General features: G+C 47.3%; 2 protein-coding genes across 26 annotated transcripts; both read right to left on the minus strand.

Moving 5' to 3' along the window:
- Window positions 1-508: 508 nt before the first annotated feature.
- PDLIM1 (PDZ and LIM domain 1) lies at window positions 509-88,779 on the minus strand. 3 transcript variants are annotated; one of them, XM_045024160.1, is made up of 8 exons: window positions 88,624-88,779; window positions 56,289-56,440; window positions 33,030-33,114; window positions 17,790-17,860; window positions 15,555-15,860; window positions 8,926-9,074; window positions 5,285-5,402; window positions 509-1,046 (listed from the first exon to the last, which is right to left on the minus strand). In XM_045024160.1, the coding sequence occupies exons 1-8, from the start codon at window positions 88,717-88,719 to the stop codon at window positions 860-862; spliced, it is 1,164 nt and encodes a 387-aa protein (XP_044880095.1). In that variant the 5' UTR covers window positions 88,720-88,779; the 3' UTR covers window positions 509-859. The 3 variants fall into 3 exon arrangements, with proteins under 3 accessions (XP_044880095.1, XP_044880096.1, XP_044880098.1); XM_045024161.1 differs by lacking the exon at window positions 88,624-88,779 and adding an exon at window positions 88,519-88,599; XM_045024163.1 differs by lacking the exons at window positions 15,555-15,860; window positions 17,790-17,860 and adding an exon at window positions 18,117-18,313.
- Window positions 88,780-99,591: 10,812 nt separating this feature from the next.
- SORBS1 (sorbin and SH3 domain containing 1) lies at window positions 99,592-412,870 on the minus strand. 23 transcript variants are annotated; one of them, XM_045024364.1, is made up of 33 exons: window positions 412,620-412,870; window positions 332,027-332,082; window positions 288,295-288,390; window positions 251,586-251,690; window positions 221,208-221,263; window positions 220,292-220,360; window positions 218,346-218,441; window positions 208,720-208,839; window positions 206,771-206,806; window positions 206,522-206,625; window positions 202,269-203,063; window positions 201,322-201,693; window positions 197,090-197,237; window positions 192,780-192,809; window positions 185,784-185,959; window positions 184,734-184,797; window positions 178,761-178,808; window positions 178,523-178,652; window positions 175,732-175,846; window positions 171,555-171,638; window positions 161,871-161,972; window positions 160,532-160,581; window positions 154,735-154,910; window positions 151,112-151,197; window positions 148,630-148,797; window positions 147,010-147,056; window positions 145,650-145,764; window positions 145,416-145,541; window positions 144,110-144,304; window positions 107,540-107,599; window positions 106,777-106,835; window positions 103,698-103,810; window positions 99,592-101,714 (listed from the first exon to the last, which is right to left on the minus strand). In XM_045024364.1, exons 5-33 carry the CDS (start codon window positions 221,215-221,217, stop codon window positions 101,647-101,649), a joined length of 3,762 nt encoding a protein of 1,253 aa, XP_044880299.1. In that variant the 5' UTR covers window positions 221,218-221,263; window positions 251,586-251,690; window positions 288,295-288,390; window positions 332,027-332,082; window positions 412,620-412,870; the 3' UTR covers window positions 99,592-101,646. The 23 variants fall into 23 exon arrangements, with proteins under 23 accessions (XP_044880299.1, XP_044880297.1, XP_044880298.1 ...); XM_045024362.1 differs by lacking the exon at window positions 288,295-288,390; XM_045024363.1 differs by lacking the exons at window positions 288,295-288,390; window positions 332,027-332,082; window positions 412,620-412,870 and adding an exon at window positions 311,667-311,806.
- Between the last annotated feature and the right edge of the window lie 152,419 nt (window positions 412,871-565,289).

Consider the following 565,289-nt stretch of genomic DNA (forward strand, 5'->3'; position numbering starts at 1 on the left):
ACAAGTTACTTCGACAGCAGTTATGTAACAAAAAAAAAAATCTACATTTGTAAGTTGCACTTTCATGATAAAGAGATTGCACTTGTATGAGGTGAATTGAAAAAATACTATTTCTTTTGTTTATCATTTTTACAGTGCATATATTTGTAATAAAAATAATACTATAAAGTGAGTACTGTACACTTTGTATTCTGTGTAGTAATTGAAATCAATATATTTGAAAATGTAGAAAATATCCAAAATTATTTAATAAATTTCAATTGGTATTCTGTTGTTTAACAGAGATTAAAACTGCGATCACAATTTTTTTTGAGTTAATCATGTGAGTTAACTGCGATTAATCGAAAGCCTTCATAAAAATGTAAAAAAATTCTTAACAACAAACATCTACATTACCAAAAGATACAAATTGAATTCTGCCAGCCCTGTTCAGAATGCGAAGTGTTTTTTGGGGGTGGGGGCGGAAGGAGGCCAACATACACAGAACTGGAAGAAATGCAGACAACGGTTTGCCTTGTAGATTCATCACGTTTATTGAACATGAACAGAAGGAAAAACAACTGAGACACAGAGCTTCAGCTTTGGCTTCTGATTTTCATCTGCAATCAACAGTGAAGGGAGAAAGATTGGACAGTACAAAAAAGGGATCCAAACTGATTTGTCAGAGCAGATTTTTAAAAATGCAAGTGTTGAACAATTAGTGGCACCTAAGGCTAACAGATGGAGGGTTACTGTGGCAGCAAAAGAAAAGCCATGCCGAGCATTGCTTATTGCAAGGCAGGTTCAAGGGGGGGGGGGGGGGGGCTGCTTTTTGGAAAACAGTAGTGTAGGACAAATAATACAGAGCCGATGATGTCATTCACTTTGGAAAGACAGTGACCACCTCATAGCCTTCGGGAGGGGTCACTCGCTCTCGGGCATGCGTCTCGCAATAGATGCAATCTTCCACAAAGAAGTGTCCTTTCTGCTTGAGGTTTGTCCCACAGTCGCTGCACACGTAGCACTCTGGATGGCGGTGCTTGTCACGCAGTTTCACGAACACCCCCCTGTGGGAAACAACATAATGGCTCAGCTCTGGGGCTCCTGCAATCCCTCAAGGACTCCCTGGCTGAAATTCCCCATGCTTGCCCACTACTGGTACTGCTCCAGACAGCACAGCCATTCCCCTCGAGTGGGAAGGAGGCAGCTGTTCTGCAGCAGCAACGTGCCAGTGAGAATATCTATGGGGAGCATGGCTCTAGGGAGGCAGAATGTGGATATCCTCACTGGACACAGACTGATGCCCAAGAAAGATTAAAAACTCTCTCCCCCTCACACACAGTGCAGGCCAGGGCCATGCAGGGTTAGAGAGACTATGGGCAAGATCTTCAGTTGGTGTAACCCCAGTGCTCCCTGTGGTGCTACATCAATTTACACCTGATGAGGATCTGGCCCCGTGACTGGCTAGCACTATGCAAAACAAGAACTCTGTTCCCTGAAAGCATTTTTAGAACTGGCCTTCCCACTTTTCCAAGCACAAGCACAAGGAAGTTCCAGGGAAAGTCCCTGGTTAAATTATCTGGTGATATCCCTGGCGAAGTTCCTTCGCTTTCACTCGGCATTGTAACTGATCCCTGTCAGACCCCTTTGCCTGCATCCCCCAGGCAATCTGTCCGGAGACATCCATGCTTCTATGGCTGCGCTGTAACTGTGCTTGCAGAGCCTCTTCTCTCCACAGGCCCAGGAGATCCAATACCTCCCATCTACTCCAGACAGGAGCATGCCCAGTGAGTGGAGCTGGCATGGTTGGCTGTGCTTCTGGGTGTGCTTGCCAAGCTGGGCAACCAGGAAAAGGCATTTTAAAAAAATGTGGGGTGGGAGTTAAAATGGGGAGCAGCTTCTGGTCTCTACGACCCAGAGGCAGTGGAGTTTACAATTGTGAACAGAGCAGTCACGGTCACAGGCAATGGGGCATTGTGGGACAGCTGCTGGAAGACTATTAGGATTGACACAAGTCACACTTGCACTGCGTTGACCTCAATTGGTTGACTATGGCTCAAGGCCGTTCAGGGTGGTGGCATTACTGCATTGGCGTAACAGGGTGCTTATGTCAGTCGGAGACAAATTTGAGTGTAGACATACAGAAATAGGTTGGCGCAAGGTGACTTACATCAACCTAACTTTGTAGTGTAGACACGCCTTAGTCTTAGAGAGGAGCTGGTAAACAGGTGTGTGCAACACTGAGGGTATACCATAAACAGTAGGTTTGAATGGCTCAAAACCAAGTAAAATGAGCCAAAATATAACTCCAGCACAACCAGTTTGGGCAAAGGGCTGCAGAACCAAAGAGCAGCTCTCTGACTTGCAACTTAAAAAAAACCAGATGTTTGTGGGAGAGGCAAAAGGTGCCTGGACCCTGGCTGAATTTCCCGATGCAGCAAATAGTCATTAACTCCTACGCTGTAGTTAGGGTGTCTAATTGTTCCATTGTATTCCATTCCCCTCAGGGAAATACAATGCGAATGCTATTTGCAACTAGCCAAACCAAAATAAGGAAACTACACAGCAGCTTGTTAGCTACCTGACGCAGCTCCCAAACAATTCCCTAGGAGTATAATTTTGCTCTAGCAGCACTCTCTTGAATTCATTAGTCACACTGTTTATAGTACAGAGCTTTCCAGACCTACCCAATTGTTAGAGGAACCGCAGGGTTTCATATTTTAATGCTGATTCTTATTTTACATGACACATATCCCTGGTAACAGAACTCACTGATGTTCTAGTGTTGGTCAGCATTCAGGCTATGGCAGGCTTGTGTGATTCTGGCACGGAGGATGTATGCAGGAGGATGGGAAAGTCTAATGGAGGCTTTGTATGTATGGACTGCAATGGGAAGGTTTTAAACATAATCCTCCAATCTGAGATCTATTTAAAGATCCCGCTTGAACTCCCAGGCTTAGAAAGGCAGAATTCTGCAGAGACAGCAGTTATAAGGAAACCAATGCTAAAAGATAAAAGGAGGACAGAAGATCTCATAGTTAGGCCAGGTCTACACTTACAAGCTTACAGCGGCCCAGCTGTATCGATACAGATGTAAGATGGAAGAGGACTGATGGAAGAGGGCTCTCCCATCGACATAACAAAACCAGCTCAAGGAGCAGCAGTACCTATGTCGGTGTGAGCTGCTGTGCACTCAAGCACTTATGCCAGCAAAATTTATGTTGCTCAGGGTGGTTTTTTTATCCACCCAAGTGACAAAAGTTTTGCTGACATAAGTGCTAGTGTAGACATGGCCTTAAGGTACTGGACTGGCGAGTCAAGAAATCTGGCTCCTGTTCCTGGCTCTGCCACACCCCATGTTACGTATTATTTGCATTGCAGTAGCTCCTAGAGACCCCAGCTGAGATCTTGGCCCCATTGTGCTAGGTGCTGTACATACCCATAATGAAAGAGAGTCTCTGCCTCACAGAGCTTATGATTTAAATAAACAAGACTGACAATGTTTGGGAGGGGAAACAGAGGCACAAGAAGTGATGTGACACTTGTCCAAGTCACACAGCAGAGCTGGGAAGAGAGCCCAGATCTCCAAACTCCCACCCCTACCTGCCTAAGGCTCTGGGAAGGAGTTTGGGTGGGGGGAGGAGGTCTAGGGTGCAAGCCCTGGGCTGGGGTGAGGGATTGGGGTGCAGGATGGGTGAGAGGTTGGGCTCTGAGATGGAGTTTGGGTGTAGGCTCTGGGCTGAGGCAAGGGGTGTGGGTGTAGGTGGGGGTGAGGGGTGCAGGCTCTGGGAGGGAGTTTGGGGGCCGGAGGGGATGTGTGGGAAGGGGTGGGGATGCAGAGTTTGGGGATGGGAGGGGGTGCGGAGGGAGGGGGTGCTGGCTCTGGGGTGGGGGAGGAGTGCAGTGCTTACCTAGAGCTCCTAGGCAGGACGGGCCGGGGGGGTCTCCATGTGCTGTTACCCCCAGGCACTGCCCCCGCAGCTTCCTATTGGCTGAAGGGGCGCTGGGAACAGGACACAGACCCACCCCACCCAAGGGCTGCAGGGAGGCCAGCAGCCATGTGAAGCAAGCAGGCAGGAAGCCACTCAGCTCTGCTGCGCTGCCGGTGGTGAGTGGGGGCCCTGGGCTGTTTTAAATGGGGGGGACGCCTGGGGGCGGAAGGTAGGGCAGAGGGAGAGACCAGTGCTGGAGCCAGGCCCGTGGTGCCTAGGTACTAGGAATATTCCTGGTGCCCAGGCACCACGGGCCCACAGAACTCACCGCCCATGACAGGGAGTCCCTGTGTCTGCATGCGTCCTAGTGACTTGATTTGTTCTCCATCAGTCTGAAATAAACCTGCCACCTACACTGAGAAATACAGGCTGGGCTCTGTGTGTCCAGGAAAACGTAGCCCCTGCCTCAGGAGTAGGGTTGCCAACTTTGTAATATTTAAAAACCAGACACTCCAGCAGCAGTGCTGGAACCTCCTCCACCCTGCCTCTTCCCCGAGGCCCAGCTGGCGGCCCCAGCTGAGATGGGGCTAGCACAGATGATGACCTGGTGCCTCCCTGCCTCCCCACCCCACAGTAACTGGACTTTGGGTGTCTGGTCAGTAGATCTGACTGGACACTGTCAGGTCCCCTTTTCGACCAGACTTTCCGGTTGAAAACTGGACACCTGGACACCCTAGGAGACCTTTGCAGGGTTCACTGGCAGCATTTGTGAAACCTTCTGAAGGTACAGGCACCACGGGCCCTATTTCCAGAGGAGCCAATTGCCCGCAGCTCTCACAGAACAGGAGTCCTAGACAGCAGGCCATATACACACACACTATAGTATGGCAAGCTCCACTCTATGGGCACGTCTACACTGCATGCTTCTTTTGGTAGCATGTAGCGTACATACCAGCACAGCCTTCTAACATGGGTATAAACCACAGTGTAGCTCAGATGCACCTAAAGGGAGTGGGTATATATGCGAGTACATACCCTGCATGGCTCTGTTCTCCCAAACTATGCTTCCCTATCTATGCTGCTATTTTAGCTGCGGCCTCCCCATCGCTGGAGCCCTTCCCTGCCACTGGGAAGACTGCGGGGAGACAGCGGAGAAAGACTCAGCCAGTTCTCTTCTGCTGGAGCCTTCTCCTGCTGCAGGGAAAGACTAGCCCTGCCAGAGCCTTTCACTGCCATGTGTAGCACATACCACAGCGCAGATGCAGCAGACTTTTCACTGCAGCTTGTAGTAGATACCCATACCCTACATGCTGCTACCAGCAGTGTGTAGTGTAGACATCGCCTATAAGCAACTGGGACAGGTCAATACTTACACAATGCCGGATCCACACTTATCACAAATGGGCAGCTTCTGGGCATTTCCGATCGATGAGGCAACTTTTGTCATTGGTGGTTTCACACTTCTAAATCCAGAAGGTTTATTGGGATCGCCTGGGGATAGGAACAGAGCACTTTGGATTATGGGTTGCACAAACTGAAAGAGGAATCTTTAAATCCAGACTGGATGCTTTGCTAGAGATGCTCTAGTTCAATTCAGCTGTTGGACTTGAAGCAGGAATTAATCCAGGGAACTCCTAGGGCCTGTGTTATTCCAATATTCCTAGCCTTACAGTAAAGAAAGTGGATTATGAAAGAGCTTTTAAAATAATGTGGTAGTTAAGGGCTGCAGATCCTCTCAATTTACAGACAGTGGTACATACATTATAGATCAGGATAGGACAGAGGGACTTTATTCCATCTCAAGCAAGACGGGACAGGGCGTGGGGGCAACAGCCTTGGGTGTCTCAAGAGTATGTGACTCAAACCCAAGAGTGAGCTGCATCCAGTGTTTGCCAAAGAAAGGGGATAAAACCCCACAGAAGCAGCCAAAATGGCCGGCAATGTCATAAACGCAAGTTGCTGCAGCCCAGCCCACATGGCACTGATGAAAGAACAAAGGAGGAAGCCTGCGCTATGATTAGGGCCCTACCAAATTCATGGTCCATTTTGGTCAATTTCACGGTCATAGGATTTTTTAAAATTGTAAATGTCATGATTTCAGCTATTTAAATCTGAAATTTCACAGTGTTGTAATTGTAGGGGTCCTGACCCCAAAAAAGGAGTTGGGGGGGGGGTCACAAGGTTATTGTAGGTGGGGAGTTGCAGTACTGCTACCCTTACTTCTGTGCTGCTAACCCTAAGCACCCCACCATCAGCAGCGCAGAAGTAAGGGTGGCAATACCATACCATGCCACTCTTACTTCTGCACTGCTGCTGGCGGTGGCTCTGCCTTCAGAGCTGGGCAGCTGGAGAGCGGCGATTGCTGGCCAGGAGCCCAGCTGTGAAGGCAGAGCCACTGCCAGCGCAGTGCAGAAGTAAGAGTGGCATGATATGGTATTGCCACCCGTACTTCTCAACTGCTGATGGTGGGGTGCTGGCTTCAGAACTCGGCGCCCAGCCAGCAGCCGTTGTTCTCCTGCTACCTAGTTCTGAAGGCAACACAAAAGTAAGGGTGGCAATACCGTGACCTCCTTAAAATAACCTTGTGACCCCCCTGCAACTCCCTTTTGGGCAGGACCCTCAATTTGAGAAACTCTGGTCTCCCTTGTGAAATCTGTATAGTATAGGGTAAAAGCACACACAAAACCAGATTTCATGGGGTGGGGGGGGGATCAGATTTGACAGTCCGTGACGTGTTTTTCATGGCCATGAATTTGGAGGGCCATAGCTATGTTGCAGCTGCCAGCTATAGCTCCTATGATCACAGCAGAGTACAGAGAAAGGCTAGAGCACAGCCAGCCACACACACTACGGATGCTGTTGCCCCATTTGCCTGTTGGGCCAATAGCAAAGCATGTCAAAGCCTGCCTACATCAAGGACATCTGTGCCGTTGTACCTACATCACTGCAGTTACCCTGGGGTGACCCCTGCGGTTGATGCACTGTACCAAGGCAAAGCAGGGTTTGCACTAGTGCAGGCTAAACCACAGAGGTGCAAGTCCCACTTGGCCCCAGTCCAACTCGTCTATGTTTGTGTTTTGCCCACCGTGGGTGTATTGATGTAGTTACACATCTGCAAAGCCCTTTCATCCTGAGTTGCCTCTGAATAGACCAGGAAGGATCCAGCACCACTTCAGAGTCACTGCTGCCCATGATGATGTCCCTCAGTGACATGTGTAACTATTGTTGCTCCATCCAGCCAATCCAATATGATGGACTGTGCAGGGAAGAGGCACAGCAGCGTGCTCATGGTAGCCAACTTTAAAACATCTTTTTAGTTATTTAAAAAACCCTTCCTACCTTATTTTACATGAAATGTGACCTCCCAATAAGAGTTCTAAGGCTGAAAAGCGATTTGAGGCTCACCCCAGAGGGACTGTTATTTCATTGGTTGTTATTCTGAGTTCCAAGATAAAGACCAAAAGATACTGGCCCAGATTCTCAGCTGGTATAAAGCAGTCTAATGATTAGGGGGACCAGATGTCCCAATTTTATAGAGATAGTTCTGATTTTTGAGTCTTTTTCTTCTATAGGCTCCTATTACCTCCCACCCCCTGTCCTGAATTTTCACATTTGCTGTCTGGTCACCCTACTAATGACTGAAGACAGTGGTGTCTCTGCCGACTTCCATCAGCTGGGGATCTGGCTCAGAGTCTTTGAGCATTTGCTGCCTGCGCCTCTGTTTATCACTGTAAACTTTAGCAGCATCACCAAGCATCTGGACTGGAATGCCAGAGCCTTTCTGAGCTGTGTTGAAGGGGAATCAAGTTAAGCAACAAACATTCTTTCAGGGATGCATAACTTTACAGTTCCTGCTCAGTATCAAGAATTATCAGCTCAAAAGGAAACCAAGCAACAGCCCATTTTGGCTCTTTATCAGGCAAGCATATTTCAGTGCTAGAGGTTTCCAGCAATGCTGCAAATCCTTGCAAAGTAGAATAAGAAGCCCCTTTGCCTCTTATTTTCTTCAGTGCTATTGAGAACAGGGCCGACTTTCTCAGTGATTGACAAATGAAATGAGAGTTTCTCACACATGTGCAGAACTCCCATCAGTAGTTGTAAGTTACAAACATGCAACATAAAAAGGGACACTTGAAAATATATGCTTTTATCTTGGATTAAACTAAAAGAATTTTAAGAATCTAATTTGCTTCTCGCTTTGAGGCTGTTTGTTTGCTCTTTGCAAATCACTCAGCTTACACAATGGAATTTGACAGATGTTTCACTTCCAGACTCATACCAGACCACCATGTTATTACAGATGGACTTGAACATACACCTCCCCAGTGCTGTGAACTCAGCCAAAGAAAGGCTTTTAATTGGCCATTCATCAAACACATCTCTTTCCCTATCTAGACCTGTTTGTTAAAGAAAAAAGAGTTAAAAACAAACAAACTTAAGATCTGGGGCTCAACTAAGTTCAACATAGATCCCTTTGATAAGGAGATTGTAGTTGTGCATTGCAAAGTCCACATGTTGACCCAGTGGTGCCAAAAAGAGTGGCACCTTCAGCTACTCGTCCTTACCAGATCCAGTAATTTCCTGGATTTCAGCTGCAGCTGATTTTTCCCCTTTCCTTGTTCAGAAGATGGAAACTGCTAGCTTTAGTGCTCACACCCTCACACACATTGTCCCATACAATACTGAATCTAAACATTCTTTACCCGGTGAAAAGTGAAGCCTGATACTTAGAAAATTTGGGGGAGTTTCTAAAATTTTTTAAAAATGCTTATGCTGTAAGAGTTCAAAGCTATGGGTACATATGGATAACAACTGTAACGAAAGAGTATCCCTGCATATGGAAGTTAATGGAAAAGTGTCTGTCTGTAGGTTTCTGTGGAAATCATCTACAAAGGCCACTTTGAACAATCAGCAGGTGGGGAAGAGGGTTTGCTTTTAAACCAAATATAGACTATAGATCAGATCATAGCAAAAGGAATCTGACAGCCACATGGAGAACACAGTAACTGCTTACCTTCAGATTCTAAAATTTCCTGTAGCACCAGGAATGAAGCAGATTGCCTGGGTGGTTCCTTTGGGTCTTCAGTCTCCTGGAGCATCTTGTAAACCTCAGACTCCTTGTCTATGACAAGGTTATTGGAGGGCTGGTTATGTTGCTCCAAACTGGGGAGAATATTAAAAAAAATGCTTGATAAATGACCTATAATTAAAACAATCCACTGCCACAATCTGTAAATACTATAATCTGAGAACACCCCCATATGCAAACATATAGCATACCATAGTGGCAATAGAGGCTACGTTTGCACAAGGAAAGTGCAATCCTAGTGAGTTGAACACTATGGCTTCCCAATAGAAAACCCTTTTTTTAATGAGGATTTCCACTCTCTCTCCCTTCTCAAGTATCAGAGGGGTAGCCGTGTTAGTCTGGATCTGTAAAAGCAACAAAGAATCCTGTGGCACCTTATAGACTAACAGACGTTTTGCAGCATGAGCTTTCGTGGGTGAATACCCACTTCTTCAGATGCAAGTCTTGCATCTGAAGAAGTGGGTATTCACCCACGAAAGCTCATGCTGCAAAACGTCTGTTAGTCTATAAGGTGCCACAGGATTCTTTGTCCCTTCTCAAGGATACTTTGCAATTCAATGTAAGAAATTTAAAAAGGTACTTTCCAGGAAATAACAATTCTGCTGAAATTAAATAAAAGGTGCATTGTGCCCAGGGCCAGCTTTAGGAAGTGCGGAGCCCAATTTGAACATTTTCCGCGGGGCCCCGGCAGGGATGACTTAAAAAAAAAATGTAAAAAAAAGCCTTTCGTTTCTTAGCCTTTCAGTTCCCTATAAAAAGTTCTGATTTAAGGGATGTGCCATAGTATGTATTTTTTGTACCAATAGGGTTACAATACGTCCGTATTTTCCTCCCGGATGGCGATTTATGAACCAAAAAACCTGACATGTCCGGGAAAATACAGATGTATGTTAACCCTACCTAAAGTTCTTTTTTAAAAAGATGGGCCTGAACTAGAAATGAGCTCCATTTTACATGTGTGGGTGTGCACATGTGTATCCGGTGTGCACATGTGTGGGTCCCAGCTGCTCCCTGCCCCCCTCATTGAAGCAGGTGTGCAGGGTTACTGCCCTGGGAACTGCAGGGCACCAGTGAACATGGGGCTGACTGGAGGTAGGGTCTGGCTGCAGGCAGGGCAAGGAGTGCGGGGCTGGCTGGAGACAGGGGTGTGGGGTGGGCTGACTGGCTTGAGGCAGGGCCGCAGGGGGGTGCAGCAGGGGTTGGCAGGGCTGGAGACAGGAGTGCAGGACTTGCTGGCTTCAGGCAGGGGGGTGCGGCAGGGGTTGGCTGGAAACAGGGCAGGGGGTGCAGGGCTGGTGCAGCAGGGCTGGCTGGAGACGGGCTGACTGCGGGCAGGGGGTGCGGGGCTGGCTGGAGACAGGGCAGGGGGTGCAGGGCTGGTGCAGCAGGGCTGGCTGGAGACGGGCTGACTGCGGGCAGGGGGTGCGGGGCTGGCTGGAGACAGGGCAGGGGGTACGGGGCTGGTAGGATGACCAGTTGACAAAGATGAAATATTGGGATGCGGGGCAGGGCAGGGCGGGGCGGGGGAGCCAGCGGCAGTGGCTGCTCCGTTTCGCCCCGCCTGGGACACTTGCCCCCACAGCCCCAGGCAGCCCCGCCCAGGACACTTGCCCCCACAGCCCCAGGCAGCCCCGCCCCGGGGAGCTCGGGGACTCACCTGGGCAGGGTGCAAACCAGGCAGCCGGGCCCGTCCCCTCCCAGCAGGAGCATGTCCACCCACGTGTGTCTCTGCCCCCAGCCCACCCGGGCCCTGCCCGCTCTGCGCTGCCCCCGGCCCCACCGCGCTGCCCCGTGGGCTGCAGGGCTGGAGCAGCCTCCACGCTGTGCTCCCGGCCCCTGCCCATGTGCAAACCTGGGAGGGAGGAGGAATGCTGCATGCTTGGGGAAGAGGCGGGGCCAGGGTGGGGATTTGGGGAGGGATCCAATGGGGCAGTGAGGGGCTGGGGGCGGGGCCAGAGCAGGGATTTGGGGAGGGATCCAATGGGGGCAGGAGGGGGTGGAGTCAGGGCAGGGGGGCCCCCCAAGAGCCTCTCTGGGCTCTGCCTATGCACCGGAGCAGACGGCAAAATTGCTTGTTTGTCCCGTGTCCCGACCAAACATCAGTCGGGACGCGGGACAAACAAGCAACTATCGGGGCAGTCCCGATAAAATTGGGACGTCTGGTCACCCTAGGGGCTGCTGGCAGGGCAGGGGGTGCGGGGCTGGCTGGAGATGGGCTGGCTGCGGGCAGGGGGTGCAGGACTGGCTGCAGACAGGAGCTGGTGCAGGCAGGGCAGGGGGTGCAGCAGGGGTAGGCTGTGGGCATGGGATGCAGGTACAGGGGGTACAGCCCACCCTGTACTGTGAGTGCCCCCTCCTCCTCCTCCCTCCCCCACCAGGGTAGCAGCAGCAGCCTGGGGCTCAGGGGCTATTTTAAGGGCCCGTGGCTCCCCTGTTTCTACCACCCCGACCCTTTAAATAGCCGTGGGAGCCCTGGGGAAGTGACGGGGCTCCAGCGGCTATTTAAAGGGACAGGGCAGTAGAAGCAGCTGGAGCCCTGGACTTTTTAAATAGCCCCCAGAGCCCCACAGCCCTACCCCAGGGCTCCAGCAGTGGGGCTCTGGTGGCAATTTAAAGGGCCTGGGGCTCCAGTCCCTGCTGGGAGCCCCAGGCCCTTTAAATTCCCCCCTGGGGAAGCCGGGCCACCCTGGTACGGCGCACCAGCTCTTGCCGGTATGCCGAACTGGGCCTTGAGCGTGGGGCCCGATTCAGGGGAATTGGTTGAATTGGCCTAAAGCCGGCCCTGTGCCACAGAGAATGAATTGTGCTGCTCTTGGAGCAGGCCCAGCTCCTATTGTTTAAGAAGAGTGATCTGGCTTGGTTCTTAGCACAACTAGAGCTGGAGACAGAGAGTGTTTAGTGCAGGCCATGGGGAGCAAGTGGGGCTTCGTAATGAAAGCTGAGTTTCAACTTCAGCTGCAGAGAGGTGACTCACTGCTTGTTCCTGCTCTGGGAATGCAGGGAGATCAATGCTACAATTCAGCAAAACACTTAAAAATGTGCTTAACTTGAATAGGGGAATTTGTGTTCCATTCCTAATATTACTTATGCATATCAATATATGGAGATATACCCATCTCACAGAACTGGAAGGGACCTTGAAAGGTCATCAAGTCCAGCCTGCTGCCTTCACTGGCAGGACCAAGTACTGATTTTAGCCCAGATCCCTAAGTGGCCCCCTCAAGGATTGAACTCTCAACTCTGGGTTTAGCAGGCCAATGCTCAAACCACTGAGCTATACCTCCCCCCACTGATTAGCTTCTATTAATAACTCTCTAATTAAAAAAACCCTTTGTAATATAGCAAAACCGGGTCCTGAAGACCTTACTCCTAATAGTGACAGCCACAGTTTCAAACTCAAAGTGCTTTTTAAAAAAATGGGTATCAATATTTCCATTTTACAGATAGGGTAACTGAGGCACAGAGCACTTCAGCAATTTGCCTAAGCTCACAGAGCAGGTCAGTGGCAGAGTCAGGAATATGGTTCCACCTCCTGTCCCCAAGCTGCTGCTTTAAGCACTGGATCTCCATTGCCTACCTAGACATTTTTGTTGTCTTTTGTGGTGTGAGAGTGATTAGCAATCTCAGTTTAATGGTTTTGGTTTTGAAGTGTAAACATAGCACCTCAGAATATAAACCATCTCTCTGTGGATAGATTTGTGCTAGTTGAAGCATCCTAAACGAATGCAGCTGGAAACATTACCCAAGTTGGATTAGGGGCAAATGTCTTCTTTAAAAAATGGGACACTGAGGAATGAGTGTCATCTGCCTACTAGGTTAAATAATATACAATGAGACATAAGTGGTTTGCTAGGTTCAGCCTACAAGAACACCATTGTCGCATACAGGAAGTGCAGGCACTTGTACACAAGCATCCTGAAACTGAGATGAATTTGTAGAGAGAAATCTTTTTGATGATGAAGCAACTGCATATTTTCCGTGCCAATTTGTAATCAAGTTATCTGAGGGTTAGCCTGCACAATAAACACTCCAAGCACCAGAGGTAAATTGATGGCAAATGTTATAATGCATGTTTTCATGAAATAATCTCAAAAAATGTTCCCATCAATGGTAAAATATTCTGGAGTGAAAGCAGTGTACTCTTTCAAGCAATATACACATATATTCAAGTGTCTAGAATATGAATCTCAATGACCTGAAACTCTTAGCAGAAACAGGATTAAGTCCCGATGTCTTTTACATAGGAAATTCCCTGGATTATCCTAAATTAATCCATGTCCCCCATTACAATTTTATATTCTCCCATCACCTTTTCTACTCTCAAAATAATGGGCTGAAGCCCACTGTTAGTCTTTCATTCACAATACTAAGGTTATTTAATCCATGTACATTGAAAAGAAAATGCTAAAAATTGTCTTATGGAGCATTATAAACAGACACACAACATTTCAAACAAATAAGTGTTGTGACAATGTACGTGTCAGATCTTCCACATTTTTAGCACTCAGTGATCCATTTTTTAGAAAATGAGACTGTGAAGACAGACCAAAAAATTAAAAAAAAGAATCTTTCATGAAATTGTGCAATTGCTCATGGCTTGAGGAAGGCGCACATACTAATGTTATTAATACAAAGTGATAGAACTGGCTTAAAAGTAAGAGTCTGTGGGGACAGATATTTGGCAGAAGAGAACTCTGACTTCCTTCAGTGGAGTTAATCATTCCAAAAGGAGAGCAGAAGAACCTTGCTAATTCATAGTAGTGACCAGGAGACCTACTGTTGAATTACTGAGTTTTGCAAATTAGCAAGAAACTAATGCCACAGTAATAAAACCCACAAAGAGACAGCCTCACTTAGTGTATTTTGGCAAGTGTAATTTTGCTTTTATTTTACTGTAGTACATTTTGTGAAGGTAACAAAGGTCTTCGAGATTGGGCGGTAGGGAATTCTGATGCCACAGGCACTGAACTTTTGCTTAGAAGCTGGTGGAGACTCACTTGGGTTCTTTTGCACCATTATCAGGGTCTGGATTAGCAATGAGAAGTAGTGATGTTTTACTGTTCCTGAGGTAAAGCATATCAATTACAAGTTGTAACACTGAAACGCTTTGCTCCTTGTAGTTCACTATCTGCACTGCATTGTTATAAAGTGGTGGCTATCTGGGATTTCGTGGTTGTTATAGTGAAAAACTTGGCCACGTGGATCTCTGCAGTGACTATTGGGTGAAAACTCAGATCCTCCTGCTCCAAAAGCATATGGTCCTTAACACTAGATCTAAAAGGACTGTTAGCAGTATAGGAGCTATGACACAAAGCTCTGCAATTCTAATTTTGTCCAGCAAAGGAGAGTGGGATTCATACACAGTAGCCAGTTCATAGCACTGTAAGATAAAATAGACATAAACTAACTGTAATAATCTAAGAATGTAGCGCTGCAGCTGATTTCCTAACCAGCTCCTGTGAAAGGAACTGGCCTCTTAGCTGTTCTGCAAAGATGCTTGAAGTGGTTTAAGCTTTGCTTTTCTCTGCCCACTCTGATTTTAATGTCATCATCTGAAAATCAATTGTGCTGTTTGAAGCGTGCTGAATGTGGTTGACTCTGATTTCATATAACTCAATACAGATCCTGAGCTGCTGTGCTAGTGCTGGTTAGCCATCAGGGAATCACAGCACTAAACTGCCTATCATCAATACAGGCTAATACAATGCAGAAATATTTATATTGCTTTCCATCTGTAGATCTCAAAGCGCTTTATAAAGGAGGTAAGCATCATTAGCCTTACAGATGGAGAAACTGAGGCACAGGGCAGTGAAGTGACTCATTGAAAGTCACCCAGCAATCCAATGGCACAGCTGGGAATAGAACCCAGGTCTCCTGAATGCCAGTCCAATGCTCCATCTACTAGGTCACCCTGCCTCCAAATTAGGAGGTGTCACCTGCCTGGGAAGTGAACACTGGGGAGGAGGAGCCTGTTCTTGCTGGAAATTGGACTAATTCAGGCTACATAGCCCGATCCTTCAATACACACATACACCTACCAGTGCTATGTGAAATGAAAGCTCACAGGACACTTACCAGCTGGACAGATGGTAGTGCCTTCCAGTCACTACCGAATTGGGGATTCGGGAATGAAATGTTACCAGCCTGGTGCTTTAAAGAGCAACCCCACTCACTCTTTCACTGAACAAGTCAAGTCAGTACAAGACCATTTTTCAAGAAATCAAATCTTGTACGTTTCTGTGTGTGTGTGTGTGTGTGTGTGTGTGTGTGTGTGTGTGTGTGTGTGTGAAAAGCAGCAGAGGAAAGTGGCAGATGATTTGGTACATCTCAGTGCTTTGCATTGTGCACAGCAAAGAAATGCAATGCAGAGAAAGCATCTGTGATGAGAACATCATGCACTAAGTTTTCATTCAGAAAGGTGACACAAAAAACCTTGGATTCTTGGTGACAGATCGACACTGTGAGCAATGGACAAATAACAAGTCACTTGTGGAGATGAAGCCGGGGATGCACATGTGCGCTGAGTAAGCCACGCACGCAGCAGGCAAGGTTACCTGGGAAAAGCAGGGCTAACAGAAGAGATCTGCCCTTGTAAAGTATCCAGGATGTTTCTCTGGGAATAGAGCTGCAAGGGGGAATTAAATTGCACGTGCACCACTTTGAGTCCTGGCACCTCCACTTCCACAGGGCTGTTGGGGCAGATCTGAGCGGCTTGCTTTAGCTGTTCGGGCCCCACTCTCACTTGGCTTGGGATGGAGGAGGTGCTGTGCCTCCTTTGCAATGGAGGCAAGGAGGTGTGCGGCTGGAGAGGACTATAGACCGTTGCAAAAGGTGCCTGGAACCCAGGAGGCGATAAACGGCTAGAGGCAGGAAAGGGTTACAAGGGAGGTTGGGGTTTTTTTTTTTTTTTTTTTTTTAGGGTTGCAGAGTTGAGAGGAAAACACAGAGGGGGGAAGAAAGAAAGGAAGGAAGAAGTTAATGGAGGACTAAACCAAATTCCCAAGCAATTCTGAAATGAGTACTTCAAATCAGGTATTCCTTTTACTAGAAGGATCCACCATATACAGATCAGTTCTATGGTAAAGCTTCTGGCTAATGCTGACATTCTGGCTGAGCACAAAGGGTATGTCTACACTGCAGTCAGGAGGTGTGACTGAGCGCACGGAGGCATGCCTGAGCTAGTTTTAATCTAGTTAGATCAGGTATGCCTACATGAACTGCAGTCCCACCTCCAGACTGCAGTGCAGACCACCCCAAGGATACAGTGTAGCAGGAGGAACTAGATGCTAAGTCCCTCCCCTCACCCACCACCTGTCACCATAAGGCAGTTCTTTTGTAAAGATCTGAAAACCAAATATAGTGGTTGCAGTTTCTCTGGCCAGACTCTGCATCGCTTATGCCAGTGTAAATCTAGAGGAAACGGGCTGGGCTGGACAATTTCAATTATGTTCCTCTGGAATAACACTGGCACACGGATCTGGCCTCTTGAGTTCAGAGAAAGATGCTCTGAATGGGTGCTGGGGGCTGTGCATTATAGATCATGTGATGTTAGATGAACATGGTGCCAGCCCCACTTCGAAGTCTGAACCATTGAAAAACAAGCCACAGAGCATCAGTCACTATTGTCTGGGGTTTGGACAGGTGAAGACCCCATTAAAGCAGCCTTGCAGTAGCTGTTAATTCAATTCTAAAAGGATACCTGTTTGGTAAACAAAATCCTGCTAGGCTTTAGCAGCTACTTACAATCTCTGCCCACCCACTGCCACCTGCCCTCTTTCCAGGGAGGGAAGGGGCTCACTGACACCAGCCTTCTCTCAGGGGAAGCGAAAGGCAAAAATAACCCTTGGGGGCAGGGAAGCCAAAACGCTGAAGGTATTGTCCTGACCTTATCAGGGTGGCTACGAGCTCGCATAAGCACTTATGGAGCCATGTTTTCAGACTAGTATTAGAAGGTCTCAATTTCTGCAGGCACCAACAACTGTGACCACAACTGAAGTTCCTAGACCACTCCCTTTTGACTGCACCTGCAAGTCAGGGATTTAGAGGACTAGCACCTAAAGCACAGGCATAAAACTGCACCTTTGAAAGCAGAGGCCAGTATCTTCAGATTGTGATGGCCTCTGTTCTGTGTTTGTGCAGCACCTAGCACCATGACGTCCTGGTCCATGACTAGTGGTTCTAAGCACTAGGGTAATACAAACAACACCAAAGTGCTCTGACTTCCTGTTATTATCATTATCTCCATTTTACAGATGTGGAAACTGGGACATCGGGAGGCTAAGTGAGCGACTTGCTCCAGGTCAGAGAGGAAGCCAGTGTCAGAGCCAGGAACAGAGCCCAGCAGGTTCCTGGCTCCCAGCCCTGTGCTCACACCATTGGACATACTCGGGTTTGTTTCTAGCACTTCAGCCCAGAAGCAGGCTAGTTTTTTTGGTGAAGTGAGAGTTACTTGGCAAGGGTCAGATGCAAATACAAACCCACCCCCATGGCTGTTCTGCTTGGATTGCTGTTGGGATAGAGTATGTTTTCAGATTTGCAATCTCAACCATGTAACAGGTTGAGCAGAAGAGAAACAACTGCCCAGGGCTCTTTGCAATTCTTTAAAATCCAAAGAAAAGGGCAGTTTAATAAAAACTCCAAGCCTTGACATTGTCCCTGTAAGATTTCAAAGCCTTCTCTGAAAAGGGGCTGCTCTTTCCTCCGTACCACACTGCACCCTTCCAGCACTGCTTGCAAAGCCAGAAGAAAAGACTAATTGTACAAAGTGCTGATAATAAAGCATTGGGCACCTGTTTCGGTCAGAGGGTGATTTTAAGGGCTGGTATGTCATGCTGAACGCACGCTGAAACTGCGCTGGTCTCTGGCAAACAAAAACACACAATTGTTAATTTCACCTTTGCACCTTGCAGAATATTCCCTGCCCCCACAAGCCAAGCCCCCCTGGACCGCATCCAGTCTCACACCTGCTAGCTGCACTCTTTCCACAAGCCTGAAAGAGAATTGTCCCATGTTAAAAAATGGATACGCCTGCAATGAGTTTATGACAAAGTTCACTCCATGACAACAGACATCCCAGCAAGGAGGGGGCAGGGAGAGAGAAGTGGGGAACTACTTACGGCTTGCTGGTGTCCTGGGCATCACCAGATGACTTAGACTCCACAGCACTGTTGAAGGTCTGGATGTTTTCTGAGGAGTAGAGGCCTGCGGGGCTGTTGTACTGGGCAGTGATCACTTTGGGGGCAGTGCTGGAAGCAGTGGCAGTAGTGAATGGCATAGCACTCCGGTTGTGTGCGCTTCCTATGTGCCTTATTTCCTGCATGCAAGGGAGCAAAGGCAACATCAGAAGTGTCTGACATGCAGGTGGGAAGTGCCAGGGCAGCCCGATGAACATGCAGCACAAGGACAGCTCTGCGTAACCAGAGAAGCACTCTCCCAAATCCACCCAGCTGCGACCCTACACAGGGACAGAGCTCTCAGCAGGCCGAAGATCTTCGTGCTATGAGCATCCCTATCCACAGCTGCTCGCTCTGCTTGACAGTGAGAGAGTCCATAATGCAGACATTAGGCTTCAGCGAAGACAGATCACTGGGAAGCAGGGCTGGGGCACACCTAGCAGAGCTATTGCCTTGAGCTGTCAGCAAACTTCACTGGATCCACTGCATTCAGTCCCGAGCTTTTTTATTTTTATTTTTTTATTAATGGAATGGTTTGATTCTGGAGCACAAGTTGGCACAACCGCCCTCTCACTGAGCCCCCTGTAAGCCAGCCCTGGAAGCAGGACTGTTCAGATTTATCATGTGGCTGGGCTTCCATTCAGATCTAATGTAGGCTGACATTTTCAAACGTGACTAGTGGATCGGGGGGAGGGAGGGGTCCAACCTTTCATACCTTCAAGAGGCTGGATTTTCAGAGGATGGGTGCTCAGTACTATCCAAAAGTCAGGCCTGGTTAAGGTATCTCAAGTTGGGCATTGAAAAATTGAGGCATTCAAAAAATTACTAGCCACTTCTGAAAAGATCCCCTCATATTCTCGCTGACATAAAGAGGCGAAATGGAAAGGCATTAAAAATTCTTGCATGTGGTTCCTGAGTAACAAATACCCATAGGTTAGTTATCAAGACAGTGGATTTCACCTGCTACATGATAAATCTGAACAGTCCTGCTTCCAGGGCTGGCTTACAGGGGGCTCAGTGAGAGGGCGGTTGTGCCAATTTGTGCTCCAGAATCAAACCATTCCATTAATAAAAAAATAAAAATAAAAAAGCTCGGGACTTGTCCTGTCACTTACCTCTCTACTCCCCATTTCTGGGCCTGTAGATGAGGTTCAGACTTACCCAGCATTAAATGCTTTGGATGAAAAGTGCTATTGAAAGGCAAGATGACAGTCTTCCAATCTGAGCCTCCCATCTATTTGATCAAAAACTCCGGAACCAAAATTCCTTAGTATTTATTTAATCAAAATAAAGAACGGAAGGTTTTTGGGTTTTTTTAAATATTCCACTGTCATCTTGCCTTTCAATAGCACTTTTCATCCAAAGCACTTAATGCTGGGTAAGTCTGAACCTCATCTACAGGTAAGTGACAGGACAAGAACACAGAGCTAACTGGGGCCAGGCATGCCCATTCCCAGGCCCTCTGGACTAGCCATTAGATTATGCTGCTTCAGGCAGATATTACAGGACAGCTGGAATCACTGGCTATAGAAAGTTGCTATTTAATAAGAAAAGGACCAAATTCTGAAGAAGAGACATGCTCAAGGAAGATTCTTCTGAAGCAGAGACTGCTGCAGCTACAAATGGAATTATTCACATACTGCTCTTGACAGAAACACTGTTAAATGCTGTGCAAGCTGGGACATGACACCAGCTGCGCACGTGAACATTAAGGCCTTGTCTACACTACAAAGTTTTGTCGGCAAAAACAGGGCAGGTGTAAACACTGCAAAGCTACTTTTGGCGGCAAAACTCTCCTGTTTTGCCAACAAAATAAAACCACCTCAACGAGAGGCATAGAGCTTTTTGCAGCAAACTTTAAGCGTCGTAGCATCAGTGTAGACGCTGCTGTTTGTTTTGTTGACATAACTGGCTTCCACCAGTATCCCACAATGCCCGTCATGACCGCTCTGCTCATAGGCGCCGACTTGGGTGCTCTTCCACGTGGGTGCTCGACCCCACCCCACCCCATCCCCATTCCACCTCTTCCATGAGGTCTCCCTCACCCCACCTCTTCCCACCCGTTCACCGCCCCCATTCCAACCCCTTCCCCAAATCCCCACTCCAGCCTCTTCCCTGCCTCCTCCCCTGAGCGCACCATGTTCCCACTCCTCTAATTTTTCCCCGTGGGTGCTCCAGCCTGAGAGCACCCACAGAGTGTGCACCTATGGCTCTGCTCACTGTTTTGATCTCTGCTGCCCTGCAGTCATGCACCTCTCCCCTTTCAAAGCTCTGGGAAGTGTCTGACAGCCAGCTGCTGCTATGCTCCCGGAACAAAGAGCAAATCATTAACATGCAATGCTCCCGTCTGCCCTGCACTAGGAATATAGTGGCAGGCAGACTGCTGCTGTGGGGAGTATGTGTGGGGGGTGGGTGGGGACTGCTGTGCTACTTTGATATTCCTCAGCACAGACTCTCCCACCCCCAGACACACCACTCTCCTCTCCCTCCCCCCCACACTTCAGTTGAAAAGTGGCTGACAATCTAGCAGGATGCCCATGGAACATGGGATTGAGAAACCTGTATCATGTGATACTGTACCTGCCCCATGAGGCATTGCAAACCCTTCCTAAAGCACCCTGCAGCCAATTGCACAGTGAGATAACTACCCACAGTGCACTGCTCTCTGTGTCGATGCAAGAGCTGTTACTGTGGATGCACTCCACCAACACAGGAAGCTACAGCAGTTTAATTAAAGCAACATAACTTTTGTCGACAAAACTCTGTAGTGTAGACAAGGCCTAAAATGAATTACTTGTTTCTGTCAGGGCTTATCTAAATGAACACTCAGTTCACAGTATGCTCGGGTGTAAATCTACCCCACGTTAGTCTGCTCAACACTAAGGCCTGGTCTATGCATAAATGCTCTGTGCGCATACCTATGCTGGTCGGGTGTGTGAAAAAACCAGACCCCGGACTGAACAAGAGACCCTGACAAATACCTGGTGTAGAGAGCTATGTCAACAGAAGGCGGCTTGTCAATGTCTTTCGGAGAGATGATGGTCCCACACTTGCAGAAAAACTCCTTGTTGGTGCAGGCTGTGTCTACACTAGCGGGGTAGCGTGGGTATGCTCTGTAGTGCAGACACAGCCTGTGTGTCCACATGGACCCTGCTGCACACTCACAATTCCCTAGTGCGCTTTGGCCTGCTCCCATTTCAAAGCAGAGCAGATTGAAGTGCACTAGGGAATGGTCAATGTGGGACAGCAGGGCTCACATCGACTGTGCATGGCAAGTGCACTAAGCGTTGGTTTAGACCAGCACTCAGAAGGACAGCATCAGGCTTGAGCACAATATGCAGAGGGTACAGCAGGAGCTCACTAGGGCTGGGAGAATAGTGGGACAAAGTTTTCACAAAAATCCTCCTTTTTCTGTTGAAATTTCAATGCAAACTGCAGTGGAAATGATGAATTTCGACATTTTTCAACCTGCTTTAGCTCTTTCAAATTTGCAATGACCCCTGTTCTATTGTTAAGGGTCTCAGGCCCAAGTGACACAGTATTAACCAGAGGCCTCATCACCACCTTAGCTTCCTGGGTCTACAGTCCCTTACCGCAATTAACACAGCACTCCTTCTGTACATCTCAGAACCCTAACGCAATGCTACCAGTTTGACTGGTACAGAATAAACCACCCATTTCAAAAGGACAAAGAAATTCCTCACAAAATGTTCATTTTAATGTTTGGTAACATTTCTAGATTTCCTTAGCCAGCTGGCTGCTGTCCCCAAACTGACAGAGTCAATCAGAAATGCTCCCATTCATGAGTTTCAAGTCATTAGAAACCAATGAGGTAGCTAGAGCCAGACATGTGTGGGCTAGAAAGAGGAACTTTCACATGTCATCTCCAATTGGAGTGCCTGGGCATTAGACCTGTAGGTTTCCCACACACTGATGAAAGACGGACCCCTACAATAAGAAGTTAACGTCCCATTTACCCAGCAGTGTTCAAGCCTTTTGTTCAAGTCTTATTTCAAGCACAATGACGACACTGCTCTTCTGCCCATATAGTCTTTCCCATGGCAGAGACTGTGGATGGTAGCAAGAAATGAGAGTGACCACTCTGTCAATTACCCAAGGGAAGAATCAATATTCTTACCCCAGCAAAGAACTGGCCCAATGCAATTATTAAAACCCCCCATTAAGAGGATGCAAGTAGAAAACTGTTTCAGACACGTGTATAATAATACTCCTGAGGGGATTCTGCGGGACTGTGTGCCCACAGAAAACACCCCCCACCCCCAGCTTTCCTGTGTTTCCCTGCAGAAAATGGCACCAAAGTAAAGGGAAGACATGCTGGGGGGGGGGGGGGGGAGCATCACCTCCTGGGTCCTAGTGCCAGTCATGCTCCCCTTTTGTGTGCTGAGAGCCCTCCTGTTTTCTATTCTGTGCAACAGTGAGTGCCCGCAGTGGGGCTGGGGGAAATGAGGGAAGGGGGTGAGGGAAAGAGGCAGGGGCGGGGGAAGAAAGGGGAGGTGGGGTGGAATGTGCGAGGGAGGGGAGGGGAGGGGGAGGGGAATGTGTGGGGGAGTGGAGAATGAAAGGGGATAAGGGAGTCATGAGCCTGGCATATGGCATCCCCTCAGCAGCATCTAGGGCTCCTCCATTAAGCAGGCCCATTGAACCCTCACCCTGACAAGCCCTACCCCCTACATCTGTACCCCTCTGACGAGCCCCCCACACCCAGACCCCAGCCCCACTGATTCCCAACCAGCTGCATCTGGACCCCCACCCCACCAAGCCCCACTCCCCCAGCACCCAGACCCTCCCACTGTGTCCCCCACACCCACCCCACACCCCCCCCAAACCCCAACCACCTTCACTTGTAGAGTCCTATTGCCCCTGCACCTGGAATCCCCAATCAGACCCTGTGTATCTAGATCCTCCACTGAGCCACCCACACCCAAACCTCTCACCCCATACCTGGATCCCCCCCACACTAAGCCAATCCACACTTGGATCCCGTTGGGCTGAGCCTGCCTGCCTACACCTGGTACACCAGGAACAGGAAATTCTGAGGAGTTGTGTCACACAGGGAAAATAAAAGGGACTGAGGAGCAGGATTCTTCTTCCCTACAGTCAAAGCTTCCATTCTCCCACCTCCTCCCGTCATCCCACTCTCCTTTCCAAGTAAAGCCAAAAGCTGTACTAGGAGGGGCAAGGGTCCTTGCTACCACTCCTCCTTCAGCAGCATTCAAAGAGATACTGCTGCCTCCCCACTGTGCCCCAAGCAGGGGCGGCTCTAGTAATTTCACCACCCCAAGCAGGGCGGTACACCGCGGGGTGCGCTCTGGCGGTCTCCGGTCCCGCGGCTCCAGTGGACCTCCTGCAGAGGGTCCGGTGGTCTCGCAGCTCTGGTGGACCTCCCGCAGGCATGCCTGCGGATGCTCCACCGAAGCCGCGGGACCAGCGGCCCCTCCACAGGCACGTCTGCGGGAGGTCCACCGGAGCCGCAGGACCAGCGGACCCTCCGCAGGCATGCCTGCGGGAGGTCCACCGGAGCCGCCTGCCGCCCTCCCACGGGACGCCGCCCCAAGCGCGCACTTGGCGCGCTGGGGTCTGGAGCCGGCCCTGGCCCCAAGCAAGGTAGTGCTACAGCACGGAAGCTGCTGAAATCCCATTTCAGGACTCAGTGTTGTCAACTCTCCTGATTTTAGAGTCTTGCGATATTTGGTGCTTCTTACAACCCCAGCTGGTGGCGTCATGGGGCTACATGAGACTCTCTGTTTTTATTTAAAAAGTAAGTTTCTAGCTCTTGTTGTTGGGGAGAAAAGCTTGAAAATCTGACCCCCTCCTCTGCCACAAAGGCTTCAAACTCAGGGGGCAAATGAGAACACAGAATTTTGAAGATCTCCTGGTATTTTTAAACCAATCTCATTATTTTTGAGCATCTGGGGCCAGCCAAACTGGATACTGCCCCTAGATATCTGCTCCAAGAGAAGAATATTAACATTTCTTGGTGTCCATTGTTTATCTGCTCTACACTAGAGATGGGTCTAAGTCCAAATCTCAGCTCCAATGAGCTTTAGGTTTATTGAGAGGAGTTGTTCAGATCTGGAACCAAACTTCTCAGCTCAAACCCATCACACACCATGCTAGCTTTGCATCTCTGCCTTTAAGAGCACAGTTCACAGAAGTATGTTTAAGCCAAAAGATTTAACAACTTTAGAAACAAAGTTATTGCAGCCAACTTTCTCACTGATTCCCAGTGCACAGATCAATCTGTCTGAGCTCCCATCTCTCTCTCGGAGATCCACGGGATGTGTCACGGCTCTTGGGGATTAGGGTGTCTTCACATAACCTTACTCTTTTCTCATCCTTCCAAAAGCTTTTCTCATGTTTTGAAAGCAGAGTTGAAATTTGGAAGATTTTTTTGATGGGGGGGAGGCAAGGGGACAAAGCAGTCTGACCAGCTTCCCGCATCCTCTCTCTCTCTGACTTTCCTAAAGCATTCCATACCCACGTAGTAATGCTGCCTAAACACAGAAAAACAGGAGGTCACCAACAGCCAACAAAGTTCAGCCATCTCCAACTGGAGACGGTTACGTTATAGACAATTGCTTCACACAGACTGCTAGTACACCCACAGCCTTATCAAAGGTCATCTCAACAACACACCCATTCTCTATACTTTGTGGCTTCTAAATCTCCATGGAGACAAATATACAAAATGGAAACAATTACATCACCCCATAGGATGTGAGCAGCGCTGCCTAAGGAAGCCTCGGGAAAGTTGATACATGTGGCTGGCTGTTTCAGCCATCACCTGAATGTTGCTATTCACTCTCAGAAGTAACTAGAACATGTTTCTGCAGGTTATGTCTTATTTAAGACAAAACAAAGATCACTGTTCCGTTAAGTTTACACAATTTTTGGTTAAAAGAGCCTTAAACCTTAATCTTCCACTTAGATTTTTGGGGATGTTCTAATATTTCTGCCTCAAAGTAGGAAGAGAGGATCCTTTGGGAAATGGGCCAGATCACCTGGAAACTACTGCAGCTTAGAACACTCCCGAAGCTGCTCTCACAGCCCATTTTATCTGCTTATTATTATTTGACTATCAACACACCTAAAAGCGCAAACTGAGATCAGAGTCCCACTGTGCTGGCACTTCACAGACATAGTAAGAGACAGACCCTGTCCCAAAGAGCTTGCACTCTAAATAGGCAAGACAGACAAAGGGTGGGAGAAAAGAAGTGTTATTCCCCATTTTATAGATTGGGAAACTGAGGCACACTGCCCAAGGTCATCCATGGAGTCTGTAGCAGGGCCAGGAATTTAACCCAGATCTCCCCGGTTCCAACTCAATACCTTAACCAGCAAGTCATCCTTCCTCTCCTATTGGGATCCCTATGAAACACAGAGGACAGGTGGTTCTAGTGGTTTTGTCCTTTCCATGGGGAGGGCGGGGGGGCATGGGAAAAAGGGTAACTCAAGTGGAAACAGATGCTGAATGTGACACCCTTAAGATTTGGGTAAGAAGCACAAGTGAAATAATTGAGCAAATATGCCAGTCATTTCCTTCCTCCAAAGTTAATAGTCACACCCAACACAGAACTACATCAGCTAGCTGACCCATCACTACTGGAGGGTTACAGGCTTTTTTGGTAAAAGCTGGTTTTATCATCACTCTACAATGTGATACATATGCTACCACAGCCATAACTCTCTAGGACTAAACATCCCACAGTCCTAGCTATTCATTTGAATGATTGAATTTGAATGAGTTTTGGATCAGCCCCTAAATGAACCACATATAGTTGTGTATGTAACATGGGACCAAAACTAGTCATTCTGTTCAGTATACGGTTCCCACACTCATATGAACAAGTACTATGCTTCTGGCAGAGCAAAAAGCCACCCCAAAACACATGCTATCTGTTCTGCAAGTGAATAAATGAAAATTCTATATCTAACTATTCTAAGAATAATTTACTCATTTTTAATTATGAGTAAGCTATAATGATAGTTGCTTTTAAGATTCTGCATGTCCAACAAAAACATCTACTCACCCAACAAAAGTAAAATATAATAACTTGTACAATGATGTTGGTAAAAAGTTAAATCATCATTTTATTAGGCCTATGCTGGTAAAATTCTTGGAAGTTTTGCAAGGCTGGTATAGACAGCATGTTCTGCTCAGGGTATGATGATGGATAAAAAACCCATTTGCAACAGACAAGATTATGAAGTCTAATTTGCTATTCTATACACAGAGCCCCCAAGTTAGCCAACCTGGCATGTTTGCCACATTTCTGGGAGAAATTAGCATTCTCAAGTTGACATTGCAGTCACACAGTGTCTATGCTGCAAAGTATCACTTGCAGCAGTCAGTCATTGAAAGGGATTCAGACAAAACCCCCTAGGGCTTATTAAAAGTGGGTGTTATTCATGTCATTAATCTCTTTTTCTTGGCAGACTGGCTCAAGACATTTAAAGAGGCACTGGCAAAGCTGGCAAGCTCAGTGGGCTCTTCTGATTATGGGCTGGATTGCAGAACTCTTCCCTCACTGTGCCAGTTTGTCCTGCTTGTATACTAAAGGGGAGAGGGCGATTTATCCAGTGCCTCAATTTGTTAAGACTGCTGCAGCTGGCTTCACTTTTAAACAGGCTCTAAGAGGAGAGTGATGACAAACCTGATGTGAAGATTAAGCCTAGAGACACTGGAAGTAACCCTTTAATCCAGGGATGCCCATATGTTGCCAGGACGAATCTAGTGAGGTCCCACAGCTGTCTGTTCTAGATCGGGTACTATTCAATATTTTCATTAATGACTTGGATAATGCAGTGAAGAGTACACTTATAAAACTTGCAGATGACACCAAGCTGGGAGGGGTTGCAAGCACTTTGGAGGACAGGATTAGATTTCAAAGTTACCTTGATAAATTGGAGAATTAATTGGTCTGAAATCAAAAAGATGAAGTTCAATATGGACACATGCAAAATACTTCCCTTAGAGAGGAAAAATCAAATGCACACCTACAAAATGGGGAATAACTGGCTAGGCAGTAGTACCTCTGAAAAAGATCTGGGGGTTAGAGTGAATCAAAAGTTGAATCTGAGCCAAAAATGTAATGCTGTTGCAAAAAAAGACAAATATTCTTGGGTGTTGTCACAGGGTCCTGTGCAGGCTCTCTCACTTTTGTGCCTGCACCCTGTGTTTCGGCTGGTATAATAAAGAGTGTTCACTTCTCCTTTTGTTGGATCATCCCAAGTGTCTTTATTTATAGTGCTCATGCAGTTCCCAGATTCCCCAACAGTTAGTGCCCCCCAGACCCTCCCCAGGGTCTCCTGGCCCTTGAGGCTTCCTTGTCGGCAAGGAGACAGCGATACTGCCCTCCTGTCTCCTCCCAGGCTAGCCTCCCCACTGAGATTTGCCCAGGGCTTTTATAGCCCTCTCCTGCTCCAGACCAGCTGTCCCTACTTAGCTCAGTATGCTCCTCTGAGCCAGCCCTCGTTAGGGCTTGCAGCTGGGCTCCCTGCTGAGTACCTGCATCTCTACACCAGGCCACCTGGCCAGAGAGCAGGCTGCAGCCAGCATTTTGGCAGGGCTTCAAAGGGGGTTTTACCCCTACCCTGTCACAGGTGTATTAACAGGAGTGTTTTATGTAAGACATGGGAGGTAATTGTTCTGCTCTACTCAGCACTTGTGAGGCCTCAAGATGGGAGTATCGTGTCCAATTCTGAGTACCAAACTTCAGCAAAGATGTGGACAAATTTGAGGGAGTCCAGGGAAGAGCAACAAAAATGAATAAAAGTTTAGAAAACCTGACCTGTGAAGAAAGGTTAAAAAAATGTTCATGTTTAATCTTGAGAAGAGAAGACTGAGGGGGGACCTGATCACAGTCTTCAAATATGGTAAGGACTGTCAAAGAGGACAGGAATCAATTGTTCTCAATGTCCACTGAAGGTAGGAAAAGAAGAAAGCAGCAAGAGAGATTTAGGTTGGAACATAGAAAACACCTTCTAACTTTACTATAAGGTTAGTTAAGCTCTGTAACAAGGGAGGTTGTGGAATCCCCATCACTGGAGGTTTTTAGGAACAGGTTACACCTACCACCTGTCAGGGATGGTCTGGTATACTTGGCCCTGCCTCAATGACCTCTCCTGATCCCTTCCAACCCTCCATGTCTCTGAGAGCCGCATCAGCAGGCAGTTGGTAGCTGAGGGCTGACAATCAAAGGGGCACACCCATAATGTTTGCTTTCACTTAGAGCTTTCTTTATAAGCCAATAGAAACTGCTTGCCTGAGTTCTTAAGCAATAAAAACCTGCAGTTGAACTTGAATCAAGTCTTTTGTCCTGTGCTTACGGGAACAAGAGAGCTGAAGGCTGCACCTCAGGACTACACAGTCCCTATTTTGTCTATTCAGGGGTTTATACTGTGCTCATCACCAGAATTCCTGAGAACTCCTTGGTCTGCCCCTGTTTTAAACTGAAAAGAATCCACACCGCTAGGCATTTTTAATGATTTACAAAACAGAGAGAGGTTGGTGGCAAAACTATGCAGGTAAATTCAACAGCCAGTATAAGCTCAGCAATAGTTCTCGCATAGTCTTGGATTTAACTCTTGCTTCATTTAAGAGAGGAAGCATTAGCCAAGCACTGGGGTTATCCTTGCTTTTACAGAAGTGCTGGGGGATTTTTAGTACTTCGAGGGTCATGTCTGCCCACCTCTTCCAAAGGATGGAGTTTATACAATATTCTGTAGTGCTGCAATGCAGTGTCAGAGCATGCTATGAGACTAGCCCTAGCCAAGGTGGCCAAGTCACAAGCTCCAGCTCTGAACTTCTCCAGTGTTTGGAGGTAGAAAAGCGTGAATCCGATGGTTTGAGCCCCAGCTCTCCATAACACTCACAGGCTAGAGACCCACCAGAGAACCCACAGCCATGATGTCCACCTCTGCCTTATCCCCTCCCACCCTAACATTTGTCCTACCAGCTTGTGTGACTTGCTGTAGCTTTACTTGTCTCAGTCACTTGAGGAGTTGACTGGGAGGAGTGCTACAGCAAGTTCTGTACATCAGCTGCTAGCCTACCATGAACACTGATCCCCCCAGCCTGGTATGGGGGGGGGGGGGGTAATCAGTGAAAAAGATGAGATCCAGGATAGCTCCTGGGCAAACAGCTCCAAGTTACTACATCAAGATGGTCTTATTCTATACGAAGGCTCGTTTTGTGGTACAAGTTTACCACACAAATGTAGCAGGACAAATTAGTATTTTCCTGGTTACATAATAAACTATTCTCACATATTCTAATTTTGCTAGGAAAAAAAACCCCAAAACCCTCAAACATGGGAAGTTCTAGGGCCAGATTCTGATCCGTTATACTGGTGCAAATCCAGAGCAACTCGTCTGATTTCACTGCAGTTACTCCACATTTACACAAGTGTAACCATCTGAATTTGGCGCACAAAATTATTTGGGGATTGGACACAAGGAGCTATGTGAAACCGGGCCTCTGCTAACAGAGCCAAATCACAGCCAAAGGCAGAGGCTGAAAATAACATTGGGAAATTTTGTTTTTAAAGCTGTCAACCCCCAAGGTTTATTGGGAGGAGAGGGATAGCTCAGTGGTTAAGCTGTCATGGGATAAAAGGGAAGGTCCTTTCATGGACTGAGAACTGGTTAAAGGACAGGGAACAAAGGGTAGGAATTAATGGTAAATTCTCAGAATGGAGAGGGGTAACTAGTGGTGTTCCCCAAGGGTCAGTCCTAGGACCAATCCTATTCAATTTATTCATAAATGATCTGGAGAAAGGGGTAAACAGTGAGGTGGCAAAGTTTGCAGATGATACTAAACTACTCAAGATAGTTAAGACCAAAGCAGATTGTGAAGAACTTCAAAAAGATCTCACAAAACTAAGTGATTGGGCAACAAAATGGCAAATGAAATTTAATGTGGATAAATGTAAAGTAATGCACATTGGAAAAAATAACCCCAACTATACATACAACATGATGGGGGCTAATTTAGCTACAACGAGTCAGGAAAAAGATCTTGGAGTTATCGTGGATAGTTCTCTGAAGATGTCCACGCAGTGTGCAGAGGCGGTCAAAAAAGCAAACAGGATGTTAGGAATCATTAAAAAGGGGATAGAGAATAAGACTGAGAGTATATTATTGCCCTTATATAAATCCATGGTACGCCCACATCTCGAATACTGTGTACAGATGTGGTCTCCTCACCTCAAAAAAGATATTCTAGCACTAGAAAAGGTTCAGAAAAGAGCAACTAAAATGATTAGGGGTTTAGAGAGGGTCCCATATGAGGAAAGATTAAAGAGGCTAGGACTCTTCAGTTTGGAAAAGAGAAGACTAAGGGGGGACATGATAGAGGTATATAAAATCATGAGTGATGTTGAGAAAGTGGATAAGGAAAAGTTATTTACTTATTCCCATAATACAAGAACTAGGGGTCACCAAATGAAATTAATAGGCAGCAGGTTTAAAACAAATAAAAGGAAGTTCTTCACGCAGCGTACAGTCAACTTGTGGAACTCCTTACCTGAGGAGGTTGTGAAGGCTAGGACTATAACAATGTTTAAAAGGGGACTGGATAAATTCATGGTGGCTAAGTCCATAAATGGCTATTAGCCAGGATGGGTAAGAATGGTGTCCCTAGCCTCTGTTCGTCAGAGGATGGAGATGGATGGCAGGAGAGAGATCACTTGATCATTGCCTGTTAGGTTCACTCCCTCAGGGGCACCTGGCATTGGCCACTGTCGGTAGACAGATACTGGGCTAGATGGACCTTTGGTCTGACCCGGTACGACCTTTCTTATGTTCTTATGTTATGTTCTTATGGTTTGAGCATTGGCCTGCTAAACCCAATCCTTGAGGGGGCCACTTAGGGATTTGGGGATTGGTCCTGCTTTGACAGGGGGTTGGACTAGATGATCTCTTGAGGTCCCTTCCAACCCTAATAATCTATGATTCTATCTCCTGGCATGAAACAAAACAAAACAAAGGCTGCTCCTCCCCATCACAAATGGACGGTGATACAAAATGGGCACATTATCTTTGTATAGGATGGGTTATAAACATTTAGGCCCAGATCCATCAAGACATTTAGGCTTCTAGCTTCCAATGATTTCCACGGAAGTTAGGAGCCAAAATACATTTGAGGATCGAGCCTTCGTGTATTAAGTCTGGCCCCACTTAGGGCACTATGCCACGCTAATAAAGGGGGAAAGGCACTAATGGGAGTTGGCTGTCTACATCCCATTGACTTCCACTGCCTTTGTCCCCTGAAATTGAATTGAAACAGGCCACTAGCATGCTTCAAAACCCGGGACCACAAATGGACTATGCACACCACCAAGGAACTGAAAGGGTGGCACTCCCCCATTTCCAAAGCTTTCCCATTAGTCAGTGTCCCTGAATTTTTAGCATAAATGAGTCATTGTGAGAATGAATCATTTGTCTCCCACCCTGCTTTGGGGCCTCTCTTATCTAGGAAAGCCAACAAGCTTAGCAATGGTTAAGATTAAAGTGCTCAAACTGTAATTTATGGCCTATATTCTGTTGCACCCACTGTGTGATAGGCACTGTCCACATATACACACAGTCCCTGCCCTAAACAGCTCACCCATTGGCAAGTCATTTAGATAAGCTCTTCAGGGCAGTGCCTAGAGCAGGGGTGGGCAAACTTTTTGGCCTAAGGGCCATATCTGGGTATGGAAATTGTATGGGGGGGCCTCCATGAATGCTCACGAAATTGGGGGTTGGGGTGCAGGAGGGGGTGAGGGTTCTGGGGTGGGGCTGGGGATGAAGAGCTGGGGGTGCAGGAGGGTGCTCTTGGCTGGGACCATGGGGTTTGAGGGAAGGAGGGAGATCAGGGCTGGGGCAGGGGTTTGGGGCACAGGAAGGGGTCAGGAGTGCAAGCTCCGAATGGCGCTTTCCTCAAGCAGCTCCCAGAAGCAGCAGCATGTCCCCTATCCAGCTCCTACATGGAGGCGTAGCCAGGCATCTCTGTGCGCTGCCCCATCCACAGGTGCCGCCCTGCAGCTCCCATTGGCTGCGGTTCCTGGCCAATGGGAGTTGCAGGGACTGCGTGCGGAGCCCCCTGGCTGCCCCTACACATAGGAGCCAGGGGGGACATGCTGCTGCTTCCAGGAGCCACGTGGAGCGGGGCAAGCCCTCAATCCTGTTCCCTGGCAGGACCTTGAGGGCCGGGTTAGGGTTAGGGTGCAGCCCCCGGGCCGTAGTTTGCCCACCCCGACCTAGAGCAATTCTAAGGCTATAGAATGATGTCTGGGACATAACGACATTCCAGGCTATGCCATGTTCCAAAGCCAGCCTGAGGCTGCTAGCTCCTTGAGGCAGGGCCTGTCTCTCTCACTAGGCCAGATGAGTGCCTAGCACATCACGGGCAGTACGGCAAAAAATGAGTATGAAGAGAACACAAGGCTCTTTCTAAACCCAGCTCATCATGCACCACATCAAGCCTCATTAAGAGCTCAGCTGGGCCACAACAGAGTTCAGAATAAGGACTAGCTCAGTCTCCCTCACAAAGATCATAGAATATCAGGGTTGGAAGAGATCTCAGGAGGTCATCTAGTCCAACCCCCCTGCTCAAAGCAGGACCAACCCCAACTAAATCATCCCAGCCAGGGCTTTGTCAAGCCGGGCCTTAAAAACCTAGCACTATCACAGCTAGTCTGCTCGCTCTTTGAAGAAGATTTGAGGCCACTGTTCCCACTGAAATCAGCTGGAGCTAGAGGTGCTTAGCACAGCTGAGAATCAGGTCATATGCCACTCTGGGACAGGGCACAGTGAGGAAACAACAAATAGCGCAAGCCCATTATTACTTACCTGGGGTTGAGATGCCAGATTCATCTTGTATGGATTGGGCTTTCCCTCCTCTGTCACCAGAGGGGACCAGACTTTGGATTCCGTTCTGCAATACAGGAATGTTAATGATGGTTAATTTGATAGTTTTCTTTCCTTGGTTCAGTTATGGGGATTCAATTAAATGGTTTTTAAACCATTCAGAAACAGGAATCTCAGCACCACCAGGGAAGGGCAAGGGCTCGAAAATATTCCACACAAAATACTGGAAAAGTCAATCTGCATGAGTGGATTGTGGTGGGGAGGAAGGAGGAAGAAAACTGCAGTGTACTAAAAACTGTTAAAATTACAAGCTCTCCCCTTAAAATCCTAAGGGGGTTTCCTTGTCCTGCTTGCAGGCTAGAGGGCTCTGAAGGAAGCATGCAGTCTGTGTTCTCAGTCAGTCTGCATAGATTCAGCATAGAATGAGGCATGCCTCTGTTTTAGCCAGGGAACAGATTGCTTTGTCTCTCTCTGGTTTTGGCTACAAGTATGTTTTTCCGGATTCTTAGAAGTAACATAGTGTTGTATTGCAACCTTCCAGCTAGAGTATTTTATGTTTTTATTTAAATTATCTGTGTATATACCACAAACATAACAAATTCAAGAACCATTTGCTAGTGAATCCTGTATTAAATGACCAACTCCAAAGACTGACAAAAAAAGGTGGCCTAATAGAGGTGGGCTGAGAACTTTCCTTTAAAACTGGAGTGGAGCCTATAAAAGACTAGGTCTTTTTTACTTGATACCAAACATGTGTTTTTATATTAAAAAACCCAAATATGAAAAAACCTTTGAAATATGGCATTTTAGCATAAGAACATGAAGTGTTACATAGAACTGTGCAAAGTGCAGAAACTCCTGCACACACAGTCTCCTGATTTGATCATATGTCCCGTGGTATTTGGCATTAAAAAAAAAAAAAAAAAAAGAAAAACCAGCTCCTGGATTCAAGTGATTACATGAGGCTCCCAGCTTTTATTAAAATAAAAAGTAAGTTTCTAGCCCTCATGGTTGGGGAGAAAAGCTTGAAAAGGTGACACCACCACCCAAGGCAAATAAATACTACAAATTTATTATTTTTTTTAATTCTCATGTTTTTGGGGGGACAGACGCATGATTTGAGTGCTTGCGGTTGTGAAGCAGTTCTGCCAATCAGCTAGGAGATGTTGCTACTGTGCCTGGGCACAATTCTGGACAGCTGGAGTGAGGGGGAGAGGTTAAACACTGTGAAATGGCTTGGGGACCTAGGTTGGGGTGATCCCTTATTAAGAGGGAGAGGGCTTACAATCACAGGGCTCATGGTACAGACGAGAGGAAGGCACCAGATGGAAGAGTTCTGATCCAGCTCTGCACGTGGTTGCATCAGACCCATTGCTAGCGTGGTCACTGCTAACCGAATGAGCCAGGGATGTGAAGAAGTAGTATTTCTGAAAATAGAAGTTACCAGAACTTCCAATAACGATGGCCCCACATCATTCCAGCAAACGTTCCAGCAACATGTTATAAACAGTAAGGGTACATCTACACTGCAACAACAGACCATTGGCATAGCTGAGCTTAGCCCCACGAGCCTGGGCCAGCCAGTGGGGCTAAAAATTGCAGTGTCGACATTTGGAGTCGGGCTGGGGGAAGTCCCACAAGGGGGTTGGATTTCAGAGACTGGGCTCCATCCCAAACCCTAACGTCTACACTGCAATTTTTAGCCCCACAGCCTGGGCCCCATGAGCCCAAGTCAGTTGACCCCAGGCTCTGAGACCTGTGCCATGGGTTTTTTATTGCAGTGTAGACATACCCCAAGTGCCTGATGGTGTGACCCTTATTCATGGGAGCAGTTCCTTTGACTTCAGTGTGATAACCCACGTGAATAAGGACTGTTTGAGCCATTAGGAATAGCTGAGAGGCAGTACTATTCACGTCTTTTCTTCAGGCACATATTGAATACAGAGGGTATGTGTTATATCCCTATGCTGGCCTGCCCTAAATTCTGATCTTTTTGTATATAAAAGAATGTTATTGTTGATTAAACAGACACCTCTCGAGGGCTTAATAAAATGATTTGTCAGACTCCATCCATGGATAGAGTGAGAACTGCAAGGACCAAGTGCTCCCAGGGAGAAAGGCTGGAGAGTGGTTCCAGCTATAGTATTTCCACTGTGGATTGACCGGATTATTTGCAAATTTCCCCAAACCAGCCTGCAGTGCAAATAAAGATTAGGAATACAGTAACCCCTAGGTTTTAAAAAGATCTTAAACATAGATTAAAGACAAACTAATGATTATGGCTCAGGACATAGCCATCCACAGTCCGGGGCCTGAGAAATCTTAGGCTTGCCACTTAAATTCTCTCTGCCCCAGCCTTCCCATCTTTAAAATGGCATATAATTAAGTGCCCCATCGGGATGTTGTGAGTCTTACATTTGTTAATGTTATATGTGGAATTCTTTTCTGAAAAACTTCCCCAATTTTTTTAAATTGCTGAATACATTTTAAATATTTCTGTCAGTTCAAGAACTGGTTTAAAAAAGGGGGGAAATTGTGGCAATTTCACTGAGATTTTTCCAGTTTTTACTCAAATTTGGAAATTCCACATGGCTGATAAACCTTCAGAAGAGTTTTAAAAGATGTGCCCTGTTCTGACAGGAACCATTTTGCATCTGCAGTGGCAAACTCTACCTTTTAGATACCTAATTGCCCAATGGCACCCACAAATTAGATCCTTGAGTACTGAAATAGGATTTGCATATGCTATTAATAGAGATTAGGAACAAACCTCTTCAAAAATCAGGCCTTTAATCAGGGGTGCAAAGGGGTGGGAACAGAAGAGGGTGACTACAGGGCCACATTCACTGCGGAGGAAATACCATGGACTTACACAAGGGATGAATTTAGCCCATATCATTTAACAAGCCGCTTCCACGGCCATTCAGTTTAAAAAAACTAAAAGAAAACAAAATCTACAAAGCCCACCACTCTTTCTCCTCCCTTAGTGATGGAGAGCTCTCCTGGGTATAGCATCTGCCTCCTGTTAACATCTATTGTACACAGAACATTAAACATTAGAAATCCAATACACTGGAAACGCCTCATATAGAGAAGTAGAAAGTCGGTCTCATGTTGGGCCAGTTTAGTGCAGTATGCAAACTGCAATCCAGGGGTAGAGAACCTCTTTCTACAAGGCAGGATAGTTTAAAAAACAAAACAAAACAAAAAAAATGTTCCATTGCAAGGGTCCATCTGTACCACTAATAAATACATCACCACCTGGTTTATCTGAGACAGTTGGCTTTTAATGGGAGTTTGGGGCACCCAAAAATACAGAATGAAGTTTATTATACAGCCTGACCAAAATACAACCACCTCGGAGATGGAGGTTGGCAGTCAGCCAGTGCACAGTGACTGGGGATGGAGAAGTTTTGGCCAGAAGACAGAACCCCTCCCCTTATAAAGAAATAAGATCATTAAAGATCATATAGACCAGATGGGACCTCCGTTTCCATCTCACCTGAAAAACAAGATACATCACAAATTGCATGGAATTAAAATAACCTACCCAGAATGGATGAAAAGCCAAGCTGATGCTGGCAGAATATGAACCCTAGTTCCAAATCTGTAGGTATTTCAAATGATTCTTGGACTATTAAAGGATATCCTTTAATACCAATTATCACTGGTGCTAAATCCTAATAGGACTGGCTTATTTCCAATACAGACTCCCTTCTCCAAGCTCTCAGTAATAACATGTTCTCCTGCATCAGCTTCAGACTACCAAAATACGGGAGCATTAAGATGCTTTACAAGGCAGATAAAGTTCTCTTCAGCAGAGCTTGGCAAACATTTTTTGGCAAAGAGTAATTTCAATAAAAAGTTCATGGGGGGGCTCTAAAGCTTTGCAAATTTGGGTGGAATTTAACAAAATAGTTTCGGATTTATTTTGTTTAAAGTTTTAGAAAAAAGTCAAACATTTCATTTTGACCATTTCAGAACATTTTGTTTTCATTTTTTATTTCAAAACAGTATTGCATTTTGAAATTTGGCCAAAGTAAAACAAACACACACATGCACGCACACACGCAAGGGTGAAAAACAACAAACAACCAAACTAAAATGAAAGACTTAGGGTACGTCTACACTACAAGACTATTTCGAATCTACTTAACTCGAATTTGTGGAATCGACCTTATGAAGTCGAATTTGTGTATCCACACTAAATACACTAATTCGACTGTCTGAGTCCACAGTAACGGGGCCAGCGTCGACTTTGGAAGCGGTGCACTCTGGGAAGCTATCCCACAGTTCCCGCAGTCCCCGCTGCCCATTGGAATGCTGGGTAGAGCCCCCAATGCCTGCTGGGGGAAAAAATGTGTCGAGGGTGGTTTTGGGTAACTGTCATCATTCAACCGTCACTCCCGCCCTCTCTCCTTGAAAGCGCCGGCGGGAAATCTGTTTGCGCCCTTCTCTGGTCGGTTACAGCTCGGACGCCACAGCACTGCGAGCATGGAGCCCGCTGCGATCATCGCTGCACTTATGGCCGTTGTCAACTCCTCGCACCTTATCGTCCACCTCTTCCACAGTCAGCTGCTGAGAAATCGGGCGAGGAGGCTCCGGCAGCGCGGTGAGGACAGGAAGTCACAGAGTGGCGCAGACCTCTCACAAAGCAGGGTACGCCGCGCAGTGGAGATCATGGTGGCAATGGGTCAAGTTCATGGTGTGGAACGGCGATTCTGGGCCCGGGAAACAAGCACGGACTGGTGGGACCGCATAGTGCTGCAGGTCTGGGATGAATCACAGTGGCTGCGAAACTTCAGGATGCGTAAGGGCACTTTCCTTGAACTCTGTGACTTGCTGTCCCCTGCCCTGAAGCACCAGGACACCCGGATGCGAGCAGCCCTGACTGTGCAGAAGCGAGTGGCTATAGCCCTCTGGAAACTTGCAACGCCAGACAGCTACCGGTCAGTAGCAAACCACTTTGGCGTGGGCAAATCTACTGTAGGGCTTGCTGTGATTCAAGTAGCCCACGCAATCGTTGAGCAACTGCTCTCAAAGGTAGTGACTCTAGGAAACGTCCAGGTCGTCAGAGATGGCTTCGCCACGATGGGATTCCCAAACTGCGGTGGGGCTATAGATGGGACTCACATCCCTATCCTGGGACCAGCCCACCAGGCCAGCCATTACATTAACCGAAAGGGCTACTTTTCTATGGTGCTGCAAGCACTGGTGGACCATAGGGGACGTTTTACCAACATCTATGTCGGGTGGCCGGGCAAGGTTCATGACGTGCGTGTGTTCAGGAACTCTGGTCTGTTTAAACGCCTCCAGGCAGGTAGTTTCTTCCCGGACCACAAAATAATGGTTGGGGATGTGCAGATGCCTACAGTGATCCTCGGGGACCCAGCCTACCCGCTAATGCCCTGGTTCATGAAGCCCTATACAGGCGCCTTGGACAGTGAGAAGGAACTCTTCAACTACCGGCTGAGCAAGTGCAGAATGGTGGTGGAGTGTGCTTTCGGACGTCTCAAGGGGAGATGGCGGAGCTTACTGACTCGCTCGGACCTCAGCGAAAAAGTATCCCCGTTGTTATTGCTGCTTGCTGTGTGCTCCACAATCTCTGTGAGAGCAAGGGGGAGACCTTTATGGCGGGATGGGAGGTTGAGGCAAATCACCTGGCTGCTGATTACGCTCAGCCAGACAGCTGTGCCGATAGAAGATCCCAGCGGGAAGCGCTGTGCATCCGGGAGGCTTTGAAAGCTAGGTTCCTCGGAGAGCAGGGTAACCTATGACTGTCCACTTGATTTACAGAGAAGCTGAACCTGAGCCTGTTTCAGTGACTGTTGACTTCGATCTGCGGTTACATACCCCGTTCTCCAGGTTTCCCCCCTTCCAACACACGTTTTAAAATAAATTTAATGGAACACTGATTATTAACAAAGTTTTCTTTAATTATGAATTCCTGTTCTAGGGTTGAAACATGGACGCAGACTGTGGTGGGTACGGTGTGCACTGATGTACAGACCGCTTCTACACTAGAGGAATGACAGGCTCCTGCTCCTACAGCGGTCTCTGGGGGGAGGACGGTTGCAGGTGGGTGTGCAGGAAGGGGTGGGTTTGCAGGAAGGGGTGAGGGGTGCTGTCTTTGGGACGGAGTTTGGATGCAGGCTCTGGGCTGGGGGTTGGGGCGTAGGAAGGGGTGAGGGGTGTGTGGGAAGGGTGAGTATGTGTCCGTGGATGAGGGCTCTTGCTGGGGCTCAGGGCATCGGAGAGGCTCGTGGCTAGGGTGGAAGGGCATGGTAAGGGCAGCCTGCCTTGCCATTTGTGGATGGCAGGCGCTAGGACCCTGGGGCAGCATACACCTCCCAGACTGACCCTGGTGCCTAGTGACTGCAGTCTGTGTGTGTCCTGCTGTTGATCCTGCCCCCAAGTCTGTACCCTGGTAATGGAGGCTGTCCTATGCAATTAAAAAACCCCTCCCCCCCTTCACACAAAGTCTTCTGACAAGAAAAACGTGACGGGAACAGTGAATAACAACAAACTACTTTTAATACTCAACTACACAGTGGGGGGATGAAACTTGGATTTTGGACTGGGTGATCCAGGAAGGGAAGCACTTCTCAAAATTTATGGCATGAGAGCTGTGTGGTACGTGAGCGCTCTGCTGAGGTGCAGTGACAGATTTCACGGCCCCTAGCGCCCCTCCTTCTTGTTATTTTGGGTGAGGGGGGGACAGGACTTTGTGGCGGGGGATGGCGGTTGCAGATACAGTGCAGGGGGGCTCTCTCCTCCTGCCTGCGGTCCTGCAGAACATCTACAAGGCGCCGGAGCGTGTCCGTTTGCTCCCTCATTAGCCCAAGCAGCGTTTGAGTCGCCTGCTGGTCTTCCTGCCGCCACCTGTCCTCCCGTTCGCTGTGCGAGCGCTGGTGCTGACATAGGGTCTCCCTCCACTGTCTCTGCTCGGCCGCCTCGGCTCTGGAGCAGGCCATCAGTTCCGAGAACATGTCGTCCCTAGTCTTTTTCTTTCGCCGCCTAATCTGCGCCAGCCTCTGTGAGGGGGAAGCCGGGGCAGTTCGTGAAAGAGCCGCAGCTGTGTGATGGGAAAAAGGAAGTGATTTCCTTGAAAAGATACATGTTTGCGAACACTGAACACAGTCTAGTCAGTTTCTGTGAACAAGACCATACAGGGCACCTAGTCTCACGAGCTCTCAGGACAAGTTCGAGATTTCGGAATACGCTTTCATTGGCTGCAGTCTTGCACAGGAGATCGGACAAGCGGGGCGGTACAGCTGAATCCGTGTAGCAGCCAGGCCTGGTAAGCCCTACACTATAGGCTGCTTAACAGTTAATGGATAGCTGTGCCCTCCCGCTGAAGTCAATCTGGAAAGCATAAAGTCTGACCCTGTTCCAGCCCCTCGCGGCTGTGCCCGGGAAAGATCACTGTATGCTTTTCCTCTGCGGCCTCCAACACGTGGCTGTTAAACGAAAGTCATTGCTATGCAAAGTAAAAGTCAAGCATTCACAATAGTAACAGTACACTAATTGCCCTAATTAGATGCAGCAGTCGCCGAACGAGATTACCCTGAGGCGGGTCACTCGGAGAGAGAGAGAGAGGATGCTGCTAGAATCCCTGCACAGACCAGAACCGTATGCTGCCATGCTGGTGGAGGCAATGATTCCGCTGTACGTTAGGATGGCCTGGCGCGGAAGAGTGTGCTTCCACGGAGCACCAAATAAGGCACCTCTCCCCAGGAACCTCCTGCGGAGGCTTTTCGAGCTCCTCTACGAGAGCTTCGTGGAAGTGTCCCAAGAGGATTTCTGTTCCATCCCTATATGTGTGGACCTTCTTTTTATATAGTTTTATATGGAAAAGTTTTTATATAGTTTTTATTCCTGTTTTTTAAAAAATAAATGTTTCCATGTTTATAGCACTTACCGACTGATCCTTCCCCTGATTCTGAGTCCGGGTTAACGGCCGGGGAGGGTTGGTAGGGGATCTCTGTGAGGGTGATGAAGAGATCCTGGCTGTCGGGGAAAGCGGTATTGTAAGCGCTGTCGCCTGCGTCGTCCTCCACAAACCCTTCCTCATCTTCCCCATCGGCGAACATCGCCGAGGAACTGCCCGTCGACACTATCCCATCCTCAGAGTCCACGGTCACTGGTGGGGCAGTGGTGGCAGACCCACCTAGAATGGCATGCAGTGCCTCGTAGAAGCGGCATGTCTGGGGCTGGGCTCCGGAGCGTCCGTTTGCTGCTCTGACTTTTTGGTAGCCTTGTCTCAGGTCCTTGATTTTCACGCGGCACTGCGTTGTATCCCGGCTGTATCCTCTGAGTGCCATGGCTTTGGAGACCTTCTCGTAGGTCTTTGCATTCCGTTTGTTGGAGCGCAGCTCCGAAAGCACAGACTCCTCGCCCCACACAGCAATCAGATCCAGGACTTCCCGGTCTGTCCATGCTGGGGACCTCTTTCTATTCTGGGATTGCATGGACTCCTCTGCTGGAGAGCTCTGCATCGTTGCAGGTGCTGCTGAGCTCGCCCCGATGTCCAACCAGGACATCAGATTCAAAGTGCCCAGACAGGAAAAGGAATTCAAATTTTCCCGGGTCGTTTCCTGTGTGGCTGGTCAGAGAATCCAAGCTTGGACTGCTGTCCAGAGCGTCAACAGAGTGGTGCACTGTGGGATAGCTCCCGGAGCTACTAAGTTCGATTTGCATCCACACATAGCCTAATTCGAGATAGCCATGTCGAATTTAGCGCTACTCCCCTCGTCGGGGTGGAGTACCGAATTCGAACTAAAGAGCCCTCTAGGTCGAATTAAACGGCTTCCTGGTGTGGACGGTTGAGCGGTTAACTCGAATTAACGCTGCTAAATTCGATTTAAAGTCCTAGTGTAGACCAGGCCTTAGGAGGAAACATTGTTTCAAGTCAACCCAAATGTTTCAAGCAACTCGAAACAATTTTTTTTTTAATTTTGAGTTTGAGCTAATGAAAACTTAATTTTTTTTTCCAGTTTGGTCCCTAGACCAAATAATCAATTACTCACTCCAGGGCCACCCACAGAATTCAGGGGGCCTGCGATCTTCGGCGGCAGGGGGTCCTTCCGCTCCGGGACCCACCGCCGAAGTGCCCCGAAGACCCGAGAGTTTTCCAGGGCCCCCAGAGCGAGTGAAGGACCCCACTTCCCCCCCCCCCGGCGGCCCTGGTTCACTCAGCCCTAATCGTCAAGGCAAGTCATATCAACATGAGACAAAATTCTCCCCTCTGAGTCAGCAGATCTGACTGACATTCCACTGTACCTACAACACACAGGACTCCTGGCTCCATGCATGAGATGAGACAGCAGAGAGCCTAGCTCAGGTACACAGACCACAGAAGGTAACTTTGGTGTTAAAGACGTAAACTATTTTATGCAATTATCAGATTTGCCTTCACATTAAAAAGAAAACATTTTGGTTTCCAAGTTTGCAACCATCCCAATTTGTCACTGGATATAAATAGAAACAGCAAGGTCACCCCCAGCTTTACTTTCTATCCAAGTTAAAAGTTATCCAAACAAAAAGGTTAAATAGTCAACATTTTTATCCCCCTGTGGCCTGTGAGGATAAAGTTTCCCTTTGTCTTCGCAACAGCTGCTACAAAATCCTTCAGTCAATCACTCAGTGAGCCATTATGGCACCAGATAAGGTGGGAAGAGGAGAGAATTTAGCACTAACAGGTTTTAAAGAGTGAATTCTTCTAACAGATTTAAGTGAAGGCCCTCTCCAGCTACACACTGACTATAGAAAAGGGGTCGGCCAGGGCTGCCCAGAGGGGGGTAAGGGGGGGCAATTTGCCCCGGCCCGACCCCGCCTCCGCCCCTCTCCCGGAGCCTCAGCGCATCCAGGAGCATCCCTGAACAGCTGCAGCGTGGCTCTGGCAGGGCTCCTGAGCTCTGCCCCGCTCAGAGCCACATGGTAAGGGGGCGGGGCTGCGAGCTCCAGCGGGGCCTGAGCTTCCTCCGCTCAGCCTGGAGCTTGCAGCCCCGCCCATTTACCACGCGGCTCTGAGCGGGGAGGAGCTCAGGAGCCCTGCCAGAGACACACTGTAGCTGTCCAGGGACGCTCCTGGATGCGCTGAGGCTCCGAGCGACGGGGGAGCTGGGGGTAAGGGGCCGGGGGGGGGTTTGGCTAAGGGGCAGGGAGTCCCAGGGACAGTCAGGGGACAGGGAGGGGGCAGAGGTTGGGGGGGGGTCAGGGAATGGGGGGAGTGGATCGTGGGCATTCCGGGGGTCTGTCAGGACTCAGCGGGGGGGGGTGGATAGGGGTTGGGGCAGTCAGGGGACAGGGAGCAGGGGTGGGGTCCCAGGGTGGTGGTGGGGAGGGGGGTGTCAACTGTTGGGAATGGGCCACATCCACCATGATTGAATTGGCCTCGTTAGCACTGACCCCCCACTTGGTAAGGCAACTCCCATCTTTTCATGTGCTGTATATTTATACCTGCCTATTGAATTTTTCACTCCAGGCGTCTGATGAAGTGATTTACGAAAGCTTATGCCCAAATAAATTTGTTAGTCTCTAAGGTGCCACAAGGACTCCTCGTTGTTTTTGCTGTTCCAGACTAACATGGCTACCCCTCTGAAACCTGTTACTAATAAGTGATCAGTTAAATCCAACCCAGATGGTAGCATTTTTTCAAATTTTGCTCAGATAGCAGAGGCTGAACACCCACTGGACAGTTGTTTGGCCACAGGCCACCAACGAACTGGTGGTCTCAAACCAGCTCCTAGGGGAAAGGAATTCAACCCACAAAAAAGTACCATCAGGACTGGCTCTAATCAGCAGTCCCACACACACACAAAGATGTAACATGAGCCAGACTGAATGGTTACAACGGGACTTTTCTGCTCTGACCCTTCTGCTCAGGACAGAGGTATATACATGAGGAACATAGAGAAGACAAGGTTGCTTCCGACAACGTCCCTGTTTGTAGGGCTGTCAAGCCTGCACTTTTCACCAGTGCTAGGGATGGGGTTTTATAAAGGCACCTATGAGAATTAGACACCCAACTCTCATTGAAAGACAATAGGATTTGGACACTAAGGATCTTTTACAGATCCCAGACTAAATTCTCAGAGATTTGTGATTCACAATTTGGTTTACATAGAACTTCCTTTAAACTCAGCCTCACCCAAAACAAAGAGTTTCAATGTCAGGGTGCAGGAGGAAGAGAGGGACTGGGCAAGTTTCCTTCTAGGGCTGACAAAAGCTTATCCAGGCTTTGTGTGCCAGCAGCAAACATGGGTGGGTGGAAAATGCTCCTGTCACATGTTTGCAGCTCAGATTTCTACGCTATGTAGTTCACCACAACAGGGCGAGCACTACAGGCCCAGAGGAAAAGTCACCACTTTGCTGGGGCCCCCATCCCCAGGCAGAGACCAAGACACTGGATCAGAAAAAAATTCTCTCAGCTCCTGAAATATATCTACAAGGAATCGGGGAAGAACTGGTAGGAAGGAGAAGAGGGAAAGCGCATACGAGTTAAGACAGAAGTATGGAGATATATTTCATAAATACAACATTTCACAAAGTTTGCCCTGAACATAATGTTCTGTAAACATAAGAATCTAGATCCCATTTTGCTGTCAGTATTCTGCATACAGAAATGGGCTTGAACGTTGCGAAAGTTCAGAGCTGGACAATGCAGATCTAATTCTGTAATCAGGGATTGTATAAATACATACTGTGAGAGGGGTAGATTTACATTCCCACTTCAAACCCTGGGCTGAAAGCGATCAAGTAAAATCTCAAAGAAATAACCAAAGTGCTAACACAAGAATGTTCCTGGCACAGTACAAGACTTAATACAGCTGTCCTGTCCCTTTCTGGGGTGAGAGCTGAGTGTGTGAGAAAACAGAAGATACCGTCCCCCCATCAAACATTTTTAGAAGGGACGTTTAACAAGCTGTAAAAGGTGCTGGTTTGATGGCTAAGCACAGTCACCTTCAGGGCATGATGTAAGCCTGTTTAACCAGGCTTTCAACTATCATCATAGCAAAATGTGAGCCCCAGGGTACAGATATGAGGCAGTAACTTTTGAGTCATTCATTATATGGCTGACTCACTTTCCCACATAGATGGTATTTAAATACTGTACCCAATCTGTGGCCAGCTAGGACTCCAGGGGCATCATGAAGTTGTGCAATATGGCTGTTTGGAACTTTGTGGAGCAGTGGGGCTAGAACTGTCTTCTTGTTCTAAAAGCACAGGCCTTTACCACATGACTTAAAAGGTACCACTCTGTTAGCTGTTAGCAATCGATTCTAGGGCCCTATAACAGATTTGAGCCGATTCTATTCAGAAAGGCAGCAAGTCACACGCTTGCCATTCATTACAATCCCCAAGTATTAAATACATCTGACTGTTCAGACTGCCATGGTTTTTCCACTGGTCAGCTAGACAGATCACTATTTTCACATGAAGGAAAGAGGCCATGAAACAGGGAAAAACCCCAGACTTGACTGGCAAATGATTTTGACTACAGCAATCATTAGTAAATTTCACACAGGAATGCTGTAGCACAGGGCAAGCCCCTGAAAGCAACAAAGCTCTTCCTGGGCTCCAGAGCTGCATCTGAGGATTAGACAATCTGCATGCCCATATATAGACATGCACTAAGCATGAGTCTTTTCCCAGGGCCAAGAGAATTATTAGTAAGATGACAGGGCTGGAAAATTCCTGTTGGCAAGACAGCACAAGGCAGAGTTAAGAGAGTCAACAGAATTCACAGGGATCTGTTCTTAGAACACACATTCTACTCTATTATGATGTCACAAATCCAGTCCTCACCAGTCCAAACTAATCAGTGCCTCCAGTAGCAAGTGTACCTGCATGACACAGAACAGTTAAATCTTTTCCCCCCGCCCCGTCCTTGGTGATAATACCTGATGGTGTTTGGGTTATTGCATTGTTTACTTTTGTTGTAATATAACCTGGTAGGAGACCATACTTCCCTGTGCTCTTGGCAGCTTAAGAGAACGAATTCACAGCTTCACTTCTTGGCACCAGTTCTGCCCGAGTAACAGACTGTTTTTCAAACTAAAAAGCTGTGATAAGAATTTACATGCTGGTATCAGAGCCATGAAAGAGCAGCTAGAAATTTGATGAAGGAGATGGTGAGAGCAGGAAGAGAGGTTACATAGTTGTATTCCTTTCTGCAAATATTGTCATACTATTGCAACCCACACATGCTTTCATCACTGTGGAGAGAGGATTACTCAGAGAAAAAATTATTTTTCGATAGAGAAATGCAAAATGTTGCCTTTTGGTTGCTCCTGGTTACATACTAGCATGGCACTATGGATCAGAACTTCTTGTTTGCTCAGTCATATTGTGAGAGCCAAGGATATTACAATTAACACCAACTGGAGCTAACCAGTGAAAAAAGCTTTCATCTGGATCATCCAAATCCATTTTATGTGTATCTATACTAGAGCCACACAGAAAACTTGTGTATTTGGCTTGGGTGAAATTCAACAGGTGCATCTGCACTGGAGCTAGCGGAGTTGAGTGATTAATTTGTCTGTATGAGAATTTGGCTGTTTTACTTGGGTTTTCCCTTCCTTGAGTGTTCTGTCTGTTGGTCCTACTGAATCTTTTCCCATCACCAATGGCTCCCAACATAGTCTGAGTTCCCAGTGTCCTGGTGGCGCTTTCCTATCTGCCACTTCTCTCCTGCTTCTCATACCCTTAAAGGAAAAATCACATGCTCATTTTGATCATATACAGCTGGGAAAATATATTTTGCTTTGCTCAAGAATCCCAATTTAAAAAAGAGCAGAAACCCTAATTAAAACAGGACAAGAGTTCAGATCAAAGAGTCCAGTGACAGAGCCAAAACTTCATCTCTCCAAAGAATAGGGCAGGCACAAAACCCTGGTTGTGAAACTCTCAAACTTGGTGATAAGAATTTGGGTGGAGAATCCAAACTTTCCCCAAAAAGTCTGGAAAGGGTCTTTGGTTCAAGCTTTCAGTCCTGATCTGAACCCAGATTTGATCCAGGATTTTGGTTTTGGGGTCATTCTCTTTAATCAATAAAGAGCAGCACCTCTGGATACTGAAATAAATACAGAGCCAGAGGGGGAATTTGGGGAGGGAGGCGATGAGGACTGTACTTGCTTATATATGTAGTAAGATGGAACAGTCTTGAGTGTGCTGGAGTATGCCAGATCAGGGATTTTGTTTTCTTTGTTTTTGACTATGAAAGGAGCATGAGATATGGAGCTTGATTGTCCACCACTGAAGACAGTGGGAGCTTTAGCAGTGACTTAGAAGAGAACTTTACTTTTATACTTGAGAACTGCTTTTTAAAATCCCCTCCCACCTGAACTGGACAAAATTACAGTGAATGAATGAATGGAAATGCTAACAGGCATAAACTCTCGGCTAGTCACACTAACCTAAGTAGGAATTCAGCATGTGTGTCAACATTCTAGAGCTACCACACTCAAATGGCAGAAAACAGAACCATCCAAAGGGTGTTGTCATGTCAATGAGCAAAACAGCAGGCTGTGCATTCAGAAGAGCACACTCAGCAGACCAAATTCATGCTTGGTGTTAACTCCTCAGAAGTTAGTGGACATCCACCAGAGCTGAATTTTCCCTGCTGGGTGAGAGAACAAAACATGCATGTTTTCTTTAGACAGTAATTTGATCCACTCCCACAAGCTGTTATCCTGCCTACAATCTGGTCTGAAATATTTTTTAGCTATTACCATCATTAAGGAAAATACCGAAACAGGAAACATCAGAATGCTGTTGATATTCATAATCAAGTACAGAGCACAAACAGCATTTCCTTTACCAGAACTGCTCATGTCCATCCAACTCTCTACGATTACACTATTTTTAAACAGCCAGAGGCACATGCAAGGCTAGGGGAAATTCAGCCACACAACTCCCATTAAAATAAGTTGGTTGCATGGGTAACCAGAGACACACACTCATTTGTAAGGTTAGGAATAAACTTGCATGATACCTTCATGGCTTTTGGAAGCTTATTAATATCATGAAGATCATGAATCAATGTTTCATTCTGCTGTCCACTTCATAAAATGGAGATCCTCATCTATCTAGTGATGTATGCAGTTCCCATTACCATTAGTATCCGAGTACTTAGCTCTGTAAATTGGATTAAAATCCATGATCTTGATTCAAACCCACAATTGTAAAAGTCACTAACTAGAACATGATTGTAAAAATCACTAATACTAGACCTGAACCATGGGGCAGTTTCCCCTCCCAATCTTGGGTTCTCAATGTTTTGTAGATCTCAGGAACCACACCGGGCTCCAGGTTATCCATTTTAAAATTATTTAGGTCCAAAAATTAAGATCCCTAGATTTTATGCTCTCACAAGGTGCATGTGTTACTGCTCTTGGTACATAGAGAATATGAAGATGCAGCTTGGCACATTGTCCCTGGCCCTGACCTTCTTCCAGCCTCACATGATGTTTTGTATTGTAGCTTAAGCCCTCAAAGACAGACAATCTCAGAAAAGACAGATCATATCAACTTCAAAGCAACTCATTTGCACATGACAGAAATGGTACGAAATAAAGTACTCAGGGCTAAATCCTGAATTCTTTACATGTAACATGGCCACCTGACTACTAGGAACTAGACAAATGATCCTCATTTCATATAGGCCACCAAATAGTTACATGGTTTGCTACCACTGATATGAGCTGGTGACTCACAGGTGAAAGGCTCTATGCTCCATTAACAAAAGGAACCACCCAAGTTGAGATGATTTTTTTGATCACCACTTGTCTCCCCCTGCAGCTGAAGCCAGGAGCCTCACTTCCCCTTCCCCACCCCACTGGGCCCTGGAATTTTTATAGCCTGTTTGGAGGAGTGTGGGGGGACCTCAAAGTAAAATGTAGAGAACCCCTGCTCTACGCCACATTCCATCCTGGTATCTGAGAATGTGGAAAAACAAGCATAAAATTGTTTCCTACCTCTCGTAACTGCTGTTCTTCGAGATGCGTTGCTCATGTCCATTCACGTCAGGGGTGTAGGCTCACCACATGCACCAGCACTAGAAGTTTTTCTCCCCAGTGATATCCGTAGGGCTGGCTCTGGCACCCTCTAGAGTCATGCGTGTATGTGCTGTATAAGGGATGCTACTGGCTCCCCGCATTCAGTTCCTTCTTGCCGGAACTCCAACAGAGGGAAAAGAGGGTGAGTCATGGCATCGACAGGAGCAACACATCTCAAAAAACAACAGTTACAAGAGGCAGGTAACCGTTTTTCTTCTTCGAGTGCTTGCTCATGTCCATTCCACGGCAGGTGACTTACAAGCAGTGCCACTGGAGGTAAGCAGGAGTTCATGAATGCGTCGATTGTAATACTGCTCCGCCGAAGCCAGCATCGTCTTGAGCCTGCTGAGTGATGGTATAGTGGGTCATGAAGGTATGGGCAGACAACCATGTCATGGCCCTGCAGAAATCTTGGATTGGGACGCATGCCAGGAAAGCTGCTGCTAACACCTTTGTTCTTGTTGAATGAGCTGTCACCATCGGTGGAGACACAGCTTTTGCCTGCTCGTAGCAGGTACAGATGTAGACAGTTATCCAGGACAAAACTTCTTGGAGAGGACACCCGAGTCCCTTCATCCTGTCAGCCACTGCAATGAAAAGCTGAGTAGACCCGTGGAAGGGTTTGGTTCACTCAAGGTAGAAGGCCAGGACACATCTGATGTCGAGAGTATGCAGCCGCCTCTCCTCGTTGGAATAGATGTAGGACAGAGCAAGAAGCCAAGGGCTCAAAGTGAGTACCAGTGAGCCTGGAAAAGAACAGGATGATATCTCCTTGAGGGACTGGATCACAGATCTGCAGGAAGAATATTTCAAGACCCTTAAGGAATCTGATTGTCATTTTATGAGAGAAGACTGATCTACCCTGAATGTGAGGGTGGAAAGCTGATATGGCTGCCAGACCTTGGTGCTTTAAATGGAGCAGGTATTCCAGAATGGATGGTAAAGAAGTCTGAGCTGAAGAAAATTTCTGTTCCGACACCCATCAGGCAAAGCACTTCCACTTAGCCAGATCTACAACCCATCCTGGACAATGATCCCACACTTTCACAGGCCTTGGGTGGCAGGCCAGTCCTCGCCCACAGACAACCTGCCAACCTGAAGCATATTCTCACCAGTAACTGCACACCGCACCATAGTAACTCTAGCTCAGGAACCAATCCATGCAACAAACCTCGATGCCAACTCTGCCCACATATCTACACCAGTGACACCATCACAGGACCTAACCAGATCAGCCACACCATCACCGGTTCATTCACCTGCACGTCCACCAATGTAATATATGCCATCATATGCCAGCAATGCCCCTCTGCTATGTACATCGGCCAAACTGGACAGTCTCTAAGGAAAAGGATAAATGGACACAAATCAGATATTAGGAATGGCAATATACAAAAACCTGTAGGAGAACACTTCAACCTCCCTGGCCACACAATAGCAGATCTTAAGGTGGCCATCCTGCAGCAAAAAAACTTCAGAACCAGACTTCAAAGAGAAACTGCTGAGCTCCAGTTCATCTGCAAATTTGACACCATCAGCTCAGGATTAAACAAAGACTGTGAATGGCTTGCCAACTACAGAACCAGTTTCTCCTCCCTTGGTTTTCACTCAACTGCTAGAACAGGGCCTCATCCTCCCTGATTGAACTAACCTCGTTATCTCTAGCTTGCTTCTTGCTTGCATATATAAACCTGCCCCTGGAAATTTCCACTACTTGCATCCGAAGAAGTGGGTATTCACCCACGAAAGCTCATGCTGCAAAACGTCTGTTAGTCTATAAGGTGCCACAGGATTCTTTGCCGCTTTAGTCAGGTAAGTTGCTCTGGTAGAGGGTTTTCTGCTTTCTAATAGGATCTGCTGGACCTGTGCAGATCAGGCCTGTTTCTCAAGGCTTGGCTACACAGCATCCATGCTGTCAGGTGCAGGGAGGCAAGGTTCGGGTGCAGCAACCATCTGTGGTCATATGAGAGCAGGTCTGGGTTGTTGGGGAAGCATCTATGGGGCTCCACCACTAAGTCCATGAGCATGCTGAACCAATACTGGTGAGGCCATGCCAGGGCTATCATAATGACTTGCACTTTGTCCCTCTTGATCTTCAGAAGGACCTTGCTGATAAGTGGGATAGGTGGGAAGGCATACATCAGGGCACCTGCCCATGACAGGAGAAAGGCATCGGATAGTGAACCGCTGTTGAGACCTGTTAGGGAGCAAAATCGGTGGCATTTTCTGTTTTGCCTGGTAGCAAATAGGTCCACTTGAGGAGTTCCCCCACCTGTAGAAGATGGTCCTGATGACCTCTGGGTGGAGGGACCACTCATGGTGAGAGAAGAACCACCTATTGAGGCAATATTATATTATTTGGGCCCAAGGCCCCAGTAAATATTAACCTGCCTCTGTCAGTAATACCCTTGTATAGCCTGCGAGGCATCATGGTAATAGTATAAATTTCAGTTGTGGATCAGCAGGACTAACTGTTAACACTTCATTAGGGCTTATGGAGCTGAACCTAATCCTGAAGATCCTATTTGTTTCCAGAAAAGCATTTTGATATTGGGCTTTTGGTTCTCTGTTTTTGAACAGCTCCCTCCCCACGGAGGAATGTATCTGAGGAATTGTTCCAGTTTTCTGCTCCACGCACCCTATGAATAGCTTTGTAGGCAAGGGCGGTCACTGGCTTTGGTTCGCCTATTTGTCTCACGGCTTGGTGGAATACTTCTGCACACCTGACTGCAGTCACCTTCTTTGCTTGCAGAGAAGCCATCTGGGATTATTAACAGTCTCCTTACCAGCTGTATTATCTGTTTCCATTTCCAATGAGCCCCTGTGGATAGTCTTTAGGGCTTTTGTTTTCTGCTGGTTTATTTGACACTCCAGAAAACGGAGTGAGCGAAGTATCTCTTGCCCCACAAACACCATTCATTTAAGCCATTATGTCAGTTTCTTCCAGAAGCAAAAGCCCATAGAAACACTTACAGGAAGAATTCAGCTTACCACTCTGTTTTCCATCTTCCTTTCTTTTCACTGTGAACAAAGGAACAAACACTCTCTCAACAGATCAGAAGCATGAATGACAGGGACTAGGCACCACAGGTGGAGAAGCCAGGAGCTCCTAAGCTCCATCCCTGCCATCAATTTGCTGACAGAGTTTGGACAAGTCACTTGTGAGCAAGGGACTCCTCTCCCACAGGAAGCCTTCCAGTGGCCAAGCACATTGCATCCACTGTGCTGAGTGTCCTTGATGCTCTGCCCAGCACAGCCGTAGGACTACTGGGTCATCTCAGCCAACAGCGCTATTTAACACAGTGAACAGGCTCATCAACCCATTCTGCTTAGCTCAGGGACCAGACCCAAGCATCAGCTGACGTGAAGAGTTGTCTGCATACTTCATCATTCAGATTAACTGGATACGTATGGAACTAACTGGAAAAGAACATTCCACCCTGGACCAGTTTGCATTACCTCCATCCTCAGCCCCCCCAATCCCCTCTGACTGCATTTGGCCCCTTCACACACGCCAAAGTTCAAGAAAATGATCAAAGGAAACCTGATCTATGAGGAAAGGTTAAAAAACTGGGCATGTTTAGTCTTCAGAAAAGAAGACTGAGGGGGAATCTGATAACAGTCTTCAGATATGTTCGGGGCTGTTATAACAAGGATGGTGATCAATTGTTCTCCATGTACACTGAAGGTAGGACAAGTAGTAATGGGCTTAATCTGCAGCAAGAGAGATTTAGGTTAGAGATTAAGAAAAACTTTCTAACTCTAACAGTAGTTAAACTCTGGAACAGGCTTCCAAGGGAGGTCGTGGAGTCCCCATCACTACAAGCTTTTGAAAACAAGCTGGACAAACACCCATCAGGGATGATCTAGGTTTACTTGGTCCTGCCATAGCACAGGGGACTAGACTTGATGACTTCTTGAGGTCCCCTCCAGACCTACATTTCTATAAGCCCTGAAAAATACTAGAGCACAACCTGTGAAACGGATCCATGTCCTTCTGGCTGGTGAAAGCCAGTGAAGAACAACTATGTCCACTACTAATGGAAACAGTTAATGCCTTCTTTAGAGAAACACACCTAACAAGCTCCTTGGAATATGCAGTAATTTCCCCTATCCTCAAGAAACCAACACTCAACCCAGCCCTGAGGAACCTTTTCCACTACTAGTCTCCAACCTCCCGTCCCTGGGCAAAATAACTGAGAAAGAAGGAAGCAACAAGCTCCAACAACACATGACATCAACCAAAATCCTGGATGCCCCACAATCAGGGCTCAGACCAGGCCAAAGCACAGAGTCAGCTCTAGTGACCCTAAAAGGCAAGCCTCTCCTGGCCATGGGCACAGGTAAGATCTCCATGCTCCACTGCTGGACCTCTCTTCAGCCTTTGACACAGTGGACCACAAGGAACTGTTAATCCATCTACATGACACATGACACACCGGGAGTAGATGGCCCAGCACTACAGCAGCTCCAATCGTTCTTCTCTACTTCTTCCACCTCCAGCTCATTAGGAAACTTCATCCTCTTCTCCCAGAAGAAAACCTGGTCACAGTGATCCATGCATTCATCACCTCCAGGCTGGATTACTGTAGCTGAAGCATGACTCTGAAGATGATGCACAGACTTTATCTGCTCACCTTCTCCATGAACTAGGGCGCCATGAGCACATCATGCCTGGACTCAAATCCCTCCACTGGCTCCCAGGAAGCTTCTGATGCCAGTTTAAGGCCTTGGTCCTGATTTTTAAAGCAACTCATAGATCAAGCCCCAGCTACAAAGACCAAATTTCTTGAACCAGTGTGACAGCTGCGCTCCTCTGGGGCAATGCGGACCACAAACCCCAGGACGAAGCATGGAGCTCGTTTTGGCATACAGCACTCATTTCCTGAGCGCATCAGCACAATAGAAAATGATCCCATTGAGCATTTGGTGATGCTCTGTATGGAGAGCGCACTGCAAAACTAAGTTGATTATGTCCATTCAGAACCACTGCCCAGCTCTGCATGCCTGCCCAGCTGGTTAAAATTATTTTGCTGGGATGCTAATGAAATGTGCAAAGGGCAGCCATAAAATAAATGACTCGCTGATTAATATTAGCACACACATTTAACAGACTAAATGATCTGTAAGGGTGCACTTACCCACAGGCTCTACCAGCTCTGCCCTCCTCAATTGCCGGCCAACCAGACCCACCCAGGGGGAAACAGGCTACTTCAAAGGGGCACACACACTTCCCTACAGGAGGGCTTCCAAGTTATATTCTTCACCGTCCTGATCATGAGAAATGACAGGCCTAACCCAGGCTAGTCACACCACTTTCACTGCACCCAGTCCCAGCTTTCAATTGTCAGCTCCTTTGGGCAGGCAGCACGACCTCTTATTGGACTGGGAAGCGCCTGGTGAACTATTGGAACTAACCAAACAACATTAGAATTCTCAATACTGCGGATCAGCCCTTGGCTGTGGAGCCCCCTTGCCCCCCCAACAAGTCCCCCAGCACCACCTCAGAGACAGCAACTCCAAGGACACTGGCAAAGCAGGCAGTTTGCAGATACCCTCTGGGGAAGGAAGGGAAGATTGAAAGCTTATTGTGGAGGAAAGAGGAGCAACAAAGAAGGCTCCTAAGGACCAAATTTCCAGAAGTGACAAATGAAGTCAATGGGAGCTGCAAGTCCTCGGTACCTCTGAAACATCAGACCCCAGATCTTTAAAAAGCAATGGGCCTAGCAGAAGGAGATCACACTTTCCCCTTCGCTGTGCCTCTGTGTGCATATGGTACAAATGCCAGGCTGGGAGTAGCAGGGGAAACGAGAAGTCTCTCTCCCGAGAGCTCAGAATGGAAGATGAGGCGAGACGTCTGTGCCCTACAATAATGACTCAGGATTGGCTCAGTGGCAGAACTAAAGAAAAACACTTTATGGCTCTTGTAGGTTAAGATGAATCCATGCAATGGTATCTGACACAGATATCTAGGCTTCAGGGGGAACTTCAACTGCTACCCACAATGCTGAAGACTTTATCAAACCATCTGTGGAGCTTACGCAGGGAGATTTAAAGCCAGTTTGAACAGCCTCCATAGGCTACTCACGTCTTTCCTTTAGTCTCAACTAGTGCAGCATTCTATGACTTTACTGCTCCCTCTCTGCTACAAGGGTACTAAACAGATATTTTATCTAACATGTATGCAATGTAGTTGTAGCCATGTCAGTCCCAGGATATTAGAGACAGAAGGTGGGTGAGGTAATATCTCTTATTGGACCAACTGCTGTTGGTGACAGAAGAGGTGTGTGTGGCTCGAAAGCTTGGTCCAATCAATCATTTTATCTAACAGACACAAAGGCCGTGGTTTGCACAGCTGTTCCCTGATTACTGAGGGCATTTCATCCCTAGAACTCAACAGGTGAGTTCACATTCAAATGATGCACTGGCAATTTGCAATGCTATTCTTGCAGTCACCCACATGGCCTGCTGTCGAGCTGCATGCATCCCACTTCAAGTACAGTTCATCATGGGCCACCAAAAGTAATGAAAGGCAGAAGCACTGAGCTACTGAAAGAAATTTGAGTAAAACACTGCAGTATGGGCACCATGTCAGTCTGCATTGTTTGAGTGAGCAACTCCATTAAACTTTAAAAGGTACATCTAATTCTTGCTAGTATCCTTTATGTGGCCAGAACTGGCTGGCTTATGGCTCATAGAGCAGGAAGCCACATAGTGTTAAATTAATTCATCATGAAGATGCATGCTCGTGGTTACTCTTCCACCTTGATTATTAGTTACTACGACGACAGGGGTATCTTAGTGCTTAAAAATAAAACTCAGGGTCTGCTAGAGTGCTATTACTTTGGTCTTACACGTCCACTAGGATGAAAAGATCCCAGCTACTTACCTTCCTTCGGTTTCCTCCTGTCAGGAATCACAGAACAGGCCTAGCAACGTGTCCAACTATCAGCCAATTGGCCACTTGGACTGCTGTTTTCATTGTGCCAAAGAATAGTGAACACATGCAAAACAGCATTAAGTTTAAAGGCTGACCCACAATTCATTGTTGCAATCCAAACCATGCCACTTAACCCAGAAAAGAGGCCAGGACAGATAAGCTAAATCAGATATTATTGCCATCAAAGTACAACACAACAACGGTTGCCCCCAGGATGAGCACATCCTCTCAGTGACTTACCTGCCAACTGTCAGAGTTATCTCATCTATGCAGCTCTTGATTTTGTTCTGCGCTTCTAAGTGTGTCATGTTATCTGTGTTCTCCCCATCAATTGCCATGATGACATCTCCTATACATAAATTGGCTATTGCTGCTTTGCTGCCAGGAGTTACCTACAAGAGAATAAGAAGGTAACAACCCAAGAGAAACTGGATTCTTCAATACAATTTCTAGTCCCTTCAAAGTGACATCCCAGATAAATTTCAGAAACAGTTGACAAAGCCCACAGTGTTGTCTGGTTGATGTCAAGGAGTGGGTAGTGGGGGCGGGGCAAGAGAATTCAATATTAAAGGTATGTTTTAAATAAAAGGGTGGCGGAGTTTAGATCCAGATACCAATTTCCCCCAAATCCCTAAGTATTAGAGTCCACGGTTTTGCTTTGAATCATAGATATGGGGATATCATCTTTTCCCCATATGCAAACTTCAAACATTTATTTCTTCACCTAGATCACTTATTTTAGACTAAGGAAAACGACCAAGAATGAACAAAGTCTAAGAGAGAGAGAGAGAGAGAGAGCGCACGCGAGTGCGCTCAGCAACTCTAACATTCTGCAACTGAACACAACTGCTCTCCACCATGGAGGGCCTCACAATGGGCAATTAGGAAGGCACGCTCCTTAGTAACGGAAACAGGCAATCCACCAAAAACAGTGTGTCAGAAGCATTACAGAGAAACGTACACCACGGAAGGCAGCTACACAAGTTCAGATCTGGATCACGCGCTTACAGATCTGAGCACAGGGGTGAGGTTTGGGCCTGAGATTTTGGTTTAGGCCTCATCTCTAATTTTAATGAGTCAATTAAAACCAAAAATAGTTGCAAGATAATAATTCCCACTTTGAAGTAAGCGACTTGAAGGTAAAAATGGAGCAATTCAAGCAGGATGGGATGTTCTGCATACATAGGCAAAGCATTAGAAATTTAATCCCACATCTAACAGGTGCTGCTGTGAGCACTATAAAATTTAGGGATGGCAGGCAGAGGGCCATGCAGAATATTAACATACCCAGGCACATCGGCGCTTCTATTGGGTTTTGCCTAGCTTATGCAGAACTGTGCCCCACTGTGAGCACTGACATGCACTCAGGCTCCTCTTCCACATTTCCATTTTTTAAACACTAGCAAAATGATTCACTGATGCACTGCAAGACCCACTTCTCTGGACTCCAGAGGAAATGGGAGCTAGATGTCCTCTAATCTGAGCAATGGTTCTGTCTCTGCACCTGCAAGGTTCTGTACCAGCCTGTGCTGTGATCCTGTCCAGGGGCACTGGAACAGAGGGGGGCCAAGGCCCACCCACTTTTCACCACGGGCATGGCCCCCTGCTCTTCTGCTTCCCCCCCAAGGCCATGCCCCCCAGTCAGGCCGGAAGCTGGAGCCCAGCCTGGGTGAGAGTGGCACGGGGAGCCCGGGCAGCTCTGGGGAGCCGCAGACCCTCCACCTGCCAAGGGTGGGAAGGCCAGAGAGCATCCCCTGGCCTGCCCACCCCCAGACCACCCACCCAGGGCAGACAGAGGGTCCGTGGCTCCCCACAGCTGCCCACGCCATTCTTACCATGGCCCCCGAGGCCCCACCCCCAGGCCAGACCAGAAGCCGGAGCCAGGTCGGGGAAAGAGCCACATGGGCAGCTGTGGAGAGCCACGGACCCTCCATCTGCCTGGGTGGGGGCTGCTCTCAGCCCCAACCCTGGGCAGGTGGAGGCCCCCACTCCCTGGCCTGGCTCCGGCTTCTGGGTTGGCTAGGGTCTTGGGGGGAAAGTGCAGAGGCAGGGCCACAGAGGGGGTGGGGCCTCCCCCCTCACTTTTAGGAAGAATCTGTCAGCCCCGATTCTGTCACAAGGCAGCCAGCATGCAGAGGCTTGGGAGACACCTGCACTATAGGCCTGTTTCAAAGCCCACTGAGGTAAACGGAAAGACTCTCATTCAGGTCAATGGGATGTGGCTGAGGTCATAGTGCTGACCTAACCAGCACATCGATGAGGGCACAGCATCTCTGGAGGGCCTCATATTTTAGGTCAGATTAGGGCTGTCGATTAATCCCAGTTACCTCATGTGATTAACTCAAAGAATTTAATTGCGATTAAAAAAATTAATTGTGATTAATCACAGTTTTAAATCGCACTGTTAATAGAATACCAATTGAAATGTATTACATATTTTGAATGTTTTTCTACATTTTCAGATATATTGTATTCTGGGTTGTAACTGAAATCAAAGTGTATATTATTTTTGATTATCATTTTTTCAGTGCAAATATTTATAATCAAAAGAAATAGTATTTTTCAATTCACCTTATCCAAATACTGTAGTGCAATCTCTTTGTCATGAAATGGCAACTTACAAATGTAGAATTTTTTTGTTACATAACTGCACTCAAAAAAACAAAACATAAAACTTCAGAACCTACAAGTCCACTCAGTCTTGCTTCTTGTTCAGCCAATCGCTAAGACAAACAAGTTTGTTTACATTTACGGGAGATAATGCTGCCCGTTTCTTATTTATGATGTCACCAGAAAGTGAGAACTGGCGTTCTCAAAGCACCGTTGTAGCCAGCGTCACAAAACATTTACATGCCAGATGCGCTAAATATTCGTATACCCCTTCATGTTTCAGTCACCATTCTAGAGGACATGCTTGCATGCTGATGACGCTCGTTAAAAAGAAATGCGTTAATTAAATTTGTGACTGAACTCCTTGGGGGAGAACTGTACGTCCCCATCTCTGTTTTACCTGCATTCTGCCATATATTTCATGTTATAGCAGCCTCAAATGATGACCCAGCACGTGTTCATTTTAAGAACACTTTCACTGCAGATTTGACAAAAGGCAAAGGAGGTACCAATGTGAGATTTCTAAGGATAGCTACAGCACTCGACCCAAGGTTTGAGAATCTGAAGTGCCTTCCAAAATCTGAGAGAGACGAGGTGTGGAGCATGCTTTCAGAAGTCTTAGAAGGGCAACAGTCCGATGCGGTAACTACAGAATCCAAACCACCAAAAAAGAAAATCAACCTTCTGCTGGTGGCATCAGACTCAGATAATGAAAATGAACATGAGTCGGTCCACACTGCTTTGGATTGTTATTGAGCAGAACCTGTCATAAGTATGGACACACATCCTCTGGAACGGTGGCTGAAGCATGAAGGGATATATGAATCTTTAGTGCATCTAGCACGTAAATATCTTGTGACACTGGCTACAACAGTGCCATGAGAATGCCTGTTCTCGTTTTCAGGTGACACTGTAAACAAAACGTGGTCAGCATTATCTCCTGCAAATGTAAACAAACTTGTTTGTCTGAGCGATTGGCTGAACAAGAAGTAGGACTGAGTGGACTTGCAGGCTCTAAAATTTTACATTGCTTTGGTTTTGAATGCAGTTGTTTTGTACATAATTCTACATTTGTAAGTTAAACTTTCACGATGAAGAGACTGCACTACAGTACTTGTATTAGGTGAATTGAAAAATACTATTTCTTTCCCTTTTATTTTTTTAACAGTGCAAATACTTGTAATAAAAAATAAATATAGAGCACTGTACACTTTGTATTCTGTGTTGTAATTGAAATGAATATATTTGAAAACGTAGAAAACATCCAAAAATATTTAAATAAATGGTATTCTATTATTGTTTAACAGTGAGATTAATCGCAATTGATTTTTTTTAAATCGCTTGACTGCCCTAGGTCAGATGCTAAACCGAGCTCATTAACACCTGTGGTAATTACAGAGCTTACAGAAGGTGCGGTAAAAGCAGTGACATTCATCATAGCATCCTAGCATAATTCCAATTCAGCTAGTTACAGTCTGTCTCCCTTAAACTCGCTTTGCTCTTTCAGCTCAACACAGTATGCTTGGCTTCTTGTCCTAAGCTGTTGCCCTGTTAAACAGCTCCTGTGCTTTTCCTCAGAGGTGAGTGCATTCAGTGCTGGGTCAAGTGATCCCTGACTAAGCTTACCAGGGATTGCAAGCCTTAATAAGGGCATGGCTACACTTGCAGATGTAGAGCGCTTTGAGTTAAACCAGCCTTCGGAGAGCACAGTAGGGAAAGAGCTGCAGTCTGTTCACACTGACAGCTGCAAGCGCACTGGTGTGGCCACATTAGCAGCTTTTGCAACATCACAAAGAGCAGTGCATTGTGGTAGCTATCCCAGCATTCAAGTGGCTGCAACGTGCTTTTCAAATGCAGGGGGTGGGGTGGAGTGTGACAGGGAGTGTGTTGTGTGTATGTGGGAGGAGAGAGAGAGAGTGAGTGTGGCTTTTTGGGGTGCTGAGTGTGTGCTCTCTTGTCAGTTCAGACCCCCCCTCCCCCACCTCTCTCTCACACACTCACACCAAGCAACATTCCACCCTAATGGCTTGCTTTGTCCCAGAGCAGATAAGCATGTCAGCTGTCAGAAACGGAGCTTTGAAAGGGCATATCCGCATTCCTACAGCCGATTCCAAAACAATGACAAGAGTGGCCACTTGACTTAAGGGGTTATGGGATGTTTCTGGAGGCCGATCAAAGCGCAGTAATGCAACACCTCCTTCACACTGATGCTGGGGTGTTTCAGCCGAGGCGCAACAAGCATTATGCTCTTCATGGAGGTGGAGTACCAGGAGCGCTCCAGTTGCAGAGTCCAGGTGCTCTAAGTGCCTTGCCAGTGTGGACGGGTTGGGAGTTAAGGCGCCCGGGGCTGCTTTAATGCGCTCTAACTCGCAAATGTAGCCATGCCCTAAGTGTGTATACAGCAGTTTGAGATTGTGGGAGGAAAGCCACTACGCAGAAGTACCGCTAGTGCAATATTCATAGAGGAAAACAGAGAAAAGTCTAAAGCTTTACATTTCAGACTGATGAACTAAATTACTCATTTTTTCCACTTTATGTTAAAAGGAGACTTTAGAAACTGAGGCTCATATTCACAAAGGTATCTGCACTTAAAGTGTTGCATGTCTACAATTACAGTGGTACAGCTGTGCCGCTGCAGCACATCTGGTGAAGACACTCTATACTGCCAGGAGAGAGCTCTCATCAGCACAATAAACCACCTTCACGTGTAGGTACTGGAACGAGGGGTGCTGCTACACCCCCTGGTTTGAAGTAGTTTCCATCATATACAGAGTTTACAGTTTTATTCAATGGCTTTCAGCACCTCCACTATACAAATAGTTCCAGCATCTATGCCTCCGCAAGCGGCAGAAGCCATGTGGGTGGGAGAAGCTCTCTCCCACCCACACGGTGGGTGCTGTGCACACCAGCATGGACATAGTGCTGTGCCCACCAGCGCTTCGGTCAGTGTAACTTATGTCACTCAGGGAACGGGGGGGGGGGAGGAAGGGTTAACACCACTGAGACACAGAAGGTGTAGTGAGCCATAGCCCTAGTCACAGGCACCGACTTTTCAAATTGCCGGGGGGTGGTTAACCTCCGGCTCTGCCCCAGCCCTGCCCCCACTCCACCCCTTCTCCAAGGCCCCACGCTTGCCCTAACTCCACCCTGCCTCTTCCTGTCCAGTTCCACTCCCGCCCCCGAGCACACAGCATCCTCACTCCTCCCCCCTCCCTCCCAGCCTCCAGCATGCCGCGGAACATCTGCAGGAGGCGGGCAGGAGGCAGGGGGGATGCACTGCTCCTTGGGGCCCGCTGGTTGGCAGGAGGGGCTGGGGGAGCTGATGGGGGGCTGCCAGTGGGTGCTCAGCAAAACCATTTTTCCCCCGGTAGAGGCTCCAGCCCCGGAGCACCCACGGAGTCTGCGCCTATGGCCCTAGTCACCTAATTCCCCTAGACTCCAATGGGAGTCAGGCACCAAATACCTTTGAGGGTCTGGGTCTCAGGCCCTGTACTGCTGTCAGATCAGAGCAGGTGGATCCCTGCGCCCACACAAAGCTTGACGGACTTTGTCGGGGGGAATGCACAGATCCAACTGCAAGGTCGGGGCCTAACTTAGAACTTGTCTTCACATACAATTCTGCAGCAGCATAACTGCGCCGGTGCAGTGGAACCGCTGTAGCACTTTAAGGAAGATGCTCCTACAGCAACTGGACAGCTGCTCCCATTAGCGTAGTTAATTCACCTCCCCAAAAAGTGGTAGCTATGGCGACCGGAGAAGCTCCCCTGCTGACATACTGGTGTGTGTGTGTGTGTGTGTGTGTGTGTGGTCGATATAACTATGTCACTCAGGGGTGTGGATTTTTCATACCCCTGAGTGATGTAGTTATACAGATACAGGTCTGTACTGTAGACCTGTCCTAAGCAACATTCACTTGCAACGTTGCAACCACCAAGCAAAGTCCTTTAATGGCCCCAGGGGAGGAGGATAATGATCAAACCAGGGCTTAATCAATTATTTAAGAAACTAGCCTAAGGAAATGAGAACACTGGACTGATCTGAAACATAAGCACAGGTTAAACCGTGCCTTGGAGCCAGGACACACCTAGCTTACGAACCTTCTGCAAGGGAACAATTATTTATTCTTTGGACTCACCCTACTTTTCAGCATGCTGGAACAGCTATGAAGTAGTTGAGCAAGCCCAGCTGAGCTGTCAGTTATAAATATACATTGTTTATAAGATTTAGAGAGCTCCTAGTATGGGCTTGCAAGGCAGAGAACTGCCCCGGTGAGAGAGAGAAACTTACACCAACGTGCATCAACCTCAGACAGCCCCTGTCCATTGTGACACAGTTATTGTTTCCCTTGGGCTGCCCCACGTATCCCATCACAGCTGCAGTAGGACACTTTTCCTGCAGATGGAGGAGTGCCAAATAATGAGATATTATTCTCTTCACACCTCTCTTCTATGACTGCATCATGCCCACAGCTTGACCTGGACACTTGACACCAATCCAAAGATCTTCAGATGTGTTAAAAGGAAGTGCTCATGTAACTGCCTCCCATTTTAAATCACTTAAATAGGCAATATATTTCCATAATAGCCTAATGCAGAACTAATGAAAGGGTCTGCCATATGCCAGATACTGAAAATATCCACCTACTAAAATGTAAACCCTATCCCAAATCAAAGCTCTCAAACACCCCTAGCTTTGGGAAATTCAGATCTGGATCTAAACTTTGCAGCTTCGATGCATCACTAAGGCCTGGTCTACACTAGGAGGTTATGTTGAATTTAGCAGCGTTAAATCAAATTAACCCTGCACCCGTCCACACAATGAAGCTATTTAGTTCGACATACAGGTCTCTTTAGTTCGATTTCTGTACTCCTCCCCGACGAGGGGAGTAGCGCTAAATTCGACATGGCCATGTCGAATTAGGGTAGGTGTGGATGGAATTTGACGCTAATAGCTCTGGGAGCTATCCCACAGTGCACCACTCTGTTGACACTCTGGACAGCAGTCCGAGCTCAGATGCTCTGACCAGCCACACAGGAAAAGCCCCGGGAAAATTTGAATTCCTTTTCCTGTCTGGCCAGTTTGAATCTAATTTCCTGTTTGGACATCGTGGCAAGATCAGCAGCACTGGCAACGATGCAGAGCTCTCCAGCAGAGGTGTCCATGCAATCTCAGAATAGAAAGAGGGCCCCTGCATGGACTGATTGGGAAGTCTTGGATCTGATCGCTGTGTGGGGCGATGAGTCTGTGCTTTTGGAGCTGCGCTCCAAAAAACAGAATGCGAAGATCTACGAGAAGATCTCTAAAGCCATGACAGAGAGAGGATACAGCCGGGATGCAACGCAGTGCCGCGTGAAAATCAAGGAGCTGAGACAAGGCTACCAGAAGACCAAAGCGGCAAACGGACGCTTTGGAGCCCAGCCCCAGACATGCCGTTTCCACGAGGCACTGCATTCCATTCTAGGTGCAGCCGCCACCACTACCCCACCACTGACCGTGGACTCTGAGGATGGGATAGTGTCGACGGCCGGTTCCTCGGAAATGTTCGCGGACAGGGAAGATGAGGAAGGAGATGAGGAGGACGAGGCAGTCGACAGCACTTACAGCGCTGATTTCCCCGACAGCCAGGATCTCTTCATCACCCTCACGGAGATCCCCTACCAACCCTCCCCAGCCATTATCCCGGACCCTGAATCAGGGGAAGGATCAGTCGGTAAGTGCTTTAAACATGTAAACATTTATTTTTAACAGAACAGGAATATTAACTATGCGAAAAGAAGGTCAATACATATGGGGATAGAACAGAAATCCTCATGGGAGATCTCCACGAAGCTCTCCTGGAGGTAATTGAAAAGCCTCTGCATGAGGTTCCTGGGGAGAGCGGCCTTATTGCGTCCTCCATGGTGGCACACTTTTCCGCGCCAGGCTATCATCAGGTAGTCTGGTATCATTGCCTCGACGAGCATGGCGGCATAGGGCCCTGGTTTTTGCTGGCTTTCACGCAGCATGCGGGCTTTATCTGTGTCACTGATCCTCATCAGGGTGATCTCACTCATGGTGGCCTGCTTTGAATTAGGGGAATGTTAGTATTGGGACTGCTTGCCTGTTCCTTTACATAACTATAACCGGTGGTTTACAGCCACGTGGTGGAGGCGGGACAGGGGCAGCATACAGGGATCTTTCCCAGGGACAGCCGCGAGGGGGTGGGACAGGGGCAGAGTTCATGCTTTCCGGATTGCCGGCAGCAGGAACTGGCCAACGCTAGGAGCATTGCTTTGACCCTGAAAGGAGGGCACTGCTATAAATTAAGTTTTAAGCAGCCAAAAGTCTACGGCTTACCATGTCTGCCTGCTACACGAATTCTGCTGTCCTGCCCCGCTTGTCTGATCTCCATTGCAAGACCCCAGGCACTGAATGCGAAGGCCGAAAATTCAAACTGGTCCTGAGTGCGCATGAGATAGGTGCTGTGCATGGTCTTGTTTACAGAGACAGACTAGACTATGTTCATTGTTCGCAAAAATGTATCTTTGTAAGGAATTCACTCCCTTTTTCCCCATCACACAGCTGCGATTGTCTCCCGACCTACCCCGGTATCCCCCTCACAGAGGCTGGCGCAGATTAGGCGGCGAAAGAAAAGGACACGGGACGAGATGTTCTCGGAACTTATGGGCTGCTCCCAAGCCGAGGCGGCCCAGCAGACCCAGTGGAGGGAGAACATGTCGCAGTACCAGCGCTCACACAGGGAACGGGAGGACAGGTGGCGGCAGGAAGACCAGCAGGCGACTCAAATGCTGCTTGGACTAATGAGGGAGCAAACGGACACGCTCCGGTGCCTTGTGGATGTTCTGCAGGACCGGAGGCAGGAGGACAAAGCCCCACTGCAGTCTATCTCTAACCGCCCTCCCCCGCCACAAAGTCCCATACCCCCCTCACCCAAAGTACCAAGAAGGAGGGGCGGCAGGGGCCGTGAAAACTGTCACTCCACCCCTGCACAGTGCTCAATTACAGGAAGGCTCTCATTCCCAAAATGTTGATAAGTCCTTTCCTTCCCGCCTCACCCAAGCCCCCGTCCCAGTTCCATCCCCTAACTGTCTAGTTGATAATAAAAAATACTTTTCTGTTAATTACTGTTTCCGTCATGTTCTTTTAGAGGAGACTGTGTTTGAAGGGGGGGAAGGGGGTTGGTAATTGGACAGGACAGTCACCTTTACCAGGGTACAGACACGGGGGCATGTTCAGCAGCAGGTCACACACACAGTGCAGTCACTAGGCACCCTGGTCAGTCTGGGAGGTGGTTTTCATGTTCTGTGTGTGGGGGGCTATGTGACTTTGTGACGGGGGAGGGCGGTTAGAGATCTTATGCAGCGGTCCTTATCCTGGATCACAGAGCCACGCAGCAGGGGATCTGTAACCATCCTCCCCCGCCACAAAGTCACATAGCCCCCACACACAGAGTCCCGAAAAGGAGGGGTGGCAGGCTCCATTGAAACAACCAGTCCGCCACTGCGGACCGCTCTAGGAGCAGGAACCTGTCATTCCTCAAGTTTAGAAGCGGTCTTTAATTCACTACACACCCTACCCACCACAGTCTGCGTCCCAGTTTCAACCCTTTACCGTGAAATCAGTAATAAAGAAAACGGTGTTAATTAACAAAGTTCCATGTATTTTATTTTTAAGCGTGCGTTGGAAGGGGGTGAACGGGGTATGTAACTGCAGAGGATAGTCAACATTAGCTAGGTAATGAAACGGGGGCAGGTTCAGCTTCTCTGTACACAAACTTAATAGTCACAGGTTACCCTGCTCCCTGAGGAACCTAGCTTTCAAAGCCTCCCGGATGCACAGCGCTTCCCGCTGGGCTCTTCTAATCGCACGGCTGTCTGGCTGGGCGTAATCAGCAGCCAGGCTATTTGACTCAACCTCCCATCCCAACATAAAGGTCTCCCCCTTGCTCTCACAGAGATTGTGCAGCACACAGCAAGCTTTAATAACAATGGGGATATTGGTTTCGCTGAGATCTGAGCGAGTCAGTAAGCTTCTCCATCTCCCCTTGGGACGTCCGAAAGCACACTCCACCACTATTCTGCACTTGCTCAGCCAGTAGTTGAAGAGTTCTTTGTCACTGTCCAGGGCGCCTGTATAGGGCTTCATGAGCCAGGGCATTAGCGGGTAGGCTGGGTCCCCGAGGATCACTATAGGCATCTCCACATCCCCAACAGTTATTTTGTGGTCCGGGAAGAAACTACCTTCCTGCAGGCGTCTAAGCAGACCAGAGTTCCTGAAAACACGCGTGTCATGAACCTTGCCCGGCCATCCGACGTTGATGTTGGCAAAACGTCCCCTATGGTCCACCAGTGCTTGCAGCACCATTGAAAAGTAGCCCTTTCGGTTAATATACTGGCTGGTCTGGTGGTCCGGTCCCAGGATAGGGATGTGAGTTCCATCTATAGCCCCACCACAGTTTGGGAATCCCATCACGGCGAAGCCATCTATGATGACCTGAACGTTTCCCAGGGTCACTACCTTTGAGAGCAGTAGCTCAACGATTGCGTTGGCTACTTGCATCACAGCAACCCTCACGGTAGATTTGCCCACGCCAAAGTGGTTCGCTACTGACCAGTAGCTGTCTGGCGTTGCAAGTTTCCAGAGGGCTATAGCCACTCGCTTCTGCACAGTCAGGGCTGCTCGCATCCGGGTGTTCTTGCGCTTCAGGGCAGGGGACAGCAACTCACACAGTTCAAGAAAAGTTCCCTTATGCATCCTAAAGTTTCGCAGCCACTGTGATTCATCCCAGACCTGCAGCACTATGCGGTCCCACCAGTCCGTGCTTGTTTCCCGGGCCCAGAATCGCCGTTCCACAGCATGAACATGACCCATTGCCACCATGATGTCCATGGCGCAGGGTCCCTTGCTTTGTGAGAGGTCTGTGCCACTCTGAGATTTCATGTCCTCACCGCGCTGCCGTAGCCTCCTCGCCCGATTTCTCAGCATCTGACTGTGAAAAAGGTGGACGATAAGGTGCGAGGAGTTGACAATCGCCATAACTGCAGCGATGATCGCAGCGGGCTCCATGCTCGCAGTGCTGTGGCGTCTGCACTGTCACTCACCAGAAAAGTGCACGAACTGATTGCCCGCCGGCGCTTTCAGGGAGGGAGGGATGGGAGTGATGGTTGAATGACGACAGTTACCCAAAACCACCCTTGACACATTTTTTTTCCCCCAGCAGGCATTGGGGGCTCGACCCAGAATTCCAATGGGCAGCGGGGACTGCGGGAACTGTGGGATAGCTGCCCACAGTGCACCGCTTCCAATGTCGACGCTTGCCCCGTTAGTGTGGACTCACAAAGTCGAATTACTGTCCTTAGTGTGGATACACACGTTCGACTTTGTAATATCGGTTCCACAAATTCGATTTAAGTAGAATCGAACTACTCTGGTAGTGTAGACATACCCTAAGGGAACTGTGCTCTGGTGGACTGAACCTTGAGAGACCGGGACCTGGTATCCCTGCCTTGGCCATCAACTTGCTCTGTGACCTCGGGCCACTTTGTGCCTTTGTTTCCCCAGCTATAGAATGGAGATACAGCCTGTTACTCCACTTGGAAAAGGCACCGAGGTCTACAGACATTTTCATTTTTTCTTATTATTCTCTGTAAATCAGATAAAATTCAAAGTGGTTATGAAAAATAATGCACTAGCACTACCAATGCAATACTGCCTTAGACTGAACTAGGCAATTTGCTCTTCCTCCCAGTACAAGCTAAAATTCCTAATAGCCCCCCAAACACTGCTTACATATAAAAGCTTTAACCTATAGAGTCTACAGGCAGCCAAAGGCATTGACACGTGAGCCTGCTGAACAAAGCCTGATGAATCACAACTCCATGGGGCTGAGATAGTGGAGGCTGCAGAAAAACTTATGTTGTGATTACTCTGCCTGCGTAGGGACGGTACGGGCTCACAGCCATTTTGAGGGTGAGGAGGCTGATGCAGACCCCAGCCCAAGACTAACACATCTCACCTAAGCAGAGGTTATAAGGGTGCCTAGTAAAGAGAAAAAAGCAAATTAGAAATAAAAGTCTTTAAAAACCCACTTCTGTCATTCTGTAAATAATGGTTTGCCCTGAAATGTAACCTTCACTAAATCCTTCACCTGGCTGCTTCCAGCCTGCATCTTCTGTGCCTCATACCAAACGTGTCAGCACAAGAGGAGGAGGCTAGCAAAGGGGAACGCCAGCCTCTCCTTCCTGAATGATTAACGAATAGAAATAAAAGTCTCCTCTTCTCCTGCTTGACTCAGCTGGCGTGATCTGTGTCTGGCTCATTTCAAACTAATGCTGCGTTTGAAATTCTCCCTGTTACAAATTAGGTCTGTAAAGCGAAAATCCTTCCAAACTAGAAAGGAACTGCATAGCATTGCAGATAGGAAGATGTACGGTTGCCTCTTTTTCATTTCTGTCCCAGGCTTATCCTCCAGGGAAGATGGGGAGAGATGTGCGCATGTGTGGGAAGCGGCATGGATGAGGGGAAGCAAACTGAAAAACACTACCTCTAAACTGTGGCAATCAGTGTCCAACCTGCAAATCCCAAGGAAAGGGACATCCAAAACTCACTGGAGGCTAACATACAGCTACCACCACTAGCCAATCAGAATTCAGACAGCAAGCTTCTGGGAGCCAGAAAGCCAATGGACTAAGGGGCTCTCCTAACTTGTGAGGGGTTGCCAAATTATGGAACAGTCCCCGTCTCCCTACTCCCAAGCAGAATGTGAGAATATAGGGCCCTGCTCTAACTGTTTTGTCATTTATTGTGCCTCACTAGCTGTGCCTCATCTTAGACCAGACACAGCTTGGGTCATTTCTGAGTAACGTGCCCTGAAAAGATACCCAGCCTCTGTGCCTTGACCACAAGGGACAGGCTGAGCATGAGACACTGACCTGGAGGGGGAGAAGAGAGCAAGCAGTCACCTTGAAAAGTGCAGGTGACATTCTTCTGGCCAGTCATGCCCTCTGAATCCCCTTCCGGCTGTGGGGGGAAGAGGACCAGGGAAAAGGGGATTTGGAGAGAGATTACGAGGATGGGAGACCCCTAAACCTCACTGCTTGAGACCCCCTCTCTAGGGTTGCCAACTTTCTAATCGCACAAAACCGAACATGCCTGCCCTGAGGCCCTCCCCCTCCTCAAGGCCACGCCCATGCCCCACCCCTTCTCTGAGGCCCTGTCCCCCTAAATCATCCCCCCTCCCTCCATCGCTTACTCTCCCCCACCCTCACTCATTTTCACCAGGCTGGGGCAGGGGTGCAGGAGGGGGGTGAGGGCTCCAGGCTGGGGGGTTTGGGGTGCGGGAGAGGGCTCCAGGCTGGGGCAAGGGTGCGGGGGGAGGTGAGGGCTCAGGTGCTGTGGGAGAGGGTGCAGGGTCCCTAAAGGCTAAAATGGTATACCTTGCACAGGAAAACAATATAGGAAAAATCCTGACTTCATTTTGATGCTTTGCTATAGACACAGTAATCCCATACCTATAGGATAGTCGAGAAAGATATACACAGAGGAGAATAATTGAATTACATCCCCCTTCTTCCTCTATCTTTCCTTTCTTTCTCTTCTCCTGAGACTCTTCCTCCACCTTCAGCAATCTACATAAACCTTACCTAAAGAGGGTTTTGACCAGAGCCTGGAGATTTTCAAAGTGAGATCTTCCTGTTCTCTAATCTGAGATCTCTTCCACTGAGCAAAGTCACCTAATACTTTTAACAGCAATTTTTTGGTAAATCCGTATTGTCCTAGCTTCCCTTTGGTCAGCAGTGCATAAAACTTGGACACCTATGGAAACTCTACAAGTATTTATAACCAGATAAATATAATTCTGTCTTGGGCCCCTGAAACCCAAGATCAGAGGAACTATTTTAAATGAGGTCCAGTTCATGTGTCTTACCTGGCCAACATGCAGAAAGGGCCAAACAAACCATAACCCATAAGGCACAGGCTTGATCCTGCACCTTCACTTGGCAAAGTGATCATTGAAATCAATTAGATTTGTGCTTAAGTAACAACTGTCACACTGGGCCCTGTGTTTTAATGGTTCGGGTGTCAGTGTGGACAGGAGAGAATCCTCTGTTAACTACTGCAGTCAAATCACAGGCCATGCAACCCTGACACACTGGCAAGAGAGACTTTAGGCCCAAGCCTGCTGAAGTCACTGGGAGTTTGTCACTGGTTTGAATGACAGCAGAATCAGTCCCTCGGTTCTTATCTCCTCTTTCAGAGTGGGAATCAGGACTGAGACCAAAGGTGACTTAATTGCTTTCATTATCGAGCTGGATATGGGAAGAGTGAGGGCTTGACTACCACATGGGAGTGTCCAGCCTGGGGTCGAGTAATTTAATTTGCATTGCACAAATAAGTTGCTTTTGACTGGAAGTTGAGCAATCCACTGCCTGCCTCCCCAATTCCCAGCCCTCTCTTTGAACAGCAGCACAAAACCCTCCTCTATTAAAAATTTGGCCCCACCATCAGTCCACTGTAGCCAAATCTCACATATGAAAGTGAGCGCTGTCAGGCTATGCCAGCACGTCTGACCTTTGCTGGCTGAAACCACCATCAGCAATTTTCGTAGAGTAGCTCTTGCCAATACCATATGACTCCCCTTATCTGTTGTCCCCAGCTACTTCCTCAATGTAGATACTTAAATATTGTTGCATCCGCCTCGTGTGAAGGACAAGTTACCCAATTAGACTGTGCCAGTGACATTTAATGAGGCTCCTACCTATAGAGAACAGAATTGCGCTTCATGGCATAAAGGGGAAGCTCATTTCTCAGAATTACTGAGAGCAGAGTGGTGCAATGGGGCTCCATCTAAAGCAAGAGACGTGGGAGGACCACCTATTCGATTCATTCTGGCCTACTTCTCCTCAGCCAGGCACCCATCTTGTCCACCTCTTGCCTGCCTCCGTCATCGCATTAGCCCCATGGCCTTGGGTGACCCCTACTCCACATGTGTGATGCTGTATAGAATATGTGGAACACTTTGTGATACCAATATTATAAAATTGCAAGGAATCTGACAAGATATGCCATGTAAGGTATCTGTGAAAATGTTATGATTTGTCAAGTATAATAATCTTGTTTGTATCATCTTTGTATTGTGAGTTATAGACATGTATGGTATATCTGTATTTCAAACTTGTGCTGTGTTTCTGGGTGACATCCCCAGACAGATAGGCATCAGCACTGCCTAGCCTGTTCAACAGCCCATCAAGGGTCATCAACTGTACAATGAACCCATTGAAAGGAACCAGGGAATACACCTTATGGGTCAGTAAGGCACGTGGTATGTCTGTGGATAGAGAACTAAGGCTTTTCCAAAATTCCATGCCGTGTTCTGGGTAGCTTGTGTTTGGGACAAAGGAAGTACAAGCCGCAGGGCAAAAGGACCATAAAAGGCAGCTGCATCATCTCCATGTTGTCTTCAATCCTGCTTCTTACCTCTGGAGGAACTTTTCTACAAATGAAGCTCTGAACAAAGGACTGAATGACCCATCCAAACTTTGGAAGTGTTCCAGAGGGACTTTCAAGCCAGCAAATTCACCAATATTGCTAAGAACATAATATATGGACTTTGAAGTCTCTGTATGTATCTGACTGCTTCACCACTTAATAACTCTCTTCTTGTTCTTTCTTTTTTCCTTATAATAAACCTTTAGTTTTAGATGCTAAAGGATTGGTTGGCAGCGTGGTATTTTGGGTAAGATCCAAACCTATACAGACCTGGTAACATGGCTGACCCTTTGGGGTTAGAAGAACATTTTGTGTATGTGAACAGAATTTTTTAAATAACTTCTCACTGTACTGGACCGAAGTACTGATTGGGATCCAGAGAACTGGAATGCAATAAAGGGGGCTGTGTGATTTCTTTTGTAGTTTCTTGATAACCAGTGTGGGGGATCAGAAACACAGTCTGTGACTGGTTGGGGACTTTAACTTCAGTGTTACTCCCAAAACTGGTGGTTATCTGCTCTCCCTTTTGCAGCCTGCCCTGACCTTGGCATTTTCAGTAAGGGCTACCCCAGGCACACTGGGTCACAACGTACATAAGCTAGCAGAAGGTAATCAAAAAATAAGATAGCAGAGGGAAAACTAACAAACAAAACAAAACAAACAAACAAGGCCTGAGAAGAGATCCAGATAAGCCAGCACCTCAATCAGGAGGAGAGGAATATCTAGTTATATTGTTGCTGATCAGCCAGGTGTATGGCTACATAGGCTAAAGTGGGTTCATACCTATTAGACATATGCCAGTGTTAAGTTTAATTCTTTGCCACCCACCCACATTTATGTTTTGCCATATTCAGCATTTGAAATATTACGTTATGCAGACGTGCTGTCTCCTAGTTCAAAGCCTGTAGATGGTCAACAGAGATCAGAGGCTAAGAGAAAATTGAGGCAAGCAGATTTTCCTCTTCTCTGTGTGTGTGTGTGTGGGGGGGGGGGGGGGAGGAGAGAATAGGGAGACCCAAACAGGCATGCTCCCTTCATATTGTTCCATAAGATTTGGTTTCTCATCAGCTACTGCAACAAGCTATTTATACCTTTACAGTCACCCACTACAGCAGAAGAGAGAATCAGTCTACTAGTGGCCCAACCATACACTGGTGCTAGTAGAAAGCAGTAATAGCTGGCATTCTAGTGCTCTCAAGAGAAGTCTGTTTAACTGCAGGAGCAGGCAGCCTCCCTGAAGTCAGCACTCTGTTGCACAACCACCCCTGGCAATACCCGGAACATTAGCATGTTTTTATTTGCTTTTGAGTTGTATTTACTTAAATGGCTGGGCAAGGGGACAAGAGGTTTGGTTTTTCACATAACCCTTGAAGAGCACTGACACAAACGGGGAAAGGTGGCCATCTGACATGACAAACTCTGACCTGGCCCAGTTCCTTCCCTAGGAATACAATAGTCTCAGGAGGCTGGAAACATGAATGAAGTACCAGCCCTCAGGGTGAGAAATACAGCATCTTCATCTTACAAGGAGAGCAAATTCTGCCCCAGCCTTTATGATAACAGTTAATGCCCAGGTGGAAGTCACCTGGGTACTGGCTCATTTTCAGCAGACTATTGGAAACGCTGAACCAAGAAGGGTTTCTGTCAGCTGGGATTTTTGGTAGGCACAAATCCCTGCCTACCCTGCCTTCACTGCTCCTTGCCACTAACCACCCCTTACCCTGAAGCCTGTGCCAGCGTCTGATTTGTCCATAACACCAGGAAAAACAGGGGAGGCGGGTCAAGCTGGGAATTTGCTGAAACTGACACAGAGTTGGCACCTGTGCAAGCTGCATCAGGACCAGCAGGCCATGAGTCACACTCTAGGAGAACTATCCTGGCCCATACCAGGAAAAAATAGGATCTACCATTCACCACTGGAGCAGCTCCACGTAGGGAAGCAATGGGGGAAGCTGCAGGACAGACAGTGCTTTGGCATTTTTATTCTAAGCAGGATCTACTGATGCTGCAGTAACGGACACCCGGAGCCCCACTACGCTATTGCCTCCATCATCGCTAAAATACAAGTGGAGCTGCACCAGTGGCCACCAGGAGTGAATTACAGGGCCTGTTTTTGCCAGTGTAGTTACAGAAGTCTGATGCATTTAATTAGGAGAAAGGCAAGAGAATGGCAGTGGCCCCTGGCATGCAGGATTGGCCAAGGAAGGAGCTGAGGAGGCAGAATGCTCCTCTTCAGCATTCTATGGGCCAGATTGCATTGGCTGCCTTGACAAATAAAGTACTGAAAAAGTGAAGAATGACATGGTGACTTAAAGAAAGGGATCCCTGCGTACGGTCGTCCTTCATGCCCATTTCACTAGCCAACAGCAAGAAATTATCAGCCTGGGCACATTTGCTACATAGCCAGTGGCCGAGAGGTTATTCTGCTCCAAGCTCGTCTTGTAAAGTGATCCACATTTTGAAACAAAGTTAAATGTTTCTTGCCAGCCCTCAAAACACTACAGAGTGAGCGGTGATCAGGGCTGGCTCCAGGGTTTTTGCCGCCCCAAGCAGCAAAAAAAAAAAAAAAAAGCCGCGATCACGATCTGCAGCTCTACCGCCACCACTTCAGTCTTCGGCGGCAATTCGGCAGCTCGTCCTTTGCTCCAAGAGGGAGTGAGGGACCCGCCGCTGAATTGCCACCGAACAGCCGGACATTGGCCGCCCCAAGCACCTGTTTGCTGGGCTGGTGCCTGGAGCTGTCCCTGGCGGTGCTGCCCAACAATGGACTCTTTCTTGTCTGCCAACTACCATCCATCTTATTTTATTTAAATAATTAAACAAACTACCATCTAAAACAAACTGAGAAGCCCTCCATTTATGCTGCACAAACCTATCCAAACAGTGACCGACATTAGTTAGCATTTGATACAGCACCTTCCATCCCTAAGCACTTTGCAAACTAAGCACATAAGGCACCAGTGATAAAGTCACCAAGTGAGGTGTAAGGTACCAGCAAGCCAGTCCATGGTGCATTGCTCAACAGCTAGAAGAGAGGGGAAATGCAGCAGATGCCTACTCTACTGAAGGGTCAGGCATTCTCCAGTGTCTACACAAATCTTTGTTTTAAAAGGTCTTTTCCCAGATTTGAACGGATAGGTCTCATTCAAATTATTCAAATATTGGGTTTTGCCATTTAGCCTCCCCCACCCCCCACTTCTAAAGGACATCAAAAGCCCATGGGAGACAGGCCAGATGTTACCAAAAGAGATGAAGTTGGTCTCAAGGGAATGTGTGGAGCCAGAACTGGGCACCAAGGGGTTTATTCCCAGTTCCTCCCATCGAGTGGCTCTGGAACCTTGGGCAAATCATTTTACATATGAGGAAACAGATCCAAAAAGGTGAACTGGGGATACCACCTTCCTGCCTCCTAGCAGAGTTGGGTTATTAGTGGAAGGCATCCTATACCTGCAAAGCATTTTGTTCACGTTTTAGAAGATAAAAGGAATGCAAGTTACCACTTCTCGGAGGCAGCGCTAGCTTGCTTAACCAGCATGTTAACAGCGGCTCATCAGGATCTCCTAGGCTTCAGCACCATTACTGCAGAGAGAAACTTGTGCTTCCTACATCTCAAGTGGCTCTCAGGGACAAAAAGGGTTTTCTTCCATATCAAACATACACATCTCCCTTCACTAATCACTCTCTCTTCTAGTGCACATTTATCATGCCAATTGCGAGTGAAAACCCTGAAGGTGTCCCCCAAATGTGTCCCCTGCCATATGGCAGGGTAACAAAGCAGTGCAGGGGCTTGGTGCACACACAGTATTTCTCCCCCACCCCTTGTGTCTCTGTGGCTACTGGTGGTGTTCAGCTTTCAACAGCAATGTGAGGGGAAGGGGAGAGATTTCTTGCCCTCATTTTGGAATGTAACAATTCACCATTCCTTCTCCCACCGTCCTAGAGCATATGAGATGCTACCAAGTGGAAAAGGATGTCCCTATAAATACACTGGGTGATTAACCAGAGGAAGTTCTTCCAACAGCTCCAAAGCAGAACCCCTTGCCTACCCCAGCAACGATGACTGATCTCATGCAATGCAACATCACAAGAAGAGACTACGTCTTGAGCAGTTTTAGCCTATGGACCAGCCACCCCTCCCACAGACGGCTGTAGTTTCCAGTTATACGAAATTAGAGACAGAACTAAACTCACTTTAATGTGAGGAGTACTGTTACAACCCCTTGATTTGCATCAGTGGTATTTATTTCATCCTCAAGTGCAGGATGCTCTCAGACACAAATGTGAGAAGTAGGGGCACACCTCTCTCCACAGGAACAATGGCCACCTGAGAAGCCCAACCCACACCACAACCCCAGCAGCTGGGAAGAGGGAGGGCCCTGGGATTCCTAGCATAGCGCTGCAGTGTCCCTGTATCCTGCACAGAGGTTTCTTAAGGGGTACTGGCTAATAGGAGTCTGATCAGCTGGAAGCCACTTTGGTTGCTGGAGAGGAGGAGGAGATCTTTCCTTCACTGCTTCTTGCATCCTGGCCACTGCATATGGGGAGGCAGCACCACATAGGTCCACCTTTAGTAGATTGCCTTGCAAGTATAACAAAAGCTTAGATTCTGCAGAAATTGCTGGCCTCTGCCCTACCACTCTCACAGAAAAGTTTCCCACTCCTCAGTGGCAGGGAGCCAAGAAGAACATCCAAGGCCTCACACATGTATTTCTTAGACAAGCAATCCCTCTGAAGTCACACTTGGGTATGGGTTACAGGCCCATGCCCCATTACTCGTCTATCCAAGCTTGTACTAAGATACCTGAGACATATTATCGCTATTGAACAGCCCACCCCAGAACCAGCTCCTCCCCCAGCCTCACCCCACCCCAAGGAAGTTCAGTGCTGGCTTTCATCAGTACAGACTCCAGCTAGCATTAAAGCCTCGAGGAGTTAACCTAACAACTTTGGGATGATTAGAAGTCCTGACTTCATTTAAACGATGTGACAGTTGTGCTATTCCTAACCTGAGTCAGCTGCCCAGTGATTAACTGTTTTAATTACTCACCACCTGAATAGCTCTTTCTGCCTGTGCAGACTACTATAAAGCCACAAGATTTGTTGCACCCCATTCTATGGGAGTAACGTACATAAAACAAAAATGACACTAGGACTGGCTGAGAAGAGGGCCAGAATCCTGGTGGTGCAAGGGTGGCATAAAGCTACATTGGTCCTTTCCCTACCACTTCTTCCCCAGCCAGTTCCTCCTGAGGATCCACCTCAGAATTGGGGCCCAGGAGTCTGTCAGAGACACTGAGCAGTCAGAGCTAGGCAGCACCGTGGAGGATCTACAGTTCTCAGTGTAGCTGGAACAATCCACCTCTCCCCACATTACACACACACAGCCTGAAAACCCACAGTCAGCCCAACCCAAAATCCTATTACACTAGCCACACCCACTGTTTCCTTTGGCAGCAGGTGAAGCATTCCAGCTAGTCTCTGGGTGTAAAAACCCTCCCCATACCTAACCTAGACCTCTACTTAAATTTCATACCATGGCTACAGGTTCGTCTTCCTGCACATGGAAAAGGTCCCAGCCCAGATTTTGGTGGGACCCCAACAGGTATTTGTATATTGTGATCAGGTCTCCTCACAGGGTGCAGGGTGAATGTAGCACTAACCCCAGCAGGTTTGTTTCCATGCTTATTTGAGCTGAGCAGTTCAGCACACAAAAAGGATCTTTTTTCCCCCAAATATGTCTTGTAACTAGCTTTTACTCGCCCCCATTGAGCTGCTCTTCTCTTCCTGTATCCAGCTGTTTACTAGGGTTCAGGGGCTAGCTTCAGACTGTTATAAGCAGGTGCAACTGCTCCGAAGTCAAGTGATAATTTACACCAAGGATAATTTTACACTGTTTACATGGATTTTAATGAGACTATTTGTTCCACTGAGTTGGGTAAACAAGATCTGGTCCCAGGTCTGACTTTGAACAATAAAATCCAAGTTGTAACCCCTAAATCAACTTTCAACTAAATCAACAGTTTACAGAAAAGACCTGGATGAACCACTTAGTGGGCTTGGAGGACTGTGTTTAAACTTTATACAGGTATCTGATTACAAAAAACTCGGGCCTTATTTTGCTTTAAATCCTAGTCTCTCTCTCTCTCTCTCTCTCTTTTTAAACGTCATTAATAGACTGTGTCAGACTGAATTCATTGGGGCAAATTCAGGCCATTGTAACTGACACTGTATATTATGCGCATTGTTAATCTCATAGATCTTAATATACACATATAACCAGGCTGACACGTGGCTTCTTTTTCATTAGGGAAAAGATGATGGCACACCAACATGTATTACTATACATTCAACTGCTTTGGGCATTTCACAGACAGCTCCTAAGTTATATGCAGATACATAGCGCAAAGAAGAGATTAATTTTTTTTATTTTATTTTTTTGCTATGACTCATTGTAGAGCCAAATCCCCCTCTGCCTCTTATTTTGTGTCAGTCAATCGCTTTTAAGATCAGCACAACAACTGGCAGGGAACACAAAAAAAAGAGAGATTCAAAATGGGCTTGTGGAGCAATTCCACACAGATCTGTTATTGGCATGATGAGCAGCTCTGTCAGGTCGATCTGCATAAAATGGTAACAGAACAAAGGAAATAGATGTCTACCCCTCCCACCTTAGGAGCTATTGAATGTGGGCTGTTACACACATGCACTTTACAGATAAAGTGGGTCTAAGGGTAGGTCCATACTTACCCGCCAGGTCGACGCGGAGAGTTCGACTTCTCGGAGTTCGAACTATCGCGTCTAATCTAGACACGATAGTTCGAACTCCGGACGCACTCCCGTCGACTCCGGAACTCCACCACCGTGAACGGCGGTGGCGGAGTCGACGGGGGAGCCGCGGACTTCGATCCCGCGGCGTCAGGACGGGTAAGTCAGTCGAACTAAGGTAGTTCGACTTCAGCTACGCTATTCATGTAGCTGAAGTCGCGTACCTTAGTTCGACCCCCCCCCCCCCAGTGTAGACCAGGCCTAACTGTACTTCTCCTTCATTCAACAGTTGCTTAATTCCCTTTCCCAGATCCACTAATCTCATAGGAGTTTAAACTAGGAATAAACCAGCCACAGGACAGCCAACAAAGCCATAAACCTGTAGCATGTCAGTCAGCAGCATGGAGAGGATTTGTGATAAGATCCATCACAACAATCCACAGCACATCATCATTAGAAGAGTAAAGTTATGGGGCCAAGTCCTGTTTGCTGTACTCACGTGAGTAAATCAAGCAGAATTTGATCTGTTGTATATTACACGTCTATACAAAATAGTTTATTTGTAATAAGAACTTGAAAAAATTACCCTATTCCCCTCAAGCCCTACAACCTTAAGTTCTTTTCAAAACAAATCCAAACTCAGCAGTGTCTGCTAAGCATCCCCTTTCAAAGGACAGTTACATTCACATGACAGTGTCAAAGAGAGTGCTTCAGAAATCCTCTCGTTCTGCTCCAACATCATAACAATGGTACAGCTGATTTAGAATCATAGAAGATTAGGGTTAGAAGAGACCTCAGGAGGTCATCCAGTCCAACCCCCTGCTCAAAGCAGGACCAACCCCAACTCAGTCAGCCCAGACAGGGCTTTATCAAGCCAGGCCTTAAAAACCTCTAAGGATGGAGATTCCACCACCTCCATACGGAACCCATTCCATTGCTTCACCACCCTCCTAGTGAAATAGTGTTTCCTAATATCCAACCTAAACCTCCCACACTGCAACTTGAGACCTTGTTCTGTCATCTGCCACCACTGAGAACAGCTGAGCTCCATCCTCTTTGAAACCCCCCTTCAGGTAGTTGAAGACTGCTATCAAATCCCCCCTCACTCTTCTCTTCTGCAGACTAAATAAGCCCAGTTCCCTCAGTCTCTCCTCGTAAGTTATGAGCCTCATACCCCTTATCAATTTCATTGCCCTCCGCTAGACTCTCTCCAATTTGTTCACAACCTTTCTGTGGTGGGGGGGCCCAAAACTGGACGAATTACTCCAGATGTGGCCTCAACAGTGCTAAATAGAGGGGAATAATCACTTCCCTCGATCTGCTGGCAATGCTCCTACTAATGCATCCCACTATGCCGTTAGCCGTCTTGACAACAAGGGCACACTGTTGACGCATATCTACCTTCTTGTCCACTGTAATCCCCAGGTCTTTTTCTGTAGAACTGCTGTTTAGCCAGTTGGTCCCCAGCCTGTAGCAGTGCATGGGATTCTTCCATCCTAAGTGCAGGACTTGTTGAACCTCACTGGATTTCTTTTGGCCCAATCATCCAATTTGTCTAGTTCACTCTGGACCCTATTCCTACCCTCTAGCGTATCTACCTCTCCCCCCAGCTTAGTGTCATCTGCAAACTTGCTGAGATTGCAATCCATCCCATCATCCAGATCATTAATGAAGCTCTGGAACAAAACCAGCTCCAAGAGAGACCCCGGGACACTCCGCTTGATACTGGCAGCCAACTAGACATCGAGCCGTTGATCACCACCCGTTGAGCCCGACAATCTAGCCAGCTTTCTATCCACCTTATAGTCCATTCATCCAGCCCATACTTTTTTAACTTGCTGGCAAGAATACTTGGGAGACTGTATTGAAAGCTTTGCTAAAGTCAAGGTATAGCACATCCACCGCTTTCTCCATATCCACAGAGCCTGTTATCTCATCATAGAAGGCAATCAGGTTGGTCAGGCATGACTTGCCCTTAGTGAAGCCATGTTGACTGTTCCTGATCACCTTCTTCTTCTCCAAGTGCTTGAAAATGGATTCCTTTAGGACCTGCTCCATGATTTTTCCAGGGACTGAGGTGAGGCTGACTGGTCTGTAGTTCCCCCAATTCTTCTTCTTCCCTTTTTATAAAGATGGGCACTATATTTGCCTTTTTCCAATCGTCCGGTTCGCCACAAGTTTTCAAAGACAATGGCCAATTGCTCTGCAATCACATCAGCCAACTCCCTCAGCACCCTTGGATGCATTGCATCCGGCCCCATGGACTTGTGAATGTCCAGCTTTTCTAAATAGTCCTTAACCTGCTCTTTTACCACTGAGGACTGTTCACCTCCTCCCCATACTGTGCTGCCTAGTACAGCAGTCTGGGAGCTGACCTTGTCTGTGAAGACTGAGGTAAAAAAAGCATTGAGTACTTCAGCTTTTTCCACATCATAGGTCACTAGCCTGCCTCCCCCATTCAGTAAGGGTCCTACACTTTCCCTGACTACCTTCTTGTTGCTAACATACCTGTAGAAACTCTTCTTGTTACTGTTCACATCCCTTGCTAGCTGCAACTCCAAATGCACTTTGGGCTTCCTGATTATACCCCTACATGCTCAAGCAATATTTTTATACTCCTCCCTAGTCATCTGTCCAAGTTTCCACTTCTTGTAAGCTTCCTTTTTGAGTTTAAGCTCACCGAAGATTTCTCTGTTAAGCCAAGCTGGTCATCTGCCATATTTGCTATTCTTTCTGCACATCGGGATGGCTTGTTTCTGTGCCCTCAATAAGGCTTCTTTAAAATGCACCCAGCTCTCCTGGAGTCCTTTCCCCCTCCCAGGTGATCCTGACTATCAGTTCCCTGAGGGAGTCAAAGTCTGCTTTTCTGAAGTCTAGGGTCTGTATCCTCCTGCTCTCCTTTCTTCCTTTTGTCAAGATCCTGAACTCAACCATCTCATGGTCACTCCTGCCCAGTTTGCTACCCACTTCTACTTCCCCTACCAAGTCTTTCCTTTTTGTGAGCAGCAAGTCAAGAGGAGCACGGCCCCTAGTTGGTTCCTCCAGCACTTGCACCAGGAAGTTGTCCTCAACACTCTCCAAAAACTTCCTGGATTGTCTGTGCACTGCTGTATTGCTCTCCCAGCAGATGTCAGGGTGATTGAATTCCCCCATGAGAACCAGGGCCTCTGATCTGGAAACTTCTGTTAGTTGTCAGAAGAAAGCCTCGTCTACCTCATCCTTCTGATCTGGTAGTCTATAGCAGACGCCTACCACATCATCACCCTTATTGCTCTTCTCTCTAAACTTAACCCAAAGACTCTCAACAGGCTTTTCTCCAGTTTCATACTGGAGCTCTGAGCAATCATACTGCTCTCTTACATACAGTGCAACTTCTCCAAGTTTAATGAAACTTGGCAGCAGGACAGGTTTGGGCTCAGATGACAAATATTACAACTTTGAGCCTGAAGCAGTTTCAAACATAAGTAAAATTTGGGGGGTAGAGGTGTTAAAAAGAGATTAGAGGAGCAGTGGAAATACCATAGGCTGTCCTTTGTCTCTCAGCTAAAATAAAATAAGTAATCAAAGCCATTGTGCTAGGATCAGTGAAACCTGCCGTTTCCCCAACATCCAGAAAAGAATGTTCTAGTGGGTCAGACACTGAATTCAAGAGCCCTGGACTCAGTTCCCAGCTCAGCCACTGACTTCTTTGGACAAGTCACTTACTATACCATGTGCCTCTGCTTCCCAACTGCAAACCAGGGTTAACCCTGACCTACCTCACAGGCATGTTGTTATGAGGATAAATGCAACTACTGACGCATTCCAACACTAGGTACTTAGAGAGAATGGCAAGATAAGAGGAAGTTAGAGCCTTTAGGTCTGATCCTATAAGCATTCCACCTGGGTAATGCTCATGGAAGGCAATGGGAGTGCTACGCCCAGAGGGCTTAGCTCATAAAGATGACCACAAAGGGGGGAAATGGAGTTACACTAACAGAAAATCATCATGACTCAGACCCCCCTAATGTCTGATATACTTACACTCAAAGAACAAAGGCCAGAGCCTACTTACACCGGGGTGGGGGGGAGGGGAAGGAAATATCAGTGGAAGATTTTCTATGGAATTTAAGGGGAGAAAGCATGAGCCTTAAAGCCTTCATGTGCCTAAGTATAAACAAAAGAGAGAAAGCTTTATGACTTGAGGTCTTGGGGATGAATTTAAAACAGCAGAGATATGTGAGAAAACTGAACAGACGGCTTCCAATGACCAGCATTTGTTTGACCAAAAGAAAAAAATAAAACCCAATAGAGGGTTATTTTTCAGTCTGCCCAGTGCTAGAAATCAGTCTTGCACACACGAGTCTGCATTTATTAGTGCCACTGTTAACCCACCCAGCTACAATACATTCATCAGCACTGACAAATGAGACTGATGAAGAGGGGTAAAAATCTAAAGTGGCAACTTAAACTTTTTACTTTCGATTGTTGTAAGAAATACCTAAGATTACTGTAAAATGGGGTAATGGTGCTTGCCTCCTTTGTAAAGCACTTTGAGCTGTACCAATGAAAAGGTCTAAGTAGGAGCTAGGTATTCATTAGTAGCGCAAATGAAATAAACTAGAGAGAAAAAAAATTCTGTACTTTATCTTTGTGCATTTGACAGCACCTGGTTTCAGTTTCATCATTTCCTCTGGTCAGCCAGTTTTATTTGTGAGTCTTTCAGACAGCATTAAGGGGGACAAAAACATTAAAAAAAATAGGAAAAATGGGATTATAAAACCTCCCCAAAAAGAGCAGGGGAGCTCAGGGGCAGTTAGCATAAATCAGAAGTTACAGTTCACGCGCATCACAAGTCGCATTATCAGTTCACATTCTGGAATGTTATTCATCCAGGGCTTCTGCTAATTTTTAAACAATATGAATACACAGTACAGGAGATAAAGATTTTGGCGGCAGCAGGAGCCCAAGCAGTTCCACTGCAGTGCTGGCATGGTACTGGAGGCTCAGTGGCTCCTATGACGCATCTTATTTGCTCAGCTAGGGTTGGAAGTTTGAGCTACTGGTCTTCAGATTGGCAGGCAGCACAAAGTCATCAACACACTGCCAAGGCACTGTTCTGGGCAGTGACTGTGGGAAAGTTTTAAAGATTGTGTGTAAAATAAACCCACACTCTTGCGCACACACACACACACACACGCGCACGCACACACACACACTATTTAGATTGTGAGCTCTTTGGGGCAGAGACCATCTCATCATTGACCAAGCTTGTGAGGCCCTCTAGTTAACTTGATGGTATTTCTCCTCCTGTCTCCCAGGCTGAATGCTGCCGCTGACCATACTTCCAGGGTATGTTGGAAACATCAGAAGGCAGAATACTACAGATTTGGGAGACAATGGAAAGCCAAAAAGGGGGGACATCCAGAGCTGTGGGACAGATGCTCAGCCAGCACAGGGAGTCAGGGAGAGGCACGAGGAGGTTTCATTCCTTTCTCCTTCCTAGTGTGCTGTGGCATCAATGCCTGCATTGTGGTGGGGGAAGAGGGGCACCAATCCATCTGCCCTTCCCGTCCAGTCCAGTGAAAAAAAAAGGTATATTTCAGGGGGGACGCACCAAAGACACACACAGAGCCCCTGGCATGGTGGGGAGGAGGAACTGGGGTGGTGGTGGAACAGATCCCTTGTGATGTGACAGAGGGGAGGAATGGAAGGGAAAAACAAAGGACTTTGGCATGAGGGAGCAGCCGAAGGGAGGTGGCAGAGCAGAGCAGCCCAGCAATAAGGGGGTTGAAGGTGTACACAAGGAGCTTGTGGGGGAAGAAAGGGATGGAAGGACCTGCTGGTGTGTGCAAGAAGCTCACCCTCGTTCTAGGTATATGCAGGTGTTCTAGAGAGTGTAGGCTGGGAAACCCTTGTGACTTAAACACTTTTCCTACACCAAATCCCCAGTATCCAGCCCATTTCTCTAAAGGGGATACAGCAGGGCCAGAGGGCAGTAGGAGAGTGATCAATGGGAGGTATATAAGCCCCAGGATGATCAGAGCCTTATTCCTTGTGGACTGAAGAGAGGTTACTACAGGCTAATTAGAGCACTTGGCATCAATTAAAGCCCAGCCAGAGACCTAATTAAAAAAAAAAAAAAAACTTGCTTCAGACAGACAGGAGAAGGGAAAGAGCTGGCTGTTGTTTGGAAGAGTACTGTTGTTGACCAGAGGATCAGAGTACCAGGGGAAGGGAAGCCCTGCTCAAGCAGAGCAGATGGATTCCCCAGGTACAGAAGACCAAGAGAAATCCTGCCCAAAGGGAGAGAGGGCAGGAAGCCCAAGAATAGGGGCTGGGGGAGAGGTGCCTCTCCCCGCTGTGCCGCAGCTCCAGGGCTGGGGAAGTTAAGTGCGCAGTCCTTGGTGGACTTCTATGTGGCCGCACAGGCATGCACCTTAGAGGGAACTTAGGCCCTGACCCATCACGTGAAGGAAAAGTGCAGGACCCACCATAATAGCATCAGCCATTTGCCACAATGGGTAAAAGCAACCACTGAGAATTTACCACTACCTCAGTGCTGGAGAGCTACTGAAATGCTGCCCTTCGAGCAGACTGTAAAACTTAAGTTCTCTCAATCTACAATCAGGGTTTAGTTACTGACATTACAATGGAGTTGGCATAGGAGAGCTAAAATACTGGCACACAAGAGTCTCAGTCCGTGAGCCACTTAGAATTGCCGGCCTGATTTTCCTTTTAAGAATAAAGTTTTAATATGTTTGTGCTATTGAAAATGCTTGTGTATTTTGTTCAATAACCCAGCACCCAAGAGGCTAGCTACTCCAGTGGGTAATGCTACATGCCAGGCAGGGGAAGCGAGTCCTTTTGAAAAAGTTTTAATGAAATATTCCAAGGTGGAGAGAGAGACATGGAAAGCTAGTCTTTTAGTTACGGTACTGAACTGAAAGTGCCGAGTTCAGTTCCTGGCTTTGCCACAGGCTTTCTGTGCAACACTGAACTCACTTAACCAATCAGTGCCTCAGTTTCCCCACCTGTAAAAAGGGGGTAATACTTCCTACTTCACAGGGAGCTGCAGCCACATTAATGTGTGTGCAGCTCTCAGATACTTTGGTGATAAGTGTAGCTCTATTTGTGATAGCACTAGTGTAGACAGGACCTTGCTGATTTTACCACCATATTGTCCAGCCCTGCACAGAGCAAGTCTTAAAATCACATCTTCCTCTGTCCCCTCCCTGCACCTCCCAAAATATCAACCACTGGCTAGGAGATTTAGTCCTCTAACACAAGTACATTTTTCACACCCTGAATGGTGGCATCATCAGGCTTCAGAATCAACAACCCACTCCAGGGCCGCCCAGAGGATTCCGGGGGCCCGGGGTCTTCGGCGGCAGGGGGCCCTTCCGTTCCGGGACCCGCCGCCGAAGTGCCCCGAAGACCCGCGGCGGGAACCCCCCCCCCGCCGAATTACCGCCGAAGCGGGACCCGCCACTAAAGTGCAGCCCGGTCTTCGGCGGTAATTCGACGGGGGGGGGGTCCCCGCCGCGGGTCTTCGGGGCACTTCGGCGGCGGGTCCCGGAACGGAAAGGGCCCCCCGCCGCCGAAGACCGGGCTGCGCTTCGGCGGCGGGTCCCGCTTCCCCCCCGCCCCGGCCCCAGCCTCTTACCCCCGGCTCCCTCCTCACCCGGAGTCTCAGCGCCTCGCCGGAACAGCCGCAGCGTGTGGCCGGCGGGGCCTGAGCTCCGTCCCGCTCAGAGCCACGTGGTGAGGGGGCGGGGCTGGGAGCTCCACGCTGAGCGGAGGGAGCTGAGCTCAGCCTGGAGCTCCCAGCCCCGCCCCCTGACCACGCGGCTCTGAGCGGGGTGGGGCTTAGGGGCCCCGGCGGAGACTCGGCGCTTGATGCGCTGAGGCTCCAGGAGAGGGGCCGGGGAGGGAGCCTCCACTGTTCTCTTGGGGGCCCCTGCGGAGCCCGGGGCCCGGGGCAAATTGCCCCCTTTGCCCCCCCCTCTGGGTGGCCCTGACCCACTCAGATGAAGGAAAACAGATTGCTCTTCACTAAGAGCTTTTTTTGTTATTTGGTTTTTTGCTTTTTGCATTTTCAGTAACATTTCCACTTTTGGAAAGTCTTCACAACTTCACCTGAAAGGGAAAGTTATACTATGCTCCTTACAACTGATTAGCCATTTTCAATGCTACTCTTTTTATTTGGATCTTAAAACTTTAAAAAGTTATTTTCAGAAACAGACTAAAACAAAAGGTAGTTTAGCTCAGTGGCAGGTGTTCAAGCAGGGCATCAAGCCAGATTTTCAAGGTTTTACATTATGCAATCCCTGCCTGCAGCTCCTCCTCCATTTCCCCACTAATTACACCAGCCTGGATACATCTCCAACACAAACATTTTACACCCTTCCACACTGGCCAAGCCTCCACCCCCACACTTTACTCACACCACTACCAAGACCCACTTCTACAGAAATCTGTTTTACAAGAAAATCAAGAACCAAAATCCCAAATACTACAACTTGAGCCACTGAGGCTTTGACTACACTTACACTTCAAAGCGCTGCTGCGGCAGCGCTTTGAAGTGTAAGTGTAGTCAAAGCGCCAGCACTGGGAGAAAGCTCTCCCAGCGCTGTCCGTACTCCACCTCCCTGTGGGGAATAACGGACAGCGCTGGGGCTTTGACCACACTGGCGCTTTGCAGCGCCGCAATTTGCAGCGCTGGAGAGGGTGTGTTTTCACACCCTGCTGCAGCGCTGCAAATTTGTAAGTGTAGCCAAGCCCAAGAGACAAACATCTCTCAGCCTGTGGTCGTCCTGACTCCTATTATCCCAGCGTGTGTCATAGCCTCACTTCTCTAGCCAGCCCATGTTTAGGTCATGAACACTTTGGACATGGGAACCACCTTTTTGGGGTGTGTGAAAGGATATAGCACCTAGAACACTTGAGAGCGCTATAAAATAATCAATAGCTCACATGCGTGTGCCCACTCTTCCACTACTTCAGCATCAGCCCTGAGAAGCCTATCACCAAGTCAGTCTACTTTGCTAAGTTTCCTTCATTGTTAGAGTAGACAGAGAATCAAAACATAAAAAAAAGGGAATTTAGCTCCCTCCTGCTAAAGGAGTGTTGGAGTCAGATTTGGCAACTCTGTCTTGGAGACAGTACCAGGGGTGGATTCCATGTGAGAGATGGGAACACATTCCCACCTGGGCAAAGGAGCAGAACTCACAGAGCCTTTTCCTGTGGAATTAGAGGCTTTCCAGCCCCTGCAATAGGTGGGGTGGGAAGGGGAGGGGAGGAGAGCGGAGAGGTCTGCAGACCAGACTGTTGCCCAGATCTTTTCCCCACCAGCAATGGCCAAGGACCATTCCGCTTACAGGGGCAGCACCCCAACACCCCTGTCTGCACCCCCCCACCAAGTACCCACGGGGCAGCCTTCTCCAGGCTCCCACTCTGTCCTAATCCTCCAAGTACCCACAGGGGCCCATCTCTGCACCAGCCGCCCTCATACCCACAGCCCCCCCGATACTTCCTCTCTGCACCAACCCCCCCACAGCCTCCCCAACGCCCCCTTTCTGCACCAATCCCCCAAGTACAAGAGAAGCTCGCCGATGCCCCCACAAACCCAACGCCCCTCTCTGCACCTCACTCCGGAAAGGCCCCTCTGCCCCACACACCTGCCCCCCGCAGCCCAGGGGCCGGGAAGGTGGCGGGCCCAGCGGGTCCCTACCCGAGAGATGGTGAGCGGCTGCTCGAAGTCCTTGCCCCCCACCAGGCGGAAGCCCCAGGGCCCCGGGCCCTGCAGGGCGACGCGATGGCTGCTCATTCCAGCGGCGGCGGCGGCGGCGGCTGCTCGGGCCGAGCCGGGATCCTGCTCCACTGGAACCGGCCGCCCCGCCCCTGGGCGGGCTCAAGCCCCGCCCGGCCCCCAGCGCCGCGGAGAGGGGCGCTGCCTGCTGCCGGGGGTGGCCCCAGCCCAGCCCGGCCCGTGCCTGGGCCCCTCCTGACCACCGAGAGCCCAGCCCGTGCTGCACAGCGCCGAGCACAGTGGGTCCACCCCAAGCGGCTAAACGCACCAGTCAGGTAGCCCCGAAATCATGAGTCCTGAAAGAAATAATCGGCGTGGGGGGCTTGGCCTGATGGCTTTTGTCAGCCTTTAGATTTCACAGCTTAAAGCAATGATGGCTAGAAACGTTTTGTTTTATTTTTAAGGGAAGCTGTAATTCTCATAAATTCACCTGAGCTGGAGCTTTAAGAGGGACGCCAAATATCAAGAGACTTGCAATGAGGGTTGGCCACACTTACTGTGTGGTGGTGGCAGTGGTGATCTGGCCATTACCAGAGATTGTTTGAAAAAAATATGTCAGTATATTTACAAAGATGGTCATAAATGAGCAATGTTCAATACCACTAGCTTGACTAAAAGAGCAAAGTACATTTGGTGGTGCAGTGTCTTTCTTTTTATGCGTCACATCAGAATTGTACACTTACCAGCTCTCAAAATGCAGTCATTCCCCCTCCATAGTGTAAACTTAGCAAGGTTAATGTACAGCCTGCTGCTCTGTTTCCATTATAGAGCTTAAGGGTATACTTTGTATTTCTGATGTTGTCCCATAAAATAAGTGGTATCCAATACAAAGACATCTTTTACAGGAATTCTTTCACTTTAACAGCCCTTGTGTAGAGTTAGCTGAAACTAGACCTAGCACAGGACGGTGGTAACTCTTCAATTTACCACAACGTTTTGTATATTATTACACTGTGTTACATAAAAAGCCTTGACTTTATTCAAGCCCCTTCTTGTAAAAATTACAGGCCATATCCTCCAATGGTGTAAATAGGTTGAAAAAATAGTGCTTTGCTGGTTTACATCACCTTATGATTTGATCCTGCATTTTTATTTCAAGCTCGACACTAGTACTGTATCAAGATTTTCTCAAAGCCAGGAATAAAAATGGTTCTTGACAGGCACAATTTTCCATATATGTTTGCCCATAAAATGTGGAGACTGTTGAAAGTCTAGACAATACAGTAGGGGCTCAATCCCATGGCATTTACTCATGTGAGCCCCAATGAGCTGTGTGATTTGGTCTCTATTCTGATAGCATCTTCCACACACACTGTGCCCCAAATATTTCACAGAGGGAGAAAAAAATTAAGAGGTGTAGGCCAAGGAGAAAAGAAACATTTTGCAGATGAACTAAGAACATAGATCATCAGTAATTATTTCTATTGTGGCAGTGGTTTGAGACTCCAAAAGAAGGATTGGGATACTTATACTTCCAAAGGGATGCAGTTGAAGAGCAGAAACAGAGAAAAAAAAAGATAACCCCCATTTCTTGTAATGACGTTCAATTCATACTAACAAGATGGCTTAGGTCTAAGCATCAAGACGGAATGAACTAGTGTACTGGATAATGGCTCGCTTTCTGTGTTGGCAGCACCATATGGTGAGCTCTGATGGCAAAAAATAGGCTTGTTCCCAAAGTTGCGGGTGACACAGTGGGCACAGGGCACAGAATTCCCTCACTGCCTTATCCCCTAAAAAATTGATAAACCGATTTAAAGATAAAAGCCTCTTGAGAAAGGAATGCAGGACTGAGCCCATAACTGGAGAAAGAGCCTCTCAGTCATCTTTTTTCTGCCTGCTCCATTGCTCTCCCTAGACCTAGATCAAATGTCTAGTCACACTTCCTTTTCCTTCCTGGCAAGTCATATTAACTAGTACTTGCCAGCATGTCATATCTATCAGTGCTGACTAACGCCTGTGTGCCACATGGTCTGGATTTTACAACAGGAACAGTACAGTAGTATATTAAGCTACACAACTAACTAGACAAACAGGAACAGAAAACCTGATGTATGCGCACCAAGGACATGTTAATTCTACCATTCACCTGGCAGTCAGGAAGCTGCAGTGATCTAGCCACCGTAAAGTTTACAGGTCTTCCTTTCACTTTGTCACCTTAGGCTATGTCCACACTGCACTGTAACCTGGGCTTACAATTGCTGGACCCAGATCTCAAAGCCATACTAACACGTCCACACTGCACAGGCCCTCTGATTCAGGTCAGCAGCTTGAACTTCAGCCACACAGCCAAATGATAGGGCTTGGACCCCTGTCCCAATGGTATTAGGGCTTGGACCCATTTCCCCCCTTTCCCCCCCCCCCCCATCATCTTAGGACCCAGGTCCTGAGTGGTGGCTGACCCAAGTCTACCTGATTTGTATGTGACTGGAAGGGGGCTTGGGCTCAAAGCTGAGTCAGATCCCAGGCTTAGTGTGCAGTGTAGCCAGACCCTCAGTGACACGGCAGAGTGCCTGCTAGAAATGCCAGGAAATACAATAACCAAATCAATGTTGCACTAATGCAGTGTTAGTGTTTAGCCTTGGGGATCGTTATCTGGCTTTAAGCAAATGCTCAACAATAATACACTAAGCAATATGAAATCTTAATACAAGATTGCAACAAGAATATGCAGAGGGTGGCCTGTCTGCAGCCACATGCCAGGCAATCAGGCAGGTATCACATATGAATTTTTGCAAAAAGGATATTGGCATGTGAAAAAAGCCTGACACTGACTGCCTCAAACCTCTCCCCCATGTCAAGAATCTTTGGTTGAGGGCATAGGATTGGGGTGAGGGCCATGGCGGCCTCCTTCACTTCCTATATACTAATGATTAACATGTGGAAGTGGAACAAGGTAAGCAAGATGACACAAAATCAAAGGGGCAAAATTAAAAGGCAAATTCAATGCCTCAGTTAATCAGCTGCCAGTTGGCTCTTCATGCTGTTGGCACAAGGTCTTCCATGCTCTGACAGCTGCATTATGGCTACACATTCCAAAACAACAACTACTCTTGCTTCAAGGGCAAGAGCCCCAGGACATTAAGTAGCTGGATGTGTATCCTGTATTTGTCCAACACTGATAGAGACTAGCTGGGCAAAGCATCGAACGAGGGATTCAGCCTCGTTTTCATCAAGAACAACGTCAGAAGGAAGGATGGTCCAGTGTATGTGGGAGACCATACTGTGTAATCATGGGCAAGCCCCTTAGTCCAGCCCAAGCCTCACCAGGGACTGAGGGCTTGTGAGGATAAACGCCATTGACTATTGTGCAGTGCTCAGGTACTATGGCGCTGAGGACCAAGTAAGTCAGCAGAGCAATTCTAGTGCCCGGCACCTGGAAATGAAGCCGCTAAATCTCCACATTATGATTTGTATTAACGCCCAGCGGCCCAAACAAGGACCGAGCCCTGCCTTGTGCCTCAGCAGCCTGCACAGCGGAGGGCTAGTGGCTGCTTTTGCAAAGTAAGCTTCTTGCTTCTGCAGGTCAGAATCAGAGCAATCAGGCCTTGGTTACCTCTAAAGTGGCATCGGTCCCTTCCAAAGACATAAAAGCCTGACCCCTAGTGGTTGTACCTAAGACCTGCAATACACGGTGCCACTAAATGAGTAATGGGCAAGCAGCCTAGAGGGATGTCTACACTGCAATTAGCCATCCACAGCTGGCCCATACCAGCTGACTCGGACCCAGGGGGCTTGGTCCATTAAAGGAGCTGTTTAATTGCTCCAGCCTGAGCTCTGACTACTTCAGCAAGGAAAGGAGCATTCTCTCTCCCTATGCATCTGGCTCTCTGAGCCAGTGCCTATTGAAGGCAGTGGAAGGATTTCTGTAAACTCCACCAGCCAGTTGACTGGAGCCCTGCCCCACTACTCAGACTGGGTGCTGTCATGAGGTTTTGGCTATGAAAGAGAATTGCACGTGGACATCTGTAGGCGGGATATAACTCTGACAAGCTCTCGGATCTCACAGCCAGGCTGTTCTCGCTTTCAGAATCTATCATCAATGGTGGTGACATATGGTTCAATCTTGTCAGTAACTTTTTCTAGTGCTGGGGCCTCACAGATTCAGCTGCTGCAGGCTTGACCTGTGAGCGGTTCTCTGTTTTCTTTGATTTGCAATTATATGTGTCTGGCAGTTGCCAGCATGCATACAATTAAAGCTGCATCTCTGTAAGTGACCAGTCTGGTGTTACTGCCGACATCCTGTCCAGGTGCAGTGGGGTGACAATCAGGTACCCAATTATGATGCCAGGTTTTGTCATTGGTTTTCAAGTTTGTGCCTGAACTTTCTGGCAACTACTCAGTGTGTGTTACTTCTTCTTGGGCTTTTGAGGAGAGGTGAGTGTCTTATCAGTTACAATTCTGTCCCATCGAGGGAACTGCTGTTTAAACACATAAGCCAAGCCATTAAAATGTCTGCTGAAAAGAGGTGGTTTCAAAGTGATTGGCACGGAGCTATTTTTAAATAAGGTTTGTGCCCTTTTATATTTCTTTATTGTATATTATGGAAGTCCTAAAAGGGGTTGTCCCTCCTCTCCCTCACAAAACAAGCTCAGCTTTGTGTCTTACTTTCAACATACCAAAGGTGGAAAGTCTAGTCTTTCCTAGTTTTGCTGGAGACTTTCGGGGGTGTGGTCTCCAATCTGTATAGAGAATTGTTATCCCTTTAATGTGAGGACAGGGGTTCCATCTTTAGCCAAGACATCATCTCCTCCAAATGTTCTGTAGCCACCGGAGTTAAACAAAAAACAGAGTTTAAGTGATCTGACTAACAAGCCCATCCCCTCTCAATTGCATTCAGTCTCTTGGGATCACACAATTGCAGCGGTTCTCCTGTCTGCTGCAGCATTCCACTGTAAATATGACTAGAACTTTTAATGTAAAAAACAAGCAGAAAAAAAATAAAGAAACTCAACCCCAACCCTTTCAGGCCTGCTGTATCCATCAATAAAGGGCACAAACCCAAGCATTTCTGTCCTTTGCAGGTCACCTTTAAGGCCAGATAATTGGGTTATTGGTATCTTTGCCCGCAGCTGGTTGCAGCAGAGAATGCGAGGCAGAGATTCTGCCAATCTGCTTGGGGGAGTGGGGCTACCAAGCTTGGTAGGAGCAGCAGTGATTGAGGAGAAAACAAGATGCTGTCATGGGGGCACGCTAGGCAGAGCCCAAGGGTTTGTCTGGGGAGGGGAGAGTCTATGCTAAAGGACCAGGTGGGAGGGGCCCTGAAATGGATGGAGCTGTCCCCCTGTAGTCTTAATCCATGCACACCTCCCTATACCCTGCTCTTCAGTGGCTGGACTCTGTGCTGCTTGGATCTAGTTCCAGCTCTGCTTTCTGTGGCCCATTGATTCCCCACATTGTGCCATTTGCTCTTCGGTAGAACCTTCCTTATGTCCCATGGGGATTTCTGCTTAAAACCTCATGATATGATAGTGCCCTTAATTCACATCTGTCTAGCATTTAAAACCCTTTGAGCTACTTAGGTGGTCATTTAGCAAGTGAGCCTTTGCCACTGGTGTTCACAGCCTAGGGCTCTGATCTTGCAGCTGAATGTCCTGGGCAGACATCCACCGCCACTTGGGGTACATCTACACAGCCCAGGTGAGTTGGCCAAGTGGGGCTCGCACTAGCAGTCTAACAATAGCTCTGTAGCCAGCACTGTGAAGTTGCAGCTCAGACTCTGAAGCTTAGGGACTGGGGGGGAAGAGGGATGGGGCTTCAGAGTCCAACATCCAGCCCGAACCACAACTTCAAAGGGCTGCATACATAACTCTATGTAGAGCTCTAGTATGAGCCCCGCTAGCTCTGGGAGGCTCCTTGCTGTGGGCATTAGAGACATGTCACCTAGCAGCAGTGGCGTAGCCAGGTGGAGGGAACAGGGGGAGCGATTAAAAAAAAAAAAAAGACGCCACCCGCTGCGGCGCTTTAACTCCCCCGGCGGCGCTCCGGGTCTTCAGCGGCACATACTGAAGGACCTACTGCCAAAATGCCGCCGAAGACCCACGGAATGAGCAGGGTCGCCCAGAGGGGGGGGGCAAAGGGGGCAATTTGCCCCGGGCTCCTCAGGGGCCCCCAAGAGAACAGCGGAGGCTCCCGCCTCCGCCCCTCTCCTGGAGCCTCAGCGCATCAAGCGCCGTGTCTCCACCGGGGCCCCTAAGCCCCGCCGAAGTGCCCCGAAGACCCGCGGCGGGGACCCCCCCCCCGCCGAATTACCGCCGAAGACCGGGCTGCACTTCGGCGGCGGGTCCCGCTTCGGCGGTAATTCGGCGGCGGGGGGGTCCCCGCCGCGGGTCTTCGGGAAACTTCGGCGGCGGGTCCCGGAACGGAAGGGCCCCCCGCCGCCGAAGACCCCGGGCCCCCGGAATCCTCTGGGCGGCCCTGGGAGCGAGTGAAGGTCCTGCCGTTGAAGTGCCGCTGAAGACCCGGAGCGCCACCAACTGAGTAAAATAAAAGCACTGCAGTGGGTGGCTGATCATAGCTGTAGTAGTATTGCAGGAGGAAACAAGGGTCTCCCCGGTAGGCCAAAACACCTTAAACTTCACCTTGAAGTCAGTAATTAACCAATGCAGATCATGGACTGCAAAATTGCAAACTTGATTATCAAATAGCAAATGCACACCTTTAATCAAGGGGGATGATATAATCACTCCCATTGCTTCCAGTTGATTCACCTACCTACCAATATAATGTGTTATATGGACTGAGCTTCAACCAGTCAGCCCTCACTCATGCCCCACTTTGGTACTATGCTGGAGAAGAGCTAATTGGTTATTCTTATAGTGGAGCCTTGAAAATCAACTCCCGACTGGGAGCTCTGGGTCAGGCTGTGTGTTCCCCACATACGTAACTCACCTGCAGGCTGCATGCAAGTCAACAAGTATGATTAGAGTTTTGCATGCAATTTGGTGTATAACTCACTACTTAGTGAAGTCAAAATGGAAGGAAGGAAGTTCTTGGAGACTACCTTCATATACCGTAATGATTTTGCAGCTTAATAGGATTCCTCTTTATAGAAAGTAGCTCCTTTAAAAAGGCTAGGAAAGTGGATATTCACTCCCAATGTTGCCTTGGTGCAGTTAGGCTGTTTGTGAAGCCAATGGGACACTATAGAGTTTATGCAGGGACTAAAGCAAACTCATCCCAGGTTGAACTCTAACCCCAGAATTAAGTTCAATACAATGTGGGGAAAAAATGTTGCTGAAACTGTCTCCTTGAGGTACTATTCCCATCTGGGCCCTCCTACTGTTGCAAACTGGCTCTCCAGGAGCCATCTCCATACGGTATATAGCCATTTTTCTCCTGCTACCAGAAGAACCCAGAAAGGAATGGGAGCAGTAGTCAAATATGATAAAACACGAGCAGTGGCATCATAAGTTTTGTGCTATGGAGAAGTTATTAGCATGGAACAGCTTCTATATGTCAGCCTGCACCGTCAGACAGCTGCAGTGATGTGACAGTGTCTACTCAATGTGACATATCAATAGTCTGCATTTTTTCAACCTGGCCAAAGAATTTGACCAATTCACATTGACAGCAGGGGTAGGGGTGGGAAGCAAGATTTTTTTTTCAAGAATGGAAACCTATGTTTATGCTTCCCATATATATTTTTAAATCCTTCAGTAATGAAAATGATTTCTACCATGATGATGTCACATGCATGCAGAGACAGCAGCAGGAGGAGACAGTAGCTTTGTTAAGAAGTCTGTTTCCTTTCTCAAATTTCCTCCCGATTTTTTTCCACAAGTTCACTATAAGGAACAAATTTAGATTGTCCCTAACTCTAACAGACTATTCTCACCTGATGAATTTTAAAACAATTTTGGAAAATGATTGCTTTTTTAAAAAATGAGCATAACATTTAATAATGAATGGTGAAATGTGAAACATTGACTATGAACCATGAAATAGAGAGTATCAGTTAAAACCAGTCTGAGTCAGCCAAGGGCAGCATCTTAATGACATAACTCATCTAATGAATTATGTGGTCTCTGCACTGCCACTGACGCATTTACTGAGATTTTAATTTATTTGTGGTACTGGTTTAAATTGATTGGAATCACTAAGGTACAAAGGAGGAGAGCTGTACTTTTGAAATTTAAATATGTCACAGAGATTCCTGCCCAGTCCCCCTGTTTGCAATGCACTTCACATTTAAATAACTTGAAAAAACAAAAACCACCGCCACTGTGGACATTTTTGTGAACACCTTCTGCTGCAAGGGAGTGGTATAAGGCATATGGTTAAGTATAAGTTAGTCTCTCTTCCCACACACGGCTATGTGCAATGATTTGTGTAACGCCCCAAAGTAACAAGCTTAAGAAGCCATGAAGATAAATCTTGTTCCCAGGCACTAACCCAGCCAGGGGTGTGATGCGCGGTACCGCCAGCACGCTGAGCCGCCATTCATGGCCAGGGTTATCATCCCACTCTTTGTGGGGCACATGTGGACAATTCCAAGTAAAAACTCGATCAGAGGAGAACGCTCAGCGCGGCGGGGTGCTTTGATGTCTCAGCACAGGGCAGCACGAAGAGTATCCGGTAAAAATGCGAACCGCTGCTGAGCATTAGCTGTACCTGCCCCACGCTTCCCAGACGCACCTCCCGAGTGGGAAAAGGATCAAACCAACCCCTCGTTCAATTACAAATTCAAACTAACGAGTCCGTGGGGCCAGGGCAGATGCAGCAGCAAGCGGCGCAGGTGGGAACTAGCTCTGCGCGGGACGAGCCTGACCCAGACGAGCAGGGAAGCGGGGCAATTCTGGCTGCCCGGCTGTTGCCTGGGCTGGTCCCGAGAGCCCCCGGGGAAGAGGCGGCGGGTGGGGGCCAGCGGGGTAGTTCAGGGGATCGCTCTCTCCGCCCCCTGCGCCGCGGCCCCTTCCCCTCCCGGCAGAGCCCACCCCTGCCTGGGCGGCGTGTGCCAAGCAGGGCTCGGCTTAGTGAGCTGGGCAGCTGCGGGCGGGAGCCTCCTCCTCGCCGGGGAGCCAGGCAACCAGCCGATGCTGCCTGCCGCCCAGGAGCGAGCCAGCCGGGCTGGGGATGCAGGGGGGCGGTGCGGAGCGGAGAGCCAGCCAGTGGCCGCATGGAAAACCCGGCTCCGGACTCCCAGTCCGGAGCCCAGTGCTGGCTGCGCAGAAAGGCGCAGCTTTTGGAAAATATCCTCAGGGGGAGCGGCTGCTCCCCCTCCCAGCTACACTACTGCCTAGCAGGGCTTTGTCTGAGCACAAGGGTCTACCCTGGGCAGAGGCCCTGAGTTGCCATGGCACTTAGGCCCAGATGTTTCAAGGCCAGGGCCGTCCCTAGCCATTTGGGTGTCATACGCAGCTCCCCCGTGGGGGAGCTGTGTAGAGCCCCAGCCCTCCCCCAGGGTCTGGGAGGCAGGAGCGGTGGGGGGCTACTTTTGGGGACCCCACAGGCGCAGAGTAGCCCAGGATATTACCCCGGTCCGCTTCCCTTGCCCCAGCCGTGTCGCTATGGGTAGGGACCCCCCACACTCACAGGCAGTGGCGGGTAGGGTGACCAGACGTCCCGATATTATTGGGACAGTCCCGATTTTAGGGGACTTGTCCCGCGTCCCGATCTTCCATCGGTCGGGACGCACTTTGTCCCGATATCGGGGAACCGTCTGGTGGAGGACGCAAGCTGATGCTGCCGGCACCGCTCACCTCTTCTTCCTGAGCCCTGGGGCAGTACAGTTGAACTCCTGGCGCCCGCCCGCCGGCAGAAGCCTGCAGAGTGCTGCAGCCCCACTCCCCAGGCATGCACAGAGGCGCCGAGGAGGTCTCTGCTGTGTGCTGCAGGGGTGGGGCTTGTAGGCGCCGGCAGCGAGCCCCCCTGCCCCCCTCAACCTGATCCGACCTGCGCGACCTTAGGAGCCAGAGGGAGGGGACCTGCCTGCTTACTGGGAGCCGCTCCAGGTAAGGCTAGCACTGCTGGGTCTCACCTGGCCCCCTGGCAGGTCCCTCTGGCTGATGTGGGGGGCTCTCCGTGCTGCTACCCTCCCTCCCCGAGGGGGGAGGTGGAGACAGAGCAGAGGCAAGCTGGAGCGGGGCGTGGAGCTGCTGGTGGGTTCTCAGCCCCCACCAATTTTTCCTGTGCTCTGGCGGGTTTTTTATTTTGTTTTTTGTTTCGCTCCGCCGCCGACTTCTTTTTTTTTTTTGCTCGACTCGCCCCGCCCCCTTGCCCCCCCCCCCGTCCCGATATTTCACCTCTGTCATCTGGTCACCCTAGTGGCGGGAAGCAGAGCAGCCCAGCCCCAGCCTGCTCTACTCCACCAGCTCCCAGCCACAGCGCTCCGTTTCCTGCCGCTGGTGAGGGCCGGAGGCGGTTCTTTCCCCCAACCCGAGTGACATGGCTGGGGCTGGGGCAAGGGAAGCGGAGTGGGCTGGGGACGCATCTCTCCACTTCCCGCTGCTGGTGAGTGCAGGGTCGCTGGTGGAAGAGGTGGAATGGGGGCGGCCCAGGGGCAAAGCAGGGGGGAAGGGTAAGAGGCAGGCAGAGGGAGTTCTCCGGGGCCCCACACTCCCCCTAGGGACGGCCCTACCCCTTCACTGGGGACTGGCTGAGGGATAGGGCTGGTCGCCGGGGTTGGTGCTGCCACGTATGCAGCACGCAGCTGCCTAGGGCACCATGAAATTTGGGACAATTTAGTGCCCCAAATTTCATGGTGCCCTACGCAGCTGCATATGCTGCGTATGCCTAAGGACGGCCCTGTTCAAGGCATTTCAGCATTGCAGCCTGATTGAAGAGACTAAGGCTCATTTTCAAAAGGCCAAAATTCCACTGACAGTCAATGGCCATACAACTCCCAATAAACTTCAGTAAATAACTTGTACCAGGACCAAAGGAGTAATTCAGCCCTTCAATTTATTGTCAAATCGTCATCCACTGCAATAAGGAACCAAAATCAACACAAAAATAAATTGCTGTTTTTGTGTGTTTGTGTGTGTATATAATTAAAAATGGCAACAGCAACAAAAATAAACCTTTAAATGAGCTGGTTATATACAGTCAATATCATCATGTTACTTTGTTGGGTAGATTAATTAGGTGTGATCCAGTCCTAGCAATAGGTCTAAATATTGCTGCAGATAACAAGAATGCAACTCAAAAGCAGAAAATCAAAAACCATAAATAAGATAAGGATTGAAGTTACCCCCACTCCTGCTCAAAAATATAATGGTGCTTTGTGTTGTATTTGTATCTGGTTTAGAGTGGATATTTTGTGCTAAAACTCTTCATGTGAACTTACATAGAATTCCTTCATTTAAATAAAAATGGGGAAAAAAAACTTTCATAACTGCCTTTTTTCCTCCTTTCATCCATAGACTCATAGACTTTAAGGTCAGAAGGGACCATTATGATCATCTAGTCTGACTTCCTGCACAATTTGTTTAAATTATTTTTTTCTATACAAGGTAAGTACATTGTCTGTACAAAGTTAAATATACATATTTACAATCATACTTCCGAAGCACTTTGAGTCTTCTCTTCCGGTGATCTCAGCGAAAGATAAGTGTTTTTAAACCCAGGAGTATGGCTAATTTATCAAAACGTATTGCAAGTCATGCTAACATTTAGTTGCAGTTACTGTTAATCAGTTTGTATAAAAGCATCGGCATAAAAATAGGCATTTTCTATTATTAAATATGGCTGATGCCAAAATAGCAATCTTAACTTTTGCTATTTGTACTGGAAATGTAGGAAGCAGTCTGATGCAACTGGTTTTATCTAGATTTTTTTCTTTTTGAAATAGAATTTCTATCAAAGAACATTTATTTTTGACTTACGGGCAAGTCTGTGGGCAAGCCGTGTTTTTTCAAAAAAGTACAAATATATGCAGCTGGTAATAGCTGTATAAACACAGCTTTACAAATTGGTTTGCCTTGCTAGTTTTATTAGGAGACAGCCTGATCAAGAACCACCACCAACAAAAAAAAAAGCAAGCTCAATAATATTTTGCTAGCATCAATCCGAATCTCTACGCTAGAATACCAGGGAAAAATAAAGTCTTTATTGCAAAGAGTATACTTCAAAATGTGTGCAGTCGTTCAGCGCAACATTTAGGGGGAAAACAGCCATGGGATTTGCAAACAGGATCTGTGCCCCCTAAATTTTCCATTATTTGTGTTCCGTTTTTGTAAAATCTGGGTTGATTCCTCATGGAAATTGTGACCCTGTTCATTTCTATGCACACAATATGCTCACCCATATACACACACACACAGAAAAACCTGCAGGGGTGGATATTATGAAGCAGAATATTACCAAAATTGAGGGTTTTTTTTGGCTGATTGCTCTGGATTAAACTGTTAGTTCAAAGCCCCTCCTCATATGCTACCTAGTCTAATCATATAAACCGTTCTCTGCCTGCCATGTACGTTAAGGTGCACATCACGAAGAAAGAATTGAGAATGAAAGTGGAGGCAGAGTGAAAATTACCTTGCAGATGGGGGTAATCTCAGAGAAGGCCTCCCTCAATTATAGAGAGGGAGCAGCTACAGAGCTGCATGTTGCCTCAATGCATCACAGTTCCCATTGCTTTTTCTCTCACACAAGCAAAACCTATCACACACTCTATTCTGCTGCTTCCCCAAACTCTGTCTCAGAGGTAAGTACTCAATGAAAAGCATGAAAACTAAGCTCTGTCCTCAGAACTCAGAGCTACAAAGGCAGCATTGTAAACTAGAAACTTTGTCTCTTTCCTTCAGCAAACAAGAACAGTAAGTCCAGCGTCACCCAGACCCAGGCCTGCACATTCAACCCAGAACTGTACCACATAACCACATTCCCATTCCACTTCTCATCTCTCATTTATTACATTAATAAACTGTCTGATTTCAAAGGTCTTTGCTACTTAAATGTTGTCCGGTAAACAATACTAATCAGCGTTGCGGGTGCATGACTGTTTCAGAGGCACAGCAGTTTCACGTAGTTGCCTGGGAAAGTGCCAAACTGTCTTGTTCTCCGAGACGTACCTGTTGGGAAAGGAAATAAGAATGCAATTGAGTACGATGGAGCTACAGGGGAAGGTGACTGGGGTTGGAAAGAGAAAGAGCAGCGTGCTCTGTTTGTAAGCCAGGCTGGGTACAAATCACTGTTCTTGGCAACGCAAGAAAAGAGGGGTCCTGGTAAAAAATTCTGTTGTTCCTGAATAGAATTAACTGAAATACTTTTGTCACTAACTACACTCATTTTGTTTTTTAATTTTAATACAGCAATTGTTAGTGCTGGATTGACAGGGCTGCAGGCTAGGGGCCAGACTGTTATCTTTGCTACATCCATTTAAATCAGCTGAAATCAATGGAGTGATTTCCCCAAGTGCGATGGAGAGCACAATCTGGGCCTGTGTCCTCAGAATACAATCAGGCCAGGCTTCCATGTGCTTTGCACCCACAGATGGGCCTGACGTCCAAAGAGCCCATCTCCCATTGCATTGCTTATGGGCAGATTTACAAAAGAACTCAGCACCCAGTGTACTTAGCTCTTTGGAAAATCTGGCCTGGGCAGCATACATACAGGTTTCAGAGGGTGCCTCAGCCCTGCTCTGGAGGGAAGCCCTGCTAGGAAAGAGATGGGCTCTCAAGCCTCTCAGGGTATGTCTACACTTGGAGCTGTGGGTGTGAGGAGGAGGAGACATAACCATGGCTAGCTCTCATTGAGATAGCGTGCTAAAACAGAGCACAGCTGCAGCAGCACAAGTGGCTGTCCTGAGTGAGAGCAGCAAAGAATCCTTTGGCACCTTATAGACTAACAGACGTTTTGGAGCATGAGCTTTCGTGGGTGAATACCCACTTCGTCGGATGCAAGTGTCCTGAGTGAGTCTCCATCAGGGGTGATAGGAATGTACTCAGCTGCTAGTCCCTCCCCCCACTCACACTGCTGCGCTGCACTCCATTTCCAAGCATGCTAGCTCAGTGAGAGCTTGGCAGGTATGTATCCTTGAACTGCCAATCACACCCCAGCTTGACGCGTGCACATACCCGTGGACTGTGACCCATTCAGCTCTTGGCATCTCTGCTGAGGCTGCTACCAGGCATGCCAGCTACCATCCCTTTTGGAAATGTGCAGTGCATTGATGTATTCCTTTTTTCTGCTTCAGAATCACCAGCTACTCCCCTGCTCATCTACCAAACCCTTTCCTTCAAATCCTTCTTTAAAAGCCATTTCTCCCAGCAATCCCCCCTCATTAACACTCCCTTCCTGCTCAGCCCTTCCCCTGGGACTTGGCTTGTTCAGAGCAAGCTCCCTGAGCCAGAGGAAGTGTGCATGAAGTGCAGTGCAGCCCTGCAGCACTGTATCAGTGCAGCAGAACAATTAGAGATGGCTGATTTTCTTCCTTCGAGACTTTTCTTTGATGAAAAATGGCCCTTTTAGGAAACTTAATTTTGCAAAAAGCTTTTTTTTTTTTTAACATTTTCTGCTTTCTTTAAAAAATAGAAATTTCAAATTTTGGAAATTTAATTTTCTGGATTGTAGAGTTATTATTTTATTTATTTATTTTATGTTTATCGCCCCTCAACATATTTCTTTTTCACACACACACCCCTCCCCAGTTTTCCTTTCACCGCTCTCTGCAACATGTCAAAGCTTCCTTAACTTTGGAAAAATTCCAGAGTGGCCAAAGAAAAACTGAAATTCTGTAATTACTACACCTTTCCAAAACTGGGGAAGTTTTGAAAAGTCACAGAGTAGCAAGAGGAAAAATGAAAAAAATTAAAAAGTTGGTGGAAAAACCCATCTGCCTGGATATCATTCCTGTATTGTTCTCAGTGGAAAAAATATGGGAAGAGAGGAAATTAAAAATGTTTCAAAATATTTCATGAAAATTTTTGGGGAAAAAACCCCAAACATTGTTCCATTTTGAAGCAATTTCCAAATTTTGAAATTTTCCACAATTTATTCCCCATTTTTGATTACCTGTAATAATAATATGAGTACTAAACATATGATGTACTCACCCACAAACCAGCCATCGTCGCATTTCTCCATGACATCTACAATATCTCCATCTCTTAGCTCCAGCTCATCGTCATTCTGGGGAATATAGCTGTACAGGGCTTGATAGCTAAGTCTAAAGCCGAGGGAGGGAGAGAGATGTTACAAATTATACAGTGAACTCTTGCTGACATCCAATCACATCCAATCATCCAATACACACTACAGTTTGAAAATTTACCACATGTCTATTGTATGTCCTATTATGGAGTCCAAAACCAATTGTAAACAACCTGTGCTCCTAAAGCAGGGCTAGGCATTGTCACATGAACACAGGAGCAACAGTATAGCTGCACTGCAAGGAGCATCCCAGAGAAGGAACTGGGATTAGGAAGCCACAACTTCCTCTTTGTTCCACTCTTGCTCCCAGGGAGTACTGCTGGTAGAACCAAGACTCCACCATTGCCCACCTCCTCCTAAGTCTGGGTACATCCACTTCTGCCCTGGGCAGAACGGGTGTTCATTTGCTTGCTCAGGCCTCTAGTCATATTCCATTGCACACTGAGTGTCCTGGCGCCTGACTGAAGTGCATTTGAGAAAGGTTCGCTTTGTACACTGCAACTGTTTGAAGGAGAGGAGTATAGATAGGAGAAATCAGGGACCAAATTCTGCTGAGATACATACATGCGACTCCACTGCAACCAAGATGGAGCCTGCGGTTTTGGAGATGAAGCTGACCCAAGCCCCTGGCTCTGAGTAGCCCCTGGAGCTTTGGGTGAAGTTTGGCTCCAGTTCCCAGCCTTGCGGCTCAGCCCTCTCTCTCCTTGGGAGTGAAATCAGTGCTGGTGAAAGGTGCCAAACGTCCAGCCCTGGAGACTCTAGTCCTCAAGTTCTCCAGAGACTAGGCTAGTGGGAAGCACAAGCTCCGATGCTGCTGCCCCACCAATGGACTTCAATCACAAATGTTTATCAAGGAGTTAGAGAGTAGTTTTGGCTGAGAGTTTCAAAGCCATCTAGGGGATTTAGACATACAGTTCCCATTAATATTAATGGGAGTTATGTGTTTAAATGCCCTAGGCCAGTGGTTCTCAACCAGGGGTAGGTGTACCCCTAGGGGTATGCAGAGGTCTTCCAGGGGGTACTTCACACATCTAAAACAGTGTTTCTCAACCTGGGGGTGGCAGACCCCATAGGGTTGCCAACTTTAGTTGGATGAATTCCTGGAGATTTCATCTCATGACATTAATATTTTATTAAAGATTAATCTTTAATTCCTCAAGACTCCAGGACAATCCTGGAGGGTTGGCAACCCTAGCCTCCAGGATGGTCATGGGATGGGTTTAGGGGGATCACAAGTGCAGGGCTGGTATTAGGGGATGGCAAGTAGGCAACTGCTTGGGGCCCCATGCCACAGCTGCAAAGCTAAGTTACATGCTTCAGCCCCACCACCTGGGGCTCAGGCTTCAGACGAGGCTCGCAAGTGAAAAACAAGTTCAAGTATCACACTGAAATGTAAGTACAATATTTATATTCCAATCAATGTATTTTATAATTGTATGGTAAAAATGAGAAAGTCAGCAATGTTTCGGTATTAGTGTGCTGTGACACTCGTGTTTTTATATCTGATTTTGTAAGCATGTAGTTTTTAAATGAGGTTGAAATTTGGAGTATGCAAGACAAATCAACCTCCTGAAAGGGGAACAGTTGTCTGGAAAGGTTGAGAACCACTGCCCTAGGCAGCTCTGGCAATCTGAGCATTAGTTGATAAGCCAATTCAGTCTTTGGTTTCTTTGTGGACACTGCCAACAAAGGGCCTATTGATGCCAATGTAAAAGTGGCTATATTGTGCTGTGAACAACTAGCCACCTAGGAGCTACTGTAAACCCACCAACTCATTTCCTATGAGCCAGATGGTAGGCACCAATCTGGGCTGCATTTGAACCAGAGACCTTGAGGAGAAAGTAGCAGATTACGGAGTCTAATTCCCTGCACTAGCAGTCCCACCAGGAAATGATACTTTCTATGCATTTAGCACCAAATTGTCCACTCTAATTAACCATGTCCCACCCACCATCTGCCTTGTGTCACACTTCTCTTGCCCTCGTCCCTCTTTATCTGTGCAACATCTATAATATAATAATAGAAGATATACCAATCTCCTAGAACTGGAAGGTTCTTGAGTCCAGCCCCCTGCCTTCACTAGCAGGACCAAGTACTGATTTTTGCCCCTGATCCCTAAGTGCCCCCAAGGATTGAACTCAGAACCCTGGGTTTAGCAGGCCAATGCTCAAACCACTGAGCTATCCTTCCCTTTCCCTCTAGCTTAGGGGCTGATCCTGCAGTCACTCACTGCTGGGAATGAGGCTTGCTGTCCTGAGTCCTACACCTTGTAGGATTCGGAAGTATATGCAGGAGTGTGACTCTTAATTGTGAGAGCTCTCGAGCGGCAGCTGGGAACCCGATTCAGATTCTGTGTATGTATGACAAACTGAACATTTATCCTGTGCTAATTTCCATTATGCTTTGAAGGACGGTATTACTTTACAAGCTTCCTCAAGCACTTCTTTCTGTCTCCATGCATTGGCGTGATGGGCCTGATTCTCTCTGCTTTGCTCCTTGGGAAGATTTTTACCCCTGTGTAAAGCACTACCCACTCAGGATGTTCATGCTCTCACTTCTACACAGGAGAAAATGACTTCACAAAGCAGTGAAGAATCACGCTCTCTGGCCAAAAACTTGGGGCACAGTTTTTCCCTCCATCTGTGTGTAAGAAACAAGGATTCAAGCTGCAGAAAGAGAAGATGTAGTACTGTCCACCCCAAGCATTCAAGAACATTGAATCAGGGCACTCCAGTCATGTATGAGCAGTGCATTGTGCCTGGTGCTGTACAAACACAGGGATCCTTATTTCAGGCTTTTTGCTGCAATGACGAGGGCTAGAAACTTCCTTCCTTATTTTTTTAATGAAAGCTGACACTCTTGCATAATCACATGCCTCCAGGGCCTGGAGCTTTAGGGGAAACACCAAATAATGTCACACTTAACAGCATATGACAGATGCAAATCAGGTCCCTGGGAAAGAGGGCAACCAGAGCCACTTACATGTCTCCTGGTGTTTGACTCCTGTCGGGGCTGGCTCCTTGTTGATGTGCTTGAGGTTGCTGAGAAATGATTAGAGATGGTTTATTGTCATTAGAGGCCACCGTGTGGCGAGAGTCAAGAGGCTGAGAAATAGCACTGCAGTAATGAACAGACTTTTCTGCAATGTTTATGATCTCATTGCAAACTGCTTCCTGCGTGGTAGGCAGCATTGACATCCACGGAACACCCATAGAACAGTCAACAAGGAATGGGGGGGAAAGGGAAAAATAGACAGGAAGAGATGGGACATTCCAGATGCAGCACATAAGTCCAGTCAAACAAAAGCGTTGTAGATCCAGGTAAATATCCAGGTAGTGGAGTGCAGAAGGGATCCAGGTGTAAGCATGGAAAAACAGGCAATACAGAAGAATTTGGTACTTAGTTTGAAGATTTGTTTAAAAAAAACATACAGAAGCAGAAGAGGTTGCAGTTAGTCAGCAGTGGCACCATTACAATCGCTACAGTTGGAATATGAGAACGCACACTCCAGTCATGCACTACTCATTTAACTCTAATCCAATACAGACAACGCAATTATACCAATTCTATGTTGACTCTGGTAGTTTTTCTAGATGCTAAATTCTATTTCTCCATTACAAATACAATGATATCTAGATTTTTTTGTGACTAAGAAAGCAGCTGGCAACTTTAAATTCTATGAAGGCGTTACTGTCTGTGATAAGAGACGCTACGACTGTGCATCTGATTGAAAGAGTGGCCTTACCACATAGCTCTTTTCAGACTCTGTGAGATCTGGTCCTGCTCTCAGTGAATGGGGAGAAGGCTGTGTGATCACCAAGCAAATTATAAGGAAGACATTTTAGCAGAAGTTACATTGGTCAGAATTAAAATTAAAAAATGATGCACAGAAAACCAAACAAAACACACAACCACCCACCGCCACTTGATTCAGACAATAGGCTTTTTAAAACAGGGGACATTGGAGAGTACAGCAATGCAATTGCATTGTAGCAGCATGTGTGCTGCAAAGGGTAATACAAAGGCAAAAAAATTAAATAGGCAACTAGAGGAGGAGATGAAAAGATGAGACACAGCTAGAGACACAGATGGCAAACAGCACTGCATTGAATTCCTGTAGGGGAAAAAGACATGGACAGAAGCACAAGTGTCAGACTGTCAGACCTTTAGGCCAAAGGCCCTAATGAAAAAGGCCATTGCCATTATCTCTGGAAAGGCCCTTGGAGACATTTTGGATCAGGAAAAATGACAGCTCAGCTGCCTCCTAAAGAGTGGGCCAGATCCTCAGCTGGCGTAAACTGACGCAGCTCAGCTGAAGTCACAAGTGCGTCGCTGTCATAGGTGTGGGAACTAGTAGTGCGGGAGGTGCTGCAGCACCCCTAGTTTTTGTGCAGGGTCCTGCCTGCCACCCTGCATCCAGGGTCCCGGTGCTGCCGGCCCCACACCTGGGATCCCGACTCCCGGCTGCAGGACCTGTGCCCGGAGCTCTGTTCTTGGCCCCGTGCCCGGGGGCTCAGCTCCTGGCTGCTGCCAGCCCTGCACCCAGGGCTCTGGTCATGGCCCGCCACCTGGAAGCACACGAGGTCTCCACAGCCACTGGCCTCACACTGGAGGCTCTGCTCCTGGCCTTGCATGCGAGGTCCCAGTCTTGGCCCCCTTACCCCGTCTGCATCCCCTGCCCCAGCTCTGGGGTGTGGGGGAGGGCACGGACAGGAGTAAGGGGGGAGGTGAGGTAAAAAGTTTGGCATGGGGGCCACTGGCTTTTAGCAACCCCACTGTAAAAAACGTTCCAGCACCACTGGCTGCTGTCACTGCATGGGAGCTACACTGATTGACACTAGGTGAGGGTCTGAGCCGTCACGTGAATTCTAGGAATGCCGCAGCCTTTCGGAGGGACCAGTGCTTCTGAACAGAGATGGGCCTGGCCCCAACCCCAACATCTAAACACGTCCAAGCTTTAGAGCCATTGTGAACACTGCCACTTAGATGCATCTTTTATTCAGCATTGCTCCTTCTCCAACCCCGCCACCACCTCCCCATTGGAGAGCCATTCCCATGCCCTAGGTTACTTTCAAGAAAAAGCAGTTTGTCTGGAGAGTCTCAAGGTACAAGCAACTGGATGGAACATGAAAAAAATCCCACTACAAATATTTGCATTTACATTGCAATCTTGCATTTTTTTACACACTCAAAACTCCTAAGGAAAGCAGTGGGCATACTGCCTGTGCAAGGAGTGCAGGACTTGTCCTCTGTAGGGCTATTACTCTAGTCTGCAATACAGATGGGTTGCCTAGGGTAAATTATGTTGCCACTAGCTGTGAGCTTTCAGTAAAACATTAGACCCAAATCTTTTTCCAGAAGGTCCATTTTACTCTTTCCACATATATTTTGTTCATTTCCGTGCACCCTCTGCACTGCTGAATTCTCCAAAGGCCTTGGTGTGCTGGTAGCTCAGGAGAAAGGCTGCTCACAGCATTTCCAGACAGAGTGGAGGGAGGAAATAAGGAACTTAATGGATGGCAGGAGATTTCCAGCTTGAGTTTGGACACTCAAAAGACTCAGCTAGTTCAGAGGAGCATAGCGGGGCTAACTTCAGCCAGGGGGTAGCTCCCTTGAAGTTTCTGTGAACATGAGTTCCAATCTTCTGGAGGTTCCCCCACTGCTACATCAAAGACTAAAGTATCCTCTCTCAGTTCCTTCATCTTAAGGTCCCTGACCATTACGCCCACCCAACCGCAATGCAGCCAGAAATCTCCTCTAGTCAATCTGGCTCTCTGGGGATTAATAATTACTCCTGGATCACTTTGCTCAGAAACTATTTGTTCTGACTTTGTATAGAAAATAGAAAGTGATTGGGATGAGCTCATGGCATTTATTGGGTAGTCTGAAATTGTTACAGGACTTTTAGAAGTCATTCCTACACAGCCACCGTCAATCCTGAAAGGCTAATAGGATGATTACAAAGTCAAAATCAGTATTTTGCAAAGGAACTCGATATAATACATCAAAGGCAAAGAAATCACAGTTAACTGAGGAGGGAAAAGCTGATTTTCATGGCTATGGAACACAGCATCTACACATAAGAATTATGGTTTGATTCAGGAAAACTCAGGGTGTCCCATCCTAATCCATTCCTTGCTGGAAATGCCCCTTAAGACCATAAGATAGTAAGGCCCATGTAAATGGGCACACTTCCCATGGACTCACAGGGAGCTGCACTGGTGCATATCACACACACACACACACACACACACACACACACACCCATCTGGCTTGTCTCACACCAGGCACTTTCAATATCTGCTCATTCGTCCCCACCATAGCAAAGGCCTGGTGAAATTAGTGGGCATCTGTTCCTTGACTTCAACAGGACTTGGGCCAAAAGTGGAGGTGATGGGCTGGACCTAACTCAGGATTTGCCCAGCGTGGCCCAGAGGGGTGTAGCTGGGAATAATGTGATGAGAAGGAGAAAAGGGAAATGTGGGCTGAACTGCAGGGAGAACCACTGGATTGTGGGATAATCTCCCAATGGTAGCGTAAACTGTTGGTCGGGGCTCAACCCTCTGGCTGGCGGGAGGGGAGTCACACCGACTCGTTCCTTGTCCCCTCTAACTGGTGGGGGGGGGGGAAGAAATCAGGGTTAGCACCGTCTCACGTCTCGGGCCCTCTGGATCAGGGGGCTGAACAGCAATCAGTCTCAACACCTTCAGGCCCTCTGGATCAGGGGGGCTGAACAGCAATCAGTCTCAACACCTTCAGGCCCTTTGGATCAGGGGGGCTGAACAGCAATCAGTCTCACGAAGGTTCACAGGTTCAGGTCCTCCGGCGGGGGCTGAACACAAGGCACACAGTCCATCAGTGTAAGCCCAGGTCCTCAATCAGGGCGGGGCAACACAACAGCAGTTCTACGCTCAGATCCCCACATCAGGAGCTGGGGAACACCAATAGTTCAGGGCTCATGTCCTTGTCGCAGGCTGAGCAGTAACATTAGTCCAATTAAGCCCAGGCCCTCTGGGGCAGGGGCTGGGTAATTAGCAGTTCAATACAAGCCCAGGCCCTCTGGAGCAGGGGCTGGTAACAGCAGTTCAATATAAGCCCAGGCCCTCTGGAGCAGGGGCTGGGTAACAGCAGTTCAATATAAGCCCAGGCCCTCTGGAGCAGGGGGCTGGATAACAGCAGTTCAATATAAGCCCAGGCCCTCTGGAGCAGGGGGCTGGATAACAGCAGTTCAATATAAGCCCAGGCCCTCTGGAGCAGGGGGCTGGATAACAGCAATCAGTCTCAATATAAGCCCAGGCCCTCTGGAACAGGGGGCTGGATAACAGCAGTTCAATATAAGCCCAGGCCCTCTGGAGCAGGGGGCTGGATAACAGCAATCAGTCTCAATATAAGCCCAGGCCCTATGGTCAGGGCGGGGCAACAACCCATAGTCCACAGGGCTCAGGTCCTGGTGTCAGGAGCTGAGCAGTGACAACAACTCAGATTAGTGCAGGCGTCTCTGTCTGCACTGGGGTGAGGGGGAGACTGCCACCCGTGAGTGGGGTGGCAGGGGGGACACAGGCCCACCCACTCCACTGTGTCCCAGCCCGGGGCCCTATTAGCGGCTAGCACTGCCGCTGGTCAGTGGGGTCCTGACCGCAACACACTGACATGGGCACCTCGGTGCCTACAGCCTGACAGGGGTCGGCTATCCCCGGGCTACATTCCATTTCCCCCTCTGTGGGTACCTGCTCCTCGGTCGCCGTGAGTTTGGACCAGTCCATCGGCATGGGGTCTGCAGGACCAGGGCTTGGGGGCAGGTCCGGCAACTCCTGCTGGAAGTCCGGCCAGGCTGCCTCCGGCGGTTCCTCCGGATAACAGCAGGGCGGAAGCGGCGGCGGCGGCGGCTCCTCCTCGTACCGGGCACGAGGAAGTCCTAGTGGCTGCTCCGAGTTCCGATCCCAGGGAAGTTCCGCGGGTTCCTCGTCGTACCGGGCGCGGGGCAGTGGGGGCCAGTCCTGATCGCCGCCTCGGGTCCTAGAAGGTTCCCAGTCTGGAGCCCCCGCCAGCACGTCTGCTCGCGGCAGTGGCTGGCTGCTGACTGAGCTTTGGCGTTCTCCTTTTCTACTTCCTGTCCCGCCCCTTGACTTCCGGGGGGCGGGGGCAGGAAGTGGTGACTCAGCCCACTTGGGCGTCTGGGAGGGAGCTCCCTCTGCTGGGCAGGAGGGGAGCCACACCGACTCGCTACACCCCCCCCCGCTTAAGTCTGGCGCCCGGCGGTCGGGGCCAGGCTCTTCCATCCCTCCAATACGGGACATGAAGTCCGCGTTGGCATGGTCCTTGCCAGCTCGATGCAGAATAGTAAAAGCATACGGCTGCAAGGCCAAGTACCACCGCATGATGCGGGCATTCTTGTCCTTCATCCGCGTCAGCCAGGTGAGGGGGGCATGGTCCGTGACCAGGATGAAGGGCGCCCCCAAAAGGTAGAAACGGAGGGCTTCGCAGGCCCATTTTATGGCCAGCGCCTCCTTCTCTACCACCGCATAGTTCCTCTCACGGGGGAACAGCTTGCGGCTCAGGTACAGCACGGGGTGGTCCTGCCCATCTACCTCCTGGGACAGGACGGCCCCCAGTCCTACCTCGGAGGCGTCGGTCTGCAGGACGAACCCTCGGTGGAAGTCCGGGCTGTACAGGACCGGCTCTCGACAGAGGCATCTCTGGAGGCGCCGGAAAGCTGTCTCGCACTCCTGGGTCCATTTCACCTGCCGAGGGCTGTCCTTCGTCAGCAGGCCGGTGAGGGGTGCTGCTATGGAGGCAAACTGCGGGATAAACCTTCTGTAATACCCGACCAGGCCTAAGAACTGCCGGACATGTCGTTTGGTGGTTGGAGTCGGGCAGTCCATTAGGGCCTGGACCTTTCCCACCAGGGGTTTTACCTGCCCCCCGCCAACGGTGTAACCTAGGTAGGTAGTTTCCTGCCAGGCGATCCAGCACTTCTTGGGGTTAGCCGTCAACCCTGCTTGCCTTAGGGACCTCAGGACGGCCGCGACCCGGGGCAGATGGTCTTCCCACCGACGACTATAGATGACCACGTCATCCAGGTACGCGGCAGCATAGTCGTGATGGGTTTGGAGCAGGCGGTCCATCAGCCTCTGGAAGGTCGCGGGGGCCCCATGAAGACCGAAGGGCATCCTGGTGAATTGGTACAGCCCCGTCGGGGTGGCAAAAGCTGTCTTCTCCTTAGAGGTCTCTTCAAGGGGAATTTGCCAATACCCCTTGCTGAGGTCCAAGGTGGTGATAAATCGGGCCTCTCCCAACCGGTCCAACAGCTCGTCCACTCGGGGCATTGGGTACGCGTCAAAGCGCGAGATGGCGTTTACCCGCCGGAAATCGATGCAGAACCGATGGGTGCCGTCGGGCTTGGGCACCAGGACCACGGGGCTACGCCATTCACTTAGGGAGGGCTCGATAACGCCCAGGGCCAGCATCGCTTGTACCTCTTCTTCGACGGCCTCCCGCATCCTGTAGGGCAGCGGCCGAGTTGTTTCTCGGATCACCTTTCCGGGTTCCGTTTGAATGGAGTGGCAGACCAATGTGGTGTACCCCGGGACGGCTGTGAAAGTCTTCCGGAAGGCCTTCAGGAGACAATTCGCTTGCTTGCACTGGTCTTTGGAGAGTGACTCCCCAAGCATGGGAGTCGGGGGGTCTTCCGCCTGGGGCACTTGGGGACCCAGTTCCGGCTCGGGCGGGTATGGGTTGATCAGGAGGCCCTCTCGGTCCCGCCAGGGTTTCAATAGGTTTACGTGGTAACGCTGCGTTTCTTTACGTCTATCAGGTTTGCGCACCTCGTAGTTGACCGCTCCCACCTTTCGGACGACCTCGTATGGTCCCTGCCAGCGAGCCAACAATTTGGACTCGCTGGACGGCAGGAGGAGTAAGACTCGGTCCCCCGGCTTAAACTCCCGAACCTGAGCCTCTCGGTTATAGGTCTGCTCTTGTCGCTCCTGGGCCCTCTTCAAATTCTCGCGTGCTAGGGTCCCAGCCTGGGATAGGTACCCTTGCAACTGTAGGACATACTCCAGGAGGCCCTGGGCTGGGGAGGCCGCCTGTTCCCAGGTCTCGCGCACTAGGTCGAGGAGGCCACGCGGCCGGCGGCCGTATAACAGCTCGAAGGGGGAGAACCTCGTCGAGGACTGGGGGACTTCCCGGACGGCCAGCAGCAAGGCAGGTAAAAACTGGTCCCAGCGGCGGAGCTCCCCTGGTGGGAACTTCCGCATCATCCCCTTGAGGGTCCGGTTGAAACGCTCCACCAGCCCGTCAGATTGCGGATGGTACACAGAGGTGCGGAGCTGTTTTATCCCCAAGAGAGTACATACTTGTTTCAATAGCCGGAAGGTAAAATTGGTTCCCTGGTCCGTTAAAATCTCCCGTGGGAGTCCGACTCTGGCGAAGATTTTTAGTAGCTCTCCGGCAATAGTCCGGGCGGTCGTGCTACGTAGTGGGACGGCCTCCGGAAACCGGGTGGCATAGTCGACGAGGACCAGAACATACTGGAACCTCGTCGTGCTCTTCGGGAGGGGCCCCACCAGGTCCATGCCAACCCTCTCGAAGGGTATCTCCATTAATGGCATAGGAATCAGTGGCGCTCGAGGGACCCCCGGTGGTGCGGCGAGTTGGCATGCTGGGCACGAGCCACAATACCTCTGGATGTCTTGGTGGATCCCTGGCCAGAAGAACCGTCCCAGGATCCGGGCCAGTGTCTTTTCCTGCCCCAGATGCCCGGCGGCCGGTACATCACGCGCCAACTTTAGGACGGCCCGCCTGTGACACTGCGGAACTACCAACTGGGTTTGCGGCTCGCGGGTGCGGGTATCCCGGTCAATCCGATACAGGCGGTCCTGTCGTAGCTCGAAATGCGGCCATCGGGCTGCTTGTTGGGGATCCAGGACCGCCCCATCCACCGCCGCGAGCTGCTCATAATAGCAGCCGAGCGTGGGGTCTGCTCATTGGTCCCTGCAGAAATCGGTGTAGAGGCGGGGGTCCCGGGGAGGTTCCGCGGGCCTTTCTGCGTCGGTTGTAACTTCGGGTTCGGTCTCAGTGGCGTCCCCGGTGGACTCGGGTAGGGGCTCCCGGGGTTCCGCTTCGAGGGTCGGCGTAGCGCGTAGCACATCTTCGAAGGCAGGCCAATCCCGCCCCAGGACAACGGGATATGCTAAATGGGGAGCTAGGCCGACGATCAAACGCCGGGTGACCCCTGCGACCGTCAGGGAGACGCGGGCACTGGGATAAGGCCGGATATCTCCGTGAATGCACTGCAGGTGTATTGGCTGCAAACCGGGGTCCGGCGGGGGTCCCAAGCTCTGGCGGATTAGTGTCTGGCCACAGCCGGAGTCGATCAGGGCCTCGACAGCCTGGCCCTCGACGACGGCAGCGACGGTGAGTTTGGGACTCAGGGCGGGCCGGGCCCGGTTGTGTCCTGCCCAAACCTGCCCGTAACTGCAGTCCATGTCTGGACAGTCCCTCTGGAGGTGTCCCAACTTCCCGCAACCAAAGCAGGGACCGAGCTCAGGCCGTTTACTTCGGGTGGCCCCTCGGCTTGGACTTCGGGGCGGGCTTCGTCGGACCCCCGGGGCTCCTGAACCGGGACCGGCCGGTCCGGTTCGGAGGTCGGCGTCCCGCCAACGGGCTTGAGGCTTCGGGTGCGGGGTAGGTCCGCGGCCGGGATTTCACACCGCCTTCGCGGGGCTCCCCTTTTTCTCTGGGCGAGTGGTCTCAGGCCTGGCGCTGGGCCGCTGGAGCGTCGGCCCCATCGCCGTCTCGGCGACGAGGAAATCCTCCATAAGTGTCACCGCTGCCGCGAGCGTCGCCGGCCAATGGCGGAGGACCCAAGCTCGTCCGCGTGAGGGCAGGATGCTAATAAACTGTTCTAAAACGACCTGCTCTGTCACCTGCTCGGCTGTCCGGAGATCGGGGAGGAGCCAGCGTCGGCCGGCCTCCTTTAGCATCTGGGCCACCGCCCGCGGCCGGGCGCCCTGCGGATACATCTGGCTCCGGAATCTTTGCCTGAACGTCTCTGGGCTGACGTCCAGTGCGTCTAGTATAGCGGCTTTTACCCGGTCATAGTCGCGTGCGTCCTCAGTCGCTAGGTCTCGATAAGCCGTCTGGGCCGCCCCGGTCAAGTACGGGGCTAACAGTGTAGCCCAATGCTCTTGGGCCCACCCAGCGACTAGGGCTACGCGCTCGAAGGTGACCAGGAAAGCTTCAGGGTCATCATTCGAGCCCATCTTGGTCAAGCGGAGGGGAGCCGCCATCCGGGGGGTTCCGGTCCCCCCACCACCCGGTTCTTCTGCGGGGCGCGGGAGGGTAACCAGGAGCTGCTGGAGCTGGGTCCCAGCTGCTGTAGCAGTTGCTGTTGCTGCTCCAGCTGGGTCGCGTGTAGCTCCTGGGTGAGCCGGAGGTGTGCGGCATCCCGTTGCTGCTGCTGCTCGTGCTGAACAGCCTGCTGCTATTGTTGCTGTTGCATTTGAGCAGCCTGCAGCCGCTCTTGGCTCTCCACAAGGCGTTGGATTAAGCGCTCCATATCCATGCTGGTCCGGGGAGGGGTAGATAAACCCTGCCCCTCTCATTACCCTTTCTCACAGGGTAGGGGTTCGGCAGTCCTCAGAGAAGGCACCAGTGTAAACTGTTGGTCGGGGCTCAACCCTCCGGCTGGCGGGAGGGGAGCCACACCGACTCGTTCCTTGTCCCCTCTAACTGGTGGGGGGGGGGCAAGAAATCAGGGTTAGCACCGTCTCACGTCTCGGGCCCTCTGGATCAGGGGGCTGAACAGCAATCAGTCTCACGAAGGTTCACAGGTTCAGGTCCTCCGGCGGGGGCTGAACACAAGGCACACAGTCCATCAGTGTAAGCCCAGGTCCTCAGTCAGGGCGGGGCAACACAACAGCAGTTCTACGCTCAGATCCCCACATCAGGAGCTAGGGAACACCAATAGTTCAGGGCTCATGTCCTTGTCGCAGGCTGAGCAGTAACATTAGTCCAATTAAGCCCAGGCCCTCTGGGGCAGGGGCTGGGTAATCAGCAGTTCAATATAAGCCCAGGCCCTCTGGAGCAGGGGCTGGGTAACAGCAGTTCAATATAAGCCCAGGCCCTCTGGAGCAGGGGCTGGATAACAGCAGTTCAATATAAGCCCAGGCCCTCTGGAGCAGGGGGCTGGATCACAGCAGTTCAATATAAGCCCCGGCCCTCTGGAGCAGGGGGCTGGATAACAGCAGTTCAATATAAGCCCCGGCCCTCTGGAGCAGGGGGCTGGATAACAGCAGTTCAATATAAGCCCAGGCCCTCTGGAGCAGGGGGCTGGATAACAGCAATCAGTCTCAATATAAGCCCAGGCCCTCTGGAGCAGGGGGCTGCATAACAGCAGTTCAATATAAGCCCAGGCCCTCTGGAGCAGGGGGCTGGATCACAGCAGTTCAATATAAGCCCCGGCCCTCTGGAGCAGGGGGCTGGGTAACAGCAATCAGTCTCAATATAAGCCCAGGCCCTCTGGAGCAGGGGGCTGGATAACAGCAGTTCAATATAAGCCCAGGCCCTCTGGAGCAGGGGGCTGGATAACAGCAATCAGTCTCAATATAAGCCCAGGCCCTCTGGTCAGGGCGGGGCAACAACCCATAGTCCACAGGGCTCAGGTCCTGGTGTCAGGAGCTGAGCAGTGACAACAACTCAGATTAGTGCAGGCGTCTCTGTCTGCACTGGGGTGAGGGGGAGACTGCCACCCGTGAGTGGGGTGGCAGGGGGGACACAGGCCCACCCACTCCACTGTGTCCCAGCCCGGGGCCCTATTAGCGGCTAGCACTGCCGCTGGTCAGTGGGGTCCTGACCGCAACACACTGACATGGGTACCTCGGTGCCTACAGCCTGACAGGGGTCGGCTATCCCCGGGCTACATTCCATTTCCCCCTCTGTGGGTACCTGCTCCTCGGTCGCCGTGAGTTCGGACCAGTCCATCGGCATGGGGTCTGCAGGACCAGGACTTGGGGGCAGGTCCGGCAACTCCTGCTGGAAGTCCGGCCAGGCTGCCTCCGGTGGTTCCTCCGGATAACAGCAGGGCGGAAGCGGCGGCGGCGGCGGCTCCTCCTCGTACCGGGCGCGAGGAAGTCCTAGCGGCTGCTCCGAGTTCCGATCCCTGGGAAGTTCTGCGGGTTCCTCGTCGTACCGGGCGCGGGGCAGTGGGGGCCAGTCCTGATCGCCGCCTCGGGTCCTAGAAGGTTCCCAGTCTGGAGCCCCCGCCGGCATGTCTGCTCGCGGCGGTGGCTGGCTGCTGACTGAGCTTTGGCGTTCTCCTTTTCTACTTCCTGTCCCGCCCCTTGACTTCCGGGGGGCGGGGACAGGAAGTGGTGACTCAGCCCACTTGGGCGTCTGGGAGGGAGCTCCCTCTGCTGGGCAGGAGGGGAGCCACACCGACTCGCTACAGGTAGGAATGGAAACCCCAATCCTCTGGGCTAGTAAAACTAGATACGCACAAGCCTGGGCAATATAGGGTAAGGAACCATCCCCAGCTGGCAGGCAGTGCGGGAAGGAAGAGAACGAGGCGACCTATGAGGCAGAGATTCCAAGGCCAGAAGGGACCTTTGTTACCATCTCATCTGGACCCCCTGAGTAACACAGGCCAGAGACCTGCTGCACATAATACCTAGAACAGAGCTCTTAGAAAAACGTCCAATCTCAAGTTTAAAATGGTCAGTGATGGAAAATCCACCATGATCCTTGGGTAATAGTTCCACTGGTTAACTACCCTCATTATTAAAAAATTGCACTTTATTTCCAGTCTGAATTTGTCTAGCTTCAACTTCCAGACATTGGATTGTGTTAGATTGTGTTCCATCTGCTAGATGGAAAATCCCATTATTAAATATTTGTTCCCCATGTAGATACTTAGAGACTGTAATCTAGCCATTCCTTAACCTCCTCTGTGGTAAGCTAAATAAATTGAGCTCCCTGAGTCTATCATTACAAGGCATATTTTCTAATCCTTTAATCATTCTCGTGGCTCTTCTCTGAAACCTCTCGAATTCATCAACATCCATCTTGAATTGTGGGCACCAGATCTTTTCATCTCTACTTTCTGGAGGGGCAGGGGGAGAAGGGGAATGTATATATGATCACATTGCTGTCCGACAAATGACCATGCCAGCGTGGTTTTGTATTCAAATGGTCAACATTTTTTAAAAGAAAAAAAGATTTTGTAGAACAAAAATATCAATAAATTGGGGATGGGGGGGCAGCGTTTAAATATCGCATGTACACATGGGTAGAGGGGCTTTCATTGGCACATTCAAACATTGTAATTTCCCTCTAAATGAACAGACACACAAACTCAGCTGGCTGAGGTATCTGAGCATATGATGCAGGGGTCAGCAACCTTTCAGAAGTGCTGTGCCGAGTCTTCATTTATTCACACTAATTTAAGGTTTCGCGTGCCAGTAATACATTTTAACGTTTTTAGAAGGTTTTTTTCTATAAGTCTATAATATATAAGTAAACTATTGTTGTATGTAAAGTAAATAAGGTTTTTAAAATGTTTAAGAACTTCATTTAAAATTAATTTAAAATGCAGAGCCCCCCGGACTGGTGGCCAGGACCCGGGCAGTATGAGTGCCACTGAAAATCAGCTCGCGTGCCGCCTTTGGCACACATGCCATAGGTTGCCTACCTCGGATATGATGCATAAATTTAAAGCTGTAAAACAGAGGGATCCCCTGGAGAAATTAATCCACCACCTCCACTGGTGTTTAATTTAAACATAAAGCTCTATAAGTAACATACTGTACAAAACCCAACAAAGCCACAGATTTACAGTAATGCTCAGTGCTAAATCCTCACCTTAGCAAATCACTTAAACACATGCTTAATTTCCATTGACTTCAATGGCACTAAGGTGCTTTGCTGAATAGAGAGAAACTTAAGCACATTCTTAACATAAAGTGAAGTTATATGAACATTAACTATTTAGTCATATGGCCATAGCTTGACTTGTTCCCCATGTCACAGACATGAGTAATGACACAACTTTGTAATGATACCAGAATAAATCTGCACAATTTAATAGTTCAGGCACCCCCTGATATAGGGTTTTCTTGTTAGAAAAAAGATTATGAGTGGGATTTTCCAAAGTGCTCAACACTGGCCTACCTCTTTTCCCATCGTCTTTTTGTGGGAGGATGTTTATCCATCATCCTGAAAAGTATAATGCATGGATTGAAGGTGGCCCAGTGGGCTAAACACTGTTATGTGGCCACCTTACTTTCCCATCCACACATTCATGCCCCATGTGTCCCTTAGTATGCACATTCCCTCATATGACTGATGGACAGATTTTATTTTACAATTGTTATTAGTCCCTTATAGTGGGCTTGGAAATATTAGACCTGGGACTTTATGACTGAGCTTTGGGGGCACTCCCAGATAATTAATACATATGAATAATATGGATATGATGTATATATTTGTAGTGTATATGGGTATATATGTATGTGAGGTAAGTGGGGAAGTGGGATACCAGGAGGAAATACAAGGAGGAGGGTGCAACAGGGGAGGCCTCCTGATTCATACTGAGAAAGTAGGTGTGACGTTATTGATATAAATGGGAACCATATAGAACATGGGTTGCAACCAAGGTCCTGTGGTGGCACCAAATCCTAAGTAAAGGGGGTCATATAAGGTGTCTAAGACCAGGTTCTGGGTTGCTGGTTATGATTATGCTGTCTGTATGTCTGTGTATCATTTTGTAGTTTAAGTATAAGTATTGGCTCTATACTGTCTATATTTTGTATTATGCTCTGCCTCTGGGAAGTGTCCCAGACAAAGCTGATGTTAGCCCGGCATAGCTGGCTTGATGGCCCATTAAAGGGCCATCAGCTACACAATTGACCCATGGAGAGAAGGCAGACACGCCTTGTGACTCAGCAAAGTATGCAGGGACTGGCCCATGTGACTCCAGACTCCATATTTTTGCTGTAAGTTTCCACCGTGAGGACAAAGGGATTCTTACACCTGGAAAAGTCTATATAAGGCTGATGCATCATCTCCATCTTGTCTTCAATCCTGCTTCTGACCTCTGGAGGGACTTTGCTACAAACTGAAGCTTTACACAAGGGACTGAGGACCCATCCCAGTGGGGGATGTATTCCAGAGACTTAATCTGAACCTGCAGTTTACTCCAGCACTGCTGCAAGCCTGAACTAAGAACTTTGCCATTACTGTATGTAATTGATTCCATTTAACCAATTCTACCTCTCATCTCTACCTTTTTCCCTTTGTAAATAAACCTTTAGATTTTAGATTCTAAAGGATTGGCAACAGCGTGATTTGTGGGTAAGATCTGATGTGTATATTGACTTGGGTCTGGGGCTTGGTCCTTTGGGATCGAGGGAACCTTTTTCTTTTATTGGGGTGTTGGTTTTCATAACCAGTCATCCCCAGGACGAGTGCACTGGTGGTGATGCTGGGAGACTGGAGTGTCTAAGGAAATTGCTTGTGTGACTTGTGGTTAGCCAGTGGGGTGAGACCAAAGTCCTTTTTGTCTGGCTGGTTTGGTTTGCCTTAGAGGTGGAAAAACCCCAGCCTAGGGCTGTGACTGCCCAGTTTAAGCAATTGGTCCTGATTTGGCACTCTCAGTTGGGTCCCGCCAGAATCGCTCCGTCACAGTAGGGCAATCGGCTGGTTATTTTAGGTGCCTGTACACGAATACAAGAAGCCTGGGAAACAAACAGGAAGAATTGGAAGTCTTTCTTCTGGCAACTAACAGAAGTTACTAGACCACAGGCCCTGGTTCTCATGGGAGACTTCAATCACCCTGATATCTGCTGGGAGAGCAATACAGTGGTACAAAGGCAATCCAGGAAGTTTTTGGGAAGTGTAGGGGACAATTTCCTGGTGCAAGTGCTGGAGGAACCAACTATGGGCCATGTTCCTCTTGACCTGCTGTTCACAAACAGGGAAGAATTGGTAGGGGAAGTAGAAGAGGGTGGCAACCTGGGCAGCAGTGACCATGAGATGGTCGAGTTCAGGATTCTGACAAAAGGAAGAAAAGAGAGCTGCAGAATATGGACTCTGGACTTCAGAAAAGCAGACTTTGACTCCCTCAGAGAACTGATGGGCAGGATCCCTTGGGAGGCTAATATGAGGGGGAAAGGAGTGCAGGAGAGCTGGCAGTATTTTAAAGAAGCCTTATTGAGGGTGCAGAGACAAAGCATCCTGATATGCAGGAAGAATAGCAAATATGGCAGGTGACCAGATTGGCTTAACAGAGAACTCTTTGGTGAGCTTAAACACAAAAAGGAAGCTTACAAGATGTGAAAACTTGGACAGATGACTAGGGAGGAGTATAAAAATGTTGCTCGAGCATGCAGGGGTGTAATCAGGAAGGCCAAAGCATAATTGGTTGCAGCTAGCAAGGGATGTGAAGGATAACAAGAAGGGTTTCTACAAGTATGTTAGCAACAATAAGGTGGTCGGGAAAGTGAGCGACCCTTACTGAATGGGGGAGGCAATCTAATGACAGATGATATGGAAAAAGCTGAAGTACTCAATGCTTTTTTTTGCCTTTGTCTTCACAGACAAGGTCAACTTCCAGTCCCAGACTGCTGCACTGGGCAGCACAGTATTGGGAGGAGGAGAGCAGCCCTCAGTGGTGAAAGAACCGTTTAAGGACTATTTAGAAAAGCTGGACATGCACAAGTCCATGGGGCTGGATGCAATGCATCCGAGGGTGCTGAGGGAATTGGTTGATATGATTGCAGCACAATTGGCCATTATCGGAAAACTCGTGGCGATCAGGGGAGGTTCCGGACAATTGGAAAAAAGCAAATATAGTGCCCATCTTTAAAAAAGGGAAGAAGAATTGGGGGAAATACGGACCAGTCAGCCTCACCTCAGTCCCTGGAAAAATCATGGAGCAGGTCCTCAAGGAATCCATTTTGAAGCACTTGGAGGAGAGGAAGGTGATCAGGAACAGTCAACATGGATTCATCAAGGGCAAGTCATGCCTGACCAACCTGACTGCCTTCCATGATGAGATAATTAGCTCTGTGGATATGGGGAAAGAGGTGGATATGATATACCTTGACTTTAGCAAAGCTTTTCATATGGTCTCCCACAGTATTCTTGCCAGCAAGTTAAAAAAAGTATGGATTGGATGAATGGACTATAAGGTGGATAGAAAGCTGGCTAGATCATCGGGCTCAACTGGTAGTGATCTCAATGTCTAGTTGGCTGTCAGTATCAACTGGAGTGCCTCGGGGGTCAGTCCTGGGGCCGTTTTTGTTCAACATCTTCATTAATGATCTGAATGGAGGATTGGGCCAAAAGAAATATGATGAGGTTCAACAAGGACAAGTGCAGAGTCCTGCACTTAGGACGGAAGAATCCCATGCACTGCTACAGACTAGGGACCGAATGGCTGGGTAGCAGTTCTGCAGAAAAGGACCTAGGGGTTACGGTGGACGAAAAGCTGAATATGAGTCAACAGTGTGCCCTTGTTGCCAAGAAGGCTAATGGCATTTTGGGTTGTATAAGTAGGGGCATTTCCAGCAGATCGAGGGATGTGATCATCCCCCTCTACTCAGCACTGGTGAGGCCTCATTTGGAGTACTGTGTCCAGTTTTGGGCCCCACACTACAAGAAGGATGTGGATAAATTGGAGAGAGTCCAGCGGAGGGCAACAAAAATGATTAGGGGGCTGGAGCACATGACTTATGAGGAGAGGCTGAGGGAACTGGGATTGTTTAGTCTGCAGAAGAGAAGAATGAGGGGGGATTTGATAGCTGCTTTCAACTACCTGAAAGGGGGTTCCAAAGAGGATGGATCTAGACTGTTTTCAGTGGTAGAAGATGACAGAACAAGGAGTAATGGTCTCAAGTTGCAGAGGGGGAGGTTTAGGTTGGATATTAGGAAAAACTTTTTCACTAGTAGGGTGGTGAAGAACTGGAATGGGTTACCTAGGGAGGTAGTGGAATCTCCTTCCTTAGAGGTTTTTAAGGTCAGGCTTGACAAAGCCCTGGCTGGGATGATTTAGTTGGGTTTGGTCCTGCTTTGAGCAGGGGGTTGGACTAGATGACCTCCTGAGGTCCCTTCCAACCCTGAGATTCTATGATTCTATGATTCTACGATGGGATGGATTGTACCCTCAGCAAGTTTGCGGATGACACTAAGCTGGGAGGAGAGGTAGATACACTGGAGAGTAGAGATAGGGTCCAGAGTGACTTAGACAAACTGGAGGATTGGGACAAAAGAAATCTGATGAGGTTCAACAAGGACAAGTGCAGAGACCTGCACTTAGGATGGAAGAATCCCACGCACTGCTACAGGCTGGGTACTGACTAGCTAAGCAGCAAGTAGAAAAGGACCTGGGGATTACAGTGGACAAGAAGCTGGATATGAGTCAACAGTGTGCCCTTGTTGCCAAGAAGGCTAACGGTATATTGGGCTGTATTAGTAGAAGTATTGCCAGGAGATCGAGGGAAGTGATTATTCCCTTCTATTCGGCACTTGTGAGGCTGCATATGGAGTACTGCGTCCAGTTTTGGGTCCCCCACTACAGAAAGGATGTGGACAAACTGGAGAGAGTCCAGCAGAGGGAAACAGAAATTATTAGTTTTCAGAGTAGCAGCCGTGTTAGTCTGTATCCGCAAAAAGAACAGGGTACTTGTGGCACCTTAGAGACTAACACATTTATTTGAGCATAAGCTTTCAAAATGATTAGGGGGCTGGAGCAAGTGACGTATGAAGAGAGGCTGAGGGAACTGGGCTTATTTAGTCTGCAGAAGAGAAGAGTGAGGGGGATTTGATAGCAGCCTTCAACTATCTGAAGGGGGGTTCCAAGGAGGATGGAGCTAAGCTGTTCTCAGTGATGGCAGATGACAGAACAAGGAGCAATGGTCTCACGTTGAAGTGGGGGAGGTCTAGACTGGATATTAGGAAACACTAATTCACTAGGAGGGTGGTGAAGCACTGGAATGAGTTACCTAGGGAGGTGGTGGAATCTCCATCCTTAGAGGTTTTTAAGGCCCCGCTTGACAAAGTCCTGTCTGGGATCATTTAGTTGAGGTTGCTCCTGCTTTGAGCAGGGGGTTGGACTAGATGACCTCCTGACCACCACCAGCAACACACTGGTGACCCACGACTGCTGATCTGATAAGTAACCGAGCTGTCCTCTGTAGGAATCACGATCTAACGTGAAAGAAAACCACCAGCTAGGGAACCCCCTTAGCCCCTCCCTGCAAATCCCCACATAGTGTAATAAGGTATGGATGTGCAATAAGGGTAACCTATAACATGAATAAACAGTACTGCACAGGGCTGGGGCGGCACACAGGGGGAACACACACACGCAGGGGATTGTAATTTTATGTAGAATTTGGCCCATTTTAATGTATTGCGTTAGTACTAGAGATAGGAGTGAATCAGAACCCCAGTCCAAACAGCCCCACATGTGAGAGGGTCTGATATCTGTGTTTGTCAGTCTGTTTGTTTGTTTGTTTGTTTGTTTGAGGGACCGTGTGCTCTGGCTGGCAGTTGGAGGCAGGTTTGAAAGCTCGAAGCCTCTGGTAATTGGCTGAGCCTTAATCAGTGGGCGGGGCATTCACTCAGGCCAGGGCTTTATAAAGCCGCGCACAAGCGACCAGGGACTGCTAACAGGGAGTTTCGCAAGGGAGTTCTCCAGGTGAAGGAGGAGCTAATACAGCATCTGTGGGGTAAGTGACTGTCTGTAGTGTGTGTTTGTTTGTGTTTGGGGGTTACTTGCTGTGTGCTGAGCTTGTGTTTGTCAGTCTGTTTGTTTGTTTGTTTGTTTGAGGGACCGTGTGCTCTGGCTGGCAGTTGGAGGCAGGTTTGAAAGCTCGAAGCCTCTGGTAATTGGCTGAGCCTTAATCAGTGGGCGGGGCATTCACTCAGGCCAGGGCTTTATAAAGCCGCGCACAAGCGACCAGGGAGCTTTGTAAACAGGGACTGCTAACAGGGAGTTTCGCAAGGGAGTTTAGAAGGGGAGTGGGAAGGGAGTGGGAGCCCCTCGCCAGCCCTAACCCCTTCCCCGTGGCCCCCCCCTAAAACCTATAAACCGAACCACATTCCAAAACTACTTTCCGTAAACCACCCTTTCACTAACTAGGAGACAATGCAGGCAGAAGCCCAGCAGCAGAGTGGGGGCTATCCAGTTTATTGCACTGACTGTCACATGTATGATTACTTGCCCTGTGGGCGGGTGGCGTATGTGTGCAGTCGGTGCAAGGAGCTCCTGGCCCTCAGAGACCATGTACGGACTTTGGAGGCCAGGGTGGCGGAACTGGAGGAGCTGAGAGAGGCAGAGAGGTATGTTGATGAGGCTTTCCGGGACACTGTAGAATTGTCCCACCTCCGCTTAGACAGCTCCTGTGCTGTTGAGGAGGAAGAAGGGCCCAGGGAAGTAGAGCAGTCAATGGGAGCAGAGGGAAACCTTCCCGTAGTTGGGACCCTCCTTCCAGATGGTGCTGGGGTTGCCTCTCGCACTGAGGTTGCCTCCCCGGGGGAGGGAACTCCAGTTTCTAGGAAAAGGCAGGTGTTAGTAATGGGAGATTCGATTATTAGAAATGTAGATAGCTGGGTCTGTGATGACCGGGAGAACCGTATGGTGACTTGCCTGCCTGGTGCGAAGGTTGCGGATCTCTCGAGGCATCTAGATAGACTTATGTGTAGTGCTGTGGAGGAGCCGGTGGTCGTGGTACATGTAGGTACCAATGACATAGGGAAGGGTAGGAGAGATGTCCTGGAAGCCAAATTTAGGCTGCTAGGGAAGAGACTGAAATCCAGGACCTCTATGGTGGCATTTTCAGAAATGCTCCCAGTTCCACGCGCAGGGCCAGGTAGGCAGGCAGAGCTTCAGAGTCTCAATGCGTGGATGAGACGATGGTGTAGAGAGGAGGGGTTCACGTTCATTAGGAACTGGGGAAACTTCTGGGATGGGAGGAGCCTATACAGGAGAGATGGGCTCCACCTAAACCAAAGTGGAACCAGACTGCTGGCACTAAACATTAAAAAGGTTGTAGAGCAGTTTTTAAACTAGGAGATGGGGGAAAGCCGACTGCTGCAGAGGAGCATGTGGATCGGACACAGACTTCTCTTAGGGGAGAGTCTGACGATAGAGAATCTCCAGGTTATAGTCAGAAGCAGAGGAATGAGAAGTATAATGTAAGGGCCGGATCAGATGATAAACAGTCACATAAAAAAAGAATCTGGCACATCAGAAAAAGGCAGGCTAATAAACAGGGACAAGTTTTTAAAGTGCTTGTACACAAATGCCAGAAGTCTAAATAATAAGATGGGTGAACTAGAGTGCCTTGTGATAAAGGAGGATATAGATATAATAGGCATCACAGAAACCTGGTGGACTGAGAGCAATCAATGGGACACAATCATTCCGGGGTACAAAATATATCGGAAGGACAGAACAGGCCGTGCAGGGGGAGGAGTGGCACTATATGTTAAAGAAAGTGTAGATTCAAATGAAGTAAAAATCTTAAGCGAATCCACAGGTTCCATAGAGTCTCTATGGATAGAAATTTCATGCTCTAGTAAAAATATAACAGTAGGGATCTATTATCGACCACCTGACCAGGACAGTAATAGTGATGATGAAATGCTAAGGGAAATTAGAGAGGCTATCAAAATTAAGAACCCAATAATAGTGGGGGATTTCAATTATCCCCATATTGACTGGGAACATTTCACTTCAGGACGAAATGCAGAGATAAAATTTCTCGATACTTTAAATGACTGCTTCATGGAGCAACTGGTACGGGAACCCACAAGGGGAGAGGCGACTCTAGATTTAATCCTGAGTGAAGCGCAGGAGCTGGTCCAAGAGGTAACTATAGCAGGACCGCTTGGAAATAGTGACCATAATACAATAGCATTCAACATCCCTGTGGTAGGAAGAACACCTCAACTGCCCAACACTGTGGCCTTTAATTTCAAAAGGGGGAACTATACAAAAATGAGGGGGTTAGTTAGACAAAAGTTAAAAGGTACAGTGACTAAAGTGAAATCCCTGCAAGTTGCGTGGGCCCTTTTTAAAGACACCATAATAGAGGCCCAACTTCAATGTATACCCCAAATTAAGAAAAACAGTAAAAGAACTAAAAAAGAGCCACCGTGGCTTAACAACCATGTAAAAGAAGCAGTGAGAGATAAAAAGACTTCCTTTAAAAAGTGGAAGTCAAATCCTAGTGAGGCAAATAGAAAGGAGCACAAACACTGCCAACTTAAGTGCAAGAGTGTAATAAGAAAAGCCAAAGAGGAGTTTGAAGAACGGCTAGCTAAAAACTCCAAAGGTAATAACAAAATGTTTTTTAAGTACATCAGAAGCAGGAAGCCTGCTAAACAACCAGTGGGGCCCCTTGATGATCAAAATTCAAAAGGAGCGCTTAAAGATGATAAAGTCATTGCGGAGAAACTAAATGGATTCTTTGCTTCAGTCTTCACGGCTGAGGATGTTAGGGAGATTCCCAAACCTGAGCTGGCTTTTGTAGGTGACAAATCTGAGGAACTGTCACAGATTGAAGTATCACTAGAGGAGGTTTTGGAATTAATTGATAAACTCAACATTAACAAGTCACCGGGACCAGATGGCATTCACCCAAGAGTTCTGAAAGAACTCAAATGTGAAGTTGCGGAACTATTAACTAAGGTTTGTAACCTGTCCTTTAAATCGGCTTCGGTACCCAATGACTGGAAGTTAGCTAATGTAACGCCAATATTTAAAAAGGGCTCTAGGGGTGATCCCGGCAATTACAGACCGGTAAGTCTAACGTCGGTACCGGACAAATTAGTTGAAACAATAGTAAAGAATAAAATTGTCAGACACATAGAAAAACAAACTCTTGAGCAATAGTCAACATGGTTTCTGTAAAGGGAAATTGTGTTTTACTAATCTATTAGAGTTCTTTGAAGGGGTCAACAAACATGTGGACAAGGGGGATCCGGTGGACATAGTGTACTTAGATTTCCAGAAAGCCTTTGACAAGGTCCCTCACCAAAGGCTCTTACGTAAATTAAGCTGTCATGGGATAAAAGGAAAGGTCCTTTCATGGATTGAGAACTGGTTAAAGGACAGGGAACAAAGAGTAGGAATTAATGGTAAATTCTCAGAATGGAGAGGGGTAACTAGTGGTGTTCCCCAAGGGTCAGTCCTAGGACCAATCCTATTCAATTTATTCATAAATGATCTGGAGAAAGGGGTAAACAGTGAGGTGGCAAAGTTTGCAGATGATACTAAACTACTCAAGATAGTTAAGACCAAAGCAGATTGTGAAGAACTTCAAAAAGATCTCACAAAACTAAGTGATTGGGCAACAAAATGGCAAATGAAATTTAATGTGGATAAATGTAAAGTAATGCACATTGGAAAAAATAACCCCAACTATACATACAACATGATGGGGGCTAATTTAGCTACAACGAGTCAGGAAAAAGATCTTGGAGTTATCGTGGATAGTTCTCTGAAGATGTCCACGCAGTGTGCAGAGGCGGTCAAAAAAGCAAACAGGATGTTAGGAATCATTAAAAAGGGGATAGAGAATAAGACTGAGAATATATTATTGCCCTTATATAAATCCATGGTACGCCCACATCTCGAATACTGTGTACAGATGTGGTCTCCTCACCTCAAAAAAGATATTCTAGCACTAGAAAAGGTTCAGAAAAGAGCAACTAAAATGATTAGGGGTTTAGAGAGGGTCCCATATGAGGAAAGATTAAAGAGGCTAGGACTCTTCAGTTTGGAAAAGAGAAGACTAAGGGGGGACATGATAGAGGTATATAAAATCATGAGTGATGTTGAGAAAGTGGATAAGGAAAAGTTATTTACTTATTCCCATAATACAAGAACTAGGGGTCACCAAATGAAATTAATAGGCAGCAGGTTTAAAACAAATAAAAGGAAGTTCTTCACGCAGCGTACAGTCAACTTGTGGAACTCCTTACCTGAGGAGGTTGTGAAGGCTAGGACTATAACAATGTTTAAAAGGGGACTGGATAAATTCATGGTGGCTAAGTCCATAAATGGCTATTAGCCAGGATGGGTAAGAATGGTGTCCCTAGCCTCTGTTCGTCAGAGGATGGAGATGGATGGCAGGAGAGAGATCACTTGATCATTGCCTGTTAGGTTCACTCCCTCAGGGGCACCTGGCATTGGCCACTGTCGGTAGACAGATACTGGGCTAGATGGACCTTTGGTCTGACCCGGTACGGCCTTTCTTATGTTCTTATGTTAACAAAACTTGGCTTTGAATTTCACAATTAGAGCTGCTCTCTAGAATGAGTTCAATTGGGATTACAAACTGAAAACCACCCACAAACACTGAGGATGAGCAGTGTCGAAACTGAGGTCCAAACCTGGATCTGAATTCTGTAGCTCAGTTTAATTTCTGCTAAGAGCTTGTCTATATGAGGAAATATACCATCATTACTATTGGTATAACTCCCACTTGTGGACACTGATCCAGAACAACAGTGGCCTTTTTTCAGTTTTGCTTATGTCACTTTTATAATTATATCAGCATAGGAACGCTGGAACATTTCCCCACGTGGACAAGACTTAGTGCTTTTAGCATTCAGTTAAAAATAATAGAAGGCCAGATTTGGAAACCTGCCCATGAGTTGGTGCCTTCAATTCTGCTCATGCAAACAGTGTCTCCACAAGCCATTCAGGTAATGGGATATCTATTTGTACATACAAATGTGCTAACTGCCCCCTAAATAACTGCCCACAAACTCAGAGGGCAGGTTGAGGCCTCTCATAATTTAATGCATAATTTTAACTTGATCCTCACAATGCTGTAGTTGTCATGGCACATGGAATAAAAATGTTGGCTTGATAACCCCCCGAAAAGGACATCAAGGTCATATTATCAGCAGGGCACAAAACCATAAATAAAACAGCATCTGTTCAGCGTTTAGTCTGAAAGTGCATCTTTAGGATTATCATTTTGTGATCACATCCTGTTCTCTCTCTCTCGCATACACATGTGCAAACACACACACACACACACAAAGCTGTCCCTTGGGCACGGTGAATTGGGGCACCCGCCCCAGAACCCACGCTTTGTGGGGGACCACGGGTGGGCAGGTGAGGTGGGAGGTGAGCAGGCGAGCGGGGGCGGGGGCAAGAGGAGGAGCCCCCCTATCAGAACCGCCCTCTCCCCCCCAGCGCCTACCAAGGATCAACTGTTTCTCAGCGTTAGGAGGCGCTGCGGGGGAGGAACAAGGGCGCAGCGTGCTTGGGGGAGAGGGCAGAACTGGGAGGGGAAGAGGTGGGGCGGGAAGAAGCAGGGTGGGGCTGGGGCCTTGACAGGGCCACCCAGAGGATTCAGGGGGCCTGGGGCAAAGCAATTTCGGGGGCCCCTTCCATAAAAAAAGTTGCAATATTATAGAATACTATATTCTCATGGGGGCCCCTGTGGGTCCCAGGGCCTGGGGCAAATTGCCCCACTTGCACCCCCCTCTGGGCAGCCCTGGGCCTTGGGGGAAGGGGTGCAGTGGAGGCAGGGCCTGGGCGGAGCTAGGGGGAGCACCCCTCGGCAGATAGGTGCTGAATTTCTAATGTCCCGGGTCCCGCACCCCCCTAGGGACGGCCCTGCACACACACACAGCTCCCAGTAGGGATGAGTGAATAAAATGCTAGGAGAAACACAAACCCACAAGAAAATTGCAAATTTTGATTTTTTAAAATCTGAACTAGAAACAAACCCACCCTTGGGGTCAGGTACTTGGAATCTAAATCAAAATGGTAAATTCTGGGGGATGGGACTGGGAAGGTGACTGTTTAATGAACATTTGCCCATTCAAAACCCTTGTCCCCAGGGGAAATGGGGACAGAGGTAAGCGAAGGGCAAATCGCAGGCTTAATTCCATACTTCACCCTTAGAAAGCAGTTGATGATCAGGGAAATGACTAAAAATGGCAACAGGTGTCCAGATTCATCCTCCATTAACGAATTCCAGATCAAATTTGGACACTTTGTTGGTGAAAACAACCAGCACCCCACACTAGCCTTTGCAAAGTGTGTGCTTTCTCCTTCATATATTGCCAGCCAGTGGAACTGAGCTGGAAGTATACTGATGTGTAAACAGACTAGAATACCTCTTACTCCTTTCGGGGGAATAGAAAGGAGGGGGTATCAGCTGTTCAGTGCTGACACTGAGCTGTTTATGTTACAACAGTATTAACACTGGCTCCTTTGGTAGTGTTTGTAGTGAATTTGGGTGTTAGTGGGTTCCACAGAACCAGCTGAAACACCAGGCTGGACATCAGCAGGCTGGACATGCCAAGCCAATAAAAGACGGTTACTCACCTGTAGTAACTGTTGTTCTTCGAGATGTGTTGCTCCAATCCATTCCAGTTAGGTGTGCACGCCGCGCGTGCATGGCTTCCCCGGAACTTTTTTACCCTAGCTACTCCGGTGGGCCGGCTGGCGCCCCCTGGAGTGGCGCCGCTATGGCGCCGGTATATACTCCAGCCGGCCCGTCCGCTCCTCAGTTCCTTCTTGCCGGCTACTCCGACAGTGGGGAAGGAGGGCGGGTCTGGAATGGATTGGAGCAACACATCTCGAAGAACAACAGTTACTACAGGTGAGTAACCGTCTTTTCTTCTTCGAGTGATTGCTCCAATGCATTCCAGTTAGGTGATTCCCAAGCCTTACCTAGGCGGTGGGGTCGGAGTGAGACGTGGCGGAGTGTAATACCGCAGAGCCGAAGGCTGCATCGTCTCTAGACTGCTGCACCAACGCGTAGTGGGAGGCGAAGGTGTGGACCGAAGACCAGGTGGCTGCTCTGCAGATGTCCTGGATAGGGACATGGGCCAGGAAGGCGGTAGACGAGGCGTGCGCTCTCGTGGAGTGAGCGGTGAGGCGGCACGGTGTCACGTGAGCCAGCTCGTAGCATGTCCGGATGCATTGCGTTACCCAGGAGGAGATGCGCTGGGAAGAGACCGGCTCGCCTTTCATGCGATCGGCGACTGCTACGAAGAGCTGTGTGGAACGCCGGAAGGGCTTCGTCCGCTCGATGTAAAAAGCAAGCGCTCGACGGACGTCGAGGGTGTGGAGCTGTTGTTCCCGAGGTGTGGTATGGGGCTTCGGGAAGAAGACCGGAAGAAAGATGTCCTGATTAAGGTGGAAAGCCGAGACCACCTTTGGCAGGAAGGCCGGATGAGGACGAAGCTGCACCTTATCTGCGTGGAAGACGGTGTAGGGCGGGCCCACCATCAACGCTCGGAGCTCCGATACTCGTCTTGCCGACGTTATGGCAACCAGGAAGGCCGCCTTCCAGGAGAGGTAAAGGAGAGAGCATGTGGCCATAGGCTCGAATGGCGGACACATGAGTCTGGCCAGGACGAGGTTTAAGTCCCAGGTCGGGGCAGGGCGTCGAACCGGCGGGTATAAGCGGTCGAGGCCTTTCAGGAAGCGGGAGACCATCGGATTGGAAAAGACGGAGCGACCATCCACCGACGGACGAAAGGCGGACACTGCTGCGAGGTGGACCCTCAAGGAGGAAACCGCCAAACCTTGCTCCTTAAGGTAGTAGAGGTAGTCCAGGATGGTAGGGACCGGTACCACGAATGGGTTGAGCCCCTGTTGGTCACACCAGAGTGCGAACCTCTTCCATTTCGCCATGTAGGTGGAGTGAGTGGAAGGCTTTCTGCTTTCCAACAGGACCTGCTGTACGGCCGCCGAACAATCCCTCTCTGCGTGGGTCAACCACGCAGGTACCAGGCTGTAAGATGGAGGGACGGCAGGTTCGGATGGTGGAGCCTGCCGAAGTCCTGCGTAATGAGGTCCGGCCATAACGGGAGCGGGATGGGATCCCGAACGGAGAGCTCGAGGAGCAGGGTGTACCAATGCTGCCTCGGCCAGGCCGGAGCCACGAGTATGACGGTGGCTCGATCCCTCCGAAGCTTCTGGAGCACTCTGTGTACGAGCGGGAACGGAGGGAAGGCGTAGAGGAGGTGAGTCTCCCAGGGATACAGGAAGGCGTCCGACAGAGAGCCCGGCGAGTGACCCCGGAACGAGCAGAACTGGAGACACTTCCTGTTCGCCTTGGAGGCGAAGAGGTCGACCCGGGGAAACCCCCACCTCTGGAAGATCGTGTGTGCAACGTCGGGACGAAGAGACCACTCGTGGGAGAGAAACAACCTGCTGAGATGGTCGGCCACCGTGTTCTGCACTCCCGGAAGAAAAGACGCTTCCAGGTGAATGGAGTGGGTCACGCAGAAGTCCCACAGGAGGATCGCTTCCTTGCAGAGGGGGGACGAGCGGGCTCCGCCCTGCTTGTTCACGTAGAACATTGCTGTCGTATTGTCCGTGAACACTGTCACACAGCGGCCGTGCAGGTTGGACCGAAAGGTGTGACATGCGAAGCGGATCGCTCGGAGCTCGCGGACATTGATGTGGAGTGCGAGCTCGTGCGCTGACCAGAGGCCTTGAGTGTGAAGGTCCCCCAGGTGAGCCCCCCATCCGAGCGCAGAGGCGTCCGTGGTCAACGTTGCAGATGGCCGAGGAGGGTGGAACGGGACTCCGGCGCAGACGACCTCCGGGTCGAGCCACCAGCGGAGGGAGTCGAGGGTCGACCTGTTGACCGTGACCACCATGTCGATGGTGTCGCGATGCGGGCGGTACACCGTCGCGAGCCAGGACTGGAACGGACGGAGGTGGAGCCGCGCATACGCGGTGACATACGTACATGATGCCATGTGGCCTAGGAGGCGAAGGCATGACCGCACCGTCGTAGTCGGGAAATTGACGAGGTCCCGGATGAGGGAGACCATTGTCTGGTGCCGAGCCCGAGGGAGAAAGGCTCTGGCCACCGTGGAGTCGAGGACCGCGCCGATGAATTCGACGCGCTGTGTCGGAATCAACGTGGACTTGTCGAAGTTGATGAGAAGGCCGAGCCTCCGAAAGAGAGCCAGGATCTCTGTCAGCTGATTGCCCACCAGCTGCCGGGACTGACCTCGAATCAGCCAGTCGTCCAGATACGGGTAAACATGTATCTGACTCCGTCGAAGGGCTGCGGCGACGACCGCCATGCATTTGGTGAACACTCTGGGGGCGGTCGATAGGCCGAACGGCAACACGGCGAACTGGTAGTGGGCGTCGTTGACCACAAACCGAAGGAAGCGCCGATGAGGGGGGTAGATCGCGACATGGAAGTATGCGTCCTTCATGTCGAGGGCAGCAAACCAGTCTCCCGGATCCAGGGAGGGAATGATGGTCCCCAAGGTGACCATGCGGAACTTGGGCTTGAGCAGGTATCTGTTCAGCCCGCGAAGGTCCAGGATAGGACGTAGCCCGCCTTTCGCCTTGGGGATGAGGAAATACCTGGAGTAAAATCCCCTGCCCCGCCTGGAGGGAGGCACCTCCTCGATGGCACCCACGCTCAACAGAGTCTGGACCTCTTGTATGAGGACCTGCTCGTGAGAGGGGTCCCTGAAGAGGGACAGGGAAGGTGGGTGGGAAGGCGGGGGTGAAAAACTGGAGACGGTATCCCGAATGGACCGTGCTGAGTACCCAGCTTTCCGACGTCACCCGGGACCACGCCGAGAAGAAGCGGGAGAGGCGGTTGTGAAATAAACGGGAAGGATCTGGAGGGGAGAGTGATGTGCAGCCCTCGTGCGTCCCATCAAAAGGGTTGCTTGGCCGCGTGCAGGGCTTTGGAAGCGGCCTGGCCCTGGTTCCGGCGGTTGCCCGATGGGCGACGGCGATTTTGGGCCGGTCGCCGAGCCGGGTAGGGTCGGTACCGCGACTGATACCGGGAAGGCTGTGGGCGGAATGGCCTGCGCTGCGTCACCGGCGTATGCATACCGAGTGTACGTATCGCCACCCGGCCATCCTTTAGAGACTGGATCCGCGAGTCCGTCTTCTCCGAGAATAACCCCTTGGTCTCAAAGGGCAAATCCTGGAGAGTATACTGTACTTCCGGAGGCAGGGTAGAAGATTGGAGCCAGGCGATGCGCCGCATCGTGACCCCTGATGCTAAAGTGCGTGCCCCTGAGTCCGCCACGTCGAGGGCGGCTGTAATGGAAGACCGAGAGGATCGCCTCCCTTCTTCCAACATCGTGGTGAAGTCCTGGCGGGATGTCGACGGCAGGAGGTCAGAGAACTTGTCCAGAGACGTGAGTATGTCAAACACGTATCTGGCCAGGAGGACCAGCTGGTTGCCAATCCTCATCTGCAGACCCCCCGCAGAATAGACCTTTTGGCCGAGTAGGTCCATCCGTCGTGCGTCCTTTGACTTTGGAGCAGGGGCCGGCTGGCCGTTTCGCTCTCTATCATTGACGGACTGAACAACTAGGGAGTCCGGAGCAGGATGCACATACAAGTACTCATAGCCCGTGGGAGGGACTGAGTACTTTCTTTCGACGCCACGGGCTGTGGGAGGCACAGATGCGGGCGTCTGCCAAATAGTGGTGGCGTTTCTTTGGACTGTGCGCACAAAAGGTAGCGCAACCCGTACTGGCATGTCTGACCCCACCACGTTTGTGATAGGGTCCTCGTCCTCCTTTACCTCCTCCACAGGGAGGGCCATAGCCGTCGCCACACGGCGGAGCAGGTCCTGATGCGCTTTTGCATCAACGGGGGGCGGCTCCTTTGACGCCGCGCCGGCCACCGCCTCATCGGGTGAGGACGCGGAGGATAACTCCTGGACGACCTCTGCCGAAGAGGGGTCCACTGCGTGGTGCGCTGGGGGTTCGGAGGGGCCCTCTGACTCCACCGGAATAGCTGGTGGTGGTGATGGCGGTGGTCGAGATATCGATGCCTCTGGGACTCTGCGCTGGGTCCCTGGAGGCCTCGGCAGAAAGGGCACACCGTCCGACTCATATTGGGTCCATGGCACCCAAAATCCCCACTGCTGCGCACCGCGAGGCTGGGCCGGTGGCGTCGGAGGCGGGAGCCCATAGGCTTCTGCGCCGGAGGCGACCGACTCGGGGCGAGAAGGCCAGGGAGGTGCCGAGGAGGTTCCAGGGCATACCGCAGCGAGATGCCCTTCCACTCGGTGCCGGGAAGGCGACCTCACATGACTCTCTCCACGGTGCCGGGAGCTCGACCGGCGCCGGGAGCTCAACCGGTGCCGGGGACTGGAGAGGTGCCGGGAGCTCAACCGGGAGTAAGATCTCCGGTGCCGGGAATGACCACGGTCATCGCGGTGCCGGGAGCTCGACCGGTGCCGGGAGCTCGACCAAGAGCGCGAGCTGCGATGTCTGGAGCGTCCGCGGGAGTCGCGGCGCCGGGAACGGTGCCGTGACAGAGACCGTCGGTGCCGACGCGGCGGCGACTTGGATCTGGTGCGACGCCGGGAGTACGACCGGTGCCGCGAAGAGGAGCGGTACCGGGACTGCGACCGGCGAGCAGATTGCGAACGGTGCCGCGATGGAGAGCGGTGCCGGGATCGCGATCGGCGGGACGGGGACCTGTCGACGGTGCGGGAACGAGACCGGGACCGTGTATGATGTCCACGCCGTGATTCCAGGGATGGTGGCCGGATCATCGCGGCCGGTTTTCCCTTGGACGCGACAGCCCGCACCGGCGGTGCCGGAGGCCTGGAGCCTCTAGGAGCTGTATCAGCTCTCGCGCGGAGGCAAATGTCTCCGGCGTCGACGGCTGCCGAAGCTCGACCACGGACGGCACCGGGGAGCGTGGCGGCGCTGGACTCGACGGCCCTTGCGGCGCCGGAGTCACAGGTGCAGTGCACGTCTTGTGCAGAGGCACCACGGGGGCTGCAGGCTGCGGAGTCGCTTTGGCAGAGTCCTCTACGCGAGCCTGAGCCAGGGCCTTCGCCAGTCTCTGTTTCCTGGCGGGCGAAAGCGAGCGGTGCCGAGACTTCGTCACCGCCTTCTTCGCCGGCGGTGCCGCAGACGTGGAGCGACTCGGTGCCGGCGGTGTGATCTGCACGGGAGGAGGCCGCGGGACCGGTGCCGACGGTGCCGCTGGTTGAAGAGACGCCTCCATGAGGATCTGCTTTAGGCGGGTATCCCGATCCTTGCGGGTCCGCGGTTTGAACTTCGAGCAGATCGGGCACTTGTCTGTGCGGTGCCCTTCGCCCAAGCAGCGGAGACAGGCGTCGTGCGGGTCTCCCACGGGCATCGGTCTCTGGCACACCGTGCAGGGTTTAAAGCCCGGTGCTTTGGGCATGAGCCCGCACCGGTTAAGGCAAAAAAGGGGAAAACCCCCCTTTTTACCTTATCTAACTAACACTAACTATACTAACTAAATAACTACAACTAACTATGGTAACTATATACACAATGAAGAAGAGAGAAAGCTAGGGACGTGGAGAACTGTTTAGCACTCCACAGTTCCAACTGCCGTCACAGGCGGTAAGAAGGATCTGAGGAGCGGACGGGCCGGCTGGAGTATATACCGGCGCCATAGCGGCGCCACTCCAGGGGGCGCCAGCCGGCCCGCCGGAGTAGCTAGGGTAAAAAAGTTCCGGGGAAGCCGTGCACGCGCGGCGCGCACACCTAACTGGAATGCATTGGAGCAATCACTCGAAGAAGAATCACAGAATTAGCCACCCACTGTCCTACAGATGTGAGTCAGATCCAAAACTGTGGATGCAAACTCGTACAAACCCCATGCCCCTAACTTTGGGCCCCTTGAGATCTGATCCTGAAGTTTACAAGGGCCCCCTACCTTCCCAATGTGCTGAGGCAGAACTCCAGGTCCTAACAGGCCCTAACAGCTTTAGGTGTTCCCACTCCAGATCTGAACGCTGCAGCCTGAGCCCATCTTTACTGGCCCATACCAGAAAAAGGTGGTTAGTAACTTTTGGAAGCAAATAAAAAACAACTCCTGCAAAACCATCTTCTTGATACATTACATCCCTCTTACTTAGACACGGATTACAATTTACTGGGGCCCTGGGCACAAAGAACATTTTAGCCACCCACACCGAGCCACATGGCTCCCCCCCGCTCCTCCCCTCCCCCCCAAGGCCCTGGCCAGGCCGGAAGTGGGAGCCGGACTGTAGTAAAAGCTTCCCAGGGAGCTCGGGCCACCTACCCTGGGTGGTGCACCCTGGGGAGCAGGGACACGGACTGGGGGTTACTCTCAGGCATGCTGGCCCCCTGCCCAGGGCAGGTAGAGGGTCTGGGGCTCCCCACAGTGCACATGCGCCAGCTTCTTCTGGCCTCTGGGGGTGCTCAACCCCCTGCTCTGCCCCAGGCCCCACCCTCTTCCCCCAAGCCCCCACCCCCTCCTGCCCCTGCTCCACCACCGCCCAGCTTCTTCCTGCCCAGTTCCATCCCCTCCCCGAGTGCTCCCTGTCCCCGTTCCTCCCTCTCCCCATAGTGCCTCCTGCATGCTGCGGAACAGCTGATTGCTGCGGGTGGGAGGCACTGGGAGGGAGAGGGGGCTGGCTGCTGGTGGTTGCAAAGCACCCACTAATTTTTTTCCCTCTAGCTGGAGCACCCATGGAGTCGGCACCTATGCCACAGCAGCCCGGGCTCCCTGGGCAGCTCTTAAGTGATCCACAATCTCAGCATCTCTCCTTCTCTGGCTCTGGAGGGGTTTAACACTGTGGTTCCCTTGCTTAAATCAATATCAAGGCTTCATGTCATGAGACTACACAGACATCACAAACATGGAAAAAACAATGGCCCCTAATCCAAAGAGCTCCAAACATTCTTAAAAGCCAACACAACAAGCGGGGCGGGGTATAGTGGGGTATAGCGGGGGGGGGGGAAATTTGGGTACCCTATCTACCACAGCTGGGTGGGCGGGGGGAGAGGAGGAGCCAGGGGCAGGGCCAGAGTTCCGGCGCTCCTGAGGGGGCCCATAAATTGGCTGGGGTTCCTGGGCATGGGCCCCGTTAGCCCATGCAGTAATCCACCACTGCTCTTACTAATTAGGCTACTGATCCCTTCAGGGACTGACCACAGCAATTCCAGCTGAAGTTCACTGTAGCTACAGGCACTCAGGATCCGACAAGATCAAATATGTCTTAAGCTAACACTTTGGAGGAATTTAGGGCCAGATCCTCAGCTGGTGTAAATCAGCTTAGTTCCATTGACTTCAACAAAGCTACACTGACATACAGCCACTGAAGATTTCACCCATGCTGCTTACTCCCATCATTTCCACGGCGTCTGGAACTAAACTTTAAATGACCCTTTAACAGGCTCACCATATTAAAGTCAGCAGATGTACTTCACCTGTGAAATCAACATATGGACAAGCAACCACATAACAAACTAATGACAATAGCATGGAAACAGCTCCGAGCCACAGAATAATTATCAGCAACAATGGTTACCTGGGGCATTCTGACCCTGCGTGTAAGTCTAGGAGGTGGTTGTATTGTGACAGCAGAGGAAGAATGTGCAGAGGAAGAGAGAAGAGCAGATGAAGAGAATGAAGTGTCTGCAGTCTTTTAAAGGAAAGAAAAGTTGGTCAGCCAAATGCATGATTTCTTATCAGAATCACTGCTATCATCTTTTGTGATAAGAGCATCCTTTATATATACACTCAAATTTGGTGCACACATTGCAAACGTAACTCCATGCAAGGGACAAGACACCTTCCTAGCTTATCCTTCTTTGCTTACAACTGGACTGCATGAGCAGAATGTTAAGCGTATGTAATGGCTGCTGGCAATACATAAAGATGAAAAACTGTATCTTTTTGTAAATCTTAGATACAATTTTGGTGAAGACCCTGGTTAATTTCATATTAAAAAAAATATAATTTGGTAGCATGGAGCACAGTGTCAGAAGGCATTTTTCCCTTCCTTGTTTAATTCTGGCCCAGATTTTATGTTGCATCAAGATCATCTTGATACAGGAAAGGGGAAGGGAGCCAGTTCCAGGCATCTGATTCTGAAGCTGCCAAAGCCACAGCCTGGGTGTAAGCAAGAACAGCCTAGGGGGCTACTGTAACTTACTCCAGCCGGTTATGGTCTCCAAGGGACCATAAATCAGTCGAGATTTGGCAGAGCGGGGGAAGTTGGGGGTGTTGAAGCCAATTATGCCACCTCCTGCTAGCTGAGAGCTCCCCTAAGATTCCTCTATTCTTTTCACAGAGCACAGCTTGCTCTTCAGCAACAAGTGTATATATAATTTTAAATAACTGACTCATTCTTGGGAGAAAACACTACGGCTTTAATTCTTAGGTCCTTTTACCCCACTCTGGCAGTGTAAAGGGGCCTTACAGTGGGTGTTAGTGACATTTACATAAAGGGACTGGTAGGGTAAATGAGAATCAGGCCCACTGAGTGCGTTACAAGAAAAGATGACTCATGTACTTTAACTAGTTGGCTGTGCAAATACACAGACCCGGGATAGAGGTTCACCGCACCTCAGGCTCCATTAGGTTCACCCACCTTCATTTTTATGAATGAGAACAGCATAGGTGCTCTCCCTAGCTAGGATGAAATTTATACTTCAGGGCATAAAGTGATCACCAGCTAGGGTGAGGGAGGAATTCCCTGTAGTCCATTGTTTTCGAACAGAGATGTGAATTGCATGGAGGCTGCAATATGCCTTCCTCTGACACTTCTAGTAATGACCACTGATTGGGCTAGGATAGCAGACTAGACGAGGCTTTGGAATATTTGTCAAGGCAATTCCTACTTTCATGCTTATTCTCAACTAACTCTTTCTACAGCCTTGCTGGATCCACTTCTAGGCCATTTTAGCCCCCTGCACGCTGGAGACAGTATTGCTAACAGCCACTAGCTAGCTATAGTCCATAAAGGGATAGGCAACAGCTACTGGCTCTGTGTGGCCAGCTGAGCAGTAAGGATTTGAACACACAAGTAAGCGTAGGGTTTCAGAATAGCATACACATGCAGAAGAAGTACCTTGTTTGCTCCGCTTCGAATCACTCTCAGTTCATCTTTCCTTGTGCCTCTTTTCTCAGCATTATTTCCCTGCCCAGGAGTGATTAGCTCCTGACATAATTGGCTTTCCCCAAAGGAAGCAAAGGGTCTCTTTTCTGGGCTCATATTCTTGTCTAGGTTTGATGTTTTCAAGCAACCCTCCACAGAGATCTCGGGCATGAGATTAGAGCCTTTGTCTGTCTCCTTCCGACCCTCCCTCTCACTGTTTCTGCTGCCTTCTCTATTATTTCGGACCTTGCTTTGGTTGCCAATGACATCACTGAGCTCGGAGAGGAAGCTCTCGGGTCTCCCAACAACCGAGTGAAGGGTCTGACAGCTGCTCAGGTTGGGGGAAGGGCAGCCAACAAACTTTTCTTCGCTTTGCGGAGGTGAGTGACTGAAAGTGTGAGCAGAGGACGGTGGCCTGGAGGGGAAAGATGGCAGTGGCGATATAATGGACTGTGGCGTGGAGGAGCCCGAAAGGTTAGAATGGTGAAGGCTAACAGAGGGGGAGGGGCTGGCTGCAGCTGAGGGCGTGAGATGGTCGAGGGGACAGAGACAGCCTTCGGGGAGAGGAGGCAATGGAGGGGTTGTGATAGGAGTATTGCTAGGAGACACTCTCACAGTCAGGGAAATCCACTCGGCTGTGATTGCCTGCACCTCTGGAGACAGGGCATGGCATGGGAATGGCAAAGGTGGAGGAGTTGGTGTATGGAGCAGCTCAGAGCCAGGAGACTTAAAAGGAAAGAAAAGGAAAAAAAGATAGAAATAAGACATATGACAAGGAAAAGTACAAAATTCTCAAACACAAGTGAAGGCAGTGGGGAAATGAAGAGTGAGTGCAGGAAAGCAGACGACACAGCATGGAGGATAAACTCTCGCTGGGGGCTTTATGCAGACTGCGAACCCTTACTCACACTGAGTAGTACCTTGCCCCTCAGTGACTGGAGCCATGGGGCTGCTGAAGGAGCCGGCACTGCTACCAGGCAGCGAGCATCCCGGGAGTTGGCTCTCTGAGTTTAAAGCAAGTTCTAGGTTTATGAAGCTGGAACAAAGATGGGTTGAACTCTGCCCTTGTCTAGGGGTGCAGGGCTCTTGGGCATGACAGGCCTAGGACTTTCCCCGATCATATGTGCGCACCAGCCATGCTTTGCAGGAAACAAGAATGAAAGGAAGAAAACAACTGCTTTTACTGAGAGAATTAACAAAACTGCTGAAAAAACAAAGAAAGGGTGCGTACAGGCTTCCAAACCAAGGGAAAAGCTGGCAGTAAGGTGGCGGCAGGCATGCCATGGTGACGTAGGACGTGCCAGGCCCACACACAGTGAAGCTAAGTTGAGATTCACTTTTTCAGGGAACCCCAAGAAAGCAAGCATGGTCTCCTCTTCACTCAATGGCCAGGAACAGAAATACCTGCTAATAAGAACACTAAAGGAAGACAAGGACAGAGACACTGACTGTAGTCCTGAAATTTCCAATCCTTCCCTAGTCTCTGTTGCATGCCCCAACTTCCTGACTCTCCTCCTCCAGCATTACTTACTGGAGGGTCTTCTTGTGTATGTTGAACAGAACCAGCTAACACCTTTCCTTCCCTCCCTCACCCAGGGACTCAGGCCCTGCGCCTGCATATACCTCATGTATGTACTCAACTTTAAAGCAAAAATGTTTTCAGGCACAGGGTGAAGTGTATCAAAGGCTATAAAGCCTCACAGTCAGTCCTGGATACGAGATTGCCACTACAAACAGGACAAACTGCAATCCCAAACTGCCACCGGCCACTGTCTCTGTGGTGGATTTAATTCACCAGTTATTGGCTTCTACACCTGTTTTAAAGGCAGTTTCGCACTCCTAATGGGGCGAGACTGGCAGGCCCTAGAGACCCAAACCTTCCATTTTGCTACTGACCATGTACAGCATGAGCAATGGTAACTCGGGCCTCTGACACACTGTCCTGCCCAGCTGCCTCAGCCCTAAGCTGGAGTTGCTATGTGGAGGGATAATTTAGGCCCTGATCTAAATCCCACTGAAATCGATGGAAGGACTGCTGCTGACCCCTTTGTCTCAATGCCCTTTTAATCAAACAGGATGCCCATCGCAGTGATCGTTTGACTTGCGTAGGCACCAGTCTCATCAAACGGGACCAAAGTCACTGACTTATCCCTGCAAAGGCACTGAAATTCACTCAACTTGCCATCCTTGCCAACCTAGCCAAGGTTCAATCTGTGATCAGAGATGAAATGCTTTGTGTCCTGTCCCCAGTCCTCCCAGCCACCCAGTCTTTCTGGTAAGTGAAGTGTAACCCCGTCAGCTCAGCTCTCCCTGGACAATGGGAGCGAACTGGACAGGATGGATGGTGCTGCTGTACAGTACACCCTAACCTTGGCTGGGGATTTCTTCCTACTGTTCTGTAAGGTCTAGTAACTGGCTACATCTAGCCTGGGTACCTGCGGGGAAGCCGTTGTACTGCGATTAGGGGAGTGAGACATCAGCAGCTCAGGGTAATCAACAGCATTCTTCACTAGTGGCCGCTTGAGCACGTCCACGTAAGTGACAGGGAAGATGCCTTGGCGGTTGGTACCAGAAATTTTCCCTTCGTACCAGTTCTCATCAACTCGCCGAATCACCGTGATCCTTTCGCCCTGCAGGAGAGAACCATCACACAGCACTGACGCTAATCCAGCGTGTAAACTTTCAGCACAGGAGATGAGAGCCCTTGCCCCAGTTGAATTCAAGCCATCTGTGGCATGTGGCCCCACCCTTCTTGACATGGCAGCATGTTTCTGAGTTGAGCTGACTGGGGAGGTTCACCCCTCCTGAAGCTAGCTCAGGCTGTCTGCAGACTCAGGCAGGCAGCAGTCACTCTTGGGTCACATTTCACAGAGTTTCTTTGCATCCAGAATGCAAGAAACATTTTTTTATATGAAAGCTGAGGTTCTGATCTCATTATGTGAATCCCATAGCAGAGTCCCTAAGCTCTGTCCCCAATCCTCTTCCCTTCTGTTCTGCTGACAAAACACACAAGAAAGACTTTTGAATCCTGATTATAAACTGCAAGCTCCAACCTTGAGTAAAATGAAAAAGAAAATAGAGAACATGGAATTTTAATATCAACACACATGCAATCATCTGCCACCTTTGAGATGGAGAAATTTTGCTATTTAAGGTACTTTAATAAATGCGTTTAGTTCTGCTCTGAAAAGTGACTGAAAATGGCACCTTCTTACTCCCTGTCTAGATTCATTGCCTTACGTGGGCACTACAGTAACACAGATATGTGTTCACTTCTATTCACTCTTGTGATCTGGTTTGGCTCAGCAATGCTATGTGAGTACAAGCTAGCCAGTAATTCATCAACAGAAAGTTGATGTTCCAGTGCAGAGTCACATTCTGCACCTCATTTTACACCCATGCAACCCAAGTGATGGTAATGAGGCTGTGCAGGTGTCACTAAAGGCCTAATTTAGCATGCAGAATCACAGCACCAGCACTGCACCCATGCTAGTCCCTCTGGAGTGGGAATACAGCACGTGTCTGCTTTCTGGGATATAGACAGTCTCCCTGCAAAACACTCATCACAATATACTACGGCGATGGGTGCTGAATAAAACCCCCAAGGATTAGATTAAGATAATTAGATTATTCTAACATGCACAAAATGGTTGCCAATTTTAGTGGATCATCTTTGAAATGATGCACCATCTGGTTTGTTTTGATGAATGCTTTCACCTGTCACGCCAATGAGGGTCCTACCTTTCTGAATGACATTTCCACTTGAGTATCCCCGTTAAAGTTAAATTTAGCCACAGCATCTCCATACTCTAAAACTTGCACCGGGGCCAGCTTTTGGGGCTGGGCTTTTTCAGCAGGCGGAAGTAGCTGAAAGAAAGAAATGAAGTCCAATGACCCGTCAGGAGCCCACAAGTGGGTGGCTCTGAGGCAAAGCTGTGGCTCTGGAATGACAGCATTTCAAAAGGAAAGAGGTACCTCTATGTAGGAGCGTGGGAAGATGCCAACTCTGCCATGGTGTTCTCCTTCATACCAGTTCTGGTCAATCTGCTTGTAAATGTAAACGATGTCTCCTTTTTGCAGAGGAAGCTCCCTGTTAACAACACATTGGTTACAGCTGAACTGCATACTGTCCGCAAACAAAGCACAATGAATTTCACTGCAGAAGAGAGAGAGAGGCTGTGTATATTCATCCTGGACATCCGAAGTGCCATCCCATATACCTGCTGGGTATCTCACACTTTCCAGGGGGTCCCTATCAACCCATTTGCTGCAAGGTGGGTTTGGGAAGAAGCATATAGATCACACTCAACCCACTCATCTAGATACTACCCTGTTGTTCTTACTATGAGATGCCAAGGGTTTGCTCACTGTCTGAGTGCATTGTGGGTGTGGCTTTCCATAAAGGAGGTGTGGCCAGACATTATTGAGCATCTCCCCTTCACAAGCAGGGGAAAGGAAAGGCAAGCAAGTGTTAAAGCACTAGCCACTGGCTGCTGCTGCTGCTGCTGGATAGGATGGGAGAAGAGAGGCCCGTGCCCACTTTCCTGCTTTGGGCTGGTCATTTTGCCTGCACACTTGTTCACTTTGCAAGGAGATAAGTGGGCCAGGACCATTCTGAGAGAGTTTAAGAGGAAGCTAATTTGCTGATAATGGAAGCACCATATACATGACGCTCCATGGCCAGCCAGCCTTGCAACCGTTATGGACTTTGCTTGGACCAGTCCAGCAGTTGGATTTGAACTTGGAAACTTCAGCAAGAAAAGCAGGAACGAAAGGACCAACTGTATCAGACTCTCAAACCTCTTCTATGGGCCAGCCAACAGCGAATGACAAAAACCCACCCTGTCCTCTCCTAACATGGATGACACAAGCTCCTCTCTCTCTTGGCCACATCAACATCAAATGTACATAGTGAGCAGGTCAAAAACACTGTTCTCTCTGCAAGCTCAGGCTGGGATCTAAGCAACCAGCTGGGTTCTTCCTGCCTCTCAAAACACCACCAGTAATAAAGATACTGCAGTCAGGACACAACTGGCAGCTCCGCTTACAATGGATGAAGCGGAGGTGAATCCAGCTCACCCTCCAGCAGGGTCTAGCAGGAACAAACACTTGTTTGTGTCAGTGAAGCAAAAGGATTTGCCTCAAAGACATACGGGGAGAAGATACACAGGGTATACAAAGCTCCTCTACTGACTTGAAGGACTTGCTTTGAATTACTGGATCAAGAGACACTCCGGAAACATTAATCAGTCTTATTATACATCCTAAATGTCGCATGATATGCAGAAAAAGCAGATAGGGAGAGATAGAAACAACCATATCCAGATATACTCACTTTAATGTCTGTGCTTTGAAGTCAAACTTGGCTCTAGCAAGTCTCATCTAAAGATTGAAAACAACAAATTAAAACAACAATTCTGTTTTCGACCCATTAGTGAAAAGGCTATGGAAATGCTTCCCAGCCATTTCAAAGACTAGAACAAATCTGGGGGTGAAACTAGCTGATCTTAGTTCAGATATTCTGCTGCATGCTTCTTGCACCAGAGTCCAGATCCGCTCTATGGATCTGAGAGAAGAACTTATCCCTCAATAGGCCAAGTGCCACCTTCTGGTATAAATGTAACCAATGGCAAGGAAAGCCCTACAGCAGGGAGTTTAACAGCAGTAAATGTTTAAACATGTGACCATGTCAAACCTTGCTGAACCTCACAACTGCCCCAGTAACTACAATGAGTCTGTGGATTTAGGATTAAAATTCCCCTTGGATACAGGAAAAATATGTGGGCCAGCAGAAAGCAATAGGGTGATACTCACATGGCATTCACACCCCACTGAAAATCTATTGTCCCCCTGCACCATGGCCCATGTACGGCTATGGTCACTGTTTCAATTGGTAGGAAAGAGACAAAGGCCAGGAGGAATTGAAGAAAAATAAGCATGTGTCTAAAACTGTCTCAAGTTAGTTATAAAGGTAAATAGGATGGGATGTGTTAAGAGCACGTCTATCGACAGCTTTTAGGGTGTGATTTTGTTGGCTGATTAAAATGGTCCTAAAATATTTTGATAATTTTTAAGCCACTATGGCAATGAAATAATAATATAAAAATAATTAGCAATTTTAGAAATAAAATAAATATAGTTGGTAGTAATAAAATAATCATAATAACTAATATCTTGCACTCACATGGCACCTTTCATTCTGAAAGATCCCAAAGCACTTTAAAAACAACGGGTTCATTTCTGGCCTCAGTTACACCCATGCAACTGAGGGCAAAAGTTAGTCCTGCACACAGGAACCACCTCACTCATCACTAGGGTGAAATACAGCAGCTGTTTAACAGCACACAGCAATGATACACAATGGTTTAAGGCAGGAAGTGGCATTTGGCCACCTAAACACCCCAACTCTTGTGAAAAGTGCCATGGGAGGACTTGAAAAGTATCTCCTCCTTTGTCTCTTTTAGAAGAACTAAATCATGTAATGTTCAGGAAACATGCTGGGACTTCTTCCAACTCTTTTCTAGAGCAGCACTGAGCGTCTTTCAAAAGAAGGAGAACAGCATACTCTATTTCTAACAAAAATACAGGACAGTCACATGACCAGGATCAACAGGACATGAAGTTTCTAAGCATAAGGCACAGACAAGAAGACAATGTAGCAGTCTGATGCAAGGGATGTAAAATGCCTTTGATTCACTAAAAGTAGCTGATATTTAAACGCATGCATCACAGGTGTGCACCAGCAATTCTCAGCAGGCATGCTTTAACATATACAGCTTGGTATAGAGATATCAATTAATTTACCAGGCACAAGAGCCAAAGCAATTCTAATTGAAGCCAGAATGGGAAAAAAATTAAACATTCTCTGGAGAGCAAATGTCGGCCTAAAGTGCAACATTGTGAGAGGCGAATATTGCATTGGGTCAAGCAGCAGACTGAGGTAACTATAACAGACCTCTGACCCAGATTTCCTCTTTGCTGTATCGTCTACATTTAGGAGGTCCCCAAACCGCTCATTAGTGATAAACTGATGGTGCGTTGGAATAACCCCTGTGTGCCTTCTAGCTGCAATATCAGCTTCTTCTTGCTCACGTTTAAGTCGTCTCTGGTCCTCTAAAAGTTTCTGCCATAAAATTGCATAAAATGGGCAGTAAATCATCTAGTTTAGGGCATTTGAAGACTGCCAGCAAATGTGACTTTAATAAAGAACTTCAGAGGTGCCGGCAAATAGCAGCAGCTTTAGAGAAATATACAAGATCAATTTTATCAACAATACAATGGTTTCCAGTTGATTAGCTTGGCATAGAAAATACATTTCATTACAGTGTATTTAAAGCAGATTATTTATTGGTAGTTCTTAATGAGATCATGTACAATGAAACAACTCTGCATACCAAGGACCTGATCCAAAACCAATGGACGTCAAAGGGGAGTCTTTCCACTGACTTCAATGAGCTTTAGATCAGGCCCAGATGGTCATTTAGGCACCTAATTCCCATTGACTATCAATGGAAGTTGAGTGGCTAAATGCCCTTTGTGACTTTGCAGATCTCCCCCTAGCTGCTTATGGCTCACATAACAAACATCATCTAGTAAAACAAGTAATTCTCACTAACAAAAGTATCTCTAGCTTCCCCATCCTTTGGCAGATTAGAGGAAATGAGGGCCCTTGATCCTGCATTCTATGGGCGTGAGTGTCCATCCACCTGGATCTGACTGCAGAAGTGTGGTCCAAGCTTTGTGCTAACTCACCCAAGGGCCTTAAGTGCCAGTGAATGCAGATAGTTGCTATTCATATATTTTACAATGCGAGGAGATAGCAAAAGATGTATTTCCACAGAAATTAAAAGGAGGGCTTAAAAATATTTCAAAGCAAGATGTTAAAATTATTCAAACTCAGAATGATAACATGATTCTTCAATGAAAACATATCTCCCAGTTTAAGTCACTGGCTTTTCAGAGAAGCAGAAAGGTGGCTAATTAAAATTACTAACCTCCCAGAGTGTCAACAGTTTGTATCTTTCTTCAGTATCGAATTTAGCCAGTGTTTGGAAAGACTGGGTGGTTCCCTTATGATGTAAGTTTGTATATATACTGGCCAACAATTTCAAGGGGCTGGTGAATTTTGGGTTCCCAAACAGAGACATGGTAAAGAGGCCTGGTTTTCAGAGATGGAATATTCAGCACTTTCTGAAAATGAGACCCGTTTAAAATGTCTCAAATTGGGCACCTAAAATTGGGAATATCCCAAATCACTACTTGCTTTTGAAAACTTGTCTTTACTAATTAATAATTAATACTTGGCTGAAGAGACTTCGCTGACACCATGTTAGCTTATAGAAACACCATTTTGCCCTCCTGTAAAGCACACCTGCTGAATTATAACAACACAGTACATCCTCACTGTATCGCCCTTCATTATTACGAACCTTGGCCATAACGAACCCAGTCCCTGGATCCCAACTACAGTCCCAGAGCCCCAGCCCCACTGTGTGGGGCTGACAGCCAACCACCTGGAGCCTCACTCCTGCAGGGGCTGACTGCCTGGAGCCCTGACACCCACAACTGAAGTTGCAGATGCTACCTAAACTCACCTTCCATGACTGACTCCTAGCCTCAGGTATCATTATTAATAATAAATTAATGTAGCGAACACTTTTATCTAAGGCCACTTCATTAACTTACCCCAGCAGCGTATCATTCATTTTGATTGTCCTTTTGCTCTAATGAACCCCTGGCTATTATGAACAAAAGGCTTGGATTCCAACAGGTTCATTAGAGCAAGGTGTACTGTACTTCTTTCACAGATCTCAAAGTACTTTGCAAACATTAATGACCTCTCATGTAATCCTTGCATGGTTGGTAAGGATTATTATCCCCATTTACATACTGGGTAAGTTGAGGCTCAGAGAGGTCAAGAAGAAGCCCACGGTCGTACAGCAAATCAGTGGCAGATGCAGTAATAGAAATCTGGAGTCCCTTATTCTAACTACTACATAACAAGAACAGGAGTACTTGTGGCACCTTAGAGACTAACAAGCTTTTGTGAGCTACAGCTTTTGTGAGCTACATTCTTCGGATGCATAGAATGGAACACACAGACAGGAGATATTTATACATACAGAGAACATGAAAAGGTGGACGTATGTATAAATATCTCCTGTCTGTGTGTTCCATTCTATGCATCCAAAGAAGTGAGCTGTAGCTCACGAAAGCTTATGCTGAAATAAATTTGTTAGTCTCTAAGGTGCCACAAGTACTCCTGTTCTTTTTGTGCATATAGACTAACACGGCTGCTACTCTGAATACTCTGAATACTACATAACACTTCCTCCATAAGTAGGTACGGAGATGCAGAGACTATGTAAGGCCAAATGGTGTACTTCCTGTATATTTAGCTGTTAGAAATATTTCTAAACCACAAGGAAGGGCTTTACCTCTTTATCATCATGACGTCTACGAGTAATTTCTTCTGGAGTTTCCATGTAATCGACTGGTGCAAAATGCCTTGGTGATTCTGAATCTACTTCAAAACAACACAAGGCAGTTAAAAAACAAATGGACTTATCTCGCGTCACCAGAAAGGAAAAAAAATATTTTGACAGCACTACAATTTGCTTCCATTAGAGCTGAAAGGATTTTCAGTTGTTGTTGACCAAATTCTCAGTCAAATATTGATAATGTTTTGGATATTTTTTTCCCTTTTGGGCTGTACTTGTGAACACAGATTGAAACAAAGGATAATACAGAGGTGGGAAAGCGAGTAAAAACATAAAAAGACTTTGTGAAGAAAATATTTGCTGCCACTGAAATAAGATTTAGCATATTACTGTCACCACCCATGCAAACACATACAAACATGATTACACACTCAGAAACACAGAGACACAATTAGACCTGGAGGAACTGCTCCTTAGAAAACTAAATCAACTGGGTTGACGTGTTCTATTTGCACATATGCAAGTGATATAGGATTAAGACTATCTCATTGCAAGATTCTCACATCCTAGGAGTTGCCTTTGAGACAAACTGAGCTGGATGGCGATTAGAAAAGGCAGCAGAAATTGTTTTTCAGAAGTGCAACTGTTAACGAGTTCAGAACAAAAATGCTAAGCAAGACACGCAAAGGACATCAGACACATGAGGAAAATGAGCATTGGATGATGCAGAGGCGGGTCAACAAAAAATAGGGAGAAAAAAGCAAAGTGGGAAGACAGATAAAGTTACAGTGGTAAAGTACACAAATAGCCACCTCCAGGGTATGTCCTGAGTTCGCTTTGTGGGTTGTTGTTTCTATCCAAGCTGTGATAGAAAGTGTATGGAACAATATTCCCATTATTAAAGGAGTCTGGCATATCAGCTCGGAGAATGGAGCTTTCTGGACTGGATTCCATGCTGGGGAAATGGCTAAGCCTTTCCACAATGTCAAAGGAAGACAGGCGCCTGGGGGTCAGAGGTCTGTCTTCACAGCACCGTCTGTGCAGGGAGTAGTGACTCTTTTCCGCCTGGCACCCTCGTGGCTGAGCTGCATAGTTCTGGTTCTCAGTGCTATATACCAGCGGGACTCCCAGGCAATCCGGAGGCGGAGTCTTTCTCGGGTTGTGCTGGAAGGGCTTTTTCAATCTGAAGGGAAGTGGGCTCATCAGATAGACATTTCTGGGGAGCGCGTGCCTGTCTCCCTGGGCGTCCCCTTTGGAACTGGGGTTCTTGGAGGCCTGCTGTTGCTCGTGCCTACGAATGGTGGTGAACCTGGTGTAGGAAGCCGGGCAAGCTCCTTTGCATTTGTTTAATTTATATTTCTGGGGCCTGTTGGCATGGCTGAGGCTGCTGCCGCTGTCGTTGGATGCGTTGGACTGGAGATCAGTCTCGTCCGTGCAAGCCGAGAGCGTGTCCATGGGGACAATGTCACTGAGATCTGACGCCAAGTCCTCCATGTTGCTGCAGGAGCGAGAAGAGTCGTCGGCCATGCTGGCAGCATCCTTTTCTTCTTGGTTTGGCTTTGGCGACTCCAGGAGGGATTCTGCTGAATAGGCCGAGCTCAGGCAGCTCTTAGACTGGGGAGAGGTGGGCGATTTGCTTTGCCCACTGGAGAAGTCAAGAGCAGGCATGGACCGGGATCTCTGGATCAGCTGCTCGAAGGCGGTGATGCGGGATGAGACAGTATCTTTGGGGATTTGCTCCAAATTCTCCCGACCGGGGCTCTGCTCACTCCTGTCCCTCAGCTCATTCTCAAACTGGGATGCAATATCCCTCACGCTGCAGGATGAGATGGTGCCCAGGTGGATGCTGGACCTGTTGATCTGATGCATATTTTTATACAGCACTGTAAACTCCATCCCACTCTTCCTGGGAAGGTAGCCCTTCCTAGAACCGGTGCTGTACTCCTGCAGGCTCATAGTGCTGCTGGATTTGGTGACATATTCCTGCTTCGATTGCATTAGAAGGTTTTCTATGCTTTCCCCATTGACCAGGAAAGATTTTTTGTTATCAAACAAGACACTGGAGCTACGAAGGTTCTCACAGCTTTGCGCTTTCTCATGAGGCAGCAGGATACCCTTTGTGTCCTGCACAAGAGCAGCAGGAGCAGCTAGTCTGGGTTTGAATTTGGAAGGGAGGATTTCAGTAATGCAGGCTTTTGCAGCTGATAAGGGCTTCTTATGTTTACATGCATGACCTAACATACTGGTATGACTAGCGTTAAAGGTTCGGCTATTAACTGAAGAGGGTGCAATCATATGAGCATTCCCACCTTTACGATCCACTGGTAAGCATGCAGAATAAAATAAATACAACCTGTTAGCTTAAATGCTGGAAAGCTATTGAGAAAGAGGAGATAACATGCTTGGATGTCACAAAATGCACTTTAAAAAACTGGTGTTCAAAAGAAAGAAAAGCAGAGAGACAATGCACAAGCCACGCTATAAAAGCGAGTGCAAAGATACAGCAAAATTCTGCAATGCTGTGGGGTTTGTAAAATCAGAAGAAGGTCTAGATTCAGGCCAGGAGCACTTGTAGGGCCCAATCCTGCCAAATGTTGAGCATCCTCCACACCATGCAAGAGGCAACTCATCATCTAGCAGAATGTGTGCCTTAGCAAAGATGCAGAGGGATTAATATTGCAAAAGCAGCCTCACTGTGAGCCAGTGATCAGACCAACCATGGTCCTGCCCACGCAACAGCTGCCAAGTAAATTATTCCTGCCAGGGTCAGGCAAGTCAGGGAGCATCTGCATTAAAACAAGTGGACCAAATCTGCTGGCCCTCGGCAGTTGTGCTCACTGGGGACTGGCTGAGCATGCTTTCTGCACTGTTTGCACAGCTATGTTTGCTGAAAGCAGCTGGGAGTGGGAGATGAAGACAGAAACTCCCAGGTGCGATATGCTATTTTGAAGGAGGACTGGCTTGGAAAACAAAAGAACCGGCTCCTCTGCCCCCAGCCATTTTTAGCTTACAACCAGCTCAGAGATGCATCAGGCTTCTCGCCTGTCCCAGTATGCTGCAAACTCCAACGTGGAGGCTCAACAGTGCCACCAGTCTCTGCTGGGCTGGCTGCTCTCTTTGTATCTCATGGGCTCCAAGGCAATTGCCAGGTTGAGAGGCATCCCATGCTTCGTTGAGCCAGGGAGCCCCAGAGTGCATGGTACTGAAATAATGCTCAGGCCAGCAGACACTGCTCGACCTGATCAGACTGCACACCAGGAACAACAGCAACGGCAGGGTGGCGGGAAGAGGACATGGGGGTGCTGCAGGGAGGAAGAAAAAGGGGAAAGTGGTGCTGGCCGACTGTTAGCAGTTGGAAAGAGGGAGACAGAAATAAGGGAAAGCAAAGGGAAGAGTCCTGACCCTGTTGGTAAGCTGGAGTTGGTTGGGGATCGGGTTAAGGGAAAGCGTGGCCAGGCTCGGGGTGGGGGGGGAGAGAAAAGAGGATGAAAGGCAGAGAAGTAGAGAGGAATGACAGGTAGACCTCACTAGGTTTGGATAAGGACCCAACCACCCTTGGCGGTTCACCCACCTCAGCAAGTGTGTAATGGAGGGAAGGGGTCAGTGCTCTGCTGACCTACCTTTAGTGGAAGCAGAGCTAGAAGGACGCTTGAGACCACTTAGCCCCTGCAGCGGGATATCACCACCTTCCAGCACACTTTTGTAAATCTGCCTTTCATTCTCCAAGCCAGCAGGGTCCGCTGGTGCTGGTTCCAGCTCTCTCCTTGCTGCCTGGTAGCAGGGTAAATAGGCTGAGCTAGAAAATGGGTTAGAAAAGAAAAGAAAGAGAGACTGATTTCTCTCTCTTCCTGTGTGCTTAGAGAACATCATGAGCAGGTCAGAGGAGATCACTCGTGAACCCATGCTCAGCTGTGCCTGTGATTCTTACACCTCTGCATGTCAATACAGCTGAGGTAAGATTTCTAGCTGAAGACCATGAACGTATTGGAATCACACTTGAAATACTTAGCATTGCTATAGCATCCTCCATTCCACTGTCTCAAGGAGCTGTACAAGCTACACCTCTCTTCAGAGACAGGGAAGTATTATCCCCGTGTTTTATAGATGGGGAAATGGAAATACAGAGAGGGTAAGGATTTGTCTAAGGGCAGGTCTCCACTACAGCCGGGATTGACGATCTGAGATCGATCCACCAGAGGTCGATTTAGCAGGTCAAGTAAAGACCCGCCGAATCAACTGCAGATCGCTGTCCAGTCGACCCCTGTACTATACCCCCGACAAGAAGAGTAAGGTAAGTTGACGGGAGACCCTCTGTGGTGTAGACCCTGCTGTAACTCAACCTAAGGTACATTGACTCCAGCTACATTATTCATGTAACTGGAGTTGTGTTGTATAGGTCGATTTACTGTGTTAGTGTAGACATAGCCTAAGGCTACTCAGTAATTGAGTGGCCAAAGTGGGAACAAAACACAGCACCTAAGCTTCTGCTCTAACTACTAGTCCTTGCTGCCTTCCATTCACAAATAGAATAGACTGTTTCAAATTTGAAACAGTCTATTCGTGGGGTTAAATTCTGCCCCAACCTGCATGGCAGATCTTAGTTCTTACATTCTTTTCTGCCCACATGCACCTGTAGGAAGAGCAGAATATTGGAGTCCAGATCTGCCAGGCAGATGCAAGAGCAGAATTCTGTCCCTGGCATTAGACTGTGAGATTTATGTTAAAAATAGACATGACTTCATTTGCTTGGGCCAATAGATACTAAGGTGATTGATTACAACTCCATGCAGGCCAAGGTTAAGGAATCTCCCCAAAGGCATGAATCTGAGAAGCAGTTTGCTACATAGTATTATTCCTACAGCTCATTGTTCTCTCCCAGACACAAAAGCTCAGCATTGTCACAGTATAAATGACTTTTCCAGAGGCAGAAGACATGCTAAGCAGTCAAGCAGGTTGGGTGTTTCATAAGAGCAGATCTCATCTGATACCAGTGCTTGATAGGGTTGCCAGGTGTCCGGTTTTTGACCGGAACGGCCAGTCGAAAAGAGACCCTGGCGGCTCCTGTCAGCACGGCTGACCGGGCTGTTAAAAATCCTGTTGGCAGGGCTGGCAGGCTCCCTACCTGGCTCAGCGCAGCTCCCCGGAAGCGGCGACAGTTCCCTCTGGGTCCTAGGCAGAAGGACAGCAATGGGGGCTCCGTGTGCTGCCCCGCCCCACCCAGAGTGCTGGCTCTGCAGTTCCCATTGGCCAGGAACTGCAGCCAACAGGTGCTGTGGGGCAGTGCCTGAAGGTGGAGGCAGTGCACAGAGCCGCCTAGCTGCACCTCTGCCTAGGCGCCAAGGGACATGTTGCTACTTGCGGGGAGCCACCTGACATGTGTACCACCTGGAGCCCGTACCCCCAAACCCCTCCCGCTCTCCAGCTCCCTGCCCCAGCCCTGAGCCCCCTCCCACACCCAAACTCTTTCCCAGAGCCCGCACCCCGCAATCCACCCCCCTGCCCCAGCCCCTCACCCAAACTCCCTCCTGCAGCCTGCATCCCTCCTGCAGTCTCCTGTGCCCCAACCCCCTGCCCCAGCTCAGAACCCCCTCCCACATTCCAAACCCCTTGGCCTCAGCCTGGAGCCCCCACTTGCACCCCAAACCCCTCATCTCCAGCCCCACCCCAGAGCTCCCACCCCCAGCTGGAGCCCTCACCCGCCCTTGCACTCAACCCCCTGCCCCGATTCCCGTCCCATACCCTGAACCCGGCATTTCTGGCCCCATCCCAGAGCCCACACCCCCAGCCCACACACAAACTCCTGGACCCTGAACCCACACATACCATCCCACACACAAACTCCTGGACCCTGAACCCCCCCCCCCTCTGCCCCAACCACCTGCCCCAGCTCCGAACCCCCTCCCGCATGCCGAACCCCTCGGCCTCAGCCTGGAGCCCCCTCCCACACCCTGAACCCCTCATTTTTGGCCCCATCCCAGAGCCCATACCCCCTCCCACAACCCAACCCCCTGCCTCAGCCTGGAGCCCTCTCCCACACTCTGAACCCCTCTGCCCCACCCCCCAGCCTGAAGCCCCCTCCTGCACCCTAAACCCCTCCTCCCCAGTCCCACCCCAGAGCCTGCATCCCCAGCTGGAGCCCGCACCCCAACCCCGTTTCAGCCTGGTAAAAATGAGCGAGTGAGTGAGGGTGTGGGAGAGTGAGCGACAAAGGGAGGGGGGATGGCGTGAGCGGGGGCAGAGCTTCGGAGAAGGGGCGGGGTGGGGGCAGGGCCTCAGGGAAGGGATGGGAAAGGGGATGGGGCAAGACTGTTCGGTTTTGTGCAATTAGAAAGTTGGCAACCCTAGTGCTTGAGCATCTTCAGCTAGACACTCCACAATGAAAATAATAATAAGATGAAATCTTATTATAACAAAGCTATACTGGGGACAAAGTATGACTCCTGGTAAGTTAAAAAAATATCAAATCATTTACTGATTTGAGGAAACCATTTGAAAGTAGGCTAAGATCCCACAATTCCCAGATGTATACCTGATTTGTGTTAGCAGCAATAACATACTAACAGATGTATGTGTGTGCTTGGTTACTTGGGAGGGACATGATGCCTGATGGGTACAGCTTCTTTCAATGCCTCAGAAAGCCATTAATGGAGTTGGAATTACAAGACATTTGGTCCTTTCAAAAGATTTCAGTTCCTGGATGGGGGAGGAGATCATAGAATCATAGAATCTCAGGGTTGGAAGGGACCTCAGGAGGTCATCTAGTCCAACCCCCTGCTCAAAGCAGGACCAAACCCAACTAAATCATCCCAGCCAGGGCTTTGTCAAGCCTGACCTTAAAAACCTCTAAGGAAGGAGATTCCACCACCTCCCTAGGTAACCCATTCCAGTTCTTCACCACCCTACTAGTGAAAAAGTTTTTCCTAATATCCAACCTAAACCTCCCCCTCTGCAACTTGAGACCATTACTCCTTGTTCTGTCAACAACCAGATCTCCCATTAGTTAGGGGTAATATAACAGAGCTAGTGAAAAACAAAATACAAAGAAAGAAGGGAATTCTGTGGCTCCCAGGCAAAACTCCTATTGGCTTCAATGGGACCCACAGCCAGAACCACAGAATGGGTACCACAAACACAGCACTATGCAGCCTAAGTCAGGTTTACCCCAACGTCTGGTTGTCAGGTTCCTGAGGAGCCCAAATGGGCAGCCCCAGTGATTACAGGCTATTTACTCCCCTGAGGTTCGCCACCTGGGAGCGGGAAATATTTTAGCTCAGTAATTAAAGACCAATGACCCAGACGATCCTCTCTTGGGGAAACACCTGTGGGAGAGGAAGTGTCTGGGAGACTCCCATTGGCCCACTGTTGACTTCTCCCCCCTCATTGCCCACCCTGTGAAACAGGCTGCAGGGCCTGCATCCACTATCCATGGGAGGCCACAGCCATCTGCATGGAGGCACTATGACTCTGGCTTTGGCAGCCAGCAGCATCCCTGTGCCATGACAGCTCGGCTCCACTACAGCCACACTACAAAGGATTCTCTGACCCATGGTCATCCAGGGGAGAGGGGTGGCTCTGCAGAAAAGACAGTAAAGCCCCAGCCGGCATTACCTTTTCCACCTAAGCTCCACAGGGCTGGAAGGGGAACAACGTGGGACTCCTCCCAGGCTACCCATCCCATCCTCCACCTTCCCCTCCCCCAGCACAGATCCCCAAGTGCTTCAATGGGGGCAGGAAGAGAGGGGAGCCTGTGCTGCTAGAGGTAGCACCCCATGCTCTTCCACAGGGGCAGATCCATGTGCAGAGAATACCTTCCCCCCTGCATGCAAATCTAGAGAGAATGATCCCACTCCATGAGCTGAGAAACAAAAGATCAGGCAGCTCTTCATTTCCTTAAAACATTTACTGTGGGTGCAGTGTTTGGAGGTAGTCATCTAAACAGGCACAGATGTGGTGGGAGTAAGTCGAAGTGCTAGCATTTGAAAATCTAGCCTTGGTGCTACCTAATACAATGTAATTATATGTACATCTACATAACTTCACATATTAACGTGTATACAGACTTTTGACCATTGTACCAACAGTAAATATTGTGAGAATAGATACATATGGGAAACTGATTAAATAGAATTAATTAAAAAAAATTAGAATGAAACAAACACTTAATCTATATAACTGGTAATTATGAGATTATAACCACTCCACAGAGTTCGAGGGAGGCCAAATTCAGGAATTTTGGTTCACCGCCCTCGCCAATAATGAGCATATCATTTATTTATGGAGAGCCCAACTGAACTCCTACAGCAGTCAATGGTTGAGTTTCCTTGGACTTTGGTGAGAATTGGGTAGGGCCCTGATGGAAGAATGAAGCATACTGATTTCAGCTGATGAAAGTGATCCAGGAAAGTAGCAGTCAAGGTTATCTGATGTAAAGGAAAGACTTACAAGACTTGGAACTCTTTGAGTGCAGTCAGAAATTCAGAATCCTTACCAGCCATTGGCAAACATAAGCAACACTTATATATTTTGCAACACACTCTGATGTTGTTTAGTGTTATTAGCCTTTCTTTGTGAAAATAAAAATAAAAAAAAATCACGAAATAATGGACTTGATAAGGCCAGAACACCTTCCAAATTACGATAATGGAAGGAAATTCCTTTGCAAAGTGAACCCAGGCAAAAGCGAACAGTGCAAAACTAACTGTATAGAATTCCAAAACCACATATTATAAAAGGTCAAGGAAGGTGAATATGCATGAAATTTGCAGATATCAGAGGGGAAAACATGCTCTTCCCTACTCCCCATCCATCTGGATTGTATAAGTGTGCCTAGATGGAATACTACACATTTGTTTCAGTTAAAGAGAATAACAGGTTAGCAGGGAGGTGCTGGATCCCCAGCAGTGGTAAATTGGCACATCTGGCTCTGGAATTTCCCTCCATCTTTTACAGTAAACTGGCTCCATCTACAATGCATCTGGACACAGCACATCTCCTATTGAATCTTCCTCTAAAATAGCAGCATAAAATTGTAGTCTGAGAATTATTTAATTGCTTTCTTTGCCTAGAAAGTTGGAGGTGGGACCACTCATTGGCCATTTGCAATCAAGATGACAAGACATTTTATGTCTCATATAGCATGATCAATTATTTGTAAATTTAATGTAAGAGAAAGTTACAGTTTTGTTTGCTTTTTAAATAGAAGGCATGCAGAACAATGATCGTTCCTTGTTTGAGTACTACTAAACAATAATTATACAATAACTTCCAACTTAATTCAAAATTATATAGCTGACCTTCTACCCTCAACTAATCCACAAATTATCATGCTAATATTATCTGCATGTGTCACCAGAAAGAACTATTTCCAACAAGTCCCATAACTGTGAAACAAAACAAACAAGTGGTTCTAAAACTTACTAGGATGAGTGGTCTGAAGACGTTTCCAGAGGAGTGCTGCTTGCTGTACTCTGCAAAAGTCCAAACAAAGAAGTCATTGATACACAAAGAGATGCAAAGAGAAAGAAAAAGGCTTGCTTAAGTCATTTTTCAGCTATACTGGCCTTCACAAGACATTGAGATTTCAGTTTAAATGCAGTCTAATACATCAATGTCTCTGCAGACCAACAATTTTCTTGGGGTCCTTCGGGGCAGCAACAGGTTTTAAGCATAGCCGATGCCTTTTCACTGTGCCTACTCTATTGTCTGCAAATGAGTCATTGTGAATAAAGCCAAAAGCTAGAAGAGAGAACCAGCCGGGCCAGGACCAGGAGACACATGCTTATAATTATTTCCCCAGGCTTTCCCCCTACACCCTCCGCCCCTGTTTTCTTTAAAGGTACATCACATTTCTGCAGCATAATACATTCCTCAGCGTTCATATCAATATCATCCTGCTAACAAGAAAAGAAATGGCTAAGCCTGGGTGCAATGCCTTAAGGTGCAATGCCAGCTGCACAGCTTCAGTAGCAAAAGCCAGCTCCCATCAGCTCACTTTTAATCCAGCTAACGCTTCCTAGGCACATTGTTTAATAATTTGAGGCAATTTTGGAAGAAATTCTATGTTTACCTTTTAGTCTGTCTCTCCCCCTGTTCCCATATATAGATTCATAAACTGGAAGAAATGCAGATGATATACAAAAGCTAATGAGGCCTTTGAAAGAGCAGCTTCCAAGTCCCAATCAAAATTATTGTCGCTTTAAAATAATAATAATTGGAGCATTACCGAATTAATCTTTCTAGTCTAGGATTAGTTCTCATCAGGACAGTGGCGATGGCTACCTTGCTCAAGAAGGCCGCATTGATTGCAGCTTAAGGGCAGTTGCATAAAATCTCTTGCGATAAATCCAGATCTTGGGGTAGGCACAGCATCCTGACATAGGAGTGGGGTATGTGTGAAAAAATGTGGGAAGGCGGATCGCTTGAAAGGCACAAGATGGTGACGTGACGTCAACCAAGAATTTAAAGCCGATTGCCGCTGCCTATTCATGTGAAAAATAGTGAGGGGGTTTTGTAGAGACACCAAACTCCAAACAAACCCTAGAAGAGGGGGAGGGGGAAACACTGTAGCTGAAATGGATTTCGAGCCAGATTCTCAGCGTCATGTTTTATCATTTCTGACAGCTACACAGCAAGCCATGCAATCAGAATGGCTGGGGCATTATGGACCCCAGCCTCATTTAATAACCATCCAGCAGTGAATAGAGAGAGCAGAGAGTTGGGAAACACGGATTGGCAGCATGAAAAGAAGAGGAAATACCTTCGGTGGCTTTTTATCTGGCGCTTTATAAAGCTTCTCCATTTGTTCTAAATCTGCCTCTAACTCAGTCTGGTAGAGGTAAATGTCTTTTTCTAGATCAGTCTGGTTAAAGAAGGAGAAGAAGAATGGGAAAAATAATGCTTAGGGTTAGGGGAAAACAAAGAAATGTTAATTTTGAAATAAAAGAGTCTTTTTACTGAAAAAAAAAAGACAAAGATGGTACAGATAAGACACAGAAATTCACCAGCAATTAATCACTTTTCAATAATCACAGATGCAATGGTTTTAGGCATTTAATATTTACATTCAGAGATGCACCAGACCTGCTGGAATCTAACTGTAAAAACCATAAGTATCATAAAACCCACCTGTAAAAAAACCAAATAACAGATGATACTTTAACATCGATGCAATATACTGTTAGTACAATTATCATTGCAGGTCAAGAACACAAAACAACCACTCAGCTTTATGGTAGACTATGTTTTAAAGACCGCTTATTGAAACGATTTACTGGCCAACTTAATTGTTAGGATAATGAGTTCATGCCAAAATAAAAAAAATAGAGTCACCACCCACACACTCACAAAACCCGAACAATGCCAGATAAAAAAACCACACACCCACACTCACCCCCCACCCACACACAGACAGCATACTGTGGTACAACATATGTGAGACAGAATTACCTTTCTATCCTCCCTAGTAAGTATAGAGCAATCTCCAGGAGTATAATCCCAAATCTTTTTTGGAGGCTGATGGAAAGCAGAGGAGGAAATGAGGAAATGAAGATAAGGAAAGACATCACAGAGAATATGGAAACTGGATTAGAACACAGAGGGATCACATTAGGGATTTGCATCAACATTGAAAATAAAATTTAAAAAAAGAGAGAGAAAAAAGGGCAATCTGCTGTAGCACAAATGCCAAAAGATTATGGAAGGCCAAGGGCACATGCACAATTTAAGGAGAGGTGTTTTAAATACTGTCTGAAGCCATTTTTTATTTTTATAAGATGTTTTCATGGATTTTGCACCACCCAGAGGGAAGGCCCAGGCAGCTGTAAAGCATTCTAAACAAAAAACACCCAAAAAAACCCAACAAAACAACAGCAACAACAACAAAAAAGAAATCACAATAAGAAAAAAGTGTTTGCTTGCTCATTCTTCTTTTCAAAAGGAAGGGGTAGAACAAGGGCCTTTCATAAATAAAAAGGAGATATATTTTCCTCTTCCATCCCTACTCCCAACTGTAAATACATACCATGTTAATAAATGGCTGAATTCCAGTGTTGGCATTATAGAGCAACGAGAATGCACAGGTGTTATTTTTCATTTCACCTTTTTGGGAGGATGGGGGGTAATGAACTTTGCAAAAGAAAATTCAACCTACATTTTATGGCTTTGGGGGTTTTGTTTGTTTGTTTTTACCTATGGTGGGATCACTAGTGTTGCAGAGGCCTGTTCGGAATGAAATCCTTTTGTCATGATTTCCCTTGCTAATTGGATAATGCCATACACACACTTCTTCTCAACAGCACAGCTCCCATGGGTGAAGCAGCTGCAAAGACTGTCTATTCTCTCTCAGTGAATCCAGAATAAACTTGCTGATCACATTACCAAACAGAAAAAAAATGGCTTCTTGTTTTACAAACAGAGCACAGTCCTAGGTGTTTACACTGTTCACACGGCTGTGGTATCTGAGCACCTGAGAGTCATTGAGAGAGACTAGAGAGAGCACCAGCGTCAGTTTTACTGGAGGGGGAACTGAGCAGCAATCTTGCTCTGAAGTTCGGCTCCTGATCTGAATTTCTCCAAAGTTCTGTGATTGCCTGGGTCTCTGGACTGGGCATATTTCTACTTTTTACTGCCACCTTTTGGGCTGCAGACACTATAAATGGCTATTACGAATCCCAAGAGGTCTGTTGTTGACAGTCATCAGTGTTTAGGGCTACAGAAGACAGCCTTGCAAAGTCAGTGCGGGTCTCCCTTTCCCCAAGCCCCACTTCTGAGTATTGGAGCAAAGAGCCAAACTGAAACTGCCCTACAAGTCCCTGGGTGAAGGTGCTGGTGTGTGTTTGACAAGCCGATGGAATTATTGACTGAATGTTATATTCTGAGGACAGGTCCTGTGGAAAATCAGAATTAGGGAATAAGTATGTGGGGTGGAAGAGTCTCAGTGATATATCCAAAAAGAGTCCATGCTGCCAAAGTGTCCTAAGCTCTATGGGCACTGAACATCGAATCCCATTCAAACTGGAGCATTGCCTGCACGTTCCCACGGGACTGGCTAGGAATGGATTGGGAATCCTGAGCCTCACTTCATCCATCCCAGGACGACTGCAGAGACTTGCTCAGTTAAAAGTCATGTTAACAGGGGACCTCTGATTAAACGTGATTTACCAGTAACATTTGATGACCAGGCCTTCTAGCAGCCTGGAGGAGTACTATTGCTGAAAGCTGTCAGCTGTTTTTTCAGACCAAGCGAGCAGCAGAGCTCAGTTTACAGAGCTGAACTTCAGTGAAGTGTTGTTCAACTTGCCACAGTTTCCAGTCAGGGGCAGATTACTCACAGACTAAAAGATCACACACTGCATCAATGAGATTGATGTAACGCTGCAGTACGGTGCATAGATCATGCGCGTGGACTCACAGGGCAGTTCCATCAGCCAAGTGGCTGCACAGCTATCGCACTACCAGGAGCTGCTGCAGGAGGGCATCAGAAATTTTCAAGACAGAAATATGAGGGAGCAGCTACAGCTACAGGGGACACCTAGAAGCCCCAGAACACAAGACAGAATGTGCTAACAAAACTATCACTGTGTACCTAGGGTCAAATGTTTAACTGCAGTGATTCTCATTCACATGCATAAGGTTAAGATGATGGAAAGGATTCCTCCACCAGGATCCTTTGGGATTAACTTAATTTCTTCTGAATGCAGGAGAGAGGGGAGGCACTCGTGGGAGGGATGGATGGAAGTCTGGCAGGACTGTAGAAAGAAGGCCATTGGTGGGACTGCAGCAGGAGCTGGAAGGCATTGGTGGGCCTTGCTCCTTCTTATCTTCATTTTTCTACTTAGACCCCTCGCAGGTTCATTAATGCAGGGGGAACTTCTCAATGCTATCTACCCAAGTGGTTGCAAAAAACAGTTACCAACCTTTCATAATGGTTGTTCTTTGAGATGTGTTGCTCATGTCCATTCCATGTCATATCAGGTGTGCATGTGCTAGTCATAGAATATCAGGGTTGGAAGGGACCTCAGGAGGTCATCTAGTCCAACCCCTTGCTCAAAGTAGGACCAATCCCCAGACAGATTTTTGCCTCAAATGCCCCCCTTGAGGATTGAGTTCACAACCTTGGGTTTACCAGGCCAATGCTCAAACCACTGAGCTATCTCTCCCCCCCGGAGAGTTTTCCCACAATGGTATCCTTAGGGTCGGCTCTATTGCCCCTGAAGGCCTGCACTTGTGTCGCTATAAGGGTGCCACCAGCCCCTCGCCCTCTCAGTTCCTTCTTGCCGTCAACTCCAACGGTGGGGTAGAAGGGAAGGTCATGGAATGGACATGAGCAACACATTTTGAAGAACAACAGTTATAGAAGGTTAGTAACCGTTTTTTCTTTATCGCGTGCTTGCTCCTGTCCATTCCATGTCAGGTTACTCACAAGCAGTGTCCTCGGAGATGGGCTAGGAATTCATGGGCATGCCGACTGTAACACAGCTCTTCCAAAATTGGCATAATCTCTGACCTGTTGGGTGATGGCATAGTGGGACGCAAACATGTGGACCGATGACCATGTCACAGCCCTGCAGCTGTCCTGGATCAGAATGTGTGCCACGAAAGCTCCTGAAGACCCTTGCGCTCTCATAGAATGGGCCTTCATGATAGCTGGAGGCAGGACCTTTGCTTGTTCATAGAAGGCCTGGATACAGGCTGTGATCCAGGATGAGATTCTCTGGGATGACTCCAGGAGACCCTTTATTCTATCTGTGATAGCAACAAAAAACTGCGTAGATTTGTGGAAGGGACTTGTCCTGTCAATATAAAAGGCTAGTGCCCTTCTAACGTCCAGGGAGTGCAAGCGTCGCTCCTCTTCTGTCTTGGGCAGTTTCGGGAAGAAGATAGGCAGGAAAATGTCTTGGTTGACATGAAACTGCGACACCACCTTGGGTAGAAAGTCTGGGTGGGGACACTATTGGACCTTATCTCTGAAGAAAACAGTATAGGGAGGCTCCAAGGTCAACTCAGAAACTCTCCTGGCTGAAGTGATTGCTACCAGGAAAGCAGCCTTCCATGAGAGAAACAGCAAGGAGCAGGACGCCAAGGGCCTAGACAAAATCAGGTTTAAGTCCCAAGGTGGAACTGGGTCACAAACCTGTGGGTAGCACCTCTCCAACTTCTTAATGAACCTACTCATCATCTCTTGGGTGAAGACCAATCTGTCTTGGATTGGGGGTGGGAATGCTGAGATGACTGCCTAATGAACCTTGATTGATGACAATGAAAGACCTTAGAGATACTCTAAGATGAACTGCAAGGAGGGATAGCTCAGTGGTTTGAGCATTGGTATACTAAATTTAGGGTTCTGAGTTCAATCCTTGAAGAGGCCATTTAGGGATCTGGGGCAAAAATCTGTCTGGGGATTGGTCCTGCTTTGAGCAGGAGGTTGGACTAGATGACTCCTTGAGGTCCCTTCCAACTCTGATATTCTATCCTATGAGGCCTGTGCTGGGCAAAGGCTCCACTTGGCCATCCAGCAAGTGAAGCATTTCCACTTGGCCAGATAGGTGGCCCTGGTAGAAGGCATTCTGCTACCTAGTAAAACCTGATGGATCTGCTCTGAGCATGCCCTCTCCTCCGGAATTAGCCAGGCAGCAGCTATGCTGTCAAGTGTAGGCCTATGAGGTTTGGATGGAGGAGCCTCCTGTGATATCATGTCTGGCCTGAGAGGGAGGAGCCATGGAGATGTGACTGTGAGATCTAGGAGTATGCCCAACCAAGGCTATGCTGGGTTGACCAGGATGACCTTTGCCTTGTCTCTGTTGATCTTTAGTAGAGCCTTGCAAACTAAGGGAATCAGAGGGAACGAGTACAGCAGGCTGTCCAACCATGATCATAGGAAGGCATCTGAGAGAGAACCTTTGCCTTGACCAAACCTTGAGCAAAAGCATTCCCCACCTCGGAAAGATGACACTGGCGACCTCTGACTGGAGAGACCACTCGTGGTGAGAGGAAAAGGACCTGCTGAGGCAATCCGCCGGCACATTCCGCTCCTCAGGGAGGGGCAACACCTCTAGGTGAGTGGAATGCTTCATGCAGAAATCCCATAGACCGAGGGCTTCCTGGCAGGAGATCTTGGAGTGGGCCCCTCTGTTTTTTGACATAAAACACTGACACTGTATTGTCTGTCAGTACTTTCATACTTTTGCCTGAGAGCTGTAGAAGGAACACTTTATATGTAAGGATATTAGTAAGAGCATTGCCTGCAGATCAAGGGAAGTGATTATTCCCCTCTATTTGGCACTGGTGAGGCCACAGCTGGAGTACTGCATCCAGTTTTGGGCCTCCCCACTACAGAAAGGATGTGGTCAAATTGCAGAGAGTCCAGCAGAGGGCAATGAAAATGATCAGGGGGCTGGGGCACATGAATTATGAGGAAAGGCTGAGGGAACTTGGTTTATTTAGTCTGCAGAAGAGAAGAGTGAGGGGGATTTGATAGCAGTCTTCATCTACCTGAAGGGGGGTTTCCAAAGAGGATGGAGCTCGGCTGTTCTCAGTGGTGGCAGGTGACAGAACAAGGAGCAATGGTCTCAAGTTGCAGTGTGAGAGGTCTAGGTTGGATATTAGGAAAAACTATTTCGCTAGGAGGATGGTGAAGCACTGGAATGGGTTACCTTGGGAGGTGGTGGAATCTCCATCCTTAGAGGTTTTTAAGGCCCGGCTTGACAAAGCCCTGGCTGGGATGATTTAGTTGGTGTTGGTCCTGCTTTGAGCAGGGGGTTGCACTAGATGACCTCCTGAGGTCTCTTCCAACCTTAATCTTCTATGATTCCATGATAGTTCATCCCATATAAGGGCGTTTGAGGTGGGTCACAGGTTGTTGTGCACCTCTGCCGGGATGGCAAGTGGCTCAGTGCAGGTCGCACCTCACTCCTCAAGTCTCTCTGGTCCCCCTTGGACACCAGAGAGTACCCTCTCTCTGTGCATTCCTTGTGCCGCTTCCTCTGCACTGGGGATGTTGAACAATGTCGAGGGGCACACCATGCCAGAGGAGCACTATGCACTGAGGCAACCGTGCTCGCTGCTGAGTCCAACCAACTCAGCTCGGAGGCCAGTCTAAGCACGGCTTCCATCAGCAGGGCTTTCAACCTGATGTCCCTGTCCTGAGTGTGCAGCCTGAAGCCCCAGCAGATGCTGCACTTATCTCTGATGTGAGCCTCTCCCAGGCACTTTAGGCAGCTGGAGTGGGGATAGCTCTCCAGCATGGGCTTAGCACAGGCGGCACATTGTTTGAAGCCTGGGGACTACAGCATACCCTGTTCTGGGAACAACGTTTCTTAAGGGGACTAACAAACTAACAAGAACTAAAACCTACTAACTATTTACAAAGAAGAGTTCAGTAAATCACTGGAGAAGGCTTGCCAAAGGAAGAGAACACTGGTCCAGCAACCATCACGGGCGGTAAGAAGGAACCGAGAAGGCGAGGGGCCCGCGGCACCCCTTATACCGGCATATGAGCAAGGGCCTCGAGGGGGCAATAGGGCCGGTCCTATGGATACCACGTACTGACATGACATGACATGGAATGGACTTGAACAAGCACTCGAAGAACATATGTTTGTGCTTGGAACACAATTCTAGTCTGGGAATCCCCTCTTGGAGGCTGAGCAGGTGGAGAGGACATGGCTGCATGACTAAGGACACAAATACGAATGTTGGAGAAACATCCCCTCCCATTTCTGCTGCTTTGAGCAAGGTCTAAGATCACTGTTTTCTTTTAGATGTTAAGCATTGATTTAAGCCAATTTTAAGGAATGTGATTGAAGAGAGGCAGTACACCCTAAAGCAGGGGTGGGGAGCCAGAGAGGGGTGGGCCAGATCCGGCTGACTGCTTCATTTCATCTGGTCTGCAGTAAGCGTCCATGTCACGGGCTGGAAGCCCAGAGCCTTGGCATCCCCTCTCCACTGCTCCGGGGGGAAGCTAGGGATGGCAAGCTGTTAAAAGTCCGATCAGCTCTGTGCAGCTCCCAGAAGCGACCGGCATATCCCTGCAGCCCCTAGGAGCTCCGCGTGCTGCCCCTGACCCCAGTGCTGGCTCTGCAGCTCCCATTGGCCGGTGGGAGCTGTGGGGGCAGCACCTGTGGGCACAGGCAGGGTGCACCGTGCAGTTCCCTGGCCCCTCTGCCTAAGGGCTGGACATGCCATCCACATCCTGGAGCAGCGCAGAGCCAGGGCAGGAAGGGAGTCTGCTTTAGCCTCAGTGCACCAGCGAGCGTGAGTTGCCTGAGGTAAGCGCCGCCCGTCCGGAGCCTGCACTGTGAACCCCCTGCCCCAGGTTGGAACCCCCTCCTGCACCCTAACATCCTCCCAGAGCCTGCACCCTGAACCTCCTCCCGCACCCCAACCCCATGCCCCAGCCTGGAGCCCCCTCCCGCACCCTAACCCCCTCATTTCTGGCCCCACCCCGGAGCCTAGGGGAAGCCCTGAACCTTGGAGCCACGAGTGCTAGCTCACCCTTCTGCAAAGGGAAGCCCCGAGCCTCTGTCCCCACCCCAGTGGGGCTGTGTGTGGCCCATGACTGATTTTTTCTGTGAGTGAATGGCACCTGATAGAAAAAAGGTTCCCCACCCCTGCTCTATTGTTTGCATAGCCAAGGGTCTGCTACCAACATCTGTAGGTAGAGACAGGCTCCTCACAGCCTTGTGGAAAGCAAGGACGTGTGTCCTGAAGGCTTCACTACAATGACTGGTGCCTTCTTTAAATCATAATGGCAACAAGTCTAAAGCTAAAATATATTCATGTCTTCAGATGATCGTGTGCAATTCACCGTTGAAGCCAATGAGAGCAGTGGGGGAATGGGTCAGGGCAGAATTGTGCCTTAGACAAATACACAGTGGGTGGGTGTGTTTGTTTTACTATATGTACACACTGCAATACAGGCATAGGATGGGATTTTCCAAAGTGCTCAGCATTACTCTACCTCTGCTCCCACTGAAGGCAATGGTTGTTCTACCAGTGACGTCAATGGGAGCACAGATAGGCCAACGTTGAGCACTTTGGAAAATTCCACCATAAAGAGCAAGGCATAAGGGAGTGAGCTGCAATGGTTCTGGCTTGGGAGAAGTGCAATGTGCACTGTGCTAGATAAGTATAAAATGTCCCTTGTTCTGGTGCAGCAGAGTATAATGGGATATGAAGTTACTGTACTAACTTAGAACTACGTGCTGCACTTCCTCAGCATTATCTATGCAATGGTCTTAAAATGCTTTATAAACATTTCTCAGATCTCACTTGGATCCTAGCAGAGTAGGTGAGTATTATTGGATAGGCAGAGAGTGACTTGCCCAAGGACATAGAGGTAGGGGCAAGATCCCAAGAGTTCTGCTCAAGACCCAAAAGCACACTCCTCCTATGATATGTTCAATGAAACATGTCTCTGCCCTGATCTTGTAACCAAGTTAAGGGGCTGCATGAGGAGCACAGGACTGAGCCCATAAATTGTAATTGCAGGAAGAGGCTTACGAGATTTGAGTTACTGAAACTTGTACAGTAGGGAGGAGCTGTGGGCTTGGATTCTGCTCTCAGTGATAGCAGAGAGTATCAGGAATAACTTCACTGAAGTCAAAGCAATTGCATTAGTGGAAAAACAGCAATAAGTGATATAAGAATCAGGCAGTAAGACTAAAGAAGTTCTTAAGAACACAAGGATATTTTTTTAAAATTTTAAATGGCCCTGACAATCAACACATCCATCCACCAAAAGTCACCTGTCATTGGATAATTAGGGTTCATTTAATCATTCTTATAGCTGTAAAATCCAGGCTATGCGGCTGGATTGGAAATAAAAATATGTGATTCTCTTGATTTGACTTTTTGGAGGGGATTGTTTCTGGAAACAACCCTGGGATCCTTGATGCAAACCACTGCAGCGTATTTGGCAGAGAACAGGTTGCATGAAGACGGCAAAGAGCAGGGAAGAGGGTCAAGATCAGTTTATAGACAGCTGGTACTTTTTGACCACAGACGAAGGACCCAAGACTATAATATGATAGTGACTCTCATCGACATAAAGTTATTTAATAGGTTAAGTAGCAGCCATCCTAGATCTTGTGAGGAGGAGGAGGGAACGAGAGTATGGAAAAGGGGACAAATAAATGAATGAGAACAATCATTGCTATCTTTAACAAGTAAAACCTCAAGCTGAACTCTGACACATGAAAGTGATATTGCCTCACTAGTTGGCATATTTTCCTATGAAGTTGAAGGTCAAATATTATGTCTTTAAAATGTTTTAAATGGTCACCGAACTACTAGCATATGTCAGTGCCAAGGCTCAGTTATGAACTGTCATGTTTCACTCTGGAAGGGCTGTCTCATTGAGTATCTAGGAACTAGAGTAAAGTCGCAACAGCATCATTACAAAATGCAGGTTGACTTTATCAATCATTGCAGCTATCAAACTTACCGGTTTCCCAAACTCCAATTCCGAAAAGAATTTATACCAAGGTTCATTCTTTAAATCTATCTCTTCTGGGCTTATATCCCGAGTCTAAAGGAGTTGGTGATAGGGGAATGGAAGAAAGAGAAGGATAACATTATGCAAAGAATACATAGGAAAGGGACTGTTAGAGATGCAGTCTCAATGTTTTCAATTGAATATTGCGGATAGTTAGCTTAATAATTTAGTACTTCTACAGTACCTTCCATTCAAGGATCTCTGAATGTTTTACAATCATTTATTAAACCTTACAGCACCCCTGGGAAAGTATTAGTTCAATTTTTAGATGGGGAAACTGAGGCAGAGAGTGGTTAAGTGATTTGCTCAAGATCGCACAGCAAGTCAGTGGAAGAGCTAGGAAAGGACCTCAAGGTTTGTAATTTATAGTCCTTTGCTTCTACAGTTAAAAGCTCTCTCAGATTCAAGGTTAAGCCAATATTTTTTTTTTAATTTTCATTTGGCAAATAAATAAATAAATAAATAAATAAACAAACGGTTGAAAAATGCAAATTATCTGTTGTTGAGCCCCAGATCAGCATTAAATATACTGCATCTTTAACAGCACGTGGATATGCGAGAAACTGTGGTCCATACACAGCAAACAGAGTGAGAGGTGGCATTCTAAATCCAAGAGGACACAATTAGAGAGAGAGCACACTTCTGAAAGAGCTCAAAGGGGATGAATAGGAAGACAATATACTTTGCTTGTTCACAAATAAATGTTAGAGAATTGGACAAAACTAGAATGAAGGAAAAACCAGACAGGACAGGTAACAGCACAGCTAAAAAGAAATCTCCCTTTCATGCCTAAAATCTATTTTAACAAAACAACTTAAAGTTGTGTAACCATACTTTGGTGACACGAGAGAACAAATCCAGTGCTCTAGATTACAAAGATAGATCTGGTTAAATTTGATTTAAATGGATCCAGCCTTAAATTTAAGTGGACCTAAATTTATAGTAATTGCAGCAGGACATGGAGGCCCCCACCTCAGCCTCTATATGCTTTCGTTGTGGTGTATAGGGGCCGTGCACGGGAGTCAATATAAGTAGCCCAGTGCTGTCCACTCCGCCCACTAGTGCTGTCCACTCCGCCCACTAGTACTAGTGCAGGAGATGTGTCAGAGTCAGACTGCAGGAGGGAGTTTTTCCATGGCACTGAACACTACAAGTGACTCTGGACTGCTGTGCATCCTGTAGGCAACACTGGGAAGGCTTCCATAAGTTAGAGCAGCCCCAAGGCTGCTTACACTGGTGGCCATTTCAGCTCCCTCAGCAGCTAAAAATCTGAAAGGCAAAAAGTTGGCATAAAGCCACCCTGGTCCCTCACTCCTCCTGGGCTATACCTTCTGTGCAGTGCATCTACTGAAGTGCAGTCCAGAATCCTCCCCCAAAATTAAGGTGTTTGTACAGTAACTCAGTGAAGAGAGATGCAAATAATTTTTGCCCACTGTAATACTGAGCACTTAGACAAATTTCACCTGTAGGCATCTTCAAAGGACTTTAAAAAACAATGAACCAAATTCAGCCCTTCCATAAGTGGATCCAGCTTCCACTGAAGTGAGTTAGTCAGGAGTTGTGGGCATGTATGCCAAGGCTGACTTTGACCCTTTACCTATTACAGGACCTCTGTGGTGTACAGTAGGTGAGTAAGTATTATCACCCCCAGTTTACAGGGGTGGGAAAAGTGAGGAAGAGTCATGAAGTGACTCGCTCAAGGCCACAGAAGAATTTTAAGTCAGAGATGGATTTAAAACTCAGGAGTTTCTAGCTCCCAGTGCTGTTCTCAGACCACTGGATGGCTCTGCTCAGGGCTCTTTTCACAGAAGGGGATGTCGGATGCACTTCCACAATCTGGGTCCTGGAGGAGAAAACCTTGGAAAGTAGAGAACCTGATTTATCCTAATGAGATATGGCCAAGGAGAGAGTTCTGCCAGGGCTAGGGCCAGAGCTAAGGCATGTCTGGCCCTCAGCCCTCTGTGCCGATCACAATAGCCAAAACCAAGCAATTCTTGGCAGTTTAGGGCCAACCCTTTGTGCTTACTCTTCTTATGCTTCCAATTGTATTACGGTATCTCCTGTCCTAAGCTGGCTGATACCCAAAACAAACCCCCATGGGACTATCTGACCCCTGGGAGGAGGGAGAAAGGGAAATGCTTGTATCTGAAAGTTAAATGGTTAAACTTTTTGTGTCACCTGGTGAAGTCACTACAAAAAGAGGTTAATTCCCAAAGGTCTAATAAGCCTAGTTAAACCGCAAAGGATTGGAGAAAGGTACTGCCATTAACTGCAGGCAAATAGATGCAATGCCTCTGTCTCTATACATTACGTATTGACTCTCAAAAAGTTTTGACCTTGTTGCACAGTAAAATTTACAGTGGAATTGATCAAAAGGCCATTGAAATCAATGGGAATCTTTGCATTGATGGCAAGAGATTTGGATCAGCCCCTAGTAGCTACTGCTTTGAATATGGCATAGCAATTGCAATCTATTAATAGACTGCAAATTATCTTCAGATAACCCTTCTACTGGTTTTTAGGTTTCCCTCAACAACACAAAACAAGGTCTACAGATCACTATCGTATTTAGACAGGCTAGGGAAAAGTATCAGAGGGGTAGCCGTGTTAGTCTGGATCTGTAAAAGCAGCAAAGAATCCTGTGGCACCATGCATCCGATGAAGTGGGTATTCACCCACGAAAGCTCATGCTCCAAAACGTCTGTTAGTCTATAAGGTGCCACAGGATTCTTTGCTGCTAGGAAAAAAGGATTCTGACACAGAGCACAAACAGGCACTTCAGTCCCATTTTATGTTTCAGCATCAGTCCTCTGTGATCTTTGGTTTGAAATGACAGCTGGTAAAAAACAAAAAATGGTCAGGAGTGTCACTCTCAGAACTCACCTTACTCTTTACTTAACTGTGCAGGAGTCTTTCCAGCTGCTTTGGTGATTGTCCCTCTTCTGGTTTTTAGACTCTGATTTAGCAACACATTGAAGCACATGCTTAATTTTAAGCATGTGAACAGTCCCATTGACTCGAGTGGGATTTAAGCATGGGCTTCAGTGCTTTGATGAATCAGGCTTTAAATCACAGAGTCTGAGCCTATAGTCCTTAGGCAAAATTCCTGTTCAAATCAAGGGGGTCTTGCTCCAGCCAGAATGACAGGAATGACCCTTCCTATTACACCCAAACTAGGGGCCTGATTTGCCTCTCACTTACATCAGTGTACTGCGTCCAATGCCCATTGAAGTCTAGGCAAAGATGCCACTGATTTCAACAGGCATTGGATTAGGCCTGGACCAAGAGTAACTTCATTGAAATTGATGGTGTTACATTGGTGTGAAAGGAGCATTAGTCCCAGGATAAAATAATGGGCCTTATGTTACTTGAAAGCAAATATTGAACAGGGAAAAAACCCTGAGTCAGACATATTATTCAGTAGTTTAGCCACATACTTCTGTTGCTTTTAAATTGCCTGTCACAACTGTATCTTAAAGTAAAAGTGACTGTTCGCTCTGTACAGCTCCTCAATCCTGCTCCAAAGCATTAATGAAAACACGGCCCCAGACTTATACTGTGTGCCACAAACAATCAGCACTTTAAACTGTGCCTTTCAAACAAATACCTCTTGAAGAACAATCACTACTTCACAGAATATTCACTTAATAAAAAACACCTCCGTATTTTTTAGCACTTCCATGATTACACTAACACAGCATGAAACTTACTGTTAACTTCTTTAAAGCTGCTGACCTCAGAAGAACAAACTTTGAACACTAGTCAGCCTGGTGCCTCAAACACTATGGAATAAACTATTGCTGTGCATTAGAAATAAGCACAGCTTGCAAACCAGAGACAGGCCATGGAGTCAAACACAGATTACAAACTAGGGTTAGTGAGCCATACTTAACACAGAAAACAACATGTCCACAAGGAAAGGCCCCTCAGCTCCCCAGAATCTGCCTTTAGTGGAGTGACGATGTTAAGAAGTTACTCAAACATTTGGAAAACAAAATATATGGGAATGGCATAACGTAGGAGACATAAGTGTAAGGAAACCTATCTGAATGGAACTATACAAGCACTTGTGGAGCATATTGTAATCACAGGCCCAAGTCACGGAGCAGGATAAAAGGAACATTACCATCTTTTCATTATCCAAAACAGAGGACTTTCCTGGCTGGTAGTCGTAAATGCTCTTTGGCTCTGCCCGATATTTTCTGGTATCCACCTTCTTGTCCGGGGGTTCCCAATCATTCCTGAGGAAAGAGAGGCTAATTAGCCCAGAACTCTGCTATTGCTGTGAAAACGAGTGTATTCTTTGGACAAGCCCCTTCCTCAGTTAATCTGGGTATAATCAGGGAACTTTTTAATCTGTGGCTTTCTCTTTATTGGCAACTGAATGACAAAAGATTTTTCATTCAGAGGTGTTAAAAAACCACACCCACACCCACACCCCTGAAAGAGAAAAGTGTTGTCGATTAAAAGCGCCGGTGTGAACAGCGCTTTGTCGGCAGGAGAGCACTCCTGCCAATAAAGCTACAATTGCTCGTTGGGAGTGGACGTTTTTTGTCGACAGGAGAGCTCTCTCCTGCTGTCAAACAGCAGCTACACTGCATGGCTTTTAGTGGTACAGCTGTGTCGCTAAAAGCTGAGTAGTGTTGACAGAGCCTAAAGCAGAAAACTTGCTGCAAGAGGAACAGGTCAGATGGGTTTGGGTTTATTTTTTAATAGCAACCAGAATTAAATTTGTGTATATGTGTCAGCTGCTAAAAATCACTTGAAAGGACAGTAAAGGTTTCTTGCACTTCTTTCCTTACTAGAAGTACCTTAGAGATAGGCTTGCAGAATTCCAGCACCCTTCCCCCCGACTTTGAACTGAATCTAGGCTTGAACTCTTAAGTCAGCCTCTGAGACTAGTTTCAGAGTAGCAGCCGTGTTAGTCTGTATCCGCAAAAAGAACAGGAGTACTTGTGGCACCTTAGAGACTAACAAATTTATCTCAGCATGAGCTTTCGTGAGCTACAGCTCACTTCTTCGGATGGACAGAATGGAACACACAGACAGGAGATATTTATACATACAGAGAACATGAAAAGGTGGAAGTATGCATACCAACAGGAACATCCCCCTACACTCTGCCTAAATTTTGGGAAAAGATGGAACTGGGGCTGAAGTCTGTGACATGGGCCCATCTTTCTTCTTCTGGGAGGTTCTCAGGGCTCATCTGTACTAGAACTCTGATCTGGTTGTGCTGACCTGGCTTGTAAGAACAAACAGTTCAGACAACACTAGCCACTTGAGATGGTTAAGTTCTATGTAACATCCACACTAGCACTGCCCAGACCATCTCAGTTGCAATGCACTCTGGGAACCTATCCCACAATTCCCAGAAGTAGTGCATTCTGGCAGGTTTTGCAAGGCCACCAGTGTACTGTGAGACAGTAAAGAGAGGGCTAAATTGAACCATTTCAGTTTGTGTGCATCTCTACTGGTACTCCCATGGTTCACACTGGATTGGTTAAGCATTAACCAGAACTAAACCTGCTGGTAAAAGGTTGCTTGTTCTAGCCAGTTATTAGACCATTTGTAGAGTGTTTTATAAATATTCTAGGGGCTTCAACCAGTCTAATTTCCACGGTGTAGAACAGACCTGATTGTTTTAGCACTTCCAATCCTAGGAAATGTTCTCCCCAGCTGAGTCCTGCTGTTTTTGTTACCTGATAATGTAAAGCACTAATTAGTCTAATCTTTTGATTCATAAGAGTTTTACTAGGAAGCTACAGTACTTCCTCTTTAATTGCTATGTTGGGAGAACATCATCTTCTAGTCATGTGGCCTTAGGTGCTCTCTATGTTAGAAAACAGACTATGGAACTGCTCATTTGAAGCCAGTGCAAACCACTGTGAGGAAGTGGGAGCAGAGAGTTTTAAGAGCTGATTCAATTAATCATTGCATAAAATATTCATAGCCTATTTTGCTTTCTCCCCACCCTCTGTTCAGTAAATGCTTTTGTTACTATTACAATGAGCTTCTACATGCATGGTTAAAAAGCAGGAATGAAAACAATATCTAATGCTAACTAGGACTCGAAACTCCCATTGACTTCACAGTGAGTTGAACTGGGCTTCCAGGGCTGATTAGCTGATTGAGATTCAAGAAGACCCATTTCCCAAACAAACTTTGCCAAGCCCTGAAATAAATCCAAACCCTTGCTCCCCACAATGATGATGATGTGCAAGCTTCAGAGGCCCCAGGGTGCTAGGTGCTAAATAAATAAATAGTAAGAGATAGTCCTTGACCCAGAGAGCTTACAATTTAGACAAGACACACAAAGGACTGGAGAAGAAACAGGCACAAGAGTTGAAGGGACTTGCCTAAGCTCCCACAGCAGAGCCAGGAATAGAACGCAGGTCCAGCATTCCAGGTCCTGTCTGCTAGACCATACTGCCCTTTACTTTCATTTTCATGTGTCTCTGGATTTCCAAGTACAGATTGGCTCTAGAAGGGCCTTTTTTCAGGAGACTTCCAGCTCAGTTCTGTAGATCCAGGCGGTTTAGAGACACTTTGGATACTTGTTAATATTTATATTACGGTGTAGTGCCACAATCAAGGATCAGGTCTTGCTGTGCTAGGCACTGTACAGACATGTACCAAAGGAAACAGTCCCTGCCCCAGAGAGGGCCTGAGCTATATGAAAAGACATGGAGGCGATAGATGGATGAGACAGACAAACAGAGGGGGTAGATTGGGATGATGAAGGAACACATTAAGGTTTCAATACCTATCAGAGGAATAGCACAACTCCTTGATATACTCCAGATCCAAACTGCCCTGGACTCTGGGAAAGTTCAGCTCCAAATCTGGGTCCAAGCTTTGCATCTGAGTCCCCTCCCTAATGAGAACTTTTGAGGTTCTCCCTTAGTTCAGGTTACCTTTCTGGGCTGGATTTCAGTGATGAAGTACGAGTTGGAAGTGGCAGAGTAGCAGATCTCTTAACAACCTCGTCAGGGTCAATGTTGTCCATCTCACTCTTGGACCGGGGCACTGAGGGCTGGGTCCTTGCTGCAAAAAGGCATATACAAAAATCTTGGTAAATTTCACAGGAGGCCAAGATGAATGATGCTTACTGTTAATTCATGTCCATAAAGTTGCACATGAAATGTTACTTACTATCTTCAGAATAGGAATAATGAGGAGAGTAAGAATCAGAATCTTCATCTGAAAAACAAAACAAAATAGTTTGCAAGTGAAATGAAAGTGTTACTAAGAAGCAAAGTTCGAGGCCTCTCTGCTTTCTTTTGGTCACACATTGTTCTTAATCTCATAGTAATGTGCCAAACACCCATGACAAAGAGAGGATTCTAAGCAGTGAAAGTCACACTTAGAAAATAGTTTTTAGGTGAACTGAAAATATAAATTATTTCCACTTCTTCAGCATCTTTCTATGAGGGTCTCAAAGTGCGTTACAACCATTTGTTCATTTAGTGACACAAAACCCCTGTGAGGAGGTAGGTATTATTATACCAATGGTACCAAAAGCTGAAAGGCAAACTGGGGTACCGAAACCTTAAGTGACTTGCCGAAGGTAATACCAGAGTCAAGCTGAAAATAGAATCCAGGAATTCTTGATTCACAGTCACATGCTCCAATCACTGGACCACTCTGCCTCTATGAACTAGTATAGTGAATTTAAATATATTAATACACACAAATTATTCCTTGAGCACCAACAATGTGCTTGGTACAAAACAAACATAGACCATGCTAGGTGCTGCATGTCCTTGTAAGAAAAAATAGTCCCTGCTCCAAACAGTGAACACTCTCAATAGGCCAGGCACATAAAAGGGTGAGATAAAAGAAGTCTCATCAATCCCATTTTATAGATGGGGATTTGAGGCACTTAGAGCCAGATTCAAGGCACAGTAGAGTCTGTGCTTGTCTTCAGGACAAGTCTTAGATGAGGTGCCCATGGTCTTGGAGGAAGTCAGTGTCAGGACTAGGAACTGAACACACTGCATCTGAGTCCCAGTTTAAGGCCATCACCCCAAGACTATCCTGCCTTTGGGGCTGATGATCCAAACTCAAGATCTTGCAGATGTCTTGGAGATGTGGACAGGCCTAAGGGATACAGCGTAGAAAAATGTATTACAGTGAATTCTGCAAAAAGAACCGTGGGTGAAGGGACATTGGTGTTTTTGAGAAGAAATATTTAAAAAAGCCAAGGATTAAGGGTAGTGTGACAGTGACTAGAAATACAGAATGGATGACGCCATCAGAAGAACAACAGGTTAAACCAAATGCCTGGTGAACTCAGTGGTGTTGATTGATAGCCTGGGACAGTGAAATACACAATCCATTGACCAGGTACAGGCCTGGCAATGGCAATGTAAGCACTCCCATTCGACCCCCGCTCCACCAATGTGCCTCAACTCTGATCTGTAGGCACCACTGCAAGGGGTGGGAGGGTAGCTCCTGCTTGCAGCCCAATCCTTGCCCTCCCCGTTTGAGGCTATTGAAGCCATTCACTCTGAGGAGCCAATCGGTTTGGAAAACATAAGAACTGACTTTGAATTTCACCTTTAATTGAACCAAACTTTGTGTGTTAAAGGCTCAGCTCAAACAAATCTTCTCTCCCCCGCTCCCCCTTTGCTGAATTGTCTTGGTAAGCTACATACTGACTGGAGCAGCAGCGGGTTTAGCTCCTAACAGATGATTAGTGACTCCATTGTAATTATGCTAGTCTTGAGCTGGCATAAGAAGAAACATCAGTTTTCAGTGTCATTTCCATATTTCAAATCTAAATGGCAGAAAAAGGATGTTGAGTTAGTTAATGTCACTCAAGGAAATTCCTGAGAGGCAGTTTGCTGGAAAGGTGACGGTTATTCCCATATAAAAAAAATGGATTTTCTCTAGAGAGTACAATATATGGCAAATCATAATATCGCCTGTTCCTAAAAGTACAGGTGAATGAATGTCTAAAAATACCCTCTCAGCCAACTGCCTCTCAGGAAGTTATTTAAAGCTGGTGGAATAATGAAAACACTTCTTTACAAATTATTTATTTGAAGGAAAATGCCAAAATTCATTGCAGCTAATAATTCATATACACATATAGAAGCACTGCATTTCAAGAAAGTGCTAGTTTCCAGTTTCAATATTCTAGCATAGCAGCAATAACTGGAATATATATATATATACATATATATATATATATATAACACTTTGCATCTCAGTCTTTACAAAGATGAGTAAGCATATTTAGTCCCATTTTACAATGGGGAACACTGAAGGACTGAGAGGTTGAGTGACTTGGTAAAGATCATACACTATGTCACTGGCAGAACTGGGAACAGAAACCAGGACTCTTGATTCCCAGTCCTGTACCCTACCCATATGGCCTTCCTTATGGGAGGTAGAAGTCACCAGTTCATGGCTTCCATATTGGACTCCTTCTGTGAGACAAAGATTTTTCCTTGTAGTTTGTACTGAACCTCAAGAAGTGTAGTTGTTGTGTGTGGGGCCCAAACCAAAACTCTGGGGCTGAACTTCGCACACTTTGCAGGTATTTGAAATAAGAGCCCAGATCAGAATTTTGTAAATGGCTTCTCTCTCTATAATGGCCTAATCCCAAACCGTGAGTTTTGGATTGTTTGAAACCTGGATTTGAATTTTGAGGCTTCAGTCCATCTCTGTTCATACCCTTTGTTTCATATTTAAAAAAACTTCCAAAAGACTTTGAATAGTCTAGAACTGCCAGAATGGACCCAATTATTGCCACTATCTTGGATTCTCTAATAAAGAAAAAATCCAAGCAGATATTAAAAGCCAAACATACTTTGCATGGTAGCAAGGACAAAGGACAAATGTTTGGTCTAATAATATCGCGACTAGCTAAATAGGAGCATATTATTTATCTGTGCATTTATACATGTGCAGGAGACATTTATGGGAATACAAAGTCCTATTGCATTAATGACAGTGCTTTATGGCAAAATACATTAGTTCTGACAAAAGTAAAATGGATCCTGAAACAAGAAAATTGAATCATCTTTATAACAGTCATTCATCAGCTTACCATAGTCTGTCTCTCTCTCTCTCACACACACACACAATATCTCTGCTATTAAGGCATCAAATACATTGCACTTGTATAGGATAGCACTTTTCATCCATACATCTCAAAGCACCAAAGGTGGGCATGTATCTTATCCCCATGTCTCAAAGTATCTATTCCCCATTCATTTTAACAGGGGACATGAGTCTAAATCCCCTAGCCTGCTTTGACATAAGGGATCCATATTTTATGTTTGACTATGCACAACCCACCATACAGGCAAGTTTCCTACGTTGTAGCAGTAAAGGGCTCTGGAAAACCCCTACTGATTACCCCCAAAAAGGCCAGTCCCAAACCACACTTTCCCCAGTGGGAGATGTCTGCCCACCTAGCCAGTCCTGGCTCCTGTTCAACTGGGTGCAGCAGATGCCAATGCTTCTCACATGTAGAGGACAGTCTCTTCAGCACTGGCTAGTGCAGTAGCTTCTTGGAAAGTAAGAGTGCAAAGGGTTCTGAGCAGTGCTTGAACCACCACCTGAGCAACCACCCACCAGCAGGACAAAAGGATAGCTAGGGGATATACTGGGTTTCCAGGTAAAGCAGGCTGAAGAGAGCGCCAAATCCTGTCCTTGTGCTCCTGAGGCCAGCCTTGAGCAAACCAACATGTGCAATGTCCCATTTATTCTAAAATGTACATTAATAAAAAGAGAGCTAAACACTAACAGCCTGATCCAAAGACCATGGAAACGTTAGGGAATCTTGTCAATGGGCTTCAGTGACTTTTGGGCCAGGCACTATCCTGTGTTAATATTAAAAATGTTAAGAGCAGATTAAAGAAATGTATTGCTCCCAAGGAAAACAAAACCATGGTTAAAGCCATCTTTCAAGAGACATCATCAAGATGAAATGTGAGTCAGCATTGTATGAATGTTAAGTAACCACTGCACACATACGGCTAGGTATAGCTGACTATGCACATGAAACAAAGCAGAGCCCAGTTTTATAGCATTAGTCAAAGGCTAGTGAAAAAGCCAGAAGAGCACCACAAAGCCAAAAAAGGCCTCAAATCATCACGGCAACACTCAGAAGGCAGCGAACTATTAGGAGGCAGCATGACACTCAGTGGCTAGGAAAAGCTCCAGGGAGAAAATAAATGAACAAGGCAGCATTTGTGCAGAAAAAGGTATCTTGTCCTTTACTATTACCTTCAGATTTAGGACTAGGAGTAGACGCAGGAAACTGGTATGTAGGACAGTAAGGATTGTCTTCTGCAGCAGAGAAAAGCAGCATGTATTGAGACTATCCACAGTGAAGTGGAGGCACCATATCGTTTCCCCAACTTTCTATCACTGTAAACTTTTATTGCCTATTTTGATAATAGTAGACTGAAATGGCATCATACTTTCAAACAGATAAATGGGTTAGGAAGGATTTAGTCATTTTATACATCACAGACTAAGGCACACTAGGTGTACTCGAATTTCCACCGTGAGTAATAAATGGATAATGGAAATCTAGTACCTGAATCTAATTACTATAATGGAGCTAGAGTATAGTTAACTCAAACACAAGACAACAGATACTCTGGCTGAACTTATGGTACCTTCGGGTGTTTGCTGGATTTCAGGAAGTTCAGGGAATTTGTAGGTAGGGCAATAAGGGTTTTCTTCAGGAGTTTCTAAGTGGAAGGAACAAGTTTTGGAAAAAGAACAGAAAGGAAAGATTTAAAGAAGAAGACCAGGTGAGGCAAGAATCCACAGAAGTTGTGGAACGATCCTTCTCATGCTGAGTCTATAATGTAACAAAGCCATGTCAGTGGTTATCACAGCGCTGCAAATCTGGGCTGCTTGAAAGACAGCAGGGATTGAACTCATCCTCTGCTCCTGAAGCATGTGCCTCTATCATTTGAGGTGAAGGAGAAATGTAGCGACTCACAGCTTGAGCAGTTCTCATTCCATCCAGTACAATGCAGTGGTTACATAAACTCACTAGTCAGCTCATCAAAATAGCATCTGCAGCAGCAAATGCAAACCAACTTGAACTAGTAAGCACAGCTCAGAATTGTGTTATCATGTACATCAGGCCTTATGCGTGGTTCGATTGCTAATACCACCTCAGTCATTTCTCACACTAATGAGAGACTTGGAACATACAATGTACCCAAAAGTAATGGATTCATGGAGGATATGTTGTAACCAATATGTAAGTGCTCTCCATAATTTTGGCTTTTAAAGATAACAGTATTTAAACAGCAGAAGTCTGATCCAGATCCCACTGAAGTTAATGGGAGTCTTTCCATTCATGTAATGGGTTTTGGATCAGGCCCTACATTATTAAGCAATGTAACATTACCAATTATTTTCTATTGCACTGTCCATATTTTCACAGGGCAGCCTCTCCTTGTTTAAAAACCAACTCGGTTCATTGTACTGCTAAGACTGAAGTTTAGGGACCTGTTTCCCAGCACCAGTTGATGGCATTGCTAAATAAGGACAGCAAGGCATCTGTGATGTTTTCTAACTGTAGCAAGGGGAACAGAGCAACCTGAATCCTGGCTCTGACAGGAACATTTTAAAACATGCATTTCTCTTTCCAAATATGTTTATTTGGAAATTCTGGACTAATCTCCTCTGGGACATTTCCTTGAGAAGGGGGAAGAGAGCGGACAAATGTGCTCCTTGGGGCCAAAATCTGAGCAGCATCAAATGAGCAGGTGGTAAAAGACCCCTTATCCCTTCTCACGCAAGCACTGCCTACCATTGTGTTACACTGGGAGATTTCCTGAAATATACTAGTGTAGATGCAGCCTTTGTCTACCCACCACCCAGTTAATGATTTGGGATCACAAACAATTCTCTTCTTTATTATTGTTTTTATAAAATTCACACCTCCCCTTGGACTTGACTGGGTTTTCTCCTTTGATAGTATTGTCTTTAAACTTGTTAGCTGATTTCTATGTTCCAGAGCAAACATGGATTACAAATGCAAAATGCTTTATTTAATACCCAGTGCAATATTCCATCTATGTGAAGCAAACTGTTATCCAGTTAGTCTCTTTAAAAAAAATAAAATTATCCATGTTACAGTACCTTTAGTTAGCCTGTGGATCTGTTTGAACATTGTCTTGTACCAGTCCTTTGATCTGTCTGTGTTCTGGTTAAAAATATATAGATGTAAGTAAAAAAAATTGGCCTGACTTCCACCAGATTTTCAATTTTTTAGGGTTACTTTAACAATCAAACCTATGTGCACCCTTTATCATATTTTATTTATTATTACTGAATAGCTATAAGCAAGATTGAACTAAATAATTCAGACAGCTTGTGGAATTGAGTGTGTTTCAAATGCCAGGACTAAGTTCCTACTACCAGTATAAACATTTTCTGAATTTTTTTTTAATTCAGTGAAAATAATTTTGGGAAAATGTAGGGCTAGATCCTACAAAGGAATTTAGCCCTTCCATATCCCACTGCTGTGTTCTGAACTCAAACTCAGCAACACAGCACGATTCCACTAGAGCAGGTGTAGGCAACCTATGGCACACGAGCCAAAGGCGGCACACGAACTGATTTTCAGTGGCACTCACACTGCCCGAATCCTGGTCACGGGTCTGGGGGGGGCTCTGCATTTTAATTTAATTTTAAATGAAGCTTCTTAAACTTTTTTAAAAAACGTATTTACTTTACATACAACAATAGTTTAGTTATAGATTATAGACTTATAGAAAGAGACCTTCTAAAAACATTAACATGTATTACTGGCACACGAAACCTTAAATTAGAGTGAATAAGTGAAGACTGGGCACAGCACTTCTGAAAGGTTGCTGACCCCTGCATTAGACAGAGGAAGTGAAACTGACCAGCGTAACTTACCGATCAACATGAAGCAAAATAAGAGAGGAAACTAAATCCACACAACTAGCAAAAAGTGCAATGAGATTTTGAAAATTCTTTCACCCATAGTAATTGAAGGGGTGATCAGAACACAAGGAAGACTTTTGAAATAAATCTATTGGGGGTTATATTTTACACCCATGCAATTCCACTGGCTTTAATTATATGGGTCTAAATGAAGGCAGAATCTGGCTCTTGATTTTTATTTTGAGCATGTGCCTGTAAGCTTGAGTGTTGTTCTCTTACCCTCAGTGGAATGCCTACATCATCCACGGAGACATCAGCCATATACGGGGGACTCCTGACAGCTCTTCTCTTCTCATCCATTGCTGGCTTCTCTCTTTGAGCACTGTCCTGAGCTGGCTTTTCCTGTGCAGACACAGGACCTACTTTATCAGCAACTGGTCTGTCTGGCAAGGAATCTGGAAATGAATGAGGGGTGGTCATTATCCTAATGTTCACCATTTCAGCACACCAACATATATCACTCTAAGGCAAAAATCCTGGCAAAGCATCGATGAGGCAGACTGTGGCACTGGGGAGAAGTGTCTGGCTTTCTGTAAATGTGCATAGAAAATGTTTGGCACAACCAAGAGAGGGCAGGAACATCACAGACTCCTCCAATCATATGTGTAAAAAGCAGCAACCCTGCTCCTTTCATGTCTGACACAATTAGCCCCACTATAAGCTCAGTCTTCCCTGACACTCTGCAGTGGTACAGTGCCTTTGGAGCCCTTTTCCCCCTGGTTATTTCTCTCCACTGTACCCGAATGCCAGTTCCCAACATTTTGGGCAACCGTACCTGTTTACCAGACTAGGACCTCAGCCCTTCCACACAGCACCTGACACTTCCCATTCAACTGTGCAACCTCCAGCATGATTGGGGTTTGGAGCAGAGCAAACTCCATTGCGGTTAGAGTGTCACACAACAGAGCCTGCACAGAAAACCATCATTAAAGGCAGAGACAAGACCAAATTCTGTCTCCATTGGCTTCAGTGGACCCAGGAAGAATCAGCCTCAAAAGCCTGAAGCAGAAGTACCACCCTAGGGGGTGGGGACCACACTTCCACTATAACAATGCCCAGGACCATTTGAACTCAGGTTTCATGCTCGCCTAGTGCATTTTACTTGAAAACGGCATTCTTAGACAGCATTCTTCTCTGCAGCATCAGCACTAGAGAAAAGGAAAGCAAAATGCACAATTCAGCTGTGGGAAACACGACTTTAGAAAAAGATGGAGGTGCCTGGGATCATTTAGATTCATAATCAGGACCCAACACGCAGGAACCTGATAAGAAAATCAAGCAGCTATTTAAACCCAGCAAGAAAAAATTAAGGCTGAGAGGTTTTCAAAGGGATTTGGGTGTCTATTTCCCATTATAAAAAATGGGAATGGGTGTCCAAATCCCTTAGGCAGCTTTGACATTCTCAGCCTAAATTCTTAAGGGTGTGTTTGCATAGGGGGGCTGGCGTGAAAAAAGGGGGCATTCCCACTGATGCATCATTCACAGGGGCAGAGCATCAATCTCGTGGGAGAAGGGACTGTTTATCCATGGCTTGATTCCAAGTATTAAATGGTTATTTGCCTTGCTGCTGGTCAGTGCATGACACACAAACACACACACACACACCTACACCTCTTCCCCTGATCCACCGAGGCTCTAAGTCTGTTTGAGCCCTCAACTATAGGGCCTTGCTCTTTGACTCAAGCTATGGAGCCAAGCTGGTGGCCAGTATATATGCACTAGACAGATTCTTTTTTTAATATATCTAGTCAGAATTTAATTTGAATTGGGATAGATAAAAATGTCTTCTGAATTTCTAATGAGTATGTGGTGAAAGAATGCAGAGATTCTCCTATGAGTACATAGCAGGGTTGCTGCTAAGCATTCTGGATACCTCTTGCCAAACACACCTACTATACTGCTGAATGGTCCAAGTACCCGGGACTATCTGTTCCCAGAAGACCAGGAGCAAAAGGATTAATTGCCATGAGCAATGCATGCTGGGTGAAGAATGCTCTCCTCCCATGGATCAGATGCAGCAGACCAGACTGTTCAGCTTCCACTTCCACAGCTGTTCACCACTTCTCTGCGTGCGCTGCCCCCACCTCCCACTCAGGTGGCCAAAGACCGCAAACTCACTGTGTCTTTCATGGGGAATTCAGCAGAAATCAATTCTGCAGAGAAGTGCCACATCTGGGTTTTTTTTTAGTTAAATAAATAGTGGGCTTAGTATCTCGGTAGCTAGCAGTTCCGAATGCTATCTTGCTTCTAACTGCTCTGCTGTCAAATAATGCTTGGCCTGGAGTCCAGTTCAGCTCTTAGAGCAGCTTCTCCCATCTGGTTTTCAATGACTTGAAAATTTACACCAAAGTGTTGAAATAAGATTTGGGGCAGTAAATGCTCAGTGGAAATTAAAATCCTCTTCTCCAAACCCACCTTCCATCCTCCTCCTCCACCTGCATTTACAGCATAGAGCACTTCCAAGGGAATTAACTACATCTTCCCAGCACACTGTGATGAGGGGTATCAGCCCACTCTACCGATGGGGAAAACTGGAGCAGGATGGCCTCTACTTTTGAGTGCTTCAGTTTCTGGGTTCCCTCTAAGACACCCCGGGCGTGATTTCAGAGGTGCTGACCACCCACAACTCCCAGCAGAACTGCTGGATGTCTAAATCAGGCCACCTAGAAAATGGAGGCACTTGTAATTAGAGGCTGCTTTAGAAAACATAGGTTTCAGCAATTTGCCCAAGGAGATGAACAAGGCCTGGATTAGAACAGAGGCAATCCTGGCTCTCAGCCACAAGCTCAGTCCTTCAGGGTACATCTACATTGTAATTAAACAGTATGTGTGTGTGTGCATCTGTGTCCCAGAGCCCAGGCTCCAGCTCAAGCCAGGACATCTACACTGCAATTGTATAGCCCTGCAGCCTGAGCCCTGCAAACCCAAGTCAGCTGACATGGGATAGCCGTGGGGTTTAATTGCAGTGCAGATATACCTTGAAACCGCATTACTTCCATGTAGAATACCTAGCTCCTTTCCGACTGGCACATGTATGTGTTAGCACCTGCCACCAGGCACCACATCAATTTGGCAAGGAACCAATGGACTGTTGGCTGCTCTGGTACTACAATGTGCCATGTGGCGCTGCAGAATGGCATGCCTTAAGCCCAGCTAGAGGCAGGATTTCTCCAAATGGATGGCAGTGGTGAGAAATGTGTGTGATTTCACAGTCTGCTCTGTCAATGCTTTGCCAAGTCCTATCCTTGGTGTTACAGAACTGCATGCATTTGAGAGAGGAAGAACAGTTGTTCACATGCACTTTACCATATTGCCCAAAGCTGTTCAACTTACAGAGCTCTGACGAGAATGGTTAGCAGAGGAAAGACTCATGCATTGTTCTGACAGTACCCACAGCAAACACAATTCTGAACTGCAAAATTCCCTCTATTAGGATTATTTGTTTGTTTTTTAAATCATCATCAAACTTAGTTTTTGGGGGTTCTTTTGCTCTTGAAAAAAGTTTTATAAATGGCAAGAATGTGGCAAGGCTAAAATAAAACTACTATTCAACACTTCTACCTTATTTTCTATCCCCAAGAACGCACATACTCTCTGTTTTGGCCCTATTGTGCTCCTAATGTAGGGGTCTCCTTCTTCTATATTCACCTCTACATTTCTGTATGGAGTGTCTGACCCCATGGCGCAGCTACCTACTGTGCTGCTAGGAAGAGAGTATGGAAAACTCTGGTGAAATCAGATGACTTCCATCACTCTGAAGACCAGAGGGAGGGAAGGTTTATGGATGTGAAATGATCTGAACTCAGGAAGAAATCTCAGCTTCCCAGCTCTCCACCCTGACCCAATCTCAATCCCTGGCTTCTTTTAGGTGAGCATGTAAAACAACCATGATTGTCACTTTCAGCACCACTGCTGGAGATGAAAGACATGCTTCTATGCTAGAAAGGAAATACTCCTTCCTACTGTGTCATCAGTCTGTGGAAGTCACTGCTGGGGAAGGTCAGTGGGCCAGAGATTTGGACTGAACTTTTTGTTTTTGCTTTTTAAAGGATTGGTTAATCATGTGACCCTTATTATTCTGTAATTGTGAAAGTTAAGGCTATGTTACCATAATCAAATTGCACACTTCACCTCCTGGGTTCAGGAGGGACTCGGTCTCCAGTTCCCTATAAGTAGCACTGGAAACCACAACACAGGTTGTGTGTTTATTTGCCAGATGGAGCAAGCCATCCGAGTGGTCCTAGGCTAAGGTGCTGCTACCCTGGAAATATCTTAGACCGATAAAGGCAGACATACTGGACTAAGCGGACCAACAGTCTGAGCTCTGATTGCTATTCCTACAAGCCACACAAATTATTATTGGTGACGGTTTGGTGAGAGCTAAGGAATGTCTTTGTGCTGGCCTGCAGGAGCACTCTCCTACCCAAAGCTTGAGATTTGTGTGGTGCAAGGCAAGGGCTGGAGTTCACCATGATGGCACAGACCCCAGGAGAGCTGTGGGAGACATTCCAGACAGCTAAACCAACTTTAAAGATTTCTTTTGAATTCTTTGTCTCGGTGTGCATTTAGCACTGGTGAAAGGTGCAGGACTGACAGTCCTGGTGACAGGCGGCTTTGGAACTTGAGGTAGCACGAGTGGCGGCAGCAGGACCAGCTCCTCACTCTGTGCCATCAGAGGTGCCTTGTCGGGAGGGTTGTTGCTCCAGGGGAGAGGGCAATTCAGTCTTCATGCCTGTTCAGCCTTTGGCCACTCAGCTGAGCTTGTCACCAAGGAGACCCAACGAGTGTCAATTTCAATGGTGTTTCTGGCAACATGGGCACTTGTCCTCTAGGAAGTGAACTGAAGCCATCATTGCCCTTCACCATGGGCCCCCTACTGAATGTTCCTGGACTCAAAGCAATGACCTATGAAAAAAGTTCTTGGGCCACATTCCACCCTGACTTATGCCGGGGGCTGGGGGCAGAGGGTGGGGGCTTTTGTATCTTTATATACATCATGCAGCTCAGTGACATTGCAGAGGGTGTAAGTCAGGGCAGAATTTTGCTGTGGGGCCTGTAGAGAGCACCAATTGCATAGTATCAGGTACAACACTCAGTATCTTCTGAGTCATCGTTCTGGGGAGCAGTGACAGGTGGGCATTCAGCATCAGAGTTTTGTTGGTGTGACCCACAGGATGCAAGCCAGGGTCAGGGAGGTCAGCCAGCCACCTTTATGTGATTGTTTTGATAGACGGAGAGCAGTTGTGGAGCCAGCAATGCCAGGACACTCTCCAGTGATCCAGATTGGGGACTGTTTAGGCTGGAACAAAAGCTGCCAAGAAATACTCCACACTGAGCCAGGTGGGAAGATTTCAACATATTTCCAGCTTAACAGACAAAAGAGTTCCTGACCACAACGGGAAACACTTTGGGAAAGATAAAACCAAGAGGAAACATCTGACTGGACTTTAAAAGCCCAGGTGTCAAAGAGGCAGCACAGATGCCGACTTGACTGGGAAGGGGGAAGAGAAAATGTTACACTGGCTGATGTCGCCGAAGAGGGCAATGGCGCAGAGGAGACAGTCACTGTTCTTCGGGGCACAAAATATAGGCCATGAGAGTGATGGGGCTGACTCTGCAGGTGTGGAGTGCCAGCTGATTGCAGGGGGAGTTATCAGACGAGGCCCCGCACAAAGCACAGAGTCCAGGCTCCCTTACGTCCACATTAGGATGTCTGGGTACTGACTGCTTGCTCTTACTCTCCTCTCCTCTCCTTTCCCCCCATCCTCTTACTCATCTCCTCAGGTAGCGATACTGTTTAACAATAGCAGTTTATTCGTATACCTTGCAGCCGCTGGAGAGCAGTGAGGCACTACTCTGAATGTTCCTGTAGCCCACCATATGAGGCTCTATGGCAGGGGATCAGAATGATGAGGGGCTTGTCTGGACTGTGGGATGTGAACTGTAGAGCACTCTAACGTGTTGTGCTCTCACCACTCCATGTAGACCAGGGGTCTCAAACACGTGGCCTGAGGAATTATTTGCTGCAGCCCACCAAGCTCCCCTCCCCCGCCATCCCTCCTCCCCCCTGGTGCGCTGCATCCGTGCTCCTCCTCCTTCCTCCAGGCACCTCCCGCCACCAAACAGCTGTTTGGTGGCACTTAGCGCTTTCAAGGAGGGAGGGGGGAGGAGCGGGGAGTCGCGCACTCGGGGAGGAGGTGGAGAAGAGGTGGGGCAAGGACGGGGATTTGGAGAAGGGGTTGGAATAGGGGCAGGGAGGGGGTGGAGTTGGGGTGGGAACTTTGGGAAAAGGGTTGGAATGGGGGCGGGGAAGGGGTGGGGCCTCATGGATGGGGTGGAGTGGGGGCAGGGCCGGGGACTTTTGTATCTTTATATGAAAATATGTCAGTGATGTGGCCCTCGGGCCAATGTACTAGTCCTCATGTGGCCCTCATGGTGATTTGAGTTTGAGATCCCTGATGTAGACCCTGCTGGCAAAAACAAATTGTGAATTAGTTCATAGAGTTGTGGTCCTGTTTCAAAGAGGACAACAATAAAGTGCACCTGGTACCTTTCAGTTCCTGCCAGCAGGATCTACATGGGACAGTAAGAGCACAACACAAAGTACTCTACAGCTCATGCCCATATAGACCGGACTGCAGCACCATGTAGACAAGTCCTAGATTTCCCTTCCAGGAGGAACTTCCCAGCCCTGCTGGGAAAGCAGACAAGGGGATAGTGTGGGTGTGTTAAGTATGTAGGTGTGTGTGTGCGCACATGATTTTATCATGAGTTTTATGATATTTGGCATTCTCATTAAAGCCCCAGCTCTTGGAGTCAAGTGATTACATGAGAATGTCAGCTTGCTTGCTTGCTTGCTTTTTCAAGTTAGTTTCTAGCCCTCATGGTTGCAGAGAGAAGCTTGAAAACATGTCCCAAGTGTATCCTACAGGCTCACAAACCAGAAGAGACCTAAAGAACTCAAAATATTTCTTTTTAAATCTCATGATTTTTGGACAGCTGGGGTTGCCATATTGATGTGTGCCTGTTTGCAATTAAGCATGTTTCCAACATTTTCAGAAAAGACTAATACACACATTTATTTTAAGGGATTCATCTCTCTTCCTTGCAGTTACGGAGAAGTGTGTTTGCTAAAGGCACTCTGCAAGCTAGCAAAACAGCCACTTGACTCCAGCAGAGGCAGCAGCTGTGGGGTGAGGACCTTTTGCTTCATACCTGCCAGGCTACTAAGCCGCTTTTGCTGTTCTGTGGTAGAGAAGGAAAACAAAACAAGAGGGTGAGACATAGACAGCAAGTGTCCTGTTACTGTGTTTCTGACAGGCAAGAAATGTGCCATCCACACAATGGCAGAAATTGCCGGAGTGGATCAAGTTTTCAACACCCTGCCGAAGTGGCAAACATGCCACCCTCCAAAGAGCAGCACTGGTGACTATTCAGCATCACAATGCAAAGTGACCCATACATTTGCAACAAGAAAGTATAGTTATGTCAGAGAGAAGGAAAACAGCTTAACAGAAGACAATTTAAAAACAATTGTGAAGACTTACTGTCAAATAAACCCACAAATAATGCTCAAGTTAGCAGCATGTTAATAATATTACTATTAAGTAATAACACAGCCATTTTTCTGCATTTGTAGGGCCTTTGTGGCAAGGAATGCCAAATGCTTTGTGATCATTAAGACCCATAATATCCTTACGAGTTCTGGACTGAATGATTGTTCTTAATTTACATATGGCTAAACTGAGGTACAGACTGGTAAAGGCCAAGAATTTCACAAGGGCCACTCTTTTCAGGAGCCTCCATTTCTAGGTTCTCAACCTGAGACACCCAAGATGTCTCATGTTGGCCACTCAACAACTGAGGCATTCGAAGTCAGTGGAGGCTGTCAGACAAAGTCCCATAACAAGTCTGTGATAGAACTGGGAATAGAAACCAAAGGGTCCTGGCTCCCAAGCCCCTGCTCTAATGACAAGAGAACACTTTCTCCCTAACAAGGAGCACACTTTATTTGACGTATACAGGACCTTTCAAATGGTATCATCTTACTAACAATATCAAACACTGATAATTTTGAAAGTTGATGTGGTGAATACAAGGATTTCAGAAGTTTAAAAAAATATTTCTCACTTGTTTCTGATTATAAAATAGCTTTAGAACTTGGAGACAAATGGCACTCTCCAATGGAATTCCAATATCTTAGTCATGGCAATATGAGACGGGCATGGTATGACCATTACCTATTAGTAATAAGCCACTTCCCGCAATGTCTGTCAGGGAAATGATTACTTTGGGAGGATGGTTCATGCTCCGAGCAAATCTGGAGTATGCAGTAATCCCTTGGACATACACTGCTTGCTCAGATAATCAGACTTCTCCAGGCATGACATGCAAGGTGGGGCTACTCACCATAGAGGAATCCCTTGTTTCTCTCACCCAAATGCAGCTCCCTCTGCAGGGATCACTAGTGTTCTCAAGCAATCATGAGAAAACTCTGCAAGCCCTGCCTCCTAGCCCAAAACATTCCCTCCCACCCACCCCAAAGGAAGGCTGCCCAGGTGTGCCTTTGTGTATGTCACCAATACCCAGAAATAACCCGGAAGAGCAAATGGAAAAGAGAAGGGCTTATGACAACAACATGCCTGCCCTCAAGAAGGGAATGAGAGCCTATATGCTGCAAAGTTCCCTCTTCTGATTAGGGCATCAAGAGCAGAAGGGTAGATTCATCTGTGTGTTATAATCAAGGAGGTAGAGTTGGGTAATGGGGATCTTGGAGCCAGCCATCGCATAGGAAGGCCCTCTGCTGAGGAGATGACCCTTGCCTTTTGTAGGCGTGTGGGGCTGTCCCTCCCTGTCGGTCTCAGAGGGAGGCCACGCTTCCTTGTGTCACACCCATAGAATGGTAATCTATCAAAGGGGGAAATTAGCAGTTTGTGAAGCTCGGGTCCTCTAAGCTAGGTCGAGCAGTAATCAGCCTCCAGGATTCAAGCCCTCCAGCAGGGTGGACCACCAAACAGAAAAGGGGGGGGTCTGTCCCTCGGGCAGAGCTGAGCAGTACAGAGTCTAGGAGCCTAGGCCCTCAGGCAGGGCAGGGCACCAAACAGAGTAGGGGGCTCTGACCTGTGGTCAAGGCAAAGCAGCAAAGGAGTCTATGAGCCCAGGTGCTCAGCTCAGGGCGGGGCACCAAACAGTCAGGCATCCTGGCTCTGGCGGATGGCCGACAAACGCAGACCCCTTGGCCTTGAGTGGGGAGGCTGCCACCTCAGGAGTGGAGTGGCAGGGGGTAGGGAGACACAAAACATGCAGACCTAGAATCAGGCTGAGACCCAATCAGACTGTACTCTAGTTTCCCTGAGCTTCTTCCTATGTCCCCTTTGTCTGGTACCTCTGTTCTGTGGCTGTCCTCTGTCTCCCTGGGGTAGGAGTCCAGCAGAAGCCCCAACAGCTCCTTGGTGCCTTGATCAGCTGGCAGCTATGACAAGTCCTCAGTACAGTCAGAATCCTCTTCGAGTTACAGTAGCACACGGGATGTATCTATCTCCCTCAGCAGCTCCAGCCCAACTGAGCTGCTGGACTGCCTTTTCTACTTCCTGTTCCTGTTCTGACCTTGGTTTCCAGCGGGCCAGGGCTGGCCATCCGGGCTCTGCCCACCAAGGGGTGGGTTGCAGTCCCTCCCTGTCAGTCTCAGAGGGAGGCCATAACTCCTTGCTACACCTTTGATAATCAGGAAGGTCTTCTGGCATAACACTCCATAGATGGTTTAAGGAGGCTGCATTTGAGAAATGTTTCCTCATTTCCTCTCCAGAGATGGAATGTACATGGGGTGAATGGACTTTAACTGGAGAAAAGGGAGCTCCTAGGTGAAGAGGAGGTTTCCTCCCTACTAGCTCTCCTCACTATTAAGCAGAGAGGAGGCCTGTGTATTTGGCTGAAGTAGAGAAGTCAGGAGGAAGAAGAGGAACGTGTTGTTTAGCTCTCTGCACTACTGGAGATAGATCAGAGACCCAGACACATACTAAATCATTGGTGCTTCCAAGCTTGGTCATGGTGTGGGACCCTCAGCAAAGTCTGAGGAGCTTGCAGGCTGTCCAGCAAATGGCTGAGTAGATGATGATGGCTTCAGGGAAGAATGGAAGAGGCATTTTCTTGTGTGACAAAGACACCTGAATTATCCTGAGTGAGAAAAGGCTCAGTACAGATTTAAAAACAACCAAAGGATTTGACTCTTCTCTGTCAAGGGGAGAACTGTGTGCGACCCAACAAGCTTGAACACACCAAGACGACCTGGACTGATAGCTGCTCATCTTGCCTTTAATCAAGCTGCACCTACAGCTATCCAAAGCTCTCATGGAGCCAGGCTGCTGCTGTTTGAGCACTGGCAGAAGGAAAAAGGGCCTGCGTCTTCCTCTGCCCAGAGGAAACATGAATGCGCCATGTACAGCATTTAACTCCATCCAAGAGCTGAGCTGGGCTTCATAGCCTTTCAGTCTGTACAGCCAAGGTAGTCATGTCACATCCCACAAAGGCTAAGTTAAGGGCAGTGCTTTCCATAAAGGGAGAAGGCTCCTGTTAATGGCTACTGACATTGGCTCCAGCTGGAGCCGGGAGTATCACTCCAATAGTTAGTGATGGGTTTATTTAATTGTGCTATATTACCTAGCAGGTAAACTGCAATCAGTAGCTCTGGGGTCAAAGACTGAAGCCAGCTTTAGAAAAGAATCGAATACAGCATTTCAGAATTGCGGAGGAACATATCTGGGAGCACTTTCCATAAGGCTGATAAAAAGCAGGGGAGAAACAGACCTTGATTCTAATGGGTGATCTTTGATTTCCTAGATAAAAGGAAAATGGTAACATCCTAGGCTGGGATTTTCAAAGCAGGATAAGTTAGTTAGGTGCCCAGATCTCACTGGAAATCAGTACCTAGGCAATACAGATCCCTACTGGGGCTGGGATAACATCACTCACACAGAAAGTCGAGTAGGAGCAACGTTTCTCTCATAGGGTATGGAACCAACCCTGCAGAGGGAGCTACTATAAAGGAGGGAAAGGGTTCGAATTGTAATTACAGATGGGTTTGAGCAAGGGCGGCTGCGGGATGATGTGATCTGGGGTTTTGATTTGTCCCATTACAGAGATTGGGATCAGTTGCAAAGATCAATACCAAACTTCCCCAAAACTATGGGGTCCAAGGCTTTTGTTTGGGTCTCTCACTAATTATATGTTGTACCACATCTGTGGCCATGTAGGATGTCTCAACTATCAGTGTACAGCATGCCTCAGCCACTCACACCGTCACAGTGACTGCATCAGGGAGAAAACTCGGACACTTCTACTTCGAATGTCCAGGCTCTGTCACCACTTACAGTATAGAGCCTATGACATCTACTCCAACAGTTCTGATTTCAGCCAGAAGGCAGCTGTACACACACATGTTCGCCAGCTCATTACAATGAATTTCAATAGCTTGCTCCACTTTAATGAACCTGAGCTGCAAGTGGAGATACGCCTGCACGTCCCCTTACCTCTGTTGTGCTGCAAGAGGACGATGGTAGGGTTGACAATTGTGGTTGAGGGATAGGTGGAGGAAGCCTTGCTGATTGACGTTAACGAGGATTGGTATTCGGTGCCAATGCGAGGTGGGGAGACTTCGTTTAGCACAGGACATGGGTCCTGGAAACGAGAAAAAGAGTCATTATCACTGCGTGTGAGCATCACTAGCACGTTGGTGTTTCTGGAAAAAGCCATTTTGAACTGGAATAAGAAAGGTACCATAGCACATTTTAGTAGAAGGCATAAGCACAGGTTGTTACCCTGACCCTGCAGGCATTCCGTTCCCTGTTAACTGCAGTTAGTATAAAAAGGAATAACTATAGTTCTTTTGTACTGAGTTTCTCCCTCCACACCAGAAGAAGTGTCCTTGAATTCAACCATCATGCTATATAGAGCGGCATACACTTGGCGGCAGAAATGAGCTAATCTGGTCGTGGGAGAGAGAGACCCACACACTCACCCAATCTTTCTTTAAAGAGAATTCCTTTCCCAGCAAGACATGCAAAACTCATGCGATTCTGAGTGAAACCCAATTACTGCAGTTGGCTTTGCAAGGAAGATTAGAAAAATAAGTTTAGCACCATCGCTTAGGAGACATTAGACAGTGTGACACCCGGGCACCCAGAACTATGAAAAAAACAAACAGGTGGAGGGTAACCAATAGGGCACTAGCGTGGAAGGGACACAACACGGCTTCAGGAAGCAATGAGGATTGCTTAACCCAAGTTGCTCTATTATTTATTTTAAATCAATCCTAGCATCACAACAGCACCATCTGTGCTGCTGGAGCAAAGATTGGGTCTGCATGGAGATGTTAAATGCTGGCTCAAACATGACCCTTTCAAACCAGGTGCGTCAGAACCACTCATTGCTGGGGAGGCTAGGGAGATGGGGCTGTTGGCCAAAAACGATACATGTATTTTTATGTGCTGATTTTGTCATTAAGGCAGAGCTTTTTCAAAGGTGTCAGAAGGATTTGGACCCCCAATTCCCACAGAAATTAACGGGAAATGGGCACCCAAAAAGCAAGAGTGTGAAGTAATGGAGTTCCGGATTTCTGTGCTGCTCTGACTCCGTGGTCAGAGTGAAATGCTGCAAGCCATTGGTCTGTGAAGCGGAGCCGGCCCATGGGGCTAGTCATTCTTTAAAAAAAGGGACCAGAGATTCTTGCTCCATTGCTGCTGGCTTTGTTACTGTTCTGTAGTGCCTGATCCTGCCTGCATGACTGAGTGCAACACTTCTGGCTGTGAGCAGTCCCACTGAGCTCAATGGTTGGAAGTGTCAGCAGGAAGTGTCTGTAGGATCAGGTAGTAACATGCCCTAAAGTGAGGCCTGCTGCCATAACAACCCATAGACCATTTCTGGTCAGGGTATGTTATTAGCAGAACCACCAGCTACAATCAGCCTCACTCAATCAGAGAGGCAGCAGGGCTAAACTATTCAGCTCTCTTGGCACTCTTACACCATCAAGTGTCTAATTAGGCCCGAGTTATTTTATGAGAACACAAGAAGAGGTGACTGATCAGCAGCCTCAAAATCAGGAGTTTCCAAAGCTCTCCAAGATCTAGCCCCCATCTATGGAGGTACCCTCAATGGTGGAACCAAGGCAGTTCTGCTGAGCACAGGAGTGGGGAGGCAGATCTGAATGCTCCATATAGACAGCATGCATCTGCTGCGTGCTGGGGAGCCCCCTTGATGCAATGCAAAAAAGGCAGATGGGGTGCATGGGAAGGGAAGGCTTCATGGGCAGAGCCAGAGGACCAAAGTGTAGTGAGCTACTTCAATCACAGTGGAGCATCTCCACAGCCAAAAATATAAACCAAACCTAAATTTGTCATTTAAAAAAAATGTTTGGAAAATTGAGGGTGGCATCCTCAAAATCACACAAGGTTGGCGTCACTTTGCTCCCATTAGAGTCAAAGAGGGTCACAGTTTCAGAAGCACCCTTGTGACTTGGAAGCCTAAATTCCATTGACTTTAAATGGGATTAGGTTTCTAAGTCACTTTGGTGCTTTTGAAAGTTTTCCCCAATGGTAAAAATCCAACTGAACATATGAGCAGAGTTAGGCCAATGCTGAGCACTTCTGCAAATGCCACTCTTGTTTCTTTCCACTTCTACTTCTTCCAGGCCCAGCCAAATCATCATGAGAAAAGTTTCAGAGTTGTAGCCGTATTAGTCTGTATCAGCAAAAACAATGAGGAGTACTTGTGGCACCTTAGGGACTAACAAATTTATTTGGGCATAACCTTCGTGGCCTAAGACCCAATTCAGCAGATGCACGGAGTGGAAAATACAGTAGGAAGATATATATACATAGTACATGAAAAGATGGGTGTTGCCTTAGCAATTCTAACAGGACAATTCAATTAAAGTGGGCTATTATCAGCAGGAGGAAAAATCACTCTTGTAGTGGTAATCAGGGTGACCCATTTAAAACAGTTGACAAGAAGGTATGAGTAACAGTAGGGGGAAAAATTAGGATGGGGAAATTAGTTTTTAGTTCTTGTAGTGACCCATCCACTCCCAGTCTTTATTCAGGCCTAATTTGATGGCGTCCAGTTTGCAAATTAATTCCAGTTCTGCAGTTTCTCATTGGAGTCTGTTTTTGAAATGTTTTTGGTGAAGAATTGCCACTTTTAAGTCTGTTATTGAGTGTCCAGGGAGGTTAAAGTGTTCTCCGATTGTTTTTTGAATGTTATAATTCTTGATATCTGATTTGTGTCCATTTATTCTTTTGCATAGAGACTGTCCAGTTTGGCCAATGTACACGGCAGAGGGGCATTGCTGGCACATGATGGCATATATCACATTGGTAGATTTGCAGGTGAATGAGCCCCTGATGGTGTGGCTGATGTGGTTAGGTCCTATGATGGTGTCCTTTGAATAGATATGTGGACAGAGTTGGCAAAGGGGTTTGTTGCAGGGATAGGTTCCTGGGTTAGTGTTTTTGTTGTGTGGTGTGTAGTTGCTGGCGAGTATTTTCCCCCCTACTGTTACTCATACCTTCTTGTCAACTGTTTGAAATGGGTCACCCTGATTACCACTACAAAAGTGATTTTTCCTCCTGCTGGTAATGGCCCACTTTAATTGAATTGTCCTGTTAGAATTGGTAAGGCAACTCCATCTTTTCATGTACTATGTACTATGTATATATATATATATATACATATATATATGTATATGATATATATATATCTCTTCCTACTGTATTTTCCACTCCATGCATCTGATGAAGTGGGTCTTAGCCTACTAAAGCTTATGCCCAAATAAATGTATTAGTCTCTAAGGTGCCACAAATACTCCTCGTTGTTTTTATTGTGAGAGAAGTTATTCTTGCTGGATTTCTCACCCAGAAGTTACTGAAAATCCTGTAATAGGGCTACTGGTGGTAAAATTTCAGTTACAAAGAGGTTCAGATGAGCATCCAAACCTTTACAGCTATTCTTGTAACTACATTTGCCCCCTTGTAAAAAAGGCAGTGGGTTTAAAGAGAAGGAAAATCAACACAGAAAAACCAGGGTGATGTCCTGTCAAAATGTGAGAATTCTGAAAAATGTAAAGACCTCAGCAGGAGCAAGGATATTTCAAACAAGGGGACACACTCTCCCATGATGCTTAGAAGCTTGCAAGTGTCTCAGATTAGCAAGTGAAGTTACAGCTTGTGGGTCATTCTGTTTTGGCTTGAACCTCACATTGCCTTCAGTGGGAATACACACATAGAACATGTGGCCCTTTATCTTCATGCAGGACAGAGCGTGCCGTCCTTAACCTTCAACTGCATTGCTTTTGCTGCTTCTGATGTTACTCACACACGGTCTGGGACGTGTCGTCGAGAGACCATCAGCTAGCCAAAGCTCAAGCAGCAGGTGTTATTCTTTCAGATGAGAAGTGCAAGTATCAGACATAGTACGTTCCCCTAAGATGGTTAAAGCCAAAGGTGTAGATTATTCAGCAGGGACAGAGGTGGGGGAGAGAGACTGTAAAATATTGGGGAAAAACCAAACAATTGCAAAGTTCCCAAGCCAGATAAGGTAGGTGACATACATGCACTGTAACAGGACGTAAACAAGGTTTCAGGGGTCATGCTGCTGGCAAGGCACTAGTCAGTGCTCCTCTTTCAAAGCTTAGTATGCCAATGAGAAAATTATTTTAATCTGGAAACAAATTCAGGAAAGCTGTGAGGAGGGTACTCAACAAGCTTACTGTACGTGAGAGGACTCCAGTGATTTCAGGCTCCAAGACTCTGTGCAAAGCCTCCGGGACGGGAGGCACCAGTGGAGGTGGCGGTGAGAATGATGGCAGTTTCGGGCAAACTGGGGGCAAGATGCCAGGTGAGGAGGGCAGATGATGATGGTGGGGACCCCTCTGGAGGTGAGGGGGAATGAAATCGTCTAGTGTCGGAAAAGTCAGAGGTGAGCCAGTAGGAATGGTCTCAGGGAACGTGGCACCTTGCCCCAAAGGTACCAAAGGCGGTGGCGGAGTGCTGGAGCTGCCTTCTTGCTCTCTGTCTGTGTTAACCTGGAGGAGTGGGACTACTATAATCTCAGGCTGAGCTGTGGTGGTAGAAATGGCATCCTGTGGGAAATAAGGTGGGGTTATGCAAAGGGGCAATCCATCCTTCATGGGCGCACATCCCAGTACTGCATGGGTAGTGACAGGCTGGCATGCATCCAAACCATTGGACGTTCCTTTCTCTGAGCAAGCTATGCCCTTAGGGATGTTCTGCTTAGCAGCCAAAGGCTCCATGAACACACTGGATAAGGCATACCAGTTTTCCACCCCTGTCCTTTAATTTTCGATTGAACCACAAAGCAGTTCATCTGCATTGCAGCACTTGCTACGATTACACCTACCTAAACAGGAATATTTCCCATAGCGGACCCCCCCCCCCCCCCCGACCCCAACTGATTTTAGCCTGTAAACAACACGCACACACCACACAAACATACTCTTCAGTCTTTGGCGGGGAAAGTGAGAGGTTATCAAATAGCAGATGACAAGAATCAAGCTACACAAGAGCGACCTGTGTGCAGAAATTAGGAAGAGGTGAATACAGCATTAGGGGACACTGTACGAATTAGAGAACTGTTCGCACGGCTGAAAGAAAACAAGGTTATGAAGAAAACATATACCATGCTGCGTCCCTTCACCTTGTACAGATGCTGCTGCTGCTGCTGAGTAAGGTAAGGTTCCTTTCTCATCCTGTCCCCACTGCCAGCCGTACTCTGGGACTCTAGCACTTTGTCCCTCACAGCCTGAGGAGGTGGAGACTGAGTCCTGGAGGAATGGCTTGTACCATAGCTAACTGCGTCTCTACTGAGGACAATGTTAAAGTATGGCCTGGGAGGGACAGGAGGAGGGGGAGGAAGAGATTTTCCAGTATCTGTTACAGAGGAAACAATGTTGGTGGCTGGTGTTTGAGTGACCTCAGTTCCCAAACGGGGGCTCTCTGTTTGGTCATGTGCAATGCTGGTGGAATTTTCAGATGCAGCTGAGCAAGTGCTGTTAGATAAACAAGCCACATATAGACTGCTGACCTTTTTATCCGCTTTAGTCCCATACGTGGAATTCATTCCAGCTTCACTACTAGGATCTGCCCTGGCAGGGTTTTGATGTTTGGATGAAGTGTCCGATAACAAGGAGCTACTTCCCAAAAGTGATTGCCCAGCATGCACCATGTCCTTGGGAATCAAATTGGCTGATTGGGGACACCCTGTGGAAAAGCATGCCTTCCCACTGGGGAGTGTCACAAAGGGTGCAGGTGATGAGGAGTAACTCTGACTGCTGCAGCTCAGTGACACACGCTGTGTATAAGGTTTGGGTGCATTCAGGTACACACAGTCCATTATGGGCACTGGCAGCAGGTTGGTTACTTTCATGTCAGTGCGAGGGTGCCATGCAAAGCTTTCCTCTTTTGGAAGAGGAGGACGGGGAGGGGAAAGGGCCTGTCCAATCAGATTCAAGGGAAGGAGGAGGAATCAGCACCAAATGAAGGGAAAAAGAAAAAAAATTGAAAGAATGAAGTTGGTCATTAGACTTGGGTTAACAGGATTGAATTCAATGAGAACAACATAAGAAGGCCATACTGGGTCAGACCAAAGGTCCATCTAGCCCAGTATCCTGTCTTCTGACAGTGGCCAATGTCAGGTGCCCCAGAGGGAATGAACAGAACAGTTAAGCATCAAGTGATCCATCCCCTGTTGCCCATTCCCAGCTTCTAGCAAACTGGGGCTAGGGACACCATCCCTATCCATCCTGGCTAAGAGCCATTGATGGACCTATCCTCCGTGAACTTATCTAGTTCTTTTTTGAACCCTGTTACAGTCTTGGCCTTCACAACACCCTCTGGCAAGGAGTTCCACAGGCTGACTGTGTTGCATGAAAAAATACTTCCTTTTGTTCGTTTTAAACCTACTGCCTATTCATTTCATTTGGTGACCCCTAGTTCTTGTGTTATGAGAAGGAGTAAATAACACTTCCTTATTTACTTTCTCCACACCAGTCATGATTTTATAGACCTCAATCATATCCCCCCTTAATCGTCTCTTTTCCAAACTGAAAAGTCCCAGTTTTATTAATCTCTCCTCATACGGCAGCCATTCCATACCCCTAATCATTTTTGTTGCCTTTTCTGAACCTTTGCCAATTCCAATATATCTTTTTTGAGATGGGGCGACCACATCTGCACGCAGTATTCAAGATGTGGGCGTACCATGGATTTATAGAGAGGCAACATGACATTTTCTGTTTTATTATCTATTCCTTTCTCAATGAGTCCCAACATTCTCTTAGCTGTCACTGCACATTGAGTGGATGTTTTCAGAGAACTATCCACAATGACTCCAAAATCTCTTTCTTGAGTGGCAATAGCGAATTTAGACCCCATCATTTTATATGTATAGTTGGGATTATGTTTTCCAATGTGCATTACTTTGCATTTATCTACTTTTTAAAGGATGCCTTTTTGCCTCTCACTGCTTCTTTTACTTTTTGTTTAGCCACAAGCTAAGCACAAGTTAACAACAAGCTAACACGGTATCGTCAAGCCTGGCACTCAACTTGCTCGCTCTCAATGCTGCTTGTTGAGGTATGGAAAGGTTTTCCAGCTTTCAAGTTCAAATCTATAAAGAGCATCTCACTTTGCTTTCAGGGCTAACCTTACTTTGGGTACCGCAGGGAGCAGCCTGGGTACCCAAGCTCCTAACATTCCCCAGGAACTTTGAAATGCAGATCTGACCATCAGAACCAGTCTCTGTGTTCCATGGCCCCTGGCTCAAGCACTCCCCAGATTTGGGCACATTCAGATCCAGAAGGAAATATGAATTCTACAGCTCAGGCCCTTCTCTACAGCACACTAAGCAGATTGCCGAAATCTGATTCAGTGCCTCTGCCAATGACACCCCATGTCCCTTCTAAAAAGATCCCTCATTCACAAAGCACCCTCAGAAAAACAGAACAATTTTAATCTATAGCGGAATTGGGTTCCCAGAAACTTGTCTTTAGAGCGAAGCCTTCTGATAGCAAAATCATGTTCCTGGAGAAGCAAAAAGGAACTCCTTCATTGTTTCAGTGCGTCGCAGTGGACAGATTGCAACTAGAGCAGTGTGGAGATTGCAATTCCAGTTAGAGCAAATCTTTGCTTAGAGCCAAATTGTTCTGTAGCAAAAGAACTGACTTTGCTACATGGAGGTTTCACTGTATTTATTTACAGTTGCAAGTAAGTGTAAATCCCCATTTGTTAGGTGGAAAATGACTAGAATGCCAACCTACAGGATAGGAACTGCCTCTATTCTTCTTTGGAGGCTTCAACAGCTCAGAACTTTATTGCCTTGATCAATGTTCTCTTTTAAAATTCATCACCCTAGGCAGCTTTGGGGCAGCTCTTATTCTCGCTTATATTGGTATAAAATCCAGAGTAACCCCATAGATTTCAAAGTTGCAGTAGCCATCCTACCAGTGTTATGCTAAACAGAGGCACTCAAGCTGGGATGAGGAGGAAGGCAGTGCAGCACTCCCTGTGAGTGGCCCTTGGCTGTGGCGTGGGCTTCCCCACTGGCCCAAAATAGCTAGTCTGCTGACAATCTGGGTATGATGTAAGGTGCATGTATTTACACTGACTGCTGTGGAGATGGTCGGGAGGGGAATCAGACTGGGGGAGGGGAATTTGACCTTTTGGGGGTGGTTTAATTTTATTGTTTTTGTAATTTCTGGCAGGGGCTCCCAGAGTTTTGGATAGGCCCTTTTTTATCCTTGGTGTACAGCTCACTGAATAATCAGGAGTTGCCATGGAGAGCCAGCCAGCAGCCACCCCGGTTATCACACCGGGATACCGCAGATACAGCTGGGCGAGTGGAAAAACACTGCCGCATTCCAGATGCTACAGATTGCTTGTTAACAGTGACCATGGTACTTCACATTTACACCCATGTGGCTGAGAACAGAATATGGCCCTATTTCATTTGAAATTAGTTTAAGTGCCTTCAGGACTCTTCTATAAGCAGCACTCTGGGAAACTAAAACTGAGCTATCTCTGTTCACTTATATGCCCAATAACTGACTGCGAAACAGCTGCATGTCTCATGCAGGAAGCAGCTCACTCCTTTAGTGCTTCATTACTTCTTATGCCCTCGGCCGACTGGTGCTCTCTTCATCTTTCACTTAACATTTCAGGCACAGTGTCTGATCCGTGGCCTTGCCAAGAGCTCACCACGATTAAAGCAATTGCCCTGTACGAGGGATAAGATTTTACTGGGGCTCCATTTCACATTTAACGGAGCAGTAACAGGTGCATTCCTCAAGAAGGCAGTTTATAAAGAAGGGTTGCTCGGGTTTTCCCATCCCATTGAATGCAACCTGAAATTGCATCCATGCACACTGATAACCCATCCATAGGTTAGCATTTCTCTTTGCTTGGCAGACCAATCCCAACACTTCAGATTAGATTTGGGAGGAAAATAACCTTTTCACTATGGGCTGACAAAAGGTTATATAATTTCTAGCGTTAAAGTGTCAAGGCCTTCTCCAGTTATTTTTTAAGGCCACTCTGTGGGTTTAAGAAGTTTAATTCTCCATTCAGCCAGCTGCAGTTGGAAGGTCAGAGCGCATACATAAAAGACATACAATAATGGATCTCTACCTCTTGGCTAAGCCTTCCCACACAAACAATGTTGAACGGTACTTTCCCCCGCTATGGCCACCAAGGAGCTCAGCATGCTTTAACACATATTCATGAATTAAGCTTCACAGCACTCCTGGGAAAGATGCATTCTCTCCATTTTGCAGATAGGAAAAATGAAGGCACATAGACTTACCCAAGCCTGCGAATTGAACACAGGTCTCCTGACTCTGAATCCTGTGCTTGACCCCTCAAGAAAAGCCTCAGATCCCCTGGAAAGATGCTTACCTGTGGTTTGCCCTCTGAGGAGAGATTGGGACGCACACTTCTATAGCCCTTGGCAGCCAGAGAAGATGGCTGGATATCTCCATTAGAGGATAACCTCCAATCATCTAAAAGGGGAAGGAGAACTTCAGGTCTGAGTGAATTCACACTAGCTAGATGGGGAATGAGGAGAGGGGAGCTGTTGCTTTTTGCTGGGCAACAAGAAATACATCCGGGGAAACAACAACAAAACAAATCAACAAGCATGTGTACCTGTTTCTGGTTTTCCTGTCTCCAGAGCTGTGTGCGCTGCAGAGAGGAGGGAAGGAAGAATGGAAAAATAAGGGAAAAAATAAACTGTTCCATTTACAGCAAACATGTACCCACTGAATTCAACATCCAGGCTACTTCATTTCACACACACAATGCTTTCTGACAGGGATGCCAAATTGCCATAGAAACTGGCCCTAAACACGATGCCCTCACAGTTTCTGACCTTTGTAAACACAAGGCGATTCATTCAGAGCAATGAAGAAACAATTGGTCATTGACATTCAGCTGAGCTATCTGCTCTCGTGCTGCAGTTTGGAGTCCAATCTCCCCACACAAAGCTGCAAATGCAGGGTCTGAGTGTCAAGACATGATGTCGGGCTGGATAACCATAGCTGTCCTTTCTAACACTGCCGCATGAGAATACCTGCTCCAGAGACCCATTGATAAATGAGATGTCTATTTTGCGAGTACGGGTGGGGGTACAAAACATGATGCCATTTTACAACCCAGTCCCTGTGGCTAGAGGCACTGAGACTATCTACCCATCGCCCACTGAGTTCCTCCCCCTCTTCCCACATTAGCTGTTTTGGCCTCTCACGTTCTGTGCAAAGAGCTCTTCCAGCTCCAACATGCATTTCATAAAGTGATTGAGGGAGTCAGCAAAAGGAGTATTAATGAGCTAATTTCCATAGTAATGGGCTCATTGCCATTCAAGCTGCTGGAAATTTATGAGGCTGCCAGCAGGAAGGGTAGGTGAAGGAGGTGGGGGTGAGGAAGCAGAGAATGGAGAGAATGAAAAGAGGAGAGGTCATGGGTGGAGCAGGAGGGGAGGAGAAGCGGGAGGTAGAAAGCAGTGCATTAGGGCTGGAAAGAATAGAATCACCCTTTCCTAACAACAGGTCCTGTAATTACATCTGCTTCACTTTCAGGGGAGAAGCTGAACAACCTTAACTTTTAATAGCTTCTCCCCTTTGGGAGTTCATTCTATATGCAAAATCCAAGGTACAGGCAGGGTTAGTGACAGGGGCGGCTCTAGGCACCAGCAAAACAAGCTGGTGCCTAGGGCGGCCAAATCTAGGGGGCGTCCCCTGCTGCCGGGGGGGGAGGGGGGGGGCGGCAGGCTGGGCCGGCGGACCTGCCGCAGTCATGCCTGCGGGAGGTCCACAGGAGCCCCGGGACAAGCGGACCTGCCGCAGGCATGACTGCGGAGGGGGCGCTCGTCCCGCGGCTCGGCGGGACCCCCCGCAGGCATGACCGCGGCAGCTCAAGCGGAGCCGCCGGACCCGCGAGCCGTCCGCAGCCGCGGGAGGTCCAGCCGAGCCACGCAGGACCAGTGGTCCCTCTGCAGTCATGTCCGCGGGAGGTCCGCTGCTCCCGCGGCTCCGGGGCGCCTCCCGCGCATGACTGCTTGGGGCGGCCAAAAAGCTAGAGCCGCCCCTGGTTAGTGATGCTTTGCTTGTCTCCTGTAATTAAGTAATTACACATCTGCTATTTAAAGACTGAAGAGGTCTATGGCAACACTGTCAACTTGGGATGCCATCCCAGTGCCCTTGACTACTGCAAAAAAATAAATGCCATTGCTGCAGCAACTACACAAGGACACTTCCCATTCCCCCCAGCGGCCCGGGATGAAAGGAGGGACCCAAAGGCCTACTTGGGAAGAAAGGATGATTTTTTTGGCACTCCTGCCAGCAACATGAAGCAACAAATATGCCTTTTCCCCAGTGGTGTATAAGTGGTTGTGAAACTCACGCTCAGAGGTTCTGGGGCTTTGTCTTCCTTAAGCGGCTTGCCTCATGTAAGAGATTTATGAGTCTGCTTTTGCTCAGGTCTTTAGCGCTAGTGGGAGAGGATCATGCTTTTAGCACTGAGAGCCTGGACTCAAGCACCATGTGGGGTCAATTACAATTGTTGTATTTTATGCTTAACCTTTTACATACTAGACTTACTTTCTGACTGCTGGACATCCTGAGAACATGGGGGACTGATACTTGGCCTTTCCTCAGAGGCTGGAGATGCCCGTAAGGTCACCGTCCCTTTTCCAGTGCAGACTTTAGTGGGATCCTTGTCTAAAGAAAACACACACAAAGGAGATGTTTTGGTGCATGTGATTCCGAGCTACTGGAAGCCATCATAGTTCTATGGCAGCATGCTGATGGCTCTGGAGTAATTATAACATGGCTGCCCTGACTGAATTGTTCTAATTTTTATGCAGATGAACATTAGCTTTGGCTTTAAAACATTAAGTAATAACAGCAGTTGTATATTTAAAAAATAAGTAAGATAATTGATGAACACACGAATAAAGTTCTGAGTCAGTGTAACTCAGCTAGGAAAGTGGCAAGACCTGCTGGCTGTTTGGAATAAATTTCACAGGTTTGTTTGCTTTATTAGGCCTGGTCTACACTCAGATTTTGTACCGGTATATATTTTATATCACTATAATTTCACCCACAATAGGGATGTTGTACCACTTAAAATATACCAGTACGCAGCAGCATAACTTGTGTGTGTAGACAAGGCCTTAGCAGTGAGTTCCATGCTGGCTTGATGGAGAATGAAGTTTGATAGTTATCCAGAATAAGGGATACAGCCCAGGCAGTGCAGCACATGCCTCCCACACACCCTGCCCTCTTACTGTGCCATACCCACGAGATCACCCTATAGCATCAGAAAGAAGTAGTTCAAAATACAACCACTAAGGTCACCTGCCTTCCCCATCAATCAGATCACATCAGCCCTTTGGAGGCAAAGATCTTAGGCATGTGCTTAACCATCCACATTTGAGTGGTCCCACTGAAGTCCATGGACTACTCATGTACTTGAAGTTAAGCACATGCTTTGCTGAATCAGGGCCCGAGTCCCTCCACTGGCACCCCTTTCTCCAAGGCATCAAGTTCACAGCGCTCCCATAGGGGCTGCTGGCCTTGAGGACCTGCAGGTCTGCAGCTCTAGGCTTTCTCCCATGCCTTCCCCTAGGAATGGAACACTTTGCCTGAGCAGGTCGGCAAAGTCATTAGTCTCTCCTCACATACATCTCTCCTAGGTCTCAAGTCCTCCAAGGTACCTCCAGAGCACTACCCTTGTCTTTAGCCTGACCTCACATTCAAACCAATCTCCCTCACGTCACGCACTAGCTTTTGCTGCATGTTGTTGGATTCCTTCCTTCCCTTGCATTTACCTCGCTTGTCGTGCCATGTCTGAAGTTGGGCCCTGATCCTGCAGTGACAAGTGCAGATGGACTGCTGTGCCCGCAGTTCAGTGAGGCTCAGGTGCTGCTCAGGTCACAATGCAAGACCAGGGCCTTTGTTTTTAAGCTCCTTGGAGCATGGTTCATGCCCTATCTGTATTGCGAGTGTCTAGCATACTGGTGGGCATGGAAATCAACATCATACTCAAGCTTCTTTGCAGCAGGGACTGTCATTTATTGTAGGGGCCAGATGCTCAGCTGGTGCAAATCAGCATATCACCATTGACGTCAATGGAACAATGCTAATTTACACCACCTAAGGATCTGTCTCTATCTTTGTACAGGCCTCCATACTGTGATAGTGCTGTGGCTGAGCCACCAAGGTTAAAATACAGATAAATAACCACAACTTCAATGCTAGGAGGTTCAACAAGTGTCAGATGTTTGGTTCTTATCTGAACCCCTTTGTGTTAGAATCACCAGGACTTTACTTGACAGTCCCAATACTTTATGGGCTTGGTGTGAAAGGTTGTCTCAAGTGGTGTGGATTGAAGCCTGTAAATGGAGGATGACAACGAGAGATTAGAGACAGAGACATACTTTCTTACTGCTGCAGTTCAGGGCTGTAGTTCATGGCTCCATTTCTGCACCAGAGCAGTCCCAATAAACTCAATGGGTCTATTCACAAGCTTAAAGTTAGGTACATGGTTGATATCTTGTGAATCAGGACAAAGGGCACTAGGGGGCCCAGGTGGGCCCATCTTTGCCACAGAGGTCTGTCCTTGATTTAGGATTAAGCCCGGGGAAGCATAGGCAAAAAACCTCAAAGGATTTTCAAGTACATTTTCACCAAGTGTCCAGAGCCATTTGTATTGTTTCCAACCCACATTTTATTTCATGATCAGGCTTTTATTTAAAAAAAAAAAAAAAAAGTAAAATTTGTCTTAATCAGTCTGGTAAAAATAAATAAAAAAACACCATCCACTGAAGGTGAAAGTGCAGGGTGTGAAGCTGAAGCCTTGAAATATCAGACTGGAGTTGATGTTATTAAATGATTATTTTTTTTGAGTGACAGGTTGACGCATGCCCCAATCTGTACTCTGAAGTCACACTGTATAAATCTTGTATCTTGGGAATAGTGATTAACCCATAACAGGAACCACTGACTTTGGGCAAGTCATTTCAATATTCCGTGCCTCAGTTTCCCCTCCCCACTTTTTGTCTGTCTTGCCTGTTCAGACTGTAAGCAATACAGGGCAGGAAGTGCCTTGCACAATGGGATTCTGATCTTGGTTGGAGCCTGTAGGCATTATTCTAATACAAATAATTAACAATACAACCTCAACTTTATAGAGCAAGGGTATTATTCTGATTGTGAAACCAATTTAAAAGCTGGGTGGAAACTATTTTACAAGCACTTTCATTGAGTTCTTCTCTGTCCCACAAGGATGTCAAATGTTAATGTATGAAGTATGTTGGGGCACAGAGAGAGAGAGAGAATGTGTATTAAGGTGGCAGGTTGCAAGCACAACAGGACAAGGTGCAGTTATTTACACACCCAGTTTTAAAATGCAGTTTGTGCCCAGGTGCTCCTTCTAGATCCAGCCTTCCCCGAGCCAGTGCTGAGCAAAACATGGGCTGTTTGCCTTTTGGAATGAACAGGCAGCACTGCTGATTTTGGTAATGCCACTTACAGTCCCTGTCTATACTATGGATACAGGCAACCGAGATAACCTCATTGTATTGTCCTCAAATCCAGTTACAAATACGGTTCCAGTGTGTAGCAGGGACTAGAGTCTGACAGTTCTTCATACCCAGGTCAATGCCTTGGTCGCTCACTGGCCTGGTACCAGAGTTCATGTGCTTTTCCAACAGCCATTCCAGTATCTTTTGTTATTATATGCAAATTGAAAAATGCATGCCCATCCCAACACTGATGTGGGAATATCTTGCTAACTTGGCAGATGGTAGTGTGAGAAGCTGAGGTGTTTAGGCTTCAAGGACGGGCTAATTAGGCTGTGAGCTGTGTAGTGAGATGCTGGCCTTGGGCTGGTTCTCATCTGCCAGTAGGCAGTAAACAGGATAATAAATCAGAAAGTTGTACAGGATGACAGTTATCCAATGAAGTTATAGCTGTGCCTGTGTGTACCTTATTAACCAATTAGCAATTGCTTGATTGCCTGCCATAATTGTATATAAGAGCATGCTGGAGAGAAATAAATGACTTTGCTACCAATCACATTGATTGTTGGGCTCTGTCCATGCCCGCCTGAGAGGCACTGAGACGCAACAAATGGTGACCCCGACGTGATTCGAATCGAATGATGATAGTGTCGGTGGCCTAGTGTCGGTGGCCTGATCCAGGCGGAGGAGCTGCGGTGGGGAGTGCTGGAGAAGCCCCCGGGCGTCCGAAAAGAGAGGCGCACCTGAGCTCAGAGGTGAGCGGCTATAAGCCGCTGGGCGCCCGAAAAGAGAGGCGCACCTGAGCTCAGAGGTGAGCGGCTATAAGCCGCTGGGCGCCCGAAAAGAGAGGCGCACCTGAGCCCAGAGGAGAGCGGCTATAAGCCGCTGGGCGCCCGAAAAGAGAGGCGCACCTGAGCCCAGAGGAGAGTGGCTATAAGTCGCGGCGGGGAGTGCTGGAGAAGCCCCCAGGCGTCCGAAAGGAGAGGCGCACCTGAGCTCAGAGGAAAGCGGCTAACATGAGTACCGCTGTATCAGCTGAAGAAAAGATAACACAGAAGCCTTTATTGCACATTATGAACCGACAGGGGGAAAGAATCTCCCCTGCTGCACTACCTCACTTATTAAGGAAAGAGTGGGAGCTGGAGAGGCTCCTCCTGACCGCCCTTCGGGCACAGGACAAGGAGATGCTCCGCTGGAAGCGAGCCCTGGACGGGAAGACGTTGGAGTGCACGGCGCAGGCAGAGGCTCGTGCCGTGGCCCCGGAGGTCGTTTGGACCTACAAGCAAGTAAGTTGTTTTGGCAGGAGCCTGGAGAAGGCGTCCTACGCTGGCTGGTCTGAGCCTGGGACAGTGCCGGGAAAACCGTTATGCTTCTCCGGTATGAGCAGCAACAGCTGGGTGTTCTGACACAGGATTTACAGTTTAAAAGAAGCCAAGCAGGGAAAGAAAAAGAACAGAATGAGTTAACCGAAGACAGCTCATTCTTTTCTGGCCCCGGTCAAGGATACACCGCTCACAGCTAAGACTTGGTAGACAGCCAAGGAAAAGGGGGGCTTGACTGGGCCCAAAAAAGCTAATGAGAGCTGCAAAACCCTGCCAGGCACTAACGGAATGTGTTAGCTGTCTTTTCTCACAGGTATGGAAGAGCTGCCCAAAGATCCTAGCAGCCCTGCCACTTCTTGCAACCAGGAGACTGACTGCCTGGACCCATGATTCTTACTGCAAAAAGACTCCTTCACATCAGAAGAATTTGCCTACTGATGATTGGCCTATTTTTTTTTTTAGCTTCATTGTGCTTTTAAATAGCAGGAAAAAAGGACAAGGTGACGTGCTAGCTAACCTCTCCCTTGTCCGCTGCAGCCCCTATTGTGTTATTGGATTTTTTTTTTTGAAAGAAGCAAAACCACTATAGGATAATGTCCTGATAATTTCCCTTGTAGAAGCTGAACCACGACGGTGGTGGAAAAGAAGAAAAAACACTCACATCATTGATATTGCCAAAGTCCAGAAATTCCTGACTAAAAGGACATTGAGAACTGACCCTGGTGAAGAAACAAAGAATTGTATACTGGCAGGAAGAAATTTGGGACTCCTGCTGAGAAATGTGATATTAATTGGATTTTGGAATTTATTCTACAGGCTGCGCCCTGTGTTTTGGATACATTTTTTAGCATGTATTGCCCTCCTTAATTGGATTGTAAATGATATTGCCCTTATTTAGTTTTTTGTTGTTGGAGCTCCGCTAACCCAGGTACAGGCTGGAGTTGGTGAGTTACATGTCATTTCCGCCATTAGTTTTAGGATTTAGAAGCTACTGGCAGAGATGGTATGGGCTATTACTGAGGCTGGGAAAGTATTGCGGTGGGAGCTAGTATGTTTAATATCCTGAATGACCAGCTGATGGCCATTCGGAGTGATTTTAAGCACCAGGATGGCCCACTGCCCTTACAGACATATTAGGAGTACCATCTGATCTGGGGTTGTAGAGACATATGTGGACACTGTCTGGGTGGAAGTGTGAATATTCGCAGTGCTCCTCCCCAGCATGGGGACCGGTTGGAGGGGGGTGTGGGCTTTCACATACCAAATCCTGCCGGGTTCATGGGGAGGATAAATGTGGAATTAATTACCCCAGCTTTCTAGAGCTTGATTGCTTTTTGTTTTTAAAGTTTGAGAAGACTCAGCCAAAAGTTTGTTGAGTATTCTCAAAGGGGGGAGTTGTAGGTTACTAGGCATAAATTTAGGTAATTTGGAAGAATGGCTTTGGGCCTATGTGACCCAAAGTACCTTTATGTAAGTGCTTTTGTTAGCCTTATTAGACCTTTGTAAATTTTGTGTTATGTGCTGATATTGGCAGTTGTAAGACTGCTTGATATTTGATGTAGCCTATATTAAAATAGATAGGCTGTAAGTAGTTGTTGTATTTAAAGTTATATGCTTGAGAATGTAGCCCCCACGGTGGGAAAGTACAGATGATTGTTCACAGAATACCAGAAGGGTAGGGGCTAGTTAAGAAGTACACCCTCCTAGCTAAATTGATAGTGGGATAAGTTAGTGTCCATGAAAGGAACGGTTTAGCAAGAGGAAATAAGGATCGGGCCCAGGCGGGCAGGCAATAGACAGAGAACTTGGAAAGGAAAAAAGGGTCGGGCCCAGGCGGGCAGGCAACAGACAACAAGCTTGGAAAACTGGTTGGAAATCTTTTGAGGGTGTAGTGGAGAGAAAAAGTAATTAAGCACAAGCATGGGAATTTTAAATATTCAGGAGAATATTTGGAATGGTGATTTGGATTAGTAAGTGGCTGTTGAAGACAAGCTAGTAATTTTTAAGGAGAGTAAAAAGTTAATTCTGTGGTTGCTAGAGGGAACAGCAGTTGAATTTTGTAAAGATGCTAAAGAGTAAAGTTTTTGGTGTTTTTGAAATGTTTGTAAATAAATTTAGGCAAAGAAATTAGTTTGCAATTGTTTGGTTATAAATAATTTTGTTGCATTAGCTGAAGAATGTATATAGTGCTATGTAATTGAAATTGTATTAGGCTTAAGGGCATATAAGTGGTGATGTTTTTCTTCAGTGTTTAAAAGTAGAAGTTAAAAGTAAAGAGCAAGCCAAAAAGCATTTGTATTAATGTAAATGATTTAATTGATGAAGTGATTCCCCTGTTTTGCCTGAAATTAATAAGGGTATTTGTGTATTTTATGTAATGATTGATTGCCCAGTAGGGGTAGACTTGTTTTTGTTTTTTAGATAATTAAAGAAAATTGATGCTAGCTGCATAGCATTTATATACCATGCATTTACTGGCACAGTATAATTTATGTATGTTTTGTCTTGTGGTGTTTGTTTTCTGGCCAGAATTGTTGTTGTGTTGTTTTAGGGAAGATTTTTATGTGGTTTATGGTGTGTTTTCTCTAGGACCCCCCCCCCCCTCAGTGTCAGTTTGATCACCTGACATATGAGGGATGAATTGGTAACAGAAATTTGTCATAGTTTGGTGAGCAATAGAGAATGGGGGAACCCTGCAGAATTTACACCATCTATCTGTTTTACCCTTGTTATTTTATGTTTGTTTTGTTTGGTGCTGTTGGTGTTATGTGTTAAGGATTGCATGGTTATAGGTGAGCCCTATAGAATAAGGAAATACTATTTGGTTTTGGTTTTGTCTTTAGCCTGACCTCACATTCAAACCAATCTCCCTCACGTCACGCACTAGCTTTTGCTGCATGTTGTTGGATTCCTTCCTTCCCTTTCATTTACCTCGCTTGTCGTGCCATGTCTGAAGTTGGGCCCTGATCCTGCAGTGACAAGTGCAGATGTACTGCTGTGCATCTGGGTGTGTACAGGCAACCGAGATAACCTCATTGTATTGTCCTCAAATCCAGTTACAAATACGGTTCCAGTGTGTAGCAGGGACTAGAGTCTGACAGTTCTTCATACCCAGGTCAATGCCTTGGTCGCTCACTGGCCTGGTACCAGAGTTCATGTGCTTTTCCAACAGCCATTCCAGTATCTTTTGTTATTATATGCAAATTGAAAAATGCATGCCCATCCCAACACTGATGTGGGAATATCTTGCTAACTTGGCAGATGGTAGTGTGAGAAGCTGAGGTGTTTAGGCTTCAAGGACGGGCTAATTAGGCTGTGAGCTGTGTAGTGAGATGCTGGCCTTGGGCTGGTTCTCATCTGCCAGTAGGCAGTAAACAGGATAATAAATCAGAAAGTTGTACAGGATGACAGTTATCCAATGAAGTTATAGCTGTGCCTGTGTGTACCTTATTAACCAATTAGCAATTGCTTGATTGCCTGCCATAATTGTATATAAGAGCATGCTGGAGAGAAATAAATGACTTTGCTACCAATCACATTGATTGTTGGGCTCTGTCCATGCCCGCCTGAGAGGCACTGAGACGCAACACACTGAGTCAATTACTGAACATCTTTCCTGATGTCTGACTGAATGGTAGTGCCAGCTTGACCTTACCTGTTATTACTTTAGGGACATTATCATGTAGGGGTAGGGGTCAACTTACAAAACGCACAAGTGGCGGTTAGACACCTAATCTGGGAGTTAGGTTACTAAAAAGCTCCCCCTTAGTCCCCAGTATTTTGATTCTGTAACAGTTTTTACTGGGTCTACCATAATGTGAATGTGGTTTTATGAATTATACTGTCAAATGGGTCATGAAAACTAGAGATGCGTCTCAGTCAAAAACCCCAAATCTGAGCACCCCTGAACTTTGGGCTTTGAAACTTCCAAATCAGGATCCAAAGATGCATATTTTTGCAGATTATTACTTATTATTAATTATTTATATTACTGTAGCACCCAGGAGCCCCGGTTGTGGGCCAAGAGTCCACTGGGCTACGCGCTGTACTAACACAGAACAAAAAGGCCTTCAAGAGCAAAGAGTCTAAGTCAGGGGTCAGCAGCCTTTCAGAAGTGCTGTGCCGAGTCTTCATTTATTAAGGTTTCACGTGCCAGTAATACATTAACGTTTTTAGAAGGTCTCTTTCTATAAATCTATAATATATAACTAAACTATTGTTGTATGTAAATTAATAAGGTTTATAAAATGTTTAAGAAGCTTCATTTAAAATTAAATTAAAACTCAGAGCCCCCCGGACAGGCGGCCAGGACCTGGGCAGTGTGAGTGCCACTGAAAATCAGCTTGCGTGCCGCCTTCAGCACATGTGCCATAGGTTGCCTACCCCTGGTCTAAGTTGAGGCTGTCTCACTTTATAAAAATTTGTTATTTTTTTCAGTTGAAAGAGTCTTCCCTTGCAGTGCTGGAAAGTGCAGCTAGTAGAAAATTTTCCAACGGAACAATTTTCTATCAGAAAATGCTGTTTTGATGCAACCAAAACATTTCATTTCAGCTTTATTGTTTTGACTTTTATATTATGTACTATAAGTTATAATACAAAAGTCTAAACATTTTGACTTTTACATTATAGATCACATAATATCACATCAATACAACTGCAACAAAATATTTTTGGAATATTTCACTTTGCAAAAATAAAAATGCAGTACTTGACTTTATACCCCGATATGGTACAAAATCAGATTTTGAGATCTCATAATTTCCCACCCATTTTTAACCAGCTCTACTGGAAAAACAAACACTGAACACTGTGCTAGTGTGTGAGAATTGGCAAGTGAAAATGACTATAAATGGCAAGTAGAGTTGGTTAGTCTGGTTTCACAGTCCAAACTCAGCAAAGTGCAAAAAGGGTTAATGGGGAAGCTTTCACTTTATCATGGCAAGAGAGGGTGTGTGTGTGTGTGTGTGTGTCTGTGTGTGTGTGTGTGAAAGAGCAATACAGATGCTGAATGGAGATTGAACCTGCAGAATAAAATCTCTGATGTCTGTTTACTTCTCTATGGACCTAAGATATACAGGAAATATTTTAGAGTCTTCAGGAATTTGGTTTAAAATGAGGTTACAACAGTAATGTTCATACCAAGCATTAGCAGAAGAGTTTACATAGATCCCAATTCAAATATGATTAATTATACCTGCAGAGAAACTGGATTATTGAAAACAATGAATTGTGTCATCATGGTTTAACTCTATTAGCTGTTGATGAAATCTACAGCACTGGAAAACGGTGAAAGAAGGATGAAGCTGAAAACTATCTTAACAAGGGGGTCAGGCAGACAGAGTGGAGGATGGCCTACTAATGCGTTTGGAAAAAAAGATACCTGTAGGTAGCATTAGGTCAGGAGAACTTTTCACTTTCTTCACAGGGATTATTTTAACAGCAGAAATAGAGCGTGCACATAAATGGACGTCAATGGCTGCAAACACAAAAGTGTAGTTGGTGCATCCAGAAGGGAAGAACACAATTAAGGAAACATGCCACAAAGCTTTCTAATGTACTTGGGAAACCAGGAATGACAATAGCAGGAAATTTCATATACAAAAGCAGTCCAGAGAGCAGTGATGCAATCATTAAAAATAGCCCCTGGTTCATCCTAATTCAGGATGTGTATCTGTTGTGCAGGGTACATTACTGCTTAGTGAAATGACTGAGTCCTGGCTGCCAATATACTGTAAGGGAAGAGAATCTCAAACATTCATTTTCAGATGATGTAACTAAAGTTTAGTATAAACCTTTAGCCAAGAAGCTACATATATTACATGCAAAGATAAAAAATCTTAAAGTTGCAGAGTTAAAATTATCCAGAGTGAGGAAACAAACATTAAGATTCTAAGAACAACATTGATTTGCCACTCTGCACAAATCCTGTTTTTGATGGTGTATATTTTACAACATCAATAGCAAGGAGTAGAGAACTGTGACCAGGAGTCTTGAAAAGTATCCAGAACCAAAGGGTACCATCAAGGTATCCAGTCTTGAGAGAACCATTCAGCCAAGCAGTAAATCAGAGGGATTCTGTTTAAACTCCTTTTTTCTGCATACTAATTTTATCAAAAACACTGGATTTTACCATCAAACACCGAACATTGTCTTAGAGGGATTTTGCTCTGTTATGCAGCACTGTGCAACATTCTAGCACTTGTTGAAAATTTCTAAAGGTTACTCACTTCTTCAAAGCATCTGGTTCGTCCTCCCCTACTCTTCCTAATGTGGCCTTACATGAGCAATACTGAACTCTGTCCTCATGGGGCACAGGCAAAGTTAGTGATGGGTGAACCTCAAGAGGTTCAGCTGGGATAAAACACCTGAGGGGAAATCATGGTGCCGGTGAAGTCAATGGGAGTTTTGCTATTGACTTCAGTGTAGCCAGGATTTTACCTCTAGGATCTGACATTGTAAGGTCTCTGCATACAGAACACTCATTGATTTCAAAAGGTTGGAAGCCTCCCTGAGCTTTATCCAAAACTGCTTTTGGTCTGCAATGTTAGCTCAGAAGAACAGCTTCTTCTTGTGGTGGCCTTGTGGCACTTTGGCTGTGGTTCTGGATAAAATCTGAAAATGCAGAGGCTGCCCCAGAATGGAAAGGTACCGATAGGAATGATGTGTGGAAGAACTTGGCTGAATTCTTTCAAACCTCAAGAAAGGTTGACTTCCAGTTTTGGGGTACAGTTCTGAGCTAATTTGTATTAGAGATGAGCTTAAATCAGAGACTATTATCTACCCCCTCACTGGACTTCAAGGGGAGGTTTGGACACAATGCGACCCTGTTCCAAACTGCCTTTGGTTTGGGGAATAATCCCACTAACAAGGTTTTGTAAAAGCAAAATATAGCTTGGGCTCTTGTTCTATTTCCCTCTGAACTAGCTCATTCATTCATCTATAATAAATATACTGCCTGTCAGAAAAAGCCATCAAAGGAGAGGAAAGGGCATGAATACCAAAGCAGAAGCCTGGGGAAAAAATCTTCCCACCCCTAATACATTAATAATAATAATAATAAAAAAATCTAATGGTGCAAGGCCAGGTTCCAAAGCCTTTTGGAAAGGCTCATGTTCTTCAGCGAGTTTGGGATCAGGCCCTTGCTGACAAAGATAGTTTTCCTTAAAATATTAATGTTAATTTAATACTGGGTCGGTCCCCTCATGCTGTGGTTGCAGCTGAGCACAGTAAGACTCTGCAATGATTCAACGGCGGGGAAATAGCTGCGCCACTCCAACTGACGTGCAGGGGGAGCTGCAGAGATTATTTTGAATGTACCTGACTCACCTTGCTCTTGTCCATTGGTGCTTGATATCAGCCCATTGACCACAGTTTTCACAACGTCAACTTCTTGTTCTGAAAGACAAAGGGAAAGCCGGGGCACCCGAAGACAAGTGAGCTCATGCTGACCACACTGCAGGGCCTGACAATATTCAGGATTTCAAAAAAAGCATTTCCACTGTCTACAGCAGAAATACAGGAGACATGCGAGAAAGGAACAGGACATGGAATAGTAAAACACTGTGGATATACATGTGTTGATACCATGCTTACCCACGTCCCCAGATCTAGGGACAGAAATTCACTTCCATTCTCATCCTTGTCCATTGAGACTGAGCTTCTGGGGGCAGGAACTGTGTGTTTGTACAGCACCTAGCACAACCGCATTCCAGCCCAGACAGGGGCCTCTAGACACCACCATAAAAAAATTAAATACCCACCCCAGTCACTATTTGCTAATCAGTTTTCCTCATACAAACTCACAGGAGATCAAGGGTCTGCCCAGGTGCCCAGTACTGTTCCAGAAGTATCTTCTGAAGTGACACTCAAGGCTGTCCTAGGCTAGCAGCAATGGGGACCCTAAACCAATGGTCCCCTAACTCTGGGGCGCATCCCCCTGTGGGGTTGTGGAAGACTGTTGGGAGGGTGCACAGTGGGGCCCGGGCCAGCCCCCACAGGGGTGGGGAGAAAGTGCCACCCAGTCCTGCTTTGCCCCCAGTCCAGACGGGAGGGGAAATGACAACCTGAAACCAGGGTTTGTTTTTTATTATGAAAACTTCTTGTGGCCCTCTCGACAGTGGAATCCTGCACAGGAATGGCTGATTCAGAGAGAACAGATAAAAACACAAAACAGTCACAGCATTAGAACTGGACAAGAGGATTTCTGTAGTTAAAGGCAGGCATCTGAGGAGCAGTGACTTACCAAAGCTCATTGTGCCAGAGGAATTTGTCTTCTGCACTTTCAGGTTCTGGTTTTCTCTGTTTAAATGAAAGAGAGAATCCTGCCATGATGCTGTCTGTGCTGTTTACACTGATGGAAGCTTGCAGCTCCCTTCTAGCAGATTGTGTGCTGGCTCCCCAACCTCCTCTCCCCACAAGGCTTGTAAGACCCTGTTCCAGAGATAGGCCACAATCTTCTCCTGAGCATTGTCTGGAAAACCAGCTGTCATATACACCTATCTTTGCCTCCTTGCACAACAGCAGCATGACCTAGAGTAGCACTGAGCACCTTTCATTCTCTCTGAAGCCAGGCCAACAGTTCCATTTCCTTCAAGAGCAGCAGTCACTAATTTCCCAGCCTAAGGAAAGGCAGAACCCAACTGAGTTTAGATCAAAGAGAAGCAGCATTTGTTGGTAATTTGCAGAATGGAGAGATGACAGAAATAAACAGGATTTCCGCCTAATGTGGATACTATTGGAGGAGCCTTTCGACCAGTGATACTCAGATCTCAGTGGTTCAGGAGCCATATTAGCAATCAACATTACCCAGAAGAGCCACACAAGTGTACATTCATTGTTTCATTTCCTACAGTACTATATATTAATATTTAGTATAATTATTCTCACAATAAAATGACTAACCAAGTAGTATTATTTTATCAACTACAATTGGTTAATAACATAGGAAAAGCATCTTGCTTGGTTAATAACTTAGACTGGCTAATATTTAAATCACACAGTGGTTTAGTTTCATGTACTGCAAAGAGCCGCAGAAGACACATTAAAGAGCCACTTTTGGCTCGTGAGCCACAGTCTGAGTATCACTACTTTAGACTATTCCTAAACTTTAAGTCACAAGATCTGGATTATATGCAAGGTCATCTGCACTAACGAGTTAGAAAGCTGTCTGGCCTCTGATAGCCTGTGAGATATGCAGCATTATTACAAGGTGTCTCATCTAGAGCTGTGCAAATAATGGCTTTTTCAGCTCACTGGCAATTTGGAACAATTAAAAAAAATAGTTTCGGGTCTATCCAAAAACTAATTTTTTCAGCAAATTCAAAAATTACAAGGTTTGGGTCAAATGAAATGTTTTGTTTCGATTTGGAGCATTTTGTTTTTAACTTTTCTAATTGTTTAAAATAAATTTGAAGGAAATTTCAAAATGAAAAATTGTTTTGAGCTGAAAAATTGAAACTGCATGAAAATATCCAAATGAAATGTTTTTTCAGAATATGTGTTTGTGGTTTCTTTCCCACAACATGAATTTGTGAAACATTTAGACATTATGGAAGCTGCACTTTTTTGCCAAAAAAAGTTTTAGATGAAAATTTTTGCCTATATCTAATCTCATTAGAGAGAAAATCCCTGAGCAGGAAACCCCAGCACATAGTAGTGCTTAGATACCAACATGACTGATCATGGAGAAATAGGGTGGGAGGTCTTTCTTCTATGTAGTAACATCTTCAGAAACAAGGAAAGATGTTAGTTTCCCTACTGTGTTGTCAAACACACATTCACTTTTGTCTCAGTCATTCACAGCTTCTCTAGCCCCATTTGAAGTTCATAGAACACAGAAAATGCTAACTTGCTCCATGTTCCCAATATACAATGTGCATTGACTTGCCAGTGAAAGGTGTCTTTAGTGATGGATTTCTCTTTTCCTTTACTGAGTCGTTGTTTCTGGCTAAATGAACATTCTGATGTATTCTTCAACTCCATTGTCTTGGAGCATTTTTTCTCATTACATTTCTAACAACAGGCCTTTTGCGAGTGGAAGGATTCTGGCCTATTCTGGCCCAGCTTCAGCAACATATCAATTACCTCTTCTGTGCTCTGGGGATGTAAGCTGCACACATGTAAGCCTGAGTAAAGATCTTTGTGTAGGCAGCTGCAAGAACACTGTTGGGATGGAGGAGGAGATACAGAGTTCCCCAGCAACCTGCAAACAGGCTTGCTCTAGCTACTGAGCCAGGCTATAGGCAGAGATAGGGCCATGACCAGGGGTGCCAGAACATGGGGAGCAATGGGGCCATGATCTCAAAAACACTTTTAAAAGTGGGAGGGCTATGCCCTCCCAATTTTTACCAGCGGTAAGGCCGAGCAATGGGGGATGAGGGGGCAGAGAGGAGCATGTAGGGTCTTGGGGGTGGGGGGGGAGAGAGGTGGTGTGGAAGCAGAGCCTCAGGGGAAGAGGCAGTGTGAAGGCAGAGCCTCAGGGGAAGAGGCAGGGGAGCAGGGAGAAGAGGCAGGGGCTTGGGGGGAAGGGTGGCATGGCAGGGCAGGGCCACAGTTCAGGTGCTGGTGCCCCCCCATCCACTTTTAGGAAGCTTCCGCTGATCCTGGCCATGACCACTGCAGCCATTGATCCAAGTGTTCAGAGACCCGAACCCCACACCAGAGCCCTTTCCCCCAGCCTGCCCTTAGTTCTGCACTGGGCTATTCTCTCTCCCTATACCTACTCTGCAGCTGCCCATCCTCCATGCAGCAGAACTACAGTACTGCTATTGATATACTGGGAGACATCTGGGGCACATACTTTGCTGGGTGAATATCATCCCAGAGGAATACACCATTTGCATTTAAAAAGAAGGCAGAATTATAAAGACAAAATCCTACTGAATATTAGGAACCAGAGAAACAGACATAGTTAATTTTTCCTACTCTAAGTGCTTTGTGTCAGGGACTATTTTGGACTCTATGTCTGTACAGCGCCTGGCACAATGGGGCCCCTAGGAGCTACCATAACATAAATAATCAACAAAGAGATTTCAACATCAATCCAGAGATGGTGGTGCACAGCGGAAGGAGGACACATTTTGACAATATAAGCCTGTATTTTCAAGGATGTATTATCTCCCGGGACCCAGCATTGAGGAATTCCTGCAGAAACAACTTAATGTCTTTTTGCAAATACAATGTATTTTATTTCCCCAAAAATGTAACACCAAAGAAATGTAAACTAAGGGCAAGTCAGGCTAACCCACTCTGACTCTTCATCCTTCTCAAATTGGTGGCCCACAGACAGACATTTATAAGTCTGTCGATTCCCCCCAAGCTAGTAAAACTGGTCCTTTAGCTCAACCAGCAGCAGCTCATGCTTTTAGATCAAAAAGTACCAGGTTCCAACCCCTTCAAGGGCATCCGTACAAGTTGGTGTCAGAGGCTATACAGAGACACTTGGTCTGTTTGCCATGCTTAATGCCAGCCTGAGTTAATGGCTATGTTCGATTTCAATACTTGGCAGTCTAGGTGAAGAAAATTCAACAGGCAAACTTAGTATGAGAACAGTCTCTTCTATGCTAAGCTTAGCCAATAGCTGGGTCCTCAGTCATGGGTCTGTCAGAACAGATGACAGCACTTATTTAAATTGTTTTATTCACTGAAATAGCCACATGGGATACCCACTATGCCTTCGCGAGGACCCCAGGGGGCAGAAGTCATACAGCGTGACTCCAAGCAGATCTCAGGACAACATAAACAATGCAACATGGGGCATTCACTCTAAAAAGGGACAGCAACAGCAGCCAAATACAAACCACAGACAGTCTGCCTGGCTCTACATGCTCATGCAACATCTGCTTTATGTTTCTGCTTCTCCACATGAGACACAATGGGCCAGATCCTGAGCTGATGTTAATGGCACAGCTCCACTGGTGGAGAATATGGCCCAATGTATTTTCCTAATGGGGCTTATTCTGAGCCCTGTGAAGTCTTCATTAGGTGAAGGATACAAATATTTAGCTTTCAGAGTAGCAGACGTGTTAGTCTGTATCAGCAAAAACAACAGGAGTACTTGTGACACCTTAGAAACTAACAAATTTATTTGAGCATAAGCTTTTGTGGGCTAAAACCCACTTCATAAAACCCAGTCCTATTGTATCTTCCACTGCATGCATCCGATGCTGTAGCCCACGAAAGCTTATGCTCAAATAAATTTGTTGGTCTCTAAGGTGCCATAAGTACTCCTGTTCTTTTTGCAAATATTTAGCTATCATCGTTAGGAGAGAAGGGGTACAATAAACTAATTCAGCTCTCTCCAGCCTGGATCCAATATCTGTGTTCAAGGACACGTAGAAGAGCATACAATTCCTAGATACAACCAGCTATCATGAATCAAATTCCTCTGGGTAAATAAACCACAGGCCAAGTTGGTCCCTTTGTGGGGGAGAGGGAAACACACAGCAATGGCTGGTAACTCCAGGACTTTCAACTCATTGTTTCCTACCAATCATCCCCCTGTATGGACTTGCCTTTGGGAGCAAGGCCTGCAGAAAGCTGTTTTGGCGGCAAGGGAAGCATAAAGAATTCCCAGGCAACAGAGGTCTCATCAATGGGACTGTTCACTTGCTGCACGTTAAGCTTGTGCTTAAATGCTTTGCTACACTGGGGCCTGAATTCTCCCTGCCATTCCAATTGGCTGAGAGATTCCTCTTCACTTTGTGTCCTAAACTACTAACAGCTGCTCCATTCCAGAGGTGGATGCATTTCTGTGTTCAAGTGATCCTGGGGTGAAAGATACTACGTAAATATAAAAAAATCTTAGGTGTATATTGCAGAAAAATCTTGGGTGGTCAGACAATGTGAAAGTTAGACCACCCCCTCAATAAGTCTTTGAACATTATAATGACTTAGTTATTTAACTCACCTAGCTCTTTAACTCTGAATGTTTTTTAGGAAAGACGTTGAGCTGGAAAATTAAATATATCAAGAGAGAAACACAGTAAAATGGAGTCAAGGACTCCATACAATTGACCTAAGTTTGCAGTTTTCATTTACTGTGTGACTGCCTTCTGTGAAGCCAGGTCGACACTAAAGAGTTAGGTCAACCCAGCCACATTGCTCAGGGATGTGAAATATCCACACTCTTGACCAATTTAGTTAAGCTGACCTAACCCACAGTGTAGACAGTCACTACCATCTCTCCAGGAAGTGGATTGACTATGGTGACAGGAGAGTCACTCCCTTGCTGTAGTGAATGGCAACACTGAAGCAGCGGTGCAGATGCAGCACAGCAGCTGTAGTGTTTGAAGTATAGACATAGCCTGACATTCTTTAATTTACAGGGGAAAGCACTATACGCTCGTGTCTACACATTTCACTGAGGGCCTGGTCAAAAACCCTCTGATGTCAGTGGAAAGACTCACAGTCATTAAAAAGGTTTCATCGAGTCCAAGCTTCTGAAATTATATGGGTTTCACACAAAACGTGAGCCAGTGCTGAAGGCTCCATGCTGTTAAAACTGTCAAGTCCCTCTTTAGGAAAACTGGTACCAGAACTGCAAGGAGACTGTGAGTTCAATGGAATCACCGATCTTGGCATCAGCTGGGATATAAACCCATAATTAAGAAGAAGCACTTTTCAATGGAAGAGATTCTGGGTATAAAAATAGAACGGTAATTAAAGGAAACAAGTTTGCCAAAAGTGAATGAAGAAGGAGGGGCAAACTAACTGCAATCTGACCTAGAAAAATGATGTTTCACACGTTCCCCAAACTTATTAGCATTTATAGAATTTAATTAATATAATACGCATTTAGTGTTTGTTCATTGTGAAATTAATCAATGTTATCAGCTGAATTCACAAATAGGTCAGGTGGCGGGAGTGAGATGTGTGGCTGGTAGGAATCAGCATGTTCCACAGACTGCAGTTTGCAAAGCTGATTTACACCAGGCGAGGCTCTGAGTGTTACAAACAGGCAGCAAGCAGTAGGTATAGTCCTAAATCAGGAAAGCTCTCAAGGATATGCTTCAAGTTTAGCATGTGCTTGAAGCTTTCCTACTACTGCTGGTCTCTAAGGTGCTTAAAGTTAAGCATGGGTTTCAGTCTCACTGACTTTAAAGTTAAGCAGGTGCTTAAGTGCTTTCATGAATGGAGACTTTTTCAGAATTGGAGCCTATGTCCTTTATATATATATTTATATACACAGTGGTGGTGGTGTTTACACATATACTACTACCGCTGTGCAGGTATACAAGTAACCCACACACCTCCAGAGTGTAACCTCCACACACCTCCTGTCCTCTCTAGTGGCACCAAGACCACTTAGAGATTAATGAGTCTGCTCTACAGCCTTAGCTAAGGGCCACGTAGCTTTTAGCTTATGCAGTAGAGGCGCATGCACTAAGCTCCAGAGATCCCAGGTTTGATCCCGCCTGCTGACGACCGGGATTTGTCAGTGTTACATATACATTAGCACCCTAAATCAGTGGCACTCAAGAATCATATCCGTTTTATAGACAGAGGAAGAAGTTCAGAAAAACCAGAAATAGAACCCCAGTTTCCTTCCTTCCAGCATCCTGTGCTAACCAGTAGACAGTGCTGCCTCTCTAGCAGACCTTAAATAACGCCTTTACTGAAATGTGACAGAAATAGCAGCAAAAGCTTCTGCTGTACAAATTTAAGACATGATGGCAGGTAATGAATTCCCAAGGGTATAAGCCAGGAGTTTCTGATCTTAAATGTGCCTACATCTACATGTTACATGTACTAGTTCCTTGCCAGCACCCCTATACCTCTAGGCAGACTTTTAAAGACTTCTTCATCCCTTTTAGTGTCAGCACATTTCTTCCAAGACCACAGCTCTTTCCCTACTTGGTGTGGAAAAGAGTGGTGGAGTCCTAGTTAGAAGGAATGCAGATACGTGGTGACTACTTCTGTACAGCATGTCTCTGGATTATCTCACGTTTCAAACATTCCAGGATCTCTGCCTACAATAGCAATAGATAACAAACAACTCATTAATAGTTCAGTGTAAGGACCCATACTCTTAAGTCACTGGGAGTGCTGTAGAATCTGGCCCTATGGTAGGAATCTCATGAATTAGTTATTTTGGGTCAGGGGTTGATTCCTTGGTTGTATACTGGTTTAGAAGCCTAGGCTGAGGTTTGTATGGCCACACCCAGCTCCTACTATGTGGGCATCAAAATCCACTAGACAACTTTGCAAGTCTCAGCCTGAAAGAGGCAATGCTGGTTAAAAAAAGTATTTTTAAAAACCAAGGTTTCCTTCCCTTATTAGTAGTGACACCTCCACTTATTCAAATAGGATTTTTCATATGTAAATTGCCAACCTCACGCATTCAAAAACCACAAGTCAGGTGACCCAAAATCATGACATTGGCTTAAATCTCATGATGCCTTTTAAAGGCAAGCAATACTTCCCAACACACCTGACCTGGCTTTCCACATGGAGCTTGATCCTGGAGCACTGTGTCTGCGATCCAGCAAAGCACTTAAGCACATGGTTAATTTGAAGCCAGTGGGAATGCTCCAAGCACAGGGCTAGTCCCATTGGCTTGACGCTAAGCATGTGTTTAAGGGCTTTGCTGGATCAGAGTCCCAGTGCTTGGTACCTTTCAGGATGGAGTCCTTGGTACCACTTAATTTCTCTTCACATTGTGTTACATAAAAGGAAGAAAAAGAATATCAAAATACTGAAGAGAGTTTTGACTTAACCCATTCCACCAGCTCTCTCACAAATGGCTTGAAATACGTATGAAAATAAATAGATCATTATTTTTATTTTAAGGGTTAACATCCTGCCACTGCTCCAGAGGGCATTATGCTCAGCATCCTGTGAATGAGTGGCATGCAAGAACTGTGACTAAGCAATGTACAAGAGAGCCTCGCAAAGGTTCACACAAAACAATGGTTTCCCTCCACTCCTCAAAAACAGCAGACATACAGTGGCAAAGCTTCACTTACCAAACGAACTACAGTGTAGAGCCCTGGCTGGCATATCATGATGTATCACCACAAATAATTTAAACTATAATTGTTAAAATAAATTAACAAAGCACATTGCGGGTGATGCAACATCTTGCTCCCCCCCCCTTCTTTTTTTTTTTAAACCACAGTGCATGTTCAATTGAAAAATTCAGCAATTTGCAACAGGAACCGACATCCCAGTATTTCATGCAAATCAGCACAACTCTACTGCATCGAGAAATAGAAGTCAAATAGGAAATGTAAACTTGAATGTTATGATTGCCACCTGTCTGATTTTCACCCGGACAGTCTGGATTTCAGCTTGTGCGTCCGGGTGCCATTTGACAAGCCCTGATGTCCATTTGTTTTAAATCTGTGGAAAAGGTGGTAACCCTAAGTGTAAGGAAGGAAGCAGAACAGCAGCAGCAGCCGCTGCCTTGGGGGCCAGGCTGTTCATACCTCTAGGGGCAGCATGTTGCCTTGTGCAGGCCACAGGTAGCAGGTAAGGCAGCCTTGGCCAGGCTGGTGAAGACTCTGCAAGCCATGGGGGTGGGACCTGTGGGGGAAAGAGGCAGAGAAGGGGCATTGCCTCAAGGGATGAGGTGAAGGAGGGGGCAGGGCCTTGGGGGGAAAGAGGCAGAGAAGGGGCATTGCCTCAAGGGATGAGGTGAAGGAGGGGGCAGGGCCTTGGGGGAAGAAGCAGGGCAGAGCCTTGATCGTCTAGTTACCAGCCATTAGAAAGATGGCAACCCTATTGAATGTGCTGCTTCAAGATCTTTGGGATGTTTCTGGATGAAGACATCTTTCAGCAATGAACTTTACACTGAACAAAAGGCACCAGCAGTGTGAGTTAACTCAGCACAAAATACTTAAAATGAACATCTTAAAAGTGACAGAGCACAGATCTACATTTGGTCACCTTTCCCATTAAGATGAAGACAAGTGTTACAGCTAAAATATGTAGGATCTTGTGCTGGAAAAGGGACTTTCATGCAGTTGAAATATTTGACAAATTGAAAGCCCTGCAGACTCAACTCCTTCATTCAATTTCAGAGAGTACAAGAGCATGACCATGGTTGCATCTTTCTGCTGCCCTGCCCTGCCCTGATAAGCAAGGGCCTCCTCTAGATTGGAGAGGGCAGTTCAGCGTCCACGGGTCATATCATCTCTGGCCCGTTGGCTGAGGCAGCCAAGAAAGGTGGCAAGTAGCACCAGCTGGGATAATGGTGGGCAGATGGATCCCTCTCCACAAGGAAATGGACTGGAACCACTGAATCCCATTTTCACAGAGATTCCCCCCACCCCAGACATCCAGTACCCTGAACCTTTTGTATCTAATAGAACAGGAGGCAATATATCCATGGTTTGTTTTCACAGACTATGCACTCAGAATTGGAAGCAGTTTTACATGGCTTGACAAGATCCCTTCTGATAAGAGTTCTGCTCTTCCTGGTAACCCAGGGCTGAAAACACCCCTTTCCAGGACAGCAGATTTTACATGAGTGTACAGTAACTCCTCACTTAAGGTCATCCTGGTTAACGTTGTTTCATTGTTACGTTGCTGATCAATTAGGGAACATGCTCGTTTAAAGTTGCGCAATGCTCTCATAACGTTGTTTGGCAGCTGCCTGCTTTGTCCATTGCTTGCAGTAAGAGCAGCCCGTTGGAGCTAGCTGGTGGAGGCTTGGAACCAGGGTGGAACGGCAGCCCCCCATCAGCTCCCCGCTCCACTAAGTTCCCTGTGCAGCAGCCGCCCAGCAGGCTATCAATTGCCAGCTGTCCCTCCCCTCACTGCCATGTGCTGCTCCTGCCCTCTGCCTTGGAGCTGCTCCCGGGAGCCTTCTGCTTGCTGTGCGGGGTGGGGGGGGAGAGGGGGGTTAATGTCAGGGTGCCCCCCTCCCCCCAATCCTGCCCCCCGCTTATCCCATTGCCAAAGAGCGGGGGAGGAAGGGACATGACAGGAGGGGGGAGGGATAGGTCAGTGGTTTGAGCATTGGCCTGCTAAACCCAGGGTTGTGAGTTCAATCCTTGAGGGGGCCATTTAGGGATCTGGGGCAAAAATCTGTGTGGGGATTGGTCCTGCTTTGAGCAGGGGGTTGGACTAGATGACTTCCTGAGGTCCCTTCCAACTCTGATATTCTATGACAGGGATCAAGACAGAGGGAACTTGCTGGCAGTAGCTGCTGTCTCAACTTGCTGATCTACTTAAAAAGGCAATGTACTTAGAGTGGGGTCAGAGTATTTAAAGGGGCAATGCACATCTCACACACACACACACAAGGGGTGTGTCTCTGTCTGCCATGCTGTCTCCCCTCCCTCCATCTGTGCTCCCTTGAAGAGTGTGAGGCTAAATTAACAACAATGTGCTAACCCTTGAGAGCTCAGTTGAGTTCTAGTTCATCATTTAGCAGTAAGGCATTCGCGGGAAATATCCCACCCTCTGACTTCACCACCTCAACCAAGCTCACAATCATCATTGCTGTGTACAGTATTAAATTGTTTGTTTAAAACTTATACTGTCTTTCTCTCTGTGTGTGTATATATATAAAATAAAATAGTCTTTTGTCTGGTGAAAAAAATTTCCCTGGACCTAACCCCCCTATTTACATTAATTCTTATTGGGAAATTGGATTTGCTTAACATTGTTTCGCTTAAAGTCACATTTTTCAGGAACATAACTACAACGTTAAGCGAGGAGTTACTATAATTTGGCACCTAGTCATTCTGACTCTGTCATGCCTGTCCTCTGACTTCTGTGCTTGGTAGCTAGATGAGATGATTTTGGTGTTAGCTGTCACTGCAGTACACCTCAGAGCAATTGGAGATATAATGCTAAAGTCTCCACAGTGTAGGGGAAGTTGTGTGTCATACCTGTCTGTGTGCACATGTACACAACCACATCACAGCCTCAAACATCAGACAAAGAAATTAGAGACTTAAAAGCAGACCCTGAAGTGTTTTAATTATATCATGCATTTATATTAGCGAGAGAGTCCCAAGACACAGCCGTTTGAAGTATTGGGATCTGAGGTTTTGTTCAGATCCACCTGATTTATATAACTGCTCTCATCACACAGGCTCCCTGAGCACCATACAAACTTACGCTGATGTACAATTTACACAAGGGAACACATCATGTACAGCCACCTCTGGGGTGAAAGCAGGAAATAACTAACAGCATATAACAACACTCAACAGTTTAGAGAACCTAATGTTACTGAGGCTGTAGGGAGAATTTAAGCAGGGAGAATGTAATCAGCAGGAATTCAATTTGGACAGAGTTAACGAGAGGAAGTGAAATTAACGGCACCAGGTTATACCCCCTGCTCTTGCAAAAAGTGTCTTGGGATCCTTAAAGGCCACATAAAGGTGGTTGGGAGAATGTCAGTTTTCTGTTTCACTTCATAAATTCTACATACTGGATTCATTTGGTCCCAGTTGTTTCAAGGCTACTTGCAGTATCTTTGTAGATATGGGGCTTCTTGAGCCTAAAATCAATGAACGCCTTGGATTTGGGGGCAGAACAATCTTTCTGAACAAACAGATCTAACCATGGCTGCAGATTCCAGAAGCTCTAAGAGTTCCCAGTTTTAAAGCCATGGACTCATTGCTCTTGCCACAGGCTTTAGATGCAGCACCTTTCCAGGGACACAGTCACACTGAACTGCATGTTCACTACAGTGAATGGCACCCTATAAATACAATGGATTAGATACTGCGAGCAGAGCCAGTCAGGCTTCTTTGGACATTCATCAACATCTGCACGTGGTAGAGCTCTCAAGTTACACAACCACTAATAATGGAGACAACACTTACCATCCTCTAGATTTTAAGTAGAAATGGACCCAAAGCACAAAGTTCAGATCCAGATATAAACTTCCCAGATGTGCGGGGTGGCGGAAGGGTGTTCATTCAGGCCCAGTTCTAATTTTAAGATTCACAGTGAAATTCACAAATAAAGCAACCATCTAATAATACTATTTATATCTAGACAGTGGGGTCCATTAGAATAGCAACATTTACTAACAGTCACCACACCACAATATCGGATACCAAAGTTGCTGTCTCAGATATAAGGAAATACACCACTATCTCTGATCACAAGCTGTGCTAACTGCTGGCAAATCCTGGTTTTCTAACAGCAACCAACATGTAGCACTACATTTCCCGCTGCACAAACATTTACCTACTCATCTACACATTACCCCTTTTTAAGGTAGGTAAGTAATATCACCACTTCACACAGAGATGGGGAAACAGACACACAGACTCCAATTCTGAACAGCAGCTGTGCTCCACTCAGCTGGTGAAGGATGTGGGGGGTTGAGGGAACCAGATTCAGAGTGGAACCCTCTGGTCTCCACAACATAAGATGCTAGAGCACCCTGAGGGTTGCTCTAACTCCTGCACAGCTGCAACAACTCTGCAGGGCCACTGCAAGAGCTAAGGCCAACCCAAAGGCAGAGGTACTCCATGTCTCTCCTTGCACACCTCTGACATGCTCCTCGGTCAGGTGCTCCAAGGGGAGGTGGAGTAGAGTCATTCTGCTGGGTCTTTGCCAGCTAGGGGACCCTCCTACGTCAGAGGAATTCCCAAGGGCTATTCATCTGGCTTTACAGACACCGCAGTTAGCATAAAGAGGCCGTAGCAGAATCCCAGAATGATGGCCAAAGCCATGCAACAAGCCAGTAGCCCAGGTGGGAATAGAACCAGGTGTCCTGACTGCCTGTCCTATGCTCAGTCCAACAGACCATGCTGTCTCTTATAGCAGTTGCAAGAATGGAATTAAGAACACAGAGGCTACCTATATGCCCAGTACCGGAGATGCCCTAGGAAGGAGGTCTCAGCTGGGCACAGGTCTAAAATGCGATGGTCTTAGATGCTGCAGGCTAAATTCTGATCTCCGATTACAAGTCCCTTCAGGAACAGCAGAACATCCAACTCAAAAACCCCTTTTAAATTCACATCATTCTCATTCTTCCAGCTCAATAACCAGACTAATGCACGGCCCAGAAGATTTAGTAAGTGAAAGACAAAAAACAAACACACTTGCCATATGAGGGCCTGTGCCAAAACACCAGATTTGTTCCCATCACTTTGATTTTAGAAACAGGCCCAAGTTACAAAATTTGGGTATTGACTTCGGTCACCCACCAAGGGCTGGCAGGGAGGAGGTAGAAATCTAGACCAGGATTCATCCATCCCCAGTAATCAGAACACAGATCCATTGCAAAGCCATCTAGAGAACTCTTTTCCTCAAACTGTAGCGTGTGATACACCAACCGAACTGGGAGTTAACCTGTGACACCCCAGCTAACATGGCATTAAGCCAGCAGCAGTACTACATAAAGTCCTGGGAGCTCTAAGCAGCCAGCCAATTACTAATCAGAAATCAGACTGTGTCCTTACCTTGGATCAGGCTTTTCAGTTAAAGGTGCCATTTGCTGGGTCCCCCTTCCTCCCCCTGTTTGAACTCCAGAGATGAGGTGTGAAAGAGTTAATTAGGATTTGCTCTGTGCAATTCAGCTGCTCAGTTCACTGAAGAGTACCAAGAGGTTTGGGGAGGCCTTTCTCTCTCTGGCACCCTTAAATACTTTGCTCCTCCCACCTCTGTGCTTTAATTAGCCAGCAGGCTCTTAATCATGTCAGCCTGTCACTTGGCTTGCTCACAATCAACCTCCTCCTCCCGCCTGCCTGGCATTCCTTCACCCTTGACATCATGCAGACACTGAATGTTCCAGCAGATCTACCGGGGGTGGAAGGGGTGCTCAGTGCGGGAGGGTAGGAGAGTAGGATAGAGATGCATTGGGGGAAGGAACGTGATGGACAAAACTCTATAAAATAGTTGGGTAAAACACATGGAAAGCGCTGTGTAAAACAACAACACACCAAAGCAGCATATGCCTGTCCACAAAGAAACATTTTCATTAGCATCTGGCTATAGGCACTGGAGATCCTTATATGATGAGTAGGATCACAGGGATTGGCTAATGTTTCCGCAGTTGGCAGAGTTAGGCCTGTAGTATAAATACTTGATATGATACCGAGAGAAACGATAAGCTTGAGAGCAAGAGAGATTAACCCCAGGAGCTTGGGAACCACAGCCATGTTGGGGCATCCATGGAGGCTAGAGTCCCCAAAGGAACGCAGGCTGGCTGAGCCAGGATTCCCCTGGGGGTCCCAGAGAGGAACACATGCTGGAGTGGGAGTGGTGCCAACCTTCATAGGGTGTAATGTGTGCTCCCCTGGACCAGCTGCAAAGGAAGGAGAGTGGGACGATGGCCTCAACCTCTTTCAGGAGCAATTCTTCCAGTGTATGCATACAGGGAGCAAAAAGACTGGGATTGTGGCATCCTGTGTCCAGAGCCACACAGGAGGTCAATGGCAAGTTCAACCTGGGGTAGAACCTGTGGTTCTTGGCTCCTCGTCCTGCCTTTATCCAGCAGGCCATCTATTCCAGTCCAGCAGTTTTCAAATGGCACAGGCACTAGTGCTGGAGCTTCAGGGATGCATGACTGGGATTCTAGGCTCTCTCCCTTAAGCCTCTGGGGCTCATTGCACTGCCCTACCTCCGCTTCAGCTCTAATCTCTAATCTGCAGCCAACCTTAGGCTGTTCCAAACCCATTTTAGGGACTCTTGAGTCTGAAGTGCTACAAACCATGCTGCAGACAGAGCACTCACAAATGTCTGGAAGGCAAGGGTCTCCGCAGGGACCAGAATAAAGACTAGGCTAAGAAAGCATCACTAATGGAGAGAAGGTTGCTGACTGTAGAGGAACAGAGCCCAAGGAAGTCTCTGGCTGGGTGCTTAATCTAACTTCAGATCCTTTTTGTACATAAAATGTTAGCGAGGGGTCTGAAAAAAAGCCCTAGAGGTGAAAACACACATGCACTTTATGGCTGTTTGAACTCTAGATCCAGCTTCAGATTTTGAAGCTCAAGCCCGTCTCTATTTTCCAGCCTAGATGGTTAGCATCCCTATCCACAGCCTCCAGACAGCTGAGCTGGTACAGCTACCATCCTGGTCTGGTAACTGGGCACAAGTGCACGAGGATGCTGGTAAGCACTGTTCTAGTCTACTTACGTATTTCGTATTGATCATACACCTCATGATGGCTGATCAGTGTTCTCAGTTATTTACCAGTATTAGAGAAGTCCCCCCTACTCATAATTCACACCTGGGTTTCAAATGACCTAAGGTTTGGAGGGTTTTGGTTGGGCCCATTATACAGAGGAGGCCATTTGCAAAATTCAGATTTTGCTCTAGGTTTAGATCACAAACATGCTGACATTCAGGTGTGTTTGGGTTGAGAGAGGGAGTCAATTCAGGCCTCTCTACAGTCAGATGACAGGATGATAGAAAGTGCTCCCCACTACAGGGGAAAAAACCTGATTTCACTAGCAAAACCAGAAAGGCTGACAAAACACACGGAATAGCCTCCAAAGTAAATGGTGCACATTAGTCGTTCAGATTAGATTCACTGCATATTGTTTACGTGTCACAAAATAACAAGAAGACCTGCTAGACAGATCTTGGATCCTCTCCTCCAAGTCTATTTCTGGTGTCTCCGGCCACACAAGAAGGTCTGTCACGTCAGCGCAAAGCCTGCTGCCTGCTGAGTACAGTACTAAGGGTTTGTAAACAAGCCCCAGACAGTTTGTCGTCAGGTAGGAAAAAAAGGAGCACCATTTAAATGTCAAGAGAACATAAGCTGAACTAATAGATGGAGAACTCAAAAGGGATGCAGGAAAGAGTCTCACTAGAGAGGGGCCTGGGAGGCAAAGTTTTAATCTTGATTATTCAAAGTTCAGGGGAGTTCAGATCAAGGGCTAAGATTCAAGTCCCTCCCGGGCTTTGCGATTTACAGGGTTCCAGCCACGGAGGCTACAAACATGGGGATGCTACCATAGGCTCCACTGCTGGAGAGAAGTTTGGGACGGGTACTTTCCCCTGGAGTTCTGCTGCCAGATGGACTAAGGCGGAACCAGGCTGGGAGCTGCTGAGGGTGCTGCATTGCTCCAAGCAGCCACACGTCCTGCTTGAGTTTAAAGCCTACACTCAGGCTATGGCTACACTAGACAGCTTACAGTGGAGCTGCTGCATCGATGCAGTTCTAAGCCTATGGGAGAGAGCTCTCCCACTGACTTAATTAATGTACCCCTAATGAGCAGTGGGAGAAGCTCTCCTGTGGACCGAATGCTATGCACACTGGCACTTAGCTCAGTGTAACTTACGTCACTCGGGGGGGGGGGGGGAGCTTATTCACACCTCTGAGTGACTTAAGTAATACCGACATAAGTGGTAGTATAGCGATAGCCTTATTGTGTGATGAAGTGTCTTAGTGGGTTGGGAATGAGCAAAAACTTTGGCTGACATTTTTTAAGCCAAGTTGCAATAATCAAAATCTAACCAACAGCAGTGCCCACTTAACCATCCAGTTAGCTAATGCCTAAGGCACTTAGACAGCTCCATCCCAATAGCACCTCAGCACATTGCAACCTCTAATGTATTTATCCTCACAACACCCTGCAAGGCGAGGCAGTGCCATTACTCTCGTCGGACAGATGGGGAACTCAGGCCCAGACAGGCTGAGGGTGCGTCTACACAGCAAAAAGGGCCAATGGTAGCAAGTCTCAGAAGAGCCCAGATCAACTGATGTGGGTTTGCGCTGTGGGGCTAAAACTAGCAGGGTAGCCGTTGGGGCATACGCTAGAGCCTGGGTCTGAAACCCAGCAAGGTGAGAGGGTCTCAGAGCTTGGGCTCAAGCCCCAATGCCTATGCAGCCTTTTTAGCCATATGAGCCCCAGTCACTTGGCCCAGGCTCTGAGACTCACTGCCACAGGGCTTTGGGGGGTTATTTTTTTTGCTGTGCAGACATGGCCCGAAGGTTCTTCAGGGCCTCAGCTCCCCATCTAGTGACTTGTCCAATGCCACACAAAGTCTGCAGCACGGCAGGGAATTAAACCTAGGTCTCCGAGGCTTCAGGCTAGTGTACTACCCAGTGGACCAGCCTTCCTTTCATTGTGCCTTGTTTCCAATATGAAAATCATGTGCAAAACCCACACTAGATGGCGCAAGATTTTCCAGTTCCAAAACAGATAGGAAAACTTACATGCAGGAGTCACACATTTTTCATACCTTGATCACCTCATACAGCCATCTGCACGTGATAGTCCTCCAATGCATTCCCACATCTGCTGTGTCTAGTCCCTTAGGGCTTCAAAGGGGGTGCCAAAGAATGCCATGCAATAGTTTATGGGGGACTTGGGGCTTGTTCCTGGGGAGGAGCTGGTTGCAAGTGATGGAGCCAATTTGCTTCTGCTGAAGGAGGAAGGGGAACTGGCTCATGACACGCTCCCACCGCTGTGTGCAATTCCGCAGTCTCAGTTCAAATCCCTCTGAGTTTGGAGGGTTTGAACCTCAAAGCAAAACTCGGCCACAACTACTTGGGCTCCACCCTACGCCATAAATCTGCACAGGCTCATTCAAATGTCCACAAACCTCACTGAGCCTGGCTTAAGTTCCTGCCTTGTTAGGAAACACCTGCCTGAGTTTTAGTTGTGAATGTTTCAAAGTTGCAATGAGAGGTGAGCCTAAACCACTCTCACCTGCCCCACAACCACTGGATTTCTAGGACAACTCAGAACTGTGTCTGAGCTTTGTAGTTTGGTCCTGCCGGCTGAGAACTGACTGTTGGGGCTCTGAACACAAAAGCTAGCACCCTGACATAACTACCAGGCAGCTCATTGTGAAGGTGACACAGCACAGTCTGCCCCAGGTATAGGCGGCTAGCCTGTCACAGGATGCTAAGCTTTTCAGGGCCTGTGAAACAGGCCCTGGGATGGGGCCTAGTCTGAGACAGAACCCCAACCCGACCCATTTCTGGGAAACAAAACCCCCTGCCCCTGCATCTATGGCAGGTGAGTCTTTGCAGATTTTAAGAAGCTGGCAGGTGGCCCTTGTTACAGTGATTGGCCAATTAACCCAGCAGGAGGTATAGAAGCTGCTGACTTTCAGCAAGAAGATTCCTGGGAAGAGAGCATGTGAGAACACCTGTGCAGAGAGCAGGAACGGGAACATGTTCCATGATTTCATTTCCTTCCTGCCATTTGAGGAGTGTGAAAATAGCACCTACTCTGGGAGCCTAGCTAGGGGGAGCATGGGTGTGTCAGATAGTTCTTTCCTGTTAAAGGACTAAGAAACCCAGTACTGGAGGGAAGGAGTGGGACAGAGAGCCCAGCTGTGCCATCAGTTACATGGGTTTTTGTCCCACTGAAATGAATGGGAGTTACAGCTAGGTGACTGAGGGAACAGCTGGGCCCTCCATTGCCCAACCCCTTGGGTTGTCATTTACTCCTGTGTAGAGTGGGGCTAAGACACAGTCATTTGGATTTGGGGACATTTGACACCCATTCCCTGGGCTGTAAATGGGGGCACAGGAACAGGGCCATAGAGGATCAGACACTGCGTATGTGTGTATCTTGGGTAAGGCAGGAGCACCTGGGCTCTTTGACCCTCCTATTGAACCAGAACTACAGCTAACATTTTTAAAAATCCAATTAGATAAAGATGGACTGGCTGCTGGCAGCCTTACTGGCAGGACTAACCTGTAACACTTTTTTCTGCGAGGAGCCCCGCTTATTTCAATGAGGTAGCTACAGTGCATGGTAACATTCAACTTGAGTAAGAGTAGCAGAATATGGTCCTAGACAAATAATAACAGTATCTGAAATTCCACCAGCTACTTTCCAGCCCTCTTAATCTTCATGCTTTAGGGTTTGGGATGATCTTCAGCTGGGGTCAGGGAGAAATTGTCCCCCATGATAGAGCACACTTCTCACAATTAAGTGTATTTGGACAGTACAGACAATGATCTACATTGTCAGCTCCCTGGGCCATGGACAGAGTGTCTTTGTTCTGTGTTTGAACAACATCTAGCACCCTGGGGCCCTGGGCCATGACTGGGCTGCAAGGTGCTACCGTAATGCAAATAATGAATAATAATAATTTTGCCTTCCTCTGACACAGCTGGTATTGTATTAAAAACACAAAATCCTCGACACTGAGTGCTGAGATCTCACACTTGTGCAAACAACAAAATGGAATGCAAAAAACTGGCTTGATGTAACCTTTTTAGATGGCTCTTTTCTTCCCACAGCCTGTCCTGCTTAGCCACTGAAGGGTTGAAATATTCTTGAAATGTGTTAATCCACCAAGTTTGTTACATCATTAGTCACAAGTGCCAGCACAATAGAGTGATTTACTATCAAGGGCTGGAGCAAGGAGATGGTTCTTACCCAGTACCCTGGAGGTCAATACTGCGAGATGACAACCAAGAGAAGAAACAAATTCTGGAGGAGAGAGTCTTCCACCAAGAGTGTCCTGCCACCAGCCCCCCACCATTCACTTCTAAGGGGCCGGACTGTGGAGTCCCTTCTCATACTGAGTCATCCCCTCCTCCACAGTGAGGCTATTTGAGGAGTATGGTACCACTGCAAGGTGTAAGAAAGGGCTCCATAACCTGGCGCAGAGGCTGTTCTTATGGCATCTCTAGCTTTGACTAAAACTGAAGAATAACAAAACAAATCAACCATGCGGGAATGTTGAGTTCCCTGAGCTTTTCAGCCTCATTTTGCTGACTCGAGAGGTTGGGGACTTTGGCTCAGCACCTGAACTGGATGTGCATTCAAACTATGATCATTTGAGGGGTTGCTCAAGTCTAGTTCAGTGATTAGGAAGGGAAGCTGGAATTGCAGCAATAAGGGAACCCTGACAAACAAAACCCAGATGGAGACATCTGTCCATTCGCTGATATTTTTTGGGAATAACTTGCCCTGTTTGGGCTGCATCCTAATGGCTAATGACAACAGGCTAGAGAACAATGTAGCCTGCTACTGATCCCCTGCTACCTAGCCAAAAGAGCACGCAGAGCCAAGAGCAATGTGCTTTCCTAAAGAAAAGAGTAAGTATTCATGGACACTACGTCCCGGCTGGTCTAACTCTTAGACTATTGCACCTACTGTATATGTCATTAATATTGATGGACCTAGCCCCAAACCCCAGGCTGAGTAGATGTTTGGATCGGACTCCGACCTTCCCAGATGAAACACTTCAGTGTTTCAAGTCATTGCCTTTAGGAGTTAAGAAGAACTTAATTCCACTTCTCTTCAACCCCTACCTCCCCACCAAAACTTGGTAGGCACACTATGGGGGCTGTAAGACATCAGGCACTGATGAAGTTAAATCAGCATTCTGTAGCATGGCAGTTTCTAACTTCAGGTGTGCCGAGAAGGAATGTGCTCACTAGGAGGCAGACAAAAAATCCGGGCCAACCTTTCTGCTGCACCCCCACCCCCAACTCAGCAGTCTCTCCCCCTATAGCTGAGAAACAGAGCTTGGATAATTAACTAGAATGATTAGTGTTGTTCTGTGCAGCACAGAAAATACTGGGTCCCAATTCGCTTGTGTTCAAAATACAGCCCACCCCGGGTATATAAAAGCTTGAATATTTAGAGAGACAGCAGTGGTCTAGTGTATTGGCACAGAGCTGGGAGACAGGAGTTCCTGGGTTTGCATATCAGTTCCACAGAGGACTAGCCAAGTTCTTTTCTGGCTCTTGTCACCAGGATATCTGAGGGCCTTACAAACATTGGTGCATTTACATTTCCAACACCCCAGCCAGGTCAGGAAGTCTCATCCCCACTCCATACTCAAGCAGCTGAATCACAGAGAGATTAAGGGTTTGTTTTTTCCCACATGCAAACAGCTCCACTTGCACTGGAGAGGAGCTGCCAGTGTCCTGCCCAAGGTGGCTTAGACTGGGGGCCCAAACACTGAAAGTCCCAAAACTCAGAGGTTGCTTTTGAAGAGGCTGGACTAAGTGGCTTGCCCATGGACACACAAGAAGTCACTGGTACAGCTGAGAATAAAACCCATGAGTGTCCAAATCCCCTAAATGACTTTACAAATCCCACCCCGGTTCTCCTCCAGAAACTGAAGGTTTAGCCTAGATTAAAGCAAACAAGCATTTGCCCATCAAGCCATGAGTTGCACCCATGACACTTTGTCACTGGTCATGTGACCCATTCAACATAGCTCAGCAGGGCTCAGCAAACATTTCCCTCCAGATAACTGTAGCTATTTCAGTTTTGGGCTCTTGCTGTCTGCCACGTGGAATCAGTAGAAGCTGTGAATATAAGAGCAGATTGGGAAGACACTAAGGAAAACATTTGAAACGTATTTCCATCCCTTCCAGCATCTCTGCCTCATAGATTCTCCATCTGTTCCCAAACCTCAGCTGATAAAAGTCTTATTTCTGCACCGCTCTGTATTATTTAGCGCTGTCTGGCATTCTGAGATGGGCAGAGTGGCGTGAAAGATGTGTGACACTGGGTTCAGATACCAGTTGCTGCTCCCTCTGGAGGAAACCTTGCCCTGGGCCACAGTGCAGGCTTAGTGAGAGAGCTAATCATGCCTCCTTCCTCCCTGTAGCTTTCTAGCACTCACTGAAACCCCAAGGCTGGGACATCTAATCAGGTGGCTGCTGCTCCATGGGCCCAGTGAAATGTGGTCCATCATGGGAGGGGCAATCAGGCCCCCAGCCCTTCAGAAATTAGGCAACAGCTTCCCACATGCAAAGGATGGGTAGAGAAGCAGGAGAGGAATGATGGTATGAGCCGCCAGCTTGATAGTTCAGAGATCCACCAAGCTCTAAGCACATTCCATTTCCTGTCCAGTGTAGGGACTATGAGTATGTGTAAGGGCTGGATTTCACCGGCTACATTCTGATAAACTCACCTTTGTTTTCTGTCTCCCCATCTATAGCTCTAACCTTCACATGACTCATTTAGTGATCAGAGTTCTCCATCCCCTCTGCCCCACGGATGACAGCCCAGTTGTATTAATCTCTCATGCAAGCCATATGCAGCATTTAGATTATTTCTTGCCCGCCTTTGCTCCAGATTGCCAGACCTGGAGCTCTTTAATCTCCAGGCTGAAGTGAATATTTGATCTGTGGATGGGGTTGCAGGCTGTACATAAAAACGAATTATATATTAAATGAAAGAAAGGAGAAATAGCACTGAGAGTTCTCCCTACTGTCCTATGTGCCTCTGGCAAAAAATTCATACTAGACCAAAATATGTCACAGCCTCTAAGTTTGTTTAGTCACATTGAAAGAAAAATACCAGACTAGTTAGAGCTAGCCAGGGCCTGGGCCTGGGGGCCTGTGCAGGACACCTACCCAGACACTGAGAGCTGTGTGCCCACCCCCTCCCTCCCTCCTCAGAGCAGGGCAGGACAGAGCCTAGGTGACCAGCACAGCTGAGCTGGCATGGGAAGTGTCATCGATTGTTCCTGGGGTAGGTCAGTGGAAAATTATTACCAGTTCTCCTCCATTCCCCAACCAAGGAAGAAGTAGGGAGGAATTGTGACTCTGAGGCGCCTTCTGGGCTCTGCAACTGGCCTCTTGCTCAAGGCAATGCCTGACAATACAGCCTGTCCCTGGAATAGCATTCATTAATGGTTCCCAAGTTCTCATTAGAAAAAAATATTGCAATGAGAACACAGGGGTCAAATTCAGGCCAGGCATAAAATGGTGCCACTCCATCAACGTCAATGGAGTCACCCCTGGCTGTCGGTGGGGCAGAATGCAGCTGCTTTGGGAGGCAGCAGGATTAGCATGGCATAAAAACTGGCCTGATTTGTCCCATAAGCTTCTCCAGCATCCTCTTCCATGACCCGGATAAAACGCTTTCCCTTTGCGGAGGGGCGGAGTGCAGAAAAGGCACAGCACTCTCATGCTGTGAACAGTCCCTACGTGCTTAGCATGATGGAAACCTTGAAGCTGCTGCCTCGTTTGCATTGTACTGGAGGGGGTTTGTGTTACTGCAATCGTATATATGTAACACTTGAATCCCAGCTGCAGTATGTGTGTGCCTCAGGCCTGGTCTACACTATGATTTTAGGTCGAATTTAGCAGCATTACCTCGATTTAACCTTGCATCCGTCCACACGACGAAGCTTTTTTTCTGACTTAAAGGGCTCTTAAAATCGATTTCTTTACTCCACCTCCGACGAGGGGATTAGCACTGAAATTGGCCTTGCCGGGTCGAATTTGGGGTAGTGAGGACGCAATTCAACGGTATTGGCCTCCGGGAGCTATCCCAGAGTGCTCCATTGTGACTGCTCTGGACAGCGCTCTCAACTCAGATGCACTAGCCAGGTAGACAGGAAAAGTCCCGCGAACTTTTGAATTTAATTTCCTGTTTGGCCAGTACTGTGAGCTGATCAGCACAGGTGACCATGCAGAGCTCATCAGCAAAGGTTACCATGGAGTCCCAGAATCGCAAAAGATCTCCAGCATGGACCAAACGGGAGGTACGGGATCTGATCGCTGTATGGGGAGACTAATCCGTGCTAGCTGAACTCCGTTCCAGTAAACGAAATGCCAAAACATTTGAAAAAGTCTCCAAGGGCATGAAGGACAGAGGCTATTACAGGGACTCACAGCAGTGCCACGTGAAAATTAACGAGCTCAGGCAAGCCTACCAAAACACCAGAGAGGCAAACAGCCGCTCCAGGTCACAGCCCCAAACATGCTGCTTCTATGATGAGCTGCATGCCATTCTAGGGGCTGCAGCCACCAGTACCCCAACCCTGTGCTCTGACTCCATCAATGGAGTAGGACGCAACACAGAAGTGGGTTTTGGGGACGAGGAAGATGATGAGGAGGAGGTTGAAGATAGCTCACAGCAAAAAAGCAGAGAAACTGGTTTCCCCAACAGCCAGGATCTGTTTCTCACCCTGGACCTGGAGCCAGTAACCCCCGAACCCACCCAAGGCATGCTCCCAGAGGGCAGAGAAGGGACCTCTGGTGAGTGTACCTTTGTAAATATTAGACATGGCTTAAAAGCAAGCGTGTTTAATGATTAATTTGCCCTGGCATTCGTGGCCAGTACAGCTACTGGAAAAGACTGTTAACGTGTCTGGAGATGGAGCGGAAATCCTCCAGGGACATCTCCATAAAGCTCTCCTGGATGTACTCCCAAAGCCTTTGCAAAAGGTTTCTGGGAGGGCAGCCTTATTCTGTCCTCCACGGTAGGACACTTTACCACGCCAAGCCAGTAGCACGTAGTCAGGAATCATTGCAGAACAAAGCATTGCAGCGTATGGTCCCAGTGTTTGCTGGCATTCAAACAACATCCGTTCTTTATCTCTCTGAGTTATCCTCCGGAGAGTGATATCATTCATGGTCACCTGATTGAAACAGGGTGGTTTTATTAAGCAGACATTCAGAGGTGCCCGTTCCTGCTGGGCTGTTTGCCTGTGGATGAACAGAAATGTTCCTGCTGTTAGCCATGCGGTGGGGAGAGGGGTGAAGCCATCAAAATGCGACCTTGTAAAGAAAGCACATGTGCTATGTAATGTTAACAGCAAGGTTTACTGTGAAAGAGTGTACCCATTGTTCTATAAAATGTGTCTTTTTAACTACCACTCTCCCTTTTTTTTTCCTCCACCAGCTGCATATGTTTCTCCTTCCCAGAGGCTAGCGAAGATTAGAAGCGAAAAAAAAATGCACTCGGGATGAAATGTTCTCTGAGTTCATGTGTCCTCCCACACTGACAGAGTACAGCAGAATGTGTGGAGGCAGACAATGTCAGAGTGCAGGAAAGCACAATATGAACGTGAGGAGAGGCAGCGGGCTGAAGAGAGTAAGTCATGGGCTGAAGATGATAGGTGGCGTCAGCTTGCTGACAGAAGGCAGCAGTCAATGCTCAGGCTGCTGGAGCATCAAACTCATATGCTCCAGCGTATGGCTGAGCTGCAGGAAAGGCAGCAGGAGCACAGACTGCCGCTACAGCCCCTGTGTAACCAACTGCCCTCCTCCTCCATAGCCTCCTCACCCAGACGCCCAAGAACGTGGTAGGGGCGCCTCTGGCCACCCAGCCACTCCACCCCAGAGGATTGCCCAAGCAACAGAAGGCTGGCATTCAATACGTTTTAAAGTTTTAAAGTGCAGTGTGGCCTTGTCCTTCCCTCCTCCCACACCCCACCCGGTGCTTCCCTCCTCCCTCACCCCTCCTGGGCTACCTTGGCAGTTATCCCTCTATTTGTGTGATTAATGCATTTTTTATTAATTCATGTGAAGCAACAATGACTTTATTGCCTCTGCAAGTGGTGATCAAAGGGGGGAGGGGAGGGTGGTTAGCTTACAGGGAAGTAGAGTGAACCAAGGTGTGTGTGTGTGGGGGTCATCAAGGAGAAACAAACAGAACTTTCACACAGTAGCCTGTCCAGTCATGAAACTGGTTTTCAAAGCTTCCCTGATGTGCAGCGCGCCCTCCTGTACTCTAACCGCTTTGGTGTCTGGCTGCGTGTAATCAGCGGCCAGGCGATTTGCCTCAACCTCCCACCCCGCCATAAACGTCTCCCCCTTACTCTCACAGATATTGTGGAGCGCACAGCAAGCAGTAATAACAATGGGAATATTGGTTTCGCTGAGGTCTATCCGAGTCAGTAAACTGCGCCAGCACACTTTTAAACGTCTAAATGCACATTCTACCACCATTCTGCACTTGCTCAGCGTATAGTTGAACAGCTCCTGACTACTGTACAGACTGCCTGTGTATGGCTTCATGAGCCATGGCATTAAGGGGTAGGCTGGGTCCCCAAGGATAACTATAGGCATTTCAACATCCCCAACAGTTATTTTCTGGGAAGAAAGTCCCTTCCTGCAGCTTTTGAAACAGACCAGAGTTCCTGAAGATGTGAGCGTCATGTACCTTTCCTGGCCATCCCACACTGATGTTGGTGAAACGTCCCTTGTGATCCACCAGTGCTTGCAGTGCCATTGAAAAGTACCCCTTTCAGTTTATGTACTCGCTGGCTTGGTGCTCCAGTGCCAAGATAGGGATATGGGTTCCATCTACCGCCCCACCACAGTTGGGGAATCCCATTGCAGCAAAGCCATCCACTATCGCCTGCACATTTCCCAGAGTCACTACCCTTGATATCAGCAGCTCTTTGATTGCCTTGGCTACTTGGATCACAGCAGCCTCCACAGTAGATTTGCCCACTCCAAATTGATGCCCGACTGACTGGTAGCTGTCTGGCATTGCAAGCTTCCACAGGGCTATCGCCACTCGCTTCTCAACTGTGAGGGTTGCTCACATCTTGGTATTCTGGCGCTTCACGGAAGGGGAAAGCAAGTCACGAAGTTCCATGAAAGTGCCCTTACGTATGCAAAAGTTTCGCAGCCACTGGGATTCGGCCCAGACCTGCAACACTATGCGGTCCCACCAGTCTGTGCTTGTTTCCCGGGCCCAGAATCGGCGTTCCACTGCATGAACCTGTCCCATTAACACCATGATGCGCACACTAACGGGGCCCGTACTTTGTGAGAAGTCTATGTCCATGTCTATGTCCTCATCACTTTCGTCACTGCGCTGCCATTGCCTCCTCACCTGGTTTCGCTTTGGCAGGTTCTGGTTCTGCATATACTTCAGGATAATGCACGTGGTGTTTACAGTGCTCATAACTGCAGCGGTGATCTGATCGGGCTCCATGTTCCCAGTGCTATGGCGCCTGCGCTGAAAAAAGGCGTGAAACAATTGTCTGCTCTGACGGAGGGAGGGGCGACTGACGACATGGCTTACAAGGAATTAAAATCAACAAAGGGGGTGGCTTTGCATCAAGGAGAAACACAAACAACTGTCACACAGACTGGGCCCCTCAAGGATTGAACTCAAAACCCTGGGTTTAGCAGGCCATTGATTTCACGGAGGGAGGGGGGAGCAAATGAATACAAATGAATACAAAACAAATCTGGTCTATTTCTTGTTTTGATCCACTCCATCTATCTTATACATCTTAGGCTGGCAGCAGTACGACTGCTAGCCATTGTCATCTCCTGGGTGCTCGGCAGAAGATGCTGCATTACGATTGCTAGCCATCGTCATCTCCTGGGTGCTCGCCAGAAGATGGTGCAGTATGACTGGGGAATGACCTGGCTGAGTCACTCCCATGTCTGCCCAGGCGCCCCGACCAACCTCACTGAGGTCGGCTAAAAGAGCACCCAGGAATAAGACAATGAATACCAGTTGTAATGCACCATGTGCTGCCAAAAGGCAATGAGCTGCTGCTGTGTAGCAATGCAGTTCCACGTCTGCGAGCACTCAGAAGACATACGGTGACAGTGACGGTGAGCTGAGCAGGCTCCATGCTTGCCGTGGTATGGTGTCTGCACAGGTAACCCAGGAAAAAAGGTGCAAAACGATTGTCTGTCGTTGCTTTCATGGTGGGAGGGAGGGAGAGGGGGGCCTAATGACATGTACCCAGAACCACCCGCGACACTGTTTTTGCCCCATCAGGCATTGGGATCTCAACCCAGAATTCCAATCGGCAGCGGAGACTGCAGGAACTGTGGGATAGCTACCCACAGCTACCCACTGTGCAACGCTCCGGAAGTCGACGCTAGCCTCGGTACTGTGGACGCAGTCTGCCAAGTTAATGCACTTAGAGCATTTTGTATGGGGACACACACAATCGACTGTATAAAAACGATTTCTAAAAAAACCACTTCTATAAATTCGACCTAATTTCGTAGTGTAGACATACCCTCAGACAACACAGGGAATGGGCTTCAGTTTGAGGCAGCAGAGTTACGTGGAAGAGGAGTCAACCAGACTCTGGAACACTGAAATCTGGGCCTGATGGCGCATATGACATGGGGAGGAAGGGGAAGAAGAGACTGGAGAGGCTGTTCTTCTGGTGCCTGCAGGAGGTCAAGGAAGGCAGGAAGCTGCCCCTCTCATTTGTCTCATTTATAAAGCTCTAGCATCTCTGAGAAGCAACAGTCTCTCACTCCGGGGGCTCTGACCCTTGTCTTCCTAACTACCCTGGTCCCCCAGTGGGCTTGCCATGGGGATCACACTACGGGGAGAAGGGTTTTACAGGCAAGCCTCATCCATGACAGTATCTCTAAAGCTTTGTGCTTTGGTGCAAAGCTTTTAAAGCTTGACACACATGTGCCTCGTAGGGGTAAAAATATCAAGCCTCACTCAGAGCTGCCAGCTCTCTTTCAACCCAGAAATTAACTAACAAGACAATTAGGCCTGGATGGGATTCTGAACTCCCAACATTGTGTCCTCCTAAGAATACAAATCTGTTTTACCAGTGCTCCATCTCTATTGTCAAGGAACAGTCAACCCCTTGACTTCCTCTCTGTGGTGTATGGAAAACAATATTAAATCGTGTAGCTATCACTTTAAATCCTCAGAGGTTTCCTGGTCCTGCTTGCTGGCTAGGGCACTGTGTAGGGAAGGGTGAGATCAGAGTCAGTCTGCAGCCAGGTAGTCCATGGTAAGGTGGGGTGAGTTATGCCTCTGTTTTATGGAGCAGCCTGCTTTGTCTGTCTCTGTTTTTGGCTAGAGTGGGTTATCATTCTGGATAAAGAATAAAAGTTGTGTTATGTTGCAACCTTTCAGCAAGAATATTTGTGTTTTTATCTCACTTCTTTGTGTGTGCATGTTGTAAACATAACACTCCTAACCAAAAACATGGCAGAAATCCAGACACAATTTCTGGTCTTTCAACACAGATCTGTCCCTTCCCTCCTCCCCGAAACTTTTCACACTAGCTTTGTTACAATGGAAACTGTGTGGAGTTCACATTATAAATCCTGCATCAGCATGACAGAGAAAGAGAAAAAAAGCAGACACAACCAATCAATCAGGGGGAGGGATAGCTCAGTGGTTTGAGTATTGGCCTGCTAAACCCAGCGTTGTGAGTTCAATCCTTGAGGAGGCCACTTAGGGATCTGGGGCAAAAATTGGTCCTGCTAGTGAAGGCAGGGGGCTGGACTTAATGACCTTTCAAGGTCCCTTCCAGTTCTAGGAGATTGGTATATCTCCAATTATTACCTTAGCATTGCCAGCCCCAAGTATTTAAAAATAATGAAATTGGCTGAAAATTAATTTTTAAAAAGTAATACATTGGCAGGGGGAGGGGGGTTGGTTTTTTTTGTCTTTTGGTTTCTGAGCCTTTGGGATTCACTCAGGTCACATTTTGAAGATTTTTTCTGCAATCATGAGTGCTAAAAACATACTGCTTGGTTTCAATCCAAGATGAGAGTCTCAGCTAATCCCATGCCTCCTGCAGCTACGGCCTTCAAAAACACGCCACACATCACAGGGGTTCTCAAAATGGGGTTGTGACCCCTCAGGGGGTCACTAAGTTATTATATGGGGTGTCACGAGCTGTCAGCCTCCACCCCAAACAGCGCTTCACCTCCAGCATTTATAATAGCTTTAAATGTAAAAAGTGTTTTTAATTTATAAGAGAGGGTCGCACTCATAGGCTTGCTGTGTGAAAGGGGTCACCAATACAAAAGTTTGAGAACCACTGAGTCATATTATGAGACTCACAACAAAATCCATGGCCAGATACAGAAAGGCAGCATGGCGGTGAGCAGATGTCTCGCATGCATTTAACTCAGAGGGCAGGGATAAACTTCCCCAGGCAGGGCTGGTGCCTTTCCATGTGTGGGCAGCATCTTGTTCATTGTGCTGCTCTCAAAATACATATACTAAATAAATGTATGAGTCATTGGTGGTGAAGCTACTGAGTTTGATCCTTGTTGAAGACTGTGGTATCTGTACAGCCATGGGTCATTACAAGATGGCACTCAGATATGGGGCTTGAATTTAGGGTGACCAAATGTCCTGATTTTAGGGACTTTTTCTTATCATAGAATATCAGAGTTAGAAGAGACCTCAGAAGGTCATCTAGTCTAATCCACTGCTCAAAGCTGGACCAATCCCCAACTTGCCCCCTTAAGGATTGAACTCATAACCCTGTGTTTAGCAGGCTAATACTCAAACCACTGAGCTATCCCTCCACCCTTATATAGGCTCCTATTAACCCCCCATCCCCTATCCTGATTTTTCACATTTGCTGTCTGGTCACCCTACTTTAATTCCTTTGGGTTACACATTTTTGGCTAGAGCAGGTCAGAAAAACCTGGACAAAACTATATTCTGTTAGCAAATGCAGTTCCATTAAAACTGAAATACTTCACAAACTCAGGTCAATTTCACTGGAATTCATTTCAGAAGAAAACCAGGAAAAAAGTTCCAATGATGTTGAAACAGAACTAAACATTTCATTTTTTTATTCGGAAACAACTTTTTGGTTTGCCTTTTTAAAATTTCATATTATATATCAGATCATAAGGCAACATTTTAAAAAATGTCAAAATCAAAATTTTCATTTTTGTTCTGATTCAGAATGAAGCCAACTTTCAAAATCTCAAAATCCTTCACAAATGGAATTTCCATCCTCCCCACAGCTCTACTTTTGACTAGCTTATTTAACACATGGGGGGGAGGGAAGGGGAAAGAGAGAGTGCCTCTGTGGTCAGACCCCGTTGGACAGCTTAACACTTACAGAGAAATTTAGCTCAAATGACAGAATCTTGTGATTGTGGTGCTAAAAGTCAGGGTTTGATTCTCTCCCCTCCCCCACAGAGGGTGGTCCCTGTTTTGAGGTAGCTGTCCCAGATGAAATGGTTCAGATGTCCCATTTTTTTGTATCTCAGAGATGGCAACCCTATCCTGCATTAATCCCCCTGCCCCCTTTGCAGTGTACTCACTTTAATCAACTGGCTGAACTATTCAGGCCCAGTGGAAACCGTCAGGATTCTCCGCCAGTGACTCCGGTTTCTTTTCACATGTAACTATTACATAATAATGCATACCTATGAGAGAGAGACAGGGAGGGAAACGTGTTATATTAATGCCACTGCCCCGGCATTCATTGCACTTACCAAGGAGTCTGGGATAGACAAGTCATCCCAGAATTCATAGGAATCAAAGGAATTCTGGAACTTGTAGGGCAGGCCCCATTAGAAATGTAGGCTGGGAGCAAGGCTTGCTGGGAAGATAGGGAGTGGAATAAAAGCCAAGCAGTGTTTTCAGTGTAGAGGTCACCTTGAAAGTCTCTTTTCTTGGGGACAGTCTCTTAGGTCCCTCCAGGCAAGGGCAAACAGACAATGGGGGAGAAAAGAGAGATGAAGACGGAGAAAAAGAAAATATGGATGATAAAAATAGATGGGAGGAAAGAGCAGGGGCAGCTCCAGGCACCAGCACGCCAAGCGCGTGCCTGGGGCGGCAAGCCACGGGGGGCACTCTGCCAGTCACCGCGAGGGCGGCAGGCAGGGTGCCTTCGGCAGCATGCCTGCGAAGGGTCCGCTGGTCCCGCGGCTTTGGCGGACCTCCCACAGGTGTGCCGCCGAATCCGCGGGACCAGGGACCTCCTGCAGGCAAGCCGCCGAAGGCAGCCTGTCTGCCGTGCTTGGGGCAGCAAAATACCTAGAGCCGCCCCTGGGAAAGAGGCCAAATCAGAGAAAGTCTGGTCACTCACAGAGCTACACACAATGAGGCAGCTTGCCCCAGCACCATCCAGATGCACAGCCACCACACCACAGCCACAGGTAGCAATGCAATCATGACTAAGGCCAAGATTTTGTCACGTATATTTTTAGTAAAAGTCATGAACAATACAGAAAAATTCACGGAAGCCCGTGACCTATCCATACTAAAAATATGCATGACAAAATGGGGAGCTGCAAGCTCCCCACACCATCCAGGGGGGCCTGGCTCAGAGCCACAGTGTCCCTCCACCACCTGCAGCGTCTCGGAGCTCCGGGGTACCCCGGCCACCCGTGGCGGCTTCATGCTCTGGGGAACCCTGGCCAGAGCTCACGGGAGACCCATCGCCCACGGTGGCTGGGAGTTTGGGGTCTCTCCACTGCCTGGGAGCTCTGAGGCACCCCTGCCCTGGCTGGGAGCTGCGTGGCACACCTGCCCCCGCCCCGGCTGAGAAATGCGTGGCAACCCTACTGCCCTCTGCAGCTGGGAGCTTGGTCTCCGCAGTTCCCAGCTGCCAGGGGCAGTGGGGGACCCTACAGCTCCCAGGCACTGGGGCTCAAGTCACAGATATCTGGAAGTCATAGATTCCGTGACCAAATTTGTCTGTGACAAAACTGTCACCCTAATCATGACCTCTATTTGCATGAGGCATTGCTAGGGATTGAATACATGCCCTCTAGAGGGAAAAGGCAGCACTACTGAATTTTGTTCAGTAAGCAAAAGCCAAAAACACAAGAGCAGTGATACCATTCAACCACTTGATATTGAGAGAGGAATAGCTTGTATTGGAATACAGACCCTATCTAAAACGTAAAATGTTATGTTTCAAGTGGGTTTCATTGATGGGCTTTAAAGTAAATTTCCTCTGTCAAGATGAAGATTCCAGAAGATAAGATGTTTGGCTTATAGCCCAGTTCTAAAATACAAAAATTATTGCAAATGCCTCGTTTCTCAGAAAGAGCTGGAGGTGATGAAATGGAATATAATGTTTTATTTTTAATGTTGCTGATGAATGAATGTTAAGTGACTGGGTGATTGGCTAGTCTTCTCCCCTCCCAATTAGCTATTTTTATAGGATATTTATATTGAATATTACATAATCAAGTGATACAATATAATCTCGAGATTTTTTCACTAGATAAGACCATGTTATCTTCCTCAGATATGGTCCTTTTCCTTTTTCTTAGCTCGGAGACATCTCAGGCCTTTTTATTCTTTTTAATGTAGGGTGTGAAAGTGAAAGTGTGGCTGCGAGCATGCAGGTGTGTGTGAGCACCCATACAACCCACATGGGCAAGGTGCCTGAAAGAAATGTTCCCCAGGTTTAAACAGTCCTAAATGATGTCTCGTAAAATTACTCCCTAAAGTGTGTTCTGTGTTTTATGTTTAAAAATCCTGAGAGACTTCAGGTTGTCCTCTGCAATTTCTGGAAAATGCACTGTCAAACTTCTAGTTATCAAAAGTATTCCATTCAAGCCTGTGCTATAATTAGGGCTACGGTTTTGTCATGGAGGTCACAGAAGTCACGGAATCCATGACTTTCAGAGACCTCCGTGATTTGAGCCCCCAGCGCTTGGGAGTTGTAGGGTCCCCTGCCACCCTGGCAGCTGGGAACTGTGAGGGCCAAGCTCCCAGCTGCAGAGGGCAGCACGGATGGCCTGAAGCTCCCAGCTGGGGTAGGGAGCAGGGGTGCCCCAGAGCTCCCAGGCAGCAGGGGGCAGGGGTGCCCTGGAGCTCACAAGCAGTGAGGAGACCCCGAGCTCCCGGGAGATCCTGAGCTTCCGGCCATTGTGGGCGGCTGGGGTGCCCCTGAGCATGGAGCCACCACAGGCGGCCAGGGTGTCCCGGAGCTCCAAGCCACTGCGGGCAGTGGCGGGACACTGCAGCTCTGAGCCAGGCCCCGCTGGGTGATGTAAGGAGCCTGGAGCTCCCCATTTTGTCATGCATATTTTTAGTAAAAGTCACGGACAGGTCACAGTCGTCCATGAATTTTTCTTTATTGCCTGTGACCTATCTGTGACTTTTTCTAAAAATATCCATGACAAAATCTTAGCCTTAGTTACAATCCACCTCCAGTGGAGAGAGGAAAGGGTTAGCCACCACATAGCAATTCATTTCCAAGGTTGTGGTCCAGACATTAGATAATAATCTGGTTTCATATTAAGCTACTTAACCATTCAAATGATAGATCTGATTGATTTTGGTCACATTCTTTAGTTGGATTTATAAGCAAACAGCCACTTTTATAGAATTTGTCTAAGGACTGATTATTGTTGGCATCACTGAGTCTAACTTGTTTGGTTTGTTGATTTCACCTTGACTGGACAGTTGTTTTGCTTTATTCTTAGTTTAGTTTAATATTATTAACAGGAGCTTAGCTTTGGTGATAAAGTTTCTTTGCTTTTATCTTTAAGTGTTTTAAAAAAATTATAAAAAATCATATTTCTTTTAACAAGCAATCTGGGTCCAGATCCCTTTGAGACCTGGGATAGATACCAGGCAGTCAACCTAAAATCCTTTCCTGCTCCCCTAATTAGCCTATGGTTCTCATAGGATATACCCTGGACACACATTACGGGGAGGAGAAAGGAGGTGGGGGCCACAGATGAATAAAAAAAATCAGAGAACAGAAAGGAAGCAAAGAAGCCGCAGGAAGCTTCTCAGAGGGATGTCAAAGAGTTTGTCTGACTGGAGACATGATGTTTTACGGGCCTCAAGAGTTATTTCAGGACTTGCTGGCATCCTGAAAGATAAGCCTGGAAGAACCATGACTGCTGCCCAACAAAATTAGAGCAGTTCCAGAAAAAGAGAGAGAGAGATGGAACCTGCAGCATGAGGTCTGCTGGCTAGGTTTCTGCTCTACACTGGGGTCAGTTTTAATCTGGGCTGTGCCCCTTTACAGGCAGCCTTGCACTATAGATAACATCACTTAAAATGTTTGTTTCCAGATACTGGGGAAAAATCCTACCAACTGCTCCAGATACGCACTGAGAAAATGTTCTTTGGTCAAGTGGTCGCGATCCAACAGCACTGGGTTTGTTGTGATCTGAGCAGCTGGCAGGCTGTCATTGGCACAGTCCCCAGGGGCGGCCGGTCCATAAAGACGAACTAGGCGGTCGCCTAGGGTGCCAAGTTAAATGGCGGGAAATTCGAGGAAAAATATCAAATAAAAAAATGAAAAAGATGAAAAAAATACAAATAAAATAATGAAGATGTCAATATTTCAATTCCCGTGTGCGTACGGAGGGAATATGAATTATAATTCATTTCTCTACATTTCTGAGAATTTATTAATATGTTAAATCTTTAATTTACTGCAAAAATAAATAATATTTTAGTGAAATATTTTTTCAATTTGTGACGCAGGGTCAAGATGACACACTCCACAATTTTGATAAGCAATAACTCAGCCACACTGAAACACATCTGCCAGTGGCAAGAGCTGCAATGCTAGTGACACCTAACTCGAATATACATCAAGGTCACATAGCTGGAAATTCACGTAGAGCGGAGATATCGCGAGTTGATACATGTCAAACGGTCATTTTAACACACGTCGCAGGTAGATGGTTAAGAATCAAATGAATACTGTGGGGCTCGTTCACCTGCACATCTACCAATGTGATATATGCCATCATGTGCCAGCAATGCCCCTCTGCCATGTACATTGGCCAAACCAGACAGTCTCTACACAAAAGAATAAATGGACCAAATCTGACATCAGGAATCATAACATTCAAAAACCAGTGGGAGAACACTTCAACCTCTCTAACCACTCAGTGACAGACTTGAAGGTGGCAATTTTGCAACAAAAAAACTTCAAAAACAGACTCCAAAGAGAGACTGCTGAACTCAAATTAATATGCAAATTAGATACAATTAACTTAGGTTTAAACAGAGACTGGGAATGGTTGGGTCATTACACTAATTGAATCTATTTCCCCATGTTAAGTTCTCCTCACACCTTCTATGGGTCATCTTGATTATCACTTCAAAAGTTTTTTTTCTCCTGCTGATGATAGCTCATCTCAATTGATTGGCCTCTTACAGTTGGTATGGCTACTTCCACCTTTTCATGTTCTCTGTATGTATAAATATCTTCTGTTTGTGTGTTCCATTCTATGCATCCGAAGAAGTGAGCTGTAGCCCACAAAAGCTTATGCTGAAATAAATTTGTTAGTCTCTAAGGTGCCACAAGTACTTCTGTTCTTTTTGTGGAAAATTGTGTTTATTCTTTATTCTTTGGCACCAAGAATGTCTTTCAGCATTATAAATCCAAAATGTGAGTATCTTTAAGCGTTATTATTGGGCTTGTAGCAGGGTGGATTCCCTGCTCCGGGGGTTTTAAAGGGTTTGAAAGCAGCTTGGCAGGGCTTGAGAGCTGCTGCTCTCAAGCTGGGCTGATTGGGGAAGTAGCTGCAGCTGGGCCACACCCCAATCAGGCCACAGCTGGCCCCTATAAAAGGCTATGAGCCAGGAGCCCAGGCAGTCTCTCTCTGCCTTCAGAGAGAGACGGGCCTGGCTGCTTAGGAGCTTGAGACTGAATACCTGAGTGCAGCAGGGCTGGGGAAGGCTGAGGAGCTGGGGAGCTCCAGCCTGGAAAGCCCCAGGCTGCGGCCTAGCAGTGGGCCAACAGGTACTGTGGGTTGCAGAGGGCAGCCCAGGGGTAGGCCAAGGCAGCAGGTCCAAACCCTCCTTGCCAGGGATGAGTTGGCTGAGACTGCAGTCTGCCCCAGAGTGTGGGGCTAGACAATGACTGGCAGTAGCCAAATAGTGAGGCAAGGTAGGGATAGAGGGTGGGGGTTCCCTGAGACAGAAGGGGAGACCCAGAGAGAAAGGGGTTACTGCTCGGGGGCAGCACCCCATGTAAAAGGGCACCGGGTCCAGGGAGGGACACGGGGGGCCTAAGAACAGGTGGATCACCAGCCTGCAGAGGGTGCTCCAGGGCTGGACTGAGCTAATTTCGGAGAGCAACCAGTAGGAGGCGCCGCAGGGGTGAGTCCAACCCGTTACAGGGCTGTATAATTATGAACTTTTCTTTTTCTGGTTCACATGTAATAAATAAGGTCCATAAAAGTAACAGCATTAACGCTTAATAGACTACGAAAGTGATGACGTCACACTCCAAGCGGGTAACTGTGAGGAAGAAGATTACTTTCCAAACAACCGGCGTCGGGTTATAACGTCGAAAAAGGTCATTTTGTTGCTGTGTAAATACTGCCTGTAACTAACTGTTTTAATAGGTAAGTGAGTGTATGTTACTAATCATTGAACCTTTAAGCAGTGAAAAGATGTGTTGGGATGGCTGCAATGTGGTTTAAATCACCAACCATGTGGTGGGTGTGTCAGCCATCCTTAATACTAAATGCTTACAGTCGGGAGCACAGTACATAACAATATTCAAATGCCCAATGGCAGAAAAGAGGAAAAAGTAAAGCCTCAGGAGCTGAGTATCATAAATAAACGGCTGAGAAGGAAAAGGACCAAGCAAAACAGCAGGGATCCTTCCTGAAATATCTTCTCTTTAATCCAAATAAAGATGGAAGCAGTTTACAGCATCCAGATGAAGGTATATTACTTTGAGATGAGGGTAGCTCACATCCACAAAAAAGCAGTTTGGAAACTCAAGATGATGGAAACTTACGTTTAGATGAAGGCAGCTCACAGCATCAGATTGATATGGAAGTGGAGAAAATTTATTCACCTTCAGAGACACATGCAGAAATTGAAGTAAATGAAGTAGAAGGAAGAAAAGATGAGGAAGTTACAAATAAGTTACAAGTATCAGGGTAGCCGTGTTAGTCTGTATCCACAAAAACAACAAGGAGTCCGGTGGCACCTTTACAGTATGGGGACCCAGCTTCATGGCCTGGATGTGATGTCAGTGTGCAGCAAATTCTCATGAAACATGGACCCGAACAAGTTCATGAATTTCCCTTCCCTAAGGAGGGAAATAAAAGAAAATTCTCTGCTCACCATTACAAGAGGAAACTCATTAATGGGGAAGAAATTCATCAAAACTGGTTACAATATTCAGTGTCAAAGGACTCTGTGTTTTGCTTTTGCTGCAAGTTGTTTAGAAATCAAGCAATTGGTACATCACTTACTGCAAATGGTTCGAAGGCCTGGAAAAACATCTCTTCAATTCTCTCTTCACATGAAAGAAGTACAGAATATTTGTAATGTTTTCAAAATTGGAAAGAACTTGAATTATGATTGAAAAAAGGAAAAACTATCGATGAAGAAAATTTACGTGTGATCAAGGAAAAAGAAGCATATTGGCAACAAATATTAGAGCGTCTGATTGCTTTAGTGAGTTTTCGGTGGGCAAAATTTAGCATTCCGCAGCCACAGTAGAAATGAAAAATTATATACTCCAGGTAATGGAAATTTTTTAAAATTTGTTGAATACCCAGCTTTGTTTGATCCAGTCATGAAGGAGCATCTATGTGAAATAACTGATCATGAAACACAGGTTCATTACTTAGGAAAAAATATGTAAAATTAACTGATTCAAATCCTAGCAAATGGCATTAAAAAGAAAAGTATAGAAACTGCCCATTCTGCAAAATACTTTTCAATAATACTGGACTGTACACCAGATGTGAGTCATGTTGCACAAATGACAATGATCATTCATTTTGTGTATATGGAAAAGACTGCAGATGAAGATAATGCTGAAGTGCTCATAAAGGAACATTTTTGGGTTTCGTACCACTGAAGGAGATGACTGGAGCATTTATGACTGAAACTATTCTACAAGAGCTTGAAACAATGTCATTATCTGTTGAATGATATGATAATGGGAGTAATATGAAGGGTAAAGACAATGGTGTGCAAAGGAGAATGATGGGAATCAGTCCTAGGTCCTTTTTTCTTCCTTGCAGTGCACATTCTCTGAATTTGGTTGTCAATGATGCTGCTAGATGCCGTTTGGAGGCAAGCAGTTTCTTTGACCTGGTGCAATGTGTTTATGTGTTTTTCTCAGGCTCAACATGCCGTTGTGAGATTCTGACTCGCCATGTGAATTCAATAACTGTGAAACCACTTAGTCAGACAAGGGAGAGTCTCATTGATGCTTTGAAGCCTCTTTGCTATGAACCTGGAAACATTTATGATGCCCTAATTAAAATTTCTAATGATACTACCTTTACTGGATCATTTGGCAATACGGCACATTCAGATGCAGAAGCTTTTGCAAATGGCCTTTCCAAGTTCAAATTTGTGACTTCACTCATTTTGTGGTATAATATCCTTTTCAAGATTAACCTCACTAAGTAAGCAGCTTCAGGAAAATAACTTGAACATACATTCTGCTATTCAAAAACAGCAGCAAACTAAAAATACTCTGGAGAAATTCAGAAGTGATGAAGGGTTCGAAAGAACACTGATAGATTCTCTCTAGCTTGCTGAAGAAATAGACTTTCTGACAGAATTTGAACCAGAGCCAGTTCGCATTCAGCAAAAGAAACAGCAGTTTTCATATGAAGGACAAGACACTAATTCAGAACTCAAAACAAAGGTTCAAAGTGAATTTCTACTTCGCAGTCCTTGATACTGCTATTCACTCAGTTGACGAAAGATTTCAACAGATGCAGCAGCTAGAGTCAGTATTTGGTTTTCTATATGATATCCACAGCTTGCAAAAGAAAACAGCAAAACAGATAAGATAATTTTGTATAAAACTGGAGTCAGCTTTGACTCATGAAAATTCAAAAGACATTGATGCTGCAGATTTGTGTAGTGAGCTTCAGGCTTTTTCAAGACGACTTAAGAAACATTCCACTCCTGAAGAAGTACTGAAGTTTGTTTGTGAAAATAAACGCGCAGTTTTCCGAACATTTTAAAGCTCTATGCATTCTTTTAACTTTGCCAGTTTCCATAGCTAGTGGGGAACGTAGCTTCTCAAAGTTAAAATTGATAAAAACATATCTGCATTCAACAATGGTGCAAGAGAGACTTGTTGGACTTGCCACAATGTCAACAGAGCATGAAATAGCTGGAAAACTGGATCTAAAAGAACTAGTGACTGATTTTTCAAAACGTAAAGCAAGAAAAGTCATGTTTTAAGAGCACACAGTGTTTTTTATTTGGAGTGTTTTGTAAATACAGGTTAAAGTTCATTGAAGAGTTTTCTTCTTTCTTTCTGTATTGGATGTGGTGGTAATGGCAGTTAAAGCAGGGTAACGTAATGGATTATTTTGGATTTGTAATAATAAAAGTTATAATTAACATTTTAAATGCATTTTTATTTGAAATCAGACTGACATATCATCTAGCTGTAGTGTACAAATCTATTCTGAAAATTTTGTGTCTCTATTTTATCTTATCTTAGAAACATTGGTTGGACAGATGGATGGACGGACAAACCAAATAATTAAGCCTCTGTTTACAAAAAAAAAAATGCTTAAAAACATTGAAAAGAAAAAAGGGGCAAAATGTTTCCCAGTTTACCAAAAAGCTCAGCCTAGATCTGCCTTGGGGATGGGGGCGCCAATTGCATGGCTCACTTAGGGCGCCAGTTACTGGCAGCTAGTCTAGGGCTGCCTCTGATCATCCCTTTGCTCTGTCCTGGTGGTTGGCAAGGCATCAAACCTGGCACAATTCCCAACTGCCAAATGCTGCTCAAAGCAGAGCGCTCGATATTGACCACACAGGAGAAGAGGTGGGTTTGGGTGTGGAGAGAGAAACTGGAACCCGGAAACAGCATACAGAAACTCTCTCCCATGCTGATGGTTCTTACAGCAAAGCTTGAACCTCAATATACAGCATGGGGTGCGCCAGAGAGGACATGGGGAGCACAGGAAGCCACTCATGGGCCTTTGGAAAAGGTAAAAAGAGCAATGAGTAGTAGCAATTTATGGGTGATTCTTCTTTCCCATTCTAAAGAGGTTCAGCTAAGTATCCAAACGTTGGCACCTTTGGAGGTCTGGCTCCTGGCAGGTTCGAAAGAATTGGGATGTGGATGGAGATCCAGGGTGGATTTGCATAAGCACTCACCCTTGGTCTAACTCTGCTTCCATCGATGTAGTGGGAAAACTCCCATTAGCATCAATGGCAGCAGCATTAGGCCAGTTGTGATACAGAGCCCCACTGATGGTTCACTGTTCTGGGTCAGCAACTCATCAAGTTTGACATAGTCAGTGTACCCCAACTCACCATTGTCATAATCTGTATCTAAAAGGGGGCATGTCATATGTCATTGGAAAGCAAGTAACCCACAGATTGTTAATATTCTAGCGTGACATATGTACAGTACACCCATAAACGACTTTGTAGATATGTGCTGCAATATGTTCTTAACATGTATTTGGCAATCAGTGCCTAAGCCCAGAGGTGAAAGTAAGCTGGTACAGGCCAGTAAGGAGGACCGGTAAGAAAAGGTGCAGTAGCTACTGGCAAAAAAATGGAGCATTCTCTCCCTCGCTGACTCCTACTCCTGGCTACAGCAATATTGAGGGTCTCCCCACTGGCCCCACCTGCTGCCCCCCGCACCTCCCCTGAGTGTGCCCCGGCCCCCCTTTGCTGCCCCCATGCACCTCCCTGGGTCCCGGAGCCAGGGCCGGCTCTAACATTTTTGATGCCCCAAGCAAAAACAAAGAGCGCTGCCCCACCCCACCCCCGAGCGTCGCACCACCCAAGTCCCCTGCCCCCCGAGCATCGCGTTGCGCCGCCCAAGTCCCTGCCCCTTCCGAGCGTCGCGTCGCCCAAGTCCCCCGCCCCCCCGAGCGCCATGCCGCCCAAGTCCCCCGCCCCCCTGAGCGTCGCGTAGCGCCGCCCAAGTCCCCGCCCCCCTGAGCGTCGCGTCGCGCCGCCCAAGTCCCCCGCCCCCCCGAGCACCATGCCGCCCAAGTCCCCCGCTCCCCCGAGCGCCATGCCGCCCAAGTCCCCCGCCCCCCCGAGCGTCGCGTAGCGCCGCCCAAGTCCCCGCCCCCCCAAGCGCCATGCCGCCCAAGTCCCCCGCCCCCCTGAGCGTCGCGTCGCGCCGCCCAAGTCCCCGCCCCCCCGAGCACCGTGCCACTGAAGCCCGCCCCCACCAAGTGCCGCGCCGCCCAAGTCCCGGCCCCCCCAGCACGGCGCCACGCCTCCCACGCCCCGCCTCTCCCCAGCACCGCCTGGCCGAACCAAAAAAACCAAAAACAAACCCCGAGTGCCGCCCCGTCCCAAGATGCCACCCCAAGCACGTGCTTGGTAGGCTGGTGTCTGGAGCCGGCCCTGCCCGGAGCAGAGTGTTTGTCTCTCCCCGTCCCCTGCAGCTCCATGCTGCCTGCCTGCATAAACTGCTGCCACAGGGTCCTAGTGCCCCCCTCCACTTCTGCCAGGGCAGGCTGCCCTTCCGCATCGGACCCTTTCATTTTCCGGTGGGACTCTCCACCAATACAGCCACCCCCCTGCCTGCAGTCATTGCTCTTGCCCCACACTGGGCAAGGGGCAGCCCCAGTGAGGCTACAGTGAGGGGCAGCAGCAGGGGAGGAGGTGCACATGTGATGGCAGCACCCGCCCCCCCAGCATGGCACCCACCACAGGGGAGGCGAGGGGGATTCCTGGACCTGAGAGGGGCCGTAGGAGCACGTGCAGTGATGGGGGGGTGAGTGTGCTGCTGGGGGGGAGAAGGGGGTCCCTACCCCAGAGCTCGATGCTGCCAGCAGGGAGAGGGCTGGGGGGAGTCCTTCTCTCTGGCTCCAGTCCCAGGGCAGCCTGCCTGCACCCCAAACTCATCCCCAGCCCTGTCCCACCCAAGAGCCCACACCCCCAGCCAGAGCCCTCATCCCCCCGCACCCCAACCCTCTGTCCTAGCCCTGAGCCCCTCCCACACTCCAAACCTCTCATCTCCAGCCCCAGCCAGAGCCCTCATTCCCCTGCACCCTAACCCTCTGCCTCAGCCCTGAGTCCCCTCCCACACCCCAAACCTCTCATCCCCAACCACATCCCAAATCCACCCCCAGCCTCACCCCACAGCCCTCACCCCTGCTCCCCCTCCCTCCACACCTCCTCTTATCCCCAAACTCCCTCCCAGAACCTGCACCCTGCACCCCTCCTGCACCCCAGTACCCTGCCCCAGCCCAGGGCCTGCACCCCAGACCTCCTCCCCTCCCCAAACTCCCTCCCAGAGCCTTGGGCAGGTGGGGGGTGGAGTTTGGGGGGGCAGAGTTTGGGATGGGGCAGGTTCCGGGAACGTCCAAAATTTCTACATACCTGCCACCCCTACCAGCAAGAGCTGGTGTGCCATACCGGGGTGGACCAGCTTCCTGAGGCAGTAATTTAAAGGGCTGGAGCCCAGGGCCCTTTAAATTGCCGCCAGAGCCCTGGGGTAGCGGCTGCGGGGGTCGGGTGGTGATTTAAAGGGCCCAGGGCTCCTGCCGCTGCTACTGCCCCAGGCCCTTTAAATCGCCACTGGAGCCCCACTGCCACTACCCCAGGGCTCCGGGGACAATTTAAAGGGCCTGGGCCCTTTAAATAGCCCCCGGAGCCTGCCGGAGCCCTGGGGTAGCGGCGACAGGGCTCTGGTGGCTATTGAAAGGGTTCGGGGCTCCCGCTGCCTCCACCACCCCAGGACCTTTCAATAGCCACCAGAGCCCTGCCGCTGCTACCCCAGGAGACTGCTGCCCTCTGGAGACCATTTAAAGGGCCCTGGAGGGTAGCGGCAGCCGGAGCCCCGGGCCCTCCTGCTGGAGCCCTGGGGCTCCATTGGCAATTTAAAGGGCCTAGGGCTCTGCTGCGGTAGCAGCAGCTAGAGCCCCGGGCTCTTTAAATTGCTCCCTTTAAATCGCCTCCGAACCCCGGGGCTCCCAGACACCTCTGCAGCTGGGAGCTCAGGGGATGATTTAAAGGGCTTGGGGCTCCCATCTGCTGCTACCACAGCCCTAGCCCTGGGCCCTTTAAATCCTGATTTAAAGGGCCTGGGGATTTAATGGCTCCGCCTCTTCCGGTGGAGGCCACGGCCTTCCTCAGGATTCTGGAGTACCGGCAAGTCCTTTAAGTTAATTTCACCCCTGCCTAAGCCATGCCTCTTCCAGACACAGGAATGAAATTCTGCCTGCTGGAATGGGTCTCCCATGTAAATGGAGCAAGGTGTGACCAAAGACAATGAGAACCACATTTGCATGCCAAGTAAGCAAAGCAGAGCCAGGAGGGAACAAGCGACCACTTAATCGCGAGAGGGGATGGACAGAGGTGGATTACAGTTTTATGGGGCCCTGGGCCAAAGCAAGTGGGGGCTCTTCCCCAGCCCTTCCACCTGCAGCCCCCTCCCCTCACCTCCGGCGCTCCTGCCGGAGAGCTGGGTTTAGGCAAGGGGGCTTCCCCCACTCCTGGTAAGAGCACTGGGTGGGTGGAGGAAGCCCCCACACCCTGACCTCCCCTCCCCAGCAGCCGTGCTGGGTGGGCGGGCAGAGTGGGACAAGACCCCACGTTCTGACCTGCTCCCCAGCAGGAGCGCCGTGAAGGTGGAGCAGGTTGGGGCACAGGGGTGCCCTTTTTCCCGGGCCCTCAATTGGCCAGGCACAGCAACACAGCATTCTAGGCACCCAGAGTTGTAGGGCAGGCGGTGACACAACCCCTCACCAGTCTGGGTTGAACCCCAAAATGTCCCACCAATCCTGTGCACTTGTGAACCTTTCCTTCCCCTCCGCACCCCCCACCGGAATGGTAAATGTAATTAGAGACGGGTGAATGCTGAAGAAAAAAAGTTTCCACAAATATTCTTTTGAATTTTTACTGTAATTTCAACTGTGATCATATACCACCAGAAAGCTGACTGCAAGAGAAATGTTCAATCAGGGAAGAGAAACATAGAATCATAGAATATCAGGGTTGGAAGGGACCTCAGGAAGTCATCTAGTCCAATCCCCTGCTCAAAGCAGAACCAATTCCCAACTAAATCATCCCAGCCAGGGCTTTGTCAAGCCTGACCTTAAAAACCTCATACCGTGAGTAGACCTCTGTCTCCAGTCAAAACACCAACTCTCAACAGTACACAGATAAAAAAGAACCCCAAGAAAAGATTTGAACAAGCTGAGAAAAATCCAAATCTGTTTGCAAACAATTCAAACAGGAAGAGTCAACATTTTAAATATGCTTCTAGCATGCTCACTTTTGAGCAAGGATTTCCCCCTACTTAAATACATCTAGGGCCAGACGCTCAGCACTTTAAGTTTCCTCTAGCACAGAGGAGACCAGAGCTTGCACAGATCTAATGTAGCCAGCTATTCATCAGCCCCACCTGCTTCCCAACCCCAAAATAGAGGACATTTCAGGATAGGAAGGTGGCATGGCAGGAACAAGCAGGGCTGGCCCAAAGCACACGTGTTTCAGTGTTTCCATTATCCACTGGTGATCCCTGAGGCTGCTCTAACTTGTGCTAATGGGATAGTTCAACCCCTGGAAGCCCTCAGGATGTGAACAACTGGAGAATCGAGCCATTTATGCCCCTTCCCCAGATCTGCCAATCACTTGCCTGGCACCGCTTTGAGGTGCCAGATAAAGTTCAAATATCATTTAAAAAGCCCTTCACTAGGGAGACAATCAGAACATCTGAAGAGAATGAAAGAAGAGAGTGAAGGTAGGAAATTCCTTATTACACAGATCATCCTGTTTTAATCAGTGGCCTAATACGGGGTGGAGTGGGGTGTTCAACCTTTTTTAACTTGTGGCCCTCTAAAAAGTTTCAAATGGAGGTGCAGACACCTTCGGAAATCTTAGACAGAGTTTGAGGACCTGCAAGGGTTCGCGGACCACAGGTTGAAAACCACTGGCCTAATGAATGTGATCCACTGAGTCCACCTGCAGGTCTACGTCCTCTAACCCAGGTAGGTTCAACTAGGCACAGCTAATCAACTGCTTATGCATTTGTCAGTTCAACACTTCTTTATTCTCACATTAATTTTCATCAATACAGTTTGTTCTCCTAGAGCAGCCATCGAACAGGCAGCACAGCTTCCAATACCACCACAGGCAGCAGTGACAAACACCGTGAGTGAGCTCAGACCTAAAGCCTGCAGGAGGACGCAAAGGTCCACACACAGCCTCCAGCACCAAAACCAGAACAGCCACGTTAAAGAAACATAAGAGTTTTGCAAGGTAAAGCATGTGAGAGGCCAGGGCCGGCTCCAGGGGTTTTGCCGCCCCAAGCAGCCAAAAAAAAAAAAAAAAAGCCGCGATCGCAATCTGCAGCAATTCAGCGGGAGGTCTTTCGCTCTGAGCGGGAGTGAGGGACCCTCCGCCAAATTGCCGCCGAATACCTGAACGTGCTGCCCCGCTCCGGAGTGGCCGCCCCAAGCACCTGCTTGCTAAGCTGGTGTCTGGAGCCGACCCTGTGAGAGGCTGATCTTGGTTGACATAATACTGTTATTTACACAGTGCCTGCCTGCCAAAGTGCTTGGTGCACTGTGCTGCAAAAATCAAAGCAAATGCAATGCAATGAAAACATAATCAAATATGAATACACCACAAATGAGGAGGCCAGTTTTAGAATAGGAGAGAAAGGGATCAGAAGGGCCTAAGTATAGGGCCAGAGGCCATTCAACAAGCTTTTAAAGACAGAAAACGTTAAGGAGCTCTTTAAAACCAGAGAGACAGTTATTGCTATTTATATGTTGTGCACACAGCAACAAACAAGTCCTGCCCTGAAGAGCCTACCGTGTAATTGGACAACACCAACAAAAGATGGTGGAAGAAAAAGACACAAAAGGGATAAATGATTTCCCAGGGTCCTCCAGCAGGACAATGGCAGAGTTGAATAGAGCTGACTGTGGAGATATCTGAGCTATTAGCGATTATCTTCAAAAAGTCATTGAAGATGGGAGAGATTCCAGATGACTGGAGAAGGGCAAATATAGTGCCAATCTATAAAAAGGGAAATAAGGACAACCCGGGGAATTACAGACCAGTCAGCTTAACTTCTGTACCCAGAAAAACAATGGAGCAAATAATTAAGCAATCAATTTACGAACACCTAGAAGATAATAAGGTGATAAGTAACAGTCAGCATGGATTTGTCAAGAACAAATCTGTGTCAAATCAACCTGATAGCTTTCTTTGACAAGGTAATACGCCTTGCAGATGGGGGGAAGTGACAGAAGTGGTATATCTTGACTTTAGTAAAGCTTTTGATACTGTCTCGCATGACCTTCTCATAAACAAACTAGGGAAATACAACCTAGGTGGTGCTACCATAACGTGGATGCATAACTGGTTGGATAACCATTCCCAGAGAGTAGTTATCAGTGGTTCACAGTCATGCTGGAAGGCATAATGAGTTGGGTGACGCAAGGATCAGTTCTGGGTCCGGTTCTGTTCAATATCTTCATCAATGATTTAGATAATGGCATTGAGAGTACACTTACAAAGTTTGCAGATGATAACAAGGTGGGAAGGGTTGCAAGTGCTTTGGAGGATAGGATTAAAATTCAAAATGATCTGGACAAACTGGAGAAATGATCTGAAGTAAACAGGATAAAATGCAATAAGGACAAATGCAAAGTACTCCACTTAGGAAGGAACAATCAGTTGTACACATACAAAATGAGAAATGACTGCCTAGGAAGGAGTACTGCAGAAAGGGATCTGGGGGTCATAGTGGACCATAAGCGTAATATGAGTCAACAGTGTAACCCTCTTGCAAAAAAAGCGAACATCATGCTGGGATGTATTAACAGGAGTGTTGTAAGCTAGACACAAGAAGTAATTCTTCTGCTCTACTCCATGCTGATTAGGCCTCAGCTGGAATATTGTGTCCAGTTCTGGGCGCCACATTTCAGGAATGATGAGGACAAATTGGTTGTTACAAGGAGGAGGGAGATAAATTGTTCTTCTTAATCTCTGAGGAAAGGACAAGAAGCAATGGGCTTAAATTGCAGCAAGGGTATTTAGGTTGGACATTGGGAAAAACTTCCTAGCTGTCAGAGTGGTTAAGCACTGGAACAAATTCCCCCAGGGAGGTTGTGGAATTGCCATCATTGGTAGGGTGACCATATTTCCCAAACAGAATATGGGACATCCCCAGCCACTCGCCAGAGGCCCCCCTCCGATGCTGTTGCCAATTGCTGGAACACTGTGGGGCTCCCCCATGCTATTGTTGGAATGCTGCTCCCCCATACAGTCCTGCCTCCCGCCTGAGGGAGACTGGCATCTCCATTTGCCCCCTCTGCACTGCACCGCACTTTTTTGACAAAACTGGGCATTTGCCCTGTTTGTCTTGCCAACTGATCAAGTCAGCAAAAGCAAACAGGACAAATGCTTCCTTTTGGAAAAAAAGTTGGGACGGCCGGGACAGGGCTTAAAAAAGGGACTGCCCCAGCCAAACTGGGACGTATGGTCACCCTAATCATTGGGGACTTTTAAGAGCAGGTTAGACAAACACCTGTCAGGAAGGGTTTAGATAATATTTAGTCCTGCCTTGAGTGCATGGGACTGGACTAGATGACCTCTTGAGGTCCCTTCCAGTCCTACGACTCTATGAGTCTAGATCTCCTCATTCCCAGTCCAGAGCCCTCTACACTAGACAAATGTTGCCTCTCAAATGTGGCTGTATAAATAAGAGGCGCTATGCATTTGAGCTTTGTAAGTGTTTCAGTCACAAGGTGGAGTGACTGTGGCTCAAATGAGACAAGGCATTAGTGGATCTTTTACATTTCCTCATCTATCTTGTGACTGCCAGTTTAATAGGTATTGCAAATAGCAGCAAATATGCTCTCTCCAGCTGGCATGGCAAGGATGAGATTCTGCTATCACTGCTGCCAATTAAAAGAAAATATTGAGAATGACTGTGTTAGTAGCAGGCCAACACTAACGTTTATGAATTTCTGCTTTTTATATAGAGTTTAATGCAGAGGCGGATTACAGTTTTATGGGGCCCTGGGCCAAGGCAAGTGGGGACCCCTCCGCACCCATTCCACCTGCAGTCCCCCCACTCCCACCTGGTGCTCCTGCTGGGGAGCAAGGCATGGGGGCTTCCCAAGCTCCGCCTGCCCAGCACTCCCTCTGAGGAGTGGGGTCAGGAATGCTGGGCAGGCGGGAGAGACCCCCGACCCCGCTCCCCGGCAGAAGCAACAGGCAGGTGGACGGAGCAGGACAAGTTCCTGCACCCTGAGCCCGCTCCCCGGCAGGAGTGCCAAGTGGGTGGAGCAGGGTGCAGGGGCGACCATTTTTCCAGGGCCCCCCAGTTGGCCGGGACCCTGGGCATGGGGTCCGTTGGCCCAGTGGCTAATCTGCCAATGGTTTAATAGGATCATGAATTTATCGATGGCAAACTGTTCTATGCCGTTATTGTGAAGCACCCAGGGAAGTGCAGCCAATTTAACTGGTCAGTCTGTGTCACTGAACTGGAATGTCCCACAGACCACTGGATTGTCTATGGGGCAATAAGGAGGGGAAGTATGATACAATTAATAATAATTAGCATATTAGACCAAATCCTGGTCTCCAACAATGGCACATGGCTTGCCAATCAAGTCAATGGGGGCTGTACAAGCATATTCTGAGCACTCAGTTACCTGATATATCTGGGCAGGGTAATGAGTCACCTGCCTCAGTGAGTCAGCAGAACCCATTCAGCCTCTTTCCCAGCAGAATCAACACCTGATGGGTGTGCTAATTCAGGCAAACCTTGCCAGTCTGTTACAGATAGACAATCATTCTTTACTTGGATGTGATGGTCCTTTTGGTTTCACTCATGCTACACACAGGTTCACACACACATGCAGAAAGACATAGTTGGGAAGCTGCCAATATGTATCAGAAAAATAGAAATAATACAGGTAGCCCAATAAGTGGCTGTGAACACATCAGTACACAAGAGGTTGGCAGTGGAGAATGGCCAGTGAGGACTCTTCCTCTAAAAATGCCACCTGCATGAGACTGGGGATCTCCTAGAGTGATACGGCATGGTGCTGCCAAGAGCCCCTGCTATCTGTAGTAAGGTAGCACTATTTCCAGCTGGCCTAAGAGAGAATAAACTCATGAATCTCCATCCCAACCGTAAGGACCCTCCATTTTAGCCTTGAGGATTCTGGGAGAGAGGAGTCAGCAGAGAACCAGAAAGGTGGGTGAACACACAAAAACTCCCCTTAGACTGATGTTGCCAATTATCCAGGGCCTTAGAAAGAAGGGAGACCTATTATGCTTTTCCAGCTGACGCCAGGGAGCCAAAACAGCGCATGCACCAGTGGCAGCTCTGGCCCTCTGGGTGTAATTGGATGCAACTTCAATGGAATTGCAGCTGCTTACACCAGCAGTCAATTTGCCCCAGTCACTTTGTGGAAGGAGAAGAGGGGCAGCATTATAAAGGGAGAAAATAAATGAATAGCTTTGTTATTATGATGCTCAGGGTCTCATTCTCTTCTCATGCCAGCAAGCCACTGACTTCAACTGAGTTACTCCTGATTTACATCAGTGTCAGTAAGGTTAGACTCACCCCTCCCTTTCCCATCTTGGGCTCTTTTTTCAGCATCTCTAGATTTAGCTGAAGATGAGCCCATTCTCGCTTCCCCAGTGGGAGATTCAAGCCAGCCAAGCCCAGGCTGCCTGAGAAGAGCACTGGCACATCCTCATGTAAATCACTGCTCATTACATGTATTAGAGTGTGTCAAGAAGGAGAGTGAGTAATGCTCTTCATACTGACAAAACTAAATACTTGCTTCTCAGAAAGGCAGCGCAGAGAGGTTGGTACCCAGCCCACGCCCCAAAATAGTAGCAGATACCTCCAATTCTAATCTTTCAGCGTCTGTTACATAAGTGTTAAAGACACGAGAAGTGTCACTACTTACTGATATATTAGGTGAGGGTCAGTAACCGAGGCAATGGGTTCAAATGCATAACAATACACAGGGCTCTGTTTTAATTACATTTCTTTACATGGAATCACAATAGGCACTAATACCAATAAATAAAATGCAACAAAAATCTAACATTTACTCCTGGGGGAATTCTGTGCCAAAAAATTAAAAATTCTGTGCACAATATTGCAAAATTCCACATATTTTATTTGTCAAAATAACACAATATAATCATGCCAGTTTCAATTATTTTGGTAATTTATTTCAAAACACCTCTCCAGCAAGTATGTCTGTAACAATACAGAAAACAAAAAAAGATTCGGGAAATGTTTTTTGACAAACTGATTCCTTACTAGGCATATTAATACAGAACTTTGTGTAATAATTAATTTAAACTACAATACAGAACTGTATTTCCCACACCCCTCAGAAGCAGTGCAAAAGGTTGGGGGAGTCTGGGATAACGGAGGAGCTGTGGTTGAGGCAAATAATTCCTGGGCAGGAGCCTGGGAGTGAACCTGGAGGGTTGTTGGGTGTGGGTGGGAGAAGTATGGAGCAGTTTTCTGGGGTGTGGAGGGATTGTTAGGGAGTTGGGGAGCCTCCCCCATGCAGACCATGGCTGACCCCATTCAGTGCCTCTCTCATTCAGTCAGGCACACCTGCCCTTGTCCTTGTGTAATCCTGCACTTCCCCTCCCCCATGTTCCTGCACCCCCACTCAGCTACCCATCCCCCAACCCCATGTGTCCCTGCACTCTCATTCAGCCACCCCTCCACCTTCAGATCACCCCATGGGCTCTTCACTCCCTCCCATTCAGCCCTTGACTCAATGCTGTCACCCACTAGCTCCTGTGCCCCCACCCCAGTCTTCCCCCCCACACTAGCCCTTCTGAACACCAGTCTATGTGACCCCCCCCAGTAGCCCCATGTGCCACACTTTGTCCATCCCCCACATATCCTGTGCCGCCTCACCTGGCCTCGTGGGTATGTCACTGTGAGGAATGCAGCCTCAGCCCCCTCCCTCCCTGACTGGCTGCTCCAGCCCATGAGCCAGCTGTCCTATCTTCTGGCACCACAGCTAGGGTGACCAGACAGCAAATGTGAAAAATTGAGACGGGGGTGGGGGGGCCATAGGAGCCTATATAAGAAAAAGACCCCAAAATCAGGACTGTCTCTATAAAATTGGGACATCTGGTCACCCTAACCGCAGCAGTCTCTGGTGGGTGAAAGGTGTAACTGAAGCACCTCTTCAGCAGAATGTATTTTCTGCAGGAAAAAAAAATCTGCAGGGGACATGAATTCTGCGCAGAATTCCCCCAGGAGTAAATGTTTGAGATCAGGCTCACTGACTTAGTTCCTAAGAGGCTGTGCTCAATAAAACTGTCTAAGGAGAAAAAACAGACAGAGGATGGAGAGACAACACAGTGAATGGCAACAAGACAATGTACAATACCACTACCGATGGGAAGCATGCTCAGGATGAGACTGCAGCAATTAGGCAATGATTCTTACTCCACTTCCATTTGGGACAGCGTTTGCCATAATGCAAAGGTTCTCAACTTGTGGAGATCACACACTGCTGTCACGGGGTTGCAAGCACCCTGCCCTCCAGAGATTGCTGTACAGCAGGGGTACCCCAGATAACTCCTGGCTGGATGAGAAGCAGTCCTGGAGGTGGGGAGGTCCCAGCATGGAAAAGGTTGAGGATGCAGTGTTTCTCAAATGTGGCCACCAGGGGCTTCTCATGAGGCCAGAGCCTCCTGGGTGGTGATGGGGGGTGCACAGGTGCCCTCTCCTCCAGGGCTGCCAGCAGGGGTTGGGCCCTGTCGCACTCTGGAGCCACAAACTTTGAAGGAGCAGGCAGGCGGGTGGGGTTTGGGCTTCAGACCTGGGGTGGGGGTCAGCAGGCTCCATTCCTTGGCCACGGGCTTTGAGCCCTGACCCCGGCCCTGGACCCAGCTCACCCCCCCCCCCACCTGCTGCTTCCTCTGGCCTTGGGCTCCAGCCGTGCAGCAGTGGGCTCTGACCCCCAGCCACAGGGTTTCAGACCCCAGCCATGGGGTCATGTGATCCAGCTCTGGCCCCAAGCATGCAGCAGTGACTGACAGCCCCAAGCTCACCTCCTCCCACCCTCACATTGCCCCTGGCCCCCACTGTGTCCTCCAGCCCCAGTCCCTGGCTGTACAGCTGCCGGGCTCTGGTCCCTGGACTCACCCCCCACATCACCCCTGGCCCCCAGCTGCCTCCCTCAGCATCCAGGGCTAGGTTCATCTCCCAGCTTGCCAGGGCTATTGTGAAAAGTCTGTTGTGTAGAGTAAGTCTGTTGTGAAAAGTGGTATTTGTATGTTTGTTAATATCACTTTTCACTGCCTCACAGCTAGCTAACAAGTCTGCTACTGTGAAAAGTGATATTAACAAAATACAAATATCATTTTTCACAGAAACAGACTTACTAGCTAGCAAGTCTTAAAAGAATAAGCAACCAAAAAAAAAAAAGAAAGAAAGAAAGAAAGAAAAAGAAACCCAAAAGAAACAACAACAAAAAGGGACAAGAACATGCAAAACACATTATTTGTTTCTATTCTGTTTAGGTCCAGTAAAGACCAGAGAAAGCTGTACATTATTTTTATTATTGAGTCTGTGAAAAAACCCTACATAAATAAATTACAATGATTTAGACATGTATATATGCATAATTATTTTGTTTTTCCTAAAGTTAATTGAGTATTTTCGGAAAAACTGTCAGAGCGGCCACTAGTAATAGTTGGTGGCTGCACTGTGAGCTGACCAAAAAATTTCTTGTGAGAACCCCATAGTGTATCAGACCACTGCTGCACCAAGTACATTTTTCTGCCTCCAGTAACAATCTATACTTGATACTCAAAAGGAAGGCAAGTATCTCTCACTCCCATCGCTGCCCCCCACTTCTCATTAAGGTACCTGATTAATTCTACAGTGCTGTGCATGGAGGACAACATTTCTACCTGATCTCTGTGGCAATCATTTTAAGCCCTGAAGCATAACCCTGGATACCTTAACAGGGCTGCCCAGAGGATTCCAGGGGCCCGGGGTCTTCGGCGGTGGGGGGGCCCTTCCGTTCCAGGACCCGCCGCCGAAGTGCCCCGAAGACCCGCAGCGGGACCCGCCGCCGAAGTGCGGCGGGGGGGGGGGCTCCCGCCGCGGGTCTTCGGGGCACTTCGGTGGCGGGTCCCAGAACGGAAGGGGCCCTCCGCCGCCGAAGACCGGGCTGCGCTTCGGCGGCGGGTCCGGCTTCCCCCCGGCCCCGGCCCCGGCCCCAGCCTCTTACCCCCGGCTCCCTCCTCGCCCGGAGTCTCAGCGCCTCGCCGGAACAGCCGCAGCGTGTGGCCGGCGGGGTCTGAGCTCCGTCCCGCTCAGAGCCGCGTGGTGAGGGGGCGGGGCTGGGAGCTCCGCTCCCTCCGCTCGACGTGGAGCTCCCAGCCCCGCCCCCTCACCACGCAGCTCTGAGCAGGGCGGGGCTCAGGGGCTCCGCCAGAGACATCAAGCGCTGAGGCTCCAGGAGAGGGGCGGAGGCGGGAGCCTCCGCTGTTCTCTTGGGGGCCCCTGCGGAGCCCGGGGCCCGGGGCAAATTGCCCCCTTTGCCCCCCCCCCTCTGGGCGGCCCTGATACCTTATCTCAGCTAGCAACAAACATTATTAATGTTTGTAAAGGAAATTGGTGCTTTAAATCTAGCCATGTCTTGACTCCAAGATGAATATAAGTTTTAATGGCTAACAACTATGGTAATATTTTCAGTCTGAAGAGGGATGGGGGGAAGAATACAAAACTTAGACCAGGAGCAGGTCTTTCAACTTTGAGTTTATAGCAATTATCCTTCTTCTATACCACTACTCAATACCCACCTTTCTCTGTAACACTAACAATTATCTTATTGTCATGCTTCAAGAGAAGAGGCCCCTTAATTTCAAGCAGTTCTCTCTGAAAATGGGCTTCAGACTCTTTGCCAAGGAGAATAATAGAAAAATCAATGCCAACAGCAAGAAGGGAAATATGCAGAAGAGCCACTGGCATTTGCTTGAACAGAACAGCTGGAATAAGTTGTCAATTTCACTTACCATAATTTCAGACTGCACTGCCTGGCAAAGGGGACCATTAAAGAAAAGAAAGAGCTTGTGACAAGCTTATGACACATCTCAAAAGCAATAGCAGCCCTTCAGTTATTCAAGAAGCTGTGGAATGATAAACAGATGGAAATGAGGAAAAAAAACAGAACAATATCATAAAACAAGTTCTTCTCTCAAGTACAGGGGCAACGGCAGGCAGATGTACCACTGCCAGAGCAGAATCTGTCTGATCCAGTGCAATGACAGCATTGCCTACAAATTAAACCACAGCATGCTGGGCAGAGAAAAACACAACTGGTATGATTCAGTCATGTCATGCACATACAGAAAGAATGCTGACCAGACATCAAAACCCAGAGAGGAAAAGCAGAGACAATGTATTCTTCTAGGAAGAACAAGATCTACTTTGCAATGACTTATTACCCTTACATATCTGGTTATAGGTCCTGGTAATTGTATCTCAGCCTGAAGAGTCACAAATAGATTTCAGCAGGTTGCAACCAGTCTTAATTTCTTTAATGACTAGATAGCAGAGGGCAAACTTTGTTGTGCTGCAACATGGGGTTGTTGTATGGAAAAGGTTGAGAAACACTGATAAGAAAAGCTTTAGCAAATGTGGTGTATAAAGCTATGTAATGGACAGGATGGGTCATGGGATATGTTCTCTGTACTGTAACTTCAAATGCATAGGAGTCTCCAAGTTGTGATAGAGCTGCCATTTTGTGTTTCAGGTCACATGCAGAAAGCAAGTAACTGAGGCCAAACGCCTCCAAGGTATTTAGGCTCATAACTTCCACAGGAATCAATAAGAGTTAGGTCCCTAAATAACTTCCAGGATCTGGGCCTTTGTTTGTGTCTCTCCACACTGCCCCCTGGAGACTTTATATTTGTTCTTTGTTGTTTCCCTTAATCTGAAATCAGTCATTTAGACTGGAAAGTACATTTTGCTTTTTGCAGGAGGAAATATTATGGGTGCGTATTGTTCAGAACTAGAGGAAGGAAAAAAGCCTTGTGTTCCAGAGGCCACTCTTGCCCTTCATACTTGTACAAACTGTATATAACTTCAGAGTCTTTATACAGAACACAGTGAAAAGCCCCCGTAAGATTATAATCAGTAAGGCAAAGTTTTTATATCTCATGTGTTTCCTTCCCTCTCCACAACCTATCTTATACCAGAAACTGCAAGAAATGATAACAGCTGATATGACTACACTGGGCATTATTTTCAGTTACACTAAGGAACTTAGATGCTACTCTGACAGCATAAAGGGGCACTGAAGTGGATGGAAACAGACTCTTGAGAATATCCCCTGTACATGACCTCTCCAGCTAGCATAAACTTAACATAAGGGCTTCCAGCAGATCAGTGACACAGCCAGAGTGCACTGCACTACAGCTACTCCATCCTTCTTGGTGTTCATAGAGGGCCTGGGAAATTGAATGTAGATTAGGTCAGCCCAGAGGTTGCTCTGATTTACTCTGACAGCCAGATTGGCCCCTGCCTGACTCCAGAATTAGAGGAGCACAAATTTGGTTTAAAGGCTGCTCCAGGCCCAGGAAGACAGCAATGGAGAATCAGGCCTATTATGACAAGGGTTACAAATTCTCTTCAACTGGCTAGATGCAAACTGTTAGATCCAACTCATCTATGCTGTCCCTCACTAACCTAGTCAGGAGGGCTTTAAACGAGGTTCACCGGGGGAAGGAGACCAAAGCTCTGAGGTAAGTGGGGAAGTGGGATAACGGGAGGAAACACGAGCAGGAGAGTGCAAGAGGGGAGGACTCCTGCCTCATACTGAGAAAGCAAGATGATCAGCGAGTTATTTTAAATGCCTATACACAAATGCAAGAAGCCTGGGCAACAAACAGAGAGAACTGGAAGTTCTGGCACAGTCAAGGAATTATGATGTGACTGGAATAACAGAGACTTGGTGGAATAACTCACATGACTGGAGTACTGTCATGGATAGATATAAACTGTTCAGGAAGGAGAGGCAGGGCAGAAAAGGTGGGGGAGATGCATTGTATGTAAGAGAGCAGTATGACTGCTCAGAGCTCCGGTATGAAAGTGTAGAAAAACTTGAGAGTCTCTGGATTAAGTTTAGAAGTGTGAGCAACAAGGGTGATGTCGTGGTAGGAGTCTGCTATAGACCACCAGACCAGGGGGTTGAGGTGGACGAGACTTTCTTCAGGCAACTAACAGAAGTTACTAGATCGCAGGCCCCGGTTCTCATGGGAGACTTCAATCACCCTGATATCTCCTGGGAGAGCAATACAGCAGTGCACAGACAATCCAGGAAGTTTTTGGGAAGTGTAGGGGACAATTTCCTGGTGCACGTGCTGGAGGAACCAACTAGGGGCAGAGCTCTTCTTGACCTGCTGCTCACAAACAGGGAAGAATTAGTAGGGGAAGCAAAAGTGGATGGGAACCTGGGAGGCAGTGACCATGAGATGATTGAGTTCAGGATCCTGACACAAGGAAGAAAGGAGAGCAGCAGAACACGGACCCTGGACTTCAGAAAAGCTGACTTTGACTCCCTCAGAGAACTGATGGGCAGAATCCCATGGGAGAATAACATGATGGGGAAAGGAGTCCAGGAGAGTTGGCTGTATTTTAAAGAATCCTTATTGAGGTTGCAGGAACAAACCATCCCGATGTGTAGAAAGAATAGTAAATATGGCAGGTGACTAGCTTGGCTTAACAGTGAAATCCTTGCTGATCTTAAACACAAAAAGGAAGCTTAGAAGAAGTGGGAGATTGGACAAATGACCAGGGAGGAGTATAAAAATACTGCTCAGGCATGCAGGAGTGAAATCAGGAAGGCCAAATCACACTTGGAGTTGCAGCTAGCAAGATATGTTAAGAGTAACAAGAAGGGTTTCTTCAGGTATGTTAGCAACAAGAAGAAAATCAAGGAAAGTGTGGGCCCCTTACTGAATAAGGGAGGCAACCTAGTGACAAAGGATGTGGAAAAAGCTAATGTACTCAATGCCTTTTTTGCCTCTGTCTTCATGAACAAGGTCAGCTCCCAGACTACTGCACTGGGCAGCACAGCATGGGGAGGAGATGACTAGCCCTCTGTGGAGAAAGAAGTGGTTCGGGACTATTTAGAAAAGCTGGACGAGCACAAGTCCCATGGGGCCGGATGGGCTGCATCTGAGGGTGCTAAAGGAGTTGGCAGATGTGATTGCAGAGCCATTGGCCATTATCTCTGAAAACTCCTGGCGATCAGGGGAGGTCCTGGATGACTGGAACAAGGCTAATGTAGTGCCCATCTTTAAAAAAGGGAAAAAGGAGGATCTGGGGAACTACAGGCCAGTCAGCCTCACCTCAGTCCCAGGAAAAATCATGGAGCAGGTCCTCAAGGAATCAAATCTGAAGCACTCAGAGGAGAGGAAAGTGATCAGGAACAGACAGCATGCATTCACCAAGGGCAGGGCCACAGAGAGCAGGTTCAGGCCCCGTTTTTTTTTCAGGCCCCCAGCAAGGGCAGACCGGCTAAACAGGGCTGAAGAAGCCAGGTAAGCTGGGGCTCTGGCCCCGTTCTGGACCACCGGGCCTCAGTAATTTGTACTGGCTTCCCCCACCTCTTGTCAGCCCTGACCAAGGGCAAATCATGCCTGACTAACCTAATTGCCTTCTATGACAAAATAACTGGCTCTGTGGATGAGAGGAAAGCAGTGGACGTGTTATTCCTTGACTTTAGCAAAGCTTTTGATACAGTCTCTCACAGTATTCTTGCCACCAAGTTAAAGAAGTATGGGCTGGATGAATGGACTATAAGGTGGATAGAAAGCTGGCTAGATCGTCAGGCTCAACGGGTAGTGATCAATGGCTCCATGTCTAGTTGGCAGCTGGTATCAAGCGGAGTGCCTCAAGGGTCAGTCCTGGGGCCAGTTTTGTTCAGTACCTTCATTAATTATCTGGAGGATGGCGTGGACTGTACTCTCAGCAAGTTTGCAGATGATACTAAACTGGGAGGAGTGGTAGATATGCTGGAGGGTAGGGATAGGATACAGAGGGACCTAGACAAATTAGAGGATTGGGCCAAAAGAAATCTGATGAGGTTCAACAAGGACAAGTGCAGAGTCTTGCACTTAGGATGGAAGAATCCCATGCACTGCTACAGACTAGGGTCTGAATGGCTAAGCAGCACATCTGCAGAAAAGGTCTAGTGGTTACAGTGGACAAGAAGCTGGATATGAGTCAACAGTGTGCCCTTGTTGCCAAGAAGGCTAACGGCATTTTGGGCTGCATAAGTAGGGGCATTGCCAGCAGATCGAGGGACGTGATCATTCCCCTCTATTCGACATTGGTGAGGCCTCATCTGGAGTACTGTGTCCAGTTTTGGTCCTCACACTACAAGGAGGATGTAGAAAAATTGGAAAGAGTCCAGCGGAAGGCAACAAAAATGATTAGGGGGCTGGAGCACATGACTTATGAGGAGAGGCTGAGGGAACTGGGATTGTTTAGTCTGCAGAAGAGAAGAATAAGGGGGGATTTGATAGCTCCTTTCAACTACATGAAAGGGGGTTCCAAAGAGGATGGATCTAGACTGTTCTCAGTGGTACCAGATGACAAAACAAGAAGTAATAGTCTCAAGTTGCAGTGCGGGAGGTTTAGTTTGGATATTAGGAAAAACTTTTTCACTAGGAGGGTGGTGAAGCACTGGAATGGGTTACCTAGGGAGGTGGTGGAATCTCCTTCCTTGGAGGTTTTTAAGGTCAGGCTTGACAAAGCCCTGGCTGGGATGATTTAGTTGGGGCTGGTCCTGCTTTGACCTGGGGGTTGGACTAGATGATTTCCGAGGTCCCTTCCTACCCTGATATTCTATGATTCTATGGAGGTGGCATTCACACTACCATCTCTAGATGAGCAACAGAGAAATCCCGTCAGCTTTCAGAGTCCACCCATGAAATCTGATTTGCTAACCAATGTCTATTTAGATAATAATAGGCATTTTTAGAAGGAGTTAGTCAAATTAATGCTGGAGGGGCCAGTAGAACGGCAAACACCTGTTGAGAGGTTACCAACAAAACTAGAGGATTACTTAGCTGGAAAGGAGGCAAGCAAGAAGGAGACCACACTGATTTTGGAACAGCAAATGAAGTAATGAATAAATGAATTTTCAAACTAGATTCATTTGTCCTGATTTATGTTGCATCATGCTATAAAATGGCAATAAATGTAACACCAGGAAAGCCTTTTAGGGGGGAAAAAGGCAAGACAAAGTCAGGCCAAGGAATTTATTACCACAAGAGGTACTAGAGGGAAATAGCTGAGCTGGATTTTCCAAAAGGACTAGAAAATGTTATGAACATAAATAATATCTGCAGCTGCAAGAGCTACAAGAGTCACAAGGGTAATCAACCCTCTTTTCTGTGTGCACTTGGGCATTATGAGGTTTGCCGTCTTCTGAGCTAGAAATGGCTCAACATGTACAATCTGGACCTAGATCCTGAATGGCCTCAAAGATCAAGGTTTTTCAGTTTGGGTCAAGCACCCCACTATTCTAAGGTATTGGGTAATGACCACTGCCAGCGGCAGGAGACTGACATAAGTGGACACTCAGTTGTATCTGGTATGGCAATTCCTATCTGTAATGATTTATTAAGTTGGGAAAGCTATTCAGTGAGACAGCAAATGGCTTGCTTTATATCAGCCATCCTCATATTGCCCCACCAGTGACTCAACCCACTATTGAGTGCTGGTCAGTCCCTATGGCCATTCTGTCCTTGGTCTCATTATTAGACTACCTGAGAAGGGTGTCAGCTCTGATGGGGACCCATTTCTGCTAGGGCTGTCACTTGAGAATCCATCCTGTCTGATACAGCCCTGATGCTAAAATCACACACCTGGGCCATCTCTTGCATGACCAGTTGCAACATCCTCCTCTCTGACCTCCTCATCCTTCCTCCCAATCCCAAAATCATCTTCTTGTCTCACGGCTCTAACCATGGACCAGCTCTCAATCATGGACCAAAGATGGATTTGAACCTATGACCCAGTTATGTTCATTATTGGCACTCTGATTAATATGGTAATGAAAGATCAAATAGACAGGATGCCCTCATCTAGTCACCAGATCAGGCAATACTACTCCAAGTCACTGTACCCCATAAGCCTTACCCTGTTCTTTCTCCTGAGCAGACTCTCTCACCTGTTATTTTCCTCCTCTCCTGGTTCTTTACTACTGAGGACATTTGCACAGAAACAAGATGTTAGTACAGTAAAAATACATACTCTCCTTTCACCTGTCCTCCATGATTCCATGTGGCATAGACAGCTGTTGTGGAAACGTTTAGGACAACAGATGAGGAATAAACGACAAGCACACTTAAATGCGTAGGGTGCTTGCAGGTGGAATTGGGTTCTATCACAGCTTGGGGTTATCCACATTCTACTTCTGTTTATATTGCTGCATCTGCATGGATGGTACTATAACCGAGTTGGCTACCCAATTTACCGCAGGCTATAAAACAGACATTTAACATGTTTATAGAAATGTGTTGTCTTGTCCACACAAGCAATCCAATCTTGTGATTCTGGGGGGGCCTGACACGATTTCTCAGCTGCTTTGAGTGGGCCATAATGCTAATTTCCCACGTAGCTCTGCTAGAATCAATGCAGTTAAACTATTGTTAGAGGACAATCAGAGTGAGATGTCCACAGTTCAGTACAGTTCAACCCAAGGCCCTTTAGGTACAGAACCTCTCAGTCTGGGCAGTGCCTATTCCTCCCTCCAGCCAAGGGCTCCTCTGTCCTCCCTAAACACTTCCTTTTAATGGCCTATTTCCCTCATGAGACCCAGGCCATCAGCACTGCTCTCCAAACCTGACAGTTCCTACTTGCCCCTTCCTGAAGGAGTCTATTGTTCCTCCCCATAAGGGACCACGGTAACCCCTCCTCCTCCGTGCAAGGTAGAAAGATTTCTTCTCATAGGACTATGCTGATTTGTCGGGGGTGGGGGAGTTTCTCACTGATGCCAACTGTCATGATTTTATCATTCAGTCTTGCCATATTTGGCATGTTTCTTAAAGCCTCAGCTCCTGGAATCATGTGAATACATGAGAATCTTGGCTTTGCTCATAGTTGCAGAGAAAAGCTTGAGCACATGTCAAAGGCACAAAAAACAGACAGTAAATCAAAAGAACCCCGAAGTATTTTTAAAAAAAATCTCAATTTTGAGGTGCCAGACTCATGATTTCTGAACACGTGGGGATGGCAATATTGTATCCTTCAATGTATCTGTTGGCTTTGCATGGATCCTCCATGCAGTTTGCATATGCACACACACAGGGTCTGATTTTGCTCTCACTACACACGTTCAACATCTGTATAATTCCAATGACTTCATAGATATTCCTCCTGATTTACACTAGCATAAGCAAAAACAGGTACAAAGATTTCACATGCACTTGGGTTTTGACATTACATAATGCCTCTGACTTCCTACTATTTGGAAAGAGATTTCAGTTTCTCCTCTTTGCTTGTGCACATGGGTTTGTTGATGGATTGTTTTAAAAAGAACTTCCATTTTTCCATTCACAAGGGGAAAACTTCAAAATGGCAGTCATTCAGTGCAGTCATTTTAGCTTAAGAGAAGAGCACCACAACAAAGAACAGAAGTAAGGTCTCCATGAAAGAGTGCACTGAGTGTGTGTCCTCTATAATAGTCTGCACAGAACTGAGCACAAAATGGCTGCTTGTCTCTAGACATGCAGGCCATAGAGCATTAAAGGTGCAGAACACAATGTAACCCTTCTGCCAGGTGATTAATGGCAGCAAACAAGGTTGGGTTCAATATATCTTGGGTCCCTCTTGACAAATAACTAAACTGGCTTGAGCCCCTCACCTGGAAACCTGGGTAAACAAAATGCACCAGTCTGGAGTGCCCTTAGCAGGCAGCGCTTCCCCACTCACAAGCACTCAGACTGTGCACAAACAAGGAAGTTGGCAGCGGGTATCAAGCGGAGGGTCCCTGGGGTCAATCTTGGGGCCGGTTTTCTTCGACATCTTTATTAATGATCTGGATGATGGGATGGATTGCAGCCTCAGCAAGTTCGCAGATGATACTAAGCTGCAAGGGGAGAGGTAGATACACTGGAGGGATAGGGTCCAGCATGACCTAAATAAATTGGAGGATCGGGCCAAAACAAATCTGATGAGATTCAACAAAGACAAGTCCAGAGTCCTGAATTTATGATGGAAGAATCCCATGCATTGCTACAGGCTGGGTACCAACTGGCTAAGCAGCAGTTCTGCAGAAAAGGACCTGGGGATTACAGTGGACGAGAAGCTGGATACGAGTCAACAGTGTGCCCTTGTTGCCAAGAAGGTTAACGGTATATTGGGCTGCATTAGGAGCATTGCCAACAGATCGAGGGAAGTGATTATTCCCCTCTATTCGGCACTGGTGAGGCCACATCTGGAGTATTGCGTCCAGTTTTGGGGCCCCCACTACAGAAGGGATGTGGACAAATTGGAGAGAGTCCAGCAGAGGACAACAAAAATGATTAGGGGGCTGGGGCACATGACTTACGAAGAGAGGCTGAAGGAACTGGGCTTATTTAGTCTGCAGAAGAGAAGAGTGAGGGGGGATTTGATAGCAGCCTTTAACTATCTGAAGAGGGGTTCCAAAGCGGATGGAGCTCGGCTGTTCTCAGTGGTGGCAGATGACAGAACAAGGAGTAATGGTCTCAATTTGCAGTGGGGGAGGTCTAGGTTGGATATCAGGAAAAACTAGTGCACTAGAGGGTGGTGAAGCACAGGAATGGGTTACCAAGGGAGGTGATGGAACCTCCATCCTAAGTGGTTTTTAAGGCCTGGCTTGACAAAGCCCTGTCTGGGATGATTTAGTTGGGGCTGGTCCTGCTTTGAGCAGGGGGTTGGACTAGATTACCTCCTGAGGTCTCTTCCAATCCTAATCTTCTATGATTGTAAGTCAATTTTGGGGAAAGGATATACAGTCATAAACCTGGGAACCCAGCAACAGACTATATATGAAAATCAAGAGCAAAATACACAGTATACATCTAACTTCCTTCCTATCTGCCAATGAGAATGGCCCACAGGTAACAGTCCCTTGACCTGACTATCTCACCCATCCACAAAACCCCCTCCCATGGCTTGGATCACGTCTGGACCAAGAGAAGGACTCTTGGACTCTGTAGCTGGGTGGTTAGGGCACTGGCCTGCACTATGGGTGACACAGGCCTGATTCAGAGCTGTTTTTTCCATTCCAGATCACTCTGAACCAAGCAGTGCAGTGACTTGATCCTGGGTCTCCCATATATCAGGTCAGAGCCCTAACCACGTGGCTATGGAGTGTGAGAAACGCCCTCTCTCACTCTGTAACCAGACAGCCTTGAACCTGAACACATTACTGAAACCTGTAGTTCTTGGTGAAATTAAATTGCACTGAAAATGTTCTGACTATGTCTAAATACCTGACAGGAAGTGAGATGTAATGCTGAACCTGCCAAGAGTGAAACTGGCCTGTTCCTAAGACCAGGGCAGGTTTATAGAAGATGTGTAATAGATGCCCTCTATTCACAGAATGGGTATAGTCAAGACAACAGCAGTGCCCCATCCTGTACCTATGAGCTGTTCTGGAGGGATCAGCTCTAAGGATGAAAAGGTAATCCAGTCATCACAGCACATCTCTTCCAAGAGGCCATTCCTCACATCAGATGCTGTTTGCAAAGATAAATAACTGGGCTCTAACTTCCTTGCATCTACAATGGGAAAGCATGTGTGTTCGCAAGTCATCCAAGCATTCATGGCCCTCTCCTTGTTTATAGCTTTGCATAACATGCAAGCCTTCATTCCACTATGTTTTTCAATGTTCTCCAATATTTATCATGCACTCTGAACTTTCAGAGCTTCTCTCACAAACCAGGGTTGTTGTTTTTTGGTGGCTCTGAAAGCTTCCCAAATATGGTTATTAAATATCTGAGAGATAAAGAGACCTCACAAATATTCAAAAGCCAAATGAGCTATAAACATTTCAGACTCATAATAAATAAAAAATTGAGAGAAATGATGCAGCAGATTAAAAATCTGAGCAGCGAGATAGCTGTGCAGTTAACAAGAGTATCAAAGAGCCCTTAGAAGGGTCCTACAACACAGTCAAATATGGTTGGAGAATTCCAAAAGGAAACACTTGTGAAGGGTTTGCTGCAGTGATGACTCACAGACAAAATTATCCAGAACACCGCGTGATTTGTAAAATACTTCTTATGTGATGTGGCTCCATTTTTCAGATTTTAAAATAAGGAAATCTGATACAAAGAATCTGTTATAAAAACATGTGCCTAATTTAGCTGGCATTAAACATCCAGCTCAAACTTGGCCGGCTTCCTATACAGAGCTGCTTGAAATTGCAGCTTCACTAGTTGATGTCTTTGTGAGTGTTTGTGTATTTGATCCAGGGCAAAAGCTTGCCACTTCCGTTGTTCCAGGGGCTCTGTGGGGAGCTACTTCCCCTTCAGACTGAGGGACTAAAAGGGGAGAGAAAGCACAGCCTGGGAACTGCCCAGCTAGAATTGGCCTTACTGTGATGCACCCAGAATCGTGGGATCTTGGATGGCTCCTTGATTTCCTTTGCCTGAGCAAATAGGACAGACCCACAGAGAACATCTTTTAGCTGACTCTGCTGGCAGCAGGGAGTATCGCTGTCAAGCCACTACCATAAGCAACAGGAATTGGAGATTAACTGCACTGGAAATCACTTAGCCTCAATGGCTAGCTTAAGTCACCATGAACCAACCAAAGGCAGCTAAGAAAAAGTATTTATAGGACAGTGCAGGGGGGAGAGGAGGAAAGCAAAGAGACTGAAGATGCTGGGCCAAATAAATTCCTGGTAAAAATCCATTGGCATCAATGGCGTTTCATACTCTGGACCAAATTAACTACTGTGAAAGGGACACAGCTACTGGCAGGAAGAGGGTTAACCCTGCCCCTTGCTAATAGTTAGCCATCACTGCACTCTGCTAGCAGGGATGGGTAGATCAGCCCCCTGCTCCTTGCAGGGAGGTGGTTGCATCTTGCTCACATCAGCGGCAAAGTCTATTGAGGGGTAGGGCAGGTGGCAAATGCCTGCCCTCTCTCTGGTTAGGCTGAAGCAAACCATTTGCTCTTGATGATAACACTTTCATACATGGTTATACACATTCTTTCCCCCTCCATTCATGCAGGCAATAACACTTTGGGGTTTTTTACGTTATAACATGGCTGAGCTACCACTGTGTTTCACAAGGCTGTTCAAACAAGATTCTTCTTGTAGTGCACCCAGGGCATTTGACCTGACTTTTGGACCTAAAAGCAGTTGGTCTTCAGTGTCTTTAATAAATAAATTCCACCTCAGGTGCTCAAACACTAGCCCAAGCAAGTCGTGTTCTTTCCCTTAGCAGTCAGCCCCTAGTAAGTTCATCCCTAGGGCCAGATCCTCAGCTGGGGTAAATCAGCACAGCTCCACTGAACTCCCTGGGGGTTGAGGTGCATTTGGCAGAGTTGTGTAGTGCCCCACAGTGGGCCAGGCTATCTGCAGGCCAGGACGGAGGGGAGCTGTGTGGCAGTCGCAGGCCTGGAATAACAGGCTCTCCCACAATTGGCGTCAGTGGGCACACGGCATCATGTAACCATTTCTTTCTTTTGCTTAAATCTGCAAGGTATGTAGCAGTTGAGATGGCTGAGATTAAATATTACACACTGGTCTGGAAACATGTTCTAGCCGTACTTGGAAAGGCTGGTTTCCAGGCTCAGTGTTTCACTACACACAGAGCAGGTTCTCATCTGGGTTAAATACACAGTAAATTACATTTGAATGGTATAACAGTCCCAATAATTATTGGGTCATTTTTCCTAATATTCCACATTTCATCTAATCAGCCACTCTATAACCTATGGCTTACTAGTCAGGGCCCCAAAGGACAGCTAGGATGAGACTTCTACTAGTAAAAACAGGTAGGAGGACCTAGAAAGCCAAGGTTCCCTGCAAATCACATCCACTCCATGAAACAAGGACATGCCTGACTCACTCAGCATGGATGTAGATTGACCTTCTCAGAGCCTGACTCATCCCTGTGCTGGAGGAATGCCTAAGCAGGACCTACACCTGCACCACAGCCCCTTTCAGCCTGCCATACAGGTGGAAAAAAGTGCTAGGGCTATGATGAAACCCACCTTGATCCTACACACACTATGGCAAAACTTCCATTGGCCCATAGGCTTCCCTGCAGCAAAGCATTTGAGCATGTGCTTATATATTAAGCAAAGCAGTTTTAAGCACATGCATAAATGCAGGCACATGCTTAATCGCCACTGAAGTCAATGGTGCTTTGCTGAATAAGAACAGACTGCTAAATGAGGGTCCTAAAGATAAGGGGAAGACTATCGTCTTGTACAATTTATTCTGTTGTTTGCTACCAGACACTTACAGTTCAGAAACAAGTAAGGGAGAATCCTGAACAGTGTTCTCTCTAATTTCCCACACAAGTGTGGAATGAATTCTGTAATGTACACCAATATGAAAGTGATGTGTTACAAGAGGTGCAGGTTCTGGCTGGGGATGCAGGCTGCCCTGGGGCTCCGGCGGGGAGAGAGAACTCCCCCCCAGCTCTCTTTCCCCGAAGCAGCACCTGGGCTGGGGAAGAGGCACCTCTCCCCGCCATGGCAGCTCCAAGGATGGGGCTGTGGGATAGGCTCCTCTCCCCCAACCACGGCAGGTTGCGGGCTGGGCTGAGTTGGGGCCAGGGCACCTGTCCCCAGACGCAGCAGGTATGGGAGACAGGCGCCTCTACCCCGGCCACGGCAGGTCCAGGACGGGCCTTGGTTTGGACTGGGGGAGGGGTGCCTGTCCCCTGGCCACGACAGGTCCACCGGGACTGGGTTCCCTGAGTGCCTGCACAGCTCTTAATAGGCTGCTGTGCAGCCACACAGCTTACAAGAAACTTATATCCTGAAAAGGCTCTGCATTCACCAGGCGATAGGTTTAGTTACTAAACTTGCTTCACTTCAGTCTGTGTTACACATTCAAAAGCAAAGATACATACATTGCAGTGAAAGTGGTTTTCTTCAGAAGACAGACAGTGATATCCATTAGTAAGCTGGGGTCACTAGTAAATGCTTACTGGCAGTTGAAAGAATTTCTGAAATGCAAGAAACCTTGTTTTACTTCTGTGATCCAGCCTTGAACCTTCCTTTATTCTGGTTGTGATTTGCATCTATAGGCCCCCTTTACTAGAGGGGCCTCACTCTGAACTATATTGGAAGTGTTCCAGTTGGAGAGATCCTGTGTGCTGCAGTCTAGCCTTAAAGACTACAACTCCCATGATGCCTTGGGGAAAGAGTGAGAGACTTCCTCTTCCAGGGAGTGCAGGGAGAGGAGGCAGTTGGGCTCCATTTTGCAGGGGTATGGGGGCTGGAGGGAAGCCAGATTGCTTGTATGGAGCTCTGTCCATACCAGGAGTGTTGCTAACTGCTGCTAGGAAGCCAGACACTGCTGCGGAGAGCCTGATGGGGTTTTGATTGAGCAGCAAGCTTCAGAGGTGGTTGTAGAGTTGCCAGGTGTCCCGAACACCTGGTCAAAAAGGGACCCTGGCAGCTCCGGTCAGCACCACCTGGCAGCTCCAGGTCGGCAGTGCAGCAGGGCTAAGGCAGGCTGCCTACTCGGCTCTGCACAGCTCCCCAGAAGCAGTGACATGTCCCTCAGCTCCTAGGCGCAGGGGCAGCCAGGCAGGCTCAATGCGCTGTCCCCACCCCAAGTGCTGGCTCCGCAGGAACTGTGGCCAATGGGAGCTGTGGAGGCAGTGCCAGAGGGCGGAGGCAGTGCGCAGAGCTGCCTGATCACCCCTTTGCCTAGGAGACAAGGCACAGGACGCTGCTTTCGGGGAGCTGCCGGAGGTAAGCCTGGAGCCTGCACCCCGTATGCCCTCACGTGCCCCAAACCCCTGCCCCAGCCCTGAACCCACTCCTGGAGCCCACACACTGAACCCCCTTCCGCACTCCAACCCACTGCCCCAGTCTATAACTGCCTCCTGCATTCCGAACCTTTCAGCCCCACATCAGAGCCCCATCCTGGATCCCACAGCCCAACTCCCTGCTCCAGCCAGGAGCTCCCTCCCACACCCTGAATCCCTCATTTCTGGCCCAATCCTGGAGCCTGCACTCCCATCCAGTGCTCTTACCCCGTTTCACACCCTAACCCCCTACCCCAGCTTGACGAAAATGAGCAAGTGAGTGAGGGTGGGGGACAGCGAGCGACAGGAGGAGGGATGGAGTGAGAGGGCGGTGCCTTGGGGCAGGGCTTCAGGGAATGGGTGAAGCAGGGAGTGGGACAAGGGTGTTTGCTTTTGTGCAGTTAGAAAGTTGGCAACCCTAGGTGATTGGTGGTTGGAGCCAGGGCAGAGACTATGAGCAGGGGGTTGGACTAGATGACCTCCTTCGGTCCCTTCCAACCCTGAGATTCTATGATACCTAGAGCTGACTGAGGTGTGCCTGCAGTGAAGGATCTGAGAGTAACCCCCACTCTTGTTTGGGAAAGTACTTGCAAGGGAAGGGACACAGCAGAGAGACTGAGTCTGAGGAGAGGCAGAATGATCATCCCATGGAACCAGACCCAGAGCTGCTGACATTTGGTGGGGCCAACTCCAGTCGTCAGAGGAGTTGTGCAGCTTGTTGTGTTGGCTGTACTGATACACAGAACCTACAGAGTTCTGTCTCCAGCTTCAGATCTTCAAGCGTGTCCACACAAGCAGGTGTCTAGGACTCCGAAATCCAGAGGAGTGTACACTCCGGGGTGGGGTAAATGGTGGCAGTGTAAATGCCAGTTAGATCCGTTTCATTTATTACTGTATTGCTATATTTGTTAATTGATTTTCTCAACTGCCCCCTGTGGATTTAAATTAGTAGTGACATATAATCTTAGTCTGTTATACCGTTTCTTTAAATTGTTAAATAAAGGGGTGTTAACTTTAATTTAAGTATATTGGATGTATATTATTTATAATTGGTATTTTTGAGTTAACACCCAGGCCACAGACTATTATTAGACTGGGTTTATTCCTGGAGGTTCCCAAGGCTAAGTGTGTACAGCCAGCTAAAGTTGCTGCCAATTGTAAATTCCTTTAGGAGTAAAGGGACTGCAGCAGAGGGATGGATAGAGGATTCCCACCTATTCATCACCACCACTGGGATACTCAGGATCTCCTTTAATGTCAAAAACATCAGGCACCCATGCACACAAGTGAGGGTTGCCTGCTCCCAAGTAGCCCAGAGAGGAAAAGAGGGGTGGGGGGGTTAAACATCATTCATGGGAAAGTGTGTGGTAATGCCGTGACACTCAGAACTCACCCCCAAAGTGCAAGTCCTTTGGAAAGAAGGGGGAGAGGAAAGGTCACATTTTGACTTATAGAACCCAATATGTTTTTGCAGTTAGATTGGTCCTGCTAGTGAAGGCAGGGGGCTGGACTCATAAGGACTCAATGACCTTTCAAGGTCTCTTCCACTTCTAGGAGATTGGTATATCTCCAATTATTTTTTTATTTTAGAAGATTCCAATAGGATTCTGGCTGCACTCGACCTGCATGTTTTGTGGTCTCCACTGAAAGCTGGACCTAACCTCCACTCTCCTTCCTCACAAGCACTATCAATCTGCAATGCCACACACAGTGTCACCCCGGGGTCTAGTCTGATGTTAGCAGGGGTGAGCTGGAGCCGGTTCGCAGGGGTTCGCGCGAACCCGTTGTTAAATTTAGAAGCGGTTTTAGAACCGCTTGTTAACTAGCTTCCCTGCGAGGGAAGCTTTGATGGGCTCTGCCTGGGAAGCCTGTAATTCCTCCTCCCGGCCGCCGGGGGGCGCTGCGCTGTGCTGCGAGAGCCATGTGAGCTGCCTCCTGGCCCTGTTGCTGCTCCTGCTCTTTGGACCTCTGGCCCTGGGGCTCCGGCTGCGTCCTGCTGCTCCCAGCCGCTCCCCGTGTGAGTGTCTGCGCCCCTCCCCCGCCTTCCCTGCCCGCAGCCCCCAGCCACCCTCCGCCGCCCCCTGCCAGCCCCAGCCCCCTGCCTGCCCCTGCCCCCAGCCAGCCCCAGCCAGCCCCTGCCCCCAGCCACCCGCAGCCACCCCCCTGCCTGCAGCCACCCCCCTGCCCGCAGCCACCCCCCTGCCCCCAGCCACCCCCCTGCCCCCAGCCACCCGCAGCCAGCCCCTGCCCACAGCCGCCCTCTGCCCCCAGCCAGCCAGCCCCTGCCCCCAGCCAGCCCCAGCCAGCCCCCTGCCCGCAGCCAGCCCCCTGCCCGCAGCCCCTGCCACAGCCACCCCCTGCCTGCAGCCAGCCTCTGCCCACAGCCGCCCACAGCCACCCCCTGCCCACAGCCACCCGCAGCCCGCCCGTCTGCATCACCTGCCCACAGCCAGCCCGTGTCACTCCCTGCCTCCAGCTAGCCCTGCCCCACGCCCCTATCTGCAGCCAGCCCCACATCCACTGGTGCCCTGTAGTTTCCAGGGCAGTAACCCTGCACACCTGCTTTAATGGGGGGGGGGCAGGGAGCAGCTGGGACCCACACATGTGCACACCCTAGAGTGACCAGACAGCAAGTGTGAAAAATCGGGACGGGGGTGAGGGGTAATAGGAGCCTATATAAGAAAAAGACCCAAAAATTGAGACTGTCCCTGATCACCACCCACACATGTGAAACGGAGCTCATTTCTAGTTCAGCCCCATCTTTTTAAAAAAGAATTTAGGTAGGGTTAAAATACATCTGTATTTTCCTGGACATGTCAGGCTTTTCGGTTCTTAATCACCTCCTGGGAAAATATGGACGTATGGTAACCCTATTGGTACAAAAAATACATGCTGTCGCACATCCCTTAAATCAGAACTTTTTATAGGGAACCCGTTGTTAAGATTTTGGCAGCTCATCACTGGTGTTAGCCCAGGGGTGGGCAAACTACAGACCGTGGGCCGAGCTGTTTTAAGCTGGGCTGCAAGCTCCCGCTGGGGAGCAGGGTTGGGGGCTGCACTATGCGGCTCGTCCCTGCTCTGGTGCTCTGTCCGGGGCGCTGGGTCGGGGGCTGTATCATGCAGCTCGGCCCCGCTCCGGCCGGGGCGCTGGGTCAGAGGCCACACCATGCGGCTCAGCCCCGCTCCAGCTGGAGCTCTGGGTTGGGGGCTGCACCACACAGCTCCCAAAAGCTGCGCCTGAGTCATAGTATCATAGAAGAGTAGGGTTGGAAGACCTCAGGAGGTCATCTAGTCCAACCCCCTGCTCAAAACAGGACCAACTCCAACTAAATCATCCCAGCCAGGGCTTTGTCAAGCTGGGCCTTAAAAACCTCTAAGGATGGAGATTCCAGCACCTCCCCAGGTAACCCCACTCTGGCTCTTACACGCTCCAATGGGAACTGCAGAAATGGTGCCTGCAGATGGGGCAGCATGAAGACCCACCTGGCCATGCCTCTGCATAGGAGCCGGAGGAGGGACATGCCACTGCTTCCAGGAGCCACTTGCGGTAAGCACTGCTCAGAGCCAGCATCCCTAAGCCTCTCCCCATGTCCCAACCCCTTGCCCCAGCCCTGATCCCCCTCCTGCTCTCCAAACCCCTCAATCCCAGCCCAGAGCACCCTCCTGCACCCAAACCTCTCATCCCATGCCCCACCCCAGAGCCCGCACCACCAGCCAGAGCCCTCACCCCCTCCCACACCCCAACCCCAATTTTGTGAGCATTCATGGCCCACCATACAATTTCTATTCCCCGATGTGGCCCTCAGGCCAAAAAGTTTGCCCACCCCTATACTAGCCTATAATCACCACAGGTTGGCGCCAAGTTGGTAGCAGATCAAGCATCTCATCTGGGTTCCACAGCACAGTCCTCTTAGTCTGCATTCACTGTCCTGTGTCCCATTCTCAATGGCTCCTGGTTCCTCTCTGAGCCAGGCTGAGCGGGATTCATTCCACAACTGAGTTGAAATAAGCCATATAAGCACTTTCCAAGTATGCAAAGTGGCATCCTTCCCCCACCCCTTATATAGTCAGAGCCAAGGAAAACACACATGGCTAGAGTTTCACTAGCTCCCCATTAGGCCAGGATCCCACAGGCACATTGATTACATAGGATTGTGACTAGGGACTTCACAAGGAAAAAGCTAAGTAAATACACTCTGTAATCTGCACTGAATCTGGACAGAAGAGCAACTTGACACACAACCACAATATGTAAGGAAAAAGCTGGATTCAGTTGGCAGATTTCCCAAGGAAATGCATTGTGCCTTTTTAAAGCAAATTAGCTGAGAATGGTGACAGATCAGAAGCATTGGAAATTAAAGCACTACTCGGCCTTCTCCAAAGCCCACTGAAGTCAATGCAGCTTCTCTGCAAAATCCACAGAATGATATGGGCAACTGCTTCCCCTCACTGACCTATCATAAGGAGGTAGCTGGGGATTCTGCAGTCGGTGGGTCTAACCTCAGCTGTGCCATGGAGGCCCTGTGTGACTGTGGGCAAGTCACTTTTAATGTCTCTGTTCTTCTCCCATCTGTAAAAGGGAGGATAATAATACCATCTTCATAAGGCGCTTTGAGATCTCCAGCTGGAAAGCACTATGGAAGTGCTGACTGCTACTAATATGCTGGAGCTCTTTTGGAAGCCACCTCTGGGAGGAGACTCCAGGAGTTCAGTCACTGTGCTCATGCCACATTCAGCCTCTGCACTGAGTCCTACAGAATGTGCCAAAAGTTAGAACCAATCATGACAGATTCCAGCTCACTAGGAACTAGACTGATTCCAGCAACTCACTTCAGCAGCAATAACCTTCAGTCTCTTGATTTGTGTCAAATTCCGGCTGGCTGACCCTGAACTAAACGGTTCTGAGTGCTGTTCTGAACACCTGGAGTTATCCAGTCCCCAAACTGCAGCCTTGAACTTCCCAGGGTAGGAAAAGAGCAGAAATGGCTGGGCAGGGACAGTAAGCCAGAGAAGCAGCTCAGCAGTTGTTCAGCAATCAAACTGAGAAGGGAGAAGCATGTCCATAGTTCCTATGGACAGGAGAGCTACCATCACAGCACAGACAAACAGGGTTGAGGGCCTAGTCATTCTTCTTAAAATGATAAAGTGCTTCTATTTTCACCTGGGAACAATGGAAGTAAAACAGAGAGGAAGGATGTGGTTAAGGCATCAGATTGGAAGTTACCCCAGCTCTGCCACAGATTCCCTGTAACATCACGGCCAAGTCACTTAACTCTTGATGCCTCGGTTTCCCCACAGTAAAATGGGGCTAATCCTACTTTCCTCCCTCATAGGGAAAGCACTGAATGGAGGGCAATGCCAAGGTGCCAAATCATGTTATTTTACTGACTCAACTTCTGGAAATCAAATCAGCCATTTCCATAAAGTGAGACTCTAGTGCAGTGAGATCTGAGGAGTTAGAAATTATGGCATTTTGCCATGAGGGAGTGCGCTGGGTGGAGCTGCACTTCCCCAGTAGGGGCACACAGGGCTCACTTTCCCCTAGCTCCCCAAATCACCGGGCTAGTGCCCTCATTGCACCATCACTTGGAATGGAATAGCCTGCTCCCTCTAACTCTATGGGCTGGTGTGCATTGAGAGCCAATGCTCTGCTCCTTTTGGCTTGCGTCCCTGTGGATGCATATAGCAGCAGAGTGGCACTCCCTTGAGTACAGGGGTGCACTTGCCCTGGCTCCTGTGTGGGAGTGGGGGAGATTCGGGCACTCACCCCTACTCTGTGCACCGCACTATGGGCTGGGGGTAGCCTGCCTGAAGCCAAGCTGGTTTTCATCAGCGTTCTTTAGAAAGCAGAAGGCGAATGTCAGTACAGGAGCGTTGTTTACTGAGCACAGTATGTTATGGAAACATCTTTTAACATGGATAATTATTGCATGGAGAGGCATCATTTGACTATGAATTGCTAGTGACAGGTGACAGTGCTGCTGGCAATTAGTCTGAATTGCCATGCAAATTGTTAGCAGCAGCCCATAAGCAGATAGAGAGATCTGTTAGGAGAATAGCTGTGGAAGCTGAATGCACCATTACCTGCATAACTAGCTGTCAGTGCTAAATGTCAAAGCTACACAACTGGGAGGATCAGAATGCTGTTTACCATAAGGACTACTTGACATCTTAATAGATTTCCTAAACAAAGACAACTTAGCAACCCCAGACTCCTGTCTCTTACATCAACAAGTCACTTTTTATTTTAAACGTTGCTAACACCACTTACTGTCTGTATGGGATGGTGATGAACATCCAGAACAGTGGTCTTGCATCAGTCAATCCCCAGCAATGCCAGCATGATAAGCAAGGTGAAGAGGAAACATCAGAACCAAAATACTTAAGCCTTATTTAGTCTCAGTGAAAGCTGGAGTATGTCACCCTGATTTACTGCCAAGCCACCACTTCTGGAGTTGGTTTCTGATGGAAGTATCTACAGAAATAAAGTGATATAACCCAGTCCTAAATAATGAGAAACAGCTCTGAAATAGACCATCATGGCAAATAGAAACTATGCCATTGAAAATGGCAAGTCTCTGACTGCATCACAGGACGAGTCTTGTTAGCAAACCATCTGTGCTTCTCATTATGAAGCTAAGTGCGAAGCTGATGATAATAGTGAGATTTTGAAATTCTGTAGCACTGGGCAGCTCAGGATCTGTTATTGTGAAATATGAGTGTTGCCCCCATTTTATTGATGAAGAAACTGAGGCAGGAGGCATTGCAGTGACGTCCAAAAGTCTCATGGCAATTCATTGGCAGAGCTGTGAGTTGAACCCAACTCTCAGTCATTTACTCTAACCACTAGACCATGCCGCCACCTTTGATAAGACGACGAATTCTGTATACACCTCTACCGCGATATAACGCTGTCCTTGGGAGCCAAAAAATCTTACCACGTTATAGGTGAAACCGTGTTATATTGAACTTGCTTTGATCCCCCGGAGCACGCAGCCCCACCCTTCCTGGAATTCATGTTATATCGGGTCGCGTTATATCAGGGTAGAGGTGTAGCTAGTGAACTCTCTAGGGGCTCTGTTTTCCTGTGGACCTAACGCAGCTTTGGGTTTCATGTCTACAGTCTGGATCCTAGGAGCTGATTACCATGCTGAGAGAGTAATGGTTAGATGTCCTTCAACTAAGGCACTCTCTGAACATGCCTAGAGAAGCGTGTATACACACCATGATAAAGGGACTGGGTATAGTCACCACTCCACTAAATCGTTAGCTTGAACCTAGTCCAGGAGTAATCAAGAGTCATCCCCAGGTAATGGCTGTTTGGTGTCCCAAATGAAACTACATCTCATGTGAAGCTGGTTCATACGGGTCAGGCTGCTCTGGACATTGCCTTTCCACCAAGAACTCCACAGAGATTCCCCATCTTGGTCTTTGCCAGCGCTAGGAGTGTTTCCCCTGGGAATCTCAAACTACAAGGATCTGTTTTTTTAATAAAGGTTTTATTAGGACAGAAACCAGGGGTTGGGGGGAGTCACATCAGAACTACACAGACTGTGTTTACACATCATTTTTTCTTCTCAAAGTTTCCCACGCTGGCTACCCCTGACTCAGCTCCACTGCGCTGGCCATAGTTGCCGTGCTACTGTTGGCCAACTGCCAGCATTTTAACTAGCGTGTCACCTACCCTGAGCAGAACAGGTCTAGATGATGTGGTGGTTAAAATGCTGGTGGCCAGCAATGCCCTTCTCTACACTAGTGCTCCCAGTAGTGCTAGTGTCTAAGCTAGTGTCAGCTCCGAGTGTCTAAGTCACTTGAAAATGGGGCTTTGGCTCCTAAGTGACTTTGCCACTTATGAAAGTTTAAACCAAAGTCTAGTACAGACTCAGTCAAACTTAATCTTGACAGGTACAGGCTTAGGGAAATATACTGCTCTCTCATCATCCAACTCGCTTTCCCTAATTGACAAGCTCAGACTCCACCTGTCAGTCTTTCAGATCCCATCCTTGAAGGAGCTCCACTGACCTCTTCTTATCAGAGAGATTCCCCCTTTGTACTTTGAACAACTATACTCAGAAGGGTTAAGTCCAGTGTGCTGTCCAAATCCCATAATGCCTAATTATTCTAGCTAAGATAATTCCCCCTGGAAGTTTCACTCGGCAAAATTTTTCCTGGCTTCCTGTCCTAGAAACTGTAATGTATTGTTTGTTTTGCATTGTTAGGGCCAGAGCCAAAGCCCATTGAAGTCAACAGGAGACTGTCCATTGATAACAGTGAGCTGTAGATCAGGCCCTAAAACAGCAGGTGCCTAATTCTCATTGACCATCAAAAAGTGCAGCCTATATAAATGTAGGACCCCCAGAATCAGAATTGTTTTAATCTAACCTCCCCCTCCCCAATTCCGCTCCAAAACTGTCAATGAACAAGCCAAAATGCTGTCCTAGTTCCAACTGACACATTCTCAGACTAGAACTGCCAAATTTGATTTACAACTTTCCGCATACAAAAAGGTGGCGTTTGACTCTCAATGACAATGTTACGTATTGTGGACCTGAAATGTTTATGGCATGAAACTCTTGGCTTATCAGTGTTTTAAAAAAATTGGAATGTGCTGCCAGCTTCAGGTTTTATTTTATTTTTATGACTCACTACATTTCCTGCCTTCTTCCCACCAGTACAGAGACTCAGCAGTGCTCAACAGCATCTACATTTTCCTACAGAGATTTTGCAAAATGTGAATGGCAAATTAACACACACTGTGGGGCTGTCTACATTATAACTCTTAGTCAGTGACAGACTTGGCTTTATCCCCACCCAACACTGCTGATTCACTGTTAGTAACCATGGCAAATAACCATGGATCACAACCTCAGCTGGCAAATGGTTGTCATTCTATAACCAGGTCATAACACTTAGACAGGAACTCCTGATCATGTTTTATTTATGGAGTTTGCCAGCCCTCCTCCTTCCCACCTCAATTTGTAATTGGCTTTCCCAGAGTTCTTTGTTCCGTGAATTGTCCTGCAGATGCTTTATTCTCTGCAGAGGCAGAATGAAATAGATTTCCCCCCCCATATGTACTGATTCACATGCAGTTAACTAGCATCAGTGTGGACACACAAACATAGCTGCCAAATGGTTGTGGTTTGTAAGATAAGAAGTTGTTTGGATACAGCTCGACCACATTTGTTGTAACTACAACAGATGAGGAAGCCAACTCCAGATTCCAAGCACTGCAGTATTTATAGCAAAGCCAAGGTTAGTGCTGAACATTTGGCAGAAGCAATATGAATAAAAAGCCAGAGAGGATGGCTCAATGATCTGAACATTAAGTTTGGAACACCAAACTCCCTGAAATCAGAGCATGAAAGTCCAGCAAAATTGATTCAGCCCTTCATCACCTCAAGACATACATAATAACCTGTGTGGAACACAGTGTGTGTCTTCAAATGAGACTCTGGAAACCCAGCATCCTTGTCTGTTAAGACATTAAAGATCTAGACTGTTCTCAGTGGTACCCGAAGACAGAACAAGGAGTAATGGTCTCAAGTTGCAGTGTGGGAGGTTTAGGTTGGATATTAGGAAAAACATTTTCACTCAGAGTGGTGAAACACTGGAATGGGTTACCTAGGGAGGTGGTGGAATCTCCTTCCTTAGAGGTTTTTAAGGTCAGGCTTGACAAAACCCTGACTGGAATGATTTAGTTGGGAATTGGTCCTGCTTTGAGCAGGGGGTTGGACTAGATGACCTCCTGAGATCCCTTCCAACTATGATATTCTATGATTCTATGATCCCATGGCCCTTTCAGAAGAGCAGGGGTTTGCCCTTACATGAAATTTGCCCTCCCCTGATTGCCCTTGCAGCATGCTAACCACTGCCTTCAGTCCCAAGAAGTGGCTGCACTTCAGTGGTACTCTGTAGTTTGGGACCCGAAGAATGACATTAACTTTAAAATATTGTTGATTAAATGTAATGTCTTTAATATGAGATACTTTCAGACAGTCTGCATGGCAAGTCAGAGTTTGCACAGGAGTTCTCTCTGCTGGAGTAATTTAGAACTCTACACATTTATTGGAAAAGTGCTGAATTACTCAATTCCAACCTGTTTTACTGCTCCCAAGTTATCAAACCACTGTGGTCTTTTCTTACTGTATTGCTGTCCACAGTCAATGTTATTATCTGTATTTAATGTGCTCTAGTGGATCCTGTTTATTCCAGTGTTAATAGAGATGGAATATGCCACAAAGAGAAGGAAATATAGATTAAGTCCAGGAAAGATTTATGTATCTTTATTGATCCTAGCTCTGCCTATGATTTGAACAAAGTAGAAATGAAATAAGACATTTCCTCAAGCTACATTTCAGATCAATGTTACTTTTGTGCCACAATTGTTGACCCACTGAAATAGCAGAAGATATGCATGTTCTGTGCTTCAAGACAACCCAACCCTACTGGCCTCCCTCACCTCCCGCCCTGCCCTGACACACACAAAGAATGGCTATGCTGTGTCACCTGTCTACAACCTGATCTCGCAAGCTTGTACCCAAGCAAACAGCCCTTCCATGCATAATCCCATTAACATTAATGGGACTGCTTGGGTGAGTAAGGACTACTCCTCTGAGAAAAGAATCAGCCCACCTGTTAGCCGGTTTGTTTATGAGGAGACCATAACTATATTAATCTACACCTAATATAGTGGCCTCTTTATTTATCAAACAACTGTCTCTGATCAAACAACAAGAAAGCCTTAAAATATATTTTTATTTACTTCTGCCAACACTTGAATGCAAATTGAGAAACATTACCCCAAGGTACATTGCAGAGTATTAATTTAAGCTTTAGTCTGTCAACAGTAAGAGGAAAAAGGAAGTTAATTTCTGTAACAAAATGCTCCATTATCAATCTGCAAAATGCATGTGGCAGTTAGAGAGTTATATCCTTGTGAACTTTAACAAGGATCCATTACAAAATGCTGTGGGCAATTGGTAGATTGTTATAATGTTATGACAGAATGTAATTAGATCACAAGACTATTAGTGAGAGCCAAAGTATGGTTAACACAAGACAGGACATCACTCAGAATGATGCAGTCTAGCATTTCAGCAATAAACATGGCATGTTGGGTTCTATATTAATCTTCGATACTTGCGTATGATTAATAAAAGTAAATCACTCCATTTGGTACAGTTCCTCAGAGGGATATAAAATATCTTATGAATTCTTCACTGAACAGCTAATAAATTAGTCCAAGTGAATGACGTGAGCAGGCACTTACATAGCACTGTATATCGTCAAAGGGCAGTACAAAAATTCATTAATCCTCACCACAGCTGTATGAGGTAGGCAGGCATTATTTGTTCCATTTTACAGATCAGGAAACAGAGACACACAAGATGGGACGTCCAGAGTTGTAACCAACTGGTCCCACTGAAGTCAGAAGTAAAACTCCCAGGGCCTGATTCTCATTTGAACTGAGGCTTTTTAATTCCAGTCTGGCAGTGTAAAGGGCCCAATCTTAAGGCTCCTTTAGTGGCCTGAGTGAAATAAGAATTAGACCTCCACTGATTTCAGTGGGAGCAGAGTTTGGTCAATGCTGTGTGCTGTAGAAAATCCCACCCAGAGTGATTAAGTGTATGGGCAGTGGGTATCGTAGGCAGGGGGAGGCTGTGCCCTGCCCACATTCCACCCCCAGGTCCCTCCTGCAATTCTCCGTGCTCTGCCCTGGCCTGGCCAAGCCCAGGTTGGCTGGGGCTGGGGCTGGCTGGCCTGCCTCTCGGAGGGACTCAGGGAAACTGGCACTGGGGCCGCACTACCCGCCCAGCCCTCGGACTGCGCCACCCAGCCCCCCTGCGCTCTGGGGCTGGCTGCCCAGCACACTAGGGCTGGGGGGTGGCCACCTGGCCATCTGGTGCTGGGGGCTGTGGCAGGGGCACTCTGGGCTCCTGCAAGGGAGGGGCATAAAAGGGGAGGGGAGAGGTGTTGCCATGGGCACAAGGGGAGGGGCTGGGGGGCTAGACTCCCCCAATGGCCGGGTTAAGTGACTTACCCAAGGTCACATGACAGGCTAGGCAGAGCTAGCATTAGAATTCAGGAGTCCCTGCCTGACATTAACAAGCTCTCAACCACAGTACCTCCCCTAAGTGTTTAGAAGTTACTTGCTAGTATCAGGGCTCTGCCAACTGCATGTGAATTTGTAAATTATTTCACAGGATTGTTTACATATAAATGTCAAGATACATTAAGCCATGAGACAGTAAGGGCTTAGAAACTTCTGCTGACTTTTCAGACTAACATGGTCAGTAATAAGTGCTGTATACACTAAGTTGCTGTAAACAGATAAATGGATACAACTGCAAGCCAATTGGGGCCAACATACAAAGTCAATTATATTACCCCACTTATTGCACCAACTAGTGAGTAAAGAGACAGCAGTGAAGCATGGGGAAAAGACAAGTGAGGTCAGGGAAGCCATGGGGGAATAGTGAGAAGGTTGAAGGAGCCCCATGAAATTACAGATAGAGATATGCCCATCTTTATGGCTTTCCTTGACTTGAGTGTTGGGGGAGGTTGGCTTCTCTGTGTTTAGAATTGGTTTCAACTGTGATCATATACCACCAGAAAGCTGACTGCAAGAGCAATGCTCAATCAGGGAATAGAAACATACAATATCAGGGTTGGAAGGGACCTCAGGAGGTTATCTAGTCCAACCCCCTGTTCAAAGCAGGACCAATCCCCAACTAAATCCCCAAATGGCCCTGTAACTGGGTCCTTTCCTGGGCCGTCCCCCTGCTGGGTCTGTGCTCCCTCAAGAAAGCACTGTGAGGCTTTTTTTTTTTTCCACTGCAGCACCCGTGGCTTTTATTTACAAACAGTTCCCACCACCAGCAATACTATGTACAAACTTACAAGGCTTTTTGTCTCCTCTTTACAGGGGGTCTCCCTTCAGCCTGGAGACTACCCCTTCCCTGGCCATTGCCCCCTTTGCACTGGCTGCCAGCCAGCCTTTATAGCTCTTCTCTGAGCAGGCCTGCAGGTGCAGCCAGTTCCTGAAGCCAGGCACCAGCCTTTTCCCCAGCCCCAATCTATTACCCCTGATTGAGGCTGGCTGAGCAGGGGCTAATCAGGTGCTTTTGCACCAGCACCCTGCTACACACCTCCCCCCTTAAGCTGGTGCCAGGCCTGGCCTCCCTCGGCCTCGCCTTCCACGGCCAGGAACTTTATTCTGAGGCTGGGCACCCTGTCCAGCCGAGGGGTCCCCTGAAACAACTCCATGGGGCTTTTGCACTCCCCACCCACAAAAGGCACATTGGGTAGGGGGTGAGGCACCCCACAGGTCCACGCTTACCCAGAGGTCCTCACACCACTCACACGGCTGGGCCGGCTGCGCCAGAGGCTCCTCTTTCCTTTCCAGTAGGGGTGATGGCTCAGAGCTCACTGCCCCGAGTCGGCCCCCGTCTCTGGTCTAGGCCCTCCGTCCCTTTGCCGCTGGGCCTCCCCCTGCTGAATGCCTTCTACCTCCCCGAGGGCTCCCTCCCCCAGGTGGTCCTGCCCCGGGAGCTCCCTGGGCTCCTTAGTCATTCCCTCTTGTTTACTTTCCTGGCTCTGTTGTCCAGGCTGTTCTACTTCTCCCCCCGGAGGTTGTGGGGCCTTCTCTTGCTCCCGATCCGCCTCCCCCAGGGCCTTGCTCTCCCCTTCCAGGGTTCTTTTTCCCCTCATTCTTGGTTGCTTCACCCCGGCCGCCTTTCCCCTCAGGGGAAGCGCCAGTCCTGCCCTAGGACCACGGGGTAAGCTAGCCCTTCAATTACCCCCACCTGCTTCCAGGTAAACCGCCCGTCTACTTCAAGAGGTACCTGGGCCACGGGACAACATTTCCTATCCCCATGGATGCAGTCCACCCACATCCGTCCCCCAGGGATAAGCCAGTGCGGCTTCACCACGCGCCGCTGTACAAAGGAGCGGGCGGAGGCCGTGTCCACCAGACCCCTATGGGACCTTTTGCCTACCCGCACCGGGATGGTGGCTAACCCACGCCTCCTTTCCCACGCCCCAGTTCTAGTCCGTCCGCAAAAGTCCGCCGCTCCACACTCCATCACCGGGCAGTCCCGACTTTTGTGTCCCAGCTGACCACACCGCCAACACACAAACTGCCCCGGACGGCTAGGGGTCCCCTTGGGCTCCTCCCGTCGCCTGTCCGGCGGCTTCACCCCGCTGTGCTCACGGGGTTTCCTGCCCCTCTCTGGGTCTCGCAGGACTCGATGCTCCCTCACTGGGAAGTCAATCTCTGCACATTCCTCAGTCCGTTGCACGGCCGCTTCCAGAGTGGCCGGCTGGTGCCGCCGTACCCAAACCCGCACACTGTCAGGGAGGCCCTGTAGAAACTGTTCTAGGATCACTTGGTCCATTATCTGGCCCACCGTGTGGGCGTCGGGCCTCAACCACCAGGTTGCCCAGTCCGTTAGCTTTTGCGCAAAGGCCCGGGGCCGCACACGCCCTGTCCATCGGGCTGCCCGAAGCTTCTGGCAGTATTTCTCAGCTGACAACCCGAGGCGATCTAAGATTGCTGCCTTCACCGCGTCGTAATCCCTGGCTTGGGTCTCTGTCAGGGCCATATACGCGGCCTGCGCCTCCCCGGTGAGATAAGGGCCGAGCCGTAGGGCCCAGGTGGGACGATCCCAACCGGCTCCCAGGCCCACCCACTCAAAGGTGCCCAAAAAGGCGTCAGGGTCATCGGCGGGGGCCATCTTACAAAGGCTGAGGCCTGGAGTCCGGGCACCATCCCCCACCACAGCAGGACTCACCAACTTCTGCAGGAGCTGTTGCTGTACCGTTGACTGCTCCTTGATAAAGTCCTGGAGGGCTTTCTGCTGCTCGGTCTGCCAGATGAGGAGAGCCTGCCGCTCCACCTGGTGGGACTCCTGGAAAGACTGTAACATCTTCTGCATTTCTGTTTGCTGCTCAGCAAGCCATTGCAGGGTGCTCTCCATGCCCAGGCTGCCACACTGCATCTATGGCACAGATCCCAGACAAGCCCCCACGTGTAACCGGGTCCTTTCCTGGGCCACCCCCCTGCTGGGTCTGTGCTCCCTCAAGAAAGCACTGTGAGGCTTTTTTTTTTTCACTGCAGCACCCGTGGCTTTTATTTACAAACAGTTCTCACCACCAGTGATACTATGTACAAACTTACAAGGCTTTTTGTCTCCTCTTTACAAGGGGTCTCCCTTCAGCCTGGAGACTACCCCTTCCCTGGCTATTCCCCCCTTTGTACTGGCTGCCAGCCAGCCTTTATAGCTCTTCTCTGAGCAGGCCTGCAGGTGCAGCCAGTTCCTGAGGCCAGGCACCAGCCTTTTCCCCAGCCCCAATCTATTACCCCTGATTGAGGCTGGCTGAGCAGGGGCTAATTAGGTGCTTTTGCACCAGCACCCTGCTACAGGCCCCCTCAAGGATTGAATTTACAGCCCTGGGTTTAAGCAGGCCAATGTGCAAACCACTGAGCTATCCCTCCCCCACAGAAGAACTGGGGGAAATGAACCCACTGCCTCAGACATGTAACATATGCGCTCTGCCACTGATCTACAGCCCCAGACCAGTCTAGGTTGGCTTCTATCTGTCTAATCAGCATGGCAGATCTGAGCATGTTATAATCACCATGTACAGACATCACTTACTTTGATTAGCTTCCACCCTCATGGTGTTTAGGAGTGGCTTGTCTGTGAATACATTTAGTAGCTGCCAAAGCAACTTGTAGAAGAGAACTGAGTGGCTATTGAAGAAAGTCACCCGAGTTTGTCTGAAACTCTATCATTTAAATAAATAAACCCGCACCAGTGGTTACACTTTAACCATGTATGGAAGTTTTTCAAGACTTGAGTCATTAAATTCTACTGAGAATAAAAACTTGGCAAATAGGAAAGAAAAGCATTTTAAACTGCTCTCTAGAAAACCACCCCCCTTGTTCCCCTCAGAGTTATAGATGAACTGCCATGGGTATGCAGGAGGCGATTCTGGTTCTTTAGACAACTCCATAAACTTAAATCATATCCAACATGTACAAAAGCAGTGAGAATACAAATTATCACACTAAAAAAATGTGGGAAACTTTTTGATCTTATTAAAAAGCCTTTTAAAGTGGTAGCCTTGTACGTTATCTACAGATGAACTTCCTGCAAAATGTTCCACCCCTGCCAAAACCCATGGTATTTTTGGAGAGTTTCTTGTTTACAATCCCTCAGCCTCAGTGTGTGATCTTTTCCCATTTATAGGAGTAGCTGATCACATGAAAAGTGCTAGTAGATTTTAAAGTCACACTCCTCTCTTAAAGCACATACCGTGTTGGGGAGAACATTTATGGCAGGTTTCCTCTTCCCTATGAAAAGCAGACATTTTAGAATAAACAACACTTTGAGGAAAGATCAAGGATGTATTAAATATTGTGTGGGAACTTCAACAAGGACATGACATCACCTGCTGTCTCCAGTGCAAGCACGTGGGACTAAACAGGGTCAATTTCCTGTTCTTGATTATACTAGTAAAGTATTTAAACAAGCTGTCTTAGACAAAACAAAATGTCAATGGAATTATGTATTTTTTAATTCATCTATACACAGATTTACTAATGAAATTATTGTCCTAGAGCTCATGCAAAAAACGACCTTGCTGGTGAGGATTGGATTGAAAACCCTTTAATATATCCCCAAATCTTGTTGGGAGTGAGAAGCATTGCAAATGAACATGATTAAAGATGGTGTTTCCTTTCTAATGATAATTCTCTAAGGCTGTCAAGTATCAGAGGGGTAGTCGTGTTAGTTTGGATCTGTAAAAAGCAACAAAGAGTCCTGTGACACCTTATAGACTAACAGATGTATTGGAGCATGAGCTTTCGTGGGTAAATACCCACTTTGTCAGACACATTCTATAAGGTGCCACAGGACTCTGTCTCTAAGGCTGGGGATTTTCAAAGTAGTCTAGGGGCAGTATGATCTACTAGATGGGCCACTGGGCTAGGATGCAAGAGACCTGGTTCTGCCACTCTGGGGGTGGAAGCTCCCTGTGAATGGGGGGGAAAGGGATAGCAGGGGGAGTGAGGGGAGCGACTACGACAGGTTGGAGGAGGACAGCCAGCTCCTGGCTGGGAAGGGGCAGCCCGGTAGTTCCCACGGTCATTCCTATGGTAGTTCCTGGACAGCTGATGGCCTGTTCCCTGTGCTCCCCCATCTCCTCCTTGGCAGCTGGCATCCTGTGCACTAATGCCTCCCTTCCCCCATTCAGGTGCCAGTACCCTGTCCCATTCTCCACGCCACCTCAGCAGCTAGAGCACATGCTCCTCCTCCCCTATGGTGGGTGTCTCCATCAGGACCCAGGTAGCTTAAAGGCAGAACCAGGCTGGGTTGGGGACCCCTACCTGCTCCCTGGTGGCCAGCCCAATCTTGTGCACTGGGGTGGCCACTCCAGCCCCTCTCTGGATCCCGTTCTTGTCTCTCACACACACACCCCACATGTGCGGGGGGAACATATCTGGGTCCTAATTGCACCACAGAAATCATTGGAGGGATGGAAACCTAGATCTTCCCCCACAATGTTTTCATTGCAGGGTGCTAGAACCCCTCACCCCCTGGTTCCACTGCCACTGACCTGCTGGTTGACCTGGGCAAGTCACTTCCCAGCTCTGTGACTCAGTTTCCCCATCTGTAGAATAGGGATAATGATACTGATCTCCTTAGTAAAGTGCATGGAGATTTGCTGATGAAACACGCTAGATAAGAGCTAGGGGTTGATTATTACTGAAATTTCAATGGGAGTTGAGCACCTAACTCTTTGACGCCACTTTGAAAATCTCAGACTAAATCTATTCTGATCCAACCATACAAGCACTTTTCAAGCATCTTTGAGACCCAAACCACAAACCCTGTAGCCCCAGGAACGTCAGCTATCAGCACTGTGGCCAGATACCACTCTTATTTACTCCAGTGTCAATCCAGAATAACTCTGCTGGTTTAAAATGGAATTACTCCTGATTTTAGTTACACCAGTGTAAACCCAAACTATGGCCCTGATCCTGCATCCTTATCTGTGTAGGTCCTTGCACCTGCTGGAAGCCCCATTGACTTCAACAGGGGGAGCCTGCACTCAGGGGCGGCTCTAGGCATTTTGCCACCCCAAGCACGGCAGGCAGGCTGCCTTCGGCGGCTTGCCTGTGGAGGGTCCGCTGGTCCCACGACTTCGGCGAACCTCCTGCAGACACAAAGACTTACATGACTAAGGATTCCCAAGTCCGCCCTGGTTTCAAATATCAGCATTAGTTATTTTAGTTCTTGCATCTTTTCCCCTACCCTTCTGCAGCACTCAACTTGAGATAGCATTAGAGAAGAAGGAGAGAGAAACACATCAACAAGTTTCAGTTAAACTTCATGAGAAAACAACACCTTCTTGTGCAGCTTGTATATTTTGTCCAGAAGAAGATATCTAATTAAAGACAGGTAACGTTCTGCTCTTTATGGCATGGAGAATACCAGCTTTCTATACACATTAAACAGCCAGTGACACATCCTGGATAACATCCCATTTTCAAACACTTATACATATAATATTCTATTTTACTGTGCCTCCTTTTCTTACCACGTAGGACACCACTGATTTGCCACTACTGCTTTATTTTTCTTCCTCCTACATCAATCTTTTTTCTGCCACCACAGTTGATTGTCATGGAAATGATTATTACATCACATAAAAAAGATCAGGACACTAAATGAGACCTAGCATTCAAAGAATTTTTAACAAAGACAACAAAGGTGACCTCAGCATTGTGGTGAGCACAGGTTTGGATCCTAAGGCAGCAGCCTGGGAAGATTTTGATTTGTCAAAGAACTAGGCTTCAGAGGCCTATTTAAGCTTCATGACAGCCTACTAAGTCCTTCTAGAGTTATGACAGATTCCTAGGAGCCTGAATGCATAATTCTTGGAAGTCAGATCCCAACCAAGTCAGGGGCTGGATGGGATTTCTTGTATAGTAGGACATCCCGGAATTCTGGGCTCTGGGGAGTCTTTAAAAAATCCAGATGGAACCGGCTGATTTTAGTGGGGTCTACAAATAAGTTTTTGGTAAGTTAAAACTTATTCATGTGCTAAATATTACTCCAGCCTGCTTAGTAGGGTACATATATCTGTACTTATTTCCATTGCTGTTTACCTTTAAAAATATATATATCTACGCTCCCATTTTTATTAATGCTTGGTAACAGAGACAAGCAGGAAAACATACCATGTATCCTAAATAGGCTTTTCAGCAGGACTTCAAGTAGTCAATCAATAGTTCAAACACACAAAAGGATGTAAAAACCCTGAAGGAACCGATTTTTATTATTTATTATTATTATTATTTATCTCACAGCAGCCCCTAGAGGCCCCAGTCAAGTTTGGGGCTCCATTGTGCTAGCGCTGTATAAACACATAGTAAGAGACAGTCCTGGCCCTGAGCCATTTACAGTCTACCCAGACCAGGCAGACAGAGGAAGGGTTAGTACCCCTGTTTTACTGATGGGGAACCGAGGCACAGAGAGATTACATGACTTGCCTGAGGTCAGACAGGAAGTCTGTGGCAAAGCTGGGAAATAAACCCAGAGTTCCAGTCCAGTGCCTTAGCCACATGGCTATCCTTCCTCCTTGTCACAGGGTGGGCTGGCCCTTTAAGGGAGCTGGGCTCAGCCCCATTTGTGCCTAATTATCTGCCTCCCAGGTGATGTGTTTGGGCATGACATGACAGCAGCCTCTAGTTGATGCCATCTATAAGAGGGAGCATGTGTAGTCAGTCATTGAGGAGGAGGGATCCTCCAAGGATCTCCTGCAGAAGAGCCAAGTGGGTGGCAGGACGTGCTGGGAAGTCTGGGGAGAAGGTCTAGAAAACAGCCAGAAATGGCTGCGGCAAGACAAAAGAAAGAGCTGTGGGAGGTTTTGCCACAGAGCCCCAGGGCTGGAGTGGGACTTGCAGAGGTCCCCTGCTCAGAGAGAGCTGGGAACTGAAGTCCTGAGAGTTGAACAAGAAGGAAGCCCTGAAGAAGGGATCAAATGGACTTGCCAAGCTTTGATACAGGGTAACAGGGGAGTCCTGGAGGAGGGCTAACAAGGACACACTGAGTGAGGGTGAAAAGACTTTTTGTTTTCTTGGACTTTCTGTTTACACTAGGGAGGGAGGCCTGTGGCCAAATCATATAGCAGTTCTAGAATCCACCCTTTTGAGAAGAAACTGGGGCACAGAGCACTAGGTACTAAATAATATTGTCACATTGCCTAACTTGTATCAATCTCTGTGGTTAGAAAAACAGTTCAGTGTCTCCTCAGGCACACCCACCAAATAAAGCCCTCCGAGGGGTCTCCTCTTCATTTAGAACCAGTTAGCTCATGAGATATTTTCAATGATAAATAACAGAAAATACGCCTTTACTGATTTAAGAATGGAAATAAATTAAGTGTGTATATTAAAGATACCTAATGGAAACATTCAGAGCAAAGGCGGTCATGATATACATAGGGCGAGATCTTTAGCGGTAACCCAGATCATGTGAATGAAAAAAGGCACTTTTAGACACTTTTGCAGCTACTTGGTCCTTGAGCCAGTGTAACTTAAGCCTTGTCTTCACTAGAAAAACAAGCATGCTCTTAACTCACAGTAAAATCATAGTAAAATCCCAGTGAAGATGAAGTAGTTTATAGCTTCCACATGAGTTAGCACATTACATTAAAGCCTATAGGCAGTACCTGGGGTTTAACCTGACCTGCTAACTTGCATGAAAATGACAAACTGCCTCCTGTTACTTTGAGTTAGCTAACCAAGTTAAGAACACACTTATTTTTTCCTAATGAAGACAAAGACTTAGAGCAGCCTCAGGGCTGCTCTATGTAATACATGGGGCCTATAATCCCAAGGAGCTATTCCAGCAGCTGAGAATTCCTGGACTGCAAAGTCAGCATGGTCATGTCTCTTGTAGACTAGAAGCTGGGGAGGGCTGACTTAGAGCTGGACATGTGAGCTCTATGCCATCCAAAGATGGGGAAAATCTTACTTCAGCAGGTCCACCGGGCTGCCAGCTGCTTTCTGTTGCCAGAGCAGCGCAAGGCAGGCAGAACAGGGCTGAGGATCCAGCCCAGAGTTCTAATTTCAGAGTCAATGAAAGTATTAAACACAAACCACATACATAATTTTAAACCTGGAGTCAAAAATCTGCTCAGTCATACTGGTGTAAATCACTGAATCTGGAATCACTGAATTACTCAGGATGTAACCAAGAGCAGAATCTAGCCTTAATACTCTTTAAATAACTTAACCCTGCTATGAGTGATGGACGTGAATCACGATATTGGGTCTAGCCATCGATGATTCAGGGTATAGCTGTGAAGTTCAGAACCAGATGTGAAGTTCAAGAATGTTTGGATCCCTGATTTGGTTTCAGCTCCTATTTTCTATCAACTTGGGACAGTAACTTTAGCAAAGCATTTGAAAAACAAATCACTCTTAAATGGCTACAATTTGAGCTCCTCTTGCTTCCCCATGTTGTACAATATTCCTCAAAGGCAAATGCTGTTATCTAGCTTGTAAATAGTAAGGTTTCCCTTCTATTGCTAATAATTAACTTGCATTTGCAGTTACATACAGAGTGGCTCTGTTGTACTTTTGATTTGTGGAGGTTCATTTATGTACATTTAACAGAGCTGCCTTTTTGAGAATGGCACCAGCCAGGAATGTAGTTCTAACAAAGTATTTCAGCAGACCATTTAAAAAAACCCAACCTGCTACAAGAAACCTCCAGCAAAATGTAACCACAGATTTTTTTTTTGGGGCTGCTTCCCAGTATTCTAGGGGGAATTCTGCTATTTGCTGAGTTTAGCAAATGCGATCTAACGCTGAAGGAAAACCAGCAAAAAGGAACACCACTTTCACCATTTTTTCGGTTCTGTTTAGCATCAGAAGATACTTAAAGGAATGGGAAATTTTCTGGTTGATATAAAGTTGAATTAAAATCCAAAAAGCAGCGGCTCTCAGCACATAGAAGACGGACTGATTAGACAAGTGATCAACACATACAGGATAAAAATCACTCAGCACAGTCAGAAACAATCTAAGAGAAGGTAGAGCGTAACCTTTAAAGTCTACTCCCTTTGGAAACAAGGTCAATAATGTTTAATATATCACATTTAGTGTTTACAATGTAAAGAAAATCAACATGTTCCACTATATTTCCCGCACAGTAACAACACTGCATTTATATAGATCCTTTCAGACCAGGATCTCAAAGCATTTTACAAAGAAGGATCATGATTATAAATCATGCAGAAAAGATGTTTACAGTTAACAGGGAACACATAATGCAGTAGTTCAAACAAAATGTACCTCCAAAATCAACAGAGACTCCAAAATTATTTATGCTGGAAAACCTAAAAAAGGACTGCAAAGATTTTAGATTTTCAGTTTAAATACTCACTTTGTGAGGCTAAAGGCACATCAGACTGAAATCCAGGGAAATCAAAAAAAGCTTGTACCAAAGAACTTAACCGTCAAGAACATAATGAAGCCCTTTCTTTGAACTGTCCAGCTATAGGTATTTACTCATTTCACACAGGCAAAAAGCATGACACATTAGCAAAGCCTTTTATGTGTGGGTGCCAGAGGGGGAAGCCCTTCCCCGATGGTTTTAGTTCAGCCCACTCATTAAAATACAAAGTGAAAACAGCTGCTGTAAGAAGGAAGAGGATGTCCAGACTTTTTCTCCTTAAATTCCTTGGGTATAAAATGGTTTCATTGTGGAATTCCAGTAGGCAGAAAAATCCAGTGGTTTTAAGGCTTTGCTTTATAGTCTCAATCACCCTCTGTACTCGGTTGTAGACACTGTATCTAAGTTATCTCAGAAATGAGTTAAGTGTAACATCCTGAACTGGATTGGAAACAAATTTCAATTTTCAAAATAACAAAGTATTAGGGAAAGTATGAACCTAAAACATCTCCCCATCCCAAATTATTTTCTCCAAATGTGTTAGAAGTGCGTGTGCTTTTTCAAACTACATCCACATGAAATATAACACTTGACCTGTCTATAGGGTCTGCCAGCCAGAGAGCACCAAGCACACTACAAAAGTCAGTTAATACATACAAATCCATAAAATTGATAAGTGCTTTTCATCCACAGACCTTACTGCACTTTAGCTTCACAATACCCCTAAGGAGAAGCTGTCGGTATCAGTATGCCCATTTAATAAATGGAGAAAAACTCCTAAGGTTACCAGCAAAAATGTCAAAAGATGTTCAGAGTGGCAACATGGGTGAAGTAGTATCTTTTATTGGACCAAATTCTGTTAGTGAGAGAGACAAACTTTCGCACTACACAGAGGACAGGACTCAAGTATCAGAGGGGTGGCCGTGTTAGTCTGGATCTGTAAAAGCAGCGAAGAGTCCTGTGGCACCTTATAGACTAACAGTCGTTTTGGAGCATGAGCTTTCGTGGGTGAATACCCACTTCGTCGGATGCATGACAAGACCTGATGCTCAAAAGGAGAGCTCTGCAACACTGTGGCAACCCACTTTACATCCATGGGATCCAAACCCGACATCCAAAATTAGCAGCCACTTTCAGAAATTTAGCTTTAAGTGACTATAGGTATGTCTACACTGCAACCCAAAGTATGACTGCAGCACAGGTAGACACACCCGTGTTAGCACAGCTAACAATAGCAGTGAAGATGTAGCAGCTTGGGGCTTCAGCACAGTCTAGGAATGTGATTTGTCTCCAGGGTTCCTGGCATGCTCGGACAGCCCACGCTGATGCCACAGCTACACAACTATTATTAGCTGCGCTAGCGCAGGTATGTCTACCCAAGTTACAATCACACTTCCAGGTGCTGTGTAGACATACCCTCTGTCAGGCAAAGGGCCAGGCCAGACATGAGAATATAACCCAGTGGCCCAGTCCTGCAAACACTTATGCCCATGAGTAACTGCAAATGAATAAAGTTACTCATGTGTACGTGTGCTTGCAGGATCAGATCGGAGGAGTCCTGCTCTAACTACTAGACCACATTCCCTCTCTGCCTGTTATTCTATATGTTAACACATTTTAGCAGTGAAATCTGTACTTGTAACAAAATTATTTTAAATACATACATGCCTTTTTTATATTATCAAATGGTCTAGGAGCTGGTCTAAACTGGTGTGGGGGGGTCAATGTAAGATACGCAACTTCAGCTACGAGAATAGCGTAGCTGAAGTCGACGTATCTTATTTTGACTTACCTCCCGTACTCACAGCACGGGATTGATGGCCGCGGCTCCCCCGTCGACTCCGCTTCCACCTCTTGCCCTGGTGGAGTTCCGGAGTCGATGGGGAGCGCGGTGGGGATCGATCAATCACTACCCGCCGATCCAGCGGGTAGTGTGGACATACCCTAAGGTAGCTAGACAATGGCTTGTTAATGGCTGTTCCCCTAGCAGCAATTAGCTAATAAGTGTGTAAAAAGATTTTTTTTTAAATAAAAGACATTGAAAAAAATCCATGTAAAGAGACCAAGCATTCAATATATTACAAAATCCAAAGGCAAGGCTGCCGACTAGCTCTGTTGGTTCAACAGCTGGTATTCATTATTAGTTAGAAATAAGATACATTTATGCAAAACGAGGCAATCTACTGGATTTATTCATCATGGTTGTGAGAAAATCAACCACCAATTCCCCCACTGATTCTGAACTGACTGGTTTCATAGCTGTACTTTTGTGTGTGTTTAATGTTTCCAGCAGGTCTGAAAAAGTATGCAAAATATTTCAGTGCAGGACCTTTGTATGGAAGTAATAGGAAATAAATGTCTCCCTTAAGGACTCTAGCTAGTACAGAACAAGGAGTCGGCTTTGATTCATAGATTCCTGGACCAGGAGGGGCAACTGTGATCATCTAATCTGACCTCTTGCACAGCACAAGCCACAGAGCTGCCCCCGCAATAATTCCTAGAGCAGAGCAGCAGTCAAAAAAGCTAACAGAATGTTGGGAATCATTAGGAAAGGGATAGATAACAAGACAGAAAATATCATATTGCCTCTATATAAATCCATGGTACACCCGTATCTTGAATACTGTGTGAAGATGCAGTCACCTCATCTAACAAAAGATATATCGGAATTGGAAAAGGTTCAGAAAAGGGCAACAAAAATGATTAGCAGTCTGGAACGGCTACCACATGAGGAGAGATTAATAAGATTGGGACTTTTCAGCTTGGAAAGGAGATGACTAAGGGGGGATATGATAGAGGTCTATAAAATCATGACTGGTATGGAGAAAGTAAATAAGGAAGTATTATTTACTCCTTCTCATAACACAAGAACTAGGGGTCACCAAATGAAATTAATGGGCAGTAGGTTGAAAACAAACAAAAGGAAGTATTTTTTCACACAACACATAGTTAATCTGTGGAATTTCTTGCCAGAGGATGTTGTGAAGGCCAAGACTATAACAGGGTTCAAAAAAGAACTAGATAAGTTCATGGAGGATAGGTCCATCAATGGCTATAAGCCAAGATGGGCAGGGATGGTGTCCCTAGCCTCTGTTTGCCAGAAGCTGGGAATGGGTGACAGGGGATGGATTACTGGATGCTTACCTGTTCTCTTCATTCCCTCTGGGGCACCTGGCATTGGCCACTGTCAGAAGACAGGATACTGGGCTGGATGGACCTTTGGTCTGACCCAGTATGGCCTTCTTATGTCAATCTGGATTTAAAAATTATCAGCGACAGAGACTCCATCACAACCTTGGTAAATTGTTCCAATGGTAATTACCCTTATTGTTAAACATGTGTACCTTATTTCCAGGCTAAATTTGATGACAGTAGGGATTTTATGGGTGGGAATATTTTTGAAAAATATTCAAATATTTTTGAAAAAGGATGCTGATTAATTATTTTTCAGTTATTTCTATTTCCAAAGAAAAGGCCCATCCACACTAGAATGGAAGGATCCAAGCTAGAGATCTATACTGTTCTCCTTGTTAGTTTTTTTTCACATTAAAAAAAAAGGAATTCTGATACCTATTCACTTCTTTAAGCTGCAAAAGAGCCTGACAAAGAGGAACCTGGAGTTCATAAATCCTAAATGGGCTGGGACCACCCTGATATGTCTCCACAGCAGCTGGGAGATGTAATTCCCAGCTCAGGTAGACATACATGTGCTAGCTCTGCTCCACTACAAATATCAGCGCAGCCACGGGTGTGCCTCAGGCTAGCCATCCAAGTACAGTCCTGCCCAGCCCCCTACGTACCTACTCAGGTGACTAGATCTCATGCCCTACAAGCAACAGTTGTGATCCCTAAAAGCAGGTGAGTGGCAGCCCCATTGGTTTAAAACAGGTGGTGTTGCTGGCTGGACATTTTCTGCAAAGGGCTTTATGCTTAGGTCTGAAATATCCCTTTGGGAAACTCTGGGCACTTCAGAGCCGTCCGTATTAGCAATGCTCCACTTCCTAGCCTGAAACCACAGAATCCCATTCCCCTCCCGAATCATGGGAGCAGGGAGACCGTAGGACCCTGAGGTTCTTCCTCCACTGTCTTTCCATCCATCCATCCTCTGCCTCCTTTCTCCTTCCCCCATCCCAAATACCCACAGTGAGAAAAAATGCAGAATGAACAACATCTTTGAACACTTTTTTTTCTGGGCTTTCTCTGCCTTCTCATCTTCTAACTCAGGGTTGTGACTCTTTTTTTTAATGCCAGGATACACTGTAAATCTTGAAGAGGAATCGCTAGGGACTCAGGGGAAACGCCATAATTTTTCTCCTCAGCTGCAGCCAATCTTTTAAAATTAAAGCTCTTATGGTTTGCAAGTCAGAAGGCATTAAAGAAATGACTGATAGGGAAGTTTCTAGGAAGTCACATACATCAAGTGCGGTGGTAATGTAGATAGCCAAACAACTGCCAAGGGGCACTCAGATATTCCATTTATTACACCAGCGAGAGTTCAACAAACTCATGTGACTCACTGCAAGAGGCTTTCTATTGTAAGCAGCGATTCCACCTTGTGCAGCAACCTTGTCGAGATCTCCTAAGCTAAAGCAAAAAGGGAACAGGTCAGTAATTGAGGACCCCTAGATGATGGAGGACTCACCAGATTCAGTTAGTGACAACTTCCTTTGAAGCAGGCCTGAACCAGTGCTCCTGCAGAGAGCCTCTGAACACTGTGTGGGGTATATGTTGGATGTAAAATACACCCCTCCCCCCAGTCATTACCAGGGCAGCTGAAGGCCTGGTCACACAGATTTTAGCATGGATTGAGGACACTCTTAAACCAAGTTTATTTCAGCAGCTGATGCCAGTGCAGCGTCTCACAAATAGGTTCATTTCGTGCTCTGAGGTGCTCCTGGGACAGATCAAGAGCAATAGTTATATGCAGTCAAGTCGTTGGGATTCTGGTGTGCCACCTGCACCACTCAGTTTGCCCACCCTCTGAGGCATGCTTGTGCTTCCTGAGAATAGTCAGTCCACTCTGGCCAAAGCTGAGGTTACAGTATAGCCACACTCCATCTCCCAGTAGATAAGGCAGCATGGCATTGAGAGCCTGGTCCAAAGCCCACTGAACGCCAGGAAAAGGCTCCCAGTGACGTCCGTGGGCATTGGGTTGGGCCCTAAAAGGAGTTTGTACTATTGCAGTTTGTTGAGCGCTGTTTGCCACTGAAGCTAACCCATTCCACTCACCATTAAATAAATCTGCATTTGTGTTTACATGGCCTGGACACTGGCCCCCTAGAGCTGTGGAGGGTGGTATTATTATAAACTCCATGATCTGAACTCTCATGCACTAGATGACTATAGGCTAGTAAAGTCTGAGGAATTGTAAGATGCCACAATCCTGACTGAAGAACAGAGAGAAAAGAATCCAAGACCCAATTCAGCACAAAGCAATCCCAAGGATTAGTCATTTAACAAAACGCAGTCAGAAACTTGTGCTGGGACACTGCTGTGTGCCCTAGCAGTATATGGTTGGGGTTACCTTTTTGAGTGTAAAGTCCTCAGGTTCCTGTGCACTGGCAGAGTGCTATACACATCCATGGTGCCATACAAATGACTAGAGCTGCTTGAAGTTTTTGACCAAACAAAACTTTCCTAACAAAAAAGGGGACCTGAAAACACATTTTTATGTGGGAAAACAGCATTTGGTGATTATTTATTTATTTTTATTTTTCAAAGGGTAATTTTGGAATGAAGCCAAATCAGTTTTTATTTTGTTTCACTTCAAATTAATTGTTTTTGAAAACCGATAAGCTTCAGTTTTGGAATTTTGGTTGGTTTCTTCCTTCATAGGTCTAGAAGACTGCAATGCCTTTTCAGGTTACCACCACTTAACTAATATTCACAAGCACAAATAATAGCCCCGAAGAGGCAAACCAATCACAACCCTGCTTTTTAAGCTCAGCATCTCCAATCTAGTCCTGTGTTTACCTTTTCACCATGAAATATACCAGTATTCCTTTGGATGTCCATCTAACAGAATCCTGCAGCAGTGTTACATTTTCACAGCACCCTTCTAAACCAAAGAAGCCCTTCTGCAATAGAGACAAAGGCAAACCACACCTCTTACAAATAAATTCAACAAGATCCCTACAGAGCAGACAAGCCCTCAAATTTTTAGGTTTTATCAAGAGATCCATAAACGGCATGGAACTTTATGGGCCAGATCCCCAGCTGGTATAGATCAATCACTGAAGTAAATGGAGCTTTGTGGATTGACACCAACCCCTAAATCTACATCAGAGGGCTGAAGGCCTGACACAGCTCTACCAAGAATCAAACCTGTGGTTGTATAGACTCTAGATATTCTAAATCCAGTGCTCAGGCCATTACATCATCCCTTCCAGTCAACCCCCTTTGAAAGAACACTGTGTTGAGAGAAGTTTCTCCTACCAATCAAGTGAAACTTTCTGCTACTAATGATGCCTTTATTCTCATCTCCAAAGTGCACTCCACCTAGTTTGAAAAACAAAAACAAAAACAACGTAGCGGATCAATACATTCAATACATTTTCCATCTGTGGATGATTTCTTTCAACTCCCATGGAAGCCATCCCAGCACTGCAGCTCCTCACAGAATTATTATGGAAATAACAGAGTGAGTTTCACTATAATAGTTTGATCACAGTAATGCCTTTTTTGCACCTCACACTTTGAGGTGCAAAAAAGGCATTATAGAAAGAGAGAGTTCAATCCAGATGGCAATTATGGTCTGAAGCGTAGAAAGGCTCCCCACAAGATCAAAGGGCAGAAAAGACAATTGGATATAGTGCATGGTTTTATTAGGGCTGTCAAGCAATTAAAAATATTAATCACACGATTAATCATCTGGTAAACAATAATATAATACATTTAAATATTTTTGATGTTTTCTACATTTTCAAATATATTGATTTCAATTACAGGAAAGAATACAAAGTGTACAGTGCTCATTTTATTTTTGATTACAAGTATTTGTACTGTAAAAAAAAACAAAATAGTATTTTTCAATTCACCTTATACAAGTATTGTAGTGCAATCTCTTTATCATCAAAGTTGAACTTACAAATGTAGAATTATGTAAAAAAAAACCCTGCATACAAAAATAAAAACATAACATTTTAGTGCCTGCAAGTCCACTCAGTCCTACTTCTTGTTCAGCCAATCGCTCAGACAAACAAGTTTGTTTACATTTTCAGGAGATAATGCTGCCCACTTCTTGTTTACAATGTCACCTGAAAGTGAGACCAGGTGTTCGCATGGCACTGTTGTAGCCGGCGTTGCAATATATTTATGTGCCAGATGTGCTAAAGATTCTTAAGTCCCTTCATGCTTTAACCACCATTCCAGGGGACATGCGTCCATGCTGATGACGAGTTCTGCTCGATAACAATCCAAAGCAGTGCCGACCGACACATGTTCATTTTCATTATCTGAGTCAGATAGCACCAGCAGAAGGTTGATTTTCTTTTTGGTGGTTTGGGTTCTGTAGTTTCCACATCGGAGTGTTGCTCTTTTAAGACTTCTGAAAGCATAGTCTACACCTTGTCCCCGTCAGATTTTGGAAGGCACTTCAGATTCTTAAACCTTGGTTCGAGTGCTATAGCTATCTTTAGAAATCTCACATTGGTACCTTCTTTGCATTTTGTCAAATCTGCAGTGAAAGTGTTCTTAAAATGAACACGTGCTGGGTCATCATCTGAGACTGCTATACCATGAAATATATGTCAGAATGTGGGTAAAACAGAGCAGGGGACATACAATTCTCCCCCAAAGAGTTCAGTCACATATTTAATTAACATTTTTTTTTAAATGAGCATCATCAGCATGGAAGCAGGTCCTCTGGAATGATGGCTGAAGCATGAAGGGGCATACGAATGTTTAGTATATCTGTCACGTAAATATCTTGCAAATGCCTGTTCTTATTTACAATGTCACCAGAAACTGAGAAGCAGGCAGCATGATCTCCTGTAAATGTAAACAAACTTGTTTGTCTTAGCGATTGGCTGAACAAGAAGTAGGACCGCGTAGACTTGTAGGCTCTGAAGTTTTACATTGTTTTGTTTTTGAGTGCAGTTATGTAACAAAAAAAAAATCTATATATGTAAGTTGCACTTTTACGGCAAAGAGAATGCTTTATAGTATTTGTTTGAGGTGAATTGAAAAATACTATTTCTTTTGTTTATCATTTTTACAATGCAAATATTTATAATAAAAAATAATATACACTTTGATTTCAATTACAACACTGAATACAATATATATGAAAATGTAGAAAAACATCCAAAATATTTAATAAATTTCAATTGGCATTCTATTGTTTAATAGTGCAATTAAAATGGTGATTAATCGCGATTAATATTTTTGAGTTAATAACGTGAGTTAACTGTGATTAATCGACAGCTCTAGATTTTATCCCAACTCCTTCTCTTTAATACATACTTATGGCATCTAAAGACTGATCTGCAGGCTAGACCTATGAATAATCCAATCTCTAGGCACAATATGAGAGTTAGAGTCAGATCCAAAGCTCATGGAGGTCAATGAAGAGTCCTGTCACTGATTTCAGTGGGCTTTGGATCAGGTTGCAAAGTACAAAGGGCAAGGAAGTTAGGAAGCCAGATATTTGGCAGTCTCCTTTTAGCAGTCAAAGAGCTCATCTACACAGCACACTTAACAGTGCCTGCATTGATGCACAAAACAGTGCATCATGGGTAGCTATCCCAAAGTGCAACTTGCCACAGTGTGTTTTGGGAAGTTTGTGCAATGCCTCATGGGACCAAAACATTGTTGCAGGGGAGAATGAGAACATTGCGTAGGCATCCCATGATGCACTGTGCTCAATGGCAAACAACTCTGTGGTTTTCACACCTTAAAACCGCTGCACGTACGCCATAACCCCAGAAGCATGGAGCTTGCTAGTTGTGCACTCTTGCTTTGAGCATCTCAAACACCTCACACCTTCTTCTGCAGTATTTCCAGAGCGAAGTAGGGTCTGCCATGCAGAACATAGTAATGTCCTGCAAGCAGCCCTGCTGCAAGCCATTGAAAAAAAACAATTCACAGTTGCTGCTGGCAGTCACAGAGCAGCAGCACTCTGTTGAGTGCCGTTTCTGGTCCTGTGAAACAAGCACTGACTGGTGGGACCACATCGTTTTGCAGGTATGGGATGATGAGCAGTGTTTGAAGAACTTTCAAATGCAGAGGGCCATCTTCCAGGAACTTTGTGCAGAGCTTTCCCCTGCCCTGCAGTTCAGCAACACAAAAATGAGAGCTGCTCTGACAGTGGAGAAGTGAGTGGCGATCGCTATTTGGAAGCTTGCAATGTCAGACAGTTACTGGTCAGTGGGGAATCAACTGTGGGAGCTGCTGTGCTCCAAGTGTGCAGGGCCATTAAACGACTTCTACTACGAAGGGTAGTGAGTCTGGGAAATGTGCAGGACATAGTGGATGGTCTTGCCATGGTGGGGTTTCCTAATTGTGGTGGGGTGATGGATGGCACGCATATCCCCATCTTAGTACTAGATCATCTTGCCAAAGAGTACATAAACCAAAAGGGATAATTTTCAATGGTGTTGCAAGTGCCGGTGGATCACAGGGAGCATTTCACTGACATCAACATAGGATGGTCAGGAAAGGTCCATGACACACGCATCTTTAGGAACATGTTAAAAAAGCTGCAATCTGGGACTTTCTTTCCAGACCATAAAATGAACACTGACGACGTTGAGATGGCTATTGTTATCCTGGGAGACCCAGCGTACCCCTTGCTCATGAAGCCATACACCGGCCATCTGGACAGCAGTAAGGAACAGTTCAACTATAGGCTCAGCAAGTGCAGAATGGTGGTTGGTCATTTGAAAGGGCGCTGGAGACATTTACTAACAAGGTTGGACCCTAGTGAAGAGAGCATCCCCATGGTTATAGCTGCCTGCTGTGTGCTCCATAATATCTGTGAAAAAAGGGGGGAAATTTTCTGCAGGGGTGGGCAGTTGAGACAGATTGCATGGCAGCCATTTTTGTGCAGCTGGACACCAGGGCAATAAGAAGAGCATAGCAAGGGGCATGCATATCCACAAGGCTTTGAAAAGCTGTTTCAATAATGAGTCAGTAATGTGAGCTGCTTGTCTGTGTCATACTTTATAGAATATCAGGGCTGGAAGGGACCTCAGGAGGTCATCTAGTCCAACCCCCTGCTCAAAGCAGGACCAATCCCCAGACAGATTTTTGCCCCAGACCCCTATAATAGCCCCCTCAAGGATTGAGCTCGCAACCCTGGGTTTAGCAGGCCAATGCTCAAACCACTGAGCTATCCCTCCCCCTTTCCCAAATCTTCACCTGCCTTGTATCACTGTCCCTGTAAAGCCAATCCCACACCCAAGACCACTGCTTCTACTCAATAAAGAACATTTATTTCTCAAATCCATTTACTTTATTTAACATATATAAGTAAAGAGGGAAAACAGAAAAAATGGTAACCTTGGGGAAAAGGGGTTGTAAAGTTGGAACGGGAGAAACATTTTCAGCTGCATAATAATAATACCGCATTCCAGACCATCAAAGGTCTGTGAATGGGCACCTTCTGTTCCTTGTACCTTCCCCCTGAGTTAAGTGAAAGGGATAATGGACTTTTCACCTACACCTCAGGGAATGCTTGGGGGAGGGTGATTCTGCACCAGGCAATGCTGGCTGTCTGTCTACCAGGGTCTTCAGAGGGACTCTACCCTCCTGCTTCTGTTCCTGCAGTTCAACCAGACAGCTCAACATGTCTGTTTGGTCCCTCATAATCTGAAGCATCTCATCCTGCGCTGCATGCTCTTGCTCATTTGAAGCTTTCCTGCTCTCCATGTCCATGTCTAACTTCTCGGACAGTGAAATCTTCCACGCTCTCAGCTCTGTGTCAACTGTCCCAGAGGCATTCAGTATTTTGGTGAATAAGTCCTCTTGCTTTCTCTTCTCCTCCTGCTAATCAGTGAAAGTCTGCTTTCAGGTGTTGATGATATGCCAAAGGACACATTTCCAGCTGTCACTCATGGGAAAAAATAAAAGAGCCACTGTACATGAAAAAAATGTTACCATAGCAAGGCCATTTTCATTAAAAAAGCCACCCTTATTACACTAGGTGCAAGCCATAACATTATCAGAATATGTAACCATTCACTGTGCTGTTTTGCTGCTCAAGCCATGGTGAGTAAGCCCCTCTGGGTCATGGGTGACCGCACTTTTAAGAAGTTTATGGCAAGCTCATGTTGGTAGCAGAGGTAGCTAGTCGAACAATGGCCCTTCCCCATAGCACCACGGGAAGCTGTTTAGGAACAGGGTGGAGGGAGGGAAATGTTTTCATTCCCAAATTGCAGACTCTCTCATGTGGGGCCCCAGTCCCCTATCAGCTGCTTTAAACTACTTGCCGGCCCACGCCAAACACAGTAAAGGCACATTAGCGGCTGTGTGGTTTGGCAATCTGAAATATGGGGGCGTGGGGTGGGTCTACATGCCCTTTTTTTTCTTGTAAGAGCACTTTTAATGAGAACTACCCCCGTTTCTCCTAGGCAACCCTATGTGATATCGGTCTTCTGAGGGTAACAGAGGCAGAAAGGAAGGAACTGCTGCAAGTGTCTGGGTATACACTCAGTCCTTATGCTGCTATGTTGTGTACTGCAATGATGCCAGCAGAATTAATTCAGGAGTTGTGTGGGAAAGTGTCCTACCATGATGGAAGAAATAAGACTGCCCTGCCCAGAAACTTCCTGCAAAGGATTGTAGAGTACCTCCATGAAAGTTTCCTAGAGATATCCATGGAGGATTCCTGGGCTATCCCAATCCACATAAACACTCTTTTTCAGGGGCCACCCTCTGCATACCTGGAGCAGCCTCTTGTAAGCAGAGAGCCACAGCACCTCACTTTTTCTTCACAGTAACCATGCAATACCACTAAATGTGTGTGGCCACTAAAGTTTAACTGGACTTTGATTGTAACTGTATACTCACGAGTGATGCTTCTCCAGCATCACAGTCAGCCTCCATGATGTCCTGCGACCCACAGGGCTCCAGGGTTAAAAATATTTCCTGGCTCTTGAGGAGAATGGATCCACCACTCGCCTGTCTCCCATTCTCCTCCTCCTCTTCCTCATCCACCATATCATCCTCCTTGTTGTCCCTAGACTCACACCTGTGAGGTGTCCACACTGCTTGTGGGGGTGCTGGTAGATCCACTGCTGAGAATCGCATGCAGCTCGTTGTAGAAACAGCATGTGTGGGGTTCAGCACCAGAATAACTGTTCGCCTCCCTTGCCTTTTGGTATGCTTGGCGAAGTTCTTTTATTTTCACACGGCGCTGTTGTGTGTCTCTCATGTGGACCTTCTCCCCCATTCCACAAGCGATCTTTGAATAGATGTCAGCGCTTCTTCTGCACAGACTCTTCTCCCCACACAGCGATGAGATCCACCACCTCCTGTGCAGACCAGGCTGGAGCGCGTTTGGGGCATGTAGTCTCCATGATCAGCTGTTCTCAATGCTCCCAATGCTGATCAAACAGGAAATGGGAAAAACTTCCCAGGGCTTTAGCAGGGGAGGGGCTGTTTCCTGTGTACCTGGCTGCAGTGCAGCAGAGTTGAGAATGATCTCCAGAGAGGTCACAAATTAGCATTGTGGGACACCACCCAGAGGCCAATTAAGTCGAATTACACAACATTGTGTCTGCACTACCTTGCAGTTGACCCATGAAAATCGAATTAAGTGCTATGCCTCTCACAGAGGTGGATTACAGAAGTCGACTTTAGAGGCAACTTAGGTCGGTGTAAAGACCCAGCAGTGGAGACATATACATTAACAGGTTGACTTAAGGCAGCTTCCTTCGACCTAACTTTTTAGTGTAGACCAGGCCTAAATCTCCAATGTGTGATTTCTCACATTCCAAGCATGCTTTGAAAAGAATCGCTGCATTCAGCTAAATGTCCAGTAACTCCTCCAATACCTGGGTATCAAAAATGACTGCAGTGGCTGAGGAAAGGAGGAGAAAAAAGTAACTTCCTGGGTATTTTATTACTTTTCTGGACAGAGAAAGGTGTTTGCTTCTCAAACTGCACAAAACAGCTTCATTTGTGTAAAGCTGTATTTACATCCTAGAGTATCTGGTTCTTCCTGCATTGAATACTGTGCTTATTAGCATCTTTTAAAATACAGAATTCAGCTGGAAGCAGGAACTTCAGGCCTCCTTTCAAGGGCCTAGTAGGAGCTTGATGCTTCAGTGTCACATGAAAACACAGCTCAGAACAAACAGTGAATGCACAAGAATATGAAAGACCCTTTGGACTTGGGCCCAGGGCAAAGAATAAAGTACTGTGGTGTTAATGGAGAAAATCAAGTGGGGCAGTTGTATCTCTAGCCTCATGCTGCTAACACCAGTCAGCCAGATCTCAGGGCCAGACCCTGGAACCAGCCACAGGCAGACAAAAGTAACAGCTGCAATTCCTTTAATATTCCTGAGACTAGATCCAGCTGGCTGTTGGAGAAGAAAAGGGTCATAGTGCCTGTGCTCTTTTGGAGATGGCTTGCATCCACCGACAGGGACAGTACCAGTACACAGTCCTGGCACTGAGGAGAACATATGGACTGTAATTGTGCCCCCTCGCATCCCCATATGAGAGCTAGTCACCTGTAGGCCCTTAACAACCAAACTAGAGCATGTATTTCTCAGCAGGGACAAATAATTCATAGTCCTTTAAAATCCAGCCTATATGCAAAGAAAATGAATTACCATGTTAGATGGCTGGTGCAAGACCAGCAGTGTTTAGAGGAGGGGGTATCTTCCCCTTTTGCACACCCAGGATTTCACACTCAGTAAACACATTCAGGAAAGACTTAGCATGGGTTCTGGGACTGAGCCACACATGTGCCAAATGGGAGAGCGAGTTGTCATGTCACCCTGGCTGTGATATCTTGATAACCGCCCCTTTGGTGTCCTGTTCCTGCAGTGCTGTATGTGGAACAAGTTACTGAGCAGAGCCCAGCAACCCACAACAGAAATGTCTACAGAAACTCTGCTACCCATTCTTTCTCCATGCACTGCACTGAAAGTACACTACCCAAAGCTCCCTGCGTGGAGGTCTTTGCACAGTCACCCTAGTGCTGCTCTCCACTGGGTCCTTGCACTAGGGTGACTGTGCAAAGACCTCCACACAGGGAAGTGTATCTATTTAGGGGAGAAATCATTTTAAAGGACACCTTTAAATGTACAAGCCACACTACATATTTTATAAGCAACAGTACTTGGAAGAAATAATGTCCGGTCTAGACGCAATGATCTCTCCATGAGGAGAAGCCATAGCTGAATGTCCCGGTCATTTCTGGCTCTCGCAATCAGGTGGCACTGGGTACACTTCTGTGGGACCCGTCCCTCTCCCAGGCAACGGATGAACTGTGGGTAACCATCAGTTACTGGGAAGGCATCCTAGCAGGAAATGCACCTCTTCAACTTGGAAGATCCAGACACAAAGGTGAGGGAGAAAGCTTCCCAGTCGGGAAGGGCGGAAAGCAGGAAAACAAAGTCCCAAGCTATGAGCTAATGAGGAGGGTAAGTAGGAAGGAAAAATTAAGTTGTTTTTTAATAGGGAGAGAACAAGAAAAGTAAAGTAACTAGTAAACTACACTACAACTAACAGGTAAGGCACTATCTAAGAGGTCAAAGGAGACGCAGGCTGTGCTGTGGATTTAGTCCCAGACCATAGGCGGTAGAGAAGGAACTGGGGGGCAGTCGGACCGCATAGTGCTACATATACATGTGATGGGCACATGTGCGGTCCAATGGGCACTGCTGATGAAGATCCCCTGATCCCAGGCACAGGGGACGCTGCCACACCTACAGTGGAGCACCCACAGGGACATCACTGGAAGAACAGTACTTTCAAGTTAAAATTAGTTTGCATTCATTCACATGGCCCAACAGTACTACATTGTTACAATAAACCAGAGTGGGGGTTTCATCCAGAAAATTTGGTTACAAGGATGCAAAGCAAAAAATAGTTAATTTAGTGCCTAATTCTAAATAGCTTATTTAGTGCCTCACAGATATGGCAGCCAATGAGAACTGTGTACCTAGATCTGAGGACAGAACTTGGCCCTTCACATGTATGACAGTGCACGAGTCAGAACTGGTTTTGTCAAGAAGCCTACACAGAAGCCACTAAAATACCTAACCTTTCCATAGAAATCTCAGCCCCCACCTTCTTATATCTATTTTGGTTCCTCTCCAGTTCATTCTAACTGTAAAAGGCTTTGACTCAGACATAATGAGAATAATTCGCTTTAATTCTAGCACTGAAGAGATTTATGAAATCTTGTACACTCAGAGGAGTGTGTGAAAAGATGAACTGCTGAGCGTCAGGGGAAAAAAAGCTCTCTCAGATCTCTGATCAGGGTCAAACTAGACATTTAGACTTAAAAATAACAAATAAATCCATGTGAAGACAAAGGCCTATTGTATATTACTCACTCCTCCAGAACAACCCACAGCAGGATGAGCGTTACATGGGAGAAAACAGTGTAAATTCACTCTCTAGCATTCTCAGCTCTTTTCTTCTGTTGATGGTGAGGGCTGCAGACAAAGAAGAAAGATTTGTGTGCCCACAAATAGATGGTAGGGGACACTTCCTTCCAAATGCACAGATTGCCACAGTTTCTTACAGAAATCCCATGAACCTAGGAACACTAGAGCAGAGGCACAGTCTCCTGCAAGCTACTCCTTCCCCACAGCTCCCAAAGGAGCTGTGCTGCTAGAAGGTGCCACCAAAGATGGGTGAGAGGAGAATTAGGTGTGTAGTGGGAGTTCCGACTAGAATGCTCCAGGCTTGCCAGGGTATGACAGTCCAGAGAGCAGATTCTCCCGACTCTACCCCTCCTCTTTGGGAGGGAGAAAAAGTATGTCCTTCCTCTCTTTGCTTACCAGCTCGACTTGACCAATGTTCCCTTATGAAAATGTATATAGAGTTCAATAGGAAACGCTAATTGTATATAGGCTTTTCAGACCATCCTCCAGAATTGTACAGAAAATGAAATCCATGCTACAGGATTCTACAGGAAGGCTCAGAAAAATCTATAGAAAGGGTCCCATTCTCTGTTAAATTCTGCTGGGTTTTAAGAGTAATTTCTAGAGAAACTTGTTAATTTTCTATTAAACCTTATTGGTTTAAACCTATTACATTACATTTTCAATAAGCGTATTTGATTGAGTCTTAGCTCTTCCAAGCCGCAGAGCAGGTTGGAGTAAAGATTGGTCTTAAACCCAAGGGGGAGAAGCCACTCTGATTCCCTGGTGGGCGGAGCCAGGCCAGGCTCACCCCTCCCACCAGAAGCTAAGGTGCAGGACAGGAAGTATAAAAGGTGGGGTCTGCTGTAACCCAGCTGAGTCTGAGCTAGATGTCTCCAGCCTGCTGCAGATCCCCAGAGCAGAACCCATGCTGCACCATGCCCTGCCCTGGAGGAGGCCAACCCAGGCGAAGAGCTGCCAGGACTGCTACTTGCCACATACCCTGAAGAGGTGGGGGACGACCTCGAGCCGCAGATACATGATGGTGGTAGAATAGGAAATAGCCCAGGGAAAGCCGACTATAGTCTGGTTGTGATGCTGCCCAAACACCAGACACCGTGTTTCAGGCGGATCTCTGCTGACCCAGTGGTGAAACACTCTGCCACTGTTAGGGCCTTGGGCTCAGACCTGGTGGAGTAGGGTGGGCCCAGGTCCCGTTACTCCATGCTGCCAACCCCACCCCTGGGTGGCAGCCTCCACACCTTAGGCCAAGTGCCTGCATTTGTCTGCCATTTGCTAGAGCTAGGACGACAGACTGTTTGTTGCTCCAGCCCTGCCTGAGGGTTTGAGCCCCTAGATTGTTTCCCTGAGGGCCTGAACCCTAAGACTGTTTGCTCTGTCCTGCCTGAGGATCTGCACCCCAAGACTATTTGATTCCTCTACCCTGCCTGAGGGCCGGATCCCTGAGATTGCTTGTTTACTGTACGTTATCATGCAGTAGGGAGCTGAGTGGATTAACCTGGGAATGTTATTTAGTTTTACTGGGACTGTCTGCATGGGGGATGGGAGAGCAGGGGATGAGGGACGGTATCTGAGCCTGTAACCTGAGCCAGGAAGGGGGGTGGGGCGAGTCGACACCTTTGCCCGGGAAACTGGACAAAGGGAGAGGGGGTGAGAAGGAGGGGGAGAGAGCCTGCTGGAGTGGTTTTTGGTTTCAGTTTGGGGCTGGCTGGGAAGAGGCAGGGAACCCCAAGTCTGGGGTCTAAGATCCTTGCCCCCCAGAGGGACCTGGCTGAGGGATCCTGGTTGTACCTACAAGCCCTGCTTGGGACCATGTTCCTGTCGTCTAATAAACCTTCTGTTTTACTGGCTGGCTGAGAGTCACGATGAATCGCAGGAAGTGGTGAGTGCAGGGCCCTGACTCCCCCACACTCCGTGACAGGGGCCTCAACCCCCACACTTGAATCGCTACTCTCTTGAAACGGGACAATGCCTGAGCGAATGTAGTGAAGCAGAGTGGCCTCCCACTGAGCCGGTGGGGTGGGAGCAGGACACCACCGCTAATACTACAGGAGGACTAGCAAGATTAGGTTCTTGGCAAGCAAGAGAAGGGGGCATTGCTTCCATTTGGGATTGTTTTCACCAGAAAATTACACTGAGTTAGAGCACAACTTTGAGAGGTCACGTTAACTACGAGATATTGACTATGGCTTTTGCAATCAGTTTAGATAAGGTTGAGCTGGTCATGAATTAACCTATTGGGGCCAAGGGTTTACCGAGTACCAGATGATACAATGTTGAACATGACTTGCCCCAGTCTACACTGGCTGCAAAGTAATAATTATCACAAGGTGAGTGTGACAGGATACACCCCTGTGTTCACACTCTACAGAGGTCTGATTTTTGTACAAGGCATGTCTTGTGAGGAGTCATTTAAAAACTAATAATTTGCTGGTCAGTATTGTCCTGGTAAAATATGTGTGGCAACACTGTGTGAAGTTAAGATTCCTCTGTATGGTGTTATTAACACATACACCTCTACAGTGATATAACGCAGTCCTCGGGAGACAAAAAAACTCACTGCGTTATATCAAACTTGCTTTGCTCCCCCACCCCCGTTCCTTGTTCCCTGACTGCCCCCTCCAGAGACCCCCACCTCCTTAATCACCTCCAGGACCTCACTTCCTACCCAGCCCCTCATCCCCTGACTGCTCCGACCCCTATCCACCCCCACCCCCCCGACAGGCACTCACCGGCAGTGGCAGGAAGCAGAGCGCTCCCAGTTCGCTCCACTCCGCCACCTCCCAGCTGCGGCACTCCGCTTCCTGCTGTCGATGAGTCCGGGGAAGTTAGGGAAAGGATGCCCCCCCCACCTGTGGCAGGAAGTGGAGCGACGTGGCCCCAGCCCGCTCCGCTTTCCTTCCCCCGGCCCCAGCCCCAGCCGTGTCGCTGGGGGGCAGCTGGGGAAAGGTCCTGCACTCACCTGCGGCGGGAAATGGAGCACCACAGCTGGGGCTGGACTGTTCCGCTTCCCGCCGCCGGTGAATGCGGGGAGGTTGGGGAAAGGATGCCCCCCGCACTCACCGGCAGCAGGAAGCGGAGCAAGGCAGCCCCAGCCCACTCCACTCTGCCAGCTCTCAGCCGCGGCGCTCTGCTTCCTGCCGCCAGTGAGTGCGGGGAGGTTGGGGAAAGGATGCCCCCCCGTACTCACCTGCAGCGGGAAGCGGAGCGCTGCGGCTGGAAACTGGCAGAGTGGAGCGGGCTGGAGCCGGGTTACTCTGCTTCCCACCACTGCTGGTGAGTGCGGGGGTGGGAATCCTTTCCCCCAAACCCCCTCCCCCGAGCAACACGGCTGGGGCTGGAGCGAGGGAAGCAGAGCGGGTTGCTCCCGGCCCCCCGCTAATCCTCCGGGCCACTCTGGGACTGAGGGGTCCCCAAAAGTGCCCTCCCACAGTTCCTGCCCCCCAGACCTTGGGGGAGGGGAAGCCCGGCCCCCGAGACTCTCTGCCCCTTATCAAATCCCTCGGCCCCGGCCTGGTCCGGCACCCTTAACATGCTGCTCAGAGCAGTGTGTCGGAGCTTTACCGTATTATATGCAAACCCGCATTATATCAGGTCGCGTTATATTGGGGTAGAGGTGTATTCCAAACCCCACAGTCCTGTCCACACAGAAGCTGGCAAATAGGTTTGTCCTAAACAAAGGAATGTGTGATTGGCTTAATTTGAATTTAACCAATAAACAGAGTCATCAAAAAGAAAGGGACGACAAAGGATGTTCAAACAGATATAAAAACCCATCAGGAAACATCCTTCCACATAGGCTCTGTGGCTCCTGGTGCTCGGCTGGAAATGTTTTTCTAAGAGGACTGAAACTATAAAAAGGAGGGCCAGAATCCTAAGGCACACCCTCTCACTCCCTGCCTATCGCATTCACTGCACTTGAAGAGACAAAGGAAGCAGCCATTGGACTCTGGGGAATACCCCCCCCCCCCCCCGATCTAAAGAGTTTGGTTAGTCAGATTGCTGAAGCATGTGAGAAAATTTTGTTTTGAATTGAATATAGTTTGTTAAGTTAGGCACTAGTAAGCATATTACCTTTATTTTTCTTGTTAACATTTCTGACCTTTATGCCTCATTACTTGGACTCACTTAAAATCTCTCTCTTTGTAGTGAATACACTTGTTTTACTGTTTAGTCTAATCCAGTGTGCAAGCTGAAGTGTCTGGGTAAATCCATTTGGAGTATCATGTTGTGTGCAAATTCCCTTAAAAGGAATAATGGACTTAACATATTTGTACTGTCCAGGAGAGGGCTGGGCAATACAAGACATATGTTTCTGGGGGAAGATCTGGGACTGGGATTGTATTGGGGTCACCCTGCAGTATAACCAAGGCTAGTAAGAGCCAAAATCTGGCTGCAGCACACAGACATAGCTGGAAGTGACTTACATGCTGGAGGCTGTTTGTGAGGAATCCAGGTTGGAAGCTACAGCAGCAAAGCAGTGTAAAGGGCACCCCAGGTTAGAGGACCGGGGTGACACAGCTACTCAGTCTGCACAGTTAGTTCACCCAACTCCTCAATGTCATGCTCTAATTCAGTGTCATTTCCTAGGCTGAACCCTTCTTTTGTGCTTTAAAATGTTAGACCCCAAATCAAGAAAACAGGATGCAGAACCACAAAAACCAGAAATAAAGATGAATATTCTTTTGCCAATAGCTTTGCAGCTTACTTTTATCGAAATGGACCTTTCCATAATCTGCATTTGATACAGATCATGTGGAGAACAGGAGTTTGTAAAGAACATACCTTGAGCAAAGCATGAAAGAGGAGAAACTACAGCTCTCCAGGTATGTCCCAGCCCACTGGAAAAGAGAAAAATAGTCAAATTACACAACAGTGTAATGCAGCCACTGGAAGAATGAAGTGCAAAATGTTCTGTCAGCTCAAAGTAAAAAAAAGGACCTACCACCCTGGGCCATCTGTGAAACCTGGCAAGCATCTTTCTTCCATTTTATTCAACTAGTAATGTTATTTTTAAAAGCTAATAGTCACCATTTGTCTATGAATCATCTGATATGAGGCAACAGCATCCAAGTCTATATGAAACCCAAGGCAACATCATCTGTGTTTATTATTCTATAAAGAGCAGTGGTGCCAAGTTTCCTGCAACACCCACTTTAGACGCCGAAATCCAGAGGACTGAATGTGCTGCTGTTAGCGTTTAGAGACAGGAATATGTTTTGATCTAATACATCAGACAAAGGCTCAGTTGGTAATAAGATGGAATTGGATTCCACAGCAACTTAAAATAGTGCCAGATACTAAAAGCACCTTATGTAACTCATACCAGATAATTCATATTTATTCTCTTCAATTCTATTTCTCAAGCTGGTGTTTTAAGCATCCTAAAAATACCATGAAAGTTAACAGATAGCAGTGAAATCCTTCTAGCTAATCGCATTAATGCAGCTTGATTGATGTGTACAAATGTTTTATTTAACTCTGTTCTTACATTTGCTGCTACTACATTGCATTCAATATGAAATTATTCATGAACAGCTGTAATGACATGGGACTAATATCAGCACCGTGGCAAATACACTAGTAAATAGAGATTAATCTACCTAGGTTCCTGTCACTACCTACCATTGGACAGCACACCAAGACACAGAGGAATAAAAGGATATTGTGGATGTATTGGAGAACATCTCTCTGATGGTTCTGCCTGTGACAGCTACATAGAGTGCCTTCCTCTGCCAAAGGGGTGGGGTTTTGCAAGGCTCTCTCTCCATAAGAGGGTGAGTCAACTGGAGGAAGAGCTGCCTGAATAGGGTGTTGGAGCTTAGCTGCTATCTACCCAGGGCCATATAGATGTTGCAGTGCCTCGTACAGAGTAACACATTTGGGGACTCACCTAGCTACTTGCAGTACTGCAACCAGGCACTTCTCTGAATGCTTTTCTGCACACCCATGCCACCACCTACCTGCAATCTCTTCTAAGGCTGCAGTAGCATCCCCCTACACACATAGCCAACCAACCTTTTGCAGACTCTGAAGCCTCTGGTCACCCATCTAAAATGAAGTGAGTCTGAAGCACAAACTTCCAGACAGGAATGATGGGAGGCCAGTTGGGGAATTCTTTCTTCACTGTAGCCTGCCAGCATGAAGGACAGGGAATCAAAAATAGCAGCACTGGCAAAACCAAGGTCCCAACCCTATGTGGCCACAAATGTAAAGTGAACCCAAAGCCTCCTCATGGCCTATGCTCAGAGCTGTTGTACTGATCTTTGCTAAGAAGCTTCAGGAAGTGCAGAATCCCTATGTTTGTATTATTATAGACCTAGCTCAAGATCAGGGCCCCAACGTGATAGGCCTGGTACATAGACAGAGTGAGAGAAGTCCATCCCCGCCCTGGAGGGTTTACAACCTAAATAAATAGGCAAGACTGACAAAAGTAGAAGAGGAAACAGAAGCAAAGTTAAGTGATTCATCCAAGATCACACAGCAAGTCAGAGACAAAGCCAGGCCAGTCAGAATTCAGATCTCCTGACTCCTAGACTTGTGCTCTATTCATTACCACATGTTGTTGCTCAACTTACATACCCCTTCTACTTCCACTAGCAGGAAGAACTGTTACACTCACCAACAGGGATGCCAGAAAGCAATTCGAGGGAAATCTAAGATACAGTGCATGAGCGTGGGAAGGGGTTTTGGTGGAAGCCAGCTGGCATGCTACATAAAAGCAAGCTCTTTTCTTCCTTGAAACACACTCTCTGCTTCTGTGTCTCAAACAGTCATTCTCCAGGTTCTCAGGGACCCGGAGCAGCTACAAGGTGCCAATTTATACCTTGTGGGAAAGGCACTGGGATTAGAAATATGTATTCAGCTGGACACATTGGTTGCCAAAGCATGTTCACTGGCCAAACTTTCCCTTTCCCTTCAAGAAGGTTTGTCTGTGAGATTCCAGTAGGTAAAGTCCATATGTACAAGTAGCAAAACCCCTGCACCTCCACCCACACTCACCTGCAGCTTGATAAGTGCTTCTCCCAGTTGGCAGATCAGAGTTGCCAACCCTCCAGGATTGTCCTGGCGTCTCCAGGAATTAAAGATTAATCTTTAATTAAAGATTATGTCATGTGATGAAACCTCCAGGAATACGTCCAACCAAAATTGGCAACCCTGATATCCAAACATGTCAAAAATGCTTCTACCCTCTCTAAGATCAGCGGACATATTTGTTTGATGTTGAAATGTCTCTGTTCCATTTGGCTGATCCTCTGTAGATCAGAAGAGGTAGGTGGGGTGTTGCTATGTTAGCAATTCTTCCCCTACTAACACCTTGCTCTGTGCAAGAAGTAAGGTTCTTTGGCCCTTTCCATGGAACAGCTTCCTCCCTCCTGTGTGCCTGGCAAGCTACTCTGGCTCGTGACTGGGGGGGGTGGAGCTGGGGGCTCCTTCCACTCCTCATCCCTCTCTGCTTCCACCCACAACTTGCTGACATCATGGAGTATCACCACAGCTAGAGTCATATTCTGAGCAGAGGACCTTAATCCCTTTCTCCTACGTGTGTGTGTGTGTGACTGCTGTGACAACCTAACCCCAGCCATGCTGAGTGACACAATATATAGCCACTCCAATATTTGTCCTTGGTAACCTCTGAGACCTGACATCAGTACATCTTCTTTGCAGCAGATTATTTTTTTGCCCTCTTTCATTTCCTGTTTAGGATGAGTGTAGAGGTACTCGATCTCATCATACCTCAGTTCCCATCTGTAAAAAGGAGACTAACGGAACTTAGCAAAGAGTCCTGTGGCAACTTATAGACTAACAGACGTATTGGAGCATGAGCTTTCGTGGGTGAATACCCACTTCGTCAGATGCATGTAGTGGAAATTTCCAGAGTATAAATATACCTGCCTCTGGAAATTTCCACTACATGCATCCGACGAAGTGGGTATTCACCCATGAAAGCTTATGCTCCAATACATCTGTTAGTCTATAAGGTGCCACAGGACTCTTTGCTGCTTTTACAGATCCAGACTAAAACGGCTACACCTCTGATACTTAACAGAACTTATTCCGCCTTAGCAAGGTGCTGTGAGATGCTATGGATACAAAGGGTACAGGAATTCCATCATAACTCATGTCTTACTTTTGTAGAGGCTTTTCTGGGGAACCCAACAGAAAAGCCTCTACAAAAGTAAGAGGTGAATTATGATGAAATTTCTGTACCCCCTAAATGATTAGGGGGCTGGAGCACATGACTTATGAGGAGAGGCTGAGGGAACTGGGATTGTTTAGTCTGCAGAAGAGAAGAATGAGGGGGGATTTGATAGCTGCTTTCAACTACCTGAAGGGGGTTCCAAAGAGGATGGATCTAGACTGTTCTCAGTGATAGAAGATGACAGAACAAGGAGTAATGGTCTCAAGTTCCAGAGGGGGAGGTTTAGGTTGGACATCAATCCTGAACCACTTAAAGGAGGGGAAAGTGATCAGGAACAGTCAGCATGGATTCACCAAGGGCAAGTCATGCCTGACTAACCTAATTGCCTTCTATGACGAGATAACCGGCTCTGTGGATGAGGGGAAAGCAGTGGATGTACTATTTCTGGATTTTAGCAAAGCTTTTGATACAGTCTCCCACAGTATTCTTGCCAGCAAGTTAAAGAAGTCTGGGCTGGATGAATGGACGGTAAGGTGGATAGAAAACTGGCTAGATGGTCGGGCTCAATGGGTAGTGATCAATGGTTCCATGTCTAGATGGCAGCCGGTATCAAGTGGAGTGCCCCAAGGATCGGTGCTGGGGCCGGTTTTGTTCAATATCTTCATTAACGATCTGGAGGATGGTGTGGACTGCACCCTTAGCAAGTTTGCAGATGACAATAAACTGGGAGGAGTTGTTGATACACTGGAGGGTAGGGATAGGATACAGAGGGACCTAGACAAATTAGAGGATTGGGCCAAAAGAAATATGATGAGGTTCAACAAGGACAAGTGCAGAGTCCTGCACTTAGGACGGAAGAATCCCATGCACTGCTACAGACTAGGGACCGAATGGCTGGGTAGCAGTTCTGCAGAAAAGGACCTAGGGGTTACGGTGGACGAAAAGCTGAATATGAGTCAACAGTGTGCCCTTGTTGCCAAGAAGGCTAATGGCATTTTGGGTTGTATAAGTAGGGGCATTTCCAGCAGATCAAGGGATGTGATCATCCCCCTCTACTCAGCACTGGTGAGGCCTCATTTGGAGTACTGTGTCCAGTTTTGGGCCCCACACTACAAGAAGGATGTGGATAAATTGGAGAGAGTCCAGCGGAGGGCAACAAAAATGATTAGGGGGCTGGAGCACATGACTTATGAGGAGAGGCTGAGGGAACTGGGATTGTTTAGTCTGCAGAAGAGAAGAATGAGGGGGGATTTGATAGCTGCTTTCAACTACCTGAAAGGGGGTTCCAAAGAGGATGGATCTAGACTGTTCTCAGTGGTAGAAGATGATAGAACAAGGAGTAATGGTCTCAAGTTGCAGAGGGGGAGGTTTAGGTTGGATATTAGGAAAAACTTTTTCACTAGTAGGGTGGTGAAGAACTGGAATGGGTTACCTAGGGAGGTAGTGGAATCTCCTTCCTTAGAGGTTTTTACGGTCAGGCTTGACAAAGCCCTGGCTGGGATGATTTAGTTGGGTTTGGTCCTGCTTTGAGCAGGGGGTTGGACTAGATGACCTCCTGAGGTCCCTTCCAACCCTGAGATTCTATGATTCTATGACATTAGGAAAAACTTTTTCACTAGTAGGGTGGTGAAGAACTGGAATGGGTTACCTAGGGAGGTAGTGGAATCTCCTTCCTTAGAGGTTTTTAAGGTCAGGCTTGACAAAGCCCTGGCTGGGATGATTTAGTTGGGTTTGGTCCTGCTTTGAGCAGGGGGTTGGACTAGATGACCTCCTGAGGTCCCTTCCAACCCTGAGATTTTATGATTCTATACCTTTTGTATCCATACTTATTATGGCCCAATCCCATGCCCACTAACGTTAATGGAAAGACTCCCCTTGATTTCAAGGAGTGTTAGATCAAGCCCTATCAAACCAAATTTGACTTCATAAGCCTCCAAATGCCCATGCCATTGTGGAAAATAAAGTATAAATTTGTTTTTAAAAATATTAATCATTCATTGGAGGGAGAGCACTGAGTATGTGTTTTAATCACCAGCTTCTACTGCAGGAAGCTGTCTACAGATACATCAGCTCACACTTGTATAGTCAGATGTTGCTAGATGTTGGCTGCGTGTGGAAGCCCTTTGTGTGCTGTCCCTGCTCTGCACAGACAGTTGGCACAGCAGACCTTGATTTAACTGCCCAATAACCACAGACTCAGTTCCTAGTGAAGGCACTTGGTCACATTTATTGTCAATGAAGCACGGTCCTAATGTCCTGGCTCAATGGTTACAGATACACTAATACATGTATGCCCATTGCAATTGACTAGCTCAGTTAATGGTGGGACTTTCCATTATCCCCTAAACCAGCCAAAGACGCCCTCTGAGATACATCTTTATACACAGATACAAGTTACGAATTGCCCTTGGTGTATCTAGGTGCCACCCTCTGACGTATTTGGGTGCCACCCATTGCCTTGTACCTGTTGGTTCAATCAAAACATTTCTATACATCATGCTGTCATCCTGACCTTATCTTTAGGATGGGTCAGTGTGTTCCTGTTCTCTTTGGGGAATATGCTGGTATCAGGCTGTTCTGGTACCATCCTTCTGGAATGTGTTTGCATGTGTGTTCTTGTGCCTAGCACTGCTTAGGAATATGTGTTTCTGCAATATTATTCCTGTCAGGGGCGGCTCCAGGCCCCAGCACGCCAAGCGCGTGCTTGGGGCGACATGCTGCGGGGGGCGCTCTGCTGGTCGCCGGGAGGGCGGCAGGCGGGTCCGGTGGACCTCCCGCAGGCGTGCCTGCGGAGGGTCCGCTGGTCCTGCGGCTTCGGTGGAGTAACCACAGGCACGCCTGCAGGAGGTCCACCGGAGCCGCGGGACCAGCGGACTCTCCGCAGGCACGTCTGCGGGAGGTCCACCAGAGCTGCGGGACCAGCGACTGGCAGAGCGCCCCCCGCGGCGTGCCGCCGTGCTTGGGGTGGCGAAATGGCTAGAGCCGCCCCTGATTCCTGTTCTTTCCAGATTTTGTGAGCAGGCCCTGCCTTTTGCTCACAACTTAACTTTGCTTTGTAGCAGCAAAGCTTTGACCACTACTTTAGTTTAGGCCTCAGGCCCTCATACCAGGCCTCTGATACAAGGGCTTATGTTTCAGGCCCTCTTCCTACATTATTGTTTACTGGTAAGAAAGATTTTGACCCAAAATAGTACTAATTTTTCACCTTTCACAAGCAAAAAACAACAATAAAAAATTAAGGTAGGACTTTTTTTGAGCTCTAAGGATTTTTGGATAAAGCTCGCTGTTGAAGGCTGAGAACTTGTGTTCTACATATATTCTGATTCCAAGAAAATGATGGACTTTCCGTCTGTCAGAAGACGGCAAGATGGCTCAGCTGGCTCACAGGGGTTATTATTAATAATAATAAATGTTGCCATTATACAAGCAACTCCGACATGAACTGTTCTTATCTAATGTTAGTTCAGACTGCCAAAGGAATGTGGTTTCAACTGCCTTAACATGGAGCAGCAATTCTTTTCAGAGCCCAATTAACTTCAGTCACAAGCACACACTTCCTACGGATATCCCAAAGATCAGACCCAAACCAGGCTACGTTCCTAAAGAGTAGAAGGGAGACCACAGGAAAATGAAATTCTGCCACTAATCTGTTAATTTACAGTTTGAAGAATGAACATTCAGAATGCCATCCACTCCCTAAAATAGCCTGGGGAGGACAAAAAACAGTAGCAGATTTTTATAGCTGTTGCACTCATCTTATTTCTGTTTCCAATAGTCAAGCAATGCAACGGTCTCTCGTGGAAGATGACAGTACAGCAGATATTATAGTTGAGCATGTTTATATTTTATATGAATTATTCTGTAAATTATACAGAATTTATGTGCAATTCTAGGGCTTAGAATTGGAAACGTCTCAATGTGGAAACGTTTGGACACCCTGGTGTAAAATAATTAGGGCTGTCAATCGCAGATAACGCAAAAAAATTAACTGCAATTAAAAAAATTAATCACAATTAATTGCACTGTTCAACAGTAGAACACCAAATGAAATTAAATATTTTTGGATGTTTTTCTACATATTCAAATATATTGATTTCTATTATAACACAAAATACAAAGTGTTCAGTGCTCACTTTCTATGATTTTTTATTACAAATATTTGCACTGTAAAAATGATAAACAAGAAATAGTATTTTTCAATTCACCTCATACAAGTACTGTAGTGCAATCTCTTTATCGTGAAAGTGTAATTTACAAATGTAGATTTTTTTTTGTTACATAAGTGCACTCAAAAACAAAACAATGTAAAACTTTAGAGCCTACAAGTCCACTCAGTCCTACTTCTTGGTACCCATTGCCATAGCATTGCCAATTGCTAAGACAAACAAGTTTGTTTACATTTACGGGAGATACTGTTGACTGCTTCTTATTTACAATGTCACCTGAAAGTGAGAACAGGTGTTCACATGGCACTTTTGGAGCCAGCGTTGCAAGGTATTTATGTGCCAGATATGCTAAACATTCATTTGCCCCTTCATGTTTCGGCCACCATTCCAGAGGACATGCTTCCATGCTGATGATGCTCGTTAAAAAAATAATGTGTTAATTAAATTTGTGACTGAACTCCTTACGGGAGAATTGTACATCTCCTGTCCTGTTTTATCTGCATTCCGCCATATAAACCTCTACCCCGATATAACGCTGTCCTCGGGAGCCAAAAAATCTTATATCGAACTTGCTTTGATCCACCGGAGTGCGCAGCCCTCTCCCGGAGCACTGCTTTACTGCGTTATATCCAAATTCGTGTTATATCGGGTCACACTATATCAGGGTAGAGGTGTATTTCATGTTCTAGCACTCTTGGATGATGATCCAGCACGTTTGTTTTAAGAACACTTTCATAGCAAATTTGACCAAACGCAAAGAAGGTACCAATGTGAGATTTCTAAGGATGGATATAGCACTCGACCCAAGGTTTAAGAATCTGAAGTGCTTTCCAAAATCTGAGAGGGACGAGGTGTGGAGAATGCTTTCAGATGTCTTAAAAGAGCAACACTCCGATGCAGAAACTACAGAACCCGAACCACCAAAAAAGAAAATCAACCTTCTGCTGGTGGCATCTCACTCAGATGATGAAAATGAACATGTGTCAGTCTGCTCTGCTTTGGATCGTTATCGAGCAGAACCTGTCATCAGCATGGACGCATGTCCTCTGGCAGGGGCAACGAGTTATATTCTCTTGTGGTGCCCGGGCTCCAGCAATATTCAGGGCTGGGGGCCCTGCTCCACCAATGTTTGGAGCTGGGTCTCTCCCCCGGCCCTACCCAGAGCAGCCCCTGGAGCGCCCCTCCCCAGCCCCCGGAGTGCTCCTGCCTGAGTGAAAGCAGCGCAGCTCTCCCTGGCCTCCGCTGCCGGCAGCTACAGCACAGCACAACAGCAACACCAGCAGCAGGCTGAGGCAGCTGCTGCTGCTACTGCACCTCAGGAGGGGGAGAGGGAGAGGGAGCGGGAGGGGAGGAGGTACACATGTGCTTGGCACCCCTTCTCTCCCCTGGCACCAGATGCTGAGGGGGCTTCCGGGGGAAGACATCTAGAGTGGACCTCCATGACTCACCTGAGCAGCTGCTTGGGCTTCGGTGAGTGTTTGACCCTGTCACACACACACACACACACACACACGAGCCACCACTCCTGCAAACACTGGGCAAGGGGCAGCCCCATCCCCCACCCCTAGTGAGGCTATGGCAAGGGGAGGAAGGAAGCCACATGTGATGGCAGTTCCCTCTCCCCCAGCACCCACCACCCCCTCCCAGAGCCCATACCCCCTTCTCTGGCTCCCAAACTCCCTCCCAGAACCTGCACCCCCAGCATAGAGCTTGCACCCAAACTCTGTCCCAGAGCCTGTACCCCCACCCCCTTCCCACACACACCCTTCTGCACCCAAACTCCCTCCCAGAGCCTGCACCCAAACTCTGTCCCAAAGCCTGCACCCCTCACCCCCTCCTGCACCCACAGGCCCTGCCCCAGCCCAGAGCCTGCACCCAAACTCCCTCCCAGAGCCTGTACTCAGCACCCCCTCCTGCATCCCCAGGCCTTGTCCCAGCCCAGAGCCTGCAGCCTGCACCCCCGACTCCATCCCAGAGCCCAAGCTCTCAACCATCCTAACCCCAATTCCCTGCCCCAACCCAGGGCCTGCACCCCAGACCACCTCCCCCCACCCAAACTCCCTCACAGAGCCTTAGGCAGGTGGGGGGCGGAGTTCAGGGGGGCAGGCTCTGAGCCTTCTGAGCACCACCAAAATTTCTACAAACCTGCCGCCCCTGTCCTCTGGAATGGTAGTTGAAACATGAAGGGACATATGAATCTTTAGCATATCTGGCACATAAATATCTTGCGATGCTGGCTACAACAATGCCATGCCAATGCCTGTTCTCACTTTCAGGTGACATTGTAAACAAGTTTGTCTGAGTGATTGACTTAAGTAGGACTGAGTGGACTTGTAGGTTCTAAAGTTTTACATTGAAAAATAAAACAGTGCAGTTATTTTTTGTACATAATTCTACATTTGTAAGTTCAACTTTCATTATAAAGAGATTGCACTATTGTATTTGTATTAGGTGAACTGAAATATACTATTTCTTTTGTTTTTTACAGTGCAAATATTTGTAATACAAAATAAATATAAAGTGAGCACTGTACACTTTCTATTCTGTGTTGTAATTGAATATATTTGAAAATGTAGCAAACATCCAAAATATTTAAATAAATGGCATTCTATTATTGTTTAACAGTGCGACAAATCTCGGCAGAGTCAGTAGCGCATAGCCCCTTGAAGGAACTCAAGATGAAGATATTTGCATCCCTAATGCAAGATGGCTGGCTTAGTAGGAGGCAATAACCTGCCACTGAGCTTCCTGGGCTTTGACAGGGACCATATTTAGAAAGTCAGGGTGGTCCTGAATTTAGAATATCAAGTGTCAGCCACTGTCAAGCTGGTTTATATTATGATGGCTACAGCTACACAGCAAACACTGTATACAGGCGATCCTACCCGAGCTAGCTTGAATGTAGCTAGAAAGGTAACAATAGTGGTGTAAACAGCATGGCACAGGCTTCAGCACAAGCTAGAGAGGCCAGTGTGTACTCAAGGTACATAATTGGCTCTCTTGCCTGTACTCTGCTGTTTATGTTACTACCGTTAGGGTTGCCAACTTTGTAATATTTAAAAACTGGACGCTCCAGCAGGAGTGCCGGAACCGCCCCGCCCCTTCCCCCTGAGAACACGCCTGTGCCTCGCTCCTTCCCCCCAGACCTCACCCCTGTCCCACCTCTTCCCCCAAGGCCCCGCTCCTGCCCCTTCCCCCTGAGGCCCTGCCCCCCATTCACTCCTCTTTCCCTCCGTTGCTCACTGTTTCCCCCCCACACACACATGGGTCAGGAAGGACTCACCTGCAGAGCCGATTCAGGTAGGAGGTGGCCCTTGCTAAATAGGGGCTGGCACAAGTGATGACTCGGCACTGCCCTGCCTCCCCCGCCAGCAGTAACCAGACTTTGGGTGTCTGTTCAGATGGAAAACCAGACACCTGCCCACCCTATTACCCATGCTAGCTGTATTCAAGGTAGCTCAGGTAGGGAAGCCCGTGCACAGAATATTGAGTTTCTCTCTGTCCCCTTCTCACAGCACATAGCTTTGTGATGTCAAGAGAGCACTCTGGGCAATGCACATTACAGCAGACTGCCTGACATGCAATCCAACAGCACAACTGGTAGGCTGGGCAAATGGGAGCCTGCCTGCCTGCTACTTAGTACTAGCTGCCTGTCTGGCACCTGGATCCAGCTAGAGAGGTTAGATCTAAGCCTTTAATGCACGATTATGGCTCATCATGGGCACTGAGCACTTCTGAAAATCTGGGCCTGGGGCTTTATCTTTGGGAGCCTGTCAGGACGGAAGAGGAGCTGTCTATGTTTTTCCTGCTACAGATTCTGGCCTATGGCATGTCCTGCCTTCAGGGCTGGTATCCATGAAATAGGCACTGAACATGTAAGACTCACACCTGTGAAGCCCTGACTATCTCTAGCAAGGTGCTAAGTGCCCTGGGGGCTCTGAACCTCACAGGAGGGGCTCTGTGCCTCAGAGCAGATGCCCAGTTGTCTCTGAAGAGTCTGACACAAAACTATTTTAGTCATTCTGAAGGCATTTTAGAATCAGTATTTTAGCTGGGTTCTGGTGTGGTTATAGTCTGTGGAAGGCACTTATCACAGAGTTCTCAAGCCCCTTGAAACTCAATGCCCCCAAACTTTGGTATTACAAATCCAGATCTGGACCTCAATCTGAATTGTGCAGATTAGATACACCAGGGGTCGTCAACCTTTCAGAAGTGGTGTGCCGAGTCTTCATCTATTCACTCTGATTTAAGGTTTCGCATGCCAGTAATACATTTAACTTTTTTAGAAGGTCTCTTTCTATAAGTCTATAATATATAACTAAACTATTGTTGTATGTAAAGTAAATAAGGTTTTTAAAACGTTTAAGAAGCTTCATTTAAAATTAAATTAAATGCAGAGCCCCCCGGACCGGGGGCCAGTACCCGGGCAGTGTGAGTGCCACTGAAAAACAGCTCGCGTGCCGCCTTCGGCACACATGCCATAGGTTGCCTACCCCTGAGATACACTTTAGGACAGGTGCCCAGAAGTATGTTGACGAACAGGCTCTGCATTAAAAAAAAAAAAAACCTACAAAGCTCATGCCATATTGAAGAGAATGTGTTTAATAGAAAGCAAAGAACATTCATATCTATCTTGTCGCCCACAGTTCTGACTCACTGTCACTTCTTTGCTGCATAAATGAATCCACTATGTCAAAACGGCAGTCAGGATGGCTTCAGTGTCACTTGTGACAGCATGAAGAAGGCTGTCATTTGCCGTGCTCTTCCTATGAAGAAAGAGCATTCCCAGGCTCTGATGTGTTACACAACTAACAATCCTTCCCAGTAAAATGTCAGGACTGTGTGTGTAAGGGTGGAGTGGGGCTGTATGTTTAAGCCCACTGCAGTTTGTCATTGAGAGGTTGGGAGTACACGTCCCTCTTCTTCTCAAATGACATTACCTCCAGCATTAATTAGTGAAAGTTTGATTTGCAGTTTAAAATTAAATGAAACATTCTTCCCAACTTTGTCAGGCTGACTTTCCAATGCCCTGAGGAGCCAGCAGCACTGCTGAAAGGTCTTACAACAAACATGTCTTTGGAAAAAGTGACCTAAGTCATACAAAGAACAGAGGATCCTGAGAGGAAGAAAGTGATAAAGGAACAGGAATTTTTTTCCTCTCTAACCTTCTGTGGACTGTGATTCTAGCAACCAATGTTTTCCAACACCATGGGTGGGAGGAGGTGGAGGGACATTGTTTATAGTATATAGACAAAGGCTGCAGCAGTAGCCAGATGAGGAGAATAACTTTTGTACAAGAACAGAAAAGTGAAGGGAAATGGCTAGGTGAGGACTCTTACAGGAAGAGAGACCATACTATGGTAGCATACAACTTTTCCTATGGAAAAGACAGGGATGTATGAAATAACAGAAAATCATGAATAGTAACCATCTCATGTGATCTGTGGGTCTGTTGCTAACCAGACACCAAGAAAAGGCTGCAGTTCTCATTCCTAATTTGCACTTCATTGGCAAAAAGGTCAAAGATTTGCAAACACTGAGGCAGCCTCACATCACCCTTAAGAGATGGGCACAGGCCACTATTTTCAACAACATCCAGTGATTTTCGATACTTCCATCTTTGGGTGCCCAACTTGAGACACCATAAAAGGTTTCTCAGCACTTTTGTTTAAAGGCAGCCCAAAACCACAAGGTGTGTTTGAAAAGCTTGCTCATGCTCCCTGTTTGGCATCTGAAGAAATGAAGATACACAGAGAGCTTCACGCAATATTGTTTAAACTTGGGTGCCAATATATAGATTTTTCAAGGTGTCAAGTACCTGCAGCTCCCATGGCGAAAATTACAACCCTATTATACAATTGTATAGAATGGCTCAAAAACCTAGAGAAAGGCTGCTATTAAATCTAATAGGGTTTCAGAAAAATTTCCATAGAATTCTCTTGATTTTGTCCCCATTAGATTCTGTACCAACCATCCAGACATGACATTCTGAAAGTCAAGTCAGCTATTTTATGGATTTAGGTGCCTCACTTTTGACTCATAAATTTGATAATGTATTGGGAAGTGACGTGCCCAAAGGCAGGGCCAAAGAACAGAACCCAGCTCTCTCAACTCCCAAGCCCAAACATTAGCCAAAAGAGCCATCTTTCCCCACTATTCCTCAGCTTGGCTAGCTGAGCCCAGCTCTCTTACTTGTCCATTTTTAGACACTGATAATTAAAATACTAATTATAGCCTCTGTAGATATTTCACTAATCTTCTTCACACAGTCAAAACATCCGTGCCATCATTTGATGCTATCAGAATAACAGCTATGGCAGGTGCAGACATCACCAGTATTGTTTTTCTAGCAGGAGTGGGGCAAAAATTTTACCACCACCACCCCCCAAAAAAAACAAAAAAAGCCCAAAAGTTTAAGCAGATGTGCTAAACATTCCAAAAAAACACATCTGCCCCCTTAACTTCTGTCACATTATTTCCAACTGATTTTTATGCTGCAACTAGCTTTTCATAGCTGCGAAGAAGATAAATGTCTCATTACCAAAAATAAATCCATCCATTATGGATGACAGAGAGAGGCACAGCACTACCTATTATGGTATCAAGCAACAGATTTCACTCCCTCTGCTACTGCCCATTAATTAACAATCTGACAAGGTTTTCAAAAGAATTTCTGAGCTCCTTTGCTCTCTTCTTTAATTCCTTCATAATGCTTTGTATAGATAAACATGTCAGGCCAGGAAAGAAGTGGGACACCACATCTAACACAGTGCAGAACTTGTTTTCTATTCAAATCCAAATTATTTGGTGAAGAAGCAAAAATAGCATCAAAAGGAGAAAAATGCAAGAAATTTACACGATGTAACAAGCATGCATATAATTCCAGGGCTGGTGCAACCATTTAGGCGACCGCCTGGGTGCTAGGATTTGGGGGGCGGCATTTTCTTCGGCAGCAACCGCGGTGGCCGGATCTTCAGCCGCCCCGGTCGCCGCCAGCATTTAGGCGGAGGGAGCTGGGGCAGGGGAGCGCGGGGAGAGCCGCCTGCAGCACGTAATGGGGGAGGGAATGCAGGGGAACTCCCCGCCCCAGCTCACCGCTGCCCCGCCTCCTCCCCGAGTACACCGTGGCTGCTTTACTTCTCCCGCCTCTCAGGCTTGCGGCGCCTAAGCTGATTGGTGCCTCAAGCCTGGGAGGTGGGAGAAGTGAAGCAGCGACAGCGTGCTTGGGGTGGAGGCGAAGCAGGGGTGAACTGAGGCGGGGGGGTGCCTCAGGGTAGAGGGTGGGGAGCTGCCACAGGGTGGGCACCTCAGGGGGGAGGGGAGGAGCTACCGTGGGGGGGGCGCCTCAGGGCGGGGGCTCAGGGATCGGGGAGGGCGCAAGGTGGAAGTTTCACCTAGGGCGCGAAACATCCTTGCACTGCCCTGTATAATTCCCAGCCTTGTCCCTGGTTCAAGCAGCTTAACCACCAGTTTTGTCTGCATCCCCATCCACATAGCATAGGCCCATACCAGAATTATAATAATCAACCTCCATGAAGCTGCTTCACTTTATGCAACAGCATCCTTTCCCTGAATGCTAGACATACAACTTTAATAGGAAAAGCTTTAGCTTTGATAGTGTGATTTCCATAGCTATGAATCCATGAGCTCCCCCCTCGCCGTTTTTCCTGTATATACTGCATTATATTTCTCACACTTGCTGAAGCCTGTATAGATCTCTCTCTGTGTCTCTCTCACTCACACACACACACACACACACACCCCTCTCTTTCTTGAGACTTTACTTTTATTCTTTCTTATTGTTTGCCTTCATTTAAAAAAAAACAGATGTAGAGCAGGGATGGACAAACTACGGCCTGGGGGCCACATCTGGCTCTTCAGATGTTTTAATCTGGCCCTCGGGCTTCCACCAGGGAGAAGGGTCCAGGGCTTGCCCCACTCTGCGGGTGCTGTGGCTTCACACGGCTCCTGGAAGCAGCAGCATGTCCCCCCATGCAAGAAGCCTGGGGAACAAGCAGGGAGAACTAGAAGTCCTGGCACAGTCAAGGAATTATGATGTAATTGGAATAACAGAGACTTGGTGGGATAACTCACATGACTGGAGTACTGTCACGGATGGATATAAACTGTTCAGGAAGGATAGGCAGGGCAGAAAAGGTGGGGGAGTTGCGTTGTATGTAAGAGAGCAGTATGACTGCTCAGAGCTCCAGTATGAAACTGCAGAAAAACCTGAGGGTCTCTGGATTAAATTTAGAAGTATGAACAACAAGGGTAATGTCGTGGTGGGAGTCTGCTACAGACCACCAGACCAGGGGGATGAGGTGGACGAGGCTTTCTTCCAGCAACTAACAGAAGTTGCTAGATCACAGGCCCTGGTTCTCATGGGTGACTTTAATCACCCTGATATCTGCTGGGAGAGCAATACAGCAGTGCACAGACAATCCAGGAACTTTCTGGAAAGTGTAGGGGACAATTTCCTGGTGCAAGTGCTGGAGGAACCAACTAGGGGAAAAGCTCTTCTTGACCTGCTGCTCACAAACAGAGAAGAAATAGTAGAGGAAGCAATAGTGGATGGGAACCTGGGAGGCAGTGACCATGAGATGGTCAAGTTCAGGATCCTGACACAAGGAAGAAAGGAGAGCAGTAGAACAGAGACCCTGGACTTCAGAAAAGCAGACTTTGACTCCCTCAGGGAACTGATGGGCAAGGTCCCCTGGGAGAATAACATGACGGGGAAAGGAGTCAAGGAAAGCTGGCTGTATTTTAAAGAATCCTTATTGAGGTTGCAGGAACAAACCATCCCGATGTGTAGGAATAAAAGTAAATATGGCAGGCGACCAGCTTGGCTTAACAGTGAAATCCTTGCTCGTCTTAAACACAAAAAAACAGCTTACAAGAAGTGGAAGATTGGACAAATAACCAGGGAGGAGTATAAAAGTATTGTTCAGGCATGCGGGAGTGAAATTAGGAAGGCCAAATCACACTTGGAGTTGCAGCTAGCCGGAGATGTTAGGAGTAACAAGAAGGGTTTTTTCAGGTATGTTAGCAACAAGAAAAAAGTCAAGGAAAGTGTGGGCTCCTTACTGAATGAGGGAGGGAACCTAGTGACAGAGGATGTGGAGAAAGCTAGTGTACTCAATGCCTTTTTTTGCCTCTGTCTTCACAGACAAGGTCAGCTCCCAGACAGCTGCACTCTGCAGCACGGTATGGGGAGGAGGTGACCAGCTCTCTGTGGAGAAAGAAGTAGTTCGGGACTATTTAGAAAAGCTGGATGAGCACAAGTCCATGGGGCCGGATGCACTGCATCCGAGGGTGCTAAAGGAGTTGGCCGATGAGATTGCAGAGCCATTGGCCATTATCTTTGAAAAATCATGGCGATCAGGAGAGGTCCCGGATGACTGGAAAAAAGCTAATGTAGTGCCCATCTTTAAAAAAGGGAAGAAGGAAGATCCAGGGAACTACAGGCCAGTCAGTCTCAACTCAGTCCCTGGAAAAATCATGGAACAGGTCCTCAAGGAATCAATTCTGAACCACTTAAAGGAGGGGAAAGTGATCAGGAACAGTCAGCATGGATTCACCAAGGGCAAATCATGCCTGACTAACCTAATTGCCTTCTATGATGAGATAACCGGCTCTGTGGATGAGGGGAAAGCAGTGGATGTGCTATTTCTGGACTTTAGCAAAGCTTTTGATACAGTCTCCCACAGTATTCTTGCCAGCAAGTTAAAGAAGTATGGGCTGGATGAATGGACGGTAAGGTGGATAGAAAACTGGCTAGATGGTCGGGCTCAACGGGTAGTGATCAATGGTTCCATGTCTAGTTGGCAGCCGGTATCAAGTGGAGTGCCCCAAGGGTCGGTGCTGGGGCCGGTTTTGTTCAATATCTTCATTAACGATCTGGAGGATGGTGTGGACTGGACCCTTAGCAAGTTTGCAGATGACACTAAACTGGGAGGAGTGGTTTATACGCTGGAGGGTAGGGATAGGATACAGAGGTACCTAGACAAATTAGAGGATTGGGCCAAAAGAAATATGATGAGGTTCAACAAGGACAAGTGCAGAGTTCTGCACTTAGGACGGAAGAATCCCATGCACTGCTACAGACTAGGGACCGAATGGCTGGGCAGCAGTTCTGCAGAAAAGGACCTAGGGGTTACAGTGGACGAAAAGCTGAATATGAGTCAACAGTGTGCCCTTGTTGCCAAGAAGGCTAATGGCATTTTGGGTTGTATAAGTAGGGGCATTTCCAGCAGATCGAGGGATGTGATCATTCCCCTCTATTCAGCACTGGTGAGGCCTCATTTGGAGTACTGTGTCCAGTTTTGGGCCCCACACTACAAGAAGGATGTGGATAAATTGGAGAGTCCAGCGGAGGGCAACAAAAATGATTAGGGGGCTGGAGCACATGACTTATGAGGTGAGGCTGAGGGAACTGGGATTGTTTAGCCTGCAGAAGAGAAGAATGAGGGGGGATTTGATAGCTGCTTTCAACTACCTGAAAGGGGGTTCCAAAGAGGATGGATCTAGACTGTTCTCAGTGGTAGAAGATGACAGATCAACGAGTAAAGGTCTCAAGTTGCAGAGGGGGATGTTTAGGTTGGACATTAGGAAAAACTTTTTCACTAGTAGGGTGGTGAAGAACTGGAATGGGTTACCTAGGGAGGTGGTGGAATCTCCTTCCTTAGAGGTTTTTAAGGTCAGGCTTGACAAAGCCCTGGCTGGGATGATTTAGTTGGGTTTGGTCCTGCTTTGAGCAGGGGGTTGGACTAGATGACCTCCTGAGGTCCCTTCCAACCCTGAGATTCTATGATTCTACACACAGGGGCAGCCAGGGGGCTCCACATGCTGCCCCTGCCCCAAGCACCATCTCCACAGTTCCCATTGGTTGGGAACTGTAGCCAATGGGAGCTGCCTGGCCGTGCCTCCACGTAGGAGCTGGAGGGGGGACATGCTGCTGCTTCCAGGAGCTGCTTGAAGTAAGTGCCAACCAGAGCCGGACCCCCTCCCATGCCCCAACCCTCTGCCCCAGTCCTGATCCCCCTCCCACCCTCCCATCAGTCCCAGCCCAGAGCACCCTCCTGCACCCTGAACTCCTCATTTCTGGCTCCACCCCAGAGCCCACACCCCCAGCTGGAGCCCTCTCTCCCTGCCACATCCCAATCCCCAATTTCATGAGCATTCATTGCCCACCATACAATTGCCATACCCGGATCTGGCCCTCGGGCCAAAAAGTTTGCCCACCCCGATGTAGAGTGAAAGTGCACATGTTCAGAAACAGAACCACCATTGAGCAAGTTGTCACTAACACTACCTAAGAGTCCAAAGGAAATCCCATACAGAATAGACAATATGCAAATGGAGAAACTGAGGCACAATGAAGGTAAGTGATTTTTCCTCAGGGTCATATGGAAAGTATATGGAGTAGAGATGTGCGGAAAAAATTTTCATGGGACATTCAAGATTTCAAAAAAACATCTTTCAAAAATTCATGAAAAATGAAACTACTCCAGAATAGTTATTAGGCCAGTGGTTAGGGCACTCTAATGCAGAGCAGGGCCTTGAACTTGGGTCTCTCACATCCCAAAAGAGTACCTATGCTACCAGGCTAGTGGCCAGAGTCTTGGATAGGTATAGCACTGTGCGAGTGCTGGGTTCTAACCAGAAAGTCCATCCTGGGCCTGAGAAACCTTCCCTAGTGAAAATTTAATCAAACCTGATGCATTCCTGCAAAAAGTTTCTGTTTCAACCAACTGGCATTTTCTGGTTAAAAGCTTCTGTTAAAAAACTCCCAACCAGCTGTGATATGGAGTCCTGTGCTTCATTCTGAAATCCAGCTTTCCTCAGTGCACTTTTCTTAATCTCAGGGAGACAAGCAGGGACATTTTAAGTGGGCAGGAGAAAATGACATTTGCTCAGAGCCAGATTACAGCAAGGGCAGAGACTGTACTTCAGTGTAGCTACTTTAGAACAGCGTAGGCAATTCCTACCCATGGGAGCATCTCTGTTTGTGTAGATAAATTTCTTTGCTTCTGCAATTCTGCTTAGCATGTTTAAGAACTGAGAATAGCTGAAGGAAGTACTGTACATAACCAGTAATGTGGACTGTATTTATAGGCATTTGGTTTGAGGAATTGAGTTTTAAGCAAATTTAGACTCCATTTATAAGGGAAAAATTTGTTTCAGTTTTTACAAAATTGCTTACCTTGAACTAGATCAAGAATGATTCCTCCTGAATGTGCACTGAGCTCTCCAGAGAACATGTGCAGAACCCACCAGCCCCCACCTCAAATGATTTTCAATACTGCAAAAAATTATCCATTTAATCTAAGATCTTCAAAGGCCTCTTGGGGATTTACACACAGCTACCATTAATATTAATGGCATCTGTGCATCTAAATCCCCTAGGTGACTTTATTTGAAAATCTCAGTCTGGAGGTCTTGAATCTGTCCGTCTACTTAAAGTGTAGTGCTATCTGCAAAGTCACTCTGTCAAAATGACATGGATTCAAATGTGCTCAGTTTAGAAGCAAAAGGTTGGGATTTTATTCCAAACTCTCAGTCCCGTAAACTTGTTCTGGGCTCTGAGAGTCAAGCTGAGTTCTAGCTGGCTCATGCACTGTCACCAGCAATAGGTTCTGCCACATGAAATTTGCCCATTAACAGAATTTTAACTAGAGTCAGAATGCAATCTAGCTCCCCCTTCCAAAGCTCTGCAGGACCTACCAGATGATTTAAAAAAAATTCTTATTTTTGCCATTAAAATAAGCAGACGTAGAGCTGAGTACACACAAGAAACAGGTTTGTTGAGTAAGAAGCTGCTATTTCTTTTTAAACTGTAAGCAATGACCTCCTGAGGTCCCTTCCAACCCTGATATACTATGAATGTAAGCTGGCCAGGTCCTCAGCTAGGGTAACAGGGCACAGCTAAGGTGAGGTCAGCACATTTACACCAGCTAAGCATCTAGCCTCATGTATATGTATGTGTTTGTTCTGCCCATAGCGCAAAGGGGTCCAGCTCCTGACTAGGGCTTTTGGAAGACACTGTCATATATAAATATTCAATAATATTGTTACATAGTCACGTTTCTGATCAGAACCGCACTGTAAAAAAACAGATAATGCAGTTTTCAGCTACAAGCCAAAGAAGAGGTCAGCCTATTCAACCCTTGAAAAATACTATTTGAAATTTCAGAAACAATTCAACAGGGTTGGAAATTCCTCTATATCTACAATATGGTAAGGGGAAAACATCAAGTCCCAGAGCAATTGTTTAGTTCATTGAATAATCTGAGCACATGACATTTCTAACTTTTAGAATATGTGAAATGACTGAGCAATAGGTAATCTTCAAAATTAAACAAGACTCAACCACAGAAAGTGTATTTTCACGAAGAGCTTCCTGGAAGTGCTCCTGTTCTGTTCTTTCAATAAGAACATGTATAAATTCTTGTTAATTTTTAACTCCATGTTTTTTCTTTATTACATAGAAGTCCCTCCTGCCACACAAAGAGTAGTCGGAGTTTAGCACAACTGGACTGTTACTCTCCTTAAAAAACGAAGAGGAAAATGTGAGCATTATTTTAGGGCAGAGGTCCCCAAACTGTGGGGCATGCCCCCCTACGGGGACTCAAAGGGACATTCAAGGAGGGGCACAGTTAGCCCCATGGGGGGCAGGGAGGCAGCGCCACCCAACCTCATCCTGTCCACAGCTCTGCTCCATCCTCACTCCCAACCATGGCCTGTCCCCAGACCTCACCCCCACCCCCAGCTTCGGGTCCCTTGCCCTGTCCTCATCCCCACCCCACCCCTGAGCCTCAGCTCAACTCCCGGCTCTGGGTCTGGGGGTGAGGTAAGGTGCAGACAGAGGTAAGGGGGGGGGACAACCCTCAAAAGTTTGGGGACCACTGCTTTAGGGAAAGCCAAATGATAACAGAAAATCCAAGATAAGGGGGAAGTGAAAAGATAGAGTTAAACATTTTCTGTACATTATGCATTATGAAAACACCTACACTAATGCAACAGCACTTCACACAAGCATAAAATCACAAGAAGGCAATGTCATTTGGCAAATAAAAGTTACCAAATTGCTCCACTGCCTTCGGAGAGCAACCATAGTGACTTGGCCAGCTAGGAATTTAACCTGAAATGTAACCTTTTCCCTGAAAGTACAGTATGCTACACCTACACCATCATGTTAATCCTGACTAGTTTTACAATTTTTGTGTGCAGTGTTGTTGTAGCCGTGTTGGCCCCAGGTTATTAGAGACATAGGCGCCAACTCTGTGGGTGTTCCAGGGCTGGAGCACCCACGGGAAAAAAGAAATGGTGGGTGCTCAGCAGCCCCTCTACCAGAACCTCCCCTTCTCCCCAGCGCCTCCTGCCTACCAGTGGGCCCCGCCAATCAGTACCTCCCCCCCTCTCCCAGTGCCTTCCGCCTGCCACGGGTCAACTGTTTCACGGTGCCAGGAGGCACTGAGGGGGAGGAGCAAGGGCGCAGCATGCTCAAGGGAGGGGGAAGAGCAGGGGCGGAGCAGGGGTGGGAAGAAGCAGGGTAGGGATGGAGCCTTGGGGGAAGGGGTGGAGTGGGAGTGGGAGTGGGGCCTGGGCAGAGCCGGGGAGGAGCACCCCCCACCAGATTAGAAACTCGGCACCTACGATTAGAGAGACACGGTGGGCAAGGTAATCTCTCTTATTAGACCAACTTCCCTTGGTGAGAGAGACAAGCTTACACAGAGTTTCAATCCTGAAGTGCACTGTGTAGCTCAGAAGCTCGTCTCTCTCACCAACAAAAGATGTTCCAATAAAAGATATTACCTCAACCACCTTGTTTCTCCAGGTTTTACAATCGTTAGCTGGAGAACATCTGTTCATAGCTACCCATCCAAAGAAGAGGGAAATTAATAAAAGGTTATGAAGCAATCCAGCATTGCTTGCAAAGTATGGCTATTCTGGCTTACAATACTAGAAAGGATGTAAATCAACACTAAGAGATGTTAAAAATAAATATCTCTATCATTATTTCCCAGTCCGTCCCCCCCCCCCCGACACATACATCTTTCTTGTTAACTGATAAAATTAGTGCAGATCTTCCAGCAAAGAATCATAGTGAAGATGGAATAAATGTATTAGGTCAACTACTCTACCCCAGCAGAACATTTTCTAGGGCTTCTTTTAGTACCCAGTGATGGAGCAGCAGTTCTCAAGCTGTGGGTCAGGACCCCAAAATGGGTCACAACGCCGCTTTAATGGGGTTGACAGGGCCAGCGTCAGACTCGCTGGGACTTGGAGCTGAAGCCAATACCTGAGCCGCAACGCCCAAGGTGGTGGGGCTCAGGTCACAGGCTCCCCGCCTGAGGTTGAAGCCCTTTGGCTTTCCCCCCGCCCCAGCCAGGGCCAGTGGGGCTCAGGCTTTCACTTTGCCGCCCCCATCTCCCCAGGGCTGAAGTAGGGTTGCCAACCCTCCTGGATTGGCCAGGAGTCTCTTGGAATCGGCCTCAATCTCCCAGTTGCTATTCAAAGCAAGAGATTTTAATAGACCAAAATCCAGTCAGCAGCGCAATGGGGCTATGGCAAGCTCCCTACCTGCCCTAGCTCCACACGGCTCCTGGAAGCGGCCAGCACATCCAGCTCCTAGGCGCAGGGGTAGCCAGGGGGTCTCTGCACACTGCCCCTGCCCCAAGTGCTGGCACCGCAGCTCTCACTGGCTGGGAACTGCAGCCAATGGGAGCAGCGGGGGTGGTGCCTGCAGACAGGGGCAGTGCACAGAGCCACCTGGCTGCCCCTGAGCCTAGGAGCCACAGGGACATGCCACTGCTTCCTGGATCCACCCAAGGTAAGCACTGCCCAGCTAGAGCCCACACCCCCTCCCACACTCCAAACCTGGGCCCCAGCCCCCAGCCTGCACCCTCTCCCGCACCCCAACCCCCTGCCCCAGCCCTGAGTCCCTCCTGCACCCAAACTCCCCCCAGAGCCCACATCACAAACCCCCTCCTGCACCCCAACGCCCTGCCCCAGGCTCAGCCCAGAGCCCCCTCCCACACTCCAAGCCTCTTGGTTTGAGAACCACTGTAATGGAGCTTCCATTACTTCCCTTGGGAGACTATCCCACAAGTCAATACCTTTCATTGCTGGGAAAACTTCGTTGATAGGCAACCTATAATGATCCTTTTCATCATTTGGGCCCATTGTTCCTAGTTTTACCTCCATGTACCATCCTAAACAATCCCTCTCCCTCCATGATGTTTGCACCCTTTAGTATTTGTATACAGTTAGGTCTCCTCTGCCCACTTAACTGTTGCTCAGCCAAATATTTTAGTCACTTTTAATCTACCTATCTGATCATTTTTGCTGTTCTTCTGGCCAATTTCCCAAATCTTTTTTATATTGAAACAAAATGTTCAAACTTGGATGCTACAAGGTAGCTATCTAGAGCCATCATAATACACCTAAATAAAAGCGGTCTGATTGTCAGAGGAGCTGAGCACCTGTAATGCATGTGCGTGAAAGTGTTAGGTCCCCCTCTCTGCCTGAACCTCAGAGGGTCTGAGGCTGTTAGAACCCCAGCTAGGGCCACTGGGCTCTTTAGCTCAAGCTGTAACTACTTATGCTTTTAGCTGTGCAAGTCCCCAGTTCAATCCCTGATGGGCCAGCCACAATTCCTAAGGGAGTCAACAAAACCTAGGGGTGCTCTGAGCCTCTGAAGTTAAGGGCTATTATTCCATTGCCTAAATGTGGGGCTACAGGCCCAACTATAAGCATGCAGGGCTGCAAGCACTTTTAATGTTAGAACCGCCAACGTACACCTACACTAGGGGTAGGGAAGCTACGGCCTGCAGGACGGATCCGGCTTGTGGATTCATTTAATCCAGCCTGTGGCAAGTCTCCACACCATGGGCCGGAAGCCCCGAGCCTCAGTGCCCCACCGCAGGGCTGGAGCTGTGAGGCTTGGCTCTCCCCACTGCAGGAGGAAGCTGGGGTTTCTGGGCTCTTTAAAGTCCGGTCGACTCTGCGCAGCTCCCGGAAGTGACCAGCATGTCCCTGCGGCCCCTAGGAGCGGGGCGATCAGGGAAGCTCCACACACTGCCCCTGCCCCCAGCACTGGCCCCACAGTTCCCGGGAACCACAGCCAATGGGAGCTGCATGGGCAGTGCCTGAGCAGCAAGGACTATACAGAGCCCTCTAGCCTCTCCACCTAGGAATTGGACACGGCGGCTGTTTCTGGGAGCAGCACAGAGCCAGGGCAGGCAAAGCCTGCCTTAGCCCCACTGCGCTACTGACCAGGAGCCGCGTGAGGTAAGCACCCGGCCGGAGCCCACATCCTTAACCCAGGTCGGAACTCCCTCCCACACCATATCTCCCTCCCAGACCCTGCACCCCCACCTGCACCCCAACCCCCTGCCCCAGCCCTGAGCCCCCTCCCACACCCAAACTCCATCCCAGAGCCCGCACCCCAAACCTCCTCCTGCACCCCAACCCCCTGCCCCAGTACTGAGCCTCTCCTGCACTCGAAACCCTTGGCCCCAGTCCGGAGCCCCCTCCTGCACCCCAAACCCCTCATCCCCAGCCCCACCCCAGAGCCTGCACCCCCAGCCAGAGTCCTCACCCTCTCCCACAACTCAACCCCCTGGCCCAGCTGGAGGCCCTCCCGCACCCTGAACCCTCATTTCTGGCCCCACCCCATGCCTAGGGGAAGCCCCAAGCCACTGTGCCCCGCCCCGAGGGGCTGTGTGGCCCGCAACTGATTTTTTCTGAGGGTAAGTGGCCCCTGACAGAAAAAAGGTCCCCCACCCCACCCCTGACCTAGACTATGCACTTCAGTGTAATGTGATGTGCAAGGAAAGCCAATAATTCTAGATATAGCAAAACCCTGATAATATCAGAGCCCCCTCTCCATCCATGTTCTGTTCAATGTCTTTTAAAATTGCAAAGTTCTTTGCAGTCTCTTACATTTGACTTCTTAATTTAACCATGCTTTAATTAATACCATATAAACAATATATGGTTTACCTATGGAGATGGGCAATTAAGCTAGTCTCTATGGAGATGGGCAATTAAGCTAGTCTCTAGGGCAAACTTTTTGGCTCAAGGGCCACATCTGCGTATAGAAATTGTATGGCGGGCCATGAATGCTCATGAAATTGGGGGTTGAGGTGCAGGAGGGGGTGTGGGCTCCAGCTGGGGGTGTGGGCTCTGGAGTAGGGCAAGGGTATGGGAGTGGGGCCTCAAGGCTGAGGCAGGAGGTTGGAGTGTGGGGGGGGGGTAAGGGCTCCGGCTGGAGATACGGGCTCTGGGTTGGGGCTGGGGATGAAGGGTTGGGGGGCAGGAGGGTGCTCTTAGCTGGGACCAAGGGGTTAGGAGGGCAGGAGGGGGATCAGGGCTTGGGCAAGGGGTTAGGGTGCGGGAGGGAGTCAGGGGTGCAGGCTCCAGGCAGCGCTTACCTCAAGCAGCTCCCAGAAGCAGCAGCATGTTCCCTCTCTGGCTCCTATGCAGACGTGCAGCCAGGCAGCTTGGCGCACTGCCCCATCCGCAGGCGCCACCCCTGCAGCTCCCATTGGCCATGGTTCCTGGCCAATGGGAGCTGCGGGGGCAGCACTTGGGGGGGAGGCAGTGTGCGGAGCCCCCTGGCTGCACCTCTGTACAGGAGCCAGATGAGGGACATGCTGCTGCTTCCGGGAGACATGTGGAGCTAGTCCCTGGCTGGAGTGGGGCAAGCCCTGGACCCCGCTCCCTGGCAGGAGCTCAAGGGCCAGATTAAAACATCTGAAGGGCCAGATGCAGCCCCCAGGCCATAGTTTGCCCACCCCTGTTCTAGAGAGAAAGAACATTTGTTAAGTGTGATGTAATTTGATCTGGAGTACTCCAAAGAAAGAATAGCTATTGTAAGAAATTTTGTCATGTGTCTTTTAAGAAAGCATTTTCATATGAAAGAAGAACACCTGTGACAGTTTGTGGGAGCCCCTTGCTGAATGAAATCTACTGTGTCACCTGTGGATAGTAACATCACATATGGTAGTACCATTACATTTTGGAATATCAAATAGCTGCATAATGAAGCAGACAGATGTAATGCACTTCCTGACTCTCTTGGGCATGTTTAGCAAACCAAGTCCTGAGTTCTCCTTCAGAAATTATGATATTGCATTTTTATTGGTTCCATATTGGTTGTGCATAACAAGCAATATAGTTCTTAGAGTGCCAGCTCTTTGGGAGCGGGAATGTTCTTTTGTTTTGCAGCTGTGCAATGCCTAGCCAAAAGGCACCCCCTCTGTAACTAGGGCATTTCTAGGCAATACCACAATTCAAATAATTAAATAATAATGATATTGCAAGACTACAGATAATTATAGATAATTAAGAAACAGCATGAAGTATATAAATTGCAAAGAATACAACTGCAATGTAGGGAATCAGCAGACAGCTGGTGGTTGCTATTTATTCTCTATATTCCATAGCAGCCTATGACAAAGTGGGAATTTTCTATAATATTTTAATGACTCTTGTGTGCCTCAGTTTCCCCTATATTTAGCATGGCTACCTAGCAGGGGTTGGTGAGAGGACTGTTTGCTCTCAGGAAAGGCTGAGACACACAGGTATGAACGTTGCCTGGCTGTCTGAGCTTGGATGGGTTATTACAAAATGGCTGGCAGAGTCCTATCCCAGATCAAAGGAGAAGCCAAGAAGATAATGGATCCCCAGGACACCGACACCTAGCACCCAATGCCCCGGAGGGAGATGACTTTTCCCACCTCTCAGCAAAGAAGCTGAGCAAGATCCCCCAGCTGGAGAGCAAAAGACTGGGAAGGTGTGAGGTGAGGGGATAAGAGCTGGCTGCTGGAGGGAGTCAAGGGCCCTCACCTGGGAACTGATGGAGGTCAAATGGAGAGACAGAGAGAGCTTGAACATGGGGGTTCACTACAGCTTGCCTGGGCTTTGGGCTAACCAGAATAGTCTATGATTTAAACTTCAGTTCTCTATGCTAACCGAAGGATTTCCTATGCTGTGTGCCAGTGAACTAATAAAACCAACTGTTCTGACAACACTATTTGAGCATCACTGCAAATACTGGGTGAGGTGCATTAGTCGCTGAAGGGTGTGTAAGTCTCTATCAGGAGTCTGTCTCAGGCTATGTCTACACTACAGCCAGGATCGACGCTCTGAGATCGATCCACCAGCGGTCAACTTAGGGAGTCTAGTGAAGGCCCAGATTGACTGACTTAAAAAAAACAAAAAAACTCAAATCATTCTAGAGAGAGAAAGCCAATCCCTACTCTCACATTCATGGGCAGGGGAGGAATAATTAAAGAGTCAGGCAGGCACTGTAGCCTCTCCCGGTAGAATCTATACCTTCTCCCTGGGCAAGCTGAATGGAGAGCACTGGCCACCTTTCACACACTTGGAAAGGCATAGGAAATAGGGTGAAGTGGGTTCTTTGGCCGGAAGGCCATCCCTGATGAGTTCTAGCATAAACTTCAGGCTCCAGAACTACCCCTGGTGTCACTGGTACCATCCCATCCAACCCTTGGAAACCAAAATCATAATGCCCAAGACTGTCAAAAGTGACTAGTGATTTTAGATGCTTCAATTTTGGGGTGCACAACATGAGACCCCTTAAAGAGGCCTGATTGTCAGACATTGCTGCAGCAGCACTCTGAAAACTGGGGCCCCTTTCAGAGGTCAAGTCAGACACTACAAGATGCAAAAAGAGTCCTGTGGCACCTTATAGACTAACAGACGTATTGGAGCATGAGCTTTCGTGGGTGAATACCCACTTCGTCAGATGCATGTAGTGGAAATTTCCAGAGGCAGGTATATATATGCAAGCAAGAATCAGGCTGGAGATAACGAGGTTGGTTCAATCAGGGAGGATGAGGCCCTCTTCTAGCAGTTGAGGTGTGAACACCAAGGGAGGAGAAACTGCTTTCGTTATCTCCAGCCTGATTCTTGCTTGCATATATATACCTGCCTCTGGAAATTTCCACTACATGCATCCAACGAAGTGGGTATTCACCCATGAAAGCTCACGCTCCAATACGTCTGTTGGTCTATAAGGTGCCACAGGACTCTTTGCTGCTTTTACAGATCCAGACTAACATGGCTACCCCTCTGATACTTGACACCACAAGATGCAGATACTCAAATCCGCTCGTCACTTTTAAAAATCTTGTTTCATGAAGAAAAGATGGGTTGTAACAAGCCTGATGCTACCCTATCAAATGTAATCAAATATATCATTCCGGATACAGAATCCTACAGATAATCTCACTCCCTGGCAAATGCTAGACATTTTTCAATTGGATTCCTATTGGTTTCATCCATATTAAATACTCCAGGATTTGTCTTTAAGGGTCACTGTACATACATGGCAGAGGCAATGGTCTCATACCTATATTGTGCATGTATGTCAGCTGCCTCCTCATTGCAATGTAGGGATCCTCAGGGCAACTCTATGTAGGAATTTACACCTCATCACTGTAGTATGTGAGCACCTCACAAACACAAATAGCCTTACCCTCACAGCACCCCACGTTATCACTCTCACCACTGTACAGACAACCCCACCTTAGGCACTTTAAAAGCCATCCTGCAGTTTCAATAAGGTTGCTGTCTGGGGGAAGTGAGGGGCTCAGAAGATGGGCTCTATATGCCAATACCATTCTCCCATAAATTGCTGGTTCATGTTCAGCCCATGTCAGGAAACCCACTGTTGTGGCTGTTTTGTACCCCGTACTAAGGGAATCAGTACTCTGTCCAGTGTTCAGCAGATGAGTGGATGCAACTCAAAGAAAAAATATCCACTTCTGCCACTGGTACTAATTGTCCTTCTTGCTGCAGACTAGCAGAGACCCAAGGTTCTGTTCAGTGACTGTTAACCTTCCAGATTGGATAACTGCTCCATTGACTAGCTCATAAAAATATTAGGCACAATAAAACATTGTTGTGGCTGTTGTGAATATTGCACTAAGTTAAACACTTGATCTGGCTTATTTCAAGTGATCTTTTTCTTGGCTTCCACTATCCTCTATGATTAATCAATTTTGTGCTGCCGAGGTAGCGAAATGGCCCTGAATTGTTGTCTTAAGTGTACACTGTACATCTCCATAGCATAGCCCAAGTCTGCACTGGTGCTGCTTCAATTTGTTCCACTTTTGCTATTGCAAAGCATCAGGTGCCAAGCATATGACATCTAGAAATAACCATATGCATTAAAAAATGTGAATGAACAAGACTGAAGCAGAAAATGAATTTAGCAATTTAATCCTCCCTTCAGGAACAACAACAACAAATTGTTGTCATCCTATGAAAGGCAAAGTTTCCTGAGCAAACTCCCATCGAGTCCAGAGCGCACTCTCGACGTGAAAAAGAAGAGAATGTTCTTATAACAATGTTATTCCACAGCATTAACAGAAATATACAGAGACTCGATGGGCCAGATCTTTAGTTGGTATGAGTGGGGGAACTCCACTGAGGTAAATGGAGCTTCTCCAATTTACTCCAGTGGAAGATTTGGCACAACAATAACAAAATGGTTTCCAGAACTGTTCCTTCTACATTCACTTGTCAATACAAGGAGTTCAATCCCTTGAATTTCTGAGTTTCTCCTTCTAAAGATCCTAAAGCAGATTCTGATCTTGATTATACTGGTATAATCCTAGAGCAAGCAATTCCACTGATTTAAAATAGTGTTACTCCAGATTTAAACCAGTGTAACAGTAAACCTGGTCCAATGTCGTTAACACCTAAAGCAACCCCACTACACTTTTCTAATGCCCTACACTTTTCAGACATTAGCCAGATCAGTTGTTGCATAAAAACCAAAAAGAAACTCCCAAAGACCTGAACTCAAGACTTGGCAGACAAAAAGCCCTTTAATTAATCTCTAACTCAGAAGTATTTGAGAGACCACGCCAACTAAATCCAAACTTTGCAGATCTGATGCTTCACTCCAATGCTCTGGGGTTGCACCAGTGTCACCAATGGAATAGAGAATCAAGCCCCAAGTGTGCAACTTCACTTCAGGTCTCTCTCTTCTTTGTAATTTCAATCAACATACACATAATTTGGGATTCTGTCCAGGAGAGTGAGAGCTCATTATAATCACAGCACTGAGATCTTCAGCTTTAAGATATTTAAGTTTATGTTAGCAAGGACTGCTGATAGGTGAGGAAATGTAGTCAGAAGAGACTCAGGAAAGTAAAATTACAATAAAAATTTAGAGGAAAAGCCCAATTATTTTTCTCCCATGGGAGAATCGTCAACAGTTTAAGGACTGAAATCACAAGGTGAAACTTGTTCCTAACCAGTTTTTCCATAACTACCTGATAAATTCCCTGGGTTATACTAGATATTCATGGTTTACAAAATACTTTAATGATCAATCCAAATGAGAATGAACTTCACAGCATCTGACTAACCCAGTAAAGAAAAAGGCTCACAAGTAGCTGCAAAGAGCCAAATTCTGCCTCCAGTTACTCCAGTGAAACGGCACTGATTGCAGCGTGGGTACTCAAGCACAGAGGTCAGAATTTGGTGCCTAATGTGTGCAAAGAGAATATGTTCTAGCAGTCACTTCTGAGGGAACTATTTCTAGTAAAACCAGCCCCAAATACGTGGGGAAGAGGAGGAAGAGAGAGAGCTCTGAAGCCACAGCTCAGATGTCACTTTCTCGCCAAGGAACCTGGAGTGCATCATCTCAGAGGTCACTAGACTATTTCTGCTCTGCTGGGGACTCAAGAGCGAGAACATCTTTCACTTGTGCAACTCTCCCAGAAATTATCAGGGGACAAAAAGTACATAATTGGCTGGAAGCTGCATTCCCCCAAGCCATAACTCAAGAAAAGCTTCACCATCCTCATGAGAAGAGAGAGTGGTTCTGGTTTCCTGAAAGGATATACAAGAGGCAATACTCTGATATGAACCCAAGGTCTGCTTGTCACACAGGTATGTCTACACAACAAACACACACCCGCAGCTGGTCCAGGTCAGCTGAATCAGGCTCATGGGGCTCAGGCTGCAGGGCTGTAAAATTGCTGTGTAGACCTTCGGGCTTGGGCTAGAGCCTGAGTTCTGAGACCCTGACAAGGGGAAGGATCTACAGCCCTTCAGTCCAAGCCCCATGAGCCTGAGCTAGCCGATCCAGGCCAGCCGCAGGTGTTTAACTGCTGTGCAGACATACCCACAGAGATCTCAGCTGTTTTCCTCTGTCCTTTAATTGCCAGACTAGCTAATACAACCTGCAGTACCTGAAAGTTGCCAAAGGGGGTGGTCTCCCCACATCCTGTCCTAGAGCAGAAAGTCAGACTGAACTGCAAACACCATTAAAACAAATGTTAGAGATGATATCGGTGTTAGATGATGAATCATACAACCACTGTAGAGCGGTGGTTCTTAATCTGGGGTGCATGCACCCCCTGGAGGTGCAAGATGCCCTTTCTGGGAGTGCAAGACATGCCAGATTTTTTTAGAAGGTAAATCATCAAAAACACAAATTAAGCACAAGCACGTAAGTACAACTACTTTGTTTAATCAAACCTATGTATTTATTAACATTATACATTTTTAACGATTACTGTAATACAAAAACAAAAATATATCTAAGTTTAAGGGTGCAAGAACATATTTTGATTTTTGATAAGGTGTGCGAGAACATATTTTGAGAACGAAAGGGGCGCAGGCTGCCGTAAAGATTAAGAACCACTGCTGTAGAGAGTCACTAAGCAGATGTGTCTAGGACTGGGCATTCACCCCTAATTTCCATCTTCCACAGGTCACAATCTCTGTAGTTTATTTCCCACTGTAGTGGCTCCGTGCGGGGGCCCTCCCACTCTGGGTCCTCAGGAGGCCACCCCACCTCACTACGTCACTGATACGTAGGCTGCTGTGGGGAATGAAGCAGTCTCCGCTCGCAGCTGGGACCCAGGCCTGTGCTCAGGCTGGGCGGGAAACAAACAGTCAATTAGACCAGGCCCTGGATCAAGGCAGGGTAGCAAAGAGACTGAGGCTCAGGCTTTTAGCATGGGGAAGAGGAGACTGCCATCCCTGGGTTGGGGTGGCAGGGGGGACGCAGGCCCACCCACTCCACTGTTTCCCGGCCCAGGGCCCTAGGAGTTTGTCACTGGGTCGGGAGGATCCACGCCACAACACGCTGACACACCCTCTGTCAGCATTGCAGCCAGATGGGGGTCTACTAACCCTGGGCCACTTCCATACTCCCCTTCTTGGTGTACTTGTTGCTGTGAGGAGGGGTCGAGGTTGAGGGCAGCTTCCAGGACCAAGGGCAAGTCTTTGGGGGTCTGGTCCATCGGTGGTCCGGGCCAGTCATCTTCTCCCTCTGGGGTCAGGTCCAACGATGGTCTGAGTGGTCCGGGCCAGCTGTCTTCCTCCAGGTCTGAATCACCTGGTGGCCCAGGCCAGTCCTCTGCTCCCTCGGCATCCTCCACTGCTTCCCAACTCGGGAAGGCTACAGGAGGTATCTGGTCTCTTCAGTGATTGCCTCCCTACTGAGCTTTCTAGGCCACTTTTTATATTTTCTGCCCCTCCCTCCCACTTCCTGGGGGAGGGGCAACTAGGCCCTGTTTCCTCCCACCAGGGCCCTCCCACTCCAGGTCCTCGGGAGGCTACTCTGCATCACTACACCCACCCTCAGCAACACCACTGGCAAGGAGAATGAAGGAGGATGATACAGTAACTCCTCGCTTAACGTTGTAGTTATGTTCCTGGAAAATGCTATTTTAAGTGAAACTATGTTACGCGAATCAAATTTCCCCATAAGAATTAATGTAAATAGGGGGGGTTAGGTCCCAGGGAATTTTTTTTTTGCCAGATGAAATGCAGTATTTTGTATTTATTGGAACACAGTACAGTTTTATACACAGTACAATTTTTCACTGTACACAGCAATGATGATTGTGAAACTTGGTTGAGGTGGTGAAGTCAGAGGATGGGATATTTCCCAGGGAATGCCTTACTGCTAAATGATGAACTAGCACTCGGCTGAGCCCTCAAGCGTTAACACATTGTTGTTAATGTAGCCTCACACTCTACAAGGCAGCACAAATGGAGGAAGGGGAGACAGCATGGCAGAGAGAGACAGAGACACACACTGTGTGTGTGACAGAGACGCACATTGCCCCTTTAAGTACGCTGACCCCACTCTAAGTACATTGCCTTTTTAAGTAGATCAGCAAGTTGAAACAGCAGCTGCTGCCAGCAAGCTACCTCTGTCCTGAGCCCTGTCGTGTCTCCACCTTGCTCTATGGAGATGCGGTACAGGAGCGGGGGGACACACCCTGACATTAGCACCACTCTTCTCCTCACCTCTGCACAGCAAGCAAGAGGCTCCCAGGAGCAGCTCCAAGGCAGAGGGCAGGAGCAGCACATGGCAGTGGGGGAAGGGACACCTGAACTGCCCAGCAGTTGATAGGACAGCAACTATGAGTGGGGTACAGAGAAAGAACGGGCACATTAAAGAGACTTTGGGGTTGCTGGACTTAAGACCCTGAGGGGAAAAGGACACTGCTCAACTTACTTGGGAGTGAGTCTTTTGCTCATGGTTTGTGTTTAGGAGCCTTAGTTGCGGTGTTTTTCCAAATTAATGCTGAGTTAATTCCCTCCTTTTATTAAAAGTTTTTGCTACACTCAAACTCTGTGCTTGCGAGAGAGGAAGTACTGCTTCTTAGAGGTGCCCAGGGTATGTTGTGTAATTGTCCCAGGTCACTGGGTGGGAGCTCAAGCCACTTTTCAGGTTTGGTGTGTATTTCATGGACTCATAGAATAGCAGGATTCGAAAGGACCTCAGGAGGTCATCTAGTCCAACCCCCTGCTCAAAGCAGGGCCAATCCCCAATTAAATCATCCCAGACAGGGTTTTGTCAAGCCTGACCTTAAAAACTTCTAAGGAAGGAGATTCCACCACTTCCCTAGGTAACCCATTCCAATGCTTCACCACCCTCCTAATAACCAACCTAAACCTCACCAACTGCAACTTGAGAACATTACTCCTTGTTCTGTCATCTGCTACCACTGAGAACAGTCTAGATCCATCCTCTTTGGAACCCCCTTTCAAGTAGTTGAAAGCAGCTATCAAATCCCCTCTCGGTCTTCTCTTCTGCAGACTAAATAATCCCAGTTCCCTCAACCTCTCCTCATAAGTCGTGTGCTCCAGCCCCCTAATCATTTTTGTTGCCCTCCGCTGGACTATTTCCAATTTTTCCACATCCTTCTTGTAGTCTGGGGCTCAAAACTGGACACAGTACTCCAGATGAGGCCTCACCAATGCCGAATAGAGGGGAATGATCACGTCCCTCGATCGGCTGGCAATGCCCCTACTTATACAGTCCAAAATGCCATTAGCCTTCTTGGCAACAAGGGCACACTGTTGACTCATATCCAGCTTCTCATCCACTGTAATCGCTAGGTCATTTTCTGCAGAACTGCTGCCTAGCCACTTGGTCTCTAGTCTGTAGCAGTGCATGGGATTCTTCTATCCTAAGTACAGGACTCTGCACTTGTCCTTGTTGAACCTCATCAGATTTCTTTTGGCCCAATCCTCTAATTTGTCTAGGTACCTCTGTATCCTATCCCTACCCTCCAGCATATCTACCACTCCTCCCAGTTTAGTGTCATCTGCAAACTTGCTGAGGGTGCAGTCCACACCATCCTCCAGATCATTAATGAAGATATTGAACAAAACCGGCCCCAGGACCAACACTTGGGGCACTCCACTTGATACCAGCTGCCAACTAGACATGGAGCCATTGATCACTACCCGTTGAGCCTGACGATCTAGCAAGCTTTCTATCCACCTTATAGTCCATTCATCCAGCCCATACTTCTTTAACTTACTGGCAAGAATACTATGGGAGACCGTATGAAAAGCTTTGCTAAAGTTAAAGAATAACATGTCCACTGCTTTCCCCTCATCCACAGAGCCAGTTATCTCATCATAGAAGTCAATTAGGTTAGTCAGGCATGACTTGCCCTTGGTGAATCCATGCTGACTGTTCCTGATCACTTTCCTCTCCTCTAAGTGTTTCAAAATTGATTCCTTGAGGACCTGCTCCATGATTTTTCCAGGGACTGAGGTGAGGCTGACTGGCCTGTAGTTCCCAGATCCTCCTTCTTCCCTTTTTAAAAGATGGGCACAACATTAGCCTTTTTCCAGTCATCCGGGACCTCCCCCATTTGCCATGAGTTTTCAAAGATAATGGCCAATGGCTCTGCAATCACATCTGCCAACTCCTTTAGCACCCTCAGATGCAGCCCATCCGGCCCCATGGGACTTGTGCTCGTCCAGCTTTTCTAAATAGTCCTGAACCACTTCTTTTTCCACAGAGGGCTGGTCACCTCCTCCCCATACTGTGCTGCTCAGTGCAATGGTCTGGGAGCTGACCTTGTCTGTGAAGACAGAGGCAAAAAAAGCATTGAGTACATTAGCTTTTTCCACATCCTCTGTCACTAGGTTGCCTCCCCCATTCAGTAAGGGGCCCACACTTTCCTTGACTTTCTTCTTGTTGCTAACGTACCTGTAGAAACCCTTCTTGTTACTCTTAACATATCTTGCTAGCTGCAACTCCAAGTGTGATTTGGCCTTCCTGATTTCACTCCTGCATGCCTGAGCAATATTTTTATACTCCTCCCTGGTCATTTGTCCAGTTTTACACTTCTTGTAAGCTTCTTTTTTGTGTTTAAGATCAGCAAGGATTTCACTGTTAAGCCAAGCTGGTCGCCTGCCATATTTACGATTCTTCCTACACATCGGGATGGTTTTTCCCTGCAACCTCAATAAGGATTCTTTAAAATACAGCCAGCTCTCCTGGACTCCTTTCCCCCTCATGTTATTCTCCCAGGGGATCCTGCCCATCGGTTCCCTGAGGGAGTCAAAGTCAGCTTTTCTGAAGTCCAGGGTCCGTATTCTGCTGCTCTCCTTTCTTCCTTGTGTCAGGATCCTGAACTTGACCATCTCCTGGTCACTGCCTCCCAGTTTCCCATCCACTTTTGCATCCCCTACTAATTCTTCCTTGTTTGTGAGCAGCAGGTCAAGAAGAGCTCTGCCCCTAGTTGGTTCCTCCAGCATTTGCATCAGAAAATTATCCCCTACACTTTCCAAAAACTTCCTGGATTGTCTGTGCATTGCTGTATTGCTCTCCCAGCAGGTATTGGGGTGACTGAAGTCCCCCATGAGAACCAGGCCTGTGATCTAGTAACTTCTGTTAGTTGCCTGAAGAAAGTCTCGTCCACCTCATCCCCCTGGTCTGGTGGTCTATAGCAGACTCCCACCACGACATCACCCTTGTTGCTCACACTTGTAAACTTAATCCAGAGACTCTCAGGTTTTTCTGCAGTTTCATACAGGAGCTCTGAGCAGTCATACTGCTCTCTTACATACAGTGCAACACCCCCACCTTTTGTGTTGTATCTGTTGGATGTGTATGTGTTTTGTATGTGTTGTATTGTTGAAAAGGAATCCCTAGATACTGAACCTTGCCCTTGTTGCTACTGGCTCCACCTGGCAGAAGGGTTACATAATTGAAATCAATATATTTGAAAATGTAGAAAACATCCAAGAATATTTAAATAAACTAATTTTTCCAACCAGCTTAAGTTGGTGCCACCAATTAGTACTGCACTTTAATGTGAGCTACCATTATTCAGCTTTTATATAGGATCCATATTTTTTAACAATAAAAGCTATTAGACTTTCAGATTCTTCATTTTGTCACTTCTTGGGTGCAGGAAATGATGGGGACACTCACTCTTGGTGAGTGGATCTGAGATTTTGCATGTTTTTTAAAACAGTTAGTCCAGGTTTTGTTTGGCAAAAGACCATCGGAGCTAGAACATTGCTATGGTTTGTTTTGGGATCAGCTGAATAAAGGCAACCTTTATTGTTCTGGAGTAACTCTGAGGTAAAAGGGCTTGAATGTGTCCATAGGATTTAAACCACAACCAACCCAGCTATAATGCTAAAGAAAACAAAAGCCTCAGCTGTGTTAGGAGGACAGGGAATTTTCTACTAGAAGATGGATTTACTAAATTGATATAATTTCATTTTCCTTGAATTGCACTAGTGCATGTGGGATTTTGGCAAAAAAGGAAGAAACCACTATAAAAAAATATTTTAAAACATATGATTAAATGACCAGCATTTATGCACTTTCCCTAACCACATAGGACATTCCATTCTCTTCTGATCTAAAGAAATATCTTCCTTAATTGTTTACAGCATTTCATAAGCTAGGGGTGAGATACGAAAAGCTCTCTTAGGTCAATGGAGGGAGGATTTCCATGAATTTCAATGCCCAAATCCCCAAAGGTATTTAGGCACCTAACTTCCACTGAATCTGGCGCAATATGGTTCAAATCAGCTTCATGTGAAAAATATGTCACTGATATTTCACTGCAGTATTCGGTGCAATGTATACAGTTGCACCAATTACCTTATATTTCTTGAGAAAACTCCAACCCAAGAATGGTTAGAATAGTTTTTCTTACACACATATGTAATCATCACATGTCCAAGTCAAACAAACCTACTGTGTTTAAATTTCCTTCCTGCACTGGGAAATTGAACAATACCGCAAAAGGGATGCTAATAGCTCAAAATCCCCTTCATTTTATTCTATTAGCGCTCTGCACACATTGTAACATGAATGCTCAAAATGTACTACAGGTTGAGCCAAGATACAAGAGTGAAAACTTAAGGAAACAGATCCGTTTCCAATCCACGGTATCTCAAAAGTTCACTGCCAATCAGTGGTATCGAACTGATGCAATATGTATCATGTTAAAAACAGCACCGTATAAGGTGAAAGGTTGCTAGGCTTGGATTCATGACATGGATGTCAAATGAAATCAGACTAAACAATCTGAAAGATGTTTCTCAGCCAAAAATTGATAAACTAAGTTTTAATAACAATTATCACCCAAATCTAAGAGAATATGTAAATTACTAGCCTATGTCACTGAGAAAAGCTACAGAGTATTATTGTCTAAAACTAAGTGAAAATGTTTTCCACTTTCTCCCAAGTTTACATTTCCTCATTCCACCCCTTGGCTAGACAGATAAGCCAAGACATTGGTCTTCGCCAGCAGACAAAATGCATTTGCATAGCAACACCTGGTTAGACTGTAAACTCTTTGGGGCAGAGAATGCCTTGCTATTTTATATATGTCTAGCAACAAGCAGAATGGGGCCTTGATCCTAGATCAGGGCCTCTGGGCAGTGTTGTAATACAAACAAATAATTATTATTATGCCCAGTTCATCTGAGGCATGGCCAGCATGACAAAAGCAGTTTGTTTATATTGATGCTTTAGCCACTATTTATTGATCATTCCTAAACAAAGGCTTGAATGAAGGATCTTTCCAGACGCCAAGCAGCAGAGGGAGCATGTATGGAGAGGGAGAATTCAAACTGGCAATCTGCTCGATGGGCCCCTCCCTGTCTCTAAGGTGCATCCAATAAATGAGAAGTGCAGAGCCAGATTTTCAGCTGGTGTAAACTGGCATAGCTCTCCTGCCTCAGGTTGCCAACTTTCTAATCACACAAAATCAAACACCCTATCCCAACCCCTTCCCCAAGGTCCTGCCCCTGCTCACTACATTCCCCCCTCCCTCGGTGGCTTGCTCTCCCCCAACCTCACTCACTTTCACTGGGCTGGGTCAGGGGGTTGAGGTGTCGGAGGGGGTGAGGGCTCTAGCTGGGGGTGTGGGCTCCAGGGTGGGGCCAGAAATGAGGGGTTCAGGGTGCGGGAGGGTGCTCCGGGCTGGGGCAGGGATGTTGGAGTCAGGAAGCAGGTGAGGGCTCTGGGCTGGGGGTGCAGGCTCTAGGGTTTGTGGTGCAGGAAGGGGCACCGGGTTTGGGGAGAGCTCAGGGTTGGGGCAGGGGGTTGGGGCACGGGCTTACCTTGGGCGGTTACCAGTCACTGACGCAGCAGGGCTAAGACAGGCTCCCTGCTGTCCTGTCTCCGTGCTGCACCCTGGAAGTGGCCAGTAAATCTGGCTCCTAGCCGAGGGGAGTCACGGGGCTCCACACGCTGCTTTCACTTGCAGGCACTGCACCCCCCACCCCCACCCCAGCTCCCATTGTCCGTGGTTCCCAGCCAATGGGCATGTGGAGCCAGTGCTTGGGGTGGGGACAGCGCGTGGAGCCCCCTGGCCCCCCCTTAGGAGCCAGATCTACTGGCTGCTTCCGGGGTGCAGCACGGAGCCAGGACAGGCAGGGAGCTTGCCTTAGCCTTGCAGCACTGCTGACCAGATTTTTAACGGCCCGGTTGGCGGTGCTGACCGGAGCCGCCAACGTCCCTTTTTGACCGGGCGTTCTGGTCGAAAACCGGACACCTGGCAACCCTGCTCCTGCCTGCAGTGGAGCTGTGCAGATCTACACCAGCGAAGGAGGTGGCCCCCAGTCTTTAGTGGATCTGCTTTTAACTCTTTTAGAAAGAGAAACTTTCAGCTACAGCTCCTGCCGGCACGGCCGGTGTAACCACTAGGCGAACTAGGTGGCCGTCTAGGGCACCAAGATTTGGGGGCGCCAAAAAGTGGTGCCCAAAGAGCAGCAACCAGCTGAGTGCAGGGCTCTGCAGGCAATACCATCTCTCCAGCCGGGGCGGGACGGGAAGTGCAGCCCTATATTCCCTGCTAGAGGTTGCGGTGGTTCAGTCCACCCCGGGGGCAGGGCCACATGGCGAGTCGGAGTCGGTTGCGTGCAGGCTCCTGGCCCGACTCGCAGGCCATGGCGCCACGTTGCCACCGGCACCTTCGGGGCCGTGAGCCCGAGCCGGGCGAGCTCTGCCTGGGGCCTATGGAGGGGAGCCCGGAGCAGCTGGTGAGCGGGGCGGGGGGCCCAGCTGCTCACATCCCCCAGTGCCTGGCTGCAGCCGCCCATTGGCTGGGGCCGCATGGCGGGGGGGTCCCCGCCTCGGGGTGTCAGCGCGCAGCTGGCCGGACAGGGGCCGCTGCGGATCAGCCCTGGGCCCGGCCAGGCGCTGCCTTCCACGTGGTGTCAGGTTGCGGGGGCAGGGGCAGGTCCCGGTGCACTGGGGAGCCCGACAGGCCGAGGGCAGTGGGGGTAGGGGGGGGCTGACATGTGGGGATAGGTTAGGACATCTGCGGCTTTGTCGAGTGACCAAGACACAGATCTAAAACTTCCACTAGCCTTTGGGTCAGGCCTGAAGGACAGACTGCACCTGTCTCCAGATTAATTCGGTTATAAATGCTTTGGGGCAGGGGAGAGAGCCAGGGCCTGCTCATCAAATAACCCGGCAACAGCCCCATTGCTGCAGTGGAGAGACCAAGGGAAAAGCAGCAGATCACCTCCCTCTTCCCAACACTGTACCCAGGAGGGAAGCAGGCAGCAGGATTCAGTGCAAAGGATACAGACCTGTGAATGAGTAGAACCTGGGTTCTGTGCCCAGCTCTGCCACTGACTTACTGTGTCATCTCAGGCAAGTCAGGGCGGCTCTGTGTCTCAGTTTCCCCATCTGTAACACAAGTATAATGAAACTTTCCTGCTTTTGTAAAGCATTTGAGATCTATGGATATAGCCTGCTAGATACATGCTCCGGGGGGGAGGGGAACGGGGTGCACAAGGTGGAAGTTTTGTCTAGGGCGCCAAATATCCTTGCACCGGCCCTGCCTGCCAGTGCAGGAACTAGAGAGAACATCTTTTTAGTGACCTCCTTGATACAGTGTGACAGAGCAATGAGGGAGGAGAGAGATGTGCACAGATATATTGAAGCACTAGCCAAGTTCATTTGATTCAGTCCCCATTTCATATACGGAGGAAATTCTGCACTGTTAACTTTTACTGAGACTTGGTTCTGATTAAATGGGTTTAGGGAGCGCCTCGTGGGGGGTAATTGGCTGACAAGCCAATAGAAAATGTAGAATTAAAGAGAAAATTTCCCAGCTTTCACACCTATTCAAAGACAGTAGGCCAAATTCAGGCAGGTTATACACAGGTGCAAGCTCCACTGGAAGGCCTGAATTTGACCTCTGATCCTTGGCCCATACCATACAAACCCATTTTTAAGTAGAAAAATAAAATAAATTTAAAAAAATCTATGGGTAGTTGTGTTTTAAAAAAACAGGGCCATTTATTTTTATTTAATAAAGCAGTTTAAAAATGAGTTTCAACTGTCTTTCCTGACTACAGGGAGCTGCAGCCATAAAAACTAGCCATGTGGAAACTCAAGCCATATAACATTGCTGCCCCTACTGCTTCATGTCAAGATCCAAGCTCAAGTATAAGACAGTTTATCATTTTATTGTTATAAGTCAAGGAGCGGAAAAGCTGAATGACCTGGAAGAAGCCTTGGAGAGAAATCTGAAAGCTTCTGTAGCTACTGAGAAACTTGCACTATTTTCCTTTGACTTAGCACTAAGCAGTAAAGCTTGAAAACTTAAACGCCAAGATAAAGTCAAACACTATTCCCAGAGTCTGAATCTTGTTCTTGAAACTAAGCAAAGAATAATAGCCATAGATCTTCTTCACCCTGATTATTTTTAAAAACAAAACAAAAACAAATCTTTTTCCATGACACACAGCATCTAATGTTCCAGAGCACACACTGAAGTATCTGATCAAGATTTCGGCCTCTTCTCTTACAGTTCCTGCCTTTTGTTAGTGACTTCATCGCTCTGGGAAGAGAGCTACAAAAAACATCCTCTGGAAAGAGAAAAGCACCACAAAGCAGCTGGCGCAAAAAGCAATTTTGCACTCTGTATTTCTTTTCATTGTTGATTTCCTCACAAATCTTTTTAGCTCATGTTTAAAGAGTAAACCCTTCACAGTGAATTATTATTGACGGATTGTTACAGTGCGTGCACCATTTTAGCTCTTCACAGTAGGCACAACAGATGCCAAACACACACATACAATATTTTAGGGCATTCCAAGCATGTTATCAAAAGGACAGATCACTGCATCCTAGGCATGAGCTAATAAAGTCACACAACACCATGTTGCTCTATTCTCAGGTTGCAATGTCTCATATCAAAACACTTTGTTCATGTGAACCCTTAAAGTCCCATTCATTGCTACGGTTTGGGTTGCAACGAGAAGGGGATTCAGGCAGGGTCCATGCCCTCATGCAAGCAGATGTCCCAGGCTAAGCAGGGAGTCAGAGCAGTAGGCATCTGCACAGGGAACAGCCAACCAGAGGCACACTGAGGAACCAGAAGTGGATGGAAGATGAAGCCATTTGAGAGGGAGAATTCTTGTCAGGGACTCAGTTTTGATGGCTCCGGGTTCTATTTAATCTTAATTCACTTTTGGTTCTGATGGATCATAGAGCAGTGGGGAAGGAGGCTGGATATATCACTTAATTTCCAGACATTCTAATGTTTGGCTCCTCTTTATATCCCTGCTTTAATGAGCCTCTAATTATCCCTTTTCCTTACTGTATTATTATTTATTATGTGTGGTGACACAACTGGGGGACAGGGCTCCAGGGAGGAGCCAGAAATTGGGAGTTCAGGGTGTAGGAGGGGGCTCCAGGCTGGGGCAGGGAGTTGGGGTGTGAGAGGGGATGAGGGCTTTGGCTCGGGGTGTGAGCTCTGGGTTTGGACTGGGGATAAGGCGTTTGCAGTACAGGAGGAGGCTCCAGGCTCGGGGGTGGGGCCAAAGGTTTCAGAATGTGGGAAAGGGCTGTGAGTTGAAGCAGGGGGTTAGGATGTAGGAGGAGATACAGGTTCTGGGGTGGGGCCAGGGATGAGGGGTTTGGGGTGCAGGAGGGGGCTCCAGGCTGGGGTTGAGGGATTCGGAGTGCGGGAAGGGGCTCTGGGCAGGGGGTTGGGGTGTGGGAGGGGATACGGGCTCTGGGCTGTTAGGATATAGATATTCAGGCCTGTCTGCAAAGGCCTATACTTTAAGAATTTAGGTGTATTCTTATCACTTAGCTAGTTATAGAGATATAAAAGAAAGAATCAAAATCACAGTCTGTGTAATGGCCTTCTCTTACTGTGACAGTCTGAGGCCTGGTTCTTCGGCTAAGCAGCAGAGGCAGCCTTAAGCTGGGAAGTGTATGGTCACAACCACACATTCCAAACTAGTCACATTGAAATAAGGTGCTATTGGGCTGTTAGGAATACAATCCTGTCCTGATATTCCTATCACCTCCAGAGAAAGGGAAGAGCCTAGAAGATGTAAAAGGAAACTTAAGGTATGGCTACACTGGCGATTTGCAGCGCTGGAAAGCCTCCACCAGCGCTGCAATTAGTAAGTGGCCACACCTGCAGGGCACTTCCAGCGCTGCAACTCCCTGGCTGCAGCGCTGGCCGTACACCTCACTCGGCATGGGGAATAAGGATTCCAGCGCTGGTGCTGCAGCGCTGGTCATCAAGTGTGGCCACACACCAGCGCTGTGATTGGCCTCCAGGGTATAAGGATGTATCCCAGAATGCCTGTTCAGCCACTCTGCTCATCAGGTCAGACTCTACTGCCCTGGCCTCAGGTGACCTGCCCTTTAAATGCCCCAGGAATTTTAAAAATCCCCTTCCTGTTTGCTCAGCCAGGTGTGGAGTGCAATCAGTGAATGTTTACAGGTGACCATGCCTCCACGTGGCAAACGAGCCCCAGCATGGAGCAATGGCGAGCTGATGGACCTCATCAGTGTTTGGGGGGAGGAATCTGTGCAGGCACAGCTGCGCTCTAGCCGTAAGAATTATGATACCTTTGCCCAGGTATCAAGAGCCATGCTGGAAAGGGGCCATGAGCGTGACGCGCTGCAGTGCAGGGTTAAAGTAAAGGAGCTGCGGAGTGCCTATTGCAAAGCACGTGAGGGGAACCGCAGATCCGGCGCTGCCCCCACGACCTGCCGGTTTTACAAGGAGCTGGATGCGATTTATGGGGGTGACCCCTCTGTAAATCCAAGGACCACGATGGACAGTTCAGAGCCGGTAGAGGAGGGGGAGGGGGAGGGAGAGGCAGACAGTGAGGCTACTGTGGTGGGGGAAGACACCCCGGAGTCCCAGGAGGCATGCAGTCAGGAGCTCTTCTCAAGCCAGGAGGAAGCTAGCCAGTCGCAGCCCCTGGGGCTTGGTGCAGAAGAATCACAGGAGCAGGTCCCAGGTAAGCAGCTTTTATTGCAATGCAAAGGTTTTGGGAGAGGAGGGTGGGTGGTATGGCTGCATGCCTGGACATGGAATATCCCATTGATGTGGTCTATCACGTCGCGGTAATCTGCCTCTGTAATCTCTTCAAAAGTTTCTGCAAGAGCATAGGCAATTCGCGTGACCAAGTTTAAAGGGAGAGCCAGTGTGGTCCCTGTCCCAGTCAGGCTAATGCGTCCGCGCCACTGTTCCAGGAGGGGTGGGGGAACCATGGCTGAACACAGGCAAGCTGCATAGGGGCCAGGGCGGAATCCGCATTGTTGTAGGAGACCCTCCCTTGCTTCTTTGGTAACCCGCAGCAGGGAGATATCTTCAAGTATTAACTCCTGTGGGAAATGGAGGGAGTGTTTCAGTGCTGCTTTCCCCAAAGTGCTGCTTGCTGCCTGCCTTTAACAAAGCCCAAAAACAGGCACTGTACCCATGAAGCAAAAAGCACCCTGCCCAAGCAAAGCGCGGCAGGAACCCCAGGGTTAATTCCTGAGGGACATGGAGGTTTTATTGACTACTACCCTAATTTACCATTTCTGGGAGGCTGTGAATTCTCTAGCTGTGTTTGAAATGTCTGAGGAATGCTACAGTGTGAGACTTGAAACTAACTTCAGATTATACACAATGCAGGCTCTATTAAAATGTATCATTTGCTGATTTTTTACAGTGTCCTTGACTAGTCCTGGTCCGGTGTTATCAGTGACTGAAAGAAAGCTTCAGAACCTGAGAAGAAAGCCTAACAAAAGCAAAGAAGATTTGGTGAAGGCAGTTATGAACCAGTGTGCAACAGAGAATAAAACTGCGCAGGAACGGAGAGAAAAGATGCAGCACTGGAAGGAAACAGAAAGCAGGAGAAAGGCGTTGACGCTGAAGAAAACCATGAGGCAGCTTATAAACCTCATGGCACGCCAAACAGACTGTATGCAGTCACTGGTAGCAATGCAGGCAGAGCACTACCGTGCCAAACCCCCACCCTCCCAAACCTCTTTCCCCTATGCACCAATGTCAGCTCCAAGTCCTGTTCCCCAGCATCCAGGTTCTTACCTACACCATCACCAGCTGCCCCCGACACCTGTACGGTCACCTATGAGCCCAGAGAACTACGACCCTTACCCTCTGCACTCAACCCCCATCACCATGCAACAGTACAATCCTGAGGTGCACAACAGCACTCCTGGCAGTACATATGCAAAACTATGAATGTACAGTTCAACAACCAACCCCCCTGCCCGTTTATTTGCTTTTTTTTAAATAAATGATTTCTTTGATTATGAAACAGTTTTTATTATTGCATAAAGTGAAAGATAACAAACCCCAAGGAAAACACAGGTAACAAACAGCAAGGAAAACACAGGCACTTAAAAGCACTGTAACCAGTGCACGTCACTCCTGGTCAAGGCAAAAAACATTACTGTTGGCTTTCAGCCTCAAATTCCTCCCTCAAGGCATCCCTAATCCTTGTTGCCCTGTGGTGGGCGTCTCTAGTAGCCCTGCTGTCTGGCTGTGCAAATTCAGCCTCCAGGACTTGCACCTCATTGGTCCATGCCTGGCTGAATGTTTCACCCTTCCCTTCACAAATATTATGGAGGGTACAGCACGCGGATATAACCGCAGGGATGCTGCTTTCCCCCAAGTCTAGCTTCCCATAAAGGGCTCTCCAGCGCCCCTTTAAACGGCCGAAAGCACACTCCACAGTCATTCGGCACCGGCTCAGCCTGTAGTTGAAACGGTCCTGGCTCCTGTCCAGCTTCCCTGTATAGGGTTTCATGAGCCAAGGCATTAATGGGTAAGCGGGGTCCCCAAGGATCACAATGGGCATTTCAACGTCCCCTACTGTGATCTTTCGGTCTGGGAAAAATGTCCCTTCCTGCATCTTCCTGAACAGGCCACTGTTCCGAAAGATGCGTGCATCATGCACTTTTCCAGGCCAGCCTGTGTAAATGTCAATGAAATGCCCACGGTGATCCACAAGCACCTGGAGAACCATAGAGAAATACCCCTTGTGATTAATGTACTCGTAGGCTAGGTGGGGTGGTGCCAGAATAGGAATATGTGTCCCATCTATTGCCCCTCCACAGTTAGGGAAACCCATTTCTGAAAAGCCATCCACAATGTCCTGCACGTTCCCCACAGCCACGGTTCTCCTTAGCAGGATGTGATTAATGGCCCTGCAAACTTGCATCAAAACGATTCCCACGGTCGACTTTCCCACTCCAAACTGGTTCCCGACCGATCGGTAGCTGTCTGGAGTTGCCAGCTTCCAGATTGCAATAGCCACACGCTTCTCCACCGTCAGGGCAGCTCTCAATCTCATGTCCTTGCGCCGCAGGGTGGGGGCGAGCTCAGCACACAGTCCCATGAAAGTGGCTTTTCTCATACGAAAGTTCTGCAGCCACTGCTCGTCATCCCAGACTTCCATGACAATGTGATCCCACCACTCACTGCTTGTTTCACGACCCCAAAAGCGGCGTTCCACGGTGCTGAGCATTTCCGTTACCGCCACAAGCAATTTCATGTCACCCGCATTAGGCAAATCCAGATCATCGTCGGACTCCTCACTGTCACTTTGGAGCTGAAGGAATAGCTCAACTGCCAAACGTGATGTGCTGGCGACAGTCATCAGCAAAGTCCTCAGCAGCTCAGGCTCCATTTCACACAGAAAGCGTGCTGCACTCACAATGGCTAGAAACGTGGACGGGGAAACTGTACTGCTGGGAAGTGAAGCGATGCACCATGGGGCGTTGGAACAGGAAGCGGAATGACCCACACACTTCCTTCCCCTTCCCACAATACTCAGCGGCAAAACGGCGCCAAAACAGGACGAGGTGCTCTGTGGGATAGCTGCCCACAATGCACCTCTCAGTACAGCACTGCAAATGCTGCAAATGTGGCCACACTGCAGCGCTGGTAGCTGTCAGTGTGGCCACACTGCAGCGCTGGCCCTGCACAGCTGGACGACCAGCGCTGCAAACTACCAGCGCTGCAACTCGTCAGTGTAGCCATACCCTTAGTTTGATCGCATCCTGTCTGGCAAGAACTCACTTATCAATAGACACAGCTGGAAAACCCTTATGTCTGTATAGATGTAGTTGTGAAATCCTCACCTCTGTATTGTTTTGTATGTTTATTTGCATGGTCTCTGTCTGGCTCTGTGATTGTTTCTGTCTGCTGTATAATTAATTTTGTTGGGTGTAAACCAATGAAGGGGTGGAATATAATTGGTTAAATAACCATGTTACAATATGTTAGGATTGGTTAGTTAAATTTCAGGAAAATGATTGGTTAAGGTATAGCTAAGCAAAACTCAGGTTTTACTATATAGTCTGCAGTCAATCAGGAAGGGGGGCGGGAAATGGGAACAGGGACTGAGGATGGGGGAATTAAAATCACGTTTTGCTGAAGGGGAAAATGGGAACAGGGGATGGGAACAGGAACAGGGACACAGGCAAGGCTCTGTGGTGTCAGAGCTGGGAAGGGGGACACTGAGGAAGGAAACTGGAATCATGCTTGCTGGAAGTTCACCCCAATAAACATTGAATTGTTTGCACCTTTGGACTTCGGGGATTGTTACTCTCTGTTCATGTGAGAAGGACCAGGAAAGTGAGAGGGTGAAGGAATAAGCCCCCTAACATGGGTTGGTGACAGGGGTGAGGGGTTCAAGGTGTAGAAGGGGGCTTTGGGCTGGAGCAGGGGGTTGGGGTGTGGGAGGGGGTATGGGCTCTGGGCTGGGGCCAGGGATGAGGGGTTCAGGGTGTAGAAGGGGGCTTTGGGGTGTGGGAGGGAGTATGGGCTCTGGGCTGGGGCCAGGGATGAGGGGTTCAGGGTGTGAGAGGGGGCTTTGGGCTGGGCAGGGGGTTGAGGGCTCTGGCTAGGCTTTCAGGCTCTGGGGTGGGGCCGGGGATGAGCAGTTTGGGGTGCAGGAGAGAGCTCCAGGTTTGGGGGGGGGCTCAGGGCTGGGGCAGGGGATTGGGGCTCGGGGTTGGGGGGGGTGGGCTTACCTTGGACAGCTCCCGATCTGCGGCGCAGCAGTATTAAGGCAGGCTCCCTGCCTGTCCTGGCTTTGCGCTGCGCCCTGGAAGCAGCCAGCAGGTCCAGCTCCTAGGCGGGAGGGGCCAGGAGACTCTGTGTGCTGAGGCCACAGGCACTGCCCCCAGCTCCCATTGGCCAGGAACCAGCCAATGGGAGTGCAGAGCCGGTGCTTGGGGCAGGGGCAGCAGGTCCCCCACACCTAGGAGCCGGATCTGCTGGCTGCTTCTGGGGTGCAGCGCAGTGGCAGGACAGGTAGGGACTAGCCTGCCTTAGACCTGCAGCACCACTGACCGGACTTTTAACAGCCCAGTTGATGATGCTGACTGGAGCCGCCAGGGTCCCTTTTCGACCAGGCGTTCCAAATTCCAGTCGAAAACCGGACACCTGGCAAACCTATACAGAGACAGTGAGTTTGCTTTTTAGAACAATGCAAGCTCTTGGGCTATACTTACAGAAACATCTGTTGTAGTTCCTCATGTTAGAATATAAACTATCAGAAATATTGAAGTTTTGAGGGCTAATTCTGCCCTTGGAATGACCGATTTAAATCAGGAGTAGTTCAGCTGATATCAGTGGGGTTATTACAATGCAATACTGGTGCAAGATGAGGCCTTCCATACACAAAGCATTTTCTTTATGTAACCAAGTCCCTGCATTAACAGAAATTAAATATTCATTGACGAACTGTATTTGGTATGCAACCCAGGGCAAAACCAAAGTGCCTATTGTATCAAAAGAAGGAGGCGTATGCATTCAAGAAGCTACAATAGAATACTTTAGAAGGTATCTAAATGGCTTCCATTTTACAGCTCACTCTTCAGTTTTGATATTTTTAAAAGGAGATGAATTGTTATTATTAATACATATACAATCACATTTTCCCAGCTGTGTTTAAAAAGCCTTTTGCAACTGCTGTAGTGAAGAGGCTTGCTTTGTTTTTTCCATACATAGCATTACGAGAAAAGAGCTCGAGTTTTCCCAATGAGGAGATCAAGGCTGAGATTTTTTCAAAGGACGCTGAGAGATATAGGTGCCCAACTTCCACTGAAAACCCATGAGAGCTGGGTGTCCAACTGCATTAGGCACCTTTGGAAATCCCAGCCAAAAAAATAAAGAAATTTGCCTTCATTTTTCAAACTACTTTTTGGAGGCAGAATATTGCAGGAAATTGGAGGAGTCCTTGTGGCACCTTAGAGACTAACACATTTATTTGGGCATAAGCTTTCATGGGCTAAAACCCACTTCATCAGTTGCATGGAGTGGAACATACAGTAGGGAGGTATAAATACACAGCATATGAAAAGATGGGAGTTGCCTTACCAAGTGTGGGGGGGTCAGTGCTAACGAGCCAATTCAATTAAGGTGGAAGTGTGTAACAGGTTTTCCATTTTGCCATTGGCGATTATCCATCTCTTTCTTCAAGTGTAACAGTGCCCTGACCGGGCCATCTACAAGAACTGAACCTGGGACTTTTATCTCTAAAAGCATGAGCCTCTACTGCTTAACAGATCAGGCCCATAAACTTTCATATGTGACCTATGCACCAGAGAGAGATACACTAATATGCTAGCATGATCTTGCTTCTTCCTAGTATGAATGTGTTAATGATGGTCATGCTGGCTCTCCCCCATTTTCGTGAGCACTGGAATAGTGTCATGCACTGCCCAATGAATTCTAGATTTGACTAGATCTGTTAGGCAAAAAAAATGTTTTTCAAGGGCTGTGGGGGAAGCACATTCACTTGGCCATTTGAAATCAGACTAGAAATAAACAGACAAGACTATCTGATAGGTAAAGGCAATTCATTTGTGGGGACAAATGAAAGTCTCTGATTGGCCCAATGAACATCGACCTAGATATCAAAATTATTGCTGTATGAGCACTAAATTCACTGGAAAAGATGCTGCATTCAAAAGGGAGAAATGGAGGTGGCACTAACATTTTCTGATGTCCCTTCTAAACCCCTATTTTCTCAGCAGGGAGTAGGTGTGCCCTGATGTGAGAATGCAGCCCAGATATTTTGGGGAATGAGCCAGCGCATGGTTCACTCCTTGCATGTGTTTTGGTGGCACCCATGCTTACTCCAACCCCAGCTTTAAGATACATGGTCTTCTTTAACATCCTGCAGTCACAACAATGAAGTGAGTAACTCAGGACATGCTGGATGGATGAGGGGATTGGTAACAAATACCCAGTGTTTCATCTCCACACCAACAGTTTGATTCTAGCTCAGTTCATAAGCCAATGAAAACCACTAACAGCTGTTGCATGGTCTCTGGGTACTATATTAGTGCTTTCAGTTCAACTCCTAGCATCTTTGGGTCACATTTACCAGAGGTATTTAGGCACCTAGTGGGATTTCCAAGGGAATTGTGTGCCTAACCTGCTTAGGGCTTTCGAAATCTCATTAAGTGTCTAGATGCATCTTTAGGCTCCCATATACCTTTGAAAATCTGGTCCTAAGTCTCCAAAACTCACAAATCCATCGTCATGGTTGGTACCAGTTGGTAGCCTCAACAGAGCAGCCAAGAGCTGAACGGACAGGTAGGCAGAACTGCCCTCTTGCTGCAAAAGGAAAATCCTCCAGAACACAAGAAAGGCCTCATTAGAATCTTGGGAAAGGCAGGCAACCATGTAGGAACAGCTACTAGCTAACTACAGCAGAACAAGAACATGAGGAGCTGGCACACGGCGGGGGGGGGACCGAGGCTATGTATTTGAAGAGGAGGTGCTTAATACTGTTCCTGATTATATAAACTTTATTTTTCTTCATTTTAACCAATTTTCTCTAAAAATCATAAGGGAGAGTGTAACACCAACAGACCGCAGTCGGCAGCAGGTGGGATCAAACCTGGAACCTCTGGAGTTAAATGCATGAGCCTCTACTGCATGAACTAAAAGCCATGTAGCTATTAGCTAAGGCTGTAGCAGACTCAGTAATTTCTCTCTCTAAGTGGTCTCAGTGTCACTAGATGGGCCAGAACACCACACCCAGAAGGTGTGTAGGTTACAAGAGCACTGTGCCCAACCTACTGTCTGGTGCATGTGTATCCCTTCCTCACCCTTCTTCAGGGAGCAGCTGCAGGGGAGATTGTGTCTCAGGCAGGCTCCTCCTGGGGCAGCGTGTCTTCCCCTATTTGAGGTTTGTGGCTAACTGCCATAATTTAGCCCTAAGACTAAAACCTTGAGGAAGAAACCTGCTGATGGAAGGTCTTTTCTTTCCATTGGTGAACCAGCTGATGCTCTCCACCAGTTTACAATCTTGTGCTGAGTACAGGGAGATACCCCAGTTTCTGAAGATTGAATTGTGAATGTTGGAACCACATCCTCAGCTGGTGTAAATGGCTATAGTTCTATTGTTGTCAGTGCTGATTAACAGCCACTGGGGGAGCTGGCCCTTTGGGTTTTAAATAGATCCCACTGCAAAACGCAGATGGGTTTAGACAATTCTACCACCAGTTAAACTAACAGGGTCAGAATGTCAAGATATGGTTTTAACAAAACAAAATGAAAACCACAACTTGCCCTGCCCCTTCTTGGAAAGTGCACTGCACAGTGTTTCAGAGGAACATAGCCACCCCATCAAACTGTCTAACACACATCAACACAAACAAAATGACAGCTCACAAAGGAATACTTTCTAGCTGCCCACTAAAATAGCTTTGGGAGACCAGGTCCATACATGGAATGAAATAGCTTTCACTGCAGTCCTATGCCAAGCTCTGTTCTGGAATGACATTTTAGGTAATATAAACAGTGTGAGGCAAACACAGAGTAGAGCAGCCCAGGATTTTATACAATCAGTGCAACAAAAGTGAGATTTATTCAGTGCTGAATTAAGCTCTTTATATTGTTTCTACTTAAAAAGGAAATGTATTGAATGTGACAGTTCTTACAGATTTATCTTTCCTGACAAATACATTCATAACCTATTTTAAATTCCACCAAATAATGCCAGACCCAGTAAAAGTGAACACAACATTTCTGATTGACTCATTAGAAAACAGTGTAAAAGCTTTCCCTTTCTGTTGTTCAAACAAATTACTTGGTGCCCGATACCCTCCCTCACACATCCCAATAAACAGTTAGCTATACAAAACTCTTATAATACATGACATTAGATGTGGACAGACTTTGAAATATTTGTTTGTATCCCTCTGCTTTTAAATCAAAAACTCTTCAGAATCTGCACTTAAGAATAAGAACCTTTAGCATCCTTTACATGCCCAAAGAATAGTGCAATTTCAAATTAAACCTCACAACCCTCTTTAGGTTACATATAATCATACCAATTTAACAGATAAAGAAATGGAAATAGAGGTTAAGTAAATTATCCAGAAATGTACAGTATGGTCACAATTTTCAAAAGCACCTACTGATTTTTGCCACCTCCATTTCTGGTTGCCTAACTTGGGCTTGATTTTCAGAAGTCGGAGATTACAACTCTAACTGAAATTAAAAGTTGCTATGGGTGCTGAATCCCTCTGAAAGAATCTGACCCAGAAACTGAGGCACCAAAGAAATCAGTGGAAAATGTAGTCATAATCAGTACTAGCACCAGGATTAGAACTCAGGAGATCTTGATTCCTAATCCAGCACTCATTCCTCTAGTCTAGAACATGAGTAAATTCTATTTTATCACGGTCATTGGTGAACTGTAGCACCTTTCAGCTAAGAGTTGTAAGGCATATTACAAACATTTACCAAAGCAGGTTTCATACCAGCTTTGTGAGGGAAGTAAGATGTTTTAGTTCCCATTCTACAGATGGATAAACAGTGCTGTAGTAGGATGGGTGGAATTGGAGAATGAGGGTCAGGTTTCATGGGGAATTCATGTTGGTAAGGAACCAGGGGCTCAATAATGCGATTCACGGCTGGGTTGTTGCTAGACAAAGAGTAGAACATCAGCACATAACACTGGCCTCTCGGTCCATATAATAAAGTTGTTTCCTACAGTCTTCCTGCTTGGTGCATCGCCTATTGCTAAAAAAATATGTGGCAGAGAAATAAAGCAACTTGTTCAAGGTAACACAGTCAGTCAGCAACAGAGCTGAGAAAAGAAGCTAGAAGCCTGACTCCAACTGCCATCTCTAAATATTGGGCCATGCTCTCTGTTATTGTGCACCACAAAATTGAGATCATGAGCTGCACCTCACCTGCTACTGAGCAATATAACATACATCTGATAGGAACCATGTGTATGCTTTATGCCAGTGCTTACACAGTGCAAGTGTAGAAATATATTACAAGAGCAGCTCACCAATAACCTGCATCTCAGAGATACATCAGAATAAGAGCATGAAGGACAAAATTCAGCAATACAAAGCAAGAGGGAAAAAGAAAAATCAGCGGATGATTATCTGGTTAGTCAGGATAGACATGAGGTCAGGGGAAATGGAAGGCCTGAATTTAGAGAATATCAGTTTGTCTATTTCCTTAGAGTAAAAGGCAAAGTAACATGAAACAAACATCTGTACCCTATGTAACAACATAATGACATTGAAGAGAGCAGAGAATTACAGGAACATGAGCAATTTTCAGCGGCAATCTGTGGACTAAATGGCACAACCTAAAATATTTTAGAGGGTAACATTCATGCAGATCATTTGGGGATGGAATGGGGAATCATTTATACAGGAGTTGACTTGGTGAGCTCCTTTTTTTTGTTCCATTTGAAAACACTTAATGGCCGAATTTTCAAACATGGGCATCTCAACAGGACATGTAAATCAGTACATGATCCAAAGCCCTCTGAAATCAATGGGAGTGTTTCAATTTACTTTGATTAACTTGAATCTGACACTATTTGCCTGTGTCTCTGTCTTCTATGACAAAGTGTAATTTAAGCATCCCAATGCAGAATTTGAATGTATTTTTTTAAGATGCCCACCTTTGAAAACCACCTTTGAAAACTAAGCCAACTCCCAAGTGTTCAAAAATCATATGACTGGCTTAAAACTCAAGAGATTTTTACAAATAATATATTTAGAGATGGTTTTATTTGCCTTCTGGGCACTGAGCTTTTAGCAGTCACATTTTCAAGCTTTCCTCTGCAGCCAGCAGGGCTAGACACTTCCAAGAAAGAAACACTGCAAGTCCTTCTAATTGATCATATACATTGCAATTTAAATTCCAATTTGATCTCTCAAGGAAATCAGAGTGGGAGAGAAGACAAGCCATTTAATAAGGGTTCTAGGTACCTAGTATATAATTTTAAATATCTGAATAACAATCTGAAATTAATAACATGCAAAAAATGAGTGGATTTACAGTTCACTCTGATAAATTGGGTCCAAGCCATGCAATTCAGATCTGAATTTCCAAACTCCATACATCCAACTTCAGGACATTCTGATCCAGGTTTATGATTCAGCCCATGAGAGTGGTATGCAGACCTCAGAATCAGATCCTGAAAGCACCCACTAAGCTTGATCCAGGGATTTTGAGATCACATACACCTCTGCGATTTTCCTCATATTAAAACAGAAGAATTTGAGGGTGTTTTTGTACTGTCATAGAGCACTTCATTGCTCACTCTCATCCTACCCAGATGGAAGGAGAAAGACGACAAAGGATGAGGCCCAAGGTAAGACAGGATTTATGATTTTTTTTTAATTATGCCCTGTACAGCAAACAAGCCATGCCATTTAATTTCTAGCCTGGACACTGAAAAGGCAGGACAAGAGAGTCGAGTAGAGAAGTATAAGGTGTAGGGGGCACTGTGATCATCTAGCTACTTCTAACCTCAATTAAACATATACATGGCTCATTGGGTTATGTAATCTGATAATTTAAACACAACACTACTTCTCTGGTGTGAGATGATGTGAGCATCACAAAGCTGTATTACCAAGCCTTAATTACATATTCAGCAGCATGACTACCAAGATGAAGCTGTTGCAACTGTATCTGTCATAACCACATTCCATGCAGCCCTTTCAGGGTAGCTCTACGCTGCCTTATCTGAACTTGCACCTGAACATTTAAAGGGACATAAACAGTGAAATGTAAACTCTGTCTAAGTATCAGAACATGGGCCATCTGCTGGGGTTCTGAGCACTGAAATTGCTCAGGAAAACCTGATTTAGGATGTCTTACACTGAAACATCTCAAAACAGGATTTAGAAACCACTGAAGATGTTTCAAGCTCTCCTTGAGAGGAAATGGGTAGCTGTTTCATTCCCAGGAGAAACCATGGATGATTATTCCAAATGGAAATTCAGCTTGATGATGACCTTCACAATAAGGAGGACAACTAATCTACACACACACACACACACACACACACACACACAAACTGTGCACGCTCTTACTGGGAAGGAGGATGTACCCTTTTAAGAACAGTGCATGATGGAATTCCTCTCCAAGGTATAAAGCAGAACTTCACCAGCAATGATTAAGGAAGGATGTGCATGCACTACAGCAGCAATTTCAAACTTCATTGCACCACGACCCTCTTCTGACACCAAAAATTGCCACATGACCTGGACAGAGGAGGGGCAGAGGGGATGGGGCCTGAGCTCCACCATGCTGGGCTGAAGTCCTCAAGCTTTTGCTTCAGCCTTGGGTGGTGAGGCTTGGGCTTTGGCTTCAGCCTGGGCCCCAGCAAGTCTAACACTGGCCCTGGCAACCCCATTAAAATGGGGGTTGCGACCCACTTTGGGGTCCCAACCCACAGTTTGAGAACCGCTGCACTACAGTAAAGGTCTAGTGAGGGGAACCAAGCTTGGATGTATTGTCTGTGCATGTATTTTCCTTTCCTTTTGTTTTGTGTTTATATTGTATGTTTTGGTTATAAATAAATAGTTGGGACTGGATTTTCTGTATCTCTGTACTTGTGTATGATGACACAGCTCCATTGATTTCGGAGGGCTTGTGGTAATTTACATCACCAGAGATTATGGTCTCATGAGTCTTTGCAGTTTGTGCTCTGAACACTGGTGTCCTGAAGAGCCTCATATCACACACATACATACACACAAACACACACACGGCAAAAAATGTATAGGTGGAAGAATGGTTCTGCATAAAGAAAGAATTGGAGACTGACCAAATCCATATTCCTCCAATCCAAGCTCTTTTGGATTTCATGGAGGTGAAATTCTGATTCAGATCTCTGGGTACAATCCCAAAGTTTAAAGGGGCCTATTTTCTGGCTCTTTTATTGTCAAAATCCATTGAAATCAAATTAATCATATCCAAATGGAAATCCTAGCCCCAGTTCCATCTTGGACCACCTCCTTGGTCCATCTCCTAAAAGAATTCAAACCGAGCCTTGACTCTTTTGGTCAAGGGAGAGGGGAAAGATTGAGGCTGAAAAAAGTTCAGTTACCTTTTTGCTGTCATGTTGTGCATTCTCCTTTTCTTCTTCCTGGTTGTGACTCAAAAGAGAATCAGGAAAACGTCATAAGATGGGCTTCTCTCCTAGTACTTAAGGGCCAAAAAAAAGTGTGCGGAGAACAGGGCATGTTGGTGCGGTGACACTATGTACCGTGCACTGAATCTCTAGATTACAACACTGTAACAAATCTATCGCTCTCCAGGATTTCAATAATGTCATTTTGCTGTACCTTGGCCACTTGGAATTTCTCTGCAACAGTGAGGCTAGAAAGCAGATTCTCTTCCTCCAAAAGCACAGATCCTTACCACTGAGTTAAAGGAGACTCTCTGATAGCTATGTGCACGTGGGTGGCACCTGTGCAGCCCTGTAGCACCTGTGCAGGCGGGTGGCAGAGGGTCGTGAGCTGGTCCCACATGTGGGTGGAGGGAGATTGAGGCCTTGGGCTTGCCCCTGCGGTGTCCCATTTTCCCTTTGGGAAAATAGGGTCACTCTGCTTAGAGTATGGTTAACACACATTCCCAGCCCGTTCATTACAATATTTAAACAAACCCTGGAAATTCTCATTGCTACCAGCCACAGAATCCACTTGTCACATAACATACGGGGGATATTTTAGCACTATAGTATTCCCAACCTGGCTCACAGAAAACTCACAAGAAACCCGTGATACCACAAGATTCCAGAGAAAAGGGGTCATATAGATTTATATACACTTAAGAAAAACCATCTCAGCTGTTCTATGCTTCTCTGAAAAGCAAATCATTTAAATTAGAGGCCTAAGTTTGAAAGTGTTGTCCTAAGTGATGAACAGAAGCTAGTAACAGAAAAGCAGAAGTCTAGAACTTGTTTAATAGCCTGGAACTGAAGGAAGGGGTGAGAGTCAATGACTTGTCTTGTTGCCTAGCAAAGGACAACAAGTCTGTTTGTTATTGCCATTTAGCGTCAGTCAAGCAGAGTCCCTGCCGCTCCCACCCACTTCAGCCTTGTGATGCACACACCAGACCTTTAGCAAAGTCAGCTTTATCAAGCAAGCCAGTGTAGCATGACTATGACCTGATTTTAAAACAAAAAATAATAGAACCAGTCCCTGAAATCAGAACAGCTACTCCCCACCCCCCAAGAAAATGAAGGGAGGCTCCTCAACTAATCCATTTTCAGTGGAACAGAGCCTGCAAACAGAACAATGTGACCGCAGCGCAGAGATGCAGTCTGATCACAGACTGACACGGGTAGAATGCAATGGATGCTTGGTTTGTTTTTACAACCCAGTAATATAAAAAGACATTTTCCATCACTCTCTGCTGATTTTCAGCAACATAAGCAATATTTGCTCATCACCCTCCTGTACTTAGTACTGACTTTTTCTTTGATAAAATAAACACTTAAAAGGTGACCTTTAAATGAAAGGTTTTTAAACAGAAAGCAACAAGTGTGTGTGTGCTGCTCTCTCCTGCTTGTTCTTTATCTTTAAAATATCACTAATGTCCACTCTGGGCTTCCTTCACTTGGAGGTCTCAGCTGTAGAATGTGGTTGGTCAGCCCTTTATAAAGGGAGTGGGTTGTTGAATTTTAAACAAACAACAGCTTTTCTCCCAACTGCTGATTCAGGTGTTTGCGTTAAAGAGCTGCTTGGTTTTATCAGTGGGGGAGGATATTTGGGTTTTTGCAGGGGGTTGGTTATTTGTATTGGGGGGGTGGTGTTTCATTTTGGTTTTGGTTTTGGTTTTTAAAGTCCTTTAAACAATCTGAGTAAAAACTTCATCACTTCCTCTGTTAATTAATCAGCTTTCACTTGCATTGTAGCCCTGAGAGAATTCTACCAGATCCACAGTCATCCACAGGAGAAAGAAGAAAAAAAAAAAACAGTAGACAAGACACACATTTCTAATGTGGAAAAACAAAAGTCAGGAAAAAGCTTGGGGTGGGGGAAACATTCAAGCCTTTCTTATACAGTAGTAAAAACACATGCACACAAGAAGAGCACAGCCCTATTTTCTGTCTTTTTTTCAAAGCCCCCTCTCCAAAGAACAATAAACCAATTGCCCATTTTGTTCAATTCATTTGGAGGGGAAGAGAAGGAATACACATTCTGAATGTTTATGATGGTGACAGCTTGGAACCCCTACTGTGAAGTGAATTGCTCTGCATTTAGCTCATAAATGCTATTCTTAGACTCAAAAATTAAGTTTTGGAATCAAAATTAAATTACAGAAAGTGATTATCATGAGATTTGCATAATAAGTGACAGGTTTTAATCAATAGAAATGTAATGTTCAAACCTAGACCTGCTTCCTGGTATGCAGGAAGGAAAGAGGCAGTGACAGTTACTATCTGGGAGTCAGATGGAAGGAAATTAGTGTGCTGCAAGCAAGGCTTTGGAGCAGAGCCCATTGCTGGAGCGCAGAGCAGCTCCAGAGCAGTGGAACTGCAGGTTTTTGCCTGAAGCTGGAGCGGAGCCGGAGCCCACCTCCAAAGCCCTGGCTGAAAGCACTGCCCATCAAACTGAACAATATTTTCTGTTTCCTTGTGCTCCCTTTCTGGCTGTTCCCACCTATTGTCTCTTGTTTTATACTTAGATTGTCAGCTTGTTGGGGCAGGGACCATCTCTGTGTTCTGGGTTTGTACAGCACTCAGTGCCATGGGGTCCTGAGCCATGACTGAACTCCAAGATGCTACAGTAACACAAATAATAATAAATGCTAATCAATACCGAGTCCAATTATGCAGTTACTGTGGAACAAGCTCAGGCATCTAATTTCCCCCCTAAGGTGTGAGTACAAGGGGGCAGCAGAGAGAAATGATAGAGCTGGGGGTAGACCTGAGGCCAGAACCATGATGTATCCCCGTCACTGCAAATATTCTCCTCTTGCCACAGTTAAAGGAGCATGGAAGGAAATGGAGAAAAACTAAGGGGAGATGGCGGCTATTATGTGAGGGCCTGGTGTGAGGGGACTATGGGGAGCGCTGCAATTTGAGTTGATCTGCAGGAATTGACAGGTCCGTTTATTTTAGTGCATGTTCTTTTTAAATCACAAGGGTGCCCAGAGCAGTGATGGGTGCACTTTTATTACACTCCAAATCAAAACGTACAACTGGATCTAGACCTGGGTTTAGGATTGGAACACCCAACCAATTTGTTTGGGTCCAGGTCTGGGTTCAGTCCCCATCTCTGTTCAGCAGCACTGCCCACTGAACAAAACACAGGATGGTAATAACTAGCATTACAACACACGGCCTGCATCCTACATAGTTCACAGTGAGCCACAAACCTCAACATGGGATTTCAGCCTTTCATGGAAAAAGATGGTCCCCAACTGCTCAATGAACACAAAAGAGATTTTCTCAACATTGTATGGAGGGAGGGGAAAAACAGATTCTGAGAAGTGAAGGACAATAAATTCAACTTCTCCAAACCCTCAAACTAGCAGGTTCCCTGATCTCTGCCCACCCCCTCAGAAAAGGGGCAGTACAAAAGAAAATAGAGAAAGAACATAAGAATGGCCATACTGGGTCAGACCAAAGGTCCATCCAGCCGAGTATCCTGTCTACGGACAGTGACCAATACCAGGTGTCCCAGAGGGAGTGAACCTAACAGGTAATGACCAAGTGATCTCTCTCCTGCCATCCATCTCCACCCTCTGACAAACAGAGGCTGGGGACACCATTCCTTACCCATCCTGGCTAATAGCCATTAATGGACTTAACCTCCATGAATTTATCTAGTTCTCTTTTAAACCCTGTTATAGTCCTAGCCTTCACAACCTCCTCAGGCAAGGAGTTCCACAAGTTGACTGTGCAGTGTGTGACGAAGAACTTCCTTTTATTTGTTTTCAACCTGCTGCCCATTAACTTCATTTGGTGGCCCCTAGCTCTTATATTATGGGAACAAGTAAATAACTTTTCCTTATTCATTTTCTCCACACCACTCATGATTTTATATACCTCTATCATATCCCCGCTTAGTCTTCTCTTTTCCAAGCTGAAAAGTCCTAGCCTCTTTAACCTCTCCTCATATGGGACCTGTTCCAAACCACTAATCATTTTAGTTGCCCTTCTCTGAACCTTTTCTAATGTCAGTATATCTTTTTTGAGATGAGGAGACCACATCTGTACGCAGTATTCAAGATGTGGGCGTACCATGGATTTATAATAGTCAGTATTTAAGTGACAGAGTGATCTTAACTGCCATAATCTTCCAGTCAAGTTTTCCCCAGCAATGATTTTGCCTCAACAGTGATATCTCATACATTCATGGCATTCCAAAGTACTTCACAAACCACATGTAGCATAGGAATCGTGTTATCCATCACAGCCACCTCTGGACTAGATTGCAAGAGCTGTTTAACAGCGTGCCACAATGTCATGCAACAGGCAGGGGATTATACTGCACCCAGTCAACACTGTAAGGGGGAAAGCCAGAGCCCCAAGAGGACACTGAAACAAGACACCAGGGTTAATGGCCCTCCCCTTGTACAAAGCACAATGGTCTTTTTAATAGGCTCATGTGGTCAGGACCTTATCACCTTGAGAGCACAGTGGCCTCTAGCACCATGCAGTGGCATTGTTTCAGTACTGATTCAGAGGGAAGAGTGGCCCCTACTGAGCCACCAACACCACTTCCTCCAGCATCTGTATTTCTAGGCAAACTGGAATATAAGGACATACATATCAACTGAGCAGATCACTTTCCCCGGGCAAAAGTGAGAATGATCGTCTTTTGCACTATTCATTTAAGGATCTCACTGTACAAAATTAGACCTCACAACCTCCATGGCAGTTAGGCAAGCATCCCCCCCCACACACACACACAACTTTGCAGACAGGGAAATTAAAGGACAAAGAAGGTTGTGTGATTTGCTCAAGATCATGCACTAAGTCAGAAACAGAGCTAGGAATGGGAATGTTCTGTCTTATGAATACCACACTGAGAGGAAGAGTAGGTGATTCACAGAGACCTGCCCCAAAACACTTGCAAACTAGAATACAGACATGAGGCCGGGACACTGGAACAGGTGGGGCCAGGGGCCTTAAGGGCAAGTGACAAGGGAGAGGGGGCAGAGAGGAGAGAGAGAGGGCAGGGCCTTGTGGGAAAGAAGTAGCATGAGGGCAGGGCCTCAGGGGAGGGGCAGAATGGGAGTGAGGCACAGTTCAGGCACCGGTGGCCTCCCACCCCCTTCCAGAGAGCTTCCAGCACTCCTGCATGAGGCAACAAGTGGAGGCTGGAATAACAAAGAGGGTGCCCAGCAGGTGTTAGACATAAATAAGGGCATGTCTACACTACACAGTTAAGTTGACGTAAGTTAGGTCAACCTACAACCACTGCAGTAATTAAACCAGCACTTCATGTCCACACTATGCTCCTTCTGTCAGCAGTGTGCATCCTCACTAGGAGTGCTTGCACCAACTTAAGTGGGTAATTGTGTGGCACTATAGCCCTGAGGCCACGGGGCTCCAGCTATCTACCCCGGGGTTCCAGCTGTCAAAGGCAGCAACGGGCAATGTAAGCAATGCTGTTTCTATACAGACACTGCATTGCCCTAACTACATCAACCTAAGCGCTACGCCTCTCGTGGAGCCAGAGTTATTAGGTCGGCATAGTGAGCAAGTTAAATCAATGGGAGGAACACTGCAGTGTAGACGCTTACACAGTTAGGTCGATGTAACGGGCCGATGTGGCTCCCCTCCTCCCCTGGGAGGGTTGAGCCCCGGACACCAGAAGGGGCGGGGCTACCGAGCAGTGAGCCCGCCCCTCAGAGGGTCAGGCGGCAACCCGGAAGCATAAAAGCCGGCCATCAGCGCTCAGTTGGACCCCAGCCACCGCCGGGAGCAGACCTGCCCAAGAGGGCTAGCGGCTGGGAAGCTGCTGGGGCCCAGAGCAGTTGCCCGGACTGGCCGGAGCTTCCCCTCGCTCGCTACTGGGAGGACCCGCCGGAGCTTCCCTGCGCCACATACGAGGAGGAGCCACCAGAGACTTCCCCGCTCCCTTGTTGTTACCCCGAGGAACCCCCGGAGCAGATTTGGCCGGACTTCCCCGAGGAACTGCCGGATCTACCGCCCAGCCAGGGCTGCGAAGAGCCCATGCTGTGGGACTTCTCGGGAGCGGAGGCCGCGGACCAGGTAGGCCCCGAGGGGGAAATTGGAAGTGGCCCGGGGGCAGCTGACCTCAGTCAGGCTGCTGATCAAGCAATGCCCATGTCAGTGTGTTGCGGTCAGGATCCCCACTGACCGCCAGCGGTCATAGCCGCTGCCTAGGGCCCCGGGCCGGGACGCAGTGGAGTGGGTGGGCCTGCGTCCCCCCTGCCACCCCACTTGCGGGTGGCAGTTTTCCCCCTCACCCCAGTGCTCAGCCCCTGCACCTACGAGCCTGAGCCCTAATTGTTGTTGCCCCGCCCTAATCCAGGGCCTGGGCCTTCCTGGACTGTTTACTGCTCAGCCCCTGAACCAAAGGGCCTGAGCCTCCCTGAACTGTTTGCTGCTCAGCCCCTGCCACAAAGGGCCTGAGCTCCCTGAACTGTAGTATTGCTCAGGCTTGCAGCAGAAGGCCTGAGCCCTAATTGACTGTGCTGGTGTTGCTCCGCCTTAAAGGAGCCGGGCAGAACCCTCATAGGAACGACGGGCCGGTGTGGCTCCCCTCCTCCCCGTGGAGGGTTGAGTCCCGGACCCACACGATTGCAGTCGACATAAGCTGCCTTATGTCAACCTAACTCTGTAATGTAGACCAGGCCTTAATGAGCACGTTTCCCCTGACACACTACTGCATATTCAAATCACTAGCTGGTGTGAAGTGCCATATGGGCATATTCAGTATTTCAGAAGATGATGGTTTCTTGCCACTTAGATGCACATAGGAGAGTAGAAGGAAGCCACCACAGTCCAAGCCCGCCCAACCCCCTGGGCCCAAGCTCAGGTGGCTAGCCCAAGCCAAAGAGTCTGCCACAACAACCATAGTGCTATTTTTCTCATGCTATCTCAAGTGGAGCTAGCACATGTGGAAGCCAGTAAATAATTAACAAGGATTTGAAGAGATCTTAATGAATGTTAGTTAGCAAGAGTCAGGCCATACTGTAACCTTAATGACGTAAGACTTGTAGGAGCAAAGATAGTGCGAGGCGACAGGACAGGAACTGTGTACAAAGTTATTATGACCTTGCAATCACTAACCAAAATGCAGGCTTGCTTTTCTTAGGATTGAGACAAATAAGATAAGCCTTTTTGCTATGTATAAACAAAATGTAGTTGTTGCTTTTTACTGTCTATATTATTGTTAGAAATTGTCTGTAAAAGGTATAAAGGCTTGCTGTGATTGTTTACCAGTTGAGAGACCTGTCCAGGACCCTGTGTCCTATGGCACTCTCTCCCTCCATGGTAATTACTGGAGAAATAATAAAGTATTTGATTTTGCTGCATCCAAACAAAAAGTGAGAACTGAGTTTTTCTTCGACAATTTGGGGGCTCGTCCGGGATGGCAACGCCCACGGACCCACAGACAACTACTACGGATCATTCCCCTTCGAACCCCATGGCGCCACATGAGAGGTATGAGACCTTTTGAAATCTCTATTGGGGTATCGGAGGAGGACTTTCCGTGAGGACGTCTGTCTCTCTGTTGGGCTCACGCCATCTGAACTTATTGACTGTGCAGCAGGATCAGATGCAAAGTGGTATTGGGGAGAGGCCCCAATAAGGTTAGTTTATAGCAGTACTGGGAACTGCTGAGTTGGCCAAGGAAATGCATAAGGTAATGCATAAGGTAATGCATAGGTAAATGCATTAGAATGCACCGGTGCTGAGGGGTTTTTACCGCCTCAAGAGGGGTTGTCATACCGCCTCATGGTATTGGTCCGGACCAGGTAAAGATGCATCATGGTTTTAAAAAAAAAAAAAAAAAAAAAAAAAAAAGATAAAAAGGTTGAAAAAGGGTTGAAAAGAAAAAGGAAGAAAAAGAGGCCTTGGTGTGTGTGTGTGTACACCAGTGTGAGTGGCTGTTACCGGGCTAGCCCAGTAACTAGTGGATCTTTAGGAGATCCGACCCACAGTGGGCTGACTCAGCCTGGCATAGTCCGGCGAGGAAGCTGCCTGGGTCTAGGAGTGTGTGAACCCATCTTCCCTCCCCTTTCCTTGTGAGTCTCTCCTGTGTGAGTGGAAAATGGGTAAGGGACAGTCTAAATATTCCACCTTACCCCCTAAGGGTGCCCCAGCATATTACATGTACGTACATTATGGTCCTAAAACCTGCAGGTATTTAAATGATTGGAATCTGTACACGCGTGAAAATTCATTTAAACAATGCCCATTAGAAGGTACCTTCAATCTAGATAAGATCATATATCTCAGTGGAGCTTTAATCACAAAGAAAAACCTCTGTCACAGTGTGAGCAATTTGTCTAGGAACGGGTTAATTTGAAATTCGGCTTAGTCCTGAGATAAAGGAGAAGTTGTTTTGTGTTCAAGGTCATGAATTAGTACGGACTATGCTAAGTGCTAAGTAAAACTGCTTCAGCCCCAGCTGGTTGTGGAAAATAAAAAAAAAAAGGCAAACCAAAAAAGCAGTATAAGTTACAAAACTGAGATTGCATTTGCAAAGCTTAACGGTTCAGTGAGATCCAACAGTTTTTGCAACCCTGAAGCCGGACAGGCAGCTGACCTGAACTGGAATCTCTGAAAGAGACGCCGCAGGAGATTCCAGGGTGTAAAAGAACAGCCATCCCAAGAGTGGAAGCATGTTGGAAATGCTGGACAAGCTGTATACAGGATAATCTCCTGTCCACCTATTTCCCTTCTCTGAACATTATACACAGACATGCCAGTCTGGATATGTGTAAGTATTAAAGTGGCTTAAGGCTTGGGGCATTCATATTTTTCCCGAGTGATGTGGGAGCATTCCCAATACTCTCCATTGTTGTTTTATTATTTTTAATGAAGCTTTAAAATTTGATTGTATGCTCTGTCAGTTTGATCACCTGACATGAGGGATAAATTAGTAACAGGAATTTGTCACAGTTTGGTGAGCAATAGAGAATTGGAAAGCACTGTAGAATTTACACCATCTATCTGTTTTACCCTTGTTAGTTTATGTTTGCTTTGTTTGGTACTGTTGGTGTTTTGTGTTAAGAATAGCATGATTATAGGTGAGCTCTAATAGAATAAGGAAACACTATTTGGTTTTGGTGCACTATTTAGCTTTGGCTCTGTTTTGTTTAACCGGTTACTGATGTTTTCTGCTCTGTTCATTTGGGCGTTAGGTGTGTGAGCGGAACTGAACTTCTCGTTCGTAATTCCTCAGGGTGGAAGCCATGTGTGCGATGAAGCTCTGAGGTTGTCCTGAAATTTTACAGTCCCGCCCCCCCCGTAGCGGACAATGTAATAGAAGTAGGAGAAATCTAGCTTAGACTGTAATTTTCTTGGCTCTCTGTGTAATTTTCTTTTCTGTTTAAGTGTCAGCAGACAAATGGGTGGGTCTCTGGGTAGACCCCCAAAGGGGTTCGGATTATGTGTTAAGTGAATGGCCATGTATTTTTGCCCAGGTGGCAAGCCTTACTAGGGAGGACTTGGGTAGTCTTGTGAGTAGAAATGTTTTGGGGAAAAGACCAGAAGGGTGGGGCTAGTTGAGGAGCTCACCCTCCTAGCTAAGAACTGGTTGTGGAACAAGCTAGTGTCCATGGACGGGACGATTCAGCGAGGAAAAAAGGATCGGGCCCAAGCGGGAGGGCAACAGACACAGTGATTGGAAAACAGGTTGGAAACTTTTGAGGGTGTAGTGGAAAGAAGGAGTAAGTGAATATAAGCATGAGGATTTCAAATACTCAGAAGGATATTTGGAATGGTGATTTGCATTGGTAAAGTGGCTGTTGGAAGGAGAAAGCAATTGATTTTTAAGGGAAAATGAAAAATTGACTCTGTGTTTGCTGGGGGGAACAGCACTTGAACTTTGTGAAAAAGCTGAAGAGAACAGTTTTTTGGTGTCTTTCACATGTTTGAGAATGAATTCAGGCAAAGAAATTATTAGATTGCACTCATTTGGCTATGAACAATTTTGTTAAATCAGTTGAAGAATGTATACAGTGCTATGTAATGACATTGTATTAGGCCCTACAGGCACTATAAGTGGTGATGTTTTCTTTCAGTGTTTAAAAGCAGGAGTTAAAAGAAATAAAAAGCAAGCCGGAGAGCATCTGTGTTAATGCAAATTAACTAACTGATAAGGTAGAGGCCGCTGAACCAGGGCTGTCTAAGAAGCACATACGAGAAAATATGGGGTAATTCCTCTGTTTTGCCTAGAATCAACAAGAGTATTTGTATATTTTAAGTATTTAACTGCCCCGAAGGGGTGGACCTCTGTTTTTGTCTTTCAGATAATCAAAGAACATTAATGCCAGCTACACAGCATTCAACATACTATGATTTACTGGCAGTCACAATTATGTTGTGTGTTCTATGTTCTGTTTTGTGGTGTTTTGCCAAAGAATTGTTGTGTTTAATATTTTCATGAGATGGTCTGATTTGACATCAAGCGAAAATGTTGCATTGCAATGCTGATACTTGTTTTGTTCAACTTAGAGTACAAAGTGTTTAGTTATATCAGAAAAATGTGATATACTACAGTCTAATACATTTTCTTCAGTAAGGGAAAGAAACTACATTGGCCAAATCTTTTAATTGAGAATTGTTGTTAAAATTTGCATACTGACAGTCTTTGGAAGCAAGGACATGAAAAGTTAACCCACTCCCCATATTGTACGAGGGATCCTTCTGGCTACCTCAGACTTTAGCCAGAGGGCTGGGGATGGTGGATAGCTATTGGACTAGAAGTTATATTAAGTGAACTTCTCAAAGTGGGTGTCCTTGTCCTGGCTTGTTCTTCCAAAGTTCTGTAATAAGGTTATTTTGGTGAAAGGGTATGTGTGGCATACATTGAATGATAATACATCTGTACTGTATAACAGTACTGTTTATGTGTTCATGGTATGAAAAAGGTGTATAATTGAAGAGTAAAAGTTTCCTTTGTAGGTTAAAAAAGCCAAGTAGAGAATGGCTAACATGCGCTGGCCCCAGTCAAGGACACCGCTTGGCTGCTTACCAAGGGAAGGGGGGGGGGAATGGTTATTGCAGTTACACGAGATTGGTGTGCAGCGGCCAGCCCACTCTCCTCCTTGGGGACCTTTTGTAAATATTCAGATTGATTTTATTTAAATGTCTACATGTTGTGGTTATGAATATGTATTAGTTTTAGTTGATGTATTTACCACTTGGGTTGAAGCTTTTCCCTGCAGGACAGTAGATGTCTTTGCTTACAGATTTTGTACCACGTTTTGGCATCCCTGTGACTATCAACAGTGATCGTGGAATTCATTTTTACTGGACAGATTGTACAGGAGTTATGTGCAACTCACTGCCCTCACCACCCACAGTTGGGACAGTGGAATGCCAGGACGGGATTTTACAGAATAAACTGGCCCAGATTTGTGCTGAAACGAACTTAAGGTGGCCGGATGCCCTTCTTTTGGCACTGAGGTGTATGAGAACCATTCCCAATCGAACGACTGGACTCAGCCCTCATGAAATTTGACAGGACACCCAATGCTGACTACCAACTGCACCCCCGCTAACCCCAGCTCAGATGGACATTCATTTGCTGGATAACATAATGCTTAAATATTGTCAGGCACTAATGAAATGTGTTAAGTCTTTTTATACACAGGTGATGGAAGCACTACCAAAGGATCCTGTGCAACCTTGCCACTCGTTGGAACCAGGAGCCTGGGTCTACATCAAGATCCATCAGCGAAAGACTGCCTTGGCTCCATGCTGGAAAGGCCCTTTCCCAGTCCTGCTGACTACCGACACCGCTGTGAAGTGCCACAAACTGACTGCTTGGACCCAGGATTCTCACTGAAAAAAGACCCCTCCACATCAGGAGAATTTTCCTATTGATGATTAGCCTATTCTTTCTTCTAGTTCTACTGTGCTTCTGGACAGCAGGGAAAAAGCTCCCTTGACCACTGACAGACCAACTGTGCCTTTAGACTTTTCTAGAAAAGAGCACAGCTATTACAGGGTGATATGTGCTGGAAACCTCTCCCCTGTAGGATGCTAAACCTTGATTGTTTTGGGAAAGAAGAAGAAGCACTCATTCCACTGACATTGCCAAAGTCCAGGAATTCCTGACTGAAACGGACACTGAGAACTGACCCTGGTGAAGAAACAAAGAATTACATACTGGCAGGAAGAACTTTGTGGGACCCATGCTTGGGACTGTGGTATTAATTGGATTTTGGGGTTTATTCTACAGGCTGCGCCCTGTGTTCTGGATAAATCCTTCAGTATGTATTGCCCTCCCTAATTGGATTTTACCTGACATTGCCCTTATCCAGTTTTCTACATACCCAGATTGCTCACAAGGGGCTACCATTAGATTAGCACAACAAAAAGGCCTGGGTTATTTCCTCTGGACAAAAAGGGAATTGACCAGATCCCTGTGGGCTGGGTTATTTCATCTGGCCAATAGTGTAGTAGCCATTTGGACTATTCTTCCAGGCCAAGAACATGATAAGAAATTGGGGCAACTAGAAAAGGCCACTAGTCTTATTTTTGAAGCTCAGCTATCTTCAGTACAGGCTGGAGTTGCTGAGTTACATGTAATTTCCACCCTTAGTTCTATGACCCAGAAGTTACTGACAGAGATGGTATTGCATATCACTGAGGCTGGGAAGGTATTGCAGTGGGATCTGGACCAGACTTGGCCCACTGCCCTTCCAGACACGTCAGGAGTACCATCTGATCTGTGGTCATGAAGACATACTTGGACACTTTCTGGATGGAAGTGTGGATATTCACAGTGCTCCTTCCAAGCATATGGACCAGTTAGGGGGTGTGGGCTCCCACATACCGAATCCTGCTGGGTCCATGGGGAGGATGCCTGTGGGACTGTAATTGTTTACCGAGACATCTGGGGAAATACAAGATATACATATTGATCTTACCACTGCTGCAGGCAATTATATCATTTACTGGCCTGCAGATAGAATGCAGATAGAATATTGCAAGTAGCTCTTAGATTTTAGGTATATTTTGATTGGACTAGAATCGTGCCTGATTAGTTTCAAAATTTGCTTTCATTGTTACCAAAGGTTCAAAGAATCTCTGAATTGCAAGGGCAAATTCCCATGCTTTAGAATATATATCAAGATGGAAGGAATGCCTATCATACAGCTTATAGAGTGTTTACTTTATGTACTAGGTATGATGTTTTGTGCTTTGTGTTCGCAATTGTACAACAGCCCCATTATATTATTCCTATGGGATTGTTATTGTTTGTAATGTTGTTAGTTAATTTAGGATTATATTATTGTTGTTGTTGTTGTAAATATTGTAAGAATGGCAATACCTTTCATGTTCATGCTAATTATGCATTGTCATTACGTCCCATGATGGTTGACATGTTTGCTGTGGAATCTGAAGTCCATGGTTTCATGCGAATTGAGATTTGAAATTGTTTGTTGTACTAGAAGTACAAAAGGGGGGAGTGTGGAAGCCAGTAAATAATTAACAAGGATTTGAAGAGATCTTAATGAATGTTAGTTAGCAAGAGTCAGGCCATACTGTAACCTTAATGACGTAAGACTTGTAGGAGCAAAGATAGTGCGAGGCGACAGGACAGGAACTGTGTACAAAGTTATTATGACCTTGCAATCACTAACCAAAATGCAGGCTTGCTTTTCTTAGGATTGAGACAAATAAGATAAGCCTTTTTGCTATGTATAAACAAAATGTAGTTGTTGCTTTTTACTGTCTATATTATTGTTAGAAATTGTCTGTAAAAGGTATAAAGGCTTGCTGTGATTGTTTACCAGTTGAGAGACCTGTCCAGGACCCTGTGTCCTATGGCACTCTCTCCCTCCATGGTAATTACTGGAGAAATAATAAAGTATTTGATTTTGCTGCATCCAAACAAAAAGTGAGAACTGAGTTTTTCTTCGACACACACGTCTGTCTCTCTGGGCTGGGAGGCTTGTGGACCTACCCCCTAGAGAGGCCTGTCTACACAGCGGAGTTAAGGAAGAAGTATAAAAATTTTAGGCTAGCAGGAAATAATGATCATTCAGCAACTCGCCCTTAGCCTGGGGCCGGTGTGTTCAACAGAGTGCCTGTACTGAGAGGTCTATGATACACGCCGCACCCACCTTCTCTGCACAGCTGAGGGCAACTTTACTAGGAGGGAAATTCTTCTAGGTGTCAACATGGCAAATGGCTTAGCATTTGCTATGAGTTTTTGGCACAGGCTATGAGATACTGCTGGCACTTTGGCTGGGGTGGCACTCGGGCCCTTTTGCATCATTTGAAACTGAGGTGCTGCTAAAGTCCAGCAAAGGACTAAACAAGGCCATTGTGTGGGTTCCACATTCCCGCTCTCAGACCAACTCTACTCAGTTAAAAGCCGAACGATTTATTTAATGACCAGCTCAGCCTGGGATCTTCCTGGTCCTGATCCAAAGCCCACAAGTTAACAGGAGTCTTTCCAGGGACTTCAGTGGCTTTGGATCAGGCCTTTTGCTCTCATATGGGGCTCCAAGAGTCTGAAGCTGATAGTTATAGGCTGATGAAGCATAAGGCATAGTGTCATCCGGCTCATACTGTGTCCCAGCTCTGCTGGCTCCACAATGCCAGGAGCAGTACATTTGTATGGGTCAATCTAATCAGTGGGTGCCTGATGTTACGTTTTTCAATGAGCACAAACAGACTTGCAGTCTGAATTGCTTTTGTTCTAGATAAAGGAAAAACACACCACCAAAGAACAAAAGTAAATTCTCCACAAGATAGCAAAGTGCAGCTCTCAGCTCTGTCCTGTGAAGTAGCCTATCCAGACGCATAACAACTAAAGGTCCATACACCTCACCACAGAAGCAGATCTACTGAGTCAAGAGGTGTCTCTCCATTCCTACTAGAAGTGAGAAAGCCCAACCCAATGGCAACAAACAGTGAAATAAGAGGCCTGGGATCTTTTAAATTAAAACCCCCAACCAAGGAGGAACAGATGTACAGAACATGCAAACCCAGGAAAAGGAAGATTTATCAGCAGGGATTGTACAGACTGCAGCTACAATCAGAAAAAATATTCCCCCCATTCTCATGCACTGAGCAGAACCATTTTATATGGGGTATTTGAATGTAATACCTACCTGACCCACACCCATAGCCAAGAAGGCATAGACTAATCAATTCACTGAAGATCACTGTTGTAGCTGCATGACATCCACATTGTATTTCTCTACTAATTAGAAATAAAACACAATTAAAAGAATTTAAATGGAATGATTCCCATCCAGTATCATTATCACAAAGACTGCTTAGCAGTTCTCTCCCATGTACACATCCATTCTGTCCCAAGAATTAGGACAGTCTTAGCGGGTGTTTTTTGCTTTATTTATCTCTGTGCATAATTGTTATGAAAGCCTGCACAGGTGTCCAACAAACTGATGCAATAAATTAAATATACTTTAAGAAATATATTAATAAAAACCTACTGTTAATAAAGAGAAACGATTACAAGGCCTGCAGGGCTGTACATATAGTGGGTACTACCCATTGATCTGATAAAAGGTAGCCATCCATCTGACATTAGTAGCTTTTTTAATACTTGTCAGTATTTTCCCATGGACAATGTAGCCCATCATTACATAAGCTGTGTATTACTGCAAAGAAAGCACTTTGGGGACAACTAATGTTTCTTACTGTGTGTTTGTACAGTGCCTAGCACCTGGGGCCCCTACATGCAATTTTAGTTCAAGTAATAATAAGAGAACCTGTTATAAAAAAGAGGACAGGGACTAAGATTTATTATTTACTATCTAGTTATGGAAGGATAATCCATAACAAAGATTACTATCTTTATTATTTACTATCTTTGTTATGGAAGAGATCATAGATGATGGAAGGGCCGAAAATTGATAGTGTGTAATTAAGCACCTGTTTTAAAGGGAAGGCAATGAACTCTTCAGGAGCCATTGTACAAAGCTTTTGAAATAGCCCGACTTCAGCAGGCAAAGACTTACAGGTATTTTAGAAAGAGATTCAAGCCACTAAATTCAGATCCAAATTTCTCCAATGTCTGGGGAATTTCTATCAGTTGTAATAAAACATATATCTCACTGATATGGCAGAACTGAAAATGGCCAGAGAGGTAGCAAATTGTGATTCCTACTCCTGACTGGCTAAGAATTGCATGCATCCCTATTATTTTTATTAGCACACCTCTCCCATCCCATGTTTGTCTCATCCATTTGTTAGGTCTTGTCTCTTATGATAATCTCTTTGGAGCAGGCACTGTTATTTACTATACCTGCTTGTATAGCACGTCGCACAATGTGGCCTCAGCTTGGCTGGCCTCTAGATGCTACCAGAATCTAAATATTAAAAAATTCACAACTCTTTTCAAAGGTGACAATTACCCCCAAAAAGCAGAACTTGAGCGAGACAATAGGGAAAGTCAGGACAAGGGATTATAGGCCAGGATACAGTGCAAAGCATGTGCTTTAGATGTGTGTTCTCTTTTCAAATCTTAGATGAGTGTACATTGGTTCCTAGTTTACTGAGGGTTATTTTCCCTCTGTTCTTGGCGACTTCAAAAAGAAAGAGAGAAGGGGGAAAATATCAATAGATGTGAGCTAAACCACTACTAAAAAGGTGTAAAATATTTAGCAGGTTCTTTTAATAATTAACCAGCCCAGGAGTCTGTAGGCTCTCTGTATTGATGGCACTGCACCGGCCTTGTCAAAGAAGAAACAAAACTATGTAATCGCCTATTAAAATGTGTTATCAAGGGGATGCTTCCAGGGCTCGGGGTGCTACATTGCCTCAGCAGAGGCTGTCGTGCATAACCATTTCCCTGAAGACCTTTCTTTGGGGTTTGAGTATATGTTGCATTCTTCCCTTTGTGATGATGTATTGAACCTAATACGTTTCTGAATGTTTTTTCTTGAAACACCCATTACATGAGAACAGGTTATAAGACTTCACTGGTAACTGAGATTACACACTGCCCACATCGCTACGTTCACGAACATCATCTATGATCTCTCTCAGAGTAGAGGAGAGACAGGCCTCAGTTTTAATGATCAGAAAGAAGATTCTTTGCTAAGGCTGATGGACACAGACAGATCCCATGGCTCTTCCTGGATCTCTTTCTCCTAAAATGACTCACCCTGTCTGTACTGCTTACTATCGCCATACAAGGTCTTCCTAAATCCTGGCCTGGACTCAGCAATCAAGGGATAGACAGCTAACTATGGTCCAGTATCCAACCTCCTAATTGAAGAGGTCCCCTGGGGAAATCTGTGGGCAGAGGATAAAAGAACAAACTGGCTTGAAACAGAAAAGCGGGCACAACTCCTAGAGCAGGAAGCAGCACTCACAAATACTGGTTTGCACACGGGTAGTCTCAGAGAAGTTCAAGGCTGAAGTCTGCAGCTGACCCCAAAGATCAGCAGATTAGGGGACCCCCCACACACATTTTGCCTGCCTTCTGGAGATGGCGTTAGAAGCAGGAAGCTTTTCTGAGCTGGTATCTTAAATTCTTCATCCAGTGGTTTATTTAAACATAGTTCAATTCTTTGGCCACTGGCAAACTGTCAAATTTCTCCCATTATTTGCTATTTGAACTGTGTGACTGGTCAGTTGAGTCATATGCTATGGTTTCTGCGCCCTGACTGGCTGATTCCCAAACACAAGATGGCAGCCTTCAAGATGGAAAAGGGGGTAACAGTGAGATTGCAAAATTTGCAGATGACACAAACTACTCAAGATAGTTAAGTCCAAAGCAGACTGTGAAGAGTTACAAAGGGATCTCACAAAAGGCAACAAAATAGCAGATGAAATTCAATGTTGATAAATGCAAAGTAATGCACACTGGAAAACATAATCCCAAATATACATATAGAATGATGGGATCTATATTAGCTGTTACCACTCAAGAAAGAGATATTGGAGTCATTGTGACTAGGTCTCTGAAACATCCACTCAATGTGCAGCAGCAGTCAAAAAAAGTGAACAGAATGATGGGAATCATTAAGAAAAGAATAAATAAATAATAAGACAGAAAATATCATAATTTCCTGTGTATAAATCTATGGTATACTCACATCTGGAATACTGCATGCAGATGTGGTCACTCCATCTCAAAAGAGATAGAGTATATTGGAATGGGAAAAGGTAAAGAAAAGGGCAACAAAAATTATTAGGCGTAAGGAATGGCTTCCATATGACAGATCAATAAGACTAGGACTTTTCAGCTTGAAAAAAAGATGACTAAGGGGAGATATGATAGAGGTCTATAAAATCATGACTGGTGTGGAGAAAGTAAACAAGCAAGAGTTATTTACTCCTTCTCAAAACACAAGAACTAGGGGGTTACCAAATGATATTAATAGGCAGCAGGTTTAAAACAAACAAAAGGAAGTATTTCTTCACACAATGCACAGTCAACCTGTGGAACTCTTTGCCAGAGGATGTTGTGAAAGCTAAGACTATACTAGGGTTCAAAACAAAAATTAGATAATTTCATGGAGGATAGGTCCATCAATGGCTATTAGCCAGGATGGGCAGGGATGTTGTCCCTAGACTCTGTTTGCCAGAAGCTAGGAATGGGCAACAGGGGATGGATCACTTGATGATCACCTGTTCTGTTCATTCCCTCTGGGGCACCTGGCATTGGCCACTGTCGGAAGACAGGATACTGAGCTAGATGGACGTGTGGTCTGACCCAGTATGGCCATTCTTATGTTCTAATGGATGTCGAGTACTTCTGAAGCAAGTCCATTTCACATAAGTATTCAGCAACATGAACATTCTAGGGAGCAAAAACTGTCCTTTAAACAGTTCCGAAAACTGAGCCAATGAAAGGGAGTTAAACAATAATAGCAAAGACATGTCTTATTTGAACAAAAACTTGCAAATATTTTTCCCATGCTTGCACAGCCCCAGTCAGAGCACACTACAGAAGGGAGTGGGAGCAAATCGTTATCTTTATTGGTTAAACAGATCACCCTGTTTACAATTTAGTACATCCCCTTGTTTAAATACCATTAATGACAGACAAAAGTCCGCATATGCACCTCAACTGAGACAGCTTCAAGGATGCTCCATGATCCACAGTGAACATGGTATATTTAGACTCACAGAGTTGACATAGACTCACAGACTTTAAGGTCAGACGGGACCAACGTGATCATCCAGTCTGACCTCCTGCACGTTGCAGGCCACAAAGTCGCACCAACTCCCGAAATAGATCCCTAACCTCTGGATGAGTTACTGGAGTCCTCAAATCATAGGTTAAAGACTTCAAGATACAGAGAATCCACCATTTACACTAGTTTAAACCTGCAAGTGACCCATGCCTCATGCTGCAGAAGAAAGCAATAAACCTTCAAGGTCTCTGCCAATCTGACCTGGGGGAAAATTCCTTCCTGACCCAAATATGGCGATTGGTTAGACCCTGAGCATGTGAGCAAGACCCAGCAGGAAGATACCTGGGAAAGAATTCACTGTAGTAACTCAGAGCCCTTCCCACCCAGTGCGCAAGCAGCTCTGCACGGCTCTCACCTGCAGGCACCATCCCCTGGCCAATGAGAGTGCGGAGCTGGTGCTCGGGGTGGCAGCAGCGCGTGGAGCCCTGTGCCCCTCCCCGCCGAGGAGCCAGACCTGCTGCTGGGCACTTCCAGGGCACAGCACAGTATCAGAACAGGTAGGGACTAGCCTGCCTTAGTCAGGCAGCACTGCCGATGGGACTTTTAACGGCCCGGTTGGCAGTGCTGACCAGAGCCGCCACACCTAGTGCCTTACATTCCGTGAACCAGTACTGGGTCGCAACCCACAGTTTGAAAACCACTGGACTAGATGACCTCTTGAGGTCACTTCCAGTCCTATGATTCTATGATTCTGGCTGGGGCCCGAAGCAAGAAACCTCACAAGAGAGCTTTTCTCATAGTTTTTAATCCACTTTTACAGACCAAGCAGTTTCCAGAAGCATGTAGGTCCTATGTGGTATTATTTATTGTATGTATTGTTAGTGCCTAGGACCCCATTGTGCTAGGGATGGTGCATGACTGAACCTCACAAAGCAAAGCTAGTTCACAATTCCAGGAAAGCAAGACAACCACATACACATTTTTATATTAGCAATCAGCCCACAAAGAAGATTTAATGGCCAGATTACAAATAAACTAGGCAGGGCTAGCTGTAAATTTAGGAGCAGCACATGGGGCTTCCATCAATGCTTGTCTGTAGTTCAGTCTCAGTTGCCCCAGCCACGAGAGCTGTAGAAGCATCGTAGCTACCTCATGGGCATATGGAACACATTTATCATTGCTCTCCCTCGTGGCTGGTGCTTGGAGCCAACTCCCACAGCTAAACGTCTTCATCTTGCCGGGGGGAGGGGTATTTCAGGACAGATCCTTTGGCAGTGGTGAAGGTATAGCTACATGTGGGAGTGCCCTCCAGAATGACTTTCTGGGGAAAGCAGAAAGCTATGTCACTTGGAGGCAGCGTGACCTAGTGACCAGGCCACTGGCCTGGGAGTGCTACTCCCGGCTCTGTCACTGACCTTGGGAAATGTTCTATGCCTCTTTCTCCTTCCGTCCTTTACTTTGTCTGCCTCGATTGTAAGCTCTTCGGGCCAGGCCTGCCTCCTGTTATATGTCCATACAGCACCAGGGGGCCTTGGTCTCAGCTGGGGCTTCTACTGTCATACAAATCACATTGTGTAATGCATGTGCTGACCTAGCCTTAACCCTTGTGGCATAAACAATATATAGGTAGTATAGGGCCCAATCCTGCAATGTGTCTTCATGTGCATAGTGCTACTAAGGTCAATGGGCTTATGCACGTGAATGAAGTTTTCAGGATCAGACCACTGGACTTGTGGACATTCCTCTGGCTTAATGTAAAGAAAAGTGCAGTGAGAGAATAGATTCCATCAATGTGGAGCAGCCAGAAAGGACATAGAGCCCTTAGCTTTAAAAAAAATAAATAAATCAATAAGGCTAATTTGGTATTCCCATTTACCCTGTCCTATAAGGCAAAAACAAAGCGGCACTCAATGAAATTAAGAGCCAAACATTTAAAGCAGATCCAAAGCAACACTTTAGGGAGTTTAGGCGATAGATAATTAACCAGTGGAGCTCACTGCTGCAAGGTATCAGCAAGGCAAATAATTTCCTATCCATTTCATAAATGAATAAGGAAAACAGCTGTGCTGACATTAAGTAGGATAACTAAATTCAAGGACCAACAACTGTTGCCAAACCCCGTCTTTGAATGATGACTCTCCCCCCAAATACTCTCACATATAGTACTCTTTTCAAAATAAGAAATGTAATTTAAGCGAAGAACAGTAATTTAAACCTTTCCTCAGATGCTCCCTTCTCTAAAGCTGCCACCATGGTAATTCAGCATTTTCAGTATGCTTCAACGTTTCACTGACATCTCCCCAGCCCTCGCACCCTTTCCCTCAATAACAAGTGGAGAACGTGCAAGAAGAAATCTGCTTATCACATTATCTCCCCTTGTCATAGTCCTGTAATTTTGTACTCTCAACATCACCTGTGCAATTATTACTGAGGGAAGAGGCACCTGAAAAGACTACTCATTTTGAACGTACAATAATTCTTACTTTTCTGATTTCTAGCTTAGCCCTCCATGCATACAGAACATATTAGAAACGGCTTTTTTTCTGGATAGAATGTGTGTGTGTTGTGGAATAAGTCTACTGTGTTCTTAAGGTGGCACAATAATTCTGGTTTTGACTGTCTAAACATCACAGTGTATTTGCATGTTTCTCTATAGATTTACTATACTGGGGTTGGCTTTATAGAGTAGACTATCTTTAAAACACTCTGCATATTTTAAGATAATCAATAAATCTAAACAACCAAAGAAAGAGTGTGAGTGAAGAACCAGTGCAACAGAATCATTAAAGCATAAACAACATGGTTAGTGCACTAGTCTGGGAACTCAGGAGACATGGGAGCTATTCCCAACCCTGCTACTGAGCTACTACTTGACCTTGGGCAAGCCACTTAACCTCTCTGGGCCTCTGTTTCTCCTCTCACCCTTTGTCTGTCTTGTCTCTTTGACTGTAAGCTCTGTGGGGCAGGGAGTGTCTTTCGCTATGTGTCTGTACAGCACCTGGCACCAGGGGTCCTGATCTCAAATAATATAGATTTTTAAAGCACTACTGTACAAATTATAGTTCAGGGAGAGCAGTGCCAACACAAACAGAACAGAAATACTGTGCAGCAGCTAAAAGTCAGTAAACTATTCTCTCTCTTCCTTTAGATAGGTACACAGCACACCCTTGCTTGGGCAAATCCCATTCATGAAGTTCCAGGTTCCACTCTAAGTGGAGCTTTTGCTTTAGGAACTAAAATTGATACAGGCTGTTTGGAGGCATAGCAACTTTAGGCTTGGCATGAGCACAGTACACTCACTGTTTAAAAATCAAATGCGTACAAGCTGGAGAACAGGCAGTTTTGCTGAAATGAGATCTGCGCAGCAGGGCAGGAATGGCTTTCCCATTACCCTAATAGGCTAATAAATAAACAAGTGATATTCTTGCTCGTGGCAAAACACAATGGTGATTTCTCACCGTCCCTAAGACACCTTACAACAGGAGCAGAAACACCAGGGATGCAGGATCTGACATGTAAATAAAAGAGTGGACTGTAAATACAGCCCTTTCCATGCTGGGACATAATTAAACTGCTGTAAATTCACAAGCACCAAGACATCTACCCCATCTGTCAGGCAACAGGGATATCTGAAGCTGTTGCTGGGTTTTTTTTTCACTCCTGAATTTTTTATGGACAGGTCTCTCCACGGGAATGCACGGACCATACCAATCCTTGGGAACAATGGAGTGATCTAGATTAACCATAGCCCCCTTCCCACCCACAGACACATTTCCTCCTCCCAGCCTTGTATTTTATTCAAACTACAGCAAGTGTCGATTCCCCGAAGTACAGTGTTCTCGGTATGCAGCACGCACGGCGGCATTCATGCACTGCTGACTTGATAATTGCATTATCTGCAGCCACTGATGAATGAACAACTGTAATGCATACATCCTGCTTTTAGCTCTCCCAGGGCTGGGAGATGAAGCCTTTCCACAGCAGATGTAGTTTACTCAGTCCAAACACACGCAGAACACGTATGTGTGTATTTCCCCTTGTGTTAACCGGGATGTTCTATTTGTGCCCACACCAAAACCAAAATTCCATTTCTGTTTAAAGCGATGATTACAAAGTCTTTCTTAAAGCCAGGTCTCTACCTCTGCAATCTCCTTCGCCTGCAGATAAAAGGCTCTGTAATAAATCTTTGATTTGTATAAAAATTGTGGTGCAACACAACAATGTCTAGAATACAGAGACGAGACTAATATCCTACAGTATGATGGCCTTTTACAGAACACCTAGTCCTCCTGGCTACGATGGCCTCAGTAATAAAATGGACCCCTCGGGATTCCTTAATGCGGGGTAAGGGGGTGGAGTTACTAGCTACCACACCTGGAAAAGGTCTGGCTTGATGAAAAAGTTAAATGCATAGATGATCTTACCTTGCAAATGAATCGACAGCTTCCTTGCTCCGAGAACACTACATGCTGCAGATTTGCTGCTCTGTTTTTCTGTGGCACGAAGTCCTGACTTCACAGACACACGAGCAGCTGGCCAATGGGCTGTGTTTCCTCCCCCCCTCATTAGAATGGCTCTGGAATCATCCACTCCGACAGAGCTCAGCTGGGAAGCCTCGCAAATGGTTCCTTCTCACCAACGCAACAGCAAAAATGGAAAGGGTCTGTGCTTTCCACTGGAAAAAAAAAGGAGGGCTGATAAGAGTGTGATCAGAGTTACTGTTCATCCACCAGGCAGCCTCCGCGCTGGGCTAGCCAGCTGGCTACGGCGAAACATCCAGGGATGTAGTATCCCCTTTCTGCACTTGTTGCAGGCTTCCGTCACTCCTAATCCCAGGCATGGTGAAATTGTTAGGAGGAAGGGTGGGAACCCACAGTAAGGTCTTGAAGAGGCAGGCAGAGTTAAAAGTATGTTGTAACTCCGAAACCAGTTAGCAAATTGTAATCAAAGGCATTTTCATATGCCCATCACTGTCTAATCTAGGGATAATGCAAACCACAGACAAATAAGGAGACAAGATGAGAGAAATTCACTCCTTGGTTGGTAATTAATTCAATGTCTGGAGCCTCAGAACAGATCATTGAAGTGGAGGGGAGAAGATCCCTACCTAATTCACCCTACATTTCACAGGCTATTATTTATTATGTGTATTGCAGTGGTGCTGAAGAGTCTCAGCCATGGACCAGGACTGCGCTGTGCTTAGCACAGAATAAACAGAACAAAGACAGTCCCTGCCCCAAAGAGCCCCCTGCAGAAAATATACATTTAAATCAACCCACTCAGGTTCTGATCTGCTGCCTGCACATAGCAAGAAATCCCATTGAAACCAACAGGGATGTTCACCTACCTCAAAATAGCAGGATCTTTTGTAGGGTGACCAGATGTCCTGATTTTATAGGGACAGTCCTGATTTGGGGGTCTTTTTCTTATATAGGCTCCTATTACAACCCACCCCCATCCTGATTTTTCACACTTGCTGTCTGGTCACCCTAATCTTTTATGATCTTTTCTCTTGAGCAACAGTATTGGTCCAAGTCAATGTCTTTCTTCTCCCCCTTCAGAGGTTTTAAAAATTAACTATATTAGAAGTCACAGAAAAGTAATTTCATTTTCTTAGCCTCACCCCTATACACTTAATCAGGAATACCCCCAAATTAATTCAAATGGGACTCGAAAAGGAAGTCACTGGATGAAAATATGGCAACCTGCCTGAGAAAAGAGTGACTAGCTCCTGCTAGCAAAGAGAGAACACATTGTGTCTGGGATTCTCAATGGAGCACAAGGGTGGTAGGCCCCAAATCCAGTCAGAACTAGGCACTAAACTCTCAAAAGCAGATCTGAAAGTCACCTTGCCTCACCAGCTCCTTCCTCTCCCACCTGATGTGTAAAAGGGGGATAAAAACTTGTAGTATCTTTGCAAGACTGCCAAGAAAATTTAGCAGCTCAGACACAAAAATCTTTTCCTCCCCAAGATGGCTAGTATAAGCATGGGTTGGAGTGGGGAGAGAATTATGATACTTTACTCAACGGTCTCTCCAGAAAGAATCCTTACCCTGAAAAACAGCAATCTGCAAGAGTGACTTGTAGGGAGGTTGCAAGGATGAGCTAGTATTTGTTAACACTGTGAAGTTGGAAAATGTTATGTGAGTGCAAAGCATAAATCCACTAAAAGTAGACAGAGCCTTCCTTGATTCTTATGTTTTCACCCGAAAGGTCAACATGCAGTAGACTTTAGCCCTGATTCCTCCCTGCCTGACACAGAGCGAGAGACCTGTCTGCCTGTCCTATCCCATACTGGTGCTTCTGGAGCCAGTTCAGTGCAGAGTCTGGCAACCCTAATTTGTGCCTGGCTATCCATGCTCCTAGGCACCTTGCAACAGCCAGGAAATAGCCATGACACAGGGCTGACCTGGTTACCCCTTCTGAAACAGCCCCTGCACTAAGGGTTCTCATGTTGGGGAGAGAGCCAGCAGAGCTGGCTGTAAGCTTAGCCAGACAGGCCTTCAGCAATAGGGTTGTTCTCCAGGGAGGTTCTGCAAATGCTTTGCAGCTCTTGCACCAATGTAACTGACTTAATGGGAAGCAAGGATTGGGCCCTTTCTCTGCCTCAGAATGGTGAATTGCAGAGTCAGTTCTGGTGTAATTCAAGTTTAGTTTTGAAACTTGAGGTGAGAGTCATTGAATCATCTCTGTCCAAGAAAGCCAGCATTATTGCAGGCCAAAATGAGGAGAACTGTGATAAAACTAAAATACTTAAGACTAGAAACAGCACAACAGCCAACATGCCAAGCTTTCATGAATGTTGGTGCCTACATGGGAGCTAAGTTCTTTTGAAAATCAGGTTCATAATGTTTTAGTTGATACCAATAACAGTGGCTCAGCTGATTAGGAATAAGTCAATATCTCCTGTGTAAGTGGATAGGACTATGGATCTTAATGCTGGCTGCTGGTGATTCTCCTTTACCCATTTGCTAAAGTTTTGTGAATAGGAGTTTGTACTTTTCACAGCAAACACCTGTCCCCTGAAATGCCCTGTTTTCCTGCTCCACTCCCAGGCCTGCTTTCTTGCTGGGGCTGCATTAACAAAGGCAAGTAATTGAATGTTACATTGCTAATTGCTGTTTTTCTAACATCTGAGATGACATTTAGCACACCACCCCATGCCATATCTTCAAAGTGTTCTTCCCCCAACAGCGGTAAATTAGCACTTCTGGGAAAGTCAGACACACAGAAAAGAGTGAATACAGATGGGTGTAACAAGAGCACTTGCTAGGCTGAGCACTTCTTAGAGGAGAGGCCAGATATGTCTTCGTTACCATCCAAGGTAGAGCTGCATCAGTGGCAGAGTCAGGGACAGAACACAGCTCTCCCCATTCCAGGCCCCCTTGCTCCAGCCACAAGACAGCTCTGCCTCTTACTCAATATAACAGTGCTTGAACTGGATGCAGATGACGTCATCCTGACCCTGTGAAGGCCCCCAGACAGAACCACCATGTCAGTTTCCAAAGGCAAATCATAAAGGGCAATACAACAAACACAAGTTTACCGACACTTTACATTATGAACGGGATTTGTGAGCACATGAACTGTTTGTTTAGCCAGAGTCAAAAGAAAAATAGAAGCATTTGAAACATTACTCTAATCCAAGGAACACTGAAAGCAGGGATCATGATAACCCCAGCTATTGTGTCAGTGCATACTGTTCGGGGTCCTTAATCCCCCAGATTATTGGCATGATGGACTTGTTCTGCAGTCAGATCTGTTCCAATCTCTGCTCCATCACATGATGCTTGAGTAAGTGGGGGCATAGGTGGCAGGTTTGTATAATTTTTGGTGGGGCCCAAAATGGTGGTGCCCCCCCGCTCCCGCCCTGTAAGCCGATATAAAATGAAGCTACAACGCGTCAGCGCCACAAGATTACAAGGGTCAATTAAAAGTGGAAAGTCAGAAGCAGCACTTGCCTACTTCAATATACAGTATTATATTTTGTTGTACCTGTTGTGATGAAGTGGGAATGTTCTTAATATTTTCTCTGAATACTGTGTGGGTGCCTCAGTTTCCCCTGCAAGATGCCAACTGAAGGTGTTGGGGACAAAGAGATCAGGTGGCCTCCTTGTCCGGAAGAGACACAGAGGCCAGAGGAGGGAGTGTCAGTTTGGAGCTGGCTGGGGAAATGGGGAGAGACTCAAAACTTGGTTCTGGGCTCCCCACCCCGCAAGATGGACCTGACCGAGGGGTTCTGTTTTCTGTACCAACAAGCTCTGTTTAAACTGTGTTCCCATCATCTAATAAACCTTCTGTTTTACAGTCTGGCTGAGAGTCACATCTGACTGCCGAGTTAGGGTGCAGGGACCTCTGGCTGCCCCAGGACCCCGCCTGGGCGGACTCACTGCGGAAAGTGCATGGTGTGGAAGGGCATGCTGAATGCTCTGAGGTCAGACCCAGGAAGGTGTAAGCTTCTTGCCCTGGAGACAGTCTGCTCAGAGAGGAGGCTCCCCCAGAGTCCTGACTGGCTTTGAAGGAGTGGTTCCAGAGCATCCCAGCATCTCCTTCCTCCCCATGCACTTCTCAGAAGTCCACACAGGCACTAACACTCCCTCCTCTGGCCTTTGTCAAGAAGGCTAACATCATTTTGGGCTGTATAAGTAGGGGCATTGCCAGCAGATCGAGGGACATGATCATTCTCCTCTATTCAACATTGGTGAGGCCTCATCTAGAGTACTACGTGCAGTTTTGGGCCCCACATTGCAAGAAGGATGTGGAAAAATTGGAAAATCCAGTGGAGGGCAACAAAAATGATTAGGGGGCTGGAGCACATGACTTCTGAGGAGAGGCTGAGGGAACTGGGATGGTTTAGTCTGCAGAAGAGAAGAATAAGGGAGGATTTGATAGCTGCTTTCAACTACCTGATAGGGGGTTACAAAAAGGATGGATCTAGACTGTTCTCAGTGGTAGCAGAGGACAGAACAAGGAGTAATGATCTCAAGTTGCAGTGGGGGAGGTTTAGGTTGGATATTAAGAGAAACTTTTTCACTAGGAGGGTGGTGAAACACTGGAATGGGTTACCTAGGGAGGTGGTGGAATCTCCTTCCTTAGAGGTTTTTAAGGCCCGGCTTGACAAAGCCCTGGCTGGGATGATTTAGTTGGGAATTGGTCCTGCTTTGAGCATGAGGTTGGACCTTATGACCTCCTGAGGCCCCTTCCAACCCTGATATTCTATATCAGAGGGGTAGCCGTGTTAGTCTGGATCTGTAAAAGCAACAAAGAATCCTGTGGCACCTTATAGACTAACAGACGTTTTGCAGCATGAGCTTTCGTGGGTGAATACCCACTTGCATCTGAAGAAGTGGGTATTCACCCACGAAAGCTCATGCTGCAAAACGTCTGTTAGTCTATAAGGTGCCACAGGATTCTGATATTCTATGATACTCTAAACTGACCACCAAATTTAAGTTGCGTGTTTTTCCGGTCAGGTGAGGACTCTGGAGCAGGGCTGGGGATAAGGAACTTGGGGTGCAGACAGGCTGCCCCAGGGCTAGGGCCAAAGAGGACTCCCCTCCACCCTCCCTGACAGCAGCAAGCTCCAGGGGAGGGACCCCTCCTCTCCCCCGCAGTTCACTGCACATGCTCCTAGGGTCCCTCTCAGGTCCAGAAGGCCCACTCGGCTCCCCTATGGTGGGTACCGAGGGGGGAGGTTGCCATCACATATGGTCTCCCCTGCTGCCACCCCTCACCATAGCCTCACTGGGGATGGGGCTGCCCCTTGCCCAGCATGGTGCAGGAGTGGGGACTGCAGGGTGGTAGCTGGGAAGGGGCACAGTATCACAAAATTCACCTAAGCCCCAGCTGCACAGGTCTAGGAAGCTCCCCTCCCCAGTGGTGTAGCCAGGTTCTAACATCAGGGGGAGCAAACATATCCAATTACTAAAAAAGATGCCAGCCAACATATCCAATTACTAATCAGGTAGTTCTATAACAGGCTGCCCTGACCCCATCACCCCCTGAAGCACAAGGTAGGGGTAGGCACCATCATGTTGTGCAACAAACACTTGACAAAATTACTGGACTTAGTGACGGACAATGCAGGCAGGTGGGTATTATGTCATTCAATCATTCAACCCATAAAATTGCACACATTTTGCCTCAGTTAAATTAAATATCCAGAGAATTACTGGGCCTGTGATGATGATGATGACCAGGGCTTGCTCACCTGTGGCTCCCCCTCCCTGTGCTGTGGAGGCACAGCCAGGCAGGTCTGCATCTGCAGGCAGGCACCCTGCCTCAGGTGCAGCTCCCATGGGCCCTGCTAGCTACTAGACTGAGAGCCTCCCGGCCAATGGAATGGGCTGGGCTGGGCTGGGCTGGGGGGCGGAAGGCAAAGGGGGAGATTGTAGGGAGCTTTGGAGGAGGGGAGGGGAGTGGGCTGGCACAAAGGGGAGGGCTCTTTGGAGAGGAGTGACAGGGGCACAGGGGTCATTGGGAGTCTCTCGAGGGGGCAGAGGGTTGTGTGGGTCTCTGTGGGGCAGGGGGCTGTGATGGGCGGAGCCAGCTGCAACCTGGGTCTGCTCTGCGGGGGGTGTTGCTATAGTCCCCTCAGGAAGCCCCCCCCCATCCTGTGTATTTTATACCAGCCCCGGGGTGCCCATTGCTGCTCCTTTCCCCACCCACGACTCCATCTGTCTGTCCCCACATCTCCCCCGGCTGTGTCCGTCTGTCTGTCCCACAACCCCCTGGCTGTGTCCTTGTGTCGGTCTGTCCCACAACCCCCGGCTGTGTCCGTCTGTCTGTCCCACAACCCCCTGGCTGTGTCCTTGTGTCGGTCTGTCCCACAACCCCCGGCTGTGTGTGTCTGGCTGCCCCCACCACCCCCGGCTGTGTGTGTCTGTCCCACAACCCCCTGGCTGTGTCCTTGTGTCTGTCTGTCCCACAACCCCCAGCTGTGTCTGTCTGTCTGGCTGCCCCCCACTGTGTGTGTCTGTCCCACAACCCCCAACCCCCTGGCTGTGTCTGTTTGTCCCCACCAACCCCCCCCCCCGGCTGTGTCTGTCTGTCTGTCTGTCTGCTCCCCGCTGTGTGTGTCTGTCCCACAACCCCCAACCCCCTGGCTGTGTCTGTTTCTCCCCAGCAACCCCCCCGCCGGCTGTGTCTGTCTGTCTGTCTGCCCCCCGCTGTGTGTGTCTGTCCCACAACCCCCAAGCTGTGTGTGTTTGTCCCCACCAACCCCCCCGTCCCCGGCTGTGTGTGTGTGTCTGGCTGCCCCCACAGCTCACAGGCTGTGTCTGTCTGTCCATCCCCCCCCCCCCCGTGTGTCTGTCCCACAACCCCCTGGCTGTGTGTGTTTGTCCCCACCAACCCCCCCTCCCCGGCTGTGTGTGTGTGTCTGGCTGCCCCCACAGCTCACAGGCTGTGTCTGTCTGTCTGTCTGTCTGTCCGTCCCCCCTCCCCCTGTGTGTGTCTGTCCCACAACCCCCTGACTGTGTGTGTTTGTCCCCACCAACCCCCCCTCCCCGGCTGTGTGTGTCTGTCTGCTGCTCACAATGCCCAGGGCTCAGCCGCTGCCTGTGGCTCGCTCCCCCTCCCTGCTGTGGAGGCACGGCCAGGCAGCTCCGGCACCGCCCCCGGCAGCTCCCATTGGCTGGGGTTCCCAGCCAATGGGCTGGGAGTCCAGTCGCTCCTGAGGCCCCTCCCGGGAGCTGCCGCTGCCGCTGCGGTGAGTGAGAGCGCCGGGTGTTGCAACGCGGGGACCCCCAGCACAGGTGGGGCTGAGCCCAGCTCCTGGATTATTGGTGGGGCCTGGGCCCCACGGGCCCATATAACTCGCCGCCCCTGAGTGGGGGCACAAATGAGACATGCTGGTTTCTGCTGTCAGCAGAGGCATTTGGAAAACTCAGTGGGCCTGATTCCCCGCTGCCCAAACTCTTGTCTCATCATTTACACCTCTATTTCCATGCAAAGGACATTGGGCATAAATCGACCTGGTACAGACTTCTCCTTTTCCTTATGTCTCACTTAGTGCAGGGGTAACTTTTGACACAAGGCACAAAGCTGTGGAGAATGAGGGCCCAGACAGAAGGTCAGATTCTCCCCTGCCTTGCACCTTGTGACACCATTTACAGCTCTGGTAAGTACATGCAAAGTGAATGTTAAATGCTGCCCATCTTGTTCCCAGGAGCAAATGGCTGTACAATGCACAAGGCAGTCAAGAAAAAATTATGCAGAATGGTAACAAAACACCTAGCCCTTATACAGCACTTTTCAGCAATAGATCTCAAAAAGCACTTTGCAAAGGAAAGCAATATCATTATCCCCATTTTACAGATGGGAAAACTGATGCACGGTGGGGTGAAGTGACTAGTTCAAAGTCACTAAAGAGTGGCAAAGCTGAGAATAGAATCTAAGTCTCCAGAGTCCCAGTCAGGCACGCTATCCACAAGGCCATACTGCCTCCCCTGTGCCAACTAGGCCCAAAACCAGCATGGGAGTGTTTTACATCCACTTTGCACTGAAGCAATGTCTGCACAAGCTGTAGGACAGTGGAAAATCGGGCTTGGGAAAGGTTCAGCTATTACCATGGTCTTAAACGCCTGCTCAGGGAAGAGATTCAGTGCCACAGATTTCAACGTGGGCCATGTGAAATGCTAGCCATGGTGAGCACTGCAGACTCCTAACTGATGTGGAAGGAGTCCAGAGAGCTATGCCTTCTAGAAATCATTATAAAATAAGATTCATGTCGTCCTTTATTTGACCCCAAAAACTCAGAGTTAGTTTGTTGTAAACCATTTAATTTAAAAGCCCCTGTAGATCCCCACTGCTTTTATTCTTCATCATATAAAAGGGAAATCTGTAAAGAGGTGGAATTCTTCCTCCGTCTAATTATTTGATAGTTAATACAAGGAGAATTCTGTCTCTTCTTCTTGTTGGAGTCTCACTGAAGAGAGGTAATAAACCCTGCCCTGCCTTTGTTGTGTCTCTGGATCTGCTGGGTTTCAGAAGCTCAGGACAGTTTCAGAGTTCTGAATGATGTCTTAACACTCCCACCACTGGCCATTTGGAAGCTACAGTGGAGCTAGGCTAAGGTACAGTTGAGAACCAACACAGTTTTCCTTATGGAAGAGTGACCTTTTGGATCTAAAATCCCTCCCTCGCTGCTCTTCCGACCCTTCCCGCTACATGCTCCTTCACTCTCCCCCTGTCACTCAGTGGTGGGCAGGGTGGGATGGAGGAAAGAGCACAGAGCTGGCAGTCCAGAATAGAGCTGTCTGAATAACTGATTCCTCAGTTTGCTGGCAGCTGCAAAAATTGAAGGGAGGTGGAATCAGTTCAGGTCAAACCAAACCCAAAATATTTTAGAATTTTCAGCAAATCAAAAAAGTCCAAAAATTTTCATTTCAAGTCAGACAAATCATTGGACATTTCCCATTTTTTTAATTGTTTTCATATCGTAGCAATGTAGGGCTGGGAGGGAACTCCAGAAGTCATCTGCTGAGACAGGGCTTAGTACACCTAGACTACCCGGGCAGGTGTTTGTACAACCCAGTCTTTAAAAGTCTTCAGTGATGGGGATTTCAAGACCTCTCTTGGTAACCAGAGCTGATTTACCCTGATAGTTAGAAAGTTTTTCCTAATATCTAACCTAACTCTCCCTTGCTGCAGATTAAGCCCATTACTTCCTGTTCTACCCTCTGTGGACATGGAGAACAACTGATCACCACCCTCTTTCTAACAACCTTTAATATATTTGAAGATTGTTACCATGTCCTCCCTCAGCCTGCTCTTCTCTAGACTAAACATGCCCAGTTGTTTCAACCTTCCCTCAGATGTCAGGTTTTCTAAACTTTTGATCATATTTGTTGCTCTCTTCTGGACTCTCTCATAGAATCATAGAATCTCAGGGTTGGAAGGGACCTCAGGAGGTCATCTAGTCCAACCCCCTGCTCAAAGCAGGACCAAACCCAACTAAATCATCCCAGCCAGGGCTTTGTCAAGCCTGACCTTAAAAACCTCTAAGGAAGGAGATTCCACTACCTCACTAGGTAACCCATTCCAGTTCTTCACCACCCTACTAGTGAAAAAGTTTTTCCTAATATCCAACCTAAACCTCCCCCTCTGCAACTTGAGACTATTACTCCTTGTTCTGTCATCTTCTACCACTGAGAACAGTCTAGATCCATCCTCTTTGGAACCCCCTTTCAGGTATTTGAAAGCAGCTATCAAATCCCCCCTCATTCTTCTCTTCTGCAGACTAAACAATCCCAGTTCCCTCAGCCTCTCCTCATAAGTCATGTGCTCCAGCCCCCTAATCATTTTTGTTGCCCTCCACTGGACTCTCTCCAATTTATCCACATCCTTCTTGTAGTGTGGGGCCCAAAACTGGACACAGTACTCCAAATGAGGCCTCACCAGTGCTGAGTAGAGGGGAATGATCACATCCCTTGATCTGCTGGAAATGCCCCTACTTATACAACCCAAAATGCCATTAGCCTTCATGGCAACAAGGGCACACTGTTGACTCATATTCAGCTTTTCATCCACCGTAACCCCTACGTCCTTTTCTGCAGAACTGCTGCCCAGCCATTCGGTCCCTAGTCTGTAGCAGTGCATGGGATTCTTCCATCCTAAGTGCAGGACATTTTGTTCACATCCTTCCCAAGGTGTAGTGCCCCAAACCAGGCACAGGACTCCAGCTGAGACCTCACCAGTGCTGAGCACAGCAGGACAATGGCCTTCCATGTCTTACATACAACACTCCTGTTAACACACCCCAGAATGATATTTGGCTTTTTTGAGGCAGCATTGCACCATTGACTCCCCTCAGTTGTGTATAAACCAAAACAAGTCTAAACCAACCCACATCTGCTAAATGGTTTTGGCCAACCCAAATCTAAAATTTTAGTCAGAAAAAAGTTTCGGCTGAAAAACTCCCCCCAACTCTAGTCAGGAGACCTGGGTTCTATTGATGACTGTGCCACTGATTCAATGTGTGCCTTGGGTAAGTCACTTCACCTCTCCGTGCCTGGAGCTTTGTCTGTTTTACCAGTTGCATCAGTTTTATAGGTGTGTTTGTCAATCGATTTAGTTAAACCAGTGTAAGCCCATGAAAAGACACTCTTAAATAGGTTTAAACTGAGCTACAGACTCATGATAAACTAATTTAACTAACATGATTTTAAAAGATTTTATTTAAACCAGTTCAATTTACAATGATACATAACATTGTGTCTGAGACATTACTGAAATAGCTAGCAGATGAAGTGGTGCCAAAATATGGTAAGGGAGCAATTGCCAAGGCAAAAGCCTCTAAAGTTTACCCCAGGGTTGTGAACATTTCTGCTCACTTTATGCAAAGTTCTTCATAAATATAAGTCTTAAAATGTCAGACTCTTTGGTGAGTGATGGGGAGCCACCGATCTCTAGTGCATCTGAAAGAGAGTTCCCCTGTACCTCAGGATTAGATGATTATCTGGTGTCAGGGTGTGTGGGTGGGAAGGGAAGATTGAAAGAGTTGCTAACATGTCTCACTGCAGCACAGCTGCTGCAGAGAAGGGAATTTTATTTTCTATCAGAAAGAAAATGAGGTCTTCCTCTCCTTGGTGAAAGAGAGCTAAAACAGTTAATCATTGCAATAACCTTTAGTAGATCTCAGTTATAATGCCACTGACAGTGGCAATTTACATCCCAGAGAGGTGTTGTTTCTTCTATCAGACTAACACACCTTTACATCCAAAACAGGGCTTAGCTCACCCTTTCTACTTCCATCATAAACTCAGTGGCAGGGTGGCAAGACAAAATATTCTAAAAGTGAAGGCCACATCCTATTCTCTGTTTCCCTGATGTGAATCAAAAGTAATTCCATTGACTGCAAGGAAGTTACTTAGGATTTACAAGATAATAGAGAGCAAAACCTGGTCTCTAGTACAGTAACTCCTCACTTAAAGTCGTCCCGGTTAACATTGTTTCATTGTTACGTTGCTGATCAATTAGGGAACATGGTCATTTAAAGTTGTGCAATGCTCCCTTCTAACGTCATTTGGCAGCTGCCTGCTTTGTCCACTGCTTGCAGGAAGAGCAGCCTGTTGCAGCTAGCTGGTGGGGGCTTGGAACCAGGGTGGACTGGCAGCCCCCCTATCAGCTCCCCGCTCCCCTAAGTTCCCTGTGCAGCAGCTGTCCCTCCCCCCACTGCCATGTGCTGCTACTGCCCTCTGCCTTGGAGCTGCTCCCGGAGACTCCTGCTTGCTGTGCAGGGGGAGGGGAAAAAGAGGGGGGCTAATGTCAGGGTGTCTCCTTCCCCCCTGCTCCTGCACCCTGCTTACCCCATCTTCCATAGAGCAGGGGGGACACAAGACAGGTCTCAGGACAGAGAGAACTTGCTGGCAGCAGTAGCTGCGGTCTCAGCAAGCTAATCTAATTAACAAGGCAGCGTACTTAAAGGGGAAATGTGCATCTCTCTCTAACATACAGTGTGTGTGTCTCTGTCTGCAATGCTCTCTTCCCTTCCTCCATTCCTGCTGCCTTGTAGATTGTGAGAGTTAACTCTTGAGGGCTCAGCCAATTGCTAGTTCATCATTTAGCAGTAAGGCATTCCCTGGAAAATATCCCACCCTCTGACTCCTCCACCTCAACCAAGCTTCACAATCATCATCACTGTGTAACAGTATTAAATTGTTTGTTTAAAACTTATACTGTGTGTGTATATATATATAATATAGTCTTTTATCTGGTGAAAAAAATTCCCTGGAACCTGACCCCCTCATTTACATTAATTCTTACAGGGAAATTGGATTCACTTAACATAATTCCACTTAAAGTCGCATTTTTCAGGAACATAACTACAATGTTAAGTGAGGAGTTACTGTAATGTCTTTTTACCAGGTCTGCAAATACAATGCTGCCCATTCACATATAGATTTCCTTTCCTAAGTGTTGAGTAGTGCTACTCAAAAAGAAACAGTTATTTTTCTTGGGAAATTTGCTTTTTTGACATTCCCCACAAACATTTTTCAGGTGTTTTTTTTTTTTTACAAGAACCCCAAACTGATTTTTTTCATTTTTCAAACACCATTTTTGCTTGTTGAAAAAGGTTTGATTCCTGGTAAACATTTCTAGCTTTTGATAACTAAAACTTAGCTGAAAACAAAAACAACAAATCAGTTTGTTTGTTTTTTAGTGAAAAATCAGAAAGTTTCAACAAAATGAACATTTTCCACAAAAATTGTTTTGTTTTGGTCAAGATTTTTGTTTTGGTCATTAATTCTTGATGAAAAAACTTCAAACACCTATTGTGTGGAGATCTACAATTTAAATTTCACATGGAAAATTGTATTGTTTGGAAGCCATTGCTGCTCAATTTAAAATTAAATCATATAAGATTTGTCCCATCTTTGACTAGCCAAGAAGTGATTTTTCCCCACAGGCCATGTTTAACTATATTTTTGTCTCATCAAGGTTAGGCTATTGCAACTTCATTCTACCTGGGGATCACAAATTGAATAGGGGTCAACAATGTGATGCAACTGCGGAAAAGGCTAATATCATTCTGGGGTGAATTAACAGGAGTGTCATTTGCAAGATGTGGGAAGTAATTGTCCTGCTCTACTTGGCACTGGTAAGGCCTCATCAGGACTATGGTGTCGAGTGCTGGGCACCATACTTTAAGAAAGATGTAAGCAAATTGGAAAGTGTTGAGAGGAAAGCAATAAAAATGATACAAGGTTTAGAATACCTGACCTATAAGAAAAAATTGAAATACTTAGGCATGTTTAGTCTAGAGAAGAAAAGGCTGAAGGGGGACCAGAAGGGCTGTTATTAAGATGGTGATTAACTGTTCTTCATATCCACTGAAGGCAGCACAAGAAATAATCAGCTTAATCTGTAGCAAGGGAGATTTAAATTTGATATTAAGAAAAACTTTTGAACTATCAGGATAGTTAAGCACTGGAACGGGCTTCCAAGAGAGACTGTAGAATCCCAGTCATTGGCCGTTTTTAAGAACAGGTACAAATATCTGGTCTAGGTTTTGTTGGTCCTGTCTCAGCATGGGGCAATAGGCCAGGTGACCTCACAATGGCCCTTCCAGCCCTATATTTATAAGATTCCATGACTTGGACAAAGTCACAGAGCCAGCAGTAGAACTCAGATCTGAGAGTCCATTACCCTGTCTCATAGACCACATTGATTTTTGATGCCAGAGCCAAACTGTCCAGAGAAACTCTTCCCATGCATCCAACGAAGTGGGTATTCATCCACGGAAGCTCATGCTCCAATACGTCTGTTAGTCTATAAGGTGCCACAGTACTCTTTGCTGCTTTTACAGATCCAGCTAACATGGCTACTCCTCTGATACTCTTCCCATGTAATTTCCCCTACAGGCTATCAAGTGACAATAAGCTCAGCCAAAGAAACACAACACTTAGAAGCAACACATCATCAGAACTAGAGCTGGGTGCATTCCTAGGAGCAACTAACTAATTCAAAAAAATTCACCTTTTTATTTTCTGTTGGTAAATTAATTGTGAAGAGATCAGAATTCTCTAAATTGTATTTACTGCTCATAATTAATCAATAAGTCATTTCAGCAACCTATGCTTGCTCTGAAGCTTGTTCAGGGCAAATTAAAGTGCTTTTAGCTAGGTTTGACTGTGCTCATTGGTCCTATGGGTATTGTTCTGTTCTCTGGTTAGATGTACATTACTCTTAGAATAAGGTGTCCCGAACAAATACTTACAATTTATTAATCTGAAATTTACTTTCTATAAATATTTTCCAATGATTGATTAAAAATTCTGTTCCAATTAACACTCCCGACAATAAACCTATTTGCTAGTATATTCATGAACAGACAACAAAAAAGGACAGGAACAAAGTGTATTTAGGGTTTTCATCTAAGCAAATCTGCACACATGTTTTCTTTATATTTGTTCATCTCTAATCAGAACTCATTGGTTTAATCATACCTTGAGGAGAGGACATCTGTAACCAAGCAACTAGTAAGAGCTAGTGACTTATGCTGACACAATCTTTCATAGGGTAGCACATACACCACACTCTCTGTCGAGAAACTTCCATGTATCACCCTCTGAGACTGGGTCAATCAGTAGAGAGAGCTGTCCCATCTGTCAGCATGGGGCAGCAAAATGCTTTTGTCATTTTGAAATTAGGGATGGACAAATTGCTTTGGATAAATTATCCTAACCTCTTTCTACAGCATAAAACTTTGCTCAAAATAAAACTGAATAAGGTCAATTGGCTTATTTCTTTTAGGGATTTTTCACTTTCACCTCCCCTATATTTTTGTATTCCAGGTGTTAACCTAAAAGCAAGGACTCAGAAATAACGCTGAGAAAGGCTCTACTTGAAGTGTTTCTGGCCAGGCTGGAGCCAAGAATTATCAGAAATTAATCTTGCATAAAAGCCGAAACTTGAAATATTTTAGACCAAAGCCATGCATCAAATCTATGAACTTTGAATCTCACCCCACCTCACAACATGAAACCAGCCAGCTTGATTTTTCAGTATTTTCACTTGTCAGATGGAAGTCTTAAAAGCAGTTTGGGGTAGCAGCAATGTGGTTATTCTCTGCTAGGAATTCATTGGTTTTCTTCTGCCTGCATTTCCATCCATTAGAAAGGATTCTTGATCCACCCACAACAAGCCCAAAGCATTTGCAGTGTAAAGGAACAGAGACAGGAATTCTAATAGGACTGGAAAGCCAGAAATAAAACTAAGGGCTGAAAGAGTATCAACTGTGGAATAGGTGTGGTTTCCTTCATCTGTTCTAAGCTAATGAACAATGTTGGATCTACATTTTGCAACTATCTTGCACAATAAATCATAATAAACAATAGGAAGGTTTTACAATGTATCTTTTTAAACAATTAATAACAATAAAATAATATTATTTCACATTTCCATTGAGCCTTCCATCAATGGATCACCAGAGATTTTGTAAACATTAATTAATGGAGTCTCACAACCCACCTATTAAGTAGGTAAATTTTATTATTCCCATTTCAAAGGTGAGACACTGAGACACAGAGATTTAGACCAAACTTTTCCAAGACTAGCCACTGATTTTGGAGTCCTTAGTTTTTGAGTGCTCAATAAGAAACAGCATAAAGGGGCCTGATTTCCATAAGTGCTGCACACATGCAGTTTTCACTGAAGAATAAAATGTTGGGAGATCTTGGCATCATCGTGGATAGTTCTCTGTTCCCCCCCAGAGCAGGTCTGGGTCTCGGTGCTTAGCGAGGGATCCTCCCATAACCTGCCCCTTCGTGCTCCCGCAGTGGAGCCGGTTTTTAACTGCAGTGTAGACATACCCTCTAATTCTCCAAAAGCAGCCTGCATGCTAAAAATCAGGGACAAAATACTCTACTGACATAAGCAGCCACCACTTCACTAAAGTCAATGAAATGCCATCTGCAAACACGAGGGTTGAATTTGTCTTCTGGATGCTAGCCATAAGATAGCCTTTGTATGCTACCAGAGGAGTTCTCCAAGCATTCCAAATCTGCAAGGCTTTCTGGAATTCGTTAGTGACTGGAGCTGCACATTTCCATGTTTTTCTCCATCTAAGTGAGGTTTGAAATAGATGAGTGAGATTTATAGATATGGATCTGGACCTTCCCAAACCTTTGAGGTGCTCACACACTGGCTTGTAATTGTGCATCTGTGGCCTTTCCTTGGCTTGAAACAAACATGTGAAGTGGAGGGACTCTGGAAGAGGCAGTCTGAATAACTGGGTATTCAGTGCTACAGTTCATTGATTAACCCTCTCCACCCAGGGAGTGTCAGTGTTTTACATCCTACATTCACAGGATAAAAAAAGCCACAACTCTATGACATGATTATAAGCAACACCAAACCACCTCATATTGAAATATTTCTCAAATCTAATTTGAGATTTCTGACTGACCAGGGAAACAGTCAGATATGAGCCTCTCCCCTGCTTGGGGCTGAAGTCTGCACCATATGATTATATAGCACCTTTCAGCCAGAGATTTCAAAGTACTCTACAAAAGAAAGTAAGAAGTATTTCCCCATTTTAACAGATGGGGAAACTGAGGCACAGAGAAATGATGCAGTTTGGTAACAATCACATAGCAGATCAGTGAACAAAACCCAGGTCTTCCAAATCCCAGTCTACTGTTCTAGCCACTGGACCACAGAACCTTGCAACTTTCCAAGCCTCTGAGTCATTAAAATTTGTGCATTCATTGTACAATACAGTCTTGCTTATCTCAACTACCATTAGTTGAGATTGCATTTTCCAGTACAGAGATCTGTCCTGAGTTCTATGAATTACACTGAACATTTCCTTGATTATCTCAACTGTCCACCAGGGCAGGTGGGTTCTCCCAGGCATTTCCGCTAGTTTCCAACCAGGTGCTGTCTTCTACTTGATGAGATACAGAGGTGTCCACCTCTGGGTCATTGCTCTGAAGCCAAATACTATTAATAGTGACAGGCACTGTTACTAGCATGGCATTTAATTGGTCTGGGTGAAATGTGGTGATTGTTCTTAGTTCATATTGTAGTGTGCTCAATAAAAGCCAGAAGCAGACACAATTCCTAATTGGCACCTTCCTTGGCTGACTCCGATTGACTGGGCGATGGAAAATGAATTTAGCATTAAACATTTATATACTGCAGCAGTAGCTAGAGGCCAGCAAGCTCAGGGCCCCACCATCTCGGCTTTGTTTGTGGGATATTGCGACCAGGTGCTTAATGTCGATGATTCATCACAGGCACAAAGCTCATCTGATTGCAAACTTACTGGGGGGCGGGGGACAGATTTTTGCCCCCAGCATATCCTGTGAATAACCATAGTAATTATAGGAGGGGAACAGGGGACATCTACCTCACCCAACATTTAGCTTGGGGTGGTGGCAGCCATCTCCCTCCACCCTAACTTTTTCAGGGACTGAGAGGAGGCAGCAGAGGGAGGGGAAGAGGAGAGTCAGGGGCTGGTTGGGCAGTAGCTCAACTGAGTCTCTCCCGCCTCCTCTTGCCAGTTGTCCATAAGCTGATTGATCCAGCTTCAGTTGGGCTCCCCTGCCTTTCCCAGTGTCCTCATGCTGGGCAGGAAGGAGGCTGCATCGGTGGTTCCCACTTGCAGCCAGCTCATCATCTTGCCTTGTGAAGAAATACCGTATTTTTCCGTGTATAAGACTATACTTTTTCCTAAAATCCTTAGACTAAAAATTGAGGGTAGTCTTATACACAGAAGTAAGCCCCCTGTTCCCTGCCTTCTGACCCCCCCAACCCCTATCCACCCCCCCACCCCTGAACTCCCCTGCCCTCTCTCCAACACCCGCTCCCTGCCCCCTTACCGCGCTGCCTGCACGTGGCTGGATCCGGCGAAGCGGGACGGGGAAGCGGGGCCGGGCGGCCGTGGACGGGGACCCGGAGCCGGGCAGCCAAAGAAGCGGGGACAGGTAAGCGGGGACGGGCGGCCAGGGAAGCGGGACCGGGTAAGTGGGGACGGGCGGCCGGCAAAGCCGGACCGGATAAGCAGGGCCGGGCGGCCGGCGAAGCGGGACCGGGGAAGCGGGGCCGGGTGGCCGGCGAAGCGGGGAGCCGGGTGGCTGGGGACGTGGGGAGCTGGGGAGCCGGGCAGCTGGGGAGCCGGGCGGCTAGGGACGCGGGCGCCGGGTGGCTGGGGACGCGGTGGGTCGGGGACGCGGGGAGCCGGGCGGCCGGGGACGCGGGGAGCCGGGCGGCTAGGGACGCGGGGAGCTGGGCGGCTGGGGAACCGGGCGGCTGGGGACGCGGGGAGCTGGGTGGCTGGGGACGCGGTGGGCCGGGGACGCGGGGAGCCGGGCCGGGGACGCGGGGAGCTGGGCGGCTAGGGACGCGGGCGCCAGGTGGCTGGGGACGCGGGGCAGGAGCCGGGCGGCCGGGGACGCGGGGCCAGGGCAGGAGTCGCGCGGCCGGGGAGGGATGCGGCAGGAGCCGGGCAGGGCCGCCACCGGAGACCAGCCGGGGCACATGGCCCTCCTCGGCCCCTCTACCCCTACCTCGGCATTCTCTTCCTGTGCCTGAGCGGCAAAGTCGCGGGGGACAGCTGAAGCGCGGCTGGAGCGGGAAAGAAAACAAAACAAAACAAAAAACCTGAATTTGGGGTTAGAAAAGTTGGGGGCGTCTTATACATGGGGGCGTCTTATACACGGAAAAATACGGGTAGTTATGGGGGGGCTGCCACAAGTGGAGGGCAGGGGACAAATATGGTGGGGGGGGGCTTGTAATAAGAGGAGAGGTGCAGCAGAAGTAAGTGCTGGGCATCTTTGTTTACAGAAATAAGATGGGGAGGACTCCGCTTGTGGTGGGGTTGTTGTGAGCCGGAGGGTGTGGTCCTGCAGAGGAATGTCTGTGCCTCCCAGCAACTTCTTGGACAAAGTTACCTCTCTGCCACAAAGCCCCGGGTGGATCTGGCTTATTCTGAAGCAATGACCAGGGACAGTGTTTATAGTGATTGCACACAGGGGATCCTATTTCCTGCAGTTTCAATGGGCAAGCACTGATGTCCACAACCATCATCTTTTCCTGCAGCTTCCCTCCAGGCCAGGGTTGAGATGTGTTAGCGGGCAGCATGCAGAAAGCCTGTCTTGTCACTGTCCACCGTGTATCAGTTCAGAGTGGGGGGAGGAGGGAATTCACTCTCAACAGCTGCCACCTTTCACCAGCAACCATCTCATTGTTTGGAAAAGGGGATGGATGCTATTACAAATCTGCAGTCTAACACAATCCATGCTATCCCAGCACTGAGGGCCCAGTACACCTGTGCATTTCAGCTGATTTTTGCCACCTGATGCACCAACCTAAGTTAGGCATGGGGCTACTCTAAAGTACTTGGATGTTCATGGTCCCCAGGGCCAGTGTAGCTGATAAGAATAGCCAGAGTGCAATGGCATTCTGGGCATGCGCCCATCACTGGGGTCTGCAGAGGGAGTGGGATAGAAATACAGAAATTGGCAAACTGAATCAGACGTATGGTCCATCTAGTTTAGTGTCCTGTCTCTGATCAGTATTAGATATTTCAGGGGACGGTACATAAGACCTCACAGTAGACAGATGTGAAATAATCTACTCCCATGAAGGTCTCATCCTGATCCCTCATAGTTAGATTGTTTTAACCATGAATCATGAAGTTTTGTATTCCTTTCAATACTACTTTTTTAGCATTAACTATAACAAACCTGGACATTCTTGTTATCTATATAAGAATCCAATTCCACTTTAGAGCTTGCTAAAATCTTGGCCTCAGCAACATCCTGTGGCAATGAGTTCCCCTGTGTAATCACGTACTGTGTGAAAAACTACTTCCTTATATCACTACACCAGCTTTGTGCAGCTAGGGACTCCTTATGCCAGCAGAAGCCCCATTGAGGCAAGGAAACAACTACTTAGGGTATGTCTACACTACAGGAGTAGTTCGATTCAACTTAATTCGAATTTGTGGAATCGACCTTACGAAGTCGAATTTGTGTATCCACACTAAGGACAGTAATTCGACTTTGTGAGTCCACACTAACGGGGCCAGCGTCGACTTTGGAAGCAGTGCACTGTGGGAAGCTATCCCACAGTTCCCGCAGTCCCTGTTGCCCATTGGAATGCTGGGTAGAGCCCCCAATGCCTGCTGGGGGAAAAAATGTGTCGAGGGTGGTTTTGGGAAACTGTCATCATTCAACTGTCAATCACGCCCTCCCTCCCTCCCTGAAAGCGCCTGCGGGCAATCTGTTCATGCACTTTTCTGGTCAGTGACAGCGCGGATGCCACAGCACTGCGAGCATGGAGCCCGCTGCAGTTATGGCCGTTTTCACCTCCTCGCACCTTATCGTCCACCTCTTCCACAGTCAGCTGCTGAGAAATCGGGCTATTTTTCAATGGTGCTGAAAGCTCTGGTGGACCATAGGGGACGTTTTACCAACATCGACGTTGGGTGGCCAGGCAAAGTTCATGACGCGCGTGTTTTCAGGAACTGTGGTCTGTTTAGGTAGTTTCTTGCCGGACCACAAAATAACTGTTGGGGATGTGCAGATGCCTATAGTGATCCTCGGGGACCCCTATACAGGCGCCTTGGACAGCGACAAGGAACTCTTCAAGTACCAGCGAGCAGCGAGCAGCGTGACCTGTGACTGTTCAGTTTCTTTACAGAGAAGCTGAACCTGCCCCTGTTTCTTTACCCAGTTACTGTTGACTATCCTCTGCAGTTACATACCCCATTCACCCCATTTCCCCCACTTCCAACACACGTGTAAAAATAAAATACATGTTCCATTGTTACTTAACAAAGGTTTCTTTATTAATGACTTTGCGTTAAAGGGTTGAAACTGGGATGCAGACTGTGCTGCGTAGGGTGTGCAGTGATGTAAAAACCGCCTCTAAACTTGAGGAATGACAGGCTCCTGCTCCTAGAGCGGTTCGCAGTGCCGGACTGGTTGTTTCAACGGAGCCTGCCATCCCTCCTTTTTGGGATTCTGTGTGCGGGGGCTATGTGACCTTGTGGCGGAGGAGGACGGATACAGATTCCTCTGCTGCGTGACTCTGCGGTCCAGGACAAGGACCGCTGCATAAGATCTGTAACCGCCGTCCCCCGCTACAAAGTCACGTACCCCCCCCCCCCCCACGCAGTGGTGGCAGGCTCCGGAGCATCTTTGCATTCCGTTTTTTGGAGCGCAGCTCCGAAAGCACAGACTCCTCGCCCCACACACTGATCAGATCCAAGACTTCCCGGTCAGTCTATGCTGGGGCCCTCTTTCTATTCAGAGATTGCATGAACTCCTCTGCTGGAGAGCTCTGCATCCTTGCCGGTGCTGCTGAGCTCGCTCCGATGTCCAACCAGGAAATGAGATTCAAACTGGCCAGACAGGAAAAGGAATTCAAATTTTCCCGGGGCTTTTCCTGTGTGCCTGATCAGAACATCCAAGCTCGGACTGCTGTCCAGAGCGTCAACAGAGTGGTGCAGTGTGGGATAGCTCCCGGAGCTACTAAGGTCGATTTGCATCCACACCTAGCCTAATTCGACATGGCCATGTCGAATTTAGCGCTACTCCCCTCGTCGGGGAGAAGTACAGAAGTCAAACTAAAGAGCCCTCTATGTTGAATTAAATAGCTTCGTGGTGTGGACGGGTGCACGGTTAATTCGAATTAACGCTGCTAAATTCGAATTAAAGTCCTATTGTGGACCAGGCCTTAGTAATTATACACACACTGGAATATGGAAATATATTTACATCATTTATTTTGTTTTAAAAACAATGGGCAGACTCCAGCCTGGTGACATGCCACCTAAACTGATAGTTAATCCCAGGATGCATTTTAATACACATCCCAAGAATGATGTGACCACCTGCACCTTGAAAATAAGTCAGCAGTTAAGTAGAACCTATGCAAAACCAAGGCGTGTAAAAAAGGGGTCTGTTCTCGCTCTCTCTCGTGCTCGCTCATATTGTAAAAAGCTGTTCCACATTATATTAACTGGTCCTTTTGACTTCTTAGCTTTCAGAGGCTCTGTGTATTCATCCTGTGAAGTACGACCAGCAATTCACGTGTGTCTGCGACATCGGCTTGCCAGCCGTGAGCAGCCCATAGCATATGCTGCCAAATGAATCACACATGGATATGATTTATGGGGAAAGGCAGCCTGGTAACATGACCTCCCAGAGTCATGAAGGGGCCTGCGAAAGGGGGCCCAGACTGGACCAGAACAAAGCATCGCTCTGCCATTTGATGACTCAGTAAGATGTGGCATGGAAACCATAGAAAGGAAGAGGTAGTACCTACTACAAGGGGCAAGAGAGACACTGGGATGAGCTCACTATTCACTGGATTTATTACACAATAAAAACTTTGTTTTATTTATTACCCAATAAAAGCTTTATCTATCTGTTTACACAGGAAAATTAGTCCAGAATAAAGTAGGGTGTGAATTTAGAATGGATTAACTATTATTCCAGAATGAGTGCCTTATTCCAAATTAGCTTCCCAAATGGATTAAGCTAATTCTAATTAAGGCACTCTTGTTGCAAAATAAGAGCATTCACACATGGAGTTAATTGGGACTAGCTAATGAGGAATAGCAATTCTGACCAGACTCCCTGTGTAGACAAGCCTTAAGAGCAACAGATCTATGGTGATTTTCATAGGAGAACTTTGCAGTTCCTTTGCTGGCAGCAGGGGCTTTTATGCTCTGTCAGACAGAGAATCTCAAGCAACAGTTAATAATGGGGGTGGGGAAGGGAATACATCCCTGCTGTGCACATACAGAAGTCAGTGGTGTTACTCCAGGGACTGATCTGTCCCTTGTATCCCTGTAGCTGTATTTCACATTCTGCAGTCAGCCGTTTCCCCCAGAGCATGTTCTGTACACACATCTACAACAGAACCACAATTTGATGAGCACCAGCCTTACAAACAGCCAGTTATAGGAACCATGTTTTCCCAACAGGGGAGTGGAGAGGGGATAATCACATAATAAAAGTGATGCTGACAAATAACAAGCTGACAACCCTTGAATACACTGGAAATCGCTTTGCAGTGGTTTGACGGACAAGAAGAAAGGAATGCAAGGCACCAGACTGCTACTTGTGCACAGTATCTACTGTAATTGTGAGATGTTAAGTTTTATGAACTTTCCTATTTTATGAACTCCTCAATCCCCAGTTAATTAAAAAAATTGGGGGTTCTATTGTATATAGATACACACACAAACGCAATATACACCATGAGTGTCAGGGCCTACATATCAGCCCCAATAATCACTATGGCTGCACAGCCACAAAGCTCGACTTTGTATCTTGTTACCTGTCAACTCTGTGTTCTTGGGGAACCAGAGCAAAGTATCCAGCCTGTCTGACTCACGAAGGATCCCCCCACCCCCAACCCAGCCTCTGCTTGAACCAAAACCGATCAGAAGAAAGACTTACAAAAAGCAATGAAAAGACAGTGGGAGACAAACCTAAACCCCTCCGGACAAGGGTGACAGGATTAGGGAAACAGCCCTAGCCTCATTTGCATCAGAGATGGGTCAGGGAAGCTTCTTCATAAGCATACAGAATAGAGAACAGAGATTCCAAGGCAAGAACCGCATGGAACTCTGGGACCAGAAAAGCAGGGAAGCACTGCATGTTGGGGGATCTCTGCTCCAGATGTTAATAAACTCAGGCCTGCACACACCCAGCTCAGTAGTTATCAGACCAGTTCTAGTAATAACTCCTTTATTGGTATCCAAAATACTGAAGCTGCCTAATTGCATTGTGAGCTCCCACAAAGGAACACCGCCCATAGCCAGGAATGATCAATTCCTAGTGTCTAGCCTGACCAAAACAACTTCCATAAACAAATCTACAGTTCTCCCTTGAACCATTATTGTTGCCCTTCAAAAAAACCCTACCCACTCTCAAATAAGTGTTCTGGTGCCTGGATCCAAAATCTACATCAGTTCCATTGGGACTTCATCTTCTCCTGACTGATCGTGCTGGGGGCTCTGCCTGTCTCCAGCACTCTGGACCCTCAACTACCACCACCACCTGGGAACCCTGACCGGTTCAAGCTTCACAGAGTGGTGAGAACCCATCTCTCTCTCTCTCTCTCTCTCTCTGTTGGTTTTTTTTCCCCTAATCTAGGTATAGCTTTCTAACTCTGACTTGTGTGATCAGGTATAGTTTTCTAAACCTGACTTTTGTAATCAAATTTAAGCTAGATTTAATATTGTAACTGTTTTGTTTGTTTGGCCCTCCTTGTATGGTTATTACCTGGCAATAAATAACTTTTATGGTTAAGATGGTTGCTTCCCTCCCTCTCGCTCTCTTTTGTGTTTTTGGATTCCCCATTTGCTCTGCAGCAATGCTACTCTTACCTAAGCTAAAGATCCCTATAGCGCCCAAAAATCCTGTGGGTTTGCTCATCAAATGGGTTACTACCAGAACAATTGTAATGTGAAAGTGGGGATAGAGACGTGCTGAACCTGGGGCATAGGAGGGTGGCAGCTTGGAAGTGCTGCTCAACCCAGCCTGCTGAGTCCAGGGGATATAAGGGTGGCAGCTTGGAAGTGCTGCTCAACCCAGCCTGCTCAGGCATACTCTATTCCGGTGCAGTGCCCGTGGCATATGAGGGTAACAGCTTGGAAGTACTGCTTACCCAGCCTGCTGAGTCCAGGGACATATAAGAGGTCAGCTTGAGACTGCTGATTGACTCGGTCCGCTCAGACGTGCTTTGTTAATGTGTGTGTGTGTGTTCATCTGATTAGGGGCTGGAGGAGCCCAGCCCTGGGAAACCTAGGTCCTGCAGGATAGCTCCATTGGGAGGGAACTTGCAGCAGGGAGAAGTAGAGCTCCATATGAAAACACAGGTGACACAAGCAGTACATTGATAGAATTACAGACCCCGCCCCCAGAAGAGTAACCCTAATAAATGAGCGTACCCCAAAGTAATGGGCAAATCTGGTAACAATCTTCCCGATCCTGGGTTGGCTGGGCAGGCACTGAGCACATCACCAGCAAAAGTTAGAGCAGCCTGAAGTTTCACCAGCTGCCAATAGCCCCAAGAAGCAAATACAGCAGGAGGTGGGGGGCTATCTTGGCCACATCCCCATTTCCTCCTGCCACGCTCATGGGCCATTGTAGGAACTGCTATCCCAGCTCTGTGTCACTACAGAATCAGCCTGCACCAGGATGATCTTTCCATTCCTGGCTCAGCCAGCTTCAGACCCAGAACCTGCCATCAGTGCAGAACTGAGCAGCCATCCCTAGCGCAGAATCTTTCCATGTTGCAGACACGGTTCTCAGCTAGAACATACAATCCAAATACTCTGTCAACTGCCTTTAATAGCAGTGACTGTGAGCTACTGCTGACATGTCTATGGGCCCCCTCAGGAACAGGAACTGTTCTTGAGTGCCTTCATTCTTTTCTGTCCGGAAGGATCCAGAGTAAAATATTGGGTAATTTCTTATTTTCCATAAGGACTCTGTCATGTGCAGGTCCACAAGGCACGAGAGTCACCCCTCCTGCTCAACACATAGGGCACTGTCATGATAAATGGAATCACAGTCCTCCATCAGAAGATCTTTATTAAGGAACACAGCTACAATGGACAATCAAACAAGCTTCCACACAGCTTAATGTGACCCAAGAGCCCCTTAATGCCAGCTGATAAGGAGGTTATGATTGTGATGTATTTCCCTCTGGGTGCCACCTGGAGCTGGGGTGCCACTGAGCCCCCTGACCCACCAGCCTGAGCTCCCTCTCACACTGTACTGCTGTGACAAGCTGCAAAGCCATCCAGCCTGCACTTTCACCAGCATTCACACAGGTAGGGACACATCCAGCTGCAGTTACACGCAGGCTGTCTAATCAGCAGCTTCCCAGCCTAGGACCCTAGAGTAGTCCTGTCTTTCCCTGATCAAATCTGACCAATATATAGGTTTAATACCTGGTCCGCCTCTCCCTCAATGTGAAGAGAACAATGCACACTTGTGGTGACAAAGCAAGATTTTCCCCAAGCCCTCCAGTCAAAGCTCACTGGTTTAGATTAAAACAAAAACAAGTATATTAACTACAATAGATAGATTTTAAGTGATTATATTTGACAGCGAACAGATCAAAGCAGATTACCTAACAAATAAACAAAAAAATGCAAACTAAGCTTAATATACTAAATAGATTGGATATGAATTAGCAGATACTTAAGGCACACACTGCATTAGCTTTACAGCTTGGGTTTCTCAGGTCTTCATTCACAGGCTAGAAATCCCTTTAGCCTGGGTCCAGCATTTCCTCCAGTTCAGTCTTTGTTCCTCAGGTGTTCTTCTTTTATGGGGAGTGAAGAACCCCAATGATGTCACTTCCTGCCTTATATAGCTTTTGCATATGGTGGGAACCCTTTGTTCCAAAGCTTGGTTCCCAGACCAGTCTGTGGAAAAATATTGACATCCCAAGGTGGAGTCCGGCATCATGTGGTCTGGTTACATGTCTTTGCACAGTCATAGCAGCCATCACTCACAGGCTGTCTGTAGCATTCTCAGCAAGGCTCACCTCCTAAGGCCTATTGTTCTTTCTAATGGCCTATTACCCTGAATAGGCCCTTTATAACCAGTTATTGAGACTGAAAGCATCTTGTCTAGTGGGTGTTACCCAGGTGTAACTACATTTGAAGTACAGATACATATTCAGTATTTATAACTTCAGATTAAAAAATGACACAGGCATACAAATAGGATAATCATATTCAGCAAATCATAATCTTTTCAATGACATTTCACATGACCCATCTTGCATAAAATGCATCATAATTATGCCACAATCATATCATAATATCAGAGGGGTAGCCGTGTTAGTCTGTATCCACAAAAACAACAAGGAGCCGGTGGCACCTTAAAGACTAACAGATTTATTTTGGCATAAGCTTTCGTTGGCTAAAAAACCCACTTCTTCAGATGCATGGAGTGAAAATTACAGATACAGGCATAGATATATTGGCACATGAAGAGAAGGGAGTTACCTTACAAGTGGAGAACCAGTGTTGACAAGGCCAATTCAGTCAGGGTGGATGTGGTCCACTCCCAATAACTGATGAGGAGGTGTCAATACCAAGAGAGGAAAAATTGCTTTTGTAGTGAGCCAGCCACTCCCAGTGGTGTTCTGTTATTTTCCTTGTTGGGGCTGTCCTGTAGTAGGTGGCTTCTGGGTACCCATCTCGTGCTGTCAATATGTTTCTTCACTTCCCCAGGTGGGTATTGTAGTTTTAAGAACACTTGATAGAGATTCTGTAGGTGCTTGTCTCTGTCTGAGGGATTGGAGCAAATGTGGTTATATCTTAGGGCTTGGCTGTAGCCAATGGATCGTGTGATAATAATATCACTGTGAAGAATATGGGGTGCAGTATCACAATGAGAATCTCCTTATTCTGGTATGTACATTCTAGTTCACCTAAAAAATGTCATGCGAGGTTTTAAATGAAAGCCAGTGACATACTAGTCATCAGTATCAATGTGAAAGGTATCTACAGATACAGATATTATATAATGTTTATATACCGAAAATATGGTTTTAAAATTTGTATTATGGCAAAAATGAAAAACAGGTTTTCCTCCAGACAGGAGGTCAGAAATGGGCACCTCTCTATCAGGATGTAAATTAAGCATTGTAAGCTAACATACTAGATGCCTATTTACATACAAAGTCAGCAAAGGGATGTGAAGTCAATAGGGAAAGAGCACACAGGAAAAACAACCATGGGTGGTTATACTGGCTGCGTGCAAAAACAATAAGTTTGGGATGGTATGTCTGTGGGGCAAAGAAGACACCATGATCCTGCTTCTAGGAAGTAAATGGGCAGTGCATTTACATTCATGAAAACAGGACTCAGCCAACTTTGGTTGAAAAACTGCAGAAGACAGTGAGACAAAACTTGTTTAGACTGGTGGTGAACCAGTTTAGTTGAGTCTCTAGAAAGCATGTTATGGTTTTGTTTGATATGTAACTGTTTCTTTCTGATATTCTTACTCACTAAATCTTGGTCTTTGATGATAACCTTATTCCTGTTTTCATTTTAAATGTATTTAAATGTTGTGATGTTCAGCAAAGTGCTGATCCTGAGTTGAATCCTACAAGCTGGTATGAACACTGTTCCTCTGGGGACAGGAGACCTGTTGTTTCTGTGAGTGTTCAGTGGATAAGGGGAGTGGACACTACAGGGGAACACTTCAAAGGGGTTCTAGTGCGCCTATTGCTAACCTTCAAGGCACAGTAAGGGCTGGCATAGCCCAGAACAGAGTGTTTGAGTGGCTGACTGGCCAGTAGTGTCAGGGAGCAGATGTCCAGCCAAGCATAAACAAGACTCCCCTTTGGTGGTAGCAAGGGGGTGACAAGATCATAGAATGATAGAATATCAGGGTTGGAAGGGACCACACAAGGTCATCTAGTCCAACCCCTAGCTCAAGCAGGACCAATCCCCAACTAAATCATCCCAGCCAGGGCTTTGTCAAGCCTGACCTTAAAAACCTCTAAGGAAGGAGATTCCACCACCTCCCTAGGTAACCCTTCCAGTGTTCCACCACCCTCCTAGTTCTGGGTATGACTCCTTGTTCTGGTTATGCTAAGAATGTCACAGTCAAGTTCTCATTTTGCCTCCTGTTTGTCACGGACCAATCCTGGCCTGGAACTCTATACACATAGAGACATCTGGTGCAGTGACTGAATAATATATATGGTATATCAGTCTATCGATGCATTGCAGCCCACATTGCCTCAGTATCTCTGCTAGTGACTACTGAGCCCTGAGCCTCCATTTCATTAGATCCAGAGCCTAACTGATCTAGGGGGTTGGATGAAAGCCATTTGACTGAGGCTCAGGCCACACAAGATTAAGGTGATGCTGGAATATTAGGGGAAACACCTAGAGGAAATGGCAGCAGTAATATCCGCTCCTTTGTTTGAGGGAGCTTAGCTAACTTTTCATACTCAGATTGCAACTGGGAGGTGGGGGGGCAGATCCTTGGCTACTCCTAGATGTCCAGACACCTGTGACTGCCACCTGTGCTTTTGGTACCTGCTTTGAGGAAGAAGGCTGGAGCTCTCCCTTTTGGATGCAGACCTCTTCATCACAGTGATCCAGGTCTGTCTCCACCAAGATGGATTCATGCAACACCCTCTATCTGGAGTGAAAACCACTTCAAAACTTCAGCTAAAGCAGTAGTTGCCCGCTTATTCGATGGAGTTTCTTATAGAGAACACAGTACACATGTAAGCCACGGCATGCAATGACTTCCCACTCACTTCTTGGTGCAAGCCCAAGGCCTTTCACATCTAAAGTAGTGGTTTGGATCCTAACTAGTTACCTCTCTGCTTGTGCGACAGGACAGCACTGAGGCTGGCAGAGGTTCTCTATATGACAGCACCCAGATTTGCATGGAGACAGGCCATGCTCAGCACAGGGCTCTCTGCTCTGGAATTCCATCTCCTGCTTGCTGACAGAACCTGAGTTTGTTAACCTACAGGACACAATGCAAGTCTGGTCTATTTTCCCAGTCTTTTTACCACGGAGTAGGGAAGTGGTAGAGGGCTGTGGGGGGGAGTATTGGGATGGTAGGTAAAGAAGTATTGTTAGTCTAGTGGCTAGGGCCCAGTAGAAGTGCATGTATTTTCTTAGGCTATGTCTACACTACCAATTTGTGTCGACAAAAGTGATGTCGACATAATAAAAATCACAATTTCATGTTTACACTTGCTCCCTTTGTCAGCAGATTGCATCCACAGTGAGGGCACCATCATCGACAGTACCTATCCCACAGTCCAGCTCAACACCTTCTGTCGCTAGGTATTGTGGGATGATGGAGCAGATCACGGCACATCTTGGGACCAGGTTAAATGTCCTGCGCTGCATTGCTTTCTGTCTCAGCACTCCATGCGCTTCTGGCTTTCTTTCACGGCATATTTGCAATGGCCCTTCTTTGCTGTGCACCCCTGCTCTCCTATGCTCTGTTAACTGTCATGAAGACATCGCGGATGGCAGTGCAGTTAATTGCGAAGTTCCTAACTGAAGAAGACTCCCAGTTGCCTGACATTCTGTGTGATCTGGATAGGAGCAACCTTAGATTGCTTTTGGCATTCACAGAGCAGGTGCATAGGGTGGACCGTAGCTTTTGCGCTTGGGAAACAAGCACAGAATGGTGGGATCATATCCACATGCAGGTGGGGGATGATGAGCAGTGGCTACAGAACTTTCAGATGTGGAAAGCCACCTTCCTAGAACTGTGTGTGGAGCTCACCCCAGCACTGTGGTGCAAGGACACCAGAATGAGAGCTGGTGTAGAAACACATGATGATTGCTGTGTGGAAGCTGGTGACTCCAAACTGCTAATGGTCGGTCACAAATCAATTTGGAGTTGGGAAGTAGACCATTGGGGCTGCGTTAATGCAAGTGTGCAGGGCAATTAATCACATTCTGCTATGAAGGACTGTGGCTCTGGGAAATGTGCATGAAATGGTGGACGGCTTTGCAGAAATGGGTTTCCCTAACTGTGGAGGGGTGATAGATGGCACACATATTCCAATTTTGGCACCAGATCACCTTGCGACTGAGTACATCAATAGGAAAGGGTACTTCTCCATGGTGTTGCAGGAGCTTGTGGATGACCCATGAGTGTTTTACTAACATCAATGCGGGATAGTCTGGGAAGGTGCATGATGCACACATCTTCAGTACCACTGGCCTGTATAGAAAGCTACAAGCGGGGACTTTCTTTCCAAACCAGAAGATTTCAGTGGGAGATGTTGAAATGCCCATAGTGATCCTAGGAGACCATACGTACCCCTTACAGCCGTGGCTCATGAAACCTTACATGGGAAACCTGGACAGCTGTAAGGAGCGGTTCAACAGCAGGCTGAGTAGGTGCCAGATGACAGTGGAATGTGCCTTTGGCAGATTAAAGGCACACTGGTGATGCCTTTATGGCAGGTTAGACCTTAATGAGGATAATAATCCCATGGTCATAGTCACGTGTTGTTATGTTGCATAATCTTTAAAAAAGCTAAGGATGAAAGGTTTGCTCGTGGTGGAGCGCTGAGGCAGACTGCTTGGCTGCTGATTTTGAGCCGCCAGTTACCAGGGCTGTCAGAGGAGCCCAGAGAGGGGCTATTCAAATCAGGGAGGCTCTGAGGCAGCACTTTAACACTGAGAACCAGTAATGTATATCTCTGTCACAGGTGCTTCAATGTTACATTACATGTAGTCAAGTATCAGAGGGGTAGCCGTGTTAGTCTGGATCTGTAAAAGCAGCAAAGAATCCTGTGGCACCTTATAGACTAACAGACGTTTTGCAGCATGAGCTTTCGTGGGTGAATACCCACTTCTTCGGATGCAAGTGGTGGAAATTTCCAGGGGCAGGTTTATATATGCAAGCAAGAAGCAAGCTAGAGATAACGAGGTTAGTTCAATCAGGGAAGATGAGGCCCTGTTCTAGCAGTTGAGTGAAAACCAAGGGAGGAGAAACTGGTTCTATAGTTGGCAAGCCATTCACAGTCTTTGTTTAATCCTGAGCTGATGGTGTCAAATTTGCAGATGAACTGGAGCTCAGCAGTTTCTCTTTGAAGTCTGGTCCTGAAGTTTTTTTGCTGCAGGACGGCCACCTTAAGATCTGCTATTGTGTGGCCAGGGAGGTTGAAGTGTTCTCCTACAGGTTTTTGTATATTGCCATTCCTAATATCTGATTTGTGTCCATTTATCCTTTTCCTTAGAGACTGTCCAGTTTGGCCGATGTACATAGCAGAGGGGCATTGCTGGCATATGATGGCATATATTACATTGGTGGACGTGCAGGTGAATGAACCGGTGATGGTGTGGCTGATCTGGTTAGGTCCTGTGATGGTGTCGCTGGTGTAGATATGTGGGCAGAGTTGGCATCGAGGTTTGTTGCATGGATTGGTTCCTGAGCTAGAGTTACTATGGTGCAGGGTGCAGTTACTGGTGAGAATATGCTTCAGGTTGGCAGGTTGTCTGTGGGCGAGGACTGGCCTGCCACCCAAGGCCTGTGAAAGTGTGGGATCATTCTCCAGGATGGGTTGTAGATCCCTGATGATGCGCTGGAGGGGTTTTAGCTGGGGACTGTATGTGATGGCCAGTGGAGTCCTGTTGGTTTCTTTCTTGGGTTTGTCTTGCAGTAGGAGGCTTCTGGGTACACGTCTGGCTCTGTTGATCTGTCTCCTTATTTCCTCGTGCGGGTACTGTAGTTTTGAGAATGCTTGGTGGAGATTTTGTAGGTGTTGGTCTCTGTCTGTGGGGTTAGAGCAGATGCGGTTGTACCTCAGTGCTTGGCTGTAGACAATGGATCTTGTGGTGTGCCCGGGATGGAAGCTGGAGGCATGAAGGTAGGCATAGCGGTTGGTAGGTTTTCGGTATAGGGTGGTGTTAATGTGACCATCAATTATTTGCACCGTAGTGTCTAGGAAGTGGACCTCCCGTGTAGATTGGTCCAGGCTGAGGTTGATGGTGGGGTGGAAGCTGTTGAAATCGTGGTGGAATTTTTCCAGAGTCTCCTTCCCATGGGTCCAGATGATGAAGATGTCATCAATGTAGCGTAGGTAGAGAAGGGGCGTGAGTGGACGGGAGCTGAGGAAGCGTTGTTCCAGGTCAGCCATAAAAATATTGGCATATTGTGGGGCCATGCGGGTGCCCATAGCGGTGCCACTGATCTGGAGATATATATTGTCATCAAATTTGAAATAGTTGTGTCTGAGGATAAAGGCACAGAGCTCAGCAACCAGTTGTGCTGTGGCATCATCAGGGATACTGTTCCTGACAGCTTGTATTCCATCAGCGTGTGGGATGTTGGTGTAGAACCGCATCTGCTCTAACCCCACAGACAGAGACCAACACCTACAAAATCTCCACCAAGCATTCTCAAAACTACAGTACCCGCACGAGGAAATAAGGAGACAGATCAACAGAGCCAGACGTGTACCCAGAAGCCTCCTACTGCAAGACAAACCCAAGAAAGAAACCAACAGGACTCCACTGGCCATCACATACAGTCCCCAGCTAAAACCCCTCCAGCGCATCATCAGGGATCTACAACCCATCCTGGAGAATGATCCCACACTTTCACAGGCCTTGGGTGGCAGGCCAGTCCTCGCCCACAGACAACCTGCCAACCTGAAGCATATTCTCACCAGTAACTGCACCCTGCACCATAGTAACTCTAGCTCAGGAACCAATCCATGCAACAAACCTCGATGCCAACTCTGCCCACATATCTACACCAGCGACACCATCACAGGACCTAACCAGATCAGCCACACCATCACCGGTTCATTCACCTGCACGTCCACCAATGTAATATATGCCATCATATGCCAGCAATGCCCCTCTGCTATGTACATCGGCCAAACTGGACAGTCTCTAAGGAAAAGGATAAATGGACACAAATCAGATATTAGGAATGGCAATATACAAAAACCTGTAGGAGAACACTTCAACCTCCCTGGCCACACAATAGCAGATCTTAAGGTGGCCGTCCTGCAGCAAAAAAACTTCAGGACCAGACTTCAAAGAGAAACTGCTGAGCTCCAGTTCATCTGCAAATTTGACACCATCAGCTCAGGATTAAACAAAGACTGTGAATGGCTTGCCAACTACAGAACCAGTTTCTCCTCTCTTGGTTTTCACTCAACTGCTAGAACAGGGCCTCATCCTCCCTGATTGAACTAACCTCGTTATCTCTAGCTTGCTTCTTGCTTGCATATATAAACCTGCCCCTGGAAATTTCCACCACTTGCATCCGAAGAAGTGGGTATTCACCCACGAAAGCTCATGCTGCAAAACGTCTGTTAGTCTATAAGGTGCCACAGGATTCTTTGCTGCTTTTACATTACATGTAGTTTTCATAGGGGGCAATGGTGACATTTGGGGACTTATATTCCAGTAAGTAAGTGATTAAACTGTCTGTGCATGTATTGGTAGAGCCTGCAATCTCACCTTGTAGAAAAAAAATAAAGATGATTTACCATTATAAAACTTTGCTTTTATTGCACAAGAAACAAGACACACAAACACAGATGCTTGGTGGGAAAGGAGGAACCAGGTAAGGGAAGACTTTCACAACTGTGTGTAGGTCCAGCTTTCATTGTGAAAGGTGTCCGATGGGGTGGAGTCATGGGGAATCCGAGATATCCCAAAGTGGAAAGGATTGTGTTCGCGGAGTTGGGTGGGGGCATGGAAAAGAGTTCTGAATGTGCTGCAGTGGCAGTTGAGCACTAATCTGCTCAGTCTGCAGCATTATTAAGGACTTCAGCATCTGCGTTTTCTCCTCCATTACTTTAATCATCCGCTCAGTTGCGTCCTTAACAAATGCCTGATTCTCTTTTCTGTCCTGCCATTCAGCTTCCCAGCACTCCTTGCATTCCCTTTTTTCTGCATTGGAGCACTGCAGGGTCTCCCGGAACATGCTGTCATTGCTGCATCTTGGGCACTTTCTTATCTGGCAGAGACCTCGGCTGAGATGCATGGGGTGTTCCTGAAGGCCCATCTGGTGAAGCACAGAGGATAATGCACAGAAGCAGGATTGTTAAATTCATGCACAGCATTGAAACATTTAAGTTAAATACACCTTTTGCAACATTGCCATCACTTTTTCACTGACCCTAGCCAGGCACACATCTCTGCAAACATCCAAAGCATGGTGAGTGTTGGCAGGGGTGGGGGTGGGAGGTGCTCCACATGGAGAAAAGAGTGCACTCTTTGCATGGGTCGTGATGCAGCATTCTAGGGAACAAATTCTAAAATTCTCCCACACTTTTCCACAGGCAGGGGTCATTCTAGCGGATATCTCACTGCTGAGGGTAAGCAGGGAAACGAGGGTACATCTACTCCACGCTTGTGGCTTCCACCCTGCTCCCTATGTTGCTCACCTATGTGCCGCTTTGGTCCCTGCACAAGTGATTGCTGAATGGCGCGGGAAAGTTTCCTACAATGGGGGAAGGAACAAAGCAGCTCTGCCATGGAACCTTCAGCAGAGGCTGAGTACCTCCAGGAAACTTTCCTGGAGATCTCTCTGGATGATTCCCGTGAGATCTCGGCGGGCGTCAACACCCCGTTCTGCCATACTGTTTAGCTACACAGGGAAATGTACAGCTCACAAAAACACAGATAGCCTTCCACATTTATATACCCTGAACCCACCTCCACACTACACAAGCCACAGCCACTTACCAGGCATCTCATCTCCTGCTTCTTGCTCCCCAGAGAGCAACTGCTGAGACTGGATAGACACCTCTGGAGTGGAGAACAATTCCTGGCTACCTGCCCCACCGGGCGACCCTGTCGGGAGCTGCCCACCCTCATCTAACTCCACCTCTTCATCAATAACTTTGTCCTCTGGGTTAGGTCCTCTTTCCGCTGCCTCCATACCCTCCGAAATATCCACAGGGCTCTTGGCAATGGAGGTCGGGTTGCCACTGAGGATAGAATCCAGCTCCTAAAAGGACGGCAGGTCTTAGGTGAAGCACCTGAGCAACAGTTTGCCTCCCTCGCCTTATGGTACACCTGCCTCAGCTCCTTTATCTTCACTCTGCACTGCAGCGTGTCCCGATCATAGCCCTTTTCGCACAAGCCTCAAGAAATTTGCCCATAGGTATGAAAATTCCTACGGCTCAAGCTGGGACTGCACAGACTTCGCTCCCCAAATATGGAGCAGCTCCAGCACTCCACAGTGATCCAAGCGTGAGACTGTTTGCTGCGATAACCCACCATGGTCACCTGAGTAGATGTGATGAGACGTCTACATGCCGAGCCAGCAGGAAATGGAATTTCAAAAATTCCCAGGGCTTCTAAGGGTGAGGGGTGGATGGTTATTTACCTGGCTGCAGGGTAGTGGAGTTCAAACTGCTGACCAGAGCGGTCAGGATGGACATTGTGGAACACCTCCTGGAGACCAATTAAAGCGATAAAATCAAGCGTGGTGTCTATACTGGCACTTTGTTGACAAAAATATAGCGGAAAAAGACATCAATCTCTCGTGAGGGTGGATGTATTTTGTCGCCAAAACTGGACCTTATTCCCAACAAAAGTTGCCTCGCAGTGTGTACGCACTCACTGTTTGGTCAACAAAAGGCAGTTTTAATGACAAGACTTGGTAGTGTAGACAAGGCCTGAACTGAGTTGTGCATGTGACTGGGGCTCTGGAGAGGTGCTTTTAAAAACTCAATTATTAATTTAAAAAAATATTCCTTGAAAATTCAAAGTATTATTAGTGGAGGTCTTCCAACCTCATATCAATCACACCTGTCTCTGATTAGCTTCTGAGATCTGAAGCAAGGAAGTACCTTTGCAGAAATATATATTTGTATAGACAAATAAATATTGACATGCAGGATTTTGGACATACAAGCAATATATTGCATATTTGTTTATATACTCTCAGGTCGCTGCTAGCGCAGTAAACTATTCAAATACTGCTCTCCAGGTTTGAGATATTAATGGAGTTCTTTTAGTGAATTATGACCTTGTATGAATTCATTCCGTGTCCAGCTATTATCCAGTGGAGTTATAGTTCCATTTTGATGCCTTGAGATTTGCACACATAATAACTCGCAGCAGTGATAGGATTTATGTGAGCAATTCCTCACAAACAGAGATAAATGTCCCTTACATGTCCCTAGCAAGCAAGCTTGTTTTGCAGCTCACTTCAGATGTGCTTCTGAAAAAGGTTGCTAAAGCTTCAGCATCTGATACATGCATTGGACCAAATTATTCAGCAAGAAGAAAAATCCATTGCGCTAGCATACAAGGTCACAGGGGCCTCTGGAGAAATACTCACCAGTGGAAACTATTACAATTTCCTCTTTAACGCCTCTTTTACCCCACGTGAAACACAAATAATGCTCCACTCCAGCCCCAATTGCACTATCCAGTTATAAGCTGAAGCCACACTGAGATTTTCAAAGTCCATGCTGTTCTGCATTAGAACACTCTCTCATCTTGGCCATTCTCACATCTGAAGCTTGTGTCCCAGTCACACTGGCATGTCAGTTGCAAACAAGCAGAGGTACCAAGCAAATGTGTTCAGAGAAACAGATGCATAGAGCAGATATCTTCTGCAAGAAACTCTTGCAGGGCATAAGCAATGCTAAATTAAAGACATGTTCATAGGCTGGGATTTTCAAACAAGACAATGGGATTTAGGCACTCCATTTCAAGGGAATTTGGGTTCCTAGCTCCCTTTGTCTCTTTTGAAATGTCCAGCCATAGTTACTGAAGGGACAAATCTGTGAGTAGTTTTGAACATTACAACCATGATTATCAAAAATAGGAGCCTAAGGTTAGGATTCTAAATCCATATTGAGGCACTGAAATAAATGGCCTGATTTGCAAAAGTGCTGAGCAAATAACAGCTTCCACTAACTCACAGGAGATGCTCAGAACCTTGCAAGAAAATCAGGCCATACACCACGGAAGTAAAGGCTAAAGTTTTAGCAAGCAAAGATGCTGGGGTGCCCCATGGAGTCTCCAACTCAAAGCAGTTCAGATGGGGGACAGCAGGGAATAGAGAGGAATTTAAAGTGTGGGAAAAGGTTGCTCTGCAAATACATTCCAGGAGGAGTCTTTCCTGCAGGAGTTTGATGTCATTAACATATGTAACTTGAAATAGTTGTGCAAAAAGCACTAACCTCACTTGAGTCAGCGAGGACAACAGGAACACAAGTTTTACATAATGCACAAGACATCCCAAGAGAGTTGCTCTAAATCATGTTGACCAAAAAGTGAAGCTGGAAACCACGTAAAAGGATATTCTGCATCTGCAACACAGCTCTGTATGTGTGCAAACCAGCTTACTCCAGGCTCCTCTGGGAATGCTGCAGCACCGAAGAACCTAGGAAAAGAGGCGGTAGCCAGGGTGGGATTATATAGGAAATCCAGTCTTTATCTAACATTTTAATTGTTTCACTCATGTATAACTGCAGGACAAATAAACACGCTCCATTTACTATTTTTGGCCCAATCCTGTCCCACTGACATCAGTGTTTTGCCATTGGCTCTAATGGAAACAGGACCTGGCCCTGTTAAATATACCACGTTCCCCTTTAATATATGAACTGCCAGTAAGCCACTCTGACACTTACACTCCTCAGCTCTGTATATTTTGATCATTATAATGAACAGGGAGTTTATCTTATATAAACTGATGTGCTCCCCAGCAATCTGAATTCCTACTCTGCCTGCTACAGTCTTATATAGTGTACTATAAGACCAGGTCCTTGGCTCCTTCACAGCAGTGTAAAGCAGCCCTAAAGCTGCTCTAACTTGTTCTTTAAGAAGTGTCCCACAATTGGGGAATCCTCAGTGCTAATACAGACAGCTCCTTCACCATGCCTGTTTCTCAGCCCCTAGTGCACAGGGCACAGCCACCTGAAAAGGGGCATGGCCCAGGTACCTCTAAGCCCTGGTGATTCCCCAGCAGCCAGATTGGCCTCAACAGGCTGCAAAAGCCTGCATAAGTTAGAGCAGATCTGAGACTGCTCTTTTTTACACTGGGGACTGACCCAGGAGCTGAAGTTTGCAAAGATGACTTAACACCACCTTTCTGTCTCCCCTCCTAGCCCTGTGCTGACCATAGCTTGGCCTGACCAGTGAATCTGGCCCATGAGTTTTCATAAGTATTTATGAAACATTCCCCAGTTAATATTTTCCACAACCCAGCTTTGTTTTGGTAAATATATACTCCCAGTTTTTTCTTCAGAAAATGTTACCACCATCACTGTCTTTTTATTGTGATAATGCCTAAGGCATTAATTAGGGGGTCAGCCCCTCATTGTGCTAGGCACGGTACAAAGAAGCAGAACAAAGATAGTCCCTGTTCCAGTGTTTTACAATCTAGGTTCACTAGGTGATATGTCAAGTGGATAACAAGAAAAATGTGTGAGAGGTGAGGTGGGGGGGCAGGTAACAGTAAAGATGGGTGTGTTTGGGCAGATCAGTCATTTTCATGGTCAGAGGTGGCCTCTAATCTAACTAATGCCAAATAGCAGTGATCTGTAGCCATTGCCGCAGAGGTAGGTTTTAAAGAGGCATTTGGAGGAAGATAAGAGGGTGGCTTTATGAAGCTTGATGTGGAGTCCTTCCTGTATATGGTAGAAAAGGTGAAGGTGCTTCAGAGAAAAGCAGCCAAGCAAGTGGATAAGTGTTGGTTATGCAACTGTGGGGTAGACCTCCTCATAGCAAATGAGATGTGATAGGTAGGGCTAAATGGTGGGTGGGGCCTCAAAGATGACGGAAGAAGCTTGTTGGTCATTACTGCACACTCACAGGCCAACAGTTTTCAGAATGACTCGTGATTGTAGGTGGCCACCTGGAGACCCCTTATAGGAGCCTGATTTTTTTTCTTATTTATTTAATCTATTTATTTATTTATTACAGAGGTGCAGCAAATCCACTGTCTGGTTATCAGGTGTCGCCAGCTGGGCACCAAAACACTGAGACACCTACAACCTCTAGTCAGTCTGAAAATGTGGCCCATAAATTTTAATTTTATATTAAATATTTTCACTGAAAGACCTACTAGAAAGCCTGAATGCATTCAGTATATGTTTAACAAACAGGGTGGACAGAGGTTTTAGCTTAGTTTATTAAAATACTGTCTTTGCTGTAAACAGAAAATATCCTTCAATAGTATAGTGAGTAAGCAACCTCTGTTGGATCCCAGCTAGGTAAAGGCAGTGTCACTGATTAAAGGCTTTAGGGCAGGCTCCCAAACTATGGTCACACCTTTGGGGTCGCACTATCAGCAGATGGGGTTGTGTTACCAATTGAATATACAAGCCAAATCCCCATGTATCCATATCTGTTCTACAAAACGGCATCCTCCGCATGGCAAGACCTTGCACGTAGGGTCCATGCAAGATCACACTCATGGAGGACACTATTTTGTAGCGCAAAATGGCATTCTACACAGCATGACCTCACATGTACCACCTAGAGGCTGCCATGTTATAGATCACATATTTCTGTTGGGGGCCTCTGAAAGTGACACATCTGGTTCAACCTCCATCAGTAAGTCTAGTGATGTAATTATGGTGTTTGGAGAACAAATAAATCACAAAACGGGGTCATGCAAGCCTAAGGTTTTGGAACTGCTGCTTTAGGGGAAAGATACAATCTTGCGCCTTGATGTGAATGTAAGCAGAGTCTGAATGAACTCTCCCTGGACATCTAGTGATGAGCTGTGGAAGAGGACTTCAGGAGTTGATCTCATTTGCCTGGGCACAGCCACGCTACCTAGGTGCTCAGCATGATGGGACTGCTTGCCCAAATGGTCACTTTTGGCTGGTGTTGGATTCCGTCTCCTTGTTATTGGATCAGAAGTAATAAAGAGTTATTATCCTTGTTGTGTGACTCCAGGGCAGCAGAACTGTACTTGGCATTTCCCAATTGAGGGACTCACCCTCAACCACACACACAAACAAACAAAACAGGTACTCGTACCTGGTGGTGTGGGTCTTGCCTAAGGGCCCCAGACGCCATTTGATCCTTTTTCTCTCCGTTGTGTAATAACATAGCTAATTTAGACTCAACTGAGAGTCTTGTTACATGCTGCAGAGCTGAAATCACTGATACTTAGGTCTAAGCATTAGACCTGCTCTGGGATAGTGTCTCTGACGCAATAACCTGTCCAGTGTGTACCAGCAGTGAAGCTCCCCCACTAATAGCTGAAATCACTGAGAGCTGTGTTAAGTGGGGGGTCCTTAAATCATCTAGGCTTTGCAAGTGGCCAGCAGGGCAGCTGGCGGAGAGTGCCAGAGCAGAGCCCTGCAGAGAGGGGCAGTGAGCAAGTGCCTGAGCAGCAGAGTGAGTAAGGTGCCTCCTTATTCCCCCTCCATCTAGGGTGGGAGATGAACTCTGCAGATGCACCTCTGAACTCTGGGTCTGCACTGTCGAAGGCGGCAACTGTGAGTGGGGTGCAAAGAAGAGACAGGCATGTTAAAGGGACTTTTAGGTTGCTGGACTTAAGAACCTGAGGTGAAATGGACACTGCCCAACTTACTAGGTGGTGGGTTTTTTGCTCATGGTTTATGATTTTAAACCCTGTTTGCAGTGTTTCCCCAAATTAATGCCGCATTATTTCCCTCCTTTTACTAAAGTTTTTTTTGCTATGCTCAGACTCTGTGCTTGTGAGAGGGGAAGTATTGCCTCTGAGAGACACCCAGGGGGTGGTTGTGTAATTGTCCTAGGTCACTGGGTGGGGGCTCAAGATGGTTTTGTATTGTATTACTGAAAAGGCACCCCTAAATACTGAACCCAGTCCTTGTTGCTGCCAGCTCTGACAGGCAGAAGGGTTACATGAATATGCTGAGGCTACAACTCATTTGATCTTCTCTGATAAGGGTTTCTATAGCTAGGAACCCAGGATTAAGAAAGCTTGGTCCTCATTCCTCCTGAGACTAAGCCTAGGATATTTCCACCTGCGTCATTCCTATGCAGCTTCAGTCCCTGGGTGAGGCTAGGTCCTGGTTCATTTAGGGCCTTGTGGATTAAGACTAGGATTTTAGATTTCCTACGGTAGTGATCAGGGAAACAGTGGAGTTTGAAAAGATCACCACCATGCTTACCTAATGCCTGGTTTCATAGCAAGCTGCTGCTACTTTAATTGTTTCCCTCTGCACCAGATTGAATGAGAGGAGCAAACAGCCCCTTGATTGTTTTTGATCTTTTCAAAGGCAGAGGTGAATTTCACACTTTTCTGGGCACCACTTAGCTGTAAGTAAAGAATGCTGCAGTTTTTGAGCCAATTAGTTACAGGCTCATTGACCCACTTTGGCATTAAAATAACTAACAGAATTGGCTCCGTCCTTGCAAGAAGATTTTGCTTCTTTGCATGTGTCTCATTTGGAAAATTCACTGTTTAGTGTTTGAGGACAGCATGATTATACAGGTGGAGGAAAAAAGCAAAACAAACAAGGGTTACCTGACTTGACCCATAGAATTAGATCCCACTGTAACTTTAAAGGAATGACTCTGCATAAATAGTAGGAGGTGACTAGCTTGCAAGGGGTCACTAACGGTGATGACAGCCTTTTCCATTATTATTTAAATAGTACTTTGCTTTGATGACCTACCTAGTTTTAGCACATTTGGCAAGGGAGATGAGTTCTTGATTGCTCTGCTTTCTGCTGCGAGTGGGATCTCATGGATGAAAAAGCAGGAGTTCTCCAGCCTGCTGCCTAAACAATGCCCTTGTACCACATGTTCAGGACTCATTGTTACAAAGCAGGGAGGCGAAAAGGACGCAGAAGATTCTTGCTGTGTCTAGTGCTTCAGTCATATTGTTGAGCAGCTTTGCAAATTCTTTTTAGTGTTAGTAGTAGAGCTGGGAAAAAGCCAGAACCGCAAATCCAACCCACACTTCAGTGAAGGGGCAGATTTAAACCTAGATTCTGAGCTTGCCTGAGCCTGACCATTTAGGGTCCGTGTCAGATACAAAACCGGAAGGGTCCAATTTGCTGGTTCTGTTCCAGAGGCAGGATTTTGGTCTAAGATAGTGAAAGTGTCATGAAACCCTCTGATATGATGAGAAATTCCCCCTACCTAAATCTAAACCTAAACCCATATGAGAATGAATTTCATGAGGTCTGTGAAATCCAGATCTGAGCCCTGCCTAAATCTCATCCAGATCCATATCACCTTCTTGGTCCATCCCTGACAGACCTGTCAGCTATTCAATAATAAGTTCCGGTTTATCTTATGAATCCCAGATGGGCTTGGGGGTCTGTGAAAGAGGTGTCACTCCTCATCCAAAGTAGCAAACGTTCACTTTTTTCCTGTACTAGAAATAGCCAAGTTACCCTGAGGTCACCAATTCAGCGTGGCATCTAAAGTTCACCTTACATTTATTTTATATGTTACTTGCTCCATCCCCCTTCTTTGATTTTTCTTCTCCCTTTCATTTCACCTTGTTTCCTTCCATACATCACGGGATGGCTTTTCTTCAGTCTATTTCACTGTCTGTGTTTCCCCCAACCTACCTTTTCTCTACTGTTTCATAGAACTTGTCCACATGACATCTCTGCACTGGCCGTGGGTATCGTAGGCACAGGAAGGCATTGCCTTACCAAACAGCCTGATGTCCCCCTGCCCATCTCCAACCCCAGGCCCCATCTTGCCTGCTGTTCCCTGGGGCAGGCAGGCTGGGGGCCGTGCCACTCCGCCTGTCCTCTAGGTGCTGGGGCCGCACTGCCTGCCCGGCACTGGGGTTGGGAGCTCTCTGGCTGCGCTGCCTGCCTGGCGCTGGGGTTGGAGGCACTCCGGCCGAGCCGCCTGCCCAGCACTGGGGCTGGCAGCATGGCCAGGGGGTGCCTTCAGAGGTGGGGGGTGGGGCGAGCTGGCTGGGGGTCAGGTCTGGCAGCATGGAGAGGCTGGGGCTGCGCTGCCCAGCTCTCCAGCAGTCCGGGGCTGGGGAGGCTGGGGGCACTAGCCTGGGGTATGGGCCAGTGGCCACAGTGGGGGCTGGGCTCCGGTGGGCGCGGGGCCTCAGACAGAAGGGGCAGGGCTGGGGGCTAGCCTCCGCAAGCCAGGGGTTCACCCACTGCCCATGGCACTGGCATAAACGTTCCTTATTCTGGCAGAAACTACTTTGTGTCCACCCAGAAGCTGTCTTACACTGATATATTTCACACGTTAAATAGAAAGTCATGCCACTTTTTGCGATCAGCATAACTATTTCTGTGGGAATTAAATCAGTTTATTGGAAGGTGGATGCATTAGCCTTTCTGATATATTTACACGGTTCAGTTAGTCTTCCCTCTGCATTGGCTCACACCTGAAAGTGATCTGAAGGTTTGGGGATTGTCTACATTCGGAATTTTTGCACCAGTGTAGGGATATTGATGTAATTGGATCATGTAAATTGGCATCAATGTGGATTACCCAGGTAGCTGGTTTCATTTCAAACCAGAGTAAGTTGCATCAGTACAAAATCCATGTTGCACCAATATAACAAGACTGTTTGCAACACTTCATGCCCACACTGGTGCTGTGCCAGCTGAGCAGAAGTAACTGTACATCCCTTGTACACCATGGGAAAGCTTTCTGTTGACTGTACATAGGCAAGAGCAAAATGGCGGAGTTAGGACAGGCCATAGGAGAGGCTGCAGATCTGCAGCTACACATATCTAGTGACTCAGTATCTGCAGAGTTGGTGTGGAGGGCTGACTGGAGTGGGAGTTCCATCCCAGCCACCGCCAGGAAGAGGGGGGTTACCTAGTAAGCTCACGCTCTAGACTGGGGCAGAGGGTAGATTTCGGCTTCCCAGCTGCTCTGCCTTCCATCAGCATAGAGCTCAAATGATCTGATTCTGAGCAGGGGGCACAGGTTTCACCCTCAAGGCAGAGGCCCAGTACACTGCGGTGAGTGTGACCAATAACTCTTCATACAGTAAATCACATAGGTTCTCTATCAGAGAAATCCATTTCTGAACTTGTTAGCACAGGTTATATTTTGGTTATCAGACCAAAAATGTTAGAGTGTGCATTTCTCTATTTTAAAACTCAGTACATGGCATGTTCAAAGCATTGCACAAGCACTAATTAATCTCTGTGTCAAGGGTAAGTGTTATTAGTCATCTCTATTTTATATATGTAGAAATGGAGGTACAGTGATACAAAGTGACTTGCTCAAGACCACAGGCAGAACTAGAAATAGGACAAAGTATTTCCCGACTCCTACTTATATACTCTGACCTTCACACCATATTGTCAGAGGCTTATAAATTTGTGCTGACAAATTTTTCTGGATTGCAGTTCAGCATGAGCAGCCAGTGTGTGAATTGTAATCCAATGTGATTCTTTATTTTTCCTTTGTGTAAGACAACACTTGGCAGCATGGAATAATATATTATTATTATTATTTATTTGTGTAACAGACTAGCTCATCAATGACTACATTGCCTCAAAAAATCAATGTTGTGAGTTGTCCTAACGTGTACTAATATAACATTTAAAGCTGACACACTGAATGCAGAAATCAGTATTTCAGTGCCATTAGAACTGTCAAATGAATTACATGGGGTGAAGTGGAACCTTTCCTCTGGCGTTATTTACAGTATGGTAGGAATGTGATAGTGGAGGTTAGTAAGAGAGCTGAGATGTGGGGAAAGTAATTGCAAGGAAGAAAGAAAAGTGATAGGAAGAAGTATGGAGGCCAACATTATCATAAATCAGGGTAATCAATTATTTTTTGTCAAGGTCCAAATTTCTTGGTCAAGGTGTAGTCAAAGTCCAGACCGCCAGAGAAAATAACACAAAAACAACAACAAACCAACAACAAGAATAATAAATAATAAAGTAAATAAAAAGATTTCAGGGTCTGTTCAGAAGCATCTGGCGGTCCAGATTTGGCCCATGGTCTGCCTAATGACTACCCCGTCATAAGCGGCCACCTATTCTAGAGGCTCAACTTAAAATGCCTTGGGGCTGACTTTCAGAGGTGCTGAACACATGCAGCTCTTGCTCATTTCAAGCACTTCTCAAAATGGATCCCCAAGCTGAGCACAGGAAGAGTTCTTTTAAACATTAGGGATGAGTAAGGCTACGTGTCTGTCATGGAGGTCACAGACGTCACAGATTCCGTGACTTTCCATGAACTCCATGACTTCTGAAGTGGCCAGTGCGGCTGGCTCCAGGACTGCCGGAGCAGATCAGGCAGCCCCTAGGCCAGCCGCACGAGCCATGGGTGGGGAAGTTTGGGAGGGATCTCAGGGCTGGGGCAGGAGGTTGGAGTGCAGGATGGTGCTTACCTTGTGGGGGGGCTCCCCCAAAGCGGCCAGCATGTCCCTGCAGCTCCAAGGCGGAGGGGCCAGGGGGCTCTGCGGACTGCCCCCATCCACAGGTGCCACCCCCACAGCTTGTGGCAGGGGCAGCGCGCAGAGCCCCCTGGCCTTCCCTCCTCCTAGGAGCTGCAGGGAAATACAGAGCTGGGTAGAGAGTCTGCCAGCCCTGCCAACCCTAGCACCAGCAGGGGTCCTGGGCTGCGTGTTGCCTCAGGAAAGGCTAGTTGAAGTATTTTCAACTGAAATCACCAATGATTTGCAGCCACTATTTCAGGATGGGGCTTGTTGCACAGAGACCCATCAGTGCCAACAGGCAAAGGGCTCACTGTTCTTTGCAAAAGCAGCAAAGAGTCCTGTGGCACCTTATAGACTAACAGACGTATTGGAGCATGAGCTTTCGTGGGTGAATACCCACTTCGTCAGATGCCATAGGTTGCCTACCCCTAGTCTTGATAACACTTAGCCTTGCCATGAGTGCAGAGGACTGGACTAGATGACCTCTCGAGGTCCCTTCCAGTCCTACAATTCTATGATTCAGAGCCAAAATCCCTTTCTATTGAAGCACATTCCAGAGAGCTGTGGAGAATGGCTCTAGATAGGAGAAGGGTCCCTAGATCTGATGTGCAATGATAAGAGTTCAAATTAGAGCCCTGCACAGGACTATTTTTTTTAATCCTGCTCCCATCCTGGCCCACAATACCCACTCTGACCTGCTCCCACATTATTTCTTGCATGTTTATCCTGCTCCCACCTACAAAAACCTTATATCCCACAAGAGAGAGAGATTCCCATATGCTACTAAAAAAACCTGCCAAAACAATGGTCAGTATGTGTGTGTGTATGTGTATATATTTTATACACACACACACACACACATTATATATATATATATATATACACACACACATACATATACACATGGAATCCAGACACCATTTTTACCACTAAAAGAATAAAACAAATCTTGCTGAAACCATGTAAAAATACTTTAACTACTGTTATAATAGACATCAAATCTCTATCTAGCCCTTACTTAAATGTAAGCATTAAAACTTAAGTGTTTTCCCACAAATTACTGCAGTCTGTTTTTTTTGCCCACCCAATCCTGTCTACAACAAAGTACATTTTACCAGCTCCTGCTATTATGGCAGCAGGTCCTGTGGGACCCACAGGAGCCCAGTCCCACTGCAGGGCTCTGGTTCAAATCACAGGAGATCTTTCCCTGTTGCCAAAAGCTACATTGAAATAAGCATAGGGTTAGACAACATGGTAAGAACACCTGGACTCCTGACTATGCTACCACCGGAACAGAAGAATGGGTCCAAAACTTTCCAGTGTAGATACAGCCCAAATGAGGGTAGCAGCAATTACACCTGCCTTCTCTCCAAGTGAATCACCCCTGGAATGCAGAAGGCCTGGCTGGGAGCACACCTATATGTGGTGTATGGAAAACCATATTAAAATTGTAGAGCTAGCACTTTAAATGCTCAGGGTTTTCCCCTCCTGCTTGCAAGGGAGGGGACTCTGTCAGGAAGCATGTGAGCAGCAGTCTGTTGGCAGCCTGCCCATTTACAGTAAGGGGTGAGTTGTGCCTCTCTCTTAAGGAGCAGACTGCTTTGTCATCCTCTGGTTTTGGCATAGGTTGTTAATCATAGTGAGACTGGAAGGGACCTCAGGAGGTCTTCTAGGCTAGTCCCCTTGCACTCATGACAGTATTATCTAGACCAGGGGTGGGCAAACTACGGCCTGGAGGCTGCATCCAGCCCTTCAGACATTTTAATCCGGCCCTTGAGCTCCTGACGGGGAGCAGGGTCCAGGGCTTGCCCTGCTCTGAACGTGCTGGGGCTCCATGCGGCTCCCAGAAGCAAGGCTGGCCCTATGCATAGGAGCCGGAGTGGGGACAGAGGGCTCTACATGCTGCCTCTGCCCCAAGCATCGCCCCCACAGCTCCCATTGGCCAGGAACCATGAGCATTCATGGCCCGCCATTTAATTTCCATACCCAGATGGGGTCCTCGGGCTAAAAAGTTTGCCCACCCCTGATCTAGACCCTCCCTGACAGGTGTTTGTCTAACCTGTCCTTAAAAATATCCAATGATGGAGATTCTACAACCTCCTAGGGGCAATTTATTCCACTGCTTAATCACCCTGACAGTTAGGAAGTTTTTTCTAATGTCCAACCTAAACCACCCTGGCTGCAATTTAAGCCCAATGCATCTTGTCCCATCCTCAGAGTTTAATGAGAACAATTTTTCTCTCTGCTGCTTGTAACAACCTTTTATGTATTTGAAAACTGTTATCATGTCCCCCCTCAGTCTTCTCTTCTACAGACTAAACAATCCCAATTTTTTTCAATCTTCCCTTATAGATCATGTTTTCTAGACCTTTAATCATTTTTGTTGCTCTTCTCTGGACTTTCTCCAGTTTGTCCACATCGTTCCTGAAATGTGATGCCCAGAACTGGACACAGTACTCCAGCGGAGGCCTAATCAGTGCGGAGTAGAACAGAAGAATTACCTCTCGTATCTTGCTTACAACACTCCTGTTAATACATCCCAGAATGATATTTTCTTTTTCTTTTTTTTGCAACAGTGTTACATTGTTGACTCATATTTAGCTTGTGATCCACTATGACCCCCAGATCCCTTTCTGCAGTACACTTTCCTAGGCAGTCAGTTCCCATTTTGTATGTGTGCAACTGATTGTTCCTTCCTAAGTGGAGTACTTTGCATTTGTCCTTATTTAATTTCATCCTATTTACTTCAGACCATTTCTCCAGTTTATCCAGATCATTTTGAATTATAATCCTATCCTAAAGCACTTGCAACCTCCCAGCTTGGCATTGTCCGCAAAGTTTATAAATGTACTCTCTATGTTATTATTTACATCATTTATGAAGATCTTGAACAGAACTGGAACCAGAACTGGTCCCTGCAGGACCTCACTTGATATGTCCTTCCAGCTTGACTATAAACCACTGATAACTTCTCTCTGGGAACGGTTATCCAACCAATTATGCACCCACCTTATAGTAGCTCCATCTATGTTGTATTTCTCTAATTTGTTTATGAGAAGGTTATGCGAGACAATATCAAAAGCCTTACTAAAATCAAGATATACCACATCTACCGCTTTTCCCCATTCACAAGGCTTGTTACCCTGTCAAAGAAAGCTATTAGGTTAGTTTGACACAATTTGTTTTTGACAAATCCATGTTGACTATTACTTATTACCTTATTATCTTCTAGGTGTTTGCAAATTGATTGCTTAATATAGAATCCAGACACAATTTTTACCACTAAAAGAATAAAACAAATCTTGCTCTCTCTCCATGTAATCACCCCTTGGGCAGGGCAGTGTGTCCTAATGGCCAGAGTCCGTGTAACTCTCCCCAAGCGTCAGGGCAATGTGGTCCAATAGCCAGAGTCCATATAACGCCCCCCCTCGCAGGAGGGATAGTACAGCCTAGTGGCTGGAGTTCATGTAACTCGCCCAAGTGTCAGGCAGTGTGGCCCAATGGCCAGGATCCATATAAATTGCTCCCAGCATTGGAGCAGTGTGGCCCAATGGCCGGTGTCCATATAATCACCCCCCTCAGACAGGGTAGAGTGGTCTAGCGGTCAGAGTCTGTATGATTCCCATGGCCCACCCTCTTCACCGGGTCCCAACCCAGGACCCTGGTAGTGGCAAGTTTCCCTTGCCACCAGCTTGGCAGGGATCCACCCACAATACATCGAGCATCTGTGCAGCTCTAAAGTTCCCCTGGGTCACTTCCTACCGTAAACGCCGGGTTCTCCGCTCTGGGGGGTCCTCCGGTCTGTTCCCTTCCTGTGACATACTCCATCTGGGCCTCAGGGTGCATTCCGGCTTGGCTGGCTTCTGGATCCTGGAGTGCAGGGGAGCTGGCAGCGTACCTCCTTCCCCTCCGGTGGTCAGCCCAGACTGAGCAGCTCTGCAGGTTTTTATACCTGTTCTCCAGTTGCAGCATGCCCAGTAGAGCTTCCGGGGCATGGCTTCCTCTGTTGGGAAGGAAGGGTTAACCCCCGCAGTACCAGTGTGGGACCGCTCTGTGCCATCACAGCACTGTACCTTTTAATTTCTGTTTCTCTAACCTCCTCATTTTTGTGTAGTTCCCCTTTCTGAAATTAAATGCTACAGTGTTGGGCTGCTGTGGTGTTTTCCCTGCCACAGGGATGTTAAATTTAATTATATTATGGTCACTATTACCAAGCGGTCCAGCTATATTCACCTCTTGGACCTGATCCTATTCTCCACTCAGGATTAATCAAGAATTGCCTCTCCTCTTGTGGGTTCCAGGACTAGCTGCTCCAAGAAGCAGTCATTTAAGGTGTCAAGAAACTTTATCTCTGCATCCCCTCCTGAGGTGCCATGTACCCAGTCAATATGGGGATAGTTGAAATCCCTCTTATTGAGTATCAGAGGGGTGGCCGTGTTAGTCTGGATTTGTAAAAGCAGCAAAGAGTCCTGTGGCACCTTATAGACTAACAGACGTTTTGGAGCATGAGCTTTCGTGGGTGCATACCCACTTCGTCGGATGCAAAGTGGGTATTCACCCACGAAAGCTCATGCTCCAAAACGTCTGTTAGTCTATAAGGTGCCACAGGACTCTTTGCTGCTCTTATTATTGAGTTTTTTATTTTAATAGCCTCTTTAATCTCCCTGAGCATTTCACAGTCACTATCACCATCCTGGTCAGATGGTCAGTAAAAGATGGGTTTCAGAGTAGCAGCCGTGTTAGTCTGTATCCGCAAAAAGAACAGAACAGGAGTACTTGTGGCACCTTAAAGACTAACAAATTTATTTTAGCATGAGCTTTCGTGAGCTACAGCTCACTTCTTCGGATGCATAGAATGGAACACACAGACAGGAGATATTTATACATACAGAAAACATGAAAAGGTGGAAGTATGCATAACAACAGGAAAAGTCTAATCAATTGAGATGAGCTATCATCAGCAGGAGGAAAAAAAACTTTTTGAAGTGATAATTAAGATGGCCCATAGAAGGTGTGAGGAGAACTTAACATAGGGAAATAGATTCAATTAGTGTAATGACCCAACCATTCCCAGTCTCTGTTTAGGCCAGAGTTAATTGTATCTAATTTGCATATTAATTCGAGTTCAGCAGTTTCTCTTTGGAGTTTGTTTTTGAAGTTTTTTTGTTGCAAAATTGCCACCTTCAAGTCTGTCACTGAGTGGTTAGAGAGGTTGAAGTGTTCTCCCACTGGTTTTTGAATGTTATGATTCCTGATGTCAGATTTGTGTCCATTTATTCTTTTGTGTAGAGACTGTCCGGTTTGGCCAATGTACATGGCAGAGGGGCATTGCTGGCACATGATGGCATATATCACGTTGGTAGATGTGCAGGTGTACGAGCCCCTGATGGCGTGTCTGATGTGATTAGGTCCTATGATGTTGTCACTTGAATGGATATGTGGACAGAGCTGGCATCAGGCTTTGTTGCAAGGATAGGTTCCTGGGTTAGTGTTTATGTTGTATGGTGTGCAGTTGCTGGTGAGTATTTGCTTCAGGTTGGGAGGCTGTCTATAAGCGAGGACTGGCCTGTCTCCCAAGATCTGTGAGAGTGAGTAAAAGATGGTTACTCACCTTTGTAACTGTTGTTCTTCGAGATGTGTTGCTCATATCCATTCCTATTAGGTGTGCACGCACCACGTGCACGATCGTTGGAGAATTTTTACCCTAGCAACACCCGGTGGGTTGGCTGTGGAGCCCTCTGGAGTGGCGCCGTAATTGCACCGGATATATACCCCAGCCAACCCAGTGCCCCCTCAGTTCCTTCTTGCCGGCTACTCTAACAGAGGGGAAGGAGGGCAGGTTTGTAATGGATATGAGCAACACATCTCGAAGAACAACAGTTACAAAGGTGAGTAACCATCTTTTCTTCTTCGAGTGCTTGCTCATATCGATGCCAATTAGGTGTCACCCAAGCCTTACCTAGGCGGTGGGGTCGGAGTGAGACATCGCTGAGTGCAGAACTGCAGAACCAAATGTGGCATTGACTCTAGACTGCTGAACTAATGCGTAGTGAGTGGCAAAGGTATGTACCGATGACCAAGCTATACAGATCTCCTGTATTGGAAAACTGTATATGGCGGCTCCGACGTGAGGGCTCTCATCTCAGATACACGTCTCGCTAAAGTGATGGCTACAAGGAAGGTAGAGAAGTGAGCAGATGGCCATCGGTTTGAATGGGGGGCCCCCATGAGCCTGGAAAAGACCAGGTTAAGGTCCCATGCTGGAACCGGTTGTCGCACTTGTGGGTAAAGGGGATCTAAACCCTTCAGAAATCTAACAACCATCGGGTTGGAGAAGACAGATTAAGCATCTTCTCCTGGATGGAAAGCTGAGATGGCTGCCAGGTGCACCTTGACAGATGATATCACCAGACCCTGCTGCTTTAGAGATAGGAGATAATCTAGGATGAAAGGTATCGACATCTGCAAAGGGGGTGTGGCACGCTGCTCGCACCAACAGGAGAATCGTCTCCACTTAGCCAGGTACGTGGCCCAAGTGGAGGGTTTCCTGCTGCCTAACAGAACCTGCTGCACTGATTGTGAGCAGAGTAACTCCGACTGAGTTAGCCATGCACCGGGTTGGTGGCCAGTGGACTTCTTTCTACTACCTCGTCCGCGTCTTACATAAAAGTCCTGCCTTGGACGAGGGCGGGGATGAGGAGGGGGGAGAACCGTTGAGGCTGTGGCTTAAAGGGCTTGCGCTGGGTAACCAGGGTGTGTATTCCCAAGCAGGGCCGGCTTTAGGCTGATTCACCCGATTCCCCGGAATCAGGTCCCACGCCTAAGAGGGTCTCGCGCCTTAGGCGCCTTTTTAATTTTTTTTACTCACCCCGGCAGTGGTCCGCTCCGGGATCTTCGGCGGCCCCACTCCCCTGGCCACAGTGCTGGCCAGAGCGTGGCAGCCCCACGGCCCCGCTCTCCCGGCTGGAGCGCGGCAGCCCCATGGCCCCATGACCCCGGCCAGAGCGCGGCAAACCCCTCAGCCCCCCTCCCCCGGCCGGCAATCCGAAGTGCTGCCGAAGATTGGGAACACTGCCCGGTGAGTACAAGCCCCACCCCCAGGAATCGGACTCTGCACTTGCTAAAGCTGGCCTTGTTCCCAGGGAGCACATGATAGCCCTGGAATCTTTCAGGCACTGTAGTCTAGAGAACAGGCCCTGCCCATCAAATGGCAGGTCCTGCAGGGTCTGTTGTAGCTCTGGCGGTAGGCCAGATACCTGCAGCCAGGAGATGTGTCGCATGGCTATGCCCAATGCCAGGGTCCTAGTCGCAGAGTCTGCTGCATCTAAGGAGGCCTGTAGGGAGGTTCTAGCCACCTTTTTCCCTCTTCCAGTAAGGCCCCAAACTTATCCCTGGACTCCCACGGAATTAACTCCTTAAATTTCACCATGGAGCTCCATGAGTTATAGTCATAACAGCTCAGGAGCGCTTGCTGGTTTGCGACCCTGAGCTGAAGACCCCCCACTGAATAAATCTTGCACCCAAACAAATCGAGACGCCTGGCCCAAGACGCCCAGAGGATTCAGGGGGTCTGGGGTCTTTGGCGGTGGGGTCCTTCCGCTCTGGGTCTTCAGGGTACTTCGGCGGTGTGTCCCGGAGTAAGTGAAGGACCTGCTGCCAAACTGCCGCTGAAGACCCGGAGCAGAAGGAGCCCCCGCTGCCAAAGTGCTGCTGAAGACCCAGAGCGGAAGGAGCCCCCGCCACTGATTTGCTGCCAAAGACCCGGAGCAGAAGAAGCTCTCGGTCTTCGGCAGTGGGTCCTTCACTCGATCTGGGTGTGTTTGGCAGCCCTCGGACTGTGATGACCGTGAGGCGGAGTGCGAGGGCCAAGGCGGTGCGGAGTGTGTCTGTGTTGACTCTCCAGAGTGTGGTGTGGACCGGTACCGGGTCGCTGGAGAGCGGTGCTGGCGAGGCACTGGGGAGCAGTACCAGGATCAAGATTGGCATCGATGACTGAGCTAGTACTGGGATCCAGATTTGGATCATGATGACGACCACCTGCGGCAGCAGTGCCAGGATCAGCTCCAGGAAGGAGATTGGTGCTCTGATCGGTGCCGGGAGCGATGTTGGGAGTCTGAACGGTACCGTGGCCTGGAACCATGCCGTGAGGCGGATCGGTGCTGCGAGTACGACCACAGCCGTGAGTACGACAAGCGCCGTGAGAGGGAACAGCATGAGCACTGCGAGCAGCGTAAGGATCGGGACCTGCTCCAGGATCGGGAGCGGTGCCGTGTTTCCACGCTAGGAGATGGCGGTTGCTTAGTGTTGGCTTGCCCCTAGATTGTACCGCACAAGCCGGAGGCGGTGCTGTAGTCTGTACTGGTGCAGGCTCTGTGAGGGCGATGAGGTCTTTCGCTGTTGCAAATGTCCGGGTCGGGGAGCCAGTGTGTGCCGGACTCAACAGCTACTCCCTCGGTGCCGGAGTCAACGGTGCTGATATCGGTGCTTGTACCCTGACGTGACTCTGAGGTTGGCAAAAGAGGTTCCGGCGCCTGTTGCTGAGAGACAGTCACCTCCGGCTTGCGCTGTCTCTTCTGACCTGGAGACAGGGAATGGCGCCGAGTCACTTGCATTGGATGCGGTGCTGGAGAGGTCTGGTGCTGCAGGCCTCTATCCGAGTCCACCCGCGATGCAGTACCTGAAGCTGCCACTGGGGCACTGCACACCGATGCACTTGGTGCCGGAACTTGGCGTGCCAATGGGGGATCCGGGCTAAGGGCCGCCTCCATAAGGAGCTGCTTGAGCCTAAAGACCCACTCCTTTTTGGTTCAAGGTCTGAACGCCTTACAGATCCTACACTTGTCGGCCTGGTGAGACTCCCCGAGACACTTCAAACAAGAGTTGTGGGGGTCTCCCGTTGGCATAGGCTTTGAGCAGGCTGAACACGGTTTAAAACCCGGAGCCTTGGGCATGAGCCCGGGCAGCAGGCAGGGAGGAAGGGGGAGGACCCCTTCCAACCTGCTAAATCTAATTACAAACTTAACATTATAACTATAACAACTACTGCACTATACTAACTATACAACTAGAACAACTATCTAAAACCGGGAAGCAAAAGCTAGGGAGAGTGGAGGACAGCTATGCCGCGCTCCACAGTTCCAATGACCATCACAGGCAATAAGAAGGAACTGAGGAGGCGCTGGGTTGGCTGGGGTATATATCCAGCGCCATTACAGCGCCACTTCAGGGGGCTCCACAGCCAACCCACCGGGTGTTGCTAGGGTAAAAATTCTCCAACGATCATGCACGCGGTGCACGCACACCTAATTGGAATTGATATGAGCAAGCACTAGAAGAAGCTTTGCGAACAGGGGCTGCTAACAGAGAGTTTCGCAAGGGAGTTCTCCAGATGAAGGAGGAGCAAATACAGCATCTGTGGGGTAAGTGACTGTCTGTAGTGTGTGTTTGTTTGTGTTTGGGGGTTACTTGCTGTGTGCTGAGCTTGTGTTTGTCAGTCTGTTTGTTTGTTTTGTTGTTTGAAGGACCGTGTGCTGTGGCTGGCAGTTGGAGGCCGTGAACTTCAAAGGAAGGTTTGAAAGCTCGAAGCCTCTGGTAATTGGCTGAGCCTTAATCAGTGAATCGGGGCATTCACTCAGGCCAGGGCTTTATAAAGCTGCGCACAAGCGACCAGGGGCTGCTAACAGGGAGTTTCGCAAGGGAGTTTGGAAGGGCAGTGGGAAGGGAGCGGGAGTCCCCTGTCGGTCCTAACCCTTCCCCTGTAGTCCCCATAAAACCTATGTTTTACCAAACCAAACCACATTTCAAAACCCCTTTCTGTAAACCACCCTTCCATTAACTAGAAGACAATGCAGGCAGAAGCCCAGCAGCAGAGTGGGGGGCTATCCAGTTTATTGCACTGAGTCTTGCATGTATGATTACCTGCCCTGTGGGCGGGTGGCGTATGTGTGCAGTCGGTGCAAGGAGCTCCTGGCCCTCAGAGACCATGTACAGACTTTGGAGGCCAGGGTGGCGGAACTGGAGGAGCTAAGAAAGGCAGAGAGGTATGTTGATGAGGCTTTCCGGGACACTGTAGAATTGTCCCACCTCCGCTCAGACAGCCCCTGCGCTGTTGAGGAGGAAGAACGGCCCAGGGAAGCAGAGCAGTCAATGGGAGCAGAGGGAAACCTTCCCGTAGTTGGGACCCTCCTTCCAGATGGTGCTGGGGTTGCCTCTCGCACTGAGGTTACCTCTCCGGGAGAGGGAACTCCAGTTTCTAGGAAAAGGCAGGTATTAGTAATGGGAGATTCGATTATTAGAAACGTAGATAGCTGGGTTTGTGATGACCAGGAGAACCGTATGGTGACTTACCTGCCTGGTGCGAAGGTTGCGGATCTCTCGAGGCATCTAGACAGACTTATGTGTAATGCTGGGGAGGAGCCGGTGGTCGTGGTACATGTAGGTACCAATGACATAGGGAAGGGTAGGAGAGATGTCCTGGGAGCCAAATTTAGGCTGCTAGGGAAGAGACTGAAATCCAGGACCTCTATGGTGGCATTCTCAGAAATGATCCCAGTTCCACGCGCAGGGCCGGGTGTCATAGAATCATAGAATCTCAGGGTTGGAAGGGACCCCAGGAGGTCATCTAGTCCAACCCCCCTGCTCAAAGCAGGACCAAACCCAACTAAATCATCCCAGCCAGGGCTTTGTCAAGCCTGACCTTAAAAACCTCTAAGGCCTGGTCTACACTAGGACTTTAAATCGAATTTAGCAGCGTTAATTCGAACTAACCGCTCAACCGTCCACACCAGGAAGCCATTTAATTCAAACTAGAGGGCTCTTTAATTCGAATTTGGTACTCCACCCCAACAGGTGGAGTAACGCTAAATTCGACATGGCTAGCTCGAATTAGGCTAGGTGTGGATGCAATTCGAACTTAGTAGCTCCGGGAGCTATCCCACAGTGCACCACTCTGTTGACGCTCTGGACAGCAGTCCGAGCTTCGATGCTCTGAGCAGCCACACAGGAAACGACCCGGGAAAATTTGAATTCCTTTTCCTTTCTGGACAGTTAGAATCTCATTTCGTGGTTGGACATCGGGGCGAGCTCAGCAGCACCGGCAGCAATGCAGAGCTCTCCAGCAGAGGAGTTCATGTAATCTCTGAATAGAAAGAGGGACCCGGCATAGACTGACCGGGAACTCTTGGATCTGATCGGTGTGTGGGGCAAGGAGTCTGTGCTTTCGGAGGTGCGCTCCAACAAACGGAATGCAAAGACCTACGAGAAGGTCTCCAAAGCCATGATCCAGACAGAGGATACAGCCGTCATGCAATGCATGTTGTACCAATATAATAAAAACCAGCAGGATCTTATTAAGAGGGATAAGGCAAAGATGCCACATTTATTGTAAATACCATAATAAAACAAAAGACAACAGTAAACAACGTTGTTTTACTACTTATTTCTTATACACACACACATATATTCATTCACACAATCATTCATTCAGGTTCTGTATAGATGTTATAGTTACCAGCCTAGATGTTGCTCATGCCAAGTTACTGGCCAGGTATCTTGGTCATGAGGATGGAGCCGAGTCTGTGTCAGATGCATCTGATGCTCCTGGAGGCTGGCAGCAGAACCATAGACTCAAAGTCCTCAGTCTTTAGAGTCCAGTTTTATAGGGATTTTTCCCTATGTCAGTTCATGAGAGTTGCTTCATTCTGCTGTTGCTAAATCAATCAGCAGATGGCTGGCTCCATGTTATTAGATGTTTTGTTTTTCCTTCCTTTGAGGTGTGGTGGGTGGATTCCAGTTTGCCCTCCGGGGGTCATCTGGTTGATCCCACTTGACACCTTCTTCAGCCGACATTGTTTTTTGGGGGTCCCAAGCCTCTTTTTCCCAATGAGCCATTACTTTCCAATTTTCTACCCCTTTTTTCAATTGGGATAGTTTTTCTTTTAGAGGTATTTTCTCCTCTTTACAGGCTGCTAGGTGGAGGTAGCTGTCATTACAAGCCTTCCACAGCAGCCAGATCCCTGTAGCATCTCTTTTTACTGCATCTAGGGGTTTGCATATGAGGATATATTGGGCCAATCTATCCTCTAGGTTCAAAATGGTGCAGATATCTGCAAGGGCTTGTTCAGTCCAAGGACTGTGCCCATATCTTTGGAGAATTTTCTGAAAAGGCGTTCTCTCTTTAATAAAAGGTGAGGTAGAAGCTACTTTTGACTTCATTTCTTCCTCTGGGACTGTGTTCCCTTGCCTTTTCTTAAACATTTTAAATTTTGTTCAGCGAGCAGCACTGTCTGGTCCCTGGGACCCTCTTGTTGCTCCTGATATATATATATATATATATATATATATTTCTTTTTCTGCTACCTTCACGGAGGCCAACAGATTTAGTTAACAATTTTCCTACTACCCACCCGGGGGCCAGCAGTTTTTGTTAACAATTTTACTTTTCCTACTACCCACCCGGGGGCCAGCAGTTTTTGTTAACAATTTTACTTTTCCTACTACCCACCCGGGGGCCAGCAGGTTTTGTTAACAATCTTTTCCTACTACCCACCCGGGGGCCAGCAGGTTTTGTCAATAATTTTATGAGCTCTTTATTTTCCTGCTACCCACACGGGGGCCAGCAGTTTTGGTTAACCAAGAATAGAACCGTGCTCTGTAGAGCCGGTTGTGTGCACACAGATTGGTTTACAATAAGTGAGGCAAAAATACCATAATCCCCCTTTCGCTATTCTCCACCAAAATGTTGTACCAATATAATAAAAACCAGCAGGATCTTATTAAGAGGTATAAGGCAAAGATGCCACATTTATTGTAAATACCATAATAAAACAAAAGACAACAGTAAACAACGTTGTTTTACTACTTATTTCTTATACACACACACATATATTCATTCACACAATCATTCATTCAGGTTCTGTATAGATGTTATAGTTACCAGCCTAGATGTTGCTCATGCCAAGTTACTGGCCAGGTATCTTGGTCATGAGGATGGAGCCGAGTCTGTGTCAGATGCATCTGATGCTCCTGGAGGCTGGCAGCAGAACCATAGACTCAAAGTCCTCAGTCTTTAGAGTCCAGTTTTATAGGGATTTTTCCCTATGTCAGTTCATGAGAGTTGCTTCATTCTGCTGTTGCTAAATCAATCAGCAGATGGCTGGCTCCATGTTATTAGATGTTTTGTTTTTCCTTCCTTTGAGGTGTGGTGGGTGGATTCCAGTTTGCCCTCCGGGGGTCATCTGGTTGATCCCACTTGACACCTTCTTCAGCCGACATTGAATTCTTCAGGCTGGTGACTCCCTAACCATTTAGTCACATACATTCTCTATCTTAATCACATCTATTTCACTGTCTCTTTACTCTTTGGGGTGTTACCAATTTATGTGAGACTCCCTGTCTTTTAACAATCAAAGATAAAGTGAGGTGAAAACTTACAGAGGGTGGGGGTCTCTATTTATACACTATAACAGCTACTGTTTTGGCTTACTTAGAGTTAATTAATGTTTAACAAGTTTTATACAAAGTATTTCTTTGAGCAGGCTTCACACAGACACAGCTGGTGGCTTGCAGGTTAGAATCACAAATTTACTTTTAACATAAACCTTAAGTTATAAAGTATTAATTAACAATAAATCAATAAATCATTTCTCATATAAACCATGTTTAATATAAACCTTCTTTAATATCCCTACACGCATCGTCGCGTGAAAACCAAGGACCCCAGACAAGGCTACCAAAAAATCAAAGCGGCAAACGGACGCTACGGAGCCTGCCACCACTGCCCCACCAGTGACCATGGACTCTGATGATGGGACAGTGTCGACGGACAGTTCCTCGACGATGTTCACGGACGGGGAAGATGAGGAAGGGTTTGTGGAGGACGAGGCAGGCGAGAGCGCTTACAACGCTGGTTTCCCCGACAGCCAGGATCTATTCATCACCGTCACGGAGATCCCCTACCAACCCTCCCCGGCCATGAACCCGGATCCTGAATCAGGGGAAGGAGCAGTCGGTAAGTGCTTTAACCATGTTAACTTTTATTCTTAATATAACAGGAATCTGAAGTGTGTGAGAAGGAGGTCTCTCTATATATGGTGATAGAACAGAAACCCTCCTGGGAGATCTCCACGAAGCTCTCCTTCCGTTAATCGATAAGCATCAGCAGGAGGTTCCTGGGGAGAGCTGCCTTATTGGGTGCTCCGTGATAGCACCCTTTTCCGCGCGAGGCTTTCATGCGGTATTCAGGGAGCATTGCCTCCCCGAGCACGGCTGCATCGGTCCGTGGTTCGTGATAGATTTCACGCAGCATGCGCTCTCTATCTCCTTCAGTGCCCGTCCTCACGGTGATCTCGCTAGGAGACTCATGCATCTAAGTAGTGGAATTACTGTTATGGTGCGCCTGGTCCAAAGTATTTTTAATAAATCCACGGACAGACGGCATAGCACAGACTCAGCACGCAGCTGCGTGACGAGCGTAACGGAAAGCCAAAGAACATAATGGACGCTCATGGAGGGAGAGGGGAATGAGGATGCAAGGTATCCCACAGTTCCTGCTGTCTCCGAAAAGTATTTGCATTCTTGGATGAGCTCCAAATGCTTCTAGGGTCAAACACAGTGTCTGCGGTGGGTCAGGGCATAGTTCGGCAATTTGCGCACACACCCCACCCACCACCAGAAGTGAAAGGGAAAACAATCCTCTCTTGACTCTTTTACATGTCACCCTATCTTTACTGAATGCTGCAGATAGACGCGATGGTGCAGCACTCAACACCAACATCCTTGCTCCCCCCACGCTATGGGTGGCTGATGGTGCAATATGGCTGGTATCCGTCCTCATCATCAGCCTATTGGCACATGGGGCAGTGCAAAAGGACTGGTAACCATGCGTACTAGCATCTGTCAGGTCGATCAAGGGCGCCTGGCCCTAATTTTTCATGGTAGATGGTGCAGTATGGCTGGTAACCGTCCTCATCATTGCAACAGGGGGCTGAGCTCCATCAGCCCCCACCCTTCCTGTGTAAAGAAAAGATTGAATTGCCCCTGGACTAGCAGAGGGATGATGGGCTCCTTCATCCACAGTAATTAATGTCCTGCCTGGACTATCATTGCAGCTGGAGGCTTCCTTCCACTCATTTCTCACAAACAAGTCACTGTGTCTTATTCCTGCATTCTTTATTACTTCATCACACAAGTGGTGGGACAATGGTATGGTAGCCCAGGAAGGCTGTGGGAAGGCCGGAATGAACAGGTGGTGTTGTTGCAGGAGCACCCCCTGTGAATAGCATACAGCTCCAAATTTATGCAGGATCGGACACAGAGCAGCTGTGCTATCTGGTTCTATGATACAGTGGTTCTCTAGTACACTTGCCCATAATCTAGGCAGGACTGATTCTATTTTTAGATACCAAAAAGGAGGGATTGACTCGGAGTCATTCCCAATTTTTGCTTTTGCGCCCCTGGCTGCTCGGCCAGGGGCACTTATGACAGCACCAAATGGTGCAGTGCAAAAGGACAGGTAACCATGCCCATCTTATTACCATCTTATTACCAATTTATGGTATGCTAGATGGTACAATATGGCTGGTAACCATCTCTGCTGTCATGCAAAAGCAAAAGCATGCTGCTGTGTAGCGCTGCTGGACCGCCTCTGTCAGCGGCATCTAGTACACATACGGTGACATACACAAAAGGCAAAACAGTGTCCATGGTTGCCACGCTATGGCGTATGCCAGGGCAATTCTGGGAAAACGGGCTTGAAATGATTGTCTGCCGTTGCTTTCCCGGAGGAAGGAATGACTGGCGACATTTACCCAGAATCCACCGCGAAAATTATTTGTGCCCCAGCAGGCACAGGGGTCTCAACCCAGAATTCACAGAGACAGCCTAGACTCAGTTAATTGTTCGCAAAAATGTATCTTTGCAAGGAATTCACTCCCTGTTTCCCATCTCAGAGCTTCCACTGTCTCCAGACCTGCCACAGCATCCCGCTCGCAGAGGTTGGCAAAGATTAGGCGGAGAAAGAAAAAGACAAGGGACAAGATGTTCGATGAACGTATGGGCTGCTACCTAGCCAAGGCGGACCAGCAGAGCCAGTGGAGGGAGACCGTCTCTCTGTACCAGCGCTCACACAGCGAACGGGAGGAGAGGTGGCGTGAGGAAGACAAGCAGGCGACTCAAACAATGTTTGGACTAGTGAGGGAGCAAACGGACACGCTCAGGCGCCTTGTGGATGTTCTGCAGGACCGCAGGAGGACAGAGCCCCCCTGCAGTGTATCTGCAACCGCCCTCCCCCGCCACAAAGTCCAATACCCCCCTCACCCAAAATAACCAGAAGGAGGGGCGCCAGAGGCCGTGTAAACTGTCACTGCACCCCAGCAGAGTGCTCAAGTACCCAAAAGCTCTCATACCCTACATTTGCAGAAGTCGTTCCCTTCCGGACTCACACAAGTCCCAATCCCAGTTCCATCCCCTAAGTGTCTACTTAAGTAATAAAAATACTTTGCTGTTAATTACTGTTTCCGTCATGTTTTTTCAAAGAAGACTGTGTTTGAATGGGGGGCGTGGGGAAGGGGGTTGTTAATTGCATAGGACAGTCACCTTTCCCAGGGTACAGACACGGGGGCAGTATCAGCAGCGGGTCACACACACAGTGCAGTCAGTAGGCACCATGGTCGGTATGGGAGGTGGTTTCCAGGTTCTGTGTGGGCGGGGGGGATGTGACTTTGTAGCGGGGGAGGGCGGTTACAGATCTTATACAGCGCTCCTTGTCCTGGACCGCTGAGTCACGCAGCAGAGGAATCTGTATCCGTCCTCCTCCGCCACAAGGTCACATATCCCCCCGCACACAGAATTCGAAAAAGAGGGATGGCAGGCTCCGTTGAAAGAAGCATTCCGGCACTGCGGACCGCTCTAGGAGCAAGAGCCTGTCATTCGTTGAGTTTAGAGGCGGTCTTTACATCACCGCACACCCTACCCAGCACAGTCTGCCTCCCAGTTTCAACCCTTTAACGCAAAGTCATGAATAAAGAAACCTTTCTTCAGTAACAATGGGACATGTATTTTATTTTTACACGTGTGTTGGAAGTGGGGGAAACGGGGTGAACGGGGTATGTAACCGAAGAGGAGAGTCAACAGTCAGTGGGTAAAGAAACAGGGGCAGGTTCAGCTTCTCTGTAAAGAAAATGAACAGTCACAGGTCACGCTGCTCGCTGGTATTTGAAGAGTTCCTTGTCGCTGTCCCAGGCGCCTGTATAGGGCTTCATGAGCAAGTGCATTAGCGGGCAGGCTGGGTCCCCGAGGATGACCTTAGGAATCTGCTTATCCACAACAGTTATTTTGTGGTCCGGGAAGAAACTACCTTCCTGCAGGCGTCTGAGCAGCCCACAGTTCCTGAAAACACACGCATCATGAACCTTGCCCGGCCACCCGACGTTGATGTTTGCAAAACGTCCCCTATGGTCCCCCAGTGCTTGCAGCACCATTGAAAAGTAGCCCAATTTCTCATCAGCTGACTGTGGAAGAGGTGCACGATAAAGTGCGAGGAGGAGAAAACGGCGATGATCGCAGTGGGCTCCATGCTTGCAGTGCTGTGGCGTCCGCGCTGTCACTGACCAGAAAAGTGCACGAACAGATTGCCCGCAGGCGCTTTCAAGGAGGGAGGGAGAGAGGTTGTGATTGACGGTTCAATGACGACACTTACCCAAAACCACCCTCGACACATTTCTCCCCCCAGCAGGCATTGGGGGCTCTACCCAGCATTCCAATGGGCAGCGGGGACTGCGGGAACTGTGGGATAGCTTCCCACAGTGCACCGCTACCAAAGTCGACGCTGGCCCCGTGAATGTGGACTCAGAAATTCGAATTAGTGTATTTAGTATGGATACACAAATTCGACTTCATAAGGTCGAATCCACAAATTCGAACTAAGTTGATTCGAAATAGTCTTGTAGTGTAGACAAGGCCTAAGGAAGGAGATTCCACCACCTCCCTAGGTAACCCATTCCAGTTCTTCACCACCCTACTAGTGAAAAAGTTTTCCCTCATGTCCAACGTAAACCTCCCCCTCTGCAACTTGAGACCATTATTCCTTGTTCTGTCATCTTCTACCACTGAGAACAGTCTAGATCCATCCTCTTTGGAACCCCCTTTCAGGTAGTTGAAAGCAGCTATCAAATCCCCCCTCATTCTTCTCTTCTGCAGGCTAAACAATCCCAGTTCCCTCAGCCTCTCCTCATAAGTCATGTGCTCCAGCCCCCTAATCATTTTTGTTGCCCTCCGCTGGACTCTCTCCAATTTATCCACATCCTTCTTGTAGTGTGGGGCCCAAAACTGGACACAGTACTCCAAATGAGGCCTCACCAGTGCTGAATAGAGGGGAATGATCACATCCCTCGATCTGCTGGAAATGCCCCTACTTATACAACCCAAAATGCCATTAGCCTTCTTGGCAACAAGGGCACACTGTTGACTCATATTCAGCTTTTCGTCCACCGTAACCCCTACGTCCTTTTCTGCAGAACTGCTGCCCAGCCATTCGGTCCCTAGTCTGTAGCAGTGCATGGGATTCTTCCGTCCTAAGTGCAGGACTCTGCACTTGTCCTTGTTGAACCTCATCAGATTTCTTTTGGCTCAATCCTCTAATTTGTCTAGGTCCCTCTGTATCCTAGCCCTACCCTCCAGCGTATCAACCACTCCTCCCAGTTTAGTGTCATCTGCAAACTTGCTAAGGGTGCAGTCCACACCATCCTCCAGATCGTTAATGAAGATATTGAACAAAACCGGTCCCAGCACCGACCCTTGGGGCACTCCACTTGATACCGGCTGCCAACTAGACATGGAACCATTGATCACTACCCGTTGAGCCCGACCATCTAGCCAGTTTTCTATCCACCTTACCATCCATTCATCCAGCCCATACTTCTTCAACTTGCTGGCAAGAATACTGTGGGAGACTGTATCAAAAGCTTTGCTAAAGTCCAGAAATAGCACATCCACTGCTTTCCCCTCATCCACAGAGCTGGTTATCTCATCATAGAAGGCAATTAGGTTAGTCAGGCATGATTTGCCCTTGGTGAATCCATGCTGACTGTTCCTGATCACTTTCCCCTCCTTTAAGTGGTTCAGAATTGATTCCTTGAGGACCTGTTCCATGATTTTTCCAGGGACTGAGGTGAGACTGACTGGCCTGTAGTTCCCTGGATCTTCTTTCTTCCCTTTTTTAAAGATGGGCACTACATTAGCTTTTTTCCAGTCATCCGGGACCTCCCCTGATCGCCATGATTTTTCAAAGATAAAATTTTTCAAAGGGTAGGCAGGCAGAGCTTCAGAGTCTCAATGCATGGATGAGACGATGGTGTAGAGAGGAGGGGTTCACGTTCATTAGGAACTGGGGAAACTTCTGGGATGGGGGGAGCCTATACAGGAGAGATGGGCTCTACCTAAACCAAAGTGGAACCAAACTGCTGGCACTAAACATTAAAAAGGTTGTAGAGCAGTTTTTAAACTAGGAGATGGGGGAAAGCCGACTGCTGCAGAGGAGCATGTGGATCGGACACAGAATTCTCTTAGGGGAGAGTCTGATGATAGAGAATGTGGGGAGAGGGATAGCTCAGTGGTTTGAGCATTGGCCTGCTAAACCCAGGGTTGTGAGTTCAATCCTTGAGGAGGCCACTTAGGAATCTGGGGCAAAAATTGGTTCTGCTAGTGAAGGCAGGGGGCTGGACTCAATGACCTTTCAAGGTCCCTTTCAGTTCTAGGAGATTGGTGTATTTCCAATTATTACCTTTTTTATAGAATCTTCAGGTTATAGTCAGGAGCAGCGGACGGGAGAGGATAATGTAAGGGCCGGATCAGATGATAAACAGTCACATAAAAAAGAATCTGGCACATCAGAAAAGGGCAGACAAATAAACAAGGACAAATTTTTAAAGTGCTTGTACACAAATGCTAGAAGTCTAAATAATAAGATGGGTGAACTAGAGTGCCTTGTGATAAAGGAGGATATTGATATAATAGGCATCACAGAAACCTGGTGGACTGAGAGCAATCAATGGGACACAATCATTCCGGGGTACAAAATATATCGGAAGGACAGAACAGGTCGTGCAGGGGGAGGAGTGGCACTATATGTGAAAGAAAATGTAGATTCAAATGAAGTAAATATCTTAAGCGAATCCACATGTTGCATAGAATCTCTATGAATAGAAATTTCATGCTCTAATAAAAATATAACATTAGGGATCTATTATCGACCACCTGACCAGGACAGTAATAGTGATGATGAAATACTAAGGGAAATTAGAGAGGCTATCAAAATTAAGAACCCAATAATAGTGGGGGATTTCAATTATCCCCATATTGACTGGGAACATTTCATTCAGGACGAAATGCAGAGATAAAATTTCTCGATACTGTAAATGACTGCTTCATGGAGCAGCTGGTATGGGAACCCACAAGGGGAGAGGCAACTCTAGATTTAATCCTGAGTGGCGCGCAGGAGCTGGTCCAAGAGGTAACTATACCAGGACCGCTTGGAAAAGTGACCATAATACAATAGCATTCAACATCCCTGTGGTGGGAAGAACACCTCAACAGCCCAACACTGTGGCATTTAATTTCAAAAGGGGGAACTATACAAAAATGAGGGGGTTAGTTAAACAAAAGTTAAAAGGTACAGTGACTAAAGTGAAATCCCTGCAAGCTGCATGGGCCCTTTTTAAAGACACCATAATAGAGGCCCAACTTCAATGTATACCCCAAATTAAGAAACACAGTAAAAGAACTAAAAAAGAGCCACCGTGGCTTAACAACCATGTAAAAGAAGCAGTGAGAGATAAAAAGACTTCCTTTAAAAAGTGGAAGTGAAATCCTAGTGAGGCAAATAGAAAGGAGCACAAACACTGCCAACTTAAGTGCAAGAGTGTAATAAGAAAAGCCAAAGAGGAGTTTGAAGAACGGCTAGCCAAAAACTCCAAAGGTAATAACAAAATGTTTTTTAAGTACATCAGAAGCAGGAAGCCTGCTAAACAACCAGTGGGGCCCCTTGACGATCAAAATACAAAAGGAGCGCTTAAAGACGATAAAGTCATTGCAGAGAAACTAAATGGATTCTTTGCTTCAGTCTTCACGGCTGAGGATGTTAGGGAGATTCCCAAACCTGAGCTGACTTTTGTAGGTGACAAATCTGAGGAACTGTCACAGATTGAAGTGTCACTAGAGGAGGTTTTGGAATTAATTGATAAACTCAACATTAACAAGTCACCAGGACCAGATGGCATTCACCCAAGAGTTCTGAAAGAACTCAAATGTGAAGTTGCAGAACTATTAACTAAGGTTTGTAACCTGTCCTTTAAATCGGCTTTGGTACCCAAAGACTGGAAGTTAGCTAATGTAACGCCAATATTTAAAAAGGGCTCTAGAGGTGATCCTGTCAATTACAGACCGGTAAGTCTAACGTCGGTACCGGGCAAATTAGTTGAAACCATAGTTAAGAATAAAATTGTCAGACACATAGAAAAACTTAAACTGTTGAGCAATAGTCAACATGGTTTCTGTAAAGGGAAATCGTGTTTTACTAATCTATTAGAGTTTTTTGAAGGGGTCAACAAGGGGGATCCGGTGGACATAGTGTACTTAGATTTCCAGAAAGCCTTTGACAAGGTCCCTCACCAAAGGCTTAAGTCTTAAGTAAATTAAGCTGTCATGGGATAAAAGGGAAGGTCCTTTCATGGATTGAGAACTGGTTAAAAGACAGGGAACAAAGGGTAGGAATTAATGGTAAATTCTCAGAATGGAGAGGGGTAACTAGTGGTGTTCCCCAAGGGTCAGTCCTAGGACCAATCCTATTCAATTTATTCATAAATGATCTGGAGAAAGGGGTAAACAGTGAGGTGGCAAAGTTTGCAGATGATACTAAACTACTCAAGATAGTTAAGACCAAAGCAGATTGTGAAGAACTTCAAAAAGAGCTCACAAAACTAAGTGATTGGGCAACAAAATGGCAAATGAAATTTAATGTGGATAAATGTAAAGTAATGCACATTGGAAAAAATAACCCCAGCTATACATATAATATGATGGGGGCTAATTTAGCTACAACGAGTCAGGAAAAAGATCTTGGAGTCATCGTGGATAGTTCTCTGAAGATGTCCACGCAGTGTGCAGAGGCGGTCAAAAAAGCAAACAGGATGTTAGGAATCATTAAAAAGGGGATAGAGAATAAGACTGAGACTATATTATTGCCCTTATATAAATCCATGGTACGCCCACATCTCGAATACTGTGTACAGATGTGGTCTCCTCACCTCAAAAAAGATATTCTAGCACTAGAAAAGGTTCAGAAAAGGGCAACTAAAATGATTAGGGGTTTGGAGAGGGTCCCATATGAGGAAAGATTAAAGAGGCTAGGACTCTTCAGCTTGGAAAAGAGAAGACTAAGAGGGGATATGATAGAGGTATATAAAATCATGAGTGATGTTGAGAAAGTGGATAAGGAAAAGTTATTTACTTATTCCCATAATACAAGAACTAGGGGTCACCAAATGAAATTAATAGGCAGCAGGTTTTAAACAAATAAAAGGAAGTTCTTCTTCACGCAGCGCACAGTCAACTTGTGGAACTCCTTACCTGAGGATGTTGTGAAGGCTAGGACTATAACAATGTTTAAAAGGGGACTGGATAAATTCATGGTGGCTAAGTCCATAAATGGCTATTAGCCAGGATGGGTAAGAATGGTGTCCCTAGCCTCTGTTCATCAGATAAACTGTCAGAGGATGGATATGGATGGCAGGAGAGAGATCACTTGATCATTGCCTGTTAGGTTCACTCCCTCTGGGGCACCTGGCATTGGCCACTGTCGGTAGACAGATACTGGGCTAGATGGACCTTTGGTCTGACCCGGTACGGCTGTTCTTATGTTCTTAATATATCCCTACTGCTATATTCTTATTATTAGAGCATGGAATTTCTGCCCATAGGGATTCAACAGTACAGTTTGATTAATTTAAGATTTTTACTTCATTGATTCTACGCTTTCTTTCACATATAGTGCCACTCCCGCACCAGCACGACCTGTTCTGTTGTTCCGATATATTTTGTACCCTGTTATTATTGTGTCCCATTGATTATCCTTATTCCACCAAGTTTCTGTGATGCCTGTTATATCAATATCCTCATTTAATATCAGGCACTCTAGTTCACCCATATTATTTAGACTTCTAGAATTGGTATATAAGCACTTTGAAAACTTGTCACTTTTTAGCTGTCATTACATGATGTAATTGAATGGGACTTTTTTTCATTTGATTGTTTCTCATCAGATCCTACCCATATTTTATCATCTTCCATCCTCTCCACCTTACGAGGACATAGAGAATCTCCATTAATAGATCCTCCCCTAAGGGATGTCTCTGTCTGAACCACGTGCTCCTCCGCACCTGTCGGCTTTTCCCCAGCCCTTAGTTTAAAAACAGCTCTACAATCTTTTTAATTTTAAGGGCCAGCAATCTGGTTCCATTTTGGTTTAGGTGGAGCCCATCCTTCCTGTATAGGCTCCCCCTTTCCCAAAAGTTTACCTAGTTCCTAATAAATCTAAACCCCTCCTCCCTACACCATCGTCTCATCCACACATTGAGAATCTGCAGTTCTGCCTATCTAACTGGCCTTGTGTGTGGAACTGGAAGCATCTCAGAGAATGTTACCATGGAGGTCCTGGATTTCTGTCTCTTAATTAGCAACCTAAATTTGGCCTCCAGGACATCTCTCCTACCCTTCCATATGTAATTGGTACTTACATGTACCACGACCACTAGCTCCTCCCCAGCACTACGCATAAGTCTATCTAGATATCTTGAGAGATTTGCAACCTTTGCACCAGGCAGGCAAGTAACCATGTGGTTCTCCCAATCATTGCAAACCCAGTTATTTATGTTTCTAATGATCAAATCCCCCATAACTATTACCTGTCTCTTCCTAACAACTGGAGTTCCCTCCCCCAGAAAGGTATCCTCTGTGCGAGAGGATACCACAACATTATCTGGAAGGAAGGTCCCAACTATGGGATCGTTTCCCTCTGCTCCAGTTGGATGTTCTCCTTCCCTAAGACTTTTGTCCTCCTCAACAGCACAGAGGCTGTCAGACTGGGGGTGGGACCATTTTACTTTGTCTCAGAAAGTCTCATCTCTGTATCTCCCTGTCTCCCTTAGCTCCTCCAGTTCAGCCATCCTGGTCTCCAAAGCTCGTACATGGTCTCTGAGGGCCAGGAGCTCCTGGCACCGAATGCACAGATATACCACCTGTCCATAGGGCAGGTAATCATATATTCCACATTGGGTGCAATAAACTGGATAGCCCCCACTCTGTTGCTGGACTTCTTCCTGTGTTATCTTTTTACTCCTGCAGCTCATTCCTTTGTTGTTCTTTTGTTTTTATCAGGGAGTGTTTTTGGCTGTAAGTTTAAAGAATGTTAAGTGTATCTAGCCCCCCTCACATTTCCCCTGTAAACTCCCTCACAAAACTCCCCTGTTAGCCTCTCCTGTTCCCTAGCTTCTCTGGTCTCTTAGGAGCAGGGTTTTTAAAGCCCGGGTCTTCCTGAGTAGCCCCGTCTCCTGGTTAAGGGTTGATGAGTGCTAAAGGGCTTAGGGATCAAAGCCTCCTCAAGAACTCAGCTCTCAGCCTTGCCTAGCAGGCCACTAGGCTCAGCACACACACAGTCAGCACACAGTTCCCCAAACAGACAGACCACATGGTATATTTCAACCAAGCACACCACAAATACAAATACACACACACACTACAAACAACAAACTTACCCCAAGGGTCACGTAATCGCTCCTCCTTCACCTGGAGAACTCCGCTTTGTAGCTGCAAGAGGAATGTGTCATAGAAGACATATAGCTTCCCCGAAACCAGCTGCCCACCATCCAGCTTTCTGTTTGAGACAGACCCAGTTCTCAGGCCTGTTACCTCTGCTTGGTGCCAGACCTCCAACACCAAGCAGGCTTAAACATGGTGGATATGAGCAACTGGGGGATTTCTCCTGTGAACAGGAATCCATCAGTGACACAGAACCCCCTCAGTGACTCCAACAGCACTCCAGCTGCTAGCACAGGAGGCAACACCAGGGCATCCCAAGCAATCCCCAGCTGCTGGACTGGTCTTTGGGGGGCATCAGCAGCCAGCTTAGAGCAGCCCCACAGCTACTTTAAACTGTGAGGACTGGGTTGGCACAGAACTGGCTCCAGCACTAGGAAGCCACTAATGGCTACACTGCAAAGAAAAACCCACAGTACCGAGTCTCAGGGCACAGGTCAATTGACTCGGGATTGCAGGGCTAAAAATAGCTGTGTAGGCATTCAGGCTTGGACTGGATCATGGGCTCTGAAACCCTCCCCCGTCGCCGGGTCTCAGAGCGCAGCCTGAGCCCATATCTGAATGTCTATTCTGCTATTTTGTAAGGTCTGAGGCCTTTTTCTGCAGCGATATTAGGAGAGCAGCAGCCATGAGCCAAGAAGCGGAAAGTCACATCCTCAAATTCCATCTACATTACAGTAAAACAATATGATATCGGGCTGTTAAGAGGGCGCTCCTGTCCTAATAGCACCCACCATCACCAGATTAAAAAAACAGATCTTAAGATGGTTAAAGAAAACTGTGTTTGATGACATTCTGTCTGACAAGAAATCACTTCAACAGACACGGCTGTGAAATCCCTACTTCTTTACTGTTTTCTCTTTATGGTCCCCGCTTCTCTATTGTTTATCTGTATGATCTCTGTCTGGTTCTTTGATTGTTTCTGTGTGTTACATAACTAATTTTGCTAAGTGTAAATCAATTAAGGTGGTGGGGTATGATTGGTTAAAGAATTGTTTTACAATATGTTAGGATTGTTTAGCAAATTGTTTAGTAATATTTTAGTTAAATGATTGGTTAAGGTATAGCTAAGCATGACTCAAGTTTCACTATATAAACTGGGGCCCAAGAAGGAGACCAGCAGAAGGAAAAGAAGAATAAGAAGGAAAGACCTGGAAGAAGAAGAAGGACTCACCTCTAAGACACAGCCTAAGATCAAAGCTTCTAAGAATCCTCTGCTCGACCGTGAAGTGCAGTAACCAGAATCCAGATGAGACTGACCTTGCCTGGCCAACAGGGAAAGTCCACCTGCCTGATCAGGATTGGGGAGCATAGCATTGTATCCTTAGCATGTGTATTCAGTTTGGTAATTGTTAATAAATACAGGATAAGGATATTACTTTGCCCGGAGCCCACGGAAGAGAATGGATGGGGTGCCTAAATCAACCGGGTTTCGCTTTTAGCCCATGGAAGGGTAAAGGTGGGGTGTCCTAGAGTGTATGTAACAGAGAATTTTGGGCGGGTAACACAGCCATACTCCTGAGGGAATTCTGTGCCAAACAATGAAAAATTATGTACACAATATTTTAAAATTCTGCAAATTTTATTTGTCAATAAATAAATGTGGCTCCAGCATGGCAGTGGGGAATACAGGCCATTGGCTGCATGGAGGTGGGAGATTACCCTGAAGACCTCACCTGCCCTGGTACAGGGACTCGGCAGTGAGGCTGCACCTGACCCTGACACAGTGCAAGGGCTGGGCCTTCCCCTCTGTGCCAGGTGCACCAGGTGTGGGTGGGCAGGCTCAGCCCAGCCAGATCCAATTTCTATTCAATAATCTAAGCACAGCCAGAGTAGTAGTTAAGAAAACTTGGCAAAATGTTCAATGGCAAGAACAAGATCCTCTCCAACCAGCTACCCAGCACCCCACTCTTCTTTGTTCTATTTAGGTACTTATAACATGCCCACTGTGGTTAATAAATGCTTAACACATACTTAACCCAATGGTGTAGGTTCCTAGGCTTTTCTTGGCTTGAATTCCTATAGTTTTCCAGATTTGGATCCGATTGCTGGGTAAGTCTCAAGAAGATTGGAGACTCTGGAAAGGCACTTAAGCATGTGCTTAAGTCTCATTAAAGTCAATGGGGTTTAAGCACTTTCCTGAATTGGATGCTGATAAGAACCAAAAGTGCAAGAATTCAGGTGCTCAACAGAAGTTTAGGCAGACTAGGATACTGAGTCTCCTACTGCAGGAAACTAGTAATCACCTGGATCAAAGCTCCAGAAATCTGGCAAGATTATGCCCTGCCTTTCTCCCCCTGCCTTGGACACACTGTAGGAAGAAACTGCTTTAAACTGTGAGGACCAGTGTCTGGCCAGGATCAGAAGCAAAGTAGTGCAAGAAAAAGACACTTCAAACTTTTGACCCTCAGAACAACTGAGTTCCATCTGAGTTGAGTCAACTTACTTATTTGACTTGACCTGCCCATCCCTAGCTAGGATACTTACACCTAGAGCAGTCCTAAGTAAACATATACAAGGGGGCAAATTCACTTCTGTTGGCTTCAGTGGAATTATACCAGGGATAAATTAGCCCACGTGACACTTTCCACTTTCAAACCACTGTGCACAGGCAGGGGGTGGGGGACTAGATAGAAACGGTAATGCTATTGCTAGATACCATCAAGTAGCTAAACTTTGGTGTACACAATAATGTTGCATCTTGAAAAGCCATTTCAGAAGGAAGGCTGGGGTCCAGAGGCATGTAATAAACAGGATGAGAGTGCTCACTGCTGTGTTGCCACGCCTCAGTTCACTCCAAAAATAAACTGCTGCACCCTTAGAACAAACCCCTGACCTGACCAAGTGAGCTACTAAAGCCATTATCTCAAGCCCTGTCCTGTACTCAGGCAGGAGGAGATGTTATCAGAAGCTGGCCAACCAACAGAAACAACTACTGAAACAAAATCCTTTGTGGCGGGTTGATTGTTTCCCAGCAAGCATCTCCATCTCTGGAATGGATCCACCCTGTGTAACAGCAAGGAGCTTTGCTAACATCATTAGCCATTATCCAAAGCAGCAAGACAGTGAATGAAGACAATGCAGCAGCTTACACCTGCTTTATCACTTCTCTGCTATCAGTTCTCCCCAGCTCTAAACAATAAAGTGAAGGGGGGAGTGTGTGTAGTGGTTGGAACAGGAGACTGTGAATCAGGACTCCTGGAGCTAAGTTCAAAGTCGACGTGCAAAGTGCTGTCAACTGCAGATCAGGACATGCGGGCCAGATTGCAGCCCTGGTGATACTATCATGCAAAGGAGAAAGGGAACATAAGGACAACTTTTATTCTGCTAAAAGAACAGGAGTGCTTGTGGCACCTTAGAGACTAAGGGCTTGGCTACACTTACAGTTTGCAGCGCTGGTAGTTTGCAGCGCTGGTCATCCAGCTGTGTAGGAGCAGCGCTGGTGTGTGGCCACACTCACAGCTACCAGCGCTGGTGTGTGGCCACATTTGCAGCATTTCCAGCGCTGTTGGGAGTGATGCATTATGGGCAGCTATCCCAGCATTCAAGTGGCCGCAACGTGCTTTTCAAAAGAGGGGGGTGGAGTGGGGTCTAGTGTGACAGGGAGCGGGGGGAAAGAGAGAGTGGATTTTTGGAGCCAACACTGTGTGTTAGCTTCCTGACTTGAAAAATCAGAACATTTTTCCGACCCCTTAGTCTTAACTCTTAATTGCAAACAGCATGTAGGCAACACGACTCCCCGCTGTTTCCCTGCCTGCCTCTCATTTGATTGTTTACAGCCAAGTACAGATGATCACAGCAAACAGGAGCTGTGTTTGTTTTTTAGATAGCAGCTCCGGTAGAAACGGAGCGAAACGGAGCTCCTCCGGAGGTTCACAACAAAACAAAGAGAGGCTGCATAACAAAACAAAGGGAGTAATTTAGTTTAAAGCATTCTGGGATATCTCCTTATTCCCTGGAGGCCAAAAAAAGCGCTGGTGTGTGTCCACACTTGATGAGCAGCGCTGGATCACCAGCGCTGCAATCGCTACACCCCAACCTGGCCAGGTGTACAGCCAGCGCTGCAGCCAGGGAGTTGCAGCGCTGGATGTGCCTTGCAGGTGTGGACAGTTACTAATTGCAGCGCTGGAAAGCCTCTACCAGCGCTGCAACTTGCAAGTGTAGCCAAGCCCTAACAAATTTATTTGAGCATAAGCTTTTGTGGGCTACAGCCCACTTCATCAGATGCATAGAATGGAACATATAGTAAGAAGATATATATACATACAGAGAACATGAAAAGGTGGGAGTTGCCCAACCAACTCTAAGAGGCTAATTAATTAAGATGAACTGTTGTCAGCAAAAAAAGTTTGTAGTGATAATCAAGATAGCCCATTTAAGACAGCTTGACAGGAAGCTGTGAGGATACTTATCATGGGGAAATAGATTCAATGTGTGTAATGGCTCAGCCATTCCCAGTCTCTATTTAAGCCTAAGTTGATTGTATCTAGTTTGCATATCAATTCAAGTTCAGCAGGTTGGAGTCTGTTTGTATTCTGTTGCAAAATTGCCACCTTTAAATCTGTTACTGAATGGCCAGAGAGGTTAAAGTGTTCTCTCACTGGTTTTTTAATGTTATGATTCCTGATGTCAGATTTGTGTCCATTTATTCTTTTGCTACTCTGAAACCTTTTATTCTTCTGTTCAGGCTACCTGCATCATGGGTGGCAGCAACTGCTACTCCCCACTCCATTCCTGTGCATGTGGCCAGGAAGTGGGCAGAGCCAGGTTCTGACAACTGCAGCTGGGCCAATGTCCTGGGTGAAGTAATCCATGCCAACTATCTGGAGGATAGAGTTGACAGGTGTCTCCCTTGGCCTGAGATAAGCCCATGTACCAGGAGTGGGTGTGCTGCAGAGAGCACTGGGGACTCTATTCGTTCTTCACTTGCAGTCCTGTTTAAACAAAACCATTTTCATCAATCTATGCAAGGAGAGAGGCAGCCCTGAGTAGTAAATGGGCTTCTACAGAATGCATTTGCTGGAGGTGTTCCTGAGAACTGTACTGGGCATATGCTAGCATAGCAGGTACACTTCAAATAAGTGATGAAGGCTTTGTAGGGAAAGTTAGATGCATCCTTCCATAGATTCTTCCCCCCAGGATACATGCCTTCTGGTGCAATACAATCTCTTCTATAGGAGGAAAGGTTTATTCTTCAGCAGTATTTTTATGGGCCTCAGGGATAACTCGTATATGACATGGATGATTGAGCAGCATTCAGCCCAGAGCTCCCTCCAAGATAGCAAAGACATGCCAGTCTTCCCTGCTGTTTAGTGGAGAAGTTGAGACCCCCCTCCTAGCACTATTAGCTACACCCTTTCTAGCTCACAGGTGTGTTTAGGGTATGGCTACACTTACGGTTTGCAGCGCTGGTAGTTTGCAGCGCTGGTCATCCAGCTGTGCAGGGCCAGCGCTGCAGTGTGGCCACACTGACAGCTACCAGCGCTGCAGTGTGGCCACATTGGCAGCATTTCCAGCGCTGTACTGAGAGGTGCATTGTGGGCAGCTATCCCACAGAGCACCTCATCCCGTTTTGGCGCCGTTTTGGCGCTGAGTATTGTGGGAAGGGGAAGGAAGTGTGTGGGTCATTCCGCTTCCTGTTCCAACGCCCCGTGGTGCATCGCTTCACTTCCCAGCAGTCACACTTTCGCCGTCCACGTTTCTTGCCATTTGTGAGTGCAGCACGCTGTGAAATGGAGCCTGAGCTGCTGAGGAATTTGCTGCTGACTGTCGCCAGCACATCACGTTTGGCAGTTGAGCTATTCCTTCAGCTCCAAAGTGACAGTGAGGATTCCGATGATGATATGGATTTGCCTAAAGCGGGTGACATGAAATTGCTTGTGGCGGTAACAGAAATGCTCAGCACCGTGGAACGCCGCTTTTGGGCTCATGAGACAAGCAGTGAGTGGTGGGATCACATTGTCATGGAAGTCTGGGATGACGAGCAGTGGCTGCAGAACTTTCGTATGAGAAAAGCCACTTTCATGGGACTGTGTGCTGAGCTCGCCCCCACCCTGCGGCGCAAGGACATGAGATTGAGAGCTGCCCTGACGGTGGAAAAGCGGGTGGCTATTGCAATGTGGAAGCTGGCAACTCCAGACAGCTACCGGTCGGTCGGGAACCAGTTTGGGGTGGGAAAGTCGACCGTTGGAATCGTGTTGATGCAAGTTTGCAGGGCCATTAATCGCATCCTGCTGAGGAGAACCGTGACTGTGGGGAACGTGCAGGACATTGTGGATGGCTTTTCAGAAATGGGTTTCCCTAACTGTGGAGGGGCAATAGATGGGACGCATATTCCTATTCTGGCACCACCCCACCTAGCCTACGAGTACATTAATCGCAAGGGGTATTTCTCTATGGTTCTCCAGGCGCTTGTGGATCACCGTGGGCGTTTCATTGATATTTACACAGGCTGGCCTGGAAAAGTGCATGATGCACGCATCTTTCGGAACAGTGGCCTGTTCAGGAAGATGCAGGAAGGTACATTTTTCCCAGACCGAAAGATCACAGTAAGGGACGTTGAAATGCCCATTGTGATCCTTGGGGACCCCGCTTACCCATTAATGCCTTGGCTCATGAAACCATATACAGGGAAGCTGAACAGGAGCCAGGACCGTTTCAACTACAGGCTGAGCCGATGCCGAATGACTGTGGAGTGTGCTTTTGGCCGTTTAAAAGCTCGCTGGAGATGTCTATATGGGAAGCTAGACTTGGGGGAAAGCAGCATCCCTGCGGTTCTATCCGCGTGCTGTACCCTCCATAATATTTGTGAAGGGAAGGGTGAAGCATTCAGCCAGGCATGGACCAACGAGGTGCAAGTCCTGGAGGCTGAATTTGCACAGCCAGACAGCAGGGCTACTAGAGATGCCCACCACAGGGCAACAAGGATTAGGGATGCCTTGAGGGAGAAATTTGAGGCTGAAAGCCAACAGTAATGTTTTTTTGCCTTGACCAGGAGTGACGTGCACTGGTTACAGTGCTTTTAAGTGCCTGTGTTTTCCTTGATGTTTGTTACCTGTGTTTTCATTGGGGTTTGTTATCTTTCACTTTATGCAATAATAAAAACTGATTCATAATCAAAAATCATTTATTTAAAAAAAAGGAAGTGCACGGGCGGGGGGGTTGGTTGTTGAACTGTACATTCATAGTTTTTCATATGTACTGCCAGGAGTGCTGTGCACCTCAGGATTGTACTGTTGCATGGTGATGGGGGTTGAGTGCAGAGGGTAAGGGTCGTAGTTCTCTGGGCTCATAGGTGACCGTACAGGTGTCGGGGGCAGCTGGTGATGGTGTAGGTAAGAACCTGGATGCTGGGGAACGGGACTTGGAGCTGACATTGGTGCATAGGGGAAAGAGGTTTGGGAGGGTGGGGGTTTGGCACAGTAGTGCTCTGCCTGCATTGCTACCAGTGACTGCATACAGTCTGTTTGGCGCGCAATGAGGTTTATAAGCTGCCTCGTGGTTTTCTTCAGTGTCAACGCCTTTCTCCTGCTTTCTGTTTGCCTCCAGTGATGCATCTTTTCTCTCCATTCCTGCGCATTTTTATTCTCTGTTGCACACTGGTTCATAACTGCCTTCACCAGTTCTTCTTTGCTCTTGTTCGGTTTCCTCCTCAGGTTTTGCAGCTTTCTTTCAGTCACTGATAAGACTGGCCCAGGACTACTCAAGGTCACTGTAAAAATGCAGCAAATGATACATTTTAAGAGAGCTTCCATTGTGTATAATCTGAAGTTATTTTAAAGTCTCACAAGCATTCCTCACACATTTCAGCAACTGCTAGAGAATTCACAGCCTCCCAGAAATGGTAATGGTAATTAACCCTGGGGTTTCCTTCCGCGGTGTGCTCGAACAGGGTGCTGGTGCTTTGTTAAACGCAGCACCTCCCTCTCCCTCAGGAATTAACCCTGGGGTTTCCTTCCGCGGTGTGCTCGAACAGGGTGCTGGTGCTTTGTTAAACGCAGCACCTCCCTCTCCCTCAGGAATTAACCCTGGGGTTTCCTTCCGCGGTGTGCTCGAACAGGGTGCTGGTGCTTTGTTAAACGCAGCACCTCCCTCTCCCTTGGGAATTAACCCTGGGGTTTCCTTCCGCGGTGTGCTCGAACAGGGTGCTGGTGCTTTGTTAAACGCAGCACCTCCCTCTCCCTCAGGAATTAACCCTGGGGTTTCCTTCCGCGGTGTGCTCGAACAGGGTGCTGGTGCTTTGTTAAACGCAGCACCTCCCTCTCCCTCGGGAATTAACCCTGGGGTTTCCTTCCGCGGTGTGCTCGAACAGGGTGCTGGTGCTTTGTTAAACGCAGCACCTCCCTCTCCCTTGGGAATTAACCCTGGGGTTTCCTTCCGCGGTGTGCTCGAACAGGGTGCTGGTGCTTTGTTAAATGCAGCACCTCCCTCTCCCTCGGGAATTAACCCTGGGGTTTCCTTCCGCGGTGTGCTCGAACAGGGTGCTGGTGCTTTGTTAAACGCAGCACCTCCCTCTCCCTCAGGAATTAACCCTGGGGTTTCCTTCCGCGGTGTGCTCGAACAGGGTGCTGGTGCTTTGTTAAACGCAGCACCTCCATCTCCCTCAGGAATTAACCCTGGGGTTCCTGGGGTTCCTGCCTGCCGCGCTATGCAGTTGGGGAAACCAGCACTGAAACACTCCCTCCATTTCCCATAGGAGTTAATACTGGAAGATATCTCCCTTCTGCGGGTTACCAAAGAAGCAAGGGAGGGTCTCCTACAACAATGCGGATTCCGCCCGGGTCCTTATGCAGCGTGCCTCTGTGCAAGCATGGTTCCCCCACCCGTCCTGGAACAGTGGCGCGGACGCGTTAGCCTGAATGGGACAGGGACCACAATGGCTCTCCCTTTAAACTTGGTCACGCGAATTGCCTATGCTCTTGCAGAAACTTTTGAAGAGATTACAGAGGCAGATTACTGCGACGTGATAGACCACATCAATGGGATATTCCATGTCTAGGCATGCAGGCATGCAGCCATACCATCCCCCCTACTCTCCCAAAACCTTTGCATTGCAATAAAAGCTGCTTACCTGGGACCTGCTCCTGTGATTCTTCTGCACCAAGTTCCAGGGGCTGCGACTGGCTAGCTTCCTCCTGGCTTGAGAAGAGCTCCTGACTGCATGCCTCCTCCGGGCTGGCTTCCCCCACCACAGTAGCCTCGCTGTCTGCCTCCCCCTCCCCCTCCTCTACCGGCTCTGAACTGTCCATCGTGGTCCTTGGATTTACAGAGGGGTCACCCCCATAAATCGCATCCAGCTCCTTGTAAAACCGGCAGGTCGTGGGGGCACTGCCGGATCTGCGGTTTCCCTCGCGTGCTTTGCAATAGGCACTCCGCAGCTCCTTTACTTTTACCCTGCACTGCACCGCGTCACGCTCATGGCCCCTTTCCATCATGGCTCTCGATACCTGGGCAAAGGTATCATAATTCTTACGGCTAGAGCGCAGCTGTGCCTGCACAGATTCCTCCCCCCAAACACTGATGAGGTCCATCAGCTCGCCATTGCTCCATGCTGGGGCTCGTTTGCCACGTGGAGGCATGGTCACCTGTAAAGATTCACTGATTGCATTCCATACCTGGCTGAGCAAACAGGAAGGGGATTTTTAAAATTCCCGGGGCATTTAAAGGGCGGGTCACCTGAGGCCAGGGAAGTAGAGTCTGACCTGATGAGCAGAGTGGCTGAACAGGCATTCTGGGATACATCCTTATACCCTGGAGGCCAATCACAGCGCTGGTGTGTGGCCACACTTGATGACCAGCGCTGCAGCACCAGCGCTGGAATCCTTATTCCCCATGCCGAGAGGGGTGTTCGGCCAGCGCTGCAGCCAGGGAGTTGCAGCGCTGGGAGTGCATTGCAGGTGTGGCCACTTACTAATTGCAGCGCTGGTGGAGGCTTTCCAGCGCTGCAAATCGCCAGTGTAGCCATACCCTAAGTTGCATGCTGTGGCTCACACCCACCTGTTCAGTTTACAGGAGGAGAGACTCCCTTTCCCTTGCACAGAGACTTCTTTACTGATGTGAAACTTAAGCTGCTTGATGCATCATCCAGCCTGGCAGACTAGGTTCTATTCTCAAAACTCCCACAGCCCCCACCGTGTGACCTGGGGTTAAATCACTTTGGCTAAAGATTTTAAAAGTGGCCACAGATTTTGGTGCCCAACCTGACATACCTTGGGCCTGATTTTCAGGATTGCCGAGTACCCATTCAGGTAGACGGGATACATACAAAAACCACCCAAAAAGCCCAAACCCATTTAGTGTCCCACATTGGGCTTCCAAAACTGAGGCACGTGCACACACACATCAGTTATAATCCTGGTCTTACCCGCTCTCTGCCTTAGCTTCTGCATCTGTAAGATGGAGACAAGATGTACATGAGAATGTCTCATGTCAAACCCCTTTGGTTGCCAAAAAGGCCAAAGAGGGAATGGATCCTATTGAATTAACAATTTGTCCTAGAGGCGAGGACCCTTCAGGGCAGGACAGAGACACTTTTGGTGGGGCAGGTAGAGAAGCTGACCCTGAGGCTGCTTATGAGGTCAATGCTCTGGGAGTAAACTGAAAACATCAGTGTCCAGGCTTAAACTTTTGAATAGTGATTTACCAGAGGTTGACATGGTACATGATTACTACTGGGAATCTAACCAGCTAGAGAGGCTAGTTTCTTTTTAATGTATAACCTAATTAAGAGATTACAATATACATGAAGTAACATTAGGTTATGCCCTGCAAGTGATTTCTTCAGAGAGAATTATTTTGATATAAACTCAGTCAAAGGGAGTGCAATTAATGAGGGGGAAACTAGCATTAAAATAAATAAAAACCAGAAACATCCAGGAATGTTGGCAAGGAAATAAAGAAGCCCATCAGATAAGAACAGAACAGAACAGTGTTGTGATCTGTCCTGAAACTATTTTCCCAAGTAAATTTATTATCTTTGGTGCATTAGCATAAACCCCTGAGCAGGACGGCTAGGAAATGGCAGGCCCTGCTCAACATGTTTGTCAGAGAAAGTGGGTGTTGCTGTTGGGTGTGTGACTGGTTGGATTACAGAAACCCCCTTGGGAACTGCCAGCTGATGTGCCAAGACTACTTCTTCCCCTGCTTTCCCTGCCACCTCGGGACCCCAGCACCCTGTCTTGCTGAGCCAGACACGCCCGTCTGCTCCAACACAGACCCAGGGTCTGAATTACTTGCCCCAAAGCTGCAGATTTAACTGAAAGCAGCTTACAGAAGTGTTCTTGTCTTTAACACTCAGATGCCCAACTCCCAATGGGGTCTAAACCCAAATAAATCCATTTTACCCTGTATAAAGCTTATACAGGGTAAACTCATGAATTGTTCGCCCTCTATAACACTGATAGAGGAATATGCACAGCTGTTTGCCCCCCCCCAGGTATTAATACATACTCTGGGTTAATTAATAAGTAAAAAGTGATTTTATTAAATACAGAAAGTAGGATTTAAATGGTTCCAAGTAGTAACAGACAGAACAAAGTGAATTACCAAGCAAAATAAAATAAAACACGCAAATCTAAGCCTAACATAGTACAGCTAAGTAGGGATAAAATCTCACCCTGAAAGATGTTTCAGTAAGTCTCTTTCACAGACTGGATGCCTTCCTAGTCTGGGCATAATCCTTTCCCCTAGTACAGCTCTTGTTCCAGTTCAGGTGGTAGCCAGGGGATTTCTCATGATGGCTCCTCTCCTCTCTTTGTTCTGTTCCACCCACTTATATATCTTTTGCATAAGCCGGGAATCCTTTGTCCCTCTGGGTCCCCCTCCCCTTCTCAATGGAAAAGTACCACGTTAAAGATGGATTCCAGTTCAGGTGACATGATCACATGTCACTGTAAGACTTCAGTTCCCACTTGCCAGCACACACCGTATACAGGAAGATTTACAGGTAAAACAGAGCCATCTGCAGTCAATTGTCCTGGTTAATGGGAGTCCTCAAGTTTCCAAACCACCATTAATGGCCCACACTTTGCATCATTACAATAGACCCTCAGAGTTACAGTTCATATTTCTAGTTTTAGATACAAGAGTGGTACATTTATACAAATAGGATGATCACACTCAGTAGATTATAAGCTTTGTAATGATACTTTACAAGAGACCTTTTGCATGAAGCATATTCCAGTTACATTAGCATATTTTCATAAAATCATATAGAGTGCAACATCACAGGGTGTTTAATGAGTCATGTTCCTCATTGTAAGAGGAAGCAGAGACGTGATGTTGTTTTGCCGACAGCAAAACAAGTGGAACTGTTCTCTCTCCTGGAGCAAGTGCTACTCAGGTCACAACATGATACAGCAAAAAAGAGACCAGGTCATTTAGTGACCTAGCTGTCACCCTACACTCTAATCGAGTAAATTTGCCCTATACTACCCCACTGAAGTCAATGGAAAGACTGAAGGAACTAGGTCGGGCAAACTACAGCTGGATCTGGCCCACCAGCCATTTTAATCTGGCCCTCGAGCTCCCGCTGGAGAGCAGGGACTGGGGTTTGCCCCGCTCCGGTGCTCCAGCCATGGAGCAGGGTTAGGGGCTGCTCCTATGCATAGGGGTAGCCGGGGGCTCCACTCTACACGCTGCCCCCGCCCCAAGCTCTGGCCCCGCAACTCCCATTGGCCGGGAACCACAGCCAATGGGAGCTGCAGGGGTGATGCCTGCAGATGGGGCAGAACCCAAGAGAGCTGCCTGGCCGCACCTCCATGAAAGAGCAGGGGCGGCTCCAATCACCAGCACGCCGAGCGCGTGCTTGGGGCGGCAAGCCACGGGGGACGCTCTGCCAGTTGCCGCGATGGCGGCAGGCAGGCTGCCTTCGGCGGCATGCCTTCGAAGGGTCTGCTGGTCCCATGGCTTCGGCAGACCTCCCGCAGGCTGCCGCCGAATCTGCGGGACCGGGGACCTCCCGCAGGCAAGCCGCCGAAGGAAGCCTCCCTGCCGTGCTTGGGGCAGCAAAATGCCTAGAGCCGCCCCTGTGTAGGAGCCAGAGGGGGGACATGCCGCTGCTTCTGGGAGCTGCTTGAAGTAAGCGCCACCTTCCCCCGTGCCCCAACCCCCTGCCCCAGCCCTGATCCCCCTTCTGCCTTCCAAACCCCTCAGACCCAGCCTGGAGCACCCTCATCCCCAGCCGCACCCCCACCCTAGAGCCTGCACCCCCAGCCAGAGCCCTCACTCCCCCTGCCCCAGCCCAGAGCCCCCTCCCACACCCTGAACTCCTCATTTTTGGCCACACCCTGGAGCCTGCACCCCCAGCCAGAGCCCTCACCCCCTCCCTCAACCCAACCCCAATTTCGCGAGCATTCATGGCCCGCCATATAATTTCTATACCCAGATGTGGGCCAAAAAATTACCCTGAACTAGATCCTGTTCATAATGAGAGTCTAAGTACAGTGACCATGCTGTCACAGCCAGACACTATTCTTGCCTGACATGTGCTGCTTGCACCGTAATGCCAAGATTCATGTCAGGCTTATTCAATAGCTCTGAACAGCCTTCTCTGTCCCTCTGCTTCCCCTTTGCGTCAGACCGTAGATAACGGTTTGTATCCTAAGGCTGAGTCTCCCATTGTGCATGTGAGCTACAGAAAAACAGTAAACAAGTTCTAAGCGCACTAAGGTTCATAGTCTTTGAAACAATTTGCCAAAGCAGTTGTACATTCAGAATTAGGGACTACGGGGAGTTCTGCCAGGACAAACCATGGTGGTGAGCAACAACATGTCTCTCTCCATCAACATAGGCTTTCAAGAAGATCTACTCTGCTAGCCAACCCACGAGAGCGTCTTCTAGAGAAAAAAGGGCTGGATGTATAGCCCTGTAAGGGGCTCCACTACCTCACTTCTATTCCCAATTAAATCAGACAGCAGCGAGGTTTTCCAGTTGATTGGTAACATATGGCACTAACAGGAAGTATTGTATGATCCCTGATAAGCATGAGGGAGGTAGCTGTGACACTGCACCCCATATTCTTCACAGTGATATTATTATGATATGATTATGGCATAACTATGATACATTTTGTACAAGATGTCTCTCATCAGGTGCCTATGGAAAAGTTATGATTTGCTGAATATGATTATCCTATTTGTATGTATGTATCATTTTTGTATCTGAAGTTATGAATATTGACTATGTTTCTGTATTTCACATGTAGTCACACCTGGGTGACACCCACTAGGCAAGATGCTTCCAGTCTAAATAGCTGGTTGTGAAGGGCCCATTAGGCCTTAGAAGAACAATAGGCCTTAGAAGAAGCTTATTCCCCACCTGGTGAGCCTTCCTGAGAACACTCCATGGAGCATATGGATAATGGCTGTTATGAATCTGCAAGGGCCTGTGACCAGGCCACATGACTCTGGATTCCATTTTGGGTACCTGTGGTTTTCCACAAGCTGGTCTGGGAACTGAGCTGGGTTCCCACCATATGCTAAGTCAGTGGTCACCAACCAGTAGATCGCTACTGACTGGCCAATCGTGGAGACTCTGACAGTCGATCTCAGTCTCCCTAGGATTGCGAATTCTCCTGTAGCCAACCGGAAGATCGGCCGCTAATAGTCCGGTGGTGCAGCAAGGCTAAGGCATCTCTGCCTGCCCTATCCCTCTGCCACTCCTAGAAGCGGCCAGCATGTCCAGCAGCGGCTCCTGGGGGGAGGGGCAGAGGGTCTCCATGCGCTGCCCTTGCCTGCAGGCACTGCCCCTGCAGCTCCCATTGGCCAGGAATGGGGAACTGTGGCTGCTCCCTGGGCTGGAGTTGGGGGTTGGGGTGCAGGAGAGAGTTCAGGGCTGGGTGATCTGGTACTTAAAAAGGTTGGAGACCTCTGCTTTAGATCTTCAGGCTGCTTTTGCCTAGTAAGCCACAGTAATTGAGAAATACACAAACCCCACAGGATTATCTCTTAAAAATATAAATTTGGAACAAAGGGAAAATAATGGCTCTAGAAGCATAATTTAAAGAACTGGCAGTGCTTGTACATTATTTTTAAACTACACTTTAGATAAAACTTCTGTGCAGATATTGACTAATGTAGTTAAGCAATGCAAGTCCATTCTGAGGCTTCTGCCAATCAGCTGAAGACTGCATTGAGAAATCAAAGATCATTGATGCACAATTTTAACCCTGTTGCGGGTGTCACTTACATTTCAGTGTAAAAACCAGCTCTCAGTAACAATAACCTACTCTCAGAGGTATTACTAATATCTTTTACTTTTACTGAACTGGTCCAGTTTGTTGCCCGTATCCTGCTGGAAGCATTGTGTGGGTGGAATCTCTAAAGTAACTCAGAGCTTTATTTCCATATTGCTCAAGTAATTGAACTGATCTCTTGATTAAAAACAATTGCTGTATTTCTACTTGTCTGGATTCCCACTGTTACTCCAAAATACAATTAACTTAATGTACTTTTTCAGTATGGCCATGAAAGCTCCCCTGGTGAGGACTCTGATGCCATTTGTGAGCTGTAATATATATTTGAGGTTCATGGTTTTTACTGAAGTTGGTAGAGTGCAGAGTAAACCACTTTTCTCACTGGTCGGAAGATATCTGCTACTAGATATCTGTATCTTTAATGTAGCAGACAAAGACATAACAAGATCAGAAAATTCAAATTGGAAATAAGATGCAAATTAGGTAACTGATCATTGGCACAAAATCCTAAGGGATGCTGTAAGCTTTTCATTGCTTAGAGTCAAGATTTGTTCTCCCTCTAAAAGATATACCCTAGTAGACTAATACTACTGTGATGGGTTCTCACCCCTGGGGTGCAGTCTGGAAGCCGTGAAAAACCGCTGTGCCCCTCCAACCACCCAGTTAGACTGGCCCTGCTCATACTGCTTCCTTGCTTGGAAACGCAGCCAGCCTTGCCTAGACCCTGTTATCACCCAACACAACAGCAGGTGATGCCACACACTCAAACTGAATTACCTGAGAGTGCTTTACTTTAGCCACCCAAGTACAAACAGCAGACCCCAGCCAGTTTCCCAGCTCCCCAGGCACGCACCTCCTCTGTAGTATAAACCCAAAATTATATCGTCTTGCACTGCACAGGGATCTGTATGGTGTATGCTCATTAATATGTCTGCCCCTCCCTCAATGTGGAGAGGAATATGCACACTTGTGGTAATCAAGCTGAGTTTTTTCCCCACACACTTCACTTAAAGACACCACTGGTTTAGGTTAAAATATAAACCAGTTTATTAACTACAAAAAGATAGATTGTAAGTGATTATAATGCCGCCCCTTGGAATCTGCCGCCCCAAGCATCAGCTTGCTCAGCTGGTGCCTGGAGCCGGCTCTGCAGGTAAATCTCTCCCTCAGAGATGTTCAAATAAGCTTCTTTGACAGACTAGCCTCCTTCTAGTCTGGGTCCAGCAATCACTCACACCCCTGTAGTTACTGTCCTTTGTTCCAGTTTCTCTCCGGCATCTCTTTGGGGTGGAAAGGCTCTCTCTTGAGCCAGTTGAAGACCAAATGGAGGCGTTTTCCCAGGGGCATATAGAGTCTCTCTCTTGTGGGTGGAAACCCCTCTCTCCCCCTGTGTAGAATCCAGCTACAAAATGGAGTTTTGAAGTCACATGAGCAAGTCACATGTCCATGCATGACTCAGTTTTCTACAGGACGTTCCCAGGAAAGCTCAGATGTGGATTGGTGTCTATCCAGGTTCATTGTTAGCCAAGTACTCCCAATTACTTGAATAACCCCTTCACACTAAGTTTTACCAAATCTGCCTTAGGTGCTTTCTACAGCAAACACTTTAAATACAAGCATAGAGCCAACGCTCATAACTTCAGATATAAAAATGATACATGCATATGAATAGGATGAATATGTGCAGAACCTTTGCAAAGATATGTTGCATGGCAGATGATGAAGATGTCATCAATGTAGTGCAAAAGTAGAGTAGGGGCATTAGGGGACGAGAGCTGAGGAAGTGTTGTTCTAAGTCAGCCATAAAAATGTTGGCATACTGTGAGGCCATGCGGGTACCCACAGCAGTGCCTCTGACTTGAAGGTATACTGTTCTTGTGCTTTTTCACCAACATTCTACACAAAGATGGACTACAAGCCATCAGGAACAGTATCCCTGATAATGTCACGGTAAACCTGGTGACTGAACTTTGTGACTTTGTCCTCACCCACAACTATTTCACATTTGGGGACGATGTAAACCTTCAAGTCAGCTTCAAGACATCTTCAGCATCTGGACCCATGGAAAAGAAGCCCTTGAGGAATTCCACCATGATTTCAACAATTTCCATTCCACCATCAACCTCAGCCTGGACCAGTCCACACAAGAGATCCACTTCCTGGACACTACAGTGCCAATAAGCAATGGTCACATAAACACCACCCAATACTGGAAGCCTACTGACCAGTATACTTACCTACGTGTCTCCAGCTTTCATCCAGACCACACCATATGATCCTTTGTCTACCACCAAGCTCTAAGATACAACCGCATTTGCTCCAACACCTCAGACAGAGAAAAACACCTACAAGATCTCTATCAAGCATTCTTACAACTACAATACCCACCTGCTGAAGTGAAGAAACAGATTGACAGAGCCAGAAGAGTACCCAGAAGTCACCTACTACAGGACAGGCCCAACAAAGAAAGTAACAGAACTCCACTAGCCGTCACCTTCAGCCCCCAACTAAAACCTCTCCAGCGCATCATCAAGGATCTACAATCTAGCCTGAAGGACGATCCCTCACTCTCACAGATCTCACCCCCCAACCTGAAGCAAATACTCACTAGCAACCACACACCACACAACAAAAACACTAACCCAGGAACCTATCCTTGCAACAAAGCCCGTTGCCAACTCTGTTCACATATCTATTCAGGGGACACCATCATAGGACCTAATCATATCAGCCACACTGTCAGAGGCTCGTTCACCTGCATATCTACCAATGTGATATGTGCCAGAAATGCCCCTCTGCCATGTACATTGGCCAAACCGGACAGTCTCTACACAAAAGAATAAATGGACACAAATCAGATGTCAAGAATTATAACATTAAAAAACCAGTTGGAGAACACTTCAACCTCCCTGGTCACTCGATTACAGACCTCACAGTCACAATACTTCAACAACAAAACTTCAAAAACAGACTCCAACGCGAAACTGCAGAATTGGAATTAATTTGCAAACTGAACACCATTATTTTAGACTTGAATACAGACTGGGCGTGGAAGGGTCAATACACAAAGTAAAACCTATTTCCTCATGCTAATGTTTTATTTTGTTTTTTTTCTTCCTCTACTGTTACTCACATCTTCTTGTCAACTGTTGGAAATGGGCCATCCTGATTATCACTACAAGTTTTTTTCTCCTGCTGATAATAGCTCACCTTAACTGATTACTCTCATTATAGTTAGTATGGCAACACTCATTTTTTCATGTCCTCTGTGTATATATATCGTCCTACTTTATTTTCCACTGCATACATCTGATGAAGTGGGTTTTAGCCCACGAAAGCTTATGCTCGGATAAATGTGTTACTCTATAAGGTGCCACAAGTACTCCTTGTTCCTTTTGTAGAAATAACAGTAATCTCACAAACCCAAATAACCTTGCCCTGCCCCCTGCCTGCCCCTTCTCCGAGGCCACACCCTGCTCACTCCATCCCCCCTCCCTCTGTGGCTCGTTCTCCCCCACCCTCCCTTCACCGGGCTGGGACAGGGGGTTAGGGTGCGGGAGGGGGTCCGGGCTCTGGGCTGGGGCCGAGGAGTTCAAAGTGTGGGCGGGGCTCTGGGCTGAGCCTGGGGTAGGGGTGCAGAAGGAGGCTCAGGGCTGGGGCAGAAGATTGGGGTGCAGGAGGAGGTGCAGGGTGTGGGAGGGGGCTCATGGCTGGGGCTGGGGTGCAGGAGGGGGTTCAGGGCTCGGGTAGGCGGTGGGGTGCAGGAGGGGGTGTGGGCTCTGGGAGGGAGCTGAGGTGCAATAGGGGATGTGGGATGCGGGGGGGGGGGGCTCAGGGCTGGGGCCAGGGTTTGGGGCGCAGGAGGGGTTCGGGCTCTGACAGGGCACAGCTTACCTAAGGCAGCTCCCAGGTGGTGGTGCAGCAGGGCTAAGGCAGGCTTCCTGCCTGCCATGGCCCCATGCTGCTCCTGGAAGCAGCCAGCATATCCGGCAGTGGCTTCTGCAGAGGGAGAGGCAGATGGCTCCACGTGCTGCCCCTGTCTGCAGGTACCACCCCCAGAGCTCCCATTGGCTGTGGTTCCCCATTCTGGGCCAGTGGGAGCTGCCTGCAGGCGAGGGCAGTGTGCAGAGACCTCCTGCCCCTCCACTCCCCAGGACACAGTTAGTGGGTGCAAGGAAAACCTGTTCAGATTCTCCACAGGTTTGTCCCTTGCAAAATCAATTACACCTGTCTAAAGCAAGTGTAAAATGCTACCAAATTTGAATGTGCATCTTTTATGCTCACTTTGCACAGATGCAGAGAACTATGCAAGTTGGAGGAGAATCCAGGATATCCTAAATACACAGAACTAGGCAGGTAAGCAAGATTTACTCCAAAGGCTATAGTCATATTCTGATCTCTTTGCTCATACTGGGTAGCACCTTATTCCACGAATAATCCCTTTGACTTCAGTAGAGCTATTCATGAATACACTGTTCAACTGAGAACGGGTATTTGAATCTGGCCCTGGTTTTGTAGACTTGCTACTGACCTGGAATTTTAAATGCATTTGTAGTCTCAAGCTTCCAATACAAAGTTAATGATCTATTGCATTCTGCAAAGCTGCAGTGATAATGTCTGTGGAAAGTACTGCCGAAAACCAAGGAGCTATTCAGTGAACAGTTTATCAGATTCTGTTTGAGAATGTCTGACCTGACTGATTTTACAAGTGTGTTCCTTATTTGATGAATGGTTTATGCCACCATATATTCCAGGCTTTGTGCTGCCCATGAACTATTCACCATTGCTATGCTTTGAGAATTCACTATTTATATCTCACAGTTTGTGCTGCATCTCTCAAGCACAGTTGCCAACTTTCATGCATTAAATAAGCACCACAACTTCCACAATAAGCCAAAAATCAAGCTAATCCCATTTCAAAACAATGCCAAAACAAGCCAATCCATAGGCGCTAACTTTTCCTGGCACCGGAGGGTGCTCACCCCCACAGCTCCAACTCCACCCCTGCCTCGTCCCCATTCCAACCCCTTCCCCAAAGTCCCTGCACCAACTCCGCCCTCTCCCTGCCCCTATTGGACCCCTTCCCCAAATCCCCGCCCCAGTCCTGCCTCTTCCCCGAGCGCAAGCGTTCCCTCACCTCTCCCCTTCCTCCCAGTGCTTGCCACTGTGAAACAGCTGTTTCGCACGGCAAGCGCTGGGAGCGAGGGGGAGAAGCAGAGCCATGGCTCACTCAATGGAGGAAGTGGAGCAGAGGCGGAGGTGAGCTGGGGTGTGGGGGCAGAGTGGGGAGCTGCTGGTGGGTGCAGAGCACCCACCAGTTTTTCCCTGTGGGAGCTCCAGCCCTGGAGCACCTACGTGTTGGTGCCTATGAGCCAATCCCTAAGAACCCCAACACGCTCTAGATCCCCCCCAGTGTGCTGTCTGGGACTGTGATGGGCCCGCTGTGCACCCCAACTCTCCCCACACCCCTTGCGCCTGCTTGCCGGGAACCGATCAAAAGAAAGAAAGAAAAAAAAGAAGCAACAAGCTTCAAGCCAAAAACTAGCCAATAAGCAACTCACAAGCCAATTAAGTCAAAAACAAGCCCAATTTCTGCGTTTTTTTCCCACAGGTTTGGCATGTCTGCTCCCAAGTCATATGTTATCCTCTGCTTCCTGTTTGGGTGGCTTCCAGACCACAAGCACATACTTCATAGAACGGTTGGGTTAGAAGGGACCACAAGGGTCATCTAGTCTAACTCCCTGCCAAGACACAGGATTTGTTGTATCTAAACCATCGAAGACAGATGGCTGCACAACCTCCTTTGGACAACCTTCAGTGAAGGAGCTTCCACAACCTCCCTAGGCATCTGTTCCACCGTCCTACTAGTCTTGGGCCTGGTCTACACTAGGCGTTTAAATCGGTTTTAGGAGCCTAAAACCGATTTAACGCCACAACCGTCCACACTAGGAGGCACCTTATATCGATTTTAATGGCTCTTTAAATCGGTTTCTGTACTCCTGCCCGACGAGAGGAGTAGCGCTAATATCGGTATTAACATATCGGAATAGGGTTAGTGTGGCCGCAATCGACGGTATTGGCCTCCAGGAGCTATCCCACAGTGCACCACTGACCGCTCTGGACAGCATTCTCAACTCGGATGCATTGGCCAGGTAGACAGGAAAAGCCCCGCGAACTTTTGAAATTCATTTCCTGCTTCGACAGCGTGGAGAGCTCATCATCACAGGTGACCACGCACAGCTCATCAGCACAGTTAACAATGCAGTCTCCTGAGAATCGAAAAAGAGCCCCAGCATGGACCGCTCGGGAGGTAATGGATCTGATCGCTATATGGGGAGAGGATTCAGTGCTAACAGAACTGCGTTCCAAAAGACGAAATGAAAAAGTATTTGAAAGAATTTCTAAGTCTATGACGGATAAAGGCCACAGCAGGGACTCCGTGCAGTGCAGAGTGAAAGTTAAGGAGCTCAGACAAGCCTACCAGAAAACCAAAGAAGCAAACGGAAGGTCCGGGGCAGGTCGAAAAACATGCCGCTTCTATGATGACCTGCATGCAATTTTAGGGGGCTGCGCCACAAGTACCCCACCCCTGACCGTGGATTCCGAGGTGGGGGTTGTAATCTCTGCCATGTCAGACGGGGAAGATGAAGAGGAAGAAGAAGAGGAAGACCTCGCAGAGAGCACACAGCACTCCGTGACCCCCAGCAGCCAGGAGCTTTTTATCACCCTGACGGAATTACCCTGCTCCCAGCCCTCACAAGCAACTATTCCAGAGAATGACGCCATGGAAGGGAGCTCTGGTGAGTGTACCTTTGCAAATAGCAAACAGTGTTTTTTAAGCAAGCCTTTTTTAATGATTGATTTGCCCTGAGGACTTGGGACGCATTCGCAGACAGTATAGTTACTTAGAAAAGTTTGTTAACATGTCCGGGGATTGAGAGGAAATCCTCCAGGGACATCTCGATGAAGCGCTCCTGTAGGTACTCCAGAAGCCTTTGCAGAAGGTTTCTGGGCAAGGCATCCTTGTTCCGCCCACCATGGTAGGACACTTTACCATGCCATGCATGTAGCAAGTAATCAGGTATCATTGCGTGGCAAAGCATAGCGGCGTATGGTCCCGGTGACTGCTGGCATTCAAGAAGCATGCGCTCTTTATCTTGTTCTGTTATCCTCAGCAAAGTGATATCGTTCAGGATAACCTGGCTAGAAATCAGGAATTTAAGTAAGGGGGGGTGGCCATTTTTCTACTGGGTTCGTGGAATGCAGCAGCTTAAAAAAAACACTTTCCTGCACGTAGCGAAGCGGGGGGAGGGGAGGAGTGAAATGCCGATGATCTTTTCTGTTTGGTCACCGGCGAGGCGATCTTCCCCAAGCTACCGGACAAGCAGTGGGTGGGGGGGAGGGGGAAGGTTGTTGATTAGCAGGGAGCTAGCGTGGTATTAGCCATGCGTTGGGGGGGGAGGGGTAAATCACTGAGACAGTGGCTTACCATGGCCGCATGCAAGCTGAATCCTGATGCCTGGACCTGTGTCTGAGATCTGTAACCCAAGAGTTGCAAGCAGGCACTATTAAGATGAAAAATGCGACCTTGTAGGGAAATCACATGTGCTATGTAAGGTGAATAGTGCTTTTCACTGTGAAAGAGTATAACCATTGTTCTGTAAAATGTATCTTTCTAAATATTTATCTCCCTCATGCAGCTGCAAATATTTCAAGCGTCCCTCCTCCATCCCAAAGGCTAGCACAGATAAGGCGGAGGAAAAAGAAGACGCGAGATGAGATGTTCTCGGATATTATGGAAGTTACACGCAATGAAAGAGCTCATCTGAATGAGTGGAAGGACGTGGTTTCAAATTACAGGAAAGAGGCCAGTGAACGTGAGGACAGGAGGGATGAACGTGAGGACAGGAGGGACAACTGAGATGAGAGGTGGCGGCAGGAAGACCGGCAGGAAAATCAGCGGTGGCGGCAGGAAGATCAGCGGTGGCGGGATGCAACTCTGGGGCTGCTGCGTGATCAAACTGACATGCTCCGGCGTCTTGTGGAGCTTCAGGAACGGCAGCAGGATCACAGAGTGCCGCTGCAGCCCCTGTATAACCACCCTCCCCCCTCACCATGTTCCTTAGCCTCCTCACCCAGACGTGTAAGAACGCGTCGGGGGAGGCTCCGTGCACCCGCCCACTCCACCCCCGTGGACAGCCCAACCAGAAGGATGTCGTTACTCTGAATTTTATTTTTTTAATGGCCTTCTCCATCCCTCCTTTCCTCCTCCCAAAGCACACCCTTACTTCTCTCCCTCTTTTTATAATGAATCAATAAAGAATTCATGCTTTTTAAATGAGAGTGACTTTATTTGCATAAGTAAGCTGTACTCGAAGGGGGAGGGGGAGTTGCTTACAGGGACTGAGTCAATCAAGGGGGTTGGGTGTTCATCAACAAACACAGCAGTCACACTGTACCCTGGCCATTGATGAAGCTCGTTTTCAAAGCTTCTCTGATGCGCACCGCTTCCTGGTGTGCTCTTCTAATCTCCCTGGTGTCTGGCTGCGCGTAATCAGCGGCCAGGTGATTTGCCTCAGCCTCCCACCCCGCCATAAAGGTCTCCCCCTTACTCTCACAGAGATTGTGGAGAATACAGCAAGCAGCAATAACATAGGGGACATTGGTTTGGCTGAGGTCTGAGCGAGTCAGTAATGTGCGCCAGCGCGCCTTTAAACGGCCAAATGCACATTCCACCACCATTCTGCACTTGCTCAGCCTGTAATTGAACAGATCCTGACCACTGTCCAGGCTGCCTGTGTATGGCTTCATGAGCCATGGCATCAAGGGGTAGGCTGGGTCCCCCAGGATAACGACAGGCATTTCAACATCCCCAACTGTTATTTTCTGGTCTGGGAAGTAAGTCCCTTGCTGCAGCCGTTTAAACAGAGTAGTGCTTCTGAATACGCGAGCGTCATGAACCCTCCCTGGCCATCCCGCGTGGATGTTTGTGAAACGTCCCTTGTGATCCACCAGTGCTTGCAGCACCATTGAAAAGTACCCCTTCCGGTTTACGTACTGGGTGCCCTGGTGCTGCGGTGCCAAGATAGGGATATGGGTTCCATCTATCGCCCCCCCACAGTTAGGGAATCCCATTGCAGCAAAGCCATCCACTATGGCCTGCACGTTTCCCAGAGTCACAACCTTTCGTAGCAGCAGCTTAGTGATTGCTTTGGCTACTTGCATCACAGCAGCCCCCACAGTAGATTTTCCAACTCCAAATTGATTCCCGACTGACCGGTAGCTGTCTGGCGTTGCAAGCTTCCACAGGGCTATCGCCACTCGCTTCTCTACTGTGAGGGCTGCTCTCATCTTGGTATTATGGCGTTTCAGGGCAGGGGCAAGCAAGTCACAAAGTTCCATGAAAGTGCCCTTACGCATGCGAAAGTTTCGCAGCCACTGGGAATCGTCCCACACCTGCAACACAATGCGGTCCCACCAGTCAGTGCTTGTTTCCCGGGCCCAAAATCGGCGTTCAATGGATAGAATCTGCCCCATTACCATCAGGATCTCCAAAGCGCCGGGGCCCGCGGTTTGAGGTAATTCTGTGTCCACGTCCTCATCACTGTCATTGCCGCGCTGCCGTATCCGCCTCTTACTTGCCTCGGTTCGAAGGTCCTGGTTCAGCATATACTGCACGAGAGTGCGCGAGGTGTTTAAAACATCCACGATTGCGGTATGGAGCTGAGCAGGGTCCATGCTTGCTGTGCTATGGCGTCTGCACGGTTCACCAAGCAAAAAAGGCGCGAAACGGTTGTCTGCCGCTGTCAGGGAGGGAGGGAGGGGTGAGGCTGTACCCAGAACCACCCGCGAAAATGATTTTTGCCCCATCAGGCACTGGGATCTCAACCCGGAAATGCCAAGGGACGGGGGAGGCTGCGGGAACTATGGGATAGCTACGGGATAGCTACCCACAGTGCAACGCTCCAGAAATCGACGCTAGCCTCGGACCATGGACGCACACCACCGATTTAATGTGTTTAGTGTGGCCGCGCACACTCGATTTTATAAAATCTGTTTTACAAAACCGGTTTATGCAAATTCGGAATAGTCCCGTAGTGTAGACGTACCCTTACAGATAGGCAGTTGTTCCTGAGATTTAATCTAAATCTGCTGTGCTGTAGTTTGAATCCATTGCCTCTCATCCTGCCCTCTATGGCAAAACAACAACTTTTCTCCATCTTATCTGTGGCAGCCTTTCAAGTATTTGAAGATCACTATTACGTCCCCCACTTAGTCTCCACTTTTCCAAACTAACCATACCCAGTTCCTTTGCTCCTATGGCTGGCATTCCATCCCTCTCTGATCATCTTTGTCACTCACCTCTGGATCCTTTCCAGTTTCTCAGGGACCAGAGGGGATCAGGGGCCCATGCCCCTTTTTTTTAACATGGGTGTAGTTTGGGGGGGCAGGGGCAGCATTGCCCCTCAAACTGCAAGCCTCGGGCAGGCCCCCAAATTACACCCATGTTAAAAAGGGGGAGGCATGGTGTGGAGCAGTGCCTGCATGAGGCTTGCAGCTTTTGGGGGGGCAATGCTGCCACCTGCCCCCCAGTTCTAGCACCTGTGGCCCCCCACTTCTACAAAGGTTCTGGTGCCCTTGCTCAGCAGTGCTGATGCCAAGCCAGTTTCCCCCGCTTCTGTATTTGTGCATTTGTTTTTTCTTCCCGAAGTGTAGCACCTTACATTTGTCTTTGTTGAATTTTATTTTGTTGTCTATAACCCAGTCCTCCAATTTATCATGATCCCTCTGAATTTTAGGTCTAGTCTCCAAAGTGTTGGCAACCTCCCAGCTTTCTCTCATTGCTAACTTGAGCAGTATGCTCTCTATACCTACATGCCAGTCTCAAATACACGCCAATGTGCTTTTGCATGAGTATTTGAGTATTCGTGACTTTCCCTTTCCAGGAACAGTTGTGAAAAAAAATGTTTGCTTGGATAAATGTTAATAGAAAGCAAATAACCCACAAGTTTCCCTTAACCAGTATTTGCCATTTAAATATTAATGGAAACATTTCTATGGTGTTCACCTAGATCAGCGTTTCTCAAATGCAGCCACCAGTGGCTTTTCTTACAGCCACAGCCTCCTAGGCTGTGACTGGGGGGAGAGGGGGCAAAGCAGCGGCCCCTCCCCCTCCCTGTTGCTCCTGGATGTACTGCCTTGGTGTTGTCTGCTGGGACTGCAAGCAGGGGTTGGGCCCTGCCCCACTCTGGAGACAGCTGGGGCACAACACTGGAGGAGCAGGCAGCCAGTGAGTTCCCCACCTTCCCAGAGGTGGTGGGGCTCAGGCTTTGGGCTTCACCCCTGGGGTGGTGGGGTGGTAGGCTCTGGCTGCATGGCTTCAGGCTCCATCCCCGTCCTCCGGCCATGGGGCTTTGGGCTCTGGTTATGGGGCTTCGGGCTCTGGCTCCCCACTGTCTCCTCCACCCCACCCCCAACTCCATTGGCCTTGGCCCTTACTGCCTGACCCCCCCAATCCAGGGCTTAATTTGTCCCCAGGCTTGCCGGGACTGAGTAAGTCTGCTGTGAAAAGTGATACTTGTATGTTTGTTAATATCGCTTTTTACAACAGACTTACTAGCGAGCAATAAATAAAATTACAATAATTTGGATGTGTCTGTGCATATTTGTTTTTCCTAAAGCTAATTAAGTATTTTAGGGAAAAGTGTGAGAGTGGCCACCAGCAACGGTTGGTGGCCGCATTCTGAGGCCACCAAAAATTTTGTCCTGAGAACCCCTAGATCCACTGTGCACATTTACATCTTCCACAGAGATGTATATTGGCAGATGCAAAACACACAGTATATGACAGGGTTACTTGGAAAGCTAGTTTCACTGGCCCAGATTCTCAGCTGATGTCAATCACTGCAGCTCCTTTGATTCAGCTGGAGTTATGGTGGTTGACACCAGCTGAGGTTCGGTTCCATTCGGTGCTGTCAGAAGAGGAAAGGTGGCAGGGAACAATTCCCCGGAGAGCTGGGTTTGGGTTATAGTCCTGCATTTCTTTAGTTTTAGCTGCAGTTTTCCACTGGCCCAGTTCATAATGTTATGAAATGTCATTTCAATTATAATTGCCTCTACCTTTTAATCCCCCATCCCCATCCCCCTTGAGAAAACTGCTTTAAGTATAAACCCTGGAAACTCAACTCTGTGGCTTTCAGGCACTACAGAATTGGGCTCTCAGTTGCATAGTACCTAGCTGGGTTGTCAATCAAGTTGACTGTAGGAGTTTGTGTGTAAAAAAAGCCTAGAGAAAAGCAGTTGTGGGCTGAATTTTTTTTTATCTTGTCCTACATTATGACTGTATAAAGTACATCCTTCCCTTATGTTAGCTTTGTTGTACCAAAATGGCATTGGCACCAAATCCTGAGACATTTCTAACAACAGCAGATCCCTAACCAGATCACCATAGTCATGAAAAACAGCAAATGGATGTCAATGTGCCTCCACCAGGACTGTTCTATAAATAGGAAAATTGAGTCCCAGGCTGGGATCCTGCAAACTGCCAGACTTCAGTGGGGCGCCACCAAGGCACAGCATTCCCCCCACACTGACTAGTCTGCAGAATTAGGGCCCAAGATGTTGCTGCTAACAGAGGTCCTGACTGGAGCTGGATCTGCAACTCCTGCTGACTGCAATCTCCAGCCGCCATGTTTAGCTGCTATGGCTTTAACCTCTTTATTTGCTGCTCTGAAAACTAGTACAGACACGTTACAGTCACATTCATGCAGCTCTTACATGTAACATGCAGCCAGCTCCCGGATAAGTGAAATTTTACATGCAAGGCTGATAAGGGCAGAGTCTATTTTGTTGTAATGAAAGAGAGAGAAATTGGAATGTATAAGAGACAAATCAAAACTGTCAGGATTAGTCCTGAACTCTTCAAAATCCCCTATTCAGGGAATGCTACTTCCTTAAATAAGGAGTTCAGGATTGGGCTAATCGCTATTAGTGCTGAACTCCTGGGGTAAGCAGCAAGTTTGAATATCTAGTGTGTTAGCTGAATAATCTATCTGAAAGAAGGGCTGGACGCAACTTTGAAGTAAAAGCATAAAGATTTTAGCCCAGCCTTTGAAAGTTATTTGCCTGTGTAAGAGGAGCTAAGCTAAAAATCTATTCCAGCAACTAGGCTTTTTTAAAGAATCCAGGTGCAATCAATTTAGACAAGTCAGGCCCCGGTAGGACAAAGCATAAGCTTTACGTGGTACTGCAGGTGCTATAAAACTGTAGCCATCATTTTGGATTCAAGAGAACTGGTATCTGTTGTAAAGGCTTAGTGCCCAACTCACCATTGCATAAGCCAGTGGTTCTCAAAGTGTGGGGCTCACCCCTCTAGGGGTATGTGGAGGAACATTTTGGGGGGGGGCATTGTGGGGTCAGGGCCAGCTCCCACTGGGGGCAGGGAGGGAGCACCACGCTTCCAGCCCTGCTCCACCCCCAGACCAGCTCCACCTCCAACCCCGGTGAACCCCCAGTCCTGCTTCACCCTCACTCCCTCTCCCCAGCCCAGGTCCGACCCCAGCCACAGCTCAACTCCACCCCCTGCTCCAGCCCCAGCCTGGCTCTGCCCTCATTCCCTCTCCTCCCCAGCCCAGCTCCACTTCTAATCCAAGCTCCTTCCCCATCTCCAGTTCCTTCCCCAGTTCTACCTTTAGTCCAAGCTCTGCTACTGAGGAAACCTCAGCTGTGCAGTCATGGAGGGAGGGCATGGACAGATTCCATTACCGACAAGGAAAAGTTTGAGCACCACTGGCAGAAGCAAACACAATCTCCCCAGTTCCAGCCAACCTGCACCTGCTTATTCCAGCAGTTTATTTGGCCTTTAGTTTTTGTTTTATCCTCCCCCGTTCCTCCCCCCACACCTCTTTTGGCATGGCCCCCTAGACAAGCTTGAGTTTTTAGTGTATGTTAGTTATGCTTTTGATTGCATTCCAATCATGGTTTATTCGATAGAACAAAAGCCTCTTAGGATGCTTTATAAACAGAATTTTTAAAAGTTTGCAAATAAGTCAGGAAATAGCTGTAAGGGTAGGGAGAAGTGGATCCAAAATGGCAGCATGGACTGGCAAAGTGGGGATTTCACAACACAGACAGTGCTGGACAGCCCTAAGCAGTGTGATTTTTTTTCCTGCAGTGATTAATTAACAAGTACAAATGAGTTCAGCTGTGCACCTCATTTGGTTAAACACAAAGCACTCAGCAATGACGGATACATGAGAGTTAAAAGAAGAAGCTAAAGGATGAGGAGGGATTCAGTTAGCTGTTACTACAGAGACCCCCTGTAATCCAGATATCTGGGTAGCCAAAGGCTTAGTATAAGCAAACCAACAGGAAGCATACGTTGCTGCTGACCTATTAATCCAAAGAGGGCTTTAAAAACTGATTTGGATTAGCCAGGCCTGACTGTCTAGTCATCATTTAAAGTGTTCTCTGTCTCTTTTCATGCCGACTCTCAGACTCTGAGGGCAAAATTGCTGGAAATAGGAACTCTGAACTGCAGACACCAAGTTACAAGCGATGGTGCTTCGCTCTCCTGACCCCTTAAGACTCTGCCAGTCAGGTGGATTAGAACTCCCAATTTATCTGCCTTCCCTTGCAGTGGGATGTGGACTTGACACATTCCTCCCTTGCCCTTAGTCACAGTTTAGATTATTTTAATTTTAAATCCTGCCTCATTTTCAATATTTTAAGTGACTTTACTGCTAGACTAACAGCCCTGGAGACCGAAGGCCTCTCTCCAGAGAACAGCTACAGCATGAACAGCAGCAAAATAAGTTTCCACAACAGCACTGCCTGTGCATCTCAGCCCTGACCCAACTGATGAGGCAGAGTAGGGAGTTCTGGTTCAGGCATCCATTCAGTCCTGGGTCTCTACTAAGGCCTTGTCTACACTACAGGACTATTTCGAATCTACTTAAGTCGAATTTGTGGATTCGACCTTATGAATTCAAATTTGTGTATCCATACTAAATACACAAATTCGAACTTCTGAGTCCACATTCACGGGGCCAGCGTCGACTTTGGAAGCGGTGCACTGTGGGAAGCTATCCCACAGTTCCCGCAGTCCCCGCTGCCCATTGGAATGCTGGGTAGAGCTCGCAATGCCTGCTGGGTGAAAAAATGTGTCGAGGGTGGTTTTGGGTAACTGTCATCATTCAACCGTCACTCACAACAGCCCTCCCTCACTGAAAGCGCCGGCGGGAAATCTGTTCGCGCTCTTCTCTGGTCGGTTACAGCGCGAACGCCACAGCACTGCGAGCATGGAGCCCGCTGCGATCATCGCTGCACTTATGGCTGTTGTCAACTCCTCGCACCTTATCGTCCACCTCTTCCACAGCCAGCTGATGAGAAATCAGGCGAGGAGGCTCCGGCAGCGCGGTGAGGAGAGTGGCGCAGGCCTCTCACAAAGCAGGGTACGCCGCACCGTGGAGATCATGGTGGCAATGGGTCAAGTTCATGGTGTGGAACGGCGATTCTGGGCCCGGGAAACAAGCACGGACTGGTGGGACCGCATAGTGCTGCAGGTCTGGGACGAATCACAGTGGCTGCGAAACTTCAGGATGCGTAAGGGCACTTTCCTTGAACTCTGTTACTTGCTGGCCCCTGCCCTGAAGCGCCAGGACACCCGGATGCGAGCAGCCCTGAGTGTGCAGAAGCGAGTGGCCATAGCCCTCTGGAAACTTGCCACGCCAGACAGCTACCGGTCAGTAGCGAACCACTTTGGCGTGGGCAAATCTACCGTGGGGGTTGCTGTGATTCAAGTAGCCCACGCAATCGTTGAGCAACTACTCTCAAAGGTAGTGAACCTGGGAAACGTTCAGGTCATCATAGACGGCTTCGCCGCGATGGGATTCCCAAACTGCGGTGGGGCTATAGATGGGACTCACATCCCTATCCTGGCACCAGCCCACCAGGCCAGCGACTACATTAACCGAAAGGGCTACTTTTCAATGGTGCTGCAAGGACTGGTGGACCATAGGGGACGTTTTACCAACATCAACGTCGGGTGGGCGGGCAAGGTTCATGACGCGCTTGTGTTCAGGAGCTCTGGTCTCTTTAGACTCCTCCAGGCAGGTACTTTCTTCCCGGACCACAAAATAACGGTTGGGGATGTGCAGATGCCTACAGTGATCCTCGGGGACCCAGCCTACTCGCTAATGCCCTGGCTCATGAAGCCCTATACAGGCGCCCTGGACAGAGAGAAGGAACTCTTCAACTACCGGCTGAGCAAGTGCAGAATGGTGGTGGAGTGTGCTTTCGGACGTCTCAAGGGGAGATGGCGGAGCTTACTCACTCGCTCGGACATCAGCGAAAAGAATATCCCCGTAGTTATTGCTGCTTGCTGTGTGCTCCACAATCTGTGTGAGAGCAAGGGCGAGGCCTTTTTGTCCGGATGGGAGGTTGAGGCAAATCGCCTGGCTGCAGTTTACGCTCAGCCAGACACCCGTGCCGAGAGAATATCCCAGCGGGAAGCGCTGTGTATCCGGGAGGCTTTGAAAGCAAGTTTCCTCGGAGATCAGGGTAACCTATGACTCTCCACTTGCTTTCAAGAGAAACTGACCCTGGGCCTGTGTCTGTTTGTGTCGATTTCGATCTGCGGCTACATGCCGCGTTCTCCAAGTTTCCCCCACTTCCAAAGCACGTTTTAAAGCAAAGTAACTGTTACACTCATTATTAATAAATCTTTGTTTTACTTTGCATTTCTGTTCTGGTGTTGAAACATGGACGCATACTGTGCTGGGCACGGTGTGCACTGACGTACAGACCGCTTCCTCCATAGAGGACTGACATCCTCCTGCTCCTACATAGGTCTCTGGGGTGGGGGACAGCTGAAAGTGGTTCTGCATGAAGGGGAGGGTTTGCAGGAAGGGGCAAGTGGTGCCTTCTTTGCATAGGGGTTTGGATGACGGCAGTGGGCTGCGGGTTTGTGCGTAGGAAGGGGTGATGGGTGTGGGAGAAGGGTGAGTATCTGTCCGTGGATGAGGGCTCTTGTTGGGGCTCAGGGCAGCGGATAGGCTCGTTGATCCGTTGGAAGTGCATGGAAAGGCCAGCCTGCCTTTACATTAATGGCGTGGCAGGCGCTAGGACCCTGGACAAGCATACACATTACGGAATGACCAGGGGCAGCATACACAACACAGAATGACCCTGGTGCCTACTGACTGCAGTGTGTGTGTGCCCTGCAGTTGATCCTTTCCCCAAGTCTGTACCCTGGTACTGTAGGCTATACCGTGCAAGTATGAAACCCCTGTCCACCCCATACACCGAAAAATCCTCTGACAGGAAAGACATGACCGAAACAGTGATTAACAGCAAACATCTTTTCTTAATCTAATAAACAGTGGGGGGATGAAACTTGGATTTGGGACTGGCTGAGCCTATAAGGGAAGCACTTCTACAAATTTATAGCGTGAGAGGTGTGTGGTACATTAGCGCTATGCAGTGGTGCAGTGACAGTTCTCACGGCCCCTACCGCCCCGCCGTCTTGTACTTTTGGGTGAGGGGGGGCCAGGACTTCTTGGCGGGGGAGGGCGATTGCAGAGACACTGCAGGGGGGCCCTGTCCTCCAGCCTGCGGTCCTGCAGGACATCAACAAGGCGACGAAGCGTGTCCGTTTGTTCCTTCATGAGACCAAGCAGCGTTTGGGTGGTCTGATGGTCTTCCTGCCGCCACCTATCCTCACGTTCCATGAGTGTGCGATGCTGCTCACATAGGGTCTCCCTCCAGTGTTTCTGCTCTGCAGCCTCTGCTCGGGAGCAGGACATCAGTTCAGCGAACATCTCGTCCCTAGTCTTTTTCTTTCGCCGTCTAATCATTGCCAGTCTCTGCGAGGGGGATGCCGGGGCAGTCCGGGAAAGAGCCGAAGCTGTGTGATGGGGAAAGTTAGTGATTTCCTTGAACAGATACATTTTTGCGGACAGTGAACACCGTCTAGTCAATTTCTATGAACAAGACCGTACCGGGCAACAAGTCTCACGTGGTCTCAAGACAAGCACGACATTTTGGGCTACACTCTGATTGCCTGCGGCATTGCACAGGAGAGTGGAGAAGTCGGGAGAGATAGCTGAATCCGTCTAGCAGACAGTCCTGGTAAGCCTTACAGTAGATTATGCTTATCAGTTAACGGATAGCTGTCTGGAAATCAGATACTATGACCCTTTTCCAGCCACTCCCGACACTGTAGGGGAAAGATCAATGTATGCTTTTCCTCTGTGGCCTACAGCACGTGGCTGCTAAGCGAGGGGCTTTGTTATGCAAAGTATAAGTAAACCATTAAGAACAGTAACTATTCGCTAATTGCCCTAATTAGATGCAGCACTTCATGAACGAGATTACCCTGAGGCGGGTCTCTCAAGTACAGAAAGACAGGATGTTAAGGGAAGCACTTCACCGACCGGGACCCTACGCGGCCATGCTGGTTGAGGCGATGGTTCCCCTGTATCTACGGATGTCGTGGCGTGGAAAAGTGTGCTTCACCGGAGGACCAAATAAGGCACCTCTTCCTAGAAACCTCCTGCGGAGGGTATTTGAGGAACTTTATGATGCATTTGTGGAATTGTCCATGGAGGACTATTGTTCCATCCCAATCTGTGTGGACCTACTGTTCGTATAGTTTCCCGTTAAAAACTTTTAGATATAGTATTTATATATAGAATTTCTATTTTTTGTATACATGTTTTCGTACAAATAAATGTTTTCTTGTTTATACGACTTACCGCCTGATCCTTCCCCTGACTCTGAGTCCGGGTTAACGGCCGGGAAGGGTTGGTAGGGGATCTCTGTGAGGGTGAGGAAGAGATCCTGGCTGTCAGGGAAAGCGGCATTGTGTTCGCTGTCGCCTGCGCCTTCCTCCACGGACCCTTCCTCGTCTTCCCCATCGGCGAACATCGAGTAGGAACTGTCCTGGTTCACTATGCCATCCACTGAGTCCACGGTCACTGGTGGGACAGTGGTGGCAGACCCACCGAGAATGGCATGCAGTGCCTCGTAGAAGCGGCATGTCTGGGGCTGTGCTCCGGAGCGTCCGTTTGCCGCTCTGACTTTTTGATAGCCTTGCCTCAGGTCCTTGACTTTCACGCGGCACTGCATTGCATCCCGGCTGTATCCTTTCTGTGTCATGGCTTGGGAGACCTTCTCGAAGGTCTTTGCATTACGCTTGTTGGAGCGCAGCTCCAAGAGCACAGACTCCTCGCCCCACACAGCGATCAGATCCTTGACTTCCCGGTCAGTCCATGCTGGGGACCTCTTTCTATTCTTGGATTGCCCGGACTCCTCTGCTGGAGAGCTCTGCATCGTTGCAGGTGCTGCGGAGCTCGCCCCGATGTCCAGCCAGGACGTCAGATTCAAAGTGCCCAGACAGGAAAATGAATTCAAATTTTCCCGGGTCATTTCCTGTGTGGCTGGGCAGAGAATCCAAGCTCGGACTGCTGTCCAGAGCGTCAACAGAGTGGTGCAGTGTGGGATAGCTCCCGGAGCTACTAAGTTCGATTAGCATCCACACCAAGCCTAATTCGAGCTAGCCGTGTCGAATTTAGCGTTACTCCACCTGCAGGGGTGGAGTACCAAATTCGAACTAAAGAGCCCTCTAGTTCGAATTAAATGGCTTCCTGGTGTGGATGGTTGAGCGGTTAGTTCGAATTAACGCTGATAAATTCGAATTAAAGTCCTAGTGTAGACCAGGCCTAAGACTGCAAATACCACTGCTGCAACAAGCAAATTGGATGCACCTGTCTTAGTGTGACATATTTGGACTATGTTTTAGTGACTTTGCTCTAGAATGCTAAATTTATGACTGAGAAGTTTAGATAAATATTATGGTGGTTGAAGCATGAAGGGACAGACGAATCTTTAGCTCATCTAGCACATAAATATCTTGCAACACCGGCTACAACAGTGCCATGCGAACACGTTCTCACTTTCAGGTGACATTGTAAACAAGAAGCAGGCAGCATTTGTCCTGCAAATTGTAACCAACCTTGTTTGTCTGAGTGATTGGCTGACCAAGAAGTAAGACTGAGTGGACTTTTAGGCTCTAAAGTTTTGCATTGTTTTATATTTGAATGTAAGTTTTTTTGTACATAATTCTACATTTGTAAGTTCAACTTTCATGATAAAGAGATTGCACTACAGTACTTGTATGAGGTGAATTGAAAAATATTTTTGTTTTTTACAGTGCAAATATTTGTAATAAAAAATATAGAGTGAGCACTGTACACTTTGTATTCTGTGTTGCAATTGAAATCAATATTTTAAAATGTAGTAAACATCCAAAAATATTTAAAATAAATGATATTCTATTGTTGTTTAACAGCATGATTAATCATGTGATTAATTGTGATTACTTTTTTTCAATCACTTGACAGCCCTAATAATTATACATTTCCTAGTAGGCTAAGATTTTTAAAATGCATTATTTGCTAAGGTTGTTATCTCACATTGTCACTGTCTGGAGAGGTCATTATCTTGTGACTTTTTTTACTAAACATTTTTATTATATTATAATTAATTTTTACATAAGAATGGCCATACTGGGTCAGACCAGTGATACATCTAGTCCAGTATCCTGTCTTCTGACAGTGGCCAATGCCAGGTACTTCAAAGGGAATGAACAGAACAGGAAGTCACTCCAAACTTCTGGCGAACAGAGGCTAGGAACACTCAGAGAATGGTGTTGCATCCCTGACCATCCTGGCTAATTGCCATTGATGGACCTATCCTTCATAAATGTATGCAGTTCTTTTTTGAACCCTGGTATAGATTTGGCCTTCACAATATCCCTCGGCAAAGAGTTCCACAGGTTGACTGTGCGTTGGATGAAGAGTACTTCCTTTTGTTTGTTTTAAACCTGTTGCCTATTAATTTCATTGGGTGACCCCTAGTTCTTGTGTTATGTGAAGGTGTAAATAACATTTCCTGATTCACTTTCTCCATGCCAGGCAAAATTTTATAGACCCCTTTCATATATCGCCTTAGTCATCTCTTTTGCAAGTTGAAAAGTCCCAGTCTTTTTAATCTCTCCTCATATGGAATCTGTTCCATATCCCTAGTCATTTTAGTTGCCCTTCTCTGTACTTTTTCCAATTCCAATATATCTTTTTTGAGATGGGACCAGAACTGCACACAGTATTCAAGATATGGGCATACCACGGATTTATGTAGTAAAAGTGAAGGAGCTTGGTTTGCCAGACCAATCACTAAAGCCAATGCTGACAAACTATGTGAAAAGAATGCAAAACAGCAAGTCTTTGGACTACATCGACATGCAGAAAGCCTTATAAGGCAGTCACTGTCAAAGCCAATTTTAGAAGTATTTAATGAGGCTGCTAAGAATGCTGGAGACACAACACAGTTTATGAGAACAAACATGGCTGCCACCTCATACTGTCTATTTAAGCAAGAGACGCCACACACTACAAACTGGAGGCCAATGTTAAGTGCATTGTCACTTGTTAATCCTGAAGTTGGAAATGGTTCCATACAGGACAGGCAAATGCTCAGTATCTTTCTGTAAGAAACTCAATTTACTGGTTAAAAGCATGTGATGCAACAGTGAAAGACTCAGCAGCTGAAAAAGTGAAGAACTCTCTCATCACATCCAAAAAATGTTCATTCATGGCTGAGGAAGGCACTGATTCAAATGGGCATCTAGTATTAATTCATTGCGTATATTATCTTGATATCAGTGGTATGCCAGTAGATGGATTTCTAGACATTCCGGTTATAGAAGACACATCCCACTTTTTTGAAGAGTTAAATGCTTGTAAATTGAACCCTAAGCAGATGGCTGCTTGTGCATTTGATAGAAGACAGTGGAGTACAAGCTTTGCTCAGAGAAAAATGTAACCCTAATCTCTCTTATACACACTGCAGAGGCCTTCTATTCCAAATAGCACTAGAACGAGCTGCAGAATCTTCAAAAGACATTTACAAAGCCATACATTTAATGTCTTTGTTATACTCTCTTTTTCAGGAAGAGTCCAAAAAGACTAAACATCTTGGAAAAAACAGAAGATACACTGGGCCTGAAGTTCAAATTAGTCCAACCTGGAAAACCCCTCTGGCTTTCTCATGAGCAATTGTTGACTGGTGTCTTAAAATTATTGCAACCGTTATTACTGGCTTTGGAAAGTGTCTACCGAGATAGGACGAATCTAAGTACAGTGAAATCCCCCTATAACGTGCCCCGCGATAACGCGAATTCGGATATAATGCGATCATAAGGTGGCTCTGGCCGCCCCAAGCAAAAGAAAAAAGCGACTGGAGCACCGCCGAAGCAAAAGAAACAAGAAATGTGCCTTCCCCACTGCCTCTTCCCTCCTGCCCCCGCTTCCCCTTTTGGTGAGAAGAGCCATTCTCCTCCCCAGCTGCTCCTCACTCTTCCTTTGCCCCTTGCACATCTCCCCTGCTCTCCCCAAGTGTTTCCCTCTCTCGCTGCATGGCTGAGAGTCCCCGCTGCTGGCACAGGCTGACAGCTGGGAGGGATGCTGACAGTGGCACGAACTCTGCTCTGAATATCAGCAACTCCTCAGTGTCAAACGCTGCAATCGGCTCTCCGGCTGGAGGGGAGTCGGCTGAGAGCCTTTGTACAGCTCTCTCAAGAGCTGCTCCAGCCCCAGTCTGCCAGGTCCCAAAACTCCAGTTTTCAAAGTCCAAACCCAGCCATTCTCAGGCTGGTTCTGGCTCATTTAATAGGTTGATTAGCTTGTGCTGTCACTAATTATCGCTACACCCTTTCAGTTACCGTTATGGGCAGTTTGCAAATGCAAGTCATTTTCTGCCCAAGAGAAACTGACCAGCTTGAAACTGACCTGCTTGAAATGGTAAATTTTTGTAACCTTGCTATAATGCGACCCCACATTTATCACAATTGAATTTTTTGGACCCCAATTATTGTGTTATAGCGGGGTTTCACTGTAGTGAGGCTGGTGGACTACTTTTGCTATTAAGTTCAGAGAAAACTATAGCCATTCTCTCTCTTGTAAATATCATGTTGAAACCACTTGGGTCATTAAACAATGCCATCCAGGCATCTGCTACAACAGTAGTAGATCTTAGTCCAGCAATAGAAGCTACACATGGATCAATCAGAGAGATAGCCACTGAAAACGTACTGGAAGAAGCAAAGACTTCAGTGCAGAAGTTGACTAAGGAAGGCACTTGTATTGAATCCTTAAGTGAAGAGAACAAGAAGTGTTAAGCCAGCTGAAAAAGTACATAGACTTGATTCTTATAAATCTACAACAATGACTTTTAGATTTTACTCCACCTCTAAGTAGCTTTTACAGATGCCTCTCTTATAAAACACTGACAGTTGAGTGAAGTGAGGCACTACAAGCAATGGGGCTGCTATTTGATCAGGACAGAATAGAGAATTTGAACACCGTATGTAATATCATACAGCGAATGAATAAAGATTTGACTTCAACTTTTGCTTTATCATCACTAGTGGTTCGACCCAAACTTTGTGCTGTGTTTCCTGGGGTGAAAGAAGTAGGAATTCATCTGTTGCTACTCCCTGTCACAACAGCTACAGTTGAGCATTCTTTTTCCTCATTGAATAGAATTTTGTGTTCTGAAATAAGTTGCCTTCTGCCTGATCATGAGCATATCATGAAGGACTGGAAGTATTGGACACAAGAGAAGCCACCAAAGATGAATGCACTGCTTTTGAGAAGTTCATGAACAGAGTTGTGCAAAATTACAAGATGTAGATGTAGTGCTTCATAGTAAACTTGAGAAGCCAACTTTAATTTGTGATGATTTTAAAACAAGAGTTAAATCTAATTAAATGGTCATGAAACATTTTTTAGTTTTTAATGATGCCATACAACCCACCTTTGCTCTCATGGTCTCACCCCTCGATGGCCCTCACCACCACAACCCCATAAATTCACCCCCCCCTCCCGATTTCAATTCCTGGGGAAAACATTGCCCTTTACTGCTTTGCTGCGGTAACCTCCAGTCTGGACTGCTCACAAACAGCCTCCAGGCAGGTCTATGTGTGCTGCAGCCAGCCAGCCACACCTTGGCTCCTACCAGCCTTAGTTATACTGCAGGGTGATCCCAACACTCTCCGAGTCTTAGATTTTCCCCCAGAAATGTGTATACTACACTTCCCAGCCCTCTGCTGGACAATACATGTGTATATAAAGCTTGTTATTTCTTTAATAGAAATATTCACACAACTTGCCACCCCAACTGGAGTTTGCCAGCTACTTCATCTTGAACACATTGAATTGGATATAACAATTAAACAAGTTTATTAACTACAAAAAGAGAGATTTTAAATGAGTACAAGTAATGAGGCATAAAAGTCAGAAATGGTTACAAGAAAAGCTACAGGTACCTAACAAACTACATCAGATTCAGGCAAAGTTTCTCACCATATGCTCCCAGCAAGCTTACTGATCTTTATTTTAACTCTCATGTATCTATCATTGCTGAGTGCTTTGTGTTGAACCCAGTCTTAGCTTAGGTTAGGACGCCTTCTCCCAGAGTTCAATGAATGCTTCCTTTTTCATTTCTGGTGCTGTGAATGTGACGGGCAAGAAGAGAGAGAAGGGTGCCTTGGAGTGTTTGTCCCTCCTTTTTATAGTGTCAGTCCCCCATTCAAAAAATATTTCCAGCTGAGATTCAGGAGACAGAGTCTATGTAGAACAGGGATGGCAAACTATGGCCTGGAGGCCGTTCTTGGCCCTTCAGACATTTTAATCCAGCCCTCAAGTTCCTGCTGGGGAGCGGGGTCTGGGGCTTGCCCCATTCCGGCACTCCAGCCAGGAACTGGCTTCGCGCAGCTCCCGAAGCAGCGGCATATACCCTGTCTGGTTCCTATGCTTAGGGGCAGCCAGGGGGCTCCGCACACTGCCTTCTCCCCAAGTGCTGCCCCCACAGCTCCCATTGACTGGGAACCATGGCCAATGGGAGCTGCAGGGGCGGCACCTGCAGACGGGGCAGCATGCCAAGCTGCCTGGCTGAACCTCTGCATAGGAGCTGGAGAGGGAACATGCTGCTGCTTCCAGGAACTGCTTGAGGTAAGCACCGCCTGGAGCCTGCACTCTGCCTCCCTCCCACAGCCCCAGCCCTGATCCCCCTCCTGTCCTCAAAACCTCTTGGTCCTAGCCCGGAGCACCCTCCTGCACCCCCAACCCCTCATCCCCAGTCCCAACCCAGAGCCCATACCTCCAGCCGGAGCCCTCACCTCCCCCGATGCACTCCAACCTCCTGCCCCATCCTGGGGCCCCCTCCCACATCCTGAACTCTTCATTTCTAGCTCCACCCCAGTGCCCACACCCCCAGCAGGAACCCTCAGCTCCTCCCATACCCCAACCCCCAATTTCATAAGCATTCATAGCCCACCATACAATTTCCATACCCAGATGTGGCCCTCGGGTCAAAATGTTTGCTCACCCCCGATGTAGAAGGAAGTTCCCTGCTGCTTTTCCCTTATCTGCTTGAGTGTCCTTTGTTTCTCTCCCTGCTTGATTACTCAGTTTACGGCTTAAATGCGAGTTAAGCAGAACACACATTCCTTTGCTTGAGAAAGGCCTGTTTGCTAACCTTAGTTTGGAACATGTGTTAATAAAACCATACAGTGGAATCATAACTTCATATATAATGTTGCCACACACATTTTATCAGGACAAAAATGACCAGCAAATTATGAGTTTTCAAATCATACCTCACAAGGCATATTTTGTTCAAAGATTATTACAATAGTGTGTGAACACAAGCATACAAGCTGTCACACTTAGAAATTGGACAAAGGCTGCCAAGTCATTAAATTTTATATCAGCTCACTAGTCAACAGATAATGGCTTTCTGTCACTACCAGCTTGGATAAGATTTAAACCAGTGCCCAGAGGTGAAAAGTTTTGTATCTCATTACCAGCCACCTGAGCCAACCAGTTCTCATTGTTATGTTTTGTCATGGTGCACCCTTTTTTGGATGCTGAACTGAGACACTTCTTGAAAGCTGTCTAGAATTCGGTGAATAACTGATTCAATTATATGCAGCTTCTAGAACAGGGATCGGAAACCTTTTGCACATGGCCCGTCAGGGAAATCTGCTGACGGGCTGGGATGGTTTGTTTACCTGCAACGTCTGCAGGTTCGGTCGATCACAGCTCCCACTGGCTGCGGTTTGCCGTTCCAGGCCAATGGGAGCTGTGGGAAGTGGTGCGGGCTGAGGGATGTGCTGGCCACTGCTTCCCACTGCTTGTTATGACCAGTTTATTCACAACCAAGACAGGCATTGCATTCATGCTGACCCTTTGTACAGCTGTGGGAAGGAGTTTCCCACTGCCACTGAGAAATGTTTGATCTAGAGAAGTATGATGGGACCTGCGGTCTTGACTCATTCACATGAGTCTTTATAGCTTGTTGATTGCGATATGCTTTTAGAGAGAAGGTTTATTATTGTTCAAGTGACACTAGGACCTGCTTATGCATTCGCAATATAACTTATATAACAATATGCATCATCACCAATTTTATACAGCAAACATGGATCACATCAGCCAGGCTAGATGTTATCTGTTACAAGTTTGTGTTACTGACTACAATTGTTTTTGACAGATAAATGCAGGTTGCCATTTTCCAGCAGCAACTGGGCAGTAAATTAATCATTCATTAACAAGCCAGAGGGGCTCTATTTTTAAGTTATATCTGCTGCAATAAGAGAAGATGTCAGAGTCTGGGGGAGGGAGGGAGGAGAAATCTTCAGCTCCTGATCTTGCTATAGCTGACTCCAGTGGGAAACAATGAGGGACGCCATCAGTCACTGCTCTGGCAATAGGGTTTGCCAGAAGCTGCCCGTGGCCACTGCCAGCTACAGGAGAAGCCCAGTCGCCACTTCCAGGGTAAAAGGGGTAGGCTCTCTTGTGTTGTAACACAACTCCATGTACAACAGAGTTTGTGTGTGCCAAGACCACCGCAGTAAGAGGGTTCCATAGTCAGTGCCATGCACACTAATCCACTTCACAGTATTTACTTGGGTAAACACCAGCTAGTCACTCTAAAAACCCTGAGGCCAGGGCCCTGACACTTACAATGGAGCTATACAACATGGGGTGAACAGAGAAACAACTGGCAAAGTCTGAAATGGAAAGCAACATTGACTAGCCAAGAGCTCACTGGGGCACTTCACCAACACTAATAGCTAATCCTCACGCTGTGCTGTAGACAATATTCCCACCAGTACAGATGGGGAAACTAAATGAGGCTTCAGCTCAGATTTCTGGTGTGTCCTCTCCTTCCAGATCCTTAGCAAGAGCCAGGCTGTCAGAAGTGCTGGGTCCCCACCACTCCAAATGGAGTCACAGATGTGGTTGCTCAATCCCGCTGAAAGTCAGGCCCTAAGTACGTCAAGCTGGGGAGCCAAGAACTGAAGCACAAGATTAGTGGGCACTTGAAAGACTGTGCCTAAAAGACTTGCCCAAGCCCACAATGGGCCAAGTTCTCCAACACCAGACCTCAATCAAAACTCCCACTGATTAAAGACTGTGATTGCAAACCTGTATCAGAGATGGCTTGAGAACTCGGAGTCATGACTCCTAGTCTAGCATTCAGACCACTGCACTAACCTTCACTACACATGCCAGACCAGAGAGAGAGGAATAAGGACTAAACTGCAGGGATCAGTTGAAAGCCAACTGGATTTGAATAAAGAGGAAAAGGTTCTCTGACCTAATGTCTTCTGACTTTTCTGCTGGCAGCAAAAGCTTTGTCTTCCTTTATTTTCCTGTAGGTCATCTTCCATGACTCCCTTGCAGGAAATTGTCATAAAACAGTTAGTTAAGGGTTAAGGTCTCTTTTACCTGTAAAGGGTTAACAAGCAGTAACCTGATGAACACCTGACCAGAGGACCAATCAAGGGACAAGATAATTTCAAATCTCTGGGGAGGGAAGGCTTTGTCTGTGTCCTTTGTTTGGATTGCCGTTCTCTCTTTGGATTTAAGAGAGGCCAGACATATTCTTCAAGTTCTCCAAGGTTTCCTGAAGTATTTTCTTCTATTCAATATAGTGAGTATTAGAAAGCGGTTTAGTCTTATAATTGATTTCTACATTTGCAATTGTGTGTTTGCTGAAGAAATATCTTTATTTCTGTTTGCTGTTACTTTGATTATTCTGAGGAGGAGGGAGGGGCAGTCTCTCCAGTTTTTATAGTTAGACCCTGTATTTTTTCATCCTGGTAATACAGAGATAGTGTACTTTTTTTCTTTCTTTAATAAAATCTTTTCTTTTTAGAACTTGATTGATTTCTTCCCTTGTTTGGATTTTCAGGGGAAGGGGAGGGGGGAAAAGTGAATCCCTCTTTGTTTGATTCAAGGAGTTTGAATCAAGGTATCTTTCCCAAGGACAAGGGGAGGGGGAAGAAGGTGGGGGGAATGGATTATTTCCCTTTGTGTTAAGATCCAAGGAAGTTGGGATCTGTGTTCCCCAGGGAAAGTTTGGGGGAACAGGGAGTGTACTAGACACTGGAATTTCTAGTTGGTGGCAGCTTTACCAGATCTAAACTAGAATTTTAGTTTAGAGGAGCCTATGCAGGTCCCCATCTTGTGAACGCTAAAGTTCAAAGTGTGGAATAAACCTATGACACCCTTGCAGGAAATCTTCTGCATACCCTTTAGACAGACTGTTTTCTTCCTTCCTGAAATAGATACTTCATTGCATGGTGCTGTCTTAAGGGCCAGTCTGTGTACAGGCCTTTTAAACAGGTCTGGGGAAAAGTGCTAGAGAGCAGCATGTTACGTCCTGGTTGTGCATAATACTGTTTTTTCATTCACTCGTTTCTTTTTTGTTTCATAGAATCTAACATCTGCATTGTGTTTACAAATGCCAACATGGGGGTGAAATGCTGGTCCTATTGTAAATCAGTGGGAGCTTTCCCACTGACTTCACTAGAGCCAGGCTCTCATCCTAGGGTTACAAACCATGCCAAAGGCCCTCCTTTCCCCCTTATCTCCTTCCAGGAAAATCTTAAAAGTTTATAATTGGGAAGGGCAGTTTTTTGGAGACAACTTGGGAATTTTACCCTCAGAATGTACTTAACACAATGACTCCATTTCCAGGGACATAAAATCTATTGTACCTCAGGATAAATACTGCTTTAAGCAAAATTTAAGTTTGACATCTTGGGTAGAGCGGGTTGAAAAATGGGACTGTTCATTAAAATTAAAAATTTCCCCTGCCCCCAGTCAAAAAGTTTCAAGTTTTGAAGTCTGACAAGCTTTAGACTCAATAAGTTATTTACTCCTGTAGAGGTGAATATCTGCTTAGCATCAACTGGGGAGGGGTTAAATGTTCAAGAAAATTCATAACTACTTTTCGATTCCTTGGCATTTTCTCTTCACTGGATATTTCCACCTTGTGTTATTAGAGAAAGACCAAATTGAAATCCAGGATCCAAACAATCCCACAACTTTGAAAGAGTTTGGATTTTATTGGAACTTCACAGGCTATACCCGTCTAGCTGTGAAAGGCAATATATTCTCCAATCCAAAAGAAAAGTAAATCTCTAGTAAAAAGTTAGTTAATTTTTTACTTGTGGCACAAACCACCTTCTCCATCTCTCAACGACTTTTGTTTATTAGGTAATGACATCTAGTTTTGGAAAATTAAAGTTACGATAACAGAGACTGACCATATTGTATTTGCTCTAAGCAAGATGTAACATGATTTTTAAATATAGTTAATATGAAAATGCCACTGCAAAAAATGTTTGAAAGTGCACTTATGCAGTCACAAAATGGAAAAGTACTGTTTCCTTCATTTTCCTTACTTTAATGAGCACAGTGGTAGGAGGGCTATACACACAAACACACACCGCAATTGTGGGTTCTGTCAGCATGCCGATCTGGTTTTATAGCAACTCACGGTATTTAGATTATATACAAGATTTTCCATATCCCTCTGTGATTGACCCAAGCTATCTGTAAATAAATAGATGCCTTGTGTCATAACTATAAAGGGAAAGTATCAGAGGGGTAGCTGTGTTAGTCTGGATCTGTAAAAGCAACAAAGAGTCCTGTGGCACCTTATAGACTAACAGATGTTTTGGAGCATGAGCTTTCGTGGGTTAATACCCACTTTGTCGGATGCATGTAGTGGAAATTTCCGATGAAGTGGATATTCACCCACGAAAGCTCATGCTCCAAAACGTCTGTTAGTGTATAAGGTGCCACAGGACTCTTTGTTGCTTATAAAGGGAAAGGTAACAGCTCTCCTGTGTACAATACTATAAAATCCCTCCTGGCCAGAGACTGGCCAGAGACACCAAAATCCTTTTACCTGTAAAGAGTTAAGAAGCTCAGGTAACCTGGCTGACACCTGACCCAAAGTACCAATAAGGGGACAAGATACTTTCAAATCTTGGTGGGGGGGAAGGCTTTGTTTGTGTGCTCTTTGTTTTGGGGATTGTTCGCTCTTGGGACTAAGAGAGACCAGACATCAATCCATGCTCTCCAAATCTTTCTGAACCAGTCTCTCATATTTCAAACTTGTAAGTAACAGCGAGGCAAGGCGTGTTAGTTTTATCTTTGTTTTCTCAACTTGTAAATGTTCCTTTTGCTAAAGAGTTTACCTCTGTTTGTTGTAACTTTGAACCTAAGGCTAGAGGGGGTTCCTCTGGGCTCTATGAAACTGATTACCCTGTAAAGTTATTTTCCATCCTGATTTTACAGAGATGATTTTTACCTTTCTTTCTTTAATTAAAAGCCTTCTTTTTAAGAACCTGATTGATTTCTCCTTGTTTTAAGATCCAAGGGGGTTGGATCTAGACTCACCAGGAATTGGTGGGGGGAAAGGAGGGGGAAATGGTTAATTTCTCCTTGTTTTAAGATCCAAGGGTTTGGATCGGTGTTCACCAGGGAATTGGTGGAGGAGTCTCTCAAGGCTACCCAGGGAAGGGTTATAGTATTTGGGAGGGAGATATTCTGATGGGGGAGGTAGACAGAGTTTCCCAAATGACTCATTAACAATTTGGGTCGTGGCAGCGACCAGATCTAAGCTGGTAATTAAGCTTGGGGGTTCTCCTGCAGGTCTCCACAGCTGTACCCTAAAGTTCAGAGTGGGGAAGGAACCTTGACAGAAACTTACACTTAGGGTTCTTTCCTCCAGAGAGTCAAGATTTTACATGTAGACAAAAAACTGCTCCTCCCCCAAATCACATAGCGGGGAGAAGCACAAGAAGTATAGCGTCATCCCTCGGAATACAATAATCCGCCTATGCTTGACACCATAGAATATGCCATACAGGTATTAGATTATGCTTCCAGCAGTGATCACTACCCAAGGCTTTGCAGAAAGATGCTTAATGCATCTACCTAATTGTATAAGGTGCCTGGAGAAAAGATTCCTTCCCGACCCATCCAAATAAGCTTATGCTCTCAACCACAAGACTTGATAACCCTTATTTTAGCCTCATTATTATTAGAGATGGGCCCAAGCCCTGAATCTGAACAACCCTGAGTTTAGATGATGTTTGAAATCTTAGTCAACAGTTATTTTCTCTGGAATTACCCGTATATGTGAAAGCTGACAAACGTGATAATTGTTGTGAGCTCCAACCCACATTCTGTGCCTAGAATGAGAAATAAGAACTACATACTAATGCTGTTTCAGTCACATACACAGAGTATGGGAGCCTAATTCTAACCTCCTTTACACTGGTGTAAATCCAGGGTAATTACTGTGTAGTGAGATCAGAATCAGGCCTTGGGTATCTAAACATTATTCTCTTTACCCTGTTTCATGTGGCAGAATGTAGAAAAATTCCCTGCAATCCTAAAGTTATTTTTGGAAGCTTAATTTCATGCTAATAGAAAGCACCATGTCTAGAATGAGATGGGCAGAGCAGTGCATTTTTGACAGATTATTGATTCACATGCTTTTCAATTTATTAATGCATCTGAAATTCCTTAGCAAATACACACACACACACACACACACACCCAAAAGACCATTCTTCCTCAATCCTGTTATGTACTAGTGGGGCTGCCATTGACTTCAATGGAAACCAAGTGTGACGGGTTCTCTCCGGGGTGCCACCTGAAACTGGGGAACCACTGAACCCTCTGACCTACCAGCCTGGGCTCCCTCTCAGCACTGTTCTGCTGTGACAGGTTATAGACCATTCCTGGTCCTATACTTCCACCAGCATCTACACAGGGAGGACATACCCAGCAGCAGCTGCATGCAGGCTTTGGCCAGTCACTGCATGAACCAATAATAGAGAGGCTGCTGCCAAAATTACCCCCAGCTTCCCAGTCTAGGACCCCAGAGGTGGTCAAAACCCTGCCCCTGCCCTGGTCAAAACCCCAACCAATATGAATTTATTACTCAGTTAGCCTCTTCTTCAATGTGGAGAGGAATATGCACAATATGCTTGTGTTAAACCAAGCTGAAATTTTCCCCCAAATACTTCAGTCACAGGCACACCAGTTTAGATAAAGCAAAAAAACAAGTTTATTAACTACAAAAGATAGATTATAAGTGATAGCAAACAGATCAAAGCAGATTACCTAGTAAATAAACAAAAACAGAACGTAAGATTAACATACTAGAATAGGATTTGAATTAACAATCTCTCACCCTGACTGATGATACAAGCAGGTTTGCAGATTCTCAAGGCACAAGCTGCACTTGCTTTACAGCTTGGGCTCCCCACCTCCGTTCCAAGTCCTTTTCTTTCTGAGCTTCTCTTAGGTGTTCAGTTGTGGGGAAGTGAAGAACAACAGATGGGGTCACTCCCTGCCTTATGTAGCTTTAGCCTATGGTGGGAAACCTTTGTTCCAAAACCAGTTCCCAGCCCAGTTTGTGGGAAATACAGGTACCCAAAATGGAGTCCAGAGTCATGTGGTCTGGTCACAGGCCCTTGCAGAGTCATAGCAGCCATTATCCATAGACTGTCTGGAACATTCTCAGGATGGTTCACCAGGTGGGGGATAAGCTTCTACTAAGGTCTATAGTTTCCCTTAATGGCCCATTACCCTGAATGGGCCCTTCACAACCAGCTCTTTAGATTGGAAGCATCTTGCCTAGTGGGTGTCACCCAGGTGTGACTACATGTGAAATACAGATACATAGTCAATATTCATAACTTCAGATACAAAAATGATACATTCATAAAAATAGGATAATCATATTGAGCAAATCATAACTTTTCCAATGACACCTTAAATGACCCATCTTGTACAAAATGCATCATAATTATGCCCTAATCATATCATAATAATACCACTATGAAGAATATGGGGTGCAGAGTCACACCAGTTATGTTATGTCCAAGAGCTGAATGTTTGTCTGAAGAGAAACCAGGTCAAACACATAGCAGCTATTACCAGTACCTCTGCGAATCTGTTCCTGCTATGGAATTCGGTAGGGTGGCTGAAAAGCCTGGAGAGTATCTCACATCCCGCAGCAAGTAGGAAATTTAGAGTAATTTCCATAGAGCTTTATTGGTTTCATCCCTATTAAAATGTGGCCTAGACCTAAAGGCTTAACATTCTATTAGCAGATCCTTGAGACATCCAGTCTCCACATTTTCAGCTGACCCATTTACTGTAAGCAGACTAAAGCTTGTTTATGTGGGTTCTCTGACCCTGCAGACAGGAAGCACCATCTGATATGATTTTACTGTGCACTGGAGTTAGGATCTACAGTATATTTCCTTTCTGTTCCTAAAGAGGTAGCAGTCCTTTGCAACACATTACTGTCACTTTGCCAGCACTTTCTGGCTACCAACTATTGGAATTTTCTCTTCTTGTTGGGTTTGAACAGTGCCACACACTATGGTGTCTGAACAGTGTTTTGCGTGAGAGGTTAGCAGGAAGATAAGGTTTCCATGTACACAAGGCAGCCAGAGTTCACAAAAGGGAGACAAACATCTAGCTCTTATTTTCCTGTATAGGCACTTTGGGGGAGCTGAAATTACCAAGATTACCCATGGGAACATTTTTTGGAAGGGTTGTGCAATTAAGTTTTCATAACAGACTTATTTCAAGGGAGTGTTCTCCTGGAATTAGCTTCCTCCCTCAGAATACACAAGGGAATCCCCCAGAGATGTTTGGTTTGAGGGTGTATCTATCCATTGCTCAAATGTTTGAGGTGATCCTCAAGTTGTCACCCATCAGTTAAGGCTGTATCCTTTAATTAAAAGGAGTTAAATGACAAAGGGAGTGAGTTTCCTGTTAGTTTTGCCAGCCCAGGGATAGGACAATCACAAACATTTTTTTTATCCCTTTCTGTAAGACAATCTCATATTTCAGGGCATAAGCTAGTCACCTCAAGTGGCCAGGAAGAAATCTCTGTGTATGGAATCCCACAAATAATTATAAGCATGGCACTGGTAGGGTTCCTCTGAAATATCAGGTATTGGATGTTACTGAGGCAGGACGCTAGACCGGATGGAGTGTCAGCCTCATGCAGGGTGGCAGCTGTTGGCTCCATAAAAAAACCCATAATGCAACCATAAAACAAGAGTCACCACTCTTGATCTTGTCCAGGGTGGAGAGACTGTACAGTTTTGCAAACTAACTATGAGGTACAGAATCTCGTCTCTAAAATCTGAATGTCACCCAGTGTGTTTCCAGCATGAGTGCTTCTGCTGATGTGTCATCAATGTCAAAAATTGAGATCAAGCTGTCTAAAATTCCAGAAGGCAAGACTATGGCATTCAAGTGGAGAGGGAAATGCCTTTTTGTGCATCACAGAACCCAGAAGGAGATTAATCATGAAGCTGAAGTAGTATTGACTGAACTAAGAGATGCCCAGCATGATTGCTATGTCTACACTGAAGAATTTTGTCAACAAAAGTTATGCCTCTTAAAAGCACTTTCATTAAATCGCTGTTGCATGTCCACACTAGCTCCTTGTGTCAGCAGAGTGCATCCACACTAGCAGCTCTTGCATCGACATAGAGAGCAGTCAGTGATTTCCCTACACCCCCCCTGAATTTTCCCAACACCCCCCCCCCCAGTTTTGTGAGCTAGTTACATACCAATTTAGTGACTGTTTGGAAATCTGAATTTAAACTGAAACATTAATACACACTTTAAAAGCTTATACAGTGTATGATAAAATATGTGTATCTGAAAAAGTATAATAGATTTGAAAAGTATGAACATAGACTAGCTTTCTTGCTTCCTTATACAGCTGTTTTTTATGATGTCAGTGCATTCATTTCGGTGATGTTGGCCAACCTAATAATTTCAAATGATGATTTGTAAGCAAAGTCTAAATGAGTTCACCCTGACAGCTAGTGATGAGCTGGGGGCTAAGGCTTCAGGGCCAGATTATATTTACATTCACACCTAATCTACCTAGATATCCAGCAAACAGAGCTGTGTTGTCCAAGTGATAGATTTTGGCTGGGGTTGGGTTACAAACCACTTGAATGTGGGGGGAAGGGGGGATGAAATGTTGTTCTTATTGTATGAGTAAAGGGCAGTAGAACTGTACTTAGTCTGTGATTTGAAGACTTCAAGAGAGAGGGTGGGGACCTGTCCCTCTCCACTGTTTAAAGACAGAGCTGATTAGGCTCCAATAGATAGTCTTTCATTCTGTTAAGGGGGAGGGATAGCTCAGTGGCTTGAGCATTGGCCTACTAAACCCAGGGTTGTGAATTCAATCCTTGAGGAGGCCACTTAGAGATCTGGGGCAAAAATTGGTCCTGCTAGTGAAGGCAGGGGGCTGGACTCAATGACCTTTTGAGGTCCCTTCCAGTTTTAGGAGATTGGTAGATCTCCAATTATATTATATTAAGTGACCACTGCAGCTGAAATCACTGACAATCAGGTCTAAGTGCTTAGTCCTGTTGTGGGGACAGTGTTCCTGTGGGTACAGTGTTTTTATGTAAGAGACAGCCCAGACTGCACTAGCAGCGAGGTTCCCGCACTGAGAGCTCAGCTGAAATCATTGAGAGCTGGTGGAACCTCAAGAGACCAACTCGCAGAGGTCACAGTGGTAGGTGATAGCAGAAGGTGACTGTGCAGGGCCATTGGCAACAGAGCGGTGGAGTGAACGGTGGCACAACGAACAGCCATGGCCAGAGCAAACAGTGCTTTTTTGTCCCCCACCTGGAAGGTGTACTCACATGAAAGCACCTCTGAACTCTGAGTCTCCACTGACCAAGGACAACACCGGTGAGCGGAGTGCGGTGGAGGGAAAAGTGAGGGGCATGTTAAATAAACATTTGTTTGTTGGACTATATTTTAGTCACTTTGCTCCAGAATGCTAGATTTGTGACTGGGAATGGAGACTTATGTAAATATGTTTCCCAGTAGGCCAAGATTTTTAAAATGCATAATTTGTCAAGGTTGTTATCTCACATTGTTGCATCTTGGGAGGTCATTATGTTGGGGAGTTTCTGTACTAAACATTTTTATTATAATTAATTTTTACTTAAGAATGGTCATACTGGGTCAGACCCATGGTCCATATAGCCCAGTACCCTGTCTTCCAACAGTGGTCAAGGCCAGGTGCTTCGGAGGGAATGAATAGAACAGGGAATCATCAAGTGATCCATCCCCTGTTGCCCATTCCCAGCTTCTGGCAAACAGGCTAGGGACACTCAGAGCATGGCATTGCATCCCTCTCATCCTGGCTAATAGCCACAGATGGACCTGTTCTCCAGGAATTTATCTAGTTCTTTTTAAAATCCTGTTATAGTTTTGGTCTTCACAGCATCCCCTGGCAAAGAGTTCCCTGGGTTGACTTTATATTGTGTGAAGAAATACTTCCTTTTGTTTGTCATTGGGTGACTGCTAGTTCTTGTGTTATGTGAAGGATTAAATAAAATTTCCTTATTCACTTTCTTCGCACCAGTCAAGATTTTGTAGACCTCTATCATATCCCCATTAGTCATCTCTTTTCTAAGCTGAAAATTCCCAGTCACTTTAATCTCTCCTCCTGTTTCATACCCCTCATCATTTAGTTGCCCATCTCTGTACCTTTTCCAATTCCAATATATATTTTTTAGGATGAGTGATCAGATCTACACACACCATTCAAGGTGTGCACGTACGATTTATATAGAGGCAATATGATATTTTCTGTCTTATTATCTATCCCTTTCTTAATGATTCCCAACATTGTTTGCTTTTGTGACTGTTGCTGCACATGGAGTGGATGTTTTCAGAGAACTATCCACAATGACGCCAAGATCTCTTCCTTGAGTGTTAACAGCTAATTCAGATGCCATCATTTTGTATGTATAGTTGAGATTGCTTTCCAATGTGCATTACTTTGGATTTATCAACATTGAATTTAATTTGCCATTTTGTTGCCCAGTCACCCAGTTTTGTGAGATCCCTTTGGAGCTCTTCACAGTCTGCCTGGGACTTAACTATCTTGAATAGTTTTGTATCATCTGCAAATGTTGCCACCTCACTGTTTACCCATTTTTCCAGATGAATATGTTGAATAGGACTGGTCCCAGTACTGACCCCTCAAGGATACCACTATTTATCTCTCTCCATTCTGAAAACTGATAATTTATTCCTACCCTTTGTTTCCCATCTTTTAACCAGTTACTGATCCATGAGAGGATCTTCCCTCTTACCCCATGATGGCTTACTTTTCAAAAGTCAATTTAAATTAAATACATTTTTTTAATTATATATATTTTTTAGAAATCTAGGTCTGTTATGTATTTTGGTGTAACTTGCATTTTCCTTATGTTAAATTTGCATTATCCTAACAAAACATTTACTTTATTCACTTTCTTCACATCAGTCAAGATTTTATAGACCTTTAGCATATCCCCCCTTAGTCGTCTCTTTTCTAAGCTGAAAATTCCCAGTCATTTTAATTTCTTCTCCTGTTTCATATCCCTAATCATTTTAGTTGCCCATCGCTGTACTTTTTGCATTTCCAGTATGTCTTTTTCGGGATGGGGTAACCAGATCTGCACACAGTATTCAAGGTGTAAATGTGCCATGGATTTATATAGAGGCAATATGATATTTTCTGTCTTATTATCTATTCCTTTCTTAAAAAAGCAAAGGTTTCAGAGTAGCAGCCGTGTTAGTCTGTATTGCAAAAAGAACATAAGCTTTCGTGGGCTACATCCGATGAAGTGGACTGTAGCCCACGAAAGCTTATGCTCAAATAAATTTGTTAGTCTCTAAGGTGCCACAAGTGCTCCTGTTCTTTTTAAAAAAGCAAACAGAATGTTGGGAATCACTGACTGCCGCTGCACACTGAGTGGATGTTTTCAGAGAACTATCTACAATGACTGCAAGATCTTTCTTGAGTGTTAACAGCTAATTCAGACTCCTTCATTTTGTATGTATAGTTGAGATTGTTTTCCAATGTACATTACTTTGCATTTATCAACATAAAATTTCATCTGCCATTTTTTTTGCCCAGTCACCCAGTTTTATGAGATCCCTTTGTAATTCTTCGCAGTCTGCCTGGGACTTACCTATCTTGAATAGCTTTGTATCATCTGCAAATTTTGCCACCTCAGTTTACCCATTTTTCCAGATCATTTACGAATATGTTGAACAGCACTGGTCCCAGTACCGACCCCTCAGGGATACCACTATTTATCTCTCTCCATTCTGAAAACTGATAATTTATTCCTACCCTTTGTTTCCCATCTTTTAACCAGTTACTGATCCATGAGAGGACTTTCCTCTTACCCCATGATGGCTTACTTTTCAAAAGTCAATTTAAATTAAATACTTTTTTTTTAAATTATATATTTTTTTAGAAATCTAGACCTGTTATGTGTTTTGGTGTAACTTGCATTATTCTTATGTTAAATTTGCATAATCTTAACAAAACATTTACTTTATTCATATCTTTTTTATATATCTCATTGGTCCTGACACCCCCCCTGTAATTTCGAACACCCCCCCTAATTTCAATTCCTGGAGAAACCACTGAGAGCAGTGCACTGTGGGTAGCTATGCCATTGTGCAACTGGCTGCAGAGTGCTTTAGGAAGGGTTTTTGCAATGCCTTATGGGGCAGATACAGTGTCAAATGATGCAGATTTGTGAGTCCCATCGTTTCATGAGCATCCTACTAGATTTCCAGCTGCTTTTCAGTTGAAGTATGTGTGGGGGGAGAAAGTGTGACAGGTAGTATGTCACGGGGAGGTACAGACAGAGTGTGTGTTGGGGGAGTTTGTGAGAGAATGGGGGGAGTCTGTATGTGAGAGAAACAGAGCATGTGTTGGGGAATGTGTTGGCATGCTATCTCTAAGTTCAAGCAGCCGCTGGAAGCAACCAGTCCTAAGGTAAGGGAATGGGGGTCACCCCCTGTAACCGGGTCCTTTCCTGGGCTGCCCCCCTGCTGAGCTCTTTCTCTCCCTCAATAAAGCACTGTGAGGCTTTTCTTGCTGCAGCACCCGTGGCTTTTATTTACATACAGTTCCCACCACCAGCGATACTATTTACAAGCAGACAGGTCTTCCTATCTCCTCTTTTACAGGGAGTCTCCCTTTAGCCTGGAGACTGCCCCTTCCCTGGCCATTCCCCCTTTGCACTGGCTGCCAGCCAGCCTTTATAGCTCTTCTACCAGCAGGCCCACAGGTGCAGCCAGTTCCAGAGGCCAGGCACCAGACTTCTCCCCAGCCCCAATCTATTTCTCCTGATTGGGGCTGGCTGAGCAGGGGCTAATTAGGTGCCTTTGCACTAGCACCCTGCTACACCCCCGCACACATCAGCCACCACCTCCCTCCCTGACTCTGCACAGCACAGCAGTCTCTCTCACTCTCATACATACCTCTGCCCCTGCCTGCCTCTGTGTTTGTAGTGCGGGAGATAGCACCATTCCACGCTAATTATTTTCTTTTTGCTGCCAGAGCTCAGCAGTCAGAAATTCCCAGGCAGCTGAGTTCAAAACAGTGAGCAGAGCAGTCACAGTGAACATTGTGGGATCCTGGGAGAGGCCAGTTATGGCAATATAATGAACGGCAGCATCTACACTGATGCTTTGTCACTTTAAGTTTGCAGCAAAAAGCTCTATGCCGCTTATCAAGGTGTTACCCCATGGATTGCCCAACATCAGTGAGCTGATGGCAAAGCTGGGAGTGTAACACAGGTCTCCTATCTCCCCATGCCATTCTCTAAAGCCCCAGACTATGCCGCCTCTTTGTCTGGGCATTTGTCCAGGCGAATTACCACCCCTGTGCATTCATCTCTTCTAATGTTTCCCATGTCCTCAGCATGAAGAGACTCTTCATCTGCTTAGTCAGGAGACACCACCTCCCTCAGCCCTGTGGCATAGAACACAATGTGCTATCGGGGAAGCATGTTCTTCAGCGGGTACAAACAAGCTTTTTAATGTAGACTGTTCTCCCTCTCTCCCCCTCTACTTTTATTTGGGGGTAATCTTCTGTCTTCATTTAGTCTTCCTGTTCTCCCTCCTTTTCCTTCTGTATGGTCCTTGACCTGCAAAGCTAGCAGAACATTAAGTGTTCTTGGGCTCAACCATGCTGCTAATTACCCAAAGACTCTGCAGTGCTTTCCCCCGCTTCACTCTCTGCAGCCTTATCCACTATGGAAATAGCACAATAGCTTCCATTTGCAGAGGCCCCACTGGCTTGTGCCTGGGGAAGAAGTATGTTGTCAAAGCTCATTTGTTTTAAAAACACATTTCAAGAAAGATTTAAGCACAGAACTTGTATTCTTGTCACTTACCCCCACCCTCAAGCCCGTCAGCTCCAGAGAACATTAGTTTCACATGATGCTCCTTAATTCCAACAGTGTAAAACCCAGAATAGGATAATTATCTACAGTGGAGTTACTCCAGATATGCCCTAGTGCAAAATGAGATCAGAATCTGTCCCTCCATTGTAAAACAGCACAACCAGAAATCAGTCTGCAATTTCCCTGAGCACAGATACTTGGCATTTCCTAGCTTGAATATAAAGGTACAGCTCCCCTTCAGCTGGGAGGTGCAATTTCCAGGTCAAGCAGAGGTACATGCACTAGCTTTGATCAAGCTAGCATGTGAAAAATAGCAGGGTGGCTGTGGCAGCATAGGCAGCAGCTGGGGCTAGCTGCCCAAGTAAAGATCTCAGCCTGCTAGTCTCCAGGAGAAGACTGACTATTTGGCTACTGGATATAGGGTTGCCAACTTTCTAATCACAAAAAACTGAACAACCCCGCCCTGCCCTCTGCCTTGCCCTCAAGGCCCCATCCACCTACCCTGCCCCTTCTCTGAGGCCATGCCCCTACTCACTCCATCCCCCTCCTTCTGTCGCTCGCTCTTCCCCACCCTCACTCACTTTCACTGGCTGGGGCAGGGGGTTAGGGTGTGGGCTACGGGGTGGAGTAGGGGATTAGGGGCTTGGGTGCAGGAGGCAACTGAGGGCTGGGGCAGGGGGTTGTGGTGTGAGAAGGGTCCAGATTCCGGGACAGAGTTTGGGTATGGGAGGGGGCTCAGGGCTGGCGCGGGGGCTGGGGTGCAGGATCTGGGAGGGAGTTAGGGTGCAGGCTCCAGCCGGATGGTGCTTACCTTAGGCAGCTCCCAGAAGTGTCCAGCATGTCGCTCTGGCTCCTAGGTGGACGGCCAAGGGGCTCTGCACACTGCCTGCACCCACAGAAACCATCCCTGCAGCTCCCATTGGCCGTGGTTCATGGCCAATGGGAGCTGTGGAGCCAGCGCTTGGGGTGGGGGCAGCATGTAGATGCTCTGTGGCCACCCCTGCGCCTAGGAGCCAGACATGCTGGCTGCTTCTGGGAGCTATGTGGAGCCAGGGCAGGCAGGGAGGCTGCCTTAGCCCTGCTATGCCGCCGACTGGACTTTTAGCAGCCTGGTCAGCAGTGCTGACTGGAGCTGCCAGGGTCCTTTTTCAACCAGGTGTTCCAGTCGAAAACAGGATGCCTGGCAACCTTACCTGGATAAGCAGGGCCGGATTAACCTTTCGTGGATCAGGCTCCAAGCATATTTGTGGGCCCCCCATGGAGACAATGGTGCATGGCGTGGGGAGGTCAGTCCCCAGAGCGAGGGGCCAGCGAGAGGCAATGGGGCGGGGCATGGCATAGCAGGGGCAGCCCCGCTCCGCACAGCCCAGTGCAAGGGCACTATTTACAAACCAGCAGTTGCCAGATGTACAGTGGGCAGGAGGGGCGGGGAGCACAGCTGCTCCCCACTAGCTGCTGCCCCCCCCCCCCGCGCCACGCTGGTTCCTCCATGGCTGGGGCTCACCGCCCCCACAAGCTGACGCTCTGGCCCTCCGGTGCCTCTGGAAGGCGGCTTCTCCCTGCTGAGCCAGGGCACCACTTTTTGATGCCCCCAACAACTTGGCGCCCTAGGCAACCAGCTAGTGGTTGCACCAGCCCTGCTCACCACTCCTACGTATGACTGGCCCTTGCACTTCCATCCCCACAAAGCAACTGAGCGCACTCCAGTCCAGGGCTCAGAACTTTCCCTGTAATGGCTGCTCCTAGCTAGTCTGGGTCAAGCACTAGCATTGAGAACAGGCAACCTACCTCTCCAGAGCTCTCAGTGACCCCCCTGCTGGCACCCAGGCAGCATGGAGGAAGAAGCCATCTGAGTCAAATGCAGAGGGGAGGAAGGGGACTAGATTAGGACAAGGAGTCCAGTGAGACTGGGGGGAGGAGAGAATCTGGTCTGGCTGGGCGAGGAAACTGGACTGGCCTGGGGATGGGGAAAGACTAGAGGAAATTGGGACTGATAGTGAGCTCAAAAAAGAGATTAGGACTGGGATGAGAAAGCAGAGGGGCAACTAGGACAAGGAGCCAAGGTTGGGGAGAAGAGACAGAACTGGGACAGGGCAGTATGGCTCAAGCTTAAGGGAGAAGTAGGCAGAAGAACCAGTGACTACCGGAGCACACTGCTCTCCAGAGCCTGCAACGGAATCCCAGATTCCAGACTCTCACCATTCCTCTGCTGTCAGCAAAAACCTGTGAAACCTTCTGGGCCAAGTGTCCCATTCCCCTCTTGTGCTGGACCTCAAAGGATGACAACCTACTACCGCTATATATTGCTATATTAGCCCAGGAGGCAGAAGTTGGTCCAGTGGATTTAGAGGTTCCAACACTCCCGCCAAACCATACGGGTGCCACTATAAAGCCCCATGATGTAGTTGCTTTTTTTAAAAAAAAGCCTAGGAAATTATACATCAACTGTTAAAAGAACTTTAAGGTTGCAAAGTCAAGAATTATCAAAGTCAAGGTTGCCAGTCCACCTAATTTGGCCCCTTGGTGAGTATGCATTATGATACTGTGTTTAATCACACAATCACTTTTCCCCCACAGGAACCTTGCCTCATTCAGTGCACAGGCTGGATGGTGCTCACTTAATGAGCAGCTATTCAATATTTTCTTTTATCCTCATTGTTCAGTGTGTGGCCATAGGCCTTATTTTACTGCACATTATTCAAATCCTGTTCTGAATACACAATTATTAATTTCCTTATGGTCTGTTCTATGGTGCTCATCACTACAGTATCAGAGTGCTTCATAAACATTAATCCATTTTCACAACTCCAGTTTAAGATGGGGGATTGATATTATCCCCAATTTACAGATGGGCAGCTGGGGCATAGAGATGAAGGTCAAGTGTGTCCAGTAATTTTGGGTAGCTAATTTGATTTTAAATAGTACTTAGCATTATATAGCAATTTTATGTATTCTAGCACAGCTCCCGATGACTTCAGTAACAGCTGTGAGTGCTCAGCACTTCTGCAATTCATGTGTGCCCTAGGGTCTCAAGTTGGGCACACAGAAAAAGACCACTATCAGCTACCACCTGTGAAATCTGGTTTAGGTGACTTGCCCAGCATCACACAGGAACTCTGTAGCAGAAGCAGGGATAGAATCCTCTTCTCCAGGGCAACACTGACTTACCTTAACCATAAGGCTTCCTTTCTCTTCCTCCCACCTCATTCTCTACACACCTTCCATCTTCTGCAACAAATGAAGCAGAGGTCCTCCAGACAGCATCCTTTATTACACAGCCCCAATTTCATCACCAAATCAGGTTCATTCTGTGCACAAGGATCCTGTGGGGGGAAAAATAGTCTATCATATTGATGTGCATGGGGGAACAAATTAAGGTTGTAGAGGCAACATTAATACTGGAATTTCCAAACAGGAGCCCTTGACTTTGCAACCATAGTGTTCTTTTAATATAATTGTGTGTGTAATTGTAGAGATAAACCATAAGACAAGGATACTAAAATATTAAGGCCCAGATCCACAAAGGTATTTAGGCTCTTAATTTCCATTAGGGTTGCCAGGTGTCTGGTTTTCGACCAGAATGCCCAGTTGAAAAGGACCCTGGCGGCTCCAGTCAGCACCGCTGACCAGGCTGTTAAAAGTCTGGTCGGCAGCGAAGCAGGGTTAAGGCAGGCTCCCTGCCTGCCATGGCTCTGCACAGCTCCCAGAAGCAGTGGCATGTCCCCCCTCAGACTCCTAGGCATAGGGGAAGCAGGGGGCTCCACGTATTGCTCTGCCCCAAGTGCTGGCTCCGCAGCTCCCACTGGCTGGGAACTGCAGCCAATGGGAGCTGCAGGGTTGGCGCCTGTGGATGGGGCAGCACACAGAACCATCTGGCCACGCCTATGAGTAGGATCCAGAAGTGGGACATGCCTCTGCTTCTCGGAGCCACATGAGGTAAGCTCCGTCCAGAGCCTGAACCCCTCACCCTCTCTCGTGCCCTAACCCACTGCCCCAGCCCTGATCCCCCTCCTGCCCTCCAAACCCCTCAGTCCCAGCCTGGAGCACCCTCCTTCACCCCAAACCCCTCATCCCTGGCCCCAGCCCAGAGCATGCACCCCTAGCCAGAGTCCTCACTCCCCCTTGCACCCCTACCCCCTATCCCAGGCTGGAGCCCTCTCCCACACCATGAACTCCTCATTTCTGTCCTCAGCCTGGAACCCACATCCCCAGCCCAAAGGCCATACCCCCTCCCACATGCTGACCTCCTGGCTCAGCCCAGAGCTCCCTCCTGCACCTCAAACCCACCTCATCCTTGGCCCCACCCCAGAGCCTGCACCCCCAGCTGGAGACCTCACCTCCTCCTGCACCCCAACCCCCAGAGCTAGCCCAGTGAAAATGAGCAAGTGAGTGAGTGTGGGGAAGAGCAAGCTACAGAGGGAGGGGGAATGGAGTGAGCAAGGGGCGGGGCCTAGATGATCACAATGATCCCTTCTGGCATTAAAGTCTGTGAGTCTTGGGAGCATGCACATCAGTCTCCATAGGCCTGTAACAGGACCAAAGCTCAGCTGTTGACCCATCCTATTAGCAGACCTTAGAAGCCTGCATAGAGGTTCTGCAATCTGGTTGGGCCAGGAATGGCTTGATAACCCCATCCAGGATGCAAGGGAATCAGGAGAAGGAACTAGGATACAGCAGCTTGCGGAGGGAAGCTCTAGAACAGCCTGCCTCAGGGTGAGGTTTATTGTAACATCTGAGGTAGTAAGAGCAGCTTACCCACCTGCTGCCCCAATCTGCTTTCTCCTCTCTCTAGTCAAGGCACCATTGGCACTTTTGAATTACTCTTCCTTTGTGAGGTCTGGTGTAACCTAATTGTTTAGCTCAGAGCCAACTCTTCCAACCCTCTTCCCAGGCTCAACAGCTCCTTCCAGCATGTAACAGACTTCCCCATTCCCCAAAAGAAATCTGATGAGGTTCAACAAGGACAAGTGCAGAGTCCTGCACTTAGGACAGAAGAATCCCATGCACAGCTACAGGCTGGAGACTGATTGGCTAAGCAGCAGTTCTGCAGAAAAGGACCTGGGGATTACAGTGGATAAGAAGCTGGATATGAGTCAGCAGTGTGCCCTTGTTGCCAAGAAGGCTAATGGCATATTGGGCTGCATTAGTAGAAGCATTGCCAGCAGATCAAGGGAAGTGATTATTCCCCGCTATTCGGCACTGGTGAGGCCACATTTGGAGTATTGCATCCAGTTTTGAGCCCCCCACTACAGAAGGGATGTGGACAAATTGGAGAGAGTCCAGCGGAGGGCAACAAAAATGATCAGGGGGCTGAGGCAAATGATTTACAAGGAGAGGCTGAGGGAACTTGGCTTGTTTAGTCTGCAGAAGAGAAGAGTGAGAGGGGATTTGATAGCAGCCTCCAGCTACCCGAAGGGGGGTTCCAAAGAGGATGGAGCTAGGCTGTTCTCGTGGTGGCAGATGACAGAACAAGGAGCAATGGTCTCAAGTTGCAGTGGGGGCGGTTTAGGTTGGATATTAGGCAACACTATTTCACTAGGAGGGTGGTGAAGCACTGGAATGGTTTACCTAGAGAGGTGGTGGAATCTCCTTCCTTAGGCCTGGGCTACACAAATGAGAGAAAGGAAGGTGCGTGGAAATAATAGCTTAGAGCCTGTAATGGAGTCATTCCACTCACCATAGGTTTGGACATTTGCAATGTGTTCCTGCTGAGGTTGTCAAAACCAGGTGTCTGATTTTTCTCTCAGGGCAACTGCCCCACTGTCATTAGGATAGCATCACCAACCTCCAATGCTCAAAAATCAGGAGTTAGGCCTCCAAAAATATATATACACACATGCACATTTTGGTTCTTGTTATGCCTCTTGGTTTTTGAGCCTTCATTGCTGCTGAATGCGGGCTACTGGAAATAAACTGAGGCTGCCCTAAAACCTGCCTCCAGACTCAGGCACCTTCCTGAACCGTGAAGTAATCATGACTCAAGTTCTGAGTTTGCAAAGGAAGTTTCTTGCAGCTTTCCTCTAGATTCACAAGGCAGGTATTGCTGCCAAATGGGTGTTATTCACTTAACTTGTCTTCTGTATTTAAAAACAATCCTTGGGTAACTTTGGGTTACTTGGAAGAGGGAACTGATGAATAAACATTAACACACTTTGGGGCCTCCCAGAAACTGTGTTTATATGAATAAGCCAGGAACCATACAAAGGCCAGACCACTGGAAAGACTTCCAACACTGATAAAAAGAAAGAAAACAGGTTAGGAAGGTTATATCTAAATGTGTTTTCAATTGATCTTTGTTCCTGGCTTTCTTTAAAGCTGATTTGCTTTAGAAGTGCTATGGAGTTATGCTCATTAGTTTCAAATCAAGTTATCGCAGGCGCCATCTTAAAGACCTATGGGGTTCTCTTTTAAAAGAAGTGAGTTTAGCACAGCTTAAAGGTGCTAGATAGGGTTGTCAATCTCTCTACAGACCAGGTATTGAACACAGGGGGCAGCAATGCAAGCTTCCTCCACTCTCTGAAGCTATGGTACTTATATAGCTCCCCTCCCCAAAATTCACTGTTGTATCTGAGCACCTCACAGTCATTAGTGCATTTATCCTCCCAATACGCCAGGGAAGTAGAGCCACATTATGACCCCTCTGATGTTATAGAGGGGGAAATGGAGGCACAGATTAAGAACCAGATCTTCAAAAAGGTATTTAAACGCCTAATTTTCTTTGATATCAATGGGATTTAGGTGCCTAAAATAACCTTTTAGGGTCTGTGCCGGAGTGACTTGCCCAAGGTTACAGAGGAAGCTGGTGGAGGAGCAGGGAACTGAATCGAGAGCTGAGTCCCAGGCTAGCACCTTAACAGTTGGGTCATCTTTTTTCTCTGCTGTTCCTCCTGCTAGTGTTTTAGTCCTGTTCTGAAGGGACTGTGCTGATGGAGGTCAGAGGATAATTCAATCTCCATGGTCCATTGAGTCATTGGCCTCAGCTGAGACTGCCAAGAGGGGGCCATTAAAAGCTAATTGCAGTTCCAAGTCCACATAAGACAATATCTAATGTTCAGTCTCTTCACTCCCTCTTCCTGGGGTTTACTAAGACTCCCAGGCTCTCCTCCACGTTCTTCAATGAAGACCACTCAAAGAAATCTCGACTCAAGTACTTCTAGTCCAGGCTGCTATAAAAAAAATGGAGAAAAGTTGTTCTCTCTTGCCACAGAGGGCAGGACAAGAGGCAATGGGTTCAAACTACAGCAGAGCAGATTTAGGTTAAATCTCAAGAAAAACTTCCTAACTGTAAGAACAGTAGGACAATTGAACAGGCTCCCTACAGAGATTGGGGAAGCTCCTTCACTGGAGATTTTCAAAAGGAGGCTGGATCACCATCTGTCATGGATGTTTAGACTAGATGACCCTTGAGGTCCCTTCTAACCCTATGATTCTAGTGCCACTTAACTCCCAACACTTTACCAAATTCTGTCTGGAGCTCACCTCGGCAAGTACCCCTTGTCTCCTTCCATCTTGGCAATTCCTCAATCTCAGCTCTGTATTGAACCACTCCAGCAAGAATCAGCACCCCCTACATCCATTACCCTGTCTTGCCTCTAGCAGCCTTCCCTGACACCCTTAGCTTGCTAGGCTTCTTTTCCAGGTCCACATCCTCCTTCAGGGTGTCTTACTAGAGCGCAGAAAAGTTCTTTCTTACTCTTATTTCATTGTGTTTCCTCCTGGCTCAGGCATCTCTCGGCCTTTAGCCCAAGAGCTCTAGGGCTCCTTCCTCCCCGCCTATGTTTGATCACTAGTCATACCTAACAGCTCAGGTTAGTGAGCTAACCAAGTGGCCAAACTGGGTTCAGGCCCTGCTAACAAAGGCTAACTTTTTGGGGAGGTTACAGACCCCATCACAAAGCTCCTTAGAAAATTTAGCTGGGTGTGTTCCTTTAAGAGTCTCTTGCCTTTCCTTCTTGGTGAAGATCAAGGCAAAGGGCCAATCACACCTATCTGTAGTGCATCTTCTGTCAATACAACACCCTCCCTGTCATGCTCTCCACTGACTGTTAATTTGTTTCATTCCCTGCCTGTACTTCCTTTGCAGTTTTTACACTCAGCTGTTGGCAGTTATACTGTCCCCTTCATTGTATTACATTTCTACAGCAACATTTCTTCCATCCCACAAGATCCTAAAGCTCTTTATTAACTAAACACACAGAGCACACACCACTGAAATGCAGCCACCTCTGGGGTAGAATGCTTTTTAACAGTCCCCAGCAAAAATGTGGGACAAGAATATAGGATTACTGTATCCAACTGAATCTAAAGGAGATATTTACACAGGCAGAAAGTACTTTTCAAGCTAAAATTTGCCAGATGTAAGGCAAAATATTAGCGATGCTCTGAAAATGAAGGGCCTGATCTTGCTGAGAAATGAGTATTCCAGGGGAGTTAAAGATGCTCATCACTTCACCATACAGGGCCTTGTTTTTAGCAATCTAGTAATGTACCTAAGCAATATTGTGCAGACATTCATTTGTTTATAACTATGCCAGAGCAATCTACTCCTCAAGTTATAACATCAACAAAGAGATTAATAGCTAGCTCCTTATTTTCACGTAGCAGACGTCTGCAAACTACTGAAGATGCATCCAGTCCCTGGTAGGAATGGATTGGCCAGTAGCTTTTTCCAGAGGACAAAGAGAGTTTTTTGTTTTTCTTAAAAGAGAGAAGAATCAGGAGGGTCTCTGGTGTGAAGGAAGTCTGGGAGGCAAAAGCTGACGACAGAGTGGAATTTCATGCAGAATTTGGTGAGGTGCAATGCCAGACTGCTAGCTGCAGGGAAGATTCGGTACAGAGCAGAGATATGCAAAGCTCATCAGTTCTGTCACATTTAGTGGCTATTTGTGTCTCTGATTATGCGGTTGTATTAGCTTGTGGAACTGGTTTGGGGTGATATGTTTTCTTTAATTTGATTCTCAGGCGGGAAAGGAAGGTAGTAATAGAAGGATCAGTGGTTATTGACTTACTTCATGAGACACAGATGTCACCTTTTATAACCCTGACTCATGTCACGTGACTGGGAGTGGAAATAGAGATCAGTATCTTGGCATAACACCCCAAATGATCCTTATTGCAAAGATGGAGACTCTTCCTTTCCTTTAGCAGCTGAGGACGAGCTGTGCACTCCCTTACTTAAGGACAGAAACCTTCTTCACTCCCCTCTCCATGAAGTAAACTTGGAAGAAAATATTATGTGAACCCTTGCAAACTGCAACTATCGCCTCTTCTGGCGGGGAAGTGATTTATGAGACGCAAAGGGGAGAATGTGGCAGTGTGTAGGGGAGGGTGGAAGAGAAATGGAGAAAATGAGGGAGGGATGAAGGAGAATGGAGAAAGAATGGGGGGAAGTCAGAGACAGGAAAGAAAAAAATGCAGTTACTTATGGACGGTGAGAAGAAGAGCAAAACTCAGAAGACAGTACATAAAATATCATTTACAATAGTATAGAAGGGGGTGCCAGGAGATGTGCATTAATGTTTGCTTTAGATGTTACTGGGTATGAGAGTGTAGGAGGATTGGCCATTGATACCAGGTTATGGAGAAGAGATGCACACAAGAGACCAGTAGTCTTACAGGTAAGAGAAGGGAAAACCTGGACTGGCAAGTTACAGAGATGAGTTTAATTATGTTTTAATTACAAAAATCATAGAAAAAGTCAAGGAACTTGTGCCAGGTATTTCAGGGAAACAGACCCTCCATTTTTGTGTGTTTTACATCAATACAGAGTTCCAACCACAGCAAATCTAAATGACAGCATTTATAGGAATGGGTGCACCAGAGATGCATGTCCCTCCCAGAAAAACACAGCCAAAAGCTGAAGTTCTTGCTCAGCTCTCACTCAGTGAACATTTTCATTAAAGTCAGTGGAAGTTGGCCTGACTAAAAACTTAATGCCCTAGCTTTTGTAACAAACCATCTGCCCTTTGCAAGATCAAGTGCAACAAAATTCCCACTTAGTCAGTCATTGCACCACCTGGGAGTGCTCAGGGTGACATACTTAAGAACTTGTCTACTTTATAAAGCTAACCAGGCCAGGCACTGGAGAACTGAGGACAGGATATCACCATTAAAGGTCATGGAGCCAACACATTCATTCCCTTTAGAGGCAGTAGGAGAGCTCTTGCTAAGAAGTCCAAACAATTTCCTTCTGCGGTAGAGTCTGCTACTGCTCAACAAAACCTGGTGTTATATGGAAGAGGTTCTACACTTGCTGAATGGGAGTGGTTCTGCATAGGGCTTACAGTGCTACCTGTTGTACCACCACCACTAATATAAATTAGATATTGTGGCGATGGGCACTTTAGAAATCCCTAAGTCTGATATACAGAGGGATATTTTGGAATAGAAGATACTTGCACTCATTTAGAGAGATAGGAGAGCTTACTCACATTTGGAAAGCAGGAAATATTTCTGGTAAGATAACAGAAGGATCTGAGAGAGAGTTCTTATCTTCCAGAGAAACAGCTACTGGGTTGCTGGAGTAACAGGAGACATGTTAGACCCACAATAGAGGTCTCCCTACAGAATGGGGAGCAAGCAGATACTGGACAAAGTGTTGGTATATAATACTTTAAATGCTCTCTATTGATTACAAAACAAACCTTACTCCCTCCACATTAATATAATGTAATATGGAGATATACCTATCTCATAGAACTGGAAGGGACCCTGAAAGGTCATTGAGTCCAGCCCCCTGCTTTCACTAGCAGGACCAAGTACTGATTTTGCCCCAGATCCCAAAGTGGCCCCCTCAAGGATTGAACTCACAAACCTGGGTTTAGCTGGCCAATGGCCAGTCAAGGTTCCTTCCATCAGGATAAGATTCAGGGAGTTGGCAAAAAACACATCTATATCCACACGGGACTCTGGATCAATAAACGACTACAGAAATTATAGGCACCCATTATAGCCCGTTCCGTCGCATCATTGGTTCTTTGCCTTTGTTTACTAGGCCTTCTACACACACAATTCCAAAGAGACAATCCTGGGCAGGCCACCATGATCCAAGGTGTGCCATTTCCTCCAATTTTTTATACAATTTTATATCAGTCCAGCTGATGGTTTTTTTTTCTGATGATTTTCCATATTTTTTTTCGAAATATCAGATTGTTCTTGCACAAAGAGTTCTAATAGTCCTTGACCTTAAGTCCTTGCTTTGGTTGTGTGCGTGTATGTGCATATATCTATAATATGTATTTTGTGATAGACTCAGTCCAGTTGGGAACAGCAGAGTAGTAGAAGGAAGATATACTGGACACTGGGGAAGCAGTTTTCTGTTCCCTGAGTGACCAGAGCAGGGGCTGCTCCAGGCTAGTGAGAACACCTGACTCCAATTAACCTGCTAAGAGTCAGGTGAGACTTAAGCACCTGACTCTAATTAAGGCCCCTCTGGTGCTATAAAAGGGCTCACTCCAGTCAGGCCAGAGGGAGTCAGAGGAGAGGAAGTGTGTGAGAGGACCTGGGAGCAAGAGGCATGCAAGTAGTAGAGAGTGAGTAGGCATACTGCTGGAGGACTAAAAAGTACAAGCATCATCAGACATTAGGAGGAAGGTCCAGTGGTGAAGACAAAGGTGTTGGGAGGAGGCTATGAGGAAGTAGCTCAGGGAGTTGTAGCTGTCGCGCAGCTGTACCAGGAGGCACTCTAGACAGCTGCAGTCCACAGGGCCCTGGGCTGGAACCCGGAGTAGAGGGCAGGCCTGGGTTCCCCCCAAACCTCCCAACTCCTGATCAAACACAGGAGGAATTGACCTGGACTGTGGCTTCTACCAGAGGGGAAGGTCTCTGGGCTGTTTCCTGACCCACAGGGTGAATCTGTGAGGTGATCAAATCTGCCAATAAGTGCAGGACCCACCAAGGTAGTGGCGGAACTTTGTCACTATATATATATGGTGCTTAACTTAAATAACTCCTCCCTGTCCCTGGTGTGTATCCCTCTGATGCATTTAGAGAGCAATCCTATCTCCGCTAAGCTTTCATTTGGTTAGGCTAAACAAGCCAAGCTCCTTAAGTCTCGTCTTGTAAGATAGGTTCTCCATTTATCTGATCATCCTAGTAGCCCTTCTTTGCACCTGTTCCAGTCTGAATTATTCTTCCTTAAACATGGACTATCAGAATTGCACTCAGTATTCCAGATGAGGGCTCATCAGAGCCTTATATAATGGTGATAACACTTCCCTATCTCTACTGGAAATGTCTCGCCTGATGCACCTTAGGAATGCATTAGCCTTTTTCATGGCTGTATCACATTGATGGCTCATAGACATCCTGTGACTGACTCAGGTCTTTCTCCTCCTCTGTTGCTTCCAATTGATAAGTCCCCAGTTTAACAAAACATTCTTGTTGTTAGTCCCTAAGTGCATGACTTTTCACTATTAAACTTCATCTCATTTCTATACTCCAGTTATCAAAGTCACACAAATCTTTGTTTGATATTCCAATCCTCCTCCATACTGGCAATATCTCCCAACTTTGTCATCTGCAAACTTTATTAGCACACTCCCACTTTTTGTGCCAAGGTCATTAATGAAAATGTTAAATAAGATTGGTCCCAAGACCAGCCCCTGAGGAACTCTACTAGTAACCTCCCTCCAGCCTGATAGGTCACCTTTCAGTATGAGCTGTTGTTGTCTCCCCTTTAACCAGTTCCTTACCCACCTTTCAATTCTCGTATTAATTCCCATTGTTGCCGGCACAGAGGCCCGAGGCGACTGCAACAGTAGTTCGTTGCCCGGTGTGCTTCGCTTCCAATAAACACACCAAGGTGGAGAAGCAAAAAAAAAGTTTATTTGAGCCCAAATAAGGTGGTGCAAGGGAGACATATCAATCTCAAATCCTGCACACCCTACAAGCGGTTTTCCTCTCTTTATACATAACTTCAGCTAAGCATTCCCATCACCCCCACACTCCTCCTCCTCCCCCCACCTTTCATTCCCATGCAGCAAATACACTTTGCAATAGCAATTACCTTAAGCAATTAAGTCATACTTGGCAAAAACCACTTTAGTTCGTTAGCAACTCTTCTGTGATCAGTTATCTGTACTTTCCCACCGTGGGGGCTACGTTCTCATGCATATAACTTTAATTACAGCACCTGCTTTCCGCCTATCTTATTTAGTATTGGCTACATCTAGTATCAAGCAACCTTGCCACTGCCAGTAATTAGCACATAACACAAAAGGTTACAAAAGTTTAGTAAGGCTAACAAAAGCACTTTACATAAAGGTACTTTGGGTCACATAGGCCCAAAGCCATCCTCCCGAGTTACCTAGATTTATGCCTAGTGACACCAACACCATCTTCTCCAACAACTAATAATTTCCTATGTGGAACTGTATCAAATGCTTTATGGAAATCCAGGTAGATTAGATCTACTGCATTTCCTTTGTGTAGAAAATCTTCTCTCTTCTCAAGGAAAGAGATCAGTTTGGTCTGGCATGATCTATCTTTTGTAAAACCATGTTGCATTTTGTCCCAATTACCATTTCTCTCTGTCCTTAACTATTCTCTCTTTCAAAATTTGTTCCAAGACCTTGCATACAATTGAGGTCAAACTAATGAACCTGAAGTTTCCCAGATCATTTTTCTCTTTCTTAAAAATAGGAACTATGTTAGTAATTCTCCAGTCATAGTGTGACCTCCATGAAGTAGCTTTCCTTGCTGATCCTTGTAGGCTTTCTACTTTCTCTTAATGACCTCTTTGAGATGCTTGTTCATCCTTTGGTTTGCCATTCTAACTTTCTGCACAGAAGTATAACACAAAGCTGTCTGATTTGTAATAGGGATGGGTGAATCAGTTCAGATAAAGAACTGATCCCAACCTCTGTCCAAACCCTAAGTCCTCTGGAGGTCTGTACAGCTCCACTAACTTTGAAAGAGTTATTTTTCACTTTCACACATGCTGCATTACTGGTTCTGGCTGTGCTGGGACACAGAAGTGCCCAAAACACAATGAAATAGGCTGTTCTGGTGATATTTCCAGACCAATTTTGTAGACTCAAAAGCCCAATGACTTTAGTGAGGTTAAATGTGCTCTCACCATGCCTGATTTGGCCCAAGAGGCTCTGATATTTCAAGAACTTTTAAATCTTATGATCCTCTGCACTGAGTTTCCAAAGTATTCACAGTTCACCCCTTATGCATATGGAAAAGATTACTCTGCTTGACTCCCTGCAACAGAATGAATCTCTAGAGCTGGACTGACCTTTGCTGTAGTCCTGTCCCAAATCCCATCCAGCTCACTTTTATCCATGACCACTCCACCAGCCTCTGGCCTTACTCCACTGGCTGTTGGTTAGTGTACAGGGGAGATCTTGTACCATGCTTCATCACCTTTCCTTATTCAGGGTGCCATTCTCTCATGCTCACCCTATATCTTCTCAACTATACAGTGTGCCTGTTGGGATGGATATATATATATATATAGTGACAAAGTTTGTACTAATAAGGAATTTTCCCTGAGGTCTAATTGACAGAGACCATGGGGGTTTTCCACCTTCCTCTGCAGCATGGAGCATGGATCACTTGCAGGTTTAAACTAGTGTAAATGGTGGATTCTCTGTAACTTGAAGTCTTTAAACCATGATTTGAGAACTTCAGTAATTCAGCCAGAGGTTAGGGGTCTATTTCAGGAGTGGGTGGGTGAGGTTCTGTGGTCTATGATGTTCAGGAGGTCAGTAGTCCCTGATGATCATGATGATCCCTTCTGGCCTCAAAGTTTATGGTGAAGTTCCTTGTCAGTGCTTGTGTATAAACTGATTGGCTGGACAAAGTGCTTACTAAAAGTAGAACTGGTGATTGCCAGTGTAGTCCAGACCCCACTGATAAATACCTTTGACATGAAATGATACTTTGAGGTTACACAGAGGCTTCCATGTATGGTCTCAGAGTGCTTTATAAATTGGAATGCAGTGAGGCTCACAGGCCCCCTAAGTAGTATGTGGCCTCGCAGTTGCTGGCAATGGTGAGTTAATATGGCCATGAAGACATTAGTACAAACTCAGTTTAGCAACAAAACATTGATTTACTACATGAAGAGGATACAGAGGCACCTCCCCATCTGCTGCTGGTAAAAGCAGTCAGGAAATGCATGCTCTTCAACCTCCTTTCAGACCAAGCTACTTCCCAAGGCTGTCTGTCAGGAGCCACAGACAGAGACCCAGCCTTCACAGTAACAGCCACATTTGGGTAAGCAAAAGTTAAGTGACTTGTCCAAAGTCAGTGCCAAAGTCGGGAATTGAATAATACCTCACTCTTTTCCAGTGGTTTTCATCAGCAGATCTCAAAGTGTTTTACAAAGGAGGTCAGTATCAATAACTTTCCCAGGCCAGTGGCAGATCTGGGAATTGAACCCAGGTCTATGGAGTTCTAATTTAGTGATCTGTCCACTAGGACAGTTTTTTCAAACCGTGGGTCGTGATCCAGTATTGGGTCGAGGCATGTACGGCACTGGGTCAAGGCATGTACAGCACTGGGTCACCTTGCTCTGGTCAGCACGTTAAAAGTCCTGTCAGCGGTGCTGACCAGCTAAGGCAGGCTAGTGCCCACTTGCTCCAATACCATGCTGCACCCAGAAACTTGCCAATGGGAGCTGTGGGAGAGGTGGTGCCTGCAGGTGAGAGTTGCGCGAAGCTGCTTGTGTGCCTCCGCCTAGGAGCCGGACCTGTTGCTGGCCGCTTCCAGAGCACGGCGCAGTCCGCAGTGCCAGGACAGGCGGGAAGCCTGTCTCTGCACCCCAGCTGCGCCGCTGACCAGGAGCCGCTCCAACCCCACACCTCAATCCCCTGCCCCAGCCCTGAGTCCCCCAAACCTGGAATCCCTTCCTGCACCCCAAACCCCTCATCCCCAGCCTCACCCCAGAGCCTGCACCCCCATCCTGCACCCCAACCCCTGCCCCAGCCTTGAGCCCCCCCAAACCTGGAACTCCTTCCTGTGCCCCAAATCCCTCATCCCTGGTCCCACCCCAGAGCCTGCACCCCCATCCTGCACCCCAACCCCTGCCCCAGCCCAGAGCCCCCTCCCACACCCAGAACCCCTCATTCATACCTACCCTGCAGCCCTCACACCTGCACCTCAACCCTTTGCCCCAGCTCTCAGCCCCTCCCACACCCCAAACCCCTCATCCCCAGCTCTGTTGGGTCATGGGCATCGACAATTTTTTTCAACTGGGTCCCCAGGAAAAAAGTTTGAAAACCATTGCACTAGGATATACTTCCTCCTTTTCTTTGCCAACTCTCCTTCCTGATTACATTGCCATCATTTCCCCGCTACCCAGCACACTCCTTTCCAGTCACTGACCTAATTTCATGCCAGAGCCAAAGAGACTAGAGCAGTGAGGGGATATTCACACCACCTGTGAATCTGCTGGGAAAAAGTCATGTTATTTTCCAGTCCCACAAAAAGGGGGGAAATGTCCCTGATTTCCATAAAAGTGCAGTTTGTCATCAAATTAAACAAAATTTTAGCCACCTCAAAGTAGAAATGCAAAACTAGCTGCTTGTGGTAGTTCACAGTTTAAGCAGCCAGGTGAACATTTGAACTGGAGTTCTGTTGTCAGGTGCATTTTTACTTGGGCCCAAATGTGGATAAAGTCACTGCTTTACACAAACTAGGTTTTTTCACCCAAGAAAAGGTCATGCTTACCCACAGTACAGGCAAAATTTCAGCCTGGCCCAGAACTAATTTATAAGAGCTGGTGAGGGACTCATTTCTCATAGATAGAGAGTTGATACATTAGCAGTTTTAAGAGATTCAAATCAGTAATATTTGAAATCTGGCTACTGAGCCGCACAAAGGCAGGGCCGGCTCTAGACCCCAGCGCGCCAACTGCGCGCTTGGGGCGGCGTGCCGCCGGGAGGGCGGCAGGCGGCTCCGGTGGACCTCCCGCAGGCGTGCCTGCGGAGGGTCCAGTCGTCCGGCGGTTCCGGTGGACCTGCCGCAGGCATGCCTGCGGAGGGTCCGCTGGTCCCGCGGCTCAGGTGGACCTCCCGCAGGCATGCCTGCGGATGCTCCACCGGAACCGCGGGACCAGCGGACCCTCCGCAGGCATGTCTGCAGGAGGTCCACCGGAGCTGCGGGACTGGCGACCACCAGAGCGCCCCCCGCGGCGTGCCGTCCTGCTTGGGGTGGCGCAATTGCTAGAGCCGCCCCTGCACAAAGGACTTTCATAATAATCTGCAATGGAGACATTCTTCATTCTATCTGGATGCCTTCATTTTCAAGGACATGCTACCACTCTGTTACAACCCATGTAGATCCAGCACGCTATCAGCAAGCAACCGAACAAATGGACACTATGTTAAATGTTGCCTCCCAAAGATTCCTTACTGACGTTGATGGCACAGAAATTACAGCATTCCTGACCCATGCTGATGGGGGCAGAGAACCCAGGAATCAAATACAAGTTTCTTCCACTACCTACTGGTGGTGGAGACAAGAAAAGTGTCCTGAGGGTGACAGAATATGATCCTGGAAGATGCTAAGCACTCTGGCCCTCACCCAGCAAATCACAGAAGCACGCACTTAACTTTAAATGCATGAGTAGTCCCAAGAAGTCAATGGGTGGACTGGGGCCAGAATATTTACTACTTTACAGGGCCAAGCCCGTGATTTCCTTCAAGGAAAATAGCACTTGGGGCAGGTGATAATGCAAAATATCCTTCAACTTTATTGTGCCCATGGGTACTATTGACAATGACCAGCACCTCACCTGACTCACTCAATGAATGTTATTTGAGTTGGGTGGTTAAAAAGATCACAGTCAAACAACCAAAGTCATGAGAATGCCCCAAAAGAGCTGAAGGGTCATAGAATTGGAAAGGACCTCAGGAGGTCATCTAGTTCAACCCCCTGCTCAAAGCAGGACCAATCCCCAGATTTTCACCCCAGTTCCCCAAATGGCCCCCTTAAGGATGGAACTCACAACCCTGGGTTTAGCAGGCCAATGCTCAAACCACTGAGGTATCCCTCCCCTGTATGATACTGAGGCTGCAACATGCAAAGTGTCCTTAACTCCCATTGACTTCAGCAGGAGTTGGGGTTACTCTGTGCCTCTTAGGATCCAGCCCTAAGTGAGATCACTAAGAGAATGCAACAATATCCCAGCTGTCCTAATTTTATGAGCCAGAAGGCATCTGCATAGCGCCTAATATAGACATGGGCAAACTATGGCCCACGGGCCACATCCGACCCACGGGACAGTGCCGTAACAAGGGCGAGGCGAGTGAGGCACTTGCCTCAGGCACACAAAGCTGAGGGGCGCAGAAAGTGGTGGAGAAAAAAAAAAAGCCGCTGGCACAGAGATATTTATAACCCAGGTGATCTCCCCCCCCCCGCCACACCTGCCACTGCCCCCCCCGCGCCTCCCCCGAGAGTCCCCCGACCCTGACTTGCTTCCCCCAGCCCCTTCCCTGACCCAGAGCAGAGCAGCTCCATGTTGCCTCCCTGCAGCAGCAGTTGCTGCAGGGTCCTAGCGCCCCCCATCTCACTGCCTGGGCAGACTGACTCTAAGCCTGCCCTTCCCCCTCAGACCCTTTCATTTTCCAATGGGACCCTCCAGCAGCACAGGGGGCCCCCCCCACCCGCAGTCACCACTCCTGCCCCATGCTGGGCAAGGAGGCAGCCCCATCCCTTACCCCCAGTGAGGCTACAGTCAGGGGCAACAGCAGGGGAGGAGGCGCACGCAGCACCCACCATGGGGGAGGTGAGGGAGATTTCTGGACCTGAGAGGGGCCCTAGGAGCACCTGAAGTGACAGTGGTGGGGGTGACTGTGCTGCTGGGGGGGGCAGGAAAGGGGGGCTCCTCCCCCAGAGCATGCTGCTGCCGGCAGGGAAAGGGCTGGGGGCAGTGATGAGCTGCCAAAATCTTAACAACGGGTTCCCTATAAAAAGTTCTGATTTAACAACGGGTTCCCTATAAAATTCTGATTTAAGGGATGTGCGACAGCATGTATTTTTTGTACCAATAGGGTTACCATACGTCCATATTTTCCCAGGAGGTGATTAAGAACCGAAAAGCCTGACATGTCCAGGAAAATACAGATGTATTTTAACCCTACCTAAAGTTCTTTTTTAAAAAGATGGGGCTGAACTAGAAATGAGCTCCGTTTCACATGTGTGGGTGTTGATCAGGGACAGTCTCAATTTTTGGGTCTTTTTCTTATATAGGCTCCTATTACCCCTCACCCCCGTCCCGATTTTTCACACTTGCTGTCTGGTCACTCTAGGGTGTGCACATGTGTGGGTCCCAGCTGCTCCCTGCCCCCCCCCTCATTAAAGCACGTGTGCAGGGTTACTGCCCTGGGAACTGCAGGGCACCAGTGGATGTGGGGCTGGCTGCAGATAGGGGCGTGGGGCAGGGCTAGCTGGAGGCAGGGAGTGACACGGGCTGGCTGTGGGCAGGTGATGCAGACGGGCGGGCTGCGGGTGGCTGTGGGCAGGGGGTGGCTGCGGGCGGCTGTGGGCAGAGTATGGCTGCGGGCAGGGGCAGGCTGCGGGCGGCTGTGGGCAGGGGGTGGGGCAGGGGCTGGCTGTGGGCAGGGGCTGGCTGCAGGCAGGGGGGTGGCTGGGGGCAGGGGCTGGCTGGGGGCAGGGGCTGGCTGTGGGTGGCTGGGGGCAGGGGCTGGCTGCGGGCAGGGGCTGGCTTGCGGGCAGGGGGCGGCTGTGGGCAGGGGGTGGGGCAGGGGGCGGCTGTGGGCTGGGGCTGGCTGGGGGCGGATGGGGGCAGGGGCTGGCTGGGGGCAGGGGCTGGCTGGGGCTGGGGGCAGGGGCTGGCTGGGGGCAGGGGGGGGCAGGGGCTGGGGCTGGCTGGGGGGAGGGAAGGCGGAGGAGGGGCGCAGACAATCACACGGGGGGGGGCTGGGAGCAGCAGGACGCAGCCGGGGACTCACCAGGCAGCAGCAGCCGGAGCCCCAGGGCCAGAGGTCCAAAGAGCAGGAGCAGCAACAGGGCCAGGAGGCAGCTCACATGGCTCTCGCAGCACAGCGCAGCGCCCCCCGGCGGCCGGGAGGAGGAATTACAGGCTTCCCAGGCAGAGCCCATCAAAGCTTCCCTCGCAGGGAAGCTAGTTAACAAGCGGTTCTAAAACCACTTCTAAATTTAACAACGGGTTCGCGCGAACCCGTGCAAACCGGCTCCAGCTCACCCCTGGCTGGGGGGAGTTCTCCTTTCTGGCCCCTGTCCCGGAGCAGCCTGCCTGCACCCCAAACTCATCCCCAGACCTGCACCACCTCAGAGCCCATACCCCCAGTCAGAGCTTTCACACACCTCCGCCACACCCTCAACCCTCTGCCTGAGTCCTGAGTCCCTCCAGCACCCCAAACACCTCATCCTCAGTCCCAGCCAGAGCCCTCACCCCTACTCTCGCCCTGAGCCCCTCCTACACTCCAAACCCCTCATCTGCACCCCAAACCCCTGCCTCAGACTAGGGCCTGCACCCCAGATCTCCTCCCTCACCCAAACTCCCTCCCAGAGCCTTGGGCAGGTGGGGGGGGTGGAGTTTGGGTGGAGGCGGGTTCTGGGCACCACCAAAATTTCTACAAACCGGCCACCCCTGATTCTACCCTGCAAACCTGAACTCTCAGCATTCTCAGGACACATGCTGATCCCCAGTGGCCACTGCTGATATCCAGCACCTCCTTCCTCTCTTAACCTGTGAGCCCCTCTCTGGATTGGAACTGGACTGGAACCAAAGACCATCTTGGAAGCAACATTACTAGCCCAAGCAGTCAAAAATCATGAGTTGACCTCCCAAAATCACAGGCTCTACCACCGCCCCTTCATTCATTCTTTGGCGGCAATTCGGCGGCAGGCCCTTCCCCTTGACAGGGACTGAGGGACCTGCCGCCGAATTGTCGGCCCTGGGAGAGGGCGCAATTTTATATTCTTGCCTCAGGTGCAAAAATACCTAGTTACAGCTCTGCCGTGGGATCATCCTGCCCAGCCCCTGAGCTCCCAGCTGGGGGCCTAGTCCCCAGCCCCTCCCCCGCTGTCCCCACTCTCCCACAGCCACGCTGCCACGTGGGCCAAGCTCTGGCCCGCTGCTCCCACTGGGCAGTGTGGGGAGCGCAGCTGGCTCTGGCCGGGTGAAACAGCTGCGAGCTCCTGCTGCTGGTCATGGGGCAGGGAGCGGGGAGTCCTGGGGGGCAGTCAGGGAGGAGGGGGCGGGTTGGATAGGGTGTAGGCTCTGGGGGGGTGGTTAGGGGATGGGGAACAGGGAGGGTTGGGAGTAGGAGTCTCAGGGGGCCTGTCAGGGGGCGGGGATGTGGATAGGGGATGTGAGAGCTGTCAGGGGACAGGGAGAAGGGGGGGTTGGAGAAGGGGGTGGGATCCTGGGGGGCAGTTAGGGGCAGAGGGTCCCAGGAGGGGGTGGTCAGGGGACGAGAAGCAGAGAGCAGTTGGATAAGGGGATGAGAGTCCCAGGGGGAATGTCAGGTGGTGGGGGTGTGGATAAGGGTCAGGGCAGTCAGGGACAAGGAGCGGGGGGGTTGGATGGGTTGAGGGTTCTGAGGGGGGCAGTCAGGGGGTGGGAAGTGGGAGGGGGCAGATAGGAGGCAGGCTGTTTGGGGAGGCACAGCCTTCTCTACCCAGTCCTCCAAAAAGTTGTGCAATCCCGATGTGGCACTCGGGCCAAAAAGTTTGCCCACCCCTGGCCTAGTGCAATTGGCTCCTTCTCCCTAGCCAGGGCCGGCTCTAGACCCCAGCGCGCCAAGCGCACGCTTGGGGCAGCGTCCCGCGGGAGGGCAGCAGGCAGCTCTGGTGGACCTCCCGCAGGCATGCCTGCGGAGGGTCCGCTGGTCCCACAGCTCCGGTGGACCTCCCGCAGACGTGCCTGCGGAGGGTCCGCTGGTCCCGCGGCTCCGGTGGAGCATCCGCAGGCATGCCTGCGGGAGGTCCACCGGAGCCGCGGGACTGGCGACCGCCAGAGCGCCCCCCGCGGCGTGCCATCGTGCTTGGGGCAGCGCAAATCCTAGAGCCGCCCCTGTCCCTAGCTAGGGCTCCTAGGTGCTATGGCAACACAAACAATAAGAATCAAGGTAACCACAGTGTTGTGCATGTGCCTCCTACCCACATCTCTTGTTTCAGAGAAGATAGTTGTTTAATTACTAATTAATTAGCATTAATAGATAATACAGAATGAAGTTTGCATTTGTTGCAAGCTAATTGTTTTAATACCAGAGGAAAATAAAATTGCATCTCACAGCAGTAATCAGTAAATCCAATTATGCATGTAACTCATGTGATTTAGGACCATGGAAAAAGTGGGCTGTAGACAATGAACTCTGCCTGAGATTGTGTAATATTCTCATGAGTGCATGTATATACACACTGCCATCTTGTGGAGACTTGCATAATCAAGAATCAAGTGTCAAATCTGTCACAAAGATCCAGATATTGAAGTGCCTACCTCCCACCAATCTCAATGAGAATCAATGGGATGTCCTTTGAGGGTCTGGGTCATTCTGTATGTAACATTACTTCTCCATCTCTACAGTTCCCTACTGCCTATTGAGTGGATGACAGCCCATTCTAATATACAGTAACTCCTCACTTAACGTTGTAGTTATGTTCCTGAAAAAATGCGACTTTAAGCGAAACGATGTTAAGCAAATCCAATATCCCCATAAGATTTAATGTAAATGAGGGGGTTAGGTTCCAGGGAATTTTTTTCACCACACACACACACACACACACACACACACACAAAATAAGTTTTAAACAAACAATTTAATACTGGTACACAGTGATGATTATTGTGAAGCTTGGTTGAGGTGGAGGAGTCAGAGGGTGGGATATTTCCAGGGAATGCCTTACTGCTAAATGATGAACTAACAATTGGCTGAATCCTCAAGGGTTAACTCTCACACTCTACTGTACCAGGCAGCAGGAAAGGAGGGAGGGCAGACAGAGACACACACCCTATGTGTGTGTGAGAGAGATGCACATTTCCCCTTTAAGTATGAAGAGTGGGGTCAGAAGTACACTGCCTTGTTAATTAGATCAGCAAGCTGTGACCGGACCACAGCTGCAGCTGCTGCTGCCTGGAAGCTCCCTCTGTCGTGTGTCCCCCCTGCTCTATGGAAGATGGGATAAGTGGGGTGCAGGAGCGAGGAGGCCACCCTGCCATTAGCCCCTCCTTTTTCTCCCTCCCACACGGCAAGCAGGAGTCTCAGGGAGCAGCACATGGCAGTGGGGGGGAGGGACACCTGCAACTGCTAGCCTGCTGGGCAGCTGCTGCACAGGGAACTTAGGGGAGCGGGGAGCTGATAGGGAGAGCTGATATGGGGGCTGTTGGTCCACCCTGGTTCCAACCACCCACCAGCTAGCTGCAACAGGCTGCTCTTCCTGCAAGCAGTGGACAAAGCAGGTGGCTGCCAAACGACATTAGAAGGGAGCATTACACAACTGTAAACGAACATGTTCCCTAATTGATCAGCAACGTAACAACGAAACAACATTAACCGGGATGACTTTAAGTGGGGGGGAGGGATAGCTCAGTGGTTTGAGCATTGGCCTGCTAAACCCAGGGTTAAGTATCAGAGGGGTAGCCGTGTTAGTCTGGTTCTGTAGAAGCAGCAAAGAATCCTGTGGCACTTTATAGACTAACAGACGTTTTGCAGCATGAGCTTTCGTGGGTGAATACTTGCATCCGAAGAAGTGGGTATTCACCCACGAAAGCTCATGCTGCAAAACATCTGTTAGTCTATAAGGTGCCACAGGATTCTTTGCTGCTTCAAACCCAGGGTTGAGAGTTCAATCCTTGAGGGGGCCACTTAGGGATCTGGGGCAAAAATTGGTCCTGCTAGTGAAGGCAGGGGGCTGGACTCAATGACCTTTCAAGGTCTCTTCCAGTTCTAGGAGATTGGTATATCTCCAATTATAAAAAAAAAGTGAGGAGTTACTGTATTTTAGAAAACCTCAGCAGGAGTGACCCCCTTTTAAAAACCCCTTCATTGCCATTGGACACACAAGACACTCCCTGTGGAGCATGATTCTGCAACCACAGGTGCAACCACTGGGCTAGAATTAAGACAACATGTCTCCTATGCTACTTGTTGTCTATCCCATTGATGCCTCCCTCAATACAACTGCAGGACTCCTGCATTTTCACTCCAATCTTTACTCGCCTTGAGCACTCACACAAGTAGCCCCATTAAGTTCAAATGAGGCTGCCAACATTGTGAGAAATGGTTATAGAACCAGGCCATCTGTAAGTGAAGGGAAGCAGAAAACATCCTCACCATTCATCATGGAGAAGATTTACAGCTCAGGAAACACCATAAATGGTTGTTCTCCTGGGAGCTTTCACAAGATCTCATATCTTAGCCCATAATTTTCACTTACCAAGGGAGAGAGGAAATATAGGTGCCTTGCCTGGATCGGCCCCCCCCCCCCAGGTCTCCCCCCGCCGCCGCGACCCTGCCTGGAGCAGGTCTCAGCCCCCGCCCCACCGCGTGTCCCCCCGCCGTGCCCGCGTCCCTGGCTGAGAGAAATAAGCGCGCGCCTCTCCCCTGCTTGCTCTGTGCTGCTGGAGATCGCTCCGGGCAGAACGGCTGTCTGCTGCCGCAGGGTCCTAGTGCCTGCCATTCACTAATGGCAAGGCAGGCTGCCCTTACTCTGAGCCTCTCCAACGCCCCAAACCCTCAGCCCCAGCCAGAGCCCTCATCCCCCCGCACCCTAATCCTCTGCCCCAGCCAGAGCCCTCATCCTCCCGCACCCTAATCCTCAGCCCCAGCCAGAGCCCTCATCCCCCTGCAGCCTAATCCTCAGCCCCAGCCCTGAGTGCCCCCACATCATGAACCCCTCATCCCCCTGCACCCTAATCCTCAGCCCCAGCCCTGAGCCCCCCCACAGCATGAACCCCTCATCCTCAGCCCCAACCCTCATCCCTCTGCACCCTAATCCTCTGCCCCAGTCCTGAGCCTCCCCCCACAGCATGAACCCCTCATCCCCAGCCAGAACCCTCATCCCCTCGCACCCTAATCCTCTGCCCCAGCCCTGAGCCCCCCCACATCATGAACCCCTCAGCCCCACAGCCCTAACCCCACACCTCTGCCCTAGCCCTGAGCCCCCTCCTGCATCATGAACCCCTCATCCCCCAGCCAGAGCCCTCATCCCAACCCTCTGCCCTAGCCCTGATCCCCCCGCATCATGAACCCCTCATCCACAGCCCTCACCCCACAGCCCAACCCTCTTCCTAGCCCTGAGCCCCCCCTGCATCATGAACCCCTCATCCACAGCCCTCACCCCACAGCCCAACCCTCTTCCCTAGCCCTGAGCCCCCTCCTGCATCATGAACCCCTCATCCTCAGCCCCACAGCCCTCCCCCTGCACTCCCTCCTATCCCCAAACTCCCTCCCAGAAGGTGCACCCCTCCCCCTTCCCCTTCCCACACACCCCTTCCCAACCCCAAACTCCGTCCCAAAGCCTGCACCCTTCACCCCCTCCTGTACACCCACCCCCTGCCCCAGCCCAGAGCCTGCACCCAGCACCCAAACTCCATCCCAAAGCCTGCACCCTTCACCCCCTCCTGTACACCCACCCCCTGCCCCAGCCCAGAGCCTGCACCCAGCACCCAAACTCCATCCCAAAGCCTGCACCCTGCACCTCTCCTGCACCCTAATCCCCAGCCCAGGATCTGCACCCCAGACCTCCCCCGCCGAGCCCCCTCCCAGAGCCTTAGGCAGGTGGGGGCAGAGTTTGTGGGGGCAGAGTTGGGGGGCGGGTTCTGGGCACCATCAAAATTTTTACAAACTTGCCACCCATGTGCAGCAGGGATCAGTTCTGGGTGCAGTTCTGTTCAATATCTTTGTCAACTATTTAGATAATGGTATAGAGAGTACACTTAGAAAGTTTGCAGACAATACCAAGCTGGGAGGGGTTGCAAATGCTTTGGAGGATAGGATTAAAATTAAAAATTATCTGGACAAAGTGGAGAAATGCTCTGAAGTAAATAGGAAGAAATTCAATTCTTTTGTTATGAGAA

This window comes from Mauremys mutica, chromosome 7, assembly GCF_020497125.1.
Source record: "Mauremys mutica isolate MM-2020 ecotype Southern chromosome 7, ASM2049712v1, whole genome shotgun sequence".
Lineage (NCBI taxonomy): Eukaryota > Metazoa > Chordata > Testudines > Geoemydidae > Mauremys > Mauremys mutica.

Coding starts and splice junctions, on each gene's coding strand:
- PDLIM1 (XM_045024160.1), bottom strand. CDS start 88,719: ATGAGCAGCCATCGCGTCGCCCTGCAGGGCCCGGGGCCCTGGGGCTTC. Junction 17,861..33,029: donor ATCTGGCATCTCAACCCCAG/GTAAGTAATAAT, acceptor TTTGTTTGCCAG/AGACCAGCGCAGTTTCAGCG. Junction 1,047..5,284: donor AAGTGTGGATCCGGCATTGT/GTAAGTATTGAC, acceptor TGTTTCCCACAG/GGGGGTGTTCGTGAAACTGC.
- SORBS1 (XM_045024378.1), bottom strand. CDS start 234,374: ATGGCACCTTTAACTGAAAAGCCTGATCCAAG. Junction 220,361..221,207: donor CTCTGGCACAATGAGCTTTG/GTAAGTCACTGC, acceptor TTTGTCTTTCAG/AACAAGAAGTTGACGTTGTG. Junction 178,653..178,760: donor TTATTCCTATTCTGAAGATA/GTAAGTAACATT, acceptor GCCTTTTTGCAG/CAAGGACCCAGCCCTCAGTG.